Source organism: Chiloscyllium punctatum, chromosome 5, assembly GCF_047496795.1.
Source record: "Chiloscyllium punctatum isolate Juve2018m chromosome 5, sChiPun1.3, whole genome shotgun sequence".
Classification (NCBI taxonomy): domain Eukaryota; kingdom Metazoa; phylum Chordata; class Chondrichthyes; order Orectolobiformes; family Hemiscylliidae; genus Chiloscyllium; species Chiloscyllium punctatum.
In genome coordinates this window covers 91,021,134-91,597,849 of record NC_092743.1, presented here as the reverse complement: position 1 = coordinate 91,597,849, position 576,716 = coordinate 91,021,134, and the positions used below count along the sequence as shown (strand labels likewise).

The 576,716-nt window shown below is 40.3% G+C and overlaps 1 protein-coding gene and 3 long non-coding RNA genes across 23 annotated transcripts; 2 read left to right on the top strand and 2 right to left on the bottom strand.

Moving 5' to 3' along the window:
- Nucleotides 1-150,751: 150,751 nt before the first annotated feature.
- On the bottom strand, nucleotides 150,752-217,394 carry LOC140476754 (uncharacterized). Its single transcript, XR_011960592.1, has 2 exons — nucleotides 217,245-217,394; nucleotides 150,752-151,914 (listed from the first exon to the last, which is right to left on the bottom strand). It is a non-coding gene; the product is annotated as an uncharacterized lncRNA (long non-coding RNA).
- LOC140476753 (uncharacterized) lies at nucleotides 198,135-288,447 on the top strand. Its single transcript, XR_011960591.1, has 4 exons — nucleotides 198,135-198,185; nucleotides 283,756-283,858; nucleotides 287,211-287,427; nucleotides 288,097-288,447. It is a non-coding gene; the product is annotated as an uncharacterized lncRNA (long non-coding RNA).
- A 51,002-nt stretch (nucleotides 288,448-339,449) lies between these two features.
- Nucleotides 339,450-527,036, bottom strand: fam49bb (family with sequence similarity 49 member Bb). 19 transcript variants are annotated; one of them, XM_072570772.1, is made up of 14 exons: nucleotides 485,800-486,047; nucleotides 405,196-405,231; nucleotides 386,633-386,746; nucleotides 383,047-383,129; nucleotides 373,029-373,150; nucleotides 367,174-367,279; nucleotides 351,452-351,588; nucleotides 349,959-350,036; nucleotides 347,256-347,372; nucleotides 346,997-347,076; nucleotides 345,279-345,405; nucleotides 344,929-344,999; nucleotides 344,191-344,218; nucleotides 339,450-340,206 (listed from the first exon to the last, which is right to left on the bottom strand). In XM_072570772.1, exons 4-13 carry the CDS (start codon nucleotides 383,117-383,119, stop codon nucleotides 344,215-344,217), a joined length of 915 nt encoding a protein of 304 aa, XP_072426873.1. In that variant the 5' UTR covers nucleotides 383,120-383,129; nucleotides 386,633-386,746; nucleotides 405,196-405,231; nucleotides 485,800-486,047; the 3' UTR covers nucleotides 339,450-340,206; nucleotides 344,191-344,214. The 19 variants fall into 19 exon arrangements, with proteins under 19 accessions (XP_072426873.1, XP_072426860.1, XP_072426857.1 ...); XM_072570759.1 differs by lacking the exons at nucleotides 344,191-344,218; nucleotides 485,800-486,047 and adding an exon at nucleotides 527,017-527,036; XM_072570756.1 differs by lacking the exons at nucleotides 344,191-344,218; nucleotides 485,800-486,047 and adding an exon at nucleotides 526,807-526,947.
- LOC140477231 (uncharacterized) lies at nucleotides 526,972-570,768 on the top strand. Of its 2 annotated transcripts, XR_011960681.1 has the most exons (4): nucleotides 526,972-527,084; nucleotides 534,288-534,387; nucleotides 542,778-542,887; nucleotides 570,599-570,768. It is a non-coding gene; the product is annotated as an uncharacterized lncRNA (long non-coding RNA). The 2 variants fall into 2 exon arrangements; XR_011960680.1 differs by lacking the exon at nucleotides 570,599-570,768 and having other exon boundaries at nucleotides 542,778-544,286.
- The last annotated feature ends 5,948 nt before the right edge of the window (nucleotides 570,769-576,716 follow it).

The following is a 576,716-nucleotide window of genomic DNA, read 5'->3' as shown; positions in this document are numbered from 1 at the left end:
TGGGGTGTGTGTGTGTGTGTGTGTGTGTGGTGGGGTGGGGGGTGTGGGGGTGCAGTGTGAAATGTCATCAGGAAGGCCAGTGCCAGACGTCAGACCCCATCAAGCAAGAGAGACAGTTTTAGACAGACAGCAACGTTTGGTGTGGGAACCACAGGAATGGCCCTGCATAGGTGAGAGACATGGTCACCACAAGGTCAGGACTGGATATGTGTAAAGTTCGACTAAGTGCGACGGTCCTGACCAAACATGTGAACCATTTGAAAATCGCAAATTCATAAACAGGGCTGGAGCAATGAGTTAGACCGAACGGCCTGTTTCTGGATTGTACATCTCTATGACTCTCTGCCTTACTCCTCGGAACAGTCCGAAAGGCTGTCAGAACCCATGAGTTCTGACTCTCCATCAAACTTTGAATAGATATCGGAATCTGAGATGAACATGATGGATCGACATCTTTGCCACTGGAAGAAGAGAATGAATTTCTCCCAAGATGCTTCAAGCACAAGAGGAGAGCTCCTGTGTGTTATACACTGCCCATGTTCAACATAGATTTACAGAAACTTCACCTACTGTGAAAATGCCCATAAGAAACTAGAAAAAAAAGGAACTGTCCTATATCCTTGGACTCAAATGTGGAGTAATATTGTGATCATAATGAAGTCAGCCAGGTGGACATCATAGAATATGAGTTCACTGATTGGCACTTTTAATCTGATCCCAACAGGGAGCTGACAGATATGAACAGGAGTGTCAGACAGTCTGATACTCTGAGTGAGCTGGATCAGTGTCAAGGACTCTCCATGTGTAAATAAAGGGTGACGTGGTGGCAGGTACCGGCTTCTGTGGAATTATTTCACATGTGACCTCTTGCTTAACCTCCTGGAGTTCCAACATGTCCGTGGCTCTCATCACAGCCTTCCTTTCTTGGATGTGTGCATTCCTTTAGGATCTAGTCATACTCCAAACACCTATGGTGCACACTTGCAATTTAGCTCTGAGTTGGAATGACTATAGACAAAAACATCCCTGCAGATCTCAGAGCTCCAATCAGTCTCAATTTCCAGTAACTCCCACTTAATACTATCATGTCCTGCCTTGTCATCTCTAGCTGACTTTATTTATTTGTTCAATGACAGCCTGAATTAAAATTCAGAGTCATACTTTATTACAAAAACGAATGATTTATTCATCTAAGAGCAAAAATAATCCTGAGCATCCTGCAATCCTGTGACATGATCAAGTCTCGGAGTTGTTTAGCTCAGCTAAATGGCTGTTCACAATTTCTCAAACTCAATTTATGTGTCAAAGTATTTTTACCTTTGGTGCTTACATTATCATCATCTATAATTCCTTATTGGTCTGTTTGAAAGGATTTTGGAGAGGTCCAGACATAATATCTTACACAAAGTTCTAAAACACTGATTTTAAATATTATATGATTGTGGCTCTCCATATGTTAACAAAAATCACAGAGTCAGATCCATAATCATGTTAAGAAGTTGATTAACTTACAACTGTACATTATTATGACATCTCAAATGTATTTATCCAGTTTGGATTATATACTTTTTTAGATTTCTAATATAGTATCGTATTATAGTGGCATTGATCACCTTATTTAAAGAAAAGTGTAAATAGATTAGAACATAGAACATAGATCATAGAACAATACAGCACAGAACAGGCCCTTCGGCCCACGATGTTGTGCCGAACTTCCATCCTAGATTAAGCACCCATCCATGTACCTATCCAAATGCCGCTTAAAGGTCGCCAATGAATCTGACTCTACCACTCCCTCGGGCAGCGCATTCCATGCCCCCACCACTCTCTGGGTAAAGAACCCACCCCTGACATCTCCCCTATACCTTCCACCCTTCACCTTAAATTTATGTCCCCTTGTAACACTCTGTTGTACCCGGGGAAAAAGTTTCTGACTGTCTACTCTATCTATTCCTCTGATCATCTTATAAACCTCTATCAAGTCACCCCTCATCCTTCGCCGTTCCAACGAGAAAAGGCCGAGAACTCTCAACCTATCCTCGTACGACCTACTCTCCATTAGAAGCAGGTCAGAGCAGGTTTACCAGACTAATTCCAGGAATGGGCAGGGCTGCCTTATGAAGAAAGGTTGGACAGCCTGGGATTTGTATCTGCTGCGGTTTAGAAGAGTAAGAAGCAATTTGATTGAAACATAAAAGTTGGAGGAATCTTCATATGGTGGATGTGGAGAATTGAAAACTAAAGGTTGCCCACTTAAACTGAAACAATGTGCGTTCCTTTTCTCTCAGTGTCATACATTTTTGAAACTCTTCCCTGAAAGCAGAGTCTTTGAATATTTTTAATAGTTTGTAGCACACTAATCGGAAAGGTTAATGTCTCTGCCTCATAGAAAAGGCCTTTAAGTAACATTTCACAAAAACCCTCGCTAATATACAGTGCCAATTTGATTTCCTCGGGGACAACATGAGCCAATTTATCATTCATGTTAAGGCAGTAATAAAACTAACGGGAAATATCTAATTAAATCTTTATGGAAGATGGAATCAAATATCCCTGTTTGTCAGTATTCTTTGTTATTATTGCAAAATTAAACACATGCTCTCCTAGTCCAGGAGATAGTTTTACATTTGGATATGTATTGGTTCACCTCTAATTGGCTGTCTACAAAGTTCAAACTTTCATCACACTGCAACCTGACTGTGGGAGCTCTGCTATGGATCTACCATGTGTGCATCTAGGACAGAGTAGCTGTATTACAATGTCAATTGGCCTCAAACATTTATTTCACCCATAGCTCCTTAAGCTCTTCTACCATTGAATAAAATCATGGCTGACCTACAACCTAACTCTATATTGCCAATGCCTCATATTCCTTAGTAACTTTGGATCTCGGTTTAAAATCAACAATTGCTGACATTTCTGGAAGCGATTTCCAAAGTTCTACCTCACTTTAAATAAGATATAATGCTATCCCTCAGCAGCATGCCAGGAGGCAAAGGGACTGGGATGGTCACTCATTACGTTCTGACTCTCTGTTCATAATTTAACTCTTGGAATTCAGGCACCGTTTTGCTAAACCTTCAAGACCACTGTAAGGACTCATTCCCTAACTCTGCAGTGTTTCAAGAATTGACTACCACCAGTTTCATAAAGGCAATTACGAATGGACAATAAATGCTGTCCTTGCCAGCAAAGACCAAATCTCTTGATTGCGAATCCTTGTGGGATATTTTGCACGTGCTGTTGGGAGGGCTTTAAACTAACTTGGCAGAAGAGGCATGCTGGCTCAGTGGTTAGCACTGCTGTCTCACAGCACTAGGGACCCGGGTTCAATTCCAACCTTGGACAACTGCCTGTGTGGAGTTTGCACATTCTCCCCGTGTCTGTGTAAGTTTCCTCTGGGTGCTCCGGCTTCCTCCCACAGTCCAAAGATGTGCGGGTCAGGTGAATTGGCCATGCTAAATTGCCCATGGTGTTAGGTATGTTAGTCAAAGGAAAATGGGTTTAGGTGGGTTACTTTTCGAATGGTCGGGTTGGGCTGAAGGGCTTATTTCCCCACTGTAGGGAATCTAATCTAACAGATATCACTCATGAGGCAGTATGAGAGAAGAACACCAGGATTCACTAATTCTTGGGGAGACAGACAGAGCTGGAGTAGAGAATTGAAAGTAAGTAGATGGAGCTGAAGTAACGGAGAACACAACCAAAGTCTAAATCAGGGTCAGTGTGCATGCATGTGACTGATTATTATGAATACAATTGGGGAATTACAGGCTCACATTGCATATAGAAATATGATGTTGTGGTGATAACTGAGACATAGGAACAGGAGTAGACCATTCAGCCCATCAAGACTGCTCTGCCATTCGATAAGATCATGGTTGATTTGTGGCCCAACTCCATATGCCTGCTTTGGGCCCATGTACCTTCATGCATTTGCTTAGTTAAAATTTGTGTATCTCAGGTTCAAATTTAACAATTCAATTAGCATTGACCACTATTTGAGGAAGAGACTTCCAAACCTTCACCTTTCTGTGTGTAGAAATGCTTTCGAACATCTCTTCGAATGGCTTGGATCTGCTCCTGGTTCGAGAATATTCAACCAGTGGAAATAGTTTATCTGTATCTATCCTGTCTTTCCCAGTTAATATCCTGAAGATCTCTATTAGATCACTTCTTAACCTTCTAATTTGAGAGAATAAAGGTCTAACTTGTGTCATCTCTCTTCATAACCTAACCCCTGAAGTTGAGGTATCATCCTTGTAAATGTCCATTGAACTATCTTCAGGGCCAAAACATCCTTCCAAAGGTGTGGTGCCCAGATCAGCTTACAGTAAACTAGGTGGGATCTTACTGGGGTTTTGTATAACTGCATCATACTGTCTACATCCCTAAACTCCAGCCCTTTAGATATGAAGGCCAGCATTAGTCTTCTTGACTATTTTCTGCACCTGTTTATGGCATTTAAAAGAGCTATGCAGCTGAAACACCAAATTTCATTGGCCATCAACCATATTTAACATTGCCCCTTCTAAAAACTACCCTAATCTGTTTTTGTTTTTCAGTTCAAAATGAATAACCTCACATTTGCTTATATTAAAATTCCATTGCCACAACTTTACCCATACATCTCATCTATCAATATCCTGTTGTAATATTAAAGCATAGCACAGTACGGCACAAGATGGGCCCTTCAGCCTGTGATGTTATGCTGAACGTAATGCCAAATTAAACATTCCTCTGTCTGCCCTTGGTCCATATCCTTCCGTTCCTTGCATATTCATGTGCTTATCTAACAGTCCCTTAAACACCCCTGTCATATCTGCCTCCATCATCATCCCTGGCAGCATGGTACAGACTGGCTCTCCCTATTGCAAACAGGCATGCTGTTTTGGAAAATGTAAGGAGTGATGGACTCTCAGGGGAATATAGCACTGACAGCCAGTTTCCTTTTACTGAGACTAGCTCTAAATAACAAAGGGTACACCAAGTTCCAAGTGACCAATTGGTCAGAGGCCCAGACACACATTTCTGTGACCGATAACGAGATATTAGAATGAGATGTTGCCACCCTGGAGCCAGGCTCGAAAATATCCCAGAGAGGGTGCGGAATATTCTCAAAGAGGAGAGGGACCAGCAGGACATCATTTTACACATTGGAACAAACAACATAGGAGGAGAAAAGCACAAAATTTTGAGGAGAGAATGTAGGAAATTAGGCATGAATTTAAAAAGTAGATCCTTGAGGGTAGTGATATCTGGATTACTCCTGGTGCAAAGTGCTAGTGAGAGTAGAAATCAGAGGATAGAGCAAATGAATGTATGGCTGAGGAGCTGGTGCAGGGGAGAAGGATTCACATTTTCTGGATCATTGGAATGTCTTCTCAGGTAGAAGTGGCCGGTATAAGAAAGAGGTCAGTGGTGGGGGTGGAGAGAAGAGAGAGAGAGAGAGATGGGGTGTGTGGGGTGGGTTGGTGGTGGGACCCCGGGAGATAGTGAGGAAAGAGATCATTCTGAAAAGTAGTAAGTCAAAACATCAGGACAGGCAGAAACAAAGCAAAGATCAAAGTAGTACTGATCAATTAAACTGTATTTATTTCAATGCAAGGGGCCTAGCAGGTAAGACAGGTGAACTCAGGGCATGGTTGGGAACATGGGACATCGTGGTAATTACAGAACTATGGCTCAGGGATGGACAGGACTGGCAGCTTAATTTTCCAGAGTATAGATGCCATAGGATAACATTCTGGCTGTTCAAAGTTTGGGAGAAGATTTGTAGCTAGGGTGCTCACTGTTGTGGTTCTGTTCACCAAGCTGGGAATTTGTGTTGCAGTCGTTTCGTCCCCTGTCTAGGTGACATCCTCAGTGCTTGGGAGCCTCCTGTGAAGCGCTCCTGTGATGTTTCCTCCAGCATTTATAGTGATTTGTACTTGCTGCTTCCGGTTGTCATTCCAGCTATGGCTGTACTTAAGGAGGATATTCCTGGCAATACATCTAGTGAAGTTATTTAGGTGGAACTGAGAAATAGGACAGGGATGATCACTTTATTAGGATTGTACTATAGATCCCCCAATAGTCAATGGGAACTTGAGAAATAAATTTGTAAGGAGACTTCAGTTATCTGTAAGAATAATAGGGTGGTTATGGTAGGGGATTTTAACTTTCCAACATAGACTGGGACTGCCATAGTGTTAAGGGCTTGGATGGAGAGGAATTTGTTAAGTATATATAAGAAAACTTTCTGATTCAATATGTGGATGTATCTTTGAGGAGAAGGTGAAACACTTGACCTACTCTTGGGAAATAGAGCAGGTGACTGAGGTGTCAGTGGGGAAGCACTTTGGAGCCAGCAACCATAATTCTATTAGTATTAAAATAGTGATGGGAAAGGATAGACCTTAGAAAGGATCTAAGAGTTGAAGTTCTAAACTGGAGGAAGGCGAATTTTGATGGTATTAGGCAAGAACTTTCAGAAGTTGATTGGGGTCAGATGTTCGCAGGTAAATGGACAGCTGGAAAATGGGAAGTCTTCAAAAATGAGATAACAAGAGTGTTCCTGTAAGGGTGAAGAGCAAGGTTGATAGTTGTAGGGAATGCGGGATGACTACAGAAATTGAGGTTTTGGTTACGAATAAGAAGGAAACATAAGTCAGCTATAGACAGGAGAGATTGAGTATAAAGACAGTAGGAGTATACTAAAGAGGGAAATCAGGAAAGCAAAAAGGGGACATGACAGGGCTTTGGTAAATAGAGATAATGAGAATCCAAAGGGATTCTACAAAACATTAAGAACAAAAGGATAACTAGGGAGAAAATAGGGCCCATTAAAGATCAACTTTAAAGATCGATAGTCAAAGGTGAGGTGCCGGAAGACTGGAGCTTGGCTAATGTGGTCCCACTCTTTAAGAAGAGTAGTAAAGGCAAGCCAGTGAGCCTGACCTCGGTGGTGGGCAAGTTGTTGGAGGGAATCCTGAGGGACAGGATGTACATGTATTTGGAATGGCAAGGACTGATTAGGGATAGTCAACATGGCTTTGTGCATTGGAAATCATGTCTCACAAACTTGATTGAGTTTTTTGAAGAAGTAACAAAGAAGATTGATGACTGCAGAGTGGTAGATATGATCTATATGGACTTCAGTAAGGTGTTTGACAAGGTTACTCATGGGAGATTGGTTAGCAAGGTAAGATCTCACAGAATATAGGGCGAACTAGCCATTTGGATACAGAACTGATTCAAAGGTAGAAGACATAGGGTGGTGGTGGAGAGTTGTTTTTCAGACTGGAGGCCTGTGACCAGTGGAGTGCCACAAGGGTCGGTGCTGGATCCTCCACTCTTTGTCATTTACATAAAGGATTTGGATGTGAGCATGAGATGTATAGTTAGTAAATTTGCAGATGACACCAAAATTAGAGGTGTAGTGGACAACGAAGAAGGTTACCTCAGACTACAACAGGATCTTGATCAGATGGGCCAATGGAGTGGCAGATGGAGTTTAATTCAGATAAATGCGAGGTGCTGCATTTTGGGAAAGCAAATCTTAGTAGGACTTATCCACATAATGGTTACGTCCTAGGGAGTGTTACTGAACAAAGAGAGCTTGGACAGCAGGTTCATAACCCCTTTGAAAGTAGATTCATAGGTAGATAGGATAGTGAAGAAGACGTTTGTTATGCTTTCCTTTATTGGTCAGAGTATTGATTCCAGGAGTTGGGAGGTCATGTTGAGGCTGTACAGGACATTGGTTAGGCCACTTTTGGAATATTGCGTGCAATTCTGGTCTCCTTCCTATTGGAAAGACGTTGTGAAACTTGAAAGGGTTCAGAAAAGATTTACAAGGATGTTGCCAGGGTTGGAGGATTTGAGCTTTAGGGAGAGGCTGAACAGGCTGGGGCAGTTTTCTCTGGAGCATCGGAGGCTGAGGGGTGACCTTATAGAGGTTTACAAAATGATGACAGGCATGGATAGGATAAATAGACAAAGTCTTCTCCCTGGGAGCGGGGAGTCCAGAACTAGAGGGTTTAGGGTGAGAGGGGAAAGATATAAAAGAGACCTAAGGGGCAACTTTTTTAAACAGAGGGTGGTACAAGTATGGAATGTGCTGCCAAAGGAAGTGGTGGAGGCTGGTACAATTGGGTGGGTATATAAATAGGAAGGGTTTGGAGGGATATGGGCCAAGTGCTGGAGGTGGGACTAGATTAGGTTGGGATATCTGGTCGGCATGGACAGGTTGGACCGAAGGGTCTGTTTCCATGCTCTACATCTCTATGACTCTATAACAAGGCTGCTTATGTATGGAATCACAGGAGATGGGATAGATACTAAACAACAATTTTGTATCACGTGCACTGTGGAAAACGATATGGAGGATAGAGAACTTGGGAAATCAATAACAACATGTTGAAAAATGTCCATATTACAGAAGAGGAGGTGCTGAACATCTTAAAATACATAAAGGTGGATAAATCCTTGGTATCTAATCAGGTATACCCTAGAAGTCTGTGGAAAGCTAGGGAAGTGATTGCTGGGCCCCTTGCTGAGATACTTGTATCATTGATAGCCACAAGTGAGGTACCGAAAGACTGGAGTTGACGAACATGGTGCCATTATTTTAAAAAGGTGCTAAGGAAAAGCCAGGGAACTATAGACTGGTGAGCCTGACATCGATGCTGTGCAAGTTGTTAGAAGGAATCGTGAGGGATAGGATTTACGTATATTTGGAAAGGCAAGGACTGATTAGGGATAGTCAACATGTGTTTGGGAAATCATGTCTCATGAAGTTGATTATGTTTTTTCAAGAAGTAATGAGGAAGATTGATGATGACGGAGCAGTGGACGTGATCTACATGGACTTTAGTAAGCCATTAGACAAGATTCCTCATGGTCGACTGGTTAACAAGGTGACATCACATGGAATTCAGGAAGAATGAACTCGTTGAGTACAGAACTAGCTTAAAGGTAGAAGGCAGGTGGAGGGTTGCCTTTCAGACTGGAGGCCTGTGACCAGTGGAGTACCACAAGGATTAGTGCTGGGTCCACTGCTTTTTGTCATTTATAGAAATGATTTGGATGTGAAAATAGGGAGCACGGTTAGTAAATTAGCAGATGACAGCAAAATTGGAAGTGCAGCAGACAGTGAAGGTTACGTCAGAGTACAATGGGATCTTGATGAGATGGGCTAATGGGTGAAGGAGTAGCAGATGCAGTTTAATTTTAGATAAATATGAGGTCTGCATTTTGGAAAGGCAAATCAAGGCAGGACCAATACAGGTAATAGTAAAGTCCTGGGGAATGTTGCTGAACAAAGAGATCTTGGAGTTCAGGTTCATAGTTCATTAAAAGTGGAGTCTCAGGTAAATGAGATAGTGAAGAAGGCATTTGGTGTGCTTTTCTTTATTGGTCAGAGCATTGAGTATAGGAGTTGGGAGGTTATGTTGTGGCTGTACAGGACATCGGTTGGGCCACTTTTGGAATATTTTATGCAATTCTAGTCTCCTTCCTATCAGAAAGATGTTGTGAAACTTGAAAAAATTCAGATAAGATTTACAAGGGTGTTGCCAGGGTTGGAGGTCTTGAGTTTTCGGGAGAGGCTAAACAGGCTGGGGCTGTTTTACTTGGAGTGTAGGAGGCTGAGGGGTGACCTTATAGAGGTTCATAAAATCATGAGGGGCATGGATAGGGTTAATAGACAAGGTCTTTTCCCTGGGGTGGGGGAGTCCAGAACTAGAGGGCATATGTTTAGGGTGAGAGAGGAAAGATATAAAAGGAGCCTAAAGGGCAACTTTTTCGTGCAGTGGGTGGTGAGTGTATGGAATGAACTGCCAGAAGAAGTGGGGGAGGTTGGTACAATTACAACATTTAAAAGGCATCTGGATGAATATATGAATAGGAAGGGTTCAGAGGGATATGGGCCAAATGCTAGAAAATGGGACTAAATTAGTTTAGGACATATGGTCAGCATGGATGAGTTGGACCGAAGGGTTTGTTTCTGTGCTGCATATCTCCATGACTCTATGATCTATCACACTCTGTGTAAAAAGACTTGCCCCTCACATCTCTTTAAGTTGTCATCAACATTGTCTACAATGCTGGCTAATTTTGTGTCATCAGCAAATTTGGATATCTTTCATTTATGTCATTATCTAAGTTATTAATAAATATTGTGAGTAATTGAGGTTTTAACACAAAATCATGTAAATCATCACTTGTCATTTCTTGCTAATTGAGTACTTAACCATTATTCCAACTCTCTGATTCCTCCCACTCAATCAACTTCCGATCCTTGTTAGTAATTTGTCCTCAATTCCATTGGCCTCCCCCTTAGCTAATAGCATCTTGTGTGGGACCTTGTCAAATGCCTTCTGAAAGTCCGTGTAAACACCATTCATCAGCTTACCTCTATCTACCACCTGTCATGTCCATGAAGTTCATTAGGAATGACCTACCTATTTTGAATTCCTGACAAAGCTCCCTGATTAACTGAATTTTTTTGAGGTGATCAGTTACATTATTCTTGATTGTATACTCTTAACAATTTCCCCACCACAGTTATCAGGCTAACCAATCTGTTATTCCCTGGTTTCCCTCTGTCAGCCTTTTTAAAGAGCAAAGTGACATGTGCAAATTTCCAATCCAGAGATTCAGCACCTGAATCCAGGAAGCTCTGAAAGATTTTGATTATGGATCAACAATTAACTCTCCTACCTCCTTTAAGACCCATAGACGGAAACCATCACGTTCTGAGGTTTTGACACTCTTCAGTTCTGTTAATTTCCCCATTGTTGGTGATTTATTTTTTTTTTAAATTACTTAGGCACTGTCCTTGATCCTCTGTTAATTTCTTTTGGACTTCCAGCAAGTAATTCTCTTTTTCTGATGTGAATACTGAAGAAAAATATCCTTTCAGCCTGACTGCCATTTCCCCATGATCATTAACAACATCCCCAATCTCAACTTTCAGTAACCAATACTACACTTCGTTAGCCACTTTCTCTTTGTATAATGATAAAATATTTTCTTGTTGCCTTTTATGTCTCTTGCAAGTTTTCTTTCACATAAGATAAAGGTTTAAGAAGGTGTTTAGCATGCTTGATTTCATTGCTCAGACCTTTGAGCATTGGAGTTGGGACATTATGTTGAAATTATACAAGATGTTGGTGAGGCCTCATTTTGGTTGGAAGAATGCAGACAGACAATATGAAATGGGGAGTACAGTTCTACAGTGGAAGCAGAAATGAACAGACCTGGGTTTATGTGCACAGATTATTGGAGGCAGTAAGACAGGTGGGGTGATTCCTCTGGGAATACTGTGTTCAGTTCTGGTCACATTGCTATAGGAAGGATATTATTAAGCTGGAGAGGATTCAGAAGAGATTTACCAAGACATTGCCAGGAATGGAGGCTTTCAGTTATAAGGAGAGACTGGATAGGCTGGGACTTTTTTCACTGCAGTGTAGGAGGTTGAGGGGTGACCTTATAGAGGTTTATAAAATCATGACGAATATCAATAATGTGAATGGCGGGTGTATTTTCCATATGGTTGGGGATTTCAAGACCACAGGGCATATTTTTAGGGTGAGAGGAAGAAAGATTTTAAAAAGACATGAGAGGCAATATTTTACGCAGAGAGTGGTTCATGTGTTTAATCAATTTTCAGAAGAAGTGGTGGATGTGGATACAGTTACAGCATTTAAAAGACATTTGGGACAGTACATAAATAAGAAATTTTTGGAGGGATGTTGGCTAAGCACAGGCAGGTGGGACAATTTTAGCTAGAGATTATGCTTGGCACAGACTGGTTGGAACAAAGGATCTGTTTCTGTGCTTTGTGATTCTATGACTCTAAAGCTCTTTGACTCTAACCTCTTTCAACCACTTTTATAAGCACTTTGTGGGCCTTTGTATTTGTCCATTCTGTAGGATCTGTACAGTTCTTTGCATTTTTATAAACCCTTTGTTTTAATTTTATCTTTACCTCCTTAGATGTCTATGACTGCTTTTTTGTTTGTGAGGTGGAACTTTTCCTTCTCATGGGTACATTGAATTGGGTAGATAGAAGCAGGAAGCTATTGTGTTACAATGAAAGGAGCAAGTTCTGAAATTGCTGGACACACTGGAAAAAAAATTAGGATTTAATATGAAAAGACATAAGGGATTATAATACTAGCATTTTGTACATTTTATTTGTTTTTATTATTATTATGAAGGAAGGGGAACTATTGACATCTAATATGGCCTGAAAGAATAGCTGAACCGTAACTGAACAAGAGAACAGCTGATGGTTATGTTAACTAAAGGTTAATTGTGTGAGAATTGAACGTACAGATATCAGGTGCTAGTAATTAGTGTGCAGTATGTTTAATGGTGTATGGTTAACTGAAATAAAGTTCTTTCTATAAATGTGGACTTGGACTCTGTCCAAATATGGTTATTGTCCAGCATATAACAGCTGGAGATTTTTTGAAGAGGCAGCAAAAAGGATCGATGAGGGTAATGCAGCTATTGTAGTCGATCTACACTTTGAAAAGACTGTGAGAAAAATTGTGGTGCATAGAATAAAAGGGATAGTAGAAATGTACATATAAAGTTGGTAGAGTGATCAAAAATGCAGTAATAATTAATTGATACTTTTTTTAGGCTGGAGGAATGTTTGTAGTGGAGTTTAGTTCAAGGAGCAGTGTTCGGATCTAGTTTTCTTTTTGATGTGTATGTTAGTAAGGTAGATATTAGTGTGCAAGTTAGCAGATGTTATAAAATTTGAAAAAAATTGTAAACTGTTGGAGGACAGTGTAGAACTCCAAAAGGAGAAAGTGAGGACAGCAGATGCTGGAGATCAGAGCTAAAAATGTGTTGCTGGAAAAGCGCAGCAGGTCAGGCAGCATCCAAGGACCAGGAGAATCGACGTTTCGGGCATAAGCCATTCCTGAAGAAGGGCTTATGCCCGAAACATCAATTCTCCTGTTCCTTGGATGCTGCCTGACCTGCTACGTCTTTCCAGCAACACATTTTCAGCTTAGAACTCCAAAAGGACATAGACAAGTTGGTGGAGTGGGCAAATACATGGCTGATAAAGTTCAATGCAAAGAGCTACAGGGTGATACATTTTGGTTGGAAGAATGAAGACAGACAATATGAAATGAGGAGTACAATTCTAAAGTGGAAGCAGAAATGAATCAACCTGGGTTTATATGCACAGATCATTGGAGGTAGCAAGACAGGTGGGTGAGCAATTAATAAAGTATAAAGTATATATAATAGGGGCATAAAATACAAGAGCAAGGAGGTGATGTTGAACTTGGGCAAGACACTGTTCGACCTCAACTTGATTATTGTGTACAGTTCTAGGTGCGGTACAAAGGAAGGATGTGAACACATTGAAGAGAGTGCAGAAAAGGCTTTCAAGAATGCTTAGCAGAATTAAAAGCTTCAATCATGAGGATAGATTGGAGAGTTAGAACTGTTATCCTTGGATAGAAAAAGACTGAGAGGAAATTTGATCGAGGTTTTCAAAGTCATGAGCAAGCTGTATACAATAGATAGGGAGAAACTTTTCCCGCTGGTAAAAGGATCAAGAACACAAGGCACAAAGTGATATGCAAAAGAAGCAAATGTGAGGTGAGAAAAGCAGTGGTAAGGATTAGATTGCACTGCCTTGAAGTGTGGTTGAGGTAAATTCAATTGAAGCATTCAAGAGAGCATTAATGATTATCTGTACAGATTATCTGTATGGGGTAAAGGCCAGAGAATGGAACTAAGTCATGAGCTCATTTGGAATGCCTTGTAGACACAATGGACCAAATGGCCTCCTTTGTGTCAAAATTCTGTGATTCTGTGAATGAATGCCATTTTTTCAGCACCCAGCTTAAGTCTGTTGACAGCTGCATGACTCTACATTATCAAGAAAATGGTATGGCATTTATAAGTAAATCCAGACTTAACAGCCTGGTAGGAACTGTGGTTTTCACCTTTGTACTGGAGGATCCTTATAGCGTGCTGTAGAAAAATGGAATATGTAAATAATGAGGTTGTAACCGACATTACCCAGCAGAGATTACAATGAAGCAGAAGAGAGAAGCATGTGAAGAGGGATATTAAACACCACACTGGAGAATTATATTCAGTAACCTGTAAAGATATAAATATATAAAGAATAAAGAGTGTTATGTTGCTGAAGAAAATGAGAGAGCCTTACTCTAGGTTAAGGATGAAATAGGATGTTGGAGACTGAGAATGGTACTCTAGGCTAAAGGGAACAGACTCGAAAAGTGTGATTTTAGAAAGCTAATGTCCAGAGATATTTAGAAGTAGTAGGAAAGATTGTCAGCAGTAATGTTCACAGTTAGCTTACAATATAGTCCAGTCCTTAGCCAAATTGCAAGTAAGTAGCCTTATTGTGATTTCGCAAAGGAAAATTAAGTATTCCTACTAAAGTGCATTTCAAATCCTTCTGAAACATAATATCCATTTTTCTTTACCAGTAAAGGAACCTGGTTATGATTTAGCATCATATTGCAGTATAAATTCAGTAGTTGTGTTTCAGTACTTGTAAAGACAAATAATTGCCCAAAGCTATGCAAAATTGTCAAATTAATCTAGTATCAATTCAGTAAAAACAACTTTGCTTCTCACAATGCTTTTTAAGATTTGACTGATTCTGAGCGTAAAACTCATTTTCACTTTGATTCATTCATACTTGTGCCAAATGGATTGAGACACATGATAAATGAAGTGAAACTTTACAGCTTGTGGTTAATCATGTGTACAGTGTGTTAAGTTAATTGAAGTGGCATCAGCCCAATGCCATCTTGATGCTTTACTGCCTCATGGTGCATTTATTACATGCCGTTAAGTAAATTGCTGCTGTTTTGAGAGACTGTGGCTGCAGAGTTTAAGACTTCACAAATGGTTTTTAACCAAGATATACTACATAACATGTTGCAAAAATAAATCACATGTAACCAATAATTACTCAGTGGTAAATTGAACACTACCATAAAGTTTTTCAGACATGTCACACACAGCTTTAATCAGGTTGCATTAACTTGCGCATGGCCAGGTTTGTGTGGACTTTCACTCATTTTTGCAGTCCCATTCAATGAAGTTCAGGTCTAAAAATAGTGGCACAACCATTCTGGAGATGTATACAGGTGTAGAGGGGTCTAATATGGTGGGTGATAAAACCATCTCACTCCCACAACGGGAATCAGGCAGTTCAGTACACATTCAGAGCATACGTCAGATATGGTACTTTTTTTCTAAGAATCGGACACCTGAGACATTGAATGCAAGTGACCACATATTGAATGGTTCTGTTATCTTCAGGCACTAATCCATCAAACCAGTTATTTGTCAATCAGCTGTCTTTGAGTCTAAAACTTCGGCATGCACTTAGCTAGAAGTAAACAATTGAGGCCAGCAGATCGAATTTGCTGCTGTCTGCCTCATGAGGTAGCCACAGAATGTGATAAACCAAAATTGCACCTAGATTTGGAGGGCGAGTGGAGTCCAATTTCTAGGCCAAAACTCCCAGATTTTTTTATGCAATACCTGTTAAGGTTTCATCTGATAGCAAAGGTCACCTGCTGAAAATTGGGCAGCAATTGAAAATCCAGGCCTCCTGTCTTCACTGTCACTACCTTAATTGAAAATCCTTACCCACATCCTGGCCACTGTGTGGTGGGACAATCAATCAGTAATGAGTAATGGATTTGAGACCTGATCTAACCTGCACTAGCTCACTACCAGTAAACATATTCAAAGCAGCAATAATATCCAAGTTGCAGCCATACAATATAAACAGGAGGAGAAGTGGCAGGATTCAGTGAAGGTACAGTGAGGTTAAAGGAAATGGTAAATTTATATTTACAAACCTGTCACTGCTTTTAGCAATTGTTTTAAACACAAATATTGAAAGATTGGGGATAGCACTCCTTACTGTTGAGCAACAATAGGAAGAAATGAATCTATTTTCAGTGAAATTTGAAGCAAGAAACACCTTGCTGTTCAGAGGAAGTTTGTGCTAATTATTTAATCTTGCTATGTAGTGCTGAGAAGCACCCCTCATGTAAATGGAAGAAGGAAACAGTATACAAAAGAAATAATGAACACTGCAAGAGGTGGGAGGAAACAACTGAAATATGAGTTATTCAATAATTAGAATTATTAGTCCCAGCTGATTACAAAACATTTTATCACTTTGTCAAATAATGGCAGCAGTCTGGAGCTTGTTTGGCAATGACCATGTATATCAGGACCTCAGCTTGTGTTTTCATAGTGGCAGCAAGATGTTAACAGGCCTCTGCTTGTTCTGCAATGGAGACAGCAATAACTGGACCTTGCCAGTGATGCCATGATGTCACTTTCATAGAGAAAATGAATGGATTGCACACTCTGTATGATTCCTGTTGTCACACTGGAACACACTCCTCCTTGTCTGGGAGTGAAGGCTTTCTGGAAATTCTTCCATCGCATCAAATATCTTGGTTTGAACTACCATCAGCATTTTATTGTAGTCCACCCCAGCAAGCTCCTTATCTGAAATGTTCTTCTGGCCTAGCTGCAGCCCTTCACGCCCAGTGATTCCCCACTCACAATGCTCACATTGGAAAATGCACTCTGAACAGAGACACTTCTTGATTATCCTAACTCTGAATTCGCATCTAACACTGATGAATGGCCAGAAATGTGAGGTCAAATGATGGGCCTCTCTTTCACTCTTTTGGTGTTGCTCTTGCTCTTTCGTACCTCACCAACAGAAACATGTTTTATATTATATGTCATAATATTTTAGATTTTAGTAATTGTTTTAATGGTTTTAATTTAGGTTTAATTGTATTTTAGAAAATAAAGTATGGTATTTCAGATCACTATAAGGGTGGAGGGGAGATGGGTGTAATAATAGTAAATTTCACTTAATGCATCAAATGGTGTTCTTTGGGAAATTAACTAGCCTGACGGTCTTATAACTCCAGCTCTGGTCCCTCTGCTTGGTGGATTGCTTTACAAGAAGGAAATACCTTCTCAATTACATCTGGCTGTGGTTTTCAGCTTTATAGAGGAGTCATTGCACATTGACAAATGATGTAAAAACTCAGTGCACTATATTTTAATATTTAAGTATCTTAGAATATCTGACTTTATAATATTGAAATGTTAGTGTTTTCATTTTTCTTACCCATCTATCTTTCTTATTATATAAAATCTTCCCCGTAGTACTATCTATTAGTTTCAAGCCTTGTCCAAAAGATTTCTGATCTCTATCATTATCAATATTTCCTTCAACCTGCTTGAGTAATTAATTGATTGATCAATGGTTAGGTATGTAGATATCCCTTCTCTTAAATTCTACATCTTTCTTTCCTATTAACAATTCATGCATACTCTCCTCTTCTATTTCAGTTCCTTCGCCTATTTCTTGATGTTCTATCTCCATTGACCCAACTTCTTTTATCATTGTTAATCCAACGAGGAGTCTTCCCTTAACAGAGATCTGTTCGGGAGTTTTAGTAACCAACAGATTCGCAATAAGCTTATTAATCTGTCTACCACCCTTAAATTCTGTCTCTAATTGACACAGTAGTGTTACCTCCTTGTCATTCCACATTCCTTTTCTATTCTTTATCTGACCTCTTCCTTTATCAAGATGTGCACCTATGATTTCTCACTGAAGCATATCTGTGTCTGTCATGCTGACCTAATCCAATCCTTGTCAAGAATTTCAAGAATTTCAACTCACAATGCTCACATTGGAAAATGCACTCTGAACAGAGACACTTCTTGATTATTTGAAAGCACAAAACCATTAGGGTCAGATTGGGATATGAAGGAAAGCAGGAGCATACAGTTTTAATTCTATGACATCTTGAAGGTTAGGGAGAAGGATGTCTGGAGAGAGCATAAGGCAGCAGCTTATCCTCAATTGCCTCAACATTTGGTGCACCATCTCCTGGGTCACACTGAGGAAGGGTGGCCCTCTGTTTGAGTACTTGCTCATGGGCCTCTTCCCTTGAAAGAGAGGCCAATAACTGTGTGTCAGTGGGTTTGGGCTACATATTGGCTGAAGTGGGTTAAGTACAGGTTTGGAATTATGTCAGAGATGTGAGCCTGTGTCTGACGTAAGCTTCTGTTGGTGAAATGCAAGTGTTAGAACACTAGAGATGAGATCTGAGTGCTCAGGGTAGTGTGTTGGGTGAGTAGTGCATGAACAGTGTGACAGGTGGGTGTGAGATGCATTGAGCTCATGTTTTGCAATCTCTAATAACAGAGCAGTCCTGTGGTCTTCTAGAACTATGGTGACTTAATCTTTTTCTATATTTATGACTTGGAGGTGCCAGTTGGACTGGGGTGGACTAAGTTAAAAATCACACAACACCAGGTTATAGTTCAACAGGTTTATTTGGAAGCACAAGCTTTCAGAGCGCCGTTCCTTCATCCAGTTGTCGTGGGGAATAAGATCACAGATAGAAGCATTTCCAAATAAACCCATTGGTCTATAACCTGGTGTTGTGTGATTTTTAACTTTGTCCACCTCAGTCCAACACTGGCACCTCCAAGTCATTCTCAAGATAGCTCAACCTATCTAACAATAGATGTGAAGTCAGTCTGTGTCCCAATGTTGAGTCAGACTGGCAAGGCCTCTGCATAGTTTGACAGAGTTTTACATTGATTCATGCAATTTTTGAACAAAGTAAAATGTAATTCCGCAGAAACAGATTCACCTCATAAACTTATATGTGTGCATGTTTAGGAGCGGCAGATATATGTGTATGTGTCTAAGTTTGCTTAAGTTGTGTGTGTGTGTGTGTCACAAAACTGGTCTCTTTTTTTCTAAAAACTGTTCCTTTTCTCAAAGATACTATGTCCTTGATTTTTTTCAGAGGGGTTGTAAATGGGCCAGGCTCCGATTAGACCAGTTTGGTAGTATAGTACAGAGATGAAAAGGATTTTGAGAGGTTTTTGTTTATATATAGACAGATGAGACTTCAGGCAAAAGAGGTCATTTTTTTCAACTGACCTGTATAATGGAAGGGGAGTGATCAGCTCTCTAGCTGAGCAGTTCTATTCAGAACTAGTTAGGAGTTCAACAGTGAGCTGTGTGGAAATTCTCTCTCTCTCTCTCTTTCTGCCCTTCTAACTTCAACCTGCAAGCATCTGTTCCACTTTTTTAACTGTGTTTTAATGGGGCTTGTTTATTGGGACTGTTGTGTATGTTCTGTAGGAGTTTCTTTATTCTGTTCTTTGTGTTTCATTGTGTAAATTTGTGAATACATTTATGTCTGTTTTAAAACCTAGTAGTCAACCTAATCCGGGTAATTCTCGCAGTCCACAAGTTGCAAAGTTATGGTCTGGGTTGCCTGCTCAAGAATGTTTTGAGTAGTCTGGCCTAGTCCATAAGAGGATGGGGGCTTATCCAGGATTTTAAACAGTGAGTGGTAGGTGTTAGTGTCTTTATTTTGGGTGTTGATTTGGTTGGGTGGACAAAGCTTGGGATAGTAATGGCTTTTTCAGTCACCAAAGGTTTTCTGGATGGGGATGCAGTGACTTTGGACATTTTGCAAAAGGTGAATAAGACCAAGCTGCAGGAATCAGCAGACAAGCTGGAATTGGATCTGCCTGCTTCTGTGAGGAAAGGAGAGATAATTACAGCAGTGGCTCAGCATTTAAACTTGCTGAAGAAGCCATCAGAATCGATAGAGATGGCAACAATTCAATTGCAAATGAAGCAGCTTGAGTTAGAGGCGAGAGATAAGGAAAGGGCAGCAGAAATGAAACAGTTTGAGTTACAATTAAAAGTAGAAGACGGAAAAAGTGAGAGCAGCAGAACAGAGAGAAAATGAGAGAGCTTTTGAACTTCAAAAACTGACACTTAAAAAGCAAAGTCAGCTTAAAAGGCTGGAAATAAAGGCTGAGGGTAAGCTTAATGAGGAAGAGAGTGAGGACGATCAAGCCCCTGGTTGTCAGAAGCTGAGTGAGAAACTGTTTAAGTATGTTCAAGCGTTGCCTAAATTTGTTGAAAAGGATGCGGAAGCCTTTTTTCATCTCATTTGAAAAGGTGGCTAAACAAATGCAGTGGCCAGTGGAAATGTGGGTTTTGCTGATCCAAACCAAATTTGTAGATAGAGCTAGTGAGGTGTTCGCATCACTACCAGAGGAGGTATCTGGGGAGTATAACGAGATGGAAAAAGCCATTTGAAGTGGATATGAGCTTATACCAGAAGCATATAGACGACGTTTCAGGAATTCAAGGGGAGACCCTGGTCAAACTTATATTGAGTTTGAAAGGATCAGACAGAGTAATTTTGATAGATGGACAAGAGCTTTAAAAATCATGCAAACCTATGCTGCCCTTAGAGAGGTAATTATTTTGGAGGAATTCAAAAGTAATGCCTGAAGTAATGCAAACTCATGTGGAAGAGCAGAGAGTTAAAACAGCAAGGTTAGCAGCTGAAGTGGCTGATGATTATGAGCTGGTCCATAAAACATGGTTTGGCTTCCAGAATCAATTTCAGTCCATGAGGGATAGACATTGGGGCAAAGAGAAATCCTCATTTTGAAAGGGAAAGGTAGATCTCGGTGAAGATCATAAAGATAACTTACCCCAGGGTAAAAAAGAAACCCTTGAGGCGGACAAAGAAGTTAAAAAGCTCCAGTGTTTTCATTGTAATAAAGTGGGCCACACAAAATCACTGTGTTGGTGGACTAGAAGAAAGCTAGATGTAGGAAAACCAGACAAGCCTGGGAGTTTTGTTGAACTAGTAACAAAAAGTACAAGGGAAGTTAGACAACCACCTCAGAGTGTACAAGATGTTCAGAGGTTGGTTAAGGAGGAAGGATCTGCTTAAAAAATATACATGCAAGAATAATGTTTATTCAGTAGGTAAGGAGGTTATAATATTAAGGGACACAGGATCCTCTCAGTGTGTGATGCTGAAAGACGAGGAGATACGTACTCCTGAGGGAGTGTTGCCAGAAAAGGTACTGGTAACAGGAATTCATGGTGATACAAAAAGTGCTCAATTATGTGGCTAGAGAGTCCAGAAAAGAGTGGAGAATTTGTGGTAGGAGTACTGGACAAGGTCTCAGCTCCGGGAATATAATTTGTCCTTGCAAATGATCTACCTGGTTCACTGGTAGAGCTGCTGTCTACTCTGGTTGAAAAGCCAGTGGAGACGCAGGCAACTGAAGACATTAAGCATGTTTATCCATGAATTTTCCAAGATTGTGTGATCACAAGATCACAGAGACACAAGTTGAAGCAGAAGAGCTCAAAAGGCACAGATAAGGAAGCTGACATAGCTTTATCTGAGATCTTTTTTGATTAGATAAGTGGAACGGAAAAGGAGCAAATGAGTAAGCATGCAAATAATCGCTCTGCTAAGCTTATCGAAGTACAGCAAGAAGATGAGAACGTAAAACAATTTTTTTAAAAGGCATACACAGAGAGGGAGAGTGAATGCCTTCCTGTGTGTTATTACTTAGCAAATGATGTCTTAATGAGGAAATGGAGACCATCACACATTCAAGCAGATGAGAAATGGGCAGAGATTCATCAAATTGTTTTGCCAGTAGGGTATAGAAAGGAGGTGCTGCAAGTGACAAATGAGCTACCACTTGGAGGTCATTTAGGAGTGAGGAAAACACAGGCTAAAATAAAAAGACATTTTTACTGGCCTGGACTACATAAAGATGTAGTTGAATTTAGCCAGACATATTATACATGTCAGCTAATCAGAAAACCACAGGCAGTAATAAAACCTGCATCTTTAATACCTACTCCAGCATTTAAAGAACTTTTCACAAGATTGCATGGGTCTCCTATCTCATACAAAATGTGGGAATAAGTATTTATTATCTTACTTATTAATAACATAACTAAGTTAATAAATTTACTTATTAAATTTATTAACAATAATGGATGCGTCAACTAGATTTCCAGAGGCAATTCCATTATGCAACATCACAGCTAAAAGGATTGTAGAAGAATTATTTAACTGTTTTACGAGATACGGCCTACCAATAGAGACCCAGTTAGATCAAGAACTAAGTTCACTTCCAAATTATTCAAGGAGGTTATAGATAATTTGAGAATAAAGCAATTCAAATCTACTGTGTACCATCCAGAATCGCAAGGAGTGCTAGAGACGTGGCATCAAAAACTAAAGAGCATGTTCAGGGCTTATGGTCAGGATTATCCAGATGATTGGGATAAGGGAGTTCCATTTGTACTGTTTACGATCAGAGATGCATCAAATGAATCGACCAAATTCAGTCCATTTGAATTAATTTTTGGGCATGAAGTAGGAGGACCGTTAAAATTGATTAAGGTGAAATTAATAAGTCAGAATGCAAAGACCACACATTTGGACTATTTGTCAAAATTTAGAGAATGTTTAAATAGAGCTACAGAGTTGGCTAGACAGCATTTAAAACTTTCACAGTATACAATGAAACAGGAAGCGGATATGAAATCACAAATACGCAATTTTGCAATGGGGGATAAGTATTGATGTTACTTCCAGTGACAGGTGAGCATTTAAAAGCAAGGTTCAGTGGGCCTTATCAAATCGAGAGGAAATTGAGTGAGGGGAACTACTTGATAAGGCTTCCATACAGGAAGAAATCTCACAGAGTGTGTCATGTGAATATGCTCAAAAGGTATTTTGATAGGGAAGGAAAGCAAGCGGAGAAGGTGTTAATGATTACAGCACAGAGGGAAGAACCAAGTTCAGAGGATTCTGAATTGAACATTCCTCAAATCGAATTGGACAATGAGGAAGCTTTCAAAAATTGGGATAAATTATTGAGGTAGCTTCCACAAGAAAATCGAAATGGCCTGAAAGAGTTATTACTATCACATGGAGAGATATGCGGAAATAAACTGAGAAGTACTAACCTAATTGTGCATGATGTAGGTATAAGAGATGCTGTTCCGATTAAGCAACATCCTTATAGGCATAACCCTCTAAAGTTGGCACAGATTCAGAAGGAGATAGAGCGCATGCTCAGAGATGGCATAATCGAAGTGAGTTACAGTGACTGGAGCTCATCCATAGTCATGGTGCCAAAGCCAGATGGTACCCAACAGTTGTGTGTGGACTATCGCAATGTCAACTCTGGTACAAAGACTGATGCATATCCAAATCCACGATTGGGGACTGTGTCAAAAAAGTGGGACAAGCAACTTATATTTCTAAGTTGGACTTGCTCAGAGTTAAGTACCTCTGTCAGAGAGAGCAAAGGCAATTTCGGTTTGTAATGTTAAATGGACTATATCAGTCCAAAGACATTCCATTTGGTATGAAAAGCTCTCTAGCCACATTTCAGAGACTGACTACTAAGGTCATTGCCGGGTTACCCCATTGTGTTATTTACATTGATGACCTGGTGGTTTTTAGACACTCATGGAAGGAACATTTACAGCATTTATCAGACTTGTTCAATTGCCTTCAGAAGGCAGGCTTGGTGGTAAACCTAGCTAAAAGTGTATTTTCCAAAGCCCAAGTCACCTTCCCAGGCCATGTTAGTGGACATGGACAAATGGCCCCACTAGATGCGAAAACAAAAGTACTTGGGGAATTTCCCACACCATCATTGAAAAAACAGCACTGGGATTTCTGGGATTGAGTGGATTTTACCGAAAATTTGTGCCGAACTTTAGCAGTATGGCTGCTCAACTCAGTGAATTGTTAAAAAGTGCAAGGAGTTTTAGTGGACAACAGACTATCAAAAGCATTTGACAGACTTAAAACTTTGTTAACCACTACATGAGTACTGGCCACACCAGATTACATGAAGCCTGTCAAGGTTGTTATTGATGCCAGTGATGTGGGTGTCGGTGAGGTGCTCCTGGAGGAGGATGACGAGGTGATAGAAAGAGTCATCGGTAATTTTTCCAGAAAGTTGAATGTTCCTCAACAGAAATCTTCAATGGTGGAGAAAGACTTTAAGCTTGGTGTTGGTATTATAACATTTCAGCGTTTATATTACCAGCAATGCATCTGAGACAATCGTGTACACTGATCATAACCCATTGACAATTGTGGAAAACTTTAAGGACAAAAATGCCAGACTGTTTAAATGGAGCTTGTTGTTGCAGCCACTCAATTTGACAATTGTACATGCGGCAGGTCGCGAAAACATGATTGCCAATGCGTTATCGAGACTCGAATGAGACACGGAGGCATTTGGTGCTGGGTGTGCCACGGCCTGAATTCACATGTGGTTGTGCATGTTTGCATGTTTATAGTTAGTATAATGTATATGTGTGTTTAGACTACTGACCGGGTTTTTTGATGGGTTTTAAAAATGAAGCCATCTTTTGGTATTGATAGTTCTTTTTTTATAAGTGGGAAGGTGTCACAAAGCTGGTTCCTTTTTTCTAAAAGCTGTTCTTTTTCTCAAGGATACTGTGTCCTTGGTTTTTTTTCAGAGGGGTTGTAAACATGCCAGGCTCCAATTAGACTATTTTGGTACAGAGATGAAAAGGATTTTGAGAGGCTTTTTGTTTATATATTAGCAGATGAGACTTCAGGCTAAAGTTTTAGAAGCACCTGTATAATGGAAGGGGAGTGATCAGCTCTCTAGCTAAGCAGATCCGATCAGAACTGGTCAGGAGTTCAACAGGGAGCTGTGTGGAAACATTCTCTCTCTCTTTCTGCCCTTCTAACTTCAACCTGTAAGAATCTGCTCCATTTTAAAAACTTTGTTTTAATGGGATTTGCTTATTGGGACTGTTGTGTATATTCAGAACAGCATAATTAAGTATAGTTTGGATGTACTGAGTTCTGTAGGGATTCTTTATTCTGTTTTTTGTGTTTCATTATGTAATTTTGTGAATACATTTATATCTGTTTTAAAACCTAGTTGTCAACCTAACTAGCTTACTCAGGGTAATTCTCTCTGTACACTTACCAAAACAAATTGCAAAGTTATGGCCTGAGTTCACTGCTCAAGAATGTTTTGAGTAGTCTGGCCTAGTCCAAGACAGTGTGTGAATATAATGGAGTATGTGTCTGTGAGATGGTGTATGTTTGGGTGTGAGGCATGGTACACTGCACGATACACACTCTCTCTCTCTCTCTCTCACACATACACACACACACACTCCTACATATTCACATACCCACACAGATGCTCTCTCATACACAAGCTCTCTCTCATACATGCACCCCCCATATTCACACCCACACTTGCATCCTCTCACAGACACATACCCCATCACACTCTCACACACACGTAACCAAGCTTACACACGCACATACACACACACACACACTCTATCACATGCAGTCACACCCAGGTGCACACACTCACATGCACACTCACTCTGATGCTCCTACACGAGCACACATATAAGTTGATGGGATGAATATCTGTCTGAAGAATTACATTTTATTTGCTCAAAGACTACATGAATCCATGTAAAACTATGCAGAAGGCTTGTCAGTCTGACTCAACATTGGGACACAGACAGACTTCACACCTATTGTTCGATAAACTGAGCTATCTTGAGAATGTAACGTAAGAGAAGTTCTGGGATTTATATATCAACAAACAGAAACCAACATATTCCATTCTAAAAGATGAAAGATTTAATCTAATGTAACTGGACTCCTTTGGCTATAAATTCTGTGATCACGATCTTATTCTCCACAACCACTTGATAAAGGAGCAGCGCTCTGAAAGTTAGTGCTTCCAAATAAACCTCTTGAACTATAACCTGGTGTTGTGTGGTTTTAAACATTTTTTTTACATAGTAATTACATAATATTCATTATATTAACTTCTAATGTTCTTCTGTTGAAACAGTAACAAAGTGTAACAGTGGGGAAGTCTTGCCACAACTGTATTGGATTTTGTTAATATCATACTGAAGTACTCTATTCAGTTTTTGAAGCATTACTTAGGGAGTGCCATACTGACATTGGAAGCTGTTTTGAGAAGGTTCACTTGGCTAATTCCTGGGAGGAGGGGTTTGTCTTCTGAGAAAAGGTTACGTAGATTGGGTCTTCATCCAGTGATGTTCTGATGAATGAGAGTGATCTTATTGACACGGAGAGGATTCTGAACAGCCTTGACAGGGCAAATGATCAGAGACTCTTTGTTCTTCTGGGGAAATCTAGGTGCCACAGTTTATAAACATGTCTCCTATTTAAGACCGAGATGAGGAAGAATGTCTTGCCTCCGAGGGCCGTTTGTGTTTGGAATTCTTTCCCTCAGCAAACAGTGGAGGCTGGGTCACTCAATATATTCAAGGCTGAATTAGATGTATTTTTGTTTTGACAAGAGAGTCAAGAGTTATGGGGAGCAGGCAGAAACGAGACCTCAATGAACTTAGCCATGATTTGGGTAACATGGTGTCTCAGTGATTAGCGACAGGGAGCAGGGTTCAATTCCAGCCTCGGGCAACTGTCTACACATTCTCCCCGTATCTGCGTGGATTTCATCTAGTTGCTTAGGTTTCCTCCCACAGTCCAAAGATGTGTGAGTTGGGTAGATTGGCTGTGCTTAATTGTCCCGTGGTGTACAGGTTTGTGCAGGCTAGGTGGGTTAGCCATAGGAAATACATGGTTACACGGATGGGTCTGGGTGGGATGTTCTTCAGAGGGGTGATGTGGACTCAATGGGCTGAATGGCCTGCTTCCACACAGTGAGGATTCTATGATCTTAAAGTAAGGTGAAGTCGCGGCCAAATATACCAGTTAATACAGTATCACATTGCAACATCTAACCCAAGTCTTCCACTTTGTTGAGGAGAAGATTACCATTCAAATTTTAAATTAATATCAAATTTTTCATCTTTTACATTTCATAGACCATGCTTCTTCTTGGTGCAACCCTCCCACTTTGCATATCATAGAGAATATACTATGGAATCTGGCATAAATGGTTAGGATAATGCTCAGCAGTTACTAGAATGCTCTGTGAACATACCGGCTGCAAAAGAGGAAAATAGACAAAGCAACAGCTATAAAGATTAACTTCTCAATAGTATAAAATCCAGGCTTTTGAGAACAGACTCACCTGAATCATGCTTTGTCAAAGTGTTCCTGTCCTGTAAAAGGAAACATTAAATATCTGAGCCTCGAAGATAATTGCAGATGTGCCTGATTTAAGCAAACAATTTTATGAGGAGCAGCTTGTTGACAAATGATGAGGCCACATTATGGGCACATGTAACTTCATTAAAAACAGACCGATAAATTTTACAAGTTTGAGTGAGGGCTCACCAGAGCATGAACTTCACTCATTATGACAAATGCAACTGCTGTCACAGGACCCTGTCTGGTAAAGTAAGGGTCTATGTGACAATTGAGTAGTATGGTCTAATAATAGTTAATTTAAAAAACTGTTAAGCCACCCCTAGGGGAGAAGTTTGATCAAGGGATGGACCAAGAAAAAGTCAATAGAAATTAACTACCATTCTGTCAAAGGAAAGTCAGGCGAAAGTGAAATCTATGAACTGAAAGAGAACAAGGAACTTTCTCTCCTTATTAAAACCTGCTGAACCACTGGTCCATGTGTACAAGAAGACACCAATTATCAAACTGCAGGTGTACATTGAAGCGGACAGAGCTGACTTCAAGTGTTAGCCTCTTCCCTTCATCAACAAAAAACTCAGAAAAAATATAGACATAGAAACATTGAAAATAAGAACAAAAGTAGGCTATTCAGACCTTCAAGTTTGCTCTACCATCCAATATGATCACAGCTAATCATCCACCATCTTCCCATATCTATTTATCCCTTTAACCCTAAGAACTAAATCTATTGTCTTCTTGAAAATATTTGATGTTTTGGTCTCAAACACTTTCTGTCACAAAGAATTCCATAGGTTCACCACTCTCTGGTGAAGAGATTTCTCCCCGTCTCAGCCCTAAGTGACTGCTTTATATCCTTAGACTGTGATCCCTGGTTCTGGACTCCTTGGACATCAAGAATCCTGTCTTTAGCCTGTCTTGACTTATTAGAATTGTATAGGTTTCTATGAGACTCCACCCCATTATCATTCTTTTAAACTCTTTGACTATAGTCCTAACTGATCCAGTCTCTCTTCATGTTGACAGGCTTACCATTCCAGGAATCAGTTCATGCACTCCCTCCAGAGACAGAACATTCCTTCTCTTCATATGTGTTCTTTTGTCTTATCAACCTTGTTCTATACGTGCTTGTTTTATAAATTATATCTAGAATTTATTATTAATGTTGTTATCTCTTTATTATTAAGAAACGTTCAGTACAGGTAGTTCTTGGATGATGCATGTTACAGCAATGCCATTTGCTTATAATGTGGCTGAAGAATTAAGGAACAGTATTTTCAAAAACACTTACCTCTATTCAGAAAAGCGTGATTCCAGTGGTGATTATTATTTTGCGCGCTTCGTTGTGCACATGCGCCATTGTCCACATCAAAGTCTACACACCATTGTGCGCATGCGCCAATGTCAGCTGCTGACAGAGCAGCTTTCTGAGAGAGGTACACTACTCCTAGACTATCCCTTTTCTTGAAAGAATAGAGGGGCATAGTGACAAGAATGTTAGCAAGAAGCATCCTGGGGATAAAATTGCGAGTGCAAAAGAAAGGCTATAACATTGGAAGGGAAGCAATATTATAAATTGTTTTGAATGGAAGGAGAGAATATGTGATAAAGCTCACTCAATAGGAATGAGGGAGTCTACCTTACGCATCATTATGACCCTCTGTTCCTGCATTAACAATATTTTGTTAATGTACTATGTTAAATTTACTTTTGTTTCATTGATAAATATGATTTATACCTTCATTCAGGCTGTACTTTGTGTTAAACTATTGACTGATTTTTGAGCGATTGGAAGTAATTTTTTTTTGTTTGTCTGTTCCGAACCCTTCTTTTCCCATATGCCTCATTATTTATATTAAGGGACTTTCTATTCAGCAAGGTTTCACTGGAACACAACTATGGCATTATAGGAGAACTACCTGTAGTCATTTTTATTAAAATTACATTAGCCAGTTTAAACAAAAGCACGACCGTTGGTCTCTTCTAACATGAATTATTACAAATGAAAACAGGGGTGGTTACATGAGTTATATTAACCCACAGTTCACTGACCACATGATGGTCCTGCTTAGTGGTCACAACAGTCTTCGAACTGAATGGTACAGAACTTTTTGAAGGAGATTGTGTAACTTGTAATGTGTGGTTTCACAACCCCCTTTGCTGTATTTTGCTCCATTCTGGATCACTCCCCTGGGGATTTGCATCTGGATGTGTCAGAATTGTTCAGCCTTTGGTTGCACGAGATGGGCCACCAGAGAGCTTTGCCATCTGCTGCACAAGTGATGCACACACGGCATCTGGAGCAGGGGCGACTATTCCTGTCAGAGTCAAGTCCCCCCCTGCAGGAGGCTTTCATGTTCCCACATCCTTCTATCCTGAAGACATCCTGCCATATGATACAATCTGTACTGCACGCACATAAGAAGGAAGTGGTAATCGCTATGTTTGTAAAAAGACAGCACTACCATCACCTTTCTTGTGGAAAGCAACATCAGCTGTTTCCATTGCACGGATCATTGGTTGTGGGAGAGAATCAGAGCTCCTTACATCAATATGATGCCCCACATGAATACTGAGAATGTAATGTCCAACTACAGAAACCACAACCATTTGGGCTCATCATGTAGTACTCTTTGGTGCCTGTGCCAATCAGTTTTGAAACAAATATACCACTGTCTATAGTTGAGGGGAAGGGAAAATCGTTCTTGGAAGAATAAGGTTTTCACTGCCTCTAATACTGCTGCGCCCAGGGAAAAACAAACCACCTGCAAGGAAAGTGAAATGTTCAGCTTTGGAAGACAAACTAAAAATTTGCAGAAAGTCAATGCCCTTATGCTATCTGTCTTGTCCAATTTCTGTTCCATTTTCCATTGGCTCACTAGTGAAACAATTCACCAGTCAGCGGATATCTGCTGAAAAACCTGCTCCCTTGATCCCTGACTAGGACCACTTTGGCAGGGCTGCAGAGCCACCTGTCATTTGGCAAGACAAAACAATGCAAGGATGCTGTGTGTACACAGATAGGTGGTAAGTGAGCAAGGGCTAAGACAGCAAGTGAGTATCCTTGAGAGGCAGCTGCGTGCTTGTCCTTGCAGTAACCTTCCAATACCAACTGCTCTGTACTGCAATGAGAAGATCTGTGCTTCCACACTGCACTGCCAGTGTATCAGAGAGGTACCAGGAAGGTTATGAGTGTTCATGAATCAAAGGTGGGGTTTGGTCATAGGCAAAACAGAATGCACCAGTATCCACTGAAGTTTCTATGTTGAGTCTTCCTGATATTCAGCTTATCTGCTGACTTTGGTAAAATAGGAGGATGAATATTAATGAAGTGAGTTATGCTGTTTACAAGGCATTTATCAAGCAATAATAACCATCAATTGACATCTTGCCACTGACTAGCAGGGGTCTTAGCACATTCCTTGTGAAAAGCCTAAGAGATGGCACACGGTTTTCCTGACATTAAGTTGGCCCTCAATATCCAGTCCAACCATACATCTCACTGTATCCTAAGTTCACTCACACCCCAATAGGAGGCTGTCTGTAGTCTTCTTTGACCAATACCAGAGGCCTCAAAGTCTATACAGTATAGTAATGGAAAAATGATGAAGACTTCTGAGCATGGATTTTACAATCTAAACAGTGATGCTGTCATGGAATTCTAGACATGGCAGGACTGATAAAGGTCCATCACCAATTGAATTTTAATTTTTCTCTGCACAGGAACCATAATCTGGGCCTATAGTCAACATAAAATCTGGCAGATGAAGTTTAATTCAGGTAAATGTGGTTGGAGGAATAGAAAGGCAACTTATTGTCAAAATGAAAGGAAACTTTAGAGGGTTTCAGTGCAAAGGAATTTGGGTGTCCTTGTATATGTATCACAGAAAACTGGTATACAGGTACAGCAGGTAATAACAAGGGTGAATGGACTTTTTCCATTTATTGCTGAAGGAGTAGAGGATAAAGGAGGGAGGTATTGCTGCTACTATACAAGGCACTAGTGAAACCCCACCTAGAATACTGAGTTCAGTTTTGGTCCACTTACGTGAGGAAGGGGAAAACACGGAAATTGCTGAAAAGGCTCATCAGGTCTGGCAGCATCTGAGTGAAATCAGAGTTAACATTTCGGGTTCAGTGCTCCTTCCTCAGAACTGATGGCCGCTGGGAAAGGTTGGTTTTTATGCAGTAGATAGAGTGGTGGGAGGGAGTAAGGATGATACAATAGGTGGAGATAGAGCCCAAAGAGAGATAAGAACAGATGGACAGACAAAGGAGTAGATACCGATTAGCCTGAGAGAATGAATAGCTATTAGTGGACAATTAGTAGCTACCGATAAGTGGTGTGATATAACAGATTATGTGATAAGAAGATCTGGTGTGTGGGGGTTCAGTAAGCACAAGTGAAGATTCACATGTCCTAAAATTGTTGAACTCAATATTAAGTTCAGAAAGCAGATTTTCCAATGGGAAATGAGGTGCTGTTCATCCAGCTTGTGCTGAACTGTATTGAAGCACTGCAGCAAGCTGAGATAGAGATATTGGCCAGGGAATGTGGTAGTGTTTTAAAGTGGCAGGCAACTGGAAGCTAAGGGTCTTTTTTTGCAGGTGTTCTGTGAAGCAGTCATCCAGTCTATGCTTCATTTCCCTAATGTTGAGAAGATGTCGAGGAAGAAGATAGTTGTCCTGGAGGCAATTCAGAGAAGGTTCACTAGATTGATTCAAGAAAAGAGACATTTGTCTTATGAAGAGAGGTTGAGCAGTTTAGGCCAATACTTTATGAAGTTTGAAGACTGAGAGGAGATCCAATTAAGGTATATGGGATGCTAAAGGAGTTGCAGATTTAAAACAGATTTGAGGAGAAATGACTTCTCTCAATGGAAATCTGTGGAATTCACTATCCCAGAGTGCAGTGGATATTGGGATATTGAGAAAATGTAAAGGCAAGATAGATAGATTTTGAATGAATAATGGGCTAAGGAGTTATGGTGGACAAACAAGAGGCTGGAAGAACACAGCAAGTCAGGCAGCATCAGGAGGAGTCAACATTTCAGGTATAACCCTTCTTCAGGACATCTTCCAGCCTCCTGTTTGTTCACTTTGGATTCCAGTATCTGCAGTTTTTTTGTCTCTAAAGGGTTATGGCATGCAGGCAGGAGGGTGGAGTTAAGATCAGCTTGTATTAAATGGCAGTGCAGTCTCAAGGAGCTGAATTGCCTATTTCTGCTCCTAGTTATAGAGTCGTGGAGTTATACAGCATAGGAACAGACCCTTCCAACCAACTCATCCATGCCAACCAGATATCCCATTCAGATCCAATCCCATTTACCAGCATTTGGCCTATATCCCTCTCTACCTTTCCTATTCATATACCCATCCAGATGCCTTTTAAATGTTGTTATCGAACCTGCCTCCACCAATTCCCCTGGCAGCTTGTTCCATATACCCATCACCCTCTGCATGAAAAAGTTGCTCCTTAGATCCTTTTTAAATCTTTCCCCTTTTACCTTAAACCAAATTTATCTTAAACCTAATCTAATTTACCCTGGGCAAAAGGCCTTGACTATTCACCCTGTCCGTGCCCCTCATAATTTTATAAACCTACATAAAGTCACCCCTCAGCCTCCAATATTCCAGGGAAAATATTCCAGCCTATTCAGCCTCTCCCATAGCTCAAACTCTCCAGTCCTAGCAACATCCAAAAATTGTTTTTGAATGCTTCAATGTTTAACAACATCTTTCCTATAGCAGGGAGACCAGAACTGTATGCAGTATTCCAAACATGGCCTCACAAATGACCTGTACAGCCACAACATGGCGTCCCAATCCGTCTGCTCAAGGTACTGACCAATGAAGGTAAGCGTACCAAACACCTTCTTCACCACCCTGTCTACTTGCGATTTCACTTTCAAAAACTGTGCACCTGCACACCCAGGTCTCTTTGTGTTATGGTCTTTAACTCTGGACTTTACATGTAATAGGCCCTTATTCTCTGTAGCTTAGAAGAATGAGAGCTAAGCTCATTCAAACATCTTAAATTCTTCCAGGATAGACAGGGTAGATGCAGAAAGTATGTTTCCCCTGGCGAGTGAATCTCGAATCAGGAGTCAGTCTCAGAATAAGAGGTCAGCCATTTAAATGAGATAATAAAAAGATTCTTCATTCAGAGGCTGGTGAACCTTTGAAATTTTCTACCCCCAGCTACCTGCAGAGGCTCAGTCATTGAGGATGTTTAAGTCTGAAATTAATAACTTTTTACATATTGATGACAAGCAGAGCTATAGGGATGATTCAGGAAAATAGTGTTAAAGTACAAGATTATCCATGATCTCATTGAATAATGGAGTGCAGTCCAGAAACTAAGTGACCTGCTCCTGCTCCTATTTCTTCATGCTTGTGGATAGCGTTACACAAATGATCACATTAATAATTAACCATAGTACATTTCAGGAGAATAAATTACACCTGAATGAAATACTGGGCCCTGTGATTAATTGATCATTGCTTCAGGTGGATATAATGTGATCACCTCAGACAGTACCAGCAAAAAATTCATTATTGTAACTTTCTGAAGAAAATGTCATTCTCAGTTTGAATAGCCAAGCAGTACACTTGACCTTGCTATTCTGCAACAGTGCCTCTGAAATTTCCTGGGACAAATGAAAAAAAAAGACATTATTTTTCATGGAAATCAAATTGAATTGCACCATTCTGAATTCGATATAACTGTACCGCTGTTTCTGACCGTTATTTTATAAATTTACTATGTCTAAAATTAAATGCAATTAGATAAATTATACATCTTGATTGATATCATCCTTTACTTTTGCCACAGAATGGGTGACTCTTTGTTAAAGTCTGATGCACATAACGCTTTATGAGCTTGAGGTTCCCTTTTTGATCATAAGACATGTTAAAACATTTATTCCTAGTTAACTTTTTTGCATTGCTTCCTTGAATCTGTTATAGTCATAAAATGCCATTCCAGCAAGTACATTGATTAATACATGCTGATTGTTAAGTATTGATCGGGTCTGAAGTAAAGAATCTGTCATCCCATTTTGCAACACAATTGTCCAGGGAACAATTACTCTGAAACAAATACTTGTAACACATACGCACACGCACACACTCTCACAGACACTCATACCCCCTGCACACACACACACACACATATAAGTTTGTGGTGTGAATTTGCAGAATTACATTTTATTTTGCTCAAAAACTGCATGAATCCGTGCAAGATTCTGTAAATCCCTTTTTTAGATTCAAATCAGTCTGAATATTTGGACACACACAGCCTCACACAGGGCACCTCATACCTTCTAAGCATTATCTGGGCCAACATGGCACCGATTGTTAGAGTTCACTTGAAAATGTAACTTTTAAAAAGTTCTGCAGTTTACTTAAGAAAGAACTGAAACCAACATGGTCATTCTAAAAGATGAGAGACTTAACAAACAATCCAGGTCTTTTTCAATATATAATTTCAGTTACATCATACTGTAAACTTTTGCTATAAATTCTGTGTCCTATGATCTTATACTCCACAACCACCTGATGAGGGATCAGCACTCAGAATGCTAGTGCTTCCATATAAATCAGACTCACTGTGCCAGAGACCCGGGTTCAACTCCCACCTCAGGCAACTGACTGTGTGGAGTTTGCACGTTCTCCCCGTGTCTGTGTGGGTTTCCTCCGGTTTCCTCCCACAGTCCAAAAATGTGCAGGTTAGGTGAATTGGCCGTGCTAAATTGCCCATAGTGTTAGGTAAGGGGTAAATGTAAATGTAGATGTAGGGGTATGGGTGGGTTACGCTTCGGCGGGGCGGTGTGGACTTGTTGGGCCGAAGGGCCTGTTTCCACACTGTAAGTAATCTAATCTAATCTAAATTGCCCATAGTGTTAGGTAAGGGGTAAATGTAGGGGTATGGGTGTTGCGCTTCGGCGGGTCGGTGTGGACTTGTTGGGCCGAAGGGCCTGTTTCCACATTGTAATCTAATCTAATCTGTTGGACTATAATCTGGTGTTGTGTGATTTTTAACTTTGTAAAGCCCAGTCCAACACCGGCATCTCCAAATCGAGTTTAGCATGAATCCTGATAAACAGATTCATTTCAAAATACATGTACCGAGGTAGGAAGAAGATCTTCACACATTAGACCAATAATCTGTATCTTGCACCTTGACCAAAATGCTCCCTTCAACTTAGGAAAATAGATTACAAAAATCGAGCATTTCCATTTTGTGTGTAGTTATTTTACGTTAATATGTTTTCTAAGGAAGTAGTTTGAATATTTTGCAAGGTGGGGTTGATATTGTCCATTTACTCTGGGGTTTATTGTGAATTGTGCAAGGAAGAGTAATTGTTTACTGATCTAATGCAATTTAATTATTATTGCCAACAAAACCTAAGTACATATGGCACCATACACAAATTTATCTCAACAAGGAAATACAGCTGTATCCATAAATTATGCTCCTTTGTCCCTAGTTAGAAAACTCAACAGGTCTGGCAGCATCTGTGGACTGAAAATAGAGTTAATGTTTTGGGTCCAGTGACCCTCCTTCAGAACTGAAGAAATGTTAATTCTGCCTTGTCTCCACAGATGTGGCCAGATCTGCTCAGTTTTCACAGCAATTTCTGTTTTTGTTTCTGATTCCAATATCCACAGTTCTTTGAGGTTTTTTTTTGGACAAAACTAGTTTTCAGAGCACTGTTGTGTGCAGGGATGGGATCAATGGAATGGCAATGCTGGCAATTTTTAACATCTGAGTAAAAGTTAAGCACCTGGTTAAGTGTAGAAAGAAATAAGAACCCAAACTATATTACAACAAATTAAGTCATTTTGAAATGTTGTTCAGAATCTTCCCATGCCCTCAATAATGTGGGCTATGGCAAAAATTCAGCAGCATTCAGATAAGAAGCCAAGCAAGACATTTCTCAATGTCAGGACAAGCAAATCTCATTTTCCAACAGCATTCTTAACTTCAAAGCAAGATTCTCAGTGGATAGCAGTGAGATGCCTTTTAACAGGGTTTATTGCTTATTATCAGCTTCATTAACACTGATTCCTGCCTCATTATTATGCAACGTCCCATTCTACCACACACCAGATAGAAACTGGATGGTAAGATTTCTGACATGAAAGTCTGAACAGCAACTCCAGTGCACCATCTGCTCCTCTGCACCAACATCTCAGGGCAAGCTCCACATGCACTTCCCGTCATTGACAGATATTGGCAACAGACACTTACCGGCCTCTCTGTGCCATCATGACGCATCTCCAATCCATACACGTTATAGTTCTCCATTTTAAAGCTATACTTTGGAGAATACTGCTACCTCTCAATGCACTTCCTCTGCAAGGACATTTCATGCTCAGGCTCCGATACTCTGTTCACAGACTGCATCAGGCTGCATCTCATGGCTGCTTGCTCTCCTAGTGCCAATTCACCTTACACTTATATGGATTTTCACAGCATCGCTGCCTCGCCCTGTCTTAATTTGCCATGCCTTACCATTTAGCACAACTGCAAAGCCAGGAAGCTAGTCATTGTCATCAACAATCACCACATAGGGAGGTAAAGATGTTGCTGCACCTCATCGTGCTGTGTCAGTATTCCGCATGCACTACATGTCAGCAGTTAATGTGGGAGACATACTGCCTATGCTTCAATCAAATGTTCATGTCTTGAAGTAGGCGTCTAGTAGTACTCAATCAAGGGCGAGCGGGGAGGGGTCCCAGCACAGTAATTCAAGGGAGTAGCCATCAAAATCAGCCAGGGGTTTGGCACAGTCAGTTCAGATCAGGTCAGGATCCCCTCTTTGTAAGGGGTGAGGAACTGAATGTCAGGCACTTCATCACCTCTGTCCTTTTGTGGGCAGTTTTCTCCTGGAATGAGAGAAAGGGAGAAATTAAGTGAGATGAAAGTGGGTAGCGCAGCTGTTAGTGCTGGTGCAGGTGAGAAAAAGGTGGTGAGCTGTCACAAGTGAGTTAGTGGAGTAGGAAGGTCAGAGGTTGTTACTCTGGAGGGATTAAGTGGTTGGGGGATGACTGAATGGTTGACAGCAAGAGTGGGAAGACATTGCAAGATATAATGAGAGTGGTAGAACACGAACCGCTGTGGAAGATGAGTATAGCAGCACAGATACAATAAGCATGAGGTGGCAAAGAAAATGGTGACACTTACCCTGGCAGAGCAAAGGAAGTCATAAACTTTCCTCTATTGCTGGGAATTTCTCCAAACAGCTGGGATGGCAATGATCTGATTTTTGCTACAAGTGGGACTGACACATTTAAAATGAGTGTGATGGATCACAAATAATTGATATGCCAATTTATCATTGCGAGCACACATTCATTGGTATCAAACAACCTTAGCTGCATGTGCCCAATTAATAAGGTGACTTCACTTTCAAATCCGTAATGAACCAGTGACATTATTACACATGACCACAACCATTAAAAAGGACAAGAACGTCGGATACATAGAACATCACCATCTGCAAGTTCCCTTCAAAACATTAACCTTGGAAATATATCTCCATTTCATTTAGTGTTGCTGGGTTAAAATCCTACAATTTACTCCCTAATGGCATTTTGGGCCAACCTACAGCATATGGACTGCTGCAGTTCAAGAAAGTAACTCACACCACCTTCTCAAGGGCAACCAGTGCAAGCAGAAAATGCTGGCTGGCCAGCTGCACCCACATTCCAGACATAGGTGAAGGTTAATCTCAGTAATCAAGCACTATCAGCTTTGATTCAGTGCAAAAGCCTGCCCAAGTTAGCACAACTTTACATCAAACTGTCACTCATACTCAAAGACAAGGACTACATTTGACTTAGTGAGAAATGGTCTGGTTATATGATGTTGGACATGGTTTCTAGTATGTTCTCTCATACAGCTTCAGTTGTCACATCGCATGGCAACAACTTGGATTTTGGAGCAGATCCCAGACCGTGTGGGGGATCCATTCCATGAGTAGATGGTGCTCTGCCACATTGTGGCAGAGGAATGGGAGGGAGTGCTCTTCTGAGACTGTGTTGAAGAAAGATTGTGTCAGAGCAGAGTACTGCAAGACTTTTTCTGTGCATATCAGATAATGCTGGCACTGAAGCTTCAGATTTATCATCCACAACAGACAGACTTCTCCTTTAGAGGTAAACAAGAGAAAAGGGCCCTCGAAAAATGTGAACTTAATGTTTGTACTTTGAAAACAAATTAAATATATGGTTACGAACACTTCACCCATGACGCACAGTTGAGAGTTTGAAGCATTACAATATATTGTGTATTAATATAAGACATAAAGACAATTAGGGTAGTTTGATCAATAGTGTTGTGTTAGTCAACAGGAAATGTTTCCTTTCAATGAAGACAACTTACTGTAAAAACCGTCAAACAAGCCGACTAGTCACCCACATCTGAAGCACCGATATCATCACATTACTGATTAAAATAATTATCTTCAATATGTTGTAAATCATTCATAGTCATTTCTGGTGCACTTGATAAGAAACAGGGTGACAGTCATTCTGTTTTCCTGTTGGGATAGATAAACAAGTCTTTCATCTTTACAGCAATTTGTTGATATTTTGATATCCGTACTTTGATGGCAGTGTTTTTTTGTGAATGATAGCTTATCTATTTGTCATTTCTAAATGTGGATAATTAATTATTAACTCAAGCTCTGCTTCTGAAAGTCAAAGAATTGATTAGATCTGCATCTCAACAAAAAAGTGAATGTTCGTAATACAGTGCAGTCCTAAAATTTCCTTTCGTGTTTAAGTGCATGAGGCTGCTTTTTTTTAATACTTTCAGCAGTTGCAATGTACAACTGGATTGTATTGGATTGTACTGTGTATGTGGTTCAGTACATTATGTATGATTTACATTTTTTATACACATATTTTAAAACTCTTTTTAACAATGTACTCATCAAACCTATTCGTAGTCATTTGCTTTACAGTTCTAGTGCATGCAAGTTTCCTGGATTTAGAAGACAGCAATAATTTGTATAAGTAAAACCCAGTTAACCTGTTTGTCAGACCAATGTAAGTGAAGAGTCAGGAAGGTGAGGTCAGCCATTAAATTCTCTTACAAATTACAGGCTTCCTGTGAAAATGTTCATGAATCCATCCCTTCACCTTTTTTCTAAGCAGGTTGTGTACAAGCAGTTTACAGAGAAAGGTATTGGTAAGTTAAGTAAGTGGGCAAAAGGCTGGCAAAGGAGTATAATGTGAGAAAATGCGAAGTTATTCATTTGGGAGGAAGAACCAAAGAACAGAATATTTGTTAAATCATTGAATCCCTACAATATGGAAGCAGGCCATTTGGCCCATCAAATTTACACCAACATCCTGAAGAGGGTTCCACCTAAACCCACCTCCCTGCCCTGCATCCCTCTAACCTTGCATTTCCCAAGGTTAATCCACCTAGCCTGCATACAATGGGAAAATATAGCATGGCCAATCCTATTAACCTGCATGTCTTTAGATTGTGAGAGGAAACCGGAACAGCTGGAGGAAGCTCATGCAGACACGAGGAGAACATGCAATTTCCACACAGACAGTCACTCAAGGCTGAAATCGAACCCAGGACTGTGGCATTGTGAAGTAGCAGTGCTAACTACTGAGACACCGCGCCACCAAACTGGAGAAAAACCACAGAAAGCTGCAACACAAAGGGTTTGGGGGATACTTGTGCACAAAAGGCTGGAACATAGGTGCAACAGGTAATCAGGAAGGATATTGGAGTGTTGGCCCTTATTTCAAGGGAGTTAGAGTATAAGATCAGGGAAATCTTACTGCAATGGTACAAGGTATTGATGAGATCACCTCTGGAGTACTATGAGCAGTTTTGGTCACCTTATTTAAGGAAAGATGTTATTTCATTGAAGGCAGTTCAAAGAAGGTTCATTAGGATGATTTTCAGTATGGAGGGATTGTCTTATAAGCAAAGCTTGAGTCGGGACTCTACTCACTGGAGTTTAGAATAACAAGCAGTAATCTCATTGAAACTTTAAATATTCTTAAGAGGCTCAAGAAACGGTTCCACTCATGAGACAGTCTGGGGCCAGAAGGCATTGTCTTAGAAAAAAGGATCGCCAATTTAAGACTGAGATGAGGATGAATTTCTTCTCTCGGAAACTTGTGAATGTTTGGAATGGCTTGCCACAGACAGCTGTGAAGGCAGATTCCTTAACTATATTATTGGCTGACATAGATTCTTGATAAATTGGGGAATCAAAGGTTAGGGGAAAGGGCAGGAAAGTGGATGTGAAGAATGTCAGATTAGCCATGATCCTGTTGAATGGTGGATCGGGCACAAGGGCTGAAAAGTCTATTCTAGTTCCCATTTCTGATAGTTTCTTTGGACTTCACTTTATTGTGGTATTTTGCTCTCTTCCCACACATTTTGAGGCCCTCCATCATCCCACTCCCGAAACTCACATTTCAGTACACAAAAGCTATCTTTCCCCGTAGGAATACCACTTTATGTATCTTAATAGATGGGGCATTGCAGTAGCATTATATATCCAGGTTATAGGAGTCAAGCAGCACTGTGGAGGACAAAAGGTGTGCAGCTGCATTGTGGTTGACTCCTAACTGCCCTCTGGGCAATTTGGGATGGGCAATAAGTGCTGGCCTAGCCAGCAACATCCTCATCCCATGAGTGAATTGAAAAAAGGAACTCTCCATAAGGTGCACGCAGTCTGATCAGGACCTTGCTGAGCAGATGCACATCTGATGATGGTCAAGTGTCTGGAAGAATGACCATGGGAAACTTCACCACAGGGATTTACATACTCCCACTGCAATGTCCATGGCAATTAGATTAAAAGCAGCCCTCAAATTCTACTGCTCCAGATCCTTCCAATTCGATATCGAAGATTTGGTATGATGAGAATAAGGTAAACACCCGGAAAAAAATCATTCAAATTTGCAGTTAATGCTTAAATGGTGCAGAATGACTAAATACCAGTCCCTTTGATGCTATGACATCAAAATAACATAATCTCTGAAAATATCGAGGAAATTTAGCCTCATACACATAACTCACAATCCATATTTATGATATAGAGTGGAATTATTCCAATCACATTCTGCTATATTTCTCCCCCATCATTTCCTCTTTCTAGAATGTCTGGGTTCAGGATTCGAAAGCAAAACATAATTTTCAGCGAAGAGCTAGTTTAAGACTTTATGTCACTTTGACACAAACATGAGCATGAGTATTTGCATCAAACATTAATCATTTATATTAAAGCCACAATTAAAAATATATTTTCTGAAGTGGAAGTCTTGAGAAAACAGTAACTCAGGTTTGGGACAAGTAAAAGTTCATTGGCCAAGTATAGGAAAGAAGGAAATTCTGAAACTGGGAGCTATGTGGAAAGCTCTGAGAATCTGTTAAACTAAGGGCTTGATCCTTTGAGAAACAACAAGCATTTCTGACTGAATCAAATGCAAAGACAACCAGTTAATATATTGCTGTGAGATTGAAAGAGATCAAAAGTAACGTTTTATTTTGTGTAAGGTAATGGTTCTGAAAGAGTTAATGCTCATATTACATTAACTCCACCCACTCTACTGATGCCACACAGTTGTGGGGGAATCAAAGTGATCTAATCCAGCTTTCTGAGGGAGCAGGTATGTCAGGTATTTCATGAGTTCCTTAAAAGTCTCATGATTATCCCAGACCAAATGTAGTTATATTTATTACTATCATGGACTGTCTTCTTGTTATCTAAGAACAATTCTTCTTTATGGAAGTGTGTTGTTGATGGCAGATCATGAGATAGGCCTCAGACAAGCAAAGACAAAGGAGGCAAGCCTGGTGATGAACTAACTCAAATAATTCTTAGGCAAAAGTGAGGACTACAGATGCTTTTGCCTGAAACGTCGATTCTCCTGCTACTCGGATGCTGCCTGGCCTGCTGTGCTTTTCCAGCACCACTCTGATCTAAACTCAAATAATCCTTACCCAGTAGCACATACTGGTAGAGATGACAAATCCCACAAAGTATCAGGAGTAGTCATCTGGGAAAATGCCACAACTTGAACACAAATGAGGTCAACAGTAACAATCAGTAAAAGATAGACAGAAATATGGATGATAAAGAGGAGAGGCAACGATCAGCACCAGAGCACAGAATGAGGAAGGGAAAGACAAAAAGAGGCAAGAAGATTGTCGCACAGGATAACAGAAGGCAATTGCATCCTGTACCCTGAATATCATTTTCTGGGGAGTCAAAAGGCAGACTGTCATAGAATCATAGAGATGTTCACCATGGAAACAAACCTTCAGTCCAACTCATCCATGCTAAACCGACATCCTAAATTAATCTAGTTCCCATTTGCTAGTGCTTTGCTCCTATCCCTCTAAACCCTTCCTATTCATATACTCGTCCAGATGCTTTTTAAATGTAGTAATTGTACCAGCCTCCACCACTTCCTCTGACAGCTCACTCCATACACAAACCACCCTCTGCATGAAGAAGTTACCTATTAGGTCCCTTTTAAATCTATCCCCTCTCACCTTAAACCTATGCCCTCTAGTTTTGGACTCCCCCACCCCAAGGAAAAGATTTTAACTATTCACCCAATCCATGGCCCCCATGGTTTTATAAACCACTATAAGATCACACCTCAGTGTCTGATGTTCCAAAGAAAATAGCCCCAGCCTAATAAGTTTCTCCCTGTAGCTTAAAGCCTCCATCCCTGGCAAAATCCTTGTAAATCTTTTCTGAGCCCTTTCAAGTTTCACAACATCTTTCCTATAGAAGGGAGAACAGAATTGAACACAGTATTCCAAATGTGTCCTAACCAATGTCCTGTACAGCTGCAACATGACCTCCCAACTCCTATACTCAATGCACTGACCAATAAAGAAAAGCATACTAAATGCCTTCTTCACTATCCTATTTACCTGAGACTCCACTTTCAATGAACTACGAACCTGAGCTCCAAGGTCTCTTTGTTCAGCAACACTCCCCAGGACTTTACCATTAAGTGTATCAGTCTTGCCCTGATTTGCCTTTCCAAAATGCACCAGCTCATATTTATCTAAATTAAACTCCATCTGCCAGTCCACAGTCCAAAGGCCCATCTGATCAAGATCCTGTTACATTCTGAGGTAAATTTTTACACTGTCCACTACACAACTAACTTTGATGCCATCTTCAAACTTACTAACCAGACATCTTATATGCACATCCAAATCATTTATACAGATAATGAAAAGCATTAGACCTAGCAGCAATTTCTGTGGCACACTGCTGGTCACAGGACTCCAGTCCAAAAAGCATCCCTCCACCACCCCTCTCTGTCTCCTACCTCCCAGCCAATTTTGATTCCAAATGGCTAGTTCTCCCTGTATTCCATGTGATCTAACCTTGTTAACTAATCTGCCATGCAAAACTTTGTTGAAGTCCTTAGAGATCACATCCACTTCTCTGCCTTCAGCAATCCTACTCATTGCTTCTTCAAAAAAAATCATGTTAGTGAGATATGATTTCCCATGCATACCGCTACATTGACTAACCTGAATCAGTCCTTGCCTTTCCAAATACATGTAAATCCTGTCCCTCAGAATTCCCTCCAGCCACTTGCCCACCACTGATGTCAACTCACCAGTCTATAGTTCCCTAGCTTTTCTTTTCCACCTTTCTTAAATAATGGCATCATATTAGCCAATTTCCATTCTTCAGGCACCTCACCTACAGCTAGCAATGATATAAAAATCATAGCAAGGGGCCCAGCAATAACTTCCCATAAAGATCTAGTGCCTGATCAGGTTCCAGAAATTTATTCACATTTATGCATTTTAAGACATTCAGCACCTCCTCCTCTGAATGCTTTGCAGAATACCTACATTCTACTGGTCAAAATGATCCTGAGTTTCCAATTGCCTGCCACATCAACACATCAATGTGTTTCTACGCCAACATTTCTGTCTCAGGCCTTCTGCAGTGTTCTACTGAAGCTCAGTGCAAATTTGAAGAATCGCATCTCATCTTTCGTTTAGGGACCCTGCAGCATCTAACTCAACATCAAGTTCAATAGCTTTCAGAGCCAGATTATGTCCTTTCATGTTTTCTACCCATACCCACACCCTGGTCCTGTCAAGACATGGATGTTTTTCAGCACAGCCAACCCATTCTCTCCTGTTCTTAGCTTTCAGTATCACTTATCCAGCATCTATTCTGTCCTGGTTTACTAGCAAATAATGTTCTTGTGTGCCTATAGCTTTCATTATCTCTCTCTCTCTCTCTCCCTCTAAGCTCCGTCTCCTATCCGACCACCTCTTGCCCCTCCATCAACCCCATCTCCAGCATAAATATTAATCTGTCCAAGCTGGTATCCGCTCTGATGATGAGACACTAGACTTAAACGTTAACTCTGAATTCTCCCAATAGATGCTGCCAGACCTGCTGACCGTGTCCAGTAATTTCTGTTTTTCTTTCAGGTCTCCCCTGCAGTTCATTGTTTTACTATAGTTTCATTTTTAGCAAAGTGCTTACTTTGTTCAAAGGTCAGAAATAGGTGATAGAAAGTCAGCAACTTGTTTTACGTCTCTCCCAAATTTTATCTCTATGAAGTTTACACTATCACCCAATTTGCAGGATCAGGCAAAGTTGGGATCTACCCATTATGGATCATGGGAGTGGAATTCCCCCAAATGCAAAGAAAGTCACTTTACGGTTCAATTTGATTCTTAGGATTTTGCTTTCCTACAGGAGAGGCAAAGTGGGGCCATCTTCTTCTTTTGTTGTTACGTTTCTTTCACGGAGTGATGAAAGTCAAAATTACACACAAAGGCAGCAAATGTATTTGTAACAATCTGTTTTGCTTTATGTTTTCATGGGGTGTGATGTCACTGGGAAGGTTATGATTGTTGCCTATCCCTAATTGCCCCTGAGCTGAATACTTTGCTAAACCATTCCAAAGAGCAGTACAGAGTCAACCACATTACTGTGAATCTATATCCACATGGTGAGACTGGGTAGGTTTTGCTCTGTAAGAGACACTAGCAATCCTGATGGGTTTTTAATAATATTTGATGATAAATATCATGGCATCCACCACTGAGACTAGCTTTATATTCCAGATTTATCATTTGAAATTACATTTAGATTTGTCAGAAGAGAAAGTTCTTCAACATCAAAGAATAGCTTAGATTCTGGGGTGAGCAGAAAATTCATTGAAATGTTCGTGAACAACTTCCAAAAAAAACATGGGACTGTGTAATTGATGGAAATCTGGGCTTTAACTGCAATGCCAACAGTTTCAATCGTCTGTGGTTGGGAATGTGGATCCCACTGTGGGGGAGACTGGTGATAGAGGACATGGTTTTAAGAGTAAGACATCTCCCATTTAAGACAATTGAGAAATAGTAGGTCATTAGTCCATGAAATTATCATCCCCAGAAAGCATTAGAGACTGTGTTACTGAATTTATTCAAGGCTGAGTTAGATTTTATTTTTGTATACAAGGAATCAAGGGTTACGGGGGGATCAGAGAGGAAAGTACTGATGAGATAGAACCAAATAAGCCATGAGCTTATTGAATGACAGAACAGACTTGGAGTTTCAGATAGCTCACTCTGCTCCTCAGTCCTTGCCCAATGCCACTAAAATTTCCCAGTTACGAATCTATCAATATTACCAATTATTAGAAAGTGGAGCTATTCAGCCTGGAGTAAGTAGGATTCTGTGGGCTCATTGGACATCTTAGAAGTTTTTTTCAAAGCTGACCAATGACAAGGCAAAAATTAACAAAAGACATTCAGAAAGATAGTGCAGACGTTTTCACTAAATTGTATTCCTTTTATCATCACATTTTGCCCAAAGTTGCCCAAACCAATACAAAGAAATTGGAGAGTTTCAAGTGGAATTTATTTCAGGTACAAATCTAGATTCAGCCAACCTTTGTGATCTTTTAAAACAAATTGCACGGGAAGCAGGTCCTTAGATTGACTTAATCACCATTGCTAGTTTTCATTGATTGTGACCATGTCTGCACTTTTGAAGCAATTCTTAAGGACTGGAATTTCCCAAAATTTGGCTAAGTGTCAATTTCAGGAGTTTCTTAGAGGTTTCCCGTGTGAGTCTTGGAGACTTTTCTCACACATTTTTACACAGCACACCTCAGTGCTGGTACTGCACCACCATAGTGATGCTCTTGCGCAATCTCACACTCAACAGTTACAAAAAGCTGGCATCAAAGTTCAGTGGGTAATTGGGAAGGCAATGAAATATGGCTCCCCTTATTTAAGGAAAGATGTCACTTCACTGGAGATAGTCTGGGGAAGGTTTATTAGGTTGATGCAGTGTATGGACAGACTATCTTAAGAGTAGAGGTTGAATAGGTTGGGCTTGTAATTGATGGAATAAAGAAGAATGAGAGGTGGCTTTATCTTTCTCAACCATAAATATAAAGAAGAATTCTGCCCCACTGTTCTCCATGGCAAGGAGGTCCAAAAACTCCCAAATCTCTGAGAGAAGAAAATTTTTCTCATCTCAGTCTTAAAATGGTGCCCCTTTATTCTGGTCTTAGACTCTCCTATGAAAGGAAACATTGTCTCAGCATTTACTCTCAAGCCTCTTAAGAATCCTATATCTTTCAATGAAATGACACCTCAATGCTTCTAAAGATTTGTGAGTAGGGTCCCAACCTGTTTAACCTTTGCTATAATCCCTCCATAGAATGGATCATCCTAGTGAACCTTCTCTGAGCTGCATCCAAAGAAATAGTATATTTTCTTTAAAGAAGGGATCAGAACTGCTCAGAGTCATCCAGCTGTATTCTCACCAGTATCTGGTACTGTTGCTGTAAGTCTTCTCGATATTTAATATCCAACTCCCTTGATATTAGTACCAATATTCCATTAACCTTCCTGGTTACTGGCTGCCCTTGTGTGCTAGTTGTCTGTGTTTGTGCACAAATATCCCGCAAGTCCCTTTAGGTTTGCAGCTTTCTGCATTGTTACTCCATTTAAATAATACTGTCCTTTTGTTCTCCCTTCCAAAATGAACAACTTTACATTTTGCCACATTATACTTCATTTGCCAACTTCTTACCCAATTACTTAACCAATCAACATCTCTGTAAACTGTTTGTATCTCTCTGGCAACCTTTTTTTTGTCATTAGCAACTTTGCCTGTGGTACATTTGCTTCCTTTGTCCAAGTCATTAATTTATATTGTAAACAGTTATGGTCCCAGTACTGACCCCGGTGGAACTCCACTGGCTACAGATTGTCAACCTGAAAAAAACCCCCTTAACACCACTTGCTGTTTTCTAGCCATCAGCTAAACCTCTATCTATACCAAAATACTACCTCCAAAAACATGGACTCGATTGCTTAATGTTTGAGAGTTACTTTGTCAAAAGCATTCTGGAAGTCCAAACATAATTGTTCACAGTGCCCCTCTATCTATTCTGGTTAAGAATTCCTTGAAAAGTTCTAATAAATTAGTCAGTCACAATTTCCCTTCAACGAAGCCACTTGATTAGAGGATGACTTTTCAAATGCACTGCCATTACTTTCTTAATAGTTGAATACAATATTTTTCCAGCAATGTATGTGAGGCTAATTAGCATATAGTTATCTGCTTTTTGCTTATATTCCACTCCATCCCCCAAACGACTCAGCCTTCCTCCCCTCCGTACATTCGACTCACTCACTCAGTGCTCCTCGCCACCTCTCCTGACTGAGGACCGACCAGCCCCCTGCCTGACCATAGTCCATCTTGGCTGGTCTAAGGAATCCTCCCCTTAGACTTTCAGACATGACTGTGTGGTTAAAGTACATTCAGTGTGTTTGCCACACACACCATTGGCACATGCCGCAGATGTCACATTAACACAGCATGGTACAAACAGCGTGCCCACTCTCTTGACTATTCAGTGCTGGCAAACATGACAAGTTGCCCAGATTTCTGCTCAGAATAAAATTAAGATAAGACCCAGGAGAGATGCTGTCAGTATCCAAGTAAGTGCAAGAGGAGTGGGTACTGAGAAAGCAAACCAGATGAGTGTCTCCCCATGCACACAAAGTCACCTTGCAGCCCTGTTGCAATGTAATGTGTCATTAAACTCCAAGGTGCAGTATTGAAGTGCTGATCCATATTGTAAGTGAGTCAAAGATGTTGCCATGACAATGTGGTGCTTTGCCAATGACCGCCCTTGATGGATGGAGGGCAAAGGTGGTCACTGCCGTGGAATATGACGCTAGCCAATCTGGATGGCCAGAGAAGATGCCAGTGAGCTGCAACAGTCAGATATCCACTCTGACTTTTATGTCAGGAATGGGCGCTGCCTACTTTCTTACCAGTACCTGGGAAGATTTCAATACCTTTATGTAAACGAGGCAAGGCTTTTAAAAATTCTTTCATTCATGGATATACTGCTGGCTGGACCAACATTTGTCACCCATCCTTTATTTCCTGTAAACTGAGTGACTTTCTCAGCCATTTCAGTTAAGAGCCAATTATATTGCTGTGGGTCTGGAGTGACTTGTAGACTAGAGCAGGATGACAGATTTCCTTTTCTAATAGACATTAGAGAAATGGATGGGTTTTTACAACAATCAGCAGTGGTTACATGATCACCATTAGTCTAGATTTGTGTTCCAGATTTTTATTGCATTCATTTTCACCATCTTCCATGGTGGGATTCAGATCCGTAGTGAGAATGTTACAGCGTGGGATTTGGATTCCATACCAATAACGTTATCCCTATGCCACCTAGCAATAATGTGAAGTTAATACATGCACAAAGGCTTATACTGCTCACCAACAAGATTGTGATGTAGCCAGTGAAACATTAAAATTTGGACTTGTTTTTCAAGAATCTCAGTTTTTGACTCTCACTGTATTTTCCCAACAGTTTTGCCATTGCCCATGTCTGGAAGATTTCAGCCCTAAGACTTTTACAGGACATCAAATAAGCATCTTTCACATACTTATATCCAGATGTGAGTAAGCCACCCACTGCTCCAAATTTCAGTGGATCCTCATTCTGAGTGTTGGTATTCACAGGAAAAGTGATAAAATGGCTGGCCACAACAAATAAGTTACTGTCAATCTGCTTGATAGACTGAAAGATGGAAGTGACAGCCCCCATGTAACAGCCTGGGTGAACAAAAACAAGACAAAGGCTGTGGTGACTTTGACAGACACCAACAAACCTGTCCTCCTGAGCTGCAAGTAGTATGTCTAGTTAAAGGTAACTGTATATTTCAGAGATAACTTATCTCAAAAACCATAGCCTGTAGACACACTGATGGTCATTAAGGAGCAGAACACTGACTTAGTCAATGAACTCTTCCAGCTGGAGCGGCACGGTGGCTCAGTGGTTAGTACTGCTGCCTCACAGCACTAGGGTCCCAGGTTCAATCCCAACCTGGGTGATTGTCTCTGTGGAGTTTGCACATTCTCCCTGTGTCTGCGTGGGTTTCCTCTGGGTGCTCTGGTTTCCTCCCATAGTCCAAAGGTGTGCAGTCAGGTGAATTGGCCATGCTAAATTGCCCATAGTGATAGGTGCATCATTCAGAGGGAAAAGGGTCTGGGTGGGTTACTCTTCAGAGGGTCAGTGTGGAGGGTTGGGCTGAAGGGCCTGTTTCCACACTGTAGGTAATCTAATCTTGGATTGAGGGCATTATGGCTGGGCAATAAACACCACTATCCAGGATGCCCTCATCCAAAAATATCTTTTTAAAAATTAGTACTTAATTGGAATTATCACTGCACCTTACTCAGAAAGAAGAATTAAACCTTGCGATACAACTTTCATAGTTCCACACTGGATGCAGGTAATGTTACCTGATTGTACATATTTCAAATTCACAGCTTATTCAGGCTATGTGTAAATCAATAAAAGACAAATTTAAGTAACTGCTACTTCTATGAATGTTGTAATCTTTTTAAAGGAAATGAATTTACAAACAAACAAAAGTTTGGTTTTCACTTTTTAGATCAAAAACAGAAATAGGTTTATTTGTTGAAAACTTTGATTTTGGTTATATGATTTTTTTTAAACTGCTTTCCATCCACCAATACCCCTTGACCTGTCCAGAAAGCTTTAACTGAACTTGATCTGAAGTTGTGTGAGCTTTTTTTTTTCTGGACTAATTTGTCTGGAGACCTTCCTGCTGATGATTATCTTTCACATATTCTCTTTCAGTGTATTTTGTAAACTGAGATTATGTAAAGCTCTCTCTAAAAGGATGATGTATCACTTCATTGCTAGCTACCCAATGACAGATGGCAAGTGATTAATAGCACTGGCATCTGTCAGTGGGAGTGTTTGCAAGAAATGAGGTGGATTTATGGTATTCAGATTTCAATAGCATTAAAAATCATCTGAATTTAAACAATATAGAAATCTTATGATTTATTATATTTATTGAGTTTACCAACCCTGCATTAACATTGCTCATGTGCTACTGTGTTTTTATAATGTAATTGATGTTATGTACTACATAATTACATTATGTATGACACAATTCATGAGTAACTTTTTACAGGATTTTCACAAGAGCACAGGTCCATTGTTTTTTGGCCCACATCTCATTGTAAGACTAATCAATGAAACAAAGTTGATTATTTCCATGTCCTTGTTTTATATTTCACTTTATTGATGTTGTTACAATGTTTGACAATTGGATATAAGATTGAGACAACTCATACACTGCCAGAAAGTAGTTGTCATTTTTGGCAAGTATCATGGAGATTCCCCAACGCAAGGCCTTCCGAGCTTTTGGTGCAATTGTCCCAAACTTACCTCATTATGCAATTGGTTTGATTGTAGGAAGCAGAGGGTAATAGTGGAAGGGTGCTTGTCGGATTGGACACCTATGACTAATGGAGTGTCTCAGTGGTCAGTGCTGGGCCCATTACTGTTTGTTATCTACATCAATTATTTGGATAAGAATGTACAAGGCATGATTAGTACGTTTGCAGATGATACTAAAATATGCGGTATGTAGACAGTGAGGAAGATTGCCAGAAATTGTGACAGGACCTTGATGAGGTGAAGAAGTGGATGGAGAAATGGCAAATGGAGTTTAATCTGGATAAGTGTGAGGTCTTGCATTTTGGAAAGTCAAATCAAGGTAAGAGTTTCATGGTGAATAGTAGGACCTTAAGGAGTGTAGTGGAACAGAGGGACTTTGAAGTTCAGGTGCACAGTTCTCTGGAAATGGAGTCACAGGGAGACAGTGCAGTAAAGAAGACTTTTGGCACACTGGCCTTCATCAGTCAGGGCACTGCGTACAATAGTTGGGAAGTTATGTTGCAATTATACAGGATGTTGGTGAGGCCGCACTTGGAGTATTGTGTTCACTTTTGGTCACCTCGTTATAGGAAGGATCTTATTAAACTGGAAAGAGTGCAGAAAAATTCACAAGGACATTGCCAGGACTCAACTGTCTGAGTTATCGGGAGAGGTTGGACAAGCTAGGACTTTTTTCTGTAGAACATAGGAGACTGAAGGGGGGTCTTATAGAGATGTATAAGATCATGAGAGGCATGGCTTGGGTGAATGCACTCAGTCTTTTTCCCAGGGTCGGGAGGGCATCAGTTTAAGATTAGAGGGGAAAGAGGAAACCTGAGGGGAAACTTTTTAAACAGAGGGTGGTGCGCATATAGAAGCGGCAGTGGTTGAGGCAAAGCATTAACAACATTTAAAAGGCATTTGGACAAATACATGGATAGGAGAGGTTTGGAAGGATATGGGCCAAGTGCAGCGTGGATGGACATTTTGGTCGGCATGGAGCAGTTTGGGCCAAAGGACCTGTCTCTATGCTGTAGATAACTCGAACAATGAACCATGTCCCTACAATGCCCCACTTGTCCCATGCGCTGGGTCATTGTGGGTTCCACAGCCCCTAGAAATATCCAGCAGTGTAGACTCCACCAGAGTAAGTACTTCTACTCCACCTCCCACCAACGTTCATACTCTCCCATTCTCACTTTCACATGCAGCATCTTCCCTCACTTGCTCTGACCCATTCCGACACTCCAGGCTTCTAAGTATGCATGGCCTCTGTGTGGCCTGTTCACTCACTCTTATTTATGATACATTGTCTCTTTAGTCTCTCATAAACAAAATTAGCATAGTCTCTCTGACCAAAAGGGCTCCCCACAAGACATCACTTCCTGCATCTCAAAGGAAGAAAGCATTCACTGGAAGTACCAGCAAGGCTGCCTCCTGCACTCTCCACTGACACCCCAGTGGGTACTTTAAAAATATTAGGATCAGGAATGGCATTTTTCCACAGCAGGTCAAGGAAGAAATGCCCCAAATCTCTGGCACTCAAAGGACTGCCAGAGACTAGGCACCTGTTCAGCTTCAGGCAAGAGATGACCCATGATGTTAGCCATTTGTGACTTCTTTGAAATGAATGAGCAGACACAAGAGCAGCAGGCAGGGGTACTAAGCAACATAATGCAAACTATAACACTGCGGTAATAAGGTTGGGACCCTCCTACCTCAGGCATGTAAGCATCTGACTGGCTCCGTAGATGGGTTGGCAAATACCTTGAAGACCCAAGTCCAGTTCCCTGAGAATCTGCTGGAGAAGGGCACACAGTCCTGTTTGACATTCGTGGCCAAAATGGAATGACATATGAGACATCATTCACTCAATACAACTGATAATTATGGCACCGATACTTTTACTCCAGCTAGAATTTGGATCTGGTTGGATATATTTGACGAAGTAAAAGATTAATGCAGAGCCAAAAAATGTTTCCTTTCCCTTAAACAGAATCTAGATGGTTATTCACTGTCATTCTAAAAAGATTATCTGAAGCTTCTATATGAAATATTTCGGAAGATTTCCAGCACACTGCTAGACAGAAAATAAATTATGGCTGGAACAAATTTAATTCATCAATATGCCATCAATTGTATTAGAACTTTATCAAGAGTGGAAGTCTTTTTAACATCCAATGGGCTTCAGGTTAGCAGGGCCCAATAGTTCAGGTCAATGGGAGCTGGTGTTAAACACATTTACGAATCTACATTTGTGACTTGGGCTATTTTAACCATTGAGGTTTTCTTTGAAGGCAGTCAGTCAGCTTCTGCAATGGTCTGATAGATAGAGAATGATGATAGTTTAGAAACAAATTCAAACTTCCAGTTAATAGTTGAAAGGATAGCTTTGAAAGATTTTACATTTTCAAATAACTTTTACTGTATCAATGACCAATGACAAAATGCTTTTAATAAAACGTTCTTTTTGTTTTATTGTAAGCTTACATTTTACAAACATAAATAGAATTTTCTCCTTTGTACTTGCAGTAATAACTGAAAAAAACAATTTTGTTAGGTTTCTCATTCTCTTAAATCGACATTCATCTGACCTGGAACTAATTCAAAGTGTGTACCCTTTCCAAGGGTCATTTCTCATTCCCCAATACTATTCTCCACTGTGAGAGTTTTTTTTAATTGAGTTCCTTTCTGTAGCTTTCAGCAAGTCTGCAGCCTTGCATTTACTACAGTGGGATGCAAGGTCTACATGCATTTGATGTTATTAATGGTATAGTCAACCTCATTCTGTCTGCAAAAAAGAACCTCAGTTTCCAGTTGCCTGTCACTTCAACACACCACCCGATTCCCTGGCCAATATCTCTGCCTCAGATTTGTTGCAGTGCTCCAGAAAAACAGCACCTCATTTTCTGCTTGGGGACCCAGCAGCCTTCTGGACCCAATATGGAATTCAATAACTCTAAGGCTTGAACTCTCCCATGTTCTTACCCCAGCTCCCACATATCAAGCTTTGTATCACATAGTCTGCTTTTACACACAACCCATTGTTAGACACTAATGGTCTCTATTAATAGCTATTCACCCTCCTAATTAGATCATTATCCACTCCTCTATCTGTCCAACTGCTCTTCTCTCTCTTTGGGCTCTATTGTTTGCTCCTTACACCCTCCCCCTTCCCCCTATCTTCTGCACAGAAGCTACATTTTCCTAGACACCATCAGTTCTGATGAAAGGTCACTTGACCCTAAATGGTAACTCTGATTTCTCTCCACAGGTGCTACCAGGTCTGCTTTTTCAGCAATTCCTGTTTTTGTTTATAATTTTCTTTGCTGAAGATGCTTGGCCAACTTCTATCTTTTTGCTCTGCCCCTCTCAATCAGCTGCATATCACCCAAAATCACAACTGCAATGACTCTTCTAGTGGTGACATCTCTGCACTTATAGGGAAACCTGGAATCAGATCCCAGAGTGACTGCCACTACTCTCCTCTCCGTGGCAACATACTAGCCCTATATGAAAGTACGCAGGTAATCAGCTATCTCTAAGTACCACTGATTATCATCTTAAACCGTTTTATGAGGCTCAGGATCTTCCCATTGTGAGCTTATAAACAGCTGTCATTGTCCATATGTTTGGCATCTCCCTTTCAATAACACAGTATGGTTCTCCTTTTTTAATCTAATAACTAAGCCTTTTGGCCATGGAGGCTGTGCTAATTTTGCTTATGGGAGACTAAAGAGACAATGTATCATAAACAAGAGTGAGTGAATAGGCCACACAGAGGCCATGCAGACTTAAGTACTCTGGAGAGTTGGAATGGGTCAGAGCAAGTGAGGGAAGATGCTGCATGTGAAAGCGAGAATGGGAGAGTATGAACGTTGGTGGGAGGTGGAGTGGAAGTACTTACTCTGGTGGAGTCTACACTGCTGGATATTTCTAGGGGCTGTGGAACCCACAATGACTCAGCACATAGGACAAGTGAGGCATTGTAGGGGTATGGTTCATTGTCTTGCTGCAATTGTACAATGCCTTGGTGAGACCACACCTAGAATATTATGTGCTATCTCAGAATCCTTATATGAGGAAAGATGTCCTACGGAGGGAGTACAACAAAAGTTTACCAGACTGATTCCTGGGATGACAAGTCTGACAAATGACGATAGCCTGGATTGATTAGGACTATGTTCAATGGATATACTGGATTAGTGGTGCTGGAAGAGCACAGCAGTTCAGGCAGCATCCAACGAGCAGCGAAATCGACGTTACCTCGATGTTCAATGGAGTTGAAAAGAATGAAGAGGGATCTCACAGAAACCGATAAAATCCTAACAGGATTAAATAAGGTAAACACGGGAAGAATGTTCCTTGTAACCAGGGAATCCAGGCCAAGGTTCACTGTCTAACGATACAGGGTAAGCCATGCAGAACTGAGATGAGGAGATTTTTCTCCACCAAAGAGAATGGTGAGTCTGTGAAATTGTCTACCATAGAAAGCTGTTAGTTCAAAATGTTGAGTAGACTTCGTTCTTAGAGTCATAGTCATAGTTATGTACAGCATGGAAACAGACCATTCGGTCCAACCCGTCCATGCCGACCAGATACCCCAACCAAATCTTGTCCCACCTGCCAGCACCTGGCCCATATCCCTCCAAACCCTTCCTATTCATATATCCATCCAAATGCCTCTTAAATGTTGCAATTGTACCAGCCTCCACCACATCCTCTGACAGTTCATTCCATACATGTACCACCCTCTACATGAAAACGTTGCCCCCTAGATTTCTTTTATTTCTTTCCCCTCTCATCCTAAACCTATGCCCTCTAGTTCGGGACTCCCCGACCCCAGGGAAAAGACTTTGTCTATTTATCCTATCCATGGACCTCATAATTTTGTAAACTTCTATAAGGTCACCCCTCAGCCTCCAACGCTCCAGGGAAAACAGCCCCAGCTTGTTCAGCCTCTACCTACAGCTCAGATCCTCCAACCCTGGCAACATCCTTATAAATCTTTTCTGAATCCTTTCAAGGTTCTGATCTTCTGATAGAAAGGAGACCAGAATTGCACACAATATTCCAACAGTGGCCTAACCAATGTCCTGTACAGCCACAACATGACCTCTCAACTCCTGTACTCAATACTCTGACCAATAAAGGAAAGCATATCAAATGCCTTCTTCACTATCCTATCTACCTGCAACTCCAAGGAGTTATGAACCTGCACTCCAAGGTCTTTTTGTTCAGCAACACTCCCCAAAACCTTACCATTAAGTGTATAAGTCCTGCTAAGATTTGTTTTCCCAAAATGCAGCACCTCGCATTTATATGAATTAAACTCCATTTGCCACTTCTCAGTCCATTGGCCCATCTGGTCCAGATCCTGTTGTAATCTGAGGAAACCCTCTTCGCTGTCCACTACACCTCCAATTTTGGTCCACAAACTTACTAACTGCACCTCTTATGCTCGCATCCAAATCATTTATGTAAATGACAAAAAGTAGAGGACCCAGCATCAATCCTCATGGCACTTCACTGGTCACAGGCCTCCATTCTAAGAAACAACCCTCCACCACCACCCTCTGTCTTCTACCTTTGAGCCAGTTCTGTATCCAAATGGCTAGTTCCCCCTGTATTCCATGAGATCTAACCTTGCTAATCAGTCTCCCATGGGGAACCTTGTCGAACGTCTTACTGAAGTCCATATAGATCACATCTACTGCTCTGCTCTTATCAATCTTCTTTGTTACTTCTTCAAAAAACTCAATCAAGTTTGTGAGACATGATGTCCCACGCACAAAGCCATGTTGACTATCCCGAATCAGTCCTTACTTTTCCAAATACATGTACATCCTGTCCCTCAGAATTTCTTCCAACAACTTGCCCACCACCAAGGTCAGGCTCAGGAAATGGATAATGGGGTCAAAACAGGAACAGGGTATTGAGCTGGATGATCAGCCACAACCATATTGAATAGTACAGAGTGCTTGAAGGGCCAAATGGCCTACTCTTGCTCCCATTTTCTATTTTTGTACAATAATCTTATGAGCCAAAAGTTATACTGCAAAACCATAATAATCACATAAACATCTCATTTGTGCCAAATCCAAAAGAAATAGGAGAGAGGTACCAGCAAGGAAATAGATGAATGGTCACCCAGAGTTTAAAGAAAACCAAGAACTAACACCAAAAGGAAGACTTGCCAGTTAACAGTAAAGTCAAGAGTTTCTGGATGGTTTAATGAGAATGCTAAGAGGGGACACATGGGATCCATTGAATTCCATGAAGAAACGTTTCTCACAAACTGGAAAGGTCTACTCATTGTTGACTGTCCACCTACCTTCTCTTGACAGGAAAGCGACAGACACTTTATAGCTCAGGTCTAAATATCATAGTAAATTGCAATCTGGTCCCACTGTTGTAGTCCGACATTTATTTTAATTAATTCATGAGGCTCCTTAATCAGTGAATCTCACCAAGAATGAGCAGAAACACTTAATTGTAAATCCCTCCCCCACCATGATGCCATAAATGGAGATGGATTAAAATTGATCCTAAGGAAGTTCTAACAATATGCATTCTGATAAACATGAGAATCATGAGATAGTAAAACGTTAACACTTGAACCGAATCTGTACATTGCCAGTCAGCAGCCCACTCAAAATGGTTAGAAAGCAACAGGAGGGCAAATCAGTGTCAAACGTCCAGGGCAGGAGAGGCCTGAGCGTTACAGGTGAGGACTTAATGAGCTGTTCTGTTCTTCATGCCTCAGAAGAAAAGAAAGAAAAACTGTGGTTTGATTGCTCCTGAATCATCAACTCACCTTCTTACTTTACAGTATCAGCAGACCACACCCTCCACCTTCAAACACTATTGTAGCATAATTGTTAAATTACCGTCATGACCTATGTTATAAATGGTACTCCTAGTTGTGCATAGTGAGAGTTCAGAAAGCAAATGGCATGTTAGAAATAATAAAATGTTATTTGAAAAATTTGATTGATTTTGTGGTGCTGTTTAACTCCTAAATGAGTGCAAGAATTGACAGCTTGGCTTTTTTGCTGGCTACTTTAATTTCTTTTGCACATGTCTCAACATTTTCTTTGGTTTCTTTTTGTTTGTCAGTGAGGTATATGATTGTTTTTTTCTGCATTTTACAATTCTCATAGAGTCATAGAGATGTACATAGGAAACAGACCCTTCGGTCCAACCCGTCCATGCCGACTAGATATCCCAACCCAATCTAATCCCACCTGCCAGCAGCTGGCCCATATCCCTCCAAACCCTTCCTATTCATATGCCCATCCAAATGTCTCTTAAATGTTGCAATTGTACCAGCCCCCACATCGTCTGGCAGCTCATTCCATACACATACCACCCTCTGCATGAAAACGTTGCCCCTTAGGTCTCTTTTATATCTTTCCCCTCTCACCCTAAACCTATGTCCTCTAGTTCTGGACTCCTTGACCCCAGGGAAAAGACTTTGTCTATTTATCCTATCCATGCTCCTCATAATTTTGTAAACCTCTATAAGGTCACCCCTCAGCCTCCAACACTCCAGGGAAAACAGCCCCAACCTATTCAGCCTCTCCCTGTAGCTCAAATCCTCCAACCCTGGCAACATCCTTGTAAATCTTTTCTGAACCCTTTCAAGTTTCACAACATCTTTCCGATAGGAAGGAGACCAGAATTGTACACAATATTCCAACAGTGGCCTAACCAATGTCATGTACAGCCACAACATGACCTCTCAACTCCTGTACTCAATACTCTGACCAATAAAGGAAAGCATATCAAACGCCTTCTTCACTATCCTATCTACCTGCGACTCCAATTGCAAGGAGCTATGAACCTGCACTCCAAGGTCTCTTTGTTCAGCAACACTCCCTACATGGACCTACTTATATGACCAAGTGTATAAGTCCTGCTAAGATTTGTTTTCCCAAAATGCAGCACCTCGCATTTATCTGAATTAAACTCCATCTGCCACTTCTCAGTCCATTGGCCCATCTGGTCCAGATCCTGTTGTAATATGAGGTAACCCTCTTTGCTGTCCACTACACCTCCAATTTTGGTGTCACTAATTTCTGATATTCAGAAGTATGAAACCTAACAGAGCACTGTGTGATGTGACAGACAAGATACGATTAGTAATTATGTAGATATGAGCACTAATTTTCTTTATCCTTACCAGGTGATGATCAACCACAGTGTGCCATATGTACACCATCTTTGCCAATGCCACTGTCTGCCTAATTTTGCTGTCTCAGACTATCTGTATGTAGGTACACCTGAAGGACACAGTGGCTCAGTGTTTGGGACCTGGGTTTGATTCCAGCCTCCGGAAACTGTCTGTATGGAGTTGGCACATTCTCACCGTATCTGTGTGGGTTTCCTCTGGGTGCTCCAGTTTCCTCCCACAGTTCAAAGATGTGCAGATGGATTGGTCATGCTAAATTGCCCATAGTGTCCAGGAATGTGTAGGCCAGTAGAGTTAGTCATGGGACACCCAGGGTTCCATGGATAGGGTAAGGGGGTGGGTCTGGGTGGCTCTTTGGAGGGCCAGTGTGAGTGTGGACTTGATGGACTGAATGGCCTGCTTCCAGACTGGAGGGATTTAATGGAGGGCAGGCCCACCATCTATTAAAGCATTGTGCTAAGCTAGAAGCAGGAGCACATATACAGGACTGGGGAAGCTCCAGCTAGAAAGCACAAGGCCAAAGAACTTGTTTTGGTGAGTGAAAACCATATTCAACTACTTGTGATGTTCCTCTTCATTTTGATTCTGGTTCAGAACTTCCAATGCTACATCAAACATGTAACTGAGCACCCGATGGACATAGGTGGAAGAAGAAAAATATTTCCTGTATTGAGTTGCATTCTTGCCTCTGGGTAACATGATTTTGTGTTAGTTCCTCTTCTAAACACTTGACAAAATACAAACTGACACTTCAGTGCAGTCCTGAGAGAGTGTTGGGTTATTCTAGGTGTCTTGTCTGCTTTCTCATGTGGACTTTGAAGTTTCCATGATATTTTGAGTAGCACCAGGGAGTTATCATCTCCCAATAATCATCCAGTAAATAATATTGTCTGGTCATTACTACATTGTTGTTTATGGAGCTTGTTGTTTTCAAATTGATTGCTATATTTGATTTATTACAATAGTAGCTACACTTAACAGGTGTGAAAGAGAGTCCTGTCTTCATCATAATTCCAGATCAAAGTTAGATCGGCTTTGCTGGTAAGGGCAGAGTCTGGTTACTTCATTTGGTAAGTTATTAAGTTGTGTGATTTTAACTTAACAGGACGAACAAAAAGTAAAATTAATTTTTTTGCAATTTAAGTCATTTCCTACCAAAGGCAAATTATAATGCCAGAAGATAAGCACAATTATTGGTATGGGACTTAACTTCTGGTAGAATTAAGGAGAAAGTGAGGACTGCATTGTTGAAAATCAGAGTGGAAAAGTGTGGTGCTGGAAAAGCACAACTGGTCAGGCAGCATCCAAGGAGCAGGAGACTCGATGTTTCGAACGTAAGCTCTTCATTAGGAAGCTCGTCGGATGCTGCCTGACTGGCTGTGCTTTTCCAGCACCACGCTTTTTGACCACTGGTAGAAATAAGGCCACACCAACAAACAATAAAATTATTTACAAAAACGCAGTACCTACTTGAAGTAGGTACTACCTGTAGTAATAGCTTTGGCAAGCCAACAATCCATTTGGAGGCTAGAAAACGTCTTTGTTGATAGGCCAACCCTTGCTACTTTGGTGCAATACTCCAGTGTTATGTCAGAAGCATTAAGAGTAATCACTTTAATCGGGTAATACCTATGCATAAATAGCAGAGCAAGGAATTTCACGGAACTGTTAAAAGCCTGTTGGCTAATGTTATCAACAGGAATTTCTAAACTGAAATCTTTAATTGGTATTGACCAAGGACCAGTTTAAATGACATAATTTATCTCCTCAACTGAACTTTACATCCTCTTTCTCCAAACATTCCATCTCTGGCCTAAAGGTTGCAGAGTTCTCTTTCAGTTTGGGGTTGGTGGACTGTTAAGACTACCTACACATGCTAAAATTAATGCCATCGCCCCAGCCTTATAAGATCCAGCTTACCTTATGGTTGTCTTTAGTTTTGGGAAAACCATGTGCTGGAGCAGGTGAACCAAGCATCTTACCCAACCTACTATAAAAGTAAAATTTCTTTCAATGTTTTACCCTGATGTCACCCACCTAAAGACATATTGCACATTGTTAGAGGCACTGAGAATAATATTTTTGTTTCTTACTTTTTCTAGAAAACAATGTATTTTGTTTAACATAGGCATAAAGTTCTTCAAAACTGATGAGTTGAGACAATTCAGTTTATTCATACTGCTAACCACAAGCATGACAGGAGGGCATAAATTCTGGCTGGCCCACGTGCTCACTATCTGTGGAAATTTATTTGGAGGCCTCCCAAATTTCAGAAATGATAACTTGCTCTTTTTATTCTGTCAGGTTTTTTTTAACACACTGAGAACCTGTTACTACAATTGCATTGGTCATTTTTCATGACAAGTCAATAGCAATACAACCAGCCAATAAAAATAAGTCCATGTGAGCTCAAGGGTAGGCTTCTTGACCTTTAGAAGAAATCACACCTAATTCATTGTCCTCACCCTCCAGATGATCATCAAATTCCTCTATGCTCGGCGGGGTGTCTTAAGTATAGCATAGCATTCATCACTGAATGAATAGGGCCATTTAGGTTACTTCTGCCTCAAACAACTGAACCAGAACAAGATTAATTGTTTCCTCAAAGCCTGAGGAGTTCTCAAATTTCACGTGGGAAAAGCGCATTTGATACTCAGTTAAAAATATTGTTGTCCTCACCAATAAAGTCAATAGTTGTAATTATTGTGTGCTGAAAATGAGAGTATGTCTTGTGATGTATAATTTATACATCTTTAAGTATACAGGAAGTCTCCATTTTATGAGTAACAACATAAAACCCATGGTATTCTGTGTTACTATCGAATAGCAAAAACACGTGAAGACAAAACTGGGAGGTATGAAAGATTTAGTAAGGTGGTAATTTTTTTCCCAAGTGGAAATATTGCTCACTGGTTTTCAAATGAGCAAACAGAGCCATCTTCAGAGTGAACATGTTTGTATAGTTCAGCTTCACTGATTTCTCAATCACCAAGTGAGGTTTTTTTCAGTCACAGGAAGAAAGATATTATAAATTTGAGACAAGTTCTAGTCACCATCTTCTTAGAGTATGAACAGATAACTTCAGGAATGTGAGAGGATGAAAGTCTAAAGAATCAGATATCTTAAGTGGAAGTATTTACAAGCCTAAAAAATACTTTGATAAAATACTGACCAGGTAATCACAGATAATCACAGTGGACTGGACCTTGCGTTTTTTTGGATAAGTGCAAATTGCTTTGAGATTTTTGGAAAACATTTCCACACAAGACTCAGTGAGTTGTCGTTCCATCGCTTACCAACTTGCTTAGCTATTCTGCCGCTACTGTGGGGGTTCATCAAGTCCCCAGCATCGTTCACTGAATAACTTGCCACTCTGCAGATATGCAGGAATTAACCAGCATCACAAGCAATGTCCGTGTCCGGAGCTACCCTGCACAATTGCTGACATTTACCCAGGTATGGCAGATGGGAGAAATCAGTGCCTTGCTGGATGGACAGGGAGATGGAGGTCCTGCTGGATTGGGTAGTGCAGAGGCAGGACTTCCTCTTTCTCAGAACCAGAAAAATTAAAATGCTGTCATCATCTCTCGTATACCACACACTCACTCTATCTCTGCTACTATACCCAGCTACTACCAAGATTCATGGTCTCTCAATATTATCTTCAACATCTTCCCTCACTCACTGCCATACTTTATAACCCCACTAACCCTGCATGCCCACTACTCTGCCTACTCACTGTACTCAAGAAACCTTCCAACCTGCGCGCAAAGTAACAACTTTTTCATTTCTTATAATACCTCTCTCTCTCTCTCTCTCATTCTAGGCAAGGAAAAGCAGGGATGCTGTGAGCATCCAGGTAGCCTTGGGGTGAGTGAGTGCTCGAGCAGGAAGTGGAATGCCCAGAGATACAGCCTGGTTCAGTCCATTAGCTGGGTGTGTGTCCATGAGCAACTTTACAATGATAACTGCTGCTGCCGCTCAAAGTGCAGCATACTATAAGCGGACCAGAGATGTGTTATGAGGGTTCTTAGAGGCTAGCACATGTCAGATGCTAATATCTATGGTATTTTGTTTGGCTGGTGCCCATCAATTGAGCCCTGAGATGTTGGTGCCGCTGTCCAAAATAGAGGTCCTTTGAACCAAGCAGCAAGTTGAAGTCACCGTGTACCCACTTTGACTGTAGTGTTGAGAATTCTCAATATCTAGCTTGTTCAGTGAGTTTACAGGGGTAGGAAGCTGAATATGATGAGTTGAACTGTTAAAAAATAAAGATTTCCATTTAATTAATGACTTGCCACTGCCTAGTGAAATTCTTCTCACATTTTGTCAAAAGCATTAAAGATAGAGCAAGATGTTCTTGACTTTGGGATGGGCCTCATCGGAACCCTTAAACAGTTAAGCCACAAATATCTCAATAGCCAATGTACTTAAAGCCCAATATGATTCTGGTGTATGTCGCTGATGTGCACGCTGTCCCTGTGACCCCATAAGTCTACCAGTGTCAATGTAGCCTATAACAATGTTGTTTTCTTCTTTTACCACAAAGTGCTTGCTAACACTTACTAAAATTATACCAACAGTGCTTTGGACTCAATCCAAACTGAATTGAGTTAATGGATGCTTTCATGGTTAGCATGCTTTCTTCACCAAACAGAAACCACAATGGTCAATAAAGCTGAAATGATAAGTAAAGGAAGTAGTTCATAACTAAGAATGTCCTTGGCTTTGCATTTGTTCACAGATTGGTAAACTGTTTTATCATCTTCAAAGTCAATGATTTTATTCATAAATCAAGGTGAACATGAAGTAGGGCAGCATCGAGTTTAACAAAAATAAAGGAGACAATGTCCTTCACAAAATCATCAGATTATGCCAAGTAGGCAAACATGAGGACTGCAGATGCTGGAAACCAGAGTTTAGATTAGAGTGGTGCTGGAAAAGCACAGCAGGTCAGGCAGCATCCGAGGAGCAGGAAAATCGGTGTTTCGAGCAAAAGCCCTTCGTCAGGAATTCCTTGTGCCAGAAATGTTGATTTTCCTGCGGATTATGCCAAGTTGAAACCTGTAGGTTATAGCAGATGGGAAGGACTAAGAGAGGCAAGCAGCCCATTATTGTTGATGTCTTGAGAAAAAAGTATTAGTTAAGGTAGGATACAACACTCATTTAAGCTCAGCCTTCTTGACCAAGCTATAATGCATGCATTATACCTGTAACATTTGGGCACTTCTACAATCTGTCAGAGTAGCTCATGGATGATGATGGGAAAACTTTGAAATTGTGGATTGTTAAATTGGTTCAAGTAATGTTGTAATTATAACCTTGTGAATTAAAGTCACAAGCTCAGTTATACAGTATATGTGGAAGGTTATTGAAGTTGAGAAGGGTATGTCCGGATCAACTTGGTGTGAAAAAAGTTCCTGGATTACCAAAGTTAGAAGAGTCTTCAATTTATATTATCGAGAATCTGGGTGTAATAAGGTATGGAGTGAGTTAGGGAGCTTTTTGAGCAGGTAATAGAAACGGTCGATTCCTTAAATTTCTCTCAGTAAAATGAATTTTTGACCAAAAGAAATCATTGTTATCATTATTCAGCTGTGGATCCTTTCTTCTCAAACCTAACAAAAAAAGTGACTCTACCTTGGGTTTGCTCTTGGGGCAGGATAGAATACTCAACAATAATTAGCTTGAAAAGGCCTAGTGCTTTTTATGCTTAGTCTGCTTTAAATATGAAATGTCCTAATTTTGTCCTCCACTGTGGGTTTGTCATTTGCTGATCGATTTTTTTTTCAGGTACAATAGCATGGAAGAAGTCTCACACAAGTATGAAAGGAATAAAAGAATGTAGAAACTACGCATGTGGGCAGCTCCAGGCAAAAGCAAACAAAATGAGGCAAACTCAAAACTGTTGTCAGTTCAGTAGGACAGCTACAAACTGGGTGTGAGAAAAAATGTGTGGGTGTCCTTTCAAAATGTTTTACACTGTTGCTCAATGTCGTCACTGTCGGAGACTTTGAAGTGATTTTGTAATAGCTGAAGGTTAGATAAATTACATTGATTGAGCCAAGATATTTGATAGCACTTGTACTCCTTTTGCCTTGAAATGATTGATGTAGTGCCAGATTTTGGTAATAACCTAGGCATAGATGTCTGTTCCGTACAATAAGGTGCACTCAGTTCAGCCCAGTTACTAGTCAAGCATGTAAACTGAGGATCACTTTTGAAAAGTGACAGCTTGCATAGTTTTACAAATTTATACTTTATCGCCAAACTTGGTGGATTAGCTATTTTTTTGAAAGCAAAATTAAAATTTCATTTAATCCTATGGCATGCTTCCCTTCTTCTACATTCTTTCTGGCTATTTCCTGACAGATACACGACATTGTTGTGCCCATTATTAACTAGCTGCTGGGGGATGCATGAAGAGGCATAGATATAACAACTTCACATTTGACCTCATACTTAAAACTTGAGAAAATCCCTACAAAGAATTAAGAATGGAAAAACTTGTTCAGTCACTGCCTGGTTCTGGAACAGTGTACATTTTTCAAATGCATAGCAATTCTGTCATTTTGAACTTAGAAAAAGAGAGTTTACTTGAAGAGTTCTGCACTAGCTCTGTCCTTACAGCTCATTTTGATGGCTCAAAGGTTTTGGAATTTTTTTAAAGGTTGAAATTAATGCAAAACTAGGGCTGTTACATGAGGAGAATCATTTGGGCCACACAAATGCCAGGCAATGACATTCTCCATTGAGAGACAATTTAACAATTTTCACTTGACACTCAATGATATCACTGAGTACCCCCACCATCAAAACAATAAGAGTTACTTTAATCAGAAAGTGAACTGAACAAGACATGTAAACACCGTGCTTACAAGAACAGATCAAATGCTAGAAATTCTATGATGATTAACTCACCTTTTGACTTCCAAGAGCCAGTCCACCATCTATGAGGCACAAGTCAGGAGTGTGACGGAATATTCTCCAGCAGCCTGGATGGATGCAGATCAAACAAAACTCAAGAATTGTCAATGTCTGCAGACCTGACTATATGGGTACAACAAAGATCGGTACAAAGGCCATAGCAGTTTATAAAATACACTTGGTCCCCACTGACTTGGATGTGGGGACCAAGTGTAATATTTTCAATTGTATGACATAGTGTTAGGTGTAAAAGAGTGCTGTGAGGAATTTGTAAAACAGTTTCAAGAGAACATAAATAGGCTTAGTGAGTGAGCAAGAACACAGAAGATGGAAGATAATGTGGAAAAATGTGAATTTTGCCACTTTGTTGGGTGAAAAGTATTTGTTTTAAGTGGGAAGAGTTATGAAGTGTAGATGTACAAATGGACCTTATGGTTAAATCACTGAAGATTTGCAAGTTCAGCAAGAAATTAGACGGTTAATGGTATGTTAGCTTCTGTAGTAAGAGGCATTCCTTAGCACAGGGGTAGTGAAATGAGAGGAAAAAGATTTAAAAGGGACCTAAGGGACACCTTTTTCACACAGAGGGTGGTGCATGTATGGAATGAGCTGCCAGAGGAAGTGATGAAGGCTGGTACAATTATAACATTTAAAATGCATCTGGACTGGTGTACGAATAGGAAGGATAGAGGGATTATGGGCCAAATGCTAACAAATGGGGACTAGTTCTGTTTAGGAAATCTGGTTGGCATGGACAAGTTGGACCGAAGAGCCTGTTTCCACGCTGTATACCTCTGTGACTCTATATGCATCTTGCTTCAGTTGTTTGAACCTTGGTTAGTCCACATCTGTTGTATTGTGTGCAGTTTTGGCATCCTTACCTTAGGAAGGATTATCTTGCCATAGAAGGAGTGCAATGAAGGTTCACCACACTTTTTCCTGGGATGATGAGAAGGAAATTGGGTCAAAGCACAAGAGCTGATCCCACAGAGACAGGGTGGAAGCAAGTAAGATGATTCTCCTGGTTAGGAAATCTAGAACGAGGGAACACAATTTCCAAGTAAGGAGAAAACCACTTAGGATCAATTTTAAGCAAAATTATATTTCTCAGAAAGATATGAATATTTGGAATTGTCTATACCAGGGGAATGTAGAAAGTGAATCGTTGAGTATTTTTAAAACTGAAAGGTGACAGGTTTCTAAAAGCATTGACAAAATGGATCTTTGCTGGAAGTGCCCAACATCACATATGCCAGTGTTCAGCCCATTTCTTTTACTGCATATGGTTTCACGCAACATTTAAAGACATTGAATACTGCAAAGGCCACAGGTCCTGAAAAACATTGCAATAATAGTAGTGAAAGCCTGACCTGTAGATTTTGTTGTGCCAAAGCCAACCTGCTCCAATATAGCTACAACACTAGCATCTACCCAACAATGTGGAAAATTGATAAAGTATGGCCTGTCCACAAATTGCTGACCAAATCCAACCAGGTCAATGATCACCCCATTGGTCTACTTTTGCTCATCAGTAAAGTGATGGAAGGTGTCATCAACAGTCCTATCAAGCAGCACTTACTCAGCAATAACCTGCTCAGTGCCATCCAGTTTGGGTTCTGTCACAGTCGATCAGATCCTAACCTGAATTTAAGCCTTAGTCCAAACCTTTAGCAAAAGAGCTAGAATTCAAGATGTAAGGTGAGAGCAACTACCCCTGATATCAAGACAGGATTTGTCCGAGTGTAGCATATTGGACCTTGAACAAAGTTAGTCAATAGTAATCAGGAGGGAAAGCTTTCTACAAATTGGAGTCATATTAAGTACGATAGATTTTTGGTTGTGATTGTTGGGGGTCAGTTATCTCAGTTCCAGGACATCCCTGCAGATTTTCCTGAGGGTGATGTCCTCCACCCAACCATCTTCAGTTGCTCTAGTCCCTCCATCGTAAGGTTAGAAGTGGGGATTTTCACTGATGAATGCATAACATTCAGCATCATTCACTACTCACCTGACACTGAAGCAGTTGATGTCCATATGTAACAAGACCTGTACATGATCAATAAACTTCATACAGTCAGGAAGGAGAGATCTCATTAAGAACGAGACACAGTCTGAGTGAGTATCTAGTTTGGGGAATTTGGAGGCAGCATGGGAATTCAGTGCAGAGGGGAAGAGGTGCTTTTTGTGTGCTTGTTTTGCCTCATATTTTTGCAAGGTATTTTTGAACAGGATAAATTGAAGCCCAAAAGCAAGAGCCCAGCAGGTAAGCCATAAGTTCATTGGTTGGTGATATTCACTAATTTTACTTTCAGATTGAAGGTAAATAGGCAAAATATTTACAGGTTACAAACTAAAAGATCAGTACAATACTTTTGAAAAATCAAACAAAGAACTAAGTAATTAAAATAGAGATGCTGGCCCAGCTGATGTGTTGTAACTACAAGGCATGGAAGCTGATGGATCCCATTGTGGTTCATTGTGACCACATCTGCAGCAAGTGTTGATTGTTTGAGGAACTCCAGCTCACAGTTGCGCTGGAATCTGAGCTTCAAACTCTACAACACATCAGGAAGTGCTTCCGGAGGCAGTCACACCCCTTAATTACCTTGAATTTGGCGAGTGGTCAGGGACAAAAGGGTGTGACTACGAGCAAGGCAGGTAGAAGGATCCAGAACGTAACACTGAAGGAACCTCAGCCCTTGAGCTTGTCTAACAGGCTTGAGATTCTTGCTCCCTGTGTGGATGAGAGCGGGCGCTGTAGAGACGATGAGCAAACTGACCATAGCACCGTGGTATAGGGAGCCTTTCAAGAAGAGGGGAGAAAACAGAAATGTAGTTGTGTTTGGGGATAGTTTAGTCAGGGAAATAGACATTGTTCCCTGTGGCCAAGATCAAGAGCCCCAAAGACTGTGTTGCTTGCCTAGTGCCTGGGTTCAGGATATCTCATCTGTGTTGAAGAGGAACTTAAAGTGGGAGGGGAAAGATCCGGTTGTTATGGTCCACATAGGTACCAATTATATAGGTGGAATGAGGAAAGAGGTTCCGCTGAGGGAATATGAACGGCTCGGGGCTAAATCAAAAAGAAGAACCAAAAAGGTAACAATCTCTGGATTACTAACTGAGCCACGAGCACAGTGTCAACAAGATTAAAGAGGTAAACGTATGGGTTAAAAATTGATTTGGGAGGAATGAGTTTGAAATGAAGGGACATAGGCATTAGTACAGGGAAGCATGGAGCTGTTTCGATGGGTGGACTTCACCTGAATCATGCTGGGACCAGAGTATTTGCTTTGTTACAATAGTAGCTACACTTAACAGGGACTGGTAAGGAGAGGCAAAGACACAGTCACAAAGTGAAGGAATGACCCTTTAAAGCTGAGATGAGGAGGAATTTCTTCAGGCAGAGGGTAATTCATCTGTGGAACTCATTGCCACAGAGTGTGCTGTGGAGGCCAAGTCACGGAGTGTACTTAAGACTGAGATAGGTCCTTGATTAGTAAGAAGACCAAGGATTATTGGGAAAAGGCAGGAGAATGGAGTTCAGAAACATTTCAGAGTCAATGGGCCAAATGGCCTAATTCTGTTTCTATATCTTATGGTCCTATGGTCTTATTATCCTGCCAGGACCAGCAAATAATATTGGCATCAACCAAGTGCCAGGCAATGACCATCTCCAATAAGTGAGAATCTAACCATCAGACCCAAACATTCAATAAAAACACTGTCGCTGAATTCTGTACTATAAGCATCCTGGGATAATATTGACCAGAATCTGAACTGGACTAGCCATACAAAAACTAGGACAGGTCATCAGATAGGAAACCTGCAGTGAGTAACTCATCTTCTGACTCCCCAAATATTGTCCAACTTCTACAAGGTACAAGTCAGGATTGTGATGTAATACTTTCCACTTGCCAGAATGAGAACAGCTCTAACAACACTCAAGAAACTTGTCACCAATCAAGACAAAGCAGCCTGTTTCATTGAGATTATATCCAGAATCATTCAATCCCTCCATTACTGATAACAGTAGCAATAGTGTTTACCATCCACAAGATACAATAGAAGTTCACCAGGGAGTAAATTGTATGTGAATTTGATGGACCAAATGGCTTAATTCTACACATATATCTTATAGCCTTGTATTGATGTGCAATTGTAGCATGTTTTCAAACCATCTCATTGGAACTTAGCAAACTCAAAAACAACCCAGTTCTATTCTGTGTAGTGTATTTCCCAAGATTTTTTCTTGCTCCTTTTATTTCCTAGTTTCAGATTCATGTGGCAATATTGATACAATTTTCACATACAATACTCTGAAAGGACATAGATTTTCATATTGAATCCAATTGACATGGCTGTGTGTAATAAGAACCCTTGGGTATTTTACTGTATTAGCTACAGTAGAGATAAATGAAAGCTTCTGTTGATGTAAATATTGTGTCAATTGTACAATCAGAGAGTTATTCTGGTTATCTACAGCCAAGGAAACATTACATTATTGGGTTGTAAAAATGAAGCAATAAAACGTGGTAGATTTTTAAAACTTATTATTTAACCAATTAGATTATCATTTCGTATGTACCATGTTTATATTCTAAATAGAAATGCACAATGTCATATTAACTATAATTCAGCATTTGAATCTTTTCTTTCCTGATCTGTTTTCCAACAGTTGCCATCTCCCTTTTTAAAAATAACTTCTTTATCTCAAAGCCAAATTTCATTCAAGGACCTAGTGTTAATTTTTGTTTTCAATCCCAATGAGGTTTAATCTTACAATGTGCCTTATGAAAATAACAAGCTCTTTAGTTTAGAAAATTCTAAATGGGAACGTCTTTCTGGGTTATCAGTAGAGAAGAGGAGAAGTTCCAATTTCATATTGGACCTTTTGTGTCCTTATTACTGCTACATTTGACCAATAGCAACTTGCCTTCTTTACAGTGTGCCAGTAGAAAGTAAATGTTAGAAAAAAGTACTGAATCAAGTTCTGCTTCCTAACACCACCCCACTGACATTTTTATGCTGGTCTGTGTAAATAATATCTCCCTAACATACGATTAGTCTCATCTCCCTCATTTAATATCATCTGGATATGAATGCAGTCTTTATTTTCCAATTCAGAGGCATCAGCAAACCTAGGGAAAATGTGGATTAAAATTTGACAAATGATGGAACTGATTAGCTCCTGTATTTTAGCAATGGGCAGTCCTTTGATAAAGTTACTGGATAAAATGTTTGTAGTTCTAAAGGGAATTCTACAAAGGATTCAATTTGAAGACCAGTAAAAATCAATATCTGGAATTTGTGGTGAGCTTGCAGTTCAAAGTATTTTGTTTGATGTATTTTTGAGTAGTCAGTCAGGGCTGAGATGTTTTACTCAGCAAATTTATCTTGTGTTGACTGAAGTGGAATTTCTTTACAGCAAATTAAAAGTCGCATAAGGCATAACAGATAAGAAATGGTTCTGGCCAGTGGAATGTTTCAACTATAAATCTGGAAGGAGCTAAGTAAAAATTTCTTCAGTCATAGGGCAGTTCAATCATTCTAATACAACTCATTTGCCTTCATATAAAGATTTGGAACTGTTTCCTAAAGGAAAATGGGAAGACAAAGCTCTCAAATTAGTTAACATGTGTCCAGTAAATTATAATGTTTTAAGTAGGGAACAATGAAGGCAAATATAATTTCAATATTCGGAATGATGACTTCAGTTAAATCAACATGACTTTACAGAGCAGTACAGAATTGACTGTCACACACAACACAAGAACATGAGCAGTAGTAGCAAGTACAAGCCATTTGGCCCCTCAGAGTGGCTTCACGATTCTATAACATTACAGTGAATTTCAATGTGGTTTCAATTTCCTCTCTGCACCACCCTTAAACCTGTCTCTCTTCTTGATTACAATGCTGAACCATGAATATATTCAGTTATCCAGCTACCAGTGCTCTCTAGCATCTTTTTGTCTCTTAAATGATAGATCCTTATTTTTAAACTGTATTCTCTAGTTGTATTCCCCACAAGAGGAAACATCATTTCAGTAGATACCTTGTCAAGTCCCCTCAGAATCTTACATGTTTCAAAAAGATTGCCTCCCATAATTCCAAATGCTAATGAGTATAAGCCCAACCTGTACAGCCTTTCTCTAAAATAATCCTTTCATGCCAGAATTAGTCAAGTGAACCTTCTCCAAACAGTTTCTAATGCAATTATATCCTTTCTTAAGTAAGGATCCACCTACACAAGAAGAAAGGTTGTACCAACAGCATGGGGTTCAATTTAATCCACATCTACCATCCAGCCAACTTGTCACCTTGCAAGGAGTCCCAATTACTGTGACACTGTTTGCTTTTATATGCATATTGTGGCCTACAGCTATGAATAGAAATGGTCCCGGCGCCAACTTCTTTCCATTGCGTGGATTACCAGAAATCCTCTGTTTCATATCGCCTGCAGTTAGTATATGTTAGAAACACTTATAAGTTGACCCTTAGCTTGTTTGACTGCATTATCAAAGCATCTTTATATCCTGGGGAAGACTTCAACCTGGACTTTTCTTGCCTCAGAGGTGCAACACCACCCTACTTCATCACAAGATTACCTCAATTATGATAGTGTAATATTAAAATCATCTAATTATGATAATTTAGACATGTTTACGTCTAACTTTGTGCTGTACTTTGTCTTGTGAATAGTTTGACTTGAATTATTTTAGTTTAGTTTATATGTTCTGAAGGAGTGATGTCCCACCTTTTAGGATTTGTATCCCACATGCAGTTGGCAGATTGACAGGGATGCTGACTTGTCTTCTGTATATTTTGCTTTTTGCAAAGTTATGAATTTGGATCGTCAGAGCTTAGAAAATAAGTTAACAAGAAATTACAGATTCCCTGATTTAGAATATACAGAAATACAAAAGAATGTTTACAAGAGGGTTCTCCCAATAATTCTTGATGGTGTGCTATCAGGGTTTGTTGGCAGAAATTCCTTGTCGATGTTAACACCTGAAGTCAGATTCAGTGGCTGGGATAGCTTGTGTAGTTGGATAGTTATATCTCATATAAGTGGATTTTAGAGGAAAGAGAATACTTCTGGCTTTTGGTTATAAATGCGTAGTACTTATAGCTACACAGTTACTTCATTGGACACTAATTGTTTTATGATGTCTCTCTCATCCTGTCTCTTACCCTCTCTTTGCCTGGAATCTGTCTTTTTTCCAGTGGGCTTGCCTTTTTAACCATTCTTACCTGTCAAGTGACCTCTGCAAAAAAAAAAGCCTGAATCATATTTCATATAACAAATTTTGGAGGGAGTTGACTTCCCATCTGTGCTTCTTAGCTTCTTTCTAGTCAATGAATGCAGTAGATGGCTTTGTGACTCTTAGTGATAAATCCGAATCATGTTGCTTCATGGAAGTTGGATCTTGGCACTAATTTTGATGACATCAGAGAAATTTCAACCTTTACCTGATAATCAGCCTATTTTGGCTGCATGGGAGGTCTTGAAGGACAGTTCTCAATGTGTACAGAGACATCTTTGCTATTGGAAATAAGAATGGTAAAGTCAAGATTATTTTCCTAACCCTACCATGCAGCTCAGAGTTGCACAATGTTTAATGTCACAGAGAAGGTGGCATTTCCTGTATTGCAATGATTTTAGTGTGATTTGTTCTTAGTATCTTTTCCAGATAGTCACATTTGGTCCCCAAATGACCTTCAGCATTCAGTTGACAGGTCTACGTCACAGGGTCCAATCTTTGGAATGCTTGGCTTTGAGATGGGCCTTTGTGAGTGCTTCACTTTTTAGTTTTGTAATGTGGATTTGGATGCACAAAGATGTGCTAATAGCTGTTTTGATGACATTAGTTACAAATTCGAAAGTTCAAGAATCCAGTTGTAATGGTTGTCCATGAGAAAACCGGTCATCAACCAGCACAGTTCTGGAACTATAACTATATCTTGAGAATTACCAGCTTGATAATTAGATTATCATTACTAAGTTTGGATGCAATTCTAAAGCAGAAGCAGTCATTCAATGAACACGTCTTCATGCATAATTTGCAGCTATTCAATCATGGGGAACATCATAACTGAAATCTGCCCGTGCTCACATATTGTCTAAAGGTGTACGTTTTTCATTAAAGCTCATTAGATAGTGCCCTACACATTGCACAAGCAACTGTGTTTTCTTACACTATAAAATGAAACAAAGTGCTGGAAATATTCTGGCAGCATCTGTGGAGAGAGGAATGATGTAATTACTTCAGGTTGATGGCATTTCAGCAGAACTGTTATTTTTCTTTAAACAGGCCAAGTATCTAACTAAATGTTTTAATGCCAGACTTCAAATCAAGAAAGATTATAGTTTCTGAATTTATAACTGCTTTATTGATTTGGTGCTTTGTTTGCCTTAGTGTCACTTCTTAGTAGTTTCAACATGATTAGTAGATTCTTAGCATTATTAGTTTGCAGTTAATGGAATGAAAAAAAAATTATTTTGCAAATCTGAATTTCTGTATTGTGACAGTATCTCTTACTGTTTAAAGATGTATATCTCTATCTCTGTCCAAAATGATCTCCTATTTTGTGAAAGGGCTTATCATCTTGAAAATGGTTTGCTGAATGAATGCAAATAATTTGTGGGAGAAAATAGGGCTGAGTTCGCACAGCATTGTTGATTGTCTGTCACTTTCACATCAAAAAACAATTTTTGTGTTTGAAACTTCTGCTGCCCTGCTTTTTTTCCTTTTTTATAGAATGAAATCATAGAATCCCTTCAGTATGGAAGCAACCATTCGGCCCACTGAGTCCTCACTGATCTTTTGAAGAGCACCCCACCCTGACCCACCCTCTACCATATCCCTGCATTTCCCATGGCTAATCCATCTAGCTTGTGCATCCCTGGACACTATGGGCAATTTAGCATGACCAATCCACCTAGCCTGCACATCTTCGGATTGTGGGAGTAAACCCCTCTGCTGCTGTTCACTACCAGTTTCCAAATTGAAAAGTATGATACATGGAAGCAGGAAATCTAGAATAAAATAAAATGCTATTAATACTTAACTGGGCAAGCAGCATTGTTTCTCTCCAGAATTAACTGTTCAAACTGGCATCATTTAAACTGAACTGGAAAAAATTTGAAATATGCCAGGTCTTAAAATTGTATCGAAGCAGTTTTTACTCTACATTTTAATTTCAGTGTTGTCACATGCAAATGGGCATTAACCTTTAGGTCATTGTTTGAAGTTAGGAGCTAGAGACCTCTGTGAATTATAGAATTGAAAGTAAATTGTGCGAAGAGAGAGCTCTTCTGATCAAAATGTTCCTTTAAAGCTAGTGAATGGATGACGCTTTAGTTGATAGTATAAGTACTCTCAATCATAAATGGTGTTGCAGCGGTGACTTGTGACTGTTCCTTCTCTTGCACAATAGCAATAAAAATCTGATTTTCAAAAAGAAAACAAGTGAGGGTTGATGAGAATGAGCCCTCGTTCACAAGTGAGACAGACTGAGGGAAATAAGATCTGGCAATTTACTTAATGGCACCATGCCAATTGATCTTTTTTGTTCCATGAGTTTTATTTATAGTAAATTATATGTAGTATGACGATTGTTTCACCTCACTGGGGTAGTGCACTGGCTGTTAAACCCTGCTATTTCCCAAGTTGCAACAAATGTGAAAAATTTTCAAAAGTTTACAGAATTACCCAGTTTATCTGTCTTTTAGGCCCATGTTGACAGAAAGCACAGACCAAGTTTCTGAATTAGCAAGTATTGCTATTTAATGTAAATAAATAAAACTTGGTACTGATAAACAGTGTGAACCATTGATATTTAACTCTCCTTGTTAAAACTCTAATCTCTTATAATTTCCCGCTACACACACAGACAGGAAGAAAAATAGGTGTGGTGCTTGGAGGTAAAAGCTATGAAGGTACATAGTCCCTGTTAACAGGGTTCTCTGAGATGGTTCTATTTGTTTGTCAGGACTTGATACTGCTTCTTCAGACACTTTCTTTCATTGTGGAAGGTATAAGGTAGCTGTTGACACTTAAAAAATCTCGAGCTTACTGGTTAAGAGCCACAGCTTGCATCATTTGCTGAGGGAAAAGTAAGTTGGCTTTCATCAGGCATGAGGAGTCTATTTTTCTGCAGAGGTAAAAGGAGCCCAATGGTTTCTTCAATACATTCACAATCCCTAGCTGTTCAGCTTCAAGGGAGCCAATTGCATAATTACTGGCAAGCAGAAGATTTTTGTCATTGATACTTGGTCCCTAGACCACAGACGAATCAGATGCTTCTTGCAAGCCAAAGCTCCATTTGTCCACAGGCTGCTGGCTCCAACTACTCTTTAACAAGACTTTCATTCTGACAGTGCTTTCACCAGATGAGCTGCAGCAGTTTAAGAATATGGCATGCCATCACATTCTGTAGATTATAAATGCAGGCATAACCAATATTGTCCATATACTGAGTTTGAATTTACAAAGGTTTGTGCACCTACACATGTACTGTTTTCTTTTGCTCACTCTCATAAATGATCCTTTTGCATTTAGTTCCCACCTTGTGCATTTTTTCTTGCTTCATCTCTACTACCAGCATAAGTTCTAAATCCTCATTCATTAATCTGTCCAATCTGATCCTTTGCCTCATTGTCTGCTGATAGTTGATCCTGAGGTAATTCCGTGATTGTTTGCCTCAGGCCTTGCATGGAAGCAGATCCCAAACCTACGTCAGCTAGATTGTGAATCAAACCCATGATTTGGTGTTACTCTGAACCACATGCTCAAGCCAACTGAGCTAACCACTGCTTTGCCATTAGCAATATTGAGAGGAATTTGTATATGCAGAAAGATTTTGAAGTTAATGCACATCAGTGACACTTAAGTAATCATATTTAAATTTTAAAAAGTCTTCAAAAAATTAAAACGAAAAGTCAGTCATATAATTGTTTCTACTCTCATAGAGATGTCTCTATGAGAGAATTCACATGTAGATGCAAAATTTGCTCAGCTATTAGTTTGTTATAAATCCCAAAATATGTTGTATAAATGGTCATTGGCTAGGCATATGGATGAGAATGGAATAGTGTAGGTTAGATGGGCTTCGGATTGGATCCACAGGTCGGCACAACATCGAAGGCCGAAGGGCCTGTACTGCACTGTAATGTTCTATGTTTTATGTTCTATGAAACAAAGCTGTACACAGTAGTCCAGATGTGATCTTACCAAGACTCTGTACAGCTGTAGTAAAACAACACTATTGTTTATTGATACTAGATTCCCTCTGCAATAAAAAGAAACATTCTACTTGCCTTCCTAATCACTTTCTACATGCTACCTACTACTCTTTCACACAGAGGGTGATCCACATATAGAATGAACAGCAAGAGGAAATGACAGATGCAGGTGTTGTTACATCATATAAAAGATATTTAGACAGGTACTTGAATATGAAAGATTTAGAGAGTCAAATGCAGGCAAGAGGGACTAATTTAGTTTAGGAAATTTGGTCAGCTTGAACAAGTTGGACCAAAGGGTCCATTTCCATGCTGTATGACTCTATAGATTGTCAGGTAGCAAGAAAGGTCAATCTTGGTGTAAATGAGTTGGTCCATGAGGTTTACATGCAGAAATTTCAGAATATTCTAAAGCACTGAGATAAACTTATGTAAAGTTGGAGATGGTACAATGAAATAATAACTTGAGCATTAAAGGTAGAGATGGTATATGAGGTCCCTAAGGAAATAAATCTCTTGGAAGTATTTAAAATTTTACACTCCATATTAGTAAGAACTCACATAGAAAACCAGAAGGTTGCAACACTGAGACAACAGCAGAAATGACTGATGATTACAAGCTGAGCAATCAATCCAAACCCTTTCTTCCATAGCTCCGACAAACCCCAGCAGGATGTGAGGTAGAAAGAGTAAAATAAGCCAAATAGTCTTCAAGCTTTTCCATTTTTATTTTCTCCCCTTAAAAGCCTTTTTTGGTATCTTCAACAGGGCAAGAGCAAGCAAAGCTTCTGAGCACGTACGACAGCAGCGGCAACATAGTCAACACCTCCATGGTGGCAAGACTCATGGGGGAGGAGAGAGACCCCAGTCCAGGGAGAGCAAGCCCAGTGTGGAGGGGAGAGGGAGCCCTGTGTAGAGGGAGAGGGAGCCCAGTGCAGAGAATAGAGGGAGCCCACTGCAGAGGGGTGAACGAGCCAAGTGCAGAGAGGGAGAGTGAGCTCAACATGGAGGGGAGAGGGAGCCCAGCATGGAAGGGAAAGGGAGTCCAGTGCAGAGGGACAGGGACCCCAGCATGAAACAACATCGGCGAGATAAGCTCAGCATCAAAAGATGGTGCCTGAAAATTGGCGCATTCGTTGTTGGCAGTATCCAGTAGTGACAGTGGCAGTGAAGTGGTGACAGGAGGGCACCTTGGCAACATTGACTGCAGCGATAGTCTCAGATGTTGGTGTGCCCCATGCAGGGGGTGGTGAAGGTGAATCAGCCCATGAGCAAAAGATAGTGTCTGAGAATGAGCAATTTCAACCTTAATTGGGTCTAGTGAGACAGTGGTGGTTCTCAGCCAGCTCAGAACCCTTTCATATTTAGACATCTCTTTTCATTTTCTCTTATTCTTAAACTATCAAAATGGCACTGGACTGTGGTGACAGATGACAGCTTTTCACTGTATTCTATTGTATTTCACTGTAAAATAGACATGACAATAAATCATTCATTCCCATCTGGGAATGCCCCAGGATCTCCTCCTCAGGCAGGAAAAAATAGGCTGGGAGTGGGGGTGGAAGGGGGGGGGAGTAACATTTGAAGGCCAAAGTAATATAAGTGGGTGACTTTTGTGCAGATTGCGAGAAGTTTCAGGACCTGAGTACACAGCGTAAATGTAGAGAAAGGAGACCTGACTGAGAATACACCAGACAGAGGGCTGGCTCTGACTGGTGCTGGGAGAACACATATTAATACTGCTGGGAGTGCCAGAAAAGTAAACAAGGCCCCTGAGACTTACAGGAAATTTTTGTTAAAAGGAAAAGTGAATCCTCAATAAAGCAAGTAAGCCTCATAGAGGAGCCATTCAAACTGTTTGGTGTGGAAAGGCATAATCTTTCTCCCAGCAAGTGACATAAAAGTTTAAGTCTTATGAAATTTGTGATAAGTATATTGAGGAATATAATGAGCAGTTCAGGAAGGCAGCTTACCTCCACCTCCTCAAGGGAAACTAGGGATCAGCAATAAATGCTGATCCAGCCAACGATGCACACATCCCATGAATATACATATATAGGGATTTTCCACTCTTTACCTGTAGACTAAGTTGACTTATAGCTAAGGAATGATTTGGCAGGAACGACAGTAGTAGCTTCTCCAATAGTCATGAAGAGACCAAGATAGATCAGGGGGACAAGAGAGTCAAGGAAAAATGTTCCAGGAATGTTTTCTTCAAGTGTAATGGCTCAAACAATGGCTAAACAAAGCCCATCGCCAGATATTGTATTGGCACCATAGACAAATATTTGTGAGATGAACTCACTGAGATATTGCGCTGGAATTGATTTCCACTATTTCTAGAGTTGTCACAAATGTGAAATGTTTTAACTAAACTGTCCAAAGTCTCCAGTTTACGTGATTGATGAACCCAGGTTTGAGACTTCCCAACCAGGGAAACATCTTACCTGCATCTACCCAGTTTATATCTTTAAGTATTTTGCAAGTTTCAATTTGATCACTTCTCATTCTTGAAACTCGAGAGAATACAGGCCCATTTTGTCCAACCACTCTTCATAAGACAGTCTTTCCATTCCAGGAACAAGTCTGGTGATCATTCATTGCACTCCCTTTATGGCAACAATAGTTTTCATAAGATAAACTGCATATGAAGGTACAATTTAACCAAGTTCCTATTCAATTGAAGTGAAATGAAATTGAAACAACTCCTGTTGAATTCAAGGTGAAACCTATTTGCTCTTCTGAAAGAATGTTTGGAGGAACTCAACAGTATTATTTTCCTGATTAAGGTGTTTATGCAAGATTCTGGACACAATCAAGTGAGATTAGTGACTTTTTCACACATACTAAAACATCAGAGCAACAGATTTAAGAACATTCCACACTTTACCCCTTTGCTTTCAAGATAAAGCACTTAGCCAAAGAGTTTTTTTCAAAAAGTCAAACCTTTGCAGCTAAATATATTTTCTCTTTTTCTGAAGTATATGTGTATGTGTGAAGGATAATAGAAGGATAAACATGTGCAAATATATTACCAGTTGTGTTTATTAATAATTTGTTGTATTCTAATTTTTTTATAATGAAGCAGTAATTGTGTTTATTAAAAAGACCTGGTATGTAATTTTTTTTATTTATAACTTGACATAGATAAAATGTTTTATTGGCCAGCTGAGCATATAGGAAAATTATTTTGATTTGAAGTTGTAGCCAGTGGACAAGGGAGACTAGAATGATCCTGCATCCCCTCCAGCCTCAGTCATTGCAACTGGTTTCCTAATCTTCCTGACATAATAGACAATTCACGTTTTTCCACATTTTGTTCTTTCCAAAGTTTTGTCCACTCATTTATGCTATCTTTCTCCATAAGTATACACTCTACATACACTCGACAACTTATGTTCCAACCAATCTTTATATCTTCAACAAATTTAGTGATAACGATTGCAAATAGTTGAGGCTTCAGTCCTGTTTCCTGGGTCATTTTACTACTAACAACACACTAACCAAAATGGCCCCATTAATCCCTACACTCTGCATCCTGTTAATTAACTAATCTTCTGGCTGTGCTAATAGCTACACCATGAGCTCTTATTTTGTGCACTAACATTGGATGTGGCACCTTGATGAAGACCTTTTGGAAATCCAAGCACTCCATATCCACATGTTCCTTTTTATCCCCATTGCTTGTGATAAGTATGTTGAGGAATTTGGGGCGGCATGGCGGCTCAGTGGTTACCTCACAGCACCAGGGACCCAGGTTCAATTCCAGCCTTGGGTGACTGTCTGTGTGGAGTTTGCACATTCTCCCCGTGTTTGCGTGGGTTTCCTCCAGGTGTTCCGGTTTCCCCCCACAGTCCAAAGATGTGCCAGTCAGGTGAATTGGCCATTCTAAATTGCCCATAGTGTTAGGTGCTTTTGTCAAAGGGAAATGGATTTGGGTTGGTTACTCTTCGGAGGGTCGGTGTGGACTTGTTAGGCCGAAGGGCCTGTTTCCACACTGTAGGGAATCTAATCATATAATGAGCAGTTCAGGAAGGCAGCTCAGCACTACCTTCTCAAGAGAAACTAGGGATCAGTGTTAAATGCTGATCCAACCAAAGATGTCCCTTTCCCATGAATGTACATATACAGGGATTGTCCACTTTTTACCTGTAAACAAAGTTGACTTATGGCTAAGGAATGATTTGGCAGGAACTTCAGTAGTAGCTTCTCCAGTAGTCATGAAGAGGCCAAGATAGATCAAGGGGACAACAGCAGTCATGAGAAAATACAGTTGTCAAATACAGTTTCCCTTTCACAAAGTTGTGTTGACTCTACCCTTTCCTTAGTGACTGTGACTGTTCCTCGCTCCCTTTTACCTCCTTGATTTCCAAGTATTCTTGATATTTTTCTTTGTGGCTTCTATAGTGATGACAGACACAAAACTGTTGTTCAATGCTTCTGCCTTTTCTGCATTTCCCATTCTCACCCCCGAAAGGATCAACAGGCAATTAAACTATTGTTACTTTTTAAATACATGTATAAACTCTTACCATCTGTCTTTATATTTCTAACTCGCTTTCTCTCAAACTATAACCTGTTTCCTTTTTTAAATCATTCCTTAATGACTTCTAAAATCTGACCAATCTTCTGTCCTCTCATTAATTATTGCCATATCATATGTCTTTTCCTTTCATATTTGATATTATCCTTAACTTTCTTAGCTAATCAGGATGGTTCAATATTTTTATAAAGCCTTTCTTTTTCAGTTGAATGCATCTTTTCTCAGAGTTAAGGAATATCTCTTGAGATGCCTGCCACTGTTCTACATTTTAAATTATTTTCCCAGTTCACTTGAACCAGTTCTGTTCTCATTGCTTGCAATTGTCTTTATGTAAAGTTAAGACACTATTCTTAGGCCCATACTTTTGATTTCAAAATGAGTGGACATTCTCTCATGCTATGGTCATTGCTACCCAGAAACTTCTTTATTATGACTTCATTCATTAATGGGGTCTCATTGCACATGACCAGGTCTTAAACAGCCAGCTCTCTAGTTAACACTAGAATGTACTGTTCTACGCTGTCCCAAATGTACTCTGAAAATTCTTCTTCCAGGATATCTTTGCCAATCTGATTTATCCAATCCAAATAAAGGTTAGAATCACCCAAGATTTCAAGCATCCTTCTTATAAGCCCTTATTATTTCTCCATCTATACTCTTTACTATTGTACAGCTACTGTTAGTGGGGCTATAAATTGCTCCCACCAGTGACTTCTTACCTTTGCTATTTCTTATCTGCAACTAAACTTATCTTACATCTTGATATTCTGAATTACAGTACTCTCACACAATTGTATGCTATCATTTCCTCTCCTTCAAAATATCAAATAGCTTTGAATAGTTTGACCCCAGACTTTGTCATATCACAACGATATATCTGAAAATGATCTTCAAGTCATCCATTTCTGTTTCTATTTTTACTACCACATCATCCATTTTGTTATGAATGTACATTTAGATACAGAGCCATTAATTCTGACGTTTTGCCATTCTTGCTAATTCTGGCCTTATCTGTCATACCAACATGGAGCAGGATTAGGTTTTTCAGCACCTCAACTCTGCTCCACTATTTTGGAAGATCATGGCTTATAACAACATTCCTGCCTATTCATGATACCCTTTCTTTTATTAACAAGAATTCATTTACCTCTTCCTGAACATGTGAAGCAGAGTGCTAGAATATTTTAAGGCAACGAGTTTCAAAGACTCATGATCCTCAGAGAGAAAAAAGTGCCTAATTTCTGGTTTAAGTTGGTGACCCTTGAAATTTAAACAGTGGTCCTTACTTTCAGATTGTCCCAAACGAGGAAATTTCCTCTCCACATCTACACTATCAGACCTCTCAGGATCTTACATGTTTTAATCAAGTTGTCCTTTTCTCATCCAAGTGATACACGACTAGCCTAAAGAACCATTCCTTATAAGATAGTACGTTCATTCCAGGTATTATTCCAGTAAAACATTCTCTGAATTGCCTCCAATACATTTATTTCTTTCAATAAATAGGGTCACTAATACTGTATACCATACTGCAGATTTGGTATCACCAATGGTCTATATAGCTAAAGCAAAACCTCCCTACTTTTATATTCAATTCCACTTGCAACAAATGATAACATTCTATTAATTTTCCTAATTACTTCCTGTATGTGCATACTAACCTCTTGTGATTCATGAACAAACGCACCAAGTCCCCCTATGTCTCAGAATTCTGCAATCTCTCACTATTTAGGTAATATGTTTTTTTAACCCTTCTTGGCAAAATGGACAATTTCATAGTTTCCCACATTATACTCCATTTTCCAGATCTTTGTCCACTCACCTAGCCTATCTATACCTTTTTGTAAGCTCCTTATGACCTCTCCACAATTTACTTTCCTACCTTTGTGTTACCAGCAAATGTTGCATTTGTACCTTTCGTTCCTCTATCCCAATTATTTATAAAAAATGTAAACGGTTAAGGTCCCAAAACTTATCCCTATAGAACTTGATACATTACATCTTGCCAACCAAAACAAGACCTAATATCTACTCTCTGCTTCCTGTTAGTCAACCAGCCTTCAATCTATGCCAATATGCTATATCCTACACCATGAGGTATACTTTGACTCTCCACTTTATATCTGCCTTCTGAAAGTCTGGTTAAGTGTACTTACTCTGTCATTTCATGTCACACTTCAATTACCGTTACTCATGTCAAACCCTGCTCTATCACCTTATTCTTTCACTGAATTTTATACATCTCCCTTCGTGTCATCACTCACCACCACAAATTATATGACTCATCAAAGCACTGGTCCTAGAATAATTGAGAAAAATAAATTACCAGTGGTACATCTCCAACTTCCCCTTGTATTGATGTGTGTATCCCTTGAATCTAAACCCATTTCTCCCACATCAGTCTATGAGATAATCATTCTTTGTATTCATTCACAGGGTATGGGTGTTGCTGGCTGGCCAGCATGTATTGCCTGTTCCTATTTGCCTTTGAGAAGGAAGTGGTGAGCTACCAATGCAGCCCACATGCTGCAGATCAGTCCTCAAGGAAGGAATTCCAGGATTTTAATCCAACAACAGTGAAGGAATGCGATATGTTTCCAAGTTAGAGTGGCTTGGAGGGGAACATGCAGTTGGTGATGTTCCCATGTATATGTTGTCCTTGCCCTTCTAGGTGGAAGTGGTCATTGATTTGGAAGGTGCTGTTGAAGGATCTTTGATGATTTTCTGCACGGCATCTTGTAGGTAATGCACATTGCTGCTATTGAGCATTAGTGGTGGAGAGAATGGACACTCATGGATGTAGTGCCAATCAAATAGGCTGCTTTGTCTTGGATAGTGTCAAGCTTTTGAGTGTTGTTGGAGCTGCACCAATCCAAGCAAGTTGGGAGCATCACACTCCTGATTTGTGCCTTTTAGATGGTAAACAGGTTTCAGGGAGGCAAGAGGTGAGTTACTCGATGCAGCATTCTTAGCCTCTGATTGCTCTTGTAGCCATAATATTTACACTGCAAGTCCATTTCAGTTTCTGGTGAATAGTAACCCCCAAGGGTGTTAATAGTGGGGCAGGCAGCAAATGGTAATACAATTGAATGTCAAGGAGCGGTAGTTAGATTGTCCCTTATTGGAGATGGTCATTACCTGCTATGTGACACAAATATTGCCACTTGCCAGCCCAAGCTTGGATACTGTCCAGATTGTGTTGTATTTGAATGTGGACTGCTTCATAATTTAAGGAGTAGTAAATGATGCTGAACAATGTGCAATCATCGGAGAACAGTTCCACTTCTTACCCTTATGAAGGGATTGATGAAGCAGCTGAAGATGGTTAGGCCTCAGGGTTAGCCGCCCCGAGGAACTTCTGCAGAGATTGCCTGAAACTGAACTGGCTGACCTCCAACAACCACAAACATCTTGCTATGTGTCAGATATGACTTCAAACAGTGAAGCATTTGTCCCTGATATCCATTGATTCCAGTTTTGCTAGGGCCCCTTGATGCCATGCTGGTCAAATGTGGCCTTAATGTCAAGGGCTGTCACTCTCACCTCATCTCTGGAATTCAGCCCTTTTGACCATGTTTGAACCAAGACTGTATTGAGATTAGGAACATGCTACAAATTCATATAGATATGGATATATATCTTAAAATTGTCCATGGCCTATACATATCTGACAGTCATTCAATAGATTCTATGTAAAGAGGTAAAAAACTTTAAATTATGGCTTCTTGTAAGACTGAAATTACCCCATAGTCAGTACAATGACAAATCATTGTCGAACTGGACCTGATAGGGATAACACACTACTGGATTAATGGTGCTGGAAGAGCACAGCAGTTCAGGCAGCATCCAACGTTGGATGCTGCCTGAACTGCTGTGCTCTTCCAGCACCACTAATCCAGTATTTGGTTTTCAGCATCTGCAGTCATTGTTTTTACCTAGGGATAACACACTGCTGAGGTTTAATGCACTTATCATAGTGATATCTGACACCTGAGGTGTAATAATTCCTATGTACAGGTTTTGCCTCAGCATATTAGAGACAGTAATACAGTAAAATTTAGCATCTTATGGTGTTTCCTACTGAAGATTAGATGTGTATAAGTTGAGGGACTGTGGCTTTCAGTGTACTAGAATGAAATAGAATTTGTTGATTCTTGACATTAAGAACTGCAGTAATTCAGATTGCCCTGAACACATGGAAATATTCAACAGGACAGTTGTTAAATAAAGTTAACATTTCAGGTTGAATACCTTTTGTCAGAATACAATTTAATTTCAAATTATTCTGGAATCAGCCATGAAATGTTATGCAGAAACAATTTGTGTCATAATGTTTGTTATGTTTCTCTCTACCAAAAGGGTGATGATTACTTGTTAATTATAAATATGGTTAACTGCAGCATTCTCTTTTGATCTTTTAAAGTTACAAAATATGACAAATTCACACAGATGTCTGATACTTGGTGGTTATCTCATTTGACATGAACTGGCGTTCAGTGACAGACATGAGGTGCATAGCATTACCTTCAATGACATTTTCCCTTCCAATCTAACCTAATTATGAAATACACACAGACTTTCTGTCTCCAGTGTTTGTTCAAATGTTAGTATTGTACAAATGTTAGACTGGATAAGAGGAGACACAAAACTTCACTAGTTTCAAGGAAACTGAATCATGAATGTGTGAATGAATGAATGATTTATTGTCACATATATTTTGGAAATACAATGAAAAGTGTTTTGTTGTCACAATCCAGTGATTAAATTACATTAAGGATAAGAAGAAATTACTTCAATGAAGGCTTCACCTTTGGTTTTAATTGGGATCTCAAATACGACTTCTGCGTGGTCTGTACAAGGTATTCCAGTCCTCAAGGAGACCCACTCCTGGAACAGCAGCAATGACGCTGATGCCCTGGGAGACCCTGGCTCTGCTGTTGCCACTGCCGTGCCGACACTGATAAAAGTCCAGTATCTGGGCCGACTGCTGCCAGGAGTCCAGGCTCTGGGCCAATCCATGCCACTGACACCGTAGACACCGACGCAGCTCCAGCCTCAAAGATGAAGAAGAAAGGAAGAAGAAAAAGAAAGAAAGACAAAAAGTACATTGAGAAAATGATGCTGCCAGCTGAGAACAGATGGGCTCTGATGAACCCGAACATTACCTACTGTGCTGGCGCCATCTTGAAAAGCAATCTAAACAGAGATATTTCCTGTTTGTTTTAATTGAAGAAGGAACTGATACTGGAGACAAGAATTTGCCCTTACACTTTGAATTTTGATCAACCAAACCTATTAAATCAAAGTCAGCTTTTGTGGTTAAGAAGTGAAAGTTTCTTTGTGCATTTTTTTTCCTGCTGTGCTAGTGAGTGGTAATGAATTAGCAAATTCAAATGTTCATTTTAGTATATATTTTTAAATCCAGGGAAGAAATTGGAAGAGCAGGCTACTCAGCTCCTCGAGCCTGCTTGACCATTCTGTACAACATGGTTGATCTTCTATCTCACTTGCATTTTTGTCCACTCCACATATCCCATGAGTCCTTAAGAGATCAAAAAGGTGTTTTTTTTAAATCTCACGCACTAAAATGGAGCTTCCACTAGCTTCTGAGGTAGAAATTTCCAAAGATTCACAATCCCCTGAGATAAAATCTCCCCACACTTCAGTCATAAGTGATTGAGGGAAGATTAGGTGGAGTGAGAAATATATGGAGAAAGGCAGATGAAAGAAGAGCTACAAAGGAGAAAATTGAGACAGAGAGAAGGAGCCATGGGATCAGGAAGCAGGATATGAAGTGAGAAATACGGGGAGGGAGAGTTTTGAATGGAGGGGCACAAGGAAGAGAGAGTATTAAGGAGAGGTAAAGGGAATGAGGAAGGTGGAAGCAAAAGAAAAGAGAGAGGGGGGGAATGGAGGAACAGATCCAAGAACAGTAAATGAAGGGAGAGGTACAGGAGACAGAGATCGATGAAGGATTAGGGACAAAGATAAAAATGGAGAGAAGTGTATGTGAAGTGAATATATATGGAGATATAGTAATGGAGGGTGAGGAAAAAGGAATTAGAGATGGAAGGAGATGAACAGCGAAAGAGCAAAAGAGAGAGAGAGAAATGCAGGCAGAGAGAGAACACGAAACGTAGTTGGGGAGTGAGAGAGACAAAGGAAAGAGAGAAGGCAGGAGAGACGTGGATAGCACAAAGCATTTGATGTAGAGGGATGATTTGGAGATGCCGGTGTTGGACTGGGGTGTACTGGGTGTACTGGGGTGGACTGGGCTATGTGGAAGGCATCTTGAAACCTATTGTAAGGGGATCTCCAGCTTCTGTCGCGACACTACGGATTTCTTACAGAAACTCAGCACCCACGGACCAGTTGAACCGGGAACATTCCTCATCACAATGGACGTTTCCGCACTCTACACCAGCATCCCCCACAAGGATGGCATCGCGGCAACAGCCTCAGTACTCAACACCAACAACTGCCAGTCTCCAAACACCATCCTACAACTCATCTGCTTTATCCTCGATTATAACGTCTTCATCTTTGACAACCAATTCTTCATCGAGACACACGGAACAGCCGTGGGAACAAATTTGCACCCCAATATGCCAACATTTTTATGCACAGGTTCGAACAAGATTTCTTCTCTATGCAGGATCTCCAACCAACATTGTACACCAGGTACATTGATATTTTCTTCCTCTGGAGCCATGGCAAGGAGTCACTGATAAAACTACACAGTGACATCAACAAGTTTCATCCCACCATCAAACTCACCATGGACTACTCTCGACTGTCTGTCTCATTCTTGTACACGTGCATCTCCATCAAGGACGGACACCTCAGCACCACACTCTACCGCAAACCCACAGACAACCTCACAATGCTACACTTCTCCAGCTTCCACCCAAAACATATTAAAACAGCCATTCCCTGTGGACAAGCCCTACGCATATACCGGATCTGCTCAGATGATGAGGAACGTGACGGACACCAGGAAGTACTCAAGGATGCCCTCACAAGAACGGGGTACGATGCTCAACTCATCGACCGCCAGTTCCGACGTGCCACAGCAAGGAACCGTAATGACCTCCTCAGGAGACAGACACGTGCTGCAACTGACAGGGTACCCTTCGTTGTTCAGTACTTCCCAGGGGCTGAAAAGTTACGCCATGTTCTTCATGACCTACAACACATTATCAATGAGGATGAGCACCTTACCAAGACCTTCCCCACACCTCCACTACTTGCCTTTAAACAACCGCCAAACCTCAAACAGATCATTGTTCGTAGCAAACTGCCCAGCTCTCAGGACAACTCCATACAACCCTGTCACGGTGGACGCTGAAAGACGTGTCAGATTGTGGACATAGATACCATTATTACGCGTGGGAACACCTCCCACCTTGTACATGGCAGGTACTTATGTGACTCAGCCAACGTTGTCTATCTTATACATTGCAGGCAAGGATGGACAGAGGTATGGTACATTGGGGAAACTGAGCAAAGGCTACGACAACGGATGAATGGGCACCGCACAACAATCAACAGACAGGAGGGTTCCCTCCCAGTTGGGGAACACTTCAGTGGTCCAGGACATTCAGTCTCGGACCTTCGGGTGACCATTCTCCAAGGTGGACTTCGGGACAGTCAGCAGAGGAAAGTGGCCGAGCAGAGGCTGATAGCTAAGTTCGGTACCCATAGGGAGGGCCTCAGCCGGGACCTTGGATTCATGTCACATTACAGGTGATCACCATTGCACTACACACAGACACAGATATTCCTACCCACACACACTGTCACATACACACGGACACAGGTACACACAGATGCGCACACAGACACCAACACACACCCTTATAGACACACACACTCCCACACATGCACCCCCTCACAGACTTAAGACACTCTGCACTCACCACACACACATACACACACACACATACACACGCACTTTCTCACACTCACAACCCCCACCCCAGACAGACACACACACAGAGACAGACAAAGACCCACATGCACACATATATTTTGTGTGGTGAGTTTGTACTTGCAGAGTTACATTGCACTTTGCTCAAAAACTACATACATTCATGTAGAACTCTGAGCTCAAAAACTGCATGAATTTATGTAAAACTCCGTTATCTCACTTTTTAGATTAGAATCGATCTAAACATCATGGCATAGACAGAGAACACAGGGGGCTAACACCTTCAACATAATGTCGAGCTATCACCATTGTTAACAGCTAACCCGAGAATGCAACTTTAAAAAAAAGGTTTTGTGATTTACACATGAAAGACGTGAAACTATCACTGTATTCTAACAGATGAAAGGCTTAACAGACAATCAATTTTTCAATGTATAATTTCAGTTACATCACACTGCAAATTTTTGCTATAAATTCTGTGTTACAATCGAGTCCTCCACAATCACCTGATGAAGGAGCGTCGCTGCGAAAGCTAGTGTGCTTCCAATTAAACCTGTTGGACTATAACCTGGTGTTGTGGGATTTTTAAACGATGTAGAGGGAGAGAGAGGGAGCCATAGAGTCATATAGTCATATAGCATGGAAACGGATCCTTCCGTCCAACTAGCCTACACCAACCATGTTCCCAAACTAAACTAGCCCCACCTACCTGCATTTGGCACATATCCCTGCAAACCTTTCTTGTTCATTTACTTATCCAAATGTCTTTTAAATGTTGTAATTGTACACATATCCACCACTTCATCTGACAGTTCTTTCTACACACTACACATTCTCTCTGTAAAAATGCTTCCCCCCGCCCCATGTCCTTTTTTACATCCTTGTCCTCTCAACTCAAAAATATGTCTCCTAGTTTTGAACAACCCACCCTAGGGAAAAGACCCTTGCTATTCACTTCATCTCTGTCCCTCATGGCTTTATAAACCTCTATAACCTCACCCCTCAACCTCCTACGCTCCAGCGAAAAACGTCCCAGCCTATCTAGTCTATTTTTATAACTCAAATCCTCCATTCCCAGAAACATCTTGATAAATCTTTTCTGAACCCTCTCCAATTTAATAATATCCTTGCTATAACAGTAACCAGAACTATACACAGTACTTCAGACAAGGCCTCACCAATGTCCTGTACAACCTGAATTTGGTGTCCCAATTCCTTTACTCAAAGGTCTGAGCAATGAAGGTAAGCGTGCTAAACACGTTCTTAATCACCCTGACTAACTGCAATGTAAATTTCAAAAATTATGTACCTGAACCCCAGGGGCTCTCTGTTCTACAACACTATCCAGGGCCCTACCTCTAATTGTATAAGTCCTGCTTTTGTTTGTTTTACCAATTATGTCACATTTATTCAAATTAAATTCCATCTGCCATTCCTCAACCCATTGAACCAATTGATTAAGATCTCTTAGTAGCCTTCGATAACCTTCTTCACCGTCCATTGTACCACCAGTTTTGGTGTCATCTGCAAACCTATTAACCATGCTTACTATATTCTCATCCAAATGATTTATACAAATTGAGAATGCAGTGCTGGAAAAATCAGGAAGCATCCAAGGAGCAGGAGAATCGATGTTTCATCAGGAATGAAACTTGTTCACCGGGGGGCTGAGAGATAAATAGGAGGGGGGCATGTCTGGGGGGAAGGTGACTGGGAAGGTGATGGGTAGATGAACGTGGGGCTGAAAGTGAAAGGTCAGAGAGGAGGGTGGACCGAATAGGTGGGAAGGAAGATAGACAAATCAAGAGGGTGGTGTCGAGTAGGTGGCTTGGGACTGGGATAAGGTTGCGGGGGGGGGGGGGGGGGCGGCGGAATATGAGGAAACTGGTGAAATCCACATTGATCCCATGTGATTGCAGGGTTCCAAAGCGGACAATGTGTCATTCTTCCTCCAGGCGTCAGGTGGTTAGGATTTGGCAATGGAAGAGGCCCAGGACCTGCATGTCCTTGATGGAGTGTATGAGACTTTATATAATTGACATGTAAATGTGCCCATTACTGATCTCTGTGGAACATCATTGGTCACAGGCCTCCAGTCTGAAAAGTGACGCTCCACCATCATTGTCTATCTCCTGTCATAAACCCAGTTTTGTAGATGGGCTAAGGAACAAAGAAGGAGAGATGGAAAACGAACCGGAAAACAGAAAAATAGGGTGTGACAGAAATGGAATAGGGAAAGAGACATGAGAGAGAGGTATTAATCAGCGGGATGTACAAAGAGAGGAATATGGAGAGAAAGATGAGAGAGTGTGATATGGAATGAAAAATACAGGGAGACAGGGATTTTGGGAGACATAAGGGAGAGTGTAATGGAAAGAGAATTGCAGGGAAAAAGTGAGATGAAAGAAGCGGTACATGAGGCGAGAGCTACAGAAGCAGAGGCGAAGCGGCATACTGAGGGAGACAAGAGAAAAGGGAGAGAGAGAGAGGGAGAGAGGGGGAGAAATGGAAGGAGAGAACAGTGAAGGAAAGGGACAGAGGGCAAGATACAACAGAATAACAAATTAAGAGATGGAGTGAGAGATACATGGTGAGATATGGTGACAGAGGAGTAGGGAGAAATAGAGGTCAAGAGAGATGTAGGTAGAAATCAATGAAAAAGAGATGAAGGTAGAGCTGCAGGATTAACATCCACTGGGGAGTCACGGTGGCACAGTCATTTGCACTGATGTTTCATAGTGCCAGGGATCCAGGTTTGATTCTAACCTCAGGTGACTGTGTGGAGTTTGCATTTTCTCCCTGTGTCTTTGTGGGTTTTCTCCCACAGTTGAAAGGTGTGTAGGTTAGTTGGTTTGGCCCTGGTAAATTGTCCAGGAATGTTCAGGTTAGATGAATTAGCCACAGACCTGGGTAGGTTGACCTTCAGAGGGTCAGTGCAGACTTAATGGGCTAAATGACCTCTATCTGCACTATTGAGTTTCTTTTCTAATATTTTGCTTATGAGGAAGGTGGAGGTATGGAGAAAACAGAGATCAGTGAATCTCCAGTTGATTTTGTGCTAGACATAGAAGTTACCTTCCTATTTACTTTTATATTCCCTGAAGTGCTTTCAAACCAGAATGTATTTAAACAGTAAGAATGCTGGAAACACCCGGGAGACCAGGAGAAATAATCTATGCTTCTTCAGAACTGAAAATTAAGAAACATCTCAGAATAGCAAAAAACCAGGATAGAAACATCAAGTTATAATGTTACAGACAGTCCTCTCTCTGTTGTAACCAATCTTTAATTATGATGCTGAAGAAAGTCAAATCCTGTCATCATTAAGAAAAAGAATTTCAGTCTTTTGCCACAAATCAATTCAATTTTGCTTTGTCATTAGCAAACAAAAGGCAATGACTCATACGATCAATAGTAAAATAAATTCTATTTCAGCTGTTCATCATTCTGAGATTCTTACAGGTATTTTGGGGATTGTAATTAACAATTCTGTGTTTTTTCCATAAAAATTGTAAACTGGCGATTTTAGAATGAGAATCCCTACAGTGTGGAAACAGGCCCTTCATACCAACAAATCCACACCGACCCTCTGAAGAGTGACCCACCCAGACCCATTCCCCTAACTAATGCACCTAATCAACACATCCATATGGGCAATTTAGCATGGCCAATTGACCTAACCTGCACATCTTTGGACTGTGGAAGTAAACCAGACCACCTGGAGGAAACCCACACAGACACAGGGAGAATGTGCCAACTCCACACGGGCAGTCACCAAAGGCTGGAATTGAACCCGGGTCCCTGGAGCTGTGAGGCAGCAGTGGAAATCACTGAACCACCATGCCACCCAATCTTAATTGTCTTATTTCATTGCTGCCTCATATTGATCTTTTCACACAAGGTGTTCAGCTTACTTCCCGTTTTATGCGCACAAACGGAAAGAAATATTCTATGAAATTCTTGCCAGGACAATGTTATTCCAGCAATCATTCCTTGCTTTCTGTAAGGGCGTGACCTTGGGTTTAAAGGTTTTATATGCACAACGAATGTTTCCACAATGACCTCTTGGAACTTGTTTAACCAGAAGGTGTCAATGTCATTCAACTTTTGATGTATCTGCATTTGTACAAAATGGATGACAAACCAATATTAATATACACCTCCCACTTCACTGTCAAACTTCTGTTTTAGCTCATGCATGAAAGACACTGGGGATCTTTATAAGTTCATGTCTGACTTGAAACAAAAGCAGAAGCTGCAAGGTCAGTGAGCATCTGTAATCAGGAAAGACAAATCCATATTTTCAAAGTCTCCACAGAATGTTTTGATGAATGGAGAACATCTTGACCTTTCTTTTCTCTTTACAGAGTCTTGCTGACCTACTGTGAGTTTCTGTCCTTTTTTTACAGCATTTCTCCCATGTATCTTACTCAAACCTATGCTAGCTGAGGAAAACACAATAGCCCCAAATAAATTGTGTTGCAGGGAATACAGGTTGGTTTAACTGATTCAAAGCTTGTTTTGTTTCTTCCAGCTGCTAAACAATTGAAAATGTTCCAAACCCAGCCAGTCTACTTCAGATAAGAAGAGACTGCTTCTGAAACAATAGTCGGTGAAGCCAACTGTGAAGACAAAGGACATAGCTTTGAATGTTAGGAAAAGAACACAGTTGATGTTTGTTGCTTCTTATGAATCAATAAAGCTTTTGTGAACGAAAGGACCCTGGTACCTGATTGTCAATTCATGACGCCAGTGCAGAGAGATTTATTTACACATATGTCAAAATGCTAGGCACTACTCTTAGCCACAACCATTTTGCAATGGGATTTTAGTAAATGAGTCAGGTATAAAGTGATATTAATCTACAAGATTAGCTTGCTGTACAGTTGTGAATCTATGATTTATGAAAGACTACTGTACATTGCTAAAACTAGTCTAATTTTGTCTAATGTTGGGATGAGTATGTCAGTCATAGAGAAAAACAATGGGTAGTGGGAACATTTAACTTGCAAGCAGCAAACAATGACACTGTGTATAACCAAACGGACTTTGAATTGCACTGATAGGTTCACACCATTATGCAATCAAAAGAAAACTGAGTTTTGTGTAAACACATACTAAGAAAGAGCTCTTGTGGCACAGTGGTAGTGTTCCTTCGTCTCGACAAGTCCAATTCCCACTGGCTCCAGAGGTGTATCCACATGTTTGAATAGATTGATGGAAATTGTCTATTTCAATGCAAGATGTTGACATCTGAATGTCAGTGATATTTCCAAAGTTAAAGTTATCTTCTCAAGTTGTGCCAAAGTTCATTTTCGCATTTGATGGTGTCACTAGTCTCTTATGAATGCAACTATTCATGCCTCAGCACACTTCCAATGATTCAAGATGTCTGCTATTGTAAATTGTTCAGGTGGCTAGCTGACCCAGGAATGTAAACCAGCTCACTAGGAGCAAGTGTAGGCCATCTGGCTCATTCAGTAAGATTATGGCTGACCTTTCCATGGACTCAGCTCCACTTACCTGCCCACTCACCATAACCCTTAGTTTCTTTACTGTTTAAAAACCTATCTTTCTTTGCCTTAAAAAGATTCCACCATCATTTATTGCGCATGTATGCACATTTTTCTAAGAGTGTCTACATCTGTGATTACAAGTAGGTAGTTTCTTATGCTATAGCTAATGTGTACTAATCTAACTGGGATAGATCAACCCTTGCAGTAGTCTGCAACCCTTTTGCTTTGTCTTGCCAACCTGTTTCATGGTCTACTTAAAGAACTCAATGCTGCAGCAATTAATACAATTCAACACTATAGACTTCCAACATTATGAGAAATCTCCTTACATATGAGCAAGATAGGATAAGTACAGCCATTCTGTTCAACCAAGTGTAATGTGTACGATAATTCCATGAATGCTCTTTGATGCCATATCCTTTTCATACACTTATATCACCAAAAATGATCAATTCAAGTTTTCAAATGTATTGTCATAGCCTGAAAAGGGGGATAAGGAGTGCACTCTAACATTCCCTACTGACTCAGCACTGATTTCAAGGTTTTGCCAACTTGCTCTGGATTCACATAGTGGAAGGAAAGGTTTGAACACACTATACACTGGGGTGACATTTCAAATGGAGAGAGGGGTTTAGAGAGGGGTCTTGATTGGGAAATGTAGAAATGCAGATTTTCCAAAAACAGTGCAAAGTTTTAAGTTCATAATGTGCATCAAACCAGTCTGATGGATAGCATCTTTTGTCCAGTGAAGGAAAAACTGCAGGTACATTATCAAGGAATTTTGTGACTAATGGGATCGAGACTGTGATGAAGATGGACAGATGGTCACATGTGGTCTGTGTTTGGAGAATTCAGGATGATCACACACAGATCAAGAGTTGGGGGTGGAGGGAGGTATTAGGAAGGGATCTGAAAGTCAACAATTAGTGGGGACAGGATGGACATTGGGGGTCTTGCTGCATGGTGAGATCAATGCAGCAGTGATTGCAGAGTTGAACATTTGACTGGTCAGTTCAGGATGGGAAGGTTTACAGGTTAAGGAGAGAACGTACTTCTGTTTATCTTGGCCCACAAACAGTGCAGTGAAGGAAATTATTAGATGGATCCAATACATCTCACCTTCATCTTGATTGAGGAGGGGAGATGCTAGGAAACCTGACAAACAAATTAACCAGTGGTTAAAGATATAAAAATATTTCACCATGAAGGTACCCAACCTTCAGTACAAATTTTAACAACTAATTCACCTCCAGGAAGTCATTGGTCTCTCTTGCCTTCCATCCCACTTCTGTTAAAATAGACAGATTCAAGGCAAGTTGAGCTTCCATTTGATATTATTAACATTTCATTTTGCACCTGATTCAAACCCACCATTTTAGGAAGATTAAAATAATCCCTCTTGTCTCCATCTATTCAGATACTGATTATCTGAAACACTTTAATGCGATCATCTCTTAATCTTCGATACTTTAGAGAATATAAATCTAATCTTCATAATTAAACCCTTTTAAGAGCTGGTATCACTCTCATGATCCTGTGTTGCACTCACCCCAAGGCTCAAATGAGATGTATTGATTAGAACTGAATGCAGCTCCAGATGAGGTCAGACTTACTCTTTATATAATTGTAGCAAATTTCCATCCAGATTCAGTTCACTTGAGATGGTTGCTATCATTCTATCAGTCTTTTAATGACTTTTTGTGCCTTTATACTTGCAGATTTCCCATGTTATTTTTTGGTCAGTAGAGAGAAGAGCTTAAAAAGACAACACTCCACAGAATTGTGGTGGTTTAGGGCCTAGAAGATGGTCATTCAGTCAATGATGCTGGTACTAGCTCTTCGCCAAATTTCAATTGTTCACTTGTGCTTTGTCCAAAGGCAGTTCCTTGGATTATTGTCTGCTCATGCTTCAACCTGAGTTGTTTATATTATCGAGTTTTTAATCAATGATGGTTTTACTATTACTTTTCAATCTCAGTGGCAAGAGCAAGGAAATATATCCCAAGCCAAAACAGGAGTCAAACTTACCTCTTTTGCCAATTTTCTGAATCACACACTATCCAAGATTCAGTAAACTAAGACAGAAGGTTCCGAAGAAAGAAGACAAACTAAAACATCAGCTTGACATTTTGCCATGGAGGCAAGAGATGGGAATTAGATTTATTTTTGGGTCAGGAACCAGCCTTTTGTGGGAAACTGATTCAATTTGAGATTTTCACATGGAAAAACCTTAGTCAGTTGGAGATAGTTTCTTTGTGCAACTAAGGGCTGTAGGCAGGCTCTCAAAGCTGGACAGCCCATTAGAAGCCTTTCGACTTCAAAACAGCATCCATCAGCAATACAACATTAGTATCTGAGAGGGTGCTCCAACAAGAAGTTGTCCCTCTCGACAACATTTTACACCAATTTAACAAGAAAACAGGCAGGCCACCCCTTTAGGAAAGGTGGGGAATGGTTGGTCTGTGGCTACATCCCTATCCACTGCTACTGGTTTCCCACCTCCAGGCAGCTGACTTATTCAGCCCCACATTGGAGAATTGGATTCAACTGGAAAATCCAAATTTACCTAACTGAGTTGCCTGCCAGCCTTGTGGAATCTGACAGGTCAGCTAGTGCTTGCACTATCATTAACCCCTCACCTCCATCCCTGATCTTGTTCAGGTCCCTGTAAATTCAATAAACTCTGTTTTTCTCTCCACAGATGCTGCCAGATCTACTGAATGCTTCCAGTGTGTTGTTTCTTTTCTGTCAGATTTCTAACATTTCCATTAGTTTGTCGTTGCGCTAAAAGTAATCTTGATGACTTTTCTCTCCCTCCAACTTTATATCTATCTTTGCTTCAGCTGAATTAATCTATGCTGGAATCTACAGTGCCTAACAGATATCTGCTGTATACATTCACTCACATAACGAACATAGTCATGGGCTCAGTAAATGAATGAAGGTGATTCTGGAATGAGTAGGGATGTGCGAACTTGAGAAAATGATTGGGGTAGGGTGGGCTCAATCTATCAAAAGGAAGTCAGCCTGGATCAGATTGATGCCAAGCACAGGGCTTGATCAGAGTTTCAGCTAAGCATATCCAAGGTATATGCCCTCACCCTACCAATGGTGGAGGCTTGGCCTCAGGCAGAGAACTGAAAAATAATTTGATAAAGCTCATGATTTTCATCCCAGTGACTGTTTCACTTCTCATCCTGTGTTTTGTCCCATCGGACTCCACTTGCAAGAACTGACAGATTGAACAGGACTATAAACGCCTGTCACTAATAATTTATATGGTTTGAGATTTTCTGTCCATTGACTATGAATAGATGTTTAACCTAGCCCAAGGCACTTGTATTATATGTAATAAGTAGAAAAGATGTGAGTTATGGACAGTGACACAATCTCATCCCTAAATTACTCACATACATGACCCTAGCTTTGCTCTTGAGGCTAATAATGTCCTCAATCAATATCCTTTGATTGTTCCTCTACCTTGTAAACTTCAACGCAGCTGTTATTCTACTCTGACTGCAGCATTTCAATAAAATGGTATAATCAATAGATATAAAAATTGTAAACTGACTAAGTGTAGCCATTCACTACAATTTATACATATTTCCTATTAGCAAGTAAAATTTTTATGCATGTAAATTCCACTGTAGAGATAAAATTGCTTTAAAAAAATTACAGCACAGTTGTGCAGTATGTTCAAAATTCAACTATTAATATCTCTAAATATGTTCGTCACTTGATACTATTACTGTCACAATGAAAGTGCGTGCTCCATCCTGAATCCATTCTGTATAATTGTGATAATTCTGTTAGCTGAAGGTTTGTTCTCACACTCTCCAATATTGGATTCCTCACAAGATTTAATCCTTGGCTACCTCTCCTATTTAAATACTGAATTCAAGGAGGATTTTTAACTTTTACAATTATACTGATGAAACCCACCTCTATCTCAATGACATGGCCTGCTGCATTATTTAAGCCTTCAACACCAAGTTTTTCTGACATAATACTGGAAAAAGCAATGTCATCTTGTTTGACCACTGCCATAAATTCCACCAACTAATCACAGTTCCCGATTTAGTTCATGGCTACTTACTCATGAATGACCATTATCTTGCTTAACCTTAAATTATTCTCTAACCCACACTCTGTAATCACCTGTCTCAGTGCTTCATCCCAACTGGATCAAAATGATAACCCAGCCTTAATCTCTTCAGTCATTAGACAAACCATAGCCTTTTGGACCATGAGCTTCATCAGATTTCTCTGCTTTTGATCTGGTTTCATCTCTGTACATCATTGTTTAAATGGTTTATAAGGTAAAAACAATGACTGCAGATGCTGGAAACCAGATTCTGGATTAGTGGTGCTGGAAGAGCACAGCAGTTCAGGCAGCATCCAAGGAGCAGCGTCCGCCGACATTTCCGCCAACTCCAAAAAGACCCCACCACCAGGGATATATTTCCCTCCCCACCCCTTTCCGCCTTCCGCAAAGACTGTTCCCTCCGTGACTACCTGGTCAGGTCCACGCCCCCCTACAACCCACCCTCCCGTCCTGGCACTTTCCCCTGACACCGCAGGAACTGTGAAAAACCTGCGGCCACACCTCCTCCCTCACCTCTATCCAAGGCCCTAAAGGAGCCTTCCACATCCATCAAGGTTTTACCTGCACATCCACTAATATCATTTATTGTATCCGTTGCTCCCGATGCGGTCTCCTCTACATTGGGGAGACTGGGCACCTCATAGTAGAGCGCTTTAGGGAACATCTCCGGGACACCCGCACCAATCAACCACACCGCCCTGTGGCCCAACATTTCAACTCCCCCTCCCACTCTGCCGAGGACATGCAGGTCCTGGCCATCCTTCACCGCCGCTCCCTTACCACCAGACGTCTGGAGGAAGAACGCCTCATCTTCCACCTCGGAACACTTCAACCCCAGGGCATCAATATGGACTTCAACAGTTTCCTCATTTCCCCTTCCCCCACCTCACCCTCGTTCCAAACTTCCAGCTCAGCACTGTCCCCATGACTTGTCCAGACTTGTCCTACCTGCCTATCTTCTTTTCCACCTATCCACTCCACCCTCTCCTCCCTGACCTAGCACCTTCATCCCCTCCCCCACTCACCCATTGTACTCTATGCTATTTTCTCCCCACCCCCATCCTCCTCTAGCTTAGCTCTCCACGCTTCAGGTTCTCTGCCTTTATTCCTGATGAAGGGCCTTTGCCTGAAACATTGATTTCGCTGCTCCTTGGATGCTGCCTGAACTGATGTGCTCTTCCAGCACCACTAATCCAGTAAATGGTTTACATACCACTTTAAAGATGGTATGTAAATGCAAGTTTAAATTTGTCAAGCATAATAGCAGAAATAACTTTGAAACTCATTTAATAGAATGTAATTTTATAAGGCAGAATACACAGGCCGGATCCATCCACAATTAGAATTCATTGGTTCAAGGATTCAAATTTCAGGAGAAACAATAGCAAAATTTTATAAGTAAATTGAACAAGCTTCCTTTATCAGTTTTGATTGTCTAAACATTTAGCTGATAAAAATTTAGCTTTTAAATATCTCAAGTTGGACTTTTGTTATGTTCCCTCTATGAGGAGATCAGTTATCTTACCAATCTTGATAGCTCTTGCCTTCCTAAAATTTCAAAAGACATAAGTAATTAGTGACAATTCATTTTCATTTTTGAAAGCAAATAATTATTAGTTCATGTACAACTTGCGTCCAAAGTAGAATTTGGCTCCGACGTGGGGTGGTTTTGGAGATGGAGTGTGTGTGAAAATTTGCACTATTGGTTGGCATGTCTGTTTGCTCCCAAGACATTTTCATGGAGGTGGGATAAGCATTAGCAGGGGTACCCATCTGTAAGGATACATTAATAATAGGTGTGGGAGAAATGGATTCCAGTTCATGGGACATCATTACTGGAAAAAGTTTGATTTGTACCATTGGAATGATCTACGCCTGAACTATGCTGGTACAATTGTTCTAGCAAGCTATGTAACTCAGATATTGGAGAGGATTTTAAGCTGAGTAGCTGGGGCAAGATATCAAATTTAGGAAGATGTGGTAAATAAAAAAAAGAGACAAAGCATTAGTAAAATGATAAGCACACCATGACAGGAAGAGAGAGAGAGTACAATTCAAAGAGTATATCAGCAGATAATATTACAGATAGGTTACAACATGAAGTAAGGGACAAAACCAAAATATCTTTAGTAGCACATAGCATTCAGAACAAAGTGATGAACCAAGAGTGGAGATAGAAATAAGTACCTATGAACTGATACCCAATGCAAAGGTACAACTTCAGGGTGAGATGGACTACGCATAAAGTATTGAAGGGTGGGGAGCATTTAGGAAGGACAGAATGCAAAGTAAGAGGTCACAATAATCTCACAAGGTGAGATTATTAATGATAGCATTACCACCATAGGCAAGGATACCTAGGTCAGGAAACTAGGATATAGAAGTGGTTTGGGAGGGAACAGAAATGATAAAGGCAAGAAGTGAAAGTGATGTACATATCCTCTAACAGTAACCACATGGCAGGGTGAAGCATAAAGGAAGAAAGAATTGGAGCTTGTCAGAAAAGTAGAGTAATAACCATGGGGGATTTTAATCTACGTATAGACTGGGAAAATCAAGTTGGTAAAGGTAGCCTAGATAAGAGTTTCAGAGAATGTTTTCAGAACAACTACTTAAAACAGTACTTTCTGACTCCAACCAGACAGCAGTCTATCCTAGACTTGGTATTATGCAGCAAGAGGTTGAAATAATGATCTTGCAGAGAAGGTGTCTCTCGATAGCAATGGTCATAATATGTTTAAATTATTCATTCAGTTTGAGGGAGAGAAAAGTAGGTCCAAGAATAGCATTTAATCCTAAATAACAGCAATTTTCAGGGCAGGAAAACAAAGCAATTTAAGGTGAACTGGAAAATTTTGTTAAGAAGTCACTAGAGATGCAGTAGCAGGCAGCTAATAAAATATTTCAGAATATTCTGCGTAGGTATTGTGTTTCAATTATACAAGGCCACATCTAGAGTACTATGCGCAGTATTGTTGAATCCATTCACAATATAAGGGCTACAATATTAGTGTCATCTCTCAAGGGAACATCCTCAGCAATGAGGCAGTGACTACTACCAATCAGCTGTGTTGGGTGGACCACGTCGTCTGGATGCTTTACACAAGACTTCTAAAGCAATCTCTCTACTCTGAGCTTCATCATGAGAGGCAGTTACAAAAAGTGCAGAGGAAACCTGTAAAGAAGTCCTTAAAGCCTCTTTAAGAAAATATAACATTACCATTTATTTGTGAAAATCTCTAAGTGAGATGGTCCAAATTGGAGAAGACATATTCACAAAGGTGTTAACCATCCAGAACATCTCCAGCAGGCACAGATGGAGTTTTTATGCCAGTTGGCAATGGTTACATTGTCACCATTAAATCAAGTTTTTGTCCTGGACTTTTACTGAATTCAAATTTCACTATCTAACAAGGTGAGATTCAAAGCATGTCCTCAGAAAATTAATTTGGAGTTGCTAACTAATCCAGTGACATTAGCACTACACTATGCCAGCACAACCTCCTATGGCATTCTAATTCATAAAACTATCTTATTCATACAGCAAATGCTAAGCATTGACCACATGAAGAAAAATGAAAGAATCTTCAGTTACTTGACTATATGAATGCATTTATTCCAAACTCTACTATCTATGTGTCAGTTTAATGCCAGCTTTAACCAGCAGAGATAGAAATGTAGCATAAGCAAATTAAGCATCACAGATAGTAATTTCACCCATATCATGTAGGCTGTAACATGGGGTGGCACGGTGGCACAGTGGTTAGCACTGCTGCCTCACAGTGCTAGATGACCCAGGTTCAATTCCTGCCTCAGGTGACTCTCTGTGTGGAGTTTGCGCATTCTCCCTGTGTCTGTGTGGGTTTCCTCCCACAATCCAAAAATGTGCAGGTTAGGTAAATTGGCCATGCAAAATTGCCCGTAGTGTTAGGGGAATGGGTCTGGGTGGGTTACGCTTCGGTGGGTTGGAGTGGACTTGTTGGGCCGAAGGGCCTGTTTCCACACTGTAAGTAATCTAATCTCTTTTCCGGTGCATACGGTTTGCGTCGATATTTATGAGAAAATTTTCTATGAATGTATATTGGATTCCATGTCTATTCCTCTAGTTACACATTTCATCCTAATTATTTCCTCTCTGTAGCACTAGTGAATGTATTGGATTGACAGAATAATTATGCAAAGATGAACGGTTGGAGGGAAGTCAATTCATTAAACCAACTTAATGATGACAGGTTGGTCAGTGAAAATAGAAAAGTTGGAGGTTTAATGTTGTGCATTGCAGCAGTAAGTTGCATTGTAATGATTTATTTTGTAATAATAAGCATCCATAAAGTAAAAAAGCTGTCTACGTTTGGTTAAAGTAAATTACTAAGTGAGCCCATTTTTAGATGATTGGGAACATTTTGTTGTGTTTTCGCAGTGTGCTGCAAGATTCCTGAAATGGGTGATGTTTGGGAATGCTGAGCTGGGACCAAGGTAAGAAAGTCTGGAAACAGCCAGGAGGCTGGAGATCTTTGGGAGGGCAGGGTGAATGGCCACAGGGAACATATGGCCAAAGGAAATATTGGTTTGGCGATGGTGGTCAATACCAAGGTTGAGGAATCAGGGCCAGGGCTGGGGAAAATTAGGGGTCAGAGCCAAGTACAGGTAAAATTGAAGATCCGGATAGAGAGAGGGAGAGATTAGAGATCAGAGCTGAGAGGAACGGGGTCTGAGTTGGGAGTTGTGCCAGGAGCAGAGATTATGGTTGAAAATTTTCATTTAATGTTGCATCCAAACTCTGTAAAGTCTCTTACAATAAGTGAGCTACTGCTCTTTGAGTTTGCAATGAACTTCATTGGAATGATGCAACAGGCCAAAATCAAAGATATATAGGTTAGCTGGGTTAACCATGTTAAATTGCCTTGTAGATTCCAGGGATGAGCAGGTCATGTAACTTATCCATCGGAAATGTGGAGTTACAGGGTTAGGTGGGTCTGGGTGGGATGCTCTTGAGAGGGTCAATGTAGACTCAATGGGCCAAATGTCCTCCATCTGCTCTGTACAGATTCTGTAATTCTATGTTTCTATGAAGATGACAAAGTGAGAACAATTGGAGAATTAAAATGACAGGCCACTGCAATGTTAGGGCATATCTTGTGGACTGAGAGGAGATGTTCAGCAAATCAGTCAACAAATCTGCATTTAGTCTTCCCAGTGAAAAGTAGACCATATTCTGAGCAGTGAATATGGTAGACTAAGAACATGCAGTAGTAGACTAAATTGAAAGAAGTAGACAAAAAAAAAATTCAGTGCTTCATTGGAAAGAGTGTTTGGAACTTGAATGGTGAGGAGAGAGGATGTAAAAGGATAATTGCTGGTCTTGCAGTGTTTGCATAGAAAAGTCTAGAACAGGAAAGGGGAGAAGGTACTCAGGACAATTAAGGAATGAACTAGGTTCTCATGAAGGGAACAGTCTTCTTCATTGTGCAACAGATTGGGAGTGGTGACGTACAAATAGAGTAAACTAACTACTGGGAGGAGTAGGTACTTGAAAATAGTGGAAAAAAGTTAAAGAGAGGGTTTGGAGAGTTCAGCAAAGTTTCCAGTGTTTTCCGAACAAGTAATAGGACAGATAGCATGGAAGGAGTCAAGAATCTCACTTCAGGTACAGTAGGTAATGGGATAACTATGAGAAGGAGTGGCAGTGGGAGTGTTGTATTTGAATGCACGCAGTATATAAAACAAGGTAAATAAGCTTGTAGTGCACTTTGAAATATGCAGGCATGATGTTGTAGTATCACAGTGATGTGACTGCAAGGGGATCAGGGCAGGGAACTAAATATCCAAGGATACATGTCAGATCAAAAACACAGACTGATGGATTGCCTTGTTAGCAAGAAATTAATTGAAGCAACAGCAAGAAGTGTTATAGAGTTGGAAGACATAGAATCAGTGTCAATGAACTGAGGAACCGCAAAGGAGAAAATGATGAGAGTTGTGTATGGGCCTCCAATCAGGAATCACATTGTAGGGAAGAAAATAAATCAGGAGATAGAAAAGACATGTGAGTACTACATTATTACAATAATCACGGGGAAACTTCAAAAGCAGGTCGATGGTGGAGCAGCAATGGTAGAAGTTTCTGGAGGTAATTTGGGAGGAACAGCAGAAATTCATTCCCAAGGAAGGAAAAATATACTAAAGGGAGAAAGAGGCAACTATGGCTGATAAGGAAAGTTGGGAAGAGCAAAAAAGAAATAGAAAAAAACATACCATCTGGTGAAGATTAGTGGGAAGCCAGAGAATTGGGAAACCTTTAGAACCAGCAAAGGATAACTAAAAAAGCAATAAAGGGGAGAAGATGAAATATGAGGGCAAGCAGATATCTAAAAAGTAAGACAGAGATATGAATGGACATTGGATACCTGGAACATAAGGTTGGAGAAGTAGTAATGGGTAGTAAAGAAATAGCAGAGGAAGTGTATAGGTACTTTCCATCAGTTTTCACAGTGGAAGACACCAGCAGCATACCAGAACATGAAGACAGTCAGGGGCAAAGGTGAGTGTAGTGGCTATCACTAAGGAAAAGGTGCTGGGAAGCTGAAAGGTCTGAAGCTGGATAAATGATGTGGACCAGTTGGACTGCATCCAAGAGTTCTGAAGGAGATAGCTGAAGAGATTGTGCAACCATTGGTGGAAAATGGAGTCTGGAAAATGGCTTATGTAAACCTCCGTTTAAGAAGGGAATGAGGCAGAAGATAGGAAACTGTAATCCAGTTAGCCTGACCTCGGTCATTGGTAAGATTTTAGAATCTATTATTAAGGGTGAGATTGCAGAGTACAGAGGAGCCTCAATTATCCGAACATTAATTACCCGAATTTTGGATTATCCGAACAAGATCTCGAGCTCCCATAAAAACATTACATCAAAGAGGGAAGTGAATTCAGATTACCTTTACTGAAAAACATGTAAAACCGCTGGTAAGAACAAAGAAACACAAGCAGCTGACTGGATTTTTTTTACGTACTCAGGGTTAGTTACACAGCCCTTTGTTCCTGTCACTTTACCAGATGGTTCATGAAAAAAATGGCAGAGAAAGTAAGTACATATGCAAGGCAGTGCTTCTGTCTTTCCATCGTGACACAGAGTTCAGCAGAAACTAACAAATGCTCTTGTGATTGTAGAAACTGTTCAGGATCCTGCTTAATGCTGGAATTTCATATATTTATGTGATGGTAAGGGATTAGTCCTTCTCAATTTAACCTGCAATTTGCAGAATACAAAGATTAGTTTGTTTAAATAGCAGACTCATCAAAATTAAAGGTTTAAACAAGCTCTCAAGGAGAGCACAGAGTTAGATCAGTATGGCTTCCCTTGTTTAAGGTCAAATCGATTATCCAAATAATCAATTATTGGAATGAAATATTGCCCGCCTGTCTCGTTTGGATAATCGAGGTTCCTCTGTACTTGGATGTGCATAGTGAAATAATGCTGAGTCAGCACGGTTTCATTATGAGGACATCATGGCATATCTGTTAGAATTCTTTGATGAGGTATCTAACAAGTTAAATAACAGAGAGCCAGTGGGCACGATCTATTTGGATTTCCAGAATGCCTGTGACAAGGTGTGGCACAGGAGTCTATTAAACAAAATAAGAGCCCACGGTGTTGGGGGCAAGGCACTAGCATGGATCAAGGACTGACTGACTGGCAGAAGACAGAGTGTGGGGATAACAGGATCTTTTTCAGTATGGCAGCTGGTGACTAGTTATTTCCGCAGGGATCCGTATTGGGATTACAACTATTCACATTATACATTAGCGATCTGGAAAAAGGAACTGAAGGCACTCTTGCTTAGTTTGCAGGTGGAAGGACAGGTAGTATTGAGGAAGCAGGCAGGCTGTAGGAGGACTTGGACAGGTTGGGAAAGTGGATAAAGAAGAGGCAGACGGAGTGTAATGTGAGAAATAATGAGATTAAGCACTTTGGTCAGCGTATTAAAGACATAGACAGCTTTCTAAATGGGAAAAGGCCTCAGAAATCTGAAGTACAAAGTTTCATAAAGCTGTAGTTCTGGATTCTATTAAGGTTGACACATAGGTTCAGCTGGCAGCTAGGAAGACACATGCAATATTAGCATTCATTTCAAGAGGACGAGAATATGAGAGCAGATGTATGATGAGGCTGTATAAGACTGTGGTTAGACTGCATTTGGAGTATTGTGAGCAGTTTTGGATCCCATATCTAAGGAAGACTGTGCTGGTGTTGGAGGAGGGTAACGAGAATAATCTCGGATGAAGGGCTTGTCACACGAAAAGCGACTAAGGACTCTAGGGTTATACTCAATGGAATTTAGAAGAATGAGGGGGAACCTGATTGAAACGTACGGAATGCTGAGAGGCCTAGATAGATGGATGTGGAGAATATGTTTCCACAGCTGGAACAGACTCTGACCCAAGGTCACAGCCTTAGAGTGAAGGGATGACCCTTTAGAACTGAGGTAGAACATAGAACATTACAGCAAAGTACAGGCCCTTCAGATGTTGCGCCGACCTGTGAAACCATTCTGAAGCCCATTGATCTTACACTATTCCATTTTCATCCATGTGTTTATCCAATGACCATTTAAATGTCCATAAAGTTGGTCAGTCTAAAATAGTTGCAGGCAGGGCATTCCACACCCCTAATACTCTCTGAGTATACAAACTACCTCTAACATTTGTCCTATATCTATCATCCCTCAATTTAAAGCTATGTCCCCTCATGCTAGCCATCACCATCCAAGAAAAAAGGCTCTCACTGTCCACCTTATCTAATCCTCTGATCATCTTAAATATCTCAATTAAGTCACCACTCAATTTTCTTCTCTCTAATGAAAACAGCCTCAAGTCCCTCAGCCTTTCCTCATAAGTCCTTCCCTCCATACCAGGCAACATCATGGTAAATCGCCTCTGAACTCTTTCCAAAGCATCCACATCCTTCCTACAAAGCAGTGAGCAGAACTGTACACAATACTCCAAGTACAGCCGCTCTAGAGGTTTTATAGCTGCAACACGACCTCATGGCTCCGAAACTCAATCCCTCAACTAATAAAAGCTAACACACTGTAGGCCTTCTTAACAACCCTATCAACCTAGGTGGCAATTTTCAGGATCCAAGTACATGAACACTGTGATCTCTCTCTGCCCATCTGGACCACCAAGGACCTTACCATTTTCCCAGTACTCTTTATTCCTATGCTCCTTCCAAGGTGAATCACCTCACACTTTTCCACATTAAATTCCATTTGGCATCTTTCAGCCCAGCTCTGCAGCTTATCTATGTCCCTCTGTAACCTGCAACATCCTTTGGCACTATCCACAACTCCAACAACCTAGTGTCATCTGCAAATTTGCCAACCCATCCTTCCATGCCCTCATCAAGGTCACTTATAAAAATGACAAACAGCTGTGGACCCAAAACAGATCCTTGTGCTAACCCACTAGTAACTGAACTCCAGGATGAAAATTTCCCATCAACCACCACCCTCTATCTTCTTTCAGCGAGCCAATTTCTCATCCAAACCATTAAATCACCCTCAATCCCATGTCTCATATTTTCTGCAATAGCCTACCATGGGGAATCTTAAAAAATGCCTTACTGAAATCCATATACTTTTGGTCACCTTCTCAGAGAACTCAATAAGGTTTGTGAGACACAACCTACCCTTCACAAAACTGTGTTGACTATCCCTAATCAACTTATTCCTTTCTAGATGATTATAAATCCTATCTCTTATAACCTTTTCCAACACTTTACCCACAACTGAAGTAAGGCTTACCGGTCTATAATTATCAAGGTTGTCTCTACTTCCTTCTTGAACAAGGGGGCAACATTTGCTATCCTCCAGTCTTCTGGCAGTATTCCTGTAGCCAATGCTGACATAAAGATCAAAGCCAAAGGCTCTGCAATCTCCTCCCTGGCTTCTCAGAGAATCCAAGGATAAATCCCATCAAGCCGAGGGGACTTATCTATTTTCACACTTTCCAGAATTGCTAATACTTCCTTCTTGTGTGCCTCAATCCCATCTGGTCTAGAAACCTGTATCTCAGTATTCTCCTTGACAATGTTGTCTTTTTCCAGTGTAAATACCGATGAAAATATTCATTTAGATGAGGAGAAATATTTCAGGCAGAGGGCTGTGCAGGCCAAATCATTGAGTGTATTTAAGGCAGGGTTAGATAGGTTCTTGATTGATAAGGGATGAAGGGTTACAGGGAGAAGGTAGGAGAATGGGGTTGAGAAAAATATCAGCCATAATCGAATGGCAGAGTGGACTCGGTTGGCCAAATGGTGTAATTTTCCTTCTACGTCTGCTGCTCTTATATTATGTATTTGCTAGTTACATCACAGTAGAGGTGGCAGAAGCAATGATCCATTGATTACAGAGGTCAGTGGAGTGAAAGGTATGGACAAGGGAAACCCCATTGTACTTCTTAGAATGGAGAAAGGGAGTTACAGCAGTAGCATAGAAAATGGGTCAGACAAGGTCCTGACAACTGTAGAGATGAGGAATCATTGGTGGACATTTTAGAAGTACAGGTTTGGAAGGTTTCATCATCGGATAGATGGGACGGAGACAGAGGAACCAGTGGAATGGGATAGTATTCCAGCTGGCTACAAGGTGTGAGAAAGTGCAGTCAAGAAAACTGTGGGAGTTAATGGACTGTCTATTGTCAGCCTTAAACACATTCAATGACTCAATATGTTAATTAAATTTACTAATATTGTGATGAGATCAACATCTCATGCAGGTCATATAACTTCAATTGTTACCCATGAGGTTACTATGCTGAATGCACTTCCAATTAAAACGTAACTTTCTCTCCTCCGTTTTGATTATCGCTGCACTGCTCCCCATTCTGAAGCCCCCCCCATTGCCTTTTCTGCATGAGTTTGCTCTCAGCAAACCTGACCTATTTTTGCCATTAAAATCTATCCTTCATCTATATCTCTTTTCCACTACCAATTGTACTTCCTTTGCTTTTTGTTCTGGGCACCTTTCCCATCTGCTGTCCATTCTCTTCCCACTACCCACCATCCCCCATCTCTGCCCCCACCCCAACCATCTTTCGATAACAAAAAGCCATCACACTTCCAGATCCCTTCACTTCTGAAGTAGTAGCACATTGAACTTGACACATTAATTCTGTTTTTTTTCTCCACATATGCCGTCAGACCTGCTGCGTTTCCAGCAATTTCTGTGTTTGTTTAAAGTTCTCCTTTATTCACTTGAGATTAAAGCTTGGATCAGTTTAGTATTCTGTTTTGGAGTTTAGTGCTCCTAATAAAAGTTCCTTGTTGAACTTCCATTGCCACAATTTCACAACTTCCTAAACATTGAACATGTTTGGCTTTACAATGTCCTCAATCTGCTTTACTTAGTCTGACACAAGTGCAAGTGAGGAAATTAGCTCAGCAGTAAATGTCTTGATATTGAGAATCAAGAGTTACTGGTCAAAATGTTTCGTAACTACTTAGAGTTTTGTCTCCATTTAGTAGAAAGTAACTGTTGGGGCTCCCAGAATGCTGTCAAAATTGATTGATTCGTGGTAGAGGTGGTTGCATAGATCAGAGGGCCTGCTTGTCATTTTTTTTGCTGATAATGGCTAACGGTTATTATCAGTCCGGTTGCTCTGCAATCACTTCCACATAATACTGGTCACTGAGGTTTCTACTAATCTGGAAACAGGAATTGGCCCAGTTTATGACATTTTCTAGTAAATGATGTTATATTTGTCTTCTGCAATATTTCTATAATTTTACACCCATGGCATGAGGGATCACTTGCCAGAATCCTGGCTTTGATTTTGTAAGCTTAAGCCAAAGAAAGGATTTCTGATAACCTTCAGTTTTGAAAAATCTCAAGCGCAGGAAACTTTGGAGATTGACTCATTTCTACTTGAACACTGTCTGATATTGTCCTCCCCTTCCCATTGAACTAATGTGGGAATTCCCAAATGCTTAGACAAGTGTGTTATTTCTTAAAGTATGTCAGGCAATTGGGAGTCTCCGTGAAATAAACAGAAAGCTTATCACTGTTCCAAGCTTGTCACTGTATCATTTGTATATTCAAGATAAAATTCTGATCAATCAGATGTTTTTCTCCTTTTTCTTGGGATATGGGTGTGGTTAGCCTGTCCTTGAGAAGTTGGTGGTGAGCTGCCATCTTGCTATGCTGTAATAATATTTCCACAATATTGTCAGGAAGGGAGTTCCAGAAACTTGACTCAACTACAGAGAAGGAACAATGATCTAATTCCAAGGCAAGATGGTGTATGGTTCAGAAGGGAACTTGTTCCCATGGACCTGCTGTCCTTGTCTTTACAGATGCTAGAGATCATGGTTATGTTACAATTAAATTTTATTTAGTAAAGCCCTGATGAGATTGATTTTTCTATTGGGTCAGTTTAATTAAATGTTATTGTAGTGATTGGAAAGAGGGTCAGATGATCATGTTGACACTGAGATCCTTGATTGGGGTTATTAACTTGGGCCAATCAGGGAGCCCTGGCTGAAAGATAAAAACAGGAGTTTCAGAGAGTCTCCTCATTCCAGGGACTGACTCTGAGCTGGCTGGTCAGAACCTATGTACTGTGATTGCTTGATGACTTGATGATAGGGTACCTGTATCTGTGCAGTTACTTCAGTTACCATCTTATTTTTTGATTGGATTCATATTACATTACCCCATTGATTGATTTAATAGAAACTTTTGGCTATCAAAGATTCAGTGCAAAACGGAGGTTGGCATCAATTTCACTTAACTCTTATCTGTTTCTTTCCAACTGAGTTATTCCCTTGGTTAGGCTCACTCACTCTATTCCCAACAGGCTTTGTCCCTTTCTGTCACTTTCTGTATGTTTTATCAATGTCCTTCTCGTTCCATGGCACTCCTTTCTTGATGTAATCCCTCATTGCTAACAGTTTCAGTTCCTCTGAAACTTGTGATTGTGCTGATCTTTCTGACTAAAAATATAAGAACCCCTGTTTGAACTGTTTGAGACTGTCACCTCAAAATAGGAAAGATGGAAAGTAAAAGTAATTAGCTAAAACAAATTTTAAACAATATTACACATCAGGGTGATATTATGCCCACTCTACAGAGTAATAGCAATGGCCCCATTATGGCTTCAGTAGCCTTATCACCCTGCTAGCATTGGCAATGTACTCAGCTTCATTTTAAAAGATCATTGCACAATGTTCATGATTCATCAATTGATGAAGCAATCTATGGCTCAAAACTAACACAACGTACAGCCCTGGGCAGTATATTCACTTTATACAAGTACCAAGTTATGAACCCCTCCAGAAACATCGAATCTAACCCCCACTCCAACATATACAAAAGCATTACCATTCCCAAATCTCCCACCATCAACATATGGCGACATGGTGGCTTAGTGGTTAACATAGCTGCCTCACAGCACCCAAGGACTTGTGTTTAATTTACCCTCAGGCAACTATCTGCGTGGAGTTTGCACGTTCTTCCCATATCTTAGTGGGTTTCCTGCAGGTGCTTTGATTTCCTCCCAAACATGTGCATGTTAAGTGGATTGGCCATGCTAAATTTCCTGTAGCATCCAGGGATATGCTGACTAGCCATGAGAAATGTAAGGTTACTGGGAAGGAGGATGGGTTTGGATGAGATGGTCTTCGGAGGGTTGGTGCTGAGTCAATGGACTGAATGGCCTGTTCCCACACTTCAGGGTTTTTTGAAAAGAAAAAAAAATGAGGATTGCCACTGGTCAGAAACTCAACCAGGTCTACTGCCTTAATGCCATGAATAGGAAGTGAAGACTCACTTCCAGATTTCCAGATTCTCCAGCATTGCCTATCGACCTAAGTCTGGAATATAATAGGATGACCATCACAGGGTACTGCAGCATTAACTCTTGATCATCACCCATCTACCACAAACTTCCATTCTTTTCTTTCTATCAATCTTAAAGTCTACAGAAAGCTGTACGAACTGGTGAATCACTGGACAATCCAAGGACTGTGAAAGGGCAAGAGTGATTAAAGAGATTGTTTGCAGGGATTTAAGGGATTAAAAAAAACAATGAATGTTAACTGATTTAACTTTAGATATGTTAGACAAAAGTTTGATCCTAAGATTTTTCTGAGAACTCCCTATTTCTGAAAGGGGCACTAGGTAGATGGGGTGGTGGGGTGGGGGAGATGTGTGTGTGGAGGATCAGTTGGGTGGTCAAGAGTTTAGTCGAAAAAGGATCAAAAGAGAAGGAAGTGTTTGTCATGGATCAGGTGAACTTGGTCAGGTCACGAGGGGTCATTAAAGAGAATTTAGAACAAAATGAGAGATCAGGTCAGGTGACAGCCTTACAAAAGGTTTGGCCAATAGGCTAAGGGAAGGGAAGGAAGTGGAAAAGGAAGATGTCTGTATAGCCATCAATCTCCTAGCCCAGGAGTTGCAAGCATATATAGGAACAATTTCTCCAACTTACCTTGTTGTTACTACTTCAGTCTGATTTGCAGTTTTCAATCTGACAAGTAAAGACAGGATGCCTGTCTGTAACCTTGCAGCTCACTTGAGTAACTTGCCAATAACCTCAGAATCACAGCATCAGAATGACCAGTTGCCCAATGCACCAGGTTATTCATCAACACAAAATACAAAATTCATTCCATTGATTCTAAAGCATAATATGTTGCCATGCAACGAATAATTTAGTAGGGATAAATTTTGATTACATTTGCGAATTAGATACGTTGACATTATTGCTTTCCTCTAGATGAGTAGAAAATATAAAGTTTACTACAAAACTATGCCATACAAAACACAATACACCTGCTCTTCTTCTACAATTAAGCTGATAACAAGTGAACTCAAATAGGCAATAATGAAAAAGTCCCCATATTCCTGGACAATCTGGTAAAAAGGATAAATTTGAATCCGTGTTCTTCCTGTAATCCACTTAGGTGCAAGGAAAGAATCCTTTCATGGACTGGTTTAGACATACCTCCACATTCACAGTGATACAATTGGCTCTTAACTGGCCTCTGAAAATAGCCGAGCAAACCAACCAGTTCAATAGCATTAAAGATGGGCAACAAATGTTGACCTTGCTAGTATTACTCTTATCCCATGAAAGCAAATTTTAAATATTATTCAATATAATTCAATTTACCTCCAAAGACCAATATTTGTGTGCAAGTCCTGCTATCTTGAAACCTTTAAACATCCCATACGCCTACATAAATCACAGTAGCACTCAATGGAACTATAGATGTTGCTTTGGTAAAAACCTTGCCAGTTGCTTCAGTTCATAAACAAATTCTCTTGAAGAACATAATTATCTATGTAACTCCAATTTACAATTTTTATAAACATTTATCATTTAGCGGTTTTTGAGAAGATTTGTAGCTCAGATTGATGATAAGTATGTAAGTTAGCTCGCTAAGCTTGAAGGTTTGTTTTCAGTTGTTTCGTCATCATGAGTAGATAATATCATCAGTGAAAGTCTCTGGGTGATGCACTAGTGGTATGTCCAGCCTCTCTATTTAAAGGTCTTGGTTTCTTAAGGTGGGTGATGTCATTTCCGGTTCTTTTTTTCAAGGCAGGGTAGAACGCATCTAACTTGATATGTTTATTGATGGAGTTCTGGTTAGAATGCCGTGCCTCTAAGAATTCTTGTGCGTGTCTTTGTTTCGCCTGTCCTAGGTTGTGTGTGTTGTTCCAGTCAAAGTAGTGTCCTTTGTCTGTGTGTATAGAAGCTAGAGATAGTGGGTCATATCTTTTGGTGGCCAATTGGTGTTCATGTATTCTGACTTCCAGACATATCAGAAATGACTTCCAGACTACTCAGACCTCTTGGCATCATGGTAGCCCATAAACCGACCAACATACTTAAACAGTGACTAACAAACCTAAAGGATCCAGTAGCTACTACTAGCAAAACTAATGTCATTTACAAGATACCATACAAGAACTGTAAAAAACACTGCATCAGACAAACTAGCAGGAAAGAATTGCCTCCAGGATACATGAACACCAACTGGCCACCAAAAGACATGACCCACTATCACTAGTTTCTATATAGAAGGACAAAGAAGGACATCACTTTGACTGGGACAATGCACACATCCTAGGACAGGTGAAACAAAGACACACACGAGAATTCTTAGAGGCACGGCATTCTAACCAGAAATCCATCAATAAACACATCGATTTAGATCCTATCTGCCTTCCTTTGAAAAAAGAACTGGAAATGACATCACCCACCTTAAGAAACGAAGACTATAAATAGAGAGGCTGGACATACCACCAGTGTTTCACCGGAGACTCTCACTGATGATGTTACCTATTATAGTGACGAAACGTCTGAAAACGGACCTTCAAGCTCAGCAAGCTAACTTACATGCTTAACATTTGTCATTTCATATAAGAAGATGTGCATCAGAATTATGCCATGACCGAAATATAGTCAATCAACTAATTTGTTAGTTTTTTTGTTCAAAAAGATTTCAATTCTCTATGTTTAATCTGAAGAGAGCTACAGATTCCTGGAATGTGACACTTCAGCATAAGTGGTAACTGCATTCTAGGATTTAAAATGTTGCCACTGTGGACATTGAATGACATTAATTAGAATACTCCCACTTCCATCATTCTGTACTAACAATGCATTAGAAAGATACACTTTATTGCTTGGGATGTGAATAAGAAATAACTTTACAGAGATTATTTCAAAAATTCAGCAACGATATATGCCGTTCAAGCCCTTGAACAATCCCCACACAACTTAAAAGGAACTGCATTTTTTTTCTGTCATATCTCACTAAACGTAATTAGAGAACCTATAATTACCAGAGGCATGCATTACAGACAAAAGTGTAAATAGTAAACCTAAATCGCTGTTGAATTTCCAGAAAGTACAGAACAGGCAGCAATGATCACTTTTCTAGTTTAGCATCTTTTCTGCAATAATTTTGCACCATTAGCTTTGCCAAAAAGGAATATTGAAATATTTTCAGTACATCAGTGTCACTCACCAACAGGTGTGCTTCCAAATCATACCCATTTGTTACCTGTGTTCATCCATCACTGACATTTATTGAAAGAAAGATACAAATGCAAACAATTGGCTTTGCAAAAGATGAAGGAAAGAATTATATTTTCTGGATGTTGGAACAAATATGGCACACTGCAATGATCTTGCCAGATCTCAAGCTTATTCTAACCCCATTCCCAGAAGGCTTTGCAGGAATATGGAGGAGTTTGTAATAACATCCTTCTTGAACTCTATTGCTGTAATTTGCATGCTCAAATTTATGTTGCAGATCATTTAGTAGCATTTTTAAAATATCAGAAAAAAAATTAGTTTCTCCAATTGAGAATCAAACTAGAGTAAGAAAGCCTTTGCTATTTTTAATTAATAAACATTCTTTTTCCCTCTCAGAGGGTATAGTCTTTTGAATTCCCTTCCTCAAAAGGCAGTGTATGCAAAATGTTTAATATTTTTAAGGCAGAGGCAGATAGATCTTGATTATCAAGGGCATGAAAGATTATAGTGAATGCAGTGTTGAGATTGAAATCAGATCATTGCCTATCTTATTGAATGGCACAGCTAGCTCAAAGTGCCAAGTGACCTGCTCTTGTTTCTTAATTGCAGATTTGCATATATTTTGTGTTCCTTCTTACCCAGTATAAGTACATTGATTAGACAATAGGAATTTTCAGATGAGGAGAGCAGTGTGGATTTCACATCAACCCACTCATGAAGACTCCACTGCGCACACCCACAGAAGAGGAATTTGAGTTAGGCCTTAACCTTGTGTGAATGTAAAATGGATAACCAGAGAGGCAGCACTTTAACATTTCTTCTTAACTGCATGAATGAAGAGATGGATTTAGGAGAAATGTAAACTGGATTGCTAACTCACTACAACTCATTTTATGTCTTTTTACATAGACAAGCCATTTCACAGTCAATTTCACTCAAATGTGAAAAGTGACATTCATGAATTCAGATAAATAAGTTGTTGTTGTATCACAAAATGGAATTAACTGAGATATTCTGTAATCCAATGAATCAAATTTATCAATAAATATGATGAGCCATTCACAGTGAAATTGTTTGAAAAATAAATGGCAAAATATTTTATGGGCATTTTGTACTATCTCTGTATCCTTTGTCTTAAAAACCTCAGCATCTCGAAAGGTACATTGGGCCTTGCTTCTTGCTCCAAAGGTAATTACCTCAGGTATATCATTCCAGAATGATATACCTGGAAGATTTATGAATGACTCCAATGACTATCTGGTCTCTGAGCCAACATGGAGAAAAGTTAAGTAAGCTTTAATCTGGACAATCAGATTGGTATAGCAACATAGAAGCATAGATAATTGGTACACTGAGCCTTTCAAGCCTGCTCTATCATTCAGTTTGATCATAGTTGATCATCTGTCTCAGAACCCTGTTCTCACTTTCTCTCCCTATCCTTTGCCCTCTTTAGTCCTAAGAAGTATACCTACATCTTTCTTGAAAGTTTTTAATGTTTTGGTCACAAGGGCTTCCTGTGGTAGAGAATTCCACAGACTCACCACTTTCTAGGTGAAGAAAGTCCCCACTCCTCATCTCAGTCTTAAAAAGCCTACTCCATATCCTTAAACTGTGATCCCTGGTTCAGGACTCTTTGGCCATCGAGAGCTTCCTTCTGAGGTTTACCATGTCAGGTACTGTTAGAATATTATTGGTTTCTTTGAGATTCTCACACTCAATCTTCGAAACACCAATGAATATTGTCCTCACCAGTCCATTCTCTCTTCATGCATCAGTCCTGCCATCCCAAGAGTCAAACAAATATGTTCTGACTTGATACCAACCCAACAAATTCAAGCCCATTTCTGAAAGTTTACAATTGTTATCTCAATAATAATATTGCATGTGAAGCCATAATTGATTTCCAAATCTTTCACCAAATCTTTCCCGCAGCAGAGAGCGGCGGGAGCTGGGCAGAGGTTCAGGCGGAGCGCAAAGCCGGTCGGGAAGGTAAGTGATTGCTATTAGAGTGGGAGTTGATGTGGGAGGTCAACGACTCTGGTGTGTCTGGCTATATGTGTGGAAAGTGTGTGCACATTCAGCTATTGACCGAGCAAATTGCAGCACAGATGAAAGAACTCGAGGACCTTAGGCTCATCCGAGAGAACAAGATCTTTCTGGACAAGACCTTCAGCGAGGTTATTACACCAATCATGCCAGAAGAGAGCAGACGATGAGGAAGGCAGAGAGGAGACAGGTGCAAGAGACCCCGGGAGAAGTACCTGTCTGGAACAAGTTGAAGCTTTTGGAAACCGTAGAGACTGAGTGACACTGCCAGTTCGCAAGGCGGCCAGGTCTGTCAATCAAAAGTTGGCGCAGAGGCAGAGCGGAAGAGTCGGATATCGCACAGAGCCGTGGTAATAGGGGACTCCATCGTGAGAGGAACTGACCGGGGTTTTTGTGGCAGCAGATAGGATTTAAGGATGGTGTGTTGCCTTCCTGGTGCCAGGGTGAAAGACATCGCGGACAGAGTGCAGGAAATCCTCAAGGACAAGGGTGAAGAGCCAGAGGTGGTGGTACATGTTGGCACAAATGATGTCAGGAAGAAGAAGAGGAGGATAATACTACAGCGGGACTTCAGAGAACTAGGAAGAAGGCTAAAAAGCAGGACGCACAAGGTGGTTATCTCCGGTTTGCTTCCAGTTCCTCGGGCTGGTGTGGCCAGAAACAGGGAGATAATGGACTTGAATGTGTGGCTAGGGAACTGGTGCAGGAACCAAGGATTTAAATTCTTGGACCACTGGGGTATATTTTGTGGTAAGCATAAATTCTACAAGAGAGACAGTTTGCACCTTAATAGGTTAGGGACCAGCATTCTGCAGGCAGGTTTTCTACTGCAACAATGCTACATTTAAACTAAGTAGCGGGGGGGAGGGGACAAACTGGATGTTTAAAAAGGAAACTGAAGGGAAAGTTAGAACAAGAGAAGTCAAGAAAGACAACTGTATCAATGAAGCAGAAAACTCAGAAAGGGATCATGTTGTAAGGTTGAGAGAAATAAGGGCTGATGGGAAGGGTGAGAGCAGTAACAAATTAAAAATACATGAATGCACGAAGCATTAGACATAAGATGGATGAGCTTGAGGCTCTTTTGGAAATTGGCAGATACGATATTGTGGGGATAACTGAGACGTGGCTTCAAGTGGACAGGGCCTGGGAAATGAATATTCAAGGCTACACGTGCTATCGTAAGGACAGACTGACGGGCAGAGGGGGTGGGGTGGCCTTGTTGGTAAGGGAGGATATTCAGTCCTTGCGCGGGGGGACCTAGAGTCAGGGGATGTAGAGTCCGTGTGGATAGAGCTGTGAAATACTAAGGGTAAAAAGACCCTCTTGGGAGTCATCTACAGGCCCCCAAACAGTAGTCTGGATGTCGGATGTAAGTTGAATCAGGAGCTGAAATTGGCCTGTCGCAAAGATGTTACTGCAGTTGTTATGGGGGATTTTAACATGCAGATAGACTGGGAGAATCAGGATGGTATTGGACCTCAAAAAAGAGACTTTGTGGAGTGCCTCAGAGATGGATTCTTAGAGCAGCTGGTGCTGGAGCTGACCAGGGAGAAGGCAATTCTGTATCTGGTATTGTGTAACGAACCAGAATTGGTCTGAGACCTCAAAGTGAAGGAGCCATTGGGAAGTAGTGACCATAATACATGAAGCTTCAATCTGCAATTTGAGAGGGAGAGGGTACAGTCAGAAGTGACAGTACTTCTGTTGAATAAAGGGAACTATGGAGCTATGAGGGAGGAGCTGGCCAAAGTTCAATGGTGCAATACCTTAGCAGGGATGACCATGGAGGAACAATGGTGGATATTTCTGTGTATATTGCAGAAGTTGCGGGATCAGTTCATTCCTAAAAGGAAGAAAGATCCCAGGAGGAGGCATGGGTGGCCGTGGCTGATGAGGGAAGTTAAGAAACATAAAGTTAAAAGAGAAAAAGTATAACATAGCAAAGATAAGTGGGAAAACTGAGGACTGGGAAGCTTTTAAAGAGCAACAGAGGATTACTAAGAAGGAAATGTGCAGAGGGAAAATGAGGTCCGAAGGTAAACTGGCCAAGAATATAAAGGAGGATAGTAAAAGCTTTTTTAGGTATGTGCAAGGCAAAAAAATGGTTAGGACTAAAATTGGGCCCTTGAAGACAGAAACAGGGGAATATATTACGGGAACAAAGAAATGGCAGAAGAATTAAATGGGTACTTCAGATCTGTGTTCACTGGGGAAGACATAAGCAATCTCCCTGAGGTAAAAGTGGCTGAAGGACCTGAACTGAAGGGAATTTATATTTGCCAGGATTTGGTGTTGGAGAGACTGTTAGGTCTGAAGGTTGATAAGTCTCCGGGGCCTGATGGTCTACATCCCAGGGTACTGAAGGAGGTGGCTCGGAAAATCATGGTTGTGTTGGTGATTATTTTCCAGAGTTCGATAGATTCAGGGTTGGTTCCTGAGGATTGGAGGGTGGCTAATGTTTTACCACTTTTTAAGAAAGGTGGGAGAGAGAAAGCAGGAAATTATAGACCGGTTAGTCTGACCTCAGTGGTGGGAAAGATGCTGGAGTCTATTATAAAGGATGAAATTACGGCACATCTGGATAGTAGTAACAGGTAAGGTCAGAGTCAGCATGGATTTATGAAGGGGAAATCATGCTTGACTAATCTTCTCGAATTTTTTGAGAATGTAACTCTGAAGATGGACGAGGGAGATCCAGTAGATGTAGTGTACCTGGACTTTCAGAATGCTTTTGATAAAGTCCCACACAGGAGGTTAGTGAGTAAAATTAGGGTGCATGGTATTGGAGGCAAAGTACTAGTTTGGATTGAAAATTGGTTGGCTGATAGGAAACAAAGGGTAGTGATAAACGGCTCCATTTCGGAATGGCAGGCAATGACCAGTGGGGTACCGCAGGGATCCATGCTGGGACCGCAGCTTTTTACAATATATGTTGATGATATAGAAGATGGTATCAGCAATAACGTTAGCAAATTTGCTGATGATACAAAGCTGGGTGGCAGGGTGAAATGTGATGAGGATGTTAGGAGATTACAGGGTGACCTGGACAGGTTAGGTATGTGGGCAGATGCATGGCAGATGCAGTTTAATGTGGATAAATGTATGGTTATCCACTTTGGTGGCAAGAACAAGAACGCAGATTATTACCTCAATGGAATCAATTTAGGTAAAGGGGCAGTACAGAGAGATCTGGGTGTTCTTGTACACCAGTCAATGAAGGCAAGCATGCAGGTACAGCAGGTAGTAAAGAAGGCTAATAGCCTGCTGGCCTTCATAACAAGAGGAATTGAGTATAGAAGCAAAGAGGTGCTACTGCAGCTGTACAGGGTGCTGGTAAGACAACACCTGGAGTACTGTTTGCAGTTCTGGTCTCCAAATTTGAGGAAAGACATTCTGGCTATTGAGGGAGTGCAGCGTAGGTTCACGAGGTCAATTCCTGGAATGGTAGGATTACCTTACACTGAAAGACTGAAGCGACTGGGCTTGTATACCCTTGAGTTTAGAAGACTGAGAGGGGATCTGATTGAGACATATAAGATTTATGAAAGGATTGGACATTGGAGGCAGGAAACATGTTTCCACTGATGGGTGAGTGCCGAACCAGAAGACACAGCTTACAATACGGGGTAGACCATTTAGGACAGAGATGAGGAGAAACTTCTTCACCCAGAGAGTGGTGGCTGTGTGGAATGCTCTGCCCCAGAGGGCAGTGGAGGCCCAGTCTCTGGATTCATTTAAGACAGAGTTGGATAGAGCTCTCAAAGATAGTGGAATCAAGGGTTATGGAGATAAGGCAGGAAGAGGATACTGATTAGGAATGATCAGCCATGATCATATTGAATGGTGGTGCAAGCTCGAAGGACAGAATGGCCTACTCCTGCACCTATTGTCTAATGTTGCATTTTTCACTGATCAGTGAACTGTGCTTTTTAAAATTTTAATTTGACATCAAAGTAAAACTGATTAAGCCCCTCTGTACGAGTTCACCCATATTAGGGAGCCAATAAGGATCTGCCTGTTTCTTTAGATTCACAACTTCCTCCAAGGTGTTCAAACTTTGAAAGGGCTTCAATACATGTGAAAGAATGGAATTGAATTCAACCAGTGAAGGCACAGGAGGTAGAATCTGTTGTCAACCTGTTTAGATAAACCTATGAGGCCACTCGCATCAGCTCTTTGTATCAGACCTTTGAAAGAGCTTTGAAAGATCATGCAATTAATCCCATTTTCCAACCTTTAACTCTGCAACTTTTTATTTATCTTCTGACCAATTTATTGAGATATGTCTCTTGATTAAACTTAAAAATATAAGTCATAAGTATTAAGTTAGCCTGGAGCAGTGTTTTGTAGAGGGATAAGATGGGGCTGTTTTCTGGGTCTGCAGACTGGAAGAAACAAAAATGGTCCTTAGTAGAGTGATATGCTCTTCTTGTTGGACGTGGGAGTTTAGGGTGAATTTACATGTTACTGAGAATTATATCTGCCACAAATGCCATTTGTGGCATATGGTAGGTTGTGAATCCTACCATATCGAATGGATCAGTTGGAGTGACAGTTGGAGGCAATGAGAAATTTTCAAGATCAAGGGGATGTGATGGATGACAGTGATAGGAACGGAGAACAATTGGAAAAGCAGTCACATGGATGGGCTAACTCTAGGTAACGTAGGAGAGGTAGTGCAGGAGTCTTCAATGGCTATCCTCATATCAAACAAGTATGCTGTTGAGGAAAATGTAGGGGGTGATGGGTTCTCAGGGGAATGTAGCATGAACAGCCAAGTTTATGGAATTGAGACTGCCTCTAAATCAATAAAGGATACATCAGTTTCCAAGACATTGATTGTGTTAGGGAACTCGCTAGTCAGAGGCATAGCCAGTCTTTTCTGTGGCCAGCAGTGAAAAATCAAAATGGTGTGCTGCTTCCCTGGTGCCAGGGTCAAGGATGTCTCCGAGAAGGTGCAAAATGTTCTCAAGGGGGAGAGGGCCCAGCAGGAGATCATTGTACACATTGGAAGCAATGACATAGGAAGAGAAAAGGTTGAGAATCTGAAAGGAGAATACAGAGAGTTAGGCAGGAATTTAAAAAGGAGGTCCTTGAGAGTAATACTATCTGGATTACTCCTGGTACTACGAGCTAGTGAGGGCAGGAACAGGAGGATAGAGCAGATGAATGCATGCCTGAGGAGCTGATGTATGGCAGAAGGATTTACATTTTTAGATCATTGGAATCTCTTCTGGTGTAGAAGTGACCTGTACAAGAAGGTCAAATTGCAGCTAAAATGGAAGGTGACTAATATACTGACAGGGAGATTTGCTAGAACTGCTCAGGAGGATTTAAGCTAGTAAGGTGGGGGTGGGGAGAGGGACCAGGGAGATAGTGAGGAAAGAGATCAATCTGAGACCAGTTGATAAAAGAAGCAAGCCAAACAGTTAGGGTAGACAGGAACAAGGCAGAGAACAAAGTAGGACTGATAAACTAAACTGCATTTATTTCAATGAAAGGGGCCTAACAGGGAAGGCAGATGAACTCAGGGCATTGTTAGGAACATGGGACTGGGATATCATAGCAATTACAGAAACATGGCTCAGGGATGGGCAGGACTGGCAGCTTAATGTTCCATGATATAAATGAAGGACAGAAAGGGAGGCGAGAGAGGAGGGGGAGTGGTGTTTTTGATAAGGGACAGCATTATAGCTGTATTGAGGGAGGGTATTTCCAGAAGTATATCCAGGGAAGTTATTTGGGTGGAACTGAGAAATACGAAAGGATTGATCACATGATCACATTATTGGGAATGTATTATAATACCCTAATAGTCAGAGGGAAATTGAGAAACAAACTTGTAAGGAGATCTCAGTTATTTGTAAGAATAATAGGGTGGTTATGGTAGGGGATTTTAACTTTCCAAATACAGATTGGGACTGCCTTAGTGTTAAAGGTTTAGATGGACAGGAATTTTTTAACCATGTACAAGAACATTTTCTGATTCAGGATGTGGATGTACCTATGACAGAAGGTGCAAAACTTGACCTACTCTTGGAAAATAGGCAGGACAGGTGACTGAGGTGTCAGTGGGGGAGCACTTTGGGACCAGCGACCATAATACTATTAGTTTTAAAATTGTAATGGGAAAAGATAGACCAGATCTAAAAGTTGAAGTTCTAAATTGGAGAAAGGCCAATTTTGACAGTATTAGGCAAAAAGTTTCATAAGCTGATTGGGGGCAGGTGTTCGCAGGCAAAGGGACAGCTGGAAAATGGGAAGCCTTCAGACATGAGATAACAAGAATCCAGAGAAAGTATATTCCTGTCAAGGTTAAAGGAAAGGCTGGTCGGTGTAGAGAATGCTGGATGACTAAAGACATTGAGGGTTTGGGTAAGAAAAATGAGCAAGCATATGTCAGGTATAGACAGGATAGATCGAGTGAATCCTTAGAATAGTATAAAGAAAGTAGGAGTATACTTAAGAGGGAAATCAGGAGGGCAAAAAGGGGACATGAGATAACTTTGGCAAATAGAATTAAGGAGAATCCAAAGGGTTTTTACAAATACATTAAGAACAAAAGGGTAACTCGGGAGAGAATAGGGCCCCTCAAAGATGAGCAAGGCGGCCTTTGTGTGGAACCGCAAGAGATGGGGAGATACTAAATGAGTATTTTGCATCAGTGTTTATTGTGGAAAAGGAGATGGAAGATACAGAATGTCAGGAAATAGATGGTGGCATCTTGAAAAATGTCCATATTACCGAGGAGGAAGTGATGGATGTGTTGAAACGCATTACAGTGGATAAATTCCCAGGACCTGATCAGGTATACCCTAGAACTCTGTGCGAAGCTCAGGAAGTGATTGCTGGGCCTCTTGCTGAGTTATTTTTATCATTGATCATCACAGGTAGGTGCCGGAAGAGTGGAGATTGGCTAACGTGGTCTCACTATTTAAGAAAGGTAGTAAGGACAGGCCAGGAACTATAGAACACTGAGCCTGATGTTGGTAGTGGGCAAGTTGTTGGAGGGAATCCTGAGCGACAGGATGTACATATATTTGGAAAGGCAAGGACTGATTCGGGATAGTCAACATGTCTTTGTCCGTGGGAAATCATGTCTCACAAACTTGATTGTGTTTTTTGAGGAAGTAACAAAGAGGATTGATGAGGGCAGAGCGGTAGACGTGATCTATATGGATTTCAATAAGGTGTTCGACAAGGTTCTCCATGGGAGACTGGTTAGCAAGGTTAGATCTCATGGAATACAGGGAGAACCAGCTATTTGGATACAGAATTGGCTCAAAGGTAGAAGACAGAGGGTGATGGTCGAGGGTTGTTTTTCAGCTTGGAGGCCTGTGACCAGTAGAGTGCCACAAGGATTGGTGCTGTGTCCACAACTTTTCGTCATTTATATAAATGATTGGGCTGTGAGCTCAAAAGGTATAGTGTGTAAGTTTGCAGGTGATACCAAAATTCGAGGTGTAGTGGACAGCGAAGATGGTTACCTCGGATTACAATGGCTTCTTGATCAGATAAACCAATAGGCTAAGGAGTGGCAGATGGTGTTTAATTTAGATAAATGCGAGGTGCTGCACTTTGGGAAAGCAAATCTTAGCAGGACTTATACACTTAATGGTATAAGGGAATGTTGTTGAACAGAGTCCTTGGAGTGCAGGTTCATAGATCCTTGAAAGTAGAGTTGCAGGTAGATATGATAGTGAAGAAGGCATTTGGTATGCTTTCCTTTCTGGTCAGAGTATTGAGTACAGGAGTTGGGACGTCATGTTGCAACTGGTCTGGACATTAGATAGACCACTTTTGGAATATTGCGTACAATTCTGGTCTCCTTCCTATTGGAAATGAAACTCAAAAGGGTTCAGAAGAGATTTACAAGGATGTTGCCAGGGTTGGAGGATTTGAGCTATAGGGAGAGGTTGAATAGGCTAGGGCTGTGTTCCCTGGAGCGTCGGAGACTGAGGGGTGACCTTATAGAGGTTTATAAAATCATGATGGGCATGGATAGGGTAAATAGACAAGGTCTTTTCCCTGAGGTGGGTGAGTCCAGAACTAGAGGGCATAGGTTTAAGGTGAGAGGGGAAAGAACTAAGAGACCTAAGGGGCAACGTTTCCACACAGAGGGTGGTGCGTGTGTGGAATGGGCTGCCAGAGGAAGTGGTGGAGGCTAGTACAATTGCAATACTTAAAAGGCATCTGGATGGGAATATGAATAGGAAGCATTTGGAGGGTTATGGGCCGGGTGCTGGCAGGTGAGACTAGATTGGGTTGGGATATCTGATCTGCATGGACGAATTGAACTGAAGAGTCTGTTTCCATGCTGTACATGTCTATGACTCTCTGACTCTATTCTCGCCAATTTCATTCTGAAAGTTATTATTGAACCTGCTCCCTAGCACCCCCTCCCAAACACTGGTCAGAAAATGATTCCAAATCATTACAACCTACTGCGCAAAAAAGAATCTTTTGCAGTGGAATAACATTTCCATCAATCATTTTGCAGTTTATTTTCAAAGATTTCATTGGCAATGGCTCATTACATTTAATTCACCTCCGGTTCTTTGACAAAGTATCTGAAGTCTGTCCTCTGAATACAAACTGCCAGCCAATGGGAACAATTTCGGTCTGTCTGCTTTATTAAACTCCTCAGTATTAAATCTCCTGTTCATTGTTCCTGCTCGAAAAAGCTCTAGCACAGCTTTTCCAATCTCTGTATAACTGTAGCTCTGTATCACTGATACCAGTCTCCTCTGCATCCTCTAATCCCTAAGGGTGGGATGGCCTTCAGAGAATCAATGTGGACTTGATGGGCCAAATGGACCGCTTCCACACTGTCGGGATGCTATGATAAACACCTGCTCAAGGGTAATTGAGGGAGAACAAGTGCTGAAAGAAAAACAGAAATTGCTGTAGAAACTTAGCAACATCAGAACCAAAGACGAGTAATACTGGACTCAAAACATTAACTCTGTTTCTCGCTCCACTGAAGCTGCCAGAGATGCCGAGTTTCTCCAACACTTGCTGTTTTTATGGCAAAACTCTAACAGATGCAGTAGTTTGGTTTTACTATAGCAACAAATTCTCACCTTACGAACAATGCATGGAAAATTAAAATAGAATCTTTTTTTCCTGAAACCTGTTGCCCAGACTGGATGCAATACTCCAGCTGGCCAGCAACCAGAAAAGTTCTAAAGCTGTAGCATAACTTCCTTGTTTTGCAACTCTATGTCAGCAATACTAACACCAAAACAAAAACACAGTTTCAAATTATTTCAGGAAAAAGTATTAATGCACTTAAACCTTGATTTAATTGCAGCCGATGCTTTGAACTCCGTGTTTCAAGTATATGTCCAGACTGCTGTGATACTGATTGTGATGGTGTGCATCTGATTCAACAGCTGGTTTAGCAGGACTTGAGTTTGTCTCCACATTGTTTTTAAATGACAGGTCATAATCTTAATCACATTACCATTAAAAGGTGTTTGTAAAAAAAACGATAATATTATGTCTGTATCTGGTAGAAGAAAAAGTACCTGTAATTGATTTATGATTTGCCCGTAATTTATCTTAGCTCAATTATCTAATTCCCAAAGCCTATGACATGCGAGAAGATGCTGCACCAAATCAGTGGGCGTCACAGACTAGGACAACAGTTAATTACATTCACAGTAAGTCTTTGATATAGCAAAGATCACGAAATTAGATACCTCTCATTTAAATTTGTGCTCGGCATTGTTTTACTTATACAGAAGCACTTAGTTATGTTTAGGCAATTGGCAGAGGAAAATCATGTCACAGACAACTTGCAAATGTAAGTTAAATTATTCTGATGATAAAAGAAAAGGAATGTTTGTCCTACAACCCAAATTCTATTAAAACTACTGCAGGAATTATTAACCTGAAAATTGGACCATGTGCAAACTTGACCAGTCATAGAGCCAATGCAACAGACATGCAAAACACCCCACTAGAGGTTATAGTTTCTCTCAATCTACTCTTTTAAGTAATGCTTTTATTTAATCTTTTGTAAAGCGATGACGATCAGTCCATATGTATTGACGGGGTTTCTGACAGTTTAATTTGGATGGTCATTACCAAGTCTTTCAGCCAAAGACATATGGATACATTTGCCTTAAATTCCCATCTTTCCTGCTTAAAATTAGATGACCCACAATTTCTGCTGATCTGAATAATCTCTACTAGGTTAATCTGCTTTGTGTTTTAGTCTTCTCTTCTAACAGTGCTGTTTGGACACTTTATCTGTTTTCTTCATGTTGGGCTTGTCACTATTGAAGTTTATACATTTGACGTAACATTTTGGCTGAAGTTCTTTCTGGCATTAACTCAGGCCTTGATGTTCCTACTCATACAATCAAAGAATGCACTGATGGTAACCCAAATTGAGTCTATCTAATCAACTGCCTTTGCTACTTCCTTCCTTTCACTTAGCCCATCATGTAAACAGCCAATAATGTTCTTTAATGTCCTCATCCAGATTCACATTATTCTACACCTTTGTTCCTATCTTCCCAACATCATCTTCACAAGCATCTTCTCCATAAATTCCATGTCCCACACCCTCGCTTCTACTCCTGTCAAACTGCTGACAAGCCAACTTCCCTTCTTGAGCAATATTAGCTGATATCGTTAATTGATCTCTCTGCTCAAATACTGTCATTTCCTCTTCAAATTTGCCATTATCTCATAGTGTCCTCACAATATCTACAATTAGCGCCCACCCCCCCATTCCCCAGTCATTGAAATTTACTACCCCATCTCTAAATTATCTTTTTTTTCCCCAAAGTATTTGAACATATTGTCACTTAAATCTATTCTTTCCTTATCACTATTCCATGTTTGAACATCTCCATTTAAATTTTTGCTCTTGCCATACATTGAAATGGTTCTTATCAAAGTCACACATTATATGATATATTTCTGTAGCCTGGGTAAACTCCATGTATTCCTCTGGCTGTCTGCAGTGTTTCACATGACTGACCCCACACTGTTCTCCAACACCTCTTCTCTGTCATCAGGCCCTCATCAGGATCAATTCTTCGGGATGGCACTGTGGCTCAGTGGTTAGCACTGCTGCCTCACAACACCAGGGACCTGGGTGCAATTCCAGCCTCGGACGACTGTCTATGTGGAGTTAGCACATTCTCCCCGTATCTGCGTGGGTTTCCTCTGGCTGCTCCGGTTTCTTCCCACAGTTCCAAAAATGTGCAGGTCAGGTGAATAGGCCATGCTAACTTGCCCATAGTGTTAGGTGCATCATTCAGAGGGAAATGGGTCTGGGTGGGTTACTCTTCAGAGGGTCCGTGTGGACTCGTTGGGTGAAAGAGCTTGTTTCCATACTGTAGGGAATCTAATTTAATGTAGTTATGCACAGGCAGAGAATCACTTATAATGGAAGCACAAAATGAATCCCAGCTCGACCTCTCCACCACAAAATCTCAACCTTTTTATTGTTGACTTGTCAATCTATTTATCATGTATCCAGCGCTGGATGAATTGAAATGTTCTCCAAATATTGGGAAGAATAAAGCCATTGTCTTCAGTCTTTGTCACAAATTCTGTTCTCAAGAGCCTATTCTCTTGCATTTTCCTGACCAATGTCTGAAGATAAATCAGACTATTCACAATCTTTGCATCTTCTTTTCTGAAGTGAACTTTTGACTGTCTCTATATCGCCAAAATTGTTTATCTCCAGTTCCGTAATATTGTCCATCTCCTATTCTGCCTCAATTCAATACCTACCGAAAACCTCACTGGTGTCTTTATTATCTTTAGATTTGAGTTTTCAAATGTTTTCCTTGCCAGCCTCCGCCTTTTACTCTTCTTAAACCTCAGCTGTTTAAGAATCTAATGCTCATCTCATAGAGTCATAGAAATGTACAGCATGGAAATAGACCCTTTGGTCCAACCCGTCCATGCCGACCAGATATTCCAACTCAATCTAGTCCCACCTGCCAGCACCCGACCCATATCCCTCCAAACCCTTCCTATTCATATATCCATCCAAATGCCTCTTAAATGTTGCAATTGTACCAGCCTCCACCACATCCTCTGGCAGCTCATTCCATACACGTACCACGCTCTGCATGAAAATGTTGCCCCTTAGGTTTCTTTTATATCTTTCCCCTCTCACCCTAAACCTATGCCCTCTAGTTCTGGACTCCTCGACCCCAGGGAAAAGACTTTGCCTATTTACCCTATCCATGCCCCTCATAATTTTGTAAACCTCTATAAGGTCACCCCTCAGCCTCCGACGCTTCAGGGAAAACAGCCCCAGCCTGTTCAGCCTCTTCCTGTAGCTCAGATCCTTCAACCCTGGCAACATCCTTGTAAATCTTTTCTGAACCTTTTCAAGTTTCACAACATCTTTCTGATAGGAAGGAGACCAGAATTGCACGCAATATTCCAACAGTGGCCTAACCAATGTCCTGTACAGCCGCAACATGACCTCCCAACTCCTGTACTCAATACTCTGACCAATAAAGGAAAGCATCCCATGTATTAACTTCCATTAAATTTTGTCTACCCAACACACCATTGTCACCTTGGCTCAAGTTGGCAATGCCTTAAAATCCTCATTGTGTTTTCAAAGCTCTCCGAAGTTTCAGCCTTCAATCTCTATAATCTCTTCCATGCTGAAAACTCTCAAATGTCTGTGATCCTACAATTCTTGTCTCTTGAACATGTCTAATCTTAATCAATTTAGGCTCAAGGTTTTGGAATTTCTTCCCTATACCTTTCTACCTCTTTGCTTTTCTCATCTCATTAATATGCTTCTTAAAATCAATCTCTTTGGTCGCCTCTCCTAATATTTTCTTATGGGGGTGGTTGTCAATCTGTCTTTGATAATACTACAGTAATCGCCTTGAGTTGTTTTCCTGCTCTTAAGGTCTTTAAGTACTGTGTTTAAGGTTTTGCATAAATGCAGGTTGATGTTGTGAGGCTGAGTGTGGCAGATGATTTTTTAAAATGTGTCCAAAGAAAACAGGAAAATAAATTGTTTTAAATTCGGCTTGATTCACAGCATGACAGCAAGACCATTTTCTGTATTATCATGATTAATGAAGATTAAATCTTAATTGTTGATTATATTATTTTGTAATCCATGTGCTATACTAATTTGTTAGTCATGTCAAAGAAAAGATGCGCTACACCTTTGCCTCAAGGCATTTTCAATTCCTTCTCATAGAAATATTGGCTTTTTTCTTAAGTATGAAGCAATAGCTCCATCTAATGAGAGTGTCACACTGTGTGTGACGCCTCCCGCTTCTTCCTCCACCTACACACACACACAAACACACAATCAAGCCTACGGTTTCACTTTGAAGCTGCTGAATTGCTTCTTTGGAACTGCAGAATTTCAGGTCCATTCAAATAGACTTCCTAACATTTGTCAGATCATCAATCAATTTTATTTGGATCTGAGAGATTTCATGATGGTTTTATCTCAAAGCAACTCAAGATTTTCTAAAGAAGGTGTTCTCACATTCCTACTGAACAACTGTAACCAAAATCTTTGCAGATGACACCAAAATTTGTGGAGTTGCAGATGCTGAGGAGGATTGTCAAAGGATACAGCAGGAGATAGATAGATTGCAGATTTGGGTAGGGAAATGGCAGATGGACAAGTGCAATGTGATGCATTTGGAAGATCAAAATCAGGTGTGAATTATGCAATAAATGACAGAATCCTTAGAAACATCGACATACAGAGACATCAGGTTTACAGGTCTGCAGATTCCTGAAAATGGCAACACCGGCTGATAATTTGGTTGAGAAGGGATACAGCATGCTTGCCTTCATTGGCCAGGGTATCAAATATAAGAGTTAGGAAGTTATGTTACAGCTGTACAGAATTTCAGTAGGCCACATTTGTAATATTGCATGTAGATCTGGTTGCCACACTACCACAAGGACATGGATGCATTGGAGAGGGTGCAGATAATGTTTAGCAAGATGGTGCCTGGTAGAGAGGTGAGGTTGGATAAATTCAGATTGTTTTGACTAGAAAGATGAAGACTGAATAGAGGCCTATAAAATTATGACCGGCATAGATAGGATGGACAATCAGAAACTTTTTTCCAAGGTGGAATGGTCAACTACAAGAGGATACTAGTTCAAGATGAGCGAGGGAAAGGTTAGGGGAGAAGTGCAGGGAAAAGTTTTCACACTGACAGTGCCAGTGGAGATGGTGGAAGCAGGCACATCAGCAACAGTTAAGGCATATCTTGATAGACACACAAATGTGAGGAGAACAGAGGGTAGAAACTATGCATGGACAATAAGTAGCAAGTTTAAATAAGAATTAGAATCAGCACAGGCCTGGTGGGCTGAACCGCCTGTTCATGTGCTGCATTGTATTGGGAATAAATAATTCCCAGCAGTGTTAGGACCATCTTTGTGGAGAGAGAGCTCAGAATGACTCTGGAGGTGTCCATACCAGCCTTGTGGTTGCATCACTAGGCATTTGAGATGATGCTCCAATAAACATCTGACTGGTCATCAGAAAGCTGTCTCCGAGCATTAAATGGGTTTTGGGTTCAGCTGGGGTGGTGGTGGTGGGGGTGTGGTGGATGTCCAGAAACAATACGGGATAATATCAGTATGAGCATGGAATAACATCTTTTGATCGGGCTTGTAACTGAAGCCATTGTCTGCCAACCTCAATATTCATAGTTGTTTGCGGGATGTATGGGAGGAATGGGGTGTGGTAGGGATGCAGTTCAGCTTCCGGGAGTTGGATTGTGTGGTGAAGTGATAAATGTCTAAGGCTGTTGGTGTAGTCACGAACCTTGGCCACTCAGATGAAGGAACTGAATATTTTGCTGTGCTTGGGGCTTGACTCCTGGCCTTGATCTCATGGCTATCCATTCCAAATAGCTTTTGTTCTAAGGTCTGAAGTGGACCCTGTAATTACAGGGCACCTCTCTCCTCTTTTCAACTGAGTGTTCAGGGCTGAATCTGAAATCATTGACGGCCACCCCTTCCCATGATGTACATGTTTACACTTTTCCCTGTCCTAGCTGAAATTTCCAGCATCACAATACAGCTTCGCTTAAAGAGGTGTAGGCTGGCTATAATTGGAGATATTAAGTTGCCATTTTGAGCCTTTGTGTGTAATGAATGATGAGCAAGGTTAGTAATGGCTAATCACTTCAACTCTCCCTCCCACTCCCCTAAGGACTTGCAAGTCCTGGTACTCCTCCACGGCCAAATCCAAGCCACACAATGACTGAAGGAAGAACACCTCATCTTGCGCCTTGGGACCCTTCAATCACACAGCATTAACATTGACTTCACCAATTTCCAAATCTCCCCTTCCTCCACCTCATCCCAGATCCAACTGTCCAACTAGGCACCGCCCTCTTGAATTGTCCTACCTGTCCATCTTTCTTCCCAGCTTCCTGCTCCACCCTCCCCACCAACCTAGCACCATCAGCGCTCCCCATCTGCATCTGCCTATTACATTCCCAGCTACCTTACCCCCCAGCTCCTCCCCCACCCTCCTATTTATCTCCCAGCCCCCTTTCCACCACGTCCCCCCCAACATTCCTGATAAAGGGCTTATGCCCGAAACGTCAACTCTCTTGATCCTCAGATTCTGCCTGACCTGTTGGGCTTTTCCAGCACCACACTTTTCAATGCTGATATCTGCGGTCCTCACATTATCCCATCCATATACCTGTCCAAATGTTTCTTAAATGTCAAAATTGTGTTGGTGGCACAGTGGCACAGTGGTTAACACTGCTGCCTCACAGTACTAGAGATCCAGGTTCAATTCCCACCTCAGGCAACTGTCTGCGTAGAGTTTGCACATTTTCCCTGCGTCGGGTGCTCCAGTTTTTTCCCAAAATCCAAAAATGTGCAGGTTAAGTGAATTGGCCATGCTAAATTGCCCGTAGTGTTAGGTGAAGGGGTAACTGCAGGGGAATGGGTCTGGCTGAGTTTCTCTTCGGAGTGTCGGTGTGGACTTGTTGGGCCAAAGGGCCTGTTTCCACACTAAGTAATCTAATCTAATCTGTACTCACTTCCATCACCACCTATGGCAATCTGTTCCAGGGACTCACCAACTTCTATGTGAAAACATTGCCCCTCTGGGCCTTCTTGTATCTCTGCTCTCTCACCTTAAACCTACACCGCAGAGTTTTAGACTCCCCTACAATGAGGAAAAGCTGTTGGCTATCTATTTTATCAATCTATCATAATTTTATAGACCTCTATAAAAGGTGTCAGAAACAAGGGTAAGGAGTGGCTTCCTGGAGAACCCTTGCGGTTGTTGGATCCTTTTATTAGACACAGGCCTCCTGGTAGAGGGATCTCACCTCCCTCATCCCTACCCCTATCTCTACCAGACCTTTCTGCCCTGGTCTTAATCAGAAAGAAGGCAATGGGATGTCTACCCTAAACCCTCCCACTCAATCACAATTTTCCCCTACCAATCACCTCTCAGCCTGGCACCAAGGAAAGGAGGGGGTAATTAATTTCTGCTCACAGTTTTGTGGCAATGTAAACACAATGAATTGGTTTCAGTTAGTCAGCCCTAAGCATCATCCTCCTCCCACTCCGTTCTCTCAATCTAACTTTCTTGCAGTTAAAACAATATAATGCCAAGTGTGAAGGAGGCCATTGACCATGTGTGTCAATAGGTGTAAATATAATAGGATTAACTTCACTCCCCAGTGCCCTTCTCCATCTTTGTCAGTGCCCCTCAGAAAGCAAGCACCATTATGCCATTAGCTGGCTCAATTGACTTATAATAGAAGATTCATCGATAAATATGTATACATGCATTCTCTGAAATCTTGTCCCTCCCACACACACACAGAGCATTTCAATATGCTAGTTAGATGTGTCAACAAATTGTATTACTTTCGTGGCTGTGGGGCTGACACAGATAACAAAAGCCTTCAGTTTTTCTATCAACACTCAATGGAGAAAAGCTGATGGGATGCCTTGCCCTTCCAAGCATCATATCAGCAGCTTTGCAGCTCCAACCACAGAGCACAAGGTACAAAGAAGATTCAAGGAAATTTGTTTTTGCTTGCAAACCATAGATCTCTCTTCCTGACCACTGTGGTTTGAGATTCCAGGAACAGGAAGTAGAAGACCCTTGGATAAAGGATCCCTCCTAGTCCTGGTATTGTTTCTCAACCAATCGGTGCCCCTGACAGTGCACTGGTCTTTGGCAAGATAGATTGTTGAACCTTCATGGACTGTTTTTTTAAAGCTGATAAGAGACTCTCAGGCTCCACTCAAGTTAGTGTTTTTATAATGGTTGTGAACCATTCACATGAGGCATCCTTCCGTACACATTGTTAATGGCCTTTTGTTCTCAGGAATTGGCTACTAAAAATTCCCGTTGATGAGCCTACAGCACATGGTGATGCTGGTGGTGACAAAGTGTCCTTGCCTGAATAGTTAAAACCTGCTCATTGGGAGAATCTATTAAAAGTTAAAATTGATTCACTTCCCACAGATGATCTTCTAATTATCATCTGTTTTAATTAAGCACCACTGTGCTGCGAATAGCTGAGAAGAAGTGCCTCTGTGAGACCATTAATTAGCAATAGATATTAAACTTTGAAATGTTTGCTTTGAACCTCCCAATCTCAAAAATATCAAACATGAGTTCACTTAAAGAGTAGAACCAAAAGTGAACCAAAGTCCATTAAGGCAAGGTGATGCAACACTCGCTGCAGTAATATATGTTAATTGTTAAAATCATAATGCATTTGAATAATCATAGACAATTACAGCTCAGAAGGAACCCTTCTACCAACCTGACCATGAGCAGCTCACCTTATCCCAATTCCCCACCTTTTCCCCATCATGCTGTAAAACCTTTTCTCTTCAGATAATTACCCAAAGTCACAATGGAATCCACCTCCAACATACTCTTGGCAGTACATTCACATGCTAACCACTCATTCTATATAAATAATTTTTGTTTATTACTTTTTTGTCAACTTAAATCAGTGTCCCCTGGTTCTCGATTCTTCAGTCAACAGCAAGTTTCTCCCCACCTGCTCTGTCCAGATCTCTCAAGATTTTAAGTACCTCCATCAGATCGCCCTTAATCACATCTTACTAAGGTAAACAGCGCCAGCTTCTCCGATCTATCCACATAATGGATGTTCCTTTTCCCTGGAACAGTTCTTATAATTTTTGTATGCACACTAATGCCTTCCTATTTTTCCTAAAGTGTGAAGCTCAGAGCCCGAACACAATAATCTACTTAAGGAAGAACAGTGTTTTATACAGGATGTATATCATAACATCACTATTTTTTGCACGTTGTGTTCCTATTTGTATAGCTCGGGATCCTGGAGGCAATAGTCTAGTGATATTAGATTTTTAACCCAGGTAATGTTCTGGAGACTTTGTTTCAAATCCCATTAGGACAGGTGGCAAAATTATGATCCAATAAAAACCTGTAATTAGGAGTCTAATGATGACCATTAGTCATTAATTTCCGCTTGACATTGGCTGCTATTTTCAACAAACATTATAATTAATGTGGTAACATTTATTTCAGACTGTACAGAGGTGACAATTCTTGATGAACTCAGAGACCATGGAGTTTAGTAAATTGATAATTTAAATGTTCAGTTAAGTGTATGAGAGTGGAACACAGAGAGTCATAGAGTCATAGAGATGTACAGCATGGAAACAGACCCTTCGGTCCAACCTGTCCATGCCGACCAGATATCCCAACCCAATCTAGTCCCACCTGCCAGCACCCGGCCCACATCCCTCCAAATCCTTCCTATTCATATACCCATCCAAATGCATCTTAAATGTTGCAATTGTACTAGCCTCCACCACATCCTCTGGCAGCTCATTCCATACACGTACCACCCTCTGCGTGAAAAGATTGCCCCTTACGTCTCTTTTATATCTTTCCCCACTCACCCTAAACCTATGCCCTCTAGTTCTGGACTCCTTGACCCCAGAGAAAAGGCTTTGTCTACTTATCCTATCCATGCCCCTCATAATTTTGTAAACCTCTATAAGATCACCCCTCAGCCTCCGATGCTTCAGGGAAAACAGCCCCAGCCTGTTCAGCCTCTCCCTGTAGCTCAGATCCTCCAACCCTGGCAACATCCTTGTAAATCTTTTCTGAACCCTTTCAAGTTTCACAACATCTTTCCAATAGGAAGGAGACCAGAATTGCATGCAATATTCCAACAGTGGCCTCACCAATGTCCTCTACAGCCGCAACATGTCCTCCCAACCTCAATATTCTGACCAATAAAGGAAAGCATACCAAACACCTTCTTCACTATCCTATCTACCTGCGACACCACTTTCAAGGAGCTATGAACCTGCACTCCAAGGTCTCTTTGTTCAGCAACACTCCCTAGGACCTTACCATTAAGTGTATAAGTCCTGCTAAGATTTGCTTTCCCAAAATGCAGCACCTTGCATTTATCTGAATTAAACTCCATCTGCCACTTCTCAGCCCATTGGTCCATCTGTTGTAATCTGAGGTAACCCTGTTCGCTGTCCATTACACCTCCAATTTTGGTGTCATCTGCAAACTTACTAACTGTACCTCTTATGCTCATATCCAAATCATTTATGTAAATGAAAAAAAGTAGAGGACCTAGCACCGATCCTTGTGGCACTCCACTGGTCACAGGCCTCCAGTCTGAAAAACAACCCTACACCACCACCTTCTGTCTTCTACCTTTGAGCCAGTTTTATATCTAAATGGCTAGTTCTTCCTGTATTCCATGAGATCTAACCTTGCTAATCAGTCTCCCATGGGGAACCTTGATGAACGCCTTACTGAAGTCCAAATAGATCACATCTACTGCTCTGCCCTCATCAATCCCCTTTGTTACTTCTTCAAAAAACTCAATCAAGTTTGTGATACATGATTTCCCATGCACAAAGCCATGTTGACTATCCTGAATCAGTCCTTGCCTTTCCAAATACATGTACATACTGTCCCTCAGGATTCCCTCCAACAACTTGCCCACCACCGAGGTCAGGCTCACCGGTCTATAGTTCCCTGGCTTGTCTTTACCACCCTTCTTAAACAGTGGCACCACGTGTGCCAACCTTCAGTCTTCCGGCACCTCACCTGTGACTATTGATGATACAAATATCTCAGCAAGAGGCCCAGCAATCACTTCTCTAGCTTCCCACAGAATTTTCGGGTACACCTGATCAGGTCCTGGGGATTTGTTCACCTTTAACCGTTTCAAGACATCCAGCACTTCCTCCTCAGTAATCAAGACATTTTGCAAGATGTCACCATCTATTTCCCTACAGTCTATATCTTCCATATCCTTTTCCACAGTAAATTGTGATGCAAAATATTCATTTAGTATCTCCCCCATTTTCTGTGGCTCCACACAAAGGCCGCCTTGCTGATCTTTGAGGGGCCCTATTCTCTCCCTAGTTACCCTTTTGTCCTTAATATATTTGTAAAAACCCTTTGGATTCTCCTTAATTCTATTTGCCAAAACTATCTCATGTCCCCGTTTTGCCCTCCTGATTTCCCTCTTAAGTATACTCCTACTTCCTTTATACTCTTCTAAAGGATCTATCCTGTCTATACCTGACATATGCTTCCTTCTTTTTCTTAATCAAACCCTCAATTTCTTTAGTCATCCAGCATTCCCTATACCTATCACCCTTCCCTTTCACTCTGACAGGAATATACTTTCTCTGAATTCTTGTTATCTCATTTCTGAAGGCTTCCCATTTTCCAGCTGTCCCTTTACCTGCGAACATCTGCCTCCAATCAGCTTTCGAAAGTTCTTGCCTAATACCGTCAAAATTGGCCTTTCTCCAATTTAGCACTTTGACTTTTAGATCTGGTCTATCCTTTTCCATCACTATTTTAAAACGAATAGAATTATGGTCGCTGGCCCCAAAGTGCTCCCCCACTGACTCTTCACTCACCTGCCCTGCTAAATCTGACATGTTCTGGCTAAATGTCATCTTCTCCACGTTCCATGGTGGGTTTCTCTCCAAGAGAACTCGAGAATTTTCTTGCCTTGTCTTACTAGACTCACCCTACTAACTACCTAGCCAGCTTTATGGCAATCTTTTTAATTGCTTCTAGCCACATGCCTGTACTCACTATAACCAGAACAGTTCACCATTCCTGTTTTATCCCAGAATGGACTGGAGTCACTGGTGCCGATGCTATCTGTAAGAGTTTGTTGAGTATTCAGAGAAGCATTGATAGTCTGGAGCTGACCCCATGGTTCCTGGGCATGCTCTGGATATGGTAGAGAGGGGAAAATAGGTGCCCTGTTTGCAAGTAGGGACATGGAGGTCTTTCTAGACAGGAGGGACATCCTTTTTCCCTAGGCAGTGAAGGGCATGAGCCCGAACTTGGTCCAAGGTTTCAGCAAAATGCCCGTGCAGTCTCAGCCAGATGGAGGAATACAGAACACTGCAGGGAGATGTTCAGTGAGTTTCTTCACTCTACCAGGGTAACAGGTACTATTTTACCTCTGATATCTCATGTTCTTTCTACCTCTGTTACTGCCTCCTCCTCCTCCTAAAGCTCATGCTCCACCACTCACTCTCATTACTGCCTGCAGCACCTTCCCCTACTCACTCTCAATCACAAACTCACCTGACACTCCAACCCTGCATATTATCTTCAGCCCTCATTGTCATAGAAAAAGGCAAGAAGGGTGATGGACAGCCCAACATTCAGTTCCCTACCGCTTACATGAAGAGCATCCCAGCTCTGATAACCCAACCAGATGACTGACCCTGGAGTGGTATCCGAAGTTGCACTTGACTTCCTGTACCAGGACCCACTGACTAAAGGCTAGCTACCTTGCTTTGCTTGTGAGTAGCAGGGTAGCTCAGTAGTTAGCACTGCAGCTGAACAGCACTGGCGACCCAGGTTCAATTCCAGCCTCGGATGACTGTGCAGAATTTGCATGTTGATCCCGTGTCTGTGTGGGGTTCCACCAGATGTTCCAGTTTCCAAAGGTGTGCAGGTCAGGTGGATTGGCTCTGCTAAATTTCCCCAAGTGTCAGGGATGTGCAGTCAGGATTAGCCACGGGAAGTGTTGGGTAATGGAGATAGGATGGGGGGTGCTGAGTTTGGGTAGGGTGCTCTACGGAGGGCTGATGAGCCAAATGGTCTCTTTCTGCACAGTAGGGATTCTGTGATTCTATGCCTACTATCAATCATGACAAGCTTCCTTGCTTTGTGCCTATGCTAAATGGCACAGCAGTTCTGTGAGCCTGGTATCTCTGGCTGAGAGGTAAGGTGCAAACAGACAAGGCTGTGAGCACCCAGGTAGTATTAATATGAGTGAGCACTAACAGAACAAGTGTAGAGGCCAGAGATGTAGTCTGGTCCAATCTATGAGCTGGATGCATGTTCCTGAGCACAAAGTTTCCTTGCTGCAGCACTACTGTGATAAGTATTTTTGTGTCCTGAAGGCAGTATATATGTGCAGCAATGTACTGAAAATAGATTGGAGATATGCCATGGGGGTTCATAGAGGCTGGCACATGTCAAGTGCCATTGTCAGTGGTTGTGGGGTGTGTGTGCGGCGGTGCCCACTGAGCATACTCTGAGAAATTGATGCCTGATGTCTAAAGTGGAGGCCCTTCAGAGCATGCACTGAGATGAAGTCCCAGGTAGCAGCACTGATTTCCACATCTGAGAATTCTCTGCACCTAGTTCATAGACAGAAGACAGTTTGATAGAAAACTACATATTAATGAGGTAATGTGTACTGTTGATAAGGTCATTAACAACAAATAATCTGTAACTTCATTGTCTGATACTTAGAAGAGCATTAATGATTTTTATTCCAGATATTTTCTCCTTGATCAATCTTTTCTTTGGTCCTGTACTCCATAAATCTGTTAACTCTGAACTTTGCTCCTCAGCATGTTTGTTTTTTGGGAACAAAACTTATTTATTCCATCCCTAAAGGGATCAAATTTGCTTTGCTTGTCCAATAATCAGATTTTCTATAGAGGTACTTAATTTAGATTTAACCCTTTAGTTACAAGTGAGCTTTTACTGTTCTTACTGCTATTTGAGATGTTGTTTCTCCTCTGGCTGCATTTACAAACATTGTGGAACATACATGTTACTCCTAGCAAGTATGTGCATGGACATTAATGGATGCAGCCACGAACAGGGCGGGAATTGGGGTTGGACCGTGGATGGGGCAGGGATCAGGCTGGTGAGGTGGAGACATCATGGTGGATAGTTGGGATATGTCGGGTGGGGGATTTGGTTAGCTTGGTCTGGGATGGTGATGCGGGGGGAGAAACAGATCCAGGCAGGACAGCTCCAGTCCACTTTCTCTTCGCCCTTCCCACCCCACCCATTGTTTGCCTGCCCCATCCATTCTCTATCCTCTCAGCCCTGTCCGTGCTGTTCACCTTCTACCCCACTAGCCTTGCCTGATCCCATTTCAATATTGCACCTGTTGTGTGCACATGCACAATGTGGACTTTATGCACAATACTACAATGCAAAGAGTATGGAAACATGCGCATACGTATTTCTGAGTGATAAATACATTTCAGAATACATGCACAGTTTCCATGCAGCACCAATGGCAGCAGACACTGCCTTACCACATTATCAGCTATAAGTGGCTTTTTGAATGTTGCGGTGGAGACAATGGCCTAGTGGTATTATCACTGGGCTGTTAACCCAGAGGCACAAATTAGATCCTGGGCTTGAATCCTGCCGTAGCAGACAGTGGAATTTGAATTCAATGAAAATCTGGAATTAAGAGCCTAATGACAATTAATGATTGTTGATTGTAGGGAATAACCCATCTGGTTCACTAATGTCTTTTAATGAAGGAAACTGGTATCCTTACTTAGTCTGGCCTACAAGTGATTCCAGACCCACAGCAATGTGGTTGATCTTTAACTGCCCTCTGGGTAGTTTTATCGTTATTCATTCTTTGAGAGATGGCTTGGCTTCAACCTTGTACAATTGGAGCTTGTGGTAGTGAAGGTCAACTTTAGTAGAAGTCAACTAAACTGGATAGAAATGGATTTTATTCATTTTCCAGGTTGTTCTCAGGCTCTTTCATATTGAGTTAAACACATTGGGAACCAACCAACTGAGTATGGGTAGCAATAAGCGCTGGCCTAGCCAGTAACATCCTCATTCCATGAATGAATAAAATAAATTAACGTTGGACTTGTTCAACTTCAGACCGGAAATGATCAGCCATCCCTTAGCATTTTGCCCATGCTGAGCACTTTTCATTCATGAATCCTCTCAAGTGAACTTTGGCAAGTCCAGTCCTGTCCTTGTCTAATACTTAATGGATAACATTTCAGTAGCGGATGCTGATTAGTGATGAAGAACACGATTCCTGCTATATCTTCTCCAATCTAACTCTGTTACCAAGGCAAATTTTAGTCTTCTTATTGCTACCCATACTCAGTTGGTTGGTTTCCAATGTGTTTAACTCAATATGAAAGAGCCTGAGAACAACCTGGAAAATAAGTAAAATCCATTTCTATCCAGTTTAGTTGACTTCTATTAAAGTTGACCTTTACTACCACAAGCTCCAATTGTACAAGATTGAAGCCAAGCCATCTCTCAAAGGATGAATAACAATAAAACTACACAAAGCTCATTTCAAGCTGTTGTGCTACTCCGATTTTCTCCAGTCATTGATTGAAGGTCGAAGTCATCCTTAAATATGATTCCGTGAATGTCAACAGTCGATCACTATGCAAGTGACCATTTTCATGTTTGAATGGAGAGGAGGGATTAGATATAACTTTTACCTGAAGAATAGTCATGAAAGGGTGAAATGATTTCTGTTTTTTCCAGAAAGCAGATAGAACATAGTACAGTACAGCTCAGTACAGGCCCTTCAGCCCTCGATGTTGTGCTGACTTTTTATCTTACTCTATGATCAAACTAACCTACATACCCTTCATAGTACCTTCCATATGACTATCCAAGAGTTGCTTAAATGTCCCTAATAAGTCTGACTATCACTACTGTTGGCAGTGCATTCCACATACCCACTATTCTCTGTGTAAAGAATCTACCTCTGGCATCTCCCCTAAATCTTCCTCCAATTACCTTAAAATTATGCCCTCTTGTGATAGACATTTCCGCATGGGAAAAGGTCTCCAGCTATCCACTCTACTAACCTTCATGTTATTGGCAAACTTACTAAACAACCCACTTCCTCGTCCAAGACATCTATAAAAATTACAAAGAACAGAGGTCCCAGACCGATCCCTGAAGAACACCATGGGTGTTGAAACTATGTCCATTTTCCTTTGATTAGTCCTTTGTAAAGCACTTCTCAATGTGTTATGGTGCTAAGTAAGTGCAAACATTTTTGTTGCTGCAGGTGAAATGGCAAGTCAACCAGTTACTCATTGAACCAGCATTTGAATGTTATTAACCCATTAATGTTCATGTCCCAAAAACAGATCTCTTTTTTTTTTGTTCTCAAAACTTTAACTCTGTTTTCTCTCCACAAATGTTGCCAGACCCTCTAAGTTTCTTGAGCAATTTCTGTTTTTGTTTCAGATCTCCAACGTCCACAGTTCTTTATTTTAATGTTCACATTGTGTTCATTGGGCATTGAATAGCAAGAGCTATTCAGGAAATATTTATAAACAATGCATCACTAAAGTTATCAGAGATATCAAAACCTCAAGGGATCAACAGCAACAAAACTCCTATTTAAGGCATCCACTGTAAGTGCCCTGTCATGACATTGGCTGTGATGTGTTGACTTGTGTATCCATCAGCTGTTCGCTTCTGCCATTACTGATGTGTGAAGACCTTCCCAGGCTACTGAGTGGCCATGCATGTGGATGAACAGTTGCCAGCATTGTGACTGAATTAATTATGGAATGTCTTCCGATCATACTGCTATTAAACCCTTGATCCCACTGCTGCTTACCACCCATGGCAGGTTAAGCTATCGAATGAAGAGATTAGCTGAACTAATTGAAATGCACTGTTCTATCAAGTGGAAGTGAAGGCGTTAACCCTTTAACATGCTTCTTCGTGCATGTTTGTGAAACACCATGGAGTTCTTATTTATTCAGCAGAATAATTACTAAGAAATGGACCCTGTGATCTTTCTGCTTGTTCTCAGGGAGGCTTAGCTCACAGGAGAAACTATTCATCCTGCTCACAACAGTGCAATAAGAAAAGGTTCAATTGGAAGAAAAAGAGTATTTTAGACCGCCTGCCCCATACAAGGCCATCATTCACATGCAGGTAAACCTCTTTGCTTTTTAAAATGATAAATGAAGTAGAAGACCACAGCTAAAGGAAATAATGAATCTATTTTCAGTTCACATTCAATCTCTAATGCTCAACTATCTGAAGCATGCGGGCTGAATGATTAAACTTCAAGCTTTATTGGGAGATGCAGGAGAATAATGGTGACAGATTATGTGCGGGGGAGGTGGGCAGAGGAGACATGTTTGTGCATGATGTGGAAGATCATTGTGGTAGTGTGCCAATACGTGCACAGATGTCAAAATGTCTTACTTCATAAGGATTCCTTTGCTGTACATTGAACCATTTCATATCAACAAAAGGCGGAAAATGTACGAAGCAGTAACAAAAGCTTCAAGCCACAGCCATAGTTTCCTCCTATCACCTTCCCACAGATTCTAACAAAGAATGGGAAGAGTTTGGGACAAATAATTATTTCAACGGTATTGTGCTATCAAGAAAGACCAAGTGCTACCTTACAGCAGGGGTCTCAATCTGCACGTAAATGTCGAATTGACCTGCTGGCACACACTGTGAGATTTTCCCCCAAGTGTAATTTCAAAGAAAAATGCAAAACTTGGTGAGAAGGATAGCAAAAGTAGTTATATTGATGTGAATGTCATAGTGTTTTTCTCCTTTTAGAGTTTTAATGTTGTTTTTAAACTTGAATACTTATCACTGACAGTTGCTCTCCAAAACCATGATTGCTCCTAAAATTTCACTTTTCAATCTATTTATAATCAGCTAAAATGTAAATCGAGTTTGAAGAGGCATGAATAAAATTGGGTTGGTTTCACTCTTCCTCTGATTGCACACAAATTATATATGGAAACATCAATCAGCTTTCTGGCTGAGTGATGCTTTATCTTGGAACGACATTGCAGGTAGCTGGGAATGGACTGGAGTTGGGGTAGAGAGTGGTTCCAGAATCTGTGACAAGATGTTGGAACCACTCTTCTTTATTGAACATGCCTGCAGCAGTGAAAAGTTTCTCAGTATTTTATAAATGCACGAAAACAACCTCTTAAATTGGGAGGATTCTCTCCTTGAAACCACCAGAGTTCTGAATATCAAAGAACTCCTGGAGCAAATTACTGTGATGCTGATAGCTCTAGATCAGTTGGTAACACTAGGAAGGCGTATTTATAATCACAGCAATTTTGGTTGAAAGTACGTATATTAAACAATTGTATAAAATTATAATTATTCGGTCTGGTTAGTGTACGAATTGATATAATTGTTCAGAAATGCATTGCTTCAAAGGCATAAGAAATTAAAGAAGTGTTAGAATTAGTGAAACTGAAGGCATTTTGCATAATCTGTTGCTGTTTTATTATCCCTCAAAGACTGTTCCCCAAAGATGCCAATCAGAGAAGAATGATTTGCTGATATATAATGGTTTGTTCACCAATCATAATGCTTTTTCTCTGTCTAAAGGAATGTTCTACTACATTTATTTAGCTTTATACTATAGGAACGTTAAGTAGTATTTACATACCATGCAGGTAACATCTAAGCTTATCACCCAAGCCTTAAGGCCAGAGAGTGTGATTTTTTTTAAATACAGACATGGCTGCAAAGTTTTACTCACTGTCATCCTAGAGCAGCTATTACTTCATCTGTCTGTTCATTGGTTGCAATAGATGCCGGTGTTGGACTGGGTGTACAAAGCTGAGGACAGTTGGCTACTGTGACGTGAGATCTCTGAGGGAAAAGCTGTAAAACTCTGGGATGAAAAGAACAATGTTCAGGCAGGACCTAAGCATCTGGTAAGTCAAACTTGGTTGTTACTGGTTCAGTCATAAAATGTAACTGGCTGATCGCCACAACAAACTTCCAAAATGCTTAATGTTTTCTTCATCACAAATTAGATGCACAATTTTTAAAGTAATTCCTATTTAAGAACACTTTAGCAGGCATTATTCCTAATACATTGAAAATTAACTCTGAATATTTGCATAAATGGGACAAATTGTGAACTTGGATTTTTTTAAAAATCAGGTACTCATGTATATTCGTCATGTGTTACTTTCATCAATTATCTTTAAGAAATGCCCTTTTACAAGCCATGGTTTGATTTTGGACATCTTAGTTGCATTCCTACATGCTACTGCAGAATGGAACCCATTTCATCCTGTATATCTCAGGCTGTATTATCACTTGCTGGTGGTGGCATATATAAATGTGGACATAACATGAAAATTGTATTCAGAAAGGGTAGCTCTAAACTCCTCTACTTCTGGGGCTATCTACAAAATTTTAAAAGTGCTTGCTCACAGGTAAATGGAAACTTCCCTCACCACCAATTAACTGCTGTTTAACTTACTTAATGAATTCATTAAGAAATCTGTCTCAAACAGGATGGGATTTTCCATTTGTTTTCTGGATGAAACCAAACGTTTAGCTGTACATTGTCACAGGGTGAAATGCATCTTGTTTTCATATCTGCATCGCTATGAAATTCATGGGGTCAGTTGGCACCATGTTGAGGGATGTATCTCATCTTGGTGTCTATGGCTGCTTTGCATAACTTTTGTCCTCCTAGCTAATTCACAAGTTGTTCTCTACTTGGCAAGGCAGCACCAATCCCAACATGGCTACTGCCTGCCTTTGCTGTTGGTAGGCAGGCATACCCCACTTCCTGGAGGCATTTGAGATCACCTCACCTCATGCCCAATCAGCTCACTTATTTTTGAAAACATAGTCACAGCGGTTCAGCCTCAAGGTCAGGACCAGGACTTCATCCAGGTGTTGGTTTCATAACCAGTACGGGCAATTTACTTGATTGGCTGTCAAATTAACTGAGATCTGAGGCCTTAAAAGTTATGATGTGCTTTAAGCCCGGTGTGCCTATCCAGAACAATGCAATGGATGATGAGTAAAAATAGTCATCATAAGAATGATTTTTTTAAAAAATGGAAGTTCAGTTTTTCAATAACAGTGAATATGGAGGCATTAATCACCATAACTTCTAATGACACATTGTTCAACTCTAATCCTTTCCTTCTCTTTCCCTCTCACATCCTGCCCTTTCTCTGACCTCTGGCCAGTTTTGGACATCGTCAAAAGATGTCAACTTTAATCACAGCCTTTGAGGCTATGCTATTTAAAACAATGGGAATGCAGGAAGCTGTATATCTCTACAGCGTCACTTTGGGTCTGTTGCACTCTCACACTTATTTGACTGCAAGAAATAACTGTCGCAATTCACTCAAATAAAGAGAAAAAGGCCACATTTCAAAACAATTAAAATAAGTCTTTTCAAGCAAAAACCTTTGTTTTATGAAGGGGAGTTCCTCGCTGTTAAATTCCAAGCAAATTGTGAACATGTATCAGTTTACTTCATTCCTGGAACTCACTTTCAAATTGTGGTACAAGCGGTAGCCTTAAGTTTTGAATACTGTTGGAATTCATTCTACATGCATTTAAGTTAAATTTTCTACACAACCCTGTAGCTTCTAGTTTCAATTGTAACCATATATTCAAACGACTGTTAAGCAAATATTAATCGAATAAGTCATCACAACCAAGGATCAATTACACAATTCCTTGTCAGTGTTCTGGCAAGCTCCTACTTGTTTGAAGTGTTTATACCTACTCCTTACTAAGTAAATAGTGCTTATCCTGTGGAACTAGGCAGTATGTATAGCTAAAGTAACGAGTAGCTGAAATCCCAGCAAATGTCTGATTATAGAATCATTGAAGCTAACAGCACAAAAAGAGACTACTCAAGCCATAATATCTGTGTTGACATTTTTAGACGTGGTTCAACTAGGGCCCCCTCCCATGTTTTCTCCCCAGAGTTGTGTAATTTTCCGTCATCAACCTTTTAGCCAATTCCCCTTTGGAAGTTATTATTAAATCTGCTTTCAGGCAGTGCCTTCCAGACTGTAACAATTGGCTGTATGTGAAAAAATTCTCTTTGTTCCACTCCCTTTGCAAATTATCTTAAATCTGTGTCCTCTGGTTACTGACCCATCCTGTCAAACCAACTGAAATGAATAAGTCACATTTTTGCTAGTAACAGAATGTCCACACTGCTAGTATTTTTATCACCCTGATTTTGGGTGGATTTTATCATTTATGTACATTTGGTACGTTTGACACACCCTGCATGCTTCCAGTCTCAATGAAAGTGAACAACATCTTGTGTTATTTTTATAGAATGTTGTTAAAGTATTGAGTGTGTTTGTAACTATTTCTAAATTAGTACTTGGAAAAAGAGCCCCTCGAAAATAAAATGCAACAAAGCCCAGGTGAGATCATCTCATTGACCGCATCTGTGATACAAGAAGAAATTATAATCTAGATCAATCTAGGATCTGAACAATTTTGGCCTTCTAATACCTCAGTTTGGGTTCGGTGAAAATGCGATTTATTAATCTCGTGTTAAACATTATTGTGATGTTACCGGGGGTTTTAGGTAGTTAAAAATGTGATTTATCAACATATTACCAGTTATGTTAACAGCTGCAGTTAAATGTTCTGTGTAATTGGATAACTTGACTAGGAAAATTAACTGTTTCAAGAATATTACAGGTAGATTTACCTATGAACAAGGAGCACCCACTATTTGGTACTTCTTCAGCATTTTCAATCGAATGTAAAAACAGGTGTATAACTTGTTCACCTAATTGTTGTTTGATGTATTTTAATAGAATACAAATGATGAAGTCACATCATTGGAGCAATGTTGACTGTATAGTACTGTAAAGAGTGCAATATTATTTCATTTACTCAATATGCCCAACCATCAATGTCCTCGAGGTTGCAAATGATCAGAAACTAAACTGAGCTAGCCATATAAATATTTGGTGTCAAGAGCAGGCAGAGGCTGGGAATCCTGCAATGAGTAACTTAGCTCCTGACCCCCCAAAGTCTATCCACAATCTACAAGGCACAAGTCAGAAGTGAGACAGAATATATTCCACTTGACTAGATGACTGCAGCCCCAACAAAATTCAAGAAGTTGGATATCATCCAGGACACAGCAGCCCATTTGAATGGCAGAATTAAACACCCCTGCACTGTTAGTGGAAAGGAAAAGACTCAATCTTGCTCTGACTGCTGCATGCTCAAAGGAAATAAAATTTCAGTAAATGAAAAGTGAAAAATCTCAAAATTGATGGCTCAACTCTCAGTGCTAATATGTTAGATATCACCCAATATGGTCACAATGTCCCCTCAAGTTCTTCACAGATAGCAGAGACTGATCCATACATTTTAGACTTTTTTTCTGGATTCACTTCTAATTCACTTCTGGATTCACACTCTAATTAGTGTGTACATATATTGTATTGTTTCTTTTAGTGATTAGCAACCAATAAACTCACTCTTTTGTTTACTCAAGAAAGCCTGGTTAGAATTACACATTTTAAAGCTTAAATTAAGTTCATCTGGAAGTGATCCTTTCTGAATTAATCTTGTCTTGATCAACCCAGGGGCTCGGCAAACAAAGAAGGGGAGCCGATTCATCCTTCCCCAGCGGGAGCTTTAAAATTTAGTTTACCATGATAAACTGAGGGACCTCACCAGGAGACTGGTTGTGCCTTAACAACATTGGCTCTGGTTCTGACAGTAGCCATCAACCTGCAATGTTAACTCTTTCCAGAGATGCTGAGTAGCTTCTGCAATCTCTGTTTTTATTTCACATGTTCAATTTCTGCAGCATTTTGCTTTTGAACACTGGTGATTTCTTGATATCCAGTGTTGATATGCACCATGGTGAAGAATTGGCGGGATTATATACTAAAGGGCAAACATGCATACCACAGCTGACATTAGGTAATACCATCATCATTCTAGCAGATGCCCTCAAAATGGCTGACCAGATAGAAAGTCATCAATCTGATATGATGGTGTCATTTCTCTCAGTGCAGATCCTGCCCAACCTGTTAGTTTTTTCCAGCATCTTTTGCTTCTAATTTTCAGAATGGGTGGAGCTAGTTATGACCTGGGGCCACCAAGTTGGGTATTTCCATCTTCACCGCTTGGGCAGGATTCCACATTGAAACCCACCTGATATGCATTCCATTGAAATATGGATTGAAGTGGAACAGAGAACGTCGACAGCCAAACAATCTACTCTACCACAGTCAGAATCAGAGACTTACCTTCAAATGGTCAATTTCACATCATTTCTGCTTTAATACTAATCAGCAGCAATCATATCCATACAAAACAGGAATCCAGCAATATCAGACATTATGTAACTGACAAAAGGTAGAAATTTGATTGAAAATATTCACATAAAGTAACTTTTCAAATTACTTTGGTCACGTTGTTTTGCTTTTACTTCTTTTCCTCAACTACATAGAGGTTTATAGATTCATGAGGATAATGGATAGGGTAAATAACCAATATCTTTTACCCAGGATAGGGGTGTCCAAAACTAGAGGGCATAGGTTTAAAGTGTGGGGAAAAATTTAAAAGGGACCTAAGGAGCAACTTTTTCATGCAGAGGGTGGTATATGTATGCAATGAGCTGTCAGAGAAGTGATGGAGGCTGGTACAATTACAATATTAAAAAAGCAGTTGAATGGATACAGGAGTAGGAAGGATTTAAAGAAATATGGACCAAATGCTGGCAAATGGAACTAGATTATATTAGGATATCTGGTCCACATGGAGAATTGGACCAAAGGGTCCATTTCCATGCTGTGTGACTCTAACTAACTGTGTTTGTGTTCAATTTTATGTGGATTTCCCATGGGAAATTTCCCTGCATTATTGGCTGGAATTTTCTCAGACTCATGGAGCCAACTTTAAGGATTGGCTGGATGTGAATGTGAAAAATCAGATCTGGACAAATTGAATTCACTCCCAGATATGTCTCTGCATCTGGAGATTTTCCTGCATGTGATCTGCCTGCTGCACCATCTTTGTCCAGTCGGATAATCAAAGTATTTCAAAGGCAACCAGCTCTTAATTATTGGCAACAATGAGATTTCATGGAGGGTTAAGAAGCTTCACGCAGTGTCAAGATCTTAACAGGTCAGCAGAGGTGTCATCACAGTGTGAGGTCAGATGGGCATCAAAGACCATTGTCCATAGTGCTAACATGGAGCTGGAGGGATGAAATAGGCACAGTTGCAGCATCCATATGGACATGTTCTTCTCCACACTGATGTCTGTAACGCTTTTCTTTCTCATACATCTCTCTGGTGCCTTTCGACAACACCTCCAATTTGACACACACTCACGATCTCCCAGCTTCAGCGGTGTTTACTTTTCCGAGTGCAGATATCAGTTGCAGTCCAACATGATCTCTCATGGATTTCCCACTTCTGTGGAGGAATAAGAAGAACAACAAATCAATAAATGGATGTCAGATTGTATAGAACATTGGTGAAGCCTCTTTTGGAAAACTGTGTCCAGTTCTGGTCGTCCAGTGATAGAAAGGATATTATTAAGCTGGAGAGGGTTCCGAACAGATTTACCAGGATGTTGCCAGGTATGGAAGGTTTGAGTTATAAAGAAAAGCTGGATAGGTTGGGACTTATTCACTGGAGTCTAGGATTTTGAGAGGCAATCTGATAGAAGTTTATAAAATAATGAGACGTATAGATAAAATTAATAGTGGCTGTCTTTTCCCTAGGATGGGGGATTTCAAGACCAGAGGGCACATTTTTAAAGTGTGAGGAGAGAGATTTAAAGAACATGTAAGAGGCGATTTTTTTACATGGAGTGTGGTATGCATGTGGAATAAACTTCCTGGGACAGTGGTGGATGCAGGAACAATTGCAACATTTAAAAGACTTTTGGATAGATACATGAATAGGATAGGTTTTCAGGGATATGAGCCAAGAGCAGATAGGTGGGACTTGTTTAATTTGGGCTTATGCTCGACATAGACTGGTTAGACTGAAGGGTCTGTTTCCGTGCTATATGACTCTATGACTCAATTAGCAGTGGAGGAAATGACATATATCCACCAGTTTTCCATATTTGAACATACAACTCAAGAATCTTCAAGATGATAAGGACACTGATTTTGAAGACTACATTTTACACAAAGCGCATATCCTGCTACCAAAAATACAGTCACCATATATCATAAGCATTAGCATTGTGGGCTACTAATTGATGGAAAAGCAGACCTAATTCACTGTTTTCTTGAACGACTTGCTTGAAAGCTGGGGTGATACTCTTTAATCTGACAACAAAACATCGCATGAGTGCAAACTGACTATTGACAGCAAAAATTACAGATTGCCCTTGGAGCCTCTGTTATGATAAGGCCTCTCTCCATGATGTACCTGGAGCTGTAGTAATTAGATTAGATTCCCTACAGTGTGGAAACAGGCCCTTCGACCCAACCAGTCCACACAGACCCTCCGAAGAGTAACCCACCCAGAGCCATTTCCCTCTGACTAATGCACCTAACACTATGGGCAATTTACCATAGCCAATTCACGTAACCTGCACATCTTTGGATTGTGGGAGGAATCCAGAGCACCCGGAGGAAACCCTCGTAGACACAGGGAGAATGTGCAAACTCCACACAGGCAGTCACCTGAGGCTGGAATCAAACCTGGGACTCGGGCGCTGTGAGGCAGCAGTGCTAACCACTGAGCAACAATGCTGCGAACCATTCAACAGGAATAAGAAGCAGAATGTTTACGTGAATTTGAAGTCTTAGCCTCTAAATTACCCATTCTCTCATTCCTTCTTCAACATCCCTCCTGAAAGCTGCAATGCATCCTCTTTTTGAAGAGTCAGAAGTCTGGAAGAACTGGACATTCTCTCCTAGTAACTAAAGAAGTGGCACATAGAATGGGTCATGGCCTTGCAAAGAAGATTTAATGGAATTTTCTTTGTCCTTACTAGGGAGTCAAATCAATTCTATGAAAGTATGATTTAATTATTACTGCAATAAAATATCAACATCTATGTAGCTTGTTTAAGGTGGTGGTTAGCACTGCTGCCTCACAGCACCAGAGACCCGGGTTCAATTCCCGCCTCTCTGTGTGGAGTTTGCACATTCTCCCGTGTCTGCGTGGGTTTCCTCTGGGTGCTCCGGTTTCCTCCCACAATCCAAAAATGTGCAGGTTAGGTGAATTGGTCAGGCAAAATTGACCGTAGTGTTAGGTGAAGGGGTAAATGTAGGGGAATGGGTCTGGGTGGATGGCGGGTCGGTGTGGACTTGTTGGGCAGAAGGGCCTGTTTCCACACTGTAAGTAATCTAATCTAAATATGTGCTTCTTCTAATGCTAAAATACTTCAGTTAGTATCTTACTTACTTGATTTGGGTTTTTTTTGACACTAAACTTTAACATATGTTTGATCCTAGTCACCTCTGGTGGGGAGGAATGACCTCCTACAAGTTTAACAATTCCCAACAGCCATTAATACTTGGCTTGTTTAAACAAACTTACAGGGTGACAAAAAGCACTCTTTCAGCTTAAACAACTTGCAGCTTCTGGGTCAAAACTTTAGCTTTGAAAAAATGCATTTACTGTATTATTCTGCTTACCTGTTCTTATTTATAACATTCCCTTGTACTTACACACAAAGAACAATAGATTTGAGAAGAAATTGCAAGAGTGAGTGATTGTAAAGATTAGTTCAGATGTGTTATAGAGACAATTAAAGCTATATTTCTGGGAGAAGTTTAAATGATATGTAGGTTAGGTGAATAGTGGGTTAAAATCAGCATAATGGATACATGCTTTTTTTGTTTCTTCTACATTGTCAAAATCTTGCAAATCTAGGCTAACATTGATGATACCTTGGAAGCATCCTGTAAAACAATCCATTCCATCACTGTGCAGGCTACTGATTATCAGCAACACAGGATAAATGCAGGTGATTATTCATTTCTGAGGCAGTCTCATGGATGTTTAATTATTTGACAATCTTGAGTCAAGAATGTGGTAAGATACTCATACTGACTTGGATGAGTGCAGCTCGAGCAACACTTCAAGAAACCTTACATCACCCAGGGCAAAGCAGTCCATTCAATGGACATCATATGCACAAACATTCATCCCTCCACACTGAAGGTCAGTAGCAGCAGTGTGTGCGATCTACAAAATGCACTGCAGAAATTCACCAAAGCTCCTAAGACAGCATCATGTGACTACACAACCACATCCATCTAGAAGGACAAGGGCAGCAGTGGTTCAAGATGGCAGCTCACCAGCAAGGATTTATTTTTGAAGAGTGTACTTGAGTAATAAAAACTTCCAGAAATCCCCCTTTCCTTCACATTTGCTTTCTGCTTCACAACATTTACTAGGTCAGAATATTAAATAGAGTGACACCCAAGTATTCACTCTGTGTCCCAGGTTGTGTGTGAGTAATAGACGATGCACCATATGCAAAGTGGACATGGAGGCGACCTGTTTTACAAGTGATAACATGACCACAGTTACAACTTACACTGACAGTTAAATAGTAAATGTGCAGGAGATTTGTTACCACAGTTTAGAGCATCCCTGCTTCTGAGCCAGAAGAACTGGGTTCAAGACCTACTTGGACATTTGATGACCAAGGTAGATGCATTCATAATGCAACCAAACCAACTGAGTAGCAACCGGACTACCTTCCAACGCACACCAGTGGCAAAGGCAATCAGATTTCTGGGCTGCCACATTATAGAAAGGAAGTCAAAACCTCATCCATCATTATTCATAGTCCCAGTGTACAACATGCATGTAAAAATACGGGTTGCCATAGCAACCTGGACTTGCTGAATGAATTGTAACATTCAATCACCAACAAAATGTGTAAGGTTTCAGCATAGGTGTAACCTTGAAGTGTGACAAGAACTATTTTCTGAAGATTTAACATAAGTCTAGCATGGTTTCAAAATCTAGAGGTTCTAGCCACTCACCTCGTCAAACACCTCCAGCCCCATCTGAAGCAGAGTCTGCGGCTCCAGAATTGGACTATTCAGTCACCTCAGAGAATAAAGATTTGATAAATAGAAAAATGTGTTTACACAGCAGTTATTGTATGCATACCCTTCTTTGACACATTTTCAGAGAGGTTGACCTGAATGTGTCAGAATATATCAGGCTTCAACTTGCAATCTTTTCAAGGAGAACTGTCCTGAGCATATATCATCTCCATGGATTAGTCTCAAGGAATCTTCCATTACAGGGATAGCTCTTACCATGGCTATGAAGATCACCCCTGCATAAAAACCTTTATGGTATCAGAATCTTACAGCACATGGTTGGTGACATCAGCCAAACCAATCACTCAGCTTCTCACAGATAGACCATGTAACTTTTAGAGGTCTCGGGATTTTATACCAGAAATATGGTGTGTAGAGTGAGTGAATTAAGTCAAATGTGGAATTTTGATTTCCCCACAGTATATTAAGATGTAGAGATTGAGCATGATGTTGAGCATAAGTTTTGTGGTTATAATATATTCGCATGTCATAAATTCTCAGTAGCAAAGAGACTTTTTTACATCATGTCTCATCTTGAAGATAAGATCAACAGCACATAAGAATTAGGTTGACATTCATTTCAAGGTAGTATACAAGAGTTGGGTTTTAAGCAATTGTGTCTGGGGCTAATAGTTTTCATTATTAAATACCCAGAAACAAGAGGGGGTAGGAGGAGAATGGAGGCTTGCACCAAGTCTTGGGACTGGCAAGGAGAAGTCAATAGTATGGGGCAAGGTGGGTAAGTGGATAGACAAGAAATGGGAGGAGGGAATGAGGAATGGAAGAGGGATCCAGGGGAGTTTAGAGAGTGGAATTGTTGTTTAGTCCGGATGCAAATGAAGAAAGCATATCCAATAGTTGGCAGGCCTCAGTCAAGTCCCTGGGGAAACCTTCAGTCTGGAGATCCCAGCACTGTAATTTAAGGGCACCCTCCTGTGCTAATGCAGAGGTTTGGAAATAGTCAGTCAGCCCCTCAGGACAGTCAGAGTCAGGATATTCTGCACTAAGGGATAAGGAGTTGAATGTTGGACAGCCTACCAATCAGCTTGACTCTTTCTGCCCTATTTCTTTACGCCCTATATTGGCTGTTTTCAGTCTGAAATGAGACATGGAGAGGTAGGTATGAAGGGACGTGTGTATGGCATAGCTGTCATGTTTGGTACAGCAGGAGAAGTGTCCTGAGCAAGAGAATACGCAGCATAGAGGACATGCAGAGTTGTTGAGGGGTCCAGGTGCAGGTGACAATGCGTGAGGGAAGATGTTCCAGGTAATTAGTGAGAGTCATAGAGATTGACCCTTAGTGAGAGGGAGGAACAGTAGCAGTGATGGAGTAAATGTGAGATATTGGAGAGAACATAGTTGAACTTACCTGGGCAGAGAGCAAAAATACATCAAGCTTCTTTCTACAGTGCTGGAAATTTCTCGAGACAGCTGAGGTTGAATTAACCTGGGTGGCAACCTCAGATCATGACGTGTTGTCAAGCCCTCCACTGCTGATCTTGTGAGAGGAAATCTTACCTTCTGAAGAGGAAATCCAATTTGTACACCACCACATTCAAAACCAGAGCTCTAGACCTCTGCCAGCAAAGCAGGGCACCAATTTCTCTTGTCTGCCATGTTGGGGACAAATGTCAGGAACAATACAGGGCAGCTGCAGACTAACAGCATCTGAACGGGTACGTAACAGGAAATTCAAGATGACCCAGATGCAAGGGGTATGGATGAATTCTGAGATATCCGCTGAGTGGCAAATGCTCCAGGAAAAGTATATGATAAAATTGAGCTGAAATTGGACATGGGACAGTATAGGGGTGGGCTAGGTAGTTAATAAGACGAATTTGGTAAGATATGGTGAGAAACCTCACTCAGCCTCACAGCAGGAATCCCTCCAAGAAAGTCAAAACAACTCAGTCCAAGAAGTAAGATTCAGCCCATAATGTGAAAAAGTACCCAGACCATTTTATATTAAAGGTGGCGGAGCTGAGCAGGAAAGTGGCGCCCTTGATGCAGTGAGTCCCTGTTTGACCAAGAGGATCTTTTATGGTGCATTTGAAGCTACAAAATTGCCTGCTAATAGTGGTTTCTAATAGAAAGGCATCTTCCACCACCACAAAATCAGATATAATTCCCATTCACGCTGCCAGCACTTTTATTTTACTTGAAATTGGCACGGAAATGGGAAAAAGCAGGAGAGCAGAAAAGACACTGACTTCAAGGTGTACCATTAGGGATGGTGCCCCATTGATAAAATTGCACCCTTTGTTTCCATTCAGCAATATTCACATCTCCTCTCCTGAACTTCAGCTGGATAAGACATAGGATTTGTATCAGTTAGTATGGCTCCAAAGAAACAAGGACATTGTAGATGTTGCTTATTTGGCTTTCCAGGTCTCTTATTCTAACTCCATGTATAAGGATGGTCTTCAATTCTCTGAATGTCTAGTTTGCATTAAACCTCAGGAACATGTAGGTCAATGCCTGGTGATTCACAAGAAGCCAAAATTCCTTCACCTTGTGTCAGTTTAAATCTGTTTACAATGCCATTTCATGATAAAAATGTATATTTTTCAATCAAACAAGTCTTTGTTCCTTCGCATCTTGTTCTGTAAACACAAACTCAAACATTTCCAAGTAACAAATCACCATGGAAACTTAAAATTTCCAGATAAACCCTTACCAGATAATTAGAATTGTGCTTCTGGTGCTGTTTTCAGTCTCATTAAGCACTATCATTTTCTCATAGAACTATAATTCCCTTTCAATTCTATTTGTGTTCCACAGTGAAATCCAAAGTATGAATGAGAATGTGGTCATAAGGTGAGAGCTGTGGTCGCCAATAGATAATATCTTTACCGAGTACATCTGGCTCTCCAGTTTTACTTAAACCAGCTGACAGTTGTGTGTTTCACTAATGTGGATCCAATTCAGTCTCTTGCCCAACATATTTGGTATCTGAGGTTAGTGAACCAAATCACTGGATCACATCTCACGACTAAATTTAACTCATCTAGGCTTCTTCAGATAAGCTTTACTCATTAGTCAACCATTTTCAGTATCAATTTCCCTGTACGTTTCCCTGTGTATTCCCAGAAGACTAACCACCACATAGCATCCGTTGAATTGTGAATTGCTTGTGAAGCTGCTCTTTCTCAGCTTGCTAAACCACAACTATATGTCTAATATCACAATGTATTTAACTTTTCTTCTGAGAATCAGAACAGTCTCAGGGCTTGCTTAGAGCAAAATATATTTCAGGAAGTGCCTGCAACGCCTGATTACATCTGTGTTCAACTGACTTGAACATGAACTGCCAATTCTTGTGAATGGTTATCACAACTCTTGGAGCCATGCATTGGTATAGCCTCCACTCCCAGTCCAATCTTTAACAGTGGTAAACTACTATTTGTTTTCTGTTGGTTCTTTAAATTGTAAATATTGTACAGTTGAATCCAGAAATCCATTTTGCATTTAATCGGAAAGTTAATTGTGCATATGCTAGAACTTCAGATCTAATTTCCCATCATAATTTAAAAAGTCACTTTATCTAAATTTGAGCATATGCGGAAAATTATTTGCTGTTTTTTAAAGCAAATATTCTCTCTGAAGTTGGATGGTTTATTCTTTCTGCACTCTCCTTCATTTAGTTTAAGCACCGGCAAACCAGTTGCGGAGTTGAGACACTTCTGTTCTACACCAATGAGGGATTATTGTTATCATTATCAAAAGGTGAACATGTACAGACTTAAGTGGCAGTCTAAATTTTGGACACAGGTTTTCATCTACTTATTTATTCATCTTTCCCTTTTCAAAGGGTTAATGAATGCACTAGAATAAAGGTAAAAAAAAAATGTTATATACATTAAGCGTGGGATTCATGTGGCACAGCGACAGTGTCCCTATTTGTTCCAGAGGTATATAAAATATGTCGAAAGGCTGATTAACAATATCCATATTTTAAGAGCTCTTATGCTAAATCAGTAGCTTTTATTTCCAAACCAATGGTCTGAAACCTACCATATTTTGCAGTGGTATAATTTTTGACGAGTTTCATGTCCCAATACTATTCACAAACTATCTATCCTGCATTTATGGCCAAAGGAGCTTACTACTGCCAGGAAATCCAGGATCCCTGGCACTGTGCCATCACACACCCAGACATGAAACAACAGTCTTGAGATGCCCTGCATGGTTTGTGACATTTGTCCCAGGTTGGGGGAAATTGGCACCCTGCTTTGCGAGCAAGACTTGGAATTCTGATGGAAGGAGTGGTGCAGAGGCAAAATGTGCTCTTCCCAAAGGAATGGCAGAGGAGGCCATAATACCAGTTTGCTATCCAGTCGATGTGGTCTTGGGTGTCTGGAGAAATGCCCAGTGCCATTATTTTATCTATGCCATCTCTCACAATCAATTATATTGTATACAGCTTCCACCAAGGCTCATTTCCTACTAGTCTTAGTAATATCAATGTTTTCTAATCAATATTTAAGTGACATTATGACATATCTCTGGAGCAGGATGGATTTGAACCTAGGGCTCCCAGTCCAGAGGTAGGGACATTGCCACCATGTCACAAGAATTCTCACCATTTCTTGCAACTCTTCCCTACTCACTCTCACACACCTAGTCTGTATATGGTTTCATCTTATTCACTCACTCACGCCTTACCACATTTCTCCATCTACACCGATACTAACAGCCACTCGCTTTCATCTCACACAATCACCCCCTTTCTCTCATTCCACAGACCACACAGAAGAAGACCACAGTAGGGCAGAAAGAGGCAGAGCAGATGCCGGGAGCCCCTTTTACAGTTCCTCACTTTCTACAAGTAGAGGTACCTGAATCTGGTAACCTTAATCTACCAAATGACTGTGCTCTGGACTGATCTCGATTCCTGGGATGTTTCCCTTGGGCTCACTGAATACTTAGACTTAGTGGCCTTAGACTTTAGACATGGCTATTTGCTCGAAACATGCAGTTCAATGGGCACATGCACAGTTGGCATATAGTAAGATTAACATGGCAGAATGCCATACAGCAACCTATCTCACCCTTGAGTCATGAATGCTGACAACCACAGCAAGATTCCTGGCTTTGTATCCATACTACAAAGCAAGACAAGATTGAAACATTATACAGGGATGTCATGATCATCTTGGTAAAGTCACCATAGTCCTACCAGTCCAGAGGGCTGCTCTCCGATTAGAGGCAGAGATGTCTCATTGTGGTTTAATTTGAGAGTCACTACAGCTCAGAGAAGGAGAGAGGTTGATGAAGGAGAACCCTTCATGGTAACCTCAGTCTTTGTAGGAATTGAACCCATACTGTTGGCATTATTCTGCATCACAAACCACCATTCAGTCAGCTGAGCTAACTGATCCCGCTCCCATTCCCCTCCCCCCAACCCCCCACTTTTCCTGGCAGACACTAAATGAATAAGTGTGAAGAGAGCAAGTGTGATGCAGCCTGGTCCAATCTGTCAGCTCTCTGCAATCCTTGCAGCACCATTGTGATGATGGTTGCCAGTGCACCCCAAAGTGCAGCAGTGAAAAGCAGAAACTTTCTGGAAGTGGATCAGAGATAGGCCTTGATGGCCCAGAGACATTGGCATATGTTGGATGCCAGTGTCCATTGACGTGGGGCGAGAGCAGCTGCTGCCCCATCGAGCATGCCCTGAGATGTCGGTGCCCATTGTCCGAGATGGATGATTGGATGAACAACAGCGAGCCAGGTACCCGCTCAGACTTTCAGAGCAGAATTTTTCAGGATCTTGTTTCTCTCCTGTTAGTGGTAAAATAGGAACCTCCACATTAATGAAGTGCGGTTAAATAATAATAAGGGTGATAATGAGCAGTAATCCCTTTTAATAGTCCTCTTGCTGCTCATGATTGATAATCTCATCTTGACATCTGGGACATCATTAGAAAATGAGACTTGTTGCTCCCTACATCGAGAAAGAGCTCATTCATCTTCTCATAAAATTCTCCCATGGTGTCACCCCAGCCCATGTCATTCAGGGCCTAGGGAGATTCCACTCTATGCTCGTATCGCTCAAGTGCATTTTGAGAGATCTAATGTAAGAGGGAAGTATACAGTAAATGGCAGAACTCTTAGTAAAAGCAAATTACTGCGGATGTTGGAATCTGAAACCAAAAGAGAAAATGCTGGAAAATCTCAGCAGGTCTGGCAGCATCTGTAAGGAGAGAAAAGAGCTGATGTTTCGAGTCTAACTGACCCTTTGTCATAACTGACTCTTAATAATATTGACATACAGAGGAGTCTAGGCGTACAGGTCCACAACTGTGGCAACACAAGTGGATAAGGTGGTCAAGAAGGCATATGGTATGCTTGCCTTCATTGGTAGGGGCATACAGTACAACAATTCACAAGAAATGTTGCAACTGTACAGAACTTCAGTTAATCCATATTTAGAATATTGTGTACAGTTCTGGGCGCCACAATACCAGAAAGGTATTTGGAGGCTTTGGAGAAGGTGCAGAAACGGTTTACCAAGATGTTACCCTTGGAGGGTATTAGCAATGAGGGGAGTTTGGGCCAACTTGGTCTGTTTTTATTTGAACGTCAAAGGGTGAATGGTGGCCTGATAGAAGCTTGCAAAATCATGACAGGCATGGATAGAATGAATAGTCAGAGTTTTTTACCCAGGGTAGAAATGTCAATTATAAGGAGACATAAGTTTAAGTTTAAAGGAGGTAAGTTCAAAGGAGATGTGAGAGGCAGGTCTTTTACACAGAGGGTGATAAATGCCTAAAATGCACTGCCAGAGGTGGTAGTGGAAGCAGATACAATAGCAACATTTAAGAGGCATCATAAGATATATGAATAGGCAGGAATTTGCGGGCTAAGGACAACACAGAGGCAAAAGGTTTTTAGTTCAGAAGGGCATCAAAATTGGTGCAGCCTTGTGGGCTGAAGGACCCATTCCTGTATTGTACTGTTCTTTGTTCTGTTTCCTTTGTACTTTGTTCTTTGTTCCTTACTAAACACAGAAGGACACTACCAACCTCCATGCCAATCAGCCTTTGATTTTCATATTGTTGTCAATTTGGTGTGCCAAATTAGCATATTGGTATAGTCTTAGACTGTAGATCACTTTGAAGGATTGCATTGAGAATATACAAGCACATTTATGGTAGAGCCCTTGCAGTGACCAAGGGAGGGCACTTTAATCTCATCAATCTGTATCAGTCTTGAACCAACTTCCAAACAAGAAGGTTGAGTGTTTGAACAAAGACTGTACTACTATCGTTAAAGGTACAGATCTATAAGCAAATCCATCACCCACTAATTCAAGCAACTAATTTACATTTGATCCTGATGTTGTTCTATTCTGAGTAGACTCAGAAACAGATTATATCACTCAAATCTTGCAAGGAAATCATTTTTAGAAATGGATCAATCAGAAATTTGGCAAAATGATAAATCGAAAAGCAATGATGTTGTCAAAATAAACTTAGACAGAATAATTTGTCTATAGTTGGAATTGGAACAGGTAATTCCCTCAAAGCATGAAACCTGCTTGATCTTCAATTCCCATTTTACATCTGGTTAGCACATTCCTAATGAAACAAGTAGATTTTCTTGCACTGTATGCTTCAATATCATATACACGGACATCTCTATCAAAACAAAGTTTTTGCATGAGTTCTGTAAAAAGCGAACTGAGAGATGAAATGCTGTATAATTCAGTCAGGACTGCAGCAATATGGATCTCCATTGACTTCATAGCAGCTCACTGTTTGGTCTACACTGCTGAGAACAATTTGGTTAGTTGCAACTTTTATTCTTATAGGCAAAAGACTTCAGAGCAGAATTAGGTCATAGGGTCATTCAAGGCCAGAGAGAGAAATCACGTGACCCAGTGCATCTCCTATTTCCGGACTCCTTACCACACACAGCCCACTCGAACACTCACATTAATTCAGTACCCAGAATTGGATGAATAACTTTATATAGGATTGTCAAAACCTCAAATTTTTTACTCTACTCTTCTATTTATATAGCCCATTGAAAGATAAGTTTCAGCATAATAGACAGAACAGCCAGAGCTTTGTCAGACAGCTGAACACAGTCTGGTCATTCATATTATTCAACCAACCCTGTGATGCATTGGTAGTGTCCCTATCTCTTAACCTGTAGGCCAGGGTTCACACCCCAACTGTTCCACAAGTGTTTAATAGCATTTCTGAACATGTTGATTGGAAAATATCTATACAACTAACTCTTTGGAGTTCTTGTGGGGCATTGGTAATGCCCCTGAGCAAGGAGGCTTAGGTACAACCCTACCTGTTCCAGAGATGTGTCATTATATCACTGAACAGGATGATTAGAAAATGTTTATGTCACCAATTTTGTTTCTCTCAACCTGGTCCTATGCAGTCTCTATCCAGAAACAGCAAAATGTCATTTCACAAGCATCAGATACAACAATTCACAAGCACAAATAAGAACATCTTGAACTATCAGTGGCATAATCTATTGCTGTATGAGTCCTGGCTTCACACCAACGCTTAAAATGGAAATGTCCCAGCAATTAGTATCAACCATTTTAGCCGCAATAATGTGCAATATTTATTTGCACAAGGGCAGGAATTCAAATTTAATCTTGAAACTTGAGAATTTTAAATTCCCAATTCAAAATTTAGAGATAAACACAATGAAGATTTTGGACTGCCATAAAAACTCAACAGCTTCACCACTATCATTGAGGGAAAGAAACTAGTCATTCTTGCCTGGTCTGGTCACTACCAACAGGATTGGTTTCATTTTCTTCTTCTGATACTAGCAGAGACACTTAGTAATATTCAGAATGTTACTGTTTTCACTAGAAAACCCGTCAACACCAGATGAGCTAATCCTATTTGCCAATGAATCCAATGCTCTTTGCAAAGGTGTTAGGACTCTAGGAGCATTAGGATAGAGTAACCAATGTGATTTCCAACACTGTATTACTCCTAGTTGTTATCAATGAATTACAGGTTTATTGTTATTTTTCTGTCCCACAATGACTTTCACATAGAGGATGGGAAATAAGTAAAGGCTTTGCTTCCAATGCCTCTATCTTGCGATTGAATGAAAACACATTCACAATTAACAGTCTACCTTCCTTCTCTTCATAGAAAACTCACCCACAGACTGTCAATTCAACACCCACCCGCATCAAAGAAAATGACCTAAGAGAATGACGAAGAAAAACATTGGTGTCAAATCTTTGACATGCTGTTGTTGTCCTGCCTGCTGGCCTGTTTCATGTCTTCTGTGCAAAAAAAACGTAATTTCATTCCAACTTTAGAAAGCATTGTCAGAGTTGTTCCCTAACAATCTGATTATGCCTTTTATATTTTCATGCACTCCAAACAGTGACAGTACTGAATGATCAAGCAACGTATATGGATTATAAAAATCTTTCTCACTGTGGAAATACTTCAATTGATTGACTGGGGCTTTCAAGCAGCTTTACATTTGCTGCCAACTGCAGCCCTCAAAGTCTGTCAACTCATCTCAGCAAAGCCAAATGAGAAGACAAGGAACAGGACCTGAGTACAACTTCAGAGTCCGTGATATTCAAACATTTCTCTGTGGAAAACATGAAGCTTAAAAATTCCCAAGCCTGGGTGAAGAGATTTCAATCACCACTGGGGCAATGCGAGCTCTAAACACAATGCATGGAGTTTTTTAGTGGGCTAATGCCTTTGCTTGTGCAGGACGGTGAGAGAGTGACCAAGGGCAGACATGACTCAGAACACACCTTAGCTGTGCTATCTTAACTTCTTACTCCAGGGCAACCAGATCTTGAAAATTGGAACATTGTTCAAGAGTGGGACGTCCCATATAGAAGCATATTGTGAGAGGGGCAAAGCTTCCTAACCTTCTCCCATCCTCACAAAGGTCTCAGTGATTAACACAATCTCTCCTGGGCCTTGCAGTCATTCAATGAGATCATGGCTGATCAGGTTATGGTCTCATCCCCACTTTCCTTATCTGCTTCCTATAACCCTCAACTCCCTTGTCTTTCAAAAGTCTAACTCAAGTATCTTCAGGATTGTATATGTTTTTGCAAGACCTCTCATTCTTCTAAACTCTCATGAGTACATTATGTTCTTATTTGCTGGGAGATCCTTACAATTATATATCTATTTAATGCTGTATAGCCTTGCCCACAGGAATTATATTGGGAATACAGGGACCACTTATTACAATGGATGAAAAATCATATAACCATACTTTCAATGGGTTACTTCCAGTGACTCCCCCAGAATTAAAGCACCACTTCAAACAATTATCCTTCTTTTGCAAAGTCAGAAAATGCAATAACTAATCACAGATAGAAAATACAGAGGAACCTTGATTAGCTGAACGTCAAATATCTGAATTTTGGACTATCTGAACAAGATCGCAAGGTCCCGATGCTTGGCTAAACTGTGTTTTCTGGCATTCAATTATCTGAACATTCGATTATCCAAACAAAATACTCCCCGCCCTTGTTGTTCGGATATTGGAGTTTCCACTGTATAAATTGCCAATGAATCCAATGTTCTTTGCAAGGGTGTTAGGACATCTAGGAACATTAGGATAGAGTAACCAATGTGATTTCCAAAACTGAGTGAATCCTAGTCATTATCAATGAATTACAGGTTTATTTATTGGTTTTAAGAAGTTTCTATTATGGAATTCACTGTTATCTAATCACATGGTCTTATAAGCTAGTCATTAAACATCCAAAATGACTTAATGGTAAACTTGATATCACATTGTAATTTTTTTTGAAGAGTACTTTGGGGTCAGAGCTCAAAAACTACATCATTCATTTGAACGTAGACTCAAACTTCGCTCACAATTCTGTGTCTTCTCGTTAGCATAGGAATGGGATCAGTCCCTTGGATCTGTTCCACTATTCATACAGATTATGGATGATCTTTAGCTTAACCCCATCTATTCCATAGAAACTCAATGAATTACCAGTATTGAAATTTTCGACTGACCAAGCTTCAATAGCTTTTTTCTTGCTTTTTTCTGCTTTCACATCTGCAGTTACGGTAGAAGAACCATATGTAGCTACTTTGATTTAATTTAGATTAGATTACTTACAGTGTGGAAACAGGCCCTTCGGCCCAACAAGTCCACACCGCCCCGCCGAAGCGTAACCCACCCATACCCCTACATCTACATCTACATCTACCCCTTACCTAACACTACGGGCAATTTGGCAATTGGCATGGCCAATTCACCTGACCTGCACATCTTTGGACTGTGGGAGGAAACCGGAGCACCTGGAGGAAACCTTAGGAAATTTAGGGAGGAAGAGAAGCAACCAGTTGCTACTGCCATTTCAGGGCATATTTGTGCCCATCCATATATTCATGTGTGCATGTTTGAACATTATATAGTGCCAGGAATTTGCTTAGTCATGCTGCTCATGCTCACTGGGCTCCGATAAAGGAGATACCAAAGATCATTACCATCCCTGGAAACCACATATAAGCATAACTCACTGTCTTTGGGAGAGAAGGGAAAATAAACAAAACATTGAAACTGTTGGAATTCCCTATAGGACCCTCTGAGTCTGAATTCTCATCAGAAATTCCTATTGGGGTTTTTACAAAACCTACCCTAAATATCTGGCAGAAACTTTCGCTGAAAGAAAAACAATATGTACTTGTCTGACCCAGTCAATGTCTTGGTTCTCTGCCAAAGCTTGAGCTCTCTAGCATGACCTCACCCCAACCACCAACCCCCTCCCCAATTCTGTTAACGTATTATAGGAAGCGGTTTTGTCAGTTTAAAGATGGTCCCTCCTAGTGTCAGCAGCTTTCTCAGAAATCAACCTGCAATTCTCCTAAAGTTAGATTGCCTAAACCAGAAGGGGCCCATTGGGTGCTGGTAGTAGCCACAATTCCCCAGACAAGGAGTTTTATACTATGTTCAAATACACACATTCAGCTGCATAACTCAACGGTCAGTCCAGAGACCACAGTCTTATGCAAGTTCTCAGGGTCTAACTGTGCTTTGCAATAGCTATCAGTGAAAGCAGCTGCTGTTTTGTGAACTGCAAATAACAGCTGCCTGAGCCATGGTTTTATTATGTAATTGGTAACAAAGGAATTGCTACACTTTTAGTGATCAGAAAATAGGCACCGATAACTGATTACTTGAACCACGACAAACCACAGTTGTGATCTTTGTATGGATGTAATGACAGGTAAAGGTGGGTACTTGAAAAGAAAGAATTTGGGGAAAGAGTGGGATGAATCTTGCAAAGAATTGGAACACAAGCAGGACAAGCTGAATGTTGTGCTTCTGTGCTGCATGAATCTATGGAATTGTCTTTAGCCAGGTTTATGCTAATCTGAGACAAAGCTAAAGCCAGGGAGTAACAAAGTGGCACACTATTTAAGGTGTTCTGTCATGGTCAGGTAGCAATTGGATTTCTTGCAAATATGTCAGCCTGCAAGTGAGGCTCCCCATGTCAGTCCAGATAAATATCAAGAAACTCCACATGAGAGACTAATCTATGACATGTATCTCACTATTCTATCCAGGTTCCAGATGGAGACTGTGCATACTGGTGTTCTGTGACAGTACAAGAGGGGTCAAAAACACCTTAGCAATAGGGAACAGTAAATTCTTTTGCTTAAACAAACCATACCTGAACTAAAACTGAGATAACTACAAAGTAAGAAAGAGAAAGTGTTACCATTCGGGTGCACTGTGCCACTGGATGGATGAGCGACATTTTAACACCAGTGGTACATCACAGGTTTTGTGTTTCAGATCTCGGCTCTCAGGGAAGTAGAATGAGAAAGGCTCAGAAACATATCCAGAGGGTCAAAAAGATGTACAAGTCATGGGTCATCCTGACCATTTACAGGTATCATTTCTTTGAAAATGTGAAGGTGTTTGGAAGTAATCATAGACCTCCCTACCATGCCACCTACTCTCAACCGATTCTGATCAAGAATTCATGACATGGAAGGGACTATATATAAGTGGAGTAGCAATCAACAGCAAGTTTCACTGTATCTACGGCTGTTTGGCATTTAATGACATTTTTCTGGTTGTTGCTTGGTGACTTCATAGCAACAGCTCTGATTCAGATCCAAGAAAGTGACAGACCTGGTCTCAAGTTTGGCTCTCACTTTCCAGCATAAATCAAGCAAATGCAGTTGTGTAACAGGGAGAAGCACCCAATTCCTGGAGGGGAGGGGCCCTGATTTGGTTTACTCCAATTTTAAATCACAGGCCGAGATGACACCTCTCAAGCCAGCCATCCTTTCTGAATTTGTCAATGGGGTCACAATTGCTTCCTTGGCTTTAAATTTCAAAGTGAATCTTTGACTGGATGAATGGTAGTGGTTTCTTACTGACGCTGATTCCGCTACATTGAGCTTAGCCTTGGGTGGGGCATGGTGCCTGCAAGAGCCCAAAATCCTGCTGCTGCTATGGGCCAGGCAAGGGTTCTGTAAATGAAGCCTTGTCTGGATAAAATCACTTCCGGTCTGTTACTTGGATACCCACCTCCTCCCTCAACTAAGTTAAGATCTCGACCACCACTGGATTACACAGTGATTCTGTAATTACACAGTAAAATACCTTTGGCTCTGAATTTCAAGGAGTATTTTAATACATGTATTTTTGTCAATAGCACCCCTTCCACGTATATATGGTTTCCATTCAGTGGAACCCAAACATTACATTGTTTACTGTCATTTGATGTAGGCAGTGGTGTATGTGGGTTCATGTGTGGTGGGCCCCATCATTTTCTGCTCACCCTCTGTGTGCTATTGTTGGTATACTGCCTGCTATTGTGTTTGTTAGGTTTACCACGTTGCATGTCACTTTGTGTTTGATGTCACAGGCTGACATGAGTTGCTGTGCTAAGGACGAACATGTTGGTTGCTGTTCTATTGCTATCATGTTGGGATTGGTACTGCTTAACTGCTGATCTGTTGGTTTCAGTAACAGAAATACCTGAATCTAGGGAACTATAAAGTGCTTTTATGCTGGCCATCAACATACGAGATCCTATCTGTGACTGGCATGTGACAATATATGGGCATCAGTAAAACAGTAACAATCTCAAGATGGGAAAAGTAGTCATTTATTTTCGATTCATACAGACAATGTGACTGGCTCCATTCTGAAAGGGGTTTTCCACCGGGTGCCCAATGTTTCCATCTATTTCCTGTGACAGACCACATTACACTTGGAAATTGTAGTTCTGGAATACATTAGGTCTCCCGATTATCATTTTAGAACAGAACTGGATGGAGACTGCGCATAGACAAAGCAAGCCAACTTCTGTTAACTTTCCTCTTCAAAGACCCACAAAAATCATTGCAGTCACTGTAATGTCAGTACCTTCACTTTCCACAATCATGACCTCTCTCCCCTCATTTTCAACTTGCCTGCCCTTCCCCTCGATCAGCCAACAACTTACCCTGCTCTCAGTCGCTTGCCTCAATTTTGAGGCATTGACCCAACACCCGTTTGGCTACGTGCCACTCACCTCTTGAGTTTAAAGGAGACAGGGACAGTTTACCACTGGATCAGAGAGACAGCTGTCCCAGTCCACCAGTCAGGCAGCCAGAGGTCAAAGCCAGGTCCTTTTGGGGAAAGAAAACACAACCACAAGCTTCAAACATGCTCAGGAGTTTGACGGCCATTTTCACACATGCAGAGCAAATGTCAAGTAGTTCCAGCAAGTCTGAGCATGATGACATTCATATGAACACACTCACCAGATTCCACAAGACGCTGCTTCAAAACAATATTTGTATATTTCGAGACTGTGCCTGACTGATATGTTTGCATTAACTGCATTACATCTGACTGCCTTTCATGTAAACAGTGCACAGGCATAGGAGCTTATGCAAAGTGGTCATGTTTTTCTATTTAAACATAGAACTAAAAATATAGTATACTCAATAGTCAGTTGCTCATTATTAACGGACTGTCACAGACAGAAATAAATGCCACTCCAAGGCTCAAACATGGCATGACCTGACCCTAGTCTATCCAAAACTGGAAAAACATCAGCATCAATTTCTGTTGGATAAACCTGTCAATTTAAAGCAACAAGAACAAGGAAACAAGTCCAAATCTGCATTGAGCACAGGAATTTTCTGTGTCCCATTTTCATGAGCTTGGAGACAGAAAAGCATTTTCTTACTCGTTATATTGGGCATTTTGGGAATCCTGCTGGATTGGGTAAGAGATTCATGTCAATGGCGAATACCAATATTGTACCTTTAGATGTGTAATCAAGATACTTAGAGCCAGAGTGAAGAATTTTGCTTTGTGCCTATTCCACTCCCAGTTGAGCTGTGTTGAATGTAGATAGTTCAGAGCATTGCGGTATCACTTTTGTAGGTGACCAGAAATACTGGAGGGGGATAGGTCATGCAAACAGTTCCACCACTTGAATAGCCATTTTTGGATGCAACAATTAAAGCATTGCAATGAGCCACAAACAATAAGTGTGTTTTTGAATACTTTCTGGCAGGAAACCAAAGACAGTTTGAGGCTGGTCCTGTCAGGTGGTCCAACCTGTCCGCTTGACATCAAGGTGTCAAAGTTCATTCGTCAAAGATGAGAAGGAAGAAAAATAAACAATAAAAAGGGCAAAGAAATGTTTAAGACACTTGCTGCCAGATTGCCTTTTAGACCTTTTGTGACTCCCAACATCCTTGCCAACACAAGTCCATTGTCTTTGCAAAGCTTGTTTCCATCATCCACTGGTGCCACAGCTGATACAGGGTGAACGTCTTGTGTTTCTTCACCATGGTGTTCATGGTGAGCAGTGCCAAATGAAAACAAATAAGCTTAGAAAACTTTTAGCACTTAAAAGTTCTCGCTTTGACCAAGGCCTTTTCCATTTTAAACCACTTCCCACAACACCCACCCACTCTTTGCCCCACTCTTCACCAGAGTTTGGTTCAGAAATTTGGCAGAAATAATACACAGAGAGGATGAAATATTCCGTTGCCCACCAGTTGAAGAGCTGACAAGGGATATGCAGCATCTTGTGGAGAAAAACTCACTGAACATTCTGCCAATCAGGCAAATTTGAGGTTCCCAATGGGCATCAATCCATAATCACATCCTGTGCAGCAGCAGTCCCTACTGAGAGGGCTGACCAGCTAAGCAGAGGCTGCAGTTGCTGCTGGGAAAGCAAACCAGAAGTGCAAGGATCCAGGGGGTAGGGCTAGTGATATTTTGACGAGGGTGCAGTTAAGGGTTTCTAGGGTCTCGGTGGATGGAGAGAGGAAGGCAGCGAATCAGAGGCAGGTGGCTTCAGTGGCCAGCCCCTGTTTCATCATGTTTGTGCTTTCAGCAAGCACTGACTGCTTTTGATTGTGGCCTACCTCCACCATCCCTCTAAGTCAAGCAGCCAATAGTCTTCTTGCCTCCAGAAGGATACTGGTCAGCAGACCCACGTGAAGCTGACTTACTCCCAGCAACAGTGAGCTGAGACCCTTAAGTGGTCATAATTGACCTCTGAAAGGCCTGAGTGAATGACAGCACAGGGAAGTCAACCATGGACCCATTCACCCAGGATTTAATTCTATCAGAGACAGGAAGGCATTGGAGACCACCTCCATCACTTGGCTTGGTGAAATGCCCTTCCAGCCTCCTACCTCAACTCTTCCCGGACCAGAAGGTGCGACCTATCTGGGAGCCCTCAAATTTAATGCTCCCATGTTAACACTGTTATTGACATAATAGGTTACATGCAGAACTACAAGATTCCCAGGTATATTTTCCTTCTTCACCATTGCATCTTTGAAAATTGCATTGCTTTCCTGAGAACTGCACTTTTTAAATTTATTTAATAGACTGATAATTAAGACAGTGAGGAATTGGGGAGCAGAGCAGGAAGAGGCCCTCTACTTACAGAATACAAAAGCAAATTTAAGAGGACAGTCATGACTGACTCAATCTAAATTTTACCACAGTTTATCTGAGCTTTCACCTGATGTGTGCTTTCAGGAATTAATTCAGGTTTCCCAGTTTCACAACATGGCGACCAGTACTATTTTCTGTAACAGAATTGGTCATCTAATTTGTTTGCACTGGCTTGACTTTGGAAGGGTAGTTTTAAAGTAATCTGGCTTATGTTTCAGACACTTCAGTACATTCTCACCCCAGTCATGTAGCTACTTCACACATCCTATGTTGCATTATAATATTTAACCATTAGTCAACCATACAGTACAGGTCATTCTGCTATAACATATGTTTTGTCCATGAGAAATGACTGTAACGCAATTGACAAATAGGAGACACTGTTTCTAAAGTACAAACTTTCAACATGTGTGTTGGCTATAACGAGATTGCATCATCAACATTTTAAGTGCTATTTTTCTTGTGTGGTTTTTATATACCACACGGTCACACAAGAACATGACCATCATGTTATAGAATAACTACCTGTAATGATTGAGTAAGAGCATCAGGACCCTGGACCAACCTTGCAATGATGCCCAGTCTCTCTTCAGCCCAAACTGATAGTGTGGCATCAAACCACATGACAAAAGATGGGATAGCTACAAGCTTCACTGAATAGAAAATTGGGCAGCACTTAGGATCAGTAAACAAATTTGAGATTGTTTGCAGAAGAGAAGATTTCAAAAAATAATTTTTCAAGAAATTGTCAGCAAAGTTTTGAGTCCAGGTTGCAGCCAAAAAATGCTATAGAGCTGCTATAATAAAGAAAACATCTCTGGACAGAAGACTCTTCCAGAGAAACCAGCAGTACATTGTTTTTTATTCATTCATGGGATGAGATGTCACTGACCAAGTAGTATTTAGTGCCCAATCTCTAATTGCCCAGACAGCAGTTAAGAATCAACCACATTGCTATGGGTCTGGAGTCACATGTAGGCCAGACCAGGTAAGGATGGCAGTGTCCTTCCCTAAAGGACATAAGGAACCAGATAATCAACAACAGTTCCATGGTCACCATTAGACTCTTAATTCCAGATTTCATTTTTTACTTAATTCAAATTCCACCATCTACCATGGTAGGATTTGAACCAGGTCCCCAGAATATTGTCTGGTCTCTGGATTAACAGCTCAGTGACAATACCAGTAGGCTATTACCTCCCCTGTAAGCTCCAAAAAGCTATTCATGGCCAATAATATTATGGTAAGGCAGTGTCTGCTGCCACTGGAGCTGCAGGTAAACTGTGCATGCATTCAGAAATGTATTTATCACCCAGAAGTATGCATGTGCATGGTTCCACATCCTTTACATCTTAGTGTTGTGCATAAAGTTCACACTCTGCATGTGCACACAATAGGCACAATATTGGAATGGAATCAGGCATGGGTGGATGGTGGAAGGGTGAACAGCACAGACAGGGCTGAGGGGGTAGAGAATGGATGGACCAGATAAACAATGGATGGGTGGGGAGGGAGGAGAGAAAATGGACTGAAGCTGTCCTGCTAGATCTGTTTCTCCCCCCGCATCACCAACCCAGACCAAGCTAACCAAATCCCCCATCTGATCTACTCCCTCCACCCGACATATCCCAACTACCCACTTTGATGTCACTACCACCCCAGCCTGATTCCTGCCCCATCCCCTGGTCCAACCCTACTCCCCTCTCTATTCATGGTTGCATCCATTAATGTCCATGCACACGTTTGCTGGGAGTAACATGTATGTTCCACAGTGTCTATAAATGCAGCCAGAGGAGAAACAACATCTCAAATAGCAGTAAGAACAGTAAAAGCCCACTTGCAACTAAAGGGTTAAATCTAAATTGTGTAGCTACATAGAGAATCTGATTATTGGACAAGCAAAACAAATGTTATTCCTTAAGAGATGGAATAAATAAGTTTCACTCCCAACCAAAAAACAAGGCTCAGGAGCAAAGGTGAGAGTTAACAGATTTGACTATTCAGTCAACAACAAACTTTAGGTCCAAGATTAAAGAAAAGATTGAAAAAGGAGAAAATATCTGGAATAAAAATCATTAATGCTCTTCAAAGTATCAGACAGTGAAGTTACAGAAGTCTTTAACCAAAAGAGAAAATGCTGGAAAATCTCAGCAGGTCTGGCAGCATCTGTAAGGAGAGAAAAGAACGGACATTTTGAATCTAACTGACCCTTTGTCAAAGCTCCCTTTGACCCTTTGATAAAGGGTCAGTTAGATTCAAAACGTCAGTTCTTTTTTCTCCTTACAGATGCTGCCAGACCTGCTGAGATTTTCCAGCATTTTCTGTTTTGGTTTCAGATTCCAGCATCTGCAGTAATTTGCTTTTATTTTTTACAGAAGTCTTTATTATTTTAATGGTTTGAACAGTAAATTCAAAGTTTTATTGAACAACCAAGGAGTTTATTGAGTTTATCCTTTAAAAGATGTGAAATTGGAATCTGATCAAATGGTGTCAAATTCAGTGCTTCAGATGCAGAGAAAAATCTGCATGAATGACAATACAGCAGACATATTTGATACAAACATAAAAAAGCCAGCCAAAAAACATACAAAATCACTAATAAAAAATATACAGTATATGTTGTCAAATGATGTAACCTAAAAAAAAACTCATTTGAGAACCTCTAAAAATCCATTAACGAATATTCATGATAGAAGTAGGAGCTTGGAGAGGGGTGTTTTATGTCAGAGCTTCAAGACCCTGGAGCAACCTGGTGATGATATCACAGAAAAACACAGCACTGAGCATAAATATCACTGTGTGGGCAAAGTTAGGACACTCTAGAATGAGAGATAACCTTGAGAGCACATAGACATGAATGCACCATGAAGCTAGATTAGTCCTTATATAATGCCATCATAAGATCAGAATCTGGCATAGCTATGATTACTATTTATAGCAGTATTTGTTATTAATGTATAATAAATAGTGTTACATTGAGGACTAAGCCTGAAGACCATTGTGACTTTGCCTTCGTCTCGAATAGCATGTCTTGAAACCAAAATCACAGGATAAAAGAATAACAAAATCTAGAATTCTAGTTGGAATTGTTAACTATTTTTCATAACATGTTTTTACATTTACTTATAATATGGAGTTCATGATCTAACTTGTGTACGGATTTTTGAAAATGCATGACTGCAGATAAACAGACATTACTCACTGATTGCGCACTCTAGTGATTTTATGCTTCCATATGGTGTTACTTGGAATTTATTTTACATTTTACCACAATGCCTTAGAAATGAGTAAGAGGAAGTCAAAACTTTTCAAGTGCATCCGAGTGAACAGAATATACAGAATAAGTTGAGTATATGATTTTATTCATTTTTATCCATTTCATGCTTTCAAATAATGTTAGCACCTCCAGTTTAAAATTCTCATACTTGATCTTAAATAGCCTCTAACTTCTTTATCTCTGTCACTGCTTACAGTTGTCTAACGTACTTGGGTTTCTCAAATTCTTGCCTCTCATCTCTCCTTAAGATTCAGCACTCCACCTCGAGTAGCAATGTGCTCAGCTACCTAGAACTAAAACTTTGGAAATCCCTCCTTAAACTTCTCCATCTCCCTCCCAGAATCTTGAAATTTAGTAAATTGTTCCTAGGCCTTCAAGGATTACATTTTGAGGGAAGGTTATATCAGCTAGGCTCATCTTCCATAGAATATAGAAAGTTAGAGGGTGACTGTATTGAGAAATTTAGGATTCTAAAAGGAACATGAAAGGCTACACAAAGAAAAAATATCCTTCACTATTGGGAGAACATTAAGTGAGGCACATAACCTTCAAATCAGAGGCAGTGAGAAAGTGGGAGCATGGAACATGTTCCCACAAATAACAGATGATGCTATCTCAATTAATCATTTTAAATCTGGGACTGATAATTTTTTGCTAGCTAAAGAATATAGAGCTGAAGCAGCTAATTGGGATTAAAATTCAGTTCAGCTCATTGGATGGGGGGATAAGTTTGAAAGGCCAAATGGCCTTTTCTTCAGTTCATGTTCTTTAAAACCTACTTCCTTGATCAAGCTTTTGGTCATCTGCGTAATATATGGCATATGTCAAATTTTGTTTGATAACACTCTTGTTATAAGACATGTTACTAAGGGAACAGTGTTATATAAATACAAGCTGTTTCCATTTCTCATTTTGATTTGGACTTCATCATTCTTTTACTAAAAGTTTTGATTTTTACTCCCAATTTTCCACATGCTTAAAGTTTAGTTGCTCTGCTTGCCCGGATTTGTTGGCTAATTGGTTGGCTGGCTATCATTGCTGACATCCTTTACAGATTACACCCGATTATGTGATCGTGTTGCTTCCTGGTTAGATGTTCTACACTCAAATAGAATATAGTGTCACTGTGACTTATCAGTCCAGAACCTGCAAGCTCTTACAAAGTAAGGTTGGTAATGTTTGAATTTAAAATATCAGCAAGCTGAAAGAAAAGGAAATCTGTGATTGCGAGGACAGTACATGTCAAATAAATAGATTCAAAATAAGCTGAATGTCTAAATAGACAACCTCCATGCCATAGCATGTCCTACTTATCTGCAATAATAAAAAGATCACATAAAACCTCTTTTATGACAACCTCCAGCATTAAAACCGAGGGTAAATGCTTTCCAAATTCAGGATCATCTGTGATGCATAATGATCATATTTCAAAAGAAACTTTGCTTCATTCTCTGGTAATTTCATTATTATATATTTCAATCGCTCATAGTGTGCAATTATCAAGGACATACTGTGAAGGAGGTGAACTAATAACAGCAGAAGGAACAGAATAGAACAAGTAAGCACTATGAGGTTCTGTGATTATAATAATATCAAAGAAATGCAATAAGGTTTTCCTTTTTGAAATTCCATATAACATGGGTAAAGCCTTTTCAGAAAAGGCTTCTCGATGCAGTCTTTTCTTCTTTCCCTCTTCTTGGAAACTGAAAACCAGTAATCCCTTAAGAATGCAGCACAAATCAAAAGCTCAGGGTGAGATTAGCCTTGAAGAAAGGGTGAATTCTACAGTAGGCCCCTCAACACAATTCTAATGAATGGTGTATCATTACAGCTCCACATGGCATAGTGCTGCTGACCAAAGACAGACTGTGCTGAAGTGAGGTAAAAGGATATGTGGGAACAGTTTGTGGAGTCAGGGTACCGTGCATAATCAGTGACCAAATAACTCTGGCTTAACCCCTTCACCCATAAATGCTCATTTACAGGAACTAAGACAAGAGCCTTCATGACTACAAATTCCTTTCTATGACAGTGAGAGACCTCAAGTGTTCCTTCCAGCACGGGGACACTCTGACTTTCTGCTGTGGCTGAACCAGGCCTGACCTCAGTCTCACTGAACTTGAACTATAGTTCAAACAACTCAAAACACTGAACCACAGGGAAGAGTGAGAATTTGGCTCTATTCCCACATTTGTGGCAGCTCGTGTTTTCAGTTTTCAAATTAGACCTCTGCCATTTGAAATGAAAAATCTGAGCTACTGTACATCTAATCAAGTCAGTCGAGCTCAGAGAAAAGCAAATCTTTGAACTCAATATCATGATTATTGGAGGAAGCAGCTGGACAATCCCTCTGAAGATTCAGCGTGATCATGTATTCAGTATTTGTTACTGTTGAAATTATTTCAGGAAAGGTATTCTCAGCCATTTCTTATGAAGCTGCATGTTCTGAGCTAATAAGTTCCAGAAAAATAGAAGAGGTAGAGTCATAGCAAGAAAAACCTAGAAAGCAGCTTAACCTTAAATAAAGGTTAGGGAATGCTGGAGACTCGGCATTTTTGCCTTGTTTTTTTTTTCTTTGATGAATACAGGAATGTCCAGAATAAACAGAGTATTTGCAACATCTGTATTATATTGTTACTGGTCACCACACTCTCACTTCCTCACATTGCTGTCAGTGCACTCAGTCTAGCTGTTTACACACAGTCAGTGCCCACAATAACTCTTCAAATCTATAAAAATGACCAGTTTGAAGCGAATGAAAAACGAATCTGCACAGAAGAGTCTTCTCGTAAACAGACTTGAGAAAAGATTATTTTCTTATTTGGTGTTTAGTGGAATTGTAAATAGGAGAGCGCAGTTTGTATTTATAATCTTGCTACAAATAGCACATGGATGCCATCTTCTCTGATTGTTCCTGACAGTAAGTATGTAGTGGATATTAAACCTGGTCCCCAGATGTTGAATTTTTTTTCCCTTTTCCTCATATTGTTATGATTAAGTTATGCTGTGGTGTTCCTCATTACAGAAGCTGTGTGGAGGAACAGTTTGATCCTTGACAGAGATCTATCATAGCCATTGTAAAAGTAAATCCCTTAAAACAGGAAACCAAATTGCAATATTTCAGGGTGTTAAGCAGCTTCTAAAAGCAACTGAACAATTGTGTGCTCTGATTTACTATTGGCTGAACTGAGTATTGCACACAATTATTGGATCCCTATATATTTGAAATATGCAGCTTTTTGTCATTTTATATTGCCCTTATAGGCATTTAATGCAAAGTAGGTATGTTGTCATTCATTGCAAGGGGAATGAAATATAAAAGAAGAATGTCTTCCATGAGCTATACTGAGTAATGGTAGCACCACATCTGAGATACAGTATATAGTTTTGGCCTTCTAATCTAAACAAGGTAATAAATGCATTGGAAGCAGTTCAGAGAAGGTTTGCTTGACTAATTCTTTGAGATGATGATGGTTATCTTATGAGCAATGGTTGAACAGATTGGGTCTGTATCCAATGGAACTTAGAAGAATGAAAGGGGCTCTTTTTGAAATGATCTTTTTAAGATCCTGGGGTCACTATTTGGATAAATACATGAATAGGAAAGATTTGGAGGGATATGGAGCAAACACAGTCAAGTGGGACTAGTTTAGTTTGGGAACATGGTCGGCATGAAATGGTCGGATCAAAAGATCTGTTTCCATACTTTTTGACTCTATGGCTCTGTAACTCTCTGAGAGGGTGGTTGCCCAGAGGTTTGGTGCCCGGTTGGCCAATCTAGAATGAGGGGTCACAATTTAAAAAATTAAGAAATTACAATATAAGAGATGAATATCTTTTATTTCTCTCAGAGGATCAAGAGCTTTTGGTACTCTTACTCAGAATAGAGGCAGGGTCATTGAATATTTTCATGGCAAAGGTAGATCAATTTTTGACTAACAAGGGCTTATGGCTATCAAGGGCTGGTGAGAATGTGAAGTAGAGGCCACAATCAGATCTGCAATGATCTACCGAATAGTGGAGCAGACTTGAAGGGCCAATTAGTCTTCTTCTGCTCCAACTATGTATATTCATACATTTGTATGTAGTTTACTCAAAAAGTCACTGTTTGGACAGAAGACCAGAATGATATACCAGGCCATGTTTTCCACCACTAAGGTGTAAATATATTTTTCTTGCAGCTCTTTATGAGACCGAAAATAGTGAAGCAAAATGATCTTTCAACAAAAAGATTTCATTTAAAACAATTCTGTTCATGGGAATACTCAAAGTCTGACCAGTATTCACCTGCAGAAATGGTCCTCGGACACTTTTCAGGCTGCTAATGAGCCAATTCACTGGTATAAAAGTTTGAATGTTTGCAAATTCCACAATGGAATGTACATTGCAATGTAAAAATAAAATAACCTTTGTTTTTGTCCAGGAGAACAATCCATGAGAAGAAAACTTTTGGGATGAAATATCAGGCCATATCGTAGAAACATAAAAACGTAGGAGCAGGAATAGGCCTATCATTCCTTCAAGCCTGCTCTGCTATTCAATATGATCACAGCAGATCAGCCAACTCAGTATCCTCTTCCCATTTTCTCCCCTTACTGTATGATCCCTTTAGTCCTAAGAACTATATCTAACTCCTCCTCGAAAACATTCAATGTCTTGGCCTCAACCTCTTTCAGAGGCAGAACTTCCATCAACTCACCATTCTCTGGGTGAAGAGATTTCTCCTCATCTGAATCCTAAATAGCCTTCCTGTATCCTTAACCCAATCCTCCAGATGAGATCTCACCAAGGCCTTGTACAATTGCAGCAAGAAATTACAGAGAGACCATTATGTAAAGCAGCAATATTTCTGTGAGACAACAACATAGTGGTAAAAGATCATTGTTGTCACTAGAACAATAGCCAGCTGGTTAACATCAGGGGTTATGAACTCAATTTTTGACATTATTCTGCTTCTTCTACTGTAAATTTCTGGACATTTCTCTCCTCATTGGAATTTAACAAAGCTATTACAATTATCCCTGCACTCCACTGCTGACTAGAAGTTGCTCATATTGAAAGTGATGGTGCTGGGCTAAAGTTCAGTCAGGAAATTTGAGTTAATTCAGGCTGTGGATAGAACTTTAAACTAAATAGTAAGGGTGGGTACAATCACACGGAAAGCTCTGGAAAAATTTAAAGGGAGCAGAGCTTAGCAGAGATTATTAAAGTTTCCAGAACAAGTAAGAGGACAGAACGAAATAAAAGTTATCAGAAATCTAACTTCAGATGCAACAGATAAGGGGACACCTATGAGAAGGGGGGGGGAGACAGTCAATACAGGACTAAGGGTGTTGTACTTAAATGTATGCAATATATGAAACAAGGTAAATGAGCTCGTATTACAGATTAAAATTGGCAGGTACAATGTTGTGGGAATCACAGAGAGGTGGCTGGGAATTAAACATCCAAGGATGCTCATACTATTTATAGGACATGCAAATGGACAGAGGGGCAGTCTTCCCTTGTTAGAAAGAAATGAAATTAAATCAATAACAAGAAGTGATATAAAGTTGGAAAGCATAGCATCTATGTAAGTAGAGTTGAGGAACTGCAAAAGCATAAAAAAAGAGTTGTGTACCGGCCTGGAGAAGAAAATTAATCAGGAGATAGAAAAGGTATGTAAAAAAGGCACTTTTATAACAACCTTAGGGGAATTCAATATGCAGGTGGACTGGGAAAATCAGGTTGTTAACAGATCTCAAGCAAAGGAATTTGTGGAATATCCATTAGATGATTGCTTTTGGAGCATCTTGTAGTAGAGTCCACTAGGGAATGGCCAATTCTGGATTTGTGGATGTGTAATAAGGCAGATTTGATTAGGGAGCTTAATGGGAAAGAACTCCTCGGGACAGTGATCAAAATATGACAGAATTTACCCTGCAGTTTGGGAGGCAGAAACTGGAATTAGATGTAATGGTATTACAATTGAGTAAAAGTGACTACAAAAACATGAGGGAGAAGATGGCCAGAGTTGATTAAAAGGGGAATCTGGCAGGGAGGTTGGTGCAGCAACAATGGCAGTAATTTCTGGGGGTAATTCAAGAGGCACAGCAGAAATCCATCCCAACAAAGAAGAAATATGCTAAGGGGAGGATAAGACATCATGGCTGGCAAGAGAAGTCAGGGATACTATAAAAGCAAAACAAAAAGCATATACTGTGGTGAAGATTAATGGGAAGCCAGAGGTTTGGGAAGCCTTTAAAAAAAGACAGGATAATTAAAAAAGCAGTAACAGGGAGAAGAAAATGTAAGAGAGAGGAAAAAATGGACATTGGACCATTAGAAATTGAGACTGGAGAAGTAGTAATGGAGAATGAAGAAATTGCATCTGTTTTAATTGTGGAAGACATTGGCAACATACCAGAACTTCAAGAGCGTCAGGGAGCAGAGGTGAGTGTAGTGGCCATCACTAAAGAGAAGGTGCTGGGGAAGTTGAAAGGTCTGAAGAAGGATAAATCAATCAGACCTGTCGGACTACACCCCAGAGTTCTGAAAGAGATAGCTGAGGGTTTGGAAAGGTATTGGTTGTGACTTTTCAAGAAACACTGGGGTCAGAGAGAATCCCAGAGGATTGGAAAATAGCTGATGTAACACCCCTGTTTATGAAGGGAGGGAGACAGAAGATAGGAAACTAGTCTGGTTAGTCTGACTTTGGTTGTTGGTAAGATTTTCAAATCTATTAATAACAATGAGACTGGAGAGTACTGCAAGTGCATGGTAAAATAGGACTGAGTCAGCAGAGGTTTGTCAAGAAGAGGTCATGGGTGATAAATCTGTTCAAATTCTTTGAGTAGGTAATGAGAAAGTTAGACAAAGAAGTGCCAGTGGATCTGATCTATGCAGATTTCTAGAAAGCTTTTGATAAGGTACTGCACAGGACACTGCCTAAAAGAAAAAGATCCATGGTGTTAGGTGCAATGTATGGGCATGGATACAGGATTTATTGACTGCCAGAAAGCAGCGAGTGGGGAAAAAGAAGTCCTTTTCAGTATGGCAGCCAGTGATTTTGGGGTCTGTAGGGGATAGTGTTGGGACCAAAACTATTCATATAATACATTAATGATCAGGATGAAGGAACTGAGTGCATTGTTGCTAAGTTTGCAAATGACATGAGGATAAGTGGAGGGACAGGTAGTATTGAGCAAGCAGAAATAATGCAGAAGGATTGGACAGGCTTAGAGGGTGGGCAAAGAAGTGACAAATGGAACACAATGTGGAAAAGCGTGAGGTTATGCACTTTGGTAGCAATATTAGAGGTGTAGACTATTAGAAACCTGACATACAAAAGGACGTAGTGTCCTAGTTCAGGTTTCTCTTAAAATTAGCATGCAGATTCATTTCACAGTTAGGAAGGCAAATACAATGCTAGCATTCACTTCAAGTGGGCTAGTATTCAGTAGCAAAGATGTACTGCTGAAGCTGTATAAGGCTTTGCCCAGACAATATTTGGAATATTGTGAGCAGTTTTGGCCCTGTATCTAAGGAAATATATGTTGGCATTGGAAGGTGTCCAGAATAAATTGACAAGATAGATCCTGGAGATGAAAGACTTGTCATATGAGGAGCAGTTGAGGACTCTGGGTCTGTATTTGATGGAGTTAAGAATGATGAGGGAGCTCATATTGAAAGGAATACGGAGAAGCCTGGAGAGGGTGGATGTGGAGATGCTTGTACTAGTAGGAGAGACTAGGACTCAAGGCCATAGCCATAGACTGAAGGGATGACCCTTTAAAACTGAAAGGAGGAATTTCTTCAGCCAGATAGTGGTAAATCTGTGGAACTCATTGCTGCAGAAGGCTGTGGAGGCCACGTCTTTGAGTTTATTTAAGTCAAAGATAGATTGTTGATTGGTAAGGGGGCCAACAGTTGTAGAAAAAAGGCAAGAGAATAGCTTTGAAAAATGTATCAGTCATGATCAAATGGTGGAGAAGACTCAATGGGCCAAATGGCCTAATTCTGCTCCTATATCTTATGGTCTTATGTAATTAAAGTTGCTGTGGTAACATGTACTTTTACAGCATGTTATATTCAGGAGTCATGAATAGTCATGTAAATAGTGCAATTTTCTTACCAGCAGATAGTTGACCAGGAATCTCTCTCATTCTTAACAATGCATGTGTTGGCACTCAGCCTTTTTTAGCCACATAATGAACACACCTTCCTTGGTTATCAAGTCCTGGAACCTACAGTTTATGTTGGAGAGGTAGGCACACTTACCCATGGTGCCGCAGTACCCCCACATATTGGAAGTAGAGCTGAACAATCCATAGACTAGAATCCATAAAATCCCTACAGTGTGGAAGCAGGCCATTCAGCCCAACAAGTCCACACCGACCCTCTGAAGAGTATCCGACCCAAAACTATTACTCTACATTTACCACTGATTAATGCACCCTAGCCTATGCATCCCTGAACACTATGGGGAAGTTAGCATGGCCAATCCACCTAACCTGCACATCTTTGGACTGTGGGAGGAAACCTGTGGAAACACAGGGAGAATGTGCAGACTCCACACAGACAGTCACCCAAGGCTGGAATTGAACCCAGGTCCCTGGCACTGTGCAGTAGCAGTACTAACCACTGAGCCACCATGCCACAAAGTGGTTAATTCATTGCTTTAACTCATGTTGCATTGTTCAGCTCATTTTTTTTGCTTCATTAGAAATATTATATAGAATATGTCCTCAACAATGAGAAAATGTTTACCCTGAATTTAATTTGTGTTGTATTTTTAAAAAACTTATCCAATGAAGATTGCAGTAGTGTACCCTTCCCCATATCAGGTAAGGTAATATAGATGGGGCCACACCTGAAACATCGACTCTCTTGTTCCTTGGATGCTGCCTGACCTGCTATGCTTTTCCAGTACCACCCTTTTCGAGGGTGAGTTAAAAGACAAGTAAAAGTGGCTAGTCATTGCAGAGTGAGTGCTCTTGTGTGAATGTAATATAATGATACATACAGTGTCCTGTTTATCACTCATTTACCTGAGTAGAATTACTTTTTTTTTAAATTGTAAAGTGAGTAGAAATGCTTAAGGGCAGAAGTTCACAAATTTAACAGAAGCATTCACTCAAATTATTTATTTCTTTATTTTTAATTTGCTTTTGCTTCTGCTGTTATTACTCGTCTTATGCAGGTAAAGGGATGGCTAGAAAACGGGAAGCCTGCAGAAATGAGCTAACGAGAGTCCAGAGACAATATATCCTTGTTAGGGTGGAAGGAAAGGCTGTTAGGTGTAGGGAATGTGGGATGACTAAAGAAATTGAGGGTTTGGTTAAGAAAAAGAAGGAAGCACATGTCAGGTATAGACAAGATAGATTGAATGAATCCTTAGAAGAGAATAAAGGGAGTAGAAGTATACTTAAGAGGGAAATTAGGAGGGCAAAAAGTGGACATGAAATAGTTTTGGCAAATAGAGTTAAGGAAATCCAAAGGGTTTTTACAAATTCATTAAGGACAAAAGGGTAACTAGGGAGACAATAGGGCCCCTCAAAAATCAGCAAGGTGGCCTTTGTGTGGAACCACAGGAGATGGGAGAGATACCAAATAGGTATTTTGCATCAGTGTTTACTTGGGAAAAGGACATGGAAGGTATAGAATGTAGAGAAATAGATGGTGACATATTGAAAAATGTCCATATTATAGAGGAGGAAGTGCTGGATATCTTGAATCACATAAAAGTGAATAAACCCCCAGGACCTGATCAGGTGTACCCTGGAACTCTGTGGGAAGCTGGGGAAGTGATTGCTAGGCCTCTTGCTGAGGTTTTTGTATCATCGATATTCACAGGTGAGGTTCTGGAAGACTAGAGGTTGGCTAACATGGTTTCACTGTTTAAGAAGGGTGGTAAGGACAAGCCAGGGAACTATAGACCAGTGAGCCTGATGTCGGTGGCGGGCAAGTTGTTGCAGGGAATCCTGAGGGACAGGATGTACATGCATTTGAAAAGGCAAGGATTGATTAGGGATAGCCAACATGGCTTTGTGCATGAGAAATCATGTATCACAAACTTGATTGAGTTTTTTGAAGTAACAAAGAGGATTGATGAGGGCAGAGCAGTAGACATGATCTATATGGACTTCAGTAAGGCATCCGACAAGGTTCCCCATGAGAGACTGGTTAGCAAGGTAAGGTCTGCTTCCATGCTGCACATCTCTATTACTCTATTTATCCATTTTTAAATTTTATTCAATTTGCACAGACCAAAATTCCATCTAACACTTTGATTAATGAATTGAAAACAGCTCAGTATTTCTAAAGAAGGAGTCTTAAGTCCTTTCCCACATCTCCAACACTGGTCTTTACTATATGGATTGTTATCGTGTCTTTCACAACATGGTTTGGCTGTAATGCAGTTGGTGAATTGGGGAATGATGTTTTTTTAAAATACAAACTCCTGTGGTTATTATTCAATTCCATCCATGGCACTAGGTGTCACGGTGCACTGAGATTTGGACTCATGTCAACATCACATGATCAGTCAGCTTGCTCCTTTTGTGCAGTACTTAGTAATTTTTTAGTCCTGTTTTTTGCAAATCTTGCCATATTTGTTATAAATAAAGTGTTAAATTTATTGTACTATTCTATTAAAATATTTAATTTCAACATTTACTTCGACCGTGCTATCATTTGTGTTAAGCTAACTACTATTTTTAATTCAATTATTACCGATATTTTTGGGGGCCCACCCCAATCCTGTTTTTCCCGTAGGCCCCTATATTTCTACTGTGCGATTTTCTATAACACAAGGATGTACAAGAATGCAACTACCGCGTTATAGAACAGACCGTACCTCCTTTCCTTCAGATCTGCAAGATTTCACCTTATCTCAATTCTATTCTGTGGAATTCTTAACCAAAATACCTCACTGTTCCTTTGACATTTAAAAGTCAGCTTAAACCTGACTCTTTTTATAAAATATTTTGGTCCTGTCCCACACAATTTCAATCTCAGCAGAGCTCCTTGGGACATTTTCTATATTGAAATCACTGAATAGTCACATGCTCCTCTTGAAGGAATTAGTTCAATAATGCTATCTTGAGAAGGGTGGATCTCTATTGTGAAAAGACAATGACAACTTTCTTGATGATTGTACTATCATTAGACATTGCAAATGGGTTCAAACTGTACTGCAAAACAGTTATGATGGTCCTTAGTCCATTTTATTTTGAATGGTGATTATTTTTGTAAACACAGCAAACAAATATATTTCTTAAAAACATCATAATACATTTATTATTGGTAGCACCACCAACTGAAAAGTATTAAACCTAACAAGCCAATTCAAAAAGGTGGTACAGAAATTGCTACTACTTGGATTTTAATCAAATAAATTATATATGTCAAAGGTTAAATCTTCTTTCAAGGGCATCAAATATAATTGTATTTACAGTGTTTATGCTCCTCTAAAAGGAGACATTCTGCCTTTATAATGTTTGGGGGAATTTGTAGACTTGGCACAAAGCTTCATTCACCAGGAGCATACACCAGAGATTTGGGTCTGTTGTCTGTATGTCGCCATCCCCTCCAGCTACAAATCTCTACCTGCTACAATGGATGGGAACATACTGAGCATCATACCCAATACTCACTTTCCACTGAGCAAAACATCAGCTGGAGAACTGCTAAATCATAATGTGTGTCCTATTTTACAGTTTAATCAATGAGCATTTGTGGGAAAGTACACAGTACAGTTGTGAGGGCACTGGAGTTGAGGCAATTCATCTAGTAAGCCCCAGAGGACTCTCGGAGACCTACTGCTGAGTCTTTTTAAATTCTTAATCAATAGCTGCATTGCAACGTCCATTGGAATTTTTCCAATATTTATTTCCTTTGTAAATCCTCAGTTGCTGTATACTTAATTATTGACTGCACCTGCAGTAAATAGAACACTGTGTAACTTCAACAGACAGAGGCATGTTAAATAACTGCATTAAGTATTCAGACAGTAATATTGCAAAGGGTAAGTTATAGCCTTAAAACCATTTGACAGAACTGCCTTTGAAGGTTCAGGAATTTGTTTGACATGGTGCAGTGTGTGAAGTATCAGCCTTGAATCAATGACCTGAGTTCAAATCAAGCCCAAATTAATGGAAAGAAATTCTCTTCATCCAGACAGCTGTAGATTTCCTGCATGAAGTGAATCTGGAAAGTCTAAATTCAGTTGCAATAAGCTCCCATCTGAATTGGCATAAAATTGGAAGTTAGAAGCCACAGGATGGTGGGTGCAAGAAATGGAAAATTCTGACTTTTTTTGTATGTCTATGACAGGATCTATGGCTTTGTTTGGGCCAGGGTATTTTGTACGTACTCATTCTGCAAGAAAAATACAGAGCCGACTCTCAAATTGCTAGTGGCTCTTAATTATCAGAAATGAAGGTGTGAACCAACATATTACAGATATCTAATAGAAAATTCCCACTTTCCAGTGGGTGTGCAACTCCAACAACACTCAATAAGTTTGACACCACCCAACTCAAAGTACCTGCTAGATTGGCACCATATCCACAAGTATTCACTCCCTCCATTACTGATATTCAATAGTTGTAGTTTGTGCTGTCTTCAAAATATGCTACAGAAATTCACCAAGGTTCCTTAGAAAGCACCTACTAAAACCCACAATTACTACCACCTAGAAGAACAAGTCCTCTTTCAAGCTACAAATCGTCCTGATTTGGAAATATATCATTGTTCCTTCACTATCACTGAGTCAAATTTCTGGAATCCCTCTGGCAGTGTGGGTGTACCTAAAACTCATGGACTTCAGCAGTTCAGGAAGGCAGCTCACCACCACCTTCTCACAGACAACTAGTGATGGGCAATAAATGCTAGCCCAGCCAGTGAGGTCCATGTCACATGAATGAATAAAGCTAATGACAGACAGGAACAGTTCTCCTGTCCCTTCACTTGGCTTGACATCCAGCATTCCCATCTCAAACAAGCCTTACCATGCCATGGGATACTTTTTTGAGTTGGTGACATTTTAAGTGCAGCCAGAAGCTGGTGCCTGACCACATGGTCTCATAACCCTACAATCCATTTGCTACTTCCAGCGCTACGATCAATACTGCAAATATCTCAAAAATCAATACTAATCAAGGTCACTACAGCTGGGATACTGTTATTAGTAGTGATTGATTGCATTATTGTATGCACAATTTACAGGCTAACTTACTCATTCACAGCATTAGGGCAATGCTGGCAAGGCCAGCATTTATCACCCATCCCTCCTAACTATTTCAGACTGTAATTTAGAATCAACAACATTGCTGCAGTTGTAGGGGCACATTGTGACCAACCTGAGTAAGGGATGGCAGACTTTCCTCCAGAAATTACTTTAGTGAACCAGATGGATTTTTTGTCACAATTTGTTGGTTTCATAGGACCCAATCTTTCGGGTCCAGGCAGCAAGCGTGGAGGTGGTATGTGTACCATTAGGTTGGAGTTTGGTGGATCAGAACACCATCGCCATCCAATCTTGCTATAAGACCATAAGACCATAAGACATAGGAGTGGAAGTAAGGCCATTCGGTCCATCAAGTCCACTCCGCCATTCAATCATGGCTGATGGGCATTTCAACTCCACTTACCCGCATTCTCCCCGTAGCCCTTAATTCCCCAAGACAACAAGAATCTATCAATCTCTGCCTTGAAGACATCTAGTGTCCCGGCCTCCACTGCACTCTGCGGCAATGAATTCCACAGGCCCACCACTCTCTAGCTGAAGAAATGTCTCCGCATTTATGTTCTGAATTTACCCCCTCTAATTCTAAGGCTGTGTCCACGGGTCCTAGTCTCCTCACCTAACGGAAACAATTTCCTAGCATCCACCCTTTCCAAGTCATGTATTATCTTGTACTTCTCTATTAAGTCTCCCCTTAATCTTCTAAACTCCAATGAATACAATCCCAGGATCCTCAGCCGTTCCTCATATGTTAGACCTACCATTCCAGGGATCATCCGTGTGAATCTCCGCTGGACACGTTCCAGTGCCAGTATGTCCTTCCTGAGGTGTGGGGACCAAAACTGGACACAGTACTCCAAATGGGGCCTAACCAGAGCTTTATAAAGTCGCAGTAGCACAATGGTGCTTTTATATTCCAACCCTCTTGAGATAAGTGACAACATTGCATTCGCTTTCTTAATCACAAACTCAACCTCCATGTTGACCTTTAGAGAATCCTCGATTAGCACTCCCAGATCCCTTTTTACTTTGGCTTTACGAATTCTCTCACCGTTTAGAAAGCAATCTGTGCTTTTATTCTTTTTTCCAAAGTGCAAGACCTCGCATTTGTTCACGTTGAATTCCATCAGCCATCAGCTATGATTAAGTTCTGGGTGAGATGGCCTAAGCTAATGTGCTGTCACCAATTGAGGTACTCTAGTGGTCAAATAATGACCATTTACAGCAAATTTTCAGCTCCAGTCAAGACAAAAAAAAATGTTAGTGTACCTCACTGGTTACCAAGTGTGGGCAGCTGTCAGTTTGGTGGGGTCAGTGGTCGGTAAAGGTGCAGTGCATGGAGAGGGAGGGGTCCCTCAATCTGTGCTAATCTATGCAAAACCAAGGGACTGGAATGGAGATGGGAATAGTTACTGTGAGCCACCTTCCAACCTCACAACACTTGTCCCCCCATGTCGAACCCCGGAAACACCTACTCAAGCAATGCTTACTTTCTCCATCAACAACCTTCCACCTTGGGAGTCTGGGGGAAGATATCATTGTCCTGGTAGCAAACAAGACCTTCATCATCACATTATCCGGGTTCAGAGCTGACCAATGATGATTGGCCAACACCTCTAGACAAGTGGGTCATCCTCATCCAGGGTCCTCACTCTGGCAAAAGGCTACTGGTAGCCAATCAGCCGGCTGATTGCCAGACAATCCAGCAAGCTCTCTAATCAAAGTAGGCCCTGTGATTCACTTCTGGAAATTCTCTGACTTGTGGACTTAGTATCAAAATGAGAAAATTCCTCCTCCTGGCATGTACCAACAGATTTAAGAATACCTCCTTCCCTATTGTTATCTGACTTATGAACAGACTTCCTGTATATTAGACTTGATGTTTCTCTGTACCTTCTCTGTAGCTGTAACATTATATTCTGCCTTTTGTCCTTTTATCTTCATGTACTTATGTAAGTATGATTTATCTAGTTAGCAAGCAATACAATCATTTTCACTGTATCTCAATACATGTGACACAATAAATCAAATCAATTACTGATATTCATTTGTTAATTTAAATTCCAGGTTTTATTTAGTTAATTGAATTTATACTCCCCAGGAACTATGATGGGATTTGAGTTTAAGTTTGTGGATAATCAGTTCAGTTCTCGAGATTATTAGTCTAATAGCATAACCAAATTACTATGTGCATAACTTGTAAAACTAGCAGACAAAGATTTCACCAAAAGATTCATTCAACCTACTTCACTTCCTAATGCATCTCTGAGCTCTACACAACCACATGCCGATTCTTTTAATTTGGAATTGCAAAAGGCCCTTTGCATTGATCATGGAGCAGAGGGAAGTGAGTGGTTGGTTTCACATTTACAGTAAAGCCTTACATAGTAACTGGCACTAACTGAGAAATAACAGACTTAGCAATGTAAGATGTGTAAGTTGTTTGGTACATTGATGTTATCAACCTAAATTTCAACTGCAAGTGATTAAATACTCTTGCAACATAATCAAAACGTCACACTAGCGCACATGTGAAAGGGAAGACAAAGGTGCTTGACTATTAACCCAGAGACCCAAGTAATATTCCAGGGACCCAGGTTCAAATCCTGTCATAACAGATCTCAAATGAATTTGAATCTAATAAAAATCTAAAATTAATCATCTAATGATGCAACCATTGTTGAAAGGTCCATCTGGTTCACTGATATCCTTTAGGGAAGGCAACTGATGGAGTGACCTGACTGCAGACCCACAGCAATGTGGTTGACTCCTCCATGGCCGCTGAGCACTTAATGCTGGCTTAGTCAGTCATGCTCACATCCAATGACTGAATGAATTTAAAAAATCCAATGCTTTGCTAACTAATCCTTGATTTTATGTAGCTGCCTCTTGTTCATAACTCTTACAGATTTGAGTTTGCTTCCATTTGTGCCAATACTGAGAAACTGTGTTTTTGACATATTCTTCCAGATAAAAACATTCTTCCCTGGTTTATCATTTGGCAAACTTGATTGCCCACTTGACTGGCATTCGACCCAATATCTTCAAAATTCACTCCCTCCAACACTGACACATTGTCTAGCCAGTGTGCATCATCTACAAGATGTACTGCAGCAGCTCAGAAAGCTTCTCTCAACAGCACCTTCCAAATTCATGACTTCTGCCACCAGCATGATAAAGGCAGAAGATGGATAGGAATACCTGTCACCACCAAATCCCTGGGGTTCTTTCTCAAGTTATCATGTCTCCAGACAGATACAACAAATCATTAATGGTGAGAAACTGGCCCCCCTTTTTTTATTCACCCGTGCCCTTGATTGATTACAGCAAGGTCAATTTTCAAAAAAGGCCCTTCCCTCGTTGATGACTTCCTCTCAGACTGAACAAATTTAAATTTTACAGGAGCCAATTTAACTAAGTTTTTGTTGTATCTTTTAGTTATTAAATTCAAGAAGTAATAATGACATATACACATAGATTAGGAATAAGGATTGAGTCCAAGAATATAATATGAGGGTCAGTTTCTCAGAGTTGTTCATGAAGAGTACATAGTGAAACATTGATCATTGAATAGTCAATTTTGGATTCCAGGTATTCAGTTAGCTAAAGGCTTTCTGTCCATGGGTGACAGTACTCAGAGCAAGGGTATCCTCCTTGTCTTGTTTCTTTCTGGCTGGTTAACTGTTTACAGCATTCAGAGTGAAAGAATACATTTAGTTGCAATGCAAAGCTATTGGACGGTTGTTTGTCTGTGACTGCCACAGCACCCTAGAGCTCAAACCCAAGCTAGAACATGTGGGCATTTCAGTTCACCAGTACACCTTCCCATTAACACACCTCCCCTCATCATCACATACAGGCCAGCTTGTATTCAGCTTTAATTCTTTTTTTGTATGTTCTCAGAAGGGCAAAACTCAAAAAAACAATGTTTGAGAATGTTGGTTTTCTGTTGAGGGAGGATGTAGTCAGCTCACTCATTATCAGTTCCTGTTACATTTCTCTCTCTGTTTGACATTTCTCTGAAATTTTATGGGTGTAACGTTCTATGGATCCCATACAGGTCTTTGCCAGACAATAACTGGTTTTACATCGTTAAGAATTACACAACACCAGGTTATAGTTCAACAGGTTTATTTGGAAGCACTAGCTTTCAAAGCACTGCTTCTTCATCAGGTGAAAGCTCCGAAAGCTAGTGTTTCCAAATAAACCTGCTGGACTATAACCTGATGTTGTGTAATTTTTAACTTTTCCCACCCCAGTCCAACACCGGCACGTCTAAGTCATGATTTTGCATCTGCAGTCTCATTTTGTCAATATTAGTACTCTTAAAACAAGAAATTTAAAATTGGAAGTAAAAGTTAAATAGCATTCACAGTACTTTGGAGCTCTGATCAGTCAACATAACATACCATCTTGTGCAAGTCACACACCATCCTAACGTGGAACAAGATCTCCAATCTATCACTGGGTCAAAATCTTGCAACTCCCTCCCTTGTGGATGTCCCTACACCCAAAGAACTTCAGCAGTTCAAGAACGCACCTTCACCACCATCTTCGCTAAGACAATTAGGGACAGTCAATAAATGCAGATATCCCATGAACGAGTAAAAGAAAACTCCATACCTCACTTTATTTTTATGATATGTGAAGTAGTATTCACCATTACATGAGGGTCTTGAAGTTCTGTGACAGAATAGGAGGACAGTTTTCTCAGCAAGCATTTAGCAGTGGTAAACGCCTAAAGCAGAGTGAAATGCTTGAGCAGTAAGAGGAGAGAAGGAATAAGTTAGCAGTGAGGCAATGCAAAGTAGAATCCATCATCAGCATCAAACATTAGTGTGATCTCCTCATTTTGGTTTTGCTGGGATATCATACTGTCAAGGTATTGCAAACATCAAATTTGTTTTGCCTCATATCTAAATACTTGATAGGTATCACTGAATCAATGAGAAAAAATGATCAACATTGTTGTTCTAACACGCAATTGGTTCTGAGATCCTACCATGAAAGGACCAATTACTAAACGGGGATATGAGCCATGCCAACCAAAACTCACAGATATGAACCTAACTCTCAATCCCTCCACTAACTCAGAGTTTTCACTTGGTCTGTGCCATTCGATATTGAATAGTGTAAATCTCCATCAACTAAACTAAACTATACAAGCCATTGTCATTGCTCCCTGCTGCAATTTGTATTCCCTGTGTGCCAACTCCATTCCTCCCTCTGGTGAGATGGATAGAGCTTTCACAACTTTGAACTAACACTGATATGAGTTCTGACAAAATATCTGTTCTATCACAGAGACCAATTTATTACATCAACCATCTCTACTTCAGCTCATCTGTCTCACTGCTGTCAAACCCCTCCCCTCCCTTGTGTTTCTTACTGGCCCTCCATGTTTGAACATGGGGATTAGCAGAGTACATGCCAGACATAGATGTCAGATGGAGTAAGATCTGCCCCCCATCCATGTATTATGGCAGAATATAGCAAAAATAATTAATATGAAAGCCCGGAGCTAGATGCCTCAAATGAAGTTTATGGACAAGGTATCAACATTCAAGAGGGTTAATTTTGATGTTTTGTTGACCAACCAGTAGACACCACATGGTCTGACAGAGGAGGTCCTATGAATTTCAAGGTCTAATCATGTTTAGGTTTAGCAAGTGGACTGGGGTGGAGGCTTTGGAGTAATCAGACATCCTGATGTAGCTCAACTAGATTGAGACTTCAATATTGGGTGGCACAATGGCTCAGTGGTTAGCACTGCTGCCTCACAGCACCAGTGTCCCAGGTTCGATCCCAGCCTTAGGCGACTGTCTGTGTGGAGTTTGCACATTCTCCCTGTGTCTGCGTGGGTTTCCTCCGGGTGCTCCAGTTTCCTCCCACAATCCAAAAAGATGTGCAGGTCAGGTGAATTGGCCAGGCTAAATTGCCCACAGTGTTAGATGCATTAGTCAGAAGGAAATGGATCTGGGTGGGTTACTCTTCTGAGGGTCGGTGTGGACTGGTTAAACCGAAGGGCCTGTTTGCATACTGTAGGAAATCTAATCTAATCTAATCTGGTCAGGTAGCCAGGTACAGTAATGTGGCGTGACAGAAAATCAAAGCTTAGTAATTCTATGGCGGCATTCACGTATGTAGACACCTTTGCCATAACCCAGACGAGGAGCACTTTTGTTGGCATCTTCTGTTCCTTTGCTGATAAAAGTCATGCTGTTGCTTTGGGCGACAGAATGGATCTAATAGTGGTGCCAGAGTTACTGTGGTGGTAAAGTAACCCAGCCTAATTGTATGCCCTCTGCCATCTCATTGGGTTGAAGCAAGATCCGTGAAATACTAAACCCCTTGACAATTTTCTCTTGTCATTGTGTGTGAACACATGTTAGAATTAGAATTAGAGTTAGAATTAGCATGCATACAGTGAAAAGTTGATAAGTTTATAAGTCGCTACTTATGGTGCCATCTTAGGTACCAGGGTACCCAGGGTACAGATCTTTAAATACAAGTTTTTAGGGGGAAAAAAATTAGAAAGATAAAGGAAATTTTAAAAAGTCCAGCAATAAGTTAGAAAAATAGGGAACTAGAGTTCAGAATAACAATCCTTTAAACCCAGACCATGCTGGGCTTCCACTCGAGGCCAGGGATACCAGATTTCAAACATTCTTAACATCTTCAATCAAACAGGAGATTTTCAAAGGTTCACTTTAAACATTGTGAGCAGATCATAAAAAGTTGATTAGAGATTTTCATAACCAGCTGCAAATTGATCGAGGATATATGATTTTCTTTCGTTATTTACAAATACAATGCTACAGGCAGCCACTTAAAAGCATGTCCAATTAATACGGCTTTGCTCACAATTAGCAGTTAACAATTTACCTCAGAAACCATTCTTCCCTGTGGGAACTGCAAAACATTTAGCCAAAAAATCATGCAGCAGTAGGCTGCTTTTATCCAATTCAGAGAAAGTCTTAAGTCCTTAGTTCATTACAGCAGATTACCCTGACCCACCTTTGAGCTAAGCGACCTCAAGGCTGAGGTCTCTAGTCATGGCAGGGACCTTTGTGTCTTTTCAGCCATCCATTAATCTGTGCACTGCTGTCCTTTTCAGCCTGACCTTAAAGTCAAAATGCTCTGGCTTATTTCTTACCCTAATAATAAAACAAAAAAGGGAAGAATGAAAATGGATTGTAAAACACTTAACATGAAAAAGACGTAAGTGAATGATGGGATTTTTATCAGACCAGAGTTAACTGAGGTGCTTTTGATGAGATCAGCAGAGATCAGAAGAGGTCAAAGGTTTTATTGTACAATCTGTGAAGTGGTAGCATCATGTTGGTGAAAGAATTGATGTGAATGGGAGGCAGGTCATGGCTAGGAACATTAGCTACTCCCAGTTGAAGCCTAATTTATCATTTCTGGACTTATCCAAAGTCAGAGCAACAATATCCTGAGCTACAAGCAATTAATGCAAGGTATAAAACAATTATCTTCTGATAAACAATTAATTTACTGTCAGCATTAAATTGCAGATGTGCTATAGAGCGATGTTGTAGCAGGCACATGTCTACATGACTGTTTCACCTCCATTCATTAACCAACTGCAATGAGATTTGTATGTTTGGTTACTGGTTCATTTAATTTTAGTAAAAGTGAACAGCGGCTCATACTTGTACCAGTGACTTTAACGTAGTAAAATGGCCCGGGGTCATTTACTTTACAAAGTGTGATTCAGACAAAAATTGGGTATAGAACATTAAAGCAGCAATAAGAGGTAAGGTTAAAGAGGTAGATGCTGAGGACAACTTTGAAAAAAATGGAACTGCAGAGGAATCCAGGGAAATTTGTATGCTTATTTAAAACCAATCTGTGCCCAAGGAGAATGGGGCTTTAAAGGGTTTAATAGCCTCTGGTTTCATGCCGCACTCTCATCAGGCACAATTCTCACTCTAGAGTTTCAAAAGACATTAGACGACCTCACTATAATCAGACAACAAGTTTGTAACTATCCAAAAGTATTCATTGTTCACAAATTTATCAGGAAGGATTATTCCATAAGCTTCTGGACTCTGATTACAAGACCAAATGGAGCAACAGTCACAGAGGGGCTCTCCTAATTGGCTTCCTCTATGCTCACACTTTTATTAAAGATAGACTGTGGGCTGCCATTGCTTTTGTTGCAACATAGATCTCAGGCTCTTATGGTCCACCACCTAAACTGGGCATTGGGGATGGGGGAGGGGTGGGGGTGGGGGGTGGGGTTGCTTCCAGTAAACTTACAAAATCTGCATACAGCAGGGAGTCACTCTGCTGCCCTAAAAAATCCAAACCCATGCCAACCCAACACCTTTAAGAATGCAAGTTTGATGTCCAGCTACGATCAGCAAACTGTCAATCTGTCAATTTACATCCCCAGCACCAAGAATGTGTCAGGGAACCCTCACAATCTGGTCTACCCACCTCCAGGCCTGCCACTAGAGGGCAGGAAAATTAAATCATTCATTTCCCCACCATAGCTTTTCAAACCCATTAAATCCTGTGTCCCAGCCTGCACTCAGATGTTCTGAACAGGGCACAGGTGATTTAGAGAGGTCACATCTCAGTATTTGTGAGATGGTGAAGACCGAAGGGGGTATGTAAACTTATTAAACAAAAGGTAAATAAGAACATAAAGTAACATCAGTCCCTTGGAAATTAAGTGTCAATGAAGTGAGTGGGACTTTGATTGCTATATGGAGCTATCAGTGCAGGTGTCTCGTCTGTAATTGTGGTGAGGGGTTGAAAGATAGGAAGGCCCCTCAAGGTTGTGGCTAGAATTGTGTGTTCAAGGTAATATGGTGAATAAGGATAAGTCCAACAGTTCAGGGGGTAATGGGAAAGGTGAATTTACAGATATGGGGCTTGAATTCATTTAGATGGAAGAAGGGAAATAAAAATATTATCTCAAATCATCTACCTCAAACAAACCATCATTTAATTTAACCAGGTATTTATAGCATTGGGCTTTCTGTATGACTTTTTCCACAGGTTTAAAGTTGCAGGATGGCAGTTCTAAACATCATGTGCATAGAATATGAATCCATGGATGCTAAGGAATCAGATTTGAAGCTAACTGACACTGAGCAGATAGTACACCATATAAATTTGATGTTCCTTTTTTTCTCTAGAGCTGAACAGGAGAAAATGTTCTTCAATGTCTCAAGACAGCAAGAAGCAAGTAAGTACCCATTATGTACTGAAAGCATGCCATTGCTCATAATATAAGAAAAGAAATTGCTGGGGAAAGGTAGCAGGTTGGCTAGCATCTGTGGAGAGAAAGCAGAGTTAATATTTCAGGTCCAGTGACTCTTCTTCAGAACAGAATTGTTATTTTTGTTTCTGATTTCCAGTAATCACATTCTTTTGGGGTTTTTTTCCATCTCTCTTATTGTTGTAGGCAACCAAATAAACAATAAACACAGAGAATGCTGGACAAACTTAGCAGGTCTGGCGCTATCTGTGCAGAGAGAAAATCAGAGTTAACATTTCAAATTTTATCGGCAGCTGGGCAACGGTTCAGCGCAGAAACAGGTCTTAGACACTTTGATGGCCTTGACCGGCCATCAAAGTATGCTTTGACCGACCTTATAGCATCTATTGCAAGGGACCCATGGAAATTTGAGTGGCACCAACCTGCCAGATCAGCTGTGTTTCAGAAATAAAAATTTTAAATGCAAGCTAAAAGGGATGTCTGCAGTCCACAATCCACACATTTAAAAAACATACTCACCTGAACGCGGAGCCCTTCTAAAGCCAATGTTAAAACGGTTGCCGTCCTCGTGATTAACTGACTAACTTGAAGGACACCGATGTCTATTCTTTCAATGCAGTTTATTTACTTTGAACAAGGTCCGAATTCCAATATCGGGACATCACAGGCCCAGTCCATTCTGATCAAGGGACCATAAATACACTATTCTTTTTGGCTTTCGTACTATTATAGATGGTGTCAGTACAAGGTAACTGCAGCAACTCTGGGCTTCTGTTTTTCTTCCTTGCATTGCGTTGAGGAAGAAATTTATTCATACAACAATTTATAAAGATTTGCACAAAATATCTCACGAAATTTACATAATCCTGAGATTCTAGTCACTTGCTAGCCCTCTCAGACATGTACATTTTAAAATTACGTCCTACATGCAATGACAGCACTTTACATCTACTTCATTGGCTGTAAGATGCTCTCAGACATCCAGTGATTTACAAAAAGAATAAATGCAAGTCTTCTTTCTTTTTACTATAAAATTAGAATTTAAAGCCAAGAGCAGAAACTTTAGAAAACCATAATGCAAAATATTATGTATTAAATGATGTCAAATCACAACTAAGCAGCAAATATTGAATTGCACACAGGTTAACATCATGGATTCTACTAGATTCTTATGTAATGAATTTACACTTTTCTTAATATGGTCACATTATTTAACATCAAATAGACATCTTCTGCAATACTGTAGATTTGCATATTTGCAGCAAACTGTGACAAAGAGCAGATGGATCACTTATAAGCGCATTTTAGTTCAGAATCAACACATCCCAATAAACCAAGGTAATCTTGTACATTGCTGGCCTACTCTACAAATGAGCTGGCAATGACTCATGCTCACCCATAGTGAAATAGGTGAATCCCTTATTCAGAAAACAGGGAATAAAGTGATTGTAACTAAGACAGAATTCATATTGTTCTGTCTTGGATTGTCCCAATGAGCTGCCAGTCAACATTCTATTCAAGTTTTTTTTGGCATTTGAATTATAATAGAATCCCAGTTTATATACATGGTATCAATTTGATTTGACTTAATTGCCTGAGTTTTGGATCTAGTATCAACAGTAATAGGAATATTCCCATCAGACTAAATTGTGGTAAGAATTAATATTGCAATCGGTTCTTGGAAATCTGACTTGGTTTTTAAGAATTGTTTAATAATAAATCCAGTTTTAGAAAAAAATGATCCTGTAACTAGAGAACTCAGATAGAGTCTTTGAGACCTCGAGGTGGGGAATGAAGTGAATTTGATGAGATGGGGACAGATAAGAAATCTGTTACTTGACCAACCCCACACTAATTCAGAGTAGGAAAACACAAGCTCATTTTTCCCACCCCACCATCGATGGAGACCAATTAATGACCACTTATGCATTTCATCCCACTTGGGTTGCAATTATTTTAGTTCAAGGCAAAATGAGAAAGAGTCAATCTACCCAACTGGTAAACTATTGCGGGCAGACTGTCAGTTTGTGGGATGTAGGGGTCCTTTGATCTGTGCTAATTTGTGAAAGATTAAGGACTGGAGGCTGCTAAGGGTCACCCTCCTTGCTCTCACTTCCTGTTCCTCTCTGCCCCACAGCCTACAAACCCAGATACCACCTCAAACAGAGGTCAACTTTCCTATCAATGATCTGTCATGCTGCAGCATATGGGGGTAAAAATGAAACAACTACAGTGTGGTGAAGAAATTAAATAAAATTATACTCCGTAAACATGTTCTAAGATTGTTTTCCCTGTGTGAACCTGTGCTGCCTAAATATAATAGAAATGAAATATGTGGATCCTATTCACTGAAATGTCTCTGGTATGTTTTATTACAGCTAAATTAATTCATACAGAATAAACTCTAGGCACAGACTTTGCTGAGGGTGCTACCATGCAGAGTTACCTTAGGCATTGTGATATAATCCAGGTATCTGGCACATCTGCATGTTGAGTTTCTTAAAGGGGCATGTCTCTTAAAATGACCACTTCATTTATATTGCCATTGATTGAGAAACAATATAGTTATTTTATCTAATCTGCAATTAATTAGTTATGTTACCAGTTATAATGTGAATTGCTAGACATTATATAATGTAACACAAAATTCTTCTATAAATAGCAATATTATGTTTTAAAAACAGAAGTCACATGACACCAGGTTATAGTCCAACAGGTTTGTTTTAAATCACAATGCTGGGTGACTAGAGAAATTGAGGTTTTGATCAAGAAAAAGAAGAAAGCATATATCAGATTTAGACAGCAGAGATCAAGTGAATTCTTAGAAGGTTATAAAGATTGAAAAGTATACTTAAGAGATAAATTAGGAGGGCAAAAAGGGGACATGAGATAGCTTTGGTAAATAGAGTTAAGCAGAATCCAAAGAGATTTTATAAGTACATTAAGGACAAAAGGGTAACTAGGGAGAGAATAGGGCCCTGTAAAGATCAGAAGGCAGCCTTTGTGTAGAACCACAGGAGATATGGAAAATACTAAATGAGTATTTTGCATCAGTGTTTACTGTGGAGAAGGACATGGAAGGTATAGAATGTGAGGAAATAGGTGGTGACAACTTGAAAGATGACCAAATTACAGAGGTGGAGGCACTGGATGTATTAAAACCCATACAGGTGCATAAATCTCCAGGCCCTGATCAGGTGTACTGTGGAACTCTGGGAAGCTAGGGAAGTGATTGCTGGGCCCCTTGATGAGATATTTGTCTCATCAATAGTCACAGGTGAGGTGCTGGAAGACTAGAGGTTGGCTAATGTAGTGCCATTATTTAAGAAAGGCTGTAAGGAAAAACCAGGGAACTATAGACCGGTGAGCCTGACATCGGTGCTGTGCAGGTTTTTGGAAGGAATCCTGAGAAACAGGATTTACATGTATTTGGAAAGTAAGGGCTGATTCAGGATAGGCAATATGGCTTTGTGTGTTGGAAAACATGTATCACTAACTTGACTGAGGTTTTTGAAGAAGGAATGAAGGGGATTGATGAGGCAGGGCAGAGAATGTAATCTATATGGACTTCAGTAAGGCATCCGAAAAGGTTCCTCATGGTAGACTGGTTAGCAAGGTTAGATCACATAGAATACAGGGAAAGCTAGCCATTTAGAAACAGAACTGGCTTGAAGGTAGAAGACAGAGGGTGGTGTTGGAGGGTTGCTTTTCAGATTGAAGCCCTGTGACTAGTGATGTGCCACAAGGATTGGTAGTGGTTCCACTGCTTTTCATCATTTATAGAAGTGTTCTGGATGTGAACATAAGAGGTATAGTTAGTAAGTTTGCAAATGATACCAAAATTGGAGGTGTACCAGACTACAAATTAGGTTAGAGTGCAACAGGACCTTGATCAGATGGCCCAATGGGTCAAGAAGTGGCAGATGGAGTTTAATTTAAATAAATATAAGTGCTCCATTTCAGAAAGGCAAATCATAGCAAGACCTGTACACTTAATGGTAAGGTGCTGGGGAGTGTCACTGAACAAAGAGACTTTGGAGTGCAGGTGCATAGTCCCTTGAAAGTAGAGTCACAGGTAGATAAAATAGTGAAGAAGGGATTTGGTATGCTTTCCTTTATTGTTCATTGCATTGAGTATATGAGTCAGGAGGTTATGTTGTAACTGTACAGGACATTAGTTAGGCTACTTTTGGAATATTGTGTGCAATTCTGATCTCCCTCCTATAAACAAGATGTTGTGAAACTTGAAAGGGCTCAGAAAAGATATACAAGGATGTTGCCAGGGTTGGAAGTATTGAACTATAGGGAGAAACTGAATAGGCTGGGGCTGTTTTCCCTGGAGCATCGGAGCTTGAGGTGACCTTATAGAGGTTTATAAAATCATGAGGGGCATGGATAGGCTAAATAGACAAGGTCTTTTCTCTGGGGTAGGGAAGTCCAGAACTAGAGGGCATAGATTTGAGGTGAGAGGGGAAAGTTTTAAAAGTGACCTAAGGGACAACTTTTTCATGCAGAGGGTGGTGCATGTATGGAATGCATGTATGGTGTCAGAGGAAGTGGTGGAGACTGGGAAAATTACAACATTTAAATGCATCTGGATGGGTATATGAATAGGAAGGGTTTAGAGGCATATGGACCAAGTGCTGACAAATGGGACTAGATTAATTTAGGATACCTGATCAGCATGGATGGGTTTGACCAAAGGGTCTGTTTCCATGTAATACATCTCTATGACTCTGTAACTATGACAAGCTTTCGGAGTGTAGGCCCTTCGTCAGGGGACTTCATCTGATGATGGGGCTGTGCTCCAAAACCATGTGATTTCAAATAAACCTACTGAACTGTAACTTGATGTTGTGTGACTTCTGACTTTGTCCACACCAGTCCAACATCTTATTAGTCATCAATATTTCTGCTTATATTTGTCATTGTATTGTACCTCAAGACCCAGGTGACTACTTGAGCACTAGCAATCATCCTTTGTAATTTTGCATACATTGGTTTAAAAGGGGCTGAAAGTTCTGGATCCCACTAGCTTAGAAAACCTCTAATACCTGATAATACAACCAATGGCCTCTTTACTAGTCATAAAAGTTTTGAAGACATGTAAATTTATTCTCAATGGCAATGCTCCAATCTTTGTTTTTTGTAGTCTCCTTGAAGCACATGATGAAACTGAGCTTATTTTCTCATTATTATACCCTCGTCTGACAGACCTCTGAGCCTCTGCCAAGCCGTTATCTGGCCGCTAAGCATACTGAGACTCCTGGCTCTTTAATGACTACATATTTGTTTAGACCACAAGGAGCATATGTGCTGTTTATTTATTCTATACCATTCACCGTATATCTCATCTATTAGATGTCACCTGCTATTACTCAAACCACTTTCTAACTATTCTGTAATCATTGAATGTCTCCTTTGGTCCCTTCACACTCCCAGCTTGAGGACATCTCTAAAACCTCTCCTCATTAGTGATAATTCTGCAATTTTTTAATGATAAATCATGCTAATCACTTACAGAACATTTATGACAATCATGGAAGTGTCAGTTTTGGGAGATTGCACAGACTTGACAAATGTCATACAACTCCCTACATTTTAATGATTTATGTCACAATAAATATCTCAGGTTATTTCAGCAATACAGAGTTGGCATGCTTACTTTTCTTATTTTATCCATTCATTACAAACCTAAATGTTGTCACAAAGGACACAAACTTGAAGATTTTCATCTTGCACTCATTAGGACTGGGGGCAAGCAAGTAAGCTTAGAAAGGGAACATCAATTTCAGCCTGAGAAGATTGAACTGATTAGTTGCACCTTGGTTGGCATTGAGAGAAAATAGGAGCTCTTTAACTCTCGGTATCACAGACTTGTCACAGCACAGGAAGTTGCTATTCAGTCCATCTTGTCTGTATCTTGCAAGTATAGCCCTATGACAGAAATATTTGGGTTTTGGTATTATCCACTGCTCCCCAAGTTAAACACGTTACATAAAATGTAATGTAATATACCAGCACAAGGCAGAAATTACTTTAAATGACATAAGGCGTGAACTCCATTACATATTCCATTGTGTAGCAGACATTACATCACCTATATGGTGTGTTGAATTCAGTAAAACGTTCACAAACCATTTTTGCTATTTGGCAAACTGCCTAATGCACAAAACCTCACAGATTTGTACACCACCAGTGAAAGAAACCTTGCAGCATCTCCTCTTCCTATTTTGCTCTTGTTTGTAATAATATGACAGTTTTTCAATGGCTCATAGCAGTTTTGTAACCTTCAAAAGCATTCCTTTGCCAACAAGCTGTCATTATCCCATTATAAATGAACTTCTAAAAGCCACCTCTTCCCTTTTCCAGTGAGTGCCTTGGCAGATGCCAATTGCAGGTCAGTTTCACAGATTTCAAAATCAACCAGACAGGGATCTTTGTGTGCTCATAATGATTTAGCCAGTTCTTTCATATTTTGACTTCCCCATTTCTTATAAATTGTGTGAATGGAGTTGCAGGGTTTGTTTTAACATTTCATAAAAGCTACCAACATGCAATTGACTCTCGATAAAAGGCAGCTTGTTAAACACTGGGGTCAATTTAGGCAGAGTTTAGAAGTCACAGAAATGGGCTCACAGTGAACTAGCACCAAGCCCAACTTTTTTTCCAATCAATGTGCATTAATGGCCACATTGTGAAAGGGTGCAAAATGGTCATTCAATATCAGCTTATTTTGTGCTACAGACAATAAATATTTACAGCTCAGATCTGTCTGAAACATTACACCACAAGGCCAAAAGACCATAAGATATAGGAACACATTTAGGTCATTCGGCTCATCTAGTCTGCTCTGCCTTTCATCTGGATGATATGTTTCTCAACCCCCATTCTCCTGCCTTCTAATAGTAACATTTGACCCCCTTTTTAATTTAGAACTTACCTATCTCTATCTTAGATACATGCAATGACTTGGTCTCCACAGAATGCTGCAGTAATGAGTTCCACAGATTCACCACCTTTTGGATAAAGAAATTACTCTTCATCTCAATCCTCAGTTACTGTAAGCTATGTCCTTGGGTCCTAATGTTTCTTACTAGTGGAAACATCTTCTCCACATCCATTCTATCCAGGCCTCTCAGTACAATATTCTGTATGTTTGAATGAAATCCCTCCCCCCTCTATCTAAACTCCATCAAGTACAAACCTAGAGTTTTCTATCCCTCCTCATATGACAAGCTCTTCATTCCCAGGATCATTCTTGTAGACCTCCTCTGACCCCCTCCAAAGCCAGCACATCCCTCCATAGATGCAGTGTCCAAAACTTTTCACAACATTCCAAATACAGTCTGACCAGCAATACATCCCTGCACTTGTATTCTAGTCTTCTCAAAATGAATGCTAACATTGAATTTGCCTTCCTAACTGCCGACTAAACCTGCACGTTAACCTCATGAGAATCCTGAGCTAAGATTCAAGTCCCTTTGTGCTTCATACCTTGAAGCCTTTCCCCATTTAGAGAATAGTCAATGCCTCTATTCTTCCTACCAAAGGGCACTACTTCACCACTTTGTATTCCAACTCCCACTTCTTCACCCACTCTCCTAGTCTGTCCAAATCATTCTGCAGCTTCCTTTTTCCCTCTTCACTACCTGTCCCTCCACCAACCTTTGTGTTATCTGTAAATTTAGCATAAATGTCCTCAAGTCCTTCATCCAGATCATTAATGCATAACTCAAATAGTTATGGTCCCAACACTGACCTCTGCAGAACACCAACATTCACTGGCTGTCATCCTGAAAAAGACCCCTTTATCCTCACTATCATCCTTCTGTCAGTCAGCAAATCCTGTACCCATGCCAGTACCTTGCTCCTAGTACCATGGGCTCTTACCTTATTTAGCAACCTCGTGTATGGCACCTTGTCAAAGGCCTTCTGAAAATCCAATAAATCATGTCCACTGGGTCTCCTTTTTCAAACTTGCTCGTTATCTCCTCAAAGAAATCTAACAGATTTGTCAAGTATGGCTACATCTTGACTAAACCATATTGTTCAAGCCTTATTTTCTGTGAATTACCAAGTATTCCACAATCTCATCCTTAATAATAGATTCTAACATCTTACCAACAGCCGAGGTCAGGCTAACTGGCCTATAATTTCCTGTCTTTTGTTTCCCTCCCTTCTTAAATGGAGGATGGGGGTTACACTAGCTATTTTCCTCTGAAATCCTCTCTGGCTCTAGTGATTCCTCTACGATCACTTGCTGGAAACACAATTGTTTTTTAAATGAAAATGGTTTTGCAGTAATTTGAGATCAGATTCAAAGATGGCTGAATGTTTTGTGTCACCAAACCTTCTCAATTCCAACTCCACTGAAATGAAAATAACTTGTCCACAAAGCAACACCAAAAACAATTGTCTTACAGGATTTGGGACTAATTAATTACTTTCCTACACATTAAGAAAGCTCTATGACAATCAACTGAGTACACATCTGGGTAGAGACACATTATTAGATACAATCACTTGAACAAATAGGACTGTGACAATGAAATGAATGTACTCGAACACAATCTCATTACATAACTTGGAACTGAAATAGAGTAGGCAAGACCACAATGGATCACTAGTCAGTTGACGAGGGAAGGTTATGTGACAAGCCAACCAGCCTATAGAGTGTTTAAGCACCTGCAGACTAAATCAAGCATCTGAAACAGTGAGGGAGAAAACCTCTAAGTGTGTTTCCTGTCCCTCTCCGAACAACTTGCAAATTTCAAACTCTGGTGATTTTCTCTACTCAGACGATGCAGAGATTTGGCAAAAAAAAGAGCTCAACCCAGCAACTACTATATCCAGAAGCATAGATAGATCATTTATCCATATCTTTAAAGCAGTAGGACCAACAGATTCAGCCTGAAGCATGCCAAGTCTGCAACTTTCAAGAGATGTTAAATCTTTCAATTTTATTGGACACTAAAATAGCTTAATCCATCCTCCAATGTGTAATCTGTTTGTATAATTGTGAACTTCAGGTGTATGTGTGTCAAAGTCAAAGTTCTTTATTTATTATGTTACTTTGACCCGGTCAGTGTCACTAACAATTAATATAAGACTTTCAATGCAGCTCGCAGTGTTGCTCAATTATATGAGCTAGAAGCTACATATGTTCTCATTGAATAACATGTCCACACATTTTCTTTTTTTCCAAACAAATAAAAGCAGCACTTGCCTGGTTTAAACAAATATATGAAAAGGAGCAGGAGTAGGCCACTCAGTCCCTTGGGACGGCTCCACCGTTAAATAAATCATGACTGATTTCATTGTAATGTTCCATCCACCTTCCCTCCTACCTCTGGCAACCTTTCAATTCTTGCTTAACAAGACCCTATCAACCTCTGATTTTAAAATTTTCAAGAACTCTGCTTCTACCATCTTCCAAAGTTCCAAAGACTCTCAAACCTCTGAGAGAAGAATTTCCCCTCACCTCTGTTTTAAATAAGCAAGCTCTGATTTTTAAACTATGCCCCTTCATTCTAGATTCTCTCCCATAAGAGGCAACCTTCCCTCCACATCTACCCTGTCAAGACCCCTCAGGGCCTTTTATGTTTAAGCAAGTTGCCTGTTATTCTTCGAAATTCTAGTACGAGCCCAGCCTGTCAACCCTTTCCTCACACATAATCTGCCCACTCCAGGTACTATTCTGGAACACCTTCTCTAAACTGCCTCCAATGCGTTTACTTCCTTACCTGAATAAGGTGATCAATCATTTTAAATTTTAAACAGAGGTTTGGCCTCTATTTCTTCCCTGATGCATTTCCCATGGTAATCAGATTCCTCTTCCCAACTATTCACCATCCTCTTCTCATGCTGAATAAATTCTTATTGCATTTTAGATTTTATGTTCTTGTAATTCTGTCCTGATGAGTGTAAGACAGAAATCTTCTACAGCAGGTCTCATTTCACACCAATGCTCTGTACTGCTAAGCAACTATTAATAAAAACTGTCTTCATTTTTTTATTTACTGAGGAAATATCAAGGCAACCTAATTGCATCTTTAATATCACAATGTGCATACATTTACTATTCATTTGTTTTGCAAGTGTAGACAGTTTTAATCAAACTTTTCAAACATGTTATGATACATGTCTGGGGCAGGTGGGGCTTGAACCTGAACCTTTTGGCAACTATATGCTTTATCAAAGGCCTTTTGTAGTCAAACAAGGAATGGAAAAGAAGACAACCATTGAACTCTCTTCTCTATTGTTATACCAAGTGCACATCCCTCATCCCAACAGAATGATCACATTTTAGTTAGTTTTTTTTGAATATTTAACTTTTGAAGAATGTTAATCTTTGCATAAATAGTGTCTTCAAAAAATTGTGCATTTAATTAGATGCTTTACGTGACTCATTGAGGATTTCTATAGTTTTAATAATCACCAAGCCTTTTTGTTGAATCAGTGAATGTTAATGCATAAATTCAATTTATTGGCAAGTAGATCACTGCAAGAAAATAAATGTAGAATTTTCATTGAAATTAATTTCAGTCTCTGCACCTACAAAATGTATTTCACTGATGGAGCGCTTTGAATTATTGTCATGTGAAGGATACCATATAACAGCAACAAGGGATCAGCTTTAAAAGAGGGCTGGCCTTCAAACTGTTGTCGAACTATTTCTCACATCTACAAAAGAGACATATCCATCAAATTGCATCATGACTGAAGAAATCACTGTGACGTGCAGAAAGACTTTTCAAGTAAAATAGACAATTTATTGTACAAGACACAACTTCAAAGAATGTCTAACCATAAAACATTTCTAACTAGTTTGCAAAAGCAAATCAAATGCAAAAGTAGGAGCAAATTACTGCAGATTCTGGAATCTATGCTGAAAACAAAAAATGCTAGAAATCACAACCAGTCAGGCAGCATCCTTGAAGAGAGAGCAAGCTAACACTTTAATTCTAGATAACTCTTTATCTCAATCTGGAGAACAATTTTATAAATGGAAGGTTGAGTACTCTTAATACATTAATCCCCAAGGTGAATACTGAACTGCTTCAAGTAATTATGCATCAAAATTCAAGATCTAACCTTGCACTCCTGGAAAGATGACATATGACAGGGACTAAAATTGGAGAATGTCCCACTTACTGGTTACAAAGCCATTTTTGGAAGTCTATTTTTGCGCCTCAGGTATGTTGAGGACCTTAAACTATAAAGATCATGGTGCAATGAAGCCACTTGGACTGCAGCTCACTTTAAATCCTGGGATGTGTAGGTCATGCACAAAGCTCCCACGTAGTATATCAAGGTTTAGAATAGACTAGGATAAGATTATGTCAATATTCTTAAAAAGATTTGCCACTGGCCAGGAACAGCACTACTCCTCTAGGTGCCTCATTTGCATCTAATGCTTAGTTCTGCCAATGGTTGGGCTGTATTGTCAAAATGGAATTTGACTTTCTGCTTTATCATCTTGATTTTGTATTTCACTGCTGTTACTCCAGATTTCAGTATCTATGTTGCTGATGGAAGAGTTGTTTATTGTGATGTGAGATTAGTATTTTTATTGAACCATTTTTCATGTTCAGATTCATGAAACATTGCTTGTGACCAGTGGTGTTCCACAGGGACTGATGCTGGGTCCACTGTTATTCTTTATTAACATAAATTATTTAGATGAGAATTTAGGAGGTATGTTAGCATGTTTGTGCAAGACACCAAGTTTGGTGGTATTGTGCACAATGAATAAGGTTATCTGGGTGCATAGTGCAACCTTCAACTGAACCAGTGGGGTGAGGAATGTAGATTGAGTTTAATTTAGATAAATGCAAGATATTGCATTCTGATATGTCAAACCAGGGCAGGACTTACACAGTCAACAATAGGGCCCTCAAAGAACAAAGAGATCTCAGGGTACAGGTTTATAGCTCTTGAAATTGGAGTCACAGGTAGACAGGGTGGTGAAGAAGGCTTTCAGCATCTTTGCTTTCATTGGTCAGAGCATTGAGTATAGGAATTGGGATGTTTTGTTGCAGCTATACAAGACGTTGGTAAAGCCACATTTGGAGTGCTGCATGCAATTCTCTTTGCCTTACTTTAGAAAGAATGCTACTGAAGTAGAAAGAGTGTAGAAAAGATATACTTGAATGTTACTTGGACTGGAAAGTTTGAGTTATAAAGGGAGGTCAGATAGGCTGGCTCATTTTTCCCTGGAGCGTAGGAGACTGAGGGGTGACCTTAAAGAGGCTGATAAAATCACGAGAAGCATAGATAAGTCAACAACTTTTCCCATGGTAGAGGAGTCTAAAGCTAAAGGGCATAGGTGAGAGGGGAGAGATATAAAGAGAGGCAGAGGGGCAATATTTTCACACAAAAGGTAGTGAACATCTGGAAGGGGCTGCCAGAGGTAGTAGTTAAGGTGAGCACGATTTTGTCATTTAAGAACATTTGGACAGGTACATAGATGGGGTAGGTATGGAAGGATAGGACCAAACACAGGCAAATGGAACTAGACTAATTGTGAAAAATGGGCAGTGTGGACAAGTTAGGCCAAATGATCTGTATCTAGGCAGTAAACCTCTATGACTCTATGATGTCTGTTTTTCCATATAAAGATTGACTAAGTTATGAACATCTGTGTGGGATTTGCTCAAAATCATTATGATTCTTTTGGCAATTTTCACTGCTGCCTGAGTCTTTCCATTTGACTGGGAAAAGTGTGGGGATGGTGTTAATGTTGAAGTTCCCAACAGTTTTTGAAATGTCTGAATTTTTCACTGATGAACTGAGGGTCATTGTCAATCATGACAGTGTTGGGAATGCCCTAACATGCTGGAGTGTACTTTTAGGCATTCAACTAATTCAAAGGTAGTCATTGAAGTCAATTGGTCCAGCTCCTAGTGGTCACAATAGTAGTGTACTGTGTCAAGATAACCGATTCCTATGAGAAAAGAAGAGATCTAGTCCCAGCTTTATCTACTGGTGTCTGAGATGTGATTGAAACATTAAAAACAGGAGCAGGAACAGGCCATTTGGTCCTTCAAGCTGCTCCGCCATTCAATATGTTCATGACTAATCATCAAACTCAGTACCCTGTTCCTGTTTTCTCCCCATACCTCTTGATCCCTTTAGCTCTAATAATTATATTAATCTCCTTCTTGAAGACATTCAATATTGTGGTCTCAACTGCTTTCTGAGGCAGAGAATTTCACAGGCTCACCACTCTGGGTGAAGGCGCAATTTCTCCTTATCTCAGTCCTAAATGGTCTGCCCTATATCCTTAGACTGGGAGGTGTTGTGTGTTATTAGCAGTTCCTTAGCTTGGTAAATTGGCATGGTGTCTCAGTGGTTAGCACTGCTGTCTCACAGCACCAGGGACCTGGGTTTGATTCCAGCCTCAGGTGACTGTCTGTGTGGAGTTTGCACATTCTCCCCGTGTCTGCGTGGGTTTCCTCTGGGTGCTCCGGTTTCCTCCCACAATCCAAAGATGTGTAGGTCAGGTGGATTGGCCATGCTAAATTGGTCATAGTGTTAGGTGCATCATTCAGAAGGGAATGGGTCTGGGTGGGTTACTCTTCGGAAGGCCAGTGTGGACTTGTTGGGCCAAAGGGCCTGTTTCCACACTGTTGGGAATCTAATCTAAATTTGGTGCTCATTGCAATGGCTGATGTGGTCCTCAATATTGTTACTCATGTTTGGCCAGGGGAGCAGATTTCTTGCCATTTCCTAACTTGATTCAATTCACTGGTGGCTTGCATTGATGCACTCTACTCATAATTCCTTCAGGAACGTTATTCCATTTCCTTTGTACAACTGGGCTGTCAATTCATCTCTTTCTATCCAATATACCCTTATAACAATAGTGTGTGCTTGATGCTCTCAAGCCATTCTGTTATCACTATCTCTTGCAACTCTTGGAGATTTGCATCTTGTTGGGTAGTTTGTTTAATTTGAGTAAGATGTTTGCCCATTATATTCACAGTCTCTGTTGGGTTGACGACTTCCAGAACATAATGAGCTGTTGCTTCACATTGAATCCGGAAGATTTCACACTCTATGTTGTTGCATCTTCTATATTGTTTCATTGGGAATGGTGCTTTTAACAACATGTCTGTAATGCACAACTGCTTCACTTGCTTGGATGGCATACCCTGATGGTATCTCTGTAACTGGCGTAACAAGCTTTGAAGCAAATTGTAACAGCTTAAGGAAAATTCATTGAAGTGACACATTGTCTGTCCTGACTGATTTTTGCTCCTTTCAAATAGTTATGAGGGAAAATGTTCACAAACAAAAGCCTGGCACACTTTCTTGAGTTGAAACTAGCATCAATCTATTTGTGTTTGACTTATAGGTGCACATAAAGTGCAGATTATGCCTGCTGCATTCAATTTGCTCCATGTTCTGTCTCTCTGGCATCACACTGGCAAGTGACTTCATCACTTACATTATGGTGTTTCAGCACTGATATTGCCCTCACTAGTTGCTTGATTTTAGTGAACTCTATGACTACCACTACTCCTTGTTCTGTGACCCAATGCTACTGTGCATCCTCGGCAATGATGTGGTGTAATGGTTCACACTCCAATGACAACTTGGGCAAACATTCTGCCAAAGAGTTGACAAATCCAACACCTAACACTGTAATCACAATGTTGCTCTCCTCTACTATCTGTTCTACAGTCAATGACTGAGTGCCTTATAGCACATTACCAATATCTTTTGGCACATTGAGGGTTAACAGTCCAAGCTTTAGAGTTTCCCTAAATGAGATAAATAGCACCTGCATTCCATCTATGATCTGGAAGTCCTAATCCTCGTTCATTGTTGAAATCGGCTCACAGAGTCATCTGTTCTCTTGGCATGAATATGGTGCCGAGGAGAAAGTGAGGACTGCAGATGCTGGAGATCAGAGCTGAAAATGTGTTGCTGGAAAAGCGCAGCAGGTCTGGCAGCATCCAAGGAGCAGGAGAATCGACGTTTCGGGCATGAATATGGTGCTATCAACATAATCTGAATCTTACGTTTGAATGCTTCATTTTTGGATTACGACATTGAGCCACTTAGCACAGGTCAGTGAAGATCATAATAAAAAATTACACAACACCAGGTTATAGTCCAACAGGTTTATTTGAAAGTACTAGCTTTCAGAGTGCTGCTCTTTCATTAAGTAACTAGTGGAGCAGGATTAAAAGACATAGAATTTATAGCAAAAGATCATAGTGTCATGCAATTAAGATGATATATTGAACAAACCTAGTTTACTGTTTGTTCAATATATCATTTTAATTGTGTAACACTGTGATCTTTTGCTATAAATTCTGTGTCTTATGATCCTGCCCCACTAGTTACCAGATGGAGCGCTGTGGAAGCTAATACTTCCAAATAAACCTGTTGGAATATAACCTGGTGTTGTGTGATTTTTAGCTTTGTTTACCTCAGTCTCCACATCGGTGAAGATCATGGCATTGCATGATACACCAGTGCTAATCTGACACTTTATGTTGACTTGATGGTCACGTTCTGCCATTCTCATTCCAACAGTCAAAAACTATGACTCACCTATTAACTTACCTGAACCAACCTGTTGCATGACGTTCAGTGGTTCAACAGAATCTTCAGCCAATGTCTTCCATGGGCCAATCATACTTGGTTGGTGTGCTTTTTAACCAGACACTTTTAAGTAAAATGATTCAACTTTTTACAGTGAAAACACTGCTGTCCCCATGCTGGACAGGCCTTTGTTTGTACTCTTTGCAAAAAAGGTGCTCTTCAGAAATTTCAACCTGCCCTTTGTAATTTTTCTGCCTTTTGTGCCCAGCATATCTGTCAGCATAATGCAAGACCTGGTCTGATCTGCCATGAATAGGCTTTAGCTGCTGACTCACAACCTCAGCACTTGTTAACTTCTCTCCTGAGTATAATTTTCGCTTCGTGCTTTCATGTCTGAGTCCCCTATGTCTAATATATCCTGTCTTTAATTAGGTCATCCCTTTATTGTACAGATTCAATAGATTTCTGCCAGCTGAGTTAATGACGTTACATATTAATCAATGGGCTCTTTGATACTTTGGTGCCTAATATAGACTATGCACCGCTCAAATGTAACATTCACACTTTCAAAGCTTTGAAAATTTCTGTTGTGTGTTTTTGTCTGCTCTTCCCAGAAATAACAAGTGGAGTATATTTTGAATCAGTCACTAAAATCAAGCAACTAGTGAGGGCAATATCAGTGCTGAAATACCATAATGTAAGTGATGAAGTCACTTGCCAGTGTGATGCCAGAGAGACAGTGGCAAACAGTGGCAAAAGGGTAGGCACGTATAACTATGCTGGTTTTCCTCAACAAATGTGTTCTTAATTCATAATTCTCCCATTGTGCATGGAAGAAATTCCAGTTTTGCTTATCACCCATAATTTGAACAGGAGCTGGTAGGGGAAAAGCTGCAGCTACCTTTTCTTGATCAGAGTCTTAGCTGTGGTTGGCCTCAAATTTTTCCATTTTTGGCAGCTCATACCTCTGCACATAGCTGTGTCCTCTTATCAACGTTCATGTATTCTTACAGCTCTGCAACAATCACTTCAGAGTCCTCTCTTCCACCATGTTTTGTGTGTTCAATGCAGCACTATATTAACATGAGGTCTTTATTGAAGTGAGCTTAAGATTTATTTTATTTATTCAGATGAGGGATGTGGGTGTCACTGGTTGGCTAGCATTTTGTTGGCTGTCAGAAGGTGGTGATAAGCTGCCTTCTTGAACTGCTGCAGTCCACCTGGTGTGGGTTGACCCACAGTTCTGTTAGGGAGGGAATTCCAGGATTTTGACCCAGATACACTGAAGGAACAATGATATATTTCCAGGTGAGGATGGTGAGTGGCTTGGAAGGCAACTTGCAGGTAGTGGTGTTCCCATGTATCTGCTGCCCTGACCTTCTAGGGAGAAATGGTTGTGGGTTTGGAAAGTGCTGGCTGAGGATCTTTGGTGAACTTCTGCAGTGCATCTTGTATATAATACACACTGCTGTTACTGAGCATTGGGGGCGGAGGGAATGGATGCTTATGGATTTGGTGCCAATCAAGTGGGTTGCTTTATCCAGGATGGTGTCAACCTTCTTGAGTGTTGTTGGGGCTGCACTCATTCAGGCAAATGGAGAAGATTCCATCACACTCCTGAGTTGTGCCTCATAGATGTGAACAGGCTTTGGAAAGTCAGGAGGTGTGTTGATCACCTCAGTACTCATAGCCTTTAATCTGCTCTTGCAGCCACTGTGTTTATATGGTGAATCCAGTTGAACTTCTGGTCAATGGTAATTCCCAGGAAGATAATAGTGGGAGATTCAGTATTGGTAACACTATTAACTGTCAAGAGGCAGGAGTTAGCTTGTCTCTTATTGGAGCTGGTCATTGTCTGGCATTTGTGTGTTGCAAATTTAACTTACCACTTGTTAGCTGGATATTGTCTACATCCTTTTGCATTTGAACATGGACGTTTTCAGTACTTGAGGAGCCGTGAATGGTTCTGAACATTGTGCAATCATCTGCGAACATCCCCACTTCAGACCTTATGATGGAGGGAAGGTCGTTGATGAAGCAGCTGAAGATGATTGGGCCGAGGACACTACCCTGAGGAGCTCCTGCAGAGATGTCTAGAGCTGACATGACCAACCTTGAACAGCTACAACTATCTTCCTATATGCCAGGTATGACTTCAACCCATTGATTCTGTGTTTACTGGGCCCCTTGATGCCACACCTGGTTGAATGCAGCCGAGATGTCAAGGGCTGTCACTCTCACCTCACCTCTACAATTCAGCTCTTTTGTTCATGTTTGAACCAAGGCCGTAATAAAGTCAAGAGCTGAGTGTCCCTGAAGGATCCCAAACTAGGCATCTCTAAGCAGGTCATTGCTAAGTAAATGCTGTTTGATAGTATGGTTGATGACATGTTCTATCACTTTACTGATGATCAAGAGTAGACTGATATGGCAGGAATTGGCTGGAATGTATTGATCCTGCTTTTCGTGTACTGGGCATACCTGGGCAATTTTCCACATTGCTGGACAGATTCCAGTGGTGAACTATACTGGAAGAGCTTGGCTAGGAGAGAGGCAAGTTCTGAAACACAAGTCTTCAGTACAGAATCCAGAATATTGTCGGGCCCAAAATCTTTGCAGTAGCTAGTGCCTCCAACAGCTCTTGATATCATGTAGAGTGAATCAAATTTGCTGAAGACTGGTATCTGTGATTCTTGGGACTACTGGAGAAGGCTGAGATGAATCATCCACTCGGCACTTCTGGCTGAAGATTGCTGTGAATTCTTAAACTTTTTCTTTTGTGGAGCCACCTCCTTCAGTGAGTTGTTTAATTCTGACAGTCAGTTTGCTTTATGGAAGAGGTCATTCGGCAATGAGAAAATTGAAGAACATTTGAATATGAGGACATTTCAATGCAAATGTTCTTATCCATTGCCTTACATTAGTCAAGGTCACAAGACCTAATAGGTGTAGGTATGTTTACAGCCCTGAATTTTCAAGCTGTCCGAACTCCTGTCAAAACAACATGTCAGGAGCCACCACTTTAAATATATTTTTGCCTACATGAAGATAAATAACATGACTAAATTCTTGTGTTTCAAGACATCCTACTGGACGGTAGCCTTTATACAATAAGAATATTGCAATGATTAATGATGAGTCTCAGTCACAGGCTTTTCACTGTGGTTGTGGTGCTAGTGCACTGCCAGTAAACCTTTAGTAATCATTCCACCATCCCCATCCCCTCCCGCTTCACCACCCCCCTCCTCCGGGTGCCCCCAACTTTCAGGAAACTTAGAAACTGACCATGTATGTGTTGTAAGCGCAAAGTTCAGGGTCATAAGGTCGCAACCTGCCTGCTGGCATTTTACGGAACAGGACGTACCCTCTGAGCTCTCACTAAGTATTTGCTGCCATCTACAGTACAATTAAACATCACAGCCATTTGAGGGGATGAAAATGAGTAAACAATAATAAGAAACTTACTTGAATTATTTTCAGCTGGCAGTTATGTCCCATGTTTGAAATAAATCTAGAATGAATAAAATTAGAACTTTTGGATTGCTGGCTTGACTGCGGACCAAGGCTATTACACCAATAGTCTTTTATCAGTATCCATGTAAAAAAATCTGAAAACCATCTGAAAAACATGTGAATTAGAAGCTTTATTCTTAACTGAATTGCCTGGAAATATGTTATTTCCTAAAATTAAGTTCTATTTTGATTGAATTAGCTTTAATTTAGTTAACAAAGAACAAACAGATATTAAACAACATTCTCTATCACGTTTTCATTCACATTCATGCATATCTGGGAAAGCTTCATCTTTATACTCAGACACAGAGTATATCCATGCATCATGCAGTCAGGATTTCCTGTATGGTTACAAGAATGCATTGTGCTCAAATAAAACATTCGAAACAAATACCTTCACTTTTACATCGCACCATTTTGTACAATAGCATAAGGAACAAGATTTTCAGGTTATATACAGACTACACTGCCATAAATTTCCCTTAATTCACTTGCCTCTACAAGGTAAAGCAATTAAAAAATGTAAGCTCACCTCCAAAATGTTTAGTTCTTGATTTTTCTTTGCTGTTCTTTGCCACTGCATTTCTAGTGACTGGAGCTCTTTACACCCCTCCATGCACCTCCCCTGCACCCCCAAGCCCATAACATTCCCTTGTACTGAAAAAATAAGGGTTTTCCCAATGTCTTTTAGGAAGATGAGCTATGGCATTAAAATCTATACTGAAATTTAAACTTAATAATCTAGTGTTTCCATAGTAATATATCCAGCATTATAGGTAGATTCCCGTATCCAGAACTCTCAGTGGGAAGGAAGTCTGGCTTGAAAGATATGTGCATTGGAGAAGCAGCAGTCATGCTGTAGCCTGTAACATGCTATTATAGAATTGGTGAACTCACCTTCATATTCTACAAGCCTACACATAGGAATGACAAGGCTGACAAAAGCGTAGCTGAGATTGTATCTGAGATCAACAATTTATTATTTATAAATTAATTTTCAGTTGAAACAGTAAACATAATTTAAGTCAACCAACATATATCCCTCTCACATAAACTTGGATAAAATCTATTTTCCATAGTTTTGTTACTGTTTCCAGGCTTTATCCATAAAATGTCAAAGTGTAGACTGTTCCCATACTCCCTCTTGATTTTTATATTAAGGCAAAATTGTACAGCACCAAATGATAAGTCCTTTAAAGGGTTGCATTTCAGCCTTTGATTTTCCTTTGCCAAAGTTTTGCAATTAACTCATCAATGCTACAACTCTGTGGCAATTTACTTTGATTGAATTCTACTCCAATATATTTGCACTTGTCAGTATAAAACATTGTGAAAAGCTTCACTGAACCTTAGTAGAGGATTGCAGAGTGTACAGGGTTTAGTCTCAACTAAAGTGCAAGGAAAAATACTCATTTAATATCTCCCATATTTTCTGCACCTCACACAAAGGCCGCCTTGCTGATCTTTGAGGGGCCCTATTCACTCCCTAGTGACACTTTTGTCCTTAATGTATTTGTAAAAACCTTTTGGATTCTCCTGAATTCTATTTGCCAAAGCTATCTCAAGTCCCCTTTTTGCCCTCCTGATTTCTCTCTTAAGTATATTCCTACTGCCTTTATACTCTTCTAAGGATTCACTCGACCTATCCTGTCTATACCTCACATATGCTACCTTCCTTTTCTTAACCAAACTGTCAATTTCTTTAGTCATCCAGCATTCCCTATACCTACCAGCCTTTCCTTTCACCCTAACAGGAATATACTTTCTCTGGATTCTCGTTATCTTATTTCTGAAGGCTTCCCATTTTCCAGCTGTCCCTTTACCTGCGATCATCTGCCCCCAATTAGCTTTCAAACGTTCATGCCTAATACAAACAAAATTGGCCTTTCTCCAATTTAGAACTTCAACTTTTAGATCTGAATTGAAAGTTACAGACTTATCACTGAATTGATCTTGACGTACAAAATGGATCACCCACAATTGATAAAGTGGTAAAAGACGAACGTAGAGAGATGGAGGTCAGACTTTGATCCATCAAGTCTGCACATCAGAATGTGCCACATTCCTAGCTGGCTGCAGACATCATATCATTGGTAATAACAGGTCTGACAGAAATCCCTGAGTCTGGCAGTCAACACAACAATGGCATGATATAAATAGGTGGCCAAGGGAATACTGGGAGAAGGTCTACTGATAAGATAACATCATCCATCAGAATTACCATCTTTCTACCAGCACCATGTACACATTCATTCTAGTCCAGATTAAGGAGCAAGTGATCTCAAATTATCAGATGTCATTTTCCTGAATCAGGAGATTTAGCATCCAATGGACCAAGTAAGTGGGAGTGAAAGTCCTTGCCACCAGTCGCCATGCTGGTTTATTAGCACTATCCCATTCCCAGGCCTTTTTCCTGAGATGGTATATAGTAGGGGACTGTTAGCAGAGATAGATGCCCACAAGCACGAGTAACAAATTAAGGGGATTAAATAGCAACAAGTCAGTTATAATCAGAAGCTGAATTGAATTTTCCAGATTTCCTATTAACCCTCCCCAATGCAAAAGCCATGTGCCATCACCAATTGGCCAGTAGGGTACATCAATGGCTGGTGGTTGTTTCAAGCAAAGTGTTGGCCTTTTACCCTTTCTAGATCCCAGTGTCGCCGTCCCAAAGCCAGTAAGGCAAATCCTGCCCCTATTGTCATTTGTTAGCAAGATTCAGAATGGGCTGAGTGATAACAAACAGGAATTATGGCCAATGGATACTTTTCAGGCTGGAGGAAGGTTTATAACGGCATTCCCTTGAGGTTGGTACTGGGCCCCTTGTTTTTCCTGATATATATTAATGATCTGGATGTTGGTGTGCAGGGGACAATTTCAAAGTTTACAGATAACACTAAACTTGGAAGAATGTAAACGGTAAGGAGAATAGTGAGGAACTCCAAAAAGACATTGACAAGATGATGCAGTGTGTGGCTAAGTGGGGTTTAAAGCAGAGCAGTGGGATATGATACACTTTAGTCAGAAGAATATTGAAAGCCAATACAAAATAGATGGTACAATTCTAAAGGACGAGCAGGAGAAGTGGGACCTAGGCATACATGTGTTCAGATCATTGAAGGACAGGTGGAAAGAGCAATAAATAAAGCATATATTGCTCTCCACTTTATTAATTGAGGCATAGAGTACAAGAGCAAGGAGGTGATGTTGACCTGGTACAAGACACGCCTTAGATCTCAGCTTGAGTATTGTGTACAGTTGTGGACACCACATTACATGAAAGATGTGATTGTTTTGGAGAGAATCCAAGAGCAATTTTGAAGAATGATTCCAGGAATGAGAAACTTCCGTTATGAGGGTAGATTGAAGAAGTTGGACTGTTCTCTTTACAGAGAAGAAGGCTGAGGAGAATTCTGTTAGAGGCCTTCAAAATCATGACCAGTCTGGACAGAGTCAGTATGGAGAAGCTGTTCCTGGTCATAAAAGAGAAAACGAAAGTGAGGGCATAGATTTAAAATAATGTGTCAATGAAGCAAGGGCACTATGAGAAAGATCTTTTCTTACACAGCAAGTAGTAGCAGATGGAATGCAGTGCCTAGAAATGTGGTGGAAGCAGATTCAATTGAAGCATCCAAGAGGACATTAGAAGATTATTCGGACAGAAATAGTATGCAGGGATATGTTGTAAAAGAAGGCATTTGGCACAGGGTAATAGAAGCAGTGCAGTCCCCTTCTGCTCCATAACAATTCTGTAATTCTTAAACACTCAGCAAGTGGTAAATTTTGATGTCACTTCTGTAAAATTCCAGCCAACATTGACCTGAACACACAGCTGAGGATAATATTAACTTTGCTGTAAAAGTGCAAAACTAGTGATACTGCTAATGACTAGCTGATAGAAAGATGGTTACAAGAAGGGGCATATACATCAATCTTCTCAGACAGTTAATTAGCCTCCAAATTATTCACAAGTAGAAAGGTGCAATGATTCAACAGCAAAGACCCACTTTCAGGAGATGTTCTTTTCCTGGTAAAGCTCATGCCTGAAATATGCTAATTTGCATTCTCAAGACTTTGCTATCTTTTCATCGCAAGATACATGTGTGTTAGTAACAATTAGACCCGACTAGACAGTATTCTCAGTAGTTCAGACATCGTAGCCTTCTGGTTGGAATCTTACAGTTGAGTTCCCTTTATGCCCAGTGATTATCATTACTTTATCTGACTTTTTAAAAAAATTAGTTGATTGTCTTTTCAATACAAGAAAAGTAGCTGCCCCATTCAGTCTTTTGAACCTGTTCCGGCATTACATGGTAGGTGACCTCTTTTTTAAGTCCATTTACCTCTCAATATTCCTTCCTACAAAATAAAATTAACAATCAGTCACTTTGACATTTTCATTAATCCTCAGTATCAACCTTTTTTACCCTTTGTGTAAAGAATTGTTTCTTAACATCACCCATCTAACTCTAATTTTAAGGTTATGACCCCTAGGTCTGCACTGCCAACTGGACGAAATAGTTTCACTCCATCCACTCCATAAAGTCCTTCAATAATTTTCAACACCATAATTTGATTACCCCTCCATCTTCTACACTCAAGGAAGAATGCACAGTCCTTTATAACCTGTCTGCGCAATTTACCTCTTTTAGCCTTGTATCATTCTAGTGCATATGTGTAGCACCCCCTCCTGGGCACATTTATCACTCCTGGGGAGCAGTGCCCAAAATATAGGACAGACTTCAGAAATGGTCTAACCAAATGTGGCATCTCCTCTCTCTCCTCAAATTTTGGTCTCCTCGATTTAAAATCTAATGTTCTGATAGTCTTTAAATTACTCTTATACCTGCCCATGAACATTTAGTGATTTCTGAACATAGAGTCATAGAGATGTATAGCACAGAAAGAGACCCTTTAGTTCAACTCCTCCATGCTGACCAGATATCCTATATTAATCTAGTCCCATTTTTTAGCATTAGACCATAACTCTCTAAACCCTTCCCATTCATGTACCCATCCAGATGCCTTTTAAATGTTGTAATTGTACCAGCCTCCACCACTTCCTCTGACAGCTCATTCCATACACGCACCACCCTCTGAGTGAAAAACTTGACCCTCAATTCTCTTTTAAATCTTTCTCCTCTCACCTTAAACTTAAGCCCTCTAGTTATGGACTCTTGACCTGGGATAAGATTTTTCCCATTCACACTATGCATGCCCCTCATGATTTTATAAACCTCAGCCTCCAACACTCCAAGGAAAATAGCCCCAGCCTATTCAGCCTCTCCCTTTAACGTGCTTTATTAAAATCTCCCTGCTCCTTACAGCTGCAGTCTCTTGACATTAGAACGGCTGTCTATCGTAGATCCAAGTTACTGATACCCAGAACCATTTACATTCCTTTGCCTGCACGGTTTTTGCTGGCTCAAAATGATTCATTTTGCACTAATCAGGCCCCACCTAGAAAACTGGCCATTCCTCTAGGTTAAAATTAAATAATTCCACTAATTTGCTATGTCACATGAGCACTATTAGAAATGTTTTGAATTGTTTGATATCAAAATTGTCTAATTTCCTAAGTTTCCTAAGAAACTGAATAGTGTACACCAACGGGATTATCGAATGGTTCAGAATTGAACTTTTCTTAGTCTTTTTTCCATGGTATTCAGTCAGATTACTGACAGGTGGAGGACTGGTAAATCCGGTTTGTTACAACTTTGATTCTATTTTCAAATGAACTAATGAAACTTTGCCAGATTACCATTCTTAAAAGCAACAATGAATACTATTAAAAAGACAAAAAATGTAGAATCTATAATGCTGCCCAATAATGCTAATTCCTGGAAGATTTATATGTTTGTTGTATATTAGCCAAAACTTGAAGCCAAATTTAATTTGTGCAATTTTGATAAGAAACTATGCACCTCTGGCATTCTTCTTTAGCATTTAGAAATTGCATTAAATGTAATATTATCATTTAATATTAGCTTTATTTACAGTTTGTTATTTTCAGTGTCCTTTGCTACTGATCTATGATCTTAATTCTTATATTTATTTTAGTTACAGCCAGCCATTGTTATGTTCCCAAGCCAGAGACAGAATTAAGTCTGGTGTATTTTAGATGGAATTATCTATTATGAATGATAAGGAACTTTCATTCTTTGAAAAAGGTCTGGATTTAAAGTGTTGTTTATAAGTCTGAGCCTTTGATCAACATATCAATTGCTTTTTGAAGAGATATAGATAGTATGTAGAATGGCTACTATCTAGAAGGACAAGTGCAGCAGATACATGGGAACACCACAAACTGAAAGTTCTCCTCACTTGGAAATATATCGCTGCTCTTTCCGTGTCATTGAGTTAAAATTCTGGAACTCCTTCCCCATTGCAGTATGAGTCAACCTACAGTAAATGCATTGAGACTGGGTACCAATGGAAAATCACCTCTAACATAGAAAAAAGTGCGAAGAAGGAAGGCTCAGGATGAAACATCAGCAATGAACTAGGGATCTGCCTTCATGCACAGAATGAATGATATAACATAAAGGATATGTTTTTCACTGAAACCTGTAACTGAAAGATTCCACATACCTTACATTCTTCAGTTTGTTCATATATTGCACTCACTTTCTCTTCTAGTTCTCAGCTCTTTGGCACAATGACAAGTAACTTACCAGCCTAAAACAATCTTGGTAACTGAATGCCAAACAGTTTCTAAAATTCACAGTTTTAATTCTGGAAATACTGAGCAAAGGTAAGGGAACACCTTGTTGAATCTGTGCTGGATTTTCTCATCAAACATATGACTATAATTAGGAATCCCAAACAGTTGGGTAACCAACACAATGCACCCACTTGTTTCCTTGACCCACAGGAGCCCATATCCAAGAACAAGCCTATTCCTCAACATGCATTACTCGACTGTTATCATAACTATACTAAGTAAGCAAAAAGCACCAATATAAAGCTCCCACAAGGAACATGGCTCGATTTTATGATTTTATTAAATCCATATGTCCTTCCTAATCTTTAATTTGCTTTCCAGGCATGATTTAAATTTGCCTTTTACTTCTGGTTTTAGATGCCCAGTTTACATACTGTAGACTGGACTTTTACCTGGGAGAGAGCAGAGAGAGTTGGATTGAGGTTGGAGGTTGACATGTTTCCTCAGGTCTTTCCAGGTTTGATTAATACTTTTTCTCTCTTTCCTAACCACAGCAGCTAGCCAGAATGAGGGGTTACTGGATAGGTAGACCTGAAGCACCAGGTCACTGCCCACAGATCAGAGGTCATGGTGGATGAGATTAGAGACTCCGAGCAGGTAGGGAGAAGAATTTGGGATTGCAATTAGAAGCTTCACCCAAAATTTTCATTGGCCTCATTTCAACAAGGAAAAGATGCTCCTGCATTCATTTTGACCTGGACTCCACAATCTGTTTAAACATGAGACCTGCAAAGTATCTTTTGGTCTCTGAAAAAACTTCACAGAGGTCGGTATCCATCACCAAGTCACCCGTTATTTGTACAATCTTTGACTTTAGTACCACCTCACTGAGTGTCAGGTACCAGAGTGACAGGATCTCTCACACTCCACTTTGATTAGACCAGATTAACAGCCCCTCAGGGAACTCATATTTTACAGGGTTCAGTTGGCTGACCTCATTACAATCCCTCCCCCACTGAGGACATACGTCGGTCTTTTTTCTTGGAGAGTCTCCAGGACCATTTAAGCAGCAGGTCAGATTCCTCCAACTCAGCATCCAACATGTGTGTGTGTAACACACGGGAGCTCACCTCCTGTGTTCAGAACACCTCTGTCAAATTTGGCTTTCTGCTTCTAGTGGCAAAGGCATTGAAGCAGTGGACTACTTCCATCATGTCCATCTCTGATTCTGAGGATTCATCAACACTTGACGGAGTGGCTGACCCACTGGGTTCCAGCAGTCTTTCTGACTGTTCCAAGAGGCAGGGCATGTTTTGCAACTGTTTGTAAATCTGCAGCTTTCATATGGTCCTTTTTCAGGACCATTGTACCAACCCAAACTTTATACACCACTGATCCTGACCTTGTGTTGACCATGCTGCTTACCCACGATTCCGTGATTTTTACACCAAACTTTGTTCCCTATATCAAACTATCTCTCTCACTTGGTGGAGTTTTGTGTCCAGCATTGACTTTCCTGCTACTATTTCACCCTCCCCCTGAGTTCTGAGAAGGTCAGAGTTAATCGGGTGCATGGTCTTCTACCCATTAGCTATTCTTACAGATGCATGTTGGATGGTCCTATAATCAAATGGGAACTATGACAGCTTGCTGTCTAATGACTCTATAGGCTGTTTCTTCAAGCCAGCCCTCAATGTTTGGACTGCTCTTTCTGTCAGGACATTGGATGATGGGTGATATGAAGCTGTCCTTATTTATCAATTCCCATTTGAATTTAGGAAATACCAAAATTTTCTTCTGGTTAACAATGACCAATTACCTGTGACCACCACTTTCGGGATGACATGTGAAAAAGATGCGCGTAATTTTTCTATTGTCATCCCTATATTTGACAAAAGGACTCGATACATGTCCAACCACTTTGAGTGGGTATCATAAGGACTAAGATCATTGAGCTCATGAAAGGACCTACACAGTCAATGTGTAACTGAGTCCAAGGTTTATCCAGTCATTCTTACAGATGTTGGGGAGCTGCTGGCTGTAATCTTTGCCCTTGTTGCCACTCTGGGCACTGTGCTATCAACACGGCTATGTCTGCATCCAATCCTGACCACCAGTCGTAACTTCTCATCAGTTTTGGAAACCTCTGGATAACCCTTGTGGAGTTCAGCCAGTATTTGGCTGTGACCTTTGCTCAGGACAATCACTCCTGCTCCCCATAACAATATGCAGATTTTGACCATGAATTGGTCTCTCCAGATCCAAAAACGATTCAATTCCAGTTGTGATGGCCCTTTGGTTTCCCCCATTCCCACCAGTTGTTTCAGTTTAGAAAGGACTGGATCTTTCTGCATCCAATGTCTGATATTGTCAGCTATGACTGGGACTGTGCCCAGAAAATTTCATATCATTTCAGATTCTTCCACTGGGGGTACCACTGGTGGTGCATCTACTAATGGGTGGTGGCACAATGCATCTGCATTCACTATTTGTCCTCCCAGACAGTGTTCTAACTTGTAAATATAAACACTTAGTACTACAACCCACTGCTGAATGTAGCCCGGAACTATGGGCAGCACTGCCTTGTTCTCTTTAAAGCAGAGCAAGTAGGGGTTTGTGGTCCATTGTTATCACAAATTTTGATCCATAAAGGTTTTGGTAGAACTTCCTGACTCCAAATATGATTATCAATCCTTCTTCCACTATCTGGACTCTGCATTATCCAAGATCCTGGATGCATACATTGTTGGGGATTCCTCTCCATTGGGGCACCTATGAGCTAATACCACCTCAATGCCATTCAGGGAGGCATCATAGGCATCATCAGGCATCACCTGATCTTTCTTGGGATGATAACATGTCAACCTTAGCGGTTTCTTTACTTCATTGAAAGGTAGGACTTGTTTATGCGTCCATTTCCAAAGTTGACCCTTTTTTAGAAGTTGATGCAAAGGTGCCAAGATGTTTGCTAGGTTATGTACAAACTTTTCATAACAATTTACTAGCCCAAGAAATTACCTAAGCTCTTGGACGCATTGGGAGCCAGGACACTTTTGATCACCCTCACTTTGTCGTCCAATGGGTGTAACTTGTTAAATCTGTAGCCCATCTAGGTCACTTGGGGTGCCTGGAACACACATTTTTCCCTTCTTAGGTGTGAATCTGTCTTGGAAAAATGTCTTAGGATTATATCCAAGTTCTCTAAGAGTTCCTTATTAGTTTTCCCTGTTATTCGGATGTCACCTAGGCAAATGGTGACCTGAGGTAAACTTTCAAAATGTTCTCCATCGTCCACTGAAAGAATTGGACAGGCCGATGATAGCCCAAATGGCAGTCTTGTATGTTGGTACAGCCGTTAGGGGTGTTAATTATATCATACTTCTGAGAGTCCTCATCTAACTGCAATTACAAGTACGCATGGCTCCTGCCAGTTATAGATCCTTTCGCTGAGAGATTGGATATCTATCCAGCTGTGAAAAGCTGTTTACCATTTGTTTAAAATCCCCACAAATGTGAATTGACTCATCAGGCTTCAAAATCAGTACAACCATTGCTGCCCATTCTGCAATTTGAACTGATTTGATGATTCCTTCACTTTCCAACCTTTTGATTTCTGCCTCTAATTTTGCCCAAAAGGCAAAAGACCTGGGCAAGCCTCACAGAATCATAGAATTGCTTCCTGGTCAATATGCAAGGTTGTCTTGGCTCCTCTGATAGTTCCGAGACTTTCCTGGAGGACTTCTGGGTATTTACTTAAGACTTCACCTCAGGCAGTCATTTTCAAATTGAAAAATGTTGAGCCAATCTAGATGAATCTCTCAAAACCAATTTCACCCCATCAAGTTGGATCGGAGCCTTTTACGACAATCACTGGTAACTGAACCAGTTGCTTTTCATAAGAGACCAGAATCAAAGTTATACCTTCAATCTGTAAAGGTTCCCTATTTGGAGTCCAGAGCAAGTTTAATTAAAGATTAGTTCTGCGATCTCTGATATGGTGGCAACAATCTTGACCTCTATTAGGGTAGGTTGACCAATTAACTAGATATTTATCTTGATTGATTTTGATTTTGATGTTGCTAAATAATTTAACTGTTCCAAACCAGATGTCAGTGAACTTTCCAGGGTGGACACTCTCCTGGATATCATTCTTGGTATCAGCTTATGAGTTATCGTATTCAATTAAGGTCTAGCTGTCTCAATGCTTCACACTGGCAACAATTACAATGACTTGCTAACCAGGACCCTGAGGAAAATCTTAACCATTTGGTCGAGGTTTAGCTTTGTTTTGGAGTTTTGCTGTTATTTTTCTGTTCAGGGTATGTCCTGAATGAAGCTATGCAATTGCTTTCACTCAAGTGGTGTTTCCCAAGCTCAGTCAGACTGATGAGAGTATCCACTTTCATCGGTATATCCTCTAACTCATATGCTCCATTTGCCACATTTTCAAATCATAAAGCCAGCTGTAGCACCTATTTGAAGAATGTGAAAACTGTGCAAAGGAATGCCTTCAGATTTTAAAAATTCATGGAGCGCATGGTGAGTTGATTACAGTATCGCTTTCCCCTGAAACAGGGAGAACAGACACCACAAAATTGATGGGTTCTGAACCAGGACAACAGTGGCTTGACAATGTTTTAATTGGCTCTTTGTGAAATGACTATGGCTTGTGTGGACACAGGCCAGCAGAGAATCCTCTCATCTGCAAAGAGGTGTGCAAAAACAAATCTGTCTCTCTTGCTCTGGAGGTACCAGACAATCTTCAGTAACAGCTTGCTGCCCTCCATTCACCATCCTCTGTTGAAGGAGGAATAAAACACTGTCAAAAAATACAAGTAGGACTCTTTTTGCATAACTTTATCATTAATTCCACATACCAGATGGCCTCTAAGTATCTCTTAAAGGGTTATACCAAAGTCACAGGCTTCTGCCAGCTGGCTTATCCTAGTCAAAAATCCTGATATTGTTTCCCATGGTTCTCAAATTGCTAAGTAAAAATGATCTCAGAATTAGAGGAGGCTTGGTGGTGTAATATTCCATAATTATGTCAGTCAATTCTTGAAAGGTTTTAGTATCTAGTGCCTCAGGGAAGGTTTGGCTCCCAATAATAGAAAAAGCTGCAGCTCCGCAGGCTTTGAGGAGAATTACTTGTAGCTTTTGTTGGGTAGTATGGTGGTTGAGTGGTTAGCACTGCTGCCTCACAATACCAGGGACCCAGGTTTGATTCCAGCTTCTGTGTAGAGTTTGCACATTCTTCCCGTATCTGCATAGGTTACCTCTGGTGCTCCGGTTTCCTCCCACAGTCCAAAGATGTGCAGGTTAGGTAAATTGACCATGTTAAATTGTTCATAGATGTGTAGGTTAGGTACATTAGTCAGGGGTAAATAGGGTAGGGGAATGAGTCTGGGTGGGTTACTTTTTGGAGGGTTGGTGTGGACTTGTTGGGCCGAAGGGCCTGTTTCCACACTGTAAGTAATCTAATCTAATCTAAAGAAAAATGGCCTGTTTCTACACTGTAGGGATTCTATGTAGAAAAATAAATTTCATCTTCCAAAATGTCATTTGCCCAAAGAAAAATGCATTCTTAGATGGCAAGGTCAAATGAATCAAGCTTCCCTAATAAATGCATGATGTGAGAAATGCTTACCCCAACTCAAACACAATTGTTGTAAGAAGGTTTCTTCAGGATCGTGCTTTCCTCCCATCACCACTCAAACAACTCCACAGAGGCCAGTATCTGTCACCAAGTCACCCTTTATTTACACATGGGCAGTCCCTGACTTCAGTACCGCCTCATTCAGAGTCAGATACCATCTCTGATACTCCCATTTTATATGTCAAATTAACAGATCCAGTTAGGGAATTCATATTATATGAGGTCCGGCTGAGTGACCTTATTACAATCGAAACAGTCTCGAGTCATCTTGCCTGCTGTTTTTTAAAAGGGTCACAGGAGACAAAAAGGGTCCAGAAACACCAAAACATGCTTAGTATTCTGTGGAGTTAAAAAATACCTCGGAGTGGAGCACATGATTCCACAAAAACACTGTAAACTTCTATGGGCCCATCCTCACCACCTGCTCCTTCCTAAGCACTTCTCGGCCTTGGGACGTAGCAAAATTAATAAAGTCCTGGAAGTGGGGCAACAATGAGGTCTCACTGATGTTCACAGCTTACCTAACTTATTCTGATGAGAACTGAAGACAAACAATCTTTGATCCTTGGACACGTTTTACTTTCACTTCACATAACCAGATTTGATCACAGGATTGGGGCATTGAGGAACAAAGACCCTTGTTTTTTTTTTCTCAGCTTAGGGCAATTTTAGAATCTCTTCTTACCTAGACTTTTTGAAAAAAAAGCTTTACATTTGTTGATCAATAACAATTTCCAGAAAAACATATCATTTGACATAATCTGTACTGCTGCAAATAAAAGGTAGTAATACCAGACCATAGTGTTGCTTTCTCATTAGAGAGAGAGAATCACAGCTGGTGTGGTAAGGATCACCACACCTCAAACAAGGGGAGGGATTGAAGTGGAGCATCTTTCATGGTGACTTTATCTGGTATGGGAATTGAATCCATAATGTTGGCATCACTCTACATGTGAACTAACGAACCGTCAAAACTGCAGGTAGTCTACTTATGGTAACTCAGTCATTTTTGTACTACATAATTGGATTATTCAATCATCCCTGATTTTGAAAAAAATGTGAATAAGCAATAACAATGGAAAACTTTTACAATGTGAGTGGTGAAATTTGAAGTGAAGGGTAGATCATATCATGTTTGTTGCCATTGCCCATGCTACTGGAACCTCTTAAAGAAGCTATCCAATAAAAAACACGCTTTAACCACCAGGAAATGTTTGATTACATCTGCTACAATCCACAGATCCTGACTTTCAGATTGCTCTGTGTTTTTTTTTGGCAGCTGTTAGCCCAAACTAAACTAAAACTGAAATACCTCTGGGAGTTTTACCAAACAATACAGTTAGATGTCAGATACAAGCACCTCTTCAGATGGGGTCATGTTTACAACAATCTGGAACATGACATTCTGGTCTCCTTCAAATGACAATTTGGAGAATATTGCTGTGGGTCATCTGATACAGCAACAGTATGTGTACGTTCAAAAAGAACTTGTTGCAAACTCCTTTGTTAGAGGTCAATGTTATGGGTTACCTTTCTTTTAGACATCTATTTCTCCATACAAAAGCATCATCACCTTAAAAAATTTGTTTTTCCTCACTTCTGAGGATTAACCTATCTCCACCTTCTTTACCTTCCTGTGCTCCTTAAACTTATCTTCCTTAACTGAAAATATGATGCAGTATTTGTTCTCATTCTCTTAGCTTTATTATGACATTCTACACTGTTGTTATGCAGTGTTCTTCCAACACCTTTTCATTGTTGCATTCCAGGTTTGTGTTACTGCGATCGCATGGCTGTAATACATATAAACATGTACAGCCCTATAACCCCAGAATTGGTTTCCTTTCTCTTAAGCAGACGGGAATTTCAATCATGACCCTATGTAGAATCTCATCAAACAATCTGCCCATTGACAGCAGCATCTTCAGAAATAGAGGTCAGGTTCCACTGTCCACCAACACCACCCAGCTTCACCTTTCTACAATCTCTCTTGATGTCCCCTTCAACCATGTTAGACATCTTCTCCTGGGTCTGATCTTGCTGCAGGTATAACCTTCTGCTTTTCAACACTTGGGAATATGAAAGCCTTCATCATCAGTCCTCAGTACAGACTCTGCTGTTTTGCCAAAAACTCCATTCCCCTCATAAGCCACTCTAAAGTTGAATCAAAAAGTTTGCAATCTTAGTGTTTTGATCAGCATTGAACTCAGTTTCAAACACTACTTTTTCACCATCTGAAAAATTATTTACTTCCCTAGAACTGCCTTACTTTGTTCTATTCTCATTGTTGAAATCCTCCAAAGCATTTCTGCAGCTCCCAATTTGACTACTTCAACACATTCCTTCCTAGCCTCTTACCTTCACTATTCGTTAAAATTTATATTTGTCCAAAACTAAGATGAACTTATCCAGTTCACCCATCAACTTTGTTCTCACTGAAATATATAAGCTCCCTTTTGCTAGTTTAGTAAATGTAAATCTGCAAATCCCTACAATGTGTTTCTGGAACCTTTTTCTACAACCTCCTTCAAGCCAGCAACCTACTCTTCTTCAATTATTGTTCCTCTGTCTCAGCACAGTGTAAATATATCCATTGATTTTTCCCATTGTTGATAACAAAGCTTTCAGCTGCCTACAGGTTCTGCAGTCTGAAATTATCTCCTCAATGTAAACATTCTCTCTACCTCTTGAAAATCTCCTCAAAATTAATATCTTTCACCAGGTTTTTGTTCGCTTGTCCTAATCTCTTCTTACATTTTACATTTTCTTTTGTTTATCTTCACTGTCTTCAAACTTTTTCTTTTACACTATAGATGGTAGACACTTTTTTTGCTACATGTCATTTAAGGCTATTCGCTTCTTCCCTCTGCTGCCCAATCACTTGGTCTTGTGAAATGCACTAGAAACAATAAAAATAACAGATTGTATTTCCATAACACCTTTGATATTTGAAGACAGCATCATTGAATTACTAAACAAATTTGACACCAAGCTACATGGGAGGTATTGTGAGAGGTGGTCAAAAGGTTATAAGGGTAATCTTAAAGGAGGAGGCAGGGCATGTTAAAAAGATGGAATTATTTAAGGAGTGAGTTCCAGAACTGAGTTCTCTGGGATTTGCAAGTATGACCACTGATGGTGTAGTGAGTGAAATCAGGGACATTCAAGAGATCAGAACTGGAATATACAAAGCACTGGCTTCATAAACAATGTGACAAGTTATAAATCACACAATACTAATGACGCTGAGTTGGATACCATTTATAGCACTAGATGAAGTTTATGATAATGGTTTTGGAAGGATAGCAGCAAAGATCTTGAAGAGGATGTAAGCAATAATTTTAAAAGTAGAACAGAAGTGACTTTCTTCAACCACCCTTGTGGTCACCTCTATTAACATATGCTTCCATGATTTGGCATCTGGTTTCTTTACTACAGTTCAATGAAGTGCCTTGAGGCTATTTTTACATTAAAAGTGATGTAGATGGTGTCATTATTTTCATTCATGATAATAATTCTCTCAATAGATTACGATTAGAAGGCATTGCAGCAGAAAGTTGCCACAACATCTGGTTCAAGTTGTTGTCCTCCCTACTCCATTATCTGCCTTTGTTAGATTCTTAACTGCTTCTTCCTCAAATGTCAACTGGTACTTCTGAATCAAAGGTTATGGATTTAAATTCCATTCATGTGCATTCAATTTAGCAATACTTATTTGATAAAGCTTCCTATTAGCCAATCAATCTTCTATCTATATCCATATGCTGCCCACTCTATACCATGAGCTTTTCTTTCCACAATTACCTTTGATGTTGCAATTTATGAAATGCCTTCTAGGAATCTACATACAGTATATCCACAGGTTTCGCTTATCCACAGCACATTACTCAATGAACTCGAATTGATTTCCCTTTCACAAATCATGTTTCAGGTCCAGACTTCCAGACTTCACCTGAAAAGTAAAAGTGTGTGTGAAATTATGTGTGAAGTAAGCAGCCTTTCAACAGACAAAGTGATGATGACGGGAACATAACATTTGTAGGTTGCTTTATAAATTAATGCATTACAGTTGAGTTCCTGAAAAAAATATATTTGAACATGTTAGGGAGACAAACGAAGATGAAAATGTATTCCATGATGTTAGTTTGGGATATGCTTTGATGAAATATCTCAGCCATTGTTTTAACAAGGATTTTTGAATTTGCACCTTCTTTAAAATGGTTTTGAGAGGAATCTCATATAAACACACCAACCTGAGCATTACTACTAACGATTTTGTTTTTAACCACTTAATTCTGAAATAATAATCCACTGTCTTGCATTAAAAATAGATTTTTTTCAAATTAATGTACCCTTTCCAACTAAAGAGATAAGATGGATAAGAGAACTCATTTGAGACAGAGAAGTTTTTGTGGATCACTTTAATTGTTATCTTCAGGTGAAAAGTAGGTGACCACTGTCTCAATTATGGATTGGAACTCCAACATGCTGCAGACATTTTTAGCTCTTAATTCCAAAAAGTGTTTTTTTAACTTGTGGACTGCTGACACAGGCGAGATAACTTCAGGCATCGACAAATGCTGTGTGGCACCAATGGGTGTAACACTTAAAGGTGTCAAATCAACTTCAAACAGACTGGACTGGGATCGCTCATGTTCCAACCTGCAGACATACGTTTGGCTTTTTCTTCTTTTGAAGAATGCACAACGATAGAAACAAGTTTCAATTTTACCCAAGTGTATTAGTGGGGCTAAAGGTTCCCAAGTATGTCATCCTGTGAATGAGTGTAGGCATGCTGTGAAGGTCACAGTTGAACAACCATCCTCATCCTCTAGATATTTTTGCATTGCAGGTAAAGTTTCTGTCACTCTAGAAGTCAGCTAGTTAGCAGAAAGGCCACCCTTTATTACTGTGAGTACTGCAAAACAGTTTAAAATAAAAGTCAAAGGAACAAAACCAAGATCCTTAAAATTATTAATTCAACTCCAAATGTCCATGTTACTGGTACATCATAATAACAGTCATAACATTGACATTTTTGTGTTCATGATCATTTCATATACTAACCAGAATAACCTTGTTCTTTATTTGCTTTTAACTCATTAAACTCACCTCTTATTGCTAACATTTGTGCATGTGTGTTACTTTACAAATTCTTTTCATGTTAAATAACTAATAAACTCACTCTTCTTGATAGTTCAAGGAAGCCTGGGTAAATTAGTTCCTTTTAAAATATAAGTCAGTTTGGGTTTGGGGGAAAGGTATCTGCAAAGGAAGGAATTCTTTTTTAAATTCATCTCGTTGCTACTAATCAAGGAGATGAGTAAATAAAGAAGGGGAGGCAGTTTGTACCTCCTCGCCCAGCAAATTAGCAGTGCAGTGTATCCCATTTGGACCTGGAATGACTTGGGAAACGTTGGCAGGAATGCAGTCGTAACATTGTAAATGGGCAGGTCTGTTTTGCATCTTCTACAACTGGTCATTTCTTAACATCAATGGAGGGGAAAATGAGATGAGCTTTTAAATTGGCAGCTGATTCACTATCATCTGCTATTTGACAAATTGCCAACAAATAATCATTTCCAAATATATTGAAGTGTAACACCAGAGCATAAAACCTTCAAGGTCCAGGTCTCGAAGTCTCAGCTTAATGTTACACTTTCATTTGTCCAACACAGCTGCAATCTACCATTCTGTAAATAAAATGCATTTGAGTTTTATTATTTTACCATCATATATCATCAAGCATTGGCATTTGGTCTCATGTGAGATATGAGGCTGTCCACATTGGTGAAATATTAATAGTTCCTTCACATTTTCCTGTTATATGTCCTCTGTGGCTTGAAAAGTAATACAAATCTGTGTGTGACACATGGAATGATTGAGATGTTCAAACACAATTCTTTTAAATCGATGAAGTGAATGAAACCAGATTTGAGATGTGCAACATAGAAATGGGAGAAATATTGGATTAAGTAGAACGATCTATAAATGGTTAAAAATAAATATCCTGATCTTGCTCCCTGGGTTCCGCTCTTGGGTTTGACTGGGCAAACAAGGATAACATTTATTGCAATTTACTGGTTCTCCTGTAAAATGGCACGTTAGCAGATTTCTCCATAGGAGTGAGTGTACAATGGCATAAAATTATTTTCTACCTCATGACAAAAGATTAATGTAACCAATATCACAAAGATGCCAGGGTATTCTAACTGCTGCTGTCCACACCCCCTGCTCAAACCCTTTATCTCACCACTCATTTGAAGGAGAGGAGCAGAATTATAAGACAGCAAACAATATGGTAAACAGCTACAAAGTTGATATTCAGTAAATTACTCTTATTCATTTTATCTTCTGTTAAAACGTCTTGTCAGTGTGGAATCTAGGTGGCTTGATACATTTAAGATATAAATTTTGATAAATCTTGATTTAATTGAATGACAGAACAGGTTCTATGAGTTTTCTATTTCAAACTGATTTGAGTGAACTCATTGATTTACATGTATTCTGAAGTCATCCGGATGAATGTTTGTCAAGAATGGTTTGTTAATTGTCTCTTAAGTAAAATGAAAATCATTGCCATGACTGGATTTTTTTAAAAATTCATGAGCCTGTTAGCAAAAGAATTTCTGACTCTATTAAGGAATATGATATTCCAGGAGATTTTGCTAGAGAGTTTGTCCTCACATTTTATGCATGCGTTTTCATGAACTGAGGAAATTCCTAGCTCCTGAAGTAAACCAACAACCTCTAAGTCAGTGTATTGAAGGGTGGATCATTTATTTTAATCAATGGAGGAACTTAGCAAGTCCAGCAGCATCTGTAGAGAGAAAAACAAAGTTAACATTTTGGGTCAAGTATGACTCTTCAAAACTGGCATTAGCTGGGCAAGGGTGATACTTTTGTAGATGCTGGGACGTTTGTGAGTAGACTACATGGAGATGGAGCCCAGAATAAGAGAGATAGAAGGAACAAAACAATAGCTAATGATAAACTGTGAGAAAAAGAGATAAATACTAGGTGGGGTGCTGACGAGAAATGCGAATATTTGAAAATGGGTTTGACGTGTACTATATAACACAGGATCTAGGCGTGTGGTGGAATGTAACCAACATGGAAGAAGATAATCACATTCTGAAATTGAGGTTGGTGGGGTGGAAAGTGAAGACCCATGCTCCCTACCATTGTTCTGGCAGGGAGTAAGAAATGTAAGAAATTTAAGTAAGAAATGAAGAGCCCTCAGACCATCTTAATGAGAGATGGATGTGTAGAGGAATTGCACATCCACCATTGTCCTCCTCTGCCCGACTAAGTTTGTCCTCACTTTGAACAACCTCAACTTTAACTCTTCTCACTTACTTCAGGTCAAAGGTTTGGCTATGGGTACCTGCATGGGCCCCAGGTATGCCTGTTTCTTTGTGGGGTACATGGAACATCCTTGTTCCAGTCCTCCTCAGGTCCCACCCACAGTACATTGATGACCTCATTGATGCTAATTAGAATTGGATTTAGAAGAACTTATCAATTTTGCTTCTAATTTCCACTCTGCCCTCACCTACACCTGGGCCATCTCTGACTCCTCCCTTCCCTTTCTCAACAAGCTTTGTTTCCATTTCTGGGGATAAGCTGGCCACCACTATCCACTACAAATACATTAATCCCACAGTTACTTTGGCTAAACACCCTTAGAGTATGCCTCCTATGAAGACTCTATTCCATTCTCTCTAATTCTCTGTCTCCATTGCATGTGTTCCAATGATGCCAATGTGTGTGTGTGTGTGAGAGAGTGAGAGAGAGAGAGAGGAAGGGTGGGGAAAGAGGAGCTGAGAAATGTCCACCTTTTCCCTTAACCAGAGATTCACCACCACAGTGGTACGCAAAGCTCTCAGCCGTAACCTACCCATTTCCTGTACTCATGCCCTCACACATACTTGCCCTCCCAGACCAGCGATAGGGTCCCCCAGCCCTCACTTTCCAAACCCAACCTCTGTATCCAAAGGTTGGGCACTAAGAATGAACTTTATGTTAAGTGGAGTTTGTTAAGATTTGAAAGAATATTTGTTATAGGGGACTCTTCCATCAGACACAGTACAGGAGATTCTGCAACCATGAGCTTGATTCTAGGATATCGTATTGCCATCCTGGTGCCAAGGTAAGGACATATCAAAACGGTTGAAGCCTATTATTAAAGGGGAGTGTGAGAAGCCAGAAGTTGTTGTTTACATTATTAGTAATGACATCATTAGGGAAAGGATAAAGGCTTTGCAGAGCAAACATAAGAGATTAGGTAGAAGGTTAAAAAGCAGAATCTCAAAGGTCTTCTCTGGTTTATTCTTGGTGTTACGTTCTCAGGAGAGCAGGAATCAAAAGATAAGGCAGATAAATCAATGACTAAAAAGATGGTGCAAGGTGATTTTTGGATGATTCAGATTTTGGGATCATTGGGATTTTTTCTGGGGAAGAAAAAACCTGCTCAAAAGGGATGGGTTTCACTTATACTGGGTAAGGACCCTAGTGGGAAGATATGCTGGTTCTACTTTGGGAGCTTTTAAATTAGTAGAGAGAGAGAGGGTGGGAGTTTCCTAAGAAGCACTAAAAATAGAAAGGCTGATGAGGATGGTTCTGAATCACAACATCCTTCCCATAGCAGGGAGGTCATGGTTGCACACAATATTCCAAAAGTGGCCTAACCAATATCCTGGACAGCCACAACATGACCTCCTAACTCTTTTATCAATGCTCTGACCAATAAAGGAAAGCAGATCAAACGCTTTCTTCACTATCCTATCTATCTGTGACTCCACTTTCAAAGAACTACGAACCTGCACTCCAAGGTCCCTTTTCTCAGCAACACTCCCCAGCATCTTACCATTCAGTATATAAGTCCTGCTCCAATTTGCCTTTCCTAAATGTAGCACCTCACATTTATTTAAATTAAACTCCATCTGCCACTCCTCGGCTCATTGGCCCATTTGATCAAGATCCTGTTGTACTCTGAGATAACCTTCTTCACTGTCCACGAACACCTCCAATTTTGGTGTCATCTGCAAACTTATTAACCAATGTTCACATCCAAATAATTTATCTAAATGACAAAAAACAGTGGACCCAGCACCGATCCTTGTGGCACTCCACTGGTCACAAGCCTCCAGCCTGAAAAGCAACCCTCCACCACCACCTTCTGTCTTCTATCTTTAAGCCAGTTTTGTACCTAAATAACTAGTTCTTCCTGTATTCCATGTGATCTAACCTTACTAACCAGTCTATCATGAGGAACCTTGTTGAATGCCGAACTGAAGTTCAGAGATCACATCCACTGCTCTGTCCTCATCAATCTTCTTCCTTATTTCTTCAAAATTCTCAATCAAGTTAGTGATACATGATTTCCCACGCACAAAGCCATGTTGACAATCCCTAATCAGTCCTTCCCTTTCCAAATACATGTAAATCCTGTTCCTCAGGATTCCCTCCAACAATCTGCCCACCACCAATGTCAGTCTCACTGGTCTATAGTTCCCTGGCTTTTCCTTACCACCTTTCTTAAATAGTGGTACCACGTTAGCCAGCCTCCAGTCTTCTCACCTGTGACTATCGATAATACAAATATCTCAGCAAGGGGCCCAGCTTCCCACAGAGTTCTAGGGTACACCTAATAAGGTCCTGGGGATTTATCAACTTTTCTCTGTTTTAAGATACCCAGCATCTCCTCCTCTGTTATATGGACATTTTTCAAGATGTCACCATCTATTTCCCCACATTATATATGTTCCATGTCCTGCTCCACAGTAAACACTGACGCAAAATACTTGTTTAGTATCTCCCCCCATCTCCTGCAATTCCACACATAGGTTGCCTTGCTGATCTTTAAGGGGCCCTATTCTCTCCCTAATTACCCTTTTGTTCTTAATGTATTTATAAAATCCCTTTGGATTCTCCGTAACCCTATTTGCCAAAGCTATCTCATGTCTGCTTTCTGTCCTCCTGATTTCCCTCTTATATATATTCCTACTGCCTTCATACTCTTCTGAGGATTCACTCAATCTCTGTATCTATACCTGACATATGCTTCCTTCTTTTTCTTAGCCAAAATCTCAATTTCTCTATGATGTGGAACAGCCATCTGATGAAGGAGCAGCACTTAATAAACCTGTTGGACTAGAACCTGGTGTTGTGTGATTCTTAACTTAAACAATTTCTCTGGTCATCCATACACCTGAAGAAGGGCTTATGCCCGAAACATCGATTCTCCTGTTCCTTGGATGCTGCCTGACCTGCTGCGCTTTTCCAGCAACACATTTTCAGCTCATCCATACACCTACCAGCCTTGCCTTCACCCTAACAGGAACGTACATTTCTGGATTCTCATTATCTCATTTTTGAGGGCTTCCCATTTTCCAGCTGTCCCTTTACCTGCAAACATCCACCCCAATCAACTTTTGAAAATTCTTGCCTAATACCATCAAAATTAGCCTTTCTCCAATTTAGAACTCTAACTTTTAGATCTGGTCAATCCTTTTCCATCACCATTTTAAATCTAATTGAATTATGGTCACTGGCCCCAAAATGCTTCCCCACTGACACCTCAGTCACTTGCCCTGCCTTATTTCCCAAAAGTAGGTCAAGTTTCACACCTTCTCTAGTAGGTGCATCCACATAATGAATCAGAAAATTTTCTTGTACACACTTAGGAAATTCCCCTCCATCTAAACCCTTAATACTATTGCAGTCGTAATTAAAGTTAACCTTCGATCTTGTTACAAATTTGTTTCTCGTTTTCCCACTGACTATAGTACAATCCCAATAAGGTGATCATCCATTTCTTACTTCTCAGTTCCACGTTAAATGACAAGGGTCTCTTTCCATAGGGTTGAGGAGTTCAAAGCTGGGAGGCATATTTTCAAGGTGAGAGGAGAAAGTTTTAAAAATGACATGAGGGGCAACTTTGTTAGACAAAGAGTGGTTTTTGTGTGGAATATATTGCCCGAGGAGTTGATAGATGCAGATACAGTTACAACATTTAAAAACAATTTGGAAAAGTACCTGAATAAGAAATGTTTGGAGGGGTGTGGGCCAAATACAGACAAGTGGGAAACAAAAACAGAAATTGCTGGAAAACCTCAGGTTTGGCAGCATCTGTGGAGAAAAATCAGAGTTAACATTTCAATTAATGTTTCGAGTGACCTTTCGTCAGAATTGAGGCAAATGGGACTAGCAAAGTTTGGGAACAGAGCAGCATGAACTAATTGGTCTGTTTCCATACTGTATGGCTGTATGATTCTATGACAATAAGTCACCATTGCCCCCACCTCCAATGGGATGGCTCCACCAGACATATATCCCCTGCCTTGTCAGCATTTCACAGGGACCACTCCCTCTGGGATATACTGGTCCACTCCTCCTCCACTCCCATGTGGCATGGCACCATTTTAAAGTAATTACAGAAGCTGCAATACCTGTGCATTTACCTCTTCCCTCCTCACTATTCAAGGTCCTTGACACAGCTTCGAGATGGTGCAGTGTTTGTCTAATCTAATCTTCATTCAATCTAATCTACTGTATTCACTGGTCTGGGACCATCTGTGAAGAGAAATCAAAGTTAACGTTTCGGGCTCCGGTGGCCCTCTCTCAGAACCTGACCAGTCTGTAAAAATGGCCGTGACCTTCTTATTGCCTGTTACCGCAAACACACCACTGGGTTCCCATGTCAAGATTTCTGTCTCAGACTTGCTGCAGTGCTCCAGCAATGCTTTTTGTAAGCAAAGGAATAACACCTCATCCTCTCCTTAGGGACCTTGCAGCCTTCAGAACTCAACATTGAGTTGAATATTTTCAGAATGTGGTCTCCCTCCTCCATGTTGGTTCCCCTCCACTAAGGTTCTGCGCTCCTATGGATTGCTCCTTACACAGCCAACCCACATTCAACTCGTCACACTTCTTGCTCCCACCCTACCTAGTATTTATCTCTTTCTCCCTCTCCCTTATCATTAGCTATTGTCTTGTTTGCCGTTCCCTTGTCTCTTTCTCTCTCTCTCTCTCTCTCCTGTGTTCTGTCTCCATGTACCCTATTCACTTCACCCTCCTTCAACCTCCACCCCATCAGCAGCATAAATACTACCTTTTCCCAGCTATGGCCAGTTCTGACAAGGAGTCACTGAATTTGAAACACTAACAGAATTTAGTGTTGAACTCAGCAGGTCTGGTAAAAAAAAGTACAGTTAACATTTTGGGTCCAGAGATCTATCTTCAGAACTTCAGAAACAGTAACTGTCTTTCTTTTAACAGATGCTGTCAGATCTGCTGCTGTGTTTCTCCAGTGCTCTCAGTTCATGTTTCAGATATCCAGCATCCACAGTTTTTTGTGTTTATTTCATTTATGTTAATACAGTGTGTGAACTCACTGGGAGAATCACCTTCTGGAAACACAGGTATATAGACAGAATGGAGATGTCATCTCTCTATATTAGCTGAGTAAGATCTCACTTTGGCTTATAGTTTAAACAAAGTTACAAACCTCAGGCACACTGTGGTATCACAATCATTTCAACTCAAGTTCTCCAAAGCATACCTTGAATGAAGGTTTCATCTAGTTGCTATGTGTTACCCACATGATAAATATAGAGGAAGGATTGAATCAGTTGACCATTTAAAAAGGACTTGGAAAGTTTCTTGTTTATATTGTGTTTATGATTTTGCACAGATAGAAACAGAGAAAACCTCACTGCTGTATTTATTATGTTGCTAGCTCAGTGATTAGCAGAAAGCTTTCTTCCCCTCCAACCCCCAACAAAAAATCTCACTTCAGCTCATCCAAGTGCTGAATCAACAATAAAGACAGTGTTATCAGTCTCTCCTGTAACATCAGCCTATTGCGGGCAGACACATTATTGATTCAGATAAGAGCTAGACTGCTGATTCCATCAGCACTCCCAGTGAAAGGATAATGGAAAGAATAATAACTAGTTTGAACCATGCACTGGAGAGCACAGTCAGCTGCAGCAGCTATAGTTTTCATTTATTACAGAAAAATAGATGTTCTGCAGAGAGATTGATGGATACTCGGATGCAATTACAAAGTAATGATCTCAGAATATGAAGTTTGTAGAGATGGTTTTATTTATGTGGATTTCCAACAGGGATCCTTCCAATCTCTAATCATGTCTTTCGCGGAAGATTGATGGAATCCCCTGAGAAATCATTCAAAAATCAACAAACACCCAAGCAAATGGTTTCCACCACTCCCACTGGAAACATTGGCAGGTTTGTGGAAAATATCCCCACGTTCTGTACGGACTACTGCATATTTTGTCAAATGAGGTAACTGTTGGCAGCCAGGACATTCTATATAGCATTACAGCCAGGTGACTCCAGCATTGACGAGTTAGCGGGGTGGATGAATGTGTAGCAGGTGAGATTCAATGAAGAGAAAGGGGACACAGGAGCACAGATCATTGAGGGTGGCAGGACAGGTAGAAAAGAGCAATAAAGAGAGCATACGTTGTTCTCAGCTTTATTAATAGGAGCATAGAATACAAGAGCAAGGTGGTGATAGTGAACTTGGACAAGACACTTCTTAGACTTTAATTGGATTATCATGTACAGTTCCGGTTGCCATATTACAGGAAAGACGCAAATGCATTGGAGAGAGTACAGAAACAATTTACTAGAATGGTTCCAGGTATGAAAAACCGCAGCTACGAGGAAGAGATTAGAACTGTTCTCCTTGGTGAAAAGAAGGCTAAGAGTATATCTGATTGAGGTTTGTAAAATCATGAGCAGGCTGGACTGAGTCAGTAAGACAAAGTATGTACCACTTGTAAAATAAATAAGAATGAGGAATTGAGATTTTGGTTATGAATAAGAAGGAAGCATCTGTCAGTCTGTCAGGTATAGACTGTAGAAATCAAGTGATTCCCTAGAAAAGTATAAATGCAGTGGGAGTATACAGTACTCAAGACGGAAATCAGGGGGGCAAAAAGGGAACAGGAGATGGTTTTGGGAAATAAGGTTCAGGAGAATCCAAAGGGTTTTTACAAATACATTAAGGACAAAAGGGTGACTAGGGAAAGAATAGGGCCCCTTAAAGATCAGCAAGGCCACCTATGTGTGGAACCGCAGGAAATGAGGGAGATACAAAATGAGTATTTTGCATCAGTGTTTACAATAGAGAAGAATATAGTAGATAGAGAACATGGGGAAATAAATAGCAACATCTTGAAAACGGCCATATTACAGAGGAGAGGTGCTGGAAGTCTTAAAACACATAAAGTTGGATAAATCCCTGGGACCTGATCAGGTGCGCCCGAGAACTCCATGAGAAGCTAGGGAAGTGATTGCTGGGCCATTTGCTGATATATTTGTATCATCAATAGTCACAGGTGAGGGGCCAGAAGACAGGAAGTTGGCTAACATGGTGCCATTACTTAAGAAAGGTGGTAAAGACAAGCCAGGGAATGATAGACCAGTGAGCCTGACATCAATGGTGGCCAAGTTGCTGGTGGGAATCCTGAGGCACAGGATTTACATGTATTTAGAAAGGCAAGGACTAATTAGGGATAGTCAACATGGCTTTGTGCATGGGAAATCGTGTCTTACAAACTTGATTGAGTTTTTTTAAGAAGTAACAAAGACAATTGATGAGAGCAGAGTGGTGGATGTGATCTGTACAGATTTAAGTAAGGCAATTGACACGGTTCCTCGTGGTAGACTGGTTAGCAAGGTGAGATCACATGGAATACAGGGAGAATTGCTATTACAAAACAGAACTGGCTCAAAGGTAGAAGACAGAAGGTGGTGGTGAAGGGTTGCTTTTCAGACTGGAGGGCTGTGACCAGTGGTGTGTCACAGGTATCGTTGCTAGGTCCACTATTTTTGCAATTCGTGATTTCGCAGATACAGAGGATTTAATGTAGGTTGTTATGGTATGAAATGCACTGTAAAAATGTACTGGGGGTAGGTTCAATTTAGGCATTCAAGAAGGCATTTAATGATTTTTGGATATTATTAGCATGCAGGGATGTTAACACTAGATAACAATCCAGTACAGGTATGATGGCTTGAATATCTCCATGATTTGGAGATGCCTGTGTTGGACTGGGGTGTACAAAGTTAAAAATCACACAACACCAGGTTATAGTCCAACAGGTTTAATTGGAAGCACAATCACCTGATGAAGGAGTGTCGCTCCGAAAGCTAGTGCTTCCAATTAAACCTGTTGGACTATAACCTGGTGTTGTGTGATTTTTTAACTGAACATCTCCTTCTGCATTGTAATAATTCTGTGATTCTCAGGCAAGAAAGGGTAATTTTGCTCCAATCTTTTAACCCCATCAGGTCAACTGCAACAACTAATTTATTTTTAGCATTCAGTTATCCCAATTCAATTACATTTTTGTTAGCTATGTCAAAATTAACAAGCCAGTTCTAAGGATTTCTTCAGAGGTGTAGGAATTTTATTACCTGCTAACACTGAGAAAAAAAACCCTATAAAACATAACAACAAGCACACACAATCACAGGTAATAAGTTTAAAAGGGGGGAGATTGAGGGTCGAAAATTGTGGAGCTGGAAAAACACAGCAGGTCAGGCAGTATCCAAGGAACAGGAGAATTGATGTTTCGGACATAAACCCTTCTTTAGGTATGTGGTGGGGGGTGGGGGGGGGAGGGGGTGGGAAGAGGGCTGAGAGATAAATAGGAAGGCAGGTGGAGCTGGGGGAGGAAGGTAGCTGGGAAGGCAATAGGTAGATGCAGGTGGGGGGGGGGGGGGGGAAGCTGATGGTGGTAGGTCGGAGTGGAGGGTAGACCGGATAGGTGGGAAGGAAGATGGACAGCTGAGACAATTCAAGAGAATGGTGCCAAGTTGGAGAGTTGGAGATGGTGTCTGGTAGACATTTTGAACTAAGTACTTTGTGCAAAATGTGATGTGACCTGGGGAAGAGAGAGATAAAGCCTCCCAGATTCTGTTGTTATGACTCAATTTTTCCTTCTGTCTTTGTTCTGCCAAGCACAAAAAATAAATATGGTCATTTGTCTCCTCCAAAGTTGAGGTCCATTTTTTTTCCAAGTTGAATACTCATCAGCCAACCCGTCATCTCTCAATGTGTGTGATTGCCACACAAGTGCTAACTAAGTAAGTTGTAAATTTCTTGACACTGATTCAGATTTCTGGTTTCACTCTTTTTGGATGAAATAGGAAGTTCCATGCAGCTGGTTATGTCAATTTCATACAGGTTCCCTGGACTCTTTATCTTTATTCTGAAATAGGATGAAAACATCACTGGTTCGGCAGCATTAATTGCCCATCCGTAATTGCCCAGAGGACAGTTGAGAGTCAACCACTTTGCTGCTGGTCAGGAGTCACATATAGGCCAGACCAGGTAAGGACAGCATACCTCCTTCCCTAAAGGACATTAGTGAACCAGATAGGTTTTCCCGACAATTGGCAATGGATTTATAGTAGTCATTAGATTCTTAGTTCCAGATATCTATTGAATTCAAATTCCACCATCTGCCATGGAAGACATGTCCCTGGAACATTGTCTAGTTCTTTGGATTAACAGTTCAGTGATAATATCACTAGGCCATCACTTACCTCATTCTATGCTCAGGTGATCGCAGCAGTTATTTTAGGTCAGTAATTGTCCTCTTATGAATCCCTTTAGTTCATGAAAGTCTCATGTATTTAAATCGGAAGCCATCATTTGGAATGCTTATTTTCATTGGTTAGTTCATTGATTATGGGATTTGGGATGTCATGTTGTGACAGTAGAGGACATTAGTTAGACCACTTTGAAGCACTGTATTCAATTCTGGTCTCCCTGCTGTAAGAAAAATATTGTTAAACTTGAAAGGGTTCAGAAAAGATTTATATAGATGTTTCCAGGGTTGGAGAACAGCAGCTATGGAGAGAGGCTAAAGAGTTTGGAGCTATTTTCCATAGCGTGTCGGAGGCTGGGGAGTGACCTTGTAGAGGTTTACAAAATCATGAGGGGCATGGATAGGATAAATAGACATGTTTTTTTCTCTGGGGTTGGGGGATTTCAAAACTAGAGGACAAAGGTTAAGATGAAAGGGTAAAGATATAAAAAGGACCCAAGGAGCAACTTTTTTATTCAGAGGGTAATGCGTGTATGGAATGAACTGCCAGGCAAGGTGGAGGCTGAGGTAAAAACAATGACTGCAGATCCTGGAAACCAGATTCTGGATTAGTGGTGCTGGAAGAGCACAGCAGTTCAGGCAGCATCCAAGGAGCAGTGAAATTGACGTTTTGGGCAAAAGCCATACAACATTTAAAAGGCATCTGGATGGTAACATGAATAGAAAGAGTTTAGAAGGATATGGGCCAAGTCCTGGCAAATGGGGCTACATTAATTTAGGATATACATGGACAGGTTGAACCGAAGGGTCTATTTCCTTACTGTCCATCTCTATGACTCTATGACTCGATGAACCATGAGGGTAGAATAATGGCAACCTTCCATCTCATACAATGATGGTTTGTGCCTGGTGGTCAACTTTTTGTTGTGTAAATGTTCTGCAACCAAACCGGTCAAACGTTTCAAGCTATGTTTGGTTGCAGAAATTACTAAAAAATCTTACATATTGGAAAGGCAATCTGCCTTTGGGAGTTAGTCCAGATATTTTTGTCAAGGTTTATTTCCATATCATTCAACTTTCCCAAGCTTCCCCAAAGCAGTGGAGCTACTCATCCATGGCTGGAAAAGTTAGTTCAGGGATGTCACGCCATGCCCACACATTGGTGGACTTACACATTGCTTGTCTGAGGGTCGAACCTCAACCCAGGGGTGAAAGGGATTCCACTTCTATGTGTCACCATCAAGCGGTAATTTTTTAAAACTTCTTGCACGGGATGGGAAGTCATTGTTGATTACTCTTTAAATGAGTGGCTTGTCAGCCATGTTAGAGGGTAGTTAATAATCAACCACATTGCTGTGGGTCTTGTAGGCCTGACCAAGTAACAATGTCAGATTTTCTTCTTCAAAGAACATTAGTGAACCACAAAGGTTTTTATGACATTTGGCAATGATTAAATTTAAACTAGCTTTTAATTCCAGTTTTTTATTGAATTCAAATTTCACCTTCTGCTATGGTTGGATTTGAATCCCTTTCCCAAAACATTAACATGGGCTGCTGGATTAATAGTCCAGTGATATTACTGCTATCCTTGATAATTGATAACAAACTCTCGGGCACTTTCTTCGCTTCTCATATTCAGTCTACACTGTTATTCCATATTCAAAGCTTCACACTAAAAGCGTACAGACAAGAGAGCCAATGGACTGTGAAGAATTTCACAATCATTCATTTTAAGGACCTCAACTTCTCTAATTCGACTTGAAGCAGGGTACAGTTGATTATTTTGCTTCTGGCCAAACTCCTCAGCTCAGGCCAATGATAGCATACTTTTGATATTTTATAATAAGTTCTAATTGAACCATGGCAAAGAAACAGTTTGCATTTATCTAGTTCTTTACAGCCACTTGACTACTTTTGAAGTGCATTTAATGTTGTCATGTAGGAAACACAGTTTACACAGCAAGCACCCACAAACAGTATTGATCAGATAAACTGTTTTAATGATGTTGTCTGAGAAATAAGTATTGCTCAGGGCACTGAGACAAAGTTCCTTCTTCAAAACTACGTAGTTGGACTCACATGTCCAATCCAGAGTGCAGTCAGAGAAGCACAGAGCTTAAAGAATTCTGTGAAAGAACTTCCAACAGTGTAACATCCTCTTGGCCCTGCACTGAAAGGTCAGCCCAGGTCTTGTGCTCAGTTTTCTGAAATGGAACTTGACCCCGCCACCTTCTGGTTCAGGGCAAGCACTGAGCTGGTGGTTAAAATTCCAACTGGCTCATTCACGTCCTTTAGACAAAGAGATTTGACATGAGCACCCAGTTTGGCTGATTGGTGACTCTATATCACATTGGTCCCACACCTTTGCCCTAGTTATGATGGACCGCAAGATGCCAGCAAGGATCAAAGCAGACAAATCACTTGTTGTAACTGAAGCATCAGACGGAATGCGGTGGCGGAGGTGGGGAAGTCACATCAGTCATCTGGAGATCAGGGTAAAAGACCTGTGTCAGCTCTTTAAGAGAAAGCTCCACCAATATAATGGCAGAAGGATGTTAGAAAGGTTACCTGCAAGCCTTTGAAGTGAAGACCCTGGAGATGGAAGTCCAACCAAATTGAGAGCTGTCAGCTAATCAGAGGCCAATAGCATTTGGCAGTGCCAGGCAATCAATTGAGGCAGCTGCCAGAAGGACCCCCAGGACTGTGGAAGCCCAAACTGTATGACAAGTGACTTGAGATGGAGAGCATGACTTCTGATGGCTACAGGGAGAAGTGGGGGTGGGTCAGAAGCAAAGGCAAGGGTTTGGCTTCCAGCAGCCACTGATCAAATTAGAATACCTGTGCACGTCAATATGTAAGTCAACGTTTCAAAGCTCAAATATCCCTCCAGAATCAGGGGTTGCTTTATGAGCTGAGTGTAAAAGTGAACTGCTGATCAGGGTGTATATGTGATCACCATCATGAAATGCAATCAGCAAACATTGCAAAGGGTGAGTATGTCACTTTGCAATATGGCCCATATCAGTATCTTAATTCCTTGTGCTCAGTTATTAAGGTACTGATAAGTAAAACAAGCATTTATGGGTGAAAAATTGAAGCTTACTACAAATGGTAGATCAACCTATATGCTGAGCATTGTGCAAAAGCATGAACATTTGAGGCAGAGAAGGATTGTCTTAACTGCCGGGTCAACTCATACACTAGTATATATCACCAACGTTCTTTCATCAACTTTAGTCAAAACTCTGGAAATCCCTAGCCAGTTGTGAGAGCTTAAACCCCTGCAGTCCATGTGGTGAAGATCCAATACCAGCTTCACTGGGGCACTTAATGATACACTGTTGTCATAGCATCCCCACAATGTGGAATCAGGCCATTCAGTCCATCGAGTCCATACTGACCCCTCGAAGAGCATCCCACTCAGAGCAACCCCCCTACCCTATCCCTGTACTGCTGCATTTCCCATGGCTATTCCATCTGGACTGCACATTATGGGTAATTTAGTATGACCAATCCACCCAACCTGCACATCTTTGGACAGTGGGAGAAACCGGAGCATCCCAAAGACACACAAGCAGACACTGGGAGAATGTGCGGACTCCACGTGGACAGTCACCTGAGGGCAGAATCAAACCTGGATCCCTAGTGCTTTGAAGTAGCTAACCACTGAGCCATCATGCCATCCAAAATGAACCTCCACCTTGCCAGAAAGGTCCATATCTCCAGAATTAAACAGGAACCAGTCCAGCATCATTCCTCTTACACATTTAAGTTAATCTGTTAAGAGGACTCATGGAATAGCAATCATAAGACGGAACTCCTTTATCCTTTCCTAATCAAGAATGCTGAAGCCAAGTTACCTACTGCCACCTCAGCAGAATACTAAGTTAGAACTAAATTAGCTCTGAAGCCATCTTAGTCTGTGGCTTTACCAAAAGTACCATTGTGCACCTTGTAAGTAACTTAGTTGTAATTCCTAGTTTTGTTTTACTTCTGCAAATATGGTTTACAGCTCTTTATCTAAAAGAGCCTGGAGTCAATGAAGAGGTAGAGATTAATTTATTCCAAATAGCAGACCCAAAGTCCCAAATAGCCTGCTCTAATGTCAATCAGGACTCATTCTTTTAACAACTCTCAAAAAAAATCAGCAGAGAACAACAAAAGAATTTCTAATTAATCACAGTCCTTTGTAATTGCTTAACTGGCCAGCACACATTTCACAAAGTGCCAGAGAATGAAGATTGTCGTGCCATTAGACCAGGCTTGATTCAAACCCAAGTTTCAAAGTGCAATGCAAATTTTCTAATCCAATATCACACTTAACGTATATTTTCCTCATTATGTAAACTGAATCATGCATAATATCAGTTTATAAAATGTACACTTTATAAAATGTTTTCCTGTTTTCATTCATTCTGTAAATAAATACTGATTTCATGATTCTTATTGCTGTTTGATGAGTTTACTGATTCTATTTTATGGATCAGACATATATATAGGGCAAATTTTCAGCCAGACCTTATTGTCTCATAATTCTGTTGCTATGCCCAACCCTTTGTTACAGCCATGATGGTGAAATGCAGCCACTTGAAGCTCCAGTATGATGACTTTCTTCGCTCCATTTGCAAACTCTACAAAGTGCAGCCCCAACTGAACACATGGAGAGCTGTTTGGTTTTATGGGGTCGGGCTCATACATATGCCAGGCAGCCTAATGTCTGTAATGGGATATATGCCCAGACCTACAGCAGCTAGAACAGCTAGAAATGCAATGATGTCTTGTGGAGGTGGACTACTAATAATCTTCAGGAGTTGCTACTAATACAGGTGAAATCCGTGTTACCTGTTCACAAAAGTGATCTTTGCACATGATCAGCACTTCTCAGGGTAGGGAAGGGATGATTTTGATGGTGGGAGGAAGCTCTACACCAAGGCAGACAGCTCTGTTATAGGATGCTCAGTTATAAGTATATTCAAGATAGCAGCCTAATATCTAACAAGCAGCAGGGGATGTGTGAATTGTGAGGGAAGGTGGAGTTGAGATAGAAAATCAGCCATTATCTTGTTGAATAGCCAAGCAGATTCAAAGAGGGCTGAATAACCTACTGTGGCTGCTTTTTCTTACAATTTTATGTTACATTCTAGGTGACTGTGTAAGAACACACAGGTTTTCTCTTGATGTAGAGAGTTTCAGTTACCACAAACAGCAAACTGAGATGCCATTAATATTGCCTACTGCAGCCTGGAAGGCTTCTGTAGCATAAGAGTTAAGAGTCATGGTGACCTTGGCAGGCAGTGCTGTCTGTACTCTTGTTTGATGCTTGATTTCTGGCTGTGGCAAACACCTTACTTAAGTGACAGCTTCTCTTGTGGAACCAAATATGGGTTAATCTTAACCTTCCAGGACATGCAGGTGATTTACAGGAGAAGAGGATACATTGACATTGCAAACTTTGAAATCTGATCCCAACATTCCTCCAAATACACCCACTTTCAATTTTAGTGAATGTTTGTCAGGGAATGGGCAATTAACCAGCTCTCAGGTCGTGGTTCAGTTTTAAAAACACGTGAATGAGACTGTGTGCCTCAAATTGGAACAATTTTTAAAGGTAATGGTTGCTGGTTCCCTGGATGGTCATGCCATAAAGAAGAAAAGACATATATGAGGTAAAAAATACAATTAAGAACTGGATTGAATATGGAAATTTCAAAGAGATGGTGAAAAAGCAAAGGCAGTCTGAAAAGAGACAGCGAATTTAAAAGTGAATATCAAAATCTTCTACAGGCGTACTACAAGTAGTAACATATTAGCTTAGATAAAGTAGGCTTAATTAAGGACAAAAAAGTGTTGATTTTTGACAAAGGTCATGTCCAAGCTATTACATAAATATCTTTCATCTATCTTTGCCTAGGATGCTACAGAAGCAATAGTGAAAGAGGAAGGCATTTAGTGACTAGAAGAGTTGGAGATTGATGAGGAGAAGGTATTGACAGGGGTTGTGTTTGCTTAAAGTTGACAAGGCGGCAGGATCAGATGGGTTGCATACAGGATACTGAGGGAAGTGCGGATAGAAACTGTGGACGAACTAGCATTAACTTTTCATCTTCATTAGATTCAGGAGTGGTGCCAGGTTATTGCAAAATTGAAAATATTATGCTTTTGTTCAAAAAGGGTTCAAAAATTAGCAAAGTAACTGTGGAAAATTTCTAGAAACAATATCCCAGACAAAATTAACAGACAAATGAACAAATACTTAGATTTCTTAAGGGAAAAGCATGTTTAACTGAATTACTTAGTTTTTTTTGATGCGTAATAGAGAGGATTGATCAAGATAATACTGTTAATATTGGTGTACATGGATTTCCCAGAAGGCATTTGATACAGTGCTATATAATAAACTTGAGAGCAGAGTTACAGATTATGGAATAAAAGGGACGGTAGCAACATGGACACGGATTTAGCTGAATGACCAGAGACAGAGAATAAAAGTTAACAGATCTTTTGGGGCCTGGAGAAAGGTTTATCATGGATTCCCCACAAGTTTGGCATCCTTGCATTTTCTGATATATAATAATGATTTAGATCTAATAGTGCAAAATTTGTCATTGATATGAAATTTGGAAGCATTGTAAACTGTAAGGATGACAGTGGTAACAGATGAAGTTCAATGTGGAGAAATGTAGGGTGATGCATTTTGGTAGAAAGAGCATGGAGAGGTAATATAACCGAAAGGGGACAGTTCCAAAGAGGATGGAAGAGCAGAAGGAATTTGATGTACAAGTGGAAAGACGGGATTAGAGAGCAGTTAATGAAACATATGATATTGTGCACTATGTTCGTACGTGGATAGAGTATAAAAGCAAGGAGGATATGTTAAACTTGTATTAAAAAAACTAGCATTATATCCCGTTCTCAGCACTGCACTTTTGAAAGGATGTGGAAGCACTGGAGAGAATGCTGACAATGTTTACAAGAATGGTTCCAGGGATGCAGTATTTCCATTTTGAAGGTAGATTTGAGACATTAGCACTGTTTTCTTGGAGTAATGATGACTGAGAGAAGTTCTGATGGAAAGAATCAAAACCGCAGGAGGCCTAGACAGAGTAAATAAGAAGAAAATTTTCCAATTCATGAATAGATTACAGACAAAAGGACACAGATTCAAAGTGATGAGTAAAAATAGAGTCAAAAGTGATGAGGAAAAGTTTATGCACAAAGCAAGTGGTTCAGGTCAGGATTGCAGTGCCTGAGAGTGTGGTGGAGGCGGGTTGTCCAGTCATAGCGTCATAGAGGTATACATTACGGAAGCAGGCCCTTTGGCCCAACTCATCCTTGCCACACAGGTTTCCTAAACTGAACTATTCCCATTTGCCTGCATTTGGCCCATATCCCTTTAAACCTTTCCCATTCATGTACCTTACCGAATGGCTTCCAAATGTAATTGTACCCACCATCAGCACCTTCTCTGCCAGCCTCATACATGCACCACCCTCGGTATGGAAAATCCACCCCTTAGGTTCATTTCAAATCTTTCCCACTCACCCCAAACCCATGACCTCCAGTTTTGGACTCCCCCACCAAGGGAAAGGACCCACAGCCATTCATCCATCCAAGCCCTTCACTATTGCACAAACCTCTAAAAGATCAACCCTAAGCATCCTACACTCCTGGAAAGAAAGGTCCCATTCCAGTCAGCCTCTCCTTATTAACTCAAACACTCTAGTCTCAGTAACGTCCTTCCTCTAGTAGAGCGACCAGAACTGCAGCCCCATCAAAGTCCCACACAGCAGCAACTTAGCAACCCAAATTCTGTACTTAATATTGATGAAGGCAGACACACCAATTAGATTAGATTACTTACCGTGTGGAAACAGGCCCTTCGGCCCGACAAGTCCACACCGACCCCCCGAAGCACAACCCATCTGTATCCCTACATTTACCCCTTCACCTAACACTACGGGCAATTTAATATGGTCAATTCACCTGACCTGCAGATCTTTGGACTGTGGGAGGAAACCGAAGCACCTGGAGGAAACTCACGCAGACATGGGGAGAATCTGCAAACTGCACACAATCAGTCGCCTGAGGCGGGAATTGAACCCGGGTCTCTGGCGCTGTTAGGCAGCAGTGCTTACCCTCTCCACTACCCTGTTCACCTGTAACACCATCCCAAAGGAACCCGACACCTGAAACCCTAGGTCTCCCTGTTCGACAACACTCACCATCAACAATGCAAGTCTCACCCCAACCCATCCTGCCAAAATGCAATACCTCACATCCATCCTAATCAAAATCCATCTGCCTGTTCTTGGCCCACCAGCCCAGCCAATCAAGATCCTGTTGCACTCCTAGATTCTCTTCCCCACTATGCCCACTATCTTCGAGCCCATGGCGGAGATATTTGTATCATTGACAGCCACAAGTGAGATGCCAGAAGACTGCAGGATGGCTTATGTTGAGTCATTGTTTAAGAAAGGCTGCAAGGAAAAGTCAGGGAGCTATAGACTGGTGAGTCTGACATCAGTGGTGTGTTAGTTTTTGGAGGAGATTCTGGGAGATAGGATTTACATGCACTTGGAAAGGCAAGACAGAATAGGGATAGGCAGCATGACTTTATAAGTGGGAGTTTGTGTCTCACACATTTGGTTAAGGTTTTGAAGAGGTTATCAAGAAGCTAGATGAGGACAGTGCAGTAGATGTCTACATTGACTTTGGCAAGACCTTTGACAAGGTACCACATGATAAACTAGTTAATTAGGTTAGATCGTATGGAATCCAGGGAAAGCTTGTCAACTGGATACAAAACTGGCTTGACAGTAGGAGAAAGAGGGTGGTGTTTTTCAGACCGAGTGCCTGTGACCAGCAGTGTGCCGCAAGGATTGGTGCTGGATCCACTGCTGTTCATTTATATAAACAATTTGGATGAGAATGTAGGCGTGGTTAATAAGTCCATTATCCTCTGCAGGGCTCTTCTGAGGCACTCAAAAGTAAGTTGGAGACCTACTTGTAAAGGACGAATATGCAGCAGCATGGGCAGTAGGCAGGGCAAGGCACTGACTGAGATGCACAATTGAAAGAGCTGGTGCAGACAGGATGAGCCAAATTGTTCCCTTTGTGCTGTAACAATTCTGTGATTCTGTGAGCCTGCCTTCTTCCTCTCCTTCAGTATCACCTCTCTACTTCTCGGCTGCAGCATTCCAGCGCAGACATTCTCTCTTGACAGCTAGTCACTCTTTCCATCCTGCTGTCTGCCAATGAGGAAACAAAGGAGATTTTTCCACGAAATTCAGCATAGCCTCCACATTGCCGGGATTTCCACGTTTCCCTTCTGTAACAATGTGGCCACACCGTGCTTCCATCGATCATGCCCATGTCCCTCAGTGTAGCTGAGTTGGGAGAACTGCTGAAGGTTTGTTGTGAAGTACCTAAAACTTACATAAACAGCTTTAATTTTTTTTTCCCAACTGCATGAAGTGCTCTCGTGAAAGCTGTCAACATATTCTAAACCCAGATTACAAAGCAAGTTCAGAAGGATATTGCATCTGGGACCCATTTACTGCAGAGCCTTCCTCAATACATATAGCACATAACTTTGTTTCAAAATGAGCCAGAAATCATACATTCAGCTGATCTCTATATTTCATCATTAATAAAATGTCTGTGAATAGTAATCAGATGTGTCCATTTCAATGTGGATGAAACTCAGTGCACATCAATAACGCAAATAAATTAAGCCGGCCAAGCAGTTTTAAAAGGTAAACTCAGCAATTATAATCAGTTTATAATTAGCATGTGGATTAATTTAAAAGATTTCATGAAAAGGCCATGCAATCTCTCAATAACAGTAGGTGATAAGGCAGAGTGGCACACAATTAAGTATTACAAGCAACACAATGATAGCATTCAAATCATGGTTAGACTAAGCCAGCTTTGATTGCCTGGATATGTTTTCTACCTCCCCTAAAGATGTATATTCCATGATTGATGACAGAAAAATGACAAGCCTGAGGTGATCCAGAAAACAAAACTCATGCATAACCTCAGGCAAGGATTTAAAGTATACAACTTTCATCCAGAAACCAAAACTGCTCAGAAGCAGAACACTGGGCACTTCAAAGACAATAAGCCATTAAGAAAAGGAAGACACCACTTTTTGAGGGCAGATTGCCAACACCATCAACATCCTTCAAGCATTAGTAAATGGGACCCCTCACCAACAGACACTTTTTATACTTGTGTTATGGCCATCTTCATATCAGAGTGATTTAACATATTAGTCCACAAGAACAATTTGACATGCCACTCTGATGATTAAAGCTACCTCTATGGCATTACATACTCTGGTATGTCATGTATATATGCACATTATATGCAATGGTTTTATATGTGTAGTTTAATTTTTGATTTTAAATTGATTTTCTGTTTCTGCAAACATAGAAATTGCAGCACAGTTGAAGTCCATTCAGTCCATTCATTTGTTAACTCTTCTGTTGGAGTCGTCAACTTTAATTTTAAATTCTTCCTCTTTGTACACTATTGATTCAGGATAATCAGCATGATCTTATGCAAGGGAAATTGTGTCTCACAAACTTGATTGAGTTTTTTGAGCCAGTAACCAAAAAGATTGATGAAGGCAGAGTGGAGGACATTGTTTATATGAAATTTAGCAAAGCCTTTGACAAGGTTCTGCATGGTAGACTAATTAGTAAAGTTAGATCACACGGGGATTCAGGATGAGCTTGCCAATTGGATATAAAATTTTATAGTTTTATAGTTCGATGATAATATGTGCAGTTCTGGTCGCCCCGCGATAGGGTGGATGTTATTAAATTGGAGACGGTTCAGTACAGATTTATCAGGATGTTTCTGGTAAATGGAGGATTTGAGTTATAAAAATAAGTCTGAGAGGCTGTGACCTTTTTCACTAGAGCTTGGGTGGCTGACCTTATAGGGTTTATAAAATCATCGATGGACATAGATAAATAAGGTAAATAGCAACAGTCTTTTCCCTAGGGTGGGGGAGTTCAAAACTAGGGGCATATTTTTAAGAAGGGAGAAGAAAGTTTTAAATGGGACAATGTTTTACACAAAGAGTGGTTAGTGTGTGGAATAAACTGCCAGAAAAGTGATGGATGCATCTACAGTTACAACATTTAAAAGACATTTGGATAAGTACATGACTAGGAAAGGTTTGGAGGGATATGGTCCAAACACAGGCAAGTGGGGCTAGTTTAGTTTGGAAACATGGTTGGCATGGACTAGTTGGACCGAATGGGTTGTTTCCACGCTGTTTGACTATGACTCGAAAGATTGTTTTCTTCAAATTAGTTTTTTACAAAAAATGTCCATGGCTGAAACATCTATTTTTCTTTCTCACCACCTTTATTGCTTGATCACCTCGGTATTTCCAGCATTTCCCAATGCTGTCTCTCATTTCCATCATCGGAACTTCTTTTTGCTTTATCACTTTTAAGAAATGCTATATTCTCTGTTTCAAGAGACACTAAATTCTGGTTTCCTTTTGCTTTCTTTACCTTTGTCTTCTTGTTACTAGTTTGTCAAGCACCAGAAATAATCTTTCATGATTTATTCACCAAAAATCTTTCAAAGTTTTGAATACCCTTCTAGCAGCCTTGTGGCTGCTAAAACACAGATAGATTGCTAACTCGGCAGACCTGACCCGATTGGTGATAGAGTCATAGAGACATAGAGATGTACAGTATGGAAACAGACCCTTCGGTCCAACCTATCCATGCCGACCAGATATCCCAACCCATTCCAGTCCCACCTGCCAGCACCCGGCCCATATCCCTCCAAACCCTTCCTATTCATATACCCATCCAAATGCCTCTTAAATATTGCAATTGTACCAGCCTCCACCACATCCTCTGGCAGCTCATTCCATACACGTACCACCCTCTGCATGAAAAAGTTGCCCCTTAGGTCTCTTTTATATCTTTCCCCTCTCACCCTAAACCTATGCCCTCTAGCTCTGGACTCCCCGACCCCAGGGAAAAGACTTTGCCTATTTATCCTATCCATGCCCCTCATAATTTTGTAAACCTCTGACGCTCCATGGAAAACAGCCCCAGCCTGTCCAGCCTCTCCCTGTAACTCAGATCCTCCAACCCTGGCAACATTCTTGTAAATCTTTTCTGAATCCTTTCAAGTTTCACAACATCTTTCCGATAGGTAGGAGACCAGAACTGCATTCAATATTCCAACAGTGGCCTAACCAATGTCCTGTACAGCCGCAACATGACCTCCCAACTCCTGTACTCAATACTCTGACTAATAAAGGAAAGCATACCAAATGACTTCTTCACTATCCTATCGACCTGTGACTCCATTTTCAAAGAGCTATGAACCTGCACTCCAAGGTCTCTTTGTTCAGCAACACTCCCTATGACCTTACCATTAAGTTTATAAGTCCTGCTAAGATTTGCTTTCCCAAAATGCAGCACCTCGCATTTATCTGAATTAAACTCCATCTGCCACTTCTCAGCCCATTGGCCCATCTGGTCAAGATCCTGTTGTAATCTGAGGTAACCCTCTTCGCTGTCCACTACACCTCCAATTTTGGTGTCATCTACAAACTTACTAACTGTACCTCTAATGCTCACATCCAAATCATTGATGTAAATGACAAAAAGTAGAGGGCCCAGCACCGATCCTTGTGGCACTCCACTGGTCACAGGCCTCCAAGCTGAAAAACAACCCTTGACCACCACCCTTTGTCTTCTACCTTTGAGCAAATTCTGTATACAAATAGCTGGTTCTCCCTGTATTCCATGAGATCTAACCTTGCTAATCAGTCTCCCATGGGGAACCTTGATAAAGGATAGCATTACAGCTGTGCTAAGGGAGGATATTCCCAGAAATACATCCAGGGAAGTTATTTGGGTGGAACTGAGAAATAAGAAAGGGATGATCACCTTATTGGAATTGTATTATAGACCCCCCCCCCCAGTAGTCAGAGGGAAATTGAGAAACAAACTTGTAAGGAGATCTCAGCTATCTGTAAGAATAATATGGTGGTTATGGTAGGGGATTTTAACTTTCCAAACATCGACTGGGACTGCCATAGTGTTAAAGGTTTAGATGGAGAGGAATTTGTTAAATGCGTACAAGACCATTTTCTGATTCAGTATGTGGATGTACCTACTAGAGAAGGTGAAAAACTTGACCTACTCTTGGGAAATAAGGCAGGGCAGGTGACTGAGGTGTCAGTGGGGGAGCACTTTGGGGCCAGTGACCATAATTCTATTCATTTCAAAATAGTGATGAAAAAGGATAGACCAGATCTAAAAGTTGAAGTTCTAAATTGGAGAAAGGACAATTTAGGTATTACGCAAGAACTTTCGAAAGCTGATTGGAGGCAGATGTTCACAGGTAAAGGGACGGCTGGAAAATGGGAAGGCTTCAGAAATGAGATAACAAGAATCCAGAGAAAGTATATTCCTGTCAGGGTGAAAGGGAAGGCTGGTAGGTATAGGGAATGCTGGATGACTAAAGAAATTGAGGGTTTGGTTAAGAAAAAGAAGGAAGCATATGTCAGGTATAGACAGGATAGATCGAGTGAATCCTTAGAATAGTATAAAGAAAGTAGGAGTATACTTAAGAGGGAAATCAGGAGGGAAAAATGGGGACATGAGATAGCTTTGGCAAATAGATTTAAGGAGAATCCAAAGGGGTTTTACAAATATATTAAGGACAAAAGGGTAACTCGGGAGAGAATAGGGCCCCTCAAAGATGAGCAAGGCGGCCTTTGTGTGGAGCCACAGAAAATGGGGGAGATACTAAATGAATATTTTGCATCAGTATTTACTGTGGAAAAGGATATGGAAGATATAGATTGTAGGGAAATAGATGGTGACATCTTACAAAATGCCCAGATTACAGAGGAGGAAGTGCTGGATGTCTTGAAACGGTTAAAGGTAGATAAATCCCCAGGACCTGATCAGGTGTACCCAAGAACTCTGTGGGAAGCTAGAGAAGTGATTGCTGGTCCTCTTGCTGAGATATTTTGTATCATCGATAGTCACAGGTGAGGTGCCGGAAGACTGGAGGTTGGCAAACGTGGTGCCACTGTTTAAGAAGGGTGGTAAGGACAAGCCAGGGAACTATAGACCAGTGAGCCTGACCTCAGTGGTGGGCAAGTTGTTGGAGGGAATCCTGAGGGACAGGATGTACATGTATTTGGAAAGGCAAGGACTGATTAGGGATAGTGAACATGGCTTTGTGTGTGGGAAATCATGTATCACAAACTTGATTGAGTTTTTTGATGAAGTAACAAAGAAGATTGATGAGGGTAGAGCAGTAGATGTGATCTATATGGACCTCAGTAACCTTAGACAAGATTTTATAATCTGCATTCAGCAGTGAAATTGGTTGCCAATTTCTAATTTTCTCCCTCGTCCCCTTCTACTGATAGAAGAGGGTGATGACAACGTTTCTCATGGATTCTCTCATGATACCTTCCAGAAACATGCACCTCCAGCAGGTCCTGGCCAATCAAGTCCCACAGAGCTGAATACAACTTGGCCAGTAAGCTGTCATTTCTGAGAGTTTTATTGTTTTGTAAGGACTCAAGGGCTTTGGTCAGCTCATCCGGTGATAATGGCTGAACCAGTCTCTCCCATGTGCAGTTGTCTAAGACCTCCATGATAGAGGACGGAATGACTAGCCACGCTATCTGTGGGATCACTGATTCACCCCAAGCAAACCTGTGCTGTACTGGGCAGGATGATTTCTAAGATCCTCATGGCCTTCAGGGATACGGTCCCATTTGTGCAAGAAAGAGGGGGTGGATGTCTGCCTCATCAGCCTGGAGCGGGAGAAGGCCTTTGACAGGATATTGCACACTGACTTGTGAGATGTGCTCTCCAAAATGGGCTTTGAGGAGAGAATCCGTAATTGGATCCAACTGCTCTACATCCAATATCTTTATGCGGTCTCCATCAATGGTTGGGAATCAGAAAGGTTCCCAATCAGATCTGGAGTCAGGCAGGGCCACCCACTCTGTCCTGCTATGTTCGTGTGTTGTATAAAACCTTTTGCCAAGTCCATCAGGAAGGATGCGAGCCTGAGAGGTCTGACTATGCTAGGCAGCAGAGGCCAGTAGGTCAAAACCTCCCTGTAGATGAATGATGCCACCATTTTCTGTTCAGATCCACCGTCAGTGCACAGACTCATGAGCATCTTGATCAGTTTGAACTGGCCTCAGGAGACAAGGTATATCAAGGCAAGTACAAGGCCATGTTCTTTGGGAACTGGGCTGACCAATCCTTTATCCCCTACACCATCAGAACAGATTACCTTAAAGTAATCAGAGGGGTGTGGCGTGGGCAAACAATTGGGAGGAGCACATTGCCAAGGTAAGGCAGAAACTGGTCTTTTGGGAGCACCATTCCCTCTCCATGCAGGTGGAAACCTGGTCATCAGGTATGAGACACTCCTCTGTTATTGTACATGGAGCAGGTCTGGCCCATTCCCTGAACTCGTGCCATTGTAGTCACCCGAACCATTTTCCACTTGATCTGAATGGACTGTGTCCACAGAGACACCATATACAAACTTTGGATACAGGGGTGGGGGTGGGAGGGGGGAATGTACCCCAAGCTGTCCTCATCCTGATGACCGCCTTCGTGTTTGACTGTATCAAGCTGTGTGTAGACTGTCAATATGCAAACACCAAATGTCACTACATACTGAGGTTCTCCCTGTGTGTGGCAAAGGATGGGACTGGTCACAGCAGTTGGACTGTTCCCTATCACCTGTCCTTTGTGGGAAAATGTGCTAAGACCTTTGACCACGAGTCCATCAGGAAGTGGTTAACACATAGCGTCCTTGAGACACTGCGGGAAAAGGAGAGGGTGGATTCCATCAAGTTGTTCCCTGAGCAGACTGTCAAAGTCATTTGGCAGACTGTTCATCACCAGAATTTCCCAACAAGTACCAAGACACCAGTTGGCTGGTGCTGAGATATCCTTCATGTATGCCCAGAATCTCTGCACCACTGCACGAAGCAGCTGCAGGGCGGTGGAATTGAGACTGTCACACATTTCCCACTGGAATCTGCCTTTTTAAAGGAGGTTGAAAGAGAGATGCAATGGATTTTTGTCAAGGTTTGTCCTGAGCAGTTCCGTGACACAGGACTCTTTGCTCTATGGTCTGCTTCCCAGAAAACACACACAGATAAACATTGACAGTAACTGGAGGACCATTAATTTAGTGCAAGATGCTCTTTGGTCTGTCCAAAACTTGTTCGCCTTCCAGAGCAAGGAGTTGACCCTTAACAAGTGTTGCAGACTGGCATATTCCAAAATCCAGCAATACATGCTGAGGGACACACTAAAGCTTGGGGCAGCTGTCGCCAAGGCGCAGTGAGGAAAGACCACCGTCTGAGGACTCTCAGTCAAGTACAGTGGGGGTCAGTTCAGTTATTGGATCCACCTGGTGTCTCAAATGCATGCAATATAATCTTGTGTAAGTAGGCGATGCCTTGGGTTTGTTTGTTCTACATACGTAAAGACTTTGAGTCGAAAAGTATTCTGCTGGGATACTTTATTCATAAAAATCCTTATACACCTGCATAGTCACTAGAGCAGTTTGATTCTGGACACAGTCTGGAGAAAGTGAGGACTGCAGATGCTGGAGATCAGAGTTGAAAAGTGTGGCGCCGGAAAAGCACAGCAGGTCAGGCAACATCCGAGGAAGCAGGAGAGTTGACGTTTCAGGCATAAGTCCTTCATCAGGAATATTGGAGTGGGGTAGGGGTTGCTAAGAGATAGATAGGAGGGAGGGTGGGGTTGGGGGTTAGGTAGTTGGGAAGGCGATAGCTAGAAGCAGATGGGGAGGGGTTGATGGTGATAGGTCGGAACAGCTGCCTATCACCATCACCCCCTACTTGCATCTACCTATTGCCTTCTCAGCTACCTTCCCCCCCAGACCCACCACCCTCCTTCCTATTTATCCCTCAGCCCCCTTCCTCCCTCCCCCACATTCCTGATTTTCACAGTGATTTTTTACAGTGGCCATAATAGACCAAATTATCAGTCGATCAACTAACAGTTATCTGAAGTTGCTTTTATCGATCGTCGTGGCCTGCAGGTGTCACTGACTCCCACAAGGTGCAGGTCTCTCATAATGAGCTGCCAAATCAAAGGTAAAGTTGAATGATTCACTGAGAGCAACAGTGGTTTTCCCAAGTCACTACCCCTAATGAAGCCAACAAGGTTAACTTGCTGCCCCTGGGCTGCCTAATACTCTTTGCTGGGAGCTGATGGTTGCATTCTGGCTCCAAATGTAACATCAAAGCTGCCAGGTGATTTGAACAATCCCAAAAGCTTTCAGTACTTACACAGTTAATAATAAGGTCTTCACTCCCTCCCTCTCCCATTCACTGAACATTTGAGCCAGGAGAGGATAAGCGTAAGGAGAGGGAGAGGATAATACATTTTGCTGAAAACAGTTCAGATAATTTCTTTTTCAAGAAAGATTAGAGCTTTGTCACATGGGAAGTGCCTTGAAACTTTTTTATTGTTATAGATTTTGTGTTGGAAAGGAGAGTTTTCTTACGTATCTAAGAAGCAAGGACAAATAATATGTTCAGGTAAAATTAAGTCCTTTCAAAAAAGCATTTTAAATCAACAGAATAACTACAAGAAGACTGTAGAATTGAATTAAAGGAAGTATTTGAGTGATCAGTATAGACTTGAATGTTCCAGGCTGAACACTTTGTCTCTGCTGAATAAGGAGGGTGGCATGGTGGCTTAGTGGTTAGCACTGCTGTTTCACAGCACCAGTGAGCCAGGTTTGATTCCACACTCAGGCGACTGTCTAGGTGGAGTTTGCACATTCTGCTCATGTCTGCTTGGGTTTCCTTTGGATGCTCCAGTTTCCTCCCATAGTCCAAACTTGTGCAGGTTAGGTGAATTAGCTGTGCTAAATTGTCCATAGTGTTCAAGGATGTGGAGGTTAGGTGCATTAGTCAGGGGTAAATGTAGAGTAATGGGTTTGGGGAATGGGTCTGGATGGGTTACTCTTCGGAAGGTTGATGTGGGCTTGATGGGCCAAAGGGCCTGTTTCCACACTGTAGGGATTCTATGATGAAGGTGATCTTAACTAGCTACGTAACTGCAGCCTTGAAGCCCTCACACAACAAAAAGTAGATTGTGTACACCTGATTGCTCTTTGCTGACACTGCATTCTGTATCTACTGCTGGCTGGGCAACCCTGGCATTGGTGGATATTGGTCACACAGATACCAACTTTCAGGTGGCAGCTATGTCTCAGTTGGTAGTATACCCACCCCTAAATCAGGAAACAACAGCAAAAATTGCTGGAAAAGCTCAGTAGGTCTGGCAGCATTTGTGGAGAGAAAATAGAGTTAACATCGCGGGTCCAGTGATCCTTTTTCAGAATGTAAAGTTGTGGGTTCAAGTCCCTTTCCAGAATTTGAGCACAAAATACCAGGCACTCAAACTTAAAACTAACTTTATAGTCACTTGTGCTCAAATATGTACAGTGAAAATTTATAAGTCACCACTTATGGCTCCGACTTAAGTACAAAGGTACAGATTTTTAGGTACAAATTCTTCAGAGAAAATAAATTAGAAAAATAAAAAAAAATATTCTGAATAACATTGTTTCCAACCCAGTCCACATTAGTTCCAGAGTATTACTAAAGTTCTACGCTGTTGAAAGCAGCAACTTTCCGATGTGAGAGTAAATTCAGAACCTGTCTCCCTCTCAGGTGAGCTTAAAGAACCTATGGCTCAAGTTTCAAGAAAAATAGGGGGCTGTTTTTTCCCAGTGTCCCAGTCATCAATTAATAGAAAGTAAACAGATGATCTGGTCATTTTAACATTGCATCTTCTGCAAGGTAACTGTGCTAAATTTAGTTACTACTTCAAAAACACTTCACTGGCTCGGAAACACTTTGCAACATCTGGTGGTTGTGAAACGTGCTACATAATGCAAGTCTTTTGTTCTTTCTAAAAGAAAAATTAGGAAAAACTGAGGGTGAGTGACACTGTTTGTAAGGCTAATACCCTCATAGGGTGAGAAAATGATAAATATAACAATTTTTATTTAAAGTAACAAGTATCCAATACCTCAGAAATTCAGCAGTTATCACAGGTAGGCAGGGTGGTGAAGAAGGCATTCAGAATGCTTGCCTTCATTGCTCAGAGCATTGAGTCTGGGAGTTGGAACACCTTGTTTAGGTTTTATGGCATGTCAGTGAGATCACTTTTGGAGTACTGTATACAGTTCTGGCTGCCTGTTATAGGAAGGATATTATTAAATTGCACAGGGTTCAGAAAACATTTACTGAAGTGTTACTGTGACGAGAGGGTTTGAGTTATCAGGAGAGTCTGAATAGAGTCATAGAAATATACAGCATGAAACAGACCCTTCAGTCCAACCCGTCCATGCCGACCAGATATCCCAATCCAATCTAGTCCCACCTGCCAGCACCCGGCCCATATCCCTCCAAACCCTTCCTATTCATATACTCATCCAAATGCCTCTTAAACGTTGCAATTGTACCAGCCTCCACCACTTCCTCTGGCAGTTAATTCCATACCCGTACCACTCTCTGTGTGAAAAAGTTGTCCCGAAGGTCTCTTTATATCTTTCCCCTCTCACCCTAAACCTATGCCCTCTAGTTCTGGACTCTCTGACCCCAGGGAAAAGACTTTGCCTATTTACCCAATCCATGCCCCTCATAATTTTGTAAACCTCTATAAGGTCACCCCTTAGCTTCCGATGCTCCAGGGAAAACAGCCCCAGCCTGTTCAGCCTCTCCCTATAGCTCAAATCCTCCAACCCTGGCAACATCCTTATAAATCTTTTCTGAACCCTTTCAAGTTTCACAACATCTTTCCAATAGGAAGGAGACCAGAATTGCATGCAATATTCCAACAGTGGCCTCACCAATGTCCTGTACTCAATTCTCTGACTAATAAAGGAAAGCATACCAAACGCCTTCTTCACTATCCTATCTAACTGCGACTCCACTTTCAAGGAGCTAGGAACCTGCACTTCAAGGTCTCTTTGTTCAGCAACACTCCCTAGGACCTTATCATTAAGTGTACAAGTCCTGATAAGATTTGCTTTCCCAAAATGCAGAGCCTCACATTTATCTGAATTAAACTCCATTTGCCACTTCTCAGCCCAGTGGCCCATCTGGTCAAGATCCTATGGTAATCTGAGCTAACCTCCTTCACTGACCACTACACCTCCAATTTTGGTGGCACCTGCAAACATACTAACTATACCTCTTATGCTCACATCCAAATCATTTATGTAAATGACAAAAAGTAGTGGACCCAGCACCGATCCTTGTGGCACTCCACTGGTCACAGGCCTCCAGTCTGAAAAACAACCCTCCACCACCATCGTTTATCTTCTACCTTTGAGCCAGTTCTGTATCCAAATGGCTAGTTCTCCCTGTATTCCATGAGATCTAACCTTGCTAATCAGTCTCCCATGGGGAACCTTGTCGAACGCCTTACTGAAGTCCATATAGATCACATCTACTGCTCTGCCCTCATCAATCCTCTTTGTTACTTCATCAAAAAACTCAGTCAAGTTTATGAGACATGATTTCCCATGCACAAAGCCATGTTGACTCTTCCTAATCAGTCCTTGCCTTTCCAAATACATGTATATCCTGTCCCTCAGGATTCCCTCCAACAACCTGCCCACCATCAACATCAGGCTCACTGCGAACTTCTGCCTCCAATCAGCTTTCGAAGGTTGTTGCCTAATACCTCAATTGGCCTTTCTCCAATTTAGAACTTCAACTTTTAGATCCGGTCTATCCTTTTCCATTATTATTTTAAATCTAATAGAATTATGGTCGCTGGCCCCAAAGTGCTCCCCTACTGACACCTCAGTCACCTGCCCTGTATGATTTCCCAAGAGTAGGTCAAGTTTTGCACCTTCTCTAGTAGGTACATCCACATACTGAATTAGAAAATAGTCTTGTACGCATTTAACAAATTCCTCTCCATTTAAACCTTTAACACTATGGCAGTCCCAGTCGATGTTTGGAAAGTTGAAATCTCCTATCATAACTACCCTATTATTCTTACAGATAGCTGAGATCTCCTTACAAGTTTGTTTCTCAATTTCCCTCTGACTATTGGGGGGGTCTACATTACAATCCCAATAAGGTGATCATCCCTTTCTTATTTCTCAGTTCCACCCAAATAACATCCCTGGATGTATTTCCAGGAACATTCTCCCTCAGCACAGCTGTAATGCTATCCCTTATCAAAAATGCCACTCCCCCTCCTCTCTTGCCTCCCCTTCTATCCTTCCTGTAGCATTTGTATCCTGGAACATTAAGCTGCCAGTCCTGCCCATCCCTGAGCCATATTTCTGTAATTGCTATGTTATCCCAGTCCCATGTTCCTAATCATGCCCTGAGTTCATCTGCCTTCCTTGTTAGGCCCCTTGCATTGAAATAAATGCAGTTTACTTTATTAGTCCAACCTTGTCCCTGCCTGCCCTGACTGTTTGACTCACGTCTGTTCTCAACTGTACCCATCTCAGATTGATCCCTTTCCTCACCTGGGTCCCACCCCCCGCCCCCACCTTATTAGTTTAAATCCTCCCGAGCGGGCTCTAGCAAATTTCCCTGCCAGTATATTAGTTCCCTTCCAATTTAGGTGCAATCCATCCTTCTTGTACAGGTCACTTCTATCTCAAAAGAGATTCCAATAATCCAAAAATGTGAATCCTTCTCCCATACACCAGCTCCTCAGCCATGCATTCATCTGCTCTATCTTCCTATTCCTGTCCTCACTAGCTCGTAGCACTGGGAGTAATCCAGATATTACTACCCTTGAGGACCTCCTTTTTAAATTTCTGCCTAACTCTCTGTAATTTCCCTTTAGAATCTCAACCTTTTCCCTTCCTATGTCGTTGGTTCCAATGTGGACAATGACCTCTTGCTGGCCCCTCTCCCCCGTGAGAACATTCTGCACCCTCTCTGAGACATCCTTGATCCTGGCACCAGGGAAGCAACACACCATTCTGATTTTTCGCTGTTGGCCACAGAAACGTCTGTCTGTACCTCGGACTAGAGAATCCCCTAACACAATTGATCTCTTGGAACCCGACATACCCCTCATTGCATGACAGCCAGTCTCAATACCAGAAACTTGGCTGTTTGTGCTACGTTCCCTTGAGAATCCATCACCCCCTACATTTTCCAAAACAGCATCCCTGTTTGAAGTGGGTATATCCACAAAAGACTCCTGCACTAGGACCTCCTCTCTTACTTTTCCTGGAGTTAACCCATCTATGTGACTGTATCGGAGACCTCCCCCCCCCCCCTTCCTATAACTGCCATCCATCACATACTGTTGCTGTTGCAAATTCCTCATTGCTTCTAACTGTGTCCATTTAATCTGATAAAATTCGCGTCCAACAGCATTTAAGACAGATATAATCCGCAGTAACCCTTAAACTCTCTTTAAGCTCCCACGTCTGACAAGAAGTACATATCACTGCAAAGGCCATTTTTGCTCCTTCACAATCTACAGACCCAGAAAATAACACCGTCTTATTCCTGCCCCAGGTTAAATTAATAGCTATGGCTTATATTTTAAGTTTAATCAAGAGAGATATCTCCAAAAACATATAATCAAGAAAGAACCAACTCCAATGACTACTGCAGCCTTTCTCTTGGACAGACTTAAAACAATGATTAACTTATCGGATTCTGTGCTGTGAACTTCACCCAAACCAGCTCATCCAAGATTAGATGTGAATTTCACTGTTTGTTAATTTTCCTAGATGCACTACGATGTCCAGCGATACATGAATTCAAAACAGCAAAGGCAGTAACTGTGCAGGTTCTCTCTCTCTCTCTCTCTCTCTCTCCTGCAATAACCTCACCATGTGCTTCCTTTGTCTGTTCTTCTCCCTTTAAAAACTGCTGTTGTTTTGACTTTTCCAAAGTTCCAAAACAATGCAACAGCATATAAAACAGTCATTGCTGCTCCTGGAACTCGAGGAAATCACCTCCAGCACCTAAAATACTTCAAAAAAAGGAGCAGCTGTTACAGCCAGAAATTTTTCCCGTCCTCCGTCCTTAATGTTCTTTTTAATTTAATATCTCAAACAATTTTGTTAACTCAAGAAAGCCTGGTTAAATTGGCTCCTCAGATTAAATTCCCTACAGTGTGGAAACAGACCCTTCAGTCCAACCAGCCCACGCCGGCCCTCCGAAGAGTAACCCATCCAGACCCATTTCCTTCTGACTAATGAACCTAGCACCAGGGCGGGGACCTTTTTCACTGGAGCATAGCAGGTTGAGGGGTGACCTTATAGAGGTTTATAAAATCATGAGGGGTGCAGATAAGGACTTTTCCTTAGGGTGGGGAGTTCAAAATTAGACAATATAATTTTAAGGTGAGAGGAGAAAATTTAAAAGGGACATGAGGGAAACGCCTTTACGCAGAAGGTGGTGTGTATGTGGAATAAACTGTAGAAACTGATCGGTTTCTGGGCTATAGACGCTTTGACTCTATAGTCTTAGTAGCACAAGGCTGTTGCATGCCTTGCCCAGCTAATCATCCTCTCCAAAGAATACATATCACATAGGCAGCTCCTTAGCCCCCTAACCCCAAATAGCCACACCTCCCCCAACTCCACCCACCACTCGCTTAGCTCCGATGGGGGAGCAATCAGGGCTGGAACTCAATGAATTTTGCCCCACGCCACATCACCTTGGCTGCCTTCCTGGATTAAGGCACCCTGCATATGGTGGTACAGATAAACTAATTGCCCATGTGGAGCTTGTAATGGGGTCCAATAAAGCGTCACATGTCATGTCATAACTGCACTATCAGCACACCAGCCTCCAGCTGGCTTGCAGCCGATCTTTCAAGGATGCTTATCATCATTTCTGGAGAGTTGGGACTTTTCAGAATGTAATTAAATACAAATGAGATAGTTCATTACTCTGATCTAAAATATGAACCACACACATTATTCATGTCAAATAACCTCCTAAAGTAGCGAACAGTGATAAATGCAGTTTTAGATTTTTAAGGATTATTTTGACAGAAAATAACAGGTATGCATAATGGATGTTCAACATCTGATAGCCAATAGCAATTACTTCACTCCAGTTTTAGCTGAGGGTGATGCAAGGCAGCCACAATGCTGTTTAGTCACCAACATGCCTCAGATTGAACAGTAATATATATTTTTGTGGTTTCAAATTATACAAACAAGCCGTTCCTCCATTCTTCCCCAAAGGACTTAACTATTTTTGTCATCCAATCAAATTATTTTGTGTTTAACTCTATAGATGCAGAATTAAGCTTCCTCCGCTAAAAACAAGCATTTCTAGATTTGAGTCCAAACTGAATTGAAATTCTGCTAGCATCGGTCTAGGCTTTTTAAAGAATCCTTATAATAAGCAAACTCCCCGCAGAGGACATTGTGTGATTGGTACTGCATTGAAAGCAATGATAATGGATAGGCTTGTCTCAGAGAATAAAGGAGGTTGTTAATCTCAAAGCAAGAGAAGCAGCAGGGATCCATTCTTCAGAACATTTGTGCAGGAACACAGAGGAATTCTTGAAGAACAGTGGGTCAAGATCAATGTACCCTGGTACTAATTGATTGGAAGCTCAAACAGCTGAAATTATCCATTGCCAGATACAAAATAAAAAAAGACTGAATGCTGCAAATTGGCACTGAACATTGAAAATAGAACTAACATTTCACAGAAATCCTTTGGAATGTTCTCTTGGCTTTTGTAATTTTCAATGAAGGAATGTGTATTGTATCAATACAAATATAAACCCTGAACAGTAGCCAGCAAGTAATGCAACAAGTAGCAGATTTTCAATTCTAGGGGGAAAAAGAATGTTTGAATGTTGAGCAGCACTTTGTAATACATAAGGGGTTGTCATTCATCGGTGAAAGGGAGCATTACTTCACTCTAGATCAGTTATCTTCTTAGCCAAATTTAATCCTGATCCAACAACAGGAATTTGTGAAAAAGAACATATTTTCATCATATAATGTGGACCAACTAGGTAAAGCTTTGTGACAACAATGTAGTTAGCAATTGCTGCATCAGACACAAACTCTGATTGTGAACCTGACACAGAGTAACTTCTGAAAGGAAGTACTACAACATTTCATTATTAAAATTTGTTGCCAGAGAAAAATGAACAATATTGTTAATTCTTGAAGGTGACATCCAGACTTGTTTTGCATGCTTCGACTTAGCAAGAGAGTGAAATGCTTGCTGTTAGAACATCATGTAACACTGAGGTCAATATATATATATTTTTGAAGTTCTAAAGCTAGAAGTTTAGGCTTTTACATTTCTGTTTGAGGTTCATCACAAACAGAACTACCCAGCCCAGAGAATCTTGATTCCTCAAACCATACTTCCAGCAGTCATATTATTAATAAAGAGAGATCTTGCTCTCTTTTTGGAGTTGCACCATTAGAGAAAAATAGAACAATAAGGTACTGAAGAAGGCTATGTCCAATCACACAGTGAAAGCATTATTCTTTGGTCCTTATACAATTTTGCCATCCTATAAAAACTGTAACACCATGTCACGCTGTCAGTGGATTTCTACAAGGGAGGAAGAAGGAACCATGCAACCAAGGCAATCTATGCACACAATTTGGCTTATATTCCAAATGTCTCCATTAGCAGAAAGGATGATTCCATAGCATAGAAATTAAGTGGAAGGATGCCTCAACACCCATGATGCTAGAGATAGCCTAAAATACTAGCATTAAGTGTTCAGGATAAGTCAGTCATGGCTTTCTGTGGAAATTGATGCTACCACACAACTGATCATGAAATATAGAGAGGGCAGAATGTTTCTGACTGGTTACTCTGTTCTGGTGTTATCTGCAGGTATGATCAGGTTCCTTTTGTTCACCCTCACCAACATACCATCACTCGCTTACCCCTTCTCCTCTTCTTTCAATAGGCAAAGTTGAAGGGACATTCCCAGTAGGAAAGCTGATATTTAATGTCTGAAACAGAGAAATTCTGTTATCAAATATAGATCAATTACTTTTAAACATCCTTTGCTCTTTTTGACTAAAGGCCTTATTTCAATGAGATAATTGTAAACAACAGACTATATATATGTCATTCAATCTTTTCTTCTTTCACATTTGAAAGACTCTGATAGTTACAATTAAATCAATGAATCTGCTTTTGTGGTTTTGTATGATAAAGATAATGAGGCAGATGATCAATAAGAATCAATAGGAAAAGGAAATCTATCCTCATCATCACAGTAATCAAAATATCTTGCCAGCTCTCAACCAGGGAATCTCACTTTCCTCTTGGCATTGTTATTCAATGATACCAAGTAACTGCTTGATCTGCTTTAGACTTGATAGAAATGGTGCAAGTTAATGATTACAAATTTTGCCTTTTTACCATGTCTACTCTTCAATCTTAAATCCCTTGTGCCTGTTCATTTGTCAAAGTGTGCTCTTGTCTTAGCTTTTCACCTTGCGTTCTCATCCAATTGCACTCTAACATTCTCATTAACTAGGCTTGATGTCTTAAGAATGGTTATTAACTAACAAAAGTTCCGACCGATCATGAGATTGTGTACTTTCTTTATACGTCCATCCAAGCCTCTTTTCCAATTATACCATGATAAGATCCTCTGCAAAAGTGTTCTAACACACATCTCAAACTTGTCATTTTTGCTGAAAGCCTTGTCACAGTATGAATACTGGAACAGTGGTCACATGTGTGCACACATGATCTTTCATTACTGGCAGATTCCTGGCTGTGATATGGCTGAACCTTTCCTTCTCCCAATTATCACTTTCATTAATCTCATATGATCTTTAATTATATTATTAACCATTTTTGGACTACTTAATACATAACAGTTTTATTCTTTGAGGGAATGTAGAAAATGATCAGTTCTTTCTTTAATTGCTTATCTATTGCCATATAAACTAGTTGGCTACCCACGTTAGCGTACGCACCCTCAGATCTTCATTGTTTTGTTTAATTTTAAAACATAACTTTTGGCCTTAATTAAATCACTCATTATAGGATTCATTGATATTATGATCACTGTTTCCCCAAGGCTCCTTCACTACAAGATTATAAACAAACACTGCATCATTGCACAGTACTAGATTCAAATGTCCTATTCATTCATTGATTCCTCAAAACACATATTCAAACAACAATCTCGAATGCATTTCATAAATTCATCCTCAACATTATTAGGGAAAATGCTTTTTGTGCAGACTACCTGAAGATTAAATTACCTCATGTTTACTGTATTAACCTTGTTATTTGCACCTCTAATTTTCTGATTTATACTCTGACTTCCTTTATAACTGCTGTTAGGCAGCTGATAAAGCATTTCCTTTATCTTCTGCCCCAGTCGTTTCTTAACTCTACCCAAATTGCTTCCATATCTTGACTTTGCAATTTAAGTTGTCTTCTCTGTTCCTTTATCAGTGTTATCTCCTCCACCACCATCCCCTGATCCCACTCCTTTCCCATGCTACATAGATTTTCCAAGTCAGATATTCTGAGATATTTAGTTTTTAGTTTTTGGCCCCTCTGCCACCACGGGTAAAATTTTCCAGGCCTGCCTGGAGATTTTCAAAAGGTGGGACTGGTCAACTTAATTGAGAAACAGGCGAAAATTCATTTTCCTGACTATAGCTTAAAGTTTTGTTATTAAGCTCTCAGAACCTTTCAGACAGGTGCAGTTTCCCAACCCTCATGGCCGGGGACCTGTTTTGCATTTATTAGCATGTCATGAACACTCATTAATACCCACGCCTACTGGAATGATTGGTAAGGGCACAATCCTGTTACCCAAAAACAGGAAACACGTCTTTGTAAACCCAATTATACAGAAACAAGGTAGATGTCTTGCAGGACATGTAAGCTTCTTCTCAACTCCAGTCAATACAAACCTCTTCCATTACTTGGATTATTCATAATTAAGGTATTTTATTTACTCTTATGGTGTTAGGGGTGACATCTGGCTGGGCCAACAAACCTGTTCAACCAAAGCTGATACTGATAGAAGGTATGTTGCCCTCCTGGGTCAAGTGATATGACTCAAACTTCAAAACATCTTTTGTGTTTGCATCCTTGTCACATGCAAGCCTGTCATGAAAAATTGCTGGATGCATACATTCTTCTAGTTACAACAAAAAATCAGTGAGCTGGTGGCATGTGAGTTGCTGATATTGTGTGACCCCTGGGATGGCAGTACCACTATGGTGCCATGCTATACTGGTAACTGCAATAAAGTGACAGACATACTGCCTGGCACGCAGACACCTGTGTGACGGTCTTCTGCAATGGTAACCTTCCAATGTAAACTTACACTCAAAGTGGTATGTATCTGGCCAGGGTGCAGCAGGTCACTTATCCTTTTGCAGCAGTGGACTCAGGTTCTCTTGAGCTGCCAACAAATGCTGACCTATGCAGTGACCTCTGTGCAGGCTGCTTTAATCAGTCAGGATGCCCTTATTGTCAACCATGGGGAAACGAGCGTCCCTTCTCTCCTGGACAGTCCTCACGAGGGCTTCTAAGGACCCTTTTGCCCAATCACTGACAATCCCAGGGGATGGCTGGAGTCACATCAGGACACTGTGTGATCCTCCATGGCTGGGGTAGGTCTTCTGCCAACAAAATATTGCATTTTACCCCATGCATGAACATATTGTGAGCTGAGAAGAACAGAATTACACAAGAAAACTCAACCCACCACTGAGCAGAAGTCCCACTCGCTGTTACGCTCAACCTCATGCTTAGTCTCAAAGAGATGAAAATTCTGCTCATATCCCCAAATAGCTATTAAGTCAAACTCTATTTACTTTGATCTTTGTTATTAATTCTATCTGTGCTATTTATTGAGCTTTTTTGTTGCAAATACTTCATACATTTCGATATTGTCTTATATTTAGCTGTCTCCTGATGTCACCTCTGTCAGTTAATGCCCTATTATGTTGTGTTATGCTCTCTGTCCCTTTCTGACACTCTCTGCTTATTTTAAACCAGATCATTTACTCTGTTGTACAGCATTGACATTGCTTTACTGCTTTTACATTTCTCCCTTCCTAAATCGCCAACCTCCACTCCATGAATTTAAATTCCAATCCATCACCCTGGGAAGATCTGTGCCTCAAAATATTAATATGAAGACTGCATTGTTTAAATTCATCAAAAAAAACTGTTGATGATTAGCACGTAAGACTGATCATTCCCATACAATTTCAGATGTTAAATCCATTTGGTTGTTATAGTCAGTATGCCAGCTCGAATTATTAGTACATGTTATGAAAATGTAGCAGGGGAGAGAATGTCTAAAGTTAAAATCAAATCTAGCAGGACAGAATCCTGTCAATGTTGCAATTTGTCTCTTGAATAGTGAAGCTGTGTTAATAGCAATGTTTTATCATCAAACTTAACTTAACTGTTCCTCACACTTTATTCACATGATTCGATTATCTACAGTGTGGAAACAGGCCCTTCAGCCCAACAAGTCCACACCGACCCTCCAAAAAGTAACCCACACAGACCCATTCCCCTCTGAACAATGCACCTAACACTATGAGCAACTTTGCATGGCCAATTCTCCTGGCCTGCACATCTTTGGACTATGGGAGGAAACCCATGCAGACACAGGGAGAATGTGCAAACTTTACACAGACAGTCACCCATGACTGGAATCAAACCTGGGTCCCTGATGCTGTGAGGCAGCAGTGCTAACCACTGAGGCACTGTGCCACAGTGCATTTTACAAGGTGAGGCTCAGTGGAAGATTAGATTGAAGGACTGGATCAGCTCAGGATCTGAATCTCAGGTATGCCCCGGATTAAGCAAAGTTTAATGCCAAGAGGAAAGTTGTGTGGAACATACCTTTAGAAGTTTGTAGTTGACTTTCACAAAATGCTGTTATCTTTTTAATGGGTCTGATCATTGCTGGTGTACCAGCAGTTTGAGAGGTGCTGCAGCTCCAGAAATTTAAATCCCAGATGCTGTGCTGAGCCCTCCTTTAGATGTACTAACCATTCGATTATCGTGATTGTAAAAGGACCGATTCAAATCAGAACCAATTTGCAAAGTATAATAATATAAAAATGTACTGACTGTTTCTCTGTGTGATGTCTGCTATTTCGCATACTGATGCATTGGAAATTCACAGAAGATGCCAGGAAAAATTTAAGATGAAGATGTCCAGTCCTAATAACTTTGTAGGTTTTCCCATACGGCACTTTCACTGAACACTGTCAATGTGACAAACATTAAACTTGCACTAATAGTTCAGAAAATCAGTAAATATTAACAAATATTACAAAATAATGCATAAAGAACGTTCTGTGTGGAGTTCAAGTGTGGTACTGTACTTGGTCTTTTTCTTCCTTTTTACAACTGTGGGTTCAAAACCTTCCTTTACGTTCAGAGCATTAAAGCCTAATTGCCCATTGATATTCTCAATATATCTATATACAGAGGAGACGATGACTAAGTGGTATTATTGCTGGACTGTTAATCGAGCTAACGTTCTGGGGATCTGGGTTTGAATCCCACTGCAGGTAGTGGAAGTTGGATTCAATAAATATCTGGAATTAAAAATCCAGTGTTTAGCACTGTAGCCTCACAGCACTAGGATCCCAGGTTTGATTCTAGCCGCAGGCGATTGTGTGGAGTTTGCACATTCTCCTCGTGTCTGTGTGGATTTCCTCCGGGTGCTCTGCTTTCCTCCCACAATCCAAAGATATGCAGGTCAGGTGGATTTGCCATGGTAAATTACCATAGTGATAGGTGCATTAGTCAGAGAGAATTGGGTCTCGGTGGCGTACTCTTTGGAAGATCGGTATGGACTTTTTGGGCCAAATGGCCTGTATCCAGGAATCTAATCTAATTTAATGATGACCATGAATCCATTGGTGATTGTTGGAAAAACCCATCTGGTTCACTAAATTCCTTTAGCAAAGGAAACTGCCATCCTTACTTGATGTGTCTTACATGTGACTCCAGACTCATAGCAATGTGGTTGACTCTTAACTGCCCTCTCTGGAGGGGGAGGGGGCAATAAATACTGCCTAGCCAGTGACATCCTTGTCTTGTAAATGAATTTAAAAAACATGGCTAACCATATAACCGAGTTCACAGAAACTTGTAGATTACAAAAAAGACATATTGGTGTAATATAATTAGTATAGCAATTATTGTACTGCAGAAGTCATGCAGAGAATGTACACTTCTGAGATCACTCCTCATCACCAAAGGGCAATAATCTAGAAAGTTTGACAAGGAATCTGGTCAAGCTTCAACATGAATATGCAGGAGGAAAACACTGATCAAGATTTCTGATGGCCAGATAATCATTTCCGAAGCATAGGAGGGAGTTGCACATGGACCATGTGGAATCCCTATCATTACAGCCTTCACAGCAATTGCTCGAAAATTGAAGATTTCACTGGGGCAATTCTGCCACGCTTGAAACCCTCCAAAATAACTACTTAAATCAGAGGATCTGTAGGGTTTCACTGCAGCTAAACAAGTCACTACTCAGGAGAAGTTACACAATTAAATTTCTAATCCAACTCCTGAACAACTATTCAATTGACTCCCACAACATACCTCACACATACATAACTACACTGCCCCAGACCCCTTCCCTCTCACCCATCCCCATGCAGAGCCTGACTCACCCTAAACTTCCCTAAATACTTCTACATTTACATGGCCCACATCTTACCTTGCATGTTGGCACTCCAGCAGTATGGCCTCCACCCATGTCCACTCTACCCACTTGGCACCCTAACCATATAGCACCATACCTCTGGCACCCAACCCCCTAACTATTTGGCTTCCTACTTTCACCACATTAAATTCCCTTGAACCCTACCCCTACCAGATTGCATTTTACCTACCTGGTCCTTACGCCCTATTCACCCTATTCACCCAGCACCCTGCTTGGCTGGCATTATTCCTTCTTGACATCCTAATGCCATACTTACATTACAAACTTACCCATTCTCAGGAGCAGTAAAAGTGGCTGTCTTTAATACACATTAAAATACACATGCAGCTCCTGGGCCTCCTCCACCGCCAAACCGTTACCACCTGACACCTGGAGGAGAATCGCCTCATCTTCCGCCTTTAGACCCTGCAACCACATGGGATAAATGTGGATTTCAATAGCTTCATTTCCCCTTCCCCCACATTATCGCAGTCCCAAGCTTCCAACTCGGCACCACCCTTCGGACCTGTCCATCACTGCCCCCCCTGACCTATCACCTTCTCCCTCACCTTCATCCACCTGTCGCTTTCCCAGCTACCTCCCCCCAATCCCACCCCCCTCCTATTTATCTCACAGCCCGACCCATAAACCTCATTCCTGATGAAGAGCTTATTCCCAAAACATCGATTCTCCCACTCCTTGGATGCTGCCTGACCAGCTGTGCTTTTCCAGCACCACACTCTCGACTCTGATCTCCGGCATCTGCAGTCCTCACTTTCTCCTTTAAAATACACATTACAGTAACTGCTGCTGTGAGAAAGCAGTGTGGTTTACCTCTACTCAACCTACGCAATGAGGGACCTCTCAGAACGGAAGAACCGATCCACATTTCTGAAGGAGCCCTGAGCAGAATCTCCTACCATAAATAAGCAGCACTTTCATTTCATGACAAAAGAAACAATAGAATAGCAGTTTGCATGAAATTACAACTCCTTGGAAAAGCCTGCCCACTATTGTTAAAAACTATTGTGTGAGGAGTTGTAGGAGGGCTGAAAGGAAAAGTAGCAGAGCACAGAGAGCCAGCAGGGATTAGCAGAGGGAGTAAAGCTACTGAAAATGAACCCTAGAAAGGAATGTAGGGGTAAGTAATGTGCTGTTATAAAGGGTCGTTTTAGATTTGTGGTTTATCAAAACTTATGACTGCAGGTCATTTTCCACTGCATTAAGCTGGCTAGCTCAGGGACCTTCCCAGAACTTCAAAATTAAATAATCATTTGCTAAATGTAAGCCAATTCCATGGAAAGGATGTAAAGTTGACTTACCATTGCTGACAGAAAAAAAACTACTGTCTAAAAGGGAACTGTGAGGAGGTGTACAAGTTTTAAATTCCATGAATCTCAGATTCTGCAACACTTCTTTCTACTCCCAACACTTTTCATTTACCCTATGTGTGAAAGTACCTGACCTCAGACTGACAGCTCAATATAAACTTGGTGCAATCGATCCTAGGAGTACTGCCACTGTAAGTGAAGATAAAAGCTTTCCTGTAGCTGCTCCTTTAAAAACATTAACAATTTAACCACATCAGTGGCCTTGTATGGTCAAGCAGTGCTATCTTGGAAAGATTATGCAATGTCATGCCTCTGCTATGCAGCTGTGGGAATGTGTGATGTTGACATAGAGTGCTTGGAAAGTACTTTGGCCTTGGACACTCCAGCTGAGTTCAGCACAGGGTCAGCTCCAAGGACCAGGGGTTAAGGGAGCTTGAAGCAAATGCGTTAACTCCACATGAAGTGGTGACTGGTCTGAGATTCACATTTAGTGATGTAACACGTTCCAGCTGTATGTTACGAAATTCTTTCCTAGAACCTAAAATGGCTTTCACACATGTGCTGGAGATGATGGGGCCAAGGCATTTCCTGGAATGACATTTCATCAGAAACCTCATGTGAGAGAGTTGCACAGTCAGTCTCAGCTCATATAACATGTGAAAGCGTTTAAAATAGTTGGTAAAACTTTGGGATTTTAGTCTGGAAATTACTGCTGGCAACCATAACAGACGAATAGTTAACATGTATATATGACGTTCCTCTGTCTGCTATTTTAATGTCAATGCTAGCTGTTTAAAATAGTGGATAAAAGGATTTTACACAAATACAGTGAACCTTCATTTACGACTGCCACTAATAGCATTTTCCAGTAGACTTGAGTTAAAACTTGGCGAGGCTGCAGAAGATTAGCCACCCATCAAAATACTCCATACAATTTTCCTATATGATAGCTTTAGTCAATGGTAAATTGGACAGAATGTAACGCAGAATCTTCTGTTCCTACTGACTGTGAGCTCAGGAATCAGAATGGCATGTAATTGGGTGAGATGTTGGTGTATTTGATTCCTTTAATTGCCGAGTATGTAATGGATTATTGTTCAGTACTAAATAATACATTGTGAAAATAATTGCTTGTGGTCAACTTCTATAGATACAATGTGGCAACAGTATTAAATTGTATTTCACTTTGAATCAACAGTATTAGTATGTATGTTCAGTGTTCATTTCGAATGGTAAACAAGACATTGGAGCTCTTTAAATATTATTGTAACTGTTCGGAAACAATATATTTTTCTTTATCATCTGGAACTGGGACTCACCTCTTTCTGGAAGCATTATTTTCTGCCAATTCATCATCTGCACAACATAAGACAGGTTTTTTTGTTAAGATTAGGGTCTATGGTATTAAAGGGAATGTGGCAGGATTGATAGGAAGTCAGTTAAATGACAAAAAAAGAGAGAAGAGCAGTTACTGGATGACTTTCAAAGTGGGTCCCCAGACTCCATTCTTATCTATTTTGTTGGATTCAGAGAACAACCATCAATATCTTCTCCACCCATTCCAGTACCATTAGCTGTAGTGACTTCTGAGAATCTATCCATGACAGATTCAATATGAGCACTTACAGCAAGAAAATAGTAAAAGTGTCTACCTGTGACAGGACTGTAAGTGAAATCAGCACATCTATAGGGGTTCTGATGAAAAGTCATTGACCAGAAACATTGCGCTTGATTTTCATAAATGAGGTGGGCAACGTGGATCAGGAAAGTTCCTAACTCTACAAATCTATCTTCATTATAGAGGGCCCCACTTCCACATTCTCGTTCTGGGTTGGTGGTGTTGGGATGGAATCAGATCTGCCAACTATTGAGGCTTGGGGTAGCTACAGATGATGGCATGGCCAGCAAGCTAGAATGCCCATCTTGGCCCAGTTATAAACATGATTGCCAGACCCTCAAGCCCTCAGTCTCCATTCAGCCCTCCCTCCATGCCCCTTCCATGCCACTTCATAAGGCACTGGCAATAATCAACTAAATCAGGCTGAACAAATGTGCACATTATGAGTACTTGGCTGAGCTCCCAGAATGTCTTAGATTGCAGCAAGCAAGATCTACTTGTTTTATTCAAGTCTCTATTATGTTGAAAAACCTGCTAGTCTCTGAAAAGATTTTTCACTGCCTGCGTGTTTATTTACATAGGATTAAGAGGTCTGAAGAGAATAAAAGCATCTGACATTGATGATATGAATGGGTGTGATTGGTTGTCAGAATTGTGATAAGGTAAGAAAGGCAATGTATTTCAATAAGAATGTTGAACAATGGTTTCTTTTTCCACACGACATGAGGGACCCTCTGATGGAGTATAAGGTACCTCGACTCACCAGAAACACCACAGTCCATCAGAATTTTGGGGGCATTCAAACTATCCAGCCCCATCTTGGAACTGATAGGGCAGTATGTGAACCCTCTACCCTTGTTGCACAACAGTCAAAATTGCTGGAACAGGAGTGGGTATGGGTATTCTGGAATCCACTCCACTCTCCAGTTTTTAAAGAATTCCCAAGTCAGCACAACTCAGAAAATCTGCTTCCACACTATAGGAATCTATGATTATGAAGGTGAGCCAAAAGAAACTAAAACACCTTTCACTGAAAAGAATAGTTTGAAGAGATCAGACTAGAATCACAAGAGTGTAGAAGTAGGACATTCCGCTCATTGAGTCCACATCGACCCTCTGAAGAGCATCTCACCCCTCCCCTGTAGATTCCCTACAGTATGGAAACAGGCCCTTCGGCCCAACAAGTCACACCGACCCTCCGAAGAGTAACCCACCCAGACCCATTCCACTACCCTATAATTACCCCTCACTAATGCACCTAACACTATGGGCAATTTAGCATGGCCAATTCACCTGACCTGCACATCTTTGGATTGTGGGAAGAAACTGGGGGTGGAAACCCACGCAGACATGGAGAGAATGTGCAAACTCCACACAGACAGTCACCTGAGGCTGGAATCAAACCAGGGTCCCTGGCGCTGTGAGGCAGCAATACTACCTGCTGAGCCACCGTGCCGCCCAATGGTATTTGATCTCCACAAATAAATTATAACCTCATCACTCACTAAAACATATACAATTCTGCAAATCAATATGGCATTTTGAACTATTTAATATCACAATGTATCTTGCTTCATCACAAAAAGTTCAACTTGCAGTCATAACCCAAAAAGAAATGCTTTGCTTTCTTGTTAAGTGAAGCTTCTAGTGCAAGATAACTGAGCTGCCAAACTGCTCCTTCAGAGGAAACCTTAAGTTATTCTGCCCACTGTAGGTTCAGGCAAGTTCTGTACTCCTTTGAATGAAAATCATGCAACATGTGAAAGGGGCATCAAATTCACCTACTTCTCACTGGGCAGGTTCACTTAACATGATCTTATATAGGTACTTGTATGTGACATGGCTGAAAATGTGTTGCTGGAAAAGCACAGCAGGTCAGGCAGCATCCAAGGAGCAGGAAAATGTGTTGCTGGAAAAGCGCAGCAGGTCAGGCAGCATCCAGCATCTAGCTGTGACACATCTCGCATCCTTTGAAGCAGTTTCTGCTGTGGAAAACTCTGAAATATGGTCATCCAAACTCCAGAAGAGGAGTACGAGGCCCCTGGGAGGAATTATTCTCTCAGTATTTGGGTTTCATACATTATGGAGTATAACTATGTTGTGGTGTCAAACCCGGTTTCAATAATGGTCAGGTTACCCCTTGATCTCCGGAACACTTCTTAAACTTATGTGGCAATGAACAAAATACTTGGAGAGTGAGGATGTTCTCAAAACAAGAGAATTTCAATCAAAGCCAGGGAGGATAATTGAGATTCCGCCTGCCTGAAAGTGATATTGAGACTGCTTGGTAGCTTCTGTACTGATTCTTAAATCTATAAAACATGTTGGCTGTTTAAAAAAAAAGTCTGCTCTGATTAAAATCTGTAAAAAACTCTCAAACGCCTTGAGGCTTCGGTTTCCTTTCCAAATAAAAATGCGATATCTATTGATTTTCATTTGGCAGCTTGGCTACACTTAGTTCTCAGGAACAGTTCGTGTAAGTCTTCAACATATGATGTAAGCTTCGCTATCTCTACAGCTGTGTTCATCTGCAATGCTGCTGACAGCTCAGTGCTTTCACATCACTTGACCCACATAAAACTGTTATGAGCTCCTTCACCTTATTACAAAAAGGCTTTTTTACAAACTTGTGCACTTTGTGGTTACTGAGATGCTTTGAGCTGTGAAAACAAAGTTTCAACAAAATTGAACAGATTGTGGGAAGACTGCATCTTCCCAGTGATCGTCATTCCAATTTTAACTGAAACATTAAAATCTCTTGCTGGTGTAAACATAATGCAAATTTGCTTTTGCAATTTAAAGTTCCTAATTCTTTCTACTTGATTTTGTGTTACAGACCGTATGCCCGAATGATAAAATCAATGCCCAACCAGCACTTTCCCCAGTGATATCCCTGGCTGCTGCACACCATGGGTGAAAATTCCCTCACCTACCTCATGGTAAATTAACTTGCATCAATTTTGTAGGTAGGTGCAGTGCTGAGAGGAATCAGGCAGCGAGGAAGTAAACAGAATACAATGAAAGAGGCAAGGGCAGTGAAGAATTGGACATGAATGATAATAAAGGGAAGAGGTAAGAAGCTGGAAGCAATATCCATTGCCTGGGTTGTTCCATAATTTTGGTGATCCAAGGGCTGGTCTAGGTTAATTTCTGGGCATCTCTGTCCAGAACTCTGTGGCCGCAGACCAGAAGGAACAGGCCTAGTTTCATGTGCCAATGAACCAGGAGGCACCATTGACACTATGAACTGAGACCTGAGGGTGCTTCTGTGAACAAGGCAAAGTTTTAGACATTGGAAATTGAGCATGAAAGCAGCTTTTGAAGAAGAGATGGTCTGGTTTGACTGTTGAAATCCAAATGTCGCTATGCTTTCACTATTGTATTGGATCAAAGTTCCATGAATTGTGAAGTATGATGGCATTAAGATTAACCAGCATGTATGAGAGATGACTATGTTCCTCCTTCCACCACAGCCTGCAGTGCCTTTAGAAGGTCAATGCCCTTGTACACTCCACAGTCTGTCTCTGCACCCAACTCCTCTCAAGGCTTGTGCTTTGTCACTCTCAGTATTGCCTGCAACATTTTTCCACAATTCCTTACCACGCCACACCCAGCACCCCGCCCCACCCCCAACCTTTGATCTCCTTTGTGTTGTCCACTCACTTCTTCAGGATACCTCAACACCTTTTGCACACCTGCACCAGCACTAACAGCAGTGCCAGTCATCTTCATCTCACTCATCCCTCCCTTTCTCTTATTCCAGGATAAAACAGCCCACAATAGGGCACAGATGGCTGGAGAGGTGTCCAACAACACACCCCACAGTGTCCTTCCTTCCAGGAGAAGATTAGGACAACTCCTATAGGAATACTGAGACACTCATGTCACATCAACTAAGTAAATACCATTCTCCATTCCTTGGCCACTCTCATATTAATTCCTTTGTCAGTTTCATTTATTGCATACCACTTCCAGACCCACAGCAATGTAGTTGACTCTGAAATGCCCTCTGAGATGGCCGAGCAAGCCATTCAGTTCAAGGGCAGCTATGGACAGGCAATAACTGTTTGTCAGCTAGCAGTGCTGATGTCCCACAAGTGAATAATGAAAAGAAAATGGTCGTCATCCAACCCTTCTGCATGAGCTTTCATCTGCCCACCTTGCCCCTCCAATTCCTGGCACATGTGGTGACAATGGCAGCTGTAGCATGCCCCTCCTTGAAGCCAAGCTGGTCCTGATTGGGGATGAATGACACCCCTCACCTCACATGACCTCCTTCCTAGCCATGCTTTATTGTATCACCCTCATTATAAATAGTGTTGTCCCGGTACTCAATCAGTACACCTTCTCCCCAGCCCCCAATCCTAATGAATAGGTTCCTGAGTCACTTTTTTCATAGCAGCAGCTCCCTCTCTTGATTCATTCTCCCCCCTCCTCACACCACCTCAATTTTCTTCCCTTAGTTCTTGTAGATAGATTCAACCTATTTTGGCCCAACCCTTGAGCAAACCAATCAGACAGCCCTGGAAGTGCTCATACCCCTGACCAATGTCAGCACATCTTCCCTTTACTAGCCCTGCAGTTCAGACTGGCAGCTATGGAGCCACAAGACTGACCGGGACCCATTCCCTGAACTGCAGAGGCACGAACCTCTGACTGAGAACACCACTCCCTGATTAGGGAGTGAGCAGCTGAGACCCATGGATTGTGCCCTTCGATGTTGTTTAGTGCTGAGACGCATGAAGGCTCCTTGCAGCCAGCAGTGAGCTGAATTCACCAGGCACCCATTCTGACTTCCATGTTGAGATTTCTCAATGTTGAAATTGCTCAACCCATTTGTTAAGTTAAGAAGCTGCATATTATTGAAGTGAGTTGTGCTGGTAATAAGGCATTTAACAAGCTATAACTCCCCTTAATTGGCAACGCACTGTTGCCTAGTGAGAAATTCCTCTTGTGAGTCAGCAAGAGTATAAAATGCTTCCAACATTGAGTTCTGCCTCAGCAGACTTTTCATACAATTCTACCAGAAAACTGGTCACAACTTACATCATTCAGACCCCTATTAGATTTTACCCATCTTAGCTATTCCAATGAGGCAGGAGTGAGCAACCCCCTCCCTCTCAACTATAATCTCATTTGACTGTAAGATATTTATTTTTGCACAGGTAAGGAGCAAACGTGGATTAGAACCACTTTTTAAAAAGGACCTTATTAATATAGAATTAAAAATCACACAACACCAGGTTATAGTCCAACAGGTTTAATTGGAAGCACACTAGCTTTCGAAGTGACGCTCCTTCATCAGGTGATTGTGACAACCACCTGATGAAGGAGCGTCGCTCCGAAAGCTAGTGTGCTTCCAATTAAACCTGTTGGACTATAACCTGGTATTGTGTGATTTGTAACTTTGTACACCCCAGTCCAACACCGGCATCTCCGAATCATCTTATTAATATATATTGTGATTTTTTGATGTAAAGCAAATCTATGCACTAAATGTATCAGTCAGATGAAGCCAATTTTATTCTTGATACAAAGCACCCAAGCTCTTTTTTGTGAAAAGCCATTTTTGCATTGTTGGTTCGAAATCCTGGAATCCCCTCCTGAACACCAGGGTGGGTCTATATATATATTAGAATAATAATGCCATAACGTCATGGAGGGACCATTGCAGTTCAAGAAGACAGCTCATCACCACCTTCTCTAGGGCAATTAGGGATAAACATTAATATGATGCACAAATCCTCTAAAAGCGAAAAGAAAAAATGTAAGTTTGTATATTCCACGTGATGCATAATTTTCTAAGAACGTGTTTAAAACAAAAAATATAAAATATCTGTGCTAATAACTGAGATTACACACTTGAAGAAAAGCTGGTGTTCAAACATATTTTAAAGTCTACTGCACCACAACTATAATTCTGATCAGATCCAGCTCAGAGATTTTGTCAGGTTGAAGTGACCCAACATTTCAATTCAGGGTTGCTTTGCTCTGCCTAACTTGGCATCTCTTCTAAAGCTTTTGGGGTTATAAAATTTCCATAGAGTGCTTAGCATTTGAAGTCACCAGGAACCCTGGTTAATGGCCAATGGAAAGCACAAAGGTTTTAACTGTAGCAATTTAATGGCTACTTTGAAGAGTAGTTAAAATGTTTCCACATAGAACTGGTGAGATGGGCCTCTAAAGGCAGAATACTAACTGAGGCAGCTCCTAATAAAGCACAAGAAATTTCTTCAATAAAATACAATTTTTTTTCTGTCTTACTTTCCCTTCCTTTCTCTTTTCCCCAAGGTACATGTTTTTCACCATAGATGAAACCTCAAACCTCCTCATGTGGGATCAGTAGGTGCCTTTGCTGAAGAGTTGGATTTCAGACAGTTCAGCAGAACCTGCTCTCACGAAGCAAAGCAAACCCATCTTTCTTGGTACAAAGCACACAAGTTCGTTTTTGTGAAAAGCCATTTTTGCATTGCATTCAAAATCCTGGAATCTCTTCCCGAACACCAGGGTGGGTCTACATTCATTAGAATAATAATTATTCCACATTAAATTAAGAAAAAGAGAGGAAATATGTACATCAGTGTGGCTCAAATGTGCATCAAAGAATCCATATTTCATTCCTGAGAAAGGAGTGAACTTTGTTTTCTTACATGACAACTAGGTCTAGGATAGACAATTCTGTAGGATTATTTTCGATTCTGCAGAAGATTAGCCTGCAGGACAAATGCTGCAAGCAACCAGAGAGAAAATTTAGAATTGTGTTCTTAAAGAGAACTAATCTTTTTCATCTCCTTTAAATATTTTCATTTATCAGTTGTAAAAATGTTGGAGATAAGAGATTAAAAGGGTTGTTTTACAGACAAGTATTTGGCTATCAAAGAGTTTGCTCCCTTTCCAACTGGTTGGAGGATGCTCCCAGGGCAGGAATGTGGAGATGGGACTTTTCAAAGCAGTAGATCATCTGATAAAACTTCCATTGTCTAGGCAACAAGCCTCACTAGGATACCCAAATTACCCAGTTTTAATCCTGCCCACTCAACAGGAACTGGGAGGTCAAATGGTTAAAATTGGACTCAAACACAGGTTTCCCAAAGCACAGCTAATCCTGCTATTTTAATGAATTCTAAAGGAGAGTCTTACCGGACCTAAACCATTAATTCTGTTTCTCTCTCCACAGATACTGCTAGACCTGCTGAGCTCTTCCGGCATTCTTTGTTTTTATTTCAATGCCATGTTTTCTTGACTTGTTACAAAAGCTCACCATAGACATCAAGCAAATCAGTCCTCAACCTCCTAACATCAATGGTATACAAGCAGCCTGTCATCATAATTTGATCCTTTAAGTGTCGTACCATTCAGAACCATACCAGTAGCATTTGAAACAATACTTGAGCGTATAAATGAGGCTTGAAACTAAAATTGTCTACGCCTCACATTGCTGATTCCAGTTTACACAGTATGTTAACATGCCTACACTTTCCAGAAAAGATTTACAAGAATTCAAGTCACCAATACTGAAGCACTACTATTGAAGACAAGATTACCATTGGTGAATCAATTTTTCAGCATCTTGAAGTAGAACATAAACTCAGATATACCCTTATCTTGGAAGAGTTATCAAATCAGGTATTGTTCTGATCAAGATGGGGATGAGTGCGCCATCTCTCTCTCTCTCAAGTCCCTCTATTCCACTGATCTCAACATAAATTTAATTATTTTACCTAATTCCTGGGTCAAGAGTGTGGTGCTGGAAAAGCACAGCAGGTCAGGCAGCATCCGAGGACCAGGCAAAATCGATGCTTCAGGCATAAGTCCTTCCTCGGGAATGCTGATGAAGGCCTTCTATCCAAAATGTTGATTCTCCTGCTGCTTCGATGCTGCCTGACCTGTTGTCCTTTTCCAGCACCACACTCTCGACTCTGATCTCCAGCATCTAGTTAACAGATATATAGATCATAACAAATGAAAATGAACTATACTTCAAACACACACAATGTCCCCTAGGCTGGAATCAAACCTGGAACTAAAGACTGCAGTGCTAACCACTGTGCCACTATACTACCCCACTAGACTACTTAATAATTTATTGAATATGAATTGTTTTGGAAACAGTCACATACCAAACTTTCCCTAATTTGTATACTCCTGACAAGAGTCCCGTGATATTTTCTATTTAGGGAATGCCGATTCAAACTGAATCTCTTATCAAAAATACTATCCAGTAAAACTGGAAAAAACTGTCATTTCAACAGAATCTGTCTTTGCAAAAAAGTGTTAGAAGTTTATTTTGTGTTTCTATACTCATTCAAAACATGATGACCTGATTTTTACAATAATGATGTGATTTGTTCATCATGATTTGATCATCATGTGTTCCCAATTCAAGGAAAAACATATCTCCTGATGTTACCAAGCAAGATACTATCAAAGATGACTGCTACCATGGCTGTTTCTGATTATAAAAAAAGTGGGGAAGATATGTTTTGCAACTTTAGATGGGATCTGGATTTGTTCAAGACATTTTACACTTTAAGCAAAAGATAAATTCAGTCTAAAATCAGATTACATTGTAATGACACATCAGAACATCATCATTACTTGATTTATCATACTGAAAATTAGAAAAAGAAGAAAATCAAACTCTCAGGTTTCCCACTTTCCTAAAGATATAATGCACTTTTAAAACAGAGGTTGGAATTTTCTTACTTGCAATTAAGAATGTATGAACATAGTACCAGAGTAGTCCATTCAATCTGTTGAATCTGCTCTATCATTCAAGATCATAGCTAATCATTAACTTCAACGCTATATCTCTTGATGTCATTAGTAATGAGAAATCTCTTGATCTCTATCTTGAAATTACATAATGTCCGAACTTCCATAGATTTCTGAGGGTAGTGAGTTCTAAAGATTCACCATCCTGTGAGTGAAGAAATTCACGCTCATCTCAGTCACACATTTTACTGTGACAGTGTGACCCTGGTTCTACATTCCACATCCAGGGGAAATATCCTTTCTCTGTCCACTCTGTCCAGGCCTTTAAGAATTGAATAAGTTTCTATGAGAGTACATCTTCTTCTGAACTCTTGAGAATATAGATATCGTCTCCTCAATCAGTCCTCGTGGGACAGTCCAATTATCCCAGAATCAGTCTGGTCAACCTGTACTGAACTTCCTCTATAGCAAGGGATCAGAACTGTGCAAAATAACCCTGGTGCCATCTCACCATGATCTATATTTGAAATAAGACTATTTTGTTCTTGTGCTCAAATTCATTTGTGATAAGGGCTAACATATTGTTTGCCTTCCAAATTGCTGCATCTGCATGCTAGCATTCAGTGGCTTATGAACAAGAATGCTGAAGTCCCTTGAACATGAACATTTTACAATCTTTCGGCATTGAAGAAATAATATGCTCCTTTATTTCTCCGACCAAAATGAATTCACATTATATTCCATCTGCCATGCTCTTGCTCATTCAGTAAATCTGTCTAAAACCACTTGAATCCCTTTTTCATCCTCCTCAGAACTTTCATTTCCAACAAGTTTTGTGTCATCTGTGAACTTGGAAATATTGCAATTATCTCCCACATCCAAACCAACGACATAGATAGTGACCCAGGTTTTCCTCTATCACATGAAATCAGGCAGGTCTTGCCATTTCCTATACTTAGAAAGAATGGTAACAGCAACGTTCATCATGATCAGCAGTTCACATTGTGTCGTGAGTTGGCATGCTCTTACAACAAACATAACTTCTCTGCTTTTCACTTCTACTCTTTCAAAAACAAACCAAGTACTTTGATTGCACTAATTTTCTTGGACAAGAATCAACTGAGACCACTCATTTCTCTACACAAAACAAAATGAATTTTATTGTGGATTTTCATGCACAATTCTTTTAACATTTCAAAAATCTGATACCTACATTGTAAATAAATGTACGTTTATTTCAGGGTGTCAGTCTTCTTTTGTTCTTCCTTACCATCTTTCAAAATGAACACTGTACGATAGAAACAAGTTATGGATCTACTCCCAATTACCCAGTAGTTGCAATGCATTAGGGGTCAAGTTAAGATTAAAGCTTTGTAATCACAACTAAAGGCATAATCTGAATCTCAATCTGAGTTCTAGGTTAGGAGATTGATTTATCTGGTTCCTTGTAAGCGGGGGAGGAAAATCTGGCAAGTGTTTCAGAATTATCCCTTCCAGGATTCCAAGTACATTTTTGTTAGAAACAAAAAGCTGAAATTCTGTGACAGATAATGCTGAAAATACAAAGCAGGCCAGTCAGCACCTGTGGAGAAAACCGTAGAGTTTACTCCTTAGTTATAATTCCTTCATCCGAACCATTGGTTAGCAGTATGACAATTCCTTACGGGCTGTGGAAATTCAGAAAGGGCTCTGTTTGTTTTTATTCTCACAGTGATGAAAATGCTCAAGAAATCACGTTAGCTGACCAATGATGTTGACCTGATAAAGTTTTTACTTATGGAGGCAAGAACATAAAAAGACACCACACACCCCACCCATCCCCTACTTCATCCTCCCAAGCCCACTTGCCCAGCCAGGGTCTAACCACCATCCATGGTCCAGAGATAATAATTGGATATTTTTGCATTTTCAAGCTCTGAGACAAAGGAGATCATTATAAAGTCTAGTTCAAAGCCTTACATTTCAATAGACTGAGTTCTAAAATACATGCAATTTTATGCTATAACACAGGATGAAACTTAAATCCATTGCAATAGCTCCTTTTAACTATAATGAGATTCTAAGACCCACGCAGATATGTTTCCAACATGAATGTGACAAAATATACTTTTGTCTGCGTTTAATTACCAAGTTGCATTTTTATTTCTAGTAACTGCACACAAGGGGTTAATAAACCAAGATCAAACAGAAAAGAGCCAGCCACTTCAAAACATATTCAACATGGAATCCAGACAGATTGACAGAATGAGAATCAATGGGATATTATATATGTACAAGTGAGTCTATGTATGGCTCTACTGGAGCTAAAGATTTTTTCAATGTGTGAAAGTCAATTGAATCCAGATGCAGCAGCCTAGAAATGTGTTGAAGCTGCACCCATTCTGCAAGCAGAAAATAAACATTTCAGCACTGGTGGGAATGTCGTGGGAAGCACATGCACACACATTTCATGCTGATGCGACTCTTTTATCATAATGATAAAGATTAAAGTTTTGATGGCCATGGTTTACACTTGGAATACACATCTGAAAACCAATGGCCTAATTTCTGCTTCAGTGTGACTTAGTTACTTGATTTCTAATCCACCTTCTCTCAAACTAGAAAAGGGAACAGCCATAAATGCTCTCTTCTTCTCCCTTAATATCTCCTTCCATGTAAACTCTCCAATGCACATTGATAGCTATTCCCCTGACATCACAGTTTTATGCAGCCTTGCTCTGCCCATTATGCCAAGCACAATAAAGCCATTTGTAAGTTCTTTCTTGTGTTACTTCTCTACCTTCTAATAGTCTTCCACCAGCCAACTCTATCTCCTTCTGTGCCTTCCCCAGAAAGATTACCCCTCAACTCAATTACAACTAAATCCCAACTGGTGAGCATTTGGTCGACTGCTTGTCACAACATTTTTGTCTTGGCACATCTACTTCTGAAACCTATAGTCATGTTTCTGTAACGTTGACTGTTCCAGCACACTGGTGGTTGGCTCCCATCAGCCTGAAATCATCCAAAACATTGCCCTCACTCAAATCAAGTCCTTTCATGTCATCGCCCCTGTGCTCACTGACCTACATTAGCACATGGCTAAGCCTCAATTAAAATTCTCATCCTTGCTTTCAAATCCCTCCATGATTCACCCTTCCATAGACCCTGTAATCCCCTCCAGACCACAACCATCAAAAATGGGGAGGTGATGGCGTAGTGGTATTGTCGCTAGACTATTAATCCAGAAACTCAATTCATGTTCTGGGGACCATGGCAGATGGTGAAATTGGAATTCAATAAAAAATATAAAATATTAAGAATATATGTTGACCATGAAACTATTGTTTGATTGTTGGAAAAGACCATCTGGCGTAGCAACACACTTCAGGGAAGGAAAGCTGCCACCCTCATCTGGTCTGGCCTACATGTGACCCCAGACCCACAGTAATGTGGTTGTCTCTCAATAACCTTCTGAACTGACCTAGCAATCGCAGCAAAGTCTCAAAGAAATTAAACTGTACAGATCATATGGCATTGACTGAGACACCCTGCTGATTCTGCAAAATTCTCCTTATTAAAATCTGGGGACGATTGCCAATATTGTGAGAGCTGCCTCACAGACTAGTCAATCAACAACTTGACATAATCATTATCACAGAATCATACTTTACAATCATCATCTCAGACACCATCATCACCATTCCTGGATATGTCTAGGGGATAAATCGTTACTCCTCCATGTTGAACAACACTTGGAGGAAGCACTGAGGGTGGTAGGGGCACAGTATGTACATTGGCTGGGGGGGGGGGATTTCAATGTCCACCACTAAGAATGGCTCAGCTACAGAACTACTGATTGAGCTGGTCAGGTCCTAAAGCACATAGCTGCTAGACTGGCTCTGCACAAAGTAGTGATCGAACCGATAAGAGGGAGAAACATACTTGACCTCATCCTTACCAAACTGCCAGCTGCAGATGCATCTGTCCATGACAGTATTGGCAAGAGTGACCACTGCACTGGCCTTGTGAAGACAAACACCCACCTTCATGTTGAGAATAACTTCCACCATGTTGTGTGGCACTATTACTGCTAAATGGGACAGACTTCGAACAGTTCGAGTAATTGAAGACTGGACATCCATGAGGCATTGTGGGGCACCAACAGCAGCAGATTTGTACTCCAACACAATCTGTAACCTCATGGCCTGGCATATCCCCCACTCAACCATTACCATCAAGTAGTGGATCAGCGCAGGTAGGCATGCCAGGAGCAGCAGCAGGCATACCTGAAGATGAGGTGTCAACTGGGTGAAGCCACCAAACAGGACTGCTTGCACGTCAAACAGTATAAGCAGCAAGTGATAGACAGAGCTAGGTGATCCCACAACCAACAGATCGGATCGAAGCTCTGCAGTCCTGTTACATCCAGTTGTAAATCGTGGTGGTCAATGAAATAATTCACTGGCGGAGGAGGATCCACAAATATCTCCATCTTCCACGATGGAAGAACCCAGCACATCAGTGCAAAAGATAAGGCTGAAGCATTTGCAGTAATCTCCAGCCAGATGTTCTGAGTGGATGATCCATCTCAGCCTCCTCTAGTGGTCCCCAGCATTACAGATACCAGTCTTCAGCCAATTCAATTCACTCTATGTGATATCAAGAAATGTTGGAGACACCGAATATTGCAAATGCTCCTGACAACATTCTGGAAATATTACTGAAGACTTGTGCTCAGAACCTGCTGCCCCCCTAGCCAAACACGTCCAGTAGAGTTACAATACTCACATCCACCCAATAACGCAGAAAATTGCCCAAGTATGTCCTTAAAAATTAGGACAAATCCAATCCAACCAATTATTGCCCTATCAGCCTACTCTCGACAGAAGTGACAGAAGGTGTCCTCAGCAGTGCTATCAAGCAGCATCTGCTTAGCCATAACCTGCTCAGTGGTGCCTAGTTTGGGTTCTGCCAGGGATACTCAGCTCCTGACCTCATTACAGCCTTGGTTTAAGCATTGACAAAACAGCTGCATTCCAAAGGTGAGGTGAGAGCCACTGCCCTTGACATCAAGGCCTCATTCAACCGAGTGTGGCAGCAAGGTGTGGCAAAACTGGAATCAATGGGTATTGGGGCAAACTCTCCGCTGATTGGAGTCAAACTTGGCATATAGGAAGATAGTTGTGGTTGTTGGAGGTCAGTCATCTCAGCTCCAGGACATCTCTGCAAGAATTCCTCAGGGTAGTGCCCTGGGCCCAACCATCTTCAGCTGCTTCATCAATAACCTTCCCTCCATCATAAGGTCAGAAGTTCACTTATGATTGCACAATGTTCAGCACCATTCCTGACCCTCAGATACTGAGGTAGTCCATATTCAAATGCAACAAAATCTGAACAGTATCCAGACTTGGGCTGACAAGTGGCAAGTAACATTCATGCCACACAAATGCCAGGATATGACCATCACCAATAAGAAGCAATCTAACCACAACCCCTTAAAATTTAATGGTGGTAGAATCACTGAATCCTCCACTATCAACACCTCAGAGGTTATCATTGACCAGAAACCCAACTGGACTTGCAATATAAACACAGTGGCACCAACAGCAGGTCAAAGGCTAGCAAAACTACAGTGAGTAGTTCATCTCCTGACTCCTCAAAGCCTGTCCACCATCTGAAAGGCATATCTCAGGACTATGATGAAGTGTGATCCACTTGCCTGGATCGATTCATTTCCAACAACACTCAAGAAACTTGACACGATCCAGGACAAAGCAGCCTGTTTGATTGGCACTACACCCACAAGCATTTGCTGCCTCCACCACCGACGCTCAGTAGCAACAGTGTGTACTATCTACAAGATGCACTGCAGCAATTCATCACAGATTTTCAGATAGCATCTTCCAAAGCCATGACCATTTCCATTTTTAAGGAGAAGTGCTACAGATACATGGGAACTCTACCCACATTCAAGTTCCCCTCCAAGCTGCTCACCATCCTGACATGGAAATATGTTGTCTTTCCTTCCCTTCGCTGGATCAAAATCCTGCAATTCCTTCCCTAATGGCATTATCAGTCAACCCACAGCAGGCAACTCACCACCACTTTCACACAGGCAACTCGGGATGGGCTATAAATGCTGGCCAGCCAGCGATGTCCACATCCCACAAATGAATTTTTAAAAATCCCTTCGCTCTAATTTTCATCACTTGCAAATCATCAATTTTAATCACTATATCATTGGTAACTGTGTTATCAAATATCTAGGACCTCCCTGAACCTATCCATATTATCTCCTTCCTGCTTTCACATTCCCCTTAAAACTACTTTGATCAAGCTTTTGGGCATACAACCAAATATTGCTCAATGTGAATCAGCTTTAAACTCAGATTTAAAATGCTCCCACGAAGTGGCCTAGGACATTTGATTATGTTCAATACACGGTATAAATATAAGTTGTTGTTTTTGTCACGGTTAAAAGAAGTCTCAGTGTCATTAGGATAGAACTTATGATTGGTATTTTGGCTTCCTTCTGTATGGGTATCTTGTCAATTACCTGGCATGTAGATCATAGAACATAATATGTTACAGCACAGTGCAGGCCCTTCAGCCCTCGATCTTGTGCCGACCTGTGAAACCAATCTGAAGCCCATCTAACCTACGTTATTCCATTTCCATCCTTATGTTTATCCAATGACCATTTAAATGCCCTGAAAGTTGGCGAGTCTACAACTGTTGCAGGCAGGCTATTCCACCTCCCCTCCCCCCCCACACTACTCTCTGAGTAAAGAAACCATCTCTGATTTCTGTACATCTATCACTCCTCAACTTAAAGCTATGTCCCCTCATGTTAGCCATCACCATCCAAGGAAAAAGGCTCTAACTATTCACCTTATCTAACCCTCTGGTTATCTTTTATGTCTCATATAAGTCACCTCTAAACATTCTCTCTTACAAAAACAGCCTCAAGTCCCTCAGCCTTCCTTCATACAACCTTCCCTCCATTCCAGGCAACATCCTAGTAAATTCTCTCTGATCCCATCCCAAAGATTCCATATCCTTCCTATAATACAATGACCAGAACTATACGCAATACTCCAAGTGCAGCCGCACCAAAGTGTTTTACAGCTGCAACATGACCTCATAGCTCCAAAACTCAGTCCCTCTACCAAAAAAAGCTAACACACCGTATGCCTTCTGAACAACCCTATCAACCTGAGTGGCAATTTTCAGGAATCTATGTACATGAACACCGAGATCTCTCTGCTCATCTACACTACCAAGAATCTTACCATTAGCCAAGTCCTCTTTAGTCCTGTTGCTCCTTCCAAAGTGAATCGCCTCATACATTCCACATTAAACTCCATTTGCCACCTCTCAGCCCAGCTTTGCAGCTTACCTATGTCCCTCTGTAACCTACAACATCCTTTGGCACTATCCACAACTCCACCAACCTTGGTGTCATTGGCAAATTTACTAACCTCTCCTTCTATGCCCTTCTCTAGGTCATTTATAAAAATGACAAACAGCAATGGCTCCAAAACAGATCCTTGAGGTACATCATTAGTAACTGAACTCCAGAATGAATATTTCTCATCAGCCACCTTCCTCTGTGTCTCTTAGCTAGCTGATTTCAGATCCAAATTGCTAAATCACCCTCAATCTCATGCCTCCATATTATATGCAATAGCCTACCGTGGGGAACCTTATCAAATGTCTTACTGAAATACATATACACCACATCAACTACTTCACCTCATCCACCTTCATTGGTCACCTTCTCAAAGAACTCAATAAGGTTTGTGAGGCACGGCCTACCCTTCACAAAACCATGTTGGTTATCCCTAATTAACTTGTTCCTTCCAGATGATTATAAATCCTATCTCTTATAACCTTTTCCAACACTTTACCCACTACCAAAGTAAGGTTCACTGGTCTATAATTACCAGGATTGTCTCTACTCCCCTTCTTGAACAAGGGGATAACATTTGGTATCCTCCAATTTTCTGGCACTATTCCTGTAGACAATGACGACATGAAGATCAAAACAAAAGGCTCTGCAATCTCCTCCCTGGCTTCCCAGAGAATCCTAGGATAAATCCCACCTGGTCCAGGGGACTTATCTGTTTTCACACTTTCCAGAATTGCTCACACCTCCTCCTCATAAATCACAATCCAGTTTAGTCTAGTAGCCTGTATCTCAGTTTTCTCCTCAACAACATTGTCTAATTCCACTGAGAATACTGACAAAAAATATTCATTTAGCATTTCTCCTATCTCTTCAGACTCCACGCACAACTTCCCACTGCTGTCCTTGATTGGCCCTAAACTTTCTCTAGTCATTCTTTTATTCCTGATATACCTACAGAAAGTTTTAGGGTTTTCCTTGATCCTGTCTGCCAATGACTTCTCATGGCCTCACCTGGCTCTTCTTAGCTCTCTCTTTAGGTCCCTCCTGACTAGCTTGTAATCTCAGACACCCTAACTGAGCCTTCACGTCACATCCTAAAATAAGCCTTCTTCTCCCTCTTGACAAGAGATTCAACTTTTTTAGTAAACCATGCCTCTCGCGCTCGACCACTTCCTCCCTGCCTGACAGGTATATACTTATCAAGGACACTCAGTAGCTGTGCCTTGAATAAGTTCCACATTTCAATTGTGTCCACCCTATCCATCATAAATCTTGCATCAGAGGAGCAGGACAATCAATGTTTCGGGCATAAGCCCTTCATCAGGGATGAGGTTTGTGGGCCAAGAGGGCTGAGACATAAATGGGAGTGGCGTGGGGCTGGGGCATCTCCTGCTCCTCGGATGCTACCTGACCATCTGTGCTTTTCCAGCCCCACACTCTCAACTCTGATCTCCAGCATCTGCAGTCCTCACTTTCTCCTAGTTGATTTCAATCCGACTGTGAAACCTCTTCCAAGAATGCCTACCTTGAAGAAGTTCTCCTCCTCTCTCTACAGGGACTTCAGTAAGTCTCTCTCTCAATGCAAACCCCCCCTCCCACCCCGCAAGGTCATCTCCTCTGTCCTGAAGTTCTTTAGCCACGTCTCCTTCCTCAGTGCCTGCCTACGGAACCGACTGATCCCGCATGGACTCCGGACTACATTCAGACCAACACAAATTCGACCTGAAGCTGACAACCAGTACGTAAAACCATCCAAGGTCTCAAAGAATCCTTCCACATCTGACAGAAATTTATCTGTACCTCCACAAATGTCATCTACTGTATGCATTGCACCCGATGTCTCTACATCAGGGAGACAGGATGCCAACTTGTGGATCATTTCAGAGAACACCTCGGGGACACCCGCACCAACCAACCTCACCGCCCTGTGGCTGAACACTTTAACTCCCCTTCCCACTCCACCAAGGACATGCAAGTTCTGGGCCTTCTCCATCACCAAACCCTAATCACCCGATGCCTGGAGGAAGAACACCTCATCTTCCGCCTTGGGACCCTGCAATCCCATGGGATTAACGTGGATTTTACCAGTTTCTTCATTTCCCTCCCCCCACCATATCCCAGTCCCAAGCCTCCAAATCAGCACCACCCTCTTCACCTGTATATCATCTTTCCCATCCTTCCGCTCCAACTTCCACTCCAACCTATCACCCTCTTCCCCACCTTCATCTACCTACTGCACACTCAGCTACCTTCCCCCAGCCCCACCACCCCTCCCATTTATCTCTCAGCTCCCCGGCCCACAAGCCTCATTCCTGATGAAGGGCTGATGCCCAAAACATTGATTCGCCTGCACCTCGGATGCTGCCTGACCTGCTGTGCGTTTCTAGCCCTGCGGTATATACCTAACTGCTTTCCATCACTTAAGTAGACATAACTGAATTGTGGTCACTATCAACAAAGTGCTCACCTACCTCCAAATCTAACACCTGGCCGGGTTTATTACCCAGTACTAAACCCAATGTGGCCTCACCCCTTGTTGGCCTGTCTACATCCTATGTCAGGAAACCCTCCTGCACGCATTGGACAAAAACTGACCCATCTAAAGTACTCGAACTATAGCATTCCCAGTCAATATTTGGATTGTTAAAGTCCCCCATAACATTGCTATCCAGAATTATCTTTGCTGTCCTTTCCTCTACATCTCTGGAACTATTTGAAGGCATATAGAAAACTCCCAACAGTACGACCTCTCCTTTCCTGTTTCTAACCTCAGCCCATACTACCTCAGTAGATGAATCCTCAACCCCCATTCTGCCACCATAATACTGTCCTTGACTAACAATGCCACACCTCCCCCTCTTTTACCATCTTCTCTGTTCTTACTAAAACATCTAAATCCTGGAACCTGCAACAACCATTCCTGCCCCTGCTCTATCCATATCTCCAAAATGGCCACAACATTGAAGTCCCAGGTACCAACCCATGCTGCAGTTCACCCACCTTATTCTGGATGCTTCTGGTGTTGAAGCAGACACACTTCAAACCACCTTCCTGACTGCCGGTATACCCTTGCGACCTTGAAACCTTACTTCTGACCTCACTACTTTCAACCTCCTGGACACTGGAAATATATTTTAGGTGCCCATCTCCTCCTAAATCCCTAATTTAAACCCTCCTGAAGAGCATTAGCAATGTCGTCTCCAACCTCCCCCACCTCCCCCCTCCCCCACCCCCACACACAGGATATTGATACTTCTCTGGTTCAGGTGTAGACCATCCTGTTTGTAGAGAACCTACCTACCCCAGAATGAGTTCCAATAATCCAGGTATCTGAAACCCTCCCTCCTTCACCATCCCTGTAGCCATGTGTTCAACTCTTTCTCCATATTCCTTGCCTCGCTAGTAATTGACACAGGTAACAAACCAAAGATAACAAGTCTGTTTGTTCTAGCTCTAAGCTTCCACCCTAGCTCCCTGAATTTCTACCTTAAATCCCAATCCCTTTTCCTATCTTGTTGTTGGTGCCTATGTGGACCATGACTTGGGACTGCTCCCCCTCCCCCTCAAGGATCCCGAAAATATGATCCAAGACATCACGAACCCTGGCACCTGGGAGGCAACACACCAACCGTGAAGCTCTCTGGGAACCTCTGATCTGTCCCCCTAACTATAGTGTTCCCAATGACTCTCTGCTCATCTCCCCCCTTCCCTTCTGAGCAACAGAGACAGACTCTGTGCCAGAGACCCGCACCCCATGGCCTTACCCCGGTACGTCATTCCACCAACAGTATCCAAAATGGTATACTTGTTATTGAGAGGAACGGCCTCAGGGGATCCCTGTACTGTCTGCCGGTTCCCTTTCCATTCCCTGACTATAACCCATCTGCCTTTTTCTTGTATCTGAGGTGCGACTACCTCCCTGTAACTCCTCTCTATAACCTCCTTCACCTCCCAAATGATCCAAAGTTCATCCAGCTCCAGCTCCTGTTCCCTAACACAGTTTTCGAGGAGCTGGAGTTGGGTGCACTTCCCGCAGATGTAGTCAGCAGGGACATAAGTGGTGACCTTTACCTCCCACATTCTGCAGGAGGAACATTCAACTGCCCTAACATCCATGCCCACTGTTCTAAATCCCCAAAGAGACTGTTGGAAAATAAAGAAAAAAAAACTAGCTACCTTACCAACCCAGCACACAGAACTGGTTAGAGGAGCAGGATAGGTGAGAGACACTACCTAAGTAGTGTTTCAGGTAACGCAAGCGCCCAAATATATTACTTAACTTACTCAGCAGTCCCATGTCTGCACCTGCTCAGCATGCACTCCGCCTATTCACGAGGTAAGTTTATAAAGCAGTGATTCAGCTTCCCGTCAGCTCCCTGGTCCTCGCTCCTGTTCTTCCTGCTGCTGAAACAAAAATGGTCTTTGCTAAATATGAAATGGAGAGAACGTAATCTGCTTAAGGCCATGTTAGTTGATCCCAATATTTTAGCTCTATCCACTTTTTAATCCCCCAGATTAACCTTTTCAATTTACTAATCTGATTTATTTTTCTGCATCTAGTTACTTCATCCTCAATAACATTGCAACCACCTTCTAAAAGATTTCTTTTCGTAACATTTTAAACTTATTTCCTTCCTTTACTTTCACACCTATCATCTCAAAAGAAAGGTAGCAGAATTCATCTTATTGTGAACCTTCAGTTATCCATCAGGTCACCCTAACCTTCTAAGCCTTCTAACTCATTATTAACAGTTACTGTGAAATGTTGCTCTCCAATACTAATGTTAAATTCTTACTATGTTCTTCTGAATTTCCTTCTTCACTATTTTAACACAGAGAAGTTATACATTTGCTTCAGATCCATTCAGTAAAATAATGATGAGAGAAAATTTCTTATAAACAAACTAACCAATTGTCTCTTGGCACCACACAGTAAAATTTGAATGCTATCCACTCGTGCCTCTGAGCCACATAGCCCACACTACAGACTTAAGCACAAAGTTCAGCTGACATTCTGCAGTACTGAGGAGCTGTCACACTGTCAAAGGCGTCGTTTTTCAGATCAGATATGAATCTGACTTCCAGTTTGCCTTTCCAGATTGACATAAAAGATGGCTATTCAAAGATGGGCAGGGAAGAGCTATCAGATATTATGGGTGGTATTTATTCCTGAAGCAAAATCACCCAAACCAGTTATCAGAGCACAGTCACATTGCTGTTTGTGGAAGTTTCTAAGCACCATTTGATACCAAAGATTCATATGTTACAATATGAGTACATTTGAAAGCATTTCATTGGCCATAAAGAACAACGGACCATTCTGACATCATGAAAACCACCACAAAACTGCATCTCGCTCTTTTGATAGATTAAATCTTCCAGTTCTACATGATTTCTCATGACTCAGTAGTAGACTCACCAATGCACATCCCACTCATAATTTTTATCCAACAGTCACTTTCAGGTGCTGACTGATCTCCTTACGTTTGCTTTTGTTGCAGACTTCCAGTCTCGTCCATTTCACTTTTTCAATCTGACTGAGTGTCAAAGCTGACTTTGTTGGCATCATTCTGAGTTCACACTGCGGTGAACTGTCAAGCATACCATCCCTTCTTGCAAGATCCAGTTCTCCAACCACTCACTCCACCAGGACATGCTACCACAACAGAGACAAGTTTCATCCCTGGGATAGTTTTTTGTTTTTTGTGGGATTGCTAGCAATGTAGTTGTAACAGGAAGTAGTTGACGTAATATGTTCCCAGTGGGAAGACTTTCCGGCAATTCCCTACTTCTGTATCAGACTGACCCTTCACATCTTTGGCCATTGAACTGTCCTGTGGATTGAAGGAAAATGTGCTGAGTAACACATACAACAACAATATTGCAGCAATTTGGCTATCCAGGGAAATGATAAATTAAAAATCCTGGCAGACAGAATGGAGACTCATAACACAGGGAACACAAAGGATAACTTTGCAATGAAGTTAAAAATAGCTTTTATGACTATATTACCAAAACTTTGGAAGAAACCCCATGTTTAAAGTAAAAGCCTATTATAATAAGAATAGCAGTAAAAGCTAAGTGTGCCCTGGATTTTGAATGGCTGATTTTGAATGAATAGGGTTGTCAAGTAGATTCTCCAGCCTTTTACAGCATGTGTCCATCACAGTCTTATCAATATGAAGCGTTTTGATAAAGGAAACAAATTAAGGGTCAGTATTGTGTTATTCATGATTCTAAAAATTGATTGCAACATTACATGTCTGCACCTGCATCACTAAAGACAACATTATCATTCATTCTTCATGCATTCCTACTACTATTAGTCTCAGGCACCACTTCAGGTAACCCTGGTGAACAGAAACAACAGCACCATGTCTGATTGAGCAAAGGCACTTGTGTTTAATGAAGGTGAGTGTTTACCTCTTCACATCATAAATGATATGTAAGACACTTTAGCCTTGGTTGAATCCAACAATGGGAAAATACCAATTGGTTGGGAAACATTGGGAAACCACTTAAGCTAATCTTTCCTCGGAAGAACAAAAGAACCCAAGAAGCGGTGTAAGCCATGTGAACCCTCAGTCTGCTTGCCTTTTCAATAAGACATGACTGAACCTCTACATCCACACCACTTTCCCTCCCTGACCCTATTCTCACATTCCTTATTTCTCTTCATATTCTAACTCTGTCATCTCAGTATTAATAAAAGCAATGAGTCACTGCCCACAGATGTGAAAGTAAAGATTTCCAACAACTCACAATCGCCAGTTCTCCTCATTTAAGTTCTGAAGGCAGATTCCCTGTCCTTAAACTATAACACCTAGTCCTAGCCTCTCTAGTCAGGGGAAAACAAAAAAAAAGTTATGACTACACTACATGGCAAATATGCTTTTCATTCAAAAATAATCTTATTCTCCTTACTAGGAAAACTGTCAAAGCCTCAAAGAATTTTTTCCAGCACCACTCTTTTCGACTCAATGAGATAAGGCCTCATTCTCCTAAATTCTAGACAATAAATGCCCAGCCTACTCAATCCCTCCTAATTGGACAATGCTCTCATCCCAGAAATCAATGCCATGGACCTTCATTTTACTCCCTCTAAAACAAGTATATCATTCTTCAGGAAAGAAGTAAATATGTACACAATGTCATCATACTCGCAGCAAGACTTCTTCTTGCTATTCTTCAATCCTCATGTAATAATGTCTAATATCTACGATACCTTTCTAATTCCTTCTGCACCTACACCTTATTTCTCTGTGAATCATTGATGTTAAATAGTTCTGAATACCAACATTCACTAGTATCTCATTTTCCATCAAAGTTCTGCCCTTCTGTTGTTCTAAACAATGTGGTTTAGGTTTGTTTTGGTGGAATAGTGGGTTGTTTAATAACAATGGTACTATGTTATGGCCTTGTTCTTTGTACTGTTTTTTTTTCATTTGGTAAAAGATTTTAACAAGCTATTCAATAAAAATATTTATTAAAAAAGAACAATGTGGTTAATTTAATGCATTACGCTCAATCTTCCACTACCTTGCCCAATCACATAATCATTCTGTATCCCTTTGTTACCGCATTGCGTCCTCAGTACTTTCCCACTGAGTTTTGTATCATCAGCAAATTTGAACATAATCACACACAGATGGGCATGCGCGCACACACACACATGCACACGCAAACGCGCGCACACACAAACGCCTCACCTATGCTGTTGATAAAATTAAAAATCTTACAACACCAGATTATAGTCCAGAAGGTTTATTTGGAAGCACTAGCTTTCAGAGCACTGCTCCTTCATCAGGTGGTTGATAAAGAATCTAACTAGCTGAGACACAATTACTGATTGTTGTCGTACGTCACTTGTCACAGCCTGCCAAACCTTTAGGTGTTTCAGGAAAACCTGAGTGAAATTGACTTATATCCTACCATAGCAGGTGGACTGCAGCAGTTCAAGTAAGCAGCTCACTACCACCTTCTGAAGGGCAACTAGGATTGGGCAATAAATGTTGCCCAGCCAGCAATGCCCACATCCCACAAATCAATAAAAAAAATTAAACACCGATAAATACCATCCAATGTACTGAGCCAAGACCAGCATGAATGAAATCCTCGATTAAGCATTGTTTCACTCTTCCACTTGCTCATTGGCAATCAAGCAATTTTCAAGAAGTTACTAAACCAGGTATTACTGCAATGCCTCATTCAGTTCACGTGGCACCTAGCTTGTTCAATGAAACAGTTAACAGGAACAGTATTAATGATTGAAACTGTTGTGCTAATAAGTTTGAAAGTCTGGTTAGCGTGGTTGTGAGCGGAGGTAGGGTGAGGGTCTGGACATGGTAGGTGCTTGTGATAATCAGCAGACACTGTTACGGGGTTTTTACCCACAGATCCCTGCCAAAATCCCATCTCCGCGATTTCCATTTGCTTTAACTCCCAGCATCCTCTCCAAAGAAACCAGCACTTTTGTTCCAATGAGGTTGTTAGTCCAGTCTCTTTATGTCCAATTTATGCTTTACTTTGACTCCCCAAGAGATATTTTCCTAATCTCAATTGGATTGATGAAAGCACAGCAATGTTTCTTTGCTTTCAATCAAGATGCTCGGACATATCACAACACACCTCCATGGCTGGTGGGAGTTGAAGATGGAACGTCTGGCCCAGAGGCAGGAACATGACCAGTGAGTCACAAGACCCACAGGACTTGTTAGCACGACAGTTTCAATCATTAACAACGTTCCTCCTCATTGCAGTCTACCATGATAGCACTTCTTGCCCCTGGTAGTAAAGTATCATTTTGTTAATTGCTACGATTGTTGGCACCAATGTAATTTTAAGCACATCAATGAATTGCTGCAATTAATTAAACTAGCAATTAGGACTTTTGCACAACTATGGGGTCTCATTATCTATTACTCGGCAGTGCCTGATGTATATTTATCTAATTTCCTTTTAGAATGGCAAACATTTTGGTTAAATTACACAACATCCTTTTGCTTTTAAATGACACTTGCCTGAAAACATGCTACAGTGGGACTGGAGTTTCATAAAGGACCAGACCAAGTAAGAAAACTTGGTTCCCTTCCCTAAAGAACACAAGTGAACTAGTTGGGTTTCTAACAGTTTGTTGTCACTTTTAATAGTATTTCTTACTCCCAGATCTTTAAAGTAAATTCAATTTCTCATTGTAGAAATTGAGCGTATATCCTCTGGATTATTAACACAGGCCTTTAGGGTTTCTAATTTGATATCATAACTACTACACCACCTATCTATGCACATGGATCACAGGCCTGATTTGTTACCACTTGTCAGTTGTCAGGCTGATTTGGCTGCTCAGCAGTATTTTAGTTATGGAGCTATGTAGAAAACAGGTAAGCTGTAAGTGAGTGGACTCAGCTTAGCCATGGTGACATGCTCTGACCTAATAGTTTCATTAGGTTATATCACAGGGTGACAATCACCAGGGCAATGCTGGCCACTCACAGCATGGTTTGATAACTGCTCTTCCCCAGACTACAAGAAACTCCAGAGAGTTGCATACTCAGCCCAGACCATCATGCAAACCAACCTCCCATTCATTGACTGCATCTGTACTTTCTGCTGCCTTGGGAAAGCAACCAACATTACAAAAGACCCCTCCCACCCCAGTTATAGTCTCTTCCAAATTCAGGCAGAAGATATAAAATGCACATACGAACAGATTCAAGAACAGCTTCTTCCCTGCTGTTATTAGACTTTTGAATAGACCTCTGAAATGTTAAGTCTGATCTCTCTCTCTCTCTGTACCTTCTCTGTGGCTGTAACACTGTAATCTGCACTCTGTTGTGCTACCCTGATGCACCTTGTATGGTGTGTTCTGCCTGTATAATATGCAAACAACACTTTCATTGTATCTCAGTACATCTGACAACAATAAATCAATCAATCAACAAAACAAGCACTGTCCTGATGTCAAGGAGTCAAAGTGCAAGAGTTAAAGGTTTACATAACTGACCTTTGTGGATGATCTGCTCCATCTCTTTTGCAGATACTGATGAACTCTAACTTCTCAGAGGTGCCCTCAACTCTGCAGTTTGTCTAAAGATCTTTAACTTCTTGATAATGCCTAACCACCAAGAATATTTCATCTACACATGTCCACTCCTCACAGTTTCGATTACATTTAGAAATCATCTCATGAAAATGTTGCTATTTTGGACTGCACATGAATCATCCAAAAAGAAGGAAAACCAATGGATAGTGAAAATCAAAAAGAAATTTTAACAGCATCTATATTTGAATTGAATGATCTGTTCTCTATTCAAAGTTAAGGATTAAAAGACCATACTCCTTCTCAGCAGGACTCCACAACCCCAACCCCAGCTAGCTTTTAATGCATTCATTTTCATTGTTGTGAAGTCATGGGAAATTCATGTACATTTTCCTGATATGTGCTGTCAGCTAGTTTGGGAAATCAGACATAAATCAAAAATGGACATTTATATAAAGGGTGACATGATGCTGTCAGCTTGAAGATTGGACACCCTTTCTCCTTTCGCTTTATTGTCACATGTACTCAAATGGGTACAGTGAAAAGTGTAAAGGCCGCCGCTTACGGCACCATCTTGGGTACATAAGTTCCCATGTACAGCTTTCTTGGTTACATTTCTTGAAAAAAATAGACAAATTAAAAAGTCCAGCATTGCAGATTATAGGAATAAATTATGAAATGAAGGAAAAGATATTCAGAATGGTCTTCCGACCCAGACCATGCTGACACTTAGCCTCCAGTCCACACTGGGCCTTGACTCCATACTGTGCCGTGCTTCACCTCAGGGTTCACGAGGGCGGGAGACGGCTCTGGCATCACCAAGGCTATGCCAGGCTGTGAGACTGCCACATACCACCCAACAACCACCACATTGGGTCACTGGGAGATTGCAACACCAGGTCAAGAGGATGCCATGCAGGACTGATAGGACTCCACGCTGGGTCGGCAGACTGCCATGCCAGGCCAAGAGTTCGTCATGCTGGGCTGAGAGGCCGCTATGCTGGGCCTGTGCTGAGGCTGGGAGTTCCAAGGCCGAGAACTCTGAAGCAGCAAGATTGGGGGCTGCGAGTTCTGAGGCCGGCAAGAGAGAAAGGAAAGGAAAGAAAGACAAAGAGAAAGAAAGAGAGAAAAATATGAAAAAGTGTGGGAGGAGTGGACAATCTCTGGCTGAAGCATCCTACTTAGACGCCATCTTGAAAATAAATTGACCAAGATCTCGAAATCTTCACAGACTGATGGGAACAGACAGAGCTGCTGTCTTTCAGGTGACATGTAAATGGGAAGCATTGTTGTTCGCTCAGTTGATGGGAAAAGATTCCACAGCATTGTTTTAAAGAAGGGGTTTATCCCAAGTATTCTGGACAATATTTGTCTATCGATCAATATGAAAACAAATTAACAGGTCATTATCACAATGCTATTTGTGGGAGCTTGCTGCACACTAATTGGCTGCCATTGTTCCTATATTGTAACAGGGGCTACAAGATCATTGAGAGTACCCTTAGCTGCTGCATCACTGCTTGGTTCCGGAATTGCACCATTTCAGATTGTAAGATCCTACAAAGGATAGTAAGGACAGTTGAGAGGATCATCGGGGTCTCTCTTCCCTCCATTATAGACATTTACATCACACGCTGCATTCGAAAGGCTGAGAACATTGTGGAAGATCCCACACATCCCTCACTCAAACTCTTCTCCCTCCTGCCATCTGGCATAAAATATCAGAGTAATCAGTGTCTCACGACCAGACTGTGTAACAGTTTCTCCCCCAAGCCATCAGGCTCCTTAACACTGTACGATCGGACTCTTTCCCATTTGAAATTCTTAGCACGACTTTGAATTGCTGCTAGAACAATGTCTATTAATTATCATTCTGTTATACTGTAATTTGCATGTCTTGACTTCTTATGCATTTTAGACCACCCTTTGTATGATCATATAGTTTGTGCTGTCCATGTAGCATCTTGGTCCTGGTGGAACACTGTCTCGATTTTACTGTATTAGTTGAATATGGAAGAAATAACAAATAAAAGCTACACTACTCTACCTCATTAGCTGGAAAGTGCATGGAGACACCCTGAAGTTGTGAAAGGCACTATGTAAATGGGAGTATTTCTTTTTCATTTGTGAAAGTAATATTTTATTGATTTACGCTCCCATAGCAGAGTTTAATTCCAGATTTTTATTGAATCCAAATACCATCATGTGCCATAGTGGCATTTGAATCCCAGTCCCCGGAATATTACTCGGTATCTAGATTAATTGTCCAGTCATATTTGGGGGTGAGGGGGGGGCGGTGAGTAGCGCAGGGTTGTAAGGGTGGTGTGTCACTGTGGACTAGATGGACCAAATGACCTGCTTCCACATTGTAGGGATTCCATGATTCTATAAAGAAGGTTTGAGCTTCATATGCTTTCATTGTGGAGAATGTGCAGCTTTTATGGAGTAACTGCTAAAAAATCGTTAATCACCTGCATACTTAATGGTTATACCTCGAGAGCATTTTTGAGATCACATCTCCCTACTGTTGCCATCTGCTGGTTACTTTCACTATCATTCTATGATGTTTACCACGCAGTTAATAGCGCAGTACAGTAAATAAAATTCTGCTGTCAATCATGGTTCCCGTACAGCTGTGTGTTCCGGTTATTAGTTATGTTCCAGATGCATAAACTAAAACCTTGTGTTGCAGATAAGAGAATTAGGCTAAAATCCAAATGTTCTTTTCTACATGAGCTGATTTGATGTTCCCCATGATGTCGTCATTGCTGAGTTGTGACAGATAAAGGAATGTTTGCAGCCAGTTCTGTTGGTCTCAGGAATATAACTGCTGGATGACAGCCCTGGTTGGTGTGCAAGAACTTCCTCACACTTTGAGGATCTTTTACAATCTCCAGTGACAGTGTACACTTTATTACAGGTTCTTTCAATACCAGTGATAAAGAAACCTTGCAGTGCAATTGTATTGTTAACTGAATTTGTGCTTGGTGGTTATCAATCTCTGACAATGGCCAACAATACGATAACTCATGCTCCAATGTTCTATCCCCAAATCTCTCAACTACTCTACCTCTCTCCTCCTCTTTAAAATCAAGGTCTTTAATCAAACATTTGTCTTAATATCTGCTCATATGACTAAGTGCCAAATTTTGTTTGATAATGCTTTTGTAAAGTGACTTGGGAAATTTGTTGCATTAAAGATCCTATATAAATGTAGGTTGTTACAACTGCTGGTGTCTCCAATAATGATTGCAGCTGAGTCTCAAGGATAACGCAGTGTTCCTAAGGGATTGTCAGTCCTGGCATTGATTTTGCCGTTGCCCTCATCCAGCTTAGCTCCACTCAGAATTGAATTGTCAATACCCAACTGATTTTTACAAGGGCTGCTACACATCATCAAGGAGATTTTCTCATTTTTTATTCTTGAATGCACTTACGACTAAATCCCAGAGATAAAGGCCCTTATGGCTATCACTCTGAACCATCCCATCCCATCAGAAGTAAAAGCTTCTAACTGTTCAGAATGGTTCATTTTCAAACTCACTTTTCGCTTTGAAACATTTCTGTTGTGCCTTTTCTGATTATTTTTAACTACAAAAGATAAACTGTGTATAATTACCAGAACTCAACATTGGTTCAGGTCAATGGGTTGCTGTTGAAAGATTGTGTGCACTGACCATTCATAAACTACTGACCTCCTGCCCCCAACGTAATGTATGTGGACAACAAGAAGCTTGTTGATTCGAGGGGAAGGAGCAATAATCACTTTTCTTGATTTCTTTTTAGCTTTATTTATTTTGTTCTCTCTCTCAGGAAATGGTCAGTTCTAATCTTGCTAACACGAACTTACCTATCTTCAATGAGTCCGAAGCAGTGCTGAGCACATTTGTGGGTCGGCATATTTTGACTTGCATTACAGATCCTTTACTGTTTTGAATACAAGAGGTTTGAGTGAATTTTGACATGCCCCACAAATTAAAATAAAAACAACTCCCTGCAATTTGAATGTCTGTATATAAATGCTTAAGTAACATTAGACACAGGAGGTTGATTGCTTCTAGTCCTTGGGAGTCTGAAGATTCGAAACATTAACTTTGTATCTTTTCCCACAGATGCTGCCAGATCTGCTGAGCTTATCAAGTACATTGTTTTTATTCTTCTTTTCTCATGATTGTCTAAGTCTAGGACAGAGACTATCTAAGTCAGCTAGCACAAACTAAATAAACCAGATCGGTGTGTGTTGGTATTCCTCAGAATAAGGATGAGATTGGCTCATGACAAGAATCTGTTCACCTGGAGCCTTTTAATGTGAGGAGGTTGTTGCATTGTCTCTCCCACTGACCATGAAACTCTCCTGCAATTCTCACCTGCCTTAGGCCTGTTAGAAGAATTCACAACTTGATATTGAACCTGTTTGACTGTGTTATGATACACCTTGCCTTCAAGTCCTGTGTCGGGACTTGACTCTGCAGCTTCTGAGCTAGATGTTGCTACATGCTACTATTGTGAGACAAGAGTCCCCATACTGGACCAGGACAGATTTCACAAAGGTTGTTTGTAATAAAAATGTCATTGAATTAATACAGCACTTTTAACACTTTTAATTCAAAGGATTACCACATGAGTATTATCAAATGAAATTTAACACTAAGACCAATTGAAAGATATTATCGCACTTGACCAAAATCTTGATCCAACAGATAAGAATCAGAGGTGCATCAAAAGAAGAGAAAGGTAATCAGCAGGAAAGGTTTAAAGAAAGAATTTCATACCTCAGGGCTATAATGGCTGAATCACAGCCAATAGAAGAGGGACAGAATTGCAAGAGCACAAAAGTCTCAGAGGGTTGCAAGTATTGGAGTGATTACAGATAGATAGAGAGAAACAAGACCATGGAGGAGTTTGAAAGCATGAATGAATTTTGAAAGCCAGCCATTACTGGACTGGGAGCCAACAAATCAGTGAGAGCTGCAAGTGGAGCCAGACATGGTGCAAGTTAGGTAACCGACAGCAGAATTTCTGTGACCTCAATCATACAAAGGGTACAGGCTGGGACTTTGGCCGGTGGGGGGGTCATTGGGATAATCACATTTAAAGGAAGGAAAGATATGGATTATTGTTTCAGCAGCTGAGATAGGAGCAGAGATGGGTATTATTTAAGAGATGAAAGTGGATGATCTCAATGATGGAAAACATTTCAATTGGAAGCTCAACTCAAGGTCAAATGCAGCACCAAGTTACTTACAGTTTGATTCAACCTCAGACAGTTCTCAGGGAGAGGGATACAGTCAGCAGCCCTCATGAACTGAGTTTGTGGAAGAAAAGCCAAAATCTATAGTTTCACTTTCACCAATATTTAATTGGAGTTTCAGAAATTGAAGGTTGGCTGAGCAATGTGACCAATTAAAGGTAGAGAAGATATAAAGTCTGAGTGCCAGAATCGCAAATAATAACCAATACTCAAGTATGTGGCCACATCAGAAATTGTGAATCATAAAATCATAATAACTGAAGAACAGAAGAAGGACATTTGATCAATTGTGCATGTACTGCATCTTTGAAAGTGTATCATGTCCCTGATTTTTGTCTATAACCATGTAGGACCGCCATAGGCACAGCAACGTTAAGAAAAAAGAGCTGGAATAGGCTATTCGGCTCTTCAAGCTTACTCCATCATTTCATTACATCATGACTGAACTTCTATCTCAAATTCATTGTCCCTTAATACTTCAGTGCCCAAAAGTCAATTGCTTATGCTCACATACCTGTCCAAATGTCAATTAGAATTATATGTAGTACTGTATAGAAACAGGTCCCACTATCTTTTCAGATAGAGTGGTCTAGATCCAGACAACTCTCAGTGAGAAAAAGACCACACCCTGTAAATTCTTTGCCATTATCCTTTTGAAATCAGTGACCTATTCCCATTGACACAAAAAGGAATAACTTCATCGTGAATAAACTAATTTTTTTGCTCCAAGGAGAAGAGTGTTTCCTTTTCCAATCTGAAGTCCCTCATCTGTACAGTAATATTCTGGTAAAGTTCTACAGTAGCCTTTCTAAGGATCTGACAAACTTCCTGAAGAATGGTGCCCAACATGTTTCACAGTAACCCAGCTGAGGTCTAACCAGTTATTTATAAAATGCACGTCAGGACAATCAGCTTTTTTGCCCATAAGCAGTTGTGGCATCTTCACTAGATATTTTGGCAGTTCATGGCCGATTAAAATAATGGAAGAGGCAATTTAGCACCTCTCCCACAATTGGTTGCAGTGTTGTGTTAAGAGTTACCTATCTTCTACATCCAGGTTAAAATCTCTTGTATTTATGGACACTATCTTTCTTACCCTACTGTTAGAGAACACAGTAGACCATTGGGGCCTATTAGAGTCATAGAGATATACAGCTCGGAAACAGATCCTTCAGGCCAACTCATCAAGCCAACCAGATATCCTAACCTAATTTAATCCCATTTGCCAGCACTTGGCCCATATCCCTCTACAGGGGAACCTCGATTATCCGAATGTGATGGGCAGGCACTATTTCATTCGGATAATCTATTATTCAGTTAATCAATTAAAAGCTTTTCCTCTGGGGCTCGGAGATTTTAAAGTCTGCTCCCTGTTCAGGAGACTGCAGCAGCACAAAATGTGCGAGGCCCCGCCCCCAACCCCATGCAAAACTGTCCCCCCCGCCCCTCCAACCCCATGCAACACCGCCCCCCCATCCCAGCACTGAAAACACCACCCCCAACAAACCCATGCAACACCTCCCCATCCCCTCAACGCTGCCCCCCCACCCCCAACAAACCACGTTCAACATCTCCCCCGACCCCAACACCACCCCAGCCCCCAACAAACCGCATGCAACACCTCCTTCCGAACCCCGTGCAACACCTCCCCCGCTCGCCCCCAACACCGGTCCCCTGCCCCCAACCCCATGGAACACCATCCCCCACCGCCCCCAATCCCATCCAACACCCATCGCCCCAAATCCTGTCCAACACCACCCCCTGTCCACGCCCCAACCCCGAACACACCTGCCCCCACTCCAGGGCAGCTGGACTGGACACTAACAACAAGAGACGGTATGGAGACAGTGCCCGTTTAATCACTGTAAACAAAAGACGCAATCACTGTTGGAAACATGTCTTTGATGTAATGTTATTATCGGGACCTCGAGATCTTCTTTGGATAATCCGATTTTCGGATAATTGGTATTTGGATAATCGAGGTTCCTCTGAAAACACTTCTTATTCATATCCCAACCAGATGCCTTTTAAATGTTGCAATTGTACCAGCCTCCACCACTTCCTCTGGTAGCTCATTCCATACATGCACCATCCTCTGTGTGAAAATGTAGCCCCTTAGGTCCCTTTTATAGACTTCGAATGATAGGAGAGGTTCTATAACTCTAAAAGAGGCTCCGCTATCAGCAATATAAATTTCTATATAATATCTAATTGGTGCAGTTTTATTTTGTTGGATTTCAGAGAGTCAATTTAAAATATTAGCAAAGCTTCTCATTACATCAAAATCCTGGAACTGTGTTCGTAACAGCATATTGGGTGTACCAAAACAACATGCACTGCAGTGTTTCAAGAAAGTAGGTCACTACCACCTTCTCAAGGGCATTTAGGAATGGTCTCAACCAGCAATGCTTATATCCCATGAAAGAAATTGCCTTTCTTCTTATTGCAATCAGAGAGTTTTGGAGTTAAAATGGAAAGGAGACCAGCAAGAGTGCAAGAAACAAATAAACAAGGGGAGAAATGAAGAACAGAAAAGAGAGTTAAGTAAAAGTAAGACCTGCTATTTCTGGTCTTTCTTCCGTTGCATTACACTGAGAGCTCTATTGCTCCCTTGGTGGCATATAACAGGACATGGACAATTAAACTAAGAGATAAGACAGCTGATCCTGGCATCCCATTGTACCACAACTGGTCAACAAGAGGATTATTTAAGGAAAGCCAATGTTGTGGCTTCTACTAAAAGCTCCAATAGCAATTGTACTCATAACCAAAAATTAGAGTAGGCATTTAAAAAAAATTTCATCCTTCTTCCAATCCTCCGGAAGCTCTTTGCCTCTACCATTCATTCCTGGTTCCATCTTCTTGGCTCCCAATTTGCATACAAAGCCAAAGAAATACTTTTCTATCACATACTCACCTGAACCACACAAATGGGATCAACACAGAAATTGCTCTTGCAAGCACAACACCCCATAAATATGCTGCACATGCCCAGTGAAAACCTGGCAGACATGTGGACAGGGGAAAGGCTAGAAGAAGATTTGTCTTTTTCTTTGTTACTTGCCTTCCAAAGGCCATTGGTTGGAAATGCTCTTTGCTGCAGTTATCAAGAGCTGCGATCTGGCAAATCCTATGTTGATGAAAGAATATCAGTTTGAACAATCATTTCAGACTTTCTTCAGGGCTCTGACTGGACATGTTAACTTTGTTTGTTTCTCCACAGATGCTGCCAGTTTCTCCAACATTTTCTGCTTTCACTTCAGGTCATTGTTGGTGAGAGACCAGCAAACCTATTTTGTGACAGAATCAGAGTGGGTAGCCCTTGATTGAGAGGTTGGAATTACTCTCACCTGTCTCTAGATAACCCCACAAAACAATATGCAAACCAAGAGATGAATACCAGCTACATAATTCGTGGGATATTTGCACATTTCTGTTGTTTTAATTGACTAATCAGCATCTGAACACAACTGGGAATCTCTATCAACCTTAACCTAAGTCTTGGAATTTTGGGGAAGTAACATGTGTTCTCAAACAAGAACATCTGTATCCACAGCAAGTCAGCAAAAACCCAGATTTTAAAATCTGGTGATGGGTTTCCCAATTTTAGATAACTGGCTAACTGAAGGAGCAATGATCATTCTCAGTTGGAGAGTAATCCATTGTTTAGAGTGCAATATTGGTAGCTGGGAGAAGGAATTTTCAGCAATTTTCCTAAAAAGCATCTTTGTTTGTTCAGATCTAGATGGCCCTCAAAACTTACCCATCTGGTAACATTGCCCCAGCTGTAAGTTATTTATCAAAATAATTGACCCTTTCATGTTTGTTTGAAAGTTAAAACTGACATTCAGCTAAGTTTTATTTCCACAAGAATCATTGTGCACTAATTGAGGCCATTCAACCCATCATGCTCATACCATATCTTTGAAAGAACTTTCCAAATTAGTCCAGCTCCCTTGCTTTTGCAACAAATCTTTCCTTTTTGAAGTTGCTTTTCACAAACATTGAATTAACTTGTCACACTGAACATCCAGTGTTTTTGTTTAGTGTTTGAACATTTGAAGCTGACAGGAGATGAGAAATGGTCCAAATCAGCTGTAATCATTCCCTTTCTTGTGTTATGAGTAACACTGAGCTAGCCTGAGGGTACTAGTCTGCTATTAATTTCATCTTTTAAGAATCCCATTTGTAAACAGTAAAGCTATTCATTATGTTTTGGGCTCTCCTCACTAAGTGAAATCAGCAAATTGGATAATTATTACATATGACAGTAGTTTGAGATACGAGGCTAATTTTGGCAATGGAATGTTGTATGATGAAATTGCAACACATTTCTAATCAGCAAATTCACATTTGCACAATAGTCTGATTTAAATAAATTTCTATCAATGGAATTCCTCGTTCTTATTTTAGCCAGAAGCAAAATATAACTTCATTTTAGAGTACTTGCAGAACAGAGACATATTGTGATATTCATTTGCTTCAACAGAGTGCCAAGCCGTTTTGTCAGTCACTTCCACAACTATATCATGTGTCAGGTTTAGGATCCTGAAAGTCAGAGACATTCTAAGTAATTCTATTTTTAAATTGCTCTGACGAGCCCCTCTTCTCAAAGCATTAGCAAGTGCCTCAAACCAATGTTGAGTCACGTTTAGGAAAAGTCATATGTACCATGAGACTCACTCATAATGTTATAAATAAGGGATAGGTCACTAATTGAATGTGCAACATTTAATTTTTCTAGTTCAGGTTTGTAAATGCTCTAACAATTCACACTGATTAGGATGTCATGATTGCAAAGTCTATCACTGCCTTCTGGATATGGCTTCCAATTAGGTAGTAGTAAAAAATAGCCACGCCATTACAAATCCAAATGAAGACTCAATTCCTATCAGCCATACCCACAAGTTTGCATTTGTTTATATCTATCAAAATATTCCATTCTCTTCAGGACAGCAAGAAATATTAATGAGCATTTTATTTCCATTATATTTTTGTACATACTTAATTATGTATATTTGTAATTAAATACCTTGCAAATGATCAGCAGTTTTATGTGGTTATCACGTGTTGCACTTCAGTATTGTGTCGTGTTGTGGACTAACTAAAGGAATGGTTGAAAGAAACAGTATCATACTACAGACCATAGCAAGGTTCATTGTTGTCAAGATAGTTTTACCTTTGGTAAAAAAATGAAGATACCATGGGGCTTCAGGTAGATTTTTTGATCATGAGTTTACTATTTTCTATATAAAGATAATGGAAAAAATGTTAAATGAACTCAAAAGAGGTGTGGAACTGTCGGACAAGGTGCTCAGAGGCTTTCTCAATGCTTACTAGTTAAGATAGAATCTTTTTTTCTGATGTGTCCCTCATCACTGCTCTATGCAGGCTCTCACTTGAGAGTTGAAGAATTTCCGATGTTCAGGGTTGCATGACTCTGGTAAAAGAAGAAATTTTTGGAGATGTTTCATCTCTTATAATGCCTCTCCACAGTCACAGTTGGTAGAATTCATTTGCGGCTATACATCCATGGCTGGTGATGTCGAGGACATCATCTTTAAGGTATGATTCCATGAACATGTTTATGTTCGGCTATTGTTTGACTAGTCTGTGAGGCACTTCTCCCAGTTTTGCGACTAGCTCCCAGATGTTAGTAAGGAGGACTTTGCCGAGTTGACGTGGCTATTTTTGCTGTTTTTCTTTTTCCTGTGCCTAGATCAACACCAGGTAATCTATCCAGTTTCATTACTTTGAGACTTCATAGCGATTCTTATAACTGCATGAGGAAACAAGAGTCAACCACATTACTGTGGGTTTGGAGTAGGCCAGACCAGATGAGTTTGGCAGATTTCCTTCCCTGAAGGACATTTTTCAGCAATTATCAATGGTTTCATGGTCCACCAGTAAATTCTTAATTCTAGATATTGTTTATTGAATTCAAATTTCACCTTCTAACGTGGTGGGATTCGAACCCAGTCCCCAGAACATTAGCTGAGTTTCTGGAGTAATAATCTAGCAATAATACCACTACATCATTGCCTCCTTACTTTGAATTCTTCAACGCTTGAATTCTGGGAGCTGTACTTCACTTTATCAATTCTATCACACTCGGTATAGTGAGCAAAGTGCCTTCACATGAACATTCCTGCTATAAGCAGTCGGGACAGTTGGGAATGGCCTACTTCTGTTCTTATCTCCTATGTTTACCTCCTGATTCCCCTAAACCTGTGCATCATCTACAACGAACGAGTCAGGAGCATGGGAATACTACCCACTTGCTTGAATGAATGTAGCTCCAACAACAGTCAAGGAAATCACAACATTATCGAGGACAAAGCACTCCAGTTGTTTGGCACCCCATCTACCGCTGTCAATATTCACTCCTTCCACCACGGATACATAGGAGTGTAGCATTTACAAGAGGGCAGCAGTATATACCAGTTACAAAATGCACTGAGTAACTCACTGAGGGTCCTTCAACAGCACCTTCCTCACCCATGACATCTACCAGCTAGAAGTTGAAGGGCAGTATCTGGGTCAAAATCCTGGAACTCACTTCTGCACAGCACTGTGACTGCTCCCATCTGGTATGAACTACAATGGTTCCAGATGCAGTTCACCATCACCTTTTCCAGGGTATGGTAAGTAGAGATAGGTAATAAATGCTGGCCCAGCCAGTGATGCCTGTGTTTCGTGAACAATATTTTAAAAGGCTATTGAGCTACAAGGCCATTCTTGAGTAGCACCAAGTGTAACCTCTAGCTGTTCAGCTTTCCATTCTACAGAGTTCTGAGATAATTCTTAGACTGCTGATGTCACTGGTAAGGTTAATGCTTTGCCCAAGCAAGTTGTCTTTGAGAAGGTGTTGGTGAGGACCATACTTGAACTTTTGCATTATGAGTGAGGAAGGCCTCCATAATATTTCTAGCTATGGAGGTCCAGGATCTTGACCTAATGACTTAAGGAGGTGGTGGAATTTCCATGCACCTGCAGCCGTTATGCTAGATGTTGCTAAAGAAGCCTTGATATATTGCTGCCAATAATAGTTTTGTTTGTACAGGATACTAATCTTGGAAAGATAATGAATTTTGAAAAGAGCAGAAAATTACAAACAGACATGGATTCATGGATAGAACCTTTGGCAGATATGGATTAACAGAAGATAATATGTGCCTGTACCTGTTCTATGGAATAAAGTCAGAATTAAACATAGGGAATTAGGAATTGACAAATCAGCAAAAATGACAAGTACAAAATGCAATCGGAAAGGCTAATGACATGTACGGTTTCATCAGAAAAGTTTGGAATATGAAATTAAGGAAGTATGATAATACTTACAGAGAGTGATACCAGGCCCCATTTGGAATATGAAGACAAATCTTTCCAGGCTACGAAAATGATGGGTTACTGCAAGAAATCTGGGAGCATCACTGAAGAATGAATGAGTCGGAAACAGGAAGCTGTATTTTCCAACTAAATTCCAGACATTTTCGCTGGCCAGAGGCTGATTAACAGAATTATTGCTTATTTTCTCCTTATTATGTAATCACACCTCATTGATACATACATTCCTATTCTCCCACACACCAGTCAGAAACCAAACGCCAAGAATTCCCAACATGAAAGGCAGAGTGGGTACCTGGTGATTCCAGCTCATTTTCAACTCCAGACTGACAGTGCTTGACTGGTGCACAATGGCCTCCTAAGGATGGCACCAATGCCAGTATATCCAGGGAGATCTAGCAGAAATAAATATGTCAGACTATGGTGAGTGAGAAAATTGGGATAACATCAAATGATGTACCCACGTGTAGGAGTTTATGAAGCGAATTTGAAATGGTGTACACAAAAAAACTCATTCAGCCTCACAGAAAAATCCTTTCCAGGGACCTGTTCACAAAGAGTCAGCCCATGGTGTTTAGTTTAGTGTGGCCCACATTTGAAAAAATACTGTAGCTTTGGAGAGAGTCCAGTGATTACTTACTAAAGTGATACCCAATAAGAAGGAAACAAGTTGTCAGAAAAGAACCAGAACAAAGTTATATTCCCGAGAGGTGATGAGGTCAGGAGGTGATGTGATCAAGATATTTAAATAATGAAGGGGTTTGCATAACTATTTCCTTTAGTTCAGGAATTCAGAACACAGGTATATATCATTTAACTGAATTGGCATTTAAATTAACCTCAGAATCTGATTCTTTGCACATGGATTTATGCAAATTTGTAACACAAGGCCACAGACACAAACTTAATCGAGATGTTTTAAGGAGAGGTTGTTGCTTGCTTTTTGGGGAATGAAGAGAAAACAAGAAATGGAATGAAAAACATAACATTGCCAAGCCTAACAAATTGCTAGAGCAAGCAATGAGCAAATTAGCCTATGCCCAGTATTAATTTGCTGCAAATGTGAAATACCAATATTCAAAATATGGCATCAACTGGTCCACTGAATATTTCCAAAATTAACAGGCTTTCCTGCGTGGCCGTAAAGAGTAAGGTCAAATCTTATTTTTAAAGTATAATGAATTTCACAGCCAGAACTGTTTATGACTGTCTTCGCTTCCACCATAGCTCTGCGGCCTACTCTCATTCTCTTCAATTGCACCAATTTCAATCTCTTGCATTCAGTTCCCCTTCATCTCTTATTCAATTGGCATCCATCTCCCGTCTCTCAGTCCGACTGGTATTCTCTGGGTTATTGCTGGAATTAATTCCAGTCATTATCAGGTCTCTGTGTACTGTAGAGAGAAACTCTTGATCTCATGCCAATTTGTGCTTACATTGAAGGTCTCATCGCCAAATTCTAGCCTAGCACTAGCAGAGACACAGAGAGAGTTGAAAAAGACCTGGCTAGAGAGGATTGCAGGCAGATTCAGTTGGAGGTGTCACTTGCAGTGGGGGTAAGCAGGCCCAATTTGCAATGACTTTAAGTTTAAACAACTGTGTCAGTGTGAAATTCTGATGTTTGAAATATGTACGGATAACTCAGAACAAAAGGAGGCTCAGCGGACGGGAAGAGAAATAATGGGGGTGAAATCATCTGACATGTAAAATAAGCTTACAGATTTTGAACAAATTGCCAAAATGTGCAAATGCTATGGCTCAGACTGACTTCATACCCATGACATTTGCAGAACTTCAGGACTGGATACATTTACATTAGTCATCTAATTGCTTGGCTGATGGGGAGAAAGAGTAGAATTAGAATAATTGGAAAACACCTTGAGTGCTTTCCTCACTGGCCTCCTCTCATTCCCAGCCCTGCCAGTTAATGTGGGAGCCTAGGGGCTGCCTTTTCTCTCAGAAGATCCCCAGCCATCCCGTCCTCACCAACCTCAAGTGATCTCTGCTCCCGCTGCCTCTCACCTGGCCTCCCAACCTCACCTGGCCTCCCAACCTCACCTGGCCTCCCAACCTCACCCACCTTCTCTCAGTGAGCCTGTCCAGGTGGTTTCCTCAGTCAGATCCATTGATTCCAGTCCATCTGCCTGACTCCTTTATTCTCCCCCTAAAACATTTCACCTTGCTATTCTCTCTTTCTCCCTTCAAGTGTCATTTTAAAAATCATCTTTTCAACAGTGCATTCCCCAAGTGATGTGGAATTTTGGTAGCCTTGGAATGTGAAACCTGATATATATGCAAATGATACCTGACCAGAACAGATCTGATCCTTATGGATTTGTTTTAATAACCAAGTTATCCCTTTGGACAGAATAGAATCCACTTTGGATCAGGACCCAGGACACCTTTGAGGGAGAAAGCGTGATCTTTGGAGGAAGTCAGCTGTCCTTTGAGATTGCTAAAATTAGGTACAAATGTAAATTAAAAGTGCAGAAACACATTATTATGAAACTTATCAGAGTGACAATAGACCTGTTAAAATCAACCAGCAAAGAGAATCTTTCAAAAATGCTGTCAGGCTGTTGGAAACTTTCAAATTAAATGTCCATGCTTTAGACCTTTGACAAAAGTGTCTGCAGTAATGAAAAAACTGATTGTTTGCTATTTCACTCTGACTGCTGATTTCATAACCAGTACAGTGTCTCCCATTTGATATTTTGATTGACAGCTACAAGTAGTTATGGATTCTTTGGTGTAAGACTATAAATGAATTCCAATGGCGAATTTGTAATGCATTGTGCACTTGAATGAAACATGTATTCTTGCAAATGCATTATATAGCTGAAGACTGCAATTGTAATTTATGATGATATCAATTTAGTCTACAATAGACAATTAGAAATTTAGTTAATGGCGTTTATTTTATCTCATCTCTGCATAGGTCCTAAAGGTGTACCTGTGTTTGGTACTATGTTAATTAAATGGTATGTATAAGGGCAAAAGTGGTGTATGGGAGACATGGGTTGAAATGAAGTTGATTTGGAGACTGTAAAGGCCCATTGGAGGTAGATAGAGGGACATAGGGTGGCATTGAGGGAATAAAGTGGAATGGGTTAGAATGGATGGGGCAGGCCTGTGGAGTATGTAAAGCATGAGGGCACTTGAGGGATGAAGGATTTTTTGATTTTTTTAAATTAACCTTCAATGCACTGCTGGTACACCGAGAGCTCCCTGTCTCTGCACCCGATACCCTCTACTCAGACTGTGATCACCTAATCCAATTCCATGGAAACCCTGTCACCCCAAATGAAAATTCAATCTTCAGGTCATTTTTTTTTCCAAATCATATTTTCAAAGTCATGTATTATCCTGATTCTATGCTCTCAAACCTAGTGTGTCTCTTCATCTTGTAAAGTATTATATGACATCTTCTTATATGTAGCAGTCTTTTACAATACAAGTAGTTCACAAAATTGTAATGAATTAGATAGCCCCAATGCTATATTCATGCTTTTACCACATCTGACTGTCACTGACCAGAGGGAATATTCATTCAACCTCAGTCAACTTCCTGGATGAAATGTAATGTTGAGTGAAGGGACAGGTGGATGAAAGAGAGGAAAACTTGTCAAAAATACTTATTTTCATTTCATCAGAGACCTATCCCAACTCATCAGCCAGGCTGATTTCTCTTCCAGATGAACCCTATACAGTCTCACAAAAAGTGTTAAACCTGTTGATCAATACCAAGACCTTCTTACAAAGTCCACAATTAAGGCCAAAGCAGGTTTGGTTTAAAGGGAGCAATACCTTTTAGTCAGTTCTACCTTCATAACCCATCAGCCTCAAGACCAGGATTTTGGTGAACCATGGAATTTTCCAGACCACAAGAGGTCCTTTGGTAGGGTCAATATGTGTGTTTTGACACACATTTGAAAACCGCTCTTCAACATAAAATGAGACAAAAAACATTTATTTTACAGAATCTTGATGTCTTTACCTGTCTGTACAATTCTGGGAAAACAGAATCATTGCATGTTCTTCAGAAAATCAGGGTCCTCACTGGCGGAATATTTTGGACCACACAGGTTGCCAGATCAGAAACTTCCAAATTAGGGAGTTCGACCCAGTCCAGACTTTGCAGACCGTGCCTTTGCATACATCATATATTCACAAATATGATAAACCTTTATGAAAAGTCTACCCTGGTTTATGGTGCTATTTCAGTAAACTATAAACTATAAGGTACTAATAATTGTGAAGTGTTCTACTGCCACCCACAGTTACAAAGCATAAACATCATCTGTCAAAATGACTGGTTACAACAATGTCATTACAATAAGAGCATTAGGAGCTTGGCTCCTGTTAATTGTGAGAATGCGTTATGAATTTTTTTCATGTTCAATGACCATTAATTAATTTTTATTTGATTCAAAATTACATCTATTGCCAAGTATAAAAAGGTCAATCCAAGCAAACTCACAATTATTCATTATAATCCAATAGTCAGGGTGTCAGCCAGATTGAACAAAACCAAATCTAAAGTTACAAAGTAGCCAGTCCAGGAGAAACTGGATAAAGGGACTTGACCAACATGATTTTCTCCATTATTTTTGACTTTTGTTTTGCTTTCTGATTTTCCCTTCTTGGACACTAACCCTTTGCTTTTCAGGAATCTGGAAAGTAGAGTTGCTAAGAGCTAAGGATTTTTACGCTGGAGCTTACAGGAGTGGGAGTGAAGCCATTACTCCCTGTTAAGGCCATCTCAGGAAAGCGTGACTGATCCCTGACTATCTGGACACCAGCTCGCTCTGTAATGGTGCATTGGCAGTGATCCATTTTGGACACAACAGCCAGCTCTATGCTAGCGATTTGACAAACTATATCATATGCAATCGCATCAAAAAGATACAGGCCTCAATATTTTTATGATTTGGAGATGCCGGTGTTGGACTGGAGTGTACAAAGTTAAAAATCACACAACACCAGGTTATAGTCCAACAGGTTTAATTGGGAGCACACTAGCTTTCGGAGCGACGCTCCTTCATCAGGTGATAGTGGAGGGCTCGATCGTAACACAGAATTTATAGCAAAAATTTACAGTGTGATGTAACTGAAATTATACATTGAAAAATTGATTGTCTGTTAAGCCTTTCATTTGTTAGAATACAGTGGTACTTTCACTTCTTTCATGTGTAAATCACAAAACCTATTTTTTTAAGTTGCATTCTCAGGTTAGCTGTTAACAATGGTGATAGCTAGACAATATGTTGAAGGTGTTAGCCTCCTGTGTTCTCTGCCTATGACCTGATGTTTAGATTGATTCTAATCTAAAAAGTGAGATAACAGAGTTTTATATAAATTCATGCAGTTTTTGAGCTCAGAGTTCTACATGAATGTATGCAGTTCTTGAGCAAAGTGCAATGTAACTCTGCAAGTACAACATCAATGAGGATGAGCACCTCACCAAGACCGTCCCCAAACCTCCACTACCTGCCATGTACAAGGTGGGAGGTGTTCCCACGCGTAATAATGGTATCTATGTCCACAATCTGACACGTCTTGCAGCGTCCACTGTGACAGGGTTGTATGGAGTTCTCCTGAGAGCCAGGCAGTTTGCTACGAACAATGATCTGTTTGAGGTTTGGCGGTTGTTTAAAGGCAAGTAGTGGAGGTGTGGGGACAGTCTTGGTGAGGTGCTCATCCTCATTAATATTGTACTTGCACAGTTACATTGCACTTTGCTCAAGAACTGCATACATTCATGTAGAACTCTGAGCTCAAAAACTGCATTAATTTATGTAAAACTCTGTTATCTCACTTTTTAGATTAGAATCTGTGTTATGATCGAGCCCTCCACAATCACCTGATGAAGGAGCGTCGCTCCGAAAGCTAGTGTGCTTCCAATTAAACCTGTTGGACTATAACCTGGTGTTGTGTGATTTTTAACTCAATATTTTTATGCAGCTGCATTTTCCACAGATTACAACATTATTTTTCACTGCCCAAAATTACATTTAACATGAAGAGAGTTTGTGTAGGGCACAGGACTGAAAGTCGTTTGCTGGTCTCAAAACAATTGTCTTGAGACCCCACCCCACCAAATGCTCAACAAATAAGGGCACAGTTCCAGTTCATCTGGCACTAAGTGATGAGATTAAGAGACCTGTGGGCTATGGTGTTAGCTGCCTAATTGGATAACAATTTCAAGGTGGGAAGAGGAGACAGTCAACTCTGTTGCTCCCAACCAGTGTTTGGTGACCCCTGCTGGAAGTTTAGCATCTGTGCCTGTCAGGTGTGGAAATAATTAGGGTGGCAGTGATGCCTGCTTGCCTGGTCAAACTGCACCTTAAACCTCCAGAGTAGAGGCAGACATTTGGGGACAGGCCCAGGGTGAGTAGGATTTGTGTCGGATAATATCATGGTTGTTTAACATTAAAGGAATTTCATTGCAATTCCTGCACTGAAATCAATATAAAAGTACCAAAGTATTTAATAAATAGTGATTATGTATTGCAGAAAATGTAACTTGCAGCAGATTCTGGAAGACAAATCAAAATTGTTCCTTCAGTTTCAATGTTGCTGAAATAAGAGTCATGTTATCAAAATTTTCCACCTGCAGTCATCAGGACAAACAAAAGAATGCCAACAATTTTTTATTTTTTTTCACCCCCACACTACCGCCTAACTGCGGTAGTGCTTATTTTTTCCCCAGCACCCATGGTGTGTGTGTGTGCGCAGGTGTGAAACACAGTGAAAGACACAAAGTGCACGAATCTTTATTCAATTTCCACCACCAGGAAGATATGAAAAACACCCGCGTGGCCAGTGACAAGCACTGCCCTTCAAACCACAGGGCAATGCTGTGTGATCAAAACAGTGGAGGGGAGGGTAGGGACTAAATCAAAATAGAGTTGGAGGGAGAAATGATGCACTCCACTCCCTGCGGCGCCCACCTCTCCCTGAACGACTCCAGGGTGTCGGTGGACACCGCGTGCTCCTTCTCCAAGGACACCCGGGCTCTGCCAACAATTTATTCTGCAGAAGAAAAGGCAGCTGATTGGTTGGCAAGTTGACTCACATTAGTTGAGCATTGGCATGGAGATGAAACAGGGAACTACTGGCTTCCAAGCTCCCAGGTAATTAAAAATTGAAGCCAAGCTGTGAATATATTCCTTTTCTTTTGCAGAGAGTATGATATTGCTTTGAATGTATTTGATTTCCAGCAAATTTAAAGAGTCATGTTACAGCGAGATTGATTATCTTGGCACACTCATGGCGTGTCCAGCAAGTGCTTCCCAATCACAGAATCACATCTGAGAATAAACATTCAGTTTTAGGTTTTGTAAGTGTGGGCTAGTTGAGCGTGGTCTGTACACTACATAGTATGAACAACCAAAGGAACTTTCTATTTGATTTAATCAGCCAATCGTTGGCATATACGTTCTACCTGCCATTGCATGGCACTGCAAATAAAAGGATTACCTACACCTTTTCAGAATTACTTAGAGCTTGGAGAGCCTTTTGTTCCCAGTTGCTTTTTCTACAGAAATGCCTCAACCAATCAATCAATTTGCCAACCAGATAGTATCCTGTTCTCCTGGCATATAATTTGTTGATCTTCTGAAATGTGGCGTTCTTGTGTTTGTTCTGATGAATGCAAACTGAAAAGCTTCAGCAGCATGTCTCTCTACTTCGCAATTTTCATGTTCGGTACTGCCAAGAACATATTTTCATTTAGATTGTTTTTAAATTGTTTGGGGTAATGATTTGAAAGAGCTTTGGAAAGGTGCTAAATCTTAGTGATAAACAGACAAATCTGCTAATGCTGGAAATCTATAATTAAAAGAGAAACTGACTGAATTATGTTGCTAAATATCAAGTTTTGATAGTTATATAATGGCGTGAATATTGTGTAAATATAGCTGATTTCCCTAAGCCTGGTTTGGAAATAGGAAAGGGATATTAATTGTTTATCTGTGATTATGACCAAAAATCTAAAAATGTTGACAAGAGGAGACATCAATCAGAGTGCTCTTCCCTGTATTGCTGCAGGTAGCATCATAAAGGTCTTTTTTTTTAGGCTCACCAACCTGTCCTGTTCCAACTGCCAAAGTGTGTGGCTCCTGGTCTTAGCAAAAAGTGGTCATTAACAGGTCCAGGCAAAAGGCCTTGGAGGGCGTCATTGCGCCTGACTGTCTTCCCTCTTTTGTGCTTAATTCTGCACTTTGGAGCCCACTGATGGAGGATATGCAGTGTTCACTGGCACAACAGTGGTCTTTAGAGACCAGTGGGCACCATAGGGGCTGAGGTAAAACAGATGGACAATGTTACTTGGGTTTAATAAGGTCCCACTCATTTTGTTATGTGTCCATTTGTTACTTTCTTTTACATTGTGCCATCAAAGGCTGTCGAACCATTTCTTAATTTGATATGTAAGAGAGTAAAATGCTCAGAATCATGGGTAGTAGACATCTTTAATTTTATGACTGCTTCATCTTACACAATATTGAAACTTCTCAAAAAGTGTTCAGGTCTTCAAATGTTTAATTATTCAGTGGTTTTATTCTAAACAAAAAGTAGTCTTTTTCTTATTGTATTTGTCCCTAATAAACCTCAAATAAACTTGTGTTCTTTTAATCTATCGTAATATCTTCTGTGTTGGCTGGAATCTACAATGTATGTTAACAATGTCTATTAATATTGAAAGTGGATGAAAAGGAAAGTTTAGTTCATGAGAAAAACAACATATTGTTTCATTTACTCCTTCTTTTCTTGACACCATGATTTAAGTATCTGATAATACCAAATTTCAGTAGGTCTGGATTTAGCAGCATACCTTTTTGGTGACTGAAATGGAGGAATGTGCAAAGCATTAGGTGAAAGTGCAAGGAAAAAGGCCAACTGTTCAGAATACTGAGGGAATCTGCAGTTTTTCTTTACGTAACATCAGCTGATCTCAGCAAGCCAGTCAGTAACGGGCAGTGGGCCATATTCTATCTCCCCAGTGTAAACGCTGAGGTCAAGGGATTAGACAGATGAAAGGAATGCCAGCCATCTTCCTGCCAGCTGTTTCAGTTAGTCAGCACAGACAGACAGAACAGCAGTGAGGAAATGAGAAAGACTGGAAAGAAAGGGAATTAATTGTTCTCAGGCTGAGAAAGGAAGCCTTTCACTGAGGTAATCGCAGGATATGGAAGGGAAAAAATGTAGAAAATCGAATCGGGATGAAATATACAGTCATGAGAATCAAAGGGGAACCACTTGGACATTAAAGGCCAGCATGTGTTGGAGTACAGAAGCATTTTTCCAACATGGTTTCTGGCCTCCCACCTCAGCATATTGTATTATGCTGAAAATTGGAATAGAACTATAATAGCATTAAACACAACACTTCTAAAGAATTGGATTTTGGACTCCAGGGATTCTCATCCACTGTCGGTAACTGTAAATAATCAGCATTATTTTAGAAAGGAGAATCTTTAGATGCACATGATATAGTGCTGAAAATAATAATTCCCCCCAAAAAATTCATAATACAGGTACAAACACTGAATAAAACTAAAAGAATACTGAATTAATCTTATCATGCATCGAAAGCCTCAAAACTGAAGTGCCAATTTAGAACATTTGTGGGATGCCATAATAGAAAAGTTAGAGCAGCACAAAAGCTAATACAAAAGTGTTAAAAGATCCTATCAACTTGTATCCACAGCTACAAATTTTAAAGCTAGCAAGGGTAATTTATTAAAAGTACAAAACGTTGAATTGACTAGTTAAAGCTGCTATATCCCAATGCAAGTGTACTTATACTTTCCCTAGAGAAGACTGTCACATTGCACCCTCCCTGCAATATATGTGACTCTCTGAGTCCATGCGTTATTTTAATCACTGGAGCCTAAATGAAGTTCTTTAAAGATATTATTAGGTCATAGTTGATGCTGTGCAATTAGATTCCCTCAGATTTGACATCAGAATAAGTTATTACAATGACTGGGGTAAGACATTAACTTTCGCCAACTGTATTTGTAGACAAAACTGATGCTATTTACATGAAAATCATGAGACATGATCAAACGATTATATTAATATATCATTCATTAATGAAGGAATTTTGACAAAGATAGAGAAAAGCAAAGACTTAAAAGAAAGCAAAGATTTTTTGCTCTCTGCAACATAAGAATGTTCGAAAGATTGTGCACAAAATTCCTGGTGCTCAAGAATAAATGCAGAATTAAAACATATACTTTTCAGTTATTTATCCGTTTCATTCATTTATTTATTGCATTTTTGTTGTGTTCAGGAGAGTTAAAACATAGTGTCAACAACAACAAAAATCTTTATATTCTAAACCAAGGCCACATTTCAAATACTGTGTTCAATTCTGGTCTCCCTGCTATAGGAAAGATGTTGTGAAACGTGAAAGGGTTCAGAAAAGCTTTACAAAGATGTTGGGTGATTTGGAAGGTTTGAGCTATAGGGAGAGGCTGAATAGACTGGGGCTGTTTTCTCTGGGATGTCAGAGGTTGAGGGGTGACCTTATAGAGGTTAAGAAATCATGAGGGGCAGAAGTAGGGTAAATAGACAAAGTCTTTTCCCTTGAGTAGCAGAGTCCAAAACTAGAAGGCATAGGTTTAAGGTGAGCGGGAAATATTTAAAAGGGACCCAAGAAGCAAATTATTCACACAAAGGGTGGTGCGTGTATGGAATGAACTCCCAGAGGAAATGGTGGAGGCTAGTACAATTACAACATTTAAAAGGCACATGGATGGTATGTGAATAGGAAGGGTTTAGAGGGATATGAGCCATATGCTGGCAAATGGGACTAGATTATTTTAGGATATCTGGTCAGCATGGATGAGTTGGACCGAAGGGTCTGTTTCCATGCTGTACATCCCTCTATGACCCTGTGACACTACAAGTTGAATCAATAAAAAGTCACATCATTTATAGGTAACAAATGCATTTTAGTGGTTGTTTGGAACTAAGTTTAAATAGATTAACAAATGGATACAGTTAAATTGATGTGTGTTCTGTTTATACTTATTTTCATGCAGCCCTGAAGTTGTTAGTTAGGAGAGATCAGAGTGAAAAATCACTTTTTTGGGAAAGTTTAAACTGCAATTAGCCCCTGATTTATCATGTCTCAGAGATTTTGTTCTGTGAAATATTGCCTATCCCCAGATTAATAGAACTGGAGCAGTATAGGTAACAGTAGCAAACTGCCACCTGCTGGATTAAAGTAGCAGTCCAATGAATATTCTTTTCAGAGAGAATATGATCAACAAATTAATCAATCTTAATATATTTATCCATACAATTTAACATAATCTGTCAATGGTAGTTAAGTTACTCTTTGCAATGTCATCTTATGGGTCTATCTAACTGACTTGCCCACTCAAACCTAACTTTTGACCTGAATTAATCAAATGTATTACTGACTACTAAACAGCACCAGCTACAAAAACTCAATTTCCTTGAACACAAAAATGAATTGTGTATTTTTTTTCAAAACTTACTGAGAATATAATTCATTACATTGATTGAAATCAATGTAGCTAGCAACTTACACTGGCAGCAATGAGATAAGGGGAAATAGAACAAGACCACATTTCACCAGCTTCCTCTTGGTCTTGCATTGCATTGGAGTTTCCTGCCTGTCTTTTCATTACCAATTTTGTAAGAACTGCACTGTTAGAGGACATCGCCAAACGTAACATGATGCATCCTTGTCTCAATACCTACCTATGTATTCTTCTCTGCATGTATTAGCTCATATAAAATGTCTATTGAAGGCCAGAAATAATTCCTTAAAGCTGAACTACTAAAAGTTTTATTACTGCATCCAAAGTCATAAAACTGGATCTAATAATTGATGATGTGATTGAGGTGTTCACAATCGTCAAGGCTGTAGTCAGCTCAGATTGAAAGACATCCTGCAGAAGAAAGACTGAGATCTTGAAGATACAGGTTTAAGATGACTGGCAGAAAAACTAACAGCAGAATCAGGAAAGAATTTTTTATGCAGCAAGTGGTTGGAATCTGAAATGCTCTACATTAGAATGTGCTGGAGTGACAATCAACTACTGTTCATAAAAGAAAATTGGTTAAGAATAAATGTTTGCAGATTTACACAAAGGACAGGAAAATGGGACAAGCTGGACTGAATTTTTATCCCAAAGTGAGGCGGATTTGGACACAAGTTCATTGACGTTTTAATTACCAGCTTTTAATTGCCAGCACATGCCCATTCTAACCCATTTCACTTTTCAGGGAGACAGGTTCTGGATTGGGGCTAGGGGCTGATGATGACAACAGAGGTGAGCAATTAAAGTTCCAATTGAAAGTGCTCTTCAGATGCTGTCTGGGATTTCCAGATGGTGGGTAGGTCTTTCCCATCTTCCCACATCTCATCACAATGTAACTGGAGCCTATAGATTGGGATAGTTTGTGACAGACCAGTGGCAAGACCTGGGGGGGTTGCTGGAGGCACGTTTTGCAAAACAATCCATGGAGATGCTGAGCTACAAGGGACAGAGCATGTTGTGGTTCTGTTCACCGAGCTGGACATTTGTGTTGCAGACGTTTCGTCCCCTGTCTAGGTGACATCCTCAGTGCTTGGGAGCCTCCTGTGAAGCGCTTCTGTGATCTTTCCTCCGGCATTTGTAGTGGTTTGAATCTGCCGCTTCCGGTTGTCCCCAAGCACTGAGGATGTCACCAAGACAGGGGACGAAACGTCTGCAACACAAATTCCCAGCTCGGCGAACAGGACCACAACAATGAGCACCCGAGCTACAAATCTTCTCCCAAACTACAAATCTTCTCCCAAACTTTGAACAGAGCATCTTGTGAAGGGGGCACTACCTCTGCATTGATTACATGGCAGCTGTGCACACAGGCATAATTACAAGTTGAAAGGCAGGAGGTTTAGAGGAGACTTCAGGAAAACGTATTTATCTTGAAGGTTGAGGTTCTGGAATGCACTGTGTAATTGAGGCAAATAAGCCTCATAACCTTTAAAATGTACTTGGATGAACACTTGAAATGTCTGAGTATTGAAGGCTATGGGTTTAGTGCAGGAAAGTGGGACTAATGTCACCAACTAGCCACGAAATGACACGACCAGCTATCCTTAGTAGCCACACACGCAGATGACAAGAAACATGAATTCGACTGGGACAACACTACTATTATAGGACAAGCCAAACAGAGAACAGCCAGAGAATTCCTAGAGGCATGGCACTCATCCACAGATTCAATCAATAAGCACATCAACCTGGACCCAATATACCGACCACTGCAACAGATAGCTGGAACTGACAACCGGAAGCGGCAGACTCAAACCACTATAAATGCCGGAGGAAACATCACAGAAGCGTTTCACAGGAGGCTCATAAGCACTGAGGATGTCACTTAGACAGGGGACGAAACGTCTGCAACACAAATTCCCAGCTCGGTGAACAGAACCACAATATTTCCCCCTCTGTTGACTTGACCTAGGCTACATTCTCATCTTTTGTAAAGACAGATGCGAAGTATTCACTTAACACCTCTGTCATTGACCCCACCTCCATGTACACCTCCATTTTAGGTCCCAAATCAGCCATAATCCTCCTTTAAACACGCTTTGCCGATAGAAGACTTTAGGATTCTCCTTTACATTAGCTGCTCACCTTTTCCCATAATTCACCTTTGCTTCTTTTATTTGTTCTTTGACCTCCCACTTGGTATTTCTCCTGGTTTTCCATTGGATTTTCTGCCTTAAACCTGTATAAGCAAACTTTTTTTTTACATGACGTCAATTTCTACTTCCTATGTCACCCAGGGAACTCTGGATTTGTTTGTCCTACTTTCCCATTTGAGGGAGTACACCTTGAGTGTACTTGAAGCATTTTCTCTTTGAAGATAGCCCATTGTTCAGTTACTGTTTGTTACTACAACCTCTTGTTCCAGTCAATCCTGCCCAGTTCTGTTCTTGCCCCATTTAAGATAGATTTCTTCCATTGATTTTTCTCACTCTGGATGATTGCATGTCATTCTCTAAAATCACCCTGAACATTTTAGAGCAATCAAGTGATACTTGATCCATTTGGCCTAGCTTATTTCAATGGATTGGGTCCATCAATGCGCCTCTCTTATTGGGCTGGTCATATACTGTTAGGGGAAAGTCTCCCAAACACTTCCTGGGAACATCATTCTCACTGTTAGGAGCAATAAAAACATTAAGTTGTGTTTAAATCAGGAATAACTAAGTTTTTAAAAATACTGTACATAGCTATACTTACCACGCAGCAAACGCTGTGGCCCTGGAACCTAATTTTACAAGTACGCAATATCACTTCCACTGGGATAGTGCAGAAGACTGATGATTCTAAACTTAAGTGAAAATATATTTATTGTTGATTTAATTGAAGCAGAAGAAATTGTTTCAACTAAATGGAACTAAACATTCAATGGACCAAATGGCTTATTTCTGCACTGTTGAGATTCATTGATTCAGTTCTGGTGACTCATCAACTTTATATACCAGTCTAGTCAAGAGGCAACTTCTTTATAACTAAAAATTCAACTAAACATTGAAAATATAGAATGTCGGGAAATTGATGGTGACATCTTGAAAGATGTCCATTTTTACAGAGGAGGAAGTGCTGGATGCCTGGAAACACAAAGGTGTATAAATCCCCAGGACCTAATCAGGTGTACCTTGAACTCTGAGGGAAGCTAGGGAACTATAGACCAATGAGCCTGATGTCAGTGGTGGGCAAGTTGTTGGAGAGAATCCGGAGGGACAGAATGTACATGTATTTAGAAAGGCAATGACTGATTAGGGATAGTCAACATGGCTTTGTGCATGGGAAATCATGTCTCACAAACTTGATTGAGTTTTTTGAAGAAGTAACAAAGAAGATTGATGAGGGCAGAATGGTGGATGTGATCTATACGTAAGGCATTCAGATTCCCCCTGGAAGACTGGTTAGCAAGGTTAGATCTCATGGAATACAGGGAGAACTAGCAATTTGGATACAGAACTGGCTCAAAGGTAGAAGACAGAGGTTGGTGGTGGAGGGTTTTTCTTCAGACTGGAGGCCTGTGACCAGTGCTGGGTCCACTACATTTCGTCATTTACATAAATGATTTGGATGTGAGAATAAGAGGTACAGTTAGTAAGTTTGTAGATGACACCAAAATTGGAGGTGTAGTGGACAGCGAAGAAGGTTACCTCAGATTACAACAGGATCTTGATCAGATGGGCCAATGGGCTGAGAAGTGGCAGATGGAGTTTAATTTAGATAAATGCGAGGTGCTGCATTTTGGGAAAGCAAATCTTAGCGGGACTTATATACTTAATGGTAAGGTCCTAGGCAATGTTGCTGAACAAAGAGACCTTGGACTGCAGGTCCATAGCTCACTGAAAGCAGAGTCACAGGTAGATAGGATAGTGAAGAAAGTAGGTTCTGGATTAGTGGTGCTGGAAGAGCACAGCAGTTCAGGCAGCATCCAAGTAGCTTCAAAATCGACATTTCGGACAAAAGCCCTTCATCAGGAATAAAGGCAGTGAGCCTGAAGCGTGGAGAGATAAGCTAGAGGAGGGTGGGGGTGGGGAGAAAGTAGCATAGAGTACAATGGGTGAGTGGGGGAGGGGATGAAGGTGATAGGTCAGGGAGGAGAAGGTGGAGTGGATAGGTGGAAAAGAAGATAGGCAGGTCGGACAAGTCATGGGGACAGTTACTAAGCTGGAAGTTTAGAACTTGGGTGAGGTGAGGGAAGGGGAAATGAGGAAACTGTTGAAGTCCACATTGATGCCCTGGGGTTGAAGTGTTCCGAGGCGGAAGATGAGGCGTTCTTCCTCCAGGCGTCTGGTGGTGAGGAAGCGGCGGTGAAGGAGGCCCAGGACCTCCATGTCCTCGGCAGAGTGGGAGGGGGGGTTGAAATGTTGGGCCATGGGGCGGTGTGGTTGATTGGTGTGGGTGTCCCGGAGATGTTCCCTAAAGCGGTCTGCTAGAAGGCGCCCAGTCTCCCCAATGTAGAGGAGACCGCATCGGGAGCAACGGATACAAAAATGATATTAGTGGATGTGCAAGTAAAACTTTGATGGATGTGGAAGGCTCCTTTAGGGCCTTGGATAGAGGTGAGGGAGGAGGTGTGGGCGCAGGTTTTACAGTTCGAGTGGTTAGTATATTTTCCTTTATTGGTCAGAACATTGAGTATTGGAGTTGGGAGGTCATGTTGCAGTTGTACAGGACATTGGTTTGGCCACTTTTGGAATATTGTGTGCAATCCTGGCCTCCTTCCTATCAGAAAGATGTTGTGAAACTTGAAGGGTTCAAAAAAGATTTACAAGGATGTTGCTAGGGTTGGAGGATTTGAGCTATAGGGTGAAGTTGAATAGGCTGGGGCTATTTTCCCTGGAGTGTCAGAGGCTGAGGGGTGATCTTATAGAGGTTTATACAATCATGAGGGACATGGATAGGGTAAATAGACAAAGTCTCTTCTTTGGGGTGGGGGAATCCAAAACTAGAGGGCATAGATTTAGGGTGAGAGGGGAAAGATATAAAAGAGATCTAAGGGGCAACTTTTTCACGCAGAGGGTGGTGTGTGTGTGTGTGTGTGTGGAATGAGCTGCATGAGAAAGTGATGATGCTAGTACAATTGCAGCATTTAACAGGCATCTGGATGGGTATATGAATAGGAATGGTTTGGAGGGATATGGGTTGGGTGCTGGCAGGTGGGACTAGATTGGGTTGGGATATCTGGTCAGCATGGACGAGTTGGACTGACGGGTCTTTATCCATGCTATACATCTCTAGGACTCTAAAATAGGTTATGGAGGATCAGGAAATCTTATTGTCTTGCGTGGCTATGAACAATTTAGATAGCAAGAATTTTATTTTATCGCTAGAGAATATTGGAAGTGGGAAAGATTGCTGCTTCCTACAGAAAATAGTGATTCTTTTTTTCTATTCCTTCAAGAGAACCTCTTTCTAGCTCAGAAGGCAATCACTTCTTAAAAGGGGATAACTATATGCCAATAATCAGGACTAGGGTGGCTTTCTGAATTAGTTCCCTCGAGGCCCTAAAAAGATCAGAGAATCAGAGAAACTTGCCAAATCTTTTGGACTCTAATTGCCCATGATTTACCTGATTTTTCATGTCTTCCAAATGATTACATAACTTTCAGGCGTAAGTTTGGGAACAGCAAATTTACAGTATCATGTCTGTGCTGACAAAAAAAATTCAGTCCAGTCTGCTTTACAATTCTTAGTCCAGAATCTAATAGTTTACAGCATTGCATAACCAAATATCTTCCTTAAATTATCATGAGGGCTTCTGCTTCTTTTTTCAGATGGTTGATTTTCAGATAACCAAAAAGCCATGGGTGAAAATAACTCTCCTAACCTCATTTTTACTCTTGTCAATTACTTATAATCTACAGCCCTGGTTATCAACAACTTCATTAAGGTATATCACTCCATCCTATTCACACTATTCAGGTCCATTAATTTTACACATCTCCATTAAATTTTCCCACATCTTCCCTTGTTCCTAATCCCAACCTATTCAAACATTCTACATGGCTCAAAATCTCTATTTATGGCAACCTCCCCATCAATCTTCTTTGTACTTTCCCTAGTGTGGAAATAGAAGGAATTGCATCATTATTTTAGTTATTCAGATCTAAAGATCTTTACAAATTAGGCAAAAACGCAAATCGTGCTTCCATCTTTTGTTGCCTGCTTACTACATGAAAATCACACCTTTGAATTACACTTCATAAAAGAATTAAGCCATGTATATAAATTCTTATAACACATTTGTATTAGTCCAAACACTATAATTAAGATTCTGAGTGAATCTTTGTAGCCCTGGCTTATAAACTTGCTTCTAACTGCATGAAACTATTTTAGACTATTCAGAACTATTATATACTGGTAAGGCATCAGGATGTTGAGAACTCTCTTCCTTAAGAACAAGGAAGATTTAAAGCCAACACAGTTTCCAATAGTTTGTAAAAGAGGGGACTACTTAACTGTTAGGGTACGAAAAAGGTAGTCACAACGCTGTTGCCGTAGCAGTGAGAAAAGAGATCAAAAAGAAGGAATTGCCTCTTGTCAGGATCCTTTCGAGGTCCAAAGAGGCAAGTGCTTAAGATAAAGTCAGAATAGGAAAACCTGTTATGCTGTTAATTACTGCCTAGCTTACTTTATGCTTAATAAATATTTGCACTTTGCTACATTCGGAATTAAGTGCCGCCTAGTTAGCTATCCTGTGACAAATAAAATATATTCCTCATAGTTGATGTTGCCCACAGCAGGCTGAGTGAATAGAGTCCTTAATACAAATTCAATATGACCATTGCAGGAATGGATTTAATGAATTTCCCTTATTCCATATTTTGTGTCTGTTGGTTCTTTATCTATCATAGAGTTATCAGGTCAGAACAATGGATCAACATGTATGACAGTAGTATACAATCCAGTTATACACTAAAACTGCTCTGCTAGAATTTTGTACCATTTGTTTTTAACTAAGCAGTAAACTCTGAAATTAATTCAATTGCCAGGTTGCTCACGGTCGGCAACAGTCAAGTAAAGTAATTTTCGTTATCCAATTGTAGACTTTGCGAAATATATTACAACACATTGCTATGGGTCTGGTATCACATGTAGGCCAGACAATTGCAGATTTTACTGAATATGTTATAACACATTTTTATAAGGATCTTGTTATAAGCAAATACAGTGACAAAAATTGCCTTCAGATTTTTTGTTTTAAAATGGAAAATACATGGTGGCTCAGTGGTTAGCACTGCTGCCTCACAGCACCAGAGTCCCAGGTTCGATTCCAGCCTCGGGCAACTGTCTGTGTGGAGTTTGCACAATCTCCCCACGTCTGCATGGATTTCCCCCGGGTACTCCGGTTTCCTCCCACAGTCCAAAGATGTGTACGTCAGGTGAATTGGCCATGCTAAATTGCCCAAAGTGTTAGGTGCATTAGTCAGAGGGAAATGGGTCTGGGTGGGTTTCTCTTCAGAGGATTGGTGTGGACTGGTTGGGCAGAAGGGCCTGTTTCCACACTGTAGGGAATCTAGTCTAAATGAATGATTTTTAAATAACTTTTGTTGAATGACGTAATATTTGTGATGGCTGATTTTTTTTTATTCATTCACAGAACATTGCTGTCACTGGCTACAAGGATTAGGTTTATTGTCACATGTACTCACATGAGTACAGTGAAAACTTTACAAGTTGCCATTTACAGCACCATCTTAGTATTAAGGTACCTCGGTACAAACGCTTAAGTACAAATTCTTCAAGAAAAATATCAGAAAAATAAAGAAATAAAAAGCCCAACAATAAATTAGAAAAACAGAAATAAGAGTTCAGAATAATTTGCCCATCCCTAGCTGCGTGATTGAGTCAACCACATTGTTGGGGGCTTGGTGTCACATGTAGGCCAGACTAGATAAGAATGGCAGATTTCCTTTCCTAAAAGACTTTACTGAACCAGATGGGTTTTTTCACAATGGTTTTATGGTTATCATTAGACTCTTAATTCCAGACTTGTCTTTTTATTGAATTCAAAATTCACCTTCTGCCTTGGTAGGATTCAACGCTGGGTCCCAGAATATTACCTGGGTCTTTGGATTAATAGACTAATGATAATACCACTAGGCTGTATATAGGACAGATATTGAATTCAAAAGAGTAGATCCACAGTCATTTAGTGAACAAAATACACAGTGATGGTCAGAAATAAACATAAATATTCTAAATCTCAAAAGGCCGGTTTTAGAAAAACAAAAGCTCATTTTATTTGACTAATAGCTGTCCATTTTACATGTACATGCATACGCATCTGTTATGCACACATCACAGTTTAAAGTTAGTTTAATGAATGTTAAACTTACATACACTCGTACAAAATGAGTCAATGCAAACTTAAGTATTAACAAAACAGACTTGTACTATAATTCGTAGTCTGCTGTGCTAGGTACCTTTTTGTACAATAAAACATATATAGTTAATTTAACATCTCTTCCATTTTTAATGGCTGCGCATGATGAAGCTGCGATAGAAAATGACCATTCTTGATGTTTTACATAGCATGAAAAGACCTTATCATGCAGAAGCTGTATTAAATATTAATCAGTAGAAACAGAACCGAGATTTTCTTTGTCATTTTGGCCAAGTTACTGAATTTCCTTACAATACAAAGACACCCAACTTGGAATAGTAGCTGCCAATGTGCTCCATGACCATCCATTCAATCAAACGCAAAACTAAGTAAACACTTCTTGCACTGTTTATGTCTTTTTAGAGAATTTGGCACAGAAAATAACTTTAGCAATTTTTAAAGAGCAGGAACACATTTTAAAAAACAAAGAGAAAAAGCAGTTGCATTCTTTAAACATTAAAAACATATCTGTGCATCTCAATCATTGCAGAATACTGTTCTCTGTAGCCAGTTTGTTGCTAAGCTTTACTGCAACATTGTCTTAATTTGCTTGGAGGTAGTCTCATCATTCAAATGTTTGGTGGTGTACCTGGAAAGGAGAACATCATATCTTTTAAAGAATGCATCAGATTATTAAATGACTTAATTTCAGTCATAAGAATATATTATTTTATACGCAACTATTACAACAATCCAAATGGACAAAATAAACATTGTTTAATAAAATCCTATCATTTTCACTTCATGCAATAATATCTGCATGGATCAGTGCTCTTTTCTTTGAAAAAAATGAAATGACTGTTAAAATTAAGTACAGATCTGATAGGGTAGACATTGAAAAATTGCTTTCACTTGCTAAGTTAGTTCAAACTAGGTGCCAGAAATGTAATAAATCCAAGAATTTAAAAGGAACTTCTTTGCCAAAAGACTAATTTGAAGTGGAACTTATGATAACAATGCAGAATTGAGATGAATGATAAGTCGCCTTTAAGGGAAAGCATGTGACAAAGGAATAAGAAAATATGTAGATAGGGTTAGATAAAGTAAGATGGGAGGTGGCGAGCAGGGAATATCAACACTAGAACAGAACAATTGGGCAAATAGCCTGTTTCTGCAAATTCTATGTAGTTACACCAAATCACTTCTCAGGACCAACTCATAAAAGTTAGAAGACTTGATCAAAGTATTGCCATCATGCCATAAAACAAAATCCTGCCTGGCATTTTGGAGATGGCAAACTACCACTTTATCTCCAGCCTCTCTTCAAGAACTTCCAAAAGTTCTCCAACAGTTGTGCTCATCTTCATATTTAAAACTGTCCAATCATGATTCAACTCCTGCCTCTCTGCAGACATGGTGTATTAGTTGCTTCAGTCACTTCTCTAGTAATCAGCTCACTTAGCCTGCTCTTGTTTGGTTACATGCTTGCTGATCAAATTGTAGCTACAGCATTGCCAGTAATAACCTTTCTTCCAACCTGTCCACTATTACTCCAAAGTCTCCCAAGGATTTACTTTTGACCCCAATTACATTCAACTCCACCAGTCCACCATGTGTCTTGATCATTCTACTTCTTGTGGGCTGCCACGCATCCACCTTCAGCAAGAAGTACTGAGTGAATGATCCAGCTAGGTCTCCTCCGGAGGTCTCCAGAATCACAAATGCCAGTCTTTAATCAATTCAATTCACTCCATCTGATGTCAAGAAATAGGTGAAGGCACGGGGCAGGGTTTGGGATCGGGGTGGACGGGGTTTGGGCAAACACGGATGGGGTTGGGGGCGGGGTAGGGGTGGACAGGGTTTGGGGACAGGGTTGGGGCGGAGTGTGGTCGGGGGCGGGGTAGGGGTGGACAGGGTTTGGGGACAGGGTTGGGGCGGAGTGTGGTCGGGGGCGATGTGGAAGGGGGTGGGGTCGGGGCGGATGGAGTTTGGGGGCAGAATGGTTTGGGGGCAGGCAGGTTCGGGGAAGATAGGGGGCGGAGTTGGGGCAGACAGGGGGTGGAGTCAGGGCAGATGAGGTTGGGGTCAAGCATGAAGTTGGGGGTATGTGTTTGTGTTTGTGTGTGTGTGTGGTGGCGAGGTGGGGTGGGGCTGGACATGGTTGAGGGGGCGGGGTGGGGCAGGGGCACGCATGTAGGGTGCTGCTGCCTAGTCTCCTGAATGGGGAACAGACTTCACAGAGAACTCCGTGCCCCAGAGGAAATCAATTAATTGAATAATCAATTATCTAAACGAAATACTGCCCGCCCACCTCATTTGGATAATCGAGGTGTACTGTGGCGATAAAAACAGGTTATAGATTAGGAATGCAGTGACAAATAAGTCCAATCCATGTCCAACATATTCAAGGTTTAAGTCAGATGTGTGACAGAATACTCTTCACTTATTGAATGAAGACAGCTCCAACAACAGTGAAGAAGTTCTCATTATCCTTGGAAAAAGCAGTCTAATTGATTGGCACCATATCGACCACCTTTAACATTCACTCCCTTCACCAAAGACATGCAGTGATGGCAGCATGTACAGTCTACAGGATGCACCGTAGCAACTTACTAAGGTTCCTCCAACAGCACCTTCTAAATCCATGTCCTCTGCCACCTAAAAGGACAAGGGCAGCAAATGGATGGGCAAACCACAACCCGCAAGGTCCCCTTGAAGCTACACACCATTCCAACTTGGAAACATATTGCTATTCCTTCATTGTTGCTAGTCCAGAATCTTGGTACTGTCTTTCAAACAGTAATGTGGATGTCCCCACATCCCAAGGACTGAAGCAATGAGGTATAGCCTAGCCAGTGATGTCTACGTCTCATGAATGAACAGTTTAACAAAAATAACTGAGCCGATAGTGACTTGGATGACTACAACTTGCTGAGGTTAAATACTGGCAGGACCAAAGCCATCATCTTTGCACTTGCAATTGATTTCATCTTACTATCCAGCAAGAGTCTGAGGCTAAACCAGACTATTCACACCCTACTGCATTACAAGTTGATCTTTGAAGATCATATTCTCTCCATCACAAAGATCACCATAACATCACCTGATTCCATCATTATCGCAGCCAATCAGCTGCAGAAACCCAAGTCACCAACAAATCTCTGACATGGGTCTCTTACAGGAAATGTGAGCTGGAAAGATTTAGTTAATTAATTCAGATTTCAGCATCTAGACAATTGAAGGCACAATTGTCAATGGTGGGTAGAATCAAGTTGTGGGATGCACAAGGCCAGATCTGAAAGCATTTGAACACGGATATGATTTTTAAATTTTAAGGTGATAGTAAAGCAGGGATCATTGTCAGTCAATGGGCACAAGGTGATGGGAGAATGGGACTTACCACTAGTTTGGATATATCAGAATATTGGAAGTGCTCAAGTTTATGAGAGTGCAGAATGGGAGGTTAGCAGGAAAGCATCAATGTAGTTAAGTTTGGAGGGAACAAAGATATGAGAAGGGTTTCAGGGATGAAGATGGACAACTTTTAAATTAAAGTAAACGAGCTGAAGTAACAGAGAAGACATGATTAGATTAGATTACTTAGTGTGAAAACAGGCCCTTCAGCCCAACAAGTCCACACCGACCCTCCGAACAGCAACCCACCCAGACCCATTCCCCTGCAGTTACCCCTTCACCTAACACTACGGGCAATTTAGCATGGCCAATTCACCTAACCTGCACTTTTTTGTACTGTGGGAGGAAACCGGAACATCTGGAGGAAACCCACACAGACACAGGGAGAATGTGCAAATTCCACACAGACAGTTGCCTGAGGTGGAAATTGAACCTGGGTCTCTGGCGCTGTGAGGCAGCAGTGCTAACCACTGTGCCACCATGGCACACATCCAGATCAGAAATTCAGCTTGAAGTCAATTAAAATGCCAGCAACCTAGGTCAAAGGGAGGCAGTGGTCAGGGTAGGGGTAAAATAAAGATTCCAAAAACTGAGTTAGGCTGAGTCATCTAATAATGGCAATAGAGGGATTTTGGTTGTGGGCAGATAGGAGATTTTACTGAATGCAAATTGCTGAAAGACCAGTGTGGGGGAAAATGGGTTTCAGTTTAAATTCAGCATTGACACCAGTACGGGAAAAGTGGGATCTGTATAGATGGGATGGCCTCTCCTGAATTGTGCTTAAGCTCTTACCGACTGCAATTACAGGGAAGTAGAGAAGGTTTGAATCTTGATAGTGGGGTAATGTGATCAAATTTAGGAAGGTGTGGTATATCAAATGCTGATTCAAGGCCAAACACAGAGGTATTAATACAAAAAATGATAAATAGACCAAAAAAAAGTAGAGAATATGAATCTAAGCATCAACAAACAAAAGAATAAACTAAAGGGTTTGTACCCAAATGAACATAATAATCAAAACAAAACAGATAAACAGAGTGCAAATGGAAAAGAATAGGTACAATCTGATAATCATTATTGAGACATGGCTGCAGGATGGTATGGATTGGGACCTGCATCTTGAAGCATATAGGACATCTAGAAATGACAGGAAAGTTTAAGAAATCAAATGTGGAAATAGATGAGTCAAAACGAAAAATGATAAAAGGTAGTAACTCACTTGTGGGAGTAGTGTACAAGCCCCCTAACTGCAGCCACACAATCGGGTGAGTATAAAGGAAGAAATAATGAAAGCTTATTAGAAAAGCATAGCAACAATATGGGAGATATCAACTGGAAAATACAGACAAAAAGCCTAGATGAGGAGTTAGTAGAACATTTTAAGGACAGTCTCTTAACCGCCTCCACTGCATTTACATCCTGAAGTGTCTTGACAGGGTGAATGTGAGAGGGTGTTTCCTATTATGGGAGAATCTAGTACTTGGGGTCAGTTTTTATAAATCAGGAGCCACCCATTTAAAAAAGATTGGGTGAAAATATTTTCCAGGTTCATAAACAAAAATAAGGAGCTGCGAGAAGGGATATGGTTGAAGAGTGACAAAGTGATTAGAGTTGGCCTTATGTGTGTGATTGATATGATGTGAGTGATGTGGCTGACATGACTATGAAATGTAAGATGTTTAAGCATTTGTAAAACCGTTCTAAACTGTAAATGATCAGTTCTCCTCTGCAATTATACATGCACACTTTCTTAATACATAGTATTATCTGTAAACATTATAAGTACCAAAAGTATATTCTATATTATCTTCCAACATGGGTATATTGAACGTGAAAGCCAAAGTATCATTTTAATTAGTAGATAGTCAAACCTTTTAATAAGTGAGTCAGTCTGCAGTTGACATCTTTCATTTACAAACATGAAAGTTTCAACAGGTGTCACAATTGTTTTAGTTACCTGAGAGCATTCAGAAGGCCTTCTACACTATTTGGAGGCTGATCTTTTAGGACTTTTATGCATCCTTTCATCTGTAGGAACAATGGAATTTAGTACACTATAATTTCCATAGATGCACAATTATATAATGCAGTTTTATATAAATTTACACACAGGTACTTCCACATATTTAAGTTGCATCTTCTTTGGAATGTATCGTTTATTAGTGGAAAATATGAATAGCAAGAAATAATTTGCATGCAAATTTAGCGTTCACATCACAGATAATGCAAATACTTTATTACTGCTCGAAAGCAACAGCTTCAAAATATGATAGCAGCACAGTTAGATTCAACGAAGAATAAACTCACGTCAATTTTAGATGTTTTGGCAAATGCCCCAACTGGATGCACATGGTCATAAAGAATGATGACACCCACCATTACCCTCAGACAAAATGATACTGTTTCTTCACTTGCAAATCTGCTTCTGTATTCCCTGTACATGAAAAATAAATAAATTGGATATTACACTTTTCAAAAAAATTGTTTTTTGTTTAAACAGTTAGTACAGTAACCAAAAATCAATTTATCAGAAATTCTGGAAATGATTTCACCTGATTAACTTACATAACAATTTACCTCATCTCAAAGATTTGGGCTAACCAGAGATGCTTCAGGCTGGCCAGTATACAAAATCAAACACCAATGGGTATTTCAGAATTGAAGCAGTCAAATTTTTATTATGTAAATGTTGAGTAAAGTTGAATTGCAACAAAATTTTGCTTAAATGTATTCACTAAATGTTCTAAGCATACCAAAAGGGATGTTCAAAAGGTAAAATGGTTGAAAAAAAACTTAAACAGTTTAATTTGCTGATCAGAAATTAATTCATTGCTAGAAGTTAAAACTGGTAAGGGAATCAATTTTCTAGCTACAGGCCTTTTGGATTCATCACTGATGAACATGCTTCTATCAAAGCTCCTCTCCATTCCAAATAACAACTTTAATATTTAAAGGATTTCTGCAATCATATTGTGGTATGGTGCTTACCCAAAATGAGAAATAATGTCAGCAGAGCGACAAGCAACCCACCAGTGAATTAATACCTGGATATTAAAACCCCCTTAATTAAGAAAAGTTTCTTCATGTACTCTAGCCCTGCATGCCTTGATATCATACCTTCTATGTTATATTTTTAAGTTTGGATCTCCACATGCATGAAATTAGTCTCCAAAAATTTATGTGCGCTATATTTGCATAGGTGTCTTTCAGACTGCAGGAAGTCCAAAACACTTTAAAGCTAATTAGGTACATTTGATGTGTAATGTATGATACCACACACCATCGTAGTTTCCTCGATTTAGATTCAGGACCCTTGGCTCAGAATCAACTATGTCACTTTCTATTTTGATGAGCAAATCTATCATATTATAGTCACTCAGCTCCAAAGGGTCCAGCATAACTAGATTGCCAATTATTCCTTTCTCATTACACAATATCCAGTCCAGGATGGCCTGTTCTCTAGTTGGCTCCGCCGCGTATTGGTCCAGAGACTGTCCAGAATACATTCCAGGATGTCCTCCTCTAATTTGATCTGTACAATCAATACACAGATTAAATTCACCCATGATTACAGATGTTCCATTACTGCACGTATCTCTAATTTCCTGTTTATTCCCAACATTACCCCTACTATTTGGGGCTTTTATACATCCCCGCTATTGTTTTATATCCTCCCCTCTAGTGTTTCTCAGCTCTCTCCGTACAGATTCCATACCAGAGCTAATATCCTTCCTCACTATTATATTAATTCCCCTTTCAATCAGGATTAGAACTCCACGCCTTTTCTTTTCAGTCTATCCTGGGATGTTCAATTCCTTGCTCACCCTGCAGTCATGGCTCCATAATTCTGACTATGTCACATGTGTTTTCATCTATCATCACGATTGAAACTTTTAAAGCACATTGGAGGGGAATGGTGCAAGAAACATCTTGCAGTTGCCCTACTCCAGCAAAATTTATCCATATTATCTTCAAATCATTACTCCACTGAAACCACTGCCATTAAGTCATTTTGCCCTACTCACGGTGTCTCCAGCATAACTCTGCATACACTCGCCATAGTGCTTAAGCAGTCAGTGGTGTTCTCTATGGGTAGAGACTTGTTCTACAAAAGAAATAAAGATAGGAGTGGCATTAGAGGTCATTTGAATCAATACTTTACTATATTAACTAAGTCTCATATTCATTAATGAATTACAGTCTTTTAGCCAGTGAACAGAATATGGAACTGAAAGTTTTAATCTCGACTTGGACTATGGGCAAATCAGGGTATGTTATACTTACATCCGAAACAAACTTAGTTGTGGCATCACTCAAGGTTTTCAGCATTGGAGTTGCTTCAGCATAAAACAGGGACATTCTATTGGCCAATTCATTATTAACTTCATTTTCTCCTTCTGCCTAATTAAAAAGAACAAGGTTCAAATATTAACATGTTAGCAATATTAATTTTAAGCTCATTACCCTGTAGACTGAGCTTTGTGTTAAAGTACCAATGAAACTATTACTTGCAAAGTTTTGTACTAAAAAACAATAATGACAAAACTAGTTACAACATTTATTATTCTTCAAGCTACCTCCATTTATAGAAGTTATACAGTTTTTTGTACCTGACTCCAAACTGATGAGGTCAGTCTTTAAGGCAATGTTCTTTGGAGTTACTTGAATAACCCAACTTAGAAATAAATTGTGAAATGTGGTTTAAATGGCACTTCTCTTTAAAAATGCTAAGACTAATCAATTCAAAAAGATTATATCAGAAAAATTAAATGTACCCATTTTCCAAATCAAAGGTGTTCTAAAATTGTTACCAAGGCCAATGTAATGAAAATAAGGCAGCATTGTCAGTCAACCATTAAGTAAATGGAATTTTTCTTTCCAAGTGTTAGCTCCTCTTTTATCCAAAACGTTGATATGTAATCACCTATTTGAAATGTTTCAACATAGTTCCAGCTAGATGTTTACAAAAGAATGGGGGTTATAGATTGGTGCCTGTGTGAGGGATAAAAACAGCAGTGTGTGTCAAGTTTAACAAATAATTTAGAGCAAATTGGTACTTGAACTGTACTGATCATAACCACAATTCTGACTCTTCACTGCTCACTTCCAAACTTCATTTCATATTGTTAGCATACATGGAGACATTATATTCTATTCAGAGTTATCACAGCATTCACCATATATGCTAAATAAAAAAAACACTTTTCCTACATGTAGTTTCTATAGCTGTGTTTTCTAAGTAGCCAGAAGCTGCAACCCAACAATACATACACCTCTGCTATAACATATGACAGTTGCAACCCTGGCTCTTCCTTCTTCTCTACAAGACAAGATACTACCCACAAAGCTTTGGTAATTCTACAGGCACATTCACTATCTTATCTTGAAAAAGTCCATCTTTATCCAGTTGCGTAATAGCATTTCCAACTAGATTTCAAAAATATGTAACATGGGAGATGGTGCTGCATAGATAATATCACTGAACTAACAACTCAGAGGCCCAGACTAGTGGCTGTATGGACACTGGATCAACTTCCCAAACAGCTGCTGGTGACACTTAAACTCAATTCATAAAACTGGAAATCTAGTCTTGAAATAGTTTCATTAGATTAGATTTGTGGGCGGCACGGTGGCACAGTGGTTAGCACTGCTGCCTCACAGCGCCGGAGACCCGGGTTCAATTCCCGCCTCAGGTGACTGTCTGTGTGGAGTTTGCACATTCTCCCAGTGTCTGCGTGGGTTTCCTCCGGGAGCTCCGGTTTCCTCCCACAGTCCAAAAATGTGCAATTGGCCATGCTAAATTGCCCGTAGTGGTAGGTGAAGGGGTAAATGTAGGAGAATGGTTGTGCTTCAGCGGGTCGGTGTGGACTTGTTGGGCCGAAGGGCCTATTTCCACACTGTAAATATTCTAATCTAATCTAATTACTATGAAACTATTACCAATCATCATAAAATCCAATATGGTTCACAACGGAGGCTATTCAGCCCATCAAGTCCAAACGTCATCCCACTCAGGCCCACCCTCATCAACCTAATACACCTAATTTAGCCTGGCCAATCCACCAAATCTGCACATCTTCGGACTATGGGAGGAAACCCAGACAGACACAGGGAGAATATGCAAACTCCATACAGTCACTCAATGCTGAAAGTGAACCCAGAACTCTTGCACTGTGAGGCAGCAGTGCTAAACACTGAGCCATCATGCCAACTATACTTGATCTGGTCTATATTTGACTCCAAGCTCTCAGTAATGAGGTTGACTCTAACTGCCATCTGAAGTCATCGAGCAAGTCAGTCAATTCAAGGGCAGTTAGGGGTAAATAATAAATGCTAACCTTGCCAGGGATGCCCACATCCCATGAAAGAATTAAAAGAACTTGGAACCAAAATGGAAAAGCATTCTAACAGCTTGAATTTGTATATGACTTTGAAGTGCTTAACAAGTCTTATAAACATTAACAAAAAATATCATGAACAATGTACAGAGATATTAGAACATATGACAAAAAGATTGCTCAAAACATAGTCTTCAAATAGCATCCTGAAAAGAAAGAGATTAAGAGATTTAAGAGAATTATAGATTGTAGGAGCTAAACCCCTTGAAGAACATTTATCAGTGGAGATGTATTTCAAGTTGCCATGTTAGCATGACTTTTAAAACACAAGTTGCAATCTGATTTTTAAACAAAGTGACTAATTTAATTGTACATCAACTAATTTTAATTGTATATCAGTGAAAGTAATGTCATGATTTTCAGGACTATCAAAGAATACATACTTATGCCATAAAATAACACCTAGCCTTGGCAGAACACACTGACACGCTAATGATGCTGTACAGTAAATTATAACTTGATAGTAAAACGTAGAGTTCATTTATATAAAATATATATAAAAACCATACATAACTGTAGTATTCAAAATTAAATATTTTAAACAATTATGAAAAGTAGATCTTCAAAAGAAACAAAAAAACTGACTTACTGGGACATTATTAATCCTCATACGACTTAAAGTTCTCCTATAGTAGCTGAAGTCATTCTGTATAGCAGGATTTGTCATCTGGAGAACAAATGCATTGAGCTAAGTAATTTTCTAATCAAATAGGGTGTAAGGTTCAGATGTGATATAAGAGACTACACTGAATGTCTCCAATGAAATGTGACCACTTCCCATTAAGCTTAAGTAGTGAATGGTCAAAGTTTTGATGCAAGGTTATCAACTTGAAATATTAACACTAGTTCTGTCTTCACAGATGTCAAGATCTGGTGAGTGTTCCCAGCAACTCAGTTTTAAATCTCGGACTCACAGGAGCTGCAGTATTGTTTACTTTTCCAAAAAAAAATTAGAAAATCTTGGTTGACATCACTAATGCTTCATAAAATACTGTGAAATTATGAAAGATAAATGCATTTTAAACTCAGTTGTCCTATGAAATTGCATGAACTGAGTAACACTCAAAACACCTCTTGCTCTTTGACCCTCCCGTCATGTGGTTATACTCCTCCAGCTTTGATGGAATGATATATACGTGGACACAGAGAGGATGACAAAAGAAAAAGTTGAATTCAACACTTTCTGATTTGCACTGGACCTTGCTGCTCCATACAATTGCAAATGGAACACAGTAGTTGACCCTGAGTGTACTCAGCTGAATAGACTTCTGCAACCCACCACAAAACATTTCAAAATAGTATCAACAAAAGTTAGGTTGCACAAATTTGGATTATTCAAAGAAAATACAATAAGATTATTTCTGATCCTTTAGTAGGAAATAATTAGCTTTCATTTAGTAAGCAAACTAATTTTTAGACTGATGAAGCAGAGTCAAAGCAGACGTCAAAATTTAATGCTAATTTATGATGCTATAAAGTTGAGGAGTTTCACTCTCCAATTAAGGGCATGTACTTTGCTTTCCTTCACCAAATGCATTTTAGATTTTGGTGGTGGTGTCCTACAGAGCAGTTGGGGAATTGATGTTTCCATGGCAACATACCCTCCTGCTTGCATAATGTAGTCTGGAGCTATGGATACTGACGGTGGAGACTTCAATGTTTTGTCTATCACATGATTGACAAGGCATTTCCCCTGATCTTGTGGGCCACTGGACTGTTTTGGAAGGTTTTGCAAGTAACACTCATTTCTGCTTGGTTGTGTCATGAACACACTTCCTTTGTCACCAAACCTGAGGTGGAACTCAAATGCAGAGGTTTTGACTCATAGCCGGATGTTCCAAATATCGGTCAACAAGAGCCAAGTGTTTCCGCCTACTTTGAGTGATTGCTTAAAGGTAATGGAAACTTGCTGCTTTCTCCATCTGCTCTGAATGGAGACACTGCAGCTTCTGTATAGTTACTGAGAATTATATAAACATGAGAACTGTAAATAGAAATTAAATATACACCCTCTCACTTCATGGTTCGCTATTACTTCAGCATGTGATGCCAGCCCACCACTGCAAAAACACTTCTGCTTACCTTAAGTTCATCAAATCGTAGAGTGAAATGAAGGATCTCAGCAAACTGCTTGGCAAGAGCCTGCTCTCGCTCAAGGTGTTGTGTGGGACTATATGGCGTGCTCGTCAGTGCTCCCAACAAGCCATGCAAAGCTGCTTCTATTATGAAGAAAGTTTGGGTTATTTTCTGTGAATACAAGGATTACTTAAATTACATACATAACAAATGACATTTTAAAGGAACAGAAGTTAATATAATGAACAAATGTCGACAGTTAAGACCATAAGACCGTAAGACATAGGAGTGGAAGTAAGGCCATTCGGCCCATCGAGTCCATTCCGCCATTCAATCATGGCTGCCGGGCACTTCATCTCCACTTACCCGCATTCTCCCCGTAGCCCTTAATTCCCCGAGACAACAAGAATCTATCAATCTCTGCCTTGAAGACATTTAGCGTCCCGGCCTCCACTGCACTCTGCGGCAATGAATTCCACAGGCCCACCACTCTCTGGCTGAAGAAATGTCTCCGCATTTCTGTTCTGAATTTACCCCCTCTAATTCTAAGGCTGTGTCCACGGGTCCTAGTCTCCTCACCTAATGGAAACAATTTCCTAGCGTCCACCCTTTCCAAGCCATGTATTATCTTGTATGTCTCTATTAAGTCTCCCCTTAATCTTCTAAACTCCAATGAATACAATCCCAAGATCCTCAGCCGTTCCTCATATGTTAGACCTACCATTGCGGGGATCATCCGTGTGAATCTCCGCTGGACACGTTCTAGTGCCAGTACGTCCTTCCTGAAGTGTGGGGACCAAAACTGGACACAGTACTCCAAATGGGGCCTAACCAGAGCTTTATAAAGTCTCAGTAGCACAATGGTGTTTTTATATTCCAACCCTCTTGAGATAAGTGACAACATCGCATTCGCTTTCTTAATCACAGACTCAACCTACATGGTGACCTTTAGAGAATCCTCGACTAGCGCTCCCAGATCCCTTTGTACTTTGGCTTTACGAATTTTCTCACCGTTTAGAAAGTAGTCTGTGCTTTTATTCTTTTTGCCAAAGTGCAAGACCTCACATTTGTTCACGTTGAATTCCATCAGCCATTTCCTGGACCACTCTCCCAAACTGTCTAGATCCTTCTGCAGCCTCCCCACTTCCTCAGTACTACCTGCCTGTCCACCGAACTTCGTATCATCAGCAAACTTCGCTCGAATGCCCCCAGTCCCTTCATCCAGATCATTAATATATAATGCGAACAGCTGTGGCCCCAACACTGAACCCTGCGGGACACCGCTCGTCACCGGCTGCCATTCTGAAAAAGAACCTTTTATCCCAACTCTCTGCCTTCTGTCAGACAGCCAATCCTCAATCCATCCCAGTAGCTCACTTCGAACACCATGGGCCCTCACCTTGCTCAGCAGCCTCCCATGTGGCACCTTATCAAAGGCCTTTTGGAAGTCTAGATAGACCACATCCACTGGGTTTCCCTGGTCTAACCTGTTTGTCACCTCTTCAAAGAATACCAACAGGTTTGTCAGGCATGACCTCCCCTTACTAAATCCATGTTGACTTGTTCTAATCAGACTCTGCTCTTCTAAGAATTTAGAAACTTCATCCTTAATGATGGATTCTAGAATTTTACCAACAACCGAGGTTAGGCTAATTGGCCTATAATTTTCCATCTTTTGTCTTGATCCTTTCTTGAACAATGGGGTTACAACCACGATCTTCCAATCATCCATGACTCCAGTGACTCTTGAAAGATCTCAACCAATGCCTCCGCTATTTCCTCAGCCACCTCTCTCAGAACTCTAGGATGTATCCCATCGGGGCCAGGAGATTTATCAATTTTATGACTTTTTAGCTTTTCTAGCACTCTCTCTTTTGTAATGACAACCATACTCAACTCATCCTCCTGACTCCCTTTAATTGTTGGGATGTTACTCCTGTCTTCCACTGTGAAAACTGACGCAAAGTACTTGTTAAGTTCTCCTGCTATTTCCTTATCTCCCATCACTAGGCTTCCAGCATCAGTTTGAAGTGGCCCAATGTCTACTTTTGTCTGTGGTTTGTTTCTTATATATTGAAAGAAACTTTTACTATCGTTTCTAATATTACTGGCTAGCCTACCTTCATATTTGATCCTCTCCTTTCTTATTACTCTCTTTGTTATCCTCTGTTTGTTTTTGTAGCCTTCCCAATCTTCCGATTTCCCACTGCTCTTGGCCACTTTATAGGATCTCTCTTTTTCTTTAATACATTTCCTGACTTCCTTTGTCAGCCATGGCTGTCTAATCCCTCCCTGGATAATCTTTCTTTTCTTGGGGATGAACCTCTGAACAGTGTCCTTAATTATACCCACAAACTCCTGCCATTTTTGCTCTACTGTCTTCCCCGCAAGCCTCTGCTTCCAGTCTATTTTTCTCAGTTCCTCTCTCATGCCCTCATAATTACCTTTATTTAACTGTAACACCATTACATCCGATTTTGCCTTCTCTCTTTCAAACTCCAGACTGAACTCTACCATATTATGATCGCTGCTTCCGAAGGGTTCCCTTACTTTAAGATCTTTTATAGAGTCTGGTTCATTGCAAAACACTAGGTCCAGAATAGCCTGCTCCCTTGTGGGCTACATGACAAGCTGTTCCAAAAAGCCATCCTGTAAGCATTCCATGAATTCCCTTTCTTTGGGTCCACTGGCAACATTATTTACCCGGTCCACCTGCATATTGAAGTCTCCCATGATCACCGTGACCTTGTCTTTCTGACATGCCTTCTCTATTTCCCGGTACATGTTGCGTGCCTGCTCCTGACCACTGTTAGGAGGTCTGTACACAACTCCAATTATGGTTTTTTTGCCTTTGTGGTTCCTCAATTCCACCCACACAGACTCCACATCATCTGACGCTATGTCATTCAGTGCCATGGATTTAAAATTGTTCTTAACTAACAAGGCAACCCCACCCCCTCTGCCGACCTCCCTGTCTTTTCGATAAGTTGAAAATCCTTGGAGGTTTAACTGCCAGTCCTGACCCCCCTGTAACCAAGTCTCTGTGATGCCTACCACATCATAATCATTCACTATGATCTGTGCCATTAGTTCATCTGCTTTGTTATGAATGCTACACGCATTCAGGTAAAGCGCCTTAATGCTAACTTTCTTATCATTAGAGATATTGGAAGTCATATGATGTCCTAAGTTATCCTTGCTTTTTTCTGCATTCCCAGTCTGCCTCAATTTTAAATCCGCCTGGACACATGTTATCCTGCTGCTTGTCTTTCCATTTAACGCCATACTCCCTGTTGCTTTCACTTTCCCTTCCCCCCAACTCAGAAGTTTAAAGTCCTACTGACCACCCTATTTATCCTCTTCGCTAGAACATTGGTACCTGATCGGTTCAGGTGGAGACCGTCCCAACGGTACAGATCCCCCCTGTTCCAAAACTGATGCCAATGCCTCATGAAGTGGAATCCCTCTTTCCCACACCAATCCCTTAGCCACGTGTTTACTTGCCTAATTTTCTTGTCCCTATGCCAATTGGCGCGTGGCTCGGGCAGTAATCCGGAGATTATGACCCTTGAGGACCTGTGCTTCAATTTCCTGCCTAGTGCCTCGTAATCCCCAAACAGGTCTCCACCCTAGTCTTGCCTATGTTGTTAGTACCAACGTGGACCACAACAACTGGATCCTCCCCCTCCCGCTCCAATATCCTTTCAAGCCGGTCAGAGATGTCCCGCACCCTGGCACTGGGCAGGCAACACACCATGCAAGATTCCCGATCCAGCTTGCAAAGGATACTATCTGTCCCCCTAATTATAGAATCCCCTATAACCACTACTTGTCTATTAACTCCCCCCTCTTGAATGGCCTTCTGCACCATGGTGCCTTGGTCAGTTGGATCATCCTGTCCAGAGCCCTTTTCCTCATCCGAACAGGGAGCAAGAATCTCGTACCTTTTTTAGATTAGATTACTTACAGTGTGGAAACAGGCCCTTCGGCCCAACAAGTCCACACCGTCCCGCCGAAGCGCAACCCACCCATACCCCTACATCTACCCCTTACCTAACACTACGGGCAATTTAGCATGGCCAATTCACCTGACCTGCACATCTTTGGACTGTGGGAGGAAACCGGAGCACCCGGAGGAAACCCACGCAGACACGGGGAGAATGTGCAAACTCCACACAGTCAGTCGCCTGAGGCGGGAATTGAACCCGGGTCTCCGGCGCTGTGAGGCAGCAGTGCTAACCACTGTGCCACCGTGCCGCCCACAAGGCGGACAAGGTCAAGGGCTGAGGCTCCTCCACTCCTGAACTCAGGTTCCCCCAACCTGCCTCACTTAGTCACCTAGTAGCAATTTTTAAACTAATTAAAGTACTCAAGTTAAGATTTCGTTCTTTGATTGACACATTTGCTATTTAGTATTTTGTCCGATTATAATAGGATGTGTGTATATTAAATTTATGTATTGAGTTTCGAATCCAAATTGGTATAATTTACAAATGAAAATCATGTTAAGTTTTGTTGCAGATAAAGAACAATATCTTACTTTATTGTCACTGTGCAGCTTGGTTACAAGGATTTTCCAATATTTATGATATGAAGAATCACCAAAACCATATCTGCTGTACTAATAAAGGTCTAACGGCATACTGTCTCTAACAAGGATTTTGTCAGCCATCTACAGTGGGCGATTCTAGAGGATGTGTGTCAGGAATTTTCCTGATGTGGACAACAGGGTAATAGCTTCTTGAAGTTTTTATATTTCTAAAGGTGGAGGATGGGAGATTTCTTTCTTCCCACTCAATATATAAGTACATGGAATCCTGATGCGAGCTAAAACCCATCAGCTTTCAAGACTTCAGCTGGAATACTAGCAGGTCCATACATTTTATTGTATTTCAAGCATTTGATTACTTGTTGCAGCTCGCCCATCAATGGTCTCCCATCTATGGATTCTACTGAGGGCACTGGTGTATAGACTGGAAAGCATCATAACTCCATCTGGAATTCTTCACAGAGATTTATCAATTTGTCCAAAGCGCTGTACTATATGCAATCCACCTGATGTTGGTTATTCACTTTAAAGATCAACTGCCCTCTGGTGAGAGTATTAAAAACCACATAGATAGAAAACCCTTTAATCTCAGTTGGCCCTGTGCCAAAACTAAACTAACTACCACAGACATACATGATCTGCAGTATGTAGATGACGGCAGTGTCATTGCTAACTGCACCAGATATGCAAGCTACTCTTGATTTCTTTAATTTTGTAAACAAGAGACCCAGGGTCGAGAGTGTGGTGCTGGAGGGCTTAAGCCCGAAACGCCTGCTTCTCAGATGCTGTCTGATCTGCTACGCTTTTCAAGTGTCACACTCTCGACTCTGATTGCCAGCATCTGCAGTCCTCACTTTCTCCTACACAAAAGACTCAATCTGACCTTACATGCAAAATTTACGTATCAATCAAGACACGGTCATTCAAATATACCCACCACCTTTATATGATCTCTCTATCAATTCCTGGAATAAGTTAACCCAATCTCACACCGTGGCAGCCACCTCTTCCAAATGGCCACCAGTCACAAGAACACCCAATACTGGATCCGATGTGCAAGGTCAACGTTCTACAAACTATGACAGCAAGCATTTAGTAATAAAGACCTCTAAGTTAACAAAAATCCTAATTAACATAGCAGCTGTTACCACTACAATTCTATATTATGTTGAGACCTAGATTGATTATCAGTGAATGAAAGAAGACTCACAGTTCACACAGTCTGACCTTCCAATAGCAGTTTCCTTTCAGAATAATAATAACTAGAGAAATTCCACCAGTAATATCTTTGCCACTCACTCTGAATTCAATGGGGGAGAAATCAAATAAACACTAGTCTGCTGCTTGAAGCCACCGCTGCTAGCATTCCAGCACAGCTCCTGCAAAATTGACCACGATGAACTATATCAAGATGACTGAAAAGCATCTCCCATTCCAGGTCCTGTTACCTCAACTCTCGAAAGATCAGCATTCCATGGAAACACAAAGATTGTGATAAAAACACTCAGAAGCTCTCTTTACAACATCGCAGCATTGACATTAATGACTGGGAGAAGCTTGTTCAAAATGATTTAAAGTAGCAACAACTTGTTGCATCATGATTTGAGTCCAAAAATGTTAACGTCAGGCAGAATGGTAGTAGCAAAGGAAGCAAATTCTGCACTCTGGACCCCACTACTTCACGAGATGCTCCCTGGGTTTACAGGTTAAAATTCAATCTGTTCAGTTACATAAGACACATGGCAGGAGGTGCATGCTTGAAATGAGGGTTCCCCCTCTTTAAACCCACTATTGCCCCTCTCCTCAAAACAAAAACAAAAATCAAGTCAGCATTCTTACAAACATATTGTCTCAATTACCTTTCCTCACCACTAAATCCAAGCTCTTTTTTCCTGAGGCGATAGAACTGTTTTCTCTCAATGGGATTTACATGTACCTCCAAACAGGTTTTTTCCTCCGCTACAGTACTCAAGTGGTTCTCATTAATTGCAAATGATACACATAGCCTATGTGACTGTGACAAAGGTAAACTGTCCCTCATATTCTTTCTAACCTGCTTGCAGCTTTTGATTCAGTTCAACACATCAGGTGGGCAGTATTGCACTTGCCTGGCTCCATTCCTGTCCAATATAGCCAGGCTACAATTTGCAATGATTTCTCTTCTATACAGTTAGCTGTAGTGTTCCCAAAGAGTTAACCTAGGACCCCTACTATGTCTCATCCAATGTTAGTGACATCTGCATTAATTGCTAAATACATACGACAATACCCAGCTCTACCTCACGATCATCCTTTGATTCTTTGCTATTACTAAATTATCAAAGTTTATATCCAACACCAACTCCTGGATAATCAGAAATTTCCAACATCTTCTATTCCCTGCCCAAACTCTGCTCACCAGCTACAACTCCATTTCTTCCCCAGCAACTGTCTGAAGAATGTGTGAAATCTTGAACTGACATATAACCCTCAGATGAGTTCCAACCATATAGCCATGCCAACACTAAGTAGTATCTCATTCCAGCTAGACTCTTGCTGAAATCTCATTCATGTTTTTATTAACTTAAGACTTCATTACTCCAATGCAAATCTGGTTGCCTATGTCCTTACTTGCACTAAGTCCCATTCATCTCGCACCATATTTGCTGGTCAACATCAGCTTCCTAACAAGTAACACCTGGATTTAAAAACTTACATTCCTAAGCACTTCCCTCCCCAAATTTACTACGAGTAACAAGTGATGTGGATAAAATGCAGCCTGTGAAATATTGTACTTGGATTTCTAGGACTTTGTGGATAGAACGCCATATCAGTTACTGCAGAAAATAAAACACTCATGGTATCGAATATAACAAATTTGAATGGGAAGAAAACTGGTTGATTAGCAAAAAGCAGAACGTACACATCAGCCTTTGCCTGATTGACAAGACGTGGCAAAGTGCATCCAGCAGAGGTCTCAACATTTTACAATTTACATCGATTACATTGATGAGGATAGCGAAGGCTTAATAGCCAAATCTTGCAGACGAGACAAAAACAGATGGGAAATAATGCTTATAAGAAAGAAATAAGGAGGTTATGCAAAAGCAAAGTACCACGGATACTGGAAATCTGAAATAAACATAGAAAAATCTGGAGAAATTCAGCAGGTCTGACAGCATCAGTAGAGACAGAAACTTTGAGTAGCGTTTCCTCTAATTTTTTTTTCCATCGAGGTTTGTGCGAAACAATAACTTCTGGAACCAGAAGTCAATGCATGATTGGTGTTGGCAGACCAATTGCAGAACCTTTGTGTGGCTGTGTCCGAACACAGATTAGAAGCATTGGTTTCGAGTCTGTTATGACCCTTCTTCAGAACTGAAAACCGTCACAATTAGTTTTGAAGAGTCATATCGGATTTAAAATGGAAACTTTGTTTTTCTCTCTCTACAGATACTTCCAGACATGCTGCATTTGTCCAGCATTTTCTGTTTTTGCATAAGGAGGTTACACACTGATATGTACAAGTTGATTCAGTGGGTAAGATCTGGCAGATTGATTACAAAGTGTGGTAACTGTGTAGCTGTCCACTCTGGGGGGAGGAATGAAAAAGTAGAATACTAATTAAACAGTAAATGACTGCAGAATGCCAAGATGCAGAGAGGTCCAGATGTTCTGGTGGGAAAAGTCAAAACGTTAGCATGCAGGTAGAGCAGGTAATCAAGGCAACTCATGGGATCCTATCCTTTGTCATGAGGCCGATTGAACACCAACGTAAGGATATTATGATTCAAGTCATTGAGGCATTGGTGAGACAACAGCGCAAATATCATGCAGTTTTATAATCCTTATTTAAAGAAATATGTAAATTCATTGGAGACAGTTTGGAGGTTTACTATACCCTGGAATGAGGGTGACCTAATAATAGTAAGTTAGACAGGCTGGCCTTGTTTCCATTGGAGTTTATGAGATTGAGGTGATACTGGATTGAAATGGGCAAGATCCTGAATATCTTGACAAGGTGGATGCGGAAGGTAGATTTCAGTTTGTGGACACGTCCAGAGAAAGGCAGCACTGTTTTAAAGCTAAGGATCACTCTGAGGCGATGAGAACTGTTTTCTCTCAATGGGTTGAAAGAGTTTGGGACACTCTGCCTCATAAGGCATGAAGCATTTTTAAGGCAAAGGTAAATAGATTCTTGTTAGGTAGGGTCAAATATTTTTATGGTGAAGGTGGACCGATTTAAAATGGGGGCGGATGGAAATGTAGAATTCGAAACACCAACAGATCAGCCATGATCTTATCGAAAGGTAGACCAAGCTCAAGAGGCTGAATAGTTTACTTTGGCTCCTAATTTGCATGTTCTTTTCCATCATCACAACCCTTCAACATCTGTGGCCAGCAGAGAAAAAGCAGAATGGTGTGTTGTTTCTCTGGTGCCAAGATCAAGGATGTCTTAGAGAGGGTGCAGAATGTTCTCACGGGGGAGAAGGGCCAGCAGGAGGTCACTGCCCACATTGGAACCAGCGACATTGGAAGGGAAAAGGTTGAGACTCTGAAGGGAGATTACAGAGAGTTAGGTAGAAATTTAAAAAGGGGGTCCTCAAGAGTAGTAATATCTGGATTACTCCCAGTGCTATGAGCTAGTGAGGGCAGGAATAGGAGGATAGAGCAGGCGAATGCATGGCTGAGGAGCTGGTGTATGGGAGAAGGATTCTCATTTTTGGATCATTGGAATTTCTTTTGGGGTAGAAGTGACCTGTACAAGAAGGACGGATTGCACCTAAATTGGAAGGGGACTAATATACTGGCAGGGAAATTTGCTAGAACTGCTTGGGAGGATTTAAACTAGTAAGGTGGGGGGTGGGGGGGGGGGGGGGGGGGACCCAGGGAGATAGTGAGGAAAGAGATCAATCTGAGACGGGTACAGCTGAGAACAGACGTGAGTCAAAACAGTCAAGGCATGCAGGGACAAGGTAGGACTAATAAATTAAACTGCATTTATTTCAATGCAAGGGGCCTAACAGGGAAGGCAGATGAACTCAGGGCATAGTTAGGAACATGGGACTGGGATATCATAGTAACTATGGAAACATGGCTCAGGGATGGGCAGGACTGGCAGCTGAATGTTCCAGGATACAAATGCTACAGGAAGGATAGAAAGGGAGACAAAAGAGGAAGGGGAGTGGCATTTTTGATAAGGGATAGCATTACAGCTGTGCTGAGGGAGGATATTCTCGGAAATACATCCAGGGAAGTTATTTGGGTGGAACTGAGAAATATGAAAGGGATGATCACCTTATTGGGATCATATTATAGACCCCCCAATAGTCAGAGGGAAATTGAGAAACAAACTTGTAAGGAGATCTCAGCTATCTGTAAGAATAATACAGTGGTTACGGTAGGGGATTTTAACTTTCCAAACATCGACTGGGACTGCCATAGTGTTAAAGGTTTAGATGGAGAGGAATTTGTTAAGTGTGTACAAGACAATTTTCTGATTCAGTATGTGGATGTATCTACTAGAGAAGGTGCAAAACTTGACCTACTCTTGGGAAATAAGGCAGGGCAGGTGACCATAATTCTATTCGTTTTAAAATAGTGATGGAAAAGGATAGACTGGATCTAAAAGTTGAAGTTCTAAATTGGAGAAAGGCCAGAACTTTCAAAAGATGATTGGAGGCAGATGTTTGCAGGTAAAGGGACGGCTAGAAAATGGGAAGCCTTCAGAAATGAGATAGCAAGAATCCAGAGAAAGTATATTCCTGTTAGGGTGAAAGGGAAGGCTGGTAACTATAGGGAATGTTGGATGACTAAAGAAATTGAGGGTTTGGTTAAGAAGAAGGAGGAAGCATATGTCAGGTACACACAGGATAGATCGAGTGAATCCTCAGAAGAGTATAAAGAAAGTAGGAGTATACTTAAGAGGGAAATCAGGAGGGCAAAACGGGGACATGAGATAGCTTTGGCAAATAGAATGAAGGAGAATCCAAAGGGTTTTTACAAATATATTAAGGACAAAAGGGTAACTAGAGAGAGAATAGGGCCCCTCAAAGATCAGCAAGGCGGCTTTTGTGTGGAGCCACAGAAAATGGGGGAGATATTAAATGAATATTTTGCATCAGTATTTGCTGTGGAAAAGGATATGGAAGATATAGACTGTAGGGAAATAGATGGTGACATCTTGCAAAATGTCCAGATTACAGAGGAGGAAGTGCTGGATGTCTTGAAATGGTTAAAGGTGGATGAATCCCCAGGACCTGATCAGGTGCACCTGAGAACTCTGTGGGAAGCTAGAGAAGTGATTGCTGGGCCTCTTGCTGAGATATTTGTATCATCGATAGTCACAGGTGAGGTGCCGGAAGACTGGAAGTTGGCTAACGTGGTGCCACTGTTTAAGAAGGGCAGTAAGGACAAGCCAGGGAACTATAGACCAGTGAGCCTGACGTCAGTGGTGGGCAAGTTGTTGGAGGGAATCCTGAGGGACTGGATGTACATGTATTTGGAAAGGCAAGGACTGATTCGGGATAGTCAACATGGCTTTGTGCGTGGGAAATCATGTCTCACAAACTTGACTGAGTTTTTTGATGAAGTAACAAAGAAGATTGATGAGGGCAGAGCAGTAGATGTGATCTATATGGACCTCAGTAAGGCGTTCGACAAGGTTCCCCAGGGGAGACTGATTAGCAAGGTTAGATCTCATGGAATACTGGGAGAACTAGCCATTTGGATACAGAACTGGCTCAAAGGTAGACGACAGAGGGTGGTGGTGGAGGGTTGTTTTTCAGACTGGAGGCCTGTGACCGGTGGAGTGCCACAAGGATTGGTGCTGGGCCCTCTACTTTTTGTCATTTACATAAATAATTTGGATGCGAGCATAAGAGGTACAGTTATTAAGTTTGCAGATGACACCAAAATTGGAGGTGTAGTGGACAGCGACGAGGGTTACCTCTGATTACAAAAGGATCTTGACCAGATGGGCCAATGGGCTGAGAAGCAGCAGATGGAGTTTAATTCAGACAAATGCGAGGTGCTGCATTTTGGGAAAGCAAATCTTATCAGGACTTATACACTTAATGGTAAGGTCCTAGGGAGTGTTGCTGAACAAAGAGACCTTGGAGTGCAGGTTCATAGCTCCTTGAAAGTGGAGTCGCAGATATGATAGTGAAGAAGGCGTTTGGTATGCTTTCCTTTATTGGTCAGAGTATTGAATATTAGAGTTGGGAGGTCATGTTGCGGCTGTACAGGATATTGGTTAGGTCACTGTTGGAATAATGCGTGCAATTCTGGTCTCCTTCCTATCGGAAAGATGATGTGAAACTTGAAAGGGTTCAGAAAAGATTTACAAGGATGTTGCCAGGGTTGGAGGATCTGAGCTACAGGGAGAGGCTGAACAGCCTGGGGCAGTTTTCCATGGTGCATCGAAGGCTGAGGGGTGACCTTATAGAGGTTTACAAAATTATGAGGGGCATGGATAGGATAAATAGGCAAAGTCTTTTCCCTGGGGTTGGGGAGTCCAGAACTAGAGGGCACAGGTTTAGGGTGAGAGGGGAAAGATATAAAGGAGACCTAAGGGGTAACTTTTTCACGCAGAGGGTGGTACGTGTATGGAATGAGCTGCCAGAGGATGTGGTGGAGGCTGGTACAATTGCAACATGTAAGAGGCATTTGGATGGGTATATGAATAGGAAGGGTTTGGAGGGATAAGGGCCGGGTGCTGGCAGGTGGGACTAGATTGGGTTGGGATAGCTGGTCGGCATGGACGGGTTGGACCGAAGGGTCTGTTTCTATGCTGTACATGTCTATGACTCTATATCTGTGCAATCAAAGTTTGGCCTCCTCAACTTCCTGTATTTTAGTTACTCCGTTATTAATGATCAAGCATTCAGCTGCATAGGCCATAAACTGTAGAATTCCCTTTACAATCTCCAATTCTTCTTTCCGCCTTTAACCCTCTCTCCTTGAGCATGCTTAGGCCATATATCCTAATCTTGGTTTATATAGCTCAATGTCCAATAGTGGTAACATCCCCTTGCAGCAGCTTAGGAGCACCAATGGAGCTATATAGATATGAGTTGTAGTTATTTTGCATCACTTACGCTCAATTAGATCTATATAACATAATTTTATTTTTATAATTTGACAAGTCAAAATTTATTCTTTGAGATTGTTTAATTAGAGAGAGAAATTTAAAAACACATCTTGCTTTCTTTCGAAAAGCTATGATCATAACAGATTCTTTATAGCACTATAAAAAGCAGAAAACACATTGCAATTCAGATTTAAAAACTCGATAAAGGCAAATTACTGCGGACGCTGGAATCTGAAACCAAAAGAGAAAATGCTGGAAAATCTCGGCAGGTTTGGCAGCAACTGTAAGGTGAGAAAAGAGCTGACATTTCGAGTCTAACTGACCTTTTGTCAAAGCTATAAAAAAAGGAGAAATAGGGAAGTATTTATACTAGGCTGAGGGAAGGCTCCAGAAGCAAAGGTAGCTTTGACAACGGGTGTAAACTGGATGCTGAAGTAGGCCGTATCAAAGCCCTTCTGTATGATAATGGCTACCGTGATCAGGCCACTTCTTGTTATATATTATACAAACTCATGAAAGGCCCCAAGGCAATCATTTTTTTCATTAAAAAGTGCCCAGTCTACTTTAGATTAACCTGGGAGGATAAGTTATCTCAAAAATTTGAGCAACTAGCAAAGCCGTTTCATGCTGCTGTTACATACAAGCAAAATGAATAGTGCTCACCATTAACAGGACGCTGCTGTAAAACTAAAGACATTGGGCTTATCACGCAAATGAATAATGTAATATATAAATTTCAGTGCTGTGTGTTGTCAGGTATATAAACCATTGTTTCCCAAGACTGGCAAATCATATCAAAAGCTAATTCCTTTAGCTGTACATAACAAGCACGCCAACTAGCCCTCACTTGCCAAAAATGCAAAACAGAATCCAACATTCAATGTGATTCTGCAATTTGACAACATTTATGGATGATCTTGAGTATGCAAAGAATTATGTTGATAACCAAATTAGGATGGGAGAAACTGAGGACTGCAGATGCTGGAGACCAGAGTCGAGAGTGTGTTGTTGGAAAAGTACAGCAGGTCAGGCAGCATCCAAGGAGCAGGAGAATTGACGTTTCGGGCATAAGCCCTTCATCAGGTATGAGGCTTGTGGGCCGAGGCTGAGAGATAAATGGGAGGGGGGGGGGGGGGGGGTGGGATGGGAGGGGTAGCTGAGAAAGCAAAAGGTGAGGGAGAAGGTCAGAGGAGGGACCTGATGGACAGGTCCGGAGGGCGGTGCCGAGTTGGAGGCTTGGGACTGAGATAATGTTGGGGGAGGGAAAATGAGGAAGCTGTTGAAATTCACATTAGGATGTCAATTAGACTCTCAATTAAATTTTTCTATTGACTTTACTACATTAAGTACAGAGGCAATTGAATTTTGAAAAATAAACAAATTGATGAATTAATTTCTTTATGGTCATGCAAAAAAAATCACATAATTGTCCTTTATGCTACATTTATTGCTCATTCTTATAGTCTCAAAGGCAATGCTGAATCCTAAACTTGAATCTTAAAGAGTTATGTGAACACAGTTTCATAGCTTAGATTAGATTAGATTAGATTAGATTACTTACAGTGTGGAAACAGGCCCTTCGGCCCAACAAGTCCACACCGCCCCGCCGAAGCGCAACCCACCCATACCCCTACCTTTACCCCTTACCTAACACTACGGGCAATTTAGCATGGCCAATTCACCTGACCTGCACATCTTTGGACTGTGGGAGGAAACCGGAGCAAACCCACGCAGACACGGGGAGAACGTGCAAACTCCACACAGTTAGTCGCCTGAGGCGGGAATTGAACCCGGATCTCTGGCGCTGTGAGGCAGCAGTGCTAACCACTGTGCCACCGTGCCGCCCATAGCTTATTTGGTAGTAATTAGTAAACCAGATTCAGTATTTAATCATGGAAAGACGCAACAGATTAGGATACCACTGCATAGCCATAATTAAAATGTATCTATGTCAAGACATAAAAGTTCGTCATTTGTTTCAATGTTTCTTGAGTTTAGAATGCAGGAAACTCTGACAAGCTTCAGACTACCAAATCTGACTCTCTTACTTTTGCAGCAGAATCATTTGGCCACTTAGATATGGGAGCTCAATTTAGCTATGTAAACTGAGGATGCTGGCTAGTGAGGGACAGTCTCTCAGAATCAGACCTAAGCTTAAACTAAAACTTATTCAGAGATTTGAAAATTCTCAAACAAACAAGAAAACTTCTAAATCACAGGCTTATTCAACAGGAGGCAAGTTACAAATCACTTTTGCATTCAGAAATTATAATACAATTAACATGACAAAAATCAAAAAAATACAAAAGGTTGAGCAAGATAAAAATTACTACAACATGTTGACAAGGGATTGAAAATGGATTGAAAATGGATATATGCAAGCAATTAAATCACTGAGAAATTGAGGATCACTCAATTAACAGTTGATTCATTCAAGTTCTTCTAACAAAGGCCTAAACCATTTTTTTTTAGTATAATGATCATTTTCTGAAAACTGTTTAATAAGCTTAATTGCAATAATATTTCTCCACCAACAGACCATCACCACATGTTGAAATCCTAAATGCACCACCAATTTTATTCAGTTGTAACGATTGATGAATTATAAATGTGTAACTATTGGCATATTGTGATGCACAAATTTTTATATTTCTTAACTAATAAGAATAAAAATTCTATATCTTATAATTGAGGAAAATGAGTTTTAACTGATTACACCAATGCATTCAATTTTGAGATCCATTATTTTTCAACACATCTGCATGGTCTGGAAAAATCTCAAAGTAAACCTTTTTTTAAGATCAAAATGTGTAAAACGTTCCTAGTCAAAGAGTTCAATGCAATTTCTTTGCAAGAGAAAAAGGTACCAAACTCATGCAATGGCTTAAAACCTAAATACTTTCGGCAAAATTAATAAATAATATTGCCTACACATCAACTTTGTACATCAACAATACCAGCTTTTGATTCATAACAGTGATTTCTAACTATTATCTTTAATTAATTACAATTAACTTCCATTCGATAAGAAAGAAATTTAAACACTGAAAGAAAAACAACCAGAAGTCACAGTATATATCATTTAAGAACAAAAGGAAAAATATGTACCTAATCTCTGGGAGAACTCATAGAACTTCTTTAGTTTTCCTACTAGTGGACACACTGCACTCCATGCTTTTTCTTGTAAATTTTCATCACTTGGATGTTGTATTGCCTTAAAAATAAAAAGTAATTAATTTTAGACTCAAGAAACACCACGTCACCTCAAATCAGCACAAAACCATTTAAGTGAGACAGATACAGGTGAAAGCAAATTCAATTATGTGGGCCACTTTAAAAAGAGATTTATTCCTGAATCTCCATACTTCTGAAAAACGACCTTGTTACATTGGATTTTATGAAGGCATCATGCTCGAACAGAGTTTCCAGACTGAAAATTCTATTTCCTTGTTCTTCTGCCAGATGGTAGCAAATTAAATAATGTTTGGAATGTTTAGCTTGTTTGCCAATGCACTTTATCAATGGTAATTTGTATTTACAAATTGTGTAAATGTTGTAAAACTACTCAATCTAAGATTCATATTGACATTAATTTTTAACTGGACCGGATTGACTCCCAAGCTACATGTGTGAGATATTGGTTCACATTTGGAGGCAGCCTCTGGGAATTCTTCCATGATTGCTATGAATGCTTGGTAATCAAATCTCATTATTTAATATAAAAGAGAATGTTTTTGGGTGACTACTGTGCTGGCATGCAGCACTGCAAGGAAAGCTAAAGGCTCAAACATTACATTTATTATAGTTATGCTTGCTGGAACTCTTCAGAGGATAGAAAGTGTCTATACTTCACCAGAAAATTGGCCCAAGTGAAGTTCCAATCCCGGGGAAGCATCAATGTCCAAATATCATGACATTAAATTTACTGAGAACACTTATCAGATTAAATATGGTATATGCAAACCCATAACTTTACCACATACAATTCTTAGTTCTCACTAAGCAACCATCAGCTTTAGGATACATGCTAGAAACAAGAACTGTAGATCTCTACCATTGAATCACATCAGATGAACTATTCTCAAAGTCAAGACATGGGAGAAAGACTTCGCTATCTGAGGTACCAAGCTTTTGCTACAAACAACCATGAGAGGCTCACACTCATATGCAGAAATATATTTTTAAACGCTTTAAATGTCAGCACCTCCAAAAATATTCAGTTACACTTCTGAATCTGACATTAGTACACAGGAATACTCTAAAGCTTATGTATTCATCAATGAACATCAACTATCTTTCACTAACAGCACCAAAAAGGTCATTCATCTCATTACTATTGGTGGGATCTTGCTTTTCAAAGTGTCACACTTTCCTATAAAACAATGGCTAGACTCAAAACTTATTCATTGTCTATGAAGTTCCTTGTGATTTTCAGAAGATATGAATTATACAATGTAAATGCATATTCATTCAAAATGAATGCATTAGCTGGTGAATAAGTTGTACAAGTATACCATGGATTACTTGCCCATGGCCTTTTTCTCCCTTTATATGTTGTTACGATCCCAGTTGACATTATTACTGAAGAGGTCAGATCCCAGACTGAAATCAAGCTTGATAGATCATTCTTTTCTAGTTTTAATGAAATAGTGTCACACTGAAACATTAGTACACAATAATGCAGATTTAGTTTTAGCAATAAAACAAACCAAACCACTTCTCTAACACAGTTTAAAGATTTTGAAAGACAGTGAAAATATAAAAAACATTAATTCTAAAAGTACTGCTTTACAGTATTTACACTAGAGAGAATTCATTTCTCCTCGCCTCCTTGAAGCTTAATTTAACTGTAGCTTGAACTCCTAATCTCAAGAATCAGATTGCCTCTTCTTGGAACTGTCATACAACTAAACTTACTTCATCACCTTGAAACAGCCCCTTCAGACTTTTAACTAAACACATCTCATCTGGAACGTTTTTTTTATTAACTTCTAACATGGAGGATTTTTTTTAAACAATTCTAACTAACTCCCTTTCTCTGGAGCACATCCAGCTTCAGCCAAAGTACTACAGAACTGTCCAAACTGAAATTTAAAAATAAGCTTTTCAAAACTATGAATGTTCCCCATCATCAGAAGAAATAAAACAATCCTTGACCTTCTAAATTGGAGCCTAATTACACCTGCTTACTCTGTCTGCTGGTAAAATTCTTCCAATGGAAACAAAAGCACATTTATTCTCCAGAAAGTAATTTTCTCATTATGTGTTTTAAAAGAAATCCCTACAATTACGGCAATACTTAAGTGAAAAAAATCTATGGATGCTAGAAATAAAAAAAATAGAAATTAATGGGAAAACTCAGCAGGTTTGGTAACAACTGTGGAGAGAAAGCAGAGTTAACATTTCAGGACTAATTCTGAAAAAGAGTCACTGGACCCAAAACATCAACACTGCTTCCTCTCCACAGATGCTGCTGAGCCTCCTGAGTTTTCCCAATAGTTTCTGCTTTTGGTTCTAAATACTTAAGTATTTAATTTAATAGTAAGTTAACAATTAAAATTTCATACACATGCAGAAAACACATATGCCACTAGCTCAAATTCAAACATCCAGACACAAAAATAAATAATATCAAAATATATAAAACACAGACCTTACATCATATCACCACCCAAAAAAAATGAAAATGTATCTTTAAGAGGTATTTCATGACTCAAAAATCTTGCTTTGACGTCACATAAACAGTTGTAACATAGAGAGGTATATACCAACAATATTTTACACAAGTTCATGGGCATCACATCAATACACTTCAAATGTTCTCTTAATAAAGCATCTGCTATGAAATTTTATTTTCCAGGTACATGAATGGGTTTCGTATTGTAAAGTTGGAGAACTAAGCTCCATTTAAATAATCACAAGTTCTTGTCTCAAACCTTTTGAAGAAAATCAATGGATCATGGTCCATTTAAATACTTTTCTTCCAGATTGTTGATGCTGATGTTCATTTAAAGATTATGTAGAACCAACAAGACTTGATATCTCTTGCTCCACTGTGGAATATTCTTGTTGATATACATCCAATTTCTTTGAAAAATAACTGACAGACCATTTGATCCGCATTTTTATCTTACAGTAAAAAAAAACCATGTTGATGTCACTGGCATCTCAGCAAGTTTGAATAACCTCTGCTAAATAGGTGCAGCTAAGATCCATGCAGTTTTGGTGCTTCTGCATCCTTTCATCCATTCAAATTTCTGCCTTTTTTCAACAAGTCAGTTAAAAATGCAAAGGCACTGCTGCGAATTGAAACAGTGTTGAGGTTTGGAACAAATTTGTGATCAAAAATCCATTCATGCAAATATATTGAAAAATTTCACATTTCATCCTGGGCATGGGAAAATCCAAAGCAGTACATATTTTTACCTCTCTAGGTGCCACTTGATTTTGTCCCAAAATATGACCCAAATACCTTTACCTTGACAAATTCACTCTTAACCAGCTTTATAACCAAATTAGCTCTTTATTGCTGATCAATCGACATAGTTACTTAGTCCTTCATTACTCTATTGATTGATCATTCAAATGTTGCTGGTTCATTTTTCATTCCAATGACATGATTTTGCACTGAAGGCATCCATATGGTTTTACACAAGTCAATATTTCTTGAGCTCCATCAGTGAATGGAATTTGCCAATAGCCGCTTAGCAAGGTGATTTTCATGTCGAATCATTTGTGTCTAATTTGTCCATTAGAGTCCTTCAGTCCCAGAATAGAATACCAGTCCACTTCATTAACATATTGACTTTACAATGATAAATATAGAATCTTTTTGATCCATCTGGTGTTGACTCACGATAGGGGAGTTCCAGCAAATATAACACTTTCCAGAGCCATCTCTCCCTTCATAATACATTCCAAGAAAACATGTTCTTTCTGTACTACTGCTACAGTTTTAAGTGCCAACTTGATTTTCTGATGCACTCTTTTCTGAAGATTCCTTAGACATTCCTACAATCAGTCTCACAACTAACTTTAACCAATTGGTGGTGATACATTCAGTGTTATTGCACTAGAAGCATATTAACTTCTTCACATCAAATTTGGTTCCAGCCTTTCTTCTTTACTACTTTGGTATCTTCCTCATCTCTAAAACTAAAAACTCTACATTCAACAGAGTTCTATTCCTCCAATTTCTGTTTCATATTTTATCTCTTAATGCCCCTTTATGCCCCTGAACTTAATGCCCCTTTTCTTCTGTTTTTCTTCTCACTCAAGTATTTTCATTTCTAACTGAAATTATATAGCAAATTTCAGCTGTGACATACCAATTTCAGGTTTTCTTGCTTCAATCCAAATGTCGGACAATCTCATCCTTATGGATCCTACTTTTACTTCTATGTTCAATTTACAAACCCCTGATATATGAACATTCATTCTTACAAATGCAATTCCATACAAGGCTGCATTTATATTAATTTTAAGAGATCCAACATAAGAATGCTTCCTTGTCCTTGTGGTTGGCAAATTTATATTGTTCTGCACTGCATTCTGATTTGCATACAATTCAACTTGCACACTGACTCAAGAATGGAACTTGCTCACAACCCAGGAACTGCCTGTATACGTTAACTCTCTCAGTTCAGCTTTAAAAAATTATTTTAAATAATCCACAGTTGAAGCTTCCATTTCCAGAAAACCGTTAGCAATATTCAAAGTGACCTTCAAATACTGTGCAATAAACTTCACTCCTAGCAGCTGCTTTATTTCCAGAACCATGACATACCCATTACTTTGAAATGAAAGATTCAGGTCCCTCTTAAATTCAGTGAATTCAAAGTCCCAGTAAGCCCTCATTTGCAATGATGTCAGCTAAAGATATTACTGGATAGGTCAGATCATAGACTGAAATCTGGCTTGATCAATCATATTTCGTTTTCTTTTTAGATTGAACAAGGTGGACTTTCAATGGAAGCATACTCATGTAATGTTGCATATTTAGTTTTAACAACAAAACTGAAGTTTATGACACAAAAGAAATGAAGATAAAATTGAATAAACCAAATTGTTTACATATAAAATGTTCAAATACCTTGAAATACACTGCAAAAGTATAATTACATTAAAATCCTAAAAGTACAGTACTCATGCTGGTGAAAATTTCCTTCACTACCACCTCTTAATTTAAGAGCTTAATTGAACTATGGCTTCAGTTCCCAATTTTGAGAAACTTATTGCCTCTTCCTGGAGCCTTCATACAACTTAGCTTACTTCCTCAGCTTCAAATAACCTCTTCAAGGCTTTAATCAAATATTTCTGCTCTGAAACTTTTATTAAATGTCTTATACTGAGGTAATCTATTTACCTAATATCAGAAACAACTATTTTATACATCCATTTCTAACAAAACCTTGCAGAACTTCTCAAAGGGAAACCAAAAAGAAAATTATTTTTTCTTTCCCCAAGTTATGGATATTGCCTCTAACCAAAAAGTGGAAAGAAAAATCAATCCCTGACCTTCCAACTGGACCCTAATGAAGAACTATTTACTTTGTTTCAGAGAATTTTACATGCAATGTAAACACTAACCCATCATCTATCAGGAACTTTTCTCACAAATGTGCTTTACAAGAAACCATGTTTGCAGAAATATTATGTTAATCATTAGTTAAGTACTTCAAACACATAGAAGCCCATATGCCGCTAGTTCAAATTCAAAAATAAATATGAAAACATATATAAATCACATGTCTAATATCAATAATATGGAAATACCTGCCCTCTGCCTCAGCTTGTTACCCAAATGGCCTTCTGAGAAGGGAAGCATTATCACCCATTCATAATTAGAACATTTTTCTCCACAGATTTGGTTTAATAGATCCTTTATGTTTCTCCACAAAAAAATTGCTTTTATTCCATAATTCATTATTAAAAAAATAAATTTAAAATATTAAAAACTATACCTCTCTTATTTCATGTCCTGCTCCTCTGTACGATTGTAGATCATTCAGGATTCCTTCTGCATCCTTTAATACTACATTCACCTGATTAAATATTTCTCTTTCAGCTTCTGTGGGCTGTGCATCTGAACAGTAGTGCATAAATACTCAGTTCAAACAAAATCAACACAGTAATTCAATAAACAAAGCTAATTAAAGAACTATAGACAGGCATGCATAATTTGTTAATTTAGAAACTAAGATCACATTAAAAATTTTGCATTTCACTGTTGAGCTCTCAAAGATTTTCTTTCTGAGCTGGAAGTTTGTTAAATTTCAAAACTAGCACTTTTAAAACAAAATATTGCAAAATCTAGTCCTATGACCGCAAACATTTAGGGGTTTGACTTAGACATCAGATTTTATGGTATTTTAAAACCTTAATTCTAGCTTCAGCTTTTCAAGAAATTATCCCACATTGTTCTCCATTTCATAGGTTTAACTTTAAATAAAAATTAGTGAGTTTTGAGAAGATTTGTAGCTCAGGTTGAGGCTCTAGATGTAGATTTGCTTGCTGAACTGGAAGGTTTGCTTTCAGACGTTAAACTAAACATATAAATAGAAAGCAGATCAGACCACTAGTGCTTCATCTGGAGGCTCACTGATGATGTTCAGATGATGACAAAATGTCCGAAAACGAAACTTCCAGCTCAGCGAGCAAACATACATTTAATTAAGAATTACAGACATAGCATTATATGAAAATTGTCAGCAGAAAATAACAAGATAGAAAAGGTTAATTTACACCATTTTGAACTATATTTTTGTTTACAATCATAAAAACTTGTAATTATATAGAACATTTAACATAGAAAAGCGCACACTGAACACACATGAACATGACACAACAAAATTTGACACTGAGCAACAGAAGAGGATATTAAAGCTATCAACCAAAATCACGATCAAAAAGGTATATTTTAAGGAGTGCTTTAAAGGAGGAAAGCGAGGTGGAAAGGCAGAAAGGTCTAGCAAACTGAAGGCTCAGTTGCCCATGGTGCAATGATTACAATCAGGGGTGCATAAAGTCCATAACTGGAGTAACATTGATCCCAAAGGGTTGATGAACTGAAGTAACGCAGATAGGGACAGATTTGAAAACAGGGATAAAAATTTTAAAATTGCAGTGTTGCTTCACCGAGGGTCAATATGTTTGTCAGCAAACAGCACTAGAATAATCAATTCTAGAGGTAACAACGATATAAATAAAAATATCAGCAATAGCCGAGTTAAGTCAGGCAGTGTTATGGTATTAAAATAGGTGATCTTAATGATGGAGTACATATATGGTTGGAAGTTTATCTTGAGGTCAAATTCCAAACAAATTTTGCAGTCTGATTTAGATTCAGTTGCCAGGAATACTAATGGACTCAATGCCTAGGAACAGCTTTTCTCACAAGAATCTAAGACAATGACTTCAATCTTCCTCATTTTCTTTGGAGAAAATTTGTAGTGATCACTCACTGAATCTCAGTGAATATATCAAAAGGGGGATGGCGATGAGGTAAAGATGATTGTCTTCAATGTACTTGTGAAATGGTGACACTATTTTCAGGTGATGGGTGATGATACTGCATGGCAACACTGGAAAGATACGAAGGAACCAAGGATAAATCCTTGGGGGAGCATTTGCGTTAATAGTGCATGAGTGAAAAGGACACCCAGGAGGTTTTCCAGCTACAATTGAACAAATACGAATGTAAACGAGTGAGGGGGGGGGGGGGGGCGATGTAGCTGGCTGACAGTGGAGATGATGGAGGAGATTAGTGTGATTGACTATGTCAAAGGCTGCAAATAGGTCAAGACGTGCAAGGAGTAATTGTTTCAAAATGTCACACTGGATGTCATTTGTCACAAGAGCTGTTTTAGTATTGTGGCACTTAATTGATTGGATTTAAATATGGACACCTAGGTAAGATGAGCAGAGATTTGGAAGGCAACAGCATATTCAAAGACTTTGTAGCAGAAGGAAAATTTGGATACAGGGATGTAGTTTGCAAGGCAAAGAGAAGCACATGTTTATATTAGTTTGAGAAGCGAGATAATGACAGGTTTGAAGAGGAGAGAGGACAGTATCAGATTGGAGAGAGAACTGTCACCAGAATGAACTAATATGGGAGCCAGTAAGGAAAAGTTAAGTTATCAGTGTTTCAGTGGGATCTGTGCCTCAAAGACAATAAATCACAGCATAAATTACAGGATTACTTAAAGCAAAGTAAATTTAGTCAACAAACATAAAAAAAGCTATCTTCATCTTTCTCAACATGTCTGCAAGCATATTCAATTTGATCCAAGGTAAATGAAAATGGAAATATCTTTGTGTCAGCAAAGTTTGCAAAAGGGCAGTTTGTGTAACAGATTCACATTGGATTTTTTAGCTTTCAAGGCGTATTTAAACCCAGTTCAAATAGATACAGAGAGTCAGATGAAATATACTTGGGCAGCCTCTATCTAACTTCTCAGGATGAAACACAAATCTACTCATAATACAATAAGATGAGCAGCTTCATTCACAAAGAAAAGCCTTAGAGTGAAAACGGAACAGAAGGATAAGATTTTGAGACAAAATTGCCTTTGTAAACAGGGAAGACAGATGTGCTTAATCAGAGTTGGAAGAATCTGATACCAGCAATGATTGCATCATCAGGAAGTGTTCTGTTTCCAAGCTCTGACTTCACACACAAAAATTAAGGCTCAGAAACAGTGGGCTAGAATTTCTACCCTCTGTGCTGACCAAATCCACATCAGCAGCCCAAACCAGAGGTATGGGAGCCTATAAATTTGCAGTTACCAGGCCATTCATGATAAACATCAGTTTTCCCAGGACACAGAAGGATTGCAAGTCATGATCCAATGCTCACAAGAAGCCACACTGGGATCACTATTTAAAGTCTGTTGCAAATGGAAAATTTCCATGTCACTGGTATTTTCATCAAGATGGGTCGGTTCCTAATAGCATTGCGAACCATGCCAGGGAAATCAATTCACAAATCTTACCTTGCCTGCTAAAAAGTGGGAAGGTTATTTGTGGATAAACTGCTGTTATACAGTTAACAGTATTAAGACCCCGATTTAACTTTAAGCTTTACATCTTTTTAAAAACTGGATAGATGCCAGGGAAAGGAGATGGGATGAGGATCAGGGAACTGTACAACTGTGTGGAGAACTGAATAGATGTTGTAGCAGACAGGTGCTTGCTTTCTAATGTGCTAGCCTTGCCATTTGCCTCCCAATGTGTTTACCCAATTCTGGAAGCTGAAAATTCCATGGGAACAGGCTGATTTCCAGAAGTCAGAAATATCATGTCAGGAAGTGGCAGGACTTACACTTTCCTATTAGAAGTGGAGAATCTGACCTATATTTCAAAATTTCCATAGTTTTTAATCTATTAGATACTACTTGAAGAAACAATGATTCAAACAGCTGCTGAACAAAGAATAGTGGTAATTTAAGGATAAGGAGCAAAGCAAAGTTGAAAGTAGCTTCTGTCAGACACTTTTAGGAATACTAGGAAATTGCTACATTTCATTTCCTTATTAATTACTGAGAACTAACTTAAAAACAATGATTGGTTGCATGTACATTAATTTTGCTATCCCACTTTGGTATTGTCTGTGATATATCCTAGGTAAAAGAAGTTGAAAGGTGAGGAATTGTATTTTAGTCATTTATTGACCAATAGACAAAAGCCAAACATCTAGAAAACTGAAACCAGACAACTCGCTATGTGGAACAAAGACACAAACAGAAGGATTGAGAGAAACAATAGTGTCTTGAATCCAAGACGAAGCATGGCACTTAAGTTCACAATAAATTCACAATGCCCTGTTTGGCAATGGGAGCTGAGATCTTGAAAGTTTGACATGGGCTGAGAGAGTACATTTGATGCCTTAAAATGTTCAAGTGATAACAAAGGAATGATGGGTTAAAGCAGGATCCAAATATTTTGCTGTAAAGGTATAAGAAGGGACTCCACCAACACAATGATTTGTAGATGTTTTACATATTGCACTGACAAATGTAACCATATCTGGGTCACACCAGCGAGAATTTATATGGAAATTATGTGTCTATCTCGAGTGTAATTGTAATGTTGTTGCACTTTGATACTACTGCTCAGATATTAGCTTCAGTCAAGTTTTATTTATACTGAATAGAATTTAACCACTGTCACCAATAAGGGCTATTGCTTCAAAAAGGGGATAAACAATTAATTGGTAGCCTGAATTCCAAGGCAGGTAGGGAAGGTACTACATTTGAGGAAAATAAAGTATCACTACATAAATAGAAGCATTTATTGCAAAAGCATTCTATTTTCCATTTTCATTAAGACCGAACAAGCTCCAAGGTCAAAACATAAAATGCTCACACTAACCACAATGTCCAGTAGTTAACTTGCTAATTAGGTTCAAAAAGTTTATTATTCTTAACAAAAGTCTTAATTAACAAAAAAGGACTGTTTAAAAAAAGTTGCTTATATACAAACCTTGTTTTATAATTGCATCAGTTGCAGTATTTACATCTAATAACATTCAGTAATTTTTATGTAACTTTAAAATTAAAACAAAGAGAAATGTTTTAAATCGGAAGAGACGTTTAATTTTTTAAAAAAGTTCATTCCTCCCAAAATTTGATGCTTTTTTTGTTTCCTGTAGCACTAGATGGTCCAGTAGGAATGCTACAGGGTTCACATCACTTGAGCTGCCAAACTACAAAATTGTTTTGCACTGAGCAAGTTTCTTTTTCTTTCTGGGGGAGGTAGAAAGGAAAATTAAACATTTGTTGCCTCATTTTAAAGTAGAAAGACAGTTGACTAATGCAATGCAAATGTTTTGCCACAAGAATTTCTGCATTGTCAATGGAACAGACCATTTTTAGGAGTTAGAAATGTGCACACCCCTGAAGACCTGTAACCTGCAAGGCTATGGGCCAGGTGCTTGAAAGTTAGATTATAACGGATGTTAGTTTAGTCAGTGCAGACACAATGGGCTGAATTGCCTCTATTCCATTAACTGTATGTGATTTCTTTGATTTTTGGAGGTGGTTTTGTTTTATCCTGATTCCCAGCCTACAATACAGTTGCAAATTTATTCAAACTCTGAGCAATTCTTCAGCATAAGAGGATCACAAACAAATGGGTGCTATTTTGTAGAACCTTTCCAGTAGACAGAAGATTGAGTAACTGATTAGCTCCAGGAGAATTGTTTGTTTATAGCATGTACATAAAATGTCCCCTCATGACAACTCTGTTGGTAAGTAAAATTCCTACTAGCCTTCTCCTGTATTTCTGTGCCCTAAATCTCTAGGACCAATACCATAGCAGTTTATTTTCTACAAATTCACAATGGATAATCGTTTTAGACTTTTCACATTTTTTCCCAACAATCCCAAATAATCAGCTTTTGGGAATCAAGATTCAGCAATTTGCTTCTATTAGTGTCATAGAGTCATAGAGATGTACAGCATGGAAACAGACCCTTCGGTCCAACCCATCCATGCCGACCAGATATCCCAACCCAATCTAGTCCCACCTGCCAGCACCCGGCCCATATCTCTCCAAACCCTTCCTATTCATATACCCAGCCAAATGCCTTTTAAATGTTGCAATTGTACAAGCCTCCACCACTTCCTCTGGCAGCTCATTCCATACACGTACCACCCTCTGCATGAAAAAGTTACCCCTTAGGTGTCTTTTATATCTTTCCCCTCTCACCCTAAATCTATGCCCTCTAGTTCTACACTCCCCGACCCCAGGGAAAAGACTTTGTCTATTTATCCTATCCATGCCCCTCATAATTTTGTAAACCTCTATAAGGTCACCCCTCAGCCTCCAACGCTCCTATTATGATAAATTTGCCGATTTTAGCTCGTAAATATTGTGAGACAAAACTATATCAATTATCTTATTGTCTAGGTTTCCATGTTCCTACCAATCTAGCTGAAGTAAAATATCCAGTACGTCTAAAATTAAACCTGCTGTTTATTTCAATACCATCACGTTTCCTCTTACAAACTGTTTAAAAAAAACTTTTCACAATATAAAATTAAGTTTTTAAAATATGTTTCTAAACAAATGAAGATGTTGTGGGACTGAGTGAACTTAATGAGTTATTAATTGTAAATATTTTTGAATTAAATTTGGCGAGGTATGAAAACAAACCTCTTAGATACTACCTACAAAATCACACTTACTTTCAAGAATTCTACTGGACCATTAGTAGCTAATATCAACTTAAATACCAATTTATCAAAGCAAATTATTTTTTCTCCTTCAGAGAGAATCTATATTATCACTGACAGTGCTACAAAACAAATATCCTTGAGGTTTTCCATTCACTTATGTAAAACCACCTCCAAAATCAAACATTTATTAGAGATCAATAATGTATTCTTGTAAGTAGTTTATAATATTGCAAACATTCTGAACAAATGTAGAAAACAAAATGGATTAAGGATCAGTTAAAATCCACAGTTAATGGGAGATGCAAGTACATTCACAATTAATTGAAAAAAGGTTGCAGACGGAAAAGAACACCAGTAACATGAATCACAAAACATGGACACTCAAAGGCTGTTGGTCAAGATTAGAAACAAGTAGCCTAGCAATTTGGGGAAAACGTTAGCTTCACTGGAACAGTAGGCTCCATGTTTTTCAGTGCTCTGAAAATGTATGCTAAAATGTTTTGGCTTTGTGAACACAAAGTACACATGCATAATCAACAGTCTTGGGCATTAACTGAAAATGTCTGATCTAAAATACTGCAGAAGACTGTAGAATAGATGCACACAGAACACTGTACAGCAGTAAATATTGACCCATATAATTTTGACAAAAACAGAGCAACCATGTAAACTGTTTGGATTTATCGCATAAAATGTAGATATGAATGGTTTTGGATTGTTGCAAGCCAGAACAAACATTGCAAAAAGCATCTAAAACATACATTTAGCATGCAAAAGGTCTATAAGCACTTGCAACTGCAATAACACAGTGAAGCTTCAAAGTGCAAAGTAACCAGAACTCTTCATTTCCACTGAACAAGGGCATAAAGGTCAGATTAATGGATGTCACCTAATCTTCCATATTCACTGGTAGACATGGAATAACTTATTTAAACAAAGTAAATTTTAATAGATTAATAAGTCAGTTGAAGAGCAACAAATAGCAAAGCAAACAAAAAAAATTGAAAGCATTTGTTTATACATACTGAAAGCAAATGTATACCCACATACATACACATTACAAATGTGTACATATGTATTATATAATGCATCTTAGGGATGAGATTAATCTCCAAAACTGCAATTTCAAGTTGTGCTTAATCTTACATCAACTACATTTTACTACTTTTGATATATAGATAGAATTGATTACTCATTATAAGGCCAGAATTTTAAATAAGTATTAATGGGAATAAACAAATAAAATTAGTTTTCAAACCAGTTCATATACAAGTAATAATTTTGTCTCCCAGAGCTGTATTTCATCTCTTACATGCATCAAGTTAACGTTTTAAAGTGGTCCAGTTAAATCTCAAATTGATAGCACCATCGACATCACATAAACTAAGAAGTCAGTTGCTGCTTAACCTGCCAATAACAGTAAAACGCTTCATCTTTCGGCATACGAGCTGACAGTCTTTCCATAGTAGCAGTGCTTTAAAACAAGCAAGAGCAAGCACTTCCCTGCATCTTGGTGAAGCAATTTGGACACTGCCCTAGCAGTATTATCTGCACATTCTCTGGCCAAAGGCATCCAGAGCAGCCTGTCCACAGAAGACATCACTGCAATTTTCAAAATGCAGGCTTGTATGAAACTTCTCCAGCCACTACGGGCTATCTGAAGTGTACAGACTTTAGAAACATTAGTTAAGAATTGTATTTATGAACAATTAGACACTGATTATTTCCATTATGACCATAGGATAGTGGAGTGGATTTCACAGTGCTTCAATGCTTCTATCTGAAGTTTATATGTAATATAAAAGCAACATATAAATTTTACTTGTTACCATCAAGACGGTCAGGGAAGGAGGAAGAGACCAATGATAACACTCAAGAGATAAACCTGACTAGGTTTATGATAGCCACATTATAAACTTTATATTATGGAAGGTGCCCTTATAACATATTCAGTTAGAGACTGTTCCTCAGTTAACATCTCAATGCATGTCTCAATGGAAATTAATTGCAAATATGATTCTGAGGGAAGGAGATAGAAAGAAGTGAATGAAGTGTCACTAATTCTTCTGGATTTCCATGCAATGCACTAAGTAGCTAGTGAAGCAATATAAATTCCTCTGACAAATAATGCTAGGTAGGTGTTGACGAGAGGAACAAACCAGAGAACATGAATTTCTTTTTGTTTTAGGTGGGAAGAGTAAAAACACAGCTCAATATGATGCCAATTAGTATACAATTATTTTCATAACTTTTAAGCACAGATAAACTTAATTTTCTTTCATCCCAATCCTAAACACAGCAACAAATAAAGATGATATATACAAATCCAAAGGCATGCAATATTTTGGTCACAGCTCACCAGGTTGCTGTATAACCTTTAGAAAATCACAGGAGGCTAAAATAAAATGAAGCACAAGCACCATGTAGTGAAGGATTTGGGTAATAGTGTCCCATGTTGGTCTTTTGCAAATTACTATTTTTCATCACTAATTAAAGAGCAAATGATACATCATTTTAGCTGATGCTTAAAAACAAACTTCACCTACACACGTACTGGATGTTAAAATCTTACAAAAAGATGTTATTCCAGTGCTTCAGTTATTATATATGTTCTGGAAAATAACCCCAAAATAATCCTCGCCACAATTTTTTTATTTGGCCACATGCATAAACTGTAGGGACAGATTTACATACCAGCTAAATTGACAATCTAGACTTTAAGGTGTTTAAGTACACCTACAACATTAAACTTGATTCCCCAGCACGAGTATTGGCACTGAATGTTTTTTACGTAACTTCAGCTCTTAGCACAGGTAGTTTTTACAGAAGCTGCTCATTGACAGATTTGGGAACATGGAAGAATTGTTGAGTGAAGTCAAAGTGCACTTAGAACTAACTGTATAAAGTGTACTACATGGTGCTTGTGCTGAAGTGATGCACTGCAATAGATTTAATAGCGATAATCCAGCATAGCTGCAAATAGCATGCAGATATAGTCACAAATTCACATTCTATGCTCAGAATTCATATTCAGAAACAGCAGCATCTAGCAGGAGAAGGAAGTTCGAAGTTCTAAAACTACTTTTTAAATTGTTATATTTCATAGGTATGTACAACATGCTTTGTACATTTCTGCAAGCCAAGCAACTGCAGTAATAAAAAATGGCAGCTGAACAAATTCAAATCGAAATGAACAGATAAGACTGACTGGGTAATATGTTAAAAATATTCTTAAATACCCCAAAAACAATTCCCAATTCCCAAATGGACACTGAACATATAAAGGAGAACATACAAAAGATTTCCACATTCCTTTACGAAGCAGAAATCTAGCATTTAACTGTCTACAAAATACCCAAATATTGAAAGTGCTTCACAATATTAGTACCAAATAATAAATTTAACACATTAAATACTTTAAAAAGTTAAGTAAAATAAATGTAAACAACAAATCTTCAAGGAATAAAATACTTCCAGATATAATACAATGGTGGAATGGAATGTTAACTGTGTACAGATGCATACAAAACAAAACTTCTTTAAAATGGAAAAATTTTTTTACCATTCTATATTTACCAGTCAGTCACATCTAAGTTCACACCTATTTTCCAATGTATTTCAGTATTCACCAGAATTTAGTGATCAAGTCAGATTAGAAATAAAAAATGAAAAACAGTGCTGAACATTCCAGCTTTACCATGCAAAGCAATTTAAAACATGAGACAAACATAAGTGCAATGTAAAAAGGATGCAGTCTACTGCAGGCAGAAAAGGAATATAAAATGAAGAGCATTCTCACTTTCAAAGTCAAGGAAAAAATTTGGCCCCTGCTCAAGATCTGTGCATGTCAAAACTTTAAGAAGATTCCCCATGTTAAGGTACCTGCCAAGACAAGAAGGAAGAAAAAAGTTTTTTTTCCCCTTAAATGTAGAATAGCCAAAAGTGAGGAGTAACTCAAAAAAAACTTTTAAAAGACAAGGTATATGATAGAAATTCACTATTAGCTCATATGACTTCTATCATCTACAGGTAAAGCATTTTACCAGCTGTGCCAACTGCTTAAACTAGAAATGCTGCGTGGTTTTCTTGGTTACACTGTAAGCAGCGACATGTGCCAGATGTCACTAACGTTTATCCCCATCCCCAGAGACAGAGGTGCTGAAGTAGATAAAGCTGCTTGCAGGCATAACGGCCATCTTGACAAAAAGGACCTGAGAATCAGTGAATGAAAATTAAAAAGCTTTTTAAAATAAATTTTTTAAAAAGGTATTAAACAGACAATTAAATTATGGGATGAACTTTGCAGCCACAATGGAGAGGTCATGCAACCATTGTTAAGTGATAGCATCCTGCTGTTGCGTGCATTTCTAATACCTGTACTGGCCTTCACTCTGGTGAAACAGAACAAATTTTGTGTACACCAGCTGTGAAGGATCAAACTTACTTTCAAAATCCAAGAAAAAATGTGAAGCATTGTGGTCTATGTCCCTGGTTAGCACCTTAATCAGATTACCCATGTCAGCAAACCTAAAAATAAAATGGTAAATCATTTAGTTCCAACAATTTCCAATAGGGTCCTGGGTTGCAAACGCTGGCCTCTTTGGGGTTCCGCCCATTGCATGTGGTTTGGCAGAGATGTTCTGTAGTTGAGGTACAGTTCCGAGAAACAAAGTCTCAGTTTAATCTCTATTCTTGGTAAAATGTTGCTGTTGAGCATCACTGGAGAGATGAAAAGCATGTTTTTCTGAAGCTCCATTAAACAAATTACTGATATAGAATTGACTTTAGCTATTACACAACTGCATAGCACAGGTTTACTAACCAGATTCAAGGAAAAGGGTTTTAACAGTTTCACATCAAACAGAATGCAGCTGTTGCTGAAATGCAACTTCTACCATAGCAGTTCAGAGGAATTTTCTCCAACCAAATTCAGGATTGTTTACTGGTCGCATTTTTAAATGATGAATCGGTTGTCAGTATTTTAACTAAATTAAGTTTTACAAACACACAAATGTGTAACATTATCCAAACGGTCGTCTAACATAATGTTAGGGTCCTCTTGTGGTCCAGTGGTAGTATACCAGCCCCTGAATCAAGAGACCCAGGTTCAAGTACCACTTGCTCCAGAGGTGTGTAATAACATCACTAAATGGATTGATTAGGAAAATAGTCCAATATAATGATCCAGAGAGTTAACATGCACACTTTCATGCTATTTGCCACTTGGCAATTTTTCAATGGCAACACTTTAGCTCACCCACAAAGAGAAGGATTAAATGCACAAACCTGAAAACATTTAACTATTCTTGAAAGTCTTTGATATTTTGATTTTAAAAAAGCAGTTTTGGCGAAGGTTGAAGAATTGATCACCTTCCCTTCTCAGTTTAAGAATTACTTTTCCATTTCAGGAATGACAAAACATGCTTCAAAAAAAAAGTCAACTACATATATCCAAATTAAATTATTCTGTGAAAATGTGCAGCATTTAAAATGTGAAAGTTAATTTATACTAAAGATGCATTTTAATGTAGTCAATGCTGAAAATAGAAATAAAACTATAATACAAAAATAAATTGAACAAATATCAATAAGAACACATTCCCAAAGCTAATTTCCAATTTAAATAATAAATCAGTATGTTCCCATACCACTCTAACATTGACGTATCATGATAGTCAGGACTTTGGATAGTCCATGTCCCACACAAAATAAAACTGCTCAGGAGGGTTTAAGTTGTTTACATTTATACAGTTGGTGTTTCAAACATCTTAAATAAATCATCCGCATAATTTACAAATTCTGGCACATAAACAAATCAGAATTTTAAATGCTTAAACATTAGAAAACATACCACGAATTTTGTATTCCCCTGTTTCTCCCCCTACACCCTTTGCCCCACTTTTGTTCTTTCAAGGATAAAATTCACTCTGGAATACAATTCCACAAACACCAAGTGTTATAAGCCTTCATTCATACTTTAGTCAAATCATGAATGTTGACTTTTATCCCTTATTAGGCCAATGACACTGAAACTAACTGTGGTTCCTAATAATGCTAAGTTGCAATTACCAATTAAGGCCTGTACCTGGAGCAGTTCTTATCCATGTCATGTGATACCAACCTGCGCTTGCATTTAAAGATTTTTTTTAAATATCCAATTTAATTTTGATAATTCCCCTAATATCCCATAATTATTTAAGAATAATGCATATAAATTGCATATTTCAAAGCACATGAATTTGAAAATAATGCCTAGTTGCCTTTTAAATGACCTCATGTACACATGGGCTCTGGTTGCACAAATAACAAACAACTGACTTTAAAATAGTCTTAGCATGCATTTTTAAACCTTCACACTGATTTAAATTTAACCTAGTGGCAAAAAAAATCTACAAGAACTGTTAAGTTGGACACAAAATACATGGTGAAGATTCAAGAGCATTGGTATTTGGTTACAAGCTCCTGAATATACACCTTCCCATGAGCAGTTATCGATTATCATGTGGAATGATCATTATCCATGTTAAAGGCATTTTTCATTGAGACAGTTCAGAGAAGGTTCACTCAGATGATCCTTGGTATGAAGGGATTGTCTTACAGACAAAGGTTAAACAATGTTGCAGCTAAACAGGACATTAGTAAGGCCACTTTTGGAATAACATTATCTGGAACTACTGATAGCACATACTCGCAACTCCAGACGCAGCGTAGCTTACCATAAAGGTAAGACTACATTGTCAAATTCCTCCTGACTACAGCATGCACTAATCATAATGAATAGCTGTTAGTTGAAGATACAAAGCTTCCATAACATCAATAAAGTGTAGATCCTCATAACTCATTTCATATAAACTTTTCATATCTACAGAAAGAACTACAATGGGTCATTCCAACAGGCCAACTATCTTTAAGTAATCTTATTAAAAATACCAAATGCAATGCCATGCAATGAATTAACTGCAACCAACTGCACAATTCAAATCTTCCCAACAAATAAAGAGGCATATCTAATATGAAGAAAGAAAACAAGAATTCAAAGTGTCCCAAAGAAAAGCAAGGCAGGGCATTGGGGGTGGTGATGGTGAGGGAGAGTACAGCTGTATAACATACCCTGCATTCATGCAGGAGGACTGTTGACAGTACATTGATTATAAATTGTTGTGATATTTAGTCTAAGTTTGGCAACCAATTTAGGCAAGCAGTGCAAAATGATTCAAGACAATAGCCTCATGATACTCATGTTCCACAGTTTGTGACATAATTGTAAATTAAAGTAATAGAAAAATACTTCAGCAATTAAACTTCATAAGAGTACTTCCAAAACACCTGAATAGCACAACAGATAGCTTATATACGAGTAACTCAATATTTCATAATTTTCTTACCAAGAGGGAAGAGTACAGTTATGAGTGGGTTGCAAATAATGTCAAACTGCATCCAGTCACAACTTGCCTACTTCAGCAAGGTACCAGAACGCTGCCCCAAGTATGAACTGCCATCTAAGATAATGAAGAAGAGAAACATTAGAAAAACTGGGGGAATAGAAAGAATATTTTCACAGATAATGTCAATATATGTAACCCAATATGATTAACCCTTCCATCTTCAAGTTATTTAAAGAGCTAATAGTTTTTTTTGTTCAATTCTATGGTGTGGAGGTGCCAGTGTTGGTCTGCCGTGAACAGAGTTAAAAACCACACAATACCAGGCTATACTCAAACCTGTTGGACTATAACCTGGTGTTGTATGATTTTTAACTTTATTCAATTCGAGTTCTTTCATTTTCCTTCTATGCTGAAGGGTGAGATTCATATTGAGGTATGTTGCCAATGGGTCTCAATCACCATGAAAAATTTATCTGGTGCCATTTTACTGGTCTTCATAGTAACACACTGTCGACAATTTGACTCCAGGACGAATCAGTCAAGCAAGACACAAGACTTTAAGTCAAAAGTCCAAACTTATAGTCACATAAAATTTTAGGAGTGGAAACAATGGATGATTTTCTTTCCTCTCCTCAGCTGTATGGAACAAAGTCAACCCTGCACAGAACAAGGAACTTTGCTAGCCCAAATAACTCCACTTACTCACCGATTCATGAGGAAAACTCATTGTATTTCTGTGCTGTATACAATAAGTATACAGTGAGGATTGTGCTTGCATGGAAACATCCACATGTCCAACATGAGTACTTAACTCTTTTACAACTACTAGCTTCACCAAAATGCTACCTCGTACAGCATAATGCAGACCCACCCAATAGATGTTCTTAAAAAGAGTTCCATACATATGTAATAGGATTACAATAACATTCAAAAGTAAAAATGTCAATCATTATTGTCATTGCAAAATCAATGATAAATGCCAATCTAATGTTTAAATATCAAAATTGCGCAAAGTTTTGAGAGCACTGGAAAAATATGATTAGAAAGCGGCCTATTATAAATGGGTTACATTGTCGAGTACATTCACATGTCAATTTGTACACAAGTTGGAACACCATACCAATATAAAATAGCCATTTGTCAAATGAGGAAACATTTGCATGTCAGATCTTTAAAATTAATGTTAATACATCACTGGATAGTATCGCATTTGTATGTCAGATGTTCGTACATTACTCAGATACTACTAGCAAGATTACCATTGCAAAACAACATCATCTGTACTAATTTCTAAGATTGGATTTTTACTGTGTTGTTGGTGTAATTTATAAATGAGTTCCTAGGAAAGACCAGTGATAGAACCAGTGGTCAAAAGGAGGCCAGAGTCATGGCTGTGCAATGGGATCAGCCCCAGTAATCTCACCTGTGGATGTGTGATGATGCGACGAATTGAGAGATAGCTGCAATAAGCAATAATGTGTCATACATATATGCAGCCCTCAAGTAAAAGAGAAGACGACAGAAAAAGAATAGGAGCCAAATAATGCCATATCTGTTTGACCATTTGGCTAGAATTCTGTTCATACTTGCCTGAACTCATATTTGTTGAATTTGCAACGGATTCGCTCAACATTCTTACATCATTCCAATATTAGCTCACGTCTTAATGTGTTCTTCTATCATGTTAGGAAGATATTGACAATTTGATCCAAGCAAATACTTCACTATGCCATTGGATTCACATACCATATTTTTTTCTTCAGCCACAACGTTGTACAAAGCCTCTCCAACTTTCAAGTCATTTAATATTTTGACCTTGATTGCAAATGTTGTACCTATTCTGCTTCTTAAACTGTTGGTGTGTTTCCTCCTTGGACTCCTCCTAGCTCTGCTGCCCTGAATTTTGCACCCCCTGCCCAATGATATTCATCACATCTGATTCCAGCTCCAGTTTACCACACATCATTTCTGAAACAATTCGCCACTCAGCAAATATCTGCCAAAAGATTCTGTGGTGTACTCTGTCGTGCACACAGTCATTCTGAAGTTGCCCCTGCTTGGTTAAGGACATTTCCAGAAAATGTCAGAAAAGCAAAAGAAGGTACTACAATTCCCCAACAGGGACCTGAAGGCCCAGTCAAGGGGGTGGTGCAGGAGTGAATCCTTCTAGAGTAATGGCAGAGCAGGCTATGCCACAACACCCTGGCAGCATGGTCAGAATCTAGCTGCAGAACCAGGGAGTACCAAAAGACATACTGGGAGAGGAAGAAACTTTTTAAAAAACACATATTCCCAGAACAGTTTGGTGGCACAGTTGACAATGCCCTGTATGTTATCTGACACATTTTTAAAATAAATATTGTCCTTGCATCTGGTTGCTTGTATATCTGAGTAGCCGCAAATGTACCTACTCCAGCAGGCAGCAAAACAATATGGCTACACAAGATGTATCATGGATTAACATCTGTGGCAAGAGCTTGTTGCAGCATCTGGAGGCAGGAGGAACAAAGCGCATCGAGGTCCTGCTGACATCTTTATCCTTCCCCGCTCTGTGCCCAAAAGTGTTGCTGCAGAGGAGTTGGTCAACGATGTTGCAAGGAAGTGCACAGCAACTGAGGAGCAAGGCAATAAGATGACTTAGGACTAGGGACCCTGCAGGCCCACTTCCTGTACAGTGCATACAGTGTTTGTGTAATATTCCTCCCTTTAAAAGCTCTCACATTGGTGGGTTTTGTAGCTCCTTCCCTGACAAGTTGAAGCATTTAAGCTTGCGTACTCCTGGGATCATTGTTGTTTTCTTGCCATAGTTCACTGATATACCAGAGAAACCTTCAATTCCTGCCATAATCTCCACTTCATACCTATTCAACCCATATTTCTGACAATTGAGGTTTAACAATCCTGTTCATAACCTTGGTGTCATCTGTTGCCAAGACTGTCTATTTTCATAATTTTACTCAACTCCACCTTTTCCTCCACTCACTGCTGCAGACGATTTTCTAACTACTCCTCGCCAGCATCCGATATACTAGCTCCCCAAACTTGGTCACCCAGGACACTACTGCCCATGTCCTTATGCATATTAAGCTCCTTTCAATCATCATCCCTGTATTTGCTAATCTACATTGTCTTCTGGTCTAACAGCTCTAATCTTGCAATTCTAATCCATGTTTTCAAACCCCTCCATGGCCTCTATCTTCTCCATATCTTTAGTCTCCATGAGCCTATTAATGGACTCCACTAATTTGGGCTTATTGAGCATCCTGATATCCTCATCATTGTTAGTGACTCTGCCTTAGCTGCCTGGGCCCTAAATTCTGGAATTCTCTCTCTTATTCCTCCCACCTTTCTACAAACCTCTGCTTTATTCTACATGCAAATCAAAACTTTTCACTATATCTAGGTACATGTGACAATAATAAATCAAATTTTTTGAGATGCTCCTAAAAATCTACTACTTTGACTAAGCTTTTGGCCATCTGACCCAATATTTCTCTGCAAAGTGTAGTGTCAAATTATGCTTGAAATTTCAAAATGTACTTGTTCATCACATTTAAGTCTTTCTTTTTTCAGAACCTCAACATTATGTACTATTTAATTATCTCCTATAGAGTACAGGCTTTTAAACCTCTAGCTTGAATACCACCTAATTTTCCTTGTTACTTCACTCACATTTTTGCAACCTTGGTGCCTTCTACAAGCAATATCTCCATGCTAGATTTTCTCAAAAAAAAAGTCATGTAATTAGGTAAATTTGCAACTAATTCTCTCAGTGTTCTTACATCATTCCAATATTAGCTCACTTCTTAATGTGTTCTTCATGCATGTTAGGAAGATATTGACAATTAGGTAAATTTTCCCCATGCATAATGGTGAAATTTGCTTTGCCTATTATTGTAGATCTTGATTAGACACTTGGGCATGAGCGCCAACCACAAAAATCATCAGCACTGTTCATAATTGCTAGCAATCCAGCAGAGAAAACTTTGTTTGAATTTGAATAAAATTGAAATAAATCATGGAACACTGGTGCTTTGCAGCATTTATCAACAACACTGCCTGGCTTTGCTAAACTCTGGTCAGTATTATTCAGGACAGTAATTATTTCAAAAATATGTTTTAAATATACCTAGAACAGTTAGAAATAAACATACAACAAAATCTTTAAACAGTATTTTGGTACGAATGTTAAAAATAATTAGGCTGAACACAAGTCAGGAAACTGAGATTTAGCGCCACCCTGTGGCAATGTATGAAAAAAAACACAAACATTGGTTCGAATTATAAAGGAGTAAATGTTTTTACCCTACTTTTCTAATTAATCTGTTCAGAAATGTTACTACACCTCCAGAGTTACTGGGACTTTAATCTGGCCCCCCTGGTCCAGGGGTAGGGACAATACCACTATGCTAAAGAGAATATATGACTGACTTGGCTAGGTTCATATAAAATTGCACCACTCCTATGCACTCATCTATAGTACTCCATATAACATGCATTAGCAAGGCAACCTCCAAGAAAATTAAATTACATCAACATTTCAGATATTAGAAATAGCATTATCAAAACATTGAAACTTTATTTAAAAGCAATGTGCTCCATGAACATCAACCTTGAAACATCAGGATAATTGCAAATCGTACAACCAGAAAATCAATATATTGCCCAAAAGTAAGTTCCAATAGTATAAAACTTAAATGTCTCATACAAGTTGAGGCAAATAAAATTCTAAAGTGAGATTTAAGAGTGGGTACGAGACACTGCACTGACAGTCACACCAAAAACATGTACGAATATTTGAGACTGATTCCTCATTTGTTTTCACGAGCCCACTCAGCAATCCACTCACTTATACACCAATCCGCCCACACCCACTCACTCCCACACACCAATCCACCCACATCCACTCACCCCCACCAATACGTTCACACCCTCCAACTCAAACCCACCAATCTGCTCACACCTGCTCACTCACACCCGCTCACTCAAACCCACCAATCTGCTCACTTACACCCACTCACTCCCACCAATCTGCTGACATCTGCTCACTCGAACCCGCCAATCCGCTCACATCCACACTCACACACACTGATCCAGACACTTACTCACACACATTATCCCACCCACATCACTTGCAATCCACCCACACCTGCTCACTCTTACACACATTATCCCACCCACACTCACTTGCTCACAAACAGCAATCCACCCACACCTGCTCACGCTCACAGACATCAATCAACTCATACCAATCTGCCCACACCCACTCAAACATCAATCTGCTCTTACTCGTTCAACTAACTCACACGAATCCACCCATGACCTGCTCCCGCACTCACACCATCTGCTCACTCACTCATACCGTCCGCCCACACCTCCTTGCTCATTCACACACCAATCCGCTCATATCTGCTTGTTCACAAAAGCCAATCCTACATAGGCTCACTTACTCTCAAGTACCATTCCGCCCACACCCACTCTCTCACACATACCATCCCGTCCACACCTGCTCTCTCACACATACCATCCCATCCACACCCACTCTCCCTCTCATATACCATCCCGTCCACACCCACTCTCCCTCTCACATACCATCCTGTCCACACCCATTCTCTCACAAACCACTCCATCAACACCAATGGGCGGCACGGTGGCACAGTGGTTAGCACTGCTGCCTCACAGCTCCAGAGACCCGGGTTGAGTTCCCGCCTCAGGCGACTGACTGTGTGGAGTTTGCACGTTCTCCCCGTTTCTGCGTGGGTTTCCTCCGGGTGCTCCGGTTTCCTCCCACAGTCCAAAGATGTGCAGGTCAGGTGAATTGGCCATGCTAAATTGCCCGTAGTGTTAGGTAAGGGGTAGATGTAGGGGTATGGGTGGGTTGCGCTTCGGCGGGACGGTGTGGACCTGTTGGGCTGAAGGGTTGTTTCCACACTGTAAGTAATCTAATCTAATCTAATCCCACTCTCACTTATACATTCCCTCCACATCCACTCTCCCTCTCACAAACCATCCCGCCCACACCCACTCTCTCACAGACCATCCCACCCACACACACACTCTCTCTCATACCATCCCAATCACACCTGCTCTCACTCACATACCATCGCGCCCACACTCGCTCTCAATACCATCCCGCCCACACCCACTCTCTCTCACATACCATTCCATCCACACCCGCTGTCTCACATACCATGCTGCCCACACTCGCTCTCTCGATACCATCCCGCCCACCCACACCCACTCTCCCTCTCACATAACATCCCTTCCACACCTGCTCTCTCTCTCTCTCACACATACCATCCCATCCACATCTGCTCTCTCACATAACATCTTGTCCACACCCTCTCTCTCCCTCTCACATGCCATCGTGCCCACACCCGCTCTCTGTCATATGCCATCCCATCCACACCCTCTCTCTCTCACATGCCATCCCGCCCACACCTGCTCTCTCACATACTATCCTGTCCACACCGCTCTCCCTCTCACACAAATCCCACCCACACCCGCTCTCTCTCACATACCATCCCATTCACACCCACTCTCTCTCACACATACCATCCCATCCACACTCGACCTCTCTCAATACCATCCCGCCCACACCCGCTCTCCTTCTCACACACCATCCCGTTCACACCTGTTCTCCCTCTCACACAGTGGATGCAGATTTTTAAAATATTTTTAAGTCAGAAGTATACCAATTCTTGGTTAATAAGTGGATAAAAGGTGATCAGGGATATGCAGCAGGAAGCTACAGTTGGGGTTAAAATCAAATCAGTCATTAGCTACCAATTGGTGAAGCAGAATCATAGGGTCAAGTAGACTATTCTTGTTCATTAGAGCAGCACTGGATAATTGTGAATGTTCCAACACACATGATCTAAAACATTACTTGTGTCAAGCTGTGCTGTTGCTGTAACCATTCCTCCTTATGATCTTCCTTCTTTATCTCTCAAAGCCCCAACTCTCATTTCCCCTCCTCTGGCTCCAGTCTCATGCTCCTGCCTATCAATCTGCCAGTTAGACAGTGGCCCAACTCTAATCTCCATCCACCAGTTGTTGACAAGCCTTTCATTCCTTTTCACCAAGCTGTATCTTCTCACTACCCTCCCAATCCCATTAATCCAAATTTACCACTGAGACTCCAAGCCTCAGATTCAGTGAAAACAAGTTAAACTTCAATCATCTTCTCAGTTCTAGTGAATATAAACCTAGTCTGTGTGATCTCTCCTCATAATTTTAAGACTTGAAGTTGAGGTGTCATTCTGATGAATCTATCCTGCATTCCCTCCCCAGCCTACTTTATCGTTTCTAAGGTTTTTTTTTCAGAATTGCATACAATATTTATAGCATTTGGAAATGACAAACCTCAAACAAAATTGAAGTCACAAACAAATTTCCCAAATTTAACTTTGCGTGTTTAAAATAGCTGTACTGTTCGTTGTCTCTTGGCGGCACTCCTGAGCTTCTAATCAAATGTTCTAAGCAGAATTAATATTTTCTCACTGTTTTGTAACCATATTCCTATTCCAAAGCACTTCTATCTCATTTTATAGCCTCTCTCTCTTCAACAAAGCACAACAACAACGTCTCATGTCCATAATGTAGACAAAGTTGGAATGAGAGAGGTCAATACCACAGTGGTTTTACCACAGCAGAGGGCAGCGGTGATCTAAACAAATGGGGGAAGGCAGTGGCATTGAGGTAATTTCACTGAATTGTAATCCAGAGGCCCAGGCTAATGCTGTGGGGACAAGGGAACAAATCCCACTTAAACTTGCTTAAATTAAATCTGCTTAATAAATCAGGAACAGAAAAGCTAGCCTCAATAACACATTGACTATTGTAAAAACCCACCTGGTTCAGATATGTCCTTTAGGGGCACTCACTTAGTCTGGCTTAGACGCAACTTCGGACCCACGGCAATGTATTTAACTATCCTCTGAAGTGGCCCAGTATTTCAATTAAGGATGAGCAACAAAAGCCAGTGATGCCCACATCCCATGAAAGAAGAAGAAAAATTCAATCCATTAAGTAAATTGTCTCATTGTCAGTATAGAGAATCTGTGACCAAAGGATTTCTAATCAGAAAAGAATGCTGATTACAAATCCACTTGAATCAAACTTGCACCATAGCAAAGCATTTGAACTGCTGGAAATTTGAAATCAAATTGTAAAGTGCAGAAGAAACTCAGCAGATCTGACATCTGTGGAGAGAGGAACAGAGTTAATATTTTTGAGGCCAATATGACTCTTCTTTGGAACTGTAGTAGGGTAGAAAAGTGAAAGGTGACAGTTTTATATTGTAGTAAAAGGAGTGTAGAAGAACATGGAACAGAAGGGAAGTTCAGGGAAAGGTAAGAGGGCAAGAGAGATTAGAGATCACAGATGTTGCAGATCAAAAGGCAAAGGGAGTGGTCATGGTGGGACAGGAGGGAGGTAGGTTCAGAGGAGAGTGTTAATAGCAGGCATCAGTGGCAGAGTATGGCTCAGCTCTGCTTCCAACAAGTTCCATTCTTAATATTTCAGATTGACCCAGGATTACAGCTATCTCCAAGACAGCAACTCTGTTCAGACTATTGTTCTCACCACACTTTTTTATTCATTCACAACATTAGAGCACCACCATCATTAATTGCTCAGAGGGTAGTTAATTGCCTTGGATCTAGAATCACATGTAGGCCAGACCAGGTAAGGATGGTAATTTCCTTCACATTGAAGAACATTAGTGAGTCAGGTGGGTTTTTCAGATGGTCTACAATGGTTTCACGGTCATCATTAGACTTTAAATCCAGATTTTGAATTCAAATTTCATCAGCTGCCATGGCACGATTTGAACCCAGGGCCTCAGAATATTACCGGGGTCTATGGATTAACAGTGCAGCCATCACATCTCTAATCCTGATGTCCACAGCACCGCTACATGCACACATGAAAACTCCCTCTCCATCAGCACTAACTCACTCTATTACGAAGTTATTTTGGTCTGTTGCTCCATTTTATTTTTAATCTCAATGAAAGCCTTAATAAGAAACCTTTCCTCTTCCAGGTTTAATGGAAAGAAAGTTCCGACAAAGTATGGGTATAAACAACCTTCTGGATCCTTCCTGCCTTGCCACACTCTCTGGCCCAATCTCTGCTTAGAATTCCACCTCTTCTTATGCATCCTTCATACAGCATAATCTTCCTTCACCATTTTTGAACAATCTATGCTCAGCCATAGTCTCAGGTTTCATAGAATTATAGAATCCCTCTAGTGTGGAAGCAGGCCATTTGGCCCATCGAGTCCACAATCACCCTCCAAAGAGCATCACACCCAGGCCCACCCTAAACCTGTTCCTGCAACCCAACATTTCCCATTGCTAATCCATTTGGCTTGCATATCCATGGACACTATAAGAAATTTAGCATGGCCAAGTCACCTACCCTACACATCTTTGGACTGGAGGAAACCCACACAAACATGGGGAGAATGTGCAAACTCCACAGAGACAGCCACTCGAAGTTTTATCCGCTTATGCCAATAAATTTATGGTGCAGTGCAACATTGAATTCTTCTGTCATAGCCTTCACTTCTTTGCCCACTTCTTTGGGCAACAGGCCCTTTCACACATCTCCAGCATTCTCATGCCTCCCCTCCCTCTGGTCTCTTATGCTTGATCTTTTCAGCAAAAACCGTGTGATACTGGCCACATTAACTTCTCTGTTCCCCTCACCCACTTTGACCTGTCTTTATCTGAACTAGTTTACTTATTCTATCTGGTCTAACCTTGACTTTGTTATCAAAACTGCCACAAGAATTGTGCTGTTATTATCTGGCATACTGACCTCTACTTTTTTGGGGACTGAGCACCAACTACTGGACACATTTTTCCTCCTGGATTATCACCTCACCGCTGAACATCCACTGTTGTTTCCAAGACTGTCACTGATCTCATCTCCTCTGGAGATTTTCCTTGCAGTTTCCTGTTCCCAAATCCCATCCTCTTGTACTTTCTTTTTAAAACCCAACAAAAGGACTGTCATGACACTTATCATTTCAGCCTGTTACTGCCCTAAACTTTATTTCTTCCTATCTTGACTATTTTTTTCTCCACTTGTCCAGCATTTTTCCACATCATTTGTGATTCTTCTAATGCCCTACAATACTTCAATTTTCAGTTTCTCGGCCCTAGCTGCCACCTCTTCATTACGGAAGTCCAGGTTGCTCTGAGAACTCTCACATCTCCCTTGAGATAGAGACCCAAACACTCACCTTTCACCTGACTGAACATGCTCTCTCACAGAACATTTTTTCCTTTAAACATGTCTCACTTTCTCCAAAAGTTGTAGCCATGAGTAACTGCAGGTCATAGACATTTCTGACCTTTTGTGAGGTTTGTGGAAAATTCGTCTTCAGTCCCACTCAGACCCGTATCCTCAACTCTTTTTCCAATACAATGATGCCTGTATCCATAACCTCCCATTCTCCATTTCTCGTTATTGGCTATCTGCTAATATTTATCGCAGACTCAACAACTCCCACAGCTACACTTTTTAATCTCCTCTTCCTGTCAGACTCCATTCCATTTTCCTAGTTTCTCAATCTCTGTCATAGCTGTCCAAAGATACTAGCTTCCATAAAAGGTGCTTCCAAAATGCCTTCCTTTTCACTCAACTGAGGATCACAGCAGACCTCTCAACTGTGGCCAAGCCATTTCCTGCAATTCTGCCCTTACCCCTTCCCCATCCTTGCAATTTGGCAATAGGGTTCTTCTTGTCCTCACTTTACATCCCAATCACCTCAGTATTCAAAAAATCATCTTCTGCCATTTCTTCCCTTGCAATATGATGCCACCACCCAAACACACATTTCCCCTTTCCTCTCATCAGCATTCCGAAAGGGATGTTCCATCATGACATCCTGGTCCATTCCTCTATCACCCCCAACACTTCATATCCGCCACCCCACCCCCTTCCTGGCACTTTTTCATCTAGTTACAGGAAATGGAACAATTGCTCTGCTACACTCAGAAGCCTAGTTCTTAACCCATGCTGTAGCTGGCAACACTCTGACTTGTGGTTTCTCCTGCTCCATGAGACCAACACCCTTCCAGATGAAGAAGCATTTTATACGTACATCCTTCAAACCAGTCGACTGGGTGCGTTTTTTACCATGCAGGTTCCTTCTACATTCAGGAGATTGGGTCAACTCATTGCAGGACTGCTCTGCTCAATCCACAAGCATGACCCTGACCAACCGCTTGCCAGTTTAACATACCATCTTGCTCTCATTCTCAGATTTTGGCCCTTCGTTTATACGGTGTTCCAGTAAGCCCCAACTTAAGCAAAAGGAACAGAACCTAATTTTCCACTTGGGTACTTCAGTCTTCTGGAATCAATAATGAGTTAAAAAAAATAACTTCACACCATGAACTCTGTCCTTTGTCCTCAAACTACCCTGTCCCACCAGTGTGCATTTTTCTTAGCTTTGCTTTCAGTAGAGCTAACCTACTACTTGCTCATAATTATGACACGAGACATATTTCAAATTGTTTTTTTAAAAGCAAGCATTAACAAGCTTTTTATTTGATGACACTTGTGATCTCTAATCTCCCTCAACCTCTAACAGTCCCGACTTTCACTTCTGTTCGACACACACATTCCGCCTCCTCCTCTCGCTCTTTCCCCTGCAATATAAAATCCAGCACTTCTCCACCCCTCTCCTCAGTTCAAAGGAGTAGTCATATTGGGCTCAAAACATTCTCCCCAAATGCTCTTAGACCTGCTGAGTTTCTCCAGCATTTTGTTTTTAATTTATGTTATTAATAAAGAGAACATTGCCACCTGCAAATTGTTGTCTCTTGCTGCTCACCTTTAGGGACTTGCTCACAGCCAGGGTTCAGGACAGAGAAGTGATGGGTAAGAAAATTTGAGACTAGATGATTTGACAAGAGGGTGAATCAGGGAACGATACAGACAGTAAGTCCAATGTTGCCGGCAAGAAGGTGACTTAAAAATCTGGAAAGCCCTAAAGTTAGAAGGTCAACCACAAAAGGAAGCCTCAGGGAGCGGGTGAGCTACAATCAGAGGTAGGGCAGTAATAAATTTGGTTAGGCAAAGAAAGAGGCCCACAAATTGGAGGCCCACCGCCAAAAGGGAACACAAGTCAGGAAGCACTAGCGATAGGATGCTTTGGGAGCAGCAGAGACCTGCTGCTTGCAGTATGATGCCACCACCCAAACACACAATTCCCCTTTCCTCTGATCAGCATTCCGAAAGGGATGTTCCATCATGACATCCTGGTCCATTCCTCTATCACCCCCAACATTTCATGTCTGCCACCTACCCTCCCCCCCCCACCTCCCTCCCTCCCCCCTCCCCCCTCCCCCCACCCCCCACTTCCTTTCTGGCACCTCAAGTCAGAGGGTCAACAGCAGGAAGAGTGTGAAGCAATCTGGGATCTAATGTTTTCTTAAAAATGATATGTGATGATCACAATCAGTGGTGAGCAGGAAGTACTGTAAGTAAAAAGGTTTTTTTGGTGTGTTTTTGTTTTAAAAGTTTTAATATTTACCAATGTCAAAACATTTCAACTTAAATGACAGAATGCCTTTATTTTTTCTGATGAGTGAAGTTCTACAAAACTTTTACATGGTTTTACTGGGAAACAGAGTTCACAAACTTGTTTCATTTAAAAATGTGATCTTCAGGAACACTACCACAACTTTAAGAAAACGTGTGGATGCTGAAGATCTGAAAAACACAAAAATGGAAATTGCTTGAGGAAGTCAGTGGGTCCAGCAGCAGTTGAGAATAATTGGAACTAACATTTTAAGTTTAGTGATCCTTCTTCGGGGAAAAGGTGGTTCCTCTCCAGCTCTCTGGTCAATTCTTTACCCTCCCACCCCACGTCATCAGCATAAATACCATCTTTTCTAGAACTGGGGGAGGGGGTTATAGGCTGAGAATTGGGACCAAACCATTCAGGAGACATGGTAGAAGCACTTCTACACACAAACAGCAGTTAATGCAGAATCAGTTGCTCGTTTTAAATCTGAGATAGATACATTTTGTTAAAGGATATGGGCCAAATGCAAGCATATGGAGTTCAGCCATAGATCAACCATGATCTCATTGAATAGTGGAACAATTCTGAAGGGCTGCATGGCCTAATCCTGTTCTTATGTCCCCATCTTTTCCTAGCTACTCTCAGTTATAAAAGATCACTGGACTCTTAACATTAACTCTGCCTTCACTGTACAGATCTGCCAGACCTGCTGAGCTTCCCAATTTCTGCTTTTGTCCATACCACAACTTTGAGTGTGAGCTTACTGCACAAAACAAACTAATTTTAATATCCATGAAGCTTATTGCAGTAATGGTCCCAATCCGCATCTTTAACATGTGAAAGATCTGAAGCTGGGATTCTCCAGTGGAGGTGAACTCCAGGCTTCAGGGCGGCACGGTGGCACAGTGGTTAGCACTGCTGCCTCACAGCGCCAGAGACCTGGGTTCAATTCCCACCTCAGGCAACTGACTGTGTGGAGTTTGCACATTCTCCCCGTGTCTGCGTGGGTTTCCCCCAGGTGCTCCGGTTTCCTCCCACAGTCCAAAAATGTGCAGGTTAGGTGAATTGGCCAGGCTAAATTGCCAGTAGTGAGAGGTGAAGGAGTAAATGTAGGGGAATGGGTCTGGGTGGGTTGCGCTTCAGCGGGTCGGTGTGGACTTGATGGGCTGAAGGGCCTGTTTCCACACTGTAAGTAATCTAATCTAATCTCATCATTTCAAGGAGGAAACCCAGTTTAGGTTGACTGGACTGCAGGTTACTGAAGATGGGTGGTGCTGCCTGCCCTGACTCCCCAACCCCCAACACACAAAGTAAGACTGGAAAGAGATGAACAAAAAGAGTTGTTCCTACTGAAATCAGTTACTTAGAATTTATGAGCATGGTCTTCAAAAGTGAACAGTCTGTCTCCATTAAAACCAGTAGAGTCTCATTTCAAAGTTGGAAACTAGAGGGCCTGGTACTACAACTCCTTACAGCAAGGGAAATTCAAAGATCAACTGATTTTAGGGCTACTGCTAACCCTAGTGGAATCTTTAACTGTTGACTCTGCAGGTAACAGGAGAATTTTGTCTGAGAATTTGGGAGCTTCAGAAATTCAGTTTTAAAAAAAAGTACATTTCTGCCAATAAAAAAGAAATCTACTTTCAAGAAGTTATTAACAGCTGTGTCAGGACATCGAAATGCATCTTTAAAGTTCCCAAACTCTGGGGAGCTACCCTTTAGCTACCACTAGGAGCTTATCTTAATACATCTGCTCCACTGCTAACTGAGAACCTCATTCTCTCCAAGTGCTTCGCACTTCTATTGTTGCTACTGAACACAAAAACTTTCATATTTCAATAAGTCAGTTAATCTCTATATATTTACTCCATCAAGAACGAATCTTGAAAACCATTTGATACATCAAAATGTGAAAAAAAATCAAGACTACACTGGATTTTTAAAAATTGTAATGCTACTCTTCAGTATTTTTAAAATCCAACTGCAGATGTTCCATTGTGCTTATTTTTGTATGTCAGCAAATTTGAAACAAATACATGGAAAAAGTTAAACTGCACTAGCCCATTTACAACAAATGCATCTTGAACAGCCACGAAATGTTATGCTACATAGAATGATTTTCAACTCTAACAACTCTAAGACAAAATGAAGGGAATGGCCAAACCATACAGAGCAGAAAAGGTATAGTTGTTCTCAGCTACAACCAGGGATAGAAAGCCTCCCTGTGGACATTAGGGGAACAGAAGGTCGGCAAGGAGTATGCTGCTACCTTGCACAGTCTAGAATTATAGCCATGTAGAGATGTACAGCACGGAAACAAACCCTTCGGTCTAACTCGTCCATGCTGACCAGATATCCCACCCAATCTAGTCCCACCTGCCAGCATTCGGCCCATGTCCCTCCAAACCCTTCCTATTCATATACCCATTCAGATGCCTTTTAAACGTTGCAATTGTACCAGCTTCCACTACTTCCTCTGGCAGCTCACTCCATACACACACCACCCTGCATGAAAAGTTGCCCCTTAGGTCTTTTTTACATCTTTCCCCTCTCACCTTAAAACTATGCCCTTTAGTTCTGGATTCCCCCACCCCACCCTCCTATCCATGCTCCTCATGATTTTATAAACCTCAATAAGGTTACCCTTCAGCCTCTGAAGCTCCAGGGAAAACACCCCTAGCCTATCCAACTTCTCCCTACAGCTCAAATCCTCCAACCCTGGCAACATCCTTGTAAATCTTTTCTGAACCCTTTCAAGTTTCACAACATATCTCCGATGAAGGGCTTTTGCTCGAAATGTCAATTTTCCTGCTCCTCGGATGCTGCCTGACCTGCTGTGCTTTTCCAGCACCACTCTGATCTAAATTCTGGTTTCCAGCATCTGCAGTCCTCACTTTTGAATATCATTGGATACCCAAATATTCTGCTAGTTACATTCTGAAAGAACTTGAATAAATTTGTCAAAAATGGGTCCTCTTCTACAAAATTATTTTGGCTCTGCCTGAATGTATGATGATTTTCTAAATATCCTGCCACTACCTCCTTTAAAATGGATTCTATCATTTCCTAATGATAGATAGTAGACAAATCAGCTTAACATTTTCTGCATTCTGTTTCACTTATTTCCCATCTTCTGGTCCCTTTTCAGAATCCAGGTCATTTTGAAAGATAACAACCAATACGCGCACTATCTCTGTAGCTATTTCTTTTAGGAACTTAGGATACAGGCCATCCATGAAAGAGACTTGATAACGTTTAATCCAATTTGATTTCCTGGTATCCTTTTATCTAATGATTGCAAATATTTTAATTTCTTCTCTGACTTTTAACCTTCTGTCTTTCTACTATTGCTGGGGTTTGTTTGTGTCTTTTGCAATGAAGACATGTACAAAATATTGTTCGAGTTATCCATGTGCCTCAATTCCCACCCCAAAGGTCCAGTCTTAATGTTAGCAAATTAATGACTGAATGGTTCTGTAGATAAATGGGTGTGCAAATGAAGGGATTGGTAACTGAGATAGATGCTGGCTGGGAGGGTAGTCAGTTCAGGTCAGGAGGAGTAATCAGGTTACTGAGATCAGTGTAATCATTATGTCAGTGGTCTGGGATTGGGGGTTAGTGTAACACCTGGGTAACTACACAACTAAGTTTTAATTTGTAACATTTGCTCGGTAACGACTGTGGAACTGTCTGAAACCTGCCATATCTTTGCTTCCAATTATTACTTCCCCAGTCTCATCTTCTAAGGGACCAACTTTGACTATTGCTATTTCTTTCCTTATTAAATACTTTAAGAAGTTTTCACGTCAGCTTTTTAGAATTTTTGCCAGATTCTTGCACTTCAATTTCTCGCTATTTTTGTTTCTCCTTTGCTGTTTTCTCAAAAATGTCCTGACCTTTTAGCCTCTGACTAAACTTTGCAGCATGGATTTTCTTTTTCCCAATTTGGTACCATCCTTAAGATGGTGGGGTTTGAAAGCCCACAAGTAGTTTGGTACTAGTGAGTAATATTAAAGTTTGATATACAATCCAAGGGCATTAGAGCTGGCTGTCAGCAAAAAGCTGGATTTATCTCCACAAAATCCAAGATTTCAGGGGAGTATCATCCCACTCATTGAGATAATCATTGAAGGAGTGGTTCTTGAGGGAGTTCTGAAGTTATGTCTTTGAAACAGAAGAAATTGGAATACCTGAAAAAGTTTTAATGAGATTTGATGACCCTCAGTTTCACTGACATTTGGAGTGCAGACAATGAGTAATGTAAGACCTGCCTTGACTGCAGTTGCTATCTGATGATCTCGGTGCTGTGTGTGAGCACAGCTTGTCTTTTACTCATTTATTTCAGGTTAATTCTGGATGTAGGAAAAATAGTTGCATTTATGTATGTATATATCATACCAAAGTTAGAACTGCAATGTTTTCTTGTTGTTTGGTGAAACATACAGCTTCATCCTCTTACAAAGTTCCTGGATCATACTTAATTGACATTAAAAATAAAAAGTTAATTGTTCCTGGTCAGGTTGTAATATAAGCTGAAAATGTGTTGCTGGAAAAATGCAGCAGGTCAGGCAGCATCCAAGGAACAGGAGAATCGACGTTTCGGGCATCAGCCCTTCTTCAGGATTCCTGAAGAAGGGCTGATGCCCGAAACGTCGAAAAAAAAGATTCCTGAAGGAAGGCTGATGCCAGAAACGTCGATTCTCCTGTTCCTTGGATGCTGCCTGACCTGCTGCGCTTTTCCAGCAACACATTTTCAGCTCTGATCTCCAGCATCTGCAGTCCTCACTTTCTCCTCCAGGTTGTAATATAAATTTGGCACCCTGGTCCAAGATCCCAATAAATTACTATAAAAAAGCAAAGAGATCAGCCTATTTTCATGAATTACTGGAAAGCCAGTGAAGTTTTCCAATGGTTCACATCCGTGATCTTTTGATTGTACAAGTGTGGAACTCTGTTAAATAAGTCATCTCACTATTTAAACTTCAGACAGGAGTAATTCAAAAGTGGTACCCTCAAGACAATTATAATGACATTCTCAATTTTACTGAGTTCACTTTATTATTTTTCATGAATTTGGGCTACTCAAGAAATGCCATTTTCATTTTCCCTCCCCAATTGTCAAAAGATGGTGGCGAAATGTCTTCTTGAACAATGCGCACATTGTGGTGATAGTCCATAAATTGTCTTGTAAATAATTCCATGATTTTGAACCAGTCAGGGTGTGCATGACTCCAATGGTTATTCATAATTACACTGGGTAAGACTGAGCACAGGCTTTTTTAAAAAATTAACAGCATAATTTGCTCAATTTTTAATTTCATTCACTATTTCAAATTTCAGAAATATAGTTTTGAGGTTCCAAAAAGTCTTTTTTATAAAACCGAAAACAAGTTATCTGGTATATTTTTATGTTTGATAATCATAAAAGCTTTCTTAATAAATAGAAATGAAATTTGATCCCTTTTTGCAAGGCATTATCAAATTGAATACTTTGTTAGTCTGAACGTTCCATTTTTTCTCTCACTACATGCAACCCAAAGTCACCAACATTTTTGGTGTTGCAATTAGCTTTCGAAGGACAATTGCCAAATTTAGTTGTTCTTAAATTGGAAATCTGGAGGGGTCAAGAAAGGAAAGAGCCAAATAGCCCTTCCAATCAAGATCTTACAGATTTGTTGACCCAAAGTCAAGAATTAAGCAAATTTAAATTCCGAGATTCAAACATGAAAAGATGCATCATAATCCTGTAACATTACACTTCCAGATTGGCACTGATTTTTTTTTAAACCAGTCTGGTTACAAATATTCATGTTTATTAGAAAAAGTATTTTCCATTTCTTTAGTAAAGTCTAAGAATTACACTTTATGTGATGACAAATGGTTTGCATGAACCTTAAGGACAGATTATAATTACTATATACAGAGTTTTACATTAGTAAGATAAGCAGCTTCAGCCTTTAATTTAGTATGGATTATATACAATTTACAGTTTTTGAAATAAGACACCAGCACTTACCTACAACTTTTGCTTCTTTATTTGTTGACTCCAAGTCTGGAATAATGAAAAAAAATTCTTTAGTCTGCATTTCTATGTCTGCAATTTTGCACGTCAAATAATTTATGTTTTTCACAATTCAAATATTTGCTGGTCCAAAATTAAAAATCACAATGTTTTTTAATTTGGATTAGGAGCATGTTGACTCAGTGTTTGCATACTACTGTCCACTCCTCAATTCAAATGACCTTTTATTCTTTGAAAAGTGTTATCTCACACCGTACGCCTCCGATTCTGACAGGTCACATGTTCTTCTGTACATCTCTTTCCTTTGCCCCAACACAAACGCTGATACTTTCAGCCATCAAGATCCCATGCTCTGGAATTCCATCCTTAAAGGCTCATTTTTTAAAACAAAACTATTTGACCAAGCCTTCCAATGCTTCTCTTAACATGTAATTTATGCCCTGTGTCTTTGTAGTACATTTTGCTTATTTGTCTGCATTAAAGAAGCAATTGTTGTACCTCAATGGAGTACAACTTATGCACTAATTCCCTTTTCCAATACATTTCATCCCGATTACCTCTGTATATTTAATCTTGTGTTAGTTTTAGACTACTAGTCTTTGGCGTCTTTTTGTATGGCATTCTGTGGTCAAGTTATGAAGTGTGGCAATTTAATTAAAGCTTTAGATTTGCCTATCATATATGCACATTATATTAATTGCATTTCAGATATCCTGCAATTGAAACTTTAGTAATGTTCTGCAGAACAGAATCTTAGAACAGCTGAAGGCTCCATTCAGTTAAAATAGTTACCCTCCAATTACTTTACTGTTAGGTGCATTTCCTCTGCCTACCATTACCATGAACAACATCATACTACCAAATTAGCTTCCAGGAAGAAATATCCTTGGTCATTCTGAGAATGCGCTTGCTGTACTCTTGTGTCGAGAAACAGTGTTCTCTGTATCAGTCTAAATATCCCCACACTCACCCTACAGCTTCACTATTCCCAGTTTCACTCCCTCATCACCACCCCCACTCCCTCTTGCAAAACAGCACTTTAAAGTTAACATGAAACAGGGGAATGGAGCAAAAAGAAATCAGCACCTATTGAAAGAAATATGACAGACTTGCTCAGAAATTCTTTCAGTGACACAGGCACAAATTACAGAGACATAATAGATTAAAGAGTATGCTTTCTTGAAAGACAACTCTATGCTAGCAATATACCATTTTGACTATCTAGAGTTAATATCTGTCCCTTTATCTAACTTCAGTCTCAGCTTGAGTACAGCTGTCCTTCTTCAGCTACTCACTACTCTTCACAATTGTGTATGTGAATGTTTCAGAATCAAACGAGTGTAGTAGGCTTCAATCATAAAATAGTCTTCTAATTACTGAGAGCTGATAAGATCAAGCAATCAACTGCAAGGTAAATCAAGAATTGCATGGGACAATAGAAAGTGAAAAATATCTCAAACCCAATGAAGGTGTCAGACTCCAAAGCTAAACAGGTTAAGCAAGCTAGATTTCAGTATTCAGAAGAATTGGATGGAAGGTTGGCAGATGAAATGCAATGCAGAGAAATTTAAAATGTTTCATGAGAACATAACAAGGTAAGGAATATGAGCAGAAGTAGACCATTCGGCCCATCATGTCTGCACCGCCATTCAATAAAACCAGACTGATCTTTTTTGTGGACTCAGCTCCACTTACCCACCTGCTTACTGTAACCCCTAATTCCATAATTGTTCAAAGACCTACCTTTGCTTTAAAAATATTCAACAAAATAGCCTCAACTGCTTCACTGTGCAGGCCAATTCCACAGATTCACAACCCTTTGGGTGAAGAGATTCCTCCTCAATTCAGTTGTAAATCTACTCCCACTTATTTAGAAGCTACACCCCCTAGTTCTGTTTCCACTGGCAGATGAAACTAATGTTCCTACTTCTATCTTACCTATTCCCTTCATTTTTTTATATGTTTCTATAAGATGACCCCCCCCCCCCCCCCCATTCTTCGAAATTCCAAAGAGTACAGTCCCAATCTACTTAATCTCTCCTCATAAGCCAAGCTTCTCCTGAATCAACCTAGTGAACCTCTTCTCTACCCTCTCCAGTGCCAGTACATCCTTTCTCAAGTAAGGAGACTAAAACTGTACACAGTACTCCAGATATGGCCTCACCAGCACCCTATACAGCTGCAGCATAATCTCCCTGTTTTAAACTCCATCCCTCTAGCAATGAAGGACAATATTCTATTTCCCTTCTTAATTACCTGCTGCACCTTTCATGTGGGTGCTTAATTAAAATAACTAGGAAGGGGTTAAAATTTAAATAGAAAAAAATAACTATATGGAAAATATTACGCATGTCACATATGGGTCAGGTGAAAGTGCCCTCAATGCAGAATCAGAAAGTTTCTAAAGATGTGAGCCCATTGTCTAAGATGAGATCCTTGTAAACGACTTATGGAATGTCAAACTGTTATGCTGTTAATTTACTGATGAGGTATTAAATAAAGACTCCATTTGCCCCTTATGTGGATCGACAAGATCCAAAATACTACAAAGAGCAAATCAATATTTAATCCTAAACCACTATCTCAGAGAACTTGCTTGGTCTTTGTTGTGTTGAGACTTCTTGTAAGACACTTGACTTCCACATTTCCCACATTACAATATGTACATATTTGGCTGCGAAATAGCTACTTATTCGGCTTTAGGGCATCTGGACGTTGAGAAAGGTGCAATTTTTATGCAAGTCTTTTTCCTTTCAATAACCTGAAGTAGTGTGCCAACTATTAATGAGTAAAGCAAGCCAGACATTAAAACCTAAATATTGAACTAAAGCTGTGGGTTCATCCAGTTACTTTGCAAATCATTGGAATGGTTCCATGTAAAATACCACATGCACTGCTGATTGCTCCAGGACAAAAAGGATATTGCTGCTATTCAATGCATACAGAACATGGCAACTAAGAGTTTGGGGGGTGAGAAGGATTAATCATGAGGAATGATTATGTCATTTGGACATAGATTCTCTCAACCTGCTCTGTTCCAGTTAAGATATATTATTCAGCATTCTGAAAGGGAATAGATAATGAAGACCATGACAAGCTACTTCACTCTATGCAAAAAATTAAAAGGCACAGTCTGCATGAAAGGTAAAATGAAATCTGTGGAAGCAATGGTATGAGTAAGTCTTCAGTCCTCTTGTGGTGCAGTGGTAGGCCCAAATTCGAGTCCATCTTTCTCCAGAGGTGTGTAATAGCATCTCTGGACAAGTTGATGAGAGAAAAAGGCTAACATTTTTTAAAAATATCAACCTTTGCAACAGGCTGTTGAGAGAGGAGCTAGAAGTAGTAGAAATTATTCAAATATATTGGGCATGTTTTAAAAAAAGGTCGTTGCAATACAGTATGAGTATTTCAAGAGAGGACACGGAGCATGTGTAGATAAGTGGAAAGAATAAGTGACTTTGAACCTCTGGTCCACTGCAATTTATTCACGTTACATTTGTCTCTCATATAGACTAATTAACAGACCTAGATTGCAAATGATTATTCAACAGCTCTAATGTCATTGTATAATACAGCTGCTAGAATGGTAGAAGACAAACTGGAAGGACAATCCATCAATTTCTTTGCAAAAACATTTTTTCCTCAAATTGACTTTCAGGGTTCAAACACAGGCTACACAAGAACATACAATATATCCCAACTAGAAGAAACTGTTATATTAAACCATGTTTTTACATGAACGTTTAAATTAATTCATATCTCAGTAACTTACAATGACAATATGAAAGTGATTCTCCCCAGTTCCACTGATTTGCGATTTCAATTTGAGCAGATATTATTTTTCAAATTAAGATTTCAGGGAGAAACAGTCATATAATGCTCCAAGTCATTGTGTCATAGCGATGTACAGCACAGAAACAGACCCTTCGGTCCAATTCATCCATGCCAACCAGAAATCCTAACTTAATCCAGTCCCATTTGCCAGCACTTGGCCCATATCCCTCTAAACCCTTCCTATTCATATACCCATCCAGATGCCTTAGTCAACTTTACTTCTCACATAGCCTTCATTTTCTACAGTGCAATATAAGCAAACTCATGAGCCCATTGCACTAATGACCAAAACTAAAACGCTAATTCTTTAAACATCATTTGTCACAAGGCAAAATCATGATCTGAGCAATAGTCAGCCAATGCCTCAAAGGCATAGCATAACAAAGTGAAGGGAATCCTCAGTACAGTGCATATTTTCACCATATTTAGTTATCACAACGTTAATTCAATTAGATTTTCTTTGACAATTTTCCCTGCCTGACTGGTTTTTAATTATAAAATTGAAAAAAGAAATATCTTTAGAGAGATCTAATCTCACCAAGGTAACCGATCTAATCTCATCAGTCAACCCACATCTAAAAACCCATGCTGCAAACTCTACACACATTTTGAAAGTTAAGATAAATTCCACAACATTCCAAATTAACAGTATTTTAAAATAAATTTGTTTGAAATATGCTGTTTACAAACTAATAAATAGGGTGCAAAAATATTACCACTGCCCACCTTCAGTGGTGTTGGTAACTAAATAAGGTACAGACCCTGGAGAGTAGTTTGACCTAGCTGCTTCCATGTTCACAGATTATATCACCCTTGGCACAGGGCAGAAAAATGATCAATTGGGAGCTTTATGACTCTGTATCTTTCATACCATCTGGTTTCTCATAGGCAACGGAAGACAATATGTGAAATGTGCAAATCAATTTATCCGACATATTGTTGATGTCATACATCAAGTCTTCTTGCTAGGAAAGGTGCTTCCGTCAATTGTCCTTTGAACAGCCCAGTAACAGTAGATTAATACAAGTTATCAATAACAAATTTCTCCCAATAATGTGGACTATGACCAGACCGAGAATATGGTGCTGGAAAAGCACAACAGGTCAGGCAGCATCTGCGGAGCAGGAGAATTGACATTTCGGGCATAAGCCCATCATCAGGAATCCAGGACCACCTAGGACCAGATCACTATGTAACTCTGGATCCATTATTTTTAGATAGTATATATTAATTATCATGGAATATACAACAAAAATGGCATGACGTAAATGCAAACTCAGTGTTCTAAATTCATTAATTCCAAAGAAGTGAGGATATGTTTATACCCTTTATTCATCAGTGACTCCGGTTGGTTAAGTACAAATTAAACTCCAACTTGATTTTTTTGTGCTCAAATAGCTCTTAGAATTTTGAACTATCAAAGGTTGATTATGCATGATGTCTAAAAGAGGTTGGCAGGGGGGCAAGAGAAAGGGTTTTCTTTTAATTGCACTAAGGTAGAGAGGATACACTAGCCTAATTCACTGAGTGCTCAATTGGCTAAATTGGTCAGTGAAAATAGTGCCAGTTAGATTAATCAGGTTTTTCTTGCAATTCTACTGGCTTTAGAACGAGCATTACAAGATCAACTGCTGATAATTGCAGTAATATAGCTTATATCTGTCTCCGTAACTGAATAGTTAATGAAGATCACCACCAATTGTAAAACTAAAGCTAGAACTTATTACAAAATTATTAAGCTGGAGAGGATTCAGAATAGATTTACCAGATGTTGCCAGGTATGGAAGGTTTGAGTTATAAAGAAAGACTGAGCAGACTAGAGCTTTTTTTTTCACTTGAGTGTATGAGGTTGAGAGGTGACCTGATAAAAGTTTATAAAATAATGAGGGATATAGATAAAGTTAATTTTAGTTGCCTTTTCCCTGGGATGGGGGAATTCAAGACTTGGGGACACAATTTAAGGTGACTGGAGAGAGATTTAAAACGATATGGTGGACTAAGTTCTTTACACAGTGGGTGGTTCTCATGCAAAATTAACTTTCTGAGGAAGTGGTGGATGTGGGTACAATTAGAATGGTTAAAATAGATTTGGATAAGTGCATGAATAGGAAAGGTTTGGAGGAATATGGGCCAGGAGCAGGCAGGTGGGACTAGTTTAGTTTGGGATTATGTTTGGCATGGACTGGTTGGGCCGAAGGGTCTGTTTCTCTGATATATGACTCTAAAACATTAAGGAGCACGTGGGGAAAGGGAGAAAGGGAGAACACTAAAATTACAATTTATTGGACTTCTTCATACCAATTCCCAAATCATCAGAACTGAAGATCAGAATAATGTAATGTAAAATAATGGGTTGAATAATACAGCATGCACTACAGCCTACAAGTCAGGTTGTGCTAAAATTAGCCTTTATTGTCATGTGATCAAGTATTAGTTTTATGCATTCAACAAAATTTCAGACCTATGAAATGTTCAAAAATTGGAGATGTAGAAGGAGAAAGAGAAGGAGAACAATCATTTCATCATTCAACTTTTGGATGTTAGAGACTAATAAAAGCAAGGATGCAAAACAATATATTCTGTTATATTTGGATGGTGAAGATCAATTTGGATGGGGGATGGTGATAGGAGTTTACAAAACTATTTGGTCAGGATTTGGCTTTTAACAAGAATACAACTCAAGTGCCAAACCATGTTACATTTCTCCTGGAATATCACTAAACTCAACTGTATGTAGTCTTTTACCTCAGTAGGCAGCACATTACCTGAGTCAGAAGCTCAGAGTTCAAATCCCCCTCAATAACTTCTTGGCCACAGGAGTATTTGTTTCTCTGGTACAATCAGGTTGATAAACAGCCTGCTAACCCTTCCAACATTTCCACTACTCCTGAAGGCTGTGATTCATATAAATGCCACCTGTAAGTGGCACAAAGTGTGCATGCATAATGTGAATGCCAACATCATTGATAAGTGAGGGAAAACAACAGTCAGTCTCAAAAATGGCCCCGCAGGAAGAGAAGTTCTTCAGGTATTTGGATGTTTTTTAATCTTAAAAAAAACACAAAATACACAAACAACAGCTGGCTCCCTATCTCTCCCGTTCCTGTGTGACCTCACCTGCCTTCACTCCTGGTGCAGACATGCATCCCTGCTCTGACTGGGGCCCTAGCCTCCATCTCACCTGCGTGGTTTCCTGGTCAGTGATGTGTGTGCTGGTAATAGAATCACAGAATTCCTACAGAGGTCATTCAGTTCAGTATCTGCACAGACCCTCTGAAGAACATCCAACCCAGATCCGGCCCTCAACCCTATCACCGCAACCGCACATTTTATCACAGCTAATCCACCTAGCCTGCACATCTCTGGATGTGACAGACAATTTAGTAAGACCAATTCACTTAACCTGCACATCTTTGGACTGAGGGAGTCAATGGAGCACCCAGTGTAAATCCATGCTGACTCAGGGAGATCATGTAAGCTCTACACAGACAGTCACCTAAAGTTAGAATTGAATCTGTGTCTCTGGCACTGAGGGGTACCAGTGCTAACCACTGAGCCACCCATAGAACACAGTGACATCACACATACATGCGCAGATGCTTGCTGTCGCCTGTTCTCTCACAGGCTGCATCTACACATTTGAGGTATAGGCTCGGGCTATTTTCCCTGGAGCATCGGAGGCTGAGGGGTGACATTATAGAGGTTTATAAAATCATGAGGGGCATGGATTGGGTAAATAGATAAGATCTTTTCCCTGAGTTGGGGGGAGTCCAGAACTAGGAAGGCATCGGTTTAGGGTGAGAGGGAAAAGATATAAAAGGAACCTAAGGACAACTTTCTCATGCAGAGGGTGGTGCGTGTATGAAATGAGCTGCCGGAGGAAGTGGTGGAGGCTGGTACAATTACAACATTTAGAAGGCTTCTGGATAGATTTGGAGGGATATGGGTCAAGTGCTGGCAAATGGGACTAGATTAATTTAGGATATCTAGTCGGCATAGACAGGTTGGATCGAAGGGTCTACTTCCGTGCTGTACATCTCCACAACTCTATGTATAGTGGCTATTTGGCATTATGGATAATTACTCCAAATCCCTGAAGCAAAAAAAGTATGTGAAAATTCAAAATAAACAAACAGAACTCAAACAGATGCAAAAGATTCCAAAGCACTATGGGAAGAAAGGGGATTTTCTTCTGGTGTTGTGTCAACATTTTTTCTTTAACCAGCTCCAAAAACAAATTACCCAGACATACTATCAGCTGTTTGTTTGTTGCCGGTGAGCCTGTATGGAAATTGGACACTTCTTCTGCTACATAACAGTTACTATTTAATGGCTTTAAAATATTTCTAACATTCTGAAGGTGTGATCAAGTCCTGTGCAAATGCGATCTTTACTTTGGATTAAATACAAACATTCAGAAAAATTTAAATGAAATTGACTTAACATATGCACTACCAAAAAATACTGGGTCTAACATGAAATCTTACACAAAAATTCTTTAAAGTTAAACTTCAACAATCATCATCAGCATCATAACATCATTTATAATTCTGCTTTTCAGTAGTAAAAAATGTTCTCCAATGTTTTTCTTTTCCTTATTGTAAATTTCAATAAGCAACAATTTATTTTTAAATTGCACCTCATGTCAACTATGTAAGTCAGCAATTTATGTAATGAAACTTGTATAAAATACTTAATTTTTTGAATAATAGATCAAGGACCCCTGGATGTATCCTCAAGTTGTGTGGGTTTGAGGGTATGCCCTTAGGCTGTTACAATGCAGTTATAATACCAGCATCCACCTGACAATGTTGAAGTTGCCCACATATAACGTGTCTGTAAAAAAGCAGAACAAATCCAACCCAGCCAATTACTGCCCAATCAGTCTACCGTGGATCATCACCAAAATGATGGAAGGATCACTGACAGAGCTAACAAATGGCATTTGCAAAGAAATAACCTACCCATTGATGCTTAGTTTGGTTTCCTTCAGCTCCTGATCTCAGGCCGGTCACTGATGATTGCACAAAGTTTAGCACTTCTCAGATAATGAAGTAGTATATTTGGATATGCACAGAACTGGGACCTTTATATTTTTGGTGTATGATTTTGTAGAGTACTAAGTATTAACAAGAAATTCTAAGTTATCACTAGCATTGAAACAATTTTTTGTTTGCATTACAGCAATAAAAAAACCATATGTGGACAAAAGTATCAAATAATAAGGATGGTGCAATTCATTACAGGCTAGCACACAGTGAGAAACAGGATGCAATTCACAGACAGTTGAAGGAAATACAAAAGAAAACAATGGGTCAAATCTCCCAGTCTCCAGATCACTAAAGACTGGATGTGTGACAGAAAACGTAAATCAAAACCCTGTTGAAGACCTGACATGAGGCCCAAGTGCTTAAATATCACAACTCAGTGAAAATCCAGACCAATAAATAATACAAGATCAGCAAAGTTATTAGCAAGTCATGACCAAAATACTGTCAAAGTTTAATATGAAAGTGAGGACTGCAGATGCTGGAGACCAGTGCTGAAAAATGTGGTGCTGGAAAAAGACAGCAGGCAGGCAGCATCCGAGAAGCAGGAAAGAATCGACGTTTCGGGCATAAGCCCTTCATTCCTGAAGAAGGACTTATGTCCGAAATGTCAATTCTCCTGCTCCTCGGAACCTTTAATATGACAACACGAACTACCAAAACAAGAGCCACTTCAAGGTTAAATGAAGTGTCAAAGATATTGATGTTGGGCCAAAATATGGCAAAATTTATTAAGGTAAGTGGGGAGTACCAAGCTAACTGGGCAGAAAAATTATCAAACACGACAATTATTTATCATACTGAATCATCAAATAGGAGATGTAAAAGGAAAAAAGGAGTACAGTACCACACTTGTGTAACATGATAATGCCCAAATGTTAAAATGACATTTAATTACCAGGTCATGCTAAAAGATAAGCAATTGATCTAAAGGTAAAAATAATACAATGATTCGAAATTAGAAGGATAAAGTCAGCTTAAAACAATGTATTAAACCACAAACTGCATTTCTTGATATTGCTCTGATTTCGGTCGGCACTGTGGCACAGTGGTTAGCACTACTGCCTCAAAACGCCAGAGACCCAGGTTCAATTCCCGCCTCAGGCAACTGTCTGTGTGGAGTTTGCACGTTCTCCCCGTGTCTGCATGGGTTTCCTCCAGGTGCTCCGGTTTCCTCCCACAGTCCAAAGATGTGCAGGTTAGGTGAATTGGCCATGCTAAATTGCCTGTAGTGCTAGGTGAAGGGGTAAATGTAGGGTAATGGGTCTGGGTAGGTTGCTCTTCGGAGGGTCGGTGTGGATTTGTTGGGCTGAAGGGCCTGTTTCCACACTGTTGGGAATTTAAAAACTTCTGTTCCACTGTGTAAACGTAGACAAAATTTGCTCTTGAGAAAAGCAATGTCCAACATTTGTTATCTCCTGCACCAAGACCATTTTTACTGGAATGATTCCAGCACCAGCTCTTGTACAAACATACATTCCTAGGCTTTCAAATGAAAACTTTTAGTAAGTTTAGCCAAGTCAGCAGGAAGATGGAATTTATAACAATGCAAGGTGGCAGTTAAGTCATTCTGAAAGAGTAAAAAATGCTTAACCACACGTTCTGCTTATAATTTATATTCTAAAGTGAAAGAATAAGCTCTGAACAAAGAAAAGTAGTCAAGAATCTTTGACCCATTTTTACAAGTGCAACAGTAAAATTGTAATAATGAGTCTTCTCACAATTCTTCAAGAAATTTTTTTTCTATGTATTTCTCTACGCGATACATCTTTCCTATGTAAGAGAAAAACTGCAGAATCTCCCAGACCTTCAAACATTCCACTCCATGGAGCTCATTTACAGCACAAGGGATAATTGTAGGTCCTCAATCCTCCAAAACTAATTGAGCAATCAATTAGGTTTTGTCCTGGTACAGCTACAACACTGGCATCTACTAATAATGTAGAAAACTGCCCAGCTATGTCCTGCAGACAAAATGCAGGATAATTCCAACCTGGCCAATTATCAGCCCATCAGTCTACTCTTCATCATCAGTAAAGTAATGGAAGGTATTATCACGACTAGAGCAGCCTTTGCTTAGCAATAATCTGATACAGCACTGATACAGAGTTTAGGTTTCACAAGTGTCACGCAGCTCCTGATACCCATTAGTTCAAACATGAAACAAAGAGCTGAATTCGAGAGGTGAGGTGAGAGTGACTGCCCTTGACATCAAAGCTGCATTTGATCAAGTGTTGCATCAAGGAGCTCTGGCAAACTCAAGTCAAAGGCTTTAAGGCGAAAACTCTCTGCTTGTTGGAATCATACCTAGCACACAGGAAAATGATTGTTAGAAGTCAGTCATCTCATCTCTAGGACATCTCTGCAGGAATAGAGTTAGAACTCTACCTGCAGAGATGTCCTCGAGCTGAGATGATTGACTTTCAAAAACCATCTTCCTCTGAGCTAAGTATGATTCAGTTGTGTCCTTCATCCACTATTCTTCAGCTTCAATGACCTGCCCTCCATCGTAAGGTCAGAAGTGAGGATGTTTGCTGGTTACTGCAGAATCATCAGTGCCTTTCGTGACTCCTCAGATACAGAAATAGTCCATATCCAAATGCAACAAGACTTCAACAAGATCCAAGCTTGGACTGAAAGTTCCACGCCATGATCATCCGGGCCGAATCCCGGAGTGGGCAGCAGAGCCAGCACAGGCCAAGGTCCTGGAGCAGGAAGCAGAGGCAGTGTGGGTTGAGTCCTGCAGCGGGGAGCAGAGACAGCATGGCCGAGTCCCAGAGCGGGGAGCAGCACCACGTGGGCCAAGTTCTGTGCAGGGAGCAGAGCCAGCATGGGTTGAGTCCTGGAGCGGGGGAGTAGAGCCAGCGTGGTCTGGCTGGTGGGGGGGAGGAAATCAAGTCCTGGAGGTGAGTTCAGGACAGAGGGGAGGTCTTGTGTTGAAACCCGGGTGGCATGGACTCAGTAGAAAAGGACCATAACTTGAGTACTTTAAAAGACACTTTTTATTCTCATTCTGGACTTTTAAACTCTGTTTTCCCTTGCCAGGCCAATGTCATGGAGTGATTTGAAGTCAAGGATATGAACATTTTAGATAAAAGGATATTGCTGGACTAAAAGTGAGAGTCTGAGAGTAGCGAAAGCATGGATGAAGCATGAATTGATGGTAGCAAGACTAAAGGACACAGATTTAATGGCAACAGACATGGGGGCAAATGTTTTAATGCAGTGAGTGATAATCACCTGGAATTCACTGTTACTGAGGAAACCGAGAAATTCAATGATTTCACAGGAGACTTGGTTAGGTGCTTAACGGAGATAAACTTGCAGAATATTTGGTCATGGAGCAGGGAAATATGACTGACTGACCAACCTTCAGTAGCAAATAGATGGAGACAAAGATGGGTGACAATATCACAGAGGGTGAATTTGGCAATATAGGTGATAGTGAGGATATATGTAAGCAGGTCAACTCTAGAAAGACAATATAGTTGCAAAATACTGTACCAAGTTCAGGTCCAGGTAGTAATCAGGAAAGGGAACAGAATCTGTGGCTAGGCAAGTTAGTGTGTAGCAGGAGCTACAATTGACAGAAGAGGTGGGCCACCAATGGTGGACCACTTACAGAGAGTAAAAGATGGGGGGCTGGCGAGGAAAATATAAACAATATTGTTGGTTATTCCAAAGGTATGACAGTTTCAACAGGTTGAGTTGAGACAAGGGCAGAGATGGTTGGAGATTGGCCATCTCTGACACTTGTCCTAATACTTCAGAAGGCTTGATGCAAAGTTTTGATTAATAATGCTCCTATAACACACCTTGCCATGCTTTGATAGAATCATAGAATCATTGAAACCCTACAGCATTGAAGCAAGCCATTCGGTCCATCAAGCTCATGCTGACCCTCCAAAGAGCATCCCTCGCAGACCCTACCCCTGTAACTGTGTATTTCCCATGGCCAATCCTAGCTTGCACATCTTTGGATTGTGGGAGAAAACCCAGAGGGACCTCACGCAATACAGGGAGAATGTGCAAACTCCTGACAGACAATCACCCGAGGGTGGAATAGAACCTGGCACTATGAGGCAGCAGTGCTAACCACTGAACCACCATACAGCCCTTGTAATGTTGTAACAGCTCTATAAACACATATCGATCATGATTCACTGGTAGGTCGAGGCACAGCACACCTAAAAGGAATACGGATTTTCTTGCATTACACGTGTGTAGAGGTTTTCATTAGTGCAATCACTGCAATACCTGTGTCTTTTATTCTTTCTCTGTTGAGGGCCTTTCAAAAAGATTTCATTGTGCTCTGGTATCTGATCAATCTCAGACTTGTCACAAGCTCTGAAAAATTAGAATCTGTGCACTGCTTACAAATAGTCCACAGCTGAGATTCTGTCGTAACTCCCCTCTTGACCGAACTATCTTATTTAATTTTAATGTATTAGTTTTGAATAAATCGTGATCTGTTTATTTCCTGTCTTTTGAAGCTTCCATTCTCAGATTTTCTCTATTTCAGATGTCTCTACCTCAACATGATTGGCCTGTGAATAACAGCCTTCTTTACAGTATTACTGGGCTCACTATATATTCTATTTAATTCCAATGTGATTCCGTGACTCAAAAGAATATCAGAGCACAAGAGCAGGTAAGCTGTCTGTAGTGAGGTCATCAAGTATCCTTAAAGCTCAGGAGTTCAAGTGACCCATTGGGGTCATGCCACGTCTCTGTAGAGCAATTCAGTCAGTCATATTTCCCTGCTCCATGACCAAATATTCTGCAAGTTTATCTCCGTTAAGCACCTAACCAAGTCTCCTGTGAAATCATTGAATTTCTCGGTTTCCTCAGTAACAGTGAATTCCAGGTGATTACCACTCACTGCATTAAAACATTTGCCCCCATGTCTGTTGCCATTAAATGTGTCCTTTAGTCTTGCTACCATCAATTCATGGCAACAATTTTCCTGTGTCCAACTCATTAAACATTCATATTCACCTCTAACAGATCTCCATTCATTCTCCAACTTTACTCCAAACAAAACAATCCCCCTCCTCCAATTTAACCCTGTAGCTAAATTCCCCCAACTCTGGGAGAATTCTGTTAGATCTCCTCTGCACTTCTCAAATACTTTAAAATCTTTCCTCAAGTATGGAGACCAGAATTGGACATATTCCTCCTCTACATGCAATCTGACCTGAATTATATTAAAAGGTTCAAAATAATGCTTTATGTTTTTCAATTCAATTCCTCTGTATATGAAGCTCATGCTTTAATTAATACTGTTTCAACATATCATGCCACTAGTAAAAATGAATACACAAACACCCCAGATCCTGCAATATCCTCTGTTTAAAATTGTACCACTAAGTATACATTTCTCCTCGACATCCTTTCTGACAAGACGCTTCACCTCACCCTTCTCGATAATTACAGACAAAAATAAAAGAAGAGCAGGCAAACATGTTACAAATAACTCATTCCCCTATCCACCATCTACAAGACATGAATCAACAGTGTGGTAGAATTCTCCACTCTTACCTGAATGAGCGCAGCTCCAACAACACTCAAGAAACTTGACACTATCCAAGACAAACAGCCCTCTTGAATGTTAGTGGGTGTGGTGACATTCACTTCCTCCACTACTGGCATTCATCAACACTCCTCAGACAGTATGTTCCAAATCCATGGGTAATAAAATAGGACAAATACAGCAGATACATGGCGACTCCACCTGCAAGTCTCTCTTCATCGCTGAAAACTCAACCTCTTGTGCCTCCCTCTAATGCAATGACATCCTTCCTATATAGTTTAGTAATCAGAAAGACACACATTACTCCAGCTATACCCCAACCAAAACTTTGTACAGCTCTAACGTGACCCCCTTACTCTTATAAACTTTGCCACAACTGAAACAGGAAAGCATCTCAACTGCCTTCTTAAACTGCTCTATTAACCTGTCTTGCCATCTTCAGGGATCTGTGGACAAGTACCCCAAGGTTTCTGCTCCTCTGAGCTTCCTAGTATCCTACCATTCAATGAGCACTCCCTTGCTTTATTTCTCCTTCCAAAGTGTATCACCTCACATCCATCCCTTATACCCTTACATAGGATTAAATTCCATCTGCCAACTGATCTGGACATATGACCAAACTATTTATTTCCTTCTGTAACAATGCATCTTTTCTCCTCTTCACCAACCACCTGGCCAATTTTTGTGTTACCGTAGACTTACATAGCATCCCCACAATATTCTCATCTACGTTTTGAAGTTCCATTATTTGTAGTACCTAGTCTCGCTTATATTTCTATCAAACTCGGTTATAGTGCTAATACTTTAATTGTGCCTTCTTAGCTCGGAAAGAAAATTCCACTTCCAACTTACTTGCTAATTCAATTAATCTCGCAAGTTGAATGAAGACATCTCTTCCACCTGTAGATAGTTTTTAGCAACTTCTAGTGCCATCTTATTTTTTAAAGCAAATAAAAAACTGGCTACTGACTTTTTATACTTTATTACATACACTAACTCCAAATCCAATCTTACATTGTCCTTGTTCCAAAAGAACCCCAACAAGCCCAAAACTTTGTCACAAAAAAAATGGAGTAGTGTGCTAGAAATCAAGCCCCACCATTCCAGCAGTGTCAGAAATGTGAAGATTTCATGAAACTATCAATATTCCACAATTGCCTCTGATTTACAGTTCTTTGGGATAAAAACAAGTGATACCTGGCTCCTGCAATAACAATAAAAAATAACTATATATTATAACATTCTTAACTTTAACAAGAACAGGAAAGCAACACAATTTCTAATTTATCTAACTTCAACATTATCCCTTTTAAAACTCTCCAACACACAGGCACACAAAGAAATCAAACAAACTGAATGCATATTATGAATGGAGGAGAAAACTAAACAGAAGGCCACAGTTCTGTATTATCAGTCAACTGCAGGAGTTGATTTCACAATCTTTTAATTCTTCAATAATACCTCAATGTTATCTGCAACTGACGATCAGGCTATAGTTCCTAATAAGCTCAAAGCCACACCTTACTACCCACTTACTATTTAAATGCCAATGGAAGGTCCTTGAATTCTTTCTTATAACAGCAATTCTATTGTCATATTGTCTCTGCCACTCTTACTTTCCTCCCAAACTTATTGCATTTGACCTGATTCATGCTTGAAGAGTTCACCTTCATACATCTTATACTCTTTTTTTTTTTGTTTGAGGATCTTCCCTACTTCTCATGTCATCAAAACAGACCTGGCTTTGATTCCTCTACCTTTTGCCCTTGTTGGAATGTACTTTGTTGGATTGTATCTCACCTGTATGTGAAACATCTCTTCTATAAAAACTAACCATTGTTCCATGACAGTTTTTCACGTCACAATATAATTCCCTGTAATCCTGGCTAGATTCCTTCTCATCCTATTGAAGTTAGCCCTCTTTCAATTGGTCAGGTCCAGTTATTCTCTATCTATCATTCTGTGTAGTTGGCAAAACGGGGTTTAGGAAAAAATGAAGCTTTTTTTGGTGAAAGGAAACAAACTGGCCAGTTGAGAATTTTAGTGGTTCTCCCTCTTGTGCCTGTTCTGCCCGAGTTGCGTATCAATTGCATCCAGGGTTCTCAGCTGTACCTGCCATGAGGCACTATGTACATGGAAATCAGGGTCCAAAATCATCCACTACTCAGTGGAGAGTGCACCAAGCACACTCTTCCCATTTAACCCATGACTTCACTAGCCCTTTAAGATATTGCAGGAGGAAAAACATACTCACTATGGATCACTGTTAGCCTATTCCTGTTGTTATTATCCCAGATATGGTACTACAGGACAGGTCACATCTCAGAAAGAAAGTTGGCTTGATAGAACTATTTTTAATTTCACTTGAAGTTGTGTCAAACGCTGACAGTCAGATGTGGAGGTAGAGTTTCTTTAAAGACAGAAGAAAAGACCAAATTATACTATTTAAACAAATTTGAAAGTTCCTAAAGTACACAGTAAAATGAACTCCCATCTGATTTACTGACAATATCTATTGCAGAGACGTAAATCTGGATAAATTTGCCCAATATATCAAACCTTTCAGTTCAACTTAATTGATTCTCTCCAGTTCTGTCTATGAACTGTGAAGTTTTCTTACAGGAATACTCACAAAACTCACAGTTTAGACTTTCTCAGTCTCTGCAGATTTACAACCAAACACATCTGGTCTAGACGTTACACAAACTGAACTTTAATACTGAGGAAACTGTCCTATGTTCCTTTATCGGAGAGAATCCATACTTTTTTCATTTTCATTCTGTCTCTTCCAAACTACCTGAATGCAATCAGTCTCTGAGTTTTCAAAGCTAAAACCGAACTTTAATTATTCTAAGCGAAGGTGGGTACTGCAGATGCTGGAGTTTAGAGTCAAGAGTGTGGTGCTGGAAAAGCACAGCATGTCAGGCAGCATCTGAAGAGCAGGAAAATCAATGTTTCGGGCAAAAGCCCTTCATCAGGAATGATTTCTGATGAAGGGCTTTTGCCCGAAACATTGATTTTCCTGCTCTTCAGATGCTGCCTGACCTGCTGTGCTTTTCCAGCACCACACTCTTGACTTTAATTATTCTGAGCCAAAAGTAATCAATTGGCCTTCAATGTTTATTCTCCCTGATATACAGTCATAGAATCATAGACATGTACAGCATGGAAACAGACCATTCGGTCCAACCCATCCATGCCGACCAGATATCCCAACCCAATCGATTCCTCCTGCCAGCACCTGCCCATATCCCTCCAAACCCTTCCTATTCATATACCCATCCAAATGCCTCTTAAATGTTACAATTGTACTAGCCTCCAGCAGTGCCTCTGGCAGCTCATTCCATACATGTACCACCCTGTGTGAAAAGGTTGCCCTTTAGGTCTCTTTTATATCTTTCCCCTCTCACCCTAAACCTATGCCCTCTAGCTCTGGACTCTCCCACCCAGGGAAAAGATTGTACCCTATCCATATCCTTCATGATTTTATAAACCTCTATACGGTCACCCCTCAGCCTCCGATGCTCCAGGGAAAACTGCCCCAGCCTATTCAACCTCTGTCTATATCTCAAATCCTCCAATTCTGGAGACATCCTTGTAAATCTTTTCTGAACCCTTTCCAAGTTTCACAACATCTTTCTGATAGGAAGGAGACCAGGATTTCACGCAATATTCCAAAAGTGGCCGAACCAACGTCCTATACAGCTGCAACATGACCTCCCAACTCCTGTACTCAATACTCTGACCAATAAAGGAAAGCATACCAAACGCCTTCTTCACTATCCTATCTACCTGCGATTCCACTTTCAAGGAGCAATGAACCTTTATTCCAAGGACTCTTTGTTTAGCAACACACCCTAGGGCTTTACCATTAAGTGCATAAGTCCTGCTAAGATTTGCTTTCCCAAAATGCAGCACCTCGCATTTATCTGAATTAAACTTCATCTACCACTTCTCAGCCCATTGGCCCATCTGATCAAGATCCCGTTGTAGTCTGAGGTAACCTTCTTCACTGTCCACTACACCTCCAATTTTGGTGTCACTTGCAAACTTACTAACTATACCTCCTACATTCACATCCATATCCTTTATATAAAAAACAAAAAGTAGTGGACCCAGCACCAATCCTTGTGGCACTCCAATCTGAATAATAACCCTCTACCACCACCCTCTGTCTTCTACCTTTGAGCCAGATCTGTATCCAAATTGCTAGTTCTCCCTGTATTCTATGAGATCTAACCTTGCTAACCAGTCTCCCATGGGGAACCTTATCGAACGACTTACTGAAGTATGTATCATAACATGTCTGAATAGGCTGATTAAAGATAATTAAGGCAAGACCAAGAGAAACTAGTTTCAGTCTGACAAATATAGTTTATTATCTAAAAGAAAGAACAAAGTATAAAGAATAGAAAGGACTGGGCAAGGCTTTGGCAAAGTTTGGAAAATAATAATCAAAAACTAACACTAGGAAGAATAAAAATAACTAATACTAGTGAGAATAAACATTGAAGGCCAATAGATTCCTTCTGGCTGAGAATAATTCAAGTTTTTGTTTTAGCTTTGAAAACTCAGAGACTGATTGCATTCAGGCGATTAAAAGCAACATACAGGTCCACAATCCTTTATCCAAAATGGTTTTTGTGGACTGTGGAGCATCATTTTGGCGTGCAAACAGGTGACCCAACTCTACACCCACTCGAACCATGTCACTCAGATGTGATGTGGCGACGTGGCCCAGCATTGGCAGGCGTCAATTGTGTCTCAGCACTTGTATTATTCACACGTATGTCTGCTGTTCGGTAATATTTGTTTCATTTGTTGGATAAAGGATTGTGTACCTCTACAAGGTCTTGCTTCCATTAGATGAAGCAGATATATAGCGAGAATAGTTAACAAACATTTAGAATCACAGAACCTTTCTATAGAGAAGAGGCCATTGGTCCATCAAGTTGCTCTAACAAAAATCACTCTAAATCAACTCTATCTACTCTAGTCACACTTTGCAGCACTTGGCCCATATCCTTGAAGGTTATAATAATACAAGCATTCATCCAAGTACTTTTTAAAAAGGTTGTGAGATTTTCCACCTCTGCTATCCTCCCAGGCAGGGCATTCCAGATGCCCAGATGCTCTGGGTAAAAATGCTCTTTCCACAAATCCCCACTAAACCTCCTCGCTTCCACCTTAAAATTATGCCCTCTTGTTATCGACCCTTCAACTAGAGGGAACAGCTGCTTTGTGTCCACCATGGCCCTCGATCTTACACATGTCAAGTAGATCCCATCACAGCCTTTTTATTCCAAAGAAAACAACCAGCCTCTCTTCATAGCCAACTTACACGAGCCCAGGCAACATTCTGGTGAATCTCCTTTTCACTCCCTCCAGCGTATTCACATCCTTTCTCTCGTGTGGTGACCAGAACTGCACACCGTATTGCAGCTGTGGCTTAACCAACGTTCTGTACGTCTGCAACATAACCTATTTGCTCTGATTATCTTTGCCACAACTGATAAGGACAAGTGCCCCAAATGCCCTGTTCTACACTGAGTACCCCCTTGTCTTATTGCTTCTTACAAAGGGAATCACCTCACTTTTCTGTGTTAAATTCCATCTGCCACTAATCTGCAATTCTGACCAATCCATCTATGTCCTCTTTAATCCAAAACCTTTTTCCTTACTAGCAACTACCCAGACAACATTCATATCTTTCGTAAACTTACTTTTCATATTCTCACCTCTATCATTTATACACACCATGAACAATGAGGAACCCAGCATTGATCTCTGTGGTATGCCACTGGACACCGGCCTCCAGTCACATAGATTTTTACCACCACCCTCTGTCTCCTACCACTGAGCTAATTTTGGATCCAACTTGTCAGGAGTTGGACCCATGTGGTTTTATCTTCTTTATCAGTTTCTCCCATTTGGGGCCTTGTGGAAGGCTTTGCTGAAATCCATATAAACCACATCAACTGTACTAACTTCATATACACATCTGGTCACCAACTCAAAAAATTCAATCAAACTCGTTAGGCATGACCTCCATCTGACAAAGCCACGCTGACTATCTTTGGTTAAACCCTGTCTCTCCAAATGGAGATCAATTGTCTCTATTAAAGTTTGGGTCAGAGCCCCAGAAATTTCCTCCTTTGCCTTCCACAGCAGATTGGGATACAACGCATCGAACGTGGGTATTTATCTACATTTAAGCCCACAAAAACCTCCAATACCGCCTCACTCCCGAGGTCAAACTGTTCAAGAACCCTCAGTTTCTCTTCCTGAATTCTGAACCTACAGATATTTTCTAATCCACCTATTCAGAGATGTCTTTCCACACATTTGGGGCAAGACAACCTAGAACCCAGCTTTTCTGGTTCAGGAGCAGGGAGACCACCATTGTACCTACATATAGTAGTCCTTCTGTACCCACGGGGGATACGTTCCAGGACCTCCCGCAAAAGGCCGAAACCGTGGATAACAGTGAACCCATTCATTTAAATGGGAAACATATCTCCACGGCAGCCTTCAGGTCCCTGGTTCCCTTTTATATGTTTGGGCCGTGGGAAACCACACGGAACTGAAACCACAGAAAATGATTCCGTGGATACAGGGGTCACCCTGTACTCTTTTTCCAAAGTGAAGACACTTAAATACATGTATAACACCTCTGGTTTTGGGCACAGATTGCCTCTTTCTCTGGTTTTCCTCTTCTCCTTGATATACTTACAGAATATCTTGCAATTGTTCCTCATCTTATCCACCACTTTTCTTTCTCGTGCTCTCCTAATTGCTTTCTGAAGTTCCCTCCTGCACTTTCTATCCTCGACTAATGCCTCTTTTGATTTAGTCCCTTTGTAAATGTTAAATGATGCTGTCTTCTTTCTTGTCCGGTCAGTGTTCCTCCAGGTCACCATAAAGGGGTATTGGGCCAGTACTCTCATCAATTCCATTTTGATTGTTCCCTCAATATTACAGATTTACCTAGAATTAGCTGCTTCCAGTCAACTTTGGTCAGATCCTGCCTCATTTTAATAAAATCTGCCTTCCCAATCCAAAAGTGTTTTTTTTTTGCAGATCATCCTTTTTCTTTTTCCATTACAAATTTAAAACATACATTGTTGTGGTCACTATCACAAAAAATGCTCTCCCACTGCCACCTTGAACACTATCTAGATTCATTCCTCAGAACTGGGTCCAGTACTGCACTGTCCCTTGCTAGAACTTCTATATGTAGATAAAAAAAGCTCTCCTGAATACATTAAGAAATCAATCCTCCCGAACACTAGACCATGACTTTCCCAATTAATGTCCCAGAAGCTGAAATCCCCTGACATAATTATCCTATTATTGTTTATACACACCTCAGTGAATTGTCTATACAGCTGTTCCTCTATTGTCAACTGCCTGTTTGGGGATTAATAATACACTCTCAGCAATGTAACTCCCCCCTTGTTTTTCTAAGCTCAACTCACAAAGCCTCATTTGAAGACCCTTCCAAAATATTATCCCACTTAGTGAAATAACTGATTCCTTAATAATGCAACATGCGACATGACCTAATTTCTTTTTACACCATGTCCACGTTACTGAAGTTTCTGCAGTTGGGAATACTTGCTGCACACGTGGTCATTTGGAACACCAGTAGGACCCATGACTTTCCACATATGACAGGTCACACATTCCATTTGCCATAACTTACTTAGTTTTACTTGCTAACTTTTCTAATTAACAAGTCCTGAAGGTACTCAGTTTAAGTCTAATCTCCTTCCCTTGTTTTTTGACTGTTACTTAGTCCTGGTGTTCCTCAGTTAATCCCTTAATAATCTCCTGGACGTAGGTCTGCTCTTGCCCCCAATGACCTGTGATAGCTCTTCAGAAAACAAGACAGCAGATAAAATAAAATCTCCCTCCCCACTTCACCTAACCCCAACACTTACCAAACTACCACACTCCACTCTCTGCAGGATGCACTTTGAACATAAATTATTAATAACAAAGGAGAACCGGAAATAAAAATTGCCACAGTGACAGACAAAACTATGGGCAATTTATTAGCATATACTTCCTTTGGTAGTGTACAGATGGGGCAAAGAAAGCATTGCGTTAAAAACAGTAAGCAAAGGCCAACGCGTGTATTTCTTAACATTTTAGCAAACAAACTAATAAAGCCAGTGCAATGGGTGCAGTAAAGTCTGTAATGCTCTGTGCTGGTTTGCACTTTGTCAGTTTTCTGACACTTAGATCAGTTGTGCAAATGTGGTTCATTATAAATAGTGACCAAAGAAAAACGTACAGGAAGCAGGAAAATAACCAAAGACCACTTGCACAGCTAACAGAAGCTTTTCTGCTGAAGCAATATAAATAGTTACACAGTACAAATGATCCAGAAATGATCTTCAATCAACTGAAAAAAAAGATTTTAAGCACTTATATATTGACTCAGTTCCAAATATGCAGCACATGATTTCTTGAATCCCTACAGCATGGGCCCATCAAGTCCACACCAACCCTCCGAACAGCATCCCACCCAGAACCAACCCCCTACCCTATTCCCTGTAACTTTGCATTTCCCATAATTAATCCACCTAGCCTGCATATCCCTGGAAACTATGGGACAATTTAGCACAGCCAATTCACCTAACCTGCATATTGTTGGACTGTGGGAGGAAACCGGAGTGCCTGGAAGAAACCCACGCAGACACAGGGAGAATATGCAAATTCCACAGACAGCTGCCCAAGACTGGAATTGAACCCAGGTCCCTGGCGCGTGAAGCAGCAGTGCTGATCACTGCTCATGTTCCCTACCTACTTTTCCCTGGAATGTAGATTGAGGGCAAATAAGAAAGTTGATGGTAGCTTGAAGATAAATGCAAAATAATTTTTCCTCATCCTTCATTGTACAATATGACTTCACAGCTCCTCAGCTGACTTAAAGTTTACATCATAGAATTATAGAGATGGACAGCGCGGAAACAGACCCTTCAGTCCAACTCGTCCATGCCAATCAGATATCCTAAATTATTATAGTCCCATTTGGCAGCAAATGGCACAAATCCCTCTAAACCTTTCCTATTCATATACTCATCCAGATGCCTCTTAAATCTTTTAATTGTACCAGCCTATACCATGTCCTCTGGCAACTCATTCCATACATGCACCTCCCTCTGCATGTAAAAGTTGCCCCTTAAGTCCTTTTTTAAATCTATCCCCTCTCACTCTAAACCTATGCCCTTTAGTTCTGGACTCACCCACCCGAGGGAAAAGACCTTGTCTATTTACCCAATCCATGCCTCTCATGATTTTACTAACCTCCACATGGTCACACCTCAGTCTCTGACGCTCCAGGGAAAACCGCCCCAGCCTCTTCCTAATAGCTCAAACCCTCCAACCCTGGCAACATCCTTGTAAATCTTTTCTGAACCTCTCCAAGTTTCATAACATCCTTCCGATAGGAGGGAGACCAGAATTGCACACAATATTCCAAAAGTGGCCTAACCAATGTCCTAACCGACTCTTATACTGAATGGTACAACCAATAAAGAAAATGTCTTCTTCACTATCCTATCTACCTGTGACTCCACTTTCAAGGAACTATGAACCTGCGCTCCAAGGTCTCTTTGTTCAGCAACACTCCCCAGGACCTCACCATTAAGTATATATGTCATGAATATAGATTTCAAATTAAATTAACACACAGATTTCCACTTTCTTTAAACCTCTGGAGCATGATTTGAATCCTGCTCAGCTTCTCAGTGGGTCAGCTGGAATACCTTAATGAGGAAAGCATAGTTAATCACAATCTAATTTCTCCACATTGGAAAATTTAGCTATCTTACGGTTAAATGGTAATCATGTGATAAAATGAAGGGTTTATAAGTTGTAAGAAAAATGTCCTGGATGACAGCACTACGCCACTGAAAGTCTTAAATTTATAGAATTATTATTATTCTTTTATCATTGGGAGGGCACTTCTAAGTTCCGCTCAGAATTAAACATCACATTTGAGATAGAAATAACATTTAACATCAAATTAAGTTCTAAAATGGTATGAAATGAGAAACTGTGTACAATAACAGCACCACCTAGAAATATATTTAATATTCATTCTACTCACATATTTGATGAAAATGTTAAATAAAACAGGAAAGAACTTGATACATATTTAAAGGTTTACTTTTGATCTACAGTCAATAACGTTATTAAATATTCAATTTTAGATTTTTTGCAACAGAAAGTGTTCTTATTCTAAATTCATTACTGAATTAAGGAATTTATCTTGAACTTCATTGTCATTTTTCCTACTTTATAATATTAAACAACAGAATTTGTTTCAATCCATTAATGCTGAAAGGCTGTAGTTGCATACATGCACTAAGAGCTCAAAAAGAAAGGCACCAACATGGCAGCAATGCTCTGAATGGAATACTGCATAGATCAGGTGAGATGCTGTTGTCCACAAGAGATCACTCTAGAAAATTGAAATGTTATGTGCATGTAAATTTGGGCAAGGAGGCACTTAATAATGACATGCAACACCTGCTTAAGTTAGCTTCAACTATGCATATCAGGGCCTTTTTTTAAGCTAGAGTCTAGAAGCCTAACATTCTTGTCATCTGGATGAATTAAATAGAAACAATATGAAGAAACAAAATCAGCAACAATTATGCAAATACAAGTCAAAGAAAAAGAGATATTGTCACGATTGCCATTTGAAAACTCCATTTTGGAAAACCACAATAATGGAGACTAAAGTGATTTAAGGCTAAATCAACATTAAAACATTTTAAATACAAAATAAATCAGTAATCCAAATCATGGTATCTTTTTACTCTCCACAAACTGCAGCCTTTAAAATCAAGAAGTTGCCATGAAAGTTACAATAAATTTGAAGCAGGAAGTAACAGACAGAACAGGATGTGGTAAGCTGTGGAAATGAAAACATAATTTGTTTCACTTGTTTCAGATTCTAAATGCCGTATTTCAATAATTTAAGTACTTAAATCTTTATAGATTTAAGATCTATTGTATTACACTCAGGTTTATCCACTACTGTATAAAACAGTTATATTTTCAGCACTAGAACTGCTGTCCACCATATGCTATAAAATTCACAATACTAAGTTTATTATTCCAGTAAGACATAATGATCAACATTGAGCCAAAGTCCAATTTATATATTAGGGTTATTCTGTACAGAGCAATTCAAATGTCAGACTAAGCACATTCTTAAGATGCTGGAAATCTCATCATGTGGAAATCTTATTTATTAAGCAAGAGGCTGTGCAAATTAGAAGCTATTTAAAGGCAAAGACGCTTACGTTGTACTGACAAAAACCTAATCTTGACAAATTGAGAGGATATTCCTCATATTCATAGTCTACCATACCGCTAACTTTGGTTATTAACTTCTGAATGAAAAATTTAGTCTAGACAATTCATTCCTTAGCTTTTATGTAAAAAATGGAGCATTACACTTTCAAATACTTACAACCGCTGTATCCATTAGCATTAAAAGACGAGCATTAACTTTCAAATGAAATGCAACTGATCTTGTACTCCGAGCTACCATCTATGTCCTTATTTGGACAGGTCTATCAACAAAGCTTGAGTGCCCAAAGAATCGCGCCACACTTCCTCCCAAAGTGTTGTGTCATGCACCACCACGCCTGCGTGCGGGTGATATTTCCGGATGGTTTGTTCAAGTTCTCCTTGCTAGTCTAATTGTTAAATGTGAATGGAAACTGATTTTAAATAGCAACTTAGTTATATTCTGATGGTGAGTATTTTTACATTAGCATTGTTAACTTAGAAGCAAAATGTAGAAACTATGAACCTGCATAATCTTGCATCACCATGAAATCTAAGCCTTGTTGGACCACAAGATTTTTACTTAAATCTACAGCAGATCCAACTGTCAGTACTTCTAAAATGCAAATAAACTTTCAACCCATTTATAATCAAGCCACTGTTTTCTTCCTTCCCTGCTTACTGAATCCCTTTCTCACTTCTCACTTTACTATTATATATGTTAAACTTTCATTATTTCCCAGTCATTTGAAATTCTTCCTCAACAGTTTCAATTTTCTCAACATTCTATCAGAAATGGTTCTTGAAAGGGTTCAGAAAAGGTTCACAAGGCTGTTGTCAGGGTTGAAGGGTTTGAGATTGGCTGAATGGGCTGGGGGTCTTTTCCTAGAGTGTCAGAAGACGAGGGGTGACCTTATAGAAGTTTATGAAATCATGAGGGGCATGGATAGGGTGAATAGCAGGGTAGGGGACTCCAAAACTAGGCAGCATAGATTTAAATTGAGAGGGGTAAGATTTAAAACAGACCTAAGAGGCAATGTTTTCATGCAGAGGGTGATGGCATGTATGGAATGAGCTGCTAGAGGAGTGGTGGAGGCTGGTACAATTACAACATTTAAAAGGTATCTGGATGGGTATATGAATAGGAAGGGTTTAGAGTCTCTATAACACAACAGAATGGTCTCCAATCTCAATCTAGCAGAAACGGAGGACAACAGGTGCTGGAGGTCAGAGTCAAAAAGTGTGGTACTGGAAAAGCGCAGCAGGTCAGGCAGCATCCGAGGTGCATAAGAATCGCTGTTTTGGGCATTAGTCCTTCATCAGGAATATGGGCAGTTGAGGGGGGGGGGGGGGGGGGGGGTTGTGAAAGATAAATCAGAGCTGGGAGAAGGTAGCTGGGACAGTGATAGGTAGATGCAGGGGAGTGGTGATGTTTTAAGGTTGAAGCAGAGGGTGGGCAGGACAGGTAGGACCGTTCTGGAGGGCAGTACCGACTTGTAGAGTTGGATATGGGATGAGTTGGGGGGGTGGGGGGAGAAGAGGGGAGAGGAGATGAGGTTGTTGATGCAGTGGGGTTGGAGGGTCCCAAGACAGAAGATGAGGCTTTGGGTGTTTATGATTTGGCAGTGGAGGAGGCCCAGGACTGGCATGTTCTTGGCAGAGTAGGAGGGGGAGTTGAGGGGTTGAGGGGGTTGGCCACAGGGCGGTGAGACTTTTTGGAATCTCAGTTTGCCAAAAAGTCTTACCCAACACCATGTCAGTCCCTTATCCATTTAGCACTGCTGCCTCACAGCGCCTGAGACCCGGGTTCAATTCCCGCCTCAGGCGACTGACTGTGTGGAGTTTGCACGTTCTCCCCGTGTCTGCGTGGGTTTCCTCCCACAGTCCAAAGATGTGCAGGCCAGGTGAATTGGCCATGCTAAATTGCCCATAGTGTTAGGTAAGGGGTAAATGTAGATGTAGGGGTATGGGTGGGTTACGCTTCGGCGGGGCGGTGTGGACTTGTTGGGCCGAAGGGCCTGTTTCCACACTGTAAGTAATCTAATCTAATCTAATCTAATCTTATTATTTATAATAAAACATTCACGGGTCCAGATCTTACAGCATTAATGTTACTTGTCTTACAACCAGAGATCTTGAGTTTAAATCCTATCATGGCAAGTTGTGAAATCTGAATAGTGAAACCTTGCTGTAAAAACTAGTTCATCATGCCTTTCAGAGAAAGAAACCCATCACAGTAGATCTGATGTATACATTTCCAATTCTGCAGTGAATGGTGGATTAGTTACACTCTTGCCAATGTCACCCACATTCAGAGAACAGCCCATCTCTCTCATAATCAACACCATCATCTCCAGAAACCGTACAATGTGCACCAGAGCATCGGTTTGAAGAAGTTCCAATGCACTTCACATGTGTTTTATGAACAAAAACGTTGTCACGAGGTAACCGAAACTAGCTAGCTGACCGATAAGTATTAAAGAATGATTCAGATCGCAAATGGATAGATTCAAAACAAAACATCAGTCAGCTGAATCTCTGACTATATTTTTGGAATGTGAGCGAACAAAACAAAATGGGTTGGGCGATAGAGAAAGAGCTGTTATAAAAGATATATGAAATATTCAACACCCCTCCCCAACTTTGGAGCTGCATATGAAGAACTCCAAGAGCAAATATTAACGTACACACTGAGTGCATCAATGAGCAAACATTATAGTGATTAATATCATCAAAACTGAAAAAAAAGTCTGCATCAGCCAACATTATATTTTAAGCTTTAAAATAATAAAACATTGCCACATTAGAATAAGAATGGTTATGATAGCCTTTTTATATCATGACTTTACAGTATATTTTAATTCCTTGCACCGCTTATTGTACTGACTGAAGGACCTTTGCTTTCTGGCACAAAACCCAAATGATTAATCAAATATTTGTGCACGTTAGATTAAAGGTCATGAATTTTGGTATTGTTTCATGCAACAGCATCTTGCCAAGATAAAGTGCAACACTTTAAAGTTTCTAAATATACAATACTCATACCTGAAACCTTTCTTGCATAGGTTTTCTTGCACGTTTCCATTGTGATGGGGGAAAGGAAAATTTATTTCAAACTTTTATTTTTCCTGACATAACTTCTGTGAAATAAATTCTTCTTCCAATACCCTTTCCACTTTTTGCCATACCACTCTTCACTGTAGTATCCCCAAAAACATGCATATAACCCTGTTTATAAAGGCCAATGGTCAAGGAGCCTATTGAGTCTCGACTCAGGTCAGTTTTCTGATGGCTTTTGTCATTGTGACTGCTTGTGAACTCAACATTTCTTCTCCAAGTTAAACACTGTCAACAGATTTCTAGAAATAACTGAAATAGATAAACAGGAAAAGATTAATAGATCTATCAATCCTGTACCACACAACATGACTGAATGATCATAACAAGACATAAACACCTCTACCAGAGCATGCCATTTGCCACGCCAACTCACAGCCTGCCTGTATCTCTATGAGCAGAGACAGGTGGATCTGAGCAAGCGAGCCACCTTCACCCCCAAACCCAAATCTTATCAAAGAAGCAGATCCAACAGCAAAAGATGAGAGAATTATGGCTGATAGATGGTATGGACCCCGGGGTAGCAAAGGAAAACCTCCCTCACTGTTTGTGTGCATGTCCTCTGACTCAAGAGGCTGGTAAAGCCAGGGTGAGGAAGCAATGGAATTTGGGAAAGAAACTCCTTTTTAAAATCAAATAGAGAGAGTTCTTTATCACCAGCTGTAGTAGCCAAGAAGTTACTCTCCCTCTGAAATACAGCAATGAGAGTAAGCAATCTGACAAACAAAGTGATTTTTCTGTAGCCATGCAACATTGGGTACAGACTTTAGCATTCCACAAAAGCAGTTCATTCCATAAAATGTGCTGAGCTCACAAGAAGTGACAAGCCCAAGAGAATTTAGAAGCAGAAAGAAATGAGCTGCATGGGGTTTGTCAGGGATTCCAAATAGGCAAAAATTGCAGAAACAGCAGCTTCAGAAACAGGCTGTACCCCATGTTTAAAATTGCAAAACTTCTTCCTGGATTGGCTGACCACAATTCCCAAGTTCAGAGTGCCCAATGTATTCGATTTTCCCCTATGTGGGGCACAGATGGCAAAGCAGCATTTGTTACCAACTCTTAAGTGGCCTCCAGAAGGTGATGGTGAGCCACACGTTTCAACAGCTGCAGTTCATCTGATGCCAGCACTCCCACAATCCTTTCAGAGTCACAGAGTCATAGATTTATACAGTGTGGAAAGAGATCCTTCAGTCCAGCTCGTTCATGCCAACCAGATACCCAAAATTAATCTAGTCCCATTTAACAGCATTTGGCCCATATCCCTCCAAACCCTTACTATTCATATACCCATCCAGATGCTATTTAAATGTTGTAATTGTACCAGTCTCCACCACTTCCTCTTGCAGCTCATTCCATACACGCACCACCCTCTGCGTGAAAATATTGCCCCTTAGATCTCTTTTAAATCTTTCCCCCCTCACCTTAAACCTATGCCCTCCAGTTTTGGACTCTCTCACCTCAGGAAAAAACCTTGTCTATTTACCCTATCCATGCCCCTTATGATTTTATGGACTTCTACAAGATTACCCTCAGCCTCCAAAGCTCCAGGGAAAATAGCCCCACTCTAACTAGTCTCTCCCTAACACCCCGGCAACATCTTTCTAAGCCTTTTCTGAACCCTTTCAAGTTTCACAACATCCTTCTTGCAGCAGGGAGACCAGAATTGCACACAGTATTCCAATAGTGGTCTAAGCAATGTCCTGTACAGCTACAATATGACCTCCCTACTCCTATACTCAATGCACTGACCAATAAATTTGTGTTGCAGACATTTCGCCCCCTGTCTAGGTGACATCCTCAATGCTTGGGAGCCTCCTGTTAAGCGCTTCTTGATGTTTCCTCCGGCATTTATAGTGATTTGTATCTGCCGCTTCCGGTTGTCAGTGCCAGCTGTCCGCTGCAGTGGCCGGTATATTGGGTCCAGGTCAATGTGCTTGTTGATTGAATCAGTGGATGAGTGCCATGCCTCTAGGAATTCCCTGGCTGTTCTCGGTTTGGCTTGTCCGATAACAGAACAGCCAGGGAATTCCTAGAGGCATGGCACTCATCCACTGATTCAATCAACAAGCACATCAACCTGGACCCCAATATACCAGCCACTGCAGCGGACAGCTGGAACTGACAACCAGAAGCGGCAGATACAAATCACCATAAATGCCAGAGGAAACATCACAGAAGCGCTTCACAGGAGGCTCCCAAGTACTGAGGATGTCACCTAGACAGGGAACGAAACGTCTGCAACACAAATTCCCAACTCGCGAACAGAACCACAACAGCGAGCACCCGAGCTACAAATCTTCTCCCAAACTTTGAACTGACCAATAAAGGCAAGCATACCAAATGATGCCTTCACTGTCCTATCTACCTTTGGGTCCACTTTCAAGGAACTATGAACATGCACTCCAAGGTTTCTCTGTTCAGCAACACTCCTCAGGATCTTACCATTACGTGTATCAGTCCTGCCCTGATTTGCCTTTCCAAAATGCAGCACTCATATTTATCTAAATTAAACTGCATCTGCCACTCCTCAAACCATTGGTCCACCTGATCAAAATCCCATTGTCCTCGGAGGTAACCTTATTTAGTGTTCAATACACGTCCAATTTTGGTGTCACCTGCAAACTTACTAAGTGTACCTCCTATTTCACTCCAACTCATTTATATAAATGATAAGAAGTGACGGACCCAACACTGATCCTCGTGGCACACTGCTGGTCACAGGCCAGCAGTCTGAAAACAAACCCTCCATCACTACCCCTTCTTCTACCTTCGAGCCAGTTCTGTATCCAAATAGTTACTAGAGAGTCAGAGATGTGCAGCACGGAAACAAATCTTTCAGTCCAACTCGTTTCTGCCAACCAGATAGCCCAAACTAATCTAGTCCCACTTGCCAGCACTTGGCCCATATCCCTCTAAACCTTTTCTACTTATATACCCTTCCAGATGCCTTTTCAATATTGTAATTGTACCAGCCTCCACCATTTCCTCTGGCAGTTCATTCCATATACGCACCACCCTTGAAAAGGTTGCCCCTTGGGTCCCTTTTATATCTTTTCCCTCTCACCCCTAAGCTATGCTCTCTAGTTCTGGACTCCCTCATCCCAGGGAAGAGACTTTGTCGATTTATCCTATCCATGCCCCTCATGAGTTTATAAACCTCAATAAGGTCACCCCCTCAGCTTTTGACGCTCCAGGGAAAACAGCCCCAGCCTATTCAACCTCTTTCTGTAATTCAAATCCTCCAACCCTGACAACATCCTTGTAAATGTTTTCTGAACCCTTTCAAGCTTCACAACATCCTTCCAATAGGAAAGAGACCAGAATTGCACGCAATATTCCTTAACCCTATTTGCCAAAGCTATCTCATGACCCCATTTTGCCCTCCTGATTTCCCTCTTAAGTATACACCTACTGCCTTTATACTCTAAGGATTCACTCAATCTCTCTTGCCTATACCTAACATATGCTTCCTCCTTTTTCTTAACCAAACCCACAATTTCTCTAGTCATCCAGCATTCCCAACACCTACCAGCCCTTCCTTTCACCCTAACAGGAACACAGTATACTGTCTCTGGACTCTTCTTATCTAATTTCTGAAGGCTTCTCATTTTCCAGCCGTCCCTTTTCCTGCAAACATCTGCCTCCAATCAGTTTTGGACGTAATACCGTCAAAATTAGCCTCCCTCCAATTCAGAACTTCAACTGTTGGATCTGGTCCATCCCTTTCCATCACTATTTTAAAACTAATAGAATTATGGCCCTAAAGTGCTCCCACACTGACACCTAAGTCACCTCCCTGCCTCATTTCCCAAGAGGAGGTCAAGTTTTGCACCTTCTCTGGTAGGTATAGCCACATACTGAATCAGAAAATTTTCTTGAACAGACTTACAAATTCCTTCCCATCTAAACCCTTAACCCTATGGCAGTCCCAGTCTATGTTTGGAAAGTTAAAATCCCCTACCATAACCACCCTGTAATTCTTACAGATAACTGAAATCTCCTTACAGATTTGTTTCTCAATTTCCCTCTGACTATTAGGGGGTCTATAATACAATCCCAAAAAAGTGATCATCCCTTTCTTATTTCTCAGTTCCACCCAAATAACACCCCTGGATGTATTTCCAAGAATATCCTAAGTACAGCTGTAATGCTATCCCTTATCAAAAATGCCAATCCACCTTCCTCGCTTGTCTCCCTTTCCATTCTTCCAATAGCATTTGTATACTGGAAGATTAGGCTGCCAGTCCTGTCCATCCCTGAGCCACGTTTATGTAATTTTCATAGCACTAGTAGTAATCCAGATATTACTACCCTCAAAGACCTCCTTTTTAAATTCCTGCCTAACTTCCTATATTCTCCCTTCAGAATCTCATCCTTTTCGCTTCCTATGTCTTGGTACCAACGTATACAATGACCTTCTGCTGATCTCTTGTCCCTTTGGAGAACATTTTGCACCCTCTCTGAGGCATTTTTGATCCTGGCACTAGGGAAACAACACACCATTCTGATTTTTCACTGCTGGCCGCAGAAATGCCTATCTGTGCCCCTGACTAGGAAAGCCCCAAACACAATTGATCGCTTGGAATGCAAATGTACCCCTCATTACATTACAGCCAGTCTTAACACCAGAAACTTGGCTGTTCGTGCTGCATTCCCATGAAATTACATCACCCCCTACATATTCCAAAATAGCACACTTGTTTGAAATGGGGATAGCCACAGAAGACTCCTGTACTACCCAGCTACTTCTCCTACCTTTCTTGGAGTTAACCAATTTACCTGACTATTTCTGCAGCTTTTCTCCCTTCCTATAAGTGCCATCCATACGCCTTAACTCTTGTAAATTCCTCACTGTCTCTACCTGTCACTCCAACAGATCCATTCGATCTGACAGGATTTGCAACCAATGACATTTATTGTAGATAGAATCCTCAGTAACCCAGAAACTCTCCTGAAACTCCCACATCTGACAAAGAGCATATCACTCTACTAAAGGGCATTTTCCTCCTTCCAATCTACACACACAGAAAATAGTGCCATCTTATTGCTCTACAAAACACTGTTCCAAGCTAACTTATGACCGATATTTTTAAAATTTAATCGAGAGACAGATTCCAATAAAAACATATAATCAAGAAACCTACTCTGTTAACTATTGTAGATTTACAGCAAGGCTATACTTAAAACTATTTACTTACCCATTTCTGTGCTGTGACCTCTCCCAAACAAGTTCCTCCAAGATCAGTTGTGAATTTTGCTGTTTGTTAAGCTTTCCTAGACACACTCCTATGTTCAGCGATACATGAATTCAAACAGCACAGACAGTAACTGTGCATAATCACTGCTGTGTCAGTTAGCAGTGTGGATTTCTTTCTCTCCCTCCCCCCCTTACAGATTATGTTCTCCCTTTATTCCGTGTAACCTCACCTTGCTAACCAGACTACCAGAAGGAACCTTGTCAAATGCCTCACTGAAGTCCATATAGATCACGTCCACTGCTCTGCCCTAATCAATCCTCTTTGTTACTTCTTCTAAAAACTCAATCAAGTCCATGAGATACGATTTCCCACACACAAAACCATGTTGACTATCCCTAATCAGTCCTTGCTTTTCCAAATACATGCAAGTCCGGTCTCTCAGGATTCCTTCCAACAACTTGCCCACCACAGACGTCAGGCTCAGCACTACATAGTTCTCTGGCTGTTCCTTACCACCTTTCTTAAATAGTGGCACCATGTTAGCCAACCTCCAGTCTTCCGGCACCTTGCATGTGACTATCAATGATACACATTTCTCAGTAAGGGGCCCAGCAATCACTTCCCTAGCATCCCACAGAGTTCTAGGGTACACCTGATCATGGCCTGGGGATTTATCCATCTTTGTGTGTTTTAAGACATCGAGCACCACCACCTCTGTAATATGGACATTTTGTAAGATGTCGCTTTTATTTCCCCACATTCTCTATTTTCCATCTCCTTCTCTACAGTAAATACTGATGCAAAATACTCATTTAGTATCTCCCCTGTCTCCTGCGGTTCCGTACATAGGTTGCCTTGCTGATCTTTCAGGGGCCCTATTCTCTCCCCAGTTACCCTTTTATCCTTAATGCATTTGTAGAATCCCTTTGTATTCTCCTTAACCCTATTTGCCCTCCTGATTTCCCTCTTAAGTATACTCCTGCTGCTTTTATATTCTTCACTCCATCTCTGATTCACTCGATTCACTCGATCTCTGATGTCTATATCTGCCATAAGCTTCCTTCTTTTTCTTGACCAAAACCTCAATTTCTCTAGTCATCCAGCATTCCCTACACCTACCAGCCTTGCCCTTCATCCTAACTGAAACATAATGTCTCTGGACCCTCATTATCTCATTTTTGAAGGCTTTCCATTTCCAGCCATCCTTTTACCTGCGAACATCCACCCCTAATCAACTTTTGAAAGTTCTTGCCTAATACCAACAAATTGGCCTTCCTCCAATTTAGAACTTTAACTGTTAGGTCTGGTCTATCCTTTTCCATCACTATTTTAAAACTAATACAATTATGATCTCAAATTGCTCCCCCACTGACACCTCAGTCACCTGCCCTGCCTTATTTTCCAAGAGTAGGTCAAGTTTTGCACGTTCTCTAGTAGGTACATCCACATACTGAATCAGAAAATCTTCTTGTACACACTTAACAAATTCCTCTCCATCCAAGTCCTTAACACTATGGCAGTCCAAGCCTATGTTTGGAAAGTTAACATCCACTACCACAACTACCCTATTATTCTTACAGATAACGGTGATCTCCTTACAAGTTTGTTTCTCAATTTCCCGCTGAATATTGGCATAATAAAGGTGATTAACCCCTTCCTATTTCTCAGTTCCACTCAGATAACGTTGCTGAACCCTAGAACTCTGTGGGATGCTAGGGAAGTGATATCCTCCCTATTTAGTGCCGACATGTTTTCCCTAATCAAAAAGGCCACTCCTCCTCCTCTCTTGCCCTCCTTCAGTATCTATACCCTGGAACATTAAGAAACTACAGGGTTTTGATTAAACCACATGAAGAGTGACCAACAGAGTTTCACATCAGGATGACGTAGAGCTTGAGGGGAACTTTCAGGTGGTGGCCTTCCCACAGATTAGCTGCCCTTGTCCTTCTAGGTGGCAAAAGTCAGAGGTTTGGACAGTGCTGTGAAAGGAGCTTTGGTTAATTTGTGCAGTGCACCCTTGTTGATAAATGGTATACTGCTGCCACTGTGCATCAGTGCTGAGAGTACTTTTAAAATGGCAGATGGGGTGCTGATCAAGCAGACTGCCTCGTGAGAGTACCTATTGTATGTTTCATCATGCAGATTATTTCAGTTGCTTTTTGCCTGTGTCCAGATTTTGGTCGTACCTGTTTATAAAGGTTTCACTGTTGTACATTCCGGAATGGAGATGATTTTACAAACTTTATCAATGTTGCCACAGGAGGCAGCATGAAGAAATCCACACTCCAGCTGGAAAAGTACAAGGAGCTCCATTAATTTAAAAAATAACCTTGGAAGAAACCACATCTTTGACTACTGCACTAACATGATATTGCAGAAAAATAAAACTAAATGCATGAAGGTACAATCTCATTTCTATTTCCAGTTCCAACGAAGAGTCATACTGGACTCAAAACATTAACTCTACTTCTGTCTCCACAGATGCAGCCAAACCTGTTTCTTCAACATTTTTGGTTTTATTTCTAATCTTCACTCTTGCTCAAACTATTTCTGATTAATTACTTGGCAATTTCAATTCCACAAAAAGTTGCTTTAATTTAACTATATGATTCAAATTAATTTTCAATACAAAAATTACTGATTTAACTGCAAACTTGATCATAAAGTAACTAAATTCATTTGAAAGAGTTGAAACATTCTGGTAATGAGGTGACCAAGTCATATTATTCTAAAAATATTAACAAAATTAAAAAACCAACTAAGAACAAAGAAAAAGGGAAATACCTGAGTTAACTCCAATACTAAGTCGGAAATCAAATTCTCAAAGCAGCTAGAAAAATTACCAATAAGAGTAATTAAAAATATTTAAGAAATAGGTGCATGTGAATACTGGAATCACAAGAATTATACATAAAAATAACATAGGCCAATCTGTCTTCTGATCCCTTCAGACAAGAGAAAAAACCCAATTAATTGAATGAGGGCAATACTGAAGCTAGACTGAAACTACACTGTTAAAGCTAATAAAATATTTGATTTTAAGCACATATAAAAAGCAAATAAATTAACAATTGCATTTAAGAAAGTTAAAAGGAATTAATTATCTGGCATTAAGCGGATGCTATTGGGAGTGTTACTTTGAGAAATTTTCAAATATTTTGAAGTATTTAAATGCAAGTATACAAGTCAGACTGACAGTATGCAATAATGACAATTTTTGACTATCATCTGACTGTAATACCTAGGACTTTCATGGACTGAAAGGATTGCAAAACAGAAAAACACAGACTCAAAAATGGTCACAGTACAGCCACCATGGCCATTGGTTGAGTCAAACTTTGTGAAACGATCAATTAGCAAAAACCGATGTGAACTTAAACGTCAAATTAGATTGAAACTAGTCAATTAGAACTGTACCTCCTGTTTGATTTACACCTTTGTGAGAAGTTCATATGCTGAAGTTAGAAGACATCAATTATCCAGCTGAAAACAAAAAACTGAGATATTGCAATATGCAGACAAAAAGGAACTCAGTCTCTCCCAACCCCACAAATGACAAAACACCTTGACAAACTGGAGAAAATCATTCAAACACAGAAGATGCAAAGTTATCTGCAATCTTCACAGCTGCCATTGATCCAGGGCATCCTTAACCAACTAGGATCACAGATTAAAGCCAAACATCAAGATCAGCGCCTGGACTTCAAACTCCACATTCTTTCATCTCCCTTTTTGTACTGGACACTATTCCTTCTTAACCTTGTATGTGTGTGTATTTTGATGTTAGGCCTGCAGTATTTTTCTCAGGGCTAACAAGCAATGGGTTGTTTTGCCTTTCACTCAACAAAACCTTGCAATAGGCTCCTTATTTGTTTCTGGAGAACCTAATTAACTACATTTTAAATCAGCATGAGATATTGCTGCATGCTAAGAATATTAAATCTTTGTTGCAGTCAACTGAAGAGATTGAAAAGAAGGGAGCCAATTCATCCCTCCTCATAGAATCCTAACAGTATCTGGAGCACTTTTTGCAAATTTGGCCAGTCAATTAGAAGGACCCTGAAGCCACAGAAACATTCGACAATGATTCACTTCAATTATAACAGGATAGGCAGTAATACAGTGATGAAGGAAGACTTGAAAATTTAGGATTATTTGCCATTACCATGAAATGATCAAAATTATGAAATGATTTGAAAAAGAGTAAAAAGTTCTCTTTCCATTGGTCAGTGAATTGAGGATAAGTTCCTAAAAATCTTAGCAACACAAAGATGAATGAAGACTTCCACATGAACAGTTGGTAAAAACATTACCATAAATGATATGTGAACCCATTATAACCACTTTCTGTCAAAAATAGCTCAAGTTAAATAAGAAAATTACAGGTGGCTTTAAGAAAACAGCAGAAAAATCAGAAATACAGCAGAAAGCTCTGACAAAAGCTCGCACTGACACAGGAAGCTAAAATGGTGTCCTAACACTATTAAACTTAAATGATTTCACCACTTGTATTGCTAAAGAGTGTAATGCTCAACATATTAATAGACAAGGCAAAAGTGAGGACTGTAAATGCTGGAGATTAGAGTAGAGAGTGTGGTGCTAGAAAAGTACAACACGTCAGGCAGCATCCGAGGAGAAGGAGAATCAACATTTCGGGCAAAAGACCTTCATCAGGAATGGTAAATGATGAAGGGCTTTTGCCCAAAACGTCAAATCTCTTGCTCTTGGATGCTGCCTGACGTGCTGTGCTTTTCCAGCACCACACTCTTGACATTAATAGACAAGTTGTAAGTACTGTGTCTGGATGCTTAGCACACTAAATCACTTAATTGCTAACACCCTGTTCTCTGTAAAGATCACACAACACCAGGTTATAGTCCAACAGCTTTATTTGGAAGCACTAGCTTTCAGAGTGCCGCTCCTTCATCAGATGGTTGTGGAGGTTAAGATCATACTCATAGAATTTATACCAAAGGAGTCTGGTGTCATGGAGATGTGATACAATCAACAATCTTAGATTAAAACACTCATCTTTTATAATGGGATATGCTGGTTTCTGTTCTTTGATATGTAAATTCCAGAACTTCTTTTAAATTACATTGTCAAGATAGCTCAGCTTTTTAAACAATAGGTGTGAAGCCTGTGTACCAATGCTATGTCAGTAAATGCTATAAATAAAATGTAATTACATTTATGTCTATGGACGTAATTACATTTTATTTTGCTCAAAAACTGCATGAATCCATGTAAAACTCTGTAAAACCAGATAGAGGGTTTGTCAGTCTGACATAGCCTTGTAGACATTAAGGATGGACAGGTAGGACTGGAGTGTGAAAGGAGCTGTAAGACTGAGTAGTTAATAAACTCTATCCAAAAGAAAAGATGCCACCAACTGGTTTGGATCCAAATTGACACCAGTTAGCGGAGTATTCCTTGATTGATGGGTATAAACTGCGCTCTCTCTCCCCTGCAGCCTCCTTCTCCCCCTCAGCCTCTTCTTGCAGCTTCTCGCTCCCTTCATTCCCTCCTTGAATGTTCCTCCAGTGCCACCTCCTGAATCTCAATACAGTTTCCATCAAGAGGCACAATGGACATGATTTACAGTGTGCAACAAATCCAAAGAATGTACAGAGGACATCGCCAGCTTACGTATATGACCTTCTTTGATGTCTCTTCCTTTGCCTTCAATTCTGTCAACTGTGAGGGATTGTGGAATATCCTTCACAAATTCACTCTCAGGGGAGTAGATCTCTGGGTGCTTGGACCATATTAGGGCAAAGAAAGTATAGAATGTTGCAAAAACGAAGTTATGAGCATGAAAATTGGGAGGATCCCAGAACACTAAAGCAAGTGACATGAGAAGTAGTGGATGCATTGGTGGTCTACAGACTTTGGAACAGTTCTTGTGGATTGGAGAGTAGCTAATGTAACTCTACTATTTTAAAAAGGTAGGGAGAAAAAAAAGAGGGAATTATAAACCAATTAAGCCAGACATCAGTAGCGGTGAAGTGTCTGGAATCCATAATAAAAGGTTGAATAGCTGAACACCTGGAAAACAGTGACACAATAAGACAGTCAGCACATATTTACAAAAGGGAATTCATACTTGAAAAATCTACTGGAATTTTTAAGATGCAACTGGTAGAGTTGATAAGGGGGAGCTAGAGAATGAGGTTTACTTGGTGATTGAGATATTCAATAAGATCCCACAAAGATAAGCATGTAACATTAAAGGGATTTGAGGTGGTATAATGACAATGTATAGAGAGCTGTTTGGCAGACAGGAAACAGTTTCAGTCTGTGTGGAGTTTACACATTCTCCCCATGTCTGCATGGGTTTCCTCTAGGTGCTCCGGTTTCCTCCCACAGTCCAAAAATGTGCAAGATAGGTGAATTTGCCATGCTAAATTGCCCGTAGTGTTAGGTGATGGGGTAAATGTAAAGGAATGGATCTGGGTGGGTTGTTCTTCAGAGGGTCGGTGTGGACTTGTTGGGCCGAAGGGCCTGTTTCCTCACTAAGTAATCTAATGAGGAATTAATGGGTCTTTTCTGATTGGCAGGCATTGACCAGTGGGGTACTATAGGAATCAGTGCTTGGACCCCAGATATTCACAGCTGAAAATGTGTTGCTGGAAAAACGCAGCAGGTCAGGCAGCATCCAAGGAGCAGGTGAATCAACCTTTCGTGCATGAACCCATCTTCAGAAACCTGACGATGAAGGGCTTTTGCCCGAAACGTCGATTTTCCTGCTCCTTGGATGCTGCCTGACCTGCTGAGCTTTTCCAGCACCACTCTAATCTCCAACATCTGCACTACCCACTTCCACCTCAAAACAAAGCTAGCTAAATCCCTGAATACAAATCGGAAGAATGGCTGGAATATTAACATATATCTTATAACATACTTTTGGGAAATCATGCATAAATATTTTACTTACACACACACACACAAAACACAGCACGTTTGATATGACAACCAACATGTGCAAAAGAATTTGACAGTTTTGGCTAGTTTACAAAGCAAATGCTTCTATGACAGGAAACTGAAATTACATTGAGCATATTCCACAGACTAGTTTCTGCTGGCTGATTAACACGGTAATACTTGCATTGAAACCATCAGCACTCTCACAAAGAAATTTAATCACTGGATTTTTAAAGCAGACCCCTGAACATACCATGAATATACCACCTGACCTTAATCCAAATACTGGACCAGAAACTCTCCTTCACACCTTTTCAAATTTCAAACTTCTTAGAGTGAACACACACACGGTCAGACTATCAAGAACACTCCATTATACAAGGCAGTTCAAGTTCCAGCAAGAAAAGACCTAAGCAATGTAAACATGGTCTTGCTTGACTGAAGCTCAAACTATAGCTACCAGTGTTTTAGCTACAGTTTAAATGTACCCCAAGGAAAATACTTTGAATAGATTGCATTATAAATCATCAAGAGCAGAGAATGAATTCTATGACCGAGACTTAACACACTGGCTAAACCACAGAGGTAATATTGTGAACACACTGAAAGAGCCTACTTTGATAAATTTAAAACAAATGAGTCACTCCTGTATATCTGGCCCCTCAGGGGTTCAATTAAGAAGATTTAAGAGACTGCAGAGAACATAGATGGTATTGTATTACCTGATCAATTCAGGGAATTTGATCAGCTTGATATTGGCATTGTAGAGTGAAATGTGAACCCAGGAACAGAAAAAGCGGAAGGAAAACACAACACTGGCTGTACACGTTTATAAAGACACTCTAAAGAAAAGCAGAGTGAAGTACGCAGAGCAAGACCAGGTCGCCAGTATGAATGTTAAAAGGAATTACGTACAAATGTTGCTTTGCTGAAACTGGATACATTGTCCAGCAGAATATAAAAGAGCTTTCAGTCTGTACTCACAGATGCTACTTACAGGGTGAGGAGCCAAATGTAAACCCAGCTGCTATCTGGAAAAAGAAAGAGGATCTTTCCCATAGGCCACCTTCACCACACTGGTGTGTAGCGTTAGTCAGCTCTCTCAACAATTCAAATTTTAAACCCCCCCCCCCCCCCCCTCCAAAGAAATGAACAGCTGAAAATGTTCATGTTCACACTATAGAGACTATGGAAAACAGCACTTTCTACACCAAGTTTGATCATAAACTATGAATAAAAAAATGCATAATTTTCAATGAGAAAAACGTAAAAATTGTAGAAGGGAAGAAGGCATTTTTAAAATTACAGGTGTTCTCATGAATGGACCAAGAATAGTATACAGTAAATAAAAGTTAATAACTTCCACTCCCACAGAATGTCTGAGTCAGTTAAAATAAACTTTACACAAGAACCTAGCTATACTTGCCCTAGTAATAACTTGATGCAGGCTGTGGCTTTCACTCAAGATGATAAAACATTGAATGGAGAAAGCCTAAAAGTAATGGAGATAATTAAAATATAAATAAATCATTTAAATATTATTTCCTCTTTTCTTTTTCTTTCCAGAAGAGATCATTAGAATCCAACTCCGCAATAATTTGGATGCCCTTTATACAGCATAAAAGATTATTTTTCTTTCTTTATTCAACGGTAGTGGATAAGACCAGCTATGCCATTCCTTTCCCATCCTCAGCTGCTTTCGAGAAAGTGATGGCGCACCTCCTTCTTAAACTGCTGCTGTCCCTGCAGTATCAGTGCAAGCACAGTTGCTTGAGATAGGGAGGTCCAGGATTTTAGACCAAACAACGCTGAAGGAATGATGACATAGTTCCAAGTCAAGATAGTCTGGAAGAGACCTTAGAGGTGGTGTGCCCATATATCTTCCCTCAACCTTGTAGGTGGTTACTGAAGTGAATCTTGTCGATGGTACCCATTGGTGAAGGGAGTGAATGATGGTAATGGTGGTGGTGGTTAGGATGTCACCCAAGCTGGATGCTCTGCCCCATCGAGCTTCAAGCTGTACTTTTCCAGGCAAATGGAACGTAATCTCACACACTTCAGACTTGTGCTTTGTAGATGTTGGACAAGCACTGGGCAAATAGGAGGCAAGTTTCTCACCTCAGAATTCCCATTTTTGACTTGCTCTTGACATGGTTGATCTAGTTCAGTTTTGGATTAATGATGATCCCAAGATGTTGATAATTGGGGAATCAGCAACAGTAATGCCATAGACTGTCAAGGAGAAATAATCAGATACTCCTTTGTTGGACATAGTTCATTGCCTGTCATATGTGTAACACAAATCTTACTTACCACTCATCAGCCCAAACCTGGATGTTGCCAGGTCCTTCTGCATATGATATTTTAAGTAGCTCATGTCCAAAGTTGTCATGAATGGTGCTGACCCTTCAGCAATTATCAGCAAACATGATTTATCATTTTGCTCCATACAGGAGGCATCCAATAGAAGGACCAGGTATAACCAAGAATGCAGTATCAACCTGGTGAAGCTATCAAATAGAAATACTTGCATGTCAAACATCATAAGTAGCAAGTGATAATCAAAGCTAAGCGATCGCACAACTAACTGTTCAGATCCTGCCACATCCAGTTGTGAATGTTGGTGGACAATTAAACAACTCACTGGAAGAGAAGGCTCCACAAACATCTCCGTTCTCAATGAAAGAAGAGCCTAGCTCATCAGTACAAACATAAGACTGAAGTGTCCGCAGTAATCTTCAGCCAGAAGTGCCAAAGGGATTCTCCATTGCGGCCTCATCTGGTGTTCCCCAGCATCACAGATACCAATCATCAGCCAGATCAATTCACTCAATGCAATATCAAGAAATGGTTGGAGGCACTAGATAATACAAGGGCTATGGGCCCTGACAACATTTTGGCAGAAGTACTGAAGACTTGTGCTCCAGAACTTGCCACTCCCCTAGCCAAGATCTTTCAATAAATTACAACATTACAGGACCCAGTGCTCATCAGCAGGAAAAGCATCCAACAGACCATCTGGAGGGCACTGGTGAGAAGCAACCAAGGAGGACTCTGAGAGAAGGTGGCTCAGTCACAATGACTAAGAAAGGGATCACAAACATAAGCTGGATTGTTCAGGAACCAGGTTTGAAGACTGAGTGAGCAGTGCATGGAAAGAGACAATGTGTTTATTTTTTTGAAAGTTCCAACAAGCACCAAGACATCACTTGGCTGGTGGTGAGAAGGGCACTTACCTGTGAGAAAATTCACGTATGCCTGACACACTGCACCACTGCACACAGCCTTCAAAGTGGCTGCGGGGTGGGGTAGAGACTGTCATATGTCTCTTGCTGGAATGTGCCCTTTCAAAGGAAGTCTGGAGAAAGATGCAGTGATTTTTGTCAACTTTTGTCCCGAGCAGCTCCACAACTCAGGGACACCGGGAAAACAGACTGCTCTACAGTCTGTTTTCCAGATGCATACCGAGACCGTATATCTGTGGAATTCTTTATAACTCAGCCTCAACTGCTGTCTGCAGTAAAGCATATTCAAGGCTGAGAGGCAGAGTTTTAATCAGTAAGGGAATCAAGGGTGGTGGAGGAAAAGATAAAAAAGTGGAGTTCAGGATTATCAGATCAGTCATGATCTCATTGAATGGCAGAGCAGACTCAATAGCCAAATGGCTTACTTCTGCTCCAACGTTTTCTGATCTTATATCTCTTCCTTTTGCTTAATGCTGATCTTTCCCTGATGTCTCTTAACCTATTTCTACCTTCAACTTATATAAAATGAAAGTGGCTGTTGCTGTCAAAAGCCCTGCTACAACTAGTGCTAAGCACTTCCAGATCCAGATGAATTATTAAAAGTGAATACATTTGAACATATCTGCATATCCTCTTTTGCCAAATATTTTATATCAAATGTGTTCTTCTGAATGAGCACTGACTTTTCAATGAAATTAATTTTCACATTCCTTCTTTATTCGAGCACTGACTTTTCAATGTCAGTGCTGGAATAAAGAAGGAATATGAAAATTAATTTCAAAAGACACTTCAATAATTAGTACGGAGCACAGAAAACTGGTCTGAATTCATTGAAAGAAACTCTTACTTTAATACTTCTCTACCTTTCCAAGTCCAGTTCATGAGTCACAAGTTCATTCATTTTTACCAGAAATGATACTATGTAATATATCAGCAGAAGTCACAATACTTGTAAAGCAGATCAGCAGATAAGTGCACTCTATGATTACAAGTCAGCACAACCATCAGCTGGCTTTACTCTGCAACTACAGTCTTTTATTTTTTAATTATTATGTAATATATTATTGAATATTACCTCAGACATATTCGTGAAAGAAATTTTATAAAAGCAATATTTCCAAGTATTTTTATTCCCATTATGTTTACTATAAAGTAAAGGAAATTCAACAGAAGCTCCAAACTCGATCAGTATTACTCAAAGTAACATGCAGAATGACACTGACGTAGGAAAAAAGTAGAAAAAAACTGACAAAGCATGGACTTGAACCTGGGTAGGTAAGATTCTTGTGTCATTGATGTAGGCACCTTGTTGGGGCGACTTATAAAACTTCACTGTATTTTTCATGTAAAAATACACGTAAATTTCTATTCTATTCCAACTGGTCAAAACAACATGGCACATTAACACTCATAGGCTTATATCTAAGGCCAAAGCTAACTTCAAGCTGACTTTCAATAGATTCAGAGTAATGTATGAGTCTGTATGAGTCAAATACATTATAATGCATTAAGAGGATGGATAGCATGCCAACAGTAGATCAGTTAATTACTCAGCACTTCTCATGTTTCTTTTTCACTTTAAACACAGGAGCAGCACAACAGTCATGAAATTAGCTGCTCCTCAAGAATGAAAGCGGAGAGTAATGTAACTGTTTTGTTTTGTGTTTGCTGCCAACAGACAGGTGAACTCAGTTGGCTGGATAGACAGCGTAGGTTCAATTCCTGCACTAGCTGAGGTTACCGTGAAGCATTCTCATTCTCAACCTCTCCCCTCAGGTTAAAACACCACTGATCATTTCTCTCTAATGCAAGAGCAGCCCTCTGGTCTGGTAAGTCTATGGTGAATATTTATCTTTGTGTGGCTGAGTGGTTTCGGTGATGGACTTGAAATCTATTGGGGTCATCGTGCATAGATTTGAATCCAGACAAGGACTTTTCTTGGGGATCGGACAGTCCGGTTGGCAGGACACCTAGTTGCAATGCAGAATAATGCCAACACCATGGGTTCAATTCCTGCACCAGCTAAGGCTACCATGAAGGACTCTCCTTCTCAACCTCTCCCCTCACCTGACTCTCAGGTTAAACCACCACCAGTCATCTCTTTCTTATGCGAGCAGCAATCCTGTGATCTAGTACACAACTTTACCTTTATAGCACTTGTTCACAACTAATTGAGACAGGAGGAAAGCAAAGAGATCAAAAAAATAGTTTTTTCTTTTAGAGGCATGCCTAACCACAAAACACAGATCTAAATGTTTACTGAAACGTGAAATAGTGTTAATTATAAAGCAGTAATAAAAATATTTTAACTTATCCGAACACTATCTTCTGCATTTCCACTCCCAAAGTAATGTCCAATAGTGGCAAGTTCACGAGTTTCATGGGTCTGTTCAAACAATTTCCAAAGAACTGGAAACTTCCAAACAATAGTTTTCCGGTGTGGAGAGATTACAGTGTATTAACAGATGCTGATGACCCAATATATGCTAGTTGTCAGTATGTAACTGACTGCAGTCAGCTAAAAATAACCAAGTTGAAGTCTTCTATATCATCTAACTTGGTACTTTTTTCAGTTATCTTTTCAGTATCATTCTAAAAAATAACATAATAGCATAGTGAGCCAGAAGGCCTGGATTCAAGTCCCACCTGCACCAGAGGTGTGTAATAGCACCTTTGAACAGGCTAGTTCGAAAACAGAGTCAGAGTTATACAGCATGGAAAAAGACTTTTTGGTTCAATTAGTCTATGCCGGCCATGTTCCCAAACCAAACTAGTCTCATTTGCCTGCGTTTGGCCCATATCTCTCCAAACCTTTCCTATTCATGTACTTATCTAAAATGTCTGTTAAATGTTCTAAATGTTCTATCCACTACTTCCTCTGAAAGTTCATTCCACACACTAAACACTATGTAAAATAAAGTTGCTCCTCATGTCCTTTTTAAATTTTTTTTCCTCTCACCTTAAAAACATGTCCCTAGTTTTGAACCCCCACCCCTAAACCCAGGGAAAAGACCCTTGCTATTCACCTTATCCATGCCTCTGGTGATTTTATAAACCTCTATAACGTCACCCATCAATCTTCTGCGCTCCAGTGAAAGAAGTCCTAGCCTATCCTTATAACTCAAACCTTCTATTCCTGGCAACATCCTGGTAAATATCTACAGAAACAAAGTTAATGAAAGTCTGTAATGCTGTACACTTTTTTTATATATACACACAAAAGACGCCTCTCCTGGCATTTTCCAGAAGGAGCAATCACTGCATCCTGACAAAACCAGAAACCCAGGTGCCTTATCCTCCTCTCTCAATCTCCTCTAACAGTGTGTCTGAAGGGGGATATCTTCAAACATCCATCCCTGCTCCACCCAATTAACTTCTTGGACTTGGCCAGTGGATCAAAAGCTGGTGCTTTTTACAACTCATTTCAAAATGTTGATTTCCTAGCAAATACAATCCTTGTTGTCTGTTAAGTTACTGTGGATGACTGTTCAACCAGTTTTTGATTAAACCCTTACCAAAGTTTTCCACCTGGTCATACTCTCCAAAATACACACATATCCTAAGAGGGTCTTCATCAATAAACCAAATTAGTCTCTTCCCTGCTGTGGCAACTTTTCAGGACCTAATTTTGTTCAAACCTTCAGAAAAAAAATTTCCCTATGCCACACCCCAGTTTTCTCACCCACATACTTGACTTTGAAAACACAAAGCCTTGATTCCTCTCTGTTCTTGCAAGTTCAGCCATCTTGAAATCTGCTTTTTTTCCCGCAAAGTCCTTGAACATGTCACTTTAAAAACATCTCCTGTCTAAATTTTTCCAATCAGTTTCCTCTTATTCTACAGATCAAGAGATTGTATACTTCCTCTTTCAAAGCACCATCTGACACCAATGCTGTCTCGGGCCATCTGCTACTAAAATCCACAGTCATACTTTGCTACTTTCAGACTAGAATACACTCTTCACTCCCCTTCAAGAGGCCACACTCCATAAACATTAGCTCATCCAAAGCACCGCTGCCCATGGTCACCACCTACAAAGTTCTGTTCACCCATCATTTGCATCCTTACTGGTCTACACTAAGGTGTTGCCATGTCAGGAAAACAAAGTTTAAAATTGTCAGTTATGTGTTTAAAAACCTTCACCACCTTTTTTCTTCCATATAGTTATAACTTCGTTCAACTTTATTTATTCTCCACAATACCTGTCCTTCTGACACCCTGAACCCTTATTGGGCAAGTGCTCTCCACTCCATAAGCAGTGCCCTCCCTAAATTCATCCAGCTCCTTAAAATCAAGTCATTTCATCAAGATTTTGACACCACAAATATTCCTTTCATTGGCATCCATTTTCGTTTATTGGACCAAAGAAGTCAGCCTTAGGATATTTTTAAGGTGTTACTTATGCTTTTTAAATGCAAGTTATTGTTGAAAATATGCAGAGTTCACTTTCAGCAAACCATTTCACTTATTTACCCACTGGGACAGAAAGCAGAAAAAAACAATTAAAATGTTATTATACTTACTGTTTTTAGGAATCCATATATGTAAAACATGATTTACCTAGCATTTACCACCATGCATATGATCCCAATTATTATCCATTCGTACAATGTGGATTTTGTCAACAAGTACAGCACAAAAGCAAATTTAAATTAACATTTCCTCTCACTTACACTAACTTTTAAAAGCTGGAACATGGTTTCAGCTATCCTTACGCGTTGTATTAAAGTAATACATTACGTATAAAAGATCTTAAAAAAATTTTTCAGACAACTGAATCATGGTGGGGAACAGATTAATAGCAGAAAAATTGTCATCACATGGTAGCCCACCCCTGCTCTCTTAAGCATCCACATACATATTATTGGGACATTTCTGATCCTAACTCAGCAACTCAGTGGACAAAGACTTTCAAATATTTAAGAAAAAGAGTCTTTTCATTACTGATATTAGAAACTTTCAGTAGAGATAGTCAACTGTTCTTTTAAAAATTCCATCAAACATAGTTCAGAAAAGGAAGCAAAGTTTTGTGCATACTTGCAACTGAAGCTAGTGCTAACATGCGGTATGACTTCACAGATCAGTGATGAAAAAATGCCCCCAGCTTCAAAATTAAATGGAACAGAATTTTGCATAGTTATTATATAAATTCATTGAAGGGCCAATATTCAACCTTGACAAAAACATTTTAGGAATTTTAATACAATTGAACACAGGCATTTACCTATACTGGACACAGATGTCTGTGATATTTTATCATGAAGCATACATTATTAGCCTTATCATTGTTTCTCCAATTGTCAAAAAAGGAAGAAATGTTTAAGACATATGAAATAAGCCAGTTCTTACTGTTTATTCAAATGCTCAGCAAACGGCATACTCTTTGTGACATCCCTTGGAGGGCTATAAGTTACTTATAGTAAATGACTTGATGCAAACAATGTAGCACCAAATGTCTACTTTTACTAATGCATGTAAGAAATCAGATGCCATTGAAAAGCAAAGTGTAAGAGTGGGATGAATCGCAATAAATCATTTTTGATTAAAACTATCACAGAAAGGTAGTGGTAATGTTAAGTTTCCATACAGAAATGTAATTAACAGTTCCCAAAGTATTAGCGTATAATTGACAAATACTGCCCAAATGACTTTAAAGGAATTTAACGTAGGTAATGACGAGACAGTAATTCTCACTGACATTATATCAGACTATTCGTAACATTTATTACTGACCTTCCAAGATAGATGACAGAAATTCAGTGCTTGCAAAACGTTTAAATTATCAGTTATTCTTTTAACTCAAATCATAAAGACACAATTCTGATAAATGTGTTCTTAGTGTGGGCTAGATACTGCCTTGCAACTCTCCTCAACTTCCTCATTTCAGTAAAAATGACCTCATTACAAGCCTGTCTCACACAAAAAAGGAAGCTTACCAAGTGTCAGAAGAGGAAGCATGAAAAACCCAATAGAAAATGCAGCACTTCTATTTTAGCATATGCAGTGCTAAAAACAAAAGCTGGTTAATCCAGCAGCTTGTCTTTGTTAAAGAACTTTGTGCCTTCAATTAAAGATATTTGAACTGACATACATCCATGTTCAAATTTTTATGTCTCGGTAGGCTATCAAAAATACCTATAACCTCTAACTACACAAACGAGATAGGAGGTAGAGATAGGAAGTAGATACAAATGTCATACACTGTTGAACTGTAATAGAAACTGAGCAAAGTTCGTGTAACCAGTTGGGAGTTCGCCTTCCGAGGGCTACTACATAAGGGAAGCCATAATTTAACTCTCAGGAATTTGAAGTCCAGAACAACAATTTGAATGAGTCAGTGGCATTGCAGTGAAGATTGCTATGGCATTGTTTCACAAATGGCTCAATCATTCAGGTTTCAGAGTCACCAATACTACAAATACTCTTGAAGGAAAGTATTGAGCCAAGTCCAGCTCTTTTTCCAAAGGAAAGTGGGTGAAAGAATAAAAGTTTCTTCTCAAAGGTGACCACCTTACAATCAGCATTCAGCCAAAATAGTGGAAGTTTGGAGAGTTACCCACACAGCTGCTGGAAGAAAAGAGAAATAGGCAATTAAATTTAAGAGCTTTCAATATTGTGCACAGGAGCATGCCCAAACGGTCAAGTCCGAAGATCATCATCAAACTGGCGCTGCCAAAGCCTCCATTCTAGCCCCGACTCACAGGCAAGTAGATTAGGAACTTTAAAGTGTTAAGTAGGCATGGTGAGGGATGAAAGTTTGAAAAGAGATCAGAGGTCAAGCACAGGAATGGCAAATTGTACCATGTACTTTTTTTTAGGACTTGAACAATGTATTGTTTTGGGAAATTCAGTGTTACTAACAATAGGCCCCTTGTTTGCATATGAAAATGATTCATGTATGCTTCAACACCCCTCGTCTTTTACCAATATGGAGGGCATTGCTGGTCCAATCCAACGCTCATCAAGTTTCATTTTTGCAAAAAAAAAGGAATACCGAAAACACAAGTTTAAATTGTGAAATTAACAAATGTATCAATAAGAACATCACCTCTTAACAATGTACTTATTTATTTAAAAAGTCATCTTTTTAATGAGCAACAGTAGTCGCATCTATTCATATATCATGCTCATTTATATATTTTCAGTCGAATCTAAAATTATTTCAGAGTTAATCAGACTCAGAGATATACAACATCAAAAAATAGACTCTCCACCTAATCGCACACGTACTGGTCGAAAACAGCCACAAGTATTCTAATCCCATTTTCTTGGTATATACCCTTGTATGCCTTGGCATCTCAAATCCTACTGAAAGAAATTTATTTGTTTTGGATACACACTATAAGTAAAGTTAAATTATTAGGCCACAAGTTCACTGCCAATGAGGTGTCACTAGCTTTAGTTTACAGACCACCTTGCAGATAAAACATATTAAGAGCCTATAGGCTTTTATAGGATGTGATATGTTCCTTTTCACTTACCCAGTATAAGACAAACTTGGAATCATACAAGAGTCATGATTGTTAGAGGCTATGGGAGAAAATAGTGAAGGAGAAAATTTAGACTGTCAAGGTTTGATCACGGATAGTCAGCAGGACATTTCCAAAGGGAGGTCATGCCTAACAAATAGGTGGAAATTTGCAAAGAGGCGAGTAAGTGTTCAGATGAGGGTGGAACAGTTAACGTCAGTCATATGGATTTCAGCAATACCTCTAACAAGTCCAACATGAGAAACTGATAAAGAAGTTCTAAGCACATGGGACCCAGGGTAACTTGACAAGTTGGATTCAAAATTGGTTTAGTGACAGGAGACAGGGAGTGGTGGTAGAAGGCTGTTTATGTGACTGGAGCCCAGTGTGCTGGATCCTTTATTATTTGTGATATTCATAAATAATGTTGATAGCAATGTGGGAAGGATTATTAACAAGATTACAGAATGACACAAGGATAGAGGGGTAGAGGGGTCCTGACATGCTTGTCCACAGATTCCCAAAGGTGGCTAAAAAGATTAGTAGGGTAGTTAAGATCACATACAGATGCTTTCATTTATCAGTCGTGGCATAGATCATAAGAGCAGGAGATCTTGTTGGATCTGTACAAAACACTGGTTAGGCCACAACTGGAATATTATGTGCAGTTCTGGTCACCACACTAGTAGAAACGATGTGACTGCACTGGAGTGGGTGCAAGGGAGATTCACCAGGATGTTGCCTGGAATGGAGCATTTCAGCTATGGAAAGAGGCTGGATAAACTCCAGTTGTTTTCTTTAGAGCAAAGGTGGTTGAGGGTGACCTGACAAAAGAGTTTAAGATTATGAGGGGCATGGACAGAGCTGCTATTCCCCTTAAAAGGTCAATAACAAGGCGACATAATTTTGAAGTGAAAGGCAGGAGGTTTTGACAGAACTTGAGGAAAAGTATTTGGCACGCATAGAAGGTCTGGAATGGTAGTTGAAGCACGAAATCTCACAATCTTTAAAAAAGTACTTGGATGAGCACTTGACGTGTCATAACATTCAAGGCTATGGGCCTCGTGCAGGGAAGTGGGACTAGGGTAAGTAGAAAAGTCTATTTTTGGTTGGACAGACTTAGAGTCACAGAGATGTATAGCATGGAAACAGACCCTTCAGTCCAACTCGTCCACGCTGACCAGCTATTCTAAATTAATCTAGTCCCATTTACCAGCATTTGGCCCATATACCTCTAAACCAATCCTGTTCATATATCCATCCAGATGCCTTTTAAATATTGTAATTTGATAGATTCAAGAGCCTCTTCTGTAAACTATGATTCAATGACTGTTATAGATGAAAACTATTCAAACCATCTTCAAAATATTCATCCTTTTCAGCATTCAAATTCTCCTTGAAATATTACAAAGTTCCTACTTCATGAAACTCTGTTCCATGTGTTTCTCACTTTGCAAAGAAGAATTTCCTGATTAGAGTCTTCAGGTCCAAAGAAGTGTCAAACTGAACTTGAAATGTTAGGCCTTTTTTCTCCACTGACGCACTCGCAGATCCATTCAGTTTCTCAGCACAGAATTTTTATTTCAAATTTGACTTACAATTATCTACCTTTCTATTGTTACTACTTTTCACATTTACATGTTGTGAAAACTCATGCCATAATCCCCGAGCTGTCCCTCCTTGCAATGAGTTCTCACTTAAAATTGTAGCTGTGTTCCCAAAAATTGCAATTAATATTGAACATATTGGAATAGGTGACGAAAAATCTTGATCAAAAAATGTAGAAATTATTTCTAATGTTGCATTTTAAAAGCAGGAAAGCAAAGTAGCGAAGCAGAGAAGTGTGGGGAGGGAAGTTCACAGCTTTCGACCTTTGAATCTGAAGGCATCATCATCATCAGTCATAGAACATTGAACAGTACAGAACAGAACAGGCTCTTCAGCCCATGATGTTGTGCCGACCACTGATCCTCATGTATGCACCCTCAAATTTCTGTGACAATTAATGTTGCGGATGCTCAAGAAACAAGAATTGGAGGACAAGAATTATCTGAGAAAAAGTGGGGCTGATGAAGATTACAGAGTTAGAGATGGCGGGGCCATGGACGGAATGAAAATAAGGAAGAAGTTTTTTTTAAATTGATACTTTACTGAACCGAGAGCAGTAAGGTCAGCAAGCACAGGGGAAATGGTGAAAGGGACTTGGTGCAAGGAAGGAAATAGGTTGCAGAGTTTTCACTGACCTAGAATTTGTGCAGAGTAGAACATGAAAATCAGCAAAGAGCATATTGGAATAGTCAGTTCTGGAGGCAACCAAGGCATTGATAAACAGTTTCAGCAGATGAGCCGAGACAGGTGGCAGCATCAGGCATCATCAAAAAATTGGAGAAGGCAGCCAAGCGCTGGAAGCTCATCACAGGGGCAAATACAAGGCAATACCTGCTGACACCCATAACACATATTAACAAAAAGAACAATAAAGCAAAAATGAAATAAAATATATATTGGTAAACGTAGAATGTGTCAAGCAAAGTAGATTTTAAAAAGAAAAGTTGGGACATCATGTTACAGCTGCACAAGACATTGGTAAGGCCACATTTGGAGTACTGCATACAATTCTGGTCACCCTGCTATAGGAAGGATGTTATTAAACTGGAAGGGGTACAAAAAAGATTAACAAGGCTGTTAGCAAGATTGGAGGGTTTGAGTTACAAGGAGAGGTTAGATAGGACAAGACATTTTCACTGAAATGTAGGAGGCTGAGGGGTGACTTTTATAGAGGTTTATAAAATCATGAGGCACATAGATAAGTGAATAGCCAAGGTCTTTTCTCCAGGTTCGGGGAGTACAAAACTAGAGGGCACAAGTTTAAGGTCAGACAGGGAAGATGTAAAAGATTTAAAAGGTTCCCTGAGGAGCAACCTTCTCATGCAGAGGATAATGCGTATATGGAACAAGCTGCTTAAGGGAGTAGTGGAGGTGGGTACGACATTTAAAATATACTTGGACAGGTACGTGGATAGGAAAGATGGATTTGGACCAAACACAGGAAAACAGAACTAGTTCAGTTTACGCAACCTGGTTGGCATGGATGAGTTGGGCCAAAGGACCTGTTTCTGTGCTGTATGACTCTATGGCTCTAACTGTGGTTGCTAAAAATCAAAGAAAAACAGAAATTGCTGGAGAAACTCAGCAAATCTGGCAGCATCTATGAACAGAGAGCAAAACGTTTCGGGTCCAGTAACCGTTCTTCTGATTTTCAAAATATCTCTTATTAGATTAGATTATATTCCCTACAGTGTGGAAACAGACCCTTCAGCCCAACAAGTCCACTCTTACCCTCTGAAGAGTAACCCACCCGGACCCATTTCCCTCTGACTAATGCACCTAACACTATGGGCAATTTAGCACGGCAATTCACCTGACCTGCACATCTTTGGACTATGGGACTGCAGCACCCAGAGGAAACCCACAGGATTTGTCTTTTTTTAAACATTGTGTATGCACAGAATAATAAAAATCAGAGATGAGCATGTGCAGTGGGCGATTATCTGAGGATTTCTGGTGTCATCTCACCACACAAATATAACAAAAAATTTGCAGTGTGATTCAATATCAGACAGGTGTTAGTTGCGACACAATAATGGACATATGATCAGCTGGAGAGTGCGGGATGGTGGGAGGGTGGGAGGGAGAGAGAGACAGACAGAGAGAGATAGAGAAAGAGGTGGGTGAAGGAGGAAGAGGAAGAGGAGGAGGAGGAGAAGGAGGGGGTTGCCTCAAGGATCAGTGCTGGATGTGCTGCTTTTTGTCATTTATACAAATGTTTTGGATGTGCACATAGGAGGCATAGTTGGTAAGTTTGCAGAGGACACCAAAATTGGAGGTGCAGTGGACAGTGAAGGAGGTTGCCTCAGAGTACAACAGGATCTTGATCAGATGGACAAAAGAGCAAAGAAATGGCACATGAAGTTTAATTTAGATAAATGTGAGATGTTGCATTTTGGAGAGGCCAGACTTATACACTTAATGGTAAGGTCCTGGGCAGTGTTGCCAAACAAAAAGACCTTGGGGTGCAGGTTCATAGTTCCTTGAAAGTGAAGTCACAGGTAGATAGGGTAGTGAGAAGGCATTTGCTTTGCATGCCTTGATTGGTCAGTGCTTTGAGTATGGGACTTGGGAGGTCATGTGGTGGTTGTACAGAACACTGGTTATGCCACTTTTGGAATACTATGTGCAATTCTGATTTCCCTCCTATAGGAAGGATATTGTGAAACCTGAAAGGGTTCAGAAAAGATTTACAAGGATATTGCCAGGGTTGAAGGATTTGAACTATAGGAAGAGGCTGAATAGGCTAGGACTATTTTCCCTGGAGCCTCAGAGGATGAGGTTTATAGAAGTTTATAAAATCATGAGAGGCATGGATAAGGTGAATAGTGAAGGCCTTTTCTACAGGGTAGGGGAATCTAAACAAGAGGTCATAGGTTTAAGCTGAGAGGGGAAAGATTTAAAAGGGATCTGAGGGGCAACTTTTTCATACAGAGGGTGGTGTGTGTATGGAATAAACTGCCAGAGGAAGTGGTGGAAGCTAGTAAAAGGCATCTGGGTAGGTATACGAATAGGAAAGGCTTAGAGGTACATGGGGCCGAATGCTGGCAAATGGAACTAAATTAATTTAGAATATCTGGTCGGCATGGACGAGTTGCACTGAAGGGTCTGTTTCCATGCTGTATCTCTAAAGACTTTATAAGACGATAAGTTTAGCCTTTCCAAGACTTGATTGGAGAAAATATAAGCTTCTCTAATGCTGGATCGCAGATAGGCAATCTCAAAACTTGGAGCTATAGGAGGAATCAAGAGGGATTGTGGTGAAGTAGGGCTGGATACCATCAACATGCACGTGGAAAACGATGCTATATTTTTTGATGATGTTAGAAATAGGAAGAGTCAAAAGGATGGATGGACAGCAGGAAGAGAAGCCATCATATATGATTGGCTAAACTAGACAAATAAGAAATGATACCAGTTGAAAGCAGTCAATCATTTCAGATTTTAAAACTTTTAACAGCCAAATAATCGTGATCCACAAACACAGCACAAATAATAAACACTTGAAAAGTTTCCTTAAAACGCACAAATGTAAGGCTTTAAACATCAAATGCAGCTAGTAAAGTTAGCCAATATAGTATATCTTGCTTGCAGGTAAAACTACCTTTACTGTCTGGAAAATATTTATAGGTATCAGTTTTTATAATGACATTATTAGTAACAAAAACATTCTCAATATTTAATATGGAAAAAGGAACTAATTAGCATAGAAAAAAGGAAATACTTGGTTAAAACAGGGAAATAGTCAAAGCTGGAAGAGAGAAACTGAAAAAACGTTCTGCAGTACCATAAGTCCACAGCCTTATTTACTTCAGCATCTGCAACTTCTCCATTTCAGACTGAACACACTAACAAGATGTTCCTTTGACATTTTTTTAAAAATCCCTGCTTAGCATAACATTTCAAATGCTTACATGACAGATGTAACAAAACATGAATTAAGAGCACTTCAAATTTCTCACAGGAAAAAGGCATCCAAATTACAGGTCATTTTTGAGGTGAACATGGCTTTTGCAATGCCTGGGCATCATTAATATCATATACTTATTAAAAACTAAAGTCGAAAGCTCAAATATCCTACCTGGAATACGTACTACTTTAAATGTCAATGTGATTCAAGCATGGCCAGCATGAAATGAATCAGTCGATCTGATTTAAAAGTATAAAAGGTACTAATGCAGATTAATGTGATTTTGTCAATGACATTTTGGAATATTTATTCAATTAACTTGCCTAATTACTGTCATAACCATTATATTGTTTATAAAGAAGAATGCAATTGTGTTTTGAGAATACAACAATATGCTCTGTCAGCATAGAAGGTCTCTAGTTAATGCAACATTAAAATTCAAATTAATTTTACAAAAGCAATACCTATGAAGGACAACATTCCCAATTTTTAATTAAATTTTATTCAATAATTAAGATGTGCTTTTTATAAAACTGGCCCTTCTATACGAGCTTCATCAAATCCCATTTACCCAACATCGCTATGTTTACAATCCACTCTAGCACCTGATTCAGTAGCTGCTCCTTTTAACAAGCTCCCTTCCTTGTTTTTAAATTCCTCATTGCAAGAATCCAAAAATCTTTATTTGTTTTACTGTTTTATATTCTTTTTAAACATCTTATTCTCAGTTTTGCTTTCTCCGAATGCCTTGGTGTACAACAACCAATCAAGTAAAATTGGCACATATATTGGCTTGACACCCACCCCTGTCAGTGTTCTGAAAAGACCATTCCCTCTACGACTCCCATGTCAGGTTCACACCCCCACCAGCCCACGACCCACTCCTGGCACCTTTCCCTGCCACCACAGGCAATGCAAACCTACGTGCACACCATTCCCCCACCTCCATCTAAGGCCCCGAGGGATCCATCAGAAATCTACCTGCACTTCTATCAATGTCATCTACTGCATCCGTTGTACGCAGTGCGGTCTCCTCTACATCAGGGAGACAGGATGCCATCTTGCGGATTGTTTCAGAGAACATCTCTGGTACACCAGCATCCACCAACCCCACCACTCCGTGGTTGAACACTTCAACTCCCCCTCCCACTCCATCAAGGACATGCAGGTCCTTGGCCTCCTCCACTGCCAAACCATTATCATCTGACGCCTGGAGGAGGAACGCCTCATATTCTGCCTTGGGACCCCGCAGCCACACGGGATAAATGTAGATTTCAACAGCTTCCTCATTTCCCCTCCCCCTACATTATCCCAGCCCCAAGCCTCCAACTTGGAACCCACCCGGACCTCTCACCTTCTCTCTCACCTTCATCCACCTATTGCTTTCTCAGCTACTTTCCCTCAAGCCCCACCTCATCCCATTTCAGCCCTGAACCACAAGCATCATTCCTGATGAAGGGCTTATGCCTGAAACGTCGCCTCTCCTGCTCCTTGGATGCTGCCTGACCTGCTGTGCTTTTCCATCACTACACTCTTGACATTGCGACAAGTGTTTTGTTCTATAAAGCGGTTACAGCAACTAGCTACTTTCTGTGACTTTTCCTAGACGCGAGCTTTTCATTTGGCTCAAATTTAGTTTTTAGATACACATGGCATTTTCTCAGTGACAATGTAATCATTCCAACAATTTTCAAAAGTCTATTCCACTATGTGGTTCAAGATCAGACCAGTGGCAGGTCCACGTTCAGATTACACGTTTGATCTTGGGCTCCTTCTTCCATTCTCATCCCAATTTTTCAATAACAGCAAATGCCCATGTAACGGTAGTTATTTAACATGGAGAAAGTGAGGACTGCAGATGCTGGAGATCAGAGTTGAAAAAGTGTGGTACTGGAAAAGCATAGCCAGTCAGGCAGGCATATCCAAGGAGTAGAAGAATCGACGTTTAGAGCATAAGCCCTTCATCAGGAATGAAGTTTGTGGAGCAAGCGGGGTAAGAGATATTGGGAGGGAGGATGGGGCTGGGTAGGTAGACTAAGGTGAGGGTGAAATTGATAGGTCAGAGAGGGGGGAACCAATAGGTGGGAACAAAGATGGATAGGTAGGACAGGTCAGGGGGCGGTGCTGAGTTGGAAAGTTGGTACAGTGATAAGGTGGGGTGAAAGGGAAATGAGGAAACTTGTGAAATCCACACTGATCCTATGTGGTTTGAGGGTCCCAAGGTGGAAGATAAGGTGTTCTTCCTCCAGGCATCAGGTGGCAAGGGTTTGGCGGTGGAGAAGGCACAGGACCTGTATGTCCTTGGCCGAGTGGGAGGGGAGTTAAAGTGTTCAGCCACAGGGCAGTGGGGTTGGTTAGTGCAGGTGTCCCAGAGATGTTCTCTGGGATGATCCACAGATTGGCGCCCTGTCTCCCCACTGTAGAGGAGACCACATCGGGTGCAGCGGATAGAGTAGATGATGTGTGTGGAAGTACAGATAAATTTTCTGTTGGATGTGGAAGGGTCCTTCGGACAGAGGTGAGAGGGGAGGTGTGGGTGCAGGTTTTGTGCTTCTTGCAGTGGCTGGGGAAGGTGCCAGGAGTGGAAGTTGGGTTGGTGAGAGTTGTAGACCTGACAATGGAGTCGCAGAGGGAATGGTCTCTCCGAAATACAAATGGGGTGGGGAGGGAAATACCTCTCTGGTGTTTGGGTCTGTTTGTAGGTGGTGGAAATAGCAGAGGATGATACATTGTATTCAGAGGGTGCTGGGGTGGAAGGTAAGGACCGGGGGGGGGTTCTATCGTTGTGGAAATTGGAGTGATGGGGTTCAAGGGCAGAGGTGCGGGATGCACTGGAGGGCATAGTCAACCACGTTTGAGGGGAAACTATGGTCTTTAAAGGAGGAGGCCATCTGGGATGTTCTGTGGTGGAACTGGTCCTCCTGGGAGCAGGTGCGGCGGAGCCGGAGGAATTGGGAGTAGGGGATAGCATTTTTACAGGAGGCAGGATGGGAGAAGGTGTAGTTCAGGTAGCTGTTGGAGGCAATGGGTTTGTAGAGGATATCAGTGTTGAGTCGGTCACCAGAGAGCTCAGAAAGGAGAGGGAGGAGTCCCAGATGGTCCAGGTGGAAGGTGTTAGTGAAGTTGATGAACTGTTCAACCTCCTCGTGGGAGCACGAAGTGGCACCGCTAAAGTAATCAATGTAGCAGAGGAAAAGGTGGGAAATGGTGCCAGTGTAGCTGCGGAAGATGGACTGTTCTATGTATATGATGAAGAGGCAGGCATTGCTGGGGCCCATGCAGGCGCCCATGGCTACCCCTTTGATCTGGAGGAAGTGTGAGGATTCGAAGGAAAATTTATTTAACAGTTAGCAAACTTTAGAAATTTTAAGTTTGAAAGTAGCTTCATACTTCATGCATTTTACAGGAGGGATCATTTCTGTTCATCGCTAACTTGTAGTCTGTTCTGTACAGGTGTCTCTTAAACTCCCACAAATCATTTTCAAAATACAACCAGTATCACTTGCCTGATCCCATGTTCCAACTCACAATCTAATGTCAGTGACACATGCCACTTCTGGGATGAAAAATGGAGTCCAAGTATTAATCAGACTATAGCAAAAAGGGGAGGGGTCAATTTACAAATCAGGTTTATGCAAAGATATTATTTCTGCCTCCTCATAAATGGAGTTATCTTATGTACCAGGGTTGAATTATATGTCATAATCAACCTATCAGAAATATTGAAAGATAAATACAGTGAAACCATTTTTTTAAAAATATACCCTATTTTTCTAATCAACCTGTTCAGAGATACTATTACACACTCCTTGAAGGTGGGTCTTGAACCCAGGCCTCCTGGTCCAGGAGCAGGGATACTACCACTGCATCACAAGAGGCCTTATGGAGTATCTGTTAGTTCTATTTCATTTTTTACACCCATTTTTCCCCCAAAATCATCCACAGTCAATTCCTTATTAATGTTATTGCGAGATAGAAAATGAAGACAGCTTTGTGAATCGAGTTTAAAATCTACATTTTTTTCCACCATCAGGAAAACACCCTTGTGGCCAATTTAATATTTGCAAAAGCCTGTTAAGGACAATGCTAACATCTAGGAGTGAGTGGGGGTTAGGTAGAAAGGGAGGTGTGTTAACCGTTTTATTATCAGTGTAATCAATGTACCCTTTAACAAGTAAATCAATGAGGATGCTAACTTAAATTATTTGATTAAATATTAATGACTGATAACATTTTCATGTATTTTACTGACATTATTGCTTGACAAAACTTGAAGAATAGCAAATGTGAAACGAGTAAAACAACAGAACTGAATTCAAATCCTCCAAAATAAATAATTGGGGATCAAATTTGGGAAGATGTGATAAATCGAAGAGTAAATCAGCAGATAAGACAAGATGTTACAAAAATAACAGAAAGGCCAAAAAAAAACTGAAGGCTCTATGTGACAATATGCAGCATTCAGAACAAAACAAATGAACGGAGTGCAAGTAGAGATGAATAACAATCTGATAGCCAAAGCCCTATGTAATGGCTATAGGATGACATAGATTAGGACCCAAATCCTGAATGATGCAGAAAACACCTAGGAAGGACAGGATAGGCAGCTCTGATAAATAATGACATTAACATGGTTGAGTGAGTTGATAAGTTCAGGAAAACTAAATATAGAAATGATTTGGGTAGAGATGCTAATGGCAAGTAGTAGTGTACAGGCCCCCTAACAGTAACTGAACCATCGATATCAAAAAGTGTAATGGAAAATAAATATATGAAATAGAAAAATTAAAAAGAATGAAACCTGTAGGAAAGGCAAGGTGATTATCATTTTATTGTTGTCACATTTACCCAAGTACAGTGTAAAGTTTTGTTTTGCGTGCAGTACAGACAGATAACATACAAGGACAAATCGATCATAGGATGTTCAGACAGAGTGAGGCATACAAGGTTACAGCTGCAAAGTGCACAAAAGCAAGAACAACATTAGATCTGAAATTAGAGATGCCCATTCAACAGTGTAATAACAGCGGGAAAGAAACGGTTCTTGAACCTGATGGTACTTGTGTTTAAGCTTCTGTAGATTCTACCTGACAGAAATGGTTGGAAGAGTATAACCAGGGTGGGAAGAGTCTTTGGTGATGTAGGCTGCTTTTCCATGGAAATCAGAAGTGTAGACGGAGTCCATGAACAGGAGATTGGCTTGTGTGATTCTATGGGCTGTGTTCACAACTTTCTGTAATTTCTTACGGTCCTGGGCAGAGTAGTTGCCATACCAAGTCGTGATGCACCCAGAATGGTGTATCTGTAGAAGTTGGTGAGGGCCGTTATGGACATGCCGAATTTCCTGAGTCTCCTGAGGAAGAAGAGGCATTGTTTTGCCTTCTTGACCATCGCATCTATGTGGAAGGACCAGGACAAATTGCTAGTTATCGTCTCTCCTAGGAACTGGATACTCTCAACCCTCTTGACCTCAGCTCCATTGGTGTGGAGAGGATTGTGTTCTCCTCCTTTCTTCCTGAGGTTGTTTATTAATTCTTTAGTTTTGTTGACATTGGGAGAGAGGTTATCTTTGCACAACAAAACTAAGCATTCTACCTCTTTCCTGTATTCTGACTAGTCATTATTTGATATCCGGCCTACCACAGTGGTGTCATTTTAATCTACAATTAAGCTAGAAAAATCAGATGGGATCAGAGATAACCAAGGAGTTCATAGTATGTTTTTGAGCTAGTTTCTTCAAACACAATGAGAAAAGATTAATTGATGATCCCAGTGAAAGTACCCACCTAGCAGTAACTATATGATGAATGAACTTTACACTCAGATTGAAAGAGAGAAAGTGAGAGAGGGGAATGGGTCCAAGACTAGTAATTTAAATGAAAGCAGAGCTAGTTAAAGAGAACTGGCAAATTAGTTTAAGAGATAAGTGATAGACACTTAAGAGGGTACTTCAAGAGTTCACAGAATAAATACATTGCAATGAGAAAAAAATTCTAGAGAAGGACCCACCATTGATGGTTAATGGGAAAAAAAATTAAAGATAGCATCAAACTTAAAGAAAAAGCATTTAATTGCACAAATATGGGTCACATGTCAGGGGATTGGACAGAATATAGAAACAAAAATTAATTTTCCCATCTTTTGTCAATTAAAGTCCAGATAAAGCTAGCTAGAAATATTTTTTTAAAAGTTTTATTTTCTTTCTATTCCCATTTTAAATATCAAAAGTGAATGATGATTCTACAGAAAGTGAGTATGTGAACTAATACTGGAAAATGAAATGGCAGATGATCTATTTTGCATTTATTTTCATGATGAACAGAAGTAGCATCTCAGAAATAGCTATGAATTAGGGAATCAAAGAGAGGGAGAATGCAGCAAGATTACAATCATCAGAGAAATGGTACTAAGCAACTTATTGGAGTTGCAAGCTAAAGTTGCAGAGCTTTGAATGAACATCACTTTCCACTGTTGTAAATAACCACTGAAATTGCAGTAAAAGCAGGAAATATTGGCCTGTTAGCTCAATATCTGGGAAATACTAGAAGTTATTAAAGATGTAATAGCAGGACACTTTAAATTTCAAGATATTAAGTCAGAATCAACATGAGAAAGAGCAAATATATTTACCCAATTTACCTTAGGTCTTTGGAGATATATCAAGTGCTGTAGATAAAAAGGAATCAGTGGATATTCCGTACTAACGTTTCCATAAGGTATTCAATAAGATTCTATATCAAAAACAGCAGAAGATTGGAGCTCATGGTGTAGGGGTAAAATATTAGCTGAATAGAAGATTGGCAAATAGCTTGGCAAAAAGCCTTGAGTTAGTAAACATCTTCCTCCACAGCTATAGCTGCAATATTTCTCCAACTATTACAACTAAGATGTGGAGGTGCTGTTATTGGACTGGAGTGAACAAAGTTAAAAATCACACAACACCAGGTTATAGTCCAACAGGTGTATATGGAAGTATAAGCTTTCGGTGCACTACTCCTTCATCAGGAATCTGAGGAAAGAGCAGCACTCTGAAAGCTTGTACTCCCAAATACAGAACAACTTCGATTATCTGAATATCAATTATCTGAAGATGATCTCAAGGTCCCGTTAGAAACATTACATCAAAGAGGTGTTTAAACGCTGATTGAGTCTTTTGTTTACAATGATTAAGAGTGAATTCAGCTCCTGAAATGCTGCTGAGAATAATCCTGAAAATCAATGGGAGCCCAGGCACTGTCTCCAAATGACTGACTGCCCGCGCCCTCTCTCTCTCCCCACACTTTCCCTGGAGTTCTACACAGGGATGTACCCTGAACCCCCCCCTCCCCAAGACAATCTCTCCAACATTGTCCTATATAGGGCAAAGGTGGAACCTGTCAAAACATTGCAATAAAAAGGTGTGCATGCTATTTTGAGACATCCCACCCCCCCCCTCCCCAAAAGGCAGCAGAAGTCTTACTGTTGGCGTCCAGTCTGGCTGCCCCGGAGTTGGGGGTGGACAGGGGAGTGGGGGCAATGTTGGATGGGGGGGCAGGGTGGGGGCTCATGTGCAGACTGCTGCAGCCTAGTATCCAAAACGGGGAGCAGGCTTAGCAAGCGCTCAGTGTGTCAATCCCATTGAACTGATTGGCGGGGGGGTTGGGCCAGAGCTTCAGCAATACTGCAGGTCCCTTACACACAAGTGTGTGACTGCTCAGAAATGAACCCTGAGACAGAGAAAGGGAGCAAGGCAGGCAGTGCGAGGAAAAAGGAAACTTCAGAAAACTCCAAGCCCAACAGGAGAGTCATTGAATCAATTAACCGAATAATCAATTATCTGAACGAAATACCACCCACCCATCTTGTTCAGATAATCAAGGTTCCTCTGTAAACCTGTTGGACTATAACCTGATGTTGTACTGCAACTAAAGTATGTCACTTAATCCAAATTCGAGAAAGGACTGAAGATTGAAATAAATGTCAGGTTGGCTTAAACAAAGCTTACAGAGCCTAATTACTTGTTGTTTCAAAATCCTTTGTGAAAAAGAAATCTCTCAAGAAAATCACTAGACATTAGTTAACATCCCGATGCATAGATTATATGCTAGAAAGTTCTGTTGTATGTGGTCAGACCAGACAGAGGGTTTTAAAGGTCTCCCAATGGAGCTTTTAAGGAAGACCAAACTTGGAGGACAATGATGAGCTTGCCCGCAGTCACGTAGGAAATGGGTCTGAGTGAGTAGAAGTCAAGATTAATGTGGATTAGAAGTGATCAAGTAGCAATAAGCCTAAAAATGTTCAGATAGGCTACCAAAAAGGGCAAGATCTGGTAGTCACACAGGAAAAGACAAATTCCATAGTTAGATGTAGAAAGGTTATAAGGCAAGTGGTAAAGATGTATACAGTTTGATATATGTTCAAGTTAACTGAAGCACTGATTTTTGGGTCATATATGGCCTGTAAGAATGAAAACATTAGCATCAACATTCTTGGATAAGAGTTCACTAAATAGCCAATGTAGAACTGCTTGGTACTTTTACAAAATTAAATTGAAATTATTCAAAGTAATATCAAATCAAAACTGAAGCAAAATAGAATTGAGTATAAGTTGTACTTTTCATTGGTACACAGGAAATTCAACAACTTTGTAAACGTAGTGACTTAAAAGCCACATTTTGTTCAGTGTAAACCACATTTCACCAATGAGCAAGTGGTAACATTATACCAGCAGACCAGTACAGCTTTTGGACTATTGCAAAGAGTGTATTACAATCATGTTCCTTTGTTTTGGAACCTGCCAGAGGAAATAGCTTGTACTGTATAGAATCTTTTATGATATTCAACATCTCAAATGGATTATTTTTCAATCCCCTAAACTTCAGATAATAGACAAAATCAATTATGCTAAATTTATATTGGAATGAAGCGATTTGGTTCAACTGATCCATGATGTGTACTGTTCCATCAAGTCTTCTCCCATCCAACTTTCTCTCATACAAAATTCAGGTCCCTCAATAAATTTTCCCAAGACTAGTACCCAAAACTGATGTACTTTTGATCTTGTCTAACTAAGCTCTGTAGAACTGCAGCATAACTGCCTAAATGATGAGTTTCAAAACTTTTTTTAAAAGGCCTTATTGTTTACATTTTATACCTATTCAGTAACTTTGTGATTATTGGCAAATATATTTAAATCCCTTTGTTTTCACTATGAAGGTGTTCATGTTTGTCTCTTTTTAATTCAACATGGAAAATAATATCACACCACCCTACACTGAACTCTATCAACCAGTTTTTCTAATCTTCCATTCCACACAACCTTCTGTCATTTGCAGCACAGCAAATGGATAGGTATGCAATTATTTCACTGAAGTCATCACTACATTTTGTCTGACAAGTGGGAAAATTTCAAAAGTATGATAATAAGAGTTCAGAGGCATTATGTTCCTGTCCCGAAATGGCGGGACTATCTTACATTGAAAGATTGGAGCGACTGGGCTTGTATACCCTTGAGTTAAGAAGGCTGAGAGGGGATCTGATTGAGATGTATAAGATTATTAAAGATTGGACACTCTGGAGGCAGAGGCAAAGATTGGACACTAATGGGTGAATCCCGAACCAGAGGACACAGTTTAAAAATAAGGGGTAGGCCATTTAGAACAGAATTGAGGAGAAACTTCTTCACCCAGAGAGTGGTGGGTGTGGAATGTTCTGATGCAGAAGGCTGTGGAGGCCAAGTCTCTGGGTACTTTCAAGAAAGTGTTGGATAGAGCTCTTAAGGATAGTGGAATCAAGGATTATGGGGATAAGGCAGGAACAGGATACTGATTGAGGACGATCAGCCATGATCATAATGAATGGTGGTGCTGGCTTGAAGGGCAGAATGGCCTACTCCTGCACCTATTGTCTATTGCTAGAGTGAAAGGTACAGCTGATAAGATTAGGGAACACTGGATGAATAAAGATATTGAGGTTCTAGTCAATAATAAAAAAGATTCATGTATTAGGTATCGACAACTGGGATCAAATTAATATCATGATGAGTATGAAGAGTGTAGAGGCATTCTTAAGGATATCAGGAAGGCAAAGTGGAGATGTGAGATAACCTTGGCAAATAAAGTTAAGGATAATCCAATTTGTGTTGAACATCCAGAGATGGGAAAGATATTAAGTGAATATTTCATGTCAGTTTTTACTGTGGAGAAAGAAATGGAGGCTAGAGAACTCAGGGAAATAAATATTGATATTTGGAAACAATTCACATTTCAGAAGTACTAGTGCTGGAGGTTTTAGAAAACAGAAAAGTGGATAAACCACCAGGACCTGATCAAGTATGTCCCAGAACATTTTGGGAAGTTAGGGAGGAAATAGCAGGAGCCCTAGCAGAAATATTTGTATCATCTTTAACCTCAGGTGAGATGCCGGAGGAGGACAGGATGGCTAATGTTGTGCCTTCATTTTAAAAAGGCTGGAAAGAGAAGCCTGGAAACTACAGACCAGTGAGACTGACATCAGTGGTTGTTGGACATGATTCTGAAAGATAGGATTTATGTACATTTGGAAAGACAAGGAATGATTAGGGATAATCAGCATGGTTTTGTGTGAGGGAAGTCGTGTCTCACAAACTTGGTTGAGTTTTTTGAGGAAATAAATCAAAAAGATTGAGGAGGGCAGAACCGTAGACATTGTTTGATAAAGTTTTGCATGGTAGACTAATTAGTTAAGTTAGACCACAGGGCTTTTGCCCGAAATGTCGATTTCAAAGCTACTTGGATGCTGCCTGAACTGCTGTGCTCTTCCAGCACCACTAATCCAGAATCTGATTTCCAGCATCTGTAGTCATTGTTTTTACCACATGGGATTCAAGGTGAGCTTGCCAATTGGATACAAAATTGGCTTTATGGTAGGAGGCATAGTGTGATAGTGGAGGATTGTTTTTCAGACTAGAGGCCTGTGACCCAGTGATGTTCTACAGGGATTGGTTTTTGGTCCACTTTTGTTTATTATTTATAAAAATACTTAGATGAGAATATAAGAGAGGTGGATAGTAAACTTTCAGATGACACCAAAATTGGTAACACTGTGGACAGTGAAAAATATTATTTAAGATTACAAAGAGATCATAATCAATTGGGTCAATGGGATGACGAATGGCAGATTTAATTTGAATAAATGTGAGGCTTTACATTTTGATAAAACAAACAAGGGCAGGACTTGTACATTTAATGATTAAGCCCTAAGTAGCGTTGCAGAATAGAGAGACCTACGGGTTCAGAAACATAATTCTTTGAAATTTGCATCACAGATCGACAGGGTGATTAAGAAAGCATTTAACCCACTCACCTTCATTGCTCAAACTTCTGAGTTAGGAGTTGGGACATCATGTTGAAGTTATACAGACCTCGGTGAAGCCTCTTCTGGAGTACTGTGTGCAGTTCTGGTCATTAAACTGGAGAGGATTCAGAAACCATTTACCAGGATGTTTCCAGAAATGGAGGGTTTGAGCTATAAAAATAGGCTGGATAGGCTAGGACTTTTTTTCCACTGGAGTGTCGAGATTGAGGGGTTATCGTATAGAGATTTATAAAATCATGAGGGGCATAGATATGGTGAACAGCAAAGATCTTTTTCATAAGGCGGGAGAGTTCAACCCTAGGTGCATATTTTTAAGGTGAGTGGAGAAATATTTAAGAAGGAAAATGGAGGCAACTTTTTTTTTTACACAAAGTGGTTAGTGTTTTGAATGAACTGCCAGAGAAATTGGTGGATGTAGGTATAGTTTAAAAGTCATTAGGTTAAGTACATGAATAAGCAAAGTTTGGAGGAATATTGGACAAATGCAAGCAGATTGGCCGAGTTTAGCTTGGGAACATGGTCTGCGTGGAACAAAGGATCTGATTCCATATTGTAGGACTCTATGGTGTCAAGTTGAAGCCCCAGTATAAATTGCTTAGAAGCACAGTGCATCACATCCTGTCAATTAGAAAACTTTCACAAATCTCTTTTCTCTTTCTCACTCCATTTGACGTCCCTACCAATTACCAACTCATATTTCAGGCCAACTGCAATCTTATGTACGTTTTTTTTTTAAAAACCAATATTTACAACATAGAACATACATTCTAGAAGGTCAGAAAGACAACATCCATAGGCATTTCCATAACATCAAAAAACTTCACCAGATTAATTAGACATTACTTTTTAAAAAATCCAAGCGGACTCATTTTGAAATGGCTTTTTCCTGTCCTAACACTCAGCTACTCTGATCCCCCATAAGTGCCATTAATCTGAAGAGGTCAATACTTAACCATTTTCTCTTTTCACCTCTGGAGGTAACAAAGTGACTTTATCAATTCTCTGATCCAAGCAGTGCAATTCCCAATTTAGAATGCTTTGGAAAATTATGACTGGCCCAGTGTACAATTCTTTTAATTCCATGATGGATACCATCAAGGATGCGGATTTGGTCCATTTTAAGTACTATCTTTTTTTAAAAAATGTTAAAACACTACCAGCTCCTCCCATTGACCCATTTCTAGTGTACTAGTATCAGTAATTTTTTGTCCCCCTTCTACAGTGCAAAATTAGAAAACAAAACTACATAGTGAACAAGACCAATATTTCTTCATTATGTCAGTTTTAGTCTCACTTGTATTTGTCTTATGGACCTACATCTCCTCTCACCTCAATAACTTTCTGCTGTTTCTCGCAGCTCTTCCAACTTGCTAGATCTCCACTGGTTTTTTTCCCCCCTGTGTTTGAGCCTTTTATTTAATAAAGTATCACATCAAATTTATTCACCATGGTTGTTTAATGACAAGTGGATATTATGGCTTCAGGGCATATACTGGTTTCCACATCAAGTATTTGTGTGAAATACTTGCTTAGATTTCGTAGTTGTAATGACAGCATAATCAGAGTTTATTTCCATTACCTTGTGAAACCAACATATAAACATAGGAAATAGGAACAGCTATTGGCCATTTGGTCCTTCGAGCCTATGCCACCATTTGATATGATCACAGCTGATCATTCAACTCTGTATCTTGTTCCCACTTTCTCACCATACCCTTTGACCCAAGGAATATATTTAACTCCTTCTTTAAAACATTCAATATTTTGTCTTCAACCACTTTCTACGGCAGAAAATTCTACAGGGTCATTACTCTCTCGGAGAAGAAATTTATCCTCACCCCCCCCGTCCTAAATAGCCTACACTGTATCCTTAAATTGCAACCTCTGGTTCTGGACTCCTAGTCAGTCATCAGATAAATCCTTCCTGCATTTACCCTATTCAGTTCTCTTAGACTGCTGTCAGCAACTCCGGGCATCCAGCTATGTACAATGCATGCAGTAACCCAGAAATTGCTGATGGTGATTCTCCATTCCTCTACAGCATGCATTGAACTCATTGCATAGGGAATCAATTAAAAGTTACTGAATTCACATGAACTTTCATTTTTATGCCATTATTATTGCTGTAAAAACCCTTGAATAAGTTCGTGCTTTTAGATTAGCTGTCTTCTTGGACAATTCACAGCATCAAGGATGACTTGATTTCACTTCAATTTGATAGGTTCTCACAAGTCCAATGCATACCCTGCAGACTCTGCTGTACTCAGGGAAAACTGTACTTAAAAGAATTAGTAGATGGTTTGCTTTAAAGTTTGGTCACTCCCTATAATGCCTGAACATCGCCTGTTCACATTAACAAAATCATTCCTTTTTTTAATCCCCCCTTTATTCTTTCACGAGTTTGTGGAAATCACAAGGCCACTATTTATTGCCAATTCCTAACTGCTCCTGAACGGAGTAGCTTGTTCACCAATATCAGCAGGCAGAGTTCATCATGTTGGTGCAGATTTGAAGTCATGTGTAGACCACAGCAGTTTAAGGATGACAGATTTCCTTCCTTATAAAGGACGTTGTGAATCAGATTTTTTTTCTAGGAATCAATGATAGTTTCATGGTCAACATTAGGGACTAGCTTTCAAGACAAGACTTTATTAATTGAATTTAAATTCTACTAGTTGTGGTGGGATTTGAATCCATGTTCCCACACAAATACCCTGGCCTATTGGTTACTAGTCCTGTGACATTACAGCTACACTACCACTTCCAGCGGTTCAGTGCCTTCCCAAATGAGCCTTCTCTATTTTGGTCAGTCAAAAGTTCCCACTAGTCACCAGATATATTTGACATCAGAGATACTTTGAATATCAATGTTTCCGCTGTCCCTCTGGGAGTCTCCTGCCACGGCTGAGCTCAGAGTTGAGCAGATCGTCAAGTAGGCCAATGATATATCCCACCCTAAAATAAAATGGAAACACTAAGATACAGGGAATGGAAAAAAAAATAGAAAATTCCTCAGGGCAGTGTCCTAAGCCCAATCATCTTCAATTGCTTCAATAATTTTCCCACCATAAGGTCAGAAGTGGGGCTGCTTGCTGAATATTTAGCATCATTTGCAACTCCTTTGACTAAAGCAGTTCATATCCATATCCATCAGAACATCAAGACTTGGATTGATCAATGGCAAGTAACATTGCCTCACACTTGTGTGATGTCTATGACCATCTCCAAAAAGAGAGAATCTAATCATTGCCACTTGATGTTCAACATCGTTAATATCACTGAAGTCCCATTATCAAATCCTGGGTTTACAATCAACCTGAAACTGAACTGAACTAGCCATAAATACTAAGGTTACAATAGCAGATCAGAAGCTAGGAATTATATGGGAAGTAGCTTACCTCCTGTTTCCCTAATCCACTTTTTACAAACCACAAGTCAGAGAGAGGTGTGATAGAATACTTTCCATTTACCAGGATGGGAGCAGCTCTAACAACACTCGAGAAGCTTGATACCATTCAGGACAAAATACCCTGCTTGTTTGGCACAACATCCACAAACATTCATTCCATCCATTACCAACACACAGTAGCAGTGGTGTACTGTCTCTAAATGTATCGGAGAAACCCGCTAAGGCTCCTTAATCAGCACCTTCCAAACCCACAACGTTTACCATCGAGAAGGGTAAGGACAGCATATCCAGCTGCAAGATCCCCTCCAAGCAACACATCATTGTGACTTGGAACTATGTCCCATTTCCTTCACTATCACAGAGTCAAAATCCTGAAACTGTGGATGTCCCTGCACTCTAATGGTTGTAGCAGTTCAAGAAGATGGCTCCTTTCTACAAAGCCATGAAGGACTGGCAATAAATGCTGGCCTAGCCATATTCCATGAACAAAACAAAAAATAGGAAAAACATCATATTGGACTTGAAATAATTTTTTAGCATTTTGTTTTTATATTACACTCTCACCAACTGAGCCCTAGGGTCAACAAGGCTCTCTTATTCCTGATAGAGCTTATGCTCAAAACATAGACTCCCCTGCTCCTCGGATGCTGCCTAACCAGCTGTGCTTTTCCAGCACCACTTTTTGTCTCTTATTACACCAATCCTCTTCTCAACTTTCCTAATAGCAATACAGTACCTCACCATCAGAACATTATTTATCAGTGTGTAATCTACAGACACTGGAGAACTGTTCAAGCTACACTGCCTTCAAACCAAAAATGTTCCAACCTCCATCATAGAATTTCAACATGCAGATGACACAAATGTGGTTCATTTTCCATATCTCGGCAGCCTCTTCTTGATTAGGGCAGTGAGAGATGATGAAATTCATCATTACTTTCCAACTTGACTTGACTGGAGATTGATTGATGTATCGCTATCACATGTATCAAGGTACAGTGAAGAATGTTGTTTTGCATGCTATACAGGTAGATTGTACCACACAAAATGTATCAAGGTAGCAGAACAGAGTGCAGAATACAGTATTACAGCCATAGAGGAGAGATGGAGAGGGGAATCAGAATTAACATTTCAGAGGACTATTCAAAAGCCTGATAACAGTGGGGAAGAAGCTCTTCTTGAATCTATTTGTACATGTACTGACACTTTATATCTTCTGTCTAGCAGAAGTGGGTGAGACTATAACCAGGGTGGGAAGGATCTTTGATTATGTATTCCTGAGGCAGCACGAGAGGCAGCATAGACGAAAGCTGGAAAGCTGGTTTGCATAATGGATTGGGCTATGTTCACAACTCTCTGTAGTTTCTTGCTGTCTTAGGAATAGTAGTTGCCAAACCACACTGACGCATTGAGATAGGATGCTTTCTGTGGTGCATCTGTGAAAACTGGTAAGAGTCGTTGTGGACTTGCCAAATTTCATTAGCCTCCTGAGGAAGCAGAGACTTTGTTGTGCTTTCTTGACAATCAAGTCACTGTGGGTGGATCAGGCCAGATTGCTGGTAATCATCACTCCCAGGAACATAATGCTCTCGACCATGTCCACCTCAGCACCATTGTGGAGAATAGGGATGTGCCCTCCACTCCACTTCCTGAAATCAATGACCAGCTCCTTCATTTTGCTGACATTGATGGAGAGATTGTTGCCTTCAAACCATGCTGCTAAGCACTGAATTTGCACCCAAGAACTCAACTGATTTGAGGAAAACAAGTATTTCAGAATCAGGATCGTAAACCTAAGGTTTAGTTTATTGGACAGCAATGATTGCCACATGTCAATGCACTTTGGACACCTGGATACCCTACAGCAAGCACCTAAAATAGTATCAGTGATATATTTCTAAGATTTTATTGGCTAATTAAGCCATTTATTGCTGATCATCATCTTTAGTCATAAAAAACACAATTTCATATTTATGGAAAGTCTAATAAACTTCATGTATTTCACAATATTAAAAACACTTCAAATAATTTTCAACTTATGATATTTCAGTTTCTATCTTAATTCCCTGCGTATACTTCTCTTCCAGTTTTTTTTAAATCAATAGTAAAACCTACTTGTTACTGCCTGTGAGAAGTTTTCAACGTGCCTGCCTGCTTAGTCTGCTGGACTACAACATTTGCCGAAAACTAGGAGATCTCCTGTAGCTGGTTCCAGAATGTAGTTAGCATTAGGAAGAGTGAAATCCACCCAATAGAGTTTGCCAGATTTTTACAGGCAGCTCTCTTCGAGATCAGCGACAAGCATGATCGCTTCTTTTCTGATGGTAAAATGTAGATACTTATTCTGGAAAAATTATCTTAATCATTCTAAAACTTTATTGAATCTACTTCTTCCAGTTATTTAGATTCTGCGAGATAATACAGTCTGAAATGTTAAGCTAGGAATATTTAGTCCCCTGTCTTTTCTAGATTGAAGCCAAGTGTCCATAATATTATCTATACTATACTTGGAAGTAAATTGCTATTTAGAATTCACTTTTTTTTTGCACTGTGTGCATTTGAATTCAGAACCTGTCAATATATCATCTAGGTTTTTTTCTCACTTTTTAGTTCAACTGCAGGTATTACATAGTTCAAATTAAAAAGGAACCCAGCTTCATGACAAATACAAATTGAAGAAGAGTAGAACTGGATTCCCAAAAATCTAGTACTAAATTTAAAGAGAAATGCAATTACATTACATACATACTCTATCCAACACTTTAATGTGGCTTAGTAGACTCTCTGAATATTTAAGACAGCTAATCATCAAGTATTCATAGAGTAGGGGAAAATGGATACACCTAGAATGCAACAGAACTAAAATTTTAAATTCTTCCTGTATATGGAAGCTGTCTGATCAGAGTAATTCCAGTACTTCCTGCTTTTATTTCAGATGTCCAACATTTGCAATACTTTGCTTTCCCATTCATATGCAAAAATTCATGCGCAAGAATTTTTGTAAAATCCTTATGAGCAATAGGTAAATAGATATCTGAAAAGAGATCAACGCTTTTTACTAGACTATATTTAAGAGACCTCTAGGTAAGGCAATGAGCTATACATATTGTGAGTAACAGAATAACTCAGGTTGAAACGCACTGAGCAATGAATACGCAACTCATGAGGACAAAAATACTTGCCCTAAAACCAAGTTTTATTTAAATAAATTGCCAGAAAAGCATGTACAAACAAATATTAAGTAAATTAGCCCAGCCCTTCTCATTGCTAAAGGCAATGGTTTCAGTGTCTATACTTCAAGTCAGATTGATATTTTGCCCAGACATAAAGAGTCGTAACTGTTAGAAGTTAATAATGTGGTAGCCCTGAAGCCACATACCCCACAAAAAAAAAACTGTTTTCTCTGGAAATTCCAAAGACAATGCCGACTCCAAAGACAAAGTAAACAAGTTAAAACTTACCACGGAAATAGACAATTAAATGTATTGGTGATCAATTTACATAAACTGTGCATTATAGTCTGTATATATAGCCTCAACAATTGGTTAGATGCAGCAATATTGGAGCAAAGAGACCACACTTGAGGAGAGCAGAGTTCTCAAAGAGCTGGATGTATGTTTGCTCGCTGAGCGAGAAGTTCATTTTCAGATGTTTCATCATCACATGAGGTAACATCATTAGTGAGCCTCAGGATGAAGCACTTGTAGCATAGCCCACCTTGTGTTTAGGTTTCCTTGGGTTGGTGACATCATTTCCTGTTCTTTTTCTCAGGGGGTGGTAAATGGGATCCAAGTCAATGCATTTGTTGATAGGGTTCTGGTTGGAATGCCATGCATCTAGGAATTCTCATGTGTGTCTCTGTTTGGCTTGTCCTAGGATGGATGTTTTGTCCCAGTTGAAGTGGTATCCTTCCTCTTTATTTAAAGATACTAGTGAGAGTGGGTCATGTCGTTTTGTGACTAGTTGATGTCCATGTATCCTGGTGGCTAGTTTTCTGCCTGTTTGTCCAATGTAGTGCTTGTTACAATTCTTGCAAGGTATTTTGTAATGACACTAGTTTTGCTTATTGGACAATAAGCAGACAAAACACATCCAGAAACCCTAGCCACTTCCCCCTGATCAAAGACACCTCGGAAATGACTGCCAGACTACTGTGACCTCTTGGCATCATGGTAGCCCACAAACCCAACAACACACCAAAACAGCAGCTAAAGAACTTGAAAGACCCTATACAGACAACAAGCTAAACTAATGTCATTTACAAAATATCTTGCAAACACTACATTGGACAAACAGACAGAAGACTAGCCACCAGGATATATGAACATCAACTAGCCACAAAAAGACATGACCCATTCTCACCAATATCTTTATGTACAGATGAGGAAGGACACCACTTCGACTGGGCCAACATATCCATCCTAGGACAAGCCAAACAGAGACAAGCATGGGAATTGCTAGAAGCATGACATTCCAACCAGAATTCTATCAACAAACACAGTTACTTGGATCCCATTTACCACTCCCAAAGAAAAAGAACAGGAAATGACATCACCACAAGAAATGATGTCACCAACCCAAAGAAACCTAAACACACAAACAGAAAGCAGGCCATGCCACCAGTACTTCATCCAGAGGCTCACTGATCATATTGCTTAGTATGGTGGTGAAACATCTGAAAAACGAGCCTTCCAGCACAGCAAGCAAACCTATATCCAGAACCTCAAACTGAGCCAGAAATCTTTTCAAAACTCGCTTCTCAAAGAGCTTTAGGGCTGGAGAAAATTGCAGACAGAAAAGTTGAAGGCCACATCAGATTTGTAAGCAAAAATGAAAGTTTCATAACTAATATATTGTAACAATGTAACATACACACGGTTACAGATGAACGGGACAAGTTACAAGATGGAAGCAACGAGGGATTGAGACAAGCTCAACAGTCAACATTCAGAGGAGATCTACAAGGGAAGCCTAAAATTGATTCATGTCAGAACTCCAGAGTTCATGGCTTTCAAGCATGAAGCGAAGCCAATGCCAGAGATTGGAAATTGGTGAAGGTAGTCCAACCTGGCTAGATAACAGAATGGTTGGAACAAGACAACATGTCCAACTGTGTCAAAGGCTGCAAACTAGTTAAGAAGGATGAGGAATAATAGTCACACTCACACAGGATATCACCATGATTGAAAAAGTTTGAACACAAGTTGCGATAAAGATAGGTGCATACTTAGCAGGCAGCAACATATTCAAGATGTAGATAATGCTTTAGTTAAACTGTCAAGAAGGATCAAGGTTGGATTTTTGGAATATGAAAATGGTGACACATTTCATGTAAGCAACTTTAGTCCTTAAGCAGAAACCATTGATATCATGAGCTAACAGAGGAACCAGGTGAGAATTGGGTCAAAAGAAGTGGACAAGGTAAACTCGAAGGGGAAATTGGAAACAAATGGAGAAAAGTCAAGGTACAGTTGCCACAGTCTTACCAGACCCATAGGGTTGCTATCTCACTAGACACAGATGACTGGTGGTGATTTAACCGAAGGGTCATCGTGCAAGGGAAAAGATTGAGAAGGAGAATACTTTGTGGTAACCTCAGCTGGTGCTGAACCTACTTTGATATCAATCTGTGTTGCAAACCAGCCATCCTGACAACTGAAGAGGATTGATGAGGGCAGAGCGGTAGATGTGATCTATATGGACTTCAGTAAGGCATTCGACAAGGCTCCCCATGGGAGACTGGTTAGCAAGATTAGATGTCACGGAATACAGGGAGACCTCGCCATTTGGATACAGAACATACTCAAAGGTAGAAGACAGAGGGTGGTGGTGGAGGGTTGTTTTTCAGACCGGACGCCTGTGTCCAGTGGAATGCCACAAGGATCGGTGCTGGGTCCTCTACTTTTTGTCAGTTATATAAATGATTTGGATGTGAGCATAAGAGGTGTAGTTATTAAGTTTGCAAGATGTCACCAAAATTGGAGATGTAATGGACAGCGAAGAAGGTTACCTTAGATTACAACAGGATCTTGATCAGATGGGCCAACGGGCTGAGAAGTGGCAGATGGAGTTTAATTCAGATAAATGCGAGGGGCTGCATTTTGGGAAAGCAAATCTTAGCAGGACTTATACACATAATGGTAAGGTCGTAGCGAGTGTTGCTGAACAAAGAGACCTTGGAGTGCTCTTGAAAGTGGAGTCACAGGTAGATAGGATAGGGAAGGCGGCGTTTGGTATGCTTTCCTTTATTGGTCAGAGTACTGAGTACAGGGTTTGGGAGGTCATCTTGCAGCTGTACAGGACATTGGTGAGGCCACTGTTGGAATATTGCATGCAATTCTGGTCTTCTTCCTATCGTAAAGATATTGTGAAATTTGAAAGGGTTCAGAAAAGATCTACAAGGATGTTGCCAGGGTTGGAGAATTTGAGCTATGGGGAGAGGCTGAACAGGCTGGGGCTGTTTTCCCTGGAGTGTCAGAGGCTGAGGGGTGACCTTACAGAGGTTAACAAAATTATGAGGAGCATGGATAGGATAAATTAACAAAGTCTTTTCCTTGGGGTCGGGGAGTCCAGAACTAGAGGGCATAGGTTTAAGGTGAGAGGGGAAATACATAAAAGGGACCTAAAGGGCAATTTTTTCATGCAGAGGTGGAAAGTGTATGGAATGACTGCCAGAGGAAGTGGTGGAGGCTGGTACAATTGCAACATTTAAAAGGCATTTGGATGGGTATATGAATAGGAAGGATTTGGAGGGATATGGGCCATGTGCTGGCAGGTGAGACTAGATTGTGTTGGGATATCTTGTCGGGATAGACAGGTTGGACCGAAGGATCTGTTTCCATGCTGTACATCTCTATGACTCTATGATCCCTTGTAAAAATGATATCATTGCTAAGACAAGGATGACGCATCAGAAGAAATTTGGCTCGGTACGCTAACAGAAACAGTAAATGTGGCTGAACACTCATGGTTACAAGGAAGTCAAAACCATTAGAGCGGAGGGTGGAAGGACCAAAAGGTTTGTCATGGAGAAGGCAGGAGGTTACTTTTGCATTCCAAAATGATTTTATAGTGAACACATTTGGATGGTCCAGTTTGATGGTGAATAGCTAAATCCCTACCTATCAGTTACTCCTTACCCCCTCCCTCACCTTATCTTCTGCATATAAACCAACATTTTCCTAGCTACCAATTCTGAGGAAGGGTCGCCAGACCCGAAATGTTAATTTTGATTTCTCTTCACAGATGCTGCCAGACCTGCTTAGATTTTCCATCAACCTGTTTTGGTTTCGGATTCTGATTCTGCATCCGCAGTTCTTTCGGTTTTTAAATCACATTCAAACCCGAGTTCTTAGAATTCAACAGTGTGTAAGATGAGAACTGTACCAGTTGAAACAAATGGTGGAAGGGGTTTACTGAAGAGAACATAAAAGTTGAAGCATGGTTTGTTTAAAGTTGCAGAGGTATCATGATGAATGAAGAACAAAATTGCCATTTTGTAGGTGGGAATAACCACAAATGCAGTAGATGGAAAAGGCATTTCTCTTTGTCTTGCCAAACACAACTTTACCACTGGTAATTATTTCTCTATCATACCACTGTCTAGGCCCATTTCTCTCTGTTCCTCAAAGGGCAGAATCCCCCACTTCACTCCCTTCACAATGGATAAGTTTGCCCCATCCCCATAACATCTCTCTCATGCTCTCTGTCTCTTCCCAAGAACAGCCAGGTCTTTGTTCTCCACTGACCCACCCTTTCACATACACTGGGCAGGTTCCTCACTTAAACTCCACCACAAACACCAACTCGTATTCCTCTCACTCCCTCTCAATCTCCACAGAAAGGGTCTCCCTCTCCCCACATCCCTCCTCTCCTCTGCATTCGCAAAATCTACATCAACTGTTTTTCATCCCGTCGCAATTTGTTCCTCTTTCTTCTCTACTGCCCATCCAAAAGCATAATGCTTCCTTTTCAACTATGAGCATTCCAGGTGACCCCTCTACATCCCACGACAAATGAATACAAGTTTCACTTCCCTTTATCCCACACCACTCATATCTCCTCTCCCTGCTGGGTAGGTTTTTTTTCGCTCTCCCCTAACCTTTCCTCCTACACCATTCTTTGGGCACTCTTGCCTTTCTTGACATCCTTGAGGCAAGAACTCTTAACTTTCCCCTACCCCTTCCAGTAGGGCAGATCCTTAGCACTCCTTAAACCCATTTCCTCCCCATACCAGGACAGGCTTCCAATCTCTTCTCCAATCCATCCTATGGCCATGCCCATCTGCCGCCAGGAAGGGTTCGTCTTCCTTCCACCCACTGGCCCTCCTTTAGCGCAAAGCAAGGCGAAATACCTCCCTCCTGAAACATCCCTATTTGCGACCAGACCAAAAACCTCTTTCCTTTCTCCCCCTTATCTCTGCCTCCCTCTCCACAGCTCCCCAGAGCCCCTCCCTTTAATCTTGCCCATTGCCAGGGACTCTCACCCCGAGACAGGGTCCCTCTCTTTCCCACAAACGGCACAGTGCCCTCGCACTCCGCCTATCTTCTCCCTACGCTTTTTCCAGTCCGACTCTTCTCCAGCTTCCTCCCTCGGCCCCGCACACAACCCCCCGCCCCCCGGCCAAGGAATGAGCGGATAGAAAAAACATAGCTACCGCTGCCCCGGGCGTTGGGGTGCCGATAAGCACAGGAAGTGTTTCACCAGCGCAGTCGATTGGTGTTTGCGAGTCACCTTGCGTCCGACATCCCCGGCGGGCAGTGACAAGACAGGGACAAAAACAGAGATTGCAGGCGAAACTGAGCAGGTCTGGCTTAACGTTTCGAGTTCGGGGACTCATCGTCAGAACAGGGAGAGAGCGTGGCCATGTGTTGCTTCAGCCCGCCAACGTGAGGCCGGGCCTCTGTCCGGTCGGTTGGACCCTGCACCCACCCACCCGCGCCCCCCCCCCCCCCCCCCGCAAGCGCCTGATCCGCTCGTGAGCAACCCGGCGCCCGGGCGCACCAACGGTCCCAGCTCGAGCGGATGGACCGTTTAAAAAGCGCCCTCGCGCTCCGAACCAACGGCTTTTTCTGCACGCCCCCGCGAGGTATGGCCGCACCCTTCAGGTACAGCGCTCGACCGTGCCGACATTCTCCCCGTCAACCAGAAGCCCACTTGCCTTTCGCTCGCCGTGCCGAACTGTCGTTTGCGGGGAGGAAAGAGACCTTCAGCTCGCTTGCGCCGATTACCTACGGGAGATGAGTCGGACGTGGATACCTCACCTGCCATCTGCCTGCTGCACACTGTCCTAGCGCCAGGTCCGCCCGACTGCTCCTCTTTGCCTGTTCTCAGTTGACCCACCTCTCGATCCTGCTGTACTCACTACCTTCGCCTCACGCCATTTCGCAACCGATGGGCAGCAGCTACCGTCGCCACACAACCAACTTAAACATTTCATTTCAATTATACACAATCTCTTAACTTTGTGCTTTATAGAAGGATTTCAGGGACGCAAGATTTACAGCACATGGCGTAGAGCCTTCGATCCAACTGATCAATGGAAGCTTCACAGGGTGCGCTTTGTCCCACACACCTTTATCTAACCCCATCAACACCATCATACTTTTCTTTATCCCTCATATGTCTAGCTTCCTTTCACATCCATTTCTACGATTTACCTCCACGTTGTAACTACTATCTGTGGTATAACTTATTCCTATATTGCCACAAAATAACCATATCGTTCTGTTAGTACAATGAAAATACCTGGTGTTGCCCTGATCAGAACTGGAACCCTTGACCATTTTCCACACAGCATTTGGAATAGGCTATTTAATCCCTTGAGCCCACTATGAAGTTCCGTGAAATCACAATCACACTTTTGCCCCATGTCCTTTTATATTTATGATAACCAAGGCAATTATTTTGATGTTTGAAGTTAGCAATTGACTGAGCAACAACTATCGTTCACAGAACAGTGTTCCAAAACTACACCGCTCCTTGCAAGTAGAGTCATAGAGATGTACAGCACGGAACCCAATCTAGTCCCACCTGCCAGCACCGACCCATATCCCTCCAAACCCTTCCTATTTATATACCCATCCAAATGCCTCCACCACATCCTCTGGCAGCTCATTCCATACACGCACCACCCTCTTTTATATCTTTCCCCTCTCACCCTAAACCTATGCTCTCTAGTTCTGGACTCCCGATCACAGGGAAAAGACTTTGCCTCTTTATCCTATCTATGCTCCTCATAATTTTGTAAACCTCTATAAGGTCACCCTTCAGCCTCCGACGCTCCAGGGAAAACAGCCCAAGCCTGTTCAGCCTCTCCCTATACCTCAAATTCTCCAACCCTGGCAACATCCTTGTAAATCTTTTCTGAATCCTTTCAAGTTTCATAACATCTTTCCGATAGGAAGGAGACCAGCATTGCACGCAATATTCCAACAGTGGCCTAACCAATGTCCTGTACAGCCGCAACATGGCCTCCCAACTCCTGTACTCAATACTCTGACCAATAAAGGAAAGCATACCAAACGCCTTCTTCACTATCCTATCTATCTGCGATTCCACTTTCAAGGATCTATGAACCTGCACTCCAAGGTCTCTTTGTTCAGCAACACTCCCTAGGACCTTACCATTAAGTGTATACGTCCTGCTAAGATTTGATTTCCCAAAGTGCAGCACCTCGCATTTATCTGAATTAAACTCCATCTGCCACTTCTCAGCCCATTGGCCCATCTGGTCCAGATCCTGTTGTAATCTGAGGTAACCCTCTTCGCTGTCCACTACACCTCCAATTTTGGTGTCATCTGCAAACTCACTAACTGTACCTCTTATGCTCGCATCCCCTCTCACTTGTAAATGACAAAAAGTAGAGGACCCAGCACCGATCCTTGTGGCACTCCACTGGTCACAGGCCTCCAGTCTGAAAAACAACCCTCCAAGAGTCTTTTCTAATTTTACTCTTGAAAGGACTGTCACTAAATTCTAGGCCATGTCCTCCCATCCTGAATTTTTCAATCAGCCGCAGTAGTTCCTACGGCTAGAATTTTCTCTTCTTTTTCTTACTGTGGGACAAACATGTTACACGGGTGGGAGATGAGCATGGGTGAGTTTCTCACCCTCACAGCTAGTAACACAAATCACTTAGATACTGCCAGCTAGAAAATAGCAACTTTTGGGTCAAAAAGTATGCCTGAAGATCTTTTCTGAAGATCTAGCAGTGAGAAGTTTTTTTTCTCCTCACAGGGTCTGGTCGCAGAGAGGTGGGGTCTCAAGGCTTAGAAGCAAAGGCAAATGTTGGACTTCAGAGACCATCCCCTTGACTATTGTTGCCCCAAAATTGCTTTCCCAGTTGTGAAACTTTGTAATGCACTAGGGAGGCAGGTACTTGGGGAAAGGGTGAGGTTAGACCCATATGTGGCCACTAATTGAGGGCAGAGGTTTAAGGCAAGAGGGGAAAGGTTTAAAAAGGACCTGAGAGGCAACATTTTCCACACAGACTATGTGGAACAAGCTGCCAGAGGAAATGGTAGAGGCGGGTACAGTTACAACATTTAAAACACATTTGGACAGATAAGTGGATAAGGAAAGTTTAGAGGCCAAATGGGACTGGTTCATTTTAAGAAACTTGGTCAACAGGACAAATTGGGCCAAAGGGCCTGTTTCTGCACTGTATACACCTGTGACTTAAGGGCCTTAAATACTGATGAGTAGAGAAAATCATCCATGGACCTTCTTGCCTTGCCCCCACTTGCTGAGGTGGTGCAGAAAGGAGTGAGTTTGTGTTTTCTTCTCACCACCACTCTATCCACCTCCATAAAGGGGATAATCATTTCCCCTTAATATTGTAAATTTCAGGGAATACAGCCTGTTTGTGTAATCATTTTCATATTTAATCCTTGGGAATCAGGTATTCAGATTATTCGAGTCCAATCTATCCAACTTAATATGGGAACCAGATCACCTCGTGTTTGGAATATTCAATATTTTTTTCTCATTTAATTAACTTCCTTGATCTATGTGTGTTCTTATGAAAAACTTTTTCTGACTAGGTCAAACATTTACCCTCACCTGTTCTGGTAAAATTATACTGCTCGCAGACCCCTACTCCTCATGCCACACAGGGAACTTCCAGTGGTCCTGGATCTTGTCACATTCCACAGATCTCCCATTTGGCAAAACATTCCCTACATTCTCAGACGCCATGACCTCTCCCATAGCTCCACACTCGGTGCTGCCATAACCTAACACTACCTAGCTCATGCTGACAGACTAATAGTGCATTGCATGATAAAAGGGACAACATCTTAAAGCATCTGTCTAAAAGCATTGACAGGAAAGATCAGCAACTCAAAAAAAAAACAAGAAAACCTAAGCAGCAGCTAAAGCGGCAACAGGAAAAAGTGACAGAGACTTGGTAAAGAAGAAATACATCAAGAAATTCAAGATAAGTGCTTAATTTGTCATTTATCAAAAGTATTACAAGAATAATATCCTTCAAGTAAACAAATACATCTGTTATGGCCAGTGAAGGCATATCCTATTCACAACTTTGAACATGGACATATATCCTTTTCAGAACTTTTTTTAAACTAAATCAACTGACATTAAGAGATGGGAGAAATGGGGCGGATTGTGTGTGCAAGCAGGACTCTTTTTACCCAATACTTAAGTCTAATAAGAATCACTACAGAATATATTCACGGAAAGTGAGCTAGGTTAAATCAGTGGTAATCACAGGGTAACATCCAAGTATTAGCGATCGTAATACAATATGTTTTAAGATAATGAATGTTTTACTTATGCCTTCCTCAAAAGATCAAAAAAAATAGACTTGGTAAAACTTTTCTTGTGGTGAGAATGGGATGAGGGAAGATAAACGAAAATATACTGGCATGGTACCAATGGAGGTGGGGAGAAAAGGATAGAACAGTAGTGGGAGTTCATTTTTTTAAACAGGGTATTATTTTAGGAGAAAAAAAAATCCATGAAAACAAGAACTTTCCAATAATTAAGGACTAAGAATCAATAAGCCTACCACTGCCACACTGTGTAAACTGTACTAAAATCACAGAGCTCTTCATTGAATTTTTTCCATCTGATCGATGTCTTATAACTGCAAAAATTTGAAAAAATAAATCTTTATTAAGAGTTTACATTTTACTCAGGAGGCTTCAGGCAAATCCACATTGAACAACTTGTTCTGAGAACACTATTCACATTGTCAGTTGCGACAAATTCCACAACAATTGAGATAATGCAGAACATTCTAAAACAATAAATCAACAATATTCAAAAGTCAACTTGTCTCTCCATGTGGACAAAACGAAAGAGGTGGTTGTTGACTTCAAAATGGCATGGAGCAACCACTCCGCTGGACATCAACAGTCCCCCCCCATGGAGATCGTGAAGAGCACCATATTTCTTGGCATCCACCTGGCGGAGAATCTCACCTGTTCCCTCAACACCAACTCCATAGCCAAGAAAGCCCAGCAGCACCTCTACTTACTGCATAGACTGAGAAAAGCCCACCTTCCACCCTCCATCCTCACCATATTCTACAGAGGGTTCATTGAGAGTACCCTGAGCTGCTGCATCACTGCTTGGTTCAGGAATTGCACCATCTCTGATCGGAAGACCCTACAGCGGATAGGGAGGACAGCTGAGAAGATGATCGGGGTCTATGACTCCCTCCTCTCCATTATAGACATTTACACCATACTCTGCATCCAAAAGGCTAACAGCATTGTGGAAGAAGACCCCACACACCCCTCATTCAAACTCGTGTCCCTCCTGCCATCTGGCAGACGATAACGGAGCCAGACCGTGCAACTGTCCAAGCCATCAGGCACCTTAACACAATGGTCAGACTCTTTTCCATCGAAAATTCTTTGCACAACTTCAAATTGCTGCTAGAACAATGCCTATTAATTATCTTTCTTTCATTATGCTGTAATTTGCATATTTTGCACATCCATGCACTTTATGCTGCTCTTTGTATGATAGTATAGTTTGTGCTGTTCATGTAGCACCTTGGTCCTGGAGGAACGCTGTCTTGTTTACTCGGTTGTATATGGTAGAAATGACAAATAAAATCTACTCTATCTCCCATTATTAATGGATTTTTTTTAAAAAACTACAGGTTCACACCTCCAAAAACTAATATTCTTTCTTGGACTATTTGACCCAGCTTTTTTGTTTGAGGTCTATTCCTTAGTTGCTGAGATATATTGTTTACACACAGCGTAAGAAGGTTTTTTTAGATCGCATGGAATACAGGGAGAACTAGCCATTTAGACACAGAACTGGCTCAAAGGTAGTTGGTGATGGAGGGCTGTTTTTCAGACTGGAGGCCTGTGACCAGTGGAGTGCGACAAGGATTGGTATTGGGTCCACTACTTTTAGTCATTTATATAAATGATTTGGATGTGAGCATAAGAGGTGTAGTTAGTAAGTTTGCAGATGACACCAAAATTGGAGGTGTAGTGGACAGCAAAGAAGGTTACCTTGGATTACAACAGATCTTGATCAGATGGGCCAATGGGCTGAGGAGTGGCAGATGGAATTTAATTTAGATAAATATGAGGTGTTGCATTGTGGGAAAGCAAATTTTATCAGGACTTAAACACTTAATGGTAAGGTCCGAGGGAGTGTTGCTGAACAAAGACACCTTAGAGTGCAGGTTCATAGCTCTTTGTAAGTAGAGTCACAGATAGATAGGACAGTGAAGCGGTATTTGGTATGCTTTCCTTTATTGATCAGAGCACGGAGTATTGGAGTTGGGAGGTCATGTTGCAGCTGTACAGGATGTTGGTTAGACCACTTTTGGACCACATGTGCAATTCTGGTCTCCTTCCTTTCGGAAGGATGTTGTAAAACTTGAAAGGGTTCAGAAAAGATTTACAAGGATGTTGCCTGGGTTGGTGGATTTGAGCTTAAGGGAGAGGTTGAAAGAGCTAGGGCTGTTTTCCCTGGAGTGTTGGAGGCTGAGGGGTGACCTTATAGAGGTTTATAATATAACGAAGGGCATGGATAGGGTAAATAGACAGGATCTTTTCCCTGGGGTGGGGTAGTTTAGAACTGGACAGCATAGGTTTAGGGTGAGAGGGGAAAGATATAAGACACCTAAAGGACAACGTTTTCATGTGTATGATGATGCATATATGGAATGAGCTGCTAGAGGAAGTGGTGGAGGCTGGTACAATTGCAACATTTAAAAGGCATCTGGATGGGTATACGAATAGGATGAGTTTGGAGAGATATGGATCAGGTGCTGGCAAGTGGGACTAGATTAGGTTGGGGCATCTGATTGGCATGAACGAGTTGGACTGAAGGGTCTGTTTCTGTGCTGTACATCACTGTGACTCTAAGAAGCAGAGCTGAAGGCACTACCTTCCTTCAGTGTCACTAGCAGAGATAGTAAGGGCAAAACTGAAAATCAGGAAAAGACATACACTAACTATTTTGACAGAAAAGAGCATGATGAGGGAATAAAGGGTTCGGAAAGAAGAAGTCAAAAGTAGACACCTAATCAAATTATCAGGACACATAAGGAGAAATGAAATATAAAGTCACCTGAAAACCAAAACACATTCAAGACTGAGAAAGGTGACAAGAGATATATTGTATGTAAAAATTCAAGTAATAACAGTGAAATAGCACAAATATTGAATAATTAATTTGTTGATAGAGTTGATGTAAGTCTGAAGGTTTTTAAAAAATACATTTACTATAGAAAGAAGTGATCAGGATTCTTCTGACACACTGGTAGTGTCCCTCCCTCTGGGTCAGAGGACCCAGGTTCAAGTCCCACAAGATTGAGGTGTATCATAACATGTGACAGATTAACTGAAAATCTGCAGAAAGAAGTCATGTATGTTAGAACTTGCTCAAATTTAGAGAGAATGACAATCCTGGTCATTCACACAATGAAAGCAGCTACAGCAGAATATATAGACCCGAATCATTTGGTCCTTGGAAACTGAGCTCGGATAGACGAGGGAAGAGGCAGTCCTGAGGTGTGGACATACGTTGGAATTATCTAGTAAGTTTAAGCTTTTGATGAGTAATTCCCTGCAATCCTGAACCTTGCACAAAGATCTCCAACCCTGAATTCAAAGATTTGGGCTAGAGAAGCACACCTTTGATGGTTAGCTAAGAAATGTTAAAGAGTTTAAAACCTTGTTCATAATATCTGGGTAACTCCATAGCTGAATCGTAATCACCCCTCCAACCACCTTGCTAGTTACAAGTAAGGTTGGCCAATTTAGTAGATGAAATATACTTGAATTTTCAAAAGTCTTTGATGAAAGGACAAGTAGTAAAATGGATTGAAAACTGGCTTCAAACTAGACAGTAGGTTTTAAAAGTAAGCGGGCAAAAGTGAGGACTGCAGATGCTGGAGATTAGAGACCAGAGTGTGGTGCTGGAAAAGCACAGCAGGTCAGGCAGCATCTGAGGAGCAGGAAAATCAATGTTTCGGGCAAGAGCCCTTCATCAGGATTCCTGGGTGTACGGCTTTTGCCCAAAATGACGACTCTCCTGCTCCTTGGATGCTGCTTGACCTACTGTACTTTTCCAGCACCACACTCTAGGCTTTAAAGACTGGCGGAAGATGAATAGAAGCATTGAATGATGCAGCACAAGAAGAAGCCATTCTGCTCAATGCGCTGATATTGATCTTTTAAACAGCTATTAATCCATTCTCCTGCCCTTTTTCCATAGGTTGGTAAATTTATAAGACCATAGACATAGGAGCAGAAATTAGACCATTCAGCCCATTAGTCTGCTCCACCATTCAACTATGGCTAATAGATTTCTCAACACCATTTTCCCCGTAACCCTTAATCCACTTGACAATCAAGAACCTATCTCCATCTTAATATACTCAATGACCTGGCAGTGAATTCCACAGATTCACCACTCTCTGGCTAAAGAAGTTTCTCCTTACCTCAGTTCTAAAAGGTCTTCCCTTTACTCTGAGGCTGTGCCCTCAGGTCCTAGTCTCCTACCAATGAAAACATCTTCCCATCAGTTACTAGTGCTGTACTGCAAGGATTTGTTTTGGGTCCACTGCTGTTTGTCATTTTTATAAATGACCTGGATGAGGGTATAGAAGGATGGGTTAGTAAATTTGCAGATGATACTAAGGTCGGTAGAGTTTTGGATAGTGACGATGAATGGTTTAAGTTACAGAGGGACACGGATAAGCTGCAGAGCTGGGCTGAGAAATGGCAAATGGAGTTTAATGCAGAAGAATGTGAGGTGATTCACTTTGGAAGAAGTAATAGGAATGCAGAATACTGGGTTAATGGTAAGATTCTTGGTAATGTAGATGAGCAGAGATCTCTGTGTCCACGTACATAGATCCCTGAAAGCTGCCACCCAGGTTGGTAGAATAATAAGAAGGCATACTGTGTGTTAGCTTATATTGGTAGACTGATTGAGTTTCGGAAGCATAAGGTCATACTGCAGCTCTACAAACTCTGGTGCGCTCCCACTTGGAGTATTGCATACAGTTCTGGTCACCACATTATAGAAAGGATGTGGAAGCTTTGGAAAGGGTTCAGAGGAGATTTACTAGGATGTTGCCTGGTATGGAGGGAAGGCTGAGGGACTTGAGGCTGTTTTCGTTAGAGAGAAGGTTGACAGGTGACTTAATTGAGACATAAAATAATCAGAGGGTTAGACAGGTTGGACAGTGAGAGACGTTTTCCTCGGATGGCGATGGCTAGCATGAAGAGACATAACTTTAAATTGAGTGGTGACAGATATAGGACAGATGTCAGAGGTAGTTTCTTTACTCAATAGTAGGGGCATGGAACGCACTGCTTGCAACAGTAGACAGTAGTGGACTCGCCAACTTTAAGGGCATTTAAATGGTTATTGCATAGGCATATGATCGAGAATAGAATAGTGTAGGGTTAAATGGGCTTCAGATTGGTTTCACAGGCTGGCGCAATATCAAGGGCTGAAGGGCCTGTTCTGCGTTATAACATTCTACATTCTATCCACTCTGTCCAGGCCTTTCACTATTCGCTAAGTTTCAATTAGATCCCCAATCATCCTTCTAAACTCCATCGAATAAAGACCTAGAGTCCTCAGACATTCCTCATATATTAAGCTTTTCATTCCTGGACCATTCTCATGAACCTCCTCTGAATACGCTCCAGGGCCAGTACATCTTTCATGAGATATGGGGCCCAAAACTCCATACAGTACTCCAAATATGGTCTGACCTCCAATCTCCCTTTGAAACTTCTTATTGAATTTGCTTCCATCAATCAGTGGTATTCCATGGAGATTACTGCTTGGGCCACCATTGTTCACTTATTACAGAAACATTGTGGACTTGAGAATTGGAAGTGTAATTTCAAAGTTGGTGGAAGTCACCAACTTGGAGTAGACTGCAAAGAAATACAGGAAAATTTTAATAAATTTGCAGAATAGAAGTACAACTGGCAAATTAAGTGTGACATGGTGTATTTTGGTGGAGAAAATAATAATCTAAATAGAATAGAAAAACAAAAGGGACTTAGTGCAAATTTTCAAATCATTTACAGTAGCAACACTAGTGAACAAGACCATAAAAGTGTAAGTCAAACACTGGGTTACATTTCTGGAAACTAGGCAGAGAAGCAGTCTGATAATCATGAATAGAACTTTGTTTAAAACATGATTAGAGTATTGTGCACAGTTCTGATATATGCATCACAAAAAAAAGAGGTACTGGAAAAGGTGAAATAAATATTTATCAGTATCCTTTGAGATTTAAGAAGTTATAACCATCAGGAAAGATTCAGGAGGCTGGACTCTCTTCTGTAAAGAAGGCTGAATAGTAGTCTTATAGAAGGTTTTAAAATGATGAAAGGGTACAGTAGTTAATATGTAAAGGTAAAATGGAAAGACATTTCTGGTCACAGAGGTGATGAGCTTTGAAGCATGCTTAAATAGGCAGGGTGACAGTGTAACTAAATCTTCCATCTTCCTCTTTTCACCAGTATGAAATTCTGGGTGGAAAGCCCTATAGTTGACCTTCCTGCAGTTCTGCCAATTAAGAACCATTTAAAGGCACCATCCCATCATTGCTGGGAATAACACTATACTGTATTCCTGAGCCCAATACTGTGCAGCATACTTGACAAGTCAAACTTCAGGATGTTGACACCTTGGGTCAGGTCGGGTGGGAAATTGCCCCTGATCAAGGCAACCAGAGGCTTCAGGAAGAAGAGTACCCTCTGAAAGCCAACCTCTTGCCCTTGCTTCCAAACCCCCAAATCCCTTTTCCACTCGTCCCAACCCAGGATACTCCCTTCCCTATGTCATGCATATTGGTCCTTGGACCTGCAGTTGATGGAATTTCAGGAGTGCTTTCCCAGCAACAACCCTGGCCTACCTTCAGTGCCCTGTTGAACATAAGAAATACCAGTTTCTGATTGGCCAGCAGCTCTTGCTAAATGAACTTTGCCTTTGAGGTCTTTATTATAGGTGAAGACTCATTGATGGGCTCCCCGTTGCCTGATTGGTATGTGGTTAATTGGGTCTTTCTTGGAAGCAATACAACTCTCACACCAGTTGTCCAGCTGGTTGCTGAGACTCCTGATGCCTGAATAAGATTCTGCACAATGTTACCGTTACTGGAAAGGGAGAGGGGAGGAGTCTAAAACCAGGATACGTAAATAAGAGCTGTCATTAATGAATCCAAATAATGAATTCAAAATTTCATTACCCAAATAATCTTTAGAATATGAAATCTGCCATGACGTTTGGCAAATAGCGTATAAGCACATAAGGGAAATCTAGGTATCTATGTGATTAGTAACAGAATAGAAAAACATGCTGACAGCATTAAAGTAGGATGGGAGGAAACTTGTATGGAGAATAATTGCTTTTTTTAAACCCTTATGCTTATATTGGATGTAAAATACCAAAACCACTATGTCTTCTGATTTTTCCATAACATCATTATTAACGACAAAAGATAAAATAACATTCTCAATGTGACATCTAGAATACATTTTAACATGCATTATAATTGTTTATGTAAATATCATCTTAGTCAAATTCTTAAAACAGAAACATTTAAAACTTGGCCAACATAAATTGTCAAGGAAGAAATATTATTTTTAAAAATAACAATGAAATTACTAAAAGAACATTGATCCTTTTGACTGAAATAATTAGAAACCTTAAATGATGGGAAATTATAAATATTCCACTTATTAAGAACAAATCAAAATCATTCAAAATGGCTTGTCATACATCTTACACTTGCTGTTTTTCTTCTCAGACTGAAACGATTTATTGTAAAATAAAAATGTTTTGAGAATACAATTTAGCATATCTATAAAACGGTATTCGAATACCTAACATTTTTACTTGGAGGACCTAATCTCTCTCAAAAGCCTAATTTGCATTAATATTTTCTCAGAGTTACCTGCCAGCTGAAGGACATAAGCAAGTACCACATATCTTACAATTCTCACAACATAATTCCCAGCATAAGTAACACAGGATTTCAGAATTCTAAGTTATAAATTGATTAATTTTCAGTTGCGAGAAATCCTGCCTCAGAACAAAAGGGTATGACTATATTATGCAGCATCTTTATTAACACCATATTGAACATAATGGTTATTTACAAAAGAGGTAGTTATTTTTTCTCAGTGCAAGTGACCTTCTGATAGCATCTATGTTTGCTTGATCATAAAAGTCATTTGAAAAAATCCGAACAGAAGAATTCAAGAAGCCTTTTCGAGTAATAGGTTCTGATGAAAATGATCAATGTCTTTAAGATAGAGACACAGGAGAGAACTAAAATATTTGTGATTTGTTTATACTGGGAAATTAAAATTAGGTTTTCTACAGACAAAAAGAGATAATTGAGCTGAATTATATATTGTGAAGGCTGTGTACAATAGATTATTATTTCTGGAACTTGAATTTTATTAAAAAAAGGTAAATGGATTTGGTGTGGTTTTGTGATTTCTTTTTAGAAAAAGGTCAATAAGTCATTCTGGAATAGTTACTTAAATTAGCCGGTTCTAAGGCTTGAGGTAACCCTTGGTGTGTTAAATGAATAAGATGTTGATACTTTAGAGTTTATGATAGGCAATGTAAACACAATAAGTCATTAGTTTTGTTTTCAGTTCAGAAAACACAAGTGTGTTAGTTGAGAAGAATCAAGGGTTGACTTCAGAAGGAAGTTTTTCATTTCTCTCCTCACAGGTTTTAGTTCACAGGAAACCAGTCATTGTGCAGCAATATTTATCTGCCTAGATTTGTAAAGTTTCCAAGCCAGGGGTATTTGGGACAGAAAACTTCAGGTTGATAGAATTGAAAAGGTTCAGTAATTAGATTGAGAGGAATCATAAAATTATGTGTAAAGGTCATGAAAGAGAAACTGGAAGGAGTTTTTAGTATACAATTAAAGAGTTGAGATAGGAGTATAATTTCTCTGGACTTGAGTCTGTGTAACGTACAGTGTTGGAAAACAAGTTAAAACTTTGTTTAATGTGTGTTAAGATGTTTCAAACGAGAATATATTTCTTGGTTTGCTTTTTTGGGTAAGAAACATGTACAGGACATCTTCAGCTTGCCGTTTCAGTGACTAACTACCATGATAACGAACTGTACAAAAAAAGCTATCAATCCAGGTTTCATTCTGTTTCTGGAATCTCTTCATTCTGGTACCTGGCTTGTCCAATACCATCAGTCCATCATGGATGGAGGAAACATATTCAAGAACTAATTTTTAAAAAAGTGGTTCATTATCACTCAACTGAAGTCTTGGAAACCTCTTTCATCTTTCACTGAAGTTATACACTGTGCATGCACTTACACTTCCTAGCCCATAATACTGTTCTAACAGTTTACTCACTGCAGGATCCACATTTATGAATAATTGGTTAAGGTAACAGATATGATCTGGCCATCATAATTCTGTTATTTGTATCTTTCCCAGAAATATTCAAAATCCTTTTCCTATACAATTTACAAAATGCTTCACTCATTAAAATTTCTTCGATGCATTTCCACCAGAATGTAACTGATTCATATTTACATTTAGTAATTTGCATGGAGCAGCAAGCCACCAGAACAGAACAACAGCAATGAGAAACAAGATTATTAATAAACTTTCTCTTGTAATGTTTGGAGAAATGCAATTGTGTCCTTAGTGTACCAACTGACTTGCCACACTCTACCTTCTCTGCAAATACATTTGGGTGCAGTAGGTAAGAAGCATTAAAACTTCATGTTTTGAAACATGCTGTCAGAGTGGTGCAGCTGGAAATGTGTAGAATTTCAAAGCTATAAGATAACCAACCACTGAAAGAATCATAAAGGAATTTTAAAAAGACAACAGTCTGTATCTGTGAATTATTGTGTAAAATGGGTACATATCAGGGCGGCATAGTGGCTCAGTAGTTAGCACTGCTGCCTCACAGCGCCAGTGACCCAGGTTCAATTCCCCCCTCAGGCAACTGTGTGGAGTTTGCACATTCTCCCTGTGTTTGTGTGGGTTTCCTCTGGGTGCTCTGGTTTCCTCCCACAATCCAAAAGGTGTGCAGGTCAGGTAAATTGGTCATGCTAAATTGCCCATAGTGTTAGGTGCATTAGTCGGAGTAAGTATAGAGTAGGGGAATGAGTCTAGGTGCGTTACTCTTCAGAGAGTCAATCTGGACTTGTGAGGCCAAATGGCCTGTTTCCTTACTGTAGGGAATCTAATCTAATCACATCACATTTTCTACTAAATAGCAACAGAATTAATTTAAAACCCTGAGCAAATAAGATTTGTAACCTTACTACAAATGCTGGGGAGAGTGCAACAAGTCGTAGATCTCATGAAAGAGTTCATGCAGGCTTTGTATTTGTGCATTTTGAACCCAATATTACCAATGTATGCAGAGGCTCCCAGCACATCAACTGTTACAATAGTGGTAAAGATGAACGATCAAATTTTGATTTCCCTCATCGATTGTCATACCCGAGATCTTTCATAGACTAAAACGGTTTCAAAAATAAATGAAGAAATTCAGCGGAAAAATACGGCTATAGAAGGCATGAAAAGTTGTCTACTCCAAAGACTCATGTCACATTGCAGCCAAGCTACTCTTCCAATAGAAAAATTACAACTGAAGCCAAAAATAATAATAAATGTGTGAGTGACAAAATCAAAGTAAAATGACAGAATACCCATAACTACAAAGTCATTGCCAAAATGTAGTAATCGAAATCAGTCTGAATTCAAACACTCAACAAAAAAAGTCTTCCAAATGGCAACTTGAGACCTGTGTTGTCCAGCATGCTGAACATGAATGACCAGGTATATTATCACAACTGCAAATATCTATGTTCAACAAGAGAAATTGTACCTTCAATGCAGACAATGGTCAAGACAAAGTGATCTCACGATCTGCACAGAGTACAGAACAACAATTAGTCTCATGGGTCAACTGTTCCCCAACATCAGAAATGGAACGGCAACAGTTACCATGACAATGACATTTGCAACAGGATTGATACTTGCCAAAGAAGAGAGACCACTCTGGGAACAAAAGATAGCAGAGGAACAGCCAACTGTAACATGCATACATACCATTAGGAGATCTATATGATTTAAAGACTCTATATACAATGCATCTGCAGAGACTGATGAACGTGAAATGGACTAAAGTTGTTGTACTGTTTGTTACTAGATGATACATTTCTTTATGATCATTTACATTGGATAACTTGGATAATCTTTAAATGTATTTTTTTTGTGTACACAGGGATACTTGAAATCATTGTGTTATCATTTGACCTGTACCTCTGCTGTAAGAGTCTTTGTTGTGATCTATAAGAGCTGTTAAAACACAATTTGAAACACTACCATAGTTCATTCCTCAGTTAAAGCCAAAGCTGTTCATGAATAGATGGTCATTTACTTAAACATGTTTAAGATGTCAAACATGCTAGATCTTTGCTAGGTCCTATTCCTGCTGTGATCGCCACATTTGCCAGTGTTTTAAATATTTATCCCCTTTGACCTAAAAAAGATGCAATGATGAATGTCTCAACCAGCTGTATCAAGGTACTCCATGCTCAAATAATTTTTGTAGAAAATATTTTCCATGCTCACTATCAGCAATGATCACAAATTTATGAGCCTTCATCAATGACTCTATTCAAATAAAATAATCTTTGCTCATTCATTCGGTTAAGGATATTTATAATGTTAAACGAAAGTGAGGATTGCAGATACTGGGGATGAGAGTCAAAAGTGTGGTGCTGGAAAAGCACAGCAGATCAGGCAGAATCAGAGGAGCAGGAGAATCGACGCTTTGGGCAAACCCTTCATCAGGAATGAGGAATAATGTTGACAACTTTGATTAAATCTCCTCTGCCCCAGTAAAAATGATTCCAATATATCAAGCCCTTCCTTATAAAACAGTTTCTTCTCCCTGGAATCATCTCTGTGAATAATTTTAGTTTTCTTCTGTAATGGAGACTTCCAAACAATGGACAATTCTAACCTGACCAAATTTTTGTTAAAAATTTATTTGCTCTTCTTTTATTTGATTCTTGTATTTATAAACTGATAACTCTTTTTGCGTCTTTATCCACCTGCACTTCCAAGGGATTATGGATTTGAACACCTAAATTGTTCATTCACAGCCATCAGTGTCTACTGATATATATTCCTTTCTTTTACTCTCAGAAAGTGTTCCTTCATGCTGTTAAGCATTAATTTGCATGTGCTACCCATCCACCCATTTCATTTTATGTACACTGCTAATTTCATTACGTAGTATGCTCTCTGTACCCAAGGCAAAACTCATAAATATCACTTTTAGCTTTGAAGAACACCCTTGCCTAAATTTTTATTTTTTTATTTTTTTCTTTCATATATAAAACTTTATTTTCAAAATACTTTACTTGTATATTTGTGTATGTGTACTTTATTATTTACTTGCCACTTCAACCCTTTTCATTCCATTCTGAAGTCCTGATTCTGTTCACTGTCAGACTTGGCTTTTTGGGATGACATTTACACATCATCTTTTCATTCCAAAAGGCTCAATTCATTTCTAAATTACACCGCTGCTAATTTCCACTTGCTGTTACTGACTCCTCACATGTAACTGAGCCACCTCTAAACTTCATCCCTAACACTTCACTCCTCTTCCACAACCTGACTTTCAACTTGTCTGCAACCCCAACAAGTACACTTCTTTGCTGGATTCACTACAAGACCCATTATCTACCTATTCTACAGACCATCAACTATTTCCACTACCGTAGCTCATATCGTAATCTCCAAGTAACCTGACTAAAGAAATATCACCATCTTTATTTCCATCCTTCAGTTCAGTCTCACCGCAGCACATCTGCAGATTCCAGCGTAAACACCCATTACCAAAAATGAAATAGATGACCAGGTAATTTGTTTTCAGTATTGTTAGTTGACAAATGAATATTGATGACAATTCTTCTATCCTTCGTTGAGTAATGCAATGGAATCTTTTACATCCACTTTAAAGAATAGAGGTTTGATCTGATTTTCCATTTGAAAGACAGCACTCCAATGTTATGCTGAAATGTCAGCCAGGATTATGTGCTTGATCATAGAGTCATACAGCACTGAAATAGACCCTTTGGTCTAGTCCGTCCATGCCGCCCAAGTTTCCCAAAGTAAACTAGTCCCACTTGCCTGCATTTGGCCCATATGTCTCTACACCTTTCCTATGCACCTGTCCAAGTGTCTTTTAAATGTTGTAACTGTACTTTCATCTACCATTTTCTCTGGCAGTTCATTCCACATATAAACTATTCTAAGTACCCTTTAATTCTTTCTCCTCTCACCTTAAAAATAAGCCCCCTAATTTTGGACTCCTGACTCTAGGGAAAAGACCTTTGCTATTCACTTTATCTCTGCCCTCATGATTTTATAAACTTCTGAAGTCTCCCCTCAACCTCCTATGCTCTGGTGAAAAAAGTCCCAGCCTATCCAGTTTCTCCTTGTAACTCAAATCCTCCAAGCCCAGCAACATTCTAGTAATTTTTTTCTGAACCTTCTCCACTTTAAAAATATTCTTCAAAAAGCAGGACAACCAGAACTGTACACTGTACAGGTCACTCTTCCACAACACGATGGTTACGTTCTTGTGCAACCCCACATTATAGAAATATCCCGTTTTAGAAACAGCGTTTAAAAGGGTTGGCAATGTAATCTTGTTACAGCCAACACATGTTTTAAAAGTTTGCACTTTAGAAAAAGTGTCCCCAATTCCTCAATCATGTTACAGCGCATTCGCGTTAACAAAACGCATGTTATAGCAGTACTCCAACAGTGGCCCCACCAACATCTTGTACAACCTCAAGATGACATCTGAACTCCTATACTCAATGCTGTGAGCAATGAAGGCAAGTGTGCTAAATGCCTTCTTACCCACCCTGTTTGCTTGTGACAAAACTTTCAAAGAACAAGGTACCTGAACCTCTAGCTCTCTGTTTGACAACAGTACCCAAGGCCCTACCAATAACTGTACAAGTCCTGCCCTTGTTCATTTTACCAAATGGCAATACCTCGCATTTAACCAAATTAAATTCCAACTACCACTCCTCAACTCATTGGCCCAATCGATCAAAATCCCTTTGTAATCTTAGATAACATTCTTCACTGTCTGCTATACACCAATTTTGGTGTCAAATGGAAAATTACCAACCACACCTCTTAAATTCTCATAAAATTGTTTATCTAAATGACAAACAACTGTGGACACAGTCCTAACCCTACAAAACACCACAGGGAGCCTGGAGAGTAAATTAAAACCACAGATTTTGATTTAAAGAGAACAGTGGTACATCACCAAGAATGTAACAATCTAGACAATTCTCCACAGGAATTAGTTCAGCAATTGCCTTGAAGAGATGGGCTTTTAATGAAGATAGCTCACCACCACCACCTCAAGGAAAACTAGGGACAGGCAATAACATGCTGAGCAACCAGTGACATCTACATCCCATGAATGAAGAAGAAAAAAATCGTAATCAAATCAGATATCTGCATCAGCAATTAAATGAGAATTGTGTTCTGGAATCCCAACTTACATGAATAAGTGGTAAATTTACTAATCTGGTAGCACTATTAAGAGATATAAGAGTTTACTAAAATCATCACTAAAGTCTATTGTCACCAATGCAACCATACAATCATGTGAATTATCATTTTCCAAAAGTACAAGGAGCAAGTTAGAGAAAAATAATCAGTGGCTCATATATTCTCCATTTGGCAATAGGAGCTTTCTCCCTTTGTCAGCCATGATTCAGCAATATTATTTTCATCTCAGATTGAGAAGATTGGTATTTCAAGTTGGGCTCAAGCACATTATCCATACTTATGCACCCAGCAGTGTCAACGTTTTTAGATGAAACATAAAATGGAGGTCTCCTCTTCCTCCTCAAGCAGAACCAATGGCACCATCCAAAGAAGAACATACGCTTTCTTCAAGTGTGCTGGCCAACATTTTGTCCCTCAAACAACCAATATCACTACAACAGTGTAATTATCACTTATCTCATTATACATTGTGATAAGATGCTACGCATAAATTAGATCCCTAACTCCCTATGATACAACAATAATAGGATTTCAAAATTAGCAGTGAAGCCCTGAGGCTATGAAAGGTACAAAATGCATGCAAGTTTTGTTTTCTGGTATGAGATAGTTAAATAAAGATTTCTAAGCAAATCTCCAAACCATCTGCCAGTCCGAAAGGGCTATACTACAAAGAAAATTCAAACAAAAGAAAAAAAAGGTTAATCCCTATCTGTTTGGAATGGCAAGATTTAACTATATTCAAAACTAACATCACCGAATAAATGTTAATTTTCTAAAACCACAGAAGCTATATCCTAAATTCGAAATGAGGCAGATATTTGGCATACACCGTTCAACTCCAAAATTTAAGTGCTGCCTCTGCCTCACATTTAAAAATAAATTCACCATCCATATTTGATTCACATCTACAAGTTGCTATGCAACAAATATACTTGTCACATGAAATGCAAGTTTAAGGAACTTAGTATTTGAATCTTGTGTCTCACATCATCAGATGCAAACCTGAGATGTCAGGAGACTTGAGAATTTTTTTTTCTCGGCTGGTTATTTTTGTAATCAACTTTCAGTTGACAAGTAAAAAAGCCAGAAAATGAGAATTGGTGTCAACATCATAAATTACAAATTATTGCTGTACTTACTTAATATGTTCATAAGACATACCTTGCCATTATTATTTTATAATAGGTGAAATTAGTAACAACAGTAGTTGTCAATGTCAGTTTCCACCTGCACAGTGACTTCTCAGATCCTGCTCAAAACACCACCAACAATTTCTATATCTCAAAATTCTGACTGTAAACCAAAACCAAACAAACTACTATCTCCTGCCAGGCCCTCAAAACCACAGCTCAAGCCTCACTGTCAATAGTGCAACGCAGGATGGCTGCTCAGTTGGTCTTCATCGCACCTTTTTAAATTTTATGACCATTCTAAATTCATTATCTTAGTGTTCTGAATTAAACATTTTTTAAATTTAAAAAAAAGTCCACTATGTGGTCAACCAGCCCATTAGCCAGCTTCCAATAACCCAACTTTCATTCTACTTGAAAAATCCCTGGATATTAAACTAACCTAACCTATCCTTATTTTTCAGTTCCATTAACATGAGGTTAATCCTGCACCCACAGAAGAAAAGATTTCCAGAAAAATCTTTAACTGTTCCAGATTCTGGCAGTGTCACCAACAACTGATTTGTAAAGCAAGCAAACAAACGCATTGCTAATAATAATCCTGTTTCTGCAGATCTACTGGAACTCAATAGCTGTTATGCAGCCTTCGTAGCTTAGGCTGGGCCAAGAACCCCAGCAGCCTTCAGAGTCCAGTGGCTGACCAACTTTCATTCTGCAATCTTCTTATTATGAGAACTTCCCAAGTTACATTTCACAGCTTACAGGCCATGTAGTGTAAAAGCCTTCTGTTAGAACACAACTTACATTATATGGCCTGAAGAATACTTGAGATCCAATGGAATGACAACACAGGTGATGGCAGTTTAATTAAGGGTTACTTGGCTGAACAAATATGAGAAACAGGTAATCAGTGGATGTGAACTTGATGGAATGTGACTAAGTGAAATAAAGCTCTCACTGGAAGTGTGGACTTAAACTCTGTTTAGTTAACTTCTGGTGTTTAACACTGGCAGCAGACATTGGCTGAGTTGAAATGTAAAGCTTTGGGGTATCATTTAAAATGTGCTTTGCAATCAAAGAAAGAATAAAGTTACAATGTGGACCTGGGTTATCTCTTTACCAAAGAGGAAACAAGGTACAGCCTCAGTACATTTATTGTCATACAGAAACAGGGATAAGAAGCAAAGCTCCTTCAGAATTAGAGTCTGGTGATTTGAACTCGGATGAAGGTTTGAACGAACTATTGACTTTCATGGATAAAGGTTATCGAAAGGATAATTTATTGACTTCTTATGAGATATAGTCAGATGTTGACAAGTACGGAGGAAAGTTGTAATGGAAAAGTACATAACAGAATTCAGTAGGTTGTAAGACAACAAAAATTTCATTTGAAAATTCCCCAATCTCTACTGGCATTTAAGCTCTTGGACTGTATCAAAGTACCAGGTATAGACGTACTTGTAGTTTTGACAGGATTAAATGTGTGGATAAATTACACTGGTAGAACAAATGTTGGAAGTACTAAAACAAATTCAGAGGAAAGCATTCCTTTCCTGCAGTATTCATCATACAAAGGTTGCAATTGGTGATCCAACAGAAAATGAAGGACACAATTTTAGCAAATTGGCAATACTATCTAGAGACAGGTCATAGGTTACAGTATGAAAGGAAACAAATAGAAAGGACAAATACTATCGATAATTTTAAGCAAAGAGAATTTGGAATTTATAGTAAGATAATGAACTGCAGAAATGCTCAGGACATAGTTGATCAATGTTTCAGGTGCAATGCAAAGTACCAATATACCATGACTGTTGTGAATTGTACAATAGAATATTCAAAACTAATCAAAGTAGAAGATTCTGAGAAAGATAATGGAAATATGGATCAAAGTGAGGGCATTGTACTGGTCACAATAAATGTCACCCCGACATGAATGTTTTGGTGGCAGAGTCTTTCAATTGATCATTTAGACAGGAAATGCAGGTCTGCAGTGTGAACAGGTTGGCTAAAATGCTTGCTACACTGTCTTAGTAATAAAGATCAGAACAAGGTGAAGAAATTTAAAATTTCCATAAGATTCAGGGATTGTAACACACTAAATCTTTGAAAAGGTGACAAATTCCGTTTCAAATGCTGTATCATATTGTATCATTTTATTAGCACAAATGCAGTGATCAGTGAAATGCAATTGTCATTAAGTAGTCCGTTGATGAAGAAAGCACAAATTAAACTCAATATGAAAAACAATAAAACTATTATCTTTGAAAAATCTAATATGTTGCAATTTACACACTTAGAACTCTTTCATGAAACATAACCTCGACTAAAGAAGTGTTATTAACGTCATCAGGTAAAAATGTGGAAGACAAAATGGCAGTTTTTAAATTTGCATAGGTCATTTGCTCATCTAAAATGTTAAAAGTTTTGTAAAGGGTGCAGTAATAAGGGATGGGAGTACAACAAACTTAAGATGATAGATGTGAGATTAGAGAGAAACAAAGAAGGACACCATTATGGCCTATAATAAGTATGCCCTTAGCAAGAGATTTCAGTGAGCGGAGGCTATGGATTTACAGGTAAAGGATAGAAGAAAAACAACTTTTCATTTGATATTTTGTCCATTTGAAAACCAGATTTTGTCAGCCATAACACATAGTAAAAATTCGAGAATAATTGTGGATAAGGTATTGAAAAGTATACAGAAAATGGACTTGAACCACAAAATTTCTCACTGATAATGGGGGGACATTTGCTAATGATAAATTTAGAAATATGTATGCAAATATGAATGTAATAATTATGAATATGGCAGCAGAAATCCTTTTTAACAAGGAGTCTGTGAAAGGAACCATTCAGTAACATTCAAAATGGTTCACTAAATTTTGGGCAGGCCAGTCAAACCCTAAATTTGTGTACTAGTGTGGGCTGTCTATGCTTAGAATTAACTGCAAATGGTTGGAGGATATAATCAATATCAGTTTTTGGCAGGAATCTTTTAAGTTTCATCAGTAATACAAAAACAATTTCCAGCCATGAAAGGTGACACAACTAACTTACCTTTTTCATTAGGAATGCCTGCATGCAGGTAGAAAGGTTTTCATTAGAGCCAAAGTCTCAAAAAATTCCATGAGCCTTCAGATAGAAAATAAGGCCTTCAGAAACCAATTTCAATTGGGGAGATATGGTTTATTAGGATAGGGAAGGACTTTAAAATTGGGAAAGGCTTCTCCCTCTCACAATAAATCAATAAGGGTTAATTGGATAAGAATTGTGGCATTTATACAAGGAGCAAATAATCAGTGAAGTAGGACTGTGGCAAACTGAGATAAGCTCTTACTAAAAGTGTAGTCTTGGACTCTTAAAAACACATTAAGCTTTATGTATCCAGTACTGCACAATGCTAAGGGAGTGTCAGTTTATAGAAGATATAATTTTCCAAATGAGATCTTAAAGAAAATACTGTCTACGCATTCCAATGTATGTAAAAGATCAATGAACCAATTCCAATAGTGAAAGAGTTCTTTTATTTCTTTTTTTTTCTTTTTTGTTGAATTATTCTGGAAGGATTGTTATTCTGAACTTTTTTTTCTAATTTATTACGATAATTTTATACATTTGGAGGTCTGTAATGCTGGACATTTTTTTTGCTTTTTCTAATTTTTTTGCCGAAGAACTTGTACTCAAGAATCTGTACCTCAGTATCTTTGTACATTTATTTTGTGAAATTTCTTGACATCCTTCCTGGAGTGACGTTCCATGGTCTCTCTTGAGACTGAGTTTTATCCACACAGAAAATTTCCAGAAATACACTGAGTTGCATTTCTAGCCATGTTGGCTTATAGGTTATTTGTTTAAAGGAAAAGACCTGTTTTAGTTAAAAGTTCAATGTGTCCGTAAGTAATTTGGGGTGGCATGGTGGCTCAGTGGTTAGCACTGCTGCCTCACAATACCAGGGACCTGAGTTTGATTCCAGCCTCGGGCGACTATCTGTGTCTGCGTGGGTTTCCTCCAGGTGCCCCGGTTTCCTCAGTCGTGCAGGTTACGTGAATTGGCCATGCTAAATTGCCCACAGTGTTCAGGGATCTGTAGGTTAGGTGCCTTAGTCAGGGGTAAATATAGGGGAGGGGAATGGTCTGGTTGGGTTGCTGTTCAAAGGGTCGTTGTAGACTTGTTAGGCCAAATGGCCCGTTTCCACACTGTAGGGATTCTATGATCGGTTGTCATAGCAATTGCTAGGGCGACTTTCTATCTAATACTTCAAAAGTTCTTTGCCTCATATCATTTGCAACAACATGTAGCCCAGCCAAAGAAAGGTGTATTAATTTCATAAGCACTCACTAACAAATGCAATTATGAATGATGACAAAAAAAACCAATGAAGACTTGGCAGCTCCAAAAGGTCACCTTATCAGCTCAACCCCTCTTGAACATTTCCTGGTCAATTATTGCGCCAGTGTAAAGGCCCCACCAGATCTCCCATGTGTCATAATGACATGGTCCTCAGCATATTCCGATCAGCTCATTCGTTAATAACAACATCAGTCATTCAAAATCATTTCCAGGTTGATGGAAAAAAAATCCAAGCATTGCCCTCATCACATACACCATGTCACAAATCACTATTTACCAATTCAAAATGCAATTTCACAGCTAAGAGCAGAAAAGTATCATGTAATCTGCACTGTATACCAATAGGATTTAAATATTAGCCACAGATGAAAAAAAGTCAATCAGCACACCTTGTCAGAAACGCACATATTCAGCACTCAATGCATATACTTAATCAATGAGGTCCCTGTTTAAATTGCCCTTGTTACTTCAAAAGGTTAGACTAACAATGTGATGAGTTTACAATGTGATGACAATATGATGACAATACCAGTTTTATAGAAGTACGAATTACAGAGTAAAATTTGATTTTAAAATATCTACAGCAACTCCTCTATGATAATGTTTGGCATATAGAAAAACAAAGAAAAAACATTGAGTGAAAACATTCAAATGCCACATTACGTCCTACAGCATTTAAATCACAATAAACTATCCATTTTCGTCTTTGGCAATAGATGCCTCAAACAGGGTGTTTCCTCTTGATTTTGAGATAGTTCAATTTTAAGAAAGTGATCAAGCATTTACTGTTGCATTTCTGTGGTAATAATCCATAATCCTCAGAAGCAATTAGAGTCAGAGTCGTAGAGTTGTACAACACGGAAACAGACCCTTCAGTCCAATTTATCCATGCCGACAAGATATCCCAACACAATCTACTCCCACCTGCCAGCACCCAGCCCATTCATAAACCAATCCAGTTACCTGTTAAATGTTGCAATTGTACCAGCCTCCACCACCTCCTCTGGCAGCTCATTCCATACACACACCACCCTCTGTGTGAAGACATTGTCCCTTAGATGTCTTTTATATCTTTCCCCTCTCACCCCAAACCTATGCCCTCTAGTTCTGGACTCCCCCACCCCAAGGAAAAGACTTAGTCTTTTATCCTATCCATGCCCCTCATGATTATAAGGTCACCTCTCAGCCTCCGACGCTCCAGGGAAAACAGTCCCAGCCTATTCATCCTCTCCCTATTGCTCAAATCCTCCAAACCTGGCAACATTCTTGTAAATCTTTTCTGAACCCTTTCAAGTTTCTTGTCACAATTCAAGTGCAGTAGAAATAATTATCCATGCACAATGCCTTCAATGTCAGCCTAGAGAAATGTTCCATGCTTTCAACAGACAATGCTATTTTAATTACAGAAAATACAACTGTGTTTACTAAAAACTAAGAACTAAAAGGCAAAGAAACTATTTGCAGCTGTTTTGCTCATTATTTTCCATAATATGACATACACATCAAACACTTAGATATTGATGCAGAAAACATAATTATGAAGATATATACTCACTTTAGCATTTCTACAAACAGATTACAGCAGTTAAGGAAGTTCTGTAAGTCTGCTGAAGGAATATAATTTATTGATGCGTATTGTTACAAAGTAGTTTTTTTCTACTGTCAGCTATCAACAAATGGTGAAATGGTGGAAACCTGTGACAAGTAACTTTCAGGAGTATAACTCAGGACGTTTGTCCCAAAATACAATAGAACTGCCAATAAAGTGGCTGAACTACAATTTTTTTAGCAATGGTCAAACTCTGCAGGAATTGCATTGAAGCTTTAGAGGCTAAGTCATTCTGTGTTCTCTTAGTGTATGCACTGATGAGTGACAGGAATTGGAACTTGGAGAGAAGGTTTGGGGCAAGTTTTTAAGAGATTACAATGAATGGCAGGTTCAGGCAATTAACACCAGACATTTCAGGAAAATATGCAAGAAACTTGAAACTTGCTACCAAAGAGTCAATAAAATTTTGAGTTACAAACTGTGATTTGTCTGAAAAAAGCTTTAACAACTGATCCAAATCAGCCCTTACAATTGATCTGTGCTTTGAAAAATCTTATGAAGGCATTCAAATATGCAGTCTTACAGCGAATGACAAGAGTGCACTATATGAAAAATCAACACTTTGGAAAGAGTTATATCCTCTCTTCAAATGAAACATTGCCAGGCCAATGTGCGATGTTCTTATTTCAGCAAAAGTCCAGGAAAATAAATTAATGAGCATGAAAAAAATCAGTTTCAGTTTCAATAATTCTCTTTACTGTGCAGCAAAACTCATAGAGAATGTGTTTTCTTCATTGTTGTACTCCTTACAGAGATCAAGAATTTATTAAAGGAATTTTGTACTTCCTATGAGAATGACTGCACAATCATTTTTTAATTATAAGAAATTAAAAGCAAGATTCGCGAAATACTGTTTGCAGATAAATCATACTTTAAACTGAAGAAAAAAAATGTTAATTTAAATTTATATATGTGACTATCTCACAGTTCGATTGTACTTTACACAGTCTCTTAATTGGACACTTAATTCCCAAGGAACCAATCCAACCTACTGCCACTCTTAGCTCTTGAGGGCCTATTTCCTTTCTCCCCCTTCCAATTGAATACATTTTATCACTAAACTGACTTTCACTGTGAAGATAAGTCTAGAGATTCGCATGCCCAATTCTCAAAGCTAGTTGAACCTTCTTGAGTTTTCATCGCTTTCTGAATGAAGAACAATAACGTCTGGCTGCATCTATCTCTCTGTTTTGTGTCACATTCTTGTAGATTGAACATGTGACTGATGTACAAGGAGTAGTTTAGGAAAATCTTCAAAGCAATCTTACAATGTCTTGCTTTGGTGTGTTACTTATCGAAGCTCATATTTGTGGCAACATGAACCACAAGTGGAAATATTTATATAAAGTTTTTGTTTCTGCATACTCAATTTTGGAATTAACTAGACAATTTAAAGTATGACATTCGTTTAACCACATATAAACCTTGATATTCCTACACCTCCCTGAGAGATCTGGAATCTAACAGATGCCCTTACCATAGTTTCAGGTGTGGATATTTTGTATATTGTCCCAGTATAACAATCTGGGCCCTCTGTTTTACCTTCAACAACCAAACCAGCTGTCACACAGGTTAAAGAACAGGATACATCACTCCATTCATTCCTCCATTTTACCCTAAATTACAGAAACGGTCTTAAAATATTCCCTTATAAACTTGATATTTGAAACTCCATGATGATCACTGTTTGGAGAAATGTGAGGAACAGGCTGAAAGTGAGCAATGAAAATGTAGGCATCCAGATCTGCATCAATTTTTCAAAAATTCAAAGGTTCCTGAATTCTTGTACAGGAGATCATGTATGAATGCCATTAGAAATGGACAGTATAAACAATAGTCATCTATGACATCAACTTTAAATTAGTGGTGTTGTTATTAGTTATGTAATTCTCTATATCAGACATTAGTAGAGTTGTTATTGATAAATTATTTATACATAAAGAATGAAGTTTTTAGTGCAATTATAGAAGAGCATTTTAGTTAATTGCATCAGCAGGTTCACCCTTAACTTGCCTTATAGTTATTTTTGCATCTGCATCTGCAGATATATGTGTGGTAATATTGGGCAGGTCAACATAGCAAGTTTTGTGTCTGGTACAAGTGATTGGTAATTTATCTAATTGTAATTTGTATGATATTGCTGGACACAAATTGGCTGTCAATGTTACTCAATAATACTAGTCAACAGAAGTGATTAATTAGAAATCAAGCACATGGGACATTGCAAAGCACAATGTGAATAATTTATTTCTTTCACTACCAGAGTTCGACTCAAAACGTAAATGAAGGCTAATTTTTGCACACAAATGAAAAGTTTTTAACCACAGAAGTCGTGAATTCTAAACCAAGTAAAGTTCAATTTTTGGGAAAAGAACAACCTTACTGGGTGCCTAAGGTTGACAAAGCAGGAATAAAAAAAAATCTGCTGTGGTAGTGCAAATAATTTTGGAAGTGGCACAGTGTCATAGAGTCATAGAGATGTACAGCACGGAAATGGGTCCTTCGGTCCCACTAGTCCATGCCGAACAGATATCCTAATCTAATCTAGTCCCATTTGCCAACATTTGGCCCATTTCCATTTAAACCATTCCTATTCAAATACACATCCAGATGTCTTTTAAATGCTGCAATTGGACCAGCCTCCACCACTTCCTCTGGCAGCTCATTCCATACACGCACCACCCTCTGTGTGAAATAGTTGCCCCTTAGATCCCTTTTCTCTTTCCTCTCTCACCCTAAACCTGTGCCATCTAGAGTCATAGAGATGTACAGCTTGGAAACAGACCCTTCGGTCCAACCCGTCCATGCCAACCAGATATCCCAACCCAATCTAGTCCCACCTGCCAGCACCTGGCCCATATCCCTCCAAACCCTTCCTATTCATCTACCCATCCAAATGCCTCTTACATGTTGCAATTGTACCAGCCTCCACCACATCCTCTGGCAGCTCATTCCATACGCATACCACCCTCTGCGTGAAAAAGTTGCCGCTTAGGTCGCTTTTGTACCTTTCCCCTCTCACCCTAAACCTATGCCCTCTAATTCTGGACTCCCCAACCCCAGGGAAAACGCTTTGTCTATTTACCCTATCCATGCCCCTCATAATTTTGTAAACCTCTATAAAGGTCACGCCTCAGCCTCTGACGCTCCAAGGAAAACAGCCCCAGCCTGTTCAGCCTCTCCCAGCAGCGCAGATCCTCCAACCCTGGCAACATCCTTGTAAATCATTTCTGAATCCTTTCAAGTTTCACAACATCTTTCTGATAGGAAGGAGACCAGAATTGCACGCAATATTCCAACAGTGGCCTAACCAATGTCCTGTACAGCCGCAACATGGCCTCCCAACTCCTGTACTCAATACTCTGACCAATAAAGGAAAGCATACCAAACGCCTTCTTCACTATCCTATCTACCTGCGACTCCATTTTTAAGGAGCTATGAACCTGCACTCCAAGGTCTCTTTGTTCAGCAACACTCCCTAGGACCTTACCATTAAGTGTATAAGTCCTGCTAAGATTTGCTTTCCCAAAATGCAGCACCTCGTATTTATCTGAATTAAACTCCATCTGCCACTTCTCAGCCCATTGGCCCATCTGGTCAAGATACTGTTGTAATCTGAGGTAACCCTCTTCGCTGTCCACTACACCTCCAATTTTGGTGTCATCTGCAAACTTACTAACTGTACCTGTTATGCTTGCATCCAAGTCATTTATGTAAATGACAAAAAGTAGAGGACCCAGCACCGATCCTTGTGGCACTCCACTGGTCACAAGCCTCCAGTCTGAAAAATAACCCTCCACCACCACCCTCTGTCTTCCACCTTTGAGCCAGTTCTGTATCCAAATGGCTAGTTCTCCTTGTATTCCATAAGATCTAACCTTGCTAATCAGTCTCCCATGGGGAACCTTGTCAAACGCCTTACTGAAGTCCATATAGATCACATCTACTGCTCTGCCCTCATCAATCTTCTTTAGTACTTCTTCAAAAAACTCAATCAAGTTTGTGAGATATGATTTCCCACGCACAAAGCCAGGTTGACTATCCCGAATCAGTCCTTGCCTTTCCAAATACATGTACATCCTGTCCCTCAGGATTCCCTCCAACAACTTGCCCACCACCAAGGTCAGGCTCACTGGTCTATAGTTCCCTGGCTTGTCTTTACCGCCCTTCTTAAACAGTGGCAACATGTTTGCCAACCTCCAGTCTTCCGGCATCTCACCTGTGACTATCGATGATACAAATATCTCAGCAAGATGCCCAGCAATCACTTCTCTAGCTTCCCAGAGTTTTCGGGTACACCTGATCAGGTCCTGGGGATTTATCCACCTTTAACCGTTTCAAGACATCCAGCACTTCCTCCTCACAATTGGACATTTTGCAAGATGTCACCATCTATTTCCCTACAGTCTATATCTTCCATATCCTTTTCCACAGTAAATACTGATGCAAAATATTCATTTAGTATCTCCCTCATTTTCTGTAGTTTTGGACTCCCCCATCCCAGGGAAAAGACTTTGTCTTTTATCCTGTCCATGCCGTCATGATTTTATAAACCTCCATGAGGTCACCCCTCAGCCTCTGATGCTCCAGGGAAAAAAGCCCCAGCCTTTTCAGCCTCTTCCTATAGCTCAAATCCTCCAACCCTGGCAACATCCTTGTAAATCTTTTCTGAACCCTTTCAAGTTTCACAACATCTTTCCTATAGGAAAGAGGCCAGAATTACATGCAATATTCCAAAAGTGGGCTAACCAATGTCCTGTACAGCCGCAACATGATCTCCCAACGCCTATACTCAATACTCTGACCAATAAAGGAAAGCACACCAAACTCCTCCTTCACTATCCTATCTACCTGAAACTCTACTTTGATGGAACTATGAACCTGCACTCCAAGGTCTCTTTGTTCAGCACCACTCCCCAGGGCCATACTATTAAGTGTATAAGTCCTACTCTGATTTGATTTTCAAAAATGCAGCACCTCCCAATTATCTAAATTAAACTCCGTCTGCCACTCCTCAGCCCATTGGCCCATCTGATCAAGATCCCGATGTAATCTGAGTTAACCTTCTTCACTGTCCACTACATCTCAAAGTTTAGTGTCACCTGCAACCTTACTAACTTTATGTTCACATCCCAACCATTTGTATAAATGACAAAATGTAGTAGACTCAGCACCGATCCTTGTGGCACTCCACTGGTCACAGGCCTCCAGTCTGAAAATCAGCCCTGCACCACCACCCTCTGTCTTCTACCTTTGAGCCAGTTCTGTATCCAAATGGCTAGTTCTCCCTATATTCCATGAGATCCAACCTTTCTAAGCAGACTCCCACGAGGAACCTAGTCAAATGCCTTTCTGAAGTCTATATAGATCGCATCCACTGCTCTGCCCTCATCTATCCTCTTTGTTACTTCTTCAAAAAACTCAATCAAATGATGATGGAAGAAAAGATCCTCAGGTGGTGATGCTCAAAGTCTTGTTTCAGAAAATAGTATTTCCTTTTCTTTCTCTCCATGTCATATTTTAATTATTTAGAACAGAGAACAATACAGCACAGTAATAGGTCGTCCAGCTCACGATGTTGTGCCGAGTACAATGCCAAACTTAACTAATCCCTTCTGTATGCCCATGGTCCATATCCCTCCATTCCTTACACATTCATTTGCTTATCTAAAAGTCTCTTCAACACCCCTATTGTATTTGCCTTCACCACCAACCTTGAAAGCGCATTCCAGACTCCTACCATTCTGTGTAAAAAGAAATATTGTCCCTCACATCTCCTTCCAACTTTCCCCTTCTCACCTTAAATGCATGCTCCATTGATTTAGATAGTTAATGCTTGCCCTCTAATTTTAGATATTTTAGATCATAAAATCAGAGAATGAAAAATGGAACTAGACCATTTACTTCATCACTGTTGGATTTGGTCTAATTAAGACACTTAAGGATCAAAGAAAAAGTGTTTATCAAAGCATCTTCTCTTCTAATCACATATAATTGGACTGAATCATTACTATTAAAAAGGTGCACTTTGTCATGTGGTCATTGCATTTCAACAATGTTTACACAATTCATAATTGAGTAAAGCAATTAAGAACCCACTCTGATTGATGCATAATAAAGTGGCTTTATTAAGCCATTCTAAGCCATTTTCTAAATCTTTTTCTTTCCATCTGATTTTACTTTCTCAGCATAAAAATACAGGTAAAAAGGTTGTCAACCTGAAAAGGTCATTAACCTGAACCACACGCTTTGTTTCACTCTCCGCTAATGTTGCTTAACTTCTTGAGCAGTTCCAGAATTTATTTTTATATTAAAACCTTCAATGTATTGAAAGAAATCAACTTATTTTACAATAACATGTTTAAATTTAACTGTATTGTTTCTTCTGTTTTTGACTACAGCCATGAAAGTCTCTCCTCAATCTCTCATCTGATAAGTTTCTCAGACTCTGAAATTTACCAAGTTATGAAAAATTTGATGTTGATTTTTGTTTTGTACCAGTTCAATGGACCACACTTACAGCAACCCAAAATACTTGCACTCTAAAATACTTATGACTTCCAAATTATTTTAAGTGCATTATAAAATAATTGATAATGTAGTTTGTTTACTATTCAAGACGTACAACCTATGATGGCACAGACTGATTTACAAAATGAAGTAAAAGACACATTAAAAGGTTAGAAATAGTGGTAAGGCTAGTGGAAACCAACAGAAGATGACCCAGAAATTAATATGGGGCTGAATTTTCCTAGCTTCTGAATGATGTTCCCAATGGCGGGTCATTTGGGAAAGTATGGCATGACTGAACATATTAGATTAGGCAAAAGTGAGGACTGCAGATGCTGGAAACCAGAGTTTAGATCTGAGTGGTGCTGGAAAAGCACAGCAGGTCAGGCAACATCTGAGAAGCAGGCTGTGGAAGTATTAGATTGTCGAAATTGAGTCGAAGGCTAGACCTCTTTTTCAATGTTCGAAAGGTGAGATAAGAATCTCACTAATGAGCAGAGAGACACCTTTTTTATGCATTTATACCTTTAGTGCTTAATCTCACTTCATTTACATGCAATTTCCTCTCTTCCTATTTGTTGAAGAGAAACTAGACATCAACAATTTCCAACATGGAAGTCAGAGCAAAGACCTGACACTTCAGAGTCAGTTGCTCCTCCAAGCCTTTTTTTTGGTCAACACATCCCAACATCTCAGGATATCTCTCCACAGACATTTGCATATGACAGACACCAGCTTCACCGTACATATGACTCTGACTTTTATTGAATGGTAATGCAGTCTCGAAGGGGTGAATGGACTACTCCTGATCCTATTTTCTGTTACCATGTTTCTATGTCATGCTGTTCTTTGGAGCACACAAGCACCTTTTACTATAATGCTGTTTTGCACACAGGAACAGGCTCCTAGCTCAGGCCCACAGCAGGGTGTACTTCATGGCTCTTCGTACTCACGCACTTTATGCCTAAATGGATGTTCACAGCTTCTTTGCCTTGCCATTTTGCACTTTTTCAGCACATTCAAACTTATAGACCTACAAATTTCTTGCCTTACAGTTTAGTGCAGACGGGAAACCAAGCAGCTTGGCATGGGCATCAACAGTGAACACTCAAGGGTGTGGGCATGTTGCTGTACTGCACTATGCTACATCAAAAATCACACCCACAGCATGTGACAAAGGCTGAAAGACAAGTGGATAATGTTAGGAGATTGAGATTTAAATTAAAGGATTGGTTCAGCCTGTTCGGAAGGTCAGAATTGTTGGGGTTGACATGGGGTGCAAAGAAGAAATGAACACGAAGATTTAATTAAGTCCTTGGATCACCAGGTTGAGTTTGTAACTTGCTTGGCCAAGTGCAATCTGTGGAACCTTCTATTCCTCATCAGAAATGCAAATTCAGAGTGGAAATGGAAAATGGATTCCTGCTCACCCGGAGTGATCAGAACTGTTTTTTGCTGTTTGGCCTCAATGGCTCTTCTTGAGAGATGAGAGGCCCCTCAAAGGTATTAATCAAGGACATATACCATAAAGGTTGAAGACATCTTTAATCATAAAAAACCTGTATGTGAAGCACAACAATATCTAACTATGTGGAATACTAATTCTAGACACAAGTCATTTTGATCAGGTCAATTCAAGATCTCATCGGTTGCACAAGGACAAGGAGTTGACTTCCTCTTACCTTGAACTCTAAGTATTCACCAATATACTGTGATATGCAATGCTACCTTTTTTGGGTAACGTTGGGGTGGGAGTAAGATTTCAGTAGTACTAACAGCTTTACAATCTCCTAAATTGGAATAAGATCAACACAGATTTTTGCTGCTCAAAAGGCAAGCTGGTTGTTTGTTTTATTTTTTGTTTTTGCTGTTGTTCAATAAAAATGTTTTTATCCATTTGAAGACTATCCAAAATGCAATGCTGTCAAATTTATAATGTTAAGATATCATGCTATAGGCATTAGGGAAAGAGTAACACTCCCTTTAAACAAGGTTCTAATATGGTATACAACTAAGGATGGGTAGTTTGTGTAGCTCAATGATTGTCATTATAACTGCAGCAACAATAAATCAGTCAAGTTTTAATGTTAAATACCACACACGTATGAATGCAAGCTTGGATTTCCAATGAAGTGCCACCCATACCACCTATGTACTTTACTTTTTCATTTCCATCCCACTACATGCACAGTGAAGGACTATTCAGGCTAGCAGCATTTTACCTGGCATTCAGCTGGACTTGAAAAATGGCAATGGTGATTCCACCATTGCTGATTGCATGGTAATGGTGCCATTGAAACATGGTGGATACATAATGAGATGAGAAGACTCACTGAGTCACAGAAGGAAACCCTCCGTAAGCTCTCTGAAATTGACACTTAACCACTTTTGGTAAAATTTAGCTCGTAGAGGTTTAAAGAGGAGAATATAAAGATCTGATTATCCTGTAAAGGATAACAACAGCAAATATTTATGTCCTTGAAAACAAAGAAAAGGTGAACCAGAATTACATATGGCAATAATAGAGGAAAAGGACATAATGGAACAGCTATTATAATACTGAGGTTTGAAAAATAAAAACACAATAAATGTGAGGTGTTTGGGAAATTCAAGCCATTGGGGTGAATTTTTAGAAGCCATTTCAAATGGGGAGGAATGTAGAGACATGAATCAGGACAGAAAAAAAATAGATAAATTAATGGAAGCTAGGCTCCTATTCCTATCTAGTTTAGTTTTTAAAACTCAGCATTAAAAATTGATGGAATGAGAAATTTTTATTTCAAAATGCCTTTTCTTCTGAGAAAGCTGTTGGAGAATTAAATAATAGGAAACGCAGCGCAAATATTCAAAGGAGGAAGAGATAAATTAATTAGTACACAGACCAGTGAGTCAAATGGAAAAATTGTTAAAATCCATACAGATGTGAGAACTCAGGGCGAGATTTTCATGGAGACTCCAATTTCTAATAAGCCCCCATTTCCAACACATCTTGTTTCCACTAACAGGGGAAAGGGACAAGGCATGATGTACACATCAAGGAAACTTTGCACAATCATTAAATAGACCCCATTTTCCCTGTTGCAAAGACTTTTACCTATAGTATGCAAGGTACTTTTTTTTAGTTAATCTAATTGGTCTTGTAGGGCAAATATGATTTGTCAACTTGTCACCATGTTGTTATTTAATCCCTAGCTCTTTAAAATTGAAAGAAAAAACAGGCTACTTGTACCAGAGTTGAAAAAAAAAACTGATCTAGCAGGTATATATGCATTTGTTGACATCTTCCGAAGGAAACTATCATTATGGATGCTTGGCTGCTTTCCACATGCTCTATTCATTTTTAGGGCAATAATACGAGAGGGAAGGGAAGAACTTAAGAGCTCAAAATTTAAACAAAGAGGATAAAATCCCAAAGAGCAAGGCAGGCCTTTCAACCAGCAATGCAATCCACTATAGGTTCATAACCCCTCCAAAATGTCTGCACCCCACCATAGCCGTAACCTAGGTCTCAGACTGAACATGGAAGTCATGCAGGCCTGTTTACAAGGAACAACAGCAGAGCAGTGAGAGAGATGGGTTATAATCAGAGTGATATTAAAGAGAAATGAAACTTTAACGCAAGGACTTCCTTCTTTAACTTTAAGGGTCTCTGATAGTGGCATTCATGAGAATATTTAAAAAGCATTTAATAAGGTTATGTTAGAATATTGCGTGCAATTCTGGTCTCCATCCTATCAGAAAGATGTTGTGAAACTTGAAAGGGTTCAGAAAAGAATTACAAGGATTTTGCAAGGGTTGGAGGATTTCAGCTATACGGAGAGGCTGAACACGCTGGGGCTGTTTTCCCTGGAGTGTCAGAGGCTGAGGGGTGACCTTATAGAGGTTTACAAAATTATGAGGAGCATGGATAGGGTAAATAGGCAAAGTCTTTTCCCTGGGATCAGGGAGTCCAGAACTAGAGGGCATAGGTTTAGGGTGAGAGGGGAAAGATATAAAAGAGACCTACGGGGCAACGTTTTCACACAGAGAGTGGCACATATATGGAATGAGCTGCCAGAGGAAGTGGTGGAGCTGGGACAAATGCAACATTTAAGAGGCATTTGGATGGGTATATGAATAGGAAGGGTTTGGAGGGATATGGGCTGAGTGCTAGCAGGTGAGACTAGATTGGGTTGGGATATCTGGTTGGCATAGACGGGTTGTACCGAAGGGTCTTTTTCCATGCTGTACATCTCTATGACTCTATAAAATAGATTACTTGTTAAAAATGATGCACTCAGAATTAGTAACAACATTGAATGGGATTTGTTGGAAGATAGGAAGCAGCATTTTGGACAACATGCATGTTTTATATTAATTAAAGAGGCTCAGCAAAATATCGGTACAATGAATCTTGGATATGATGACAACCTCAAGGCATAACTAACTTTCAAAATAGCAGCAAGTTACAAATAGGTCAATCAATATATTAGACAACTTGCCGATACAGTTTAATATAGCAAAATATTGGGACAATCAAAACAATAGTATTTAATTCCTATTTACCCTCATCAATGATTTCACCTACAGCACAGGTTGAACCAGACTTCAAAGCCATTAAATCCATGAAGTATTTAATATGACCCTGAGCTGAGCTTCGACACCGCACTTCTGATGATTCATATCTCTTGTGCAACTTCACCTCCCTTTACAACATTTGTAGCCAAGCCTTCATTCAACTTGGCTTCAGACAAATTTCCTGCAGGAAAAACTTCCATCTCTGTTTCTTCAATTCCCTCTTTAAAACTAATTGTGACCAAAATTTTGATAGTTTTTCTGAATGTATCTTTCTTTAGCTCAGCAATCTATTTACTTTTATTCTGTGATTGTGAATATTTTGGAGTTTATTTTTAACCTTAAAGACATTATGTAAGTGAAAATGGTTATGGCTATGAAATGAGGCAGTATGCTTGTGATAATGTCATTTTAAGGTGAATGGCAGGAGGTTTACAGGGGATTTGAGGAAAAGATTGTTCATCAAGAGGGTGGTAGAAATCGAATGCATTGCCTGGGAGGACAGCAGAGGCAGGAAACCTCACAACCTTTGGAAAGAACATGGATGAGCACTTAAAATGTCATAACATTCGAGGCTATGGGCCATGTGCTAGAAAGTGGGATTAACGGAGATAGTTCAATGCAGACTTGATGATATGAAGGGCCAGCTCAGTGCTGTGGAACAAATGCAGTTTAGAGCATTGTTTAACTTGAAGCATTGAGGATTCAGTGAATAAAACTATTCAAAAACAAATTCACAGGTACAAAAAGGAAATGTGCTACTGGAATTAAATTAATATAGAATATGTACACGAGAAAGTACTTCTGCACCACCAAAGTCCCATTGGAATGTTGTATTTCATTCTGGGTGCCCACTTTAGAGAGGATAGATTAGTTTGATGAAAATCCTTGACAGTTTACCATGAGGTGAATGCTGGAGGGATTTGTGACATCAGAAAATCTTAGATTATATTTTCTAACCATGATTAACCGTTATTTGATTAAGATGTTTAAAAATAATAGGGTAGAGAGGAAAATAAACTTTTCTTTAGTAAGGGAAGTCAGTTTAAAACTTAGCCCAGAAAAAACACAATCTTTACTAAAAGGGTATGATAACTTAGGGTTCACTGTCCCATACACCCATAGTTACAAAATCATGTTGGAAATATTTAAAAGATTAGATTCCCTACAGTGTGAAAACAGGCCCTTCAGCCCAACCAGTCCACACTGACCCTCCGAAGAGTAACCCACCCAGACCCATTTCCCTCTGACTAATGCACCTTCCACTATGGGCAATTTAGCGTGGCCAATTCACCTGACCTGCACATCTTTGGACTGTGGGAGGAAACAGGAGCACCCAGGGGAAACCCACATAGACATGGGGAGAATGTAGGTAAAAACAATGACTGCAGATGCTGGAAACCAGATTCTGGATTAGAGTGGCACTGGAAAAGCACAGTTCAGGCAGCATCCAAGAAACAGGAAAATCGACGTTACAGGCAAAAGCCCTTCATCAGGAATACAGGCAGAGTGCCTGAAGGGTGGAGAGATAAATGAGGGGAGGGTGGGGAGAAAGTAGCATAGAGTACAATATGTCAGTGGTGGTGGGGATGAAGGTGATAGGTCAGGGAGGAGGGTGGGGGAAGGTAGCAAAGAGTACAATGGGTGGATGGGGGTGGGGTGAAGGTGATAGGTCAGGGAGGGGAGGGTGGAGTGGATAGGTGGAAAAGAAGATAGGCAGGTCATGGGGACAGTGCTGAGCTGGAAGTTTGGAACTGGGCTGAGGTGGGGAAAGGGGAAATGAGGAAACTGGTGAAGTCCACATTGATGCCCTGGGGTTGAAGTGTTCTGAGGCGGAATATGAGGCGTTCTTCCTCCAGGCGTCGGGTGGTGAGGGAGCGGCAGTGAAGGAGGTCCAGGACTTTCATGTCCTTGGCAGAGTGGGAGGGGGAGTTGAAATGTTGGGCCACAGGGCGGTGTGGTTGATAGGTGCAGGTGTCCCAGTGATGTTTCCTAAAGCGCTCTGCTCGGAGGCGTCCAGTCTCCCCAATGTAGAGGAGATCGCATTTGGAGCAACGGATACAATAAATGATATTGGTGGATGTGCAGGTAAAACTTTGATGGATGTGGAAGGCTTCTTCAGGGCCTTGGATGGAGGTGAGGGAGGAGGTGTGGGCGCAGGTTTTGCAACGTGCAAACTCCACACGGACAGTCGCCCAAGGCTGGAATCAAACCTGGGACCCTGGTGTTGTGAGGCAGCAGTGCTAACCACTGTGCAAGGGAGATAAATATTTAAGAAATTAGAGTAATTCAGGAATTTGGAGAATGGGTTTGAAAATATAATAAATTGCCATGGAAAAATTAACTTTTTTGGTGTTGGTGAACAGCTGAGGACTTGTACATCTACATAAAAATAATATTGTAACTGATCCAATCACATTTATTCATAAGGGTGTAAAGCAACAGGTCAACTCAAATACAATTCTCTTTCATCAGCAGAATAATATGTTGTGCATTGCGAAGTACGGTATTCCTGTCTTCATAAACCAATTTTAAGAGTAAGATGTGCATGTAGCAAGAGGAAAGGAAGAAACAAAGGTTCAATAGGTAGTTTATTTAAAGTGTAATATCTGGTATATTGAGCATTTGGGGACTGTAGCAAGGGAAACAGGTCATAGGAAAATGAAGGGTTTGTCAATGTTATGGACTTGAAGTAGTGAAGTAAACATGATTGGTGAGGACCCACATTCAACCTAAAAACCCACTGCAAATACCAACAAAGGCCCTTCTTAAGGCACAGCATCCCTAATCCTGGACCGGGAGACCCTGATTCAAGTCCCATCTCCTCCAGAGATGAATTTTTTTTAAACCTTACCTTCCCTTTAAGAGAAAAAAGGGCAGAACTAAAAATTTCCCAGAAAAGCTGAGAAAGACAGACTAAAGTAAGTGAGAATGAAAATATCAGCAAAACAAATGCTCTGACTTGCTGAGTGATGGCCACAGAAGATCAACTGGTAATGTATTAAAGGTCTTGTAAATATCAATAGTATTTCTTGTCAGTGTCAGACTTAAACTATTACATTTCAGACACATATTTGACTGCATTGCAATCCAAAGATGTGCAGGTTAGGTAAACTGTCTGTGCTAAATTGCCCATAGTGTTCAGGGATGTGAATGTTAGGTGCTTAGTCACAGTAAATATAGGATAATAGGTTAGGGGAGTGCGTCTGGGTGGGTTATACTTCGGAGGGTCGATGTGGACTTGTTGGGACAAAGGGCCTGTTTCCATACTGTAGGGATTCCATGATTCTAGGATTCTATCATTCTCTTTGTGAGAAATGTCACAGTTGATAAATACTTTCTACAAGATACTAATTTAGTTTAGATATCCTAGTATCATACACAAGATCACCGCTGGTGCTGAATTCTGGGGTCTCTTCCAAATTTGCATTTGAACTGACCATGCAGATTCTAAAAAGTGAAGATGAGATTGGCTTGTTGATTATTTACTTAATGCCTTCGTTTCTAGAGAAAAGTGACACTTTGCTCCTCTTGATTAATCAGTCAAGATCATTCATCATGTATGACCAGATTTGACATTGTACTCAATTAAAAACATATTTCTGATTTTATAACCTCAGTTTTGAGACCAGCAGAAATAAAGGAATAATTCCAAAATCTCACAATTTGTCTAGAAGCAATAGCAACAATTCAGATTTGCATGTAGTCATAATTCACACACCATGGTTCATTCATGGTGATTAATGAAGAAATACCTATAAAAAGTATCAGAGTTAAATAGATCCAAAATATTGTTTTTCTATTTGCCAAAATTAAAGAACAGTAATGCGTGGCATTTTTAAAACCAAAGTTAATTAACTTGAAAGTGAACATTAAAATCAATTCCCACTGCACAATGTAATAGCACAAAAAGCCTGCTCATGACTAATATTCAACTTTTTTTTTCTAATCTTGCAAAGCAGGCCTGAACTACAAAAACAGTAACAAGCAAACAAACATGGGAATTTATGTTAAAAGGCGGGCTTTTGGACCTAGAGGAAATGTCACCCTCTACAGCTGCACTATCCTCCTTCAACCTTTAGGCTATGAATGTTTCTCATTCAGTGAGATATGATCAGTAAGAAAGGAATACATTCGAAAAATCAGGGCGATGCGGTAACATATTTATATCTACATTTGAACAATTCAAAATAAATCATTTCTTACACTATTGAGAAGACTACGAGAAAAATCTGTCTCCCTCACTATCCTTTGCACAATTCTAATTTAATTTCCTCTCCAGGTGCGAGGAAATCCATCTCATCGAATCCAACTAAGCATCACATTCCAATAAGCACATTCATTAAAGAGAAAATAATTTACATGCTAGTCCGGTTTTCATTAATGGAAAATAAAACGATCGCACTGTACCTTGCCGAGAGGGAGAGAAAAAGCGTAGTTTGTTAAAACGGGAAGTAATCTTCAATAAAAGGCAGTTTCAGGCTGAAAGTGCAAGAACTGTTACTTCCGGGTTGGTCAATTGTACGTCATTTGGTTCAGGTTTGTAACACCATTTAGGTCACAACATGACTAAAAATGGAATCAATTGCTAAAAGGGAGGGTTTTGCTTCTTATACCTACCGTTCATATATGTATAAAGTAATGGCATATATGATAAATAGGAGGGTTCACTGTGCTGTGGAAGAAAGGTGGGTAAAAAAAACTTGTCGGATCAACGGGAGATAATTTGGATAAGCTTTCACAATCACGCAGCTCTCTGGCTGGTGAGCAAGGGAAGCATGATTTAGCGAAATAACGAGCTTACATTGCCAGACATCGGAGCAGTTCCCACTCTAAGGATCTGATTAATTATAAAATCAATTTATGTACGTTTTTTTAAAAAAGAGGAAGTGCCTGCAATGACTGGAAACGAGGATTGTACAATTAAGATTCTGCTCATCGCCGGGACTAAACTGGGTTCTTTCAAAAGATTCTTCAAAGGGCGTTGTCGGTGCATGGATATTTGTGGGTGGGGGGCGAGGTGGCAGTCTTAGTTCCTGTAATAGAATCCAAGGGCTGAAAAAAAGCATTGCGCCATGTCGGGTGTGAAAACACTGGGTAAATGCTATTTCTGCCGCAGCACAACATTTTGCAATGCTGTTTCCTGTTCGTTTTTTAAACCTGCAATTACAGTTATTATTTTTCCCTCACCAGTAGACATGATACGTTTCCACAATGAGTGTCATATTATTGGTTACTGCTCTGATTATAAACCTGGCAAAGTATCCCGCACAAGGGTTTAAAACAACGGCAGTGTCCCTTTAAATGTGTGTTGTCACCTTCAATGTCTGGCCTTGACATTGAGGCTTATCTCCCTTTGATACTATCATCACATTTTGGTAGCGAAATTTAATGTTGAGTACCTTACCACAATGCAATTTAGGGGTGTGTAAAAAAGATACGACTAGGTAAAGTGAGATCAAGTTTAGAATGCACTACAGTACAGAGCTGTATATATTTCAAAATTTGTAGGATTGGGATTTTCAGGGTTTTTTAATAGAATCGATTGGTTACAACACAGGAGGCCATTTAGCCTATCCTATGTATGCCAGTTCTCTCAGAACAATGCTCAGTCCAAGTCCCTGCTTTTTCTGGCTGTTCAGCATTTTTTTTCTGAATACACATACGGGGCATTTTGTTTTCAAAGTGCTTCTACTGTACACTCTGGCAGTGTGTTCCTAAAACCACTCAACCTGTTTTTTTTAAAAAAGGGATTTTCTTCATGTTGCCATTTGTTCTGTAACTATCCATCTTTTATTGGTTTCACCTGCTTCTGGATCATTTGAAGAATGGAAACAGTTTCTCTCTGTGTAATCTGTTCAGACTTGTGTTTCCTTTTTTTTCTTCTGCACAGATATAAGGTTCATGCATGCAGTGACTTCCAAAACTGAAAGTTAATGTGGGTGTAGGTTTGCTCGCTGAGCTGGAAGGTTCATTTTCAGCCAATTCATCATCATAACTAGGTAACATCTTCAGTGAGTCTCCGGACAAAGCACTGCTGATGATTCCTGCTTTCTATTTATATGTTTGGGTTTCTTTAGGTTGATGTCATTTCCTTTTTTTTCCTCAGGGGGTGGTAAATGGGCTTCAAGTCAATGTGTTTATTGATAGAGCACATGGACATCAACTAGCCACAAAACCACATGACCTTCTCGCACTAGTATCCTTACATACAGATAAGGAAGGGCACCACTTCAACTGGGACAAAACATCCATCCTAGGACAAGCCAACCAGAGACGTGTATGAGAATTCCTCGGAGTATGGCATTCCAACCGGAATTCTATCAACAAACACATTGACTTGGACCCCATTTACCATCCCCTGAGAAAACAAACTGGAATTGATATCGTGATAGGAAGTGACATCACTAACCTAAAGAAACCCAAGCGTATAAATAGAAAGCAGGAATCATCAGAAGTACTTCATCCGGAAGCTCACTGAAGATGTTACCTAATAGGTGATGAAACCATTTGAAAATGAACCTGCCACCTCAGCAAGCAAAGCTACATCCAGAACCTCAACTTGAGCTACAAATGTTCTCAAAATTTGCTGAAAGTTAACGTATCAGCACGAGTTGGCATGCATAGACCCTCAAAGTGGCTATGCAACTGTGCACCTCAGAAGGAATATTGTCACATTGGTCTGTACTGTTCTGTTGTCTCTTCTCTCAGGAAAACAGTATCATCTTCACCAATTTTATCCATACAACTGAAATCCTTTATCCCTTTATCTATTATTATAAAACTTTTCTACACTCTCTAAAGCCTTAAATCCTTACTAAAATGTGTCTCCCAGACTTGCACATAACACTCCAACTGGGCAAAGCCAGGGGACATAAATTTAAGGTGAAGGGTGGAAGGTATAGGGGAGATGTCAGGGGTGGGTTCTTTACCCAGAGAGTGGTGGGGGCATGGAATGCGCTGCCCGAGGGAGTGGTAGAGTCAGATTCATTGGCGACCTTTAAGCGGCATTTGGATAGGTACATGGATGGGTGCTTAATCTAGGATAGAAGTTCGGCACAACATCGTGGGCCGAAGGGCCTGTTCTGTGCTGTATTGTTCTATGTTCTATGTTCTATAAGACATTGGAGCAGAAATTAGGTCATTCAACCCATCGGGTCTTCTTTGCCATTCAATCATGGCTGATAAGTTTCTCTACCCCTATTCTCCTGCTTTCACCCTGTAACCCTTGAACCCTTGACAATCAAGAACTTATCTATCTCAGTCTTAAATATACTCAATCATGTGGCCTCCACTGTCTTCTGTAGTCGTGAATTCCATAGATTCACCACTCTCTAACTGAAGATGTTTCTCCTTATCTTCATCCTATAGGGTCTTCCCTTTACTCTAAAGCTATGCCCTTGGGTCCTGGTCTCTCCTACCAATGGAAACATCTTCGTAACATCCACTCTTTCCAGACCATTCAGTATTCTGTTTCCATTAGATTCCCCCTCCTCCTCCTAAACTCTATCAAGTGTAGACCTGAGATCCTCAAACGTTCCCCATATGTTAAGCTTTTCATTTCTGGGGCCATTCTCAATAACCTCTTTTGAACCCACTTCAGAGCAAATACATCCTTCCTGAGATAGAGAACCAAAAACTGCACACAATACTCCAAATGTGGTCTTACCAGAGCCTTATAGAGCTTCCGAAGTACGTCCCTGCTTTTATATTCAAGTTCTCTCAAAATAAATGCTAACATTGCATTTGCCTTCCTAACTACTAACTCAACCTGCAAGTTCTCCTTGACCGAATCCTGGGCTAGAACTCCCAAATCTCTTTGCACTTCAGACTTTTGCATTTTCTCCCCCTTTAGAAAATAGTCTATGCTTCTATTCTTCTTACCAAAGTGCATCACCTCACACTTTCTCACGCTGTACTCCATCTGCCACTTTGCGCACTCTCCTAACCTGTCAAATCCTTCTGCAGCCTCCCCAATACTACCTGTTCCATTACCTATCTTTGTATCATCTGCAAACTTAACCAGAATGGCCTCAGTTCCTTCATCTAGATCATTAATATGTAAAGTGAAAAGTTGTGTTCCCAACACTGACCCTTGCAGAACACCACTTGTCACTGGCTGCTATCCTAAGAAAGACTCTTTTATCCCCACTGTCGGCTTTCAGACAGCCAATCTTCTATCCATGCTAGCACCTTGCCTCTAGCACCATGGGCGCTTACTCAGCAGTTGAAAAATGTGGTGCTGGAAAAACACAGCAGGCCAGGCAGCATCCGAGGAGCAGGAGAATTGACGTTTCGGGCATAAGCCCTTCTTCAATTCTCCTGCTCCTCGGATGCTGCCTGGTCTGCTGTGTTTTTCCAGCACCACATTTTTCAACTCTGGTCTCCAGCATCTGCAGTCCTCACTTTCTCCCGCTTGCTCAGCAGCCTCCTATGTGGCACCTTGTCAAAGGCCTATTTGAAGTTCACGTAGATAGCATCCATTGGCTCTCCTTGGGTCTAACCTGCTCATTACCTCCTCAAAGAATTTTATCAGATTTGTCAGTCATGACCTCCCCTTGATGAAACCATGTTGACTTTGTCCTACTTTACCATACATTACCAAATATTCAGAAAACTCATCCTTTGCAATGGATTCCAAAATCTTACACACTACTGAGGTTAGGCTTATTGGCCTGTAATTTTCCATCTTTTGCCTTACTTTCTTTTTGAACAGGGGTGTCATGTTACCAATTTTCCAGTCTTCTGGGACCCTCCTAACCCTAATGATTACTGAAAGATCACCACTAACACCTCCACTACCTCTTCAGCTATCTCATTTAAGAGTTCAAGGATGTAGTCCATCTGGTCCAAGTGATTTATCCAATTTCGGACCTTTCAGTTTTTCTAGCACCTTCTCCTTGGTGATGGCCACCATACTCAGCTCTGCCCTCTCACTCTCTTTAATTTTTGGGATATTACTCGTGTCTTCCACCATAAAGACTGATGCAAAATAATTATTCAGTTCCTCGCCATTTCCTTGTTACTACTATTTCCCCATCGTCATTTTCCAGCAGTCCAATGTCCACTATGGTCTCTTTTGCCCTTTATATATCTAAAGAAACTCTTACAGTCTTCCTTTTTCATTACTGGCTAGCTTACCTCACATTCAATCTTTTCTGTCCTTTATTTATTTATTTATTTATTTATTTGCCTTCTGTGGTCTTTGTAAACTTCCCAATCCTCTGGTTTCCCACTGCCCTTCGACACATCATATGCTTTCTCTCTTTTTTAATGTTATCCCTCACTTCCCCAGTCAGCCATGGTTGCCTCATCCTCCCTGTATCATGCTTCTTTTTCCTAGGGATGAATTTTTGCTGTGTGTCCTGAATTACTGCCAGAAACTCCTGCCATTGCTGTTCCACTGTCTTTCCTGCTAGGCTCCTCTCCCAGTTAATTCTACCCAGCTCATCCCTCATTCCTCTGGAGTTGCCTTTATTCAGCTGTAATACCATTACCTCTGATTTTACTTTCTCTCTCTCTCTCTCTCTCTCTCTCTCTCTCTCTCTCTCTCTCTCTCTCTCTCTCTCTCTCTCAAAATGCATAATAAATTCAATCAGATGATCACTGCCCCTTAAGGGTTCCTTCAGCTTAAGCTCCCTTATCAAGTCTGTCTCATTGCACAATGCTAAATCCAGTATCAGCTATTCCCTAGTCGGCTCCACAACAAGCTGCTCCAAAAAGACATTTCGTAGACATTCCACAAATTCCTTTTCTTGCAATACACCACCAACCTGATTTTCCAGTCCACGTGCATATTGAAATTCCCCATGATCACTGTAACTTTTTCTTTCTTACACCAGAAGATGGAGAGGGTGTGTATCTTGCATCCCAGCTCCTGACTACTACTGTTCAGAGTCTATAAATAACTCCAAATTTTTTACCTTTGCAGTTCCCTAATCCTACCGACACAGATTCCACACCATCTGACCCAACTGCACTTCTTATTATTAATTTAATTTCATTTCTTACTATAAAGGCTCAATCTAATTTCCTTGCTGTTGTATGCCACAGCTCAGTTTATAAAGTCCAAGATTCCTATTGTTGTTGATCGATTTACCTCGAGTCTATTGCATAACCAAAATTGAATTGTATTCTTTTTCAACTCCTCACAATAACAGTGATTTGTTTTTCTTAATTTATGTTTGCTTATCTGATACTGTTGAGTATTGAACTAATAAATCTAGGATAATATTGCTAATGACCTATAGGGAGACAATAGTGTAGTGATAATATCACTGCACTAATAACCCAGACGCCAGGCAAGCATTCCAGAGTGATAGGTTAAATCACACCACAGCAGCTGGTGTAATTTAAATTTGATTTAAATCTATCATTGATTGTTGTAAGAAAAACAGGAATTCACTTCAGGGGAGGAAATTTGTTGTTCTCATCCAGTCTGGCCCGTATACTGACCCACAGCAATGTGACTGATTCTTAACTTCCCTCTGAAACAGTCCAGCAAGTCACTTCAAAGGGTTTGCTGGCAATGACCAATACCCATAAAGAATTAATTGAAGAAATACTTGTTCTTTCTTTTCAGCCTGGATATTTCCCTGTTCCATCTGATATTGTTGAGATTTTATAATTTTAAAAATTCTAATAATCAGAGTTAATAGAGGAAAAAGCCAAATGTCAACCGATCAGCAGTTTTTAGACCTGAAGTGTGCTGTGCATATGTTTGTGCCAGAAATAGATTTAGAAATCATATTCCTGTCTTCTGTTATATAGCTACATTTTGATTGAAAAATATTTTACATTGCTAGAACTTGAAGCATACTCAAAATTCCCCCTTTCCAATAGATAATAAAATACTAAAGCAATTTGTAATGCACATAAAATTCAGATTGGCAGTATTACATGGGGAAAAGTTTTATTATCCAAGATATACAGGAAAAATTCTGAAAATAAAAATTAAAATTGACTCTAACCACCATCAATATGTTTAGTCATAGTCATAGAGAGGTACAGCATGGAAACAGACCCTTCGGTCCAACCCGTCCATGCTGACCAGATATCCCAACCTAATCTAGTCCCACCTGCCAGCACCCGGCCCATATCCCTCCAAACCCTTCCTATTCATATACCCATCCAAATGCCTCTTAAATGTTGCAATTGTACCAACCTCCACCACATCCTCTGGCAGCTCATTCTATACACGTACCACCCTCTGCGTGAAAAAGTTGCGCCTTAGGTCTCTTATATATCTTTCCCCTCTCATCCTAAACCTATGCCTTCTAGTTCTGGACTCCCCCACCCCACGGAAAAGACTTTACCTATTTATCCTATCCATGCCCCTCATAATTTTGTAAACCTCTATAAGGTCACCCCTCAGCCTCCGACGCTCCAGGAAAACACTTCTCACTTAACCAGGACAACACTAAAAGGTTATTTAAAAAAAGGAGCAAAAATAGGCCATTCAGCCCATTGTGTTTTAGGCTATTCAACAAGATCATGGCTGATCTGATAATTCTCGATTCCACTTTCCTGAATTTTCCCTCAACCCTTGATTTCCTTAGTGATTAAAAATCCATCTCTTCAGCCTGAATATACTTAATGACCCAGCTTCAATAACACTCTGTGGATTATATTAAAAAAATTCTAGAGATTCAGCACCCTCAGTGGAAATTCATTCTCACCTCTGTATTAAATGTGTGACCCCTTATTCTGAGATAATGCCCACTGATCTGAGCCTTTCACGAGGAGACACCACCAAGTTGGACGTTAGGTGAGTAACCTGCTCTTGACAAGCTAGCAAGTCACTTAAGCATATTATCATTTGGTAGTACAGAACTTGGATATTACTGAAAATATTAACATTTTGTCAAAACTTTTCATCTTATACTTATAAGGACAATTTGCAAGAGATACCAGTATAGAGGGAGAAGAAAATAATTTACACTGTGAGAAGAGAGTGATGTCTGGTTGGCAAATACACTCCAATTGGTACAGGTAATGCCAAAGAGACCTCATCAGTTATGAGATGACTGATGGTTAACTGTCAGCATCTTTCAATTTAAACCATGTAAATTGCCTCTGATTAGTCAAATGTTGCCCTGAGAAATTAACAGAGAATGGCTGTCGCCTGTTTTATTGAGTTGAAACAGATGCAATTTATGTACACGTTCTTTCTGTCTGCAAAGAACAAAGCCCTGTGGTTTAATATATGTAGCTTTCATTACATGCATCGCAAGCCCAACTGACAAAATGTAATTGGTTGTCAGCTTAATTCGTAACACAAGTCTGTATTATTTAGCAAATGTTTTCCTATTGCAAAATCAGTGTTTTTGAGTTTTGCCTATTTGTCTATAACAAACAGCCAAAGAGATACGCAATTTTTGATACAATTCACCATCTTTTGTTTGAACACCGATCTGGGGGAAAAGCACAGAAACGCTCCCAGAAATGTTAATGACATTGCTTTTTCAATGCGAAACATGTCTCCCAATGCAATTGGGCAATTGTAATAACCATCTGAAATGGGAGCCAACCAATGTAACTTGCTTTGACTTGTGGGAATCACATATAACATTGTTTTATTTTCGTACACTATTGCTATTGTAGTTTAATCTCCATTACACATTTTAAAGATCAAGTTGAGAGGGCTACATTACTGTGAGCTTTCAGAGGGGCCTTTTTTTTTTGTTTAGAGCATGGCTCATTACAGCAAAATACAGGCCCTTTGGCCCTCGATATTGTGCTGACCTCTGGAACGAATCTGAAGCCGATCCATCCTGCGGTATTTCATATGTTTATCTAATGACCATTTAAATGCCCTTAAAGTTGGCGAGTCTATTGCTGTTGCAGGCAGTGCATTCCACCCCCCCCCCCCGACTAGTTTGAGTGAAGAAACTACCTCTGATATCTTATGTCTCAATTAAGTCACCTCTCAAACTTCTCTCTAACAAAAACAGCCTCAAGTCCCTTAGCCTTTCCTCATAAGACCTTTCCTCCATACCAGGCAACATCCTAATAAATCTCAGCTTCCACATCTTTCCTATAATGCAGTGACCAAAACTGTACGCAATACGCCAAGTGTGGCTGCACCAGAGTTTTGTACAGCTGCAGCATGACCTCGTGGCTCCAAAACTCAATCCCTCTACCAATGAAAGCTAACATGCCTTCTTAACAGCCCTATCAACCTGGATGGTAACTTTCAGGGATCTATATACATGGACACCAAGTTCTCTTTGCTCATCTACATTACCAAGAATCTTACCATTAGCCCAATACTCTTTATTCTTGTTTCACCTTCCAAAGTGAATCACTTCACACTTTTCTGCATTAAACTCCATTTGCCACCTTTCAGCCCAGCTCTGCAGCTTATCCATGTCCCTCTAACCTGCAACATCCTTCAGCACTATCCACAACTCCTCCAACCTTAGTATCATCCGCAAATTTATTAACCCATTCTTCTATGCCCTCCTCTAGGTCACTTATAAAAATGACAAACAGCAGTGGCCCCAAAACAAATCCTTCAGGTACTGAACTCCAGGACGAACATTTCCCATCAACCACCACCCTCTGTCTTCTTTCAGCTAGCTGATTCCTGATCCAAATCACTAAATCACCCTTAATCCCATTCCTCTGTATTTTGTGCAATAGTCTACTGTGGGAACCTTATCAAATGCCTTACTGAAATCCATATACATCACATCAACTGCTTTACCCTCATGCACTGTTTGGACACCATCTCAAATAACTCAATAAGGTTTGTGAGGCATGACCTCCCCTTCACCAAACCATGTTGGCTATCCCTAATCAACGTATCCCTCTCTGGATGATTATAAATCCTATCTCTTTTATAATCTTTTCTCATACTTTGTCCACACAGAAGTAAGACTCACTGGTCTATAATTATCAGAGTTGTCTCTGCTCCCCTTCTTGAACAATGGGACAACATTTGCTATTCGGCAATCTTCTAGCACTATTCCTATAGACAATGACAACATAAAGATCAAAGCCAAAGGCTCTAAATCTCTTCCCTGTTTTCCCAGACCATCCTAGGATAAATCCCATCTGGCCCAGGGGACTTACCTATTTCCAGAATTGCTCACACCTCCTTGTGAACCTCAATCCCATCTAATCTAGTAGCCCATGTCTCAGTATTCTCCTCAACAACATTGTCTTTTTTTTCCAGTGTGAATACTGACAAATAAAAATCATTTAGTGCTTCCCCTATCTCCTCAGACTCCACGCACAACTTTCCACTACTATCCTTGATTGGCCCTAATCTTTCCTTAGTCGTTCTTTTATTCCTGATAAACCTATAGAAAGTTTTATGGTTTTCCTTGATCCTATCTGCCAATGACTTCTCATGGACCCTCCTGACTCTTCCTAGCTCTCTCTTTAAGTCTTTGCTGGCTAACTTGTAACTCTCAAGCGCCATCTTTATATTAGCCTCCTTCTTCCTCTTGACAAGAGATTCAACTTCTTTAGTAAACCTCACTTGATCGCTTCCTGCCTGACAGGTACATATTTATCGAGGACATGCAGTAGCTGTTCCTTGAACAAGGTCCACATTTCAATTGTGTCCATCCCCTGCAGTCTCCTTCCCCATCCTGTGCATCCTAAATCTTGCCTAATCGGATCATAATTGCCTTTCCCCCAGCAATAACCCTTGCCCTGCAGTAGATACCTATCCCTTTCCATCGCTAAAGCAAGCATAACCAAATTATAGTCACTATCAACAAAGTGCTCACCTACCTCCAAACTTTAGCACCTGGCCAGGTTCATTACCCAGTACCAAATCTAATGTGGCCTCAACCTTTGTTGGCTTGTTTACATACTGTGTCAGGAAACCATCTTGCACACACTAAACAAAAATGGACCTATCTAATGTACTTGAACCATAATATTTCCAGTCAATATTTGGAAAGTTAGCTTTTTATTAAATCGATATGCTTGATCCAACCACAGAAATTGAATTCTATCCCAACACAGTTAAATTACTTCTAATTCATTGATGGATTTAGATATGCTGGCAATATCAGGATTCATTATCCTCTTATAACTGCCCTTGAAATGGTGATGATTTGCCTCTTTGGAGCACTGCAAAGTATTCTCACAAAATGTTGTGTTGGGAGTTATTAAAGTTTTGTTGTAAAAGCTTTGATGTAACTGTACGGGTCATTTCTGAGGGCTGTTAAAAGTCACTTTAATTCCTGTGAATCTGGAGTGACTTATGAGTTCAACTGGGCAAAGTTCTCTGATTTCCTTCCTGAAAATACATTAATGAACCTGATGGGGTTTTTTTATCCCAGATATATTTATCACAAAATGAGACTATCATTGTATACCCATTGCTTCTTGAAACAAAATTGCTTCTTAAAGAAAGCTAATTTGATTTGAACCAAAGACAAGTGCCAAGAACAAAGGTTGCTACACCTGACAATACGGTCACAAGGTCACAGACCTGTAAGGACTGCTGAAATACCAGGAGTTTGCAGAAAGAAAAGATGAAAGTGTAAGAATTCTAGTTTTGGAGAGTAACGGCGGTTGTGAGGAAGAACTTCAATGGGACCAAATGTTCAGGAATCCTTTTGCTTTGTGGAACCCTTGGTTCCTGAAATGAATCTACCACTATGTTGAGCTTCTGAACTGTGTTTTTTTTTAAAACCTAGCTAGGAACAGCAATTGTACAGAATTCCAAGAAAAAGTATTTGAAAACCACCCTCAGGAGAGTTTTGATTCAGGGGATGGACAAAAAGAAGTATGAAGAAATCAAATGCTATTCATTTGAAGGAAGTGTGGGCAGTGTGAAAGTGTTGAAGAGCAAGGAACTTTCTGTCACTTCTCAATGCCTGTCCACCATCTACAAGGCACAAGAAAGGAGTATAATGGAATACTCTCCACTTGCCTGGATGAGTGCAGCTCCAACAATACTCAAAACTCAATACCATCCAAGATATAACAGCCTCCTTGAGAGGCATCTCTTCTAAAATAAAACCTTCAACATTTCTTTCCTTGAACACCGATGTTCAGTCACAACAGTGTGTTTCATTGATAAGGTGCACTATAACAATTCACCAAGGCTGTTCAGCCAGCATCTTCTAAACATGCAACCTGTCCTACCTGAAAGGGCAAGGGCAACAGATACATGAGAGCATCACCTGGCAAATTCACCTCCAAGTCAAACACCACCCTGACCATGTCACCATTCCTTCATTGTTTCTAGATCAAAATTCTGGAATTCCTCCTCCGTTTTGTGTGTGTGTGTATTTACCAGATAGACTGCAGCAGTGCAAGAAGGCAACTCATCACCACTCTCTGAAGGACAATTATGGAATGGCAACAAGTGGTGCTTTTATCAGTCACAATCACATTCTGTGAATGAACTAAAAAAAATGCAACATGTCACTTTCAGATCTAACATGAAATATAATAATGTTATGATCAATATTTCTCAGTGGATCTTCCACTAAATGATTACTAATTAACGCTGTTTCATGATGCAATACTAACACCAAGATAGCTTCATCCCTAGTTAGTTCCACAACATATTTCTCCAAGGAACTGCCACGAAAACATTCAATAAATTAAGCTTCTAGATCATCCTTGCCAATTTGTTGGTCCCTGCCTATATGAAATCCTTCACAATTATTAAATAGCCTTTGTTATAAGCACTAATAATTTACTATTTAATACTCTTTTGCTAATGGTATGACTACTGTTAGAGGACCTATAAACTACTCTTGCTGTGTTTTTTTTTTAATTTTTGCTATTCCTAATTTCCACCCAAACTGATTTTACTTCATGATCCTCTGAGGCCAGATCCTCTCTCACTAATACCCTTTGATCATTCTTTATGATAAAGTCTGTCCATCCTCCTTTGACAATCTCTCAATTTTTGCCAAATATTGTTACTTTGGCATGTTTATTTTCCAGCTTTGACAATCTGTAACCATATTTTTGTGTAACTATGTTTTGGCAATGGCAATTATCTATGTTAGCTCTGTTTGTGCCTTTACTTCATCTATCTTATTGCAAATGTTTTGTGTATTCGGTAAAGAATCTATAATTTAATTGCTTTACTTCTATTCTCTGCAATGACCTTATTCACTTATTCAATTTTCTTTTAAATCCCTGTCCCTTCCTATCCAATTCTGATTTGGTTTCATCAACAATGCTATACTATTGCAATGCCTTGACTTTCTCTTTGGATTTCTAAATCTCCTTTCCACATGAATATTTTCCCTCATTTTCTTCTTTAAAATTCTGTCCACAATCCCAGCTATACAAGTGGCCAGAGCAGAGGACCAGCCCAGTTTAGAGCCCTGCCCAATAGAATTGCTCATTCTTCTCTGAATACCAATTACAGTGCCCAAAAAATGGAAACCTATTTTTCTCACACCACTCCTTCTGCTATGCATTTAATTCGCTAATCACGTTCATACCGGGACAGTTGGCTCAGATAATAACTCAGAAATGATTGCTTAACTTTGTTCTGTCTCTTAATTTGGACCCTAACTCCTCAGATTCTCTCTACTAATGCCAATGGTTTCCATGAGGACCACAAGAATAGATCATCTTCTTTCCTTTCCAAGCTCTTTTCCAACCTTGTGGAGGTGTCCTTAATGTTGGCACCGGGCAAGCAATGCAACTTTAGAGCTTCTGGTTCTAGCTGCAGACAGCAGTATCTGTCTCCGAATACAATCTGTTCTATCAATACCATTGTCTTTTTTTATTATTCTTCAAACTTGAATCATGACTCTCAACTTAGTGCAATTATCTGTTCACCCATTTATCTTGCAGTCCTTCTCCTCAATCACAGAGGTAGCAAGCACCTCATATCTGTTGAACACAGTTGCTACATGCTGATTTTTTTTTTCTTCCCCCCCCACATACCTGCCTTCTAACCCTGATGATTGACCATCTCTCAAGTTCTGCTGACAGAAGGGTTTGAACACCTCTTGGAACAAAGTGTCCAGGTTGCTTTTCCCCACCCTGATGTGTCACAGTATCTATAATCTGGCCTCCAATCTCAATTATTCTGAGCTGTAGCTTTCGAGCCACATATACTTAGAATCATAGAGATGTACAGCTTAGAAACAGACCCTTCGGTCCAACCCGTCCATGCCGACCAGATATCCCAGCCCAATCTAGTCCCACCTACCAGTACCCGGCCTATATCCCTCCAAACCCTTCCTGTTCATATACCCATCCAGATGCCTTTTAAATGTTCCAATTGTACCAGCCTCCACCACTTCCTCTGGCAGCTCATTCCATACAGGTACCACCTTCTGCGTGAAAAGGTTGCCCCTTAGGTCTCATTTATATCTTTCCCCTCTCACCCTAAATCCTCTAGTTCTGGACTCCCCCACCACAGGGAAAAGACTTTGTCTATTTATCCTATCCATGCCCCTCCTGCTTTTATAAACCTCTATAAGGTCACCCCTCAGCTCCAGGGAAAACAGCCCCAGCCTATTCAACCTCTCCCTATAGCTCAAATCTTCCAACCCTGGCAACATCCTTGTACATCTTTTCTGAACCCTTTCAAGTTTCACAACATCTTTCCAATAGGAAGGAGACCAGAATTGCACACAATATTCCAACAGTGGCCTAACCAATGTCCTGTACAGCCGCAATATGACCTCCCAACTCCTGTACTCAATATTCTGACCAATAAAGGAAAGCATGCCAAACGCCGCCTTCACTATCCTATCTACCTATAACTCCACTTTCAAGGAGCTATGAACCTGCACTCCAAGGACTTTTTGTTCAGCAACACTCCTTAGGACCTTCCCATTAAGTGTATATTAAATTTGCTTTCCCAAAATGCAGCACCTCACATTTATCTAGATTAAACTCCATCTGCCACTTCTCAGCCCATTGGCCCATCTGATCAAGATCCCATTGTAATCTAAGGTAGCCTTCTTCACTGTCCACTACACCTCCGATTTTAGTGTCATCAACAAGCTTGCTAACTGTACCTCTTATATAAATGATTTGGATGTGAGCATAAATGATGAAATGTAATGGACCCAGCACTGATCCTTGTGGCACTCCACTGGTCACAGGCCTCCAGCTTGACCCTCTGTCTTCTACCTTTGAGCCAGTTCTGAATCCAAATGGCGAGTTCTCCCTGTATTCCATGAGCCCTGACCTTGCTCACCAGTCTCTCATGGGGAACCTTGTCAAATGCCTTACTGAAGTCCATCTAGATCCTGCCAGAGGAAGTGGTGGAGGCTGGTACAATTGCAACATTTTAAGAGGCATTTGGATGGGTATATGAACAGGAAGGTTTGGAGGGATATGGGCCGGGTGCTGGCAGGTAGAACTAGATTGGGTTGGGATATCTGATCGGCATGGACAGGTTGGACCAAAGGGTCTGTTTCCATGCTGTACATCTCTATGACATCTACCACTCTGCCCTCATCAATCCTCTTTGTTACTTCTTCAAAAAACTCAATCAAGTTTGAGAGATATGATTTCCCACGCACAAAGCCATGTTGACTATCCGTAATCAGTCCTTGCCTTTCCAAATAGATGTACATCCTTTCCCTCACGATTCCCTCCAACAACTTGCCCACCACCAACGTCAGGCTCATTGGTCTATAGTTCCCTGGCTTGTCCTTACCACCTTTCTTAAACAGTGGCAACACGTTGGCCATCTCCAGTCTTCTGGCACCTCATCTGTGACTATCGATGATCCAAATATGTCAGTAAGAGGCCCAGCAACCACTTACCACAAGATGTGTTTGCCCTGGATCGAATTAGTGTTCAGGACGATTTACGTTCTTCAGTCACATGCCATGAGTGGATGAGAGGCAGAAATATTTAGGAAAGGGATTCCAGAGCTTTGGGCCTATGCAGCTGAAGACACTTTCACCAGTGGTAAAATGATTAAAATCAGGGATGTACAGCTGGAGGAGCACAGAGATTTCAAAGGGTTAGTCGATCAGTAAAAAGAATTATAATAGTGCCCAGTTCCAAATATTCATAATCAGCATAAGCAAAAATGTGAAATGCATAAAAGTCACTAATCAGCACACAGAGCTTGTTCATTTAGCTTAATCTGTTTTACACAACTTGGTCAATTATCAAGATTATGATGCAAAGGAATTAAAGTGCTTGCAAAAAGTGAAGGTATTCCATTCTGCTTAAATTATGAAGCTGTTTATACAGACAAGCATAAGAAAACAGAAGCTTACTGGATATTGCAGGATACCTGCTCATTTGTTACAAAATGATCATTTATTCTAGTGATTCACTTCTGATTCCCAACTCAAAATATATTTACAGCTGCGCAGAATGAGAGCAAGCCTTATTTGACATTTCACGTTTCAAGTTCATTTGTTGCTGTGATTATAGCCATTCTTGTTTTCCTTTTTCATATGTAGATCCATTTAATGTAGGAATAAGACACCAGCAACATTAGTGTTTTGTGGAAAGAAAAGGAGAACATAAAGATGCATAATGTTTTGTCACATCATCTGCTTCAAGAGAAGAGGTAATAAGTGTAGGATGATTTCCACCATCCGGTTTTGAAACTGGCTACAAACTCTGCTCTGAAATACAATAAAGTGAGGCCTTCTTCTATTTGTCGAGCAAATTCGTTTTGAAATTCATAATGGCTGCTTCTAATAAATTTTTTTCATCAAGATGCTTAATAATTAATTTTTCATTACAGATTCAAAAATGTTTCCTTCAATCATGTTGAACTAACTAATCTGTAGTTATGAGGTTTGAGATGCCTCCCTTTTTTGAAAATGGCTATAACACAACTTGCACTCTCCAATCCACTCGCTACATCCAGTCAATAGCACAATGCTCAATTATAATTTCTAAGATCCATGATAATTGTTACCCTGTTTCCCTAAGGATCCCCATGTATATCCTATTAAGTCCTGCTACTTCATCTTCCTTTAGCTTAATTAATGCTTCTACCACTGCTTTATTATTATGACTCATTTTGTATTTGAACAATTTAGGATTTACCTCCTCCCCAAAATAATTCTCCTTCTTCAAACAGTAAAGTGGAGTCATTAAATACCTCTGTGTTAATTTTCACTCAACCTCACCAAAGTAGTCTCTTCTGTGAGGTGTTCCTAACTTTTGTAAACAAATCTGTTTTTACTGATATATTTGTGGAACACTTCAGTGCGCCTTCAAATTATTTTGAAAATTCTCTCCTTAAAATTATTCCAAATGTTATTGTGTTCCTCCCTCAATTTGATTGTACATGTAAACCTTACAAAAAGTCAATTTTAACTTGATTGTCAGCTCTTTAATTAGCCATGGACGTTCGAGGCTTGATGTTATCTTTCTTCAAAATTTATATGATACATTCTAATATGCAGCAAAGTATAATAATCCAACTCTTTTGAATGGCTGACACAGTAGCTCAGTGGCCACTGCGTTGCCTGACAGTGCCAAGGATTCGGGTTCAATTCCAGCCTTTGATGACTGTCAGTAAGGAATTTGTACATTCGCCCCATGTCGGTTTGCATTTCTGCAAATGCTCCAATTTCCCCCCAAAGTCCAAAGATGTGCAGGTTAGGTGGATTGGCTATGCTAAGTTGCCACAGAGTGTCCAGGGATGTGCAAGCTAGGTGAATTTGGCTATAGTAAAAATTGAGTAATGGAGATAGCATGGAGACGAAGGTCTGAGTGGAATGCATCAGTGCAGACTCAATGGGCGAATGGCCTCTTTCCACACCATAGGGATTCTGTGATCTGAGTGCTAGAAGCCAACTAGACTGTAAGCCAGTCAAAGAGAAATAGAACAAGAAGAACTCTTATTTTTGCTCTGAGTGCTGCAAACCATCGACTGTCAAAACAAGCTTTACAATTAACCACAAGTAAAGAATTCTGAAATCAACATTCCGCCATCTCCTCTTCATGATTCACCGGAGAGACTTATTTATATTTATTTTAAACTTTTTACTTCTTTTTGGATTTACTTATTATTCCTAATATGCATCTAGGTGTGTTGTGTTACTAATTCTTTTCACGTTTCATAACTAATAAACTCACTCTTTGTTTACTGTTGAAGCCCTGGCTAAATTCGTTCTTTTAAAAAAAGATAAATTTGTTTGGTCTGAGATCAAGACATGCACAAGGGAGGGATGCTTTTTAACTAACCTTTATTATAACCGACCAAGGGGTCAGGTGAATAAAGAAGGGAGCCAGTTTATCCCTCCCAACCCAAGAGTCTAACGATTTCGTCTATCCATCTGAAATTATATTAACTTGGAGAACCTCGCCCAGGTTTCTTTGTATCAATTTGGGGATTTGTGCTACAATTTTAACCACAGACAAAAAGAGAAAAAAAGGAATGGTTAAATTGTCACTTTGAAACAAATTTTGATGATGAAAAACAGTAACAGGCTTACTTGTGTTTGCATTGCTGTATTACAGAAATGTCGACATTTGATGGCAATGTGTTCCTAGCAGAACTGGAGGAGGGAGAAGTTTGAGGACTTAAAAGTTCTATCCCTCAAACAGTTAAAAGATATATGTGGCTTTTGGTATTAGAATTTCTCCCAAAAGCCAGAAAACCTGAAATTTCATAAGGAGTGGCAAACTGTTTATAGGGAGAAATTGAGGACAATGGAACAGATTAAGTTCCATTAGAGAGTACCAGTAGAGAGATTAAGATTGAAGCAGCAGAAATTAGAATTTCAAAGAAAAGGGAAAGTAAGCTGGGAAAGAGAAAGCTGGGAAGAGAGAACTTCAGAAAAACAGCAGGTTCAGGAATTTGAACTAAAACAGCTGAGGAGTTGGAACTGTACACAATGTTCCATGAAGATAACACTGGCTCAGAATTATGGGCGGAGGCAACTCAGTTTATTGATTTAATTCCTAAGATTGAAGAAGTGGGGGTAGAAACTTTGTCTCTTTTCAAGCAAGTAACATAGCAGTTAGTGGTCAATCTAGCATTGGGCCTTAATCCTGCAGAGTAAGCTTTTGAGGACAGTGCACATAGTATACCGTCACTTGCCTGAGTAAAGTGCCACTGATTACAAGGCAATACAAAATGCTGTCTTAAGTGTGTACCAGTTAGTGCAGCAACATACTGTCAAATATTCCATTCGGTCAGGAAATACCTGTCATATCTCAAGTATGAGAGACAAATCAGCTTGTTTTTGACCAGTGGATTCAGGATTAACATTGCAGCTACTTACAAAAAATCTCTGAACACTTCTCCTGGAGAGAATCATAAACTCCATACCCTGCTCACTTAAATATGCACCTTGAAGAACAAAGATTGAGTGGATTTAAGCAAGGCAATCGAGTTGGTGATGATTGAGTTGATCCACAAACCCATTTCCAGAAGAAACTGTTCCCTAGTTACCCCCAACCAATTGGAAAGGATTCAGGTGGGGCGAATGAGCACCCATTGGAGAGAATGAACAGCTGCAACCCCTCCTTAAGAAGCAAACTGTGGTGCTGAGATGAAAGATGACGTGAAGAAACCTGTGTTTTAACAGCTGAAAAGTAAAGCATATCTGGGCCAACAGCTAGAAGCTTTTTAGTAAAATCTAGTGTGATTTAATCGGGACACGTACAACCCACGTGGAGAATGGGAGTCAGTCAAAGAACATAGCATATCACGCCATTGCTTGGATTGCAGCTGTGAATCCCTGTAAAGGTACTCCAGAGTGCACAGATGAAGTTAAACGAATCGCTGAGAGTTACTAATTAATTCTGCAACCTGGCTCTTCAGTGCCCATTTCATGCAATGGCACAGCAAAGGAAGTGGAAGTGCTGGCCACTACTCAAACCTTCAGCATTCACACCATTGACACCAAATTTAAAAACCAGCTGCAAAGATTTCAAACACTGCAAGCCAGGAACTGCCCTTCACACTATGGTGTTGGATTATAATGATGCAGAAAGGAAAGCACAGATGCTGCTTTGCACACTGAATGCTGGTGGAGAGAAGGAACAACCTTTTCCACCTGAGCTCTATAGGACAAAGCCAGCGTAAACCCAGACAGTAACCTAGGTCAGTGTAGTTTCTGGCATGAAGTGGGGTACCCAGCAGTTTAGAAAAAAAGTCAATGGCTGTCTGTGTTCCACGAGGATAAATGCCATTGTTTTCCTTCTGCTGCCTCAGACTCCCAGGAGCACCACTCAACTTATATCATGCTTTTTCTATTGTTCTCAACCTTGATATCAGAGGCTAAAGCAGAGTATTATTTTCAGTTTAAAATAAGCTCTGCCAGCAAGTTGTTTAACTTATTGTTTGCAATTTTTCAATCCAGTTATTAGCATTATTTTTAAGGTCATGCTAAAATCAATATTCACTTGTCACAATCTTGCCTCAACCACATAAAACATGTAGAATGATCAGTACAGACATTTTCTTGGAGCAAATTGCATTTTTTTCTAGTTTGGAGACATATCCATGAATTTACTGAGCAAAAACAATAGGAATATTGAGTTTCAATTATCCAATACCTTGAAATAGTGAACAGTAACCAGCTATGCAGAGTTAAAAGTAGTAGATAAAAAGGGTAAGGTTGCGTGCTGGAAATTAGAAACAAAACAAGAATGTATGGCTAATCAATCAGTATCTGAAAGAGAAAAATGTATCAACATTTTAGCTCAGACCCTTCAGATCCCAATATTTTCTCCCTTTCACCTTGCAGATTTCAGCTATCAAAGCCACCAGTGCCTCATCATTGTATTGCTAAAAACTGTTAAGTGGCAATCTTATTTGGTCATCTTTTGTCCAACTCCACGACACTGATTAGTGTCTGCCTCTTTACCAAACAGAACAGCATAAATTACATTATTTACCTAAAAACATTATCTAGATTCTGTGGCTGCCATGCAACTAACAACATCTGCTCATATTTAGAATTCACGCTGCACACTTTAGCTCAACATATCTTTGCCTACTCCGTTGCTGAACATGTTTGAAAACAGCACAGTGACAACAACATTAGACCATGTCAGATTCAAGTAAGGAAGTGTAAAATAGAGTAGGTGAATTCAATGTCAAGTCACAGAGTGAAAGGGAAATAAAGACAAGGAAAAGAAGATTGTATTAAGAGAGAGAGTGTATTAAGAGAGAAAAGAATTTTGCAGTCAGAATTTAAAAATAATGCAAAGTTTACACTTTGAAACTCTTGAATAATTAATACATGAAGGAGTGAGGCTTCATCCTTAAATAGTTCATTTTCAGCCTTGGAGATTGATCAGTGCTAATTAATAATTATCGCAATGTGAAAAGGATTTTATGCTAAAAATGTCAAGGCTTAAGCTTCCTTGGCAAGTTTAGCTTACACCTACTGCACAAATATACACCAACTTCATGCCTTTTTTTTCTTGGGAGGCAGAAAGCAGAATGCCAAGAGTGGTGCACCAAATTTAGAGTATTTACATTTATCATGTCATGATATTACAGGATGCTCATTCCAGTTAAACAATTTATACAACACAACAGTATTCTAAACTAAATAATCCTTAGATAATGCCCTCAGTGACTCCAGAAGTTACAACTGAGATTACACAGCAGGCCATTTCACCCCAAAATGAAAATAGATGAATGTGGTGCTGGATCTGAGTCTGCTCTGAGCCAATTGAAAAATTATATTTCACTTACATAGATTAACACTGGTATTTAACATGTTATCCAGTTATTTTCGAGTGTTAACAGAGTGGCTGAGAATCAAGTTTCCAAATCTCTACTCCATTTCCACCCCCCACAATTCTGTATGCCTAATATCAATGTACTTGCATCTTACTGGCCTTACCAATTCCCGCATTTTATTGTTTTCCATGTCTCTCATTTGTCTAATAATCACTGTGCAGGTTATCACAATCTTCTTACCATTTGTTTTAATTAACCAATCACCTGTTTACTGTGCTGTTTCTCTTATGATCATCTAAAATAAAATTTGTGGATAGAGTTGAATAAGTCAATGACCATAAAATTATTACTTATTATAATTTTGTAGATTGTCTTATGGTACTACACAAAACAGTCAGTTCTCCTATAATGCAATGGTTGCATTCCTGCGTAACCCAGCATTATAGGGAAATTGTGCAATAGAATCAGTTTTTAAAGTGTTGGTGATGTAATCACGTTACATCTTTTAAAAGTTCACACTTTAGAAATAATGCCGCCAATCTGTCAAGCGGATTATAGCGAATTTGCATTGATGAAACACGTTATAGCAGAACCACCTGCATTCAATTCAACAGCAAACTGGATTGGCATTTCCATACTAATATTGAGGGAGATGATTATACTTTCTATCATGCAATTAGTAAGATCAATATGTTTGTCAAAAAGGAGGAAGGAAAGTTCAGTAAAAGATTACATTATACAACTACTATATTACAGCAAAATCAATTTAAACTTAAAGCAAACTACTCCTCTCCCCATGCTTTTCTCAATTTTTGGCAGTATCACCTTTACTAACTTCAGGGCTTCTATTTATTGGGCTCCACATTATAAAAGGCTTTAGAAAGGGGATAATAATTTAATGGAATCTTGTCCGTTATGAATTAATACTAAAGAAAGACTTAAATGCTTAGTACAGATTATGGGATGATATCACAAAACTATACCATATTATGAAAGGATAGAATAGATGTAAATTATTTAGAGTAATTGTGGGTCCTGAATGCAAGATTGTATGTAATATAGATGTAGAATAGGTAATGCAAAATAGGCCATTGAGGTCAACTACACCATGTCAGTGCCCATACTCAACAGAAGCCTCCCTTGCCCTCTTCCGTATATCATCATTACTTTCTCTCCCATCTTTTCATGTAGCTTCATCTGAAATGCATAGATCTACGAGGGCATGGGAAACCTATTTGTATGGAGAATTTTCAGAATTAGTGCGCAAAACAAAAATAGTATCAACATTCAAGATCAGACTGTTTAAAAGAATAAAGGGAATGATGAAAATGTGGTATGAAATGAAAGTGAATGCATGTGATTGCTACTATTTGTTTAGAATGGAGGGAAATATTTCATCTGGACTAGTTGGTTCGAATGGCTTGATTCCATATCCTTGCAATGTCAATGAATTTCCAATGAAAATAAGGCTATCCGTTGTTTTGTGTGAATTAAAAACATGGCTTAGAATATGTCACCAATAGTATTATATTCTTTTAAATGGGATTTTTAAAAGCTTCTTGGTTCAGTTTAGTGAGATTCTTACTTGGCACAAAACAGATAAGTTTACTTGATACCAAAAGGACACAATTATGTTATTGTCAATAAATAACCAGACCTTTTGATATCCTATTGGATAAGTGCTTGTCCTTTGAAAAATATCAGCTTACAAATACAGACATTATACTTCACCTTCATCACTCTTTATCTCATTTCCATAATAGAATTTCCATTTAATACAAAGTATTTTGCTAAAAGCTTCTTGCATTCTAAAGATAAATGTACGGACACCAAATTTCAAACACACAGTCACAACAATTTAGATGATCAGAGAGAAAGAGTGTTGACTAATTGGCAAGTCAAATTTTGGTTAGTTGAGGTATTGCCGTGGAGAAAGCAAAAAGCAACTATCAGCTCTCTATGCTTTGAAGTAATTCAAGAAATTTTGTAAGACTTAAATGTTTAATTTTATTTGTAGGAAATAGGCCTCTGTGTAGGAATATTTTCACTTCTAGCAAATCTAAAGGTTATAGGCTTGATTGATTATGTTTAATATTGCTGCACAAATAAAAATTTAAGTCCTCTACTACCAAGCAACTGTGTGTAAAACTCAGACACAAAGAAGAAATCAAAAAAATTAAACTGTGTTACAGAGCTTAGTATATGCACTTGACCTGGTCACCTGACCATGCAAATTGCCGCAGAAGGAATCAGAGTCTTGGGAACAATTAAACAGAAGCAGGCTATTGGCCTGCCATATGTTCATGCCAAATGACAGAAATTAAGCATAACTTTCCAGGTTTGCTCTATAGCCTTGTAAAATTACAAGACTTAAAAATTTCACTTTTAAAAACTTCTGAAAGACTCTTAAAAATACAACCACCTAATGAAGGAGCAGCACTCCGAAAGCTTCCAAATAAACTTGTTGGACTATAACCTGGTGTTATGTGATTTTTAATGTTAAAAATTTCAGTCTCAGAGTCTGGGCATTGCTGACAGGATTGGCAATGAGTGCCTTTCTCAAGTTGCATTGACAAGGTAGGGATGGCCTCCTACTGAGTTGTTTGTTAAGCTATTAATTAAGAATCAATTTTTTACATTGGTATGCGATTGGAGTCACGTATCAGCAAGGTCAGAGAAGAATGGTAGCCAAAGAAGGACAGTTGGATTTTTATGACAATCAAAAGGTAGTGAGAACAGAGTATCTTAATATCTTTAAGGCAGAGTAGATTCTTAATAACTCATTGGATGAAAGGTTATCAAGCATAATGGAGAATGCTGAGTTGAGATTGGAATCAGATCAGCCATGAACTGATTTAATACCAGAGCCAAATGACCACCTGCTCCTAATTCATATGTATGGTGTAATAGCTCCCTGGTAAGTTTTACTGGTAGTAAGTAACTAACATTTTATAAAATCAATTACACTTTCAATCCAATTATGAAATTTAAATGTATGATCTCAAAATTGTTAGCTGAGATCTCTGGACGATGAGACCAGTAACGTAATCATGGCACAATGTTTTAGGAGAGAGTATTGTTTTCATTGCCAATCCAGTGCAATGTTTTTTTTTTGTTTGCATGGTTTATGTGTTATTGTATTGTAGGTTATCAAATACACACGCTAAAATGGTACATTGGATTCACATTATACACAATTTGAGCATCAGTGCTGGTTCAGTTTTCATTTTGAGTTGACTCATCCATTGTTTACATGAAATTACTCTAGGGCCTAAGTACCTTCACACATTGTATTTTGGAAGTCAAGTTTAGTTTTCTTGGCACTAGCAAAAGCCAATTTAGATGTCTTATTTCAGATGTGCAGATATTCACTTCATTCCATTTTTATGGATTTAATACCCAAAGAAATTCAGTGGATCCACCATAATATCATTGAAAAATGAAAATTCAACAAGCAGATCTTGTCGTGTGCATCTTGCTCTTCACAATTAAATGCAAATTATAAGAGAACTATCATGACCATATGTATTGGTAATAACAGTATAATATTCGCTTACTGAAACATCATTGAACAGAAAGTAAGAACAAGGCTAATAATCCTTTACCTATAATTACAACATCATCAGACAGGAACAGCAAGATGCATGGACAATATGACCAGCTGGAGAATCTGAGAAAATAAAATTCCTAATATTTATGGACAAATAGGGAACATGTTCAAACAAAGGTAAGCTTTTTAGAAAACATAAGCTACATTTTTATCAGGTCAACCCAGAATGGACAGGAACTATTTGAAGGGGTTTAACTAACTAAACTAGTTGTGACTGGACTTGGACTAGTTAATGCTGAATGTAGGTTCCTCAGAACAAAAAGTCTGAGTAAAGTTGATAATAAGCCTCAATTGGATTAAATTACAGGGATAATTGTAACAGCAAGGAAGTTTCCAAGTCTTGAGAAACCAACTCCTTAAAATGCTTCTGTGATAATCCTGCACATAATACAAAAATGTTAAAGTCAAATGCAGAAATATGCAAATAGTAAAATTCCTGTTGGAAGGATGGTGTGAAATTTGAAAGGGTTCAGAAAAGGTTTACCAAGGTTGTTGCCAGGGTTGGAGGATTTGAGCTATATGGAGAGGCTGAATAGGCTGGGGCTGTTTTCCCTGGAGTGTCAGAGGTTGAGGGGTGACCTTATAGAGGTTTATAAAATCATGAGGGGCATGGATAGGATATTTGGGTGGGGTGGGGGAGTCCAGAACTAGAGGACATAGGTTTAGGGTGAGAGGAGAAAGACATAAAAGAGACCTAAGGGGCAGCTGTTTCACGCAGAGGGTGGTGTATGTATGGAATGAGCTGCCAGAGGAAGTGGTGGAGGCTGGTACAATTGCAGCATTTAAAAGGCATCTGGATGAGTATATGAATCTGAAGGGTTTTTAGGATGTATGGGCCAAGTGCTGGCAAATGGGACTAGATTAGTTTAGGATATCTGATTGGCATGGATGAGTTGAACTGAAGGATCTGTTTCTCTGCTGTACACCTCTATGACTCTGAGAGCTTGTTGAGGAGCGGTTGAGAACTCTAGGTCCATACTCGATAAAGTTTGGGAGAACGAGGGGGGTATTTTATTGACATTTATAGAATATTGAGAGGCCTAGATAGCGTGGATGTAGATAAAATGTTTCCACTAGTAAGAGAGACTAGGACTGACGACACCACCTCAGAGTGAAGAGGTGACCTCCTAGAACTGAGATGAGGAGGAATTTCTTCAGCCAGAGGGTGGTGAACCTGTGGAACTCATTGCTCCAGAGAGCTGTGGAAGCCAAGTCATTAAGTGTATCTAAGACAGAGATAGATAGGCCTTTGATTAGTAAAAGGATCAAGAGTCACGGGGGGAATAAGGTTAAGAAACATAGCAGCCATGATGTAATGGCAGAGCAAACTCAAAGGGTTGAATGGCCTAATTCTGCTCCCCAATCTTATGGTCTTAAATCCATGGCAACTAGAACAATCCAGTCATCCCAATTTCTCTGCTCTATGCCTGGAACCTTGGAAATTTATTTCCAAGTGCCTGTCCATGACTACATTTACAGGCAATGTCACCACTAAGTAGAACAACCAACACTCATTCATAGAAGCACAATGTTTAAGTGTGGAACATCTCTGAAAATGGGTGGAAGTATTGTAATAATTGAATTTAATTTACTTTTGCAGCAGATCTCCAATTGTTCTGTTGAAATGGAGTAGGGAGCAATAGAGTTACCTGATTTATGTGACTGCAAATTATGCAGAAGAGAATGGGGGAGGAAGAAATTGTCTTTTTTTAATGAATACCTCAGACTGAGATCTATTTGAATTCATTTAATAAATGAAGCATTCAAATATTTGAAGGCCAATGTAGATAACTGTATAACAACAGTTGTGTTGCAAGTGCGTGTGCAGGTGAATCATAGTGGCCATTTTTGATAGAGGCAATCAAACATCTTCATTGGGTACAGACATGCTGTTTTTTTTAAATAATTCATCTTCATTTCCAACACTCTCACAGCCAATGAATCTCAAGTCTTTACCGCTAAACACATAAAATGTTCTTCTTTAGACCCTCCTTGTATCTTCTGACCAAAACCTCAAATCTGTGAAAAACAAAGATTTAGCTTTTCATAACCACCAAACATCCCAAAGATCTTTCCATTTAATGAAGTACTTTTTGAAATGTAATCACTGTTGAAATGTAGGAAATGTGGCACAAACTCTCTCAAACAGCAATGTGATGATGACCATAATATCTTCTTTATTGTGATGTTGGTAGAAGGATAAATGTCAAACAGATATAACTCCACTGATCCTCTTTGAAAATAGCTCCATGGGGATTCTCACATCCATTCACCCAGCAGGTGGTACCTCCTTTTAAACATCTCATCTAAAAGGCAAAACTTACAATAATGCAGTGCTCCTTTATTATTGCACCAGTAGATCAACCTTGACTTGCTCTGTTGAAGCTCAAGCTCACATGGGACTTGAATCTAGAAACTCATAGTTCAGACGTGAATTTGCTACCACTGAGCCACAAGTGACTGCATTGCTTAGTCCTTGTACCATCAGTGAATGGAAAATAGCTTTTCTTTTTCTATCGTATCTAAATAAGTCATAATCTTGTAACAAAAACAGAAATTGCTGGAGAAACTCAGCAGGTGTGGCAACATCTGTGGGAAGAAAGCAGAGTTAACAATTCGAGTTAGAACTGTCCGTAGCTAGGAAAAAATGGCATTTATACTAAATCTCTTTGTTTACTCTCCTCTTTCATGTATCTCTGTGTGTGTCTTTCTCTGGGCTCGATCTCACCTCACCAAAACTTCAGCTCCTAATAGTTCTGTTGGCGAGTCACCAGACTCGAAATGTTAACTCTGCTTTCTTCCACAGACGTTGCCAGACCTGCTGAGTTTCTCCAGCAATTTCTGCTATTGTTTCAGATCTCCAGCATCTGCAGTTCTTTATTTTAGCTTAATCTTGTCAACTCAATTCAAAATCCCTTCAACTTACTTTGGTCCAAGAAGAGCAACAATAGATTTTCAACACAGCCCTTAGCTGGGTTACCTCATCATAACCCTGTAGCTACGTTATCTCATCTTGGAACCATTTTGGTAAATCTCTGCTACATCCTTTTATGTGCTTTCACCACTGTCCGAAAGAACATTGACTAGAGCTGGACACAGTACGATAGTAGTGGCCTATTCAAAGCTTTATACTCAATTTCTTTTTTTAAAAATCAGTAATTGTTTCTCCATCCGCAGTCCCAATGGATAGTTAGTTACAGATTATTATCACTTGTATAAAAGAAAGGTCTTTCTAATATTTCCCCTCCAAAACTTGTATAAAACATAAATACGTGTCCCCTAATCCTTGTAATATCAGCTAAAGAAGAGATTTTCCTTCCCTGTCTTATTCAGTCTTGTGATAAGCTTTTGGCTGTATTTATTACCAATGCCACACGTGACTGGTGAGCTCAAAAAAAAACTGAAGCCGGCAAGTTACAAGATGAGGCCAACAGTCTGGGAGCTGACCGAATATAGCCAGCAGTGGGGTGGAGGGGGGGGAAGCCAGCAGCGAAGGGGAGAGACAGCGAAGTGGAGAGGGAAGGGGGTTGCAGTGACCAAGCAGGATGGCCAGAGGGATAGGCAGGGAAGTAGCCAGAAGGCTTTGTCTTCCCTCTGACATCCCTCTGAAAGCTGCGTTGATTATTTTTAATCATACCTTGCCACTTGCCACTCCATGTGGAGATTAATGCTCTCCTTCAGAACCTTTTCCGATTGTTTTCATTCCAAAGTGAGATTCACTCATCCCTAATTCCTTGGTTTATCCCTACCACCCTTCTTGAAAAGTGGAACCACATTAGCTGTCTTTCAGTCCTGTCGCACCTCTCTATGGCCAGAGAGGAATTAAAATTTTGGTTCAGAGGCCCAATAATTTCTTCCCTTGACTCCCAAAATAGCCTGGGATGCAATTCATCCAGACCTGGGGATCTGTCCATTTTTAAGGCTGTCAAAAGCTTCATTTGTAAAGACAGAAATGAAGTATTCATTTAACACCTTACTAATATCCTCCAGTTTCCCTTGGTACCTAATCAGTGCTACTCTTTCTCTGGGTATACTGTTTCCATCAATGTATTTGTATCTGGAGAAACAAACAAAAACCCCAAAAAACTGCTGATGCTGGAAATCAGAAACAAAAACACTGAAGAAAAGTATTCATTCAAGACCTCTCCTATCTCTTCCGACTCAATACACAGTCTCCCACTACTGTCCTTGATCGGACCTACCCTCGTTCTCGTCATTCTCATGTTTCTCACATACGCATAAAAGGCCTTGGGGTTATCCTTGATCCTACCTGCCAAAGATTTTTCATGCCCTCTCTTAGCTCTTCTAATCCCTTTCTTCAGCTCCCTCCTGGCGATCCTGTATCCCTCCAACACTCTGTCTGAACCTTGTTTCCTCCACCTTATTTAAGCCTCCTTCTTCCTCTTTACTAGACATTCAACCTCCCTCGTCAACCAAGGTTCCCTCACACGACCATCTCTTTCCTGCCTGACAGGTACATACATATCAAGGACACGTTGTATCTGTTCCTTGAAAAAGTTCCACATTTCAATGACATCCTTCCCCGACAGCCTATCCTCCCAACTTATGCTCCTCAGATCCTGTCTTGCAGCATCGTATTTACCCTTCCCCCAATCGTAAAACCTACCCTGTTGCACGCACCTATCTCTCTCCATAACCAAGGTAAAAGTCACAAAATTGTGGTCACCATCACCAAAATGCTCACCCACTAACAACCCCACCACTTGTCCCGGTTCGTTACCAAGTACCAAATCCAATATGGCCTCCCCTCTGGTCGGACAATCTACATACTGAGTTAGAAAAGCTTCCTGGACACACTGCACAAACACCGCCCCGCCCAATCTACTTGATCTAAAGAGCTTCCAATCAATATTTGGGAAGTTGAAATCGCCCATGACTACTACCTTGTAGATTCTGCACCTTTCCAAAATCTGTTTCCCAATCTGTTTCTCCACATCTCTGCTGCTATTGGGGGCCTATAGTAAACACCCAACAAGGTGTCTGCTCCTTTCCTATTTCTGACTTCAGCCCATACTACCTCCAAAGGCAGATCCCCCTCGAACTGCCTTTCTGCAGCTGTTATACCATTTCTAATTAGCAATGCCAGCCCCCTCCTTTTTTGCCACCCTCCCTAATCTTACTGAAACATCTGTAACCAGGAACCTCCAACAACCATTCCTGTCCCTCTGCTATCCATGTTTCCATGATGGCCATAACATCGTAGTCCCAAGTACCAATCCACGCCTTATTTCTGATACTCCTTACGTTGAAGTATACACACTTGAACCCATCTCTGTATCCGCAAGTATTCCCTGTCAGTGATACCTTCTCCACAGCCTCCCTACATTCTTGGACATCCTGAAAAACAGCTAACCTACTTGCTGGACTACAAGTCCGGATCCCATCCCCCTGCCAAATTAGTTTAAACCCCCCCGAAGAGTGCTAGCAAACCTACCTCCCAGGATATTGGTGCCCTTCTGGTTCAGGTGCAACCCGTCCTGCTTGTACAGGTCCCACCTTCCCCAGAATGCAGTCCAATTGTCCAAATACCTGAAGCCCTCCCTCCTACACCATCCTTGCAGCCACGTGTTCAACTGCACTCTCTCCCTATTCCTTGCCTCACTGTCACGTGGCACCGGCAACAACCCAGAGATGACGAGTCGTAGCTTTTAGCTTCCAGCCTAACTCCCTGAGCTCCTGAATGACCTCCCCACCCCTCTTCCTACCTATGTCATTGGTGCCAATGTGCACCATGACTTCTGGCTGCACACCCTCCCCCTTAAGGATTCTGAAGACACGGTCCGAGACGTCTCGGATCCTGGCACCCGGGAGGCAACAAACCATCCAAGAGTCTCGCCCATGTCCACAAACCGCCTGTCTGCCCCTCTAACTATAGAGTCTCCTATAACTAGCACTCTCCTCCTCTCCCCCTTTCCCTTCTGAGCCTCAGAGCTGGACCTTGTGCCAGAGACCCGGTCACTGCAGCTTACCCCTGCTAGGCCGTACCCCCCAAAAGTATCCAAAGTGGTATACTTATTGCTGAGGGGAACGACCACAGGGGATCCCTGCACTGCCTGCTTCCTCCCCTTCCCACCTCTAACTGTTACCCAGCTACCTCTGTTCTCTGGCATAACTATGTCCCTGTAACTTCTATCTATCACCCTCTCAGCCTCTCGAATAATCCTCAGTTCATCCAACTCCAGCTCCAGTTCCCTAACGCAGTATGTGAGGAGCTGGAGCTGGCTGTACTTCCTGCAGATGAAGTCGGCAGGAGCACCGGTGGTCACCCCTACCTCAAACATCCTGCAGGAGGAACATTCCACTGCCTGCGCTGTCATAACTCTACACTTCGTCTCCAAGACAAGAACACTAAGTACCTTACCTGTTCAGCCGACTGAGTCCTTTTTTTTAGGTTAGAGGAGGAGGGAGGATGGGAGACACTACACGTGTAGTGTCTCGGTTTCTAGAACACACCCATTCAAATAACAATCACTTACCTTCCCATCCAGCTCTGCGCTCCAACTTCACTTCCGCCCAGCTCCCGCCAGTCTCTGCTGCGAAAAGTCCGTTGGCATCGAGGTAAGTTCTCAAATAACAATCACTTACCTTCCCAACTATACTAAAGAAGTGGTGGGGGTTGGGGAAAGGAGTACACAACAGGTGGAGATAGAATCCAGAGAGACAGAAAAAAGCATTGCACAGATAAAGGAATGGGTAAAGATCAGCCTGAGAGAATCATAGCTGCTAATGAGGACTATTAGTGGCTGACAATGGATTGTTTGTGAAGCAGCCCACATGATGACAAGGCCTGGTGTATGAGGGTTGGGATAAGGATATGGCAGAAGGTGCTTGAGTATCTTGAGATTCTTCCTAATCATATTCATACCCCCTCTTTCCTCTCCTAATTGCTTTCTTAAGTTCCCACCACATTTTCTATACTCTACTGGGGCCTCTGTTGATTTGCGCCCTTCACACCTGCTTAAAGCATCTCTTTTCTTCTTATCCAGTCTGGAGGTTTCTGATATGTCCAGGACTCTCTGGGCTTGATGCTTCTACATTTCACTCTAAAGAGAACATACCAGTCCTGAACTCTCCTGAATTCCTTTTTGAATATCCCCAACTGTTCTGCTGTAGATTTCCCCACAAATAACTGTTCTCAGTCCACTTTTTGACCTTATTTTAATCAAATCTGCCATCTCCTCAATCCAAAGTCCTTTTTTGACTGTCTTTTCCTTTGCCATAACAAACTTAGATCATGCTGTGTTGAGGTCGCTATCACTAAAATGCTCCCTCATTGCCAACCAAAACCAGGTGCATGGATTTGTTCCCCAGAATCAATTACAGCTCTGTACCATTCTTTATATGACCTTCTATGTGTTAACATAAAATGCTCTCCTGAATACATTTCAAGAAATCCACCCCCTCTAAACCCTTTACACTACGACTGCCGTAATTAATGTTCAGAAGTTTGAAGTTCCCTGATAATAATTTGCCTATTATTACTCACCTCAGTGAATTGTCTGCATATCTGCGCCTCTATTGTTACTGACTATTTGGGGGCCTCTAGTACACCTCCAGAAATGTGACTGCACTATTTTTATTCCTAACCTCTATCCTCATTTGAAGACCCTTCCAAGATATTGACTCTCCTACTACAGTATCTACTCCTTCATTCATAATGCAACACCACCTCTTTTGCACCCACCCACGTCTCACCTGAAGATTCAAAGTGTTGAGTTGCCAGTCCATCCCATCCCACAACCATGTCCCTGTGATGGCAACAATATCACAACTCTACATTTCAATTCACATATTTAACTCATCTGTCTTATCTTTGGTTTGATTTATAGTGTCACATGTACTTAAGTGCCATGAAAAGTTTGTTTTGCAAGCAGTACAGGCAGATCATAACAAACGTGGAGACATACAGCTCTTAAGGTGCTTAGACAGAGTGAGGCATACAAGGTTATGACTGCACAGGAGGTGCACCAAAGCAAGGTCAACATTACTTTTGAAGTTAGAGAGGTCCATTCAGCAGTGTAAAAACAGCAAGGAAGAAGCTGTTCTTGAACCTGTTGGTGCATGTGTTCAAGCTCCTGTATTTTCTGCCTGATGGAAAGGTTGGAAGAGAGTATTACCGGGGTGGGAGGAGTCTTTGTTGGTCTTGGCAGCCTTTCCATGGCAATGAGACATGTAGACAGAGTCCATGAATGAGAGGGTGGCTTTTGTGATGGTCTGGGCTGTGCACGCAACATTCTGTAGTTATCTATAATACCTCTAGCATGAAAGTAGAGGCCATTCAGCCTTGCATGACTTATTTGAATCACAACATGACTAAACTCTCTGTCTTGGTACCTTTACTATATTAATGTATGTCCCCTCTCCCTGCTGAACTAGTGTAAACTCCTCCCAACAGCACTAATGATCCAGTATGCAAGGATGTTGGTCTCATTCTGGTTCAGGTGTAGATTGTCCAACTTGTACAGATTCCACCTTCCCCAGAACTGGCCCCAGTGATACAGGAATCTAAAACTATCCCTCCAGCACCAACTCTTGAGCCACTCATTCATCTGCACTGTGCTCTTATTTCTGTACTCCATAGCACATGGCATCAGGAGGAATCCAGTGTTACAACTTGAGAGGTCCTGCTTTTTAATCTACTGCCTAGCTCCCTGAATTCTTGGTATAAGACCTCATCGCTCATTCTACTTATATCGTTGGTGCAATGTGTAACATGACCTTTGACTTATTCCCCTCTCCCTTCAGGATGCCCTGCAGCTACTCAGTGACATCCCTGACACTGGCCCCAGGGAGGCAACACACCAGCCTGGAGACACACCTGTGCTGGATGTACTTAATAGTTTTATTTTTCTCCCTGTTCACTGTGGAGGTTAGTCACTAAAAAAAATCATAAGAGGCTACCAATGTGCTTTTAACAAAAGAACACAAAAATTTATCATTCTAAAAAAGGGGAAAAGTGAACACTATTACATTAAACACAATTATTGGAATGAACTCACTACAAATATCAGAAAAAAATGTAAACCCTTTTACCTCAACAATAACTTTACAGACTCTCAAATGTCAGAGAAAGATCACGTCAACCTCTACAGCTGGGAGAGTTGGAGTTGACTTCCATTTGCACAAAGTTCTTTATATTCACTCAATGCTATTATTTTAAATTAGCCATACCCTGAGAACTTCAAACAAGCTGCCAACTTCACTCAATATTGCTACCAGACATGGATGCCTTGGAACAATCTCTTTGCGGTCTTGTAGGGTATCATCCTCTCTCACATCTGCACAGCTTTTTGCTTCTGGAGTTGTCCTTTAAGCTACTCAGAATGTCTCCCTTTAGACCTGACTATTTTGGAGATTGCTGAGCAAGCATCACTTCTGCTTTTTTAGACATTTCCTTTCCAAGAAAATGTATGCTTGTGACTCACTCTCTTTCTCTCCATGTTGTAAAACTCAGGTCTGCAAACATTAACAATCATCCCTCCAGGATTCTTTAGCTAAAATCACAATTTCTTGAAATGCTGTCTTCAGCTTGTTATTCAAAGTTGCTTTGACATTTTTTCAAACCAAATAAAGTCCTTCATAGAACTGAAAACTAAATTAATTTTTCTCTCCCCCTTAGAACCTAAGTATCCAAATAATGACAACATATTATGAGGCTTCACCACACTATAAAATAAAGCAAGTGGTCCTAATACTGGGCAAACCTACTATACACCATCTTGTAGTCTGTATAACATCCATTTACAACAACTTGCTGCTTTCTGCCTTTAAGAAATTTTTCAACTAAGCTGTAACTAACCTCATATTTTCATGAGGCACAGTTTTGCTAAATAATCTCTGAATTGGTGTTTGTCAGACACTTTCTTAAAATTCATATGAGCAACTTGTACTACATTCCTTTCATCAACTTTCTCCATTACTTTCTCTATTTTAAAAAGAGAGCTTACATCTTTCCCATTAAATGAACAATGGTGTGGTTATTTATGCAAAGAGTAGGGATGAAGGCCTGGGTATGCCAAAATCAGAAATAAAATTCCCAATAGTAATTATTGGAAAACATGAGGCCTTTGAGTCATCGACTAATAGGGTGATCCAAGCATCCTTTCAATTTTGCAAGGAAAGAACTTTGGGAATGATAGAGGGACTACATTCGTTGAGGGTCCTGAAAGAGGTTGAAATCTTCTTAGAAAAGAGGACACACCAAAATCCAATTGCAGGTGCTGAGGAATCTCTGAACAAACTTAACCAACAGTAACAAAATACCTACTCCATGGCCTGGAGGGTGTGGGAATTAGCCAAGAGGATGGACTTTCAAAGTTAGGGTCTCGGTGTTAAACATTATGAAGACAATAAGGTCTCTGATTCATGGATTAAATCATCCAAATTAATTAATTGTCTGCTATTGTGATGCAACTCCTATCCAACAAGAACTTTGATTCAAGACAGACATCTTTTAAAAGAGGGTATGTCGATATGATGCACCATGGGAAACTGTATTACATATTTTGTGTAAGTGTCCATTTGTTAAGAACGTTAGAATTAAAAGACATAATAAGGTAGTGGAAAAATTATATTGGTATGATGGGAAGTATGGATGGACAACTTATGTAGAACCACACCTTTGGGATAAAGGAGTTCTCTGGAAACCCAATCTGATATTTAAGAAATATTGTGGTATTTATGAAAAATAGTGGTCGAAGATGTCAAAGTTCAATTTGAAAATGATGATAAATAATTGGAAAAGACCTGGGTTGAAAAAGCAACAAAGTATAAACATCAGAACCAAGAAATAACTGAATTAGAAGTCGGTTTTGAGCACATCCATTTTGGTTTTGTAATGAGTGCCAGAGATAAATGTCTAGAACTAAATTATGGTCTTATGTGTCAGACAGAGATTAACTGTTTCTTTAACTTTGGAACTTTTGCAAATTTTCAATGATAACTAATTGATTTTTATCTGCCCAGCAAATATTTGGATATTGTTCTAGTTCATGGAGATTAAAATTGCTATTTAGTCTTTATGCTTTATTAATTTTAGATATTTGGTTTATAAATTTAACTTTTTTGGGTATTAAAATATATTCAAATATAGTTTAAGTTTTCCAGCAATTTCTGAATTTTGTTTCCAATTTTTAGCATCCATAGTTCTTTGGTTTTTGTCTGTATCCTTTGCACTCATCTGCCTTTCTTTCACCTTTCTGCATTTCCTGGCAATCATTTCCTTTTTGCTAGACATGCCCCTCTGCTCTAACAACTTACATTCCTCTATAGCCCTTTGCTCTTTTATATATTTGTATAATCATTAGTTTCTTTTGCCTTGCACCTTTGTCACTTATGTTATTTAATTACTCGCTACTTCACCCTATTATTGATGGCTTCTGCAATCTTTTCAATACTTCTGTACTTGGACAAAAGCTGCTCATCATTCAAGCAACTTTCTAGTTGGTTCCCCTCCTACTCTACATTAAATCACAGTTCCAATTTTACTTATAAACTAGTTCAACATGTTTACCGTCTTCTGAATTATTTAAAACATTAGTCATGTGTTTTCCAATAAGCAAGTGATCAGTGGGTAATTATTAGATCTAGGCTACACCAATTCATTGTGACAGAAAGTAAAAGATTAAGGTACATTCTCTTTAACTTAACACTATAGTTGTCTTTTAAAATCCATACAAATGGTCACTGGACGTTTTGAGTATTATTACCACCATAAATTTACAGAAATTTCCAAAACCAAGAATTCTTTATAACTGAAACAAAAACAAAAGCCAGCATGAAAGGAAAAGACAGCTTAATGCAAGGGAAGATTTGAGACCATTGTGGTTTTGGATCAGGATGTGGATCAGATCAACTTCCAAGCCTGACCACCAACTTCCTTCCATAATGAGACACCTGTCTATGTTAAGGCATGAAAACAAAAGGAGTCTACTCAATTGGGTTACTCCAAAAAGAAACCTCAGGATGCATTCCAGACTGCCTCCAGCAAGTTGGATAATAGCTGACTAGAAGTACATACAGATATGCCAAACATCTGAACTGAAATGTTTTGGAAAGCTGACTCACTGAGTATCTTGGTCACTGAATTCACAAATTTCCAGATGCTGCCTTCATCTCATGATTGTTACATTCATGCTTCCCATGAAGCAGCAGCTGACGAGCCTAAAGAAATTTGTTTGCTTAAATACCACTGCTATTCAGATTTGCAGGAGCCATGAGCAAATTCCAAGTACTGCTATGTCTTTACCCAGACCTTCACAGAAGCAAGATGAAAATAGTGAACATTTTGAATTTTATTTGCCTATATTGCATGTCAAAACAAATTCCTTTTGGATCACTGTTTTCTGTTTATCCTTTAACATATACGCTGAAAAGAAGGACATGGTTTTCTTTGTGGTCTTCAGGATCTGTAATCAGTGGTGAACCCTCACTCATCAAGCCTTTCTTCACATTAGCCAATTCTTGAACAAAGGGTTGGCTCGCTGTCCTTCGCAGGCTCTGCAAGTTGGAGAGTCTATCGGTGGCTCCACGGTTGGAAGCAATAGTAAGATGTTAATGGCAGGCAACTGATGGAGATGGTGCCCCAAGATGGAGCTGCATCATCTCCAATTTTTAAAAATATTGAAAATAAAAACACACCTTTTTATAGCTGCCTTCTCATGGTGGCCTGTAGCTTCAGCTGAATCCAAGTGAGCTAGAAGTACTGGCACCAGGAAGCTCTCTCTGCACATTCTCTCACAGCCTGCGGGGACTTGGAGGATTGGAAAAATCCCTGTTTACTTCTGATAATATAGGCCTTATTAGGATTTTCAGTGGCTTAATTACCAACTGGTTCCCAATCTACCAAGGAGGAAGTGATCTGGAAGGAGGTTGGAGCCAGGGGAACCTTATGGGTGGCATGAAATTCTGGACACCCATCTCTGTGCCTACACCCACTGGAGGGAACAACTGCATCCTCAACATTGATAGTTTCCTTTCTTTTAATCTTTGAAAAGATTTCCAGTCCAAGATGCTACATAACTCTTGCTTTAAGCATTGAATGCAAATTTTAAAAACAAGGACTTTTGCTCTAGGAATCTCACAGGAACATCCAAGGATTCATAAAGTAATCAGTCTTCCATATTTCAACTGTAGTAGAAGATTGCGGACACTTTTCTTCCTTTGTCTAGTCTGGTCCCACTCTTCCGATTTCCATGTCACTTTAATTGTTTCCTGACTCTGCCTCCTTTTCATATGGGTGTCAAATCTCTTTACACATGCATTCCTCACCAGAATGGTCTGAGAACTCTCCACATTATGCTGGAAAGAAGGGCCAACCTCCTATAATTCCTGACCTTCCACATATTCTCACACACTACTTAGAATTACATCTGCAGGTCTCATCATTCCCCTAAGCCATGGCCCTACAGTTTAAAAATGTCCAGACCTCCTGTCAAGGTTACGGTAGTGGTGATTGCCAATAACTGACTCTCCCCTTTATTCCATGTCCTCTCATTCACCATTGATGCCCTCCATTATACATTGAGTAAAACTGCATAGCTACTTCACTGCCAATGTGAACGGCTTGTTCTCACAGTACTTGTTTTGAGACTCTTGTTTCACTACTTTACTGATTTTTGAATTACTTCCAAACATTTTCTCCTGCCTTGCACTTTGCACTTTTGTGCTGTGAGCTTTCATTGCAGCATGGAGTGTGGAGTTTATGCATACCTCACATCTCTGGTAAAGAGCAAGAGAAGCAGTAGCACACCAGTAGCAGCAGGAGTAACACAACCAGCGGTTTCCTTCTATATGTTAACATGTACTCCAAAGAAGGGGAATGAATATCAGGCTGTCCCCGAGGTTGTGTGCTTTCTTCTGTAATGAGAGAAATCAGAGTGTTGCAAGTGAGAAATGGCTCGTGGCAACATTTGTGCAATTTGATTATAAGGCATGAATTTGAGGTGTCAGTCAAATAGGGATGGGTGTTGGCTATTTGGATGTGGATATGAGCTAGTGCCTCGAGAGAAGGGGAAATGAGTAGAACTTGTCTGACAATTGCTGTTCTGGGGAATGCTGAGGAAGCCAGAGTTGGCACCTGAAAGCAGAATATCACACAGTGTTCATGCCCAAAGAGCCCATTGAGTATGAGCAGCATTGTATCCAGGTTATAGGAACCACACCCTTTCTGCTCAATGTTCCCATGATTTCTAGGCTCACTAGTTTGTCGTGTGAGGTTGGCCTTTTCCTCCCATCCATGGGAAATAGAAGGCCCTCAGTGTCCGGGATCAGCTCTAGGGAACAGCTAGACCTCGGAAGGCAGCCTGCCTATAACTTATGTCCATTATTTTCCTTCAAGAACCATTGCACAATGCAGATATTCTGACCCTATGTCCATTCTTTTAACAGAAATCTTTCCATTAATGGATGCACATTGCCATCATGCCCACACTGAATGTTTGGTCAGGAAACTTGGAGGCTATGATTGTGTTTAACTGCTGGGATGATTGGTTTCTGACATTATGCCAGGCTCTCACTTCAGGCAGGGCCTGTTTCATCCAGACCTGAATTCAAAGAAAAGAGAGACAGTTAGAGGAGAACAGGATCCACTGTTCATGAATCCAACATCCCATCTTTCAATGACATCACCCCTAAGGATTGGCAACTTTTACAGTAACATTTAAGCATTTTGAACCAAGGATATGCAATGGTCCTGAGAGTTCAGATGCAAATTGGTAAAACTAAGCTTGAATCTACTCATCAACACATTTAATTCTATAATCCTGTTTAGCAACACACTGCCTGAAGACCTAGGAGGGGAGAGGAAGTTTCCCACTTCTATTAAATATACATGTGTATAAGAATAGTTCACAGTGTTTGTTGCATGCTTCACAATGAGATCTCTTTTCTTAGAAGAGAACAAAATATGACATTGATTAAAATTGTTAATTTTGATACTTAGTTGTATTAACAATGAAAAAATAGTTAAACTGAACACTTCGACCAAGGTATCTGGATTTAAACATAGAATTACTCCTCAATGTCCAAACTCTCTAACTATTGGAAAAGTACTTTGACAAATATGGGTCAATTTGAACTGCATTTCTTTAACAATTCTCTTTAAAACAGCAAGTAATTTTGTCAAAGCCACCCCGCCCACAGGAATACACTATTTCTATTCTTCATATTAGTTTGAATTGAGTCTGTGGTATTTCTTGAGGTGAGAAACGAGGTGCCATTTTTTAATTGTAAATCTAACACCCACTGCAATCTAAAATGGAAATTGTATTCTTTAAAAGAAATATTAAGAATTACCATTAACTTTGAAGGGTAGTTTGTTAATTTTTATTCTTTGTTGATTTTTTAAAATATTGTTGGTTCAAACTGAACGTTACAGACATCATTTAAAAATGGACTTCAAAGAATTATTTGCAGAAATGAAGATAATGTCACATTAACATTTGTAATTAACATTCATGGTTGAAGTGGAAGTATCAGAATTAATGATGGTGGGTGGAAATGTCCTCTTATTGGGTTCCACGTGCTAAGTTACTTACAGTAACCAGATTGCCAATGCGTAATTAATAACTGTTTAAAATCTGAATATTATTCTTCTAGTATGTTAAAGAATCCAGTATAACATAAAGTGTAATCATGCACATTAAACTGCTTAATAACAAGAAATAATATTTGTCTTGTCTTAGATGATGATTTAGAATGTATTCCCTCTGTTGGCAATAAAGACAAAATGAAGCAGAGAAGTCTATAAAAAGGTGTAGACAATATTTTTGATATCTTTGTTAAAGTATTTATGTAAACAGATAAAGTAATGATAGGGTACAACAAAATCCAAAAGCCAGACACTGCAATAAACTCCACAGAGATCACCTGAAATGTAATTCTCGAGGAAGGAACAAAGTGTCGCCGTGATATAAGATGGTTGGCAAACCACCAAATGGTCCATGATCAAGATGGTTTCCAGTATCTGAAATTACTTCCACTAATGATGAAAGGGTCACCACTGTTCCACTGTGACTCCTCCAAAAAGGAGTAACAGTCCCTGATTTTTGACTTATTGAATGACTTCCTTCGCATCACATGTAGTTTGCAATTTATGATTGTGAAATGTAATTTCACCTCAATGTAACTAGCATTTCGGAATAGCTAAAATCTGGACTTTGGCACTCAAACCAAAATATTCATTGTTCATTTTAATTTCAATTCTATTAATTTGTGTATGCAAATTGATTGTGGAATATATTTTGATCAATAATTTCAAATATTTCCTCAGGTAATGGCACTTCCAACTTTTAACATGATCAGTCACTTGTTTATATCAACAGACAATTCAACTTCATTGAGCTTCATGCACGATATTGCTGAAAAAACCATTATTGCTGAATACAGGAAGCAGAATAAAGATGGGAAAGAAGTGGGCACCACTGAGATTGTAGAATTTTATTCAATAAGCGAGAGCATAACAACAGCAGACAAAATTAAAGCTATTCCCATCTGAAAAACCAGGAGCAAGGGCTAAATCTTCCAAATATCTTGGATATTTTTGTCAGTTTCTTTGAGAGTTTCTCTGTGAGGCCTTATGAGTGTTCTCGCACTCATCTAATGCTAGCTTGATTCTCCCACCTCCCACCTGACAGCACTGTGGCTCAGTGGTTAGCAGTGCTGCCTCACAGCACCAGGGACCCAGGTTTGATTTCAGCCTTGGGTGACTGTGTGGAGTTTGCACATTCTCGCCATGTCTGCATGGGTTTCCTCCAGCTGCTCCAGTTTCCTCCCAAAGTCCAAAGCTGTGCAGGTTAGGCGCATTAGTCAGGGGAAATGTAGAGTAATAGGATAGAGGAATTGGTCAGGGTGGGTTACTCTTCAGAGGGTTATTATGGATTTGTTGGGTCAAATGGCCTGTTTCCACACTATAGGGATTCTATAACCAGAGGCATTCATCACTGTCAGGATCAGGATATCATGGGATTCCTGGGTGAACATCATATTTAAAAGACTGTTGCACACCCAGTCAGATCTGACAGTCCACAGTGCTTGGCATAGCTGCAGAGATTTGTCCCAAATATAGCAAACAAGGGGGAAATCTCAATTCCCTTTTAGATGGCTGCAGGACGGCTTTCTCTACTTAGGTATATTTATTACTCCCATTTTTGATCAGGTATTCAAAGCCAATTTTGCCCATTTATTCGACAGAATCAAGCAGGACTTTTGTAGATGGGAGGCGCTTCCAAACTCTCGGTTAGGTCGGATAGCCGTCATTAAAATGAACATTCTGCCCCGCCTATTGTATCCTATGTGAATGCTTCCTCTGCGTTTTACTAAGCAAATATTTAGAAGATTTGAGCAGTTGGTTTAGTTCTTTTGTCTGGTATCGCACGTGGCCCCTAATTAAATTGACTAAATTACAATTACCTCACAGACCAGGAGGAATGGGCCTCCCAGATATCAAAAACTATCAGTTAAGCTCATTGCTATCTATGTGAATGATTGGGCCCGGAATGGGGGGGACTCTCATTCACTTTGGTTGAACATCGAAGCATCTCAGGCGAGATGCCCCCTTGTTAGCCTGCTGTTCTTAGACAAAATGAGAACAGTTAAGGAAGATTGCCATGGTCCAATACTCATCAATACTGTCAATACATGGAGAGCAATGTATCAGGGTGAGGGCAATATTGCTAAAACGTCATTTTGACACCCATAGTTGGTATGCCAGGCTTTCAGCCAGGGATGATGGTCTCCGGGTGTAAACTATGGGCAGCACGGGCATGTCTTGCCTGGGTGGTTTATTCAAAGTGGACATATTGATGTCCTTTGACCAGTTTGTTCAGAAATATGAATTGCCCAGTAGGGACCTCTTTCGTTTCTTTCAAATTAGAAACTTCATAGGAAAAGAGACCACATTTCTAACTGATCCTTATAGCTCCGACATGGAGAAGAGGGTGTTGAGTGCTGAGGATACATTACTTGTTAGCAACGCTTATCATCTATTGGGAGAGAGTCCCACAGACTAGACTGAACAGCTCTGTAAGGTATGGGAGAGGGAGTTAGATGTTGAGATTTCTTCTGAAATATGGGAGAATATCTAGGAAAATGCAAGAAGGATCTTGATTTGCAACAGGACCCATGCCTTGCAATTAAAGATTCTCCACAGAGTCCATCTGGCCCCAGATCACCTCACTAAATTTAAAGTGGGAGCATTTCCAACGTGGAATAAATGTAAGGTGAGCATGGGTACGGCTTACTCATTGTCTTTGGTCCTGCCACAGACTGTGGGTAAACTGGAGCACTGTGGTGGGTGAAATAGAGAAGGCCTTGAGGACAGAGGTGGAGATGGAGCTGGTATCTCTTCTTCTAGGGTCTATTAAATCACTTTCATTAGATGCATACAAAAAAAGGCTTTCCAGTGTCCTCACTTTTTGTGCCAGAAAGAGCAATCTATTAGGGTTGGTGTCGTAAATCGTCTGGGGCGGGCGGGCTGGTGTAAGCTAGTCATGACGCCCATCCCCTTGCACTTTCTTACAAGTATGGTACACCACAAAACTGAGAATTTCTATAAGACTTAGCAACCCTTTTTGGATTACCTGGTTGCAGATTTGTCCACCAGACTAATAAGAGCCTTTATATAGCCATTGCAATTCTGTGTAATGAATCTGATGTCCAGAGGGGAGGAGCAAGAACATATGAATATGTATAAACTTATGCTTTCGATGATCAAGGGCTAATGCTTTGTTTTGCTAGCTGTATAATGATTATTATCATTATTATTGTTAAGACTTCTTTATTAGCTTAGTTATTGGTTGATATTTATTAATGTAATTAGAAGGTTTGTTTTTGAATATTAGTTGGAATTGTTTGGTTTTGTATTTGTAATATTCAAAAGAAAAAAATTCCTTTTTTTAATACAAATATATTAAATAAAAACAACAAATTCACAGCGTGTGTCATAGGAGAGTACCACCAATGAACAATGCTTTTTATTTGGTTTCTAGGGACAAGGAGGTTTCTGCATCCCCTCAGGATACCAGGGTCAAGATCTTTTCCTCAAAGTTGTTGAGATGAATATCCAGCACCCCACCACCTGCCCTTGCTCTTTCACACCTATTATGGGCCATTTTCTCCTGCAATGAGAAAGTGGATAAGGTGAAAGTAGGTGGCACAGCTGTCAATGCTAGTAGAGGTAAGTGAAAGTTGGTGAAGTGGCCCCAAATGAATGAGTAAACAGCCTTAGAGGGTATGCAGATAGATGAGGGGAGTTGGGGCTTGGTGAGGTTGAGTGAAGGAAAACTTTGAAAGCAATAGTGAGAGTTGGTGGGAAGTGAGTGCAGTAGCAGAAAAAGAGTGTGAGGTAACGGAGACCAGATGGGGGCATTTATCCTGGCAAAGCAGAGAAGGTAATTGACCACCTTCCTACATCACTAGCTATTTCTCTGGGTCATGCATTCTGCACTGATCACCGTGGACCAGGCTGGCAGGGGAGTCCGGTGTTGTGGTTTCCTCTATCACTCCTAAAGGAAGAGGATGTTCTCCTTCTGAACCTTGAGTCCAGCAGGATCTCTAGTCTCCTGTTGGCAAAACGGAGAACCAATTTCTTTTTAAAGTGGTCCTGCCACTGTTCATCAATGTGAAAAGCAATGGTGACAAGGGACAGCCCTGCCAACTGCCCCTACAGCTTGACCGCACACCATTGATTAGATTAGATTACTTACAGTGTGGAAACAGGCCCTTCGGCCCAACAAGTCCACACCGCCCCGCCGAAGCGCAACCCACCCATACCCCTACATCTACCCCTTACCTAACACTACGGGCAATTAAGCATGGCCAATCCACCTGACCTGCACATCTTTGGACTGTGGGAGGAAACCGGAGCACCCGGAGGAAACCCACGCAGACACGGGGAGAATGTGCAAACTCCACACAGTCAGTCGCCTGAGGCGGGAATTGAACCCGGGTCTCAGGCGCTGTGAGGCAGCAGTGCTAACCACTGTGCCACCGTGCCGCCCATGCCACCGTGCCGCCCACGTGGTGAAGTCCACGGCAAGAGGATCACCACAAAACCTTGATCCACCTGATGAAGGTCTCTCCCAAGCCAAATTGCTTCAAAGTATGAAAAAGATATGGCCACTTGACCCTGTCAAATGCCTTTTTCCACATCTAAGGAGATCACCAATCCCTGTACTGATCGCTGTTGACATACTTGGATTGTGTTAAGTAACTTCCTGACGTTATCTGTCAATCTGCAATCTTTTATGAAACCCGTCTGGTCCTCCTTAATGATGGAGGGCAGTACAGTTTGTAGCCTTAATGCCAGAGTCTTGGATAGGATTTTGGTCGACATTCAGGAATGAAATGGGTCAAACTAAGCACAATCCTCTGGGGCCTTCCCTTTTATTAAGAATGAGGGAGATGTTCGCCTCTCTTCGAGATGGTGGGAGGAGGTCATGACTCATTAAACATACTAAGCATGAGCCCTGACAATATACTTATACAGCCTGAGGAAGGGCTTTTGCCCAAAACGTCAATTTTACTGCTCCTCGGATGCTGCCTGAACTGCTGTGCTCTTCCAGCACCACTAGGCCAGAATATACTTATACATTCCTTATCCAACTCACTGGGAAGCCTATCAGGACCCGGTTCCTTTCCATTCTGGAGCTGCCTCACAGCCTCCTCCACCTCTTGCTCTGACAATGGGGCATTGAGGAGACACTCCTGTTCAGGGGTCATTCTCGACAGGTCCAAATTCTTAAAAGAAGACTCCATCCTAACCCGTCCACCCTCACAGCTTTCAGATTGGTATAACTCAGAGTAAAATTTCCAGAATGCTTTTAGAATCGTAAGTCAAATTTCCATTGTCCTCTCTGATTGAGGTAATGGCCTGGGGGGCACTCTTTCTCCTAGCAAGATAGGCTAGATACTTGCCCAGCTTATCCCCATGCTCAAACAGCCTTTGACTTGCAAATGTAAGCTTCGTCTTAGCTGTCCATGTGAGCATGGAGTTCAACGTAGACTGAAGTAACATGATCCTCTGCAGTTTAACCAGTGAGGGCCTGTCAAAGTATGCCTTTTCAGCTACTTTCAGACATGTCTCGAGCAAGTTTTGCTGCTCACCCGTCTGCCTCTTCTTACTGACTGAACAGGAAATAACCAAGCCCCTAGCATAGGCTTTAGCTGTTTCCCAAAGGATGGATGGGCTACTGGCTGAGCCTGAATTAATATCTAAAAAAAATCTAGAAAAGAATTCAATAAACTTGTTATCCTTGAGGATCAAGGGGTCCAGTCACCAGAGCCTTGAGCCTACCACCATGTCCTTACCTTTAACCATTAAATATACTGGGGCGTGATCGGAAATAAGTGATATTGCTAATTGTACATGACGCCAAGAAGCCCAAATGTGCTGCGCGGGTCAGAAAAAGATCAATCCTGGTATGGCATTTATTTGGGTTTGAAAAGAAGATGAAGTCCCTGCCAGTAGGGTGAAGGTGCCTCCAAACATCTACCAACCCCAATACTCACACAGATCCCTTAATTGTTTAGATCGCAAAGAAGATATCAGTGGGCCTTTGGGCAATCTGTCCACCGTAGGGTCTATGAGACAATTTAAATCACCTCCTACCATGATATGTTGAGATGCAAGGTTAACCAGTCTAGAAGGTGTATCTGTCAAGAATTTAAGGGGCTGGGCTGGGGGACAGTAAACATGTAAGATCCCGTATTCTTTCCCATGTATCAAAGCTTTAAGGATTACAAATCTCCCATGTGTGTCTTTAATACACTCTAATAACTTTCATATTGAAAGATGAAAAATAAACCCAGTCATACCCATTCTGTTGCAGCTTCAAGCGCGTTGTATCATCCAAGTATGTTTCTTGTAATAAGGCAACATCTCCCTTTTAAGCCTGGAAAGTACCTTCTTCCTCTTGACAGGCGAATGACTCCCCTTAATATTCCAGGTGCACCACTTAAACACATCCTTAGCCATAACTTTCTATAGCACCATCTAGACTCCAGAGAGGAAGAACCTGAACTACATATCGCTGAGCTTTAATGCAAAAGAATCCACAAAACCCAAAAACTACACAGACTAAAATAACTACAACTTACAAATCTCCAAAACTTACAAAAACTATGTACAGCAAAAGCAGAAAAACAAAAAATTGCACTGAGTGGAGGAATATCCCCCTCATTCAAAGGGGATACCTACACATCCTACAACCTGACTAATCAACCCAACTGCCCTCTCAGCTCCTACCTGATAGGGTCGTGTCATATACACCGACCACCTGGTAGAGAAAAAACAAACACCCAAAAGCAAGGTTAGCATTATAAGCAAGTAAACGAAAAATAAGTATGTCATCCATCCCTTAGCATAACTCAGAGATTAAAGATAAATACTCTATCCATCCCGAACATCATTTCACACAACTTATTACCAGAAAGGAGACTCCACCAAGTCCTTTTTAAAGAAGAGCAAACCCAAACAGCTCTGTCCTCTAACCTATTCAACTATTCGACTTAAGTCAACGTAGCCACAAAGTTCTTAGCTTTCTCTGACAAGTTGAACAAATGTATGGATCCATTATGATTGATCCGAAGCACTTCTAGATATCTTAGAGAATACTGGATCCCGAGTTCTCTCAGTCTCTTCTTGACTCCATTGTAGGACTTCCTTTTTTTTCTGACCGCTGCTGCTGAGAAGTCTCGAAAGAACATGACCCTGGAGCTGCCACATACCAACACCCTCTGGTCCCTCTCCTGGGCTCTAGAGGCTTCCATGACCCTTTGCTTGTCTTTATAATGATAAAATCTCACCAGGACAGGGTGTGGGCGCTGATCCACACCTGGCTTTCATGCCATGATCCAGTGGGCTCTCTCAATTGTTATCTTTCCCTTCTCAACCTCCAACAAAGGAACTCCAGGAACCACTTCTTGAAGAACTCCACTGGCCGCTCACCCTCTGTCCCCTTCCTGTATGCTGTCAACACACAGGTTCTTTCTTCTGCCCCTGTTTTCAAGATCATCTACCAAATCCAACAGATGCCGGACCTGTGTTTCCAGGGCTTCTACCTGGCTCTCGGAGGAGTCAGTCTCTGCCTCTACTCCTGCAGCATGAGGCTCGAGCTCATTGGTCCATTTTCCTAGTCTTGCAGCATAGCAGAGACAGGAGCCAGCTTCTCCTCAATTTTTTTCCTGGATCTGCCTCCCCAGCACCTCATGAGATTTGGCCAGCTCCTGAACCAGGGTGTGGTGAGTAAGCAAGCCTGCTGCTCCAGAGGCTGGGGCGTGGCCCCGGTCCCGGGGTGAGCTTCCTCCTTTCTTCAGCACGCTCCAGCTGCAAGGACAAAGGGAAGTCAATTCTTTTCAGGTTTCTAGTTCCTTTACTGTGTTTTTACTCACAGTAAAGTGTTTGGGATGGATCCTGGCATCCCTGCAAACACAATCCTAAAGAATGCCACCATCTTGGATCCCCTTGAATTTATTGTTAACATGCCACTACTTCTGCCCCTTTGGCTTAATTTATTGTCTTTTTTGTTTTCTGTAGATACTAGCAGGAGGTCCATGGTGACTGTAGTCAAGAAGTCTGTTGCACAAGACTTATCCTCCGCCACCTCTGAGGAAGAGAGCACTGAGGAAGCACTGAGAAGGCTGTCTCCAGTCTCCCTTGTGAGCTCAGATACTGACCCCTCGTTAGGTGCGTTAGCTAGATTCGAGTTGGGAGCACATGCTGGTGAGCACTTCACAGTTTGCCATGGAAGAAAGACCCAAGCCGTTGGCACTGGGAGGACTGGCAGAAACTAAGAACCTGCTCTGACCTAGATAGGTGAGGACCCTGTGGGAGTTAGCAATGAGAAACTTCATATGAATGTGCAAGCAGACACAGCGCCAGCAGCAGGAAGGTTTGCCAGGAACACTGGGAAATGGAACACGAAGGCTGCAGCACCACTCAGGCATGACATTGTCTGGCTGGCTCCAGAGATGCCAACCTCTCGGCCTGCTGAGTATGCGCAGACCTGCTCTTCTTTGCTCAAGCCATTAGCTCACAAGGAAGCAGGGCAATGGCAGTAGGCACACAGCTGGTGGAAGAGCCACATACAATACTCCTAGAAGTCTGTTCACAGGACACTCCAGAGGTGGCTGGACCTTCCACCTCCCCCTGACTATCTTACTTCGCCTTGTGGGAGGTCAAGCTGAGGAGGTTGCAGCTGACTCTGGGCAGAACACACTCGGCATGTCAGGCTCTAGGGACATCACACTCTCGGGGTCACCCAACCAAACGTCCAAAGCCAGTGGGCTCCAGTTTATGGATGTGGGCTGTGTGCAGTTGTTGCTAGTGGACTGTGCTCTAAGATGTTGGTGCGGGGTGTCCAGGATAGAGGAGCAGTTGGGAAGCTGGAAGTACGTATGAGTTTTTTTTGCAAAATTGATCATTTTTATCCAGTTTATGTAAATATTATAAAATCCCTGTAATTGTACCATGGTTGATGCATGAACTAAAACGTTATATTCATTAAACAGCATTTTATAGAAGCTGAACAACCTTAAAACGATGGAGGGACAATTCAAATTGCACATCACTCGTGACATTAATTCAATGAGTTCATATGTTCAGGTTCAGTAATTGTACCAAACTTCTTCCACTCAGCTAAGACAGTAGGACTCAACACTTTATGCAAAAATGTTGGAAAAATCAACAGAAAGATATGAACATTATTTCATAATTAATGATAATTGTCTGACTGATTGAATTTTAAGAAGGGTAGATAGTGATATTCACTCTGAGCTGGAGTTTCACATTCCATTGTCATTAAAAGGTGGAGATTTTTATTTGCCTTTGCCCAAACATAATGTATTTCGAGTGAAAAATTATAATTGGAACTGTACAAATTTAACTTACTTAACTCTGTGACTGTAGTTATATATTGTAACAATATCATGATTATATCATCTAACAAGTATCAAATTTTCTAAAATTTCATCTGGACTTTAGTGTTTAAAAACAGGTCAGAGTGAACATTCTGCAATATTTGGCTGTTGGTTATCATGTGTAACTGCTGAAAATGTGTTGCTGGAAAAGCGCAGCAGGTCAGGCAGCATCCAAGGAGCAGGAGAATC

What these genes read in the sequence shown, in the direction of transcription:
- fam49bb (XM_072570759.1), bottom strand. Translation starts at nt 383,119, where the DNA reads ATGGGGAATCTTCTTAAAGTTTTGACATGCACAGATCTTGAGCAGGGG. An exon ending in TGAGTTCTCCCAGAGATTAG is followed by an intron (nt 351,589 to 367,173) that starts GTACATATTTTT and finishes TCTTCATAATAG; the next exon opens with AAGCAGCTTTGCATGGCTTG. An exon ending in TACGATTTGATGAACTTAAG is followed by an intron (nt 350,037 to 351,451) that starts GTAAGCAGAAGT and finishes TTTGTTCTCCAG; the next exon opens with ATGACAAATCCTGCTATACA.